The sequence below is a fragment of the Anolis sagrei genome, chromosome 13 (assembly GCF_037176765.1).
Source record: "Anolis sagrei isolate rAnoSag1 chromosome 13, rAnoSag1.mat, whole genome shotgun sequence".
In the NCBI taxonomy this organism is placed as follows: Eukaryota; Metazoa; Chordata; class Lepidosauria; order Squamata; family Dactyloidae; genus Anolis; species Anolis sagrei.
In genome coordinates this window covers 6,346,438-6,871,381 of record NC_090033.1, presented here as the reverse complement: position 1 = coordinate 6,871,381, position 524,944 = coordinate 6,346,438, and the positions used below count along the sequence as shown (strand labels likewise).

The following is a 524,944-nucleotide window of genomic DNA, read 5'->3' as shown; positions in this document are numbered from 1 at the left end:
TTCTGAATTCTAAAACAGATTGAGGTATGTGCAAACCAAAATGTTTTCTCTTTCCCGTGTCAAAGAAAGGGTTCTAGTTTTGCACTTCCAACACACCCAGAATCTTTTCTCCCTCACTTCAGTATTGCTTAAATTCTATTACTTGGCAGAATGAGACCGGTGTCTCAGACAGCATATATTGATGTCATGAAAACATAGTAAAGGTAAAGGTTTTCCCCTGACATTAAGTCCAGTCATGTCCGACTCTGAGCTGTGGTGTTCATCTCCATTTCTAAGCTGAAGAGCTAGCATTGTCCATAGACACCTCCAAGGTCATGTGGCTGGCATGACTGCATGGTGCACCGCTACCTTCCTGCCAGAGCGGTATCTATTGATCTACTCACGTGCATGTTTTCGAACTGCTAGGTTGGCAGAAGCTGGGGCTAATAGCAGGAGCTTACACCGCTCCCCGGATTTGAACCTGCAACCTTTTGATCAGCAAGTTCAGCAGCTCAGGAGTTTAACCCACTGCGTCACCAGATTGCTGAGCGTTCTCCCTTTCCTTTCGTTGTCTAGAATGTGTGCTTCAAGCAACCTCAGTCTCATGGAGATGACAGAGAACACATACAGACAGGTAAGCCTTTTGCAGCCAATTTGTATACGACTTGGCTACTTCCAATCAGTAATGTAAAACATAATGTAAAATGCTGTATTACCACATATTGTCGAATATAAGACGAGCTTTTCCACTCTTTTTAGGCAGAAAAAGCCCCCTTCGGCTTATTTTCAAGTCAAAGTTATTCATTATTTTACTCTGTTATTATTTTTATCAGATTTATTATTTTAGTCTATTCATTATTATTACATTTCCATTAATTTACTCTATTATTATTATTATTATTATTATTATTATATTACATGTATTATCTTACTCTATGATTATTCCATTTATTATTTTCTCTATTTATTATAGTTATTATTACATTTATTATTTTACTCTATTATTATATCATTTATTGTTTTACCCTATTTACTGTTATTATTATGTTTTCATTATTTTACTCTATTATTATGATATTTATTATTTCACTCTATAACTGTTATTACATTTCCATTATTTCATTATTATTATTACATTTGTTATTTTCGCTACTTGGCTACTTCCAATCAGTAAAGACAGTACCAAAACAAAATAGTAGTTAATATGGAGGCTATCTGGACTTCAGACATGGAGAAATCATCAACACAGTACAGGCAGTCCCCAAGTTACGAACAATAAAGGTTTGTTTTGTTTGTTCTTAAGTTGAATTTGTTTGTAAGTCAAAACAGGGACCTTTTAAAAGTGTAACTCCAGCCATATATATTGGCATATATAAATGTTGACATTTTTTAAATTTTCTCTATTTATTATTGTTATTATTACATGTATTATTTTACTCTATTATTATAACATTTATTGTTTTACCCTATTTATTGTTATTTTTACATTTTCATTATTTCACTCTATTATTATTACATTTATTATTTCACTCCATAACTGTTATTACATTTCCACCCTTGTTTGACTCCCTTTTGGACCTGAATCAGGTTTGACAGGAATCCCCTGTGGTCTTTTACCTGGCATAGGTGCCGTTTATTAATCATTACTTGCAACAATAGCTGATATAGTGGAAGCAACCAAGTTGGCCCACCCATAACTGGCAGGCAAAGCCTAAGGCATGGGGGGGGGGGGGGCGGTGTTGAAGGCCATCATGGTTTTATTTCCGGCCAGTCTTGGCTTTATTCCTGTGTACATAAGAACAACCTTGGTAGTCATTTTAATGTATTTTAATTGCCTTTTCTAGGCTTTATCTTTAAATGGTTAATTGATGTTATTAGTATAATTAGGTTTATTCGATTATTTGTATTTGGTCCTCATTTTGGTGTTAATTTCTCTTTTGTTACAAGTTTATGGTTATTATTTTTGTATTATTCTGTTTGTTTAAGTTTGAGTTTGGGCATTGAATGTTTGCCTTCTTTGTGTGTAAAGCGACCTGAGTTCCATTGGGGAGAGAGGGCAGTTTATAAATAAAGTTGTTGTTGTTGTTGCATTGAAATGCATGATATACAGGGTCGACAGCTAGAAAGCACCATTAACAAGTTTGTGTTAGGCCTAAATATCAAATTTATATATTTACTAGCGGTCCCCTGCCATGCGTTGCTGTGGCCCAGTCTGGTGATCTGGAAAATAAAGGAATGAGAAAGTGTTGGTTTCTAATCTATGTAATGTCTTTATTCTTGTGGGTAAACAGTATTTCTTGCTGTTTCCTTGTCAGTGTTGATGTGGAGATTGTCTGGTTTGCCCACTCTGGAACATGCAACATATCATTGTCCTTCTTTAGGGGTCCCTTTCAAATCTATTATACTGCATCTATCATATACACATGTGTGTGTATGTGTGTGAATGGTTGGATGGCCCTTTGTCAGGAGGGCTTTGATTATGCCCTGGTGAAGGGAGCTGAACTGGATGGCCTTAAGGCAGCATTTCTCAATCTGGGAAGTCAAGACCCCCGGAGGGAGCCACCAGGGGCAGTGTCAGAAGGGTTGCCAAAGACCACCAGAAAACACAGTATTTTCTGTTGGTCACGAGGGTTCTGTGTGGGAAGTTCGCCCCAATTCTATCGGTGGTGGTGTTCAGAACATTGATTGTAGGGGAACTATAAATCCCAATAACGATAACTTCCAAATGTCAAGGTCTATTTTCCCCAAACCGCATCTGTGTTTATATTTGGGCATATTGAGTATTCGTGCCAAGTTTGGTCCAGATCCATCATTGTTTGAGTCCACAGTGCTCTCTGGATGTAGGTGAACTACACCTCCCAAACTGATGCCTACCAAACCCTTCTAGTGTTTTCTGTTGATCATGGGAGTCCTGTGTGGCAAGTTTGGTTCAATTCCATCGTTGCTGGAGTTCAGAATGCTCTTTGATTATAGGCGAACTATAAATCCCAGCAACTACAACTCCCAAATGATAAAATCATAATTTTTGAGTGATGGTCACTTCTTGTGTTGTGAGACGTTTTGTTGCCAAATTTGGTGTGATTTCATTCATTGGTTCTTTTGTTTTTAAGGTACTCATTACGCACAGAGCATTTATATATATATAGATTTATTTATTTATTTCCGATATTTATATCCCGCCCTTCTCCCCCCGAAGGGGGACTAATTTCACTTAGCCTTGTAGAATCATAGAGTGGGAAGAGACCTCATGGGCCATCCAGTCCAACCCCCTGCTAAGAAGCAGGAAAATTGCATTCAAAGCACCCCTGACAGATGACCATCCAGCCTCTGCATGGATCTCCATTTCAACCCTAATAGTACATCTTGCCCAATCACCAGCATTCCAACTTTGCCAGAAAAGGAGAGAGAAAATGTTACAAACGTTGTAGACATTGTATTGCAAGAAGCAAAATAGATACTGTATTTGATTTCTATTTATTCTAAATAATGTATTAGTGGAGTTATATACCGTAGTTCCAAAAGCTAGCCAGATTGTTTACCGTATATACTCGAGTATAAGCCGACCCGAATATAAACCGAGGCACCTAATTTTACCACCCAAAAATGGGAAAACTTATTGACTCGAATATAAGTCGAGGGTGAGAAATGCAGCAGCTATTGGTAATACAAAATAAATATAGATACCAATAAAATTACATTAATTGAGGAAACAGTAGGTTAAATGTTTTTCAATGTTTACATAAAACTGTAATTTAAAATAAGACTGACCAACTTTGATTAAACCATTATTCTAACCTTTTTCAGTGTCAATGTGCTTACGTATCCTTCCAATAATAAGAAAGAAAGTAAAATAATAAATTTAATAACAACAATAATAAAGTAAAATAATAAATGTAATAATAATAATAAACAGAGTAAAATAAATGTAATAAAATAATAATAGAGTAAAATAATAAATGTAATAACAATAATACTAAAGTAAAATAATGTAATAGTAGTAATAATAAATAGAGTAAAAATGTAATAAAATAATAGAGTAAGATAATGCAAATGTAATAATACCAATAATAGAGGAAAATAATAAATGTAATAAAAATAATAGTAATAACAGAGTAAAATAATAAATAACTTTGACTCGAATATAAGCCGAGGGCAGCTTTTTCACCCTAAAAAGGGGCTGAAAAACTAGGCTTATACTCGAGTATATACAGTAAGTATGAAGTGGATATGACAACAAAAGGCCGGGATGTACGTCTTCCTCGCAGCAAAACAGAGTTGTGATAACATAAACAGCCTTTGCAAATGTTACAAATCAGCTGCCTCAGGTGGCTGCTTAACTCTGCCTAATGATAAGGGCATCTCTGGGCATTTTAACCCAAGTGAACAAAGCAGACAGGGCAGGGCAGCAATATCCTTGCAGGAGTCCATGCTGGCGAGGGGCACGCGCCCGCTCTTGCTGGGCCTGCTGCAAATATACTGTCTCCCTCCTCAGCCATTAGCTCCCTCAGCACAGCAAGATGTAAGCAGCTAAAAGATCCCGGTCTAAATAACATAGAGGAACTGGCAATTACCACAGCGGGAAGCAACAGTGGAGTCGCTACAGTGCAGCTGTTTTCTCATTAAAGCCAGAACGTCATTTGCACTCTGGGCTGTTGGCGGCATCAGGCATAAATGTGTTTTAGCTTTCCCTACAAGGGGGACGAAGGTGAGGCGTGGGAGTGATTATGTTATAGAAGCTCTCTAAGTGGTATTTAGCTGGTGATTACTGGAGAATTTTGAAAGGATCTGGCCCAAATATGGCATTGTTTCTCCCATGAGAGACTGTTCTTCATATAGAATCTTTAAGTTGCAGAATCTACAACAATATCATCTTATTTTTGTGTAGCAGTGCATCTGTGCATGTGCAGAGAGGCTTCCTATCATCCTAGAACAGCATTGCTCAACTTTGGGATCAGGACCCCGGGGGGGGGGGGGGGGAGTCACGAGGGGGTTTCAGGGGGGTCACCAAAGAAAATCAGAAAACATATTTCTGATGGTCTTAGGAACCCCTTTGGCGGAAAAGGCTGAAGATCTCTCTGCCTGTCCTCTTTCTTTTTGAAAATAGACCCCAAATCCTTCCACCAAAAGCCTGCCTCCACTTTGATTGGCTGGCGTCTCAACCAAGGGAAGGGCTGTTTCTGACATGCTAAGTGGGGAGGGGAGAGCAGGTGTGCTCAGCATATGGCAGCATGGTGAGCATGTGCAGGCGAGGGAGAGCATGCAAGATGGGAGTTTACCTGTCCAAACATATTCTCCCCTATGAACCATCAAGGACATTAAGATCTTCCGGAGAGGCCCTGCTCTTGGTCCCACCACCTTCGCAAGCCTGTTTGGTGGGGATGAGGGACAGGGCCTTCTCTGTGGTGGTCCCTCGGCTATGGAACTCTCTCCCGAGTGAGATTAGATCTGCCCCCTCCCTCTTGTTCTTCAGGAGGCTAGTGAAATCCTGGTTATGGAACAAAGCATTCCCAGAATAATGGCTGAGACTGATTATAGACCAAAGTGAATGACCACATGTGTGGACTGAGTTGAACATGATTTTACCTTGGCGATTTGGTATATATGTATTTTATCTCATGGGCCATCCAGTCCAACCCTCATGGGCCATCCAGTCCAATCCCTGCCAAGAAGCAGGAATATTGCATTCAAATCACCCCTGACAAATGGCCATCCAGCCTCTGCTTAAAAGCTTCCAAAGAAGGAGCCTCCACCACACTCCGGGGCAGAGAGTTCCACTGCTGAACGGTTCTCACAGTCAGGAAGTTCTTCCTAATGTTCAGATTGAATCTCCTCTCTTGTAGTTTGAGATTCCATCTGAACATTAGGAAGAACTTCCTGACTGTGAGAGCCGTTCAGCAGTGGAACTCTCTGCCCCGGAGTGTGGTGGAGGCTCATTCTTTGGAAGCTTTTAAGCAGAGGCTGGATGGCCATTTGTCAGGGGTGATTTGAATGCAATATTCCTGCTTCTTGGCAGGGGTTGGACTGGATGGCCCATGAGGTCTCTTCCAACTCTTTGATTCTATGATTCTATGATCTATATGTAGTTTAATCTTGTATTGTTGTATGATGTTTTAACTTGTATTAGTAGCATTGAATCCTTGCTGTAAGCCAGTCTGAGTCCCTCTAAGGAGGTGAGAAGATCAGGATATAAAAGTTTTAAATAAATAAATAAATAAGGGAGGGGAATGTCAGCAAGTCCCTTTATGGATGTTCTGTGTGGGAAGTTTAGCCCAATTTTATCATTGGTGGGGTTGAAAATTCTCTTTGATTGTAAGTGAACTATAAATCCCAGCAACTCCAACTCCCAAATGTCAAGGTCTATTTTCCCCAAACTCCACCAGTGTTCGCATTTGGGCATATTGAGTATTCGTGCCATGTTTGGTCCAGATCTATCATTGTTTGATGCCACAGTGCTCTCTGGATGTAGCTGAACTACAACTCCCAAACTCAAAGTCAATGCCCACCAAACCCTTATAATATTTTCTGTTGGTCTTGGGAGTTCTGTGTGCCAAGTTTGGTTCAATTCCCTCATTGAAGTTCAGTATGCTTTTTGATTGTAGGTGAACTATAAATCCCAGCAACTACAACTCCCAAATGACAAAATCAATTCCCACCCCTAACCCACCAGTACTCAAGTGTGGGCGTATCAAGTATTTCATCCAGTGAAATTATTATTATTATTATTATTATTAAACTACATTTATACACCACCCTTCTCACCCCAGTGGGGGACTCAGGGTGGCTTACAATCCATGGCATACAATGCCGCATTACACACATAATAATAAACATAACATATGAATTTAAACAATTAACATATCAATTTAAACATACAATAATAAACATGAGATAATAATTCGAATATAAATACAATAACAAGCTTAGAAGTAAGTCAAATAGAAATACAATAAAAAAGCTTAAAAGTAAACATACAATAATTCAAATATAAATACAAAAAATAGCTTAAAAGTAAACATTGAATCCCAAGCAAAGTGGGCTGATGGAAAAAGTGGTCTGAAGCAACAGGAGAGGCAGGGGAACCCCAAAAACGAGCGTCCGCACAGGTGTTCCAATGTCCAAGTGATGGGCAGCATGGCTAGGGAGGCACCTGGCACAGGTATTCCGGCAGCCAGGCAATGGGTGGCGTGGCCATTAAAGTAGCAGCGTGGCGAGGTTGCGGGGGGCCATGTTCTCTCCCTGCTGGGTCAGCTGGCTGGAATGAGGGTGTGGCTACAGGTCTCCTCGTGGGTAAGCCCAGGGCTGAGCAGGCAGCAAACCTGGATGGCAATACTCAGATCCCAGGGTCCCTCTTGCAGCAGAGCCCAACAAAGCTACATCTTGCATATCCAATATTTACGTTAGGATTCATAACAGTAGCATAGTTACAGTTGTGAAGTAGCAATTTTACATTTGGAGGTCACCATTTCATGAGGAACTGTATTAAGGGGTCACGGGCATTAAGAAGGTTGAGAACCACCAAAGGGTTTGGTGGGCATTGACCTTGAGTGTTGGAGTTCCATCACTTCTCTTGCCCCATGATGCCATTATGCATATGCATGGTATTCTCACACTGGACACGAGAGGGCAGTGTTATCTGCTTAATGTTCTACCACTGGAAGAAATTGCTTTTGTCTCCTTGGTTTTGTGGAAGCAATGCTCCCTTTCCTATCTAGATGGTGAAAGTTGAACACCAGTCTCCCATTGCAAGAGGTGAACCATAGACAATCCCCATGGACTTTGAAAAGACTGTGCGTCATGCCCAAAATGGGTCATGGTCAGCTCTTGCAGAAAAGGAAGACGATTGCCGTAGTTCTGAAAGCAGGGTTAGATTATTGCTGCATCACTGAGAGCTTCATAATATGTTTTAATGCTCACTGTGGGGACTATAAAGCATAAAGGATGAGCATTTCCATATTTGAAAATGCCCTTGATTGGTATTATCTCTGAAAGCTACATGGCTTTAATTCTACCGAACTATGCATTTTCTTTCTCCTTTTTTTTTTGAAGAGAGAAAAATATTTTTGCTGCCTTACACTTCACACATTGCTAATCATATTTTAATAAGTATCTTAAAATCTGCCTAGATTTCCTTTAATATTGTAATATTACATAAAAGTAATTGCTTGGAGACAACAGAGGACATCAGAAGACACTGACATATATGAAAGGGAGAGTGATAAAACCGTTCTTGTTTGCTATCAAGTTGACCGAATTATGGCAACCTTATGAATGAGAGAGGAGTGTTTTTCAACCTGGGGGTCGGGATGCTGGGGGGATCGCAAAGAGGTGTCAGAGGGGTCGCTAAAAGCCATCAGAAAACACAGCATTTTCTGTTGGTCATGGGTGTTCTGTGAGGGAAGTTAAGCCCAATTCTATCGTCGGTGGGGTTCAGAATGCTCTTTGATTGTAGGTGAACTATAAATTTCAGAAACTACAAATCCCTATTATTATTATTATTATTATTATTATTTCCTATATTTATACCCCGCCCTTCTCACCCCCAAGGGGGGACTCAGGCCGGCCTCACAAAAGCACCATACGTTGTCATCATCATAAAACAATCAACAGTAATAATAATAATAATAATAATAATAATAAAATTATTTGTACCCCGCTCCATCTCCCCCAGGGGGACTCCGTGCAGCTTACATGAGGCCACACCCATCAATACAGTAAACACAATATAACACAAAAGCATAACAAAACCAAAACATAAAATACAGTACATTCAAATATTAAAAATATTAAAACAGTAGTTAAAACAATTGATTAACTCTCAATTGATTAAAAATCAGAATCCAAAATCCAGTCTGGGTCAAATCATTGCCATAAGTGTTAAAATCTTCAAGTCTATTTCCCCCAAACTCCACCAGTGTTCACATTTGACCATATTGCGTATTCATGCCAAGTTTGGTCCAGATCTACCATTGTTTGGTCCACAGTTCTCTCTGGATGTAGGTGAACTACAACTCCCAAATTCAAGGTCAATGCCCACCAAACCCTGTTGGTGATGGGGGTTCTGTGTGCCAAGTTTGGTTCAATTCCATTGTTGGTGGAGTCCAGAATGCTGATTGTAGGTGAACTATAAATCCCAGCAACTACAACTCCCCAAATGACAAAATCAATCCCTCCACAACCCCACCAGAATTCAGATTTGGGCGTATCGGGTATTTGTGGTAAATTTGGTCCAGTGAATGAAAATACATCCTGCACATCAGATATTTACATGATGATTCATAACAGGAGCAAAATTACAGTGATGAAATAATTTTATGGTTGAGGGTCACCACAACATGAGGAGCCGTATTAAGGGATCATGGCATTAGGAAGTTGAGGACCTCAGTCCTAGAAACTCTTATTAGAAGCCCTGCTCAAATTTTGCAAACTTAGGGCATAATTATATATGGCTAGGTAGTGGTCCAGTGAGTAGGCTGCTTCGATTTGTGGTCCGACTCTGCATCCTAGATAGACATACAGACAGGGATATAACTAGATAAGCAGATATGCAGATCAGATTCTCAATATTTTTACTTAGTTCCATACAGAACCAAGAGATGGAGTTGTTTACGAATCGTCCTCTTTCTCGCCAGTGGGCTGGGAGGCACATGTTCCCCTCCGAGTTCTGTGACGGAAGTAAATGTCCATCTATTTAGCCTTTTTTCATGTGGTTCCTTTAATCCCCCAGATTGGATTACAGAGCCATTTTACAGTTTCAGTTTTACAAAGCAAAAACCTTCCTTTAATGTTGGCATTTTTGAAGAAAAAAGGCTTCAATCAAAACATGTGTGGCTGGGGTTTTTTTCCTCCCTTCCTTCTTTTTACGTTGGCCAGATGTGACATGTGGGGAAAGGAATAAGCCGAAATGTGGCATCCAGGTCCTGTCAGAGTGACGAGATAGAAATGTAGAAAGTTACAGAAATTGTTGTCTTAGCCACTAGTGTTATTGAAACATTTCAGTCCCATGCACATTGATTACTGGGGAAAGCAATTGATTTAACAACCTTCCAAAATGTGCACACTTTTGTCGTAAATTTAGAAGAAAGGTTGTTGTATTTTAAAAGTAGCAACGGGGATGAAAAAGAAACTTAAATATTTAATAATCTATATAACTAAAAATGTAATGTTTGTGATGAATTGACACCAAATTTGGACACAAGACACCTAACAACCCAATGTATGTCCTTCACTCAAAAAAATTGATTTTGTCATTTGGGAGTTGTAGTTGCTGGGATTTATAGTTCACCTACAATCAAAGAACCTTCTGGGCTCCACCAACGATGGAATTGAACCAAACTTGGCACACAGAACTCTTATGAACAACAGAAAATACTGGAAGGGTTTGGTGGGCAGTGTCCTTTGGTTTTGGAGTTGTAGTTCACCTCCATCCAGAGAGCACTATGGACTCAAACAAGGATACATACTGACCAAACATGGCACTAATACTCAATATGCCCAAATGTGAACACTGGTAGAGTTTGGGGAAAATAGACCTTAACATTTGGGAGTTGCACTTACTGGGATTTATAGTTCACCTACAACCAAAGAGTATTCGGAACCCCACCAACAATGGAATTGAACCAAACTTGGCACACAGTTCTCCCTTGACCAACAGAAAATACTGGAAGGGTTTGGTGGGCATTGACCTTGAGTTTTGGAGTTGTAGTTCACCTACACCCAGAGATCACTATGGACTCAAACAATAATGGATCTGGATCAAACTCTACACAAATACTCAATATACCCAAATGTGAATACTGGTGGATTTTGGGGAAAATAGAATCTTGACATTCGGGAGTTGTAGTTGCTGGGATTTATAGTTCACCTACAATCACAGAGCATTCTGAATCCCAACAATGATAGAATTGGGCCAAACCTCCCACACACAACCCCCACGTGGGCCACAGCAATGAATGGCAAGGGACGGCTAGTTTCTAATAAAAGCATACACCAACAAAAGCACAACATAGGTGTATACAACAAGAGGAAGTCACAGATAAAAAAGAAAGCATAAAATAATTCCTCGTATAGACAATAGTCCAACTTAATATGAAGGATCTTCTTTTGTTCCTGTGGCCAATAGAAGGAATTAATATTGTAAAACAGGGCTGACATAAAAAATGGAGGGCATTTCCCCATAACTAATGAAGAACTATCTGAAGCAGGCATGGGCAAACTTTGGCCTTCCAGATGTTTTGGACTGCAACTTCCTATTGTGTGTTTAATACTGGTGGAAAATATAGTTCAAATGGACATGTGGTCACACACCTACTAAAGCAGGCATGGGAAAACTTCGGCCCTCCAGGTGTTTTGGACTGTAACACCCTATTGTGTATTGTGTGTGTAATACTGGTGGAAAATACAATTCTAATGGACATGTGGTCACACACCTACTAAAGCAGGCATGGGCAAACTTAAGCCCTCCAGGTGTTTTGGACTGTAACACCCTATTGTGTAATACTGGTGAAAAATACAATTCTAATGGACATGTGGTCACAAACCTACTAAAGCTGCCATGGGCAAATTTTAGTTGGTGTGTGACCACATGTAGGCTGTTAGGAATTGTGGGAATTGGATTAATGCACCATGGTCTGTCTGTATGTTGCACCACAGGTCTGGAAACACCTATGACTCTAGCACCACACAAAAGTCCAGAGTATAAGCAAATAGTTTATTGTAATAATACATTAAAATATTTGAAAAATCAGAAATAAAGAACATGTATAATCCAAAAAAGGGTTAGCAATAGATGATAACCAAACAGTAATCCAAATATCTTATGCAGATCCCAAAGTAACACAGTCCAGGAATAGCCAAAAAAATCACAAGTACAGCATAAGTCCACAAACAAAAGGTATACTTAGCAGAAATAGAGACAAGAACATTAAAAAAAACTTCTAGGAAGCTTAAATCCAAAAGCAAGGCTTGATTTGAGGCAAGAACCAGAGAACTCAGGCCTCGCTTCTCACTTGAATGCTATGTTGCCTGAACTAACTCTTAGGTAAATAATGTGCTAATTAATAGGCACCCATGAAGTCATGCTTTTTCCCAGGAAATCTCTCCCCAACTTTCCCACGTAATCGCTCTGACCTACGATGCCTTTTTTCTGCCCTGATCTCTAAGCAAAGGCCTTTGTTGATTGCTGTAACTCCAGGTGTTTCTTTTCCTGAGAGCCTTCTGTATCACTTATCTCTTTGCCCAACTCCTTATCTAATGTTGCAGTTTCTGGTTCCTCTGACTTACCTTGAAGTCCTGCACTTTCTAAGTCTGATTTCTCACAGAGAAGCGCCATTCCCCTGATTTGAATCTTTGACACTTCAAGTCCCAAGAAATCCTAGAAGCAATCCCACAATCCTCTCCAAATATCAGTGAAACCATCACCCTCTTTGCCTAAATCCTTTTCTAATATTGCAGTTTCTGGCTCCTCTGACTGACCTTGAAGCTCTGCACTTTCCAAGTCAGATTTCTCACAGCGAGAAGCACCATTTCTCTGACTTGAATCTTCATCACTTCGAACCCCAGGAAATCCCACAAGCAATCTCACAATCCTCTAAATCATCAGTGAACCCATCAGCCTCAGGAATTTCAGGCTGATCTCTAACACTGTACATATACCGCTTACAATGGTTGTTAACCTGCCATCACTTTGCCTCATTGCACCCATTTCCCTTCTTACCTTTACCATCAAGATTACCAATCAATCCTGAAAAAGCAGCATTTTAACATAATAAATCTACCTCCCATCCATAAATGTTATTGATTTCCTTGACCTAAAATGATACTTAGAAATAGTATTGTAACTGTACATCCCATGAGGCCTTGCAATATATGTGCATGTAGCAGAGCCCCCTAGAATAAACAGGCTGTCCTTCCAAACAATTTACAAGGAAATGATAGAAATGGATAGGATTTATACAGCAACTAAGAATCCTATCCCTTCTCATGTGTGTCATCTCTCTTTATGACAGCTCTGGAAAAATCTTGGGACTCGCTCCATTTTCTCATCTGTTTCAAAAGCAGAAGAAAGAGATGGTTTATCCCCTTCCTGGGGCCTGTTGTGGTTTGAGGGTGGGGAGGGAATTGAAAATAAAAGTGACACCAATCTCTGTTGGGTCCCCATCTTGTCCGGTCTCCTTTACATCCACCCTTCCCTTTCTGTTGCGTTTCCTTGAAGTCAAGCCTCCCCAGAGGAGGGAGAGATGGCAGAGTTTTGTGGCACTTGGAAGAAAAAGCAAAAGAGAATTGCAGCTGCAACGTTAAAAATAAGAAGCTAATCAAAGTCAGCCCAGGCGGGCATTGCTTTCATCTCCCATCTTCAAAGCGGCACAAACAAATATTGATTGTGTGCCATGCAACAGCCTCAGTGGCAGGGCTGGTGACAACCCCCCGGTCCTCTTTGTGGCATCCACTCCCTGTGCATTTGCCCCACAGATACTACCTCATACTATTAGTCCTCATTGAAGATTCGCATGATGTTTTCCAGTGGAGGAGCAAGGTGCGAGAGGAAAAGGCATTTTGACATTCAAAAATTGGCTTTTGAGGGCGGGGAGAAAAAAAGAGAGGACTGGACAGCAACCTCAAAAAAGTCTGGGGAAGAATGGGAAAAGCAAGAACTACAGTAGACAGATAATACACAAAGATAGTAAATGTACTGTATATACTCGAGTATAAGCCTAGTTTTTCAGCCCCTTTTTTAGGCTTATACTCGAGCCAAGGTTATTTATTATTTTACTCCGTTATTCGTATTATTTTTATTATATTTATTTTATTGCTCTATTTATTATTTATTTTATTTTATTTATTATTTTACTCTATTATTATTATCACATTTATTATTTACTCTATTATTATGGGTATTATTACATTTACATTATTTTACTCTATTATTTTTATTACATTTATTATTTTACACTATTTATCATTGCTGTTATTACATTTATTATTTTGCTCTCTTTATTATGATTGGAAGGATATATAAGAACATTTACATTGAAGGAGGCTAGAATAATGGTTTTATCAGAGTTGGACAGTCTTAAATTACAGTTTTATATAAATATTAAAAAAACATCGAACCTCCTGAGGCCTCAATTAATGTAATTTTATTGGCATCTATTTTTATTTTGAAATTGACCAGTAGTGGCTGCATTTCCCACCCTCAGCTTATACTCGAGTCAATACGTTTCCCCAGTTTTTGTGGTAAAATTAGGTGCCTCGGCTTATATTCAGGTTGGCTTATACTTGAGTATATACAGTACATTTAAGCTGTGCTTTGCTTACAAGGCTTATGTTAAAATCACAATTTTCATTTTTATTTATTTACTGGCTTGGGTACCTGGTGTTGCCCGGATTATTTGAAGAAGTCATTTTTTTATTTTACGAAAAGGTTGTGGGTGAACTACAACTCACATCATGCCAGGTTAACCCACTGAAACTCCATCAGTACTTAGTTTTTCATGTTGAGAAAGTTTGCTCTAGATGCATCATCGGTGGGATCCGTGTGCACTCTGACCCTTCGGGGTGAGAAGGGTGGAATATAAATGTCGTAAATAAATAAACAAATAAATAAATAAACTACAACTCCCACCATGGTGAGTTAGTCCCCTTAAACACCTACAGTAGGTTCAGTTGGTCATGGGGGTTCTATGTGCCAAGTTTGGTCCCGCTCTATTGTCGGTAGTGTTCATGGTGTTGGTAGTGTTCATGTAGGTGAACTAGAACTCCCAGAAATGAAGGTCAGTTCCCCTTAAACCCCTCCAGTATGTTCAGTTGGTCATGAGAGTTCTGTGTGCTAAGTTTGATTCAGGTTCATCGTTGGTGGAGGTCACAGTTTCTCTGGTTGTAGGTGAATTACAACTATAAATTCACCCAAAGACCACCAATATTTTTGTTTGTCATGAGGGTTCTGTGTGCCAAGTTAGCTGCAGGTTCATTGTTGGTGGGGTTCAGAGTGCTCTTTGATTGCAGGTGAACTATAAATCCCAATACCCACAACTCCTATAAATCAAGATGAATTCCTCCCAAATTTCTCCAATATTTTTCTTTGGTCAAGGGGGTTCTGTGTGCCTAATGTGGTCCAGGTCCATTGTCAGTGGGGGTCATAGTGCTCTGTCTTGATGCAGGGTGAACTACAACTTCCATCATGTTGAGTCAGTCCCCAAAACCACTTCGGTAGGAATTGGTGATCAATTCCTCTCTGTTTGCTGTGTGCCATAGGAAAGGGTAGGAAAGGGTTAAGGGAGACGCAGTAAGCGGGATCATGCAAATTCTACACCAATGGAGAGAGAAAGAAACCCTGTGATATCTGTGGTGGAAGAAAAACATAAAATCTAGGATGAAATGGTCCCCCTATGAAAGCCTTCACTTGGTTGGTGGGCAGTATTGTGTTTGCGGAGGACATTGGCATGTTCATGGTGCTCGCTACAACCTGCAATGTCATTGGAGGGAGGGCCTTTAGTGTCTCCTGTGTGGCGAGAGTTATAGATGTTTGCGGAGGCAGAAACTTGTCTGGGTAAGTGAGCACCACACATACCCATACATACGTATTTTCACTTTTATTATGTGTATAGATTGGTAGGGGAGCCAGATTTCATTGTGGGTTGTCTTGTTGCAGTGTGTGGATGATCTTAGTCATATCCAGTTACCTTTCTGAATGGGGGCCGGAGTCTGTTGCCCCTGCTCTGTGTTAGGAGTAGCTGTGGGAGCCTTCCTCTGACCCAGGCCAGCCGGCCGCAGAAGCTTCTAAAGGCCTGCTCCTTGCAAACTGAGATTGGATCCATGCACTGGCTTCTTTCTAATGGTGAAAAACCATGATAACCATGGAAGAATTCAATTAAGAGACTGGAACAGCTATTGATTGGAGACTCGGTGAGGTGGTGGAATCAAACACAGGAACAAGGACGTTGAGGAATGCGAAACGTGTTGTGTGGACATAAGGACACTCACCCAGAGTCTTCACCATCTTTTCTACCTTTGGCTCCCCTTGCCAGTTCACAACAAAGCCTCAATTTGACCACAATATGCCAAGAAAACCACAGCGTTGGTCTCTCTTTAGCATGGACAGTAGCAGGAAACAGGCAAATTAGAACCAAATGTAGGCCTGACTCAAAACAGATGCAGCCCTTGCGTTGTGAGCAAAGAGGCCAGGGAACAGAAGAGGGAACCAAATTCTCAAAGGCTGACATTAGACTTTGAGATATCCATTGGTGCTGGAAGGGAGCAGAATGAGGAAGAGGGGGTCAGCTGCTTGTCAAAGGCATAGCTTGGAAGACATTATCATTAGGTCATTCCCTCAATAATTAAGATATGATGGTTATTAATTACAATGTTAACTCCAACAAGAATTACATCGGGAGAGAGTAACCTAATTTGTAGTTATGAGGGTTGAATAAAAAGTAATGCCTCCACTTTTGTAACTCCTCAACAGATGGCAGTACTGGTATGCGGCAGGTATTGGCTTGTTCAGTAGACTCTCCTCTACAGTTCCATTTTGGCAGAAAGCCTTAGCATTGAATGGTTGTGTTGTTAAAGTGTGAAGTATGGAATCCTGTGCAGACGGTCAATCAGTGCGACTTGATGCATTGACCAGTCAATGCAGCAGAAGGTGTCACCTCAACATCTTTAAACTTACTCGCCCAACAACACACAGTACTCACATCAACACAATCACCATAAACAGCTTGCCTTCTCTGATGAATCTCCTTTGGGGTGACACCTTCTGCTGTCAAGAATTCGATGACTTCACGTTGTTTAAGTCTCATTGACCAATTGTTTGCGCAGGTTCCATACTTTAACAACACAACCGTTCAGTGCTAAGGCTTCCTGCCAAAAGGAACTGTAGAGGAGAGTCCACTGAACAAGCCAGTACCTGCAGCATACCAGTAATGCCATCTGTTGAGGAGTTACTAAGGTGGAGCATTACTTTACATTCCACCCTCGTACTTACATTTAGTTGCCAAGTGGTAACCTCACCAAATCAAGGAAGATGAACAAGCATAGTTCTGATTTGTACCATCCTTGTCTGAGACGTGATGATGATGAAGTTAAGGTGGGGGAGATGTACGAGGGGCGTTCATTAAAGATTTCCCCTGACCCACTTCTATTGATCACAGGATGCTGAAACTGCACATGTGTGATGATATAAGTCTCTATAGGTTATGTACCAATTTACAACTCAGGACTGATAACGGTCTTGATTGTACAGGTGCTGAAGGGTTGATAATGGACCCAGTGGAAGACAGAGCAGTCCTCAAGTTCCTTTCCTTGAAAGGCCGCACACCAAAGGAGATGTTTGATGAGATGAAAGAGGTTGATGGTGAGGATTCCCCATCATATGATGGAGTCAAGGACTGGCATCACTAATTCCAATGTGGTTGGACTTCGGTGGAAACATCTCCAATTCCAGGGTGACCCCACTCTGCTCTTGATGAACACACCATCCAGCAAGTGGAGGTCACCATTTTGGAAAATTGCCATGTAACCATGCGCCATCTAGCCCAAAATGTCAAGATGAGTGTGGGATCTGTGGGGAAAAAAATCATCCAAGACCATCTTTACCTACATAAGATATCCACTCATTGGGTCCCCTGCTGCTCACACCTTTCCAGAAGCAGAAATGAGTCGAATGCTCACAGGTTATCTTGACAATGATGTGCCAGGACTTTTTCAACAGACTGCTCACACAGGGTGAAAGCTGGGTCCATCACTCTGATCCTGAGACTCAAGTCCAGTTGATGCAATGGAAACATCTTGACTCACCGCCTCCAAAGGCAGCACATGTCCAACTCTTGACAGGCAAGGTCATTCTCACAGTCTTTTGGGACCAGCACGGAGGAGTATTGATGGATTTCCTAGCAAAGGAGACCAGGATCACTGGGGCAAACTAGATTTCACTAGGTTTCACTGCTGCGGACATTGTGGGAGGCCATCAAACCAAGTGACAACGTGGTATGCTCAACAAAGGTGTCTGCCTTCTGCAAGAGAATGCACCCATTCACAACTCATCTGTGGCCCAAATGGAAACATGCTCCTTTGGCTTTGAAATTCTACTTCATCCCCGTTATTCACCCGACCTCGCACGATCCGACTTCTACCTCTTTCCAATAATGAAGTTGCTTTTTGAGGGAAAGCATTTTTCAGATGAGACTCTGATTTCCAAAGTCACAAGGTGGCTTTTGGAGCAACCTGTCCACTTTTACAAGCAAAGTGTTTACAGTTGCTTAAAAAAGATGGGAGAAGTGTGTGTCCTTAGGTGGCACTGATGGAGAAGAGGACTCAGAACTAGGCCAAGTTTCATTGCTCTATGTGGGTCAGGGGACAGCTTTCATGAACGCCCCTTGTATGTATACCCTTGTGCTCACTTGAGGAAAGATGGAGTACAAATCTAAGTGAGGGGGATAAAAATATAAACATGGAATATGTTGTTTACCCCAACAGTCAGTTCAAATTGTCCTTCTTTAGGCCTCCCTTTTAAATCTATGATACTATATCTCTCTGTGTGTGAATCATATATATCCATCTATATCTATGGCTGGATGGCTCTTTTGTCAGGAGGGCTTTGATTACGTTTTCTTTCCCTGGAGAAGAGAGTTGGACTGGATGGCCTTAAGTATTTTCCGTTGGTCATGGGGGTTCTGTGTGGGAAATTTGCCCCAATTCTGTTGATGGTGGGGTTCAGAATGCTCTTTGATTGTAGGTGAACTATAAATCCCAGTAACTACAACTCCCAAATGTGAAGGTCTATTTCCCCCAAACTTCATCTGTGTTCATATTTGGGCATATGGAATATTCATGCCAAGTTTGGTCCAGATCTATCATTGTTTGAGTCCACAGTGCTCTCTGGATGTAAGTGAACTACACCTCCCAAACTCAAAGTCAATGCCTACCAAACCCTTCTAGTGTTTTCTGTTGGTCATGGGAGTCCTGTGTGCCATGTTTGGTTCAATCCCATCGTTGGTGGAGTTCAGAGTGCTCTTTGATTGTAGGTTAACTATAAATCCCAGCAACTACAACTCCCAAATGACAAAATCATTTTTTTGAGTGAGGGTTACTCCTTGGGTTAATAGATGTCTTGTGGCCAAATCTGGCAACAATTTGTTCAGTGGTTTTTGACTTGTGTTAATCCAACAAATGAACATTACATTTTTATTTAAATAGATTTAAAACATGTATATTCTGCCCTTCTCACCCGGCAGGGCACAACATATATACGGCAAACATTTAATGCCAGGACATAAAACCATAAATATACACAAACATTAAAATCACTTATGTTGTTGGTCATTCGTTCAGTCGTCTCCGACTCTTCGTGACCTCATGGACCAGCCCACGCCAGAGCTCCCTGTCGGCCGTCACCACCCCCAGCTCCTTCAAGGTCAGTCCAGTCACTTCAAGGATGCCATCCATCCATCTTGCCCTTGGTCGGCCCCTCTTCCTTTTGCCTTCCACTTTCCCCAGCATAATTGTCTTCTCTAGGCTTTGCTGTCTCCTCATGATGTGGCCAAAGGACTTCAACTTTGCCTCTAGTCTCCTTCCCTCCAGTGAGCAGTCGGGCTTTATTTCCTGGAGGATGGACTGGTTGGATCTTCTGGCAGTCCAAGGCACTCTCAGAACTTTCCTCCAACACCACAGTTCAAAAGCATCTATCTTCCTTCGCTCAGCCTTCCCTAAGGTCCAGCTCTCAGATCCGTAGGTTACTGGTCCATTTAGTTTTCTTGGCAAGGATACTGGGGTGGTTTGCCATTGCCTTCCCCAGGGATCACGCTTGGTCTGATCTCTCTGCCACGACCGTCCCGTCTTGGGTGGCCCTTCACGGTTTCGCTCATGACATCATTGAGGTGCTCAGGCTCGAGCGCCACAACAAGGCGGTGATCCTTTGCTGGACAAATCACGTATATCTACATTAAAAGTTACTTAAAAACCATCTCAGAACACCATTTTGCCTCATTGCAATGAGACTGGCATTTCTCAATAGATGTCAAAAATGTCTGTCTCCCAAACAATCCACTGCTAGAACTAGTACTTTGGTGTCATAAAGTATCTTGAGAAGACCATGGATAAGTCCTGAAATTTAAAGACATGGCAGAATATCAATAAAGCTATTAGAGAAGGGAGGGTACTGTCTGGCTCGGAAAGCCATTCCTGGCCTTTTGTACCTCCACCACCAGCCAAACAAGGCAATAGTTCAGGAAGAATCTCTAGGAAGCAATTACAGAGGCCACCTGTCCCTTCTTTTGCACACGCAAGTCATTCCCCAGCAACTCGAGGCACTCTCCTATATCCTCACCAAACATGCCTGTGACTGAGAGAAAGCCCTTGCCCAAATATCTGAAAGCTCAGGCGTGCTCATATAGGAAGATACAGTCTTTTAGACAGTTGAGAAACAACATAGACCTTTAAAGGTCATCAGCAGCACTTTTTCACCCTTTGTCTACATGTCCAGGTACTTTTCTGTAAGGAAACTCTTGAAAGCGATCCTCTGCTGGATCCGCATGATGCAGAGGGCTCTTTCCCTGTGAATCTGAGAGCTGCCGTGGTCCTCAATGTATTGTTGGGGCGGGGGGAGATGAAAGATGATTTAGTTGGGAGGCAAAATGAAGCAAAGCACAGAAAATATGATAGGGAAATGACTCCCTTCTGCACATGGGAGAGGTGGAATGTGAGGAACACGCCATCCCTATAGCTACTGAGCAGATTGCCAGAGACCTTGTCATCACCCTTGTGCTTTACAACTGTATTTGATCCTCCTGGGGTGGGAGGGTTAAGTCGCAGGCATGTTTTAGATTAAGCCAGTTGGGAAGCCGTGTTGACAAGACCTGCCGTTTCTTGTTAGCTTGACCTCCCAGGCACACTCCCAATGAGAAGAAGGTGTTTGCCATTTGACTACCTGCACAATCTGTGTGGCTAGAGAGGCCTCCCCATAGCCTGTCTCTGAGAGGGCTTCTTCAATATCTGAGAGGGGATCTACATTACTGCAACAGGTACGGTCCAGTCATGTTCAATGTCAGAATGGGCAAGAGGTTTATACACAACTAGCTGTCCCTGCCACGTGTTGCTGTGGCCCAGTCTGTTGATCTGGAAAATAAAGTAATGAGAAAGTGTTGGTTTCTAATATATGTAATTTCTTTATGCTTGTGGGTAAACAGTATTTCTTGCTGTTTCTTTGTCTGTGTTGATGTGGAGAGTGTCTGGTTTGCATAATCTGGAACATGAAAGATATCATTGTCCTTCTTTAAGGGTCCCTTTCAAATCTATGATACTATATCTGTGTGTGTGTGAATAATATCTATCTATCTATCTATCTATCTATCTATCTATCTATCTATCTATCATCTCTCTCTCTCTCTCTCTCTATCTATCTATCTATATCTGTGACTGAATGGCGCTTTGTCAGGAGGACTTTGATTACGTTTTCTTGCCCTGATGAAGGGAGTTGGAGTGGATGGCCTTGAGTATTTTCTGTTGGTCATCGGGGTTCTGTGTGGGAAGTTTGCCCATATTCTGTTGTTTGTGGGGTTCAGAATGCTCTTTGATTGTAGGTGAACTGTGAATCCCAGTGACTACAACTCCCAAATATCAAGATCTATTTCCCCCAAACTCCATCTGTGTTCATATTTGGGAGTATTGAGTGCTTGTGCCAAGTTTGGTCCAGATCCACAGTGCTCTCTGGATGATGGTGAACTACAACTCCCAAACTCAAGGTCAATGCCCACCAAACACTTCCAGTATTTTCTGTTGGTCATGGGAGTCCTGTGTGCCAAGTTTGGTTCAATTCCATCATTGGTGGAGTTCATAATGCTCTTAGATTGTAGGCGAACTATAAATCCCAGCAACTACAACTCCCAAATGACAAAATCATAATTTTTTGAGTGGTGGTCACTCCTAGTGTTGTGAGATGTTTTGTTGCCAAATTTGGTGTGATTTTGTTCATTAGTTCTTTTGTTTTTAAGGTATTCATTATGCACAGATGCCGAATATACTCGAGTATAAGCCAGCCGCAAAAAACTGAGAAAACTGAGAAAACAGGTTGACTCGAGTATAAGCCGAGGGTGGGAAATGCAGCAGCTACTGGTAAATTGCAAAATAAAAATAGATACCAATTAAATTACATTAATTGAGGAATCAGTAGCTTATATTTTTTTGAATATTTACAAAAAATTGTAATTTAAGATAAGACTGTCTTTTGTTGTTGTTCATTCGTTCAGTCGTCTCCGACTCTTTGTGACCTCATGGACCAGCCCACGCCAGAGCTCCCTGTCGGCCGTCACCACCCACAGCTCCTTCAAGGTCAGTCCAGTCACTTCAAGGATGCCATCCATCCATCTTGCCCTTGGTCGGCCCCTCTTCCTTTTACCTTCCACTTTCCCCAGCATAATTACTTTGATTAATTGATTATTTACCTTCTTCAATGTAAATGTGCTTATGTATCCTTCCAATAATAATAAAGAGAGCAACATTATAAATGTAATAACAATAATAATAAAAAGAGTAAAATAATGAATGTAGCAATAACAACAATTATACAGTAAAATAATAAATGTATAATAATAGAGTAAAATGATAAATGTAATAATAATAAATAGAATAAAATAATAAGTGAAATGAAAATAATAATAATAACAACAACAATAATAATAACGGAGTAAAATAATAAATAACCTTTACTCGAGTATAAGCCGAGGGGGACTTTTTCAGCCTAAAAAAAAGGGCTGAAAAACTAGGCTTATACTCAAGTATATACACTATATAGATTATTATTATTCTCTCTCTAATGTAGGAGAAACTGTTTGTATTTCCACAATGGCAATCTCCTAGGGCTTTGCGTCAGGGCCTTGCTTACATCTGTGATCTTGCCAGCAGGCTTTACCCCATAACTAAACTCCTCAGTGAGAAAGTGTAATTGGGACAGAAGTGAATTCCAGTCAGTTCATGAGGAAACACATCTTTTTTCCCTTTTGGTTCCTGAAAACATGCTATTATTAATTAAAGAGCACAAATACTGAAGTGGGGGGAGTGCCCGCCTTTCATTCTCTGGCCTCAGCCGCATGTGTCTCTCCCTTCGTCTCCTCTTGCTAAATTTTTCAGTGTTTTTAACATCAGACTGATGTTAGGTATAATTACCAACTTTGCACCAAAATTATATTTGACATGGCTTGTGTGGGGAAATTAGAGCATTTCAGAGACCGCAAATTCACCTGGGAAGACGAGCCAAGGAAAGACAAGGCGGCAGAGAGTGGAAGTAATTTGAATATTACATGTGCCCTCCTGAAAATGCCAAAATCATTTAAATTGCTAGAAAGGATATTTCCCCTAATTAACCATGTGTGCTGGAGGGCTCATAACAGTGCCAGGGAGAGGGGAGATGGACCCGCCGAGCCGAGATGGCGCACACACCGCAGGGGGCAGCACAGTCCTGGCCGCGGCGGGAGCGGAAGGGGCACCCCTCCTGCCAAACGGTGGCGGGTTAATTGCCAGCCCTGCAGCTGTTTGTTCTTCCAGCAGACACTCCGCTCATGTCATGCTCCTAGCACCGTAGGCTCATAGGCCTGGGAAAAGAGAGGAAGGCCATCCAACCCAAGCCACATGCTTGTGGGCAGCCAGCAAAACAACCAGAGTAGGAACAAGTGGGAATTCATATCATCATACATTTGGACCCCAACAGCCATCCAGTCCTTGTGGCGTAATCTATCTATATAAAAACGTAGTGCCCATTTGTGGGATTAACAGAACTCAAAAAACACTGGGGGAATTGAGTACAAATTTGGACACAAGACACCTAACAACCCAATGTATGTCTTTCACTTTAAAAAAATGGATTTTGTCATCTGGGAGTTGTAGTTGCTGGGATTTATAGTACACCTGCAATCAAACAGCATTCTGAACTCCACCAATGATGGAATTGAACCAGTCTTGGGACACAGGACTCCTATGACCCACAGAAAATGCTAGAAAGTTTGATGGGCATTGACCTTGAGTTTGGGAGTTGTAGTTCACCTACATCCAGAGGGCACTTTGGACTCAAACAATGATGGATCTGGACCAAACTTGGCATGAATGAGGGAAAAAGGGGACCTCTAGTTCAGTTCACACAGAGAAGCCTTTCATACAGGATGTGAATCAGTTCCACCTGTAGAAAGCTTCGTCTTTTACAGCTTTGCTGGGGGGATCCAGTCCCACAGCTCTACAGATAACTACAGCATAACCTTTGTTGGGGAATTTAGCTCCACAACTCTACAGCCAGCCTTCGCTGGGAATTGAAAGCCTTCTTTCCTCTTGGAAATCTACTAAAGGACTCTGGTAAGGACCACTCGCGGCAGCCATAAAGCAATTTGGACCGGTGTAGGGGCCCACGCCAGCAGAGCTTAAGTCAGATTGTCCAGGGAGGGGTTCAAGGATTTCCCTTGTAGGAGGAAGAAACAATTTATGAAGAAAGTTGCCTGTCCCTTGTGGACAAGATTTAAGCAAGCCACCAGGTAATTCAAAGCCTTGAAGTATTTGTTTGATTTATTGAAGATTTAAGCAACAATAAAAAACTTTGTTGAACTTTCTAAGTCTTTAAAAGAACTTTGTGTGGGGAAATCCGAAAGGCCTCTCAGCAGAGGCACCCCTGGCATCCCGTTGGGCATTCAGAAAACACGTCTTGTCTACAGACTCTTTCACAGGCCCAGCGCGTGACAGCACACCAGGTCTTCTCCTTGTCAACTTTTCCTTCAATGGGTGCCACCTTGTCATGGTGGGGGTCTTAACTGCTCCAAGGATGCTGAGAGCTGGGCTGGCGGTAGTGTAACTACCAGCAGGTCCAACCAAGCCAAAGAGGTCTCAGCTGAGGAGTGGAACCAAGAGCACCTAAACCATTAGCACTATGGAGAAGCAAACCAAAACGAAGTCTGTACTGGCTCGGTCGACACCCAGGATAAAAAGGACCGTGGTAGATGCTGCTGATTCTGGACATCCATCGACAAGTGGGCTATAGAATCAAAATACAAATGAACCATCACAGAAGCGGCAGAAATATACAATGCCAGAAAACCGCACTATTATTATTATTATTATTATTGAATCTGAAACCACGTAGGTTGCCTTTCGGAGGTCCAAACAGGTCAGAGTCGGAAGGGGCCAAATCAGGTGTGTGTGTGTATGTATCTTCAAGCCATTGATGGTTGAATCCATGGGTGCAGAATCTATGGCTATGGAGGGCCAACTGTAGTTTGAATCTCTGCTGCGAAGCATGCCATTGCACTTGCTGTCTCCTGTGACTTGAAACCATTGCAGGCTTCCCGGGGTTCCCCTGCCTGCGGCTGTGCGAAAACCACACCAGATCTTTGCGCTCCCTCTAATGCGAGGGCTTCCACCTGCAATGAGCGCCATCTCCCCTCCTGCCATCACGGCTCCTGTGGTTTTTAGCTTTGTTACGTAGTCATCTTTCTAATGCAATTATTAGCTTGTGGGGAAGGAAAAAAAGTTAATAAAGATGCTCTGATTAGCTCCTTACAACTCTATTACTAATGTGTTTTCTGGGTTTTTAAAAAAGGGCCTTATTAACTGGGTTCAAGAAGATCACTGTGGGAAAAGCTTTTTCTTTCTGGAGAACAGTGCTTACAATACTTGCAAGAGTGTGCTTTTTTTCATCTCAGGAGCGACTTGAGAAACTGCAAGTCGCTTCTGGTGTGAGAGAATTGGCCGTCTGTGACGACGTTGCCCAGGGGATGCCTGGATGTTTTGATGTTTTACCACCTGGGGAGGCATGATGTGCTCAAGGCTTGAGTGGTTTACATGTATCATGTTATCTTCCTCACATGTTTGCAGTTTGCAAATATTGTGGAATTCGGATTACAAACAAGCAGTAACAAAAGCTTCACTCATTTGTATTGGACTTAAATTCCAACTGAACTCAACAGAGGTGTTTCCTCACAAGTAGAGAACTCCAGAAACCTCCTCCTTGGAAGTTGGTTGGTTGATCTATTCCCAAAAAAGAGCTGAGATAGATCGGAAGCTAGAAAGGGGAGTATGTTTGTCACGGTGGGGAATCTGTAGTGTTCCAGATGCTGTTAAATGATGCTCCCACAGGCCTCACTGTTGGCAGACACTGGCTTGGGCTAAATGCAGTTCGAATCCAACAGCACAGACTTCCCAGCCTTGTGGTAGGAAATCTTCTTGAGGATACATCCCATTCAGTTTTTCGTATGTGGAAAAGGCTTGAGCGTGGATTTGTTTGGAGCCATTTCCTTCGGCTCTTTCGGGAACCCGCAATGGTAAGGGTCCTTCTGGTACGAATACCCACCCACAACGGAACCAAGTGGGTGCCGATCTCGGCTCCTCATCTCTTATTTGGTACCACAGTTTAATCTTTGAATTTTCTTTGATTTTCCTTTATTTTCTACTCTGTTTATTTAGTGAGACTGAATGGGAGTTGGATACATGTGGGGATGGGTGCAGGGGCAGCTCAACCCATTACGCAAAGTAAGCATTTGTAGTATAGTTGATTTAGCCCAGGGGTGCTCTTGAGGCGCTCTTGTGGGAAAATAGGCCTTGACATATGCGAGTTGTAGTTACTGGGATGTATAGTTCACCTACAATCAAAGAGCATTCTCAATTCCACCAATGATGGAATTGAACCAAATATAGCACACAGAACTCCCACAACGAACATAAAATATATATCAGTGATTGGTTGGGGGGGGGGGGGCAAAATACTGTTTGCTTACTGTTGAAAATTACCTAGGGCCACCTCTGGATGTGTGGGTGGGGGGCTTGGGAGAATCACACTTGGAACTTTTTTTCTCCTTTCCTTCCTCTTCTTCAAATACTTCTAAAACAGTGGTTCTCAACCTGGGGTCCCCAGATGTTTTTGGCCTACAACTCCCAGAAATCTCAGCCAGTTTACCAGCTGTTAGGATTTTTTGGGAATTGAAGGCCAAAAACATCTGGGGACCCCAGGTTGAGAACCACTGTTCTAAAAGATAATAATAATAATTATTATTAATCCTAGCAAGCAAAAAGAAAGCCCTCATTCTCTGAAAACTACTACCACCTAGTTATCTCTCCTTTAGAGTAGAAAGAAACAGCTTTAAGGAAGTATTAGACCCGGAGAGTGTGCCATTCAAGACAGGGCCTGCAGTAGAGCAAAAAGAGGGGCTTTTTAAGGAAGTTCAGGGAGATAGCTCCAGGTTGATTGCTCTTTCTTCTCTGGGAAGTGGGAAGCATCCTTAGATGCCTTGGAAAGCTGTGTGCAGGAGAGAGTGCGTGCCTGCAGCCTGTCTCCTCTAGAGTAGAAAGAAACAGCTTTAAGGAAGCATTAAACCCACAGAGTGTGCCCGTTCAGGACAGGGCCTGCAGTAGAACAAAAGGAGGGGCTTTTTAAGGAAGCCCAGGGAGATAGCTGCAGATCGATCGCTCTTTCTTCTCTGGGAAGTTGGAAGCCTCCATAGATGCCTTAGAAAGCTTCACGTAGAGATTGAGAGTGTGACTGTAGCCTTTCTCCTCTAGAGTAGAAAGAAACAGCTTTAAGGAAGCATTAAACCAGTCTTCTCTACAGATAGAAGGGAAAGGATTGCAGAGTGGTATCTTAACTCTGATTCTTTTAATCCAGGTCTTAATGAAGAATTTGGAAGGGGAGCCTGTGAGAAATTCACCACACAGGCTCCCCACATTGTCCGGTTACAGACTGAAAACAGCTATCTGGTAGTCTTGTGCATTTGTATGGAATCGTTATTTTGTTTTATTTCATTCATTTAACACCGTTTTCGTTTGCCACTTCTGAAAATGGGGCACCTATCCAAATGAGATTTTTATCTCGCGTCCAAAAGAATGAAAATTTTTGGACCATTGGCAGCAACGGGAGGGCTTCCTAGGCTCGTCCTCCCCTCAGTTTTAGGGCTAGAGGAGTGAAAATCGCCACACATGGAGGGCATATTTGGCTACCCACCCATTTTCAGGAGTCGTGCAAAAATGGATATGGAGGTTCAGCAGAAATGGTTTGAGGTTCAGCTGAAATGCACAAGCCTAATGTGGAAAAGGAAATGTGTCATTTTGCCTTTCAGCTCAGGCAGCAATATATCTAGGGCCAGCTGTGTCCTAGCTAAAGGTGATAGTATCTGGATGAGATTCAGGAGAAAGAAATCGTGGGCAAACCTGAATGAATCGCCCCTCCCCACAACCCATGTAACAGCTTGCTTCTATTCCTGACATACAAGAGAAGGGGAGGTGGGGGAGATGAATGCACCCTGCTGAGCGACATTCATGAGCTGTGATTATTGGCTGATAATTACACACTTTGCCATCCATGCTTCCCACCTCCCTCCAGAACAGGCATCATGGCTGCTTCTCTCTTTTTCTCGGAGACAAAGATCTTTCCAAACTATACCTACTTTGGGACAGGAAGGTTCGGAAATGTCTGAGCTACTCCTCTCACCTATTCATTCTGAACTTCATGAGCGTGTTTTCATAACGGTTTGCCTTTCTTTATTCCCTCCAACTCATTCTTTTATTTTTTTAAACACTCTGGCTCAAAGTGAAGTAATCCAAGTCAGAATATGGAACATCTCAGGGGGGAAACTTGCAAGTGCAAAAAAGAGCAATATCCTTGAATTATTTGAAGAAAACTCCCCAGGGCTTGAAAACAGCAGAGTGCCAGTGTTATTGCTGCTATTAGCTTGACCTGGCTGTTCTTGGGTACAGTCTTTCTCACCCTGTTCTCTAAAATGGACACGACGCGGGTGCTAAAACAGGAAAACCGCTGCACTTGCAATTGCTACCTGTACTGAGGCTGCGATGGTGCAGTGGGTTGAACCCTTGTGCTTCTGAATTGCTGACCAAAGGTTGAATGAACTGCTGACCTGAAGGCCAGCAGTTCAAATCCATGAGGCAGGGTGAGCTCCCATCTGTGAGCTCTAGCTCCTGCCAACCTATCACTTTGAAAAAATACAAATGTGAGTCGATAAATAGGTACCGCTTTGTTGGGAAAAGACAAAGAGACACTCCAAGCAATCTGGCCAGCCCCACAGCCAGGTAACAAGGCAGGTTCCCTGACTTGGAAATGGAGAAAGCACCTCCCCATAGCCAGAGCTGAGCACTGCCTCCAGAAGCCGGAAATGAAAGGAGAGGCCTTTGCCTTTGTATTTGTGTGTCACATTGTACATGATTGTAAAGACACTGAATGCTTGCCTATGTATGTAAATGCTGTAATCTGCTCTGAGTTCTCTAGGGGAGAAGGGCGGAATATAAATAAAGTGCATTATTATTAATAATATTATTATTACAGTAGAGTCTTGCTTATCCGATCTTTGCTTATCCGACATTCCGTCTTATCCAATGCCCCCTTTTCCTCCAGCATTTTCCCTTCAATTCAAGGAGCGCTCCCCAACTCTCTCTCCATTCCCATTACTGTAGAGTCTCACTTATCCAATATTCAGAAAAAGGAAAGACGAGGAGGAGGAGGAGGGAGGAAAGGGAGAAAAGAGGCAGGACCGGAAGTAGAAGCGTCTTCCCTCCTTTCCTCTGTGAAGTGCCATCTGGGCACTTCCTGCTGGGCTGCTCTAGCCCTGAGGTGTTGCTTTGCCTTAACCCTTTAGTCCCTCGAAGCAATCTGGCCGGCCACACAGCCAGGTAACAAGGCAGGCTCCTCGGCTTGAAAATGGAGAAAGCACCTCCCCAGAGCTAGAGCTGAGCACCACCTCCAGAAGCCGTAAATGAAAGGAGAAGCCCCTGCCTTCGTTTGTGTTTGTGTGTCTCATTATAAATGATTATAAAGACACTGAATGCTTGCCTATGTATGTAAATGCTGTAATCTGCTCTGAGTCCTCTAGGAGGGAAGGGCAAAATATAAATAAATAAAAAGTATTATTATTATTATTATTATTATTATTATTGCAATAGAGTCTCCCCTCCTTCCCTCTGTGAAGTGCCATCCGGGCACTTCCTGCTGGGCTGCTCTAGCCCCGAGGCGTTGCTTTGCCTTAACCCCTTGAGTCCCTGTTGTTAGTACTCTAGGTGTCTCGTGCCGCGTTGGATAGGTAACAGTAGGAGTCTCCGTATTATCCAACATTTTCGATTATCCAACGTTCTGCTGGCCTGGTTATGTCGGATAACCAAGACTCTACTGTATTATTGCCCCTTTTGCTTCAGGTTTCTGTGTCTTTAGTTTCCTCAAGTGGTTGATCGCTGTATTGATGTAACCTGTTGAATTTCTGACACATGTACTTAGGACTCCATTTTCTGCCAGACAGATCAATGCTAAAGCAAGATGGGAAGTATAGTTCAACAACATCGGAAGGGCCTTGTTCTAGACTTCTGGAACCAGAAGCCCATACCCTCCCACTGTTCTGATTTCGCAGGAACAGCCAAAATCGATCCTCTGTCATCACACTATTTCAACTGCTTTCAAAATGTTCCCGTTTCTCTCTCTTCCTCCCATTTTCTCCTCAACTAAATCATTAAGGGGAGAGGAGATAAATGAATTGTTCTATTCCCTGTTGACTCAGCAGGCTCTCGGTGTTCTTCCTCATTAAGAATTTTAACCAAACTGGTGTCACACACATCCTGGTTTCCATCTGTCAAAACTTGGAAAGGAGGGAAGCTCTTCCAATCTGATTCCACCTCCATTAAAACCGATTGTCTCTCTCCTACCTCTACGTGGTAGGAAAATTGGGAGGGGGCAGGATTAAGCATGGAAGTACAAACTCTAAGTTGAGAAGAGTTGTTGGTCTTGTAATGTTAAACTCGGTGCGGTTCCCTCTGTCTGAGCACAAGACTGTGCTATTGTCCCTTGATGGCACTAGATGGCACCAGGAACCCTTCTGCAGAAGGTAAGGAGGAGAGTAGCTTTTTCCAAGACCTGCTTCTCTTGTTAAATCAGTGTTTCTCAATCTTCCTAATGCCATGACCCCTTAATACAGTTCCTCATGTTGTGGTGACCCCAACGATAGCATTATGTTCCTTGCTACTTCATATTTGTGATTTTGCTCCTTTTATGAATTGTAATGTAAATATCTGATATGCAGGCTGTATTTTCATTCACTGGACCAAATTTGGCAGAAATACCTGATACGCCCAAATTTGAATACTGGTGGGGTTTGGGGGGTGGGGTGTGCTTTTGTCATTTGGGAGTTGTCATTGCTGGGATTTATAGTTCATCTAAAATCAAAGAGAATTCTGAACTCCACCAACGATAGAATGGAACCAAACTTAGCACACAAATCTTCCATGACCAACAGAAAATACTGGAAGGGTTTGGTGGACATTGACCTTGAGTTTTGGAGTAGTAGTTCACTTACATCCAGAGAGCACTGTGGACTGAATCTAGACCAAACTTGGCATGAGGACTCAGTATGCCCAAATATGAACACTGGTGGAGTTTGGGGAAAATATACCTTGACATTTGGGAGTTGTGTTGTAGTTGTTCATTCGTTCAGTCCTTTCCGACTCTTGGTGACTTCATGGACCAGCCCATGCCAGAGCTCCCTGCCGACCGTCACCTCCCCAGCTCCTTCAGAGTCAAGCCAGTCACTTCAAGGATGCCATCCATCCATCCATCCATCTTGCCCTTGGTCGGCCCCTCTTCCTTTTTCCTTCCACTTTCCCCAGCATCATTGTCATCTCTAAGCTTTCCTTTCTTCTCATTATGTGGCCAAAGTACTTCATCTTTGCCTCTACTATCCTTACCTCCAATGAGCAGTCGGGCTTTATTTCCTGAAGTATGGACTGGTTGGATCTGGCAGTTGTAGTTCCTGGAATTTATAGTTCACCTACAATCAAAGAACATTCTGGACCCTACCAATGATAGAACTGGGTTGAGGGGACTTACTGGCGCAAGGCTCTCTCCAACCTCGCACGCTCTCCCTTGCCCACACATGTGCATCACGCTGCCACGCCTGCTCTCCCCTCTCCGCTTGGAGTCTCAGAAACATCCCTCCCCTTGGCTGACTGACCAGCCAATCACAATGGAGGATTTTTGATGGGAAGATTCAATGTCTGCTTCCAAAAAGGAAGAGAAGGACAGGCAGAGAGATCTTCAGCCTTCTCTGCCGAAGGGCTTCTTAAGACCATCAGAAATCTATGTTTTCTGATGGCCTTTGGTAATCCCTCTGAAACCCCCTCGTGACACCCAGGTTGAGAAATGCTGTGTTAGATATTTAATAGTAGTAGAACCATATAGGGAGTGCTATGGCGTTTCCCCATGGGAATCTATATATATAAATCTGTTAGGTTGGTTCAACCGGACAGCAAAACTCCACAACCCCCCAACGAAACTGTACCAAAATTGCCATGCCCATAACACAACCCACAAGGTACAAACATATCTACTCAAAATGAAAAACAACACAACAACACACTCACAAAACGGCAAAACAACAAAACTCAAAAAACCCCAACGAAACTTAACCAAAATTGCCATGCCCATAACACAACCCACAAGGTACAAACATATCTACTCAAAATGAAAAACAACACAACAACACACTCACAAAACGGCAAAACAACAAAACTCACAAACCCCCCAATGAAACTTAACCAAAATTCCCATGCCCATAACACAACCCATAAGGTACAAACATATCTACTCAAAATGAAAAACAACAACACAACACACTCACAAAACAGCAAAACAACTGAGCATGCGCATTGGTGCCCAGCCGCAAGTTCCCTGGTGCGCGCACACAGTCTTCCGGCCAACGTTCCCTCTGCGGAAGCCATGCCCACTCCAAGTCCTGCCGCGGCGCTTCCCGCACACCCCCCCCCCCGCCGCACGCACACACACAACCCCACGCTCCATCACTCCCCCCACCGCACACACACACACAACCACATGCTCCATCACTCCCCCCACCACCACACACACACAACCCCATGCTCCATCACTCCCCCCGCCGCCGCACACACACACAACCCCACGCTCCATCACTCCCCTGCCCCAATCTTACCTCCTTTTACTTCACGCCACCTCCAAACCCCACCCCGCCCCTTCCCACCCTGTCAAAATCCAGGAAAGACAGGAAGGAAGGAAAGAAGGAAGAAAGAGAAAGGGAGATAAAGAAAAGGGGGAAGGAAGGAAAGTTAGAGAAAGAAGGAAGAAGAAAAGGAAAGAAAAGGAAAGATGGAAGGAAAGAAAAGAGAGACAGCAGAAGAGAAAGAAAAAGGGGGAAGGAAGGAAAGAGGTAGAGAAGGAAGAAATGAGAGACAGAGGGAGGGAAAGAAAAAGGGGGAAGGAAGGAAGGAGAGAAGGAAAGGAAAAAGGGAATAAAGGAAGGAAAGAGGGAGTGAAGGAAAGGCGAAGATGTAGAGAAAGAGGGAGGGAAGGAAAGAAGGAAAGAGAGAAGGAAGAAAAGAGACCAGAAGAGAAAGAAAAAGGGGGAAGGAAAGAAGGAGAGAAGGAAAGAAAAAAGGGAATGAAGGAAGGAAAGAGGGAGTGGAGGAAGGGGGAAGATGTAGAGAAAGAGGGAGGGAAGGAAAGAAGGAAAGAGAGAAGGAAGAAAAGAGACCAGAAGAGAAAGGAAAAGGGGGAAGGAAGGAAAGAGATAGAGAAGGAAGAGGAGAAGGAAAGATGGGAGGGAAGGAAGGAAGGAGGGAAAGAAGGAGAGAAAGAGGGAAGGTTGGCCACAGCAACGCGTGGTGGGTAAAGGTTGTTATTTCTATGATTATTATGATGCTATTATTCCTATGAGACCCTTTTAGGGGGAATGAGAGAGGTGTCAGGTCCCAGAGGCAATGCATTGCATTATTGTTATTGTTATGATGGTGGTGAAATAAAAGGAAATAAAAAGAGAAAGAAGTAAGCAAACAGGGAGGGAAGAAAGGCAAAGGAAGAAAGGGGGAGGGAATGAAGGAAGGAGAAGGATGAAACCAAGTAGTGAAAGAAGGAAAGAAAGAAAGAGGTAGAGAAGGAAGAAAGGAGAGAAAGGGGGAGGAAAAGGGGGAAGGAATAGGTAGGTACCTCTCTTTCATAATAGTCCAGATATCTACCTCAACTTTGATAAGTTTTATTATAGGCCACAGCAACGTGTGGCAGGGCACAGCTAGTATTTTAATATTAACCAAGTTGTTTTGTGGCCAACTATATGCAAAACTGTAGAAAGGGGAAGGTACACAGTTCACTATTCTCTGCACTCTTACCTAGAACCAGAGTTAGTCCTACCATTAGTCAGAATTTACCAACAGGACAACAGTAGCAGCTTATCCTCTATCACTCTATGATTCTATAGTTGTTCCCCATAAGATTCAACTTCCAGTCGGCTCCTTCGTATGGAAACAGGAGGGATGCCATCTCCATTGTCTTGATCTGTTGTCTTCATATCTTCTTTATTTGTTCTAGTTCATTATTGTGGGTGGGAAATAAGATGTTAGAACAAAATGATCCCAACAATCATCCATCCAACCAACCAACCCTATAGGCTGAAACAAGATCCTTTCTGCCAAAATAATTGTAACAGAAAACTAGTTATTACTTTAATGATGAAGCAGAAGGAACATTCCTGGTGTGTTGTTCAAAACAAGGGATATAATTGGGGATGGATGTATTCTGTTGCAACAGAAATGTGTGTGTGTTTTAGGCTGGCCATCCCAACCTGGCATCCTCAAGGTGTTTTGGGCTGACTCGTGGCCGTGATAACCAGAGATCATAGGGATGGTAGCCCACCATAGCCCGCCATTTAGAGCAGCATTTCTCAACCTGGGGGTCGGGACCCTTGAGATGGGGTTGTGAGGTGGTGTCAGAGGTGTCACGAAAGACAATCAGAAAACACATCTCTTGGTCATGAGGTGTCTGTGTAGGAAGTTTGGCCTAATTCTATTGTTGGTGGGGTTCAGAATGCTCTTAGATTGTAGGTGAACTATAAATTCCAGCAACTACAACTCCCAAAAGTCAAGGTCTATTTTCCCCAAACTCCACCAGTGTTCACATTTGGGAAAATTGAGAATTCGTTCCAAGTTTGGTCCAGATTCATCATTGTTTGAGTCCACAGTGCTTTCTGGATATAGGTGAACTACAACTCCCAAACTCAAGGTCAGTGCCCACCAAACCCAGTATTTTCTGTTGGTCATGAGAGTTCAGTGTGCCAAATTTGGTTCAATTCCATTGTTGGTGGAGTTCAGAATGCAATTTGATGGTAGGTTAGCTATAAATTCCAACAACTATAACTCCCAAATAACAAAATCAATCCCCCCAACCTCACCAGTATCCAAATGTGGGTGTATCGGATATTTGTGCCAAATCTATCATGGGGGTACCAAGTTTGGTCCAGGTCAGTCATCGGTGGAGGTCACAGTTTTATCTGGTCGTGGCTGAACTACAACTCCCAGAAAGGAAGGTCAGTCCCCTTCCCTCCCAAACCTTTTCAGTAATCAAATTTCAGTATATCAAGTATGTGTGCCACATTTGATCCAGATCCATCGTTGTTTGGGTTCACAGTGCTCTCTTTATGTGGGTGAACTACAGCTCCCCCAAATCAAGGTGAATTTTCTCCAAAGACCTCAAGTATTTTTTGCTGGTCATGGGGCTCTGTGTGCCAAGTTTGGTCCAATTCCATCTTTGGTGGAGTTGAAAGTGCTCATTGATTGCAGGTGATCTATACATCCCAGTACCTACATTCCTATAAATCATGGTGAATTCTCCCCAAACCTACCTAGTATATTCAGTTGCTGATCAATTCCTCTGTTTGCTGGGTGCCATAGAAAAAATAGGAAAGGGTTAAGGGAGAGTCAGTGGACAGGGCCATTCAAATTACACACCAATGGAGAGAGTAAGAAACACTAGGATGTCTGTGATGGAGAAAACCTATAACATCTAGGATGAAATGGTCCCAGTATGAAAGCCTTCACTTGAGTGGTGGGCAGTATTGTAGAACATTGGCAGGGCTCTTGGACATGGTCATGATACCACCAATGGAGAGAGGCAGAAACACTAGGATGTCTGTGATGGAGAAAACCTATAACATCTAGGATGAAATGGTCCCAGTATGAAAGCCTTCACTTGGGTGGTGGGCAGTGGAGTGTTTGTGTAGGACATTGGCAGGGCTCTTGGACATGTTCATGGTGCCACCAATGGAGAGAGTCAGAAACACTAGGATGTCTGTGGTGGAGAAAACATATAATATCTAGGATGAAATGGTTCCAGTATTGTGTTTGTTTAGGGCATTGGGAGGGCTCTTGGACATGTTAATGGAGCTCACTATAACCTGCAATGTCATTGGAGAGAGGGTCTTTAATGTGTCCTGAGTAGTGGGAACTATAGTTTTTTGTGGAAGTGGGAGCTTCTCTGTGTAAGCGGACACTCCAGCTGCACACACACATGTTTTCACTTTTATTATGTGTATAGAAGTTTTGTAATTATGTGCGACATGTAATAATCAGTTTACGTAGTATAGAAGTCAGCTTCTTGTGATGTAAAATTTAGATCACCTTGGTGTGAAATCCGGATGTTTTCAGTGCAAGGGAGAAGCAGTGGGCAGGGTCATTACACACCAATGGAGAGAGTAAGAAACACTGGGATGTCCGTGGTCTTAAAAATGCAAAAACTGGTCTTAAAAACATCAGAAAGTTGCATATCTGCAATCTTAAAAATGCCAGCGTTTAAATAGCTGATTGCTTACATTCTCTCTTACATTTTACACTTCTGACACACATTTCTCCTCTCCCTCTTCTTCTTTCCTACTCTACTCCTGAAAAAAAAAAAAGCTTTTCCTAGTCTCAAGCTGTCCTTGACACGGGGCCCTCATGGTCCTGCCACTTCATTCTGCTTGATAGAAAGTGATGAATCTAAGGTTCCCGTGTATGGAAATGATGGGGAAAGCTCCCCCAGGACACCTGGAAATGGTAGAAAATGAAAGGTACTTTTCTGACTGCTGTGGGGAAGAATGGGGGCGAAAGCTGGAATCCAGATGTTCAGAGGGTTTTGGATCCAGATGTCAGCTGAAATATTTAACGTGAACATTCTCTGTATATAAAAAAGAGGAATCTTTGCCGGTGGGCCCATAAGGCCTCCTTTTTTCTTTTACTGTGTTCTCCAGCTTTGCAGTTTTGCTTAACTTCCTTGTACTTGAAAGAAGACCCACAAAGTTGGCACAGGTTGCTTTAGACCCGCGAAAGAAGGATATCAGGGTCCAATTCCAGGGCATGAAAATAGGCTGGAATGTCTCAATTAAAGGCTCAAGAATCTAAATCTAAAAGAATCTATTAATCTAAATATAAACTTTAATCAAAACATTTAAAATATTTGTTAAACTTAATAGTAATATGAATTAAGAGCACTATTACAATATAAAAAGAACATTTTAAATAGAAAATTAAATTCAGTTTGCACCAGTTTAATTATTTTATTTATTTACTGCATTTCTCAGCCAGAGACGACGCAAGGTGGTTCACAGTCGGCAGCGATTCGATGCCTTAACAATTATAAAAATCCAGTTAAGACAATTATAAAAACAATGTGATTTTGGAGCTTGCATTTTCTTTTCAAGTTGGGTAATACTGGGGCTAATATTATTGCTCAAGGAAGCAGGAAGGAAGGAGAAAGGAAGGGGGAGGGAGGGACGGAAGGAAGGAAGAAAGGAAGGACGGAGGGAAGCAAGGAAGAAAGGGAGGAAGGGATGGAACTGAGGAAGGAAGGAAAGAAGGGAGCAAGGAAGGAAGGAGGGAGGGAGAAGAAAGGAAGGAGGGAAGCAAAGGGAGGCAAGGAAGAAAGAAAGGGAGGAATGGATGAGACTGAGGGAGGGCGGGAGGGAAGGAAGAAAAGGAAGAAGAAGAGAAGGAAGAAAAGAAGGACGGAGGGAGGCAAGGAAGAAAGGGAGGAAGGGATGGGAGTGTGGAAGGAAAGAAGGAAGAGAGCAAGGAAGGAAGGAGGGAGAGAAGGAAGAAAAGAAAGAAGGAGGGAAGCAAGGGGGAGAGAGAGGAAGGGAAGGAAGGAAACAAGGAAGGAAAGACGGAAGGGAGCAAGGAAGAGAAGGAAAAAAAGAAGAAGGGAAGCAAGGAAAAAGGGAGGGAAAGAGAAAGGGAAGAAGGAAGGGAGCAAGGAAGGAGAGAAGGAAGGAGGGAAGCAATGAGGAAGGCAAGGAAGAAAGGGAGAGAGAAAAGAAGGGAAGGAAGGAAATGAAGGAAGGGAGCCGGGAAGGAGGGAGAGAAGGAAGGAAAAAAAGAAGGAGGGAAGCAAGAAGGGAGGTAAGGAAGGGGGGAAGGGATGGGACTAAAGAAGGAAGGGAAGAAGGAAGTTACCAAGGAAGGAAGGAGGGAGGGAGAGAAGGAAGAAAAGAAGGAAGGAGGAAAGGAAGAAAAGGAGAGAGCGAAGAAGGGAAGAAAATGAGGAGGGAAGGAAGGAAATGAGGAGGAAAGAAGGAAGGGAGCAAGGAAGAGAAGGAAGAAAAGAAGGAAGGAGGGAAGGAAGGAGGAAAAGGAGAGAGAGAGAAGACGGGAAGGAAGGAAATGAGGAGGGAAGGAAGGAAACGAGGAAGGAAAGAGGAAGAGAAGGAAGGAGGGAAGCAAGGAGGGAGGCGAGGAAGAAAGGAGAGAAGAAGGGAAGGTAGGAAACGAGGAAAGAAAGATGGAAGGGAGCAAGGGAGAGAAGGAAGAAAAGAAGCAAGGAGGGAAGCAAGGAGGGAGGCAAGGAAAAGAAGAAGGAAGGGAGAGAGAGAGAAAGGGAAGGAAGGAAAGAAGGAAGGCAACTAGGATACCTTTTGCTTTGAAAACACAGGTTGCATCGCACTATGAAATTGGCTCAGTGTGATGGCATCCTGGGAGTTGTATTTTACAAGGTCTTTGCTTTGTGGACCACTAGTTTAGTTCTCATGGACCACTAGTGGTCTGTGGACCACAGGTTGGGTGCCCCTGATATAAACAAAGACAGTTTTCTTCCCATTTCAAACTGCAAGGCTTTTCTGTTTCCCTATGAAAGGTTTCTTTTTCCTCTTCCCTACCCAGCATCCTTCCTCACCTAGATTTGTTCTCTTCCCCTTCCTTCCTTCCTTCCTTCCTTCGTCTGATGCCAAGCACTTGACAGAGACAGCCACTAAAATGCTGAGAAGTCCTTTGGAGGGCTCTCATTCCATCATTTCCTCTAATACCTTTTTGATTATCTTAGTGGCTAACATTTATCTTAAGGCCTCTCCAGCTCCGCTATCTCCATCTACTTTATGGTTGTTGCGCTGTCCTGGGTTGCTTCTTATTTGGTTTGTTTTTGTTTCTTTTTGTTTTTGCATTTCCCTTTAAAGATAAAAACGACTGCCGATGTTGATGCCCCTGTAATACATTATGTATTATTTTGTTTTAAGCACTGTCTTTTGCAGCCTGACAGTAACAATAAAATGTGAGGATGGGATTCTTAATACAGACAGAGTAATGCTCGCTGTGCCTGTCACCCCCAACGTTTCGCCCCTTTCTGCTCTCCTAAGCACTTTTCCAAAGCCACCCTTTTATATTCCAAATAAAATTAGAGCAAAAAGCCATCAATTTCCTGGAAAAGAGGGATCTGGTTTTCTGCCCCTGAACCCGCCCCTCATATAAAGCATATTTTGTGGAGAGGAGAGTTACTTCACCCCACTTAAGTGCTTGGATGTGTTTTTAAAATGCAGAATGGTAACTGATTTAAGCCAGCTTTGACCAAGATTTTTGTACGCTTGTAATACTAATCAGAGACCTCGGTGGCGCAGTGGTTTAAACCGCTGAGCTGCTGAACTTACTGACCGAAAGGTCACAGGTTCAAATCCGGAGAGCGGCGTGAGCTACCACTGTTAGCCCCAGCTTCTTCCAGCCTAGCAGTTCGAAAACATGCAAATGTGAGTAGATCAATAGATACTGCTCTGGTGGGAAGGTAACATCAAGCCATGTAGTCATGCCTTCACATGAGCTTGGAGGTGTCTATGGACAACGCTGGCTCCTCAGCTTTGACATGGAGATGAGCACCAACTCCCGGAGTCAGACACGACTAGACTTAATGTCAGGGGAAACCTTTACCTTTACCTAATGCTAATATCATAGTATTATTTATTCAATATAAATAAATATCATATTGAAATTGAGCAATTTAAAATGGCTGCGGATAGTGAGATCCGAGCCGCGGATACCAAAACCTGATGCACGGATATTGAGTGCTGATAAGTGGTTACCAGTGCTGCCGTCAGGCCATTCTGTAGGTTTGTCCCCCAGGCGAGAAGAAGCCTGATGTTACAAATAAAGCTCACTAAGTTGAAGAGAAAGCCACTGAGATATTTTATTCAGTCATCTGAAAATAATGCCAGCTCGCGGTTATCCACCAAAGTAAGCTAAGATACTGTAAATAGAAAAACAGACATTTTAATACAGTAAGCCCTTTGAAATTCCCGCTCCCGTCCAGCTGGACCTGGCTTCGCTGTGATTGGCTGCGCTCTGATGACATCAGTGAGGATTCCCTGCAGAGGCGGGACTGTGGCACTGCTGGCAAATGGGAAAACATTCCTCGCTCTTGATGCAGTTTTCCACTGTCCAATGGCTGACGGGGGTCAGGTTGGTCCAGAAGACAAAAGTGCTGAAATTAGTTCTGATTGGACTATCAGGTCCCATCGAGGGACAAACAAAGAAGACCATGAGGTCTCATGAGTCTTTATTGTTAAGGCAATTGCAATCTGAGTCCCCAGTGAATAGGTTAGGGTTAGGGTTCCAGTGATGGAATTGAACCAATTTGACACATGGAACTCCCACAACCAACAGAAAATACTGGAAGGGTTTGGAGGGCATTGACCTTGAGTTTGGGAGTTGTAGTTCACCTCCATCCAGAGAGCACCGTGGACTCAAACAATGATGGATCTGGTCCAAACTTGACACACATACCCAATATGCCCAAATGTGAACACTGGTGGAGTTTGGGGAAAAGAGATCTTGACATTTGGAAGTTGTAGTTGCTGGGATTTATAGTTCACCTACAATCAAATAGCATTCTGAACCCTACCAATGATAGAATTGGGCCAAACGTCCTACACAGAACTCCTATGACCAATAGAAAATAATGGAAGGGTTTGGTGGGCATTGGTGTTGAGTTTGGGAGTTGTGGTTCACTTACATTCAGAAAGCATTGTGGACTCAAACAATGATAGATCTGAACCAAACTTGGCACGAATACCCAATATGCCCACATGTGAACACTGGTGGAGTTTGGGAGAAATAGGTATTTGAGAGTTGTAGTTGCTGGGATTTATAGAGCTCCCATGGCCAACAGAAAATACTGGAAGGGTTTGATGGGCATTGGCCTTGAGTTTTGTAGTTCACCTCCATCCAGAGAGCATTGTGGACTCAAACAATGATGGATCTGGACCAAACTTGACACGAATACCCAATATGCCCAAATGTGAACACTGGTGGAGTTTGGGAGAAATAAATCTTGATATTTGGGAGTTGTAGTTGCTGGGATTTGTAGAACTCCCATGACCAAAAGAAAATACCGGAAGGGTTTGATGGGCATTGACCTTGAGTTTTGTAGTTCACCTCCATCTAGAGAGCACTGTGGACTCAAACAAAGATGGATCTGGACCAAACTTGGCACACATACCCAATTTGCTCAAATGTGAGCACTGGTGGAGTTATATACCTTGATATTTGGGAATTGTAGTAGCTGGGATTTATAGAGCTCCCATGACCATCAAAAATACTGGAAGGGTTTGATGGGCATTGACCTTGAGTTTTGTAGTTCACCTACATCCAGAGAGCACAGTGGCCTCAAACAAAGATGGATCTGGACCAAACTTGGTTCCTAAGAGCATCGGAAATATGTGTTTTCTGATGGCCTTTGGTGACCCCTCTGACACCCCCTTTGCAACCCCCCAGGGGTCCCAACCCCCAGGTTGAGAGATGCTGAATTAGAGATTCAAAGCCAGACTTTTAAGAGCTAAGTGTTCCAAGCCCTGTGGCTGGATTGCCATATCTGTCAGTTTTGCTTTTCCTTGCACACAAATATTTTTCATCTCTTGGTCATTCCTTATTCTTTTTAAAATGTGAATATATGAAAAGGGCCCATCAAAGGGACAAACCACCCTATCTGTGGCAGACTTTCTTTTGTCACTTGCCGGAGCTGGCCTGCACGTTCCCTTTAAGAGCCAGTCTGATCCCGTTGTGAGCATTCATGCTCTGTGAGATTTGGATGCTTTCAGAATCTGGTTTCTGCTCTTTAGGGGTTTTAAATTTCCAGGATATTCACTTAGTTAAGGAACAGAATCGAGTCTCATCACACTGATTTAATGAGAGCGAGAAGCGGGGGAGAGAGAGAGAGAAAGGAAAAAGAAGTGAGGTTGAACTGGCAGGATGTGTGAGTGGGGACAGGGAAAAAAGGCATTTTTCTCTTGTAACGCTCAAGTTAAAATATTGATAACAGGGACTTGGTTGTTAGAGTGGTGGGGAATTAAGCAGTTACGTTGGCTTTGGGAATTTTTTGTGAAGGAAATTTATCAAGTCAAGGAGAGCTAAAGAATGGATTCTGCTCTGAGCAGAAGCAGAAAAACAGTAAGTTAGGTTTTCGGTGGAGCTCAGCAGAAGGGATATGTGAATAGCACGAATTCCATTGCAAATCAGAAGTGGCTATTTTGGAGGATCTCCTACTTAGAATCATAGAATCCTAGAGTTGGAAGAGACCTCGTGGGCCATCTAGTCCAACCCCATTCTTTCAAGAAGCAGGAAAATCATACTCGGCGCACTCCCAACAGATGGCCATTCAGCCTGTTTCAGAGCCTCCAAAGAAAGAGCCTCCACCACACTCCAGGGCAGAGAGCTCCACTGCTGAACAGCTCTCACTATTAGGCAGTTCTTCCTAGAGTTGGAAGATAATCCTAGAGTTGGAAGAGACCTCATGGGCCATCCAAGAAGCAGGAAAATCTCATTCAAAGCACCCTGACAGATGACCATACAGCCTCTGTTTCAAAGCCTCCAAAGAAGGAGCCTCCACCACACTTCAGGACAGAGAGATCCACCTCTGAACAACTCTCACCATTAGGCAGTTCTTCCTAGAGTTGGAAGAGACCTCATGGGCCATCCAAGAAGCAGGAAAATCCCATTCAAAGCACCCCAACAGATGGCCATACAGCCTCTGTTTCAAAGCCTCCAAAGAAGGGGCCTCCACCACACTCCAGGGCAGAGAGATCTACCTCTGAACAGCTCTCACCATTAGGCAGTTCTTCCTAGAGTTGGAAGAGATCTCATGGGTCATCCAAGAAGCAGGAAAATCTCATTCAAAGCACCCCGACAGATGGCCATACAGCCTCTGTTTCAAAGCCTCCAAAGAAAGAGCCTCCACCACACTCCGGGGCAGAGAGATCCACCTCTGAACAGCTCTCAACATTCGGCAGTTCTTCCTAGTTGGAAGAGGCCTCATGGGCCATCCAACAAGCAGGAAAGTTTAAATCAAAGCATCCCCAACAGATGGCCATCCAGCCTCTGTTTCAAAGCCTCCAAAGAAGAAACCTCCACCACACTCTGGGGCAGAGAGTTCCTCTGCTGAACAGCTCTCACCGTTAGGATGTTCTTCCTAATGTTCAGATGGAATCTCCTTTCTTTCCTCTAGTTTGAAGCCATTGCTCCATTGCGTCCTAGTCTCCAGGGCAGCAGAAAACAAGCTTGCTCCCTTCTCCCTATAACTTCTCCTCACCTCCTGATCCATGGCCCTCCTCATGTCTCCTCTCAGCCTTCTCTTCAGCAGGCTAAACATGCTCTTGAAGCCGCTCCTCTGGAGACATTCTAGCTTAGAGTCAACGTCTCCCTTGACTTGTGGTGCCCAGAATGGGACACAGTGTGATTCTAGGTATGGTCTGACCAAGGCAGAATAGAGCGGTAGCAGGACTTTCCTGGATCTAGATACTAGACACCGAAATCCCATTGGCTTTTTCAGCCACTACATGACATTGTTGGATAATGTTCACCTTCCTGTCCATGAGAACTCCAATATCTTTTCCTCATGTCCTGCTCTCGAGCCAGGCATCGTCTCCCATTCTGTCTCTTTGCCTTTTCCTTTTTTCTTCCTAAGCTGAGTATCTTGCATTTGTCCCTGTTGAACTTCATTTGGTTAGTTTTGGCCAAGCATCTCACTCATTTGTGAAGATCATTTTGAAAATCGTTACTCCACTTAGGCAGAAAAAAATGAAATGCAAAGATACAGAATGGGAATGCGTGGCTCGAGAGCAGTACGTGTGAAAAAGATCTTGAAGTCCTCATGGACAGGAAGTTAAACATGAGCCAGGAATGTGATGCAGTGGCAAAAAAGCCAGTGTGATTTTGGCCTGCATCAATAGGAGCATAGTGTCAAGATCCAGGGAAGACATGCTCCCCATGCTCTATTCTGCCTTGGTTAGACCACACCTCGAATATTGTGTCCAATTCTGGACACCACAATTGAAGAGAGATATTGACAAGCTGGAGTGTGCCCAGAGGAGGGTGACTAAAATGATCAAGGGTCTGGAGAACAAGCCCTGTGAGGAGCGGCTTAAAGAGTTTAGCCTGAAGAAGGGAAGGCTGAGAGGAGACATGATAGCCATGTATAAATACGTGAGAGGAAGTCACAGGGAGGAGGGAGCAAGCTTGTTTTCTGCTGCCCTGGACTCCCTCTTTGGAAGTTTTGAAACAGAGGCTGGATGGCCATCTGTAGGGCTGATGACAGTTTAACCCTATCTACATAGATCTTCAACATCTGCTCTGATGAGCACAGTCACAGTTTCATTTCTCTTCAGGGGTATCCATGCTAAATAGCTACTCAATGGCCACGGTCCTCATGATAGTCATAGTGTGGCTATAAGAATAATATACAGAACCCACAACTGGAATGTCTCTCTTCTGCATTTTGGGCCAAGATAGGATTGCCGCACTCATTCTTTTCAAATTAACACTGGGCTCTGGGAAGGGAGTTAATTTTAATGAGGCTGTTTTGCCCCGGCCAGAAGCTGCCTGTGGCGTAGGCACAGCATGATCCTCTTTTGTGTCATTGCGCCACAATCAAACTCTTTCCAAGAGAGGATTCTTTACAAGCATTTCCATGTCACTTTGAGAATCCCTTAAGACCTTGGCCAATCCATTAAGAACCCATGAAGCTGCACCGGGGAAACAGCAGAAGGAGAAAAAAGTGGGCTGAGGGAGAGAGGAAATAGTTGGGAAAGGAGATGAGGGAGGGAGGGAGTGACTTTTAGACGCAAATCAGTACAAAGCAACTGTGCTTCTTTTTTTGGGGGGGGGGGGGGGGTTGTGAGTAAGCTAAAAAATAAATAAATCAGAAAATGGTGTATTTGGCTGGAGGCAGAGATGAGAAAGAAGGGACAATTTCAATTTCCTAGATGCTAGTATAAACATTTTAGCAGCCAGCATCCAAATGTTAAGTGCCAATTCCAGGCAGAAACAGAGAAAAGGTGCCAAGATTCAAATGATCGCTATAGATCAGGTATGGGCAAACCTGGGCCCGGGGGCCGAAACTGGCCCCTTAGGCTCTTTCCTCAGGCCCTTCTCTCTCTCACCATTCTATTCTTCCTTCCTCCTCCTTCCCTCCCTTCTCTTCCTCTTTCTCCTTCCCTCTCTCCTTCTTTCCTTCCCTTTTCCTCCCTCCTTCCCCCTCTCTTTTTCTCCTTCCTTCTTTGCTTCCTTCCTCTTTGTCTTTTTTCCTTCTTTTTGGTCTTTCCTTCCTTCTCTCTTTCCTTCCTTCCTCCTTCCCTCCCTTCCCTTCCTCTTTCTACCCCCCTCTCTCCTTCCTTCCTTCCTTCCTTCCTTCCTTCCTTCCTCTTTGTCTTCTTTTTGGTCTTTCCTTCCTTCTCTCTTTCCTCCCTCCCTTCCCTCCCACCCTTCCTACCTTCCATACTCCTGGTACGAAAATCAGCTTGACACGAAAGCAGATGGGAGCCAATACCGGCTCCTTGCCTACTTTTCATGAGCATCCTCCTTGCCTTGGAAAGAGTGCATGTATGGTGTGCAGGCCCAGAAAGTGCATGTGCCTGTCTGCAGCCGAGCGCCTCTCCTCTAGAGCAGAGAAATATGTAAGAAACCTCCTTAATGTGTATGCTTGTCTGCAGCTGAGCACCTCTCCTCTAGAGTAGGTAAGAAGCCTCCTTAAAGCACATGCCTGCCTGTTCGAAACCAAACAGTAATAATATGATTCCCCATTAGGTCAACTCAATAGGTGCAAACATTCAAAGCATGGAAAGTAGAGTTGTGCTTTCCTTCGGTTTTCCATCGTTACATCGTTCCTTCGTTACCTTCGTGACCTTGGGGAGCACGTAACGAAAGAACGATGTCACAAAGGAAAACCAAAGGAAAGCACAACTCAACTTCCCATGCTTTGAATGCTTGAACCTATTGAGTTGACCTAATGGGGAATCATGTTATTACTGTTTGGTTTCAAACAGATTAACAATTCCAAATTTGGCCATATTGGAGATGAAGAAATAATCAGATTTTTAAAATGCTCATAAAGGGAAAAAGGGGAAAGGGCAGATTTTCCCATGGCTTCTGATGGCACAGAACCAGCGGCCGATGCAAATGCCAAACTGTTATGCTAATCTCGCCTCTGGAGTTCTTCTTCGTGCTTTGGCACTGGCATTGCTTTGGCATCTATTGCTGGCAGCATCAGGTTTATTTGGGTTATCAGGCATCCTGGGTTTCCACAGCCCTGACTTGAAGCCATGGCCCAAAATAATCCCCCGCCTCCTTCAGATTTGAACAATCAGTTTCAGAGACGTGGCATTAAATATCACCTATTCACAGTTTGCCAAGACAAATACAGCACTAATAATAATAATAATAATAATAATAATAATAATAATAGATTTATATACCCCCTAATTCCCCGAGAGAGTTCAGGGCAGCGCATCGGATGAGGTGAGGTAGATGACAGGCTCAGAAAAGTTCAAACACAATGGATTTTGTAGCCTTAACATTGCCACAAGGACCTTGGGTTGATGTTATTGAACTAGACTGATATGGCTGCCCACCATAGTTTGCAACCATTATTCTTTATGGTGTTCAGCTTCTTTCCAGATTATCTAGAAATTTAATTGGGGTGGTGGTGGTGGTGGGGTGGGGGGTGAGAATAGGTGCCTCTTTTTCCTAACAGGCAAGTGTGTAAACATGCCTGCATATGAATATGAGGGAGCCTTGTACCCTGATATTTCACAAACTGGAGAGACTGATTTTATATAGCTGGATAAAAGCATCTGGATAAGATGGAATGTCGGATAAGCAAAGGTTGGATAAGCAAGACTCTACTGGGAATGGAGAAAAAGTTGGGGAGCGCTCCTTTAATTGAAGGAGAAATGCTGAAGGAAACAGGGGGCATTGGATAAGAGCATTGGATAAAATAAAATGTCAGATAAGCAAAGGTTGGATAAGCGAGACTCTACTTGGAATGGGGAGAGAGTTGTGGAGCTCTCCTTTAATTGAAGAGGAAATGCTGCAGGAAAGGGGGTGTCGGATAAGAGCATCGGATAAGACAGAATGTTGGATAAGCGAAGGTCGGATAAGCGAGACTGGGAATTGAGAGGGAGTTGGGGAATGCTTCTTTAATTGAAGGGGAAATGCTGGAGGAAAGGGGGATGTTGGATAAGAGCGTCGGATAAGACGGAATGTCGGATAAGCGAGATTCTACTGGAAATGGCCATGTTCTAGAAGCATTCTCTCCTGACGTGGCAAACTATGGCAAACATCCTCAGAGGTCATTGATGCAGGCGAAACGTCAGGAGAGAATGCTTCTAGAACATGGCCATATAGTCTGAAAAACCTACAACAACCCAGTGATTCCAGCCATGAAAGCCTTCGACAATACAATGGGGAGGGAGTTGGGGAGTGCTCCTTTAATTGAAGGGGAAATGCTGGAGGAAAGGGGGGTGTTGGATAAGATCGTCGGATAAGATGAAATGTCGGATAAGCAAAGGCCGGATAAGGGAGACTCTATTTAATGTAACCCAAATTCTTGCATTTCAAAAGGAATTTGTATGCTATTTTCTGCGAGTTTGCCCATATTTTACATAATAATAAATATTTGTCAATAAAATTAATAATATTTTTTTTGTAAAACCCACAACAATAACCCTGTCTACCGTGCTGTTCCACCAGGTTGTTGCTTTGCCCCAAAAGATACCGCTGTCTTTTTACGCTGGTCCTGAGAGCCTAGAAAACCTCTGCAGTGTAATTTCCGACCGAGAATTTCCTTCCTATTTCTCTCTCTCTCTCTCTCTCTCTCTCTGCATGTACGTGTTTCAAATAAATAAAAAAAGTCATTTTGGTTTTGTGCACTAAGCACTTTTGAGGGCGGCACGGGGCCCCGTAATACGGAGGTTTATAACCTCCTCGGCTAATGCTCTCTGACACTCTGTTTTGATATCATTACTACATTATACCCACCATTTTTTGAGTGAAAAAATACAGTACTTAGAGAGTCGAAATTCATAAATAAATTCATGTCAAACCGCACTTAATATTGATTTTGTTAGTGTTCAGATTCAATAATAAGGTACTGCGTGCATGAATATTTAAATATAATCATCATTTCTGCATCTCCTAATGGCCTCTGCTCTTCTACACTCAATTTAAACACAATTTAAAAACTATAATGTATTGAAAAATACTAGGATTTAGCAATAAATCACCATTGGGTAACTCCAAGCCTTTTATAGGAGGGCTCAATATTGGCTTCTCCAGGGACAGCACAATTAGATTCATGTTTTTAAACTTCTCAATTATCCATATACCATAATTTTATGTGAAAGTTTGTTTCCCTTCCTCTCCCCCCCCCCCAAAGCCCTGCACTATCTCTTGCTCTCCCCCCCCCCCCCACCCCCAACCCAGACTCTCTCTTAGTAGATAGTGGAGAAATCGCTAAGTGTTCTCTTAGCTGGGTTAGTATAGTAAAAAGGAGTCAAAGGTTACCCTCCTTAAACTGAATTAGAGCCAGAGAGAGACCAGAACGCTGACTCACTTACATTATTTGCAGAGGGGGGAATAAGAAAATGATAATAATAAAATGAGCCCCCTCCAAAGGATATAGAAAGAGCCCCCCCCCCCCCCCCGAATATTTACTTAAAAGCAGTATTAGTCATTATCAAATAGACATTGAGGGCAGCTTGGGGAGGTTGCTTGGACTCTATTGGCTGGACTTCATCATGGTTGCCTAGGGAAGAGAAAAGATATCGTTTTAGTATGATGAATGGTGGTAATGGAGGAAGAACAGGCTCTGATCATTGCATCTCCAAATACTTACTTACTTAGGCCATCCCTCGTTGTCCGAGTATGCCTTCCAAATGGTGGATACGTAGGTGACTGTGGAGCCCTATTCTTGACCCACATGTTCTTCCACAGTGAGGACATCAGTGTCACGTTGCCAGGGCTCTGCCTTATTTAGGTAGAGATGAATCAAACTCCCAGTTTTATCAAATAGTTTAATTAAAACAGCACTTACTTGCTGGCTGTTTTAATATACCAAAACATAAAACATAAAGATAGCAAAAACAACTCCATAGTCAAAAGGGTCCAGTCCAGTGGTCAAATGCCGAGAGTTCAATAAACAAAGTCCAGGGATCAAGAGTCTATATCAGGGGTCCTCAAACTAAGACCCAGGGGCCAGATACGGCCCTCCAAGGTCATTTACCCGGCCCTTGCTCAGGATCAACCTAAGTCTGAAACGCCTTGAAAGCACACAACAACAACAACAACAACAACAACAATCCTATCTCATCAGCCAAAAGCAGGCCCACGCTTTCCACTGAAATACTAATAAGTTTATATTTGTTAAAATGGTTCTTCATTTTAATTATTGTATTGTTTTCAAGAGTTTTTTGCACTACAAAAAACTCTTGAGGAAGCAAGCTTGTTTACTGCTGCCCTGGAGACTAGGACACGGAACAATGGCTTCAAACTACAAGAAAGGAGATTCCCTCTGAACATTAGGAAGAACTCCTGACTGTGAGAGCTGTTCAGCAGTGGAACTCTCTGTCCCGGAGTGTGGTGGAGGCTCCTTCTTTGGAGGCTTTTAAACAGAGGCTGGATGGCCATCTGTCAGGGGTGCTTTGAATGCAATATTCCTGCTTCTTGGCAGGGGGTTGGACTGGATGGCCCATGAGGTCTCTTCCAACTCTATGATTCTACAAATGAGATATGTGCAGTGTGCATAGGAATTCATTCATGTTTCTTTCAAATTATAATCCGGCCCTCCAACAGTCTGAGAGACTGTGATGTGGCCCTCTGTTTAAAAAGTATGATCTATACCGTAGTCAAAAGCCAGTCCAAAGGTTCAAGGTTCCAGGATTCCAAGATTACAAGAGATAGGTCAGGATACCGAAAAATCCAACAGACCTGGGGGAAAAGCCAGCAGCATCCACCACCAAAATGCAACAGATACTTTTCACCCAAAGATCAGTCTCAAGGTTAGCTCCTTAAATCCAGTAACACCTAGCTGTGACCCATCTCTTGCACACCTCCACCCCTAATTGCTTTCACCCATGAACTCCCACTTACAGATTACCAAACCCTCTAGAACTAATACTTACATTAACCCTTCCATCACCAACCACCATCAGCTGCAGAACATATGACAATCAGTTTCCAGGTGGAAGGTGGTCCTATCAGGGTTGGCTTGACATATCTTCCCCTTGGCACGTTTCTGCCTTATGAGATTTTTGTATCTCTTCAAATTCTGCAGCACTGCTGGTCACAGCTGACCTCTAGTTAGAGCGCTCAAAGGCCAGGGCTTCCCAGTTCTCAGTGTCTATGCCACATTTTTAAAGTTTAGCTTTAAGCCCATCTTTCAGTCTCTTTTCCTGTCCACCAATATTCCGTTTTCCATTCTTGAGTTGGGAGTGGAGTAACTGCTTTGAGAGATGGTGAGCTTTGGGCAATTAGACAACATGGCATTCGATCCAGAAGAGTTGATGGCATTGGGGCATCGCTTCAATGCTGGTGGTCTTTGCTTCTTCCAGCCATCAACATTTGTCCGCCTGTCTTCCCAAGAGGTTTGCAGGATTTTTCAGAGGCAACGCTGACAGAATTGCTCCAGGAATTGAGTGTGACTTCTGTAGACAGTCCACGTTTCGCAGGCATAGAACAAGGTTGGAAGGGCAATAGCTTTATAAGCAAGCACCTTGGTCTCCCTACGGATGTCCTGATCCTCAAACAATCTCTGCTTCATTCAGAAGAATACTGCACTCGCAAAGCTCAGGCAGTATAGCATTTCTGTGTCAGTGTTGACTTTTGCAGAGAGGTCGCTGCCAAGGGAGTGGAAAGGGTCAATGTTTTCTAATGTTGCATCATTAAGTTGTGTTTCTGGCATAGCAGAGGGATTGGCTGGTGACTACTGGAAGAGCACTTTGGTTTTCTCAATGTTCAATGAGTGGCCGAGCTTCTCATATGCTTCTGCAAAGGTGTTTAGAGTGACTTGTAGGTCTTTTTCTGAATGTGCATAGACTACATTATCATTGGCATATTATCCAGGTAATTTAAATAGAATTAGCACACAGCATATTGAGTGTGCCGTGCCTCACTTTCAAAACTTATAGGTTGGTGTAAACAAGGTTGGATCCTTCCTTCCTCCCTTCCTTCCTTCCTTCCTTCCTTCCTTCCTTCCTTCCTTCCTTCCTTCCTGAACCATGGAGCTGGTGAATGGGCAGTTCTGCATCATATTCTTTGATGACATTGTCTGTCTTGTCAGTGTATAATGGACACTGCAGACGGCCAATTCTCTCACACTAGAAGTGACTTGCAGTTTCTATATTTCTCTTTTTCCATCTTCTTCTAAAGATGGCCTTTAACATGTCCCAAAACCAGACGGCTGTCCATAAACTCTGACGTCATTCTATGTTGTTGCTTTTTTGAAATTAATAAGCTAGTAATTGGTGCCTATCATCTCACCCTGTTTTTGACCATGATTGTTCCTTATGGCCTCGCCAGACACCATTTAATGATGTTTTTGTTCCACAATCAACAACATCGCAAGCTGTTTTGCCCATAGACATTCCTCAGAGCTTTCCCAGACAATCGGTTTTGTGAACTCAAGAAATATAGATGGGTTCTAGGCTTGTGGTAGACCTTGACCCATTTCATTTCCCGGCTTTCAGTGGGGGCCCCGATCCATTTTTCGGGAGCCTTCCGAAATCAGAAGGGCAGATATCTATTTTGGCCCTGGGGTGCCAAAAGATCTGTTTTCTTTTCTTCTTTCTTTTTTTTTTGATATATTTTTATTAATGAGTATTATGAAGTTAAGGAGAGAGTAAGATTTATACATCGAAAGTGGGAGAATATTATTGTCATGGATAGGAAAGTAGGAAAAGTGGGAGTATTGATGAATTAGGGGGAAACAAACCCCAAAGAAGAGAAAAAGGAATAATAATAATAATAATATTTTTAAAAAGGATAAATATTAATATTAATGGACTTCCATTTAGTCCTCGTTGGTCTTCAATAGTTTTTGTTATATGAAGAGGAAATAGTTCACTCTCCTATTTTGTGTCTTCTTTAATTGTAGTTGATTCTTTTTATATAATAATCTCTATTTTCCATTGTCTCTGTAATCTTTTACCAGGTCCCAGTTTGTATGTTTTATTGGTATTCCTTGATTTGACCTTAGCCAATATGTTACTTCGTCCGTATTCATTATCTCTAGGATTTTATTTTGCCAGTCTTCCCTTTAGGGTATTTATTTCATTCGCCACTTATTTCATTTGCAAAAACAATTATGGCTGCAGTGGTTAGATAATTGAATAGTTTTTCTTTATTTTTCTCACCTTTAAAGTCTAACATGCCTAATAGAAAAAACTCCGGCTCTTTTTTAATTTGTACTTTTAAAATCTTTTGGATATCACTATGAATAATGTTCCAAAATTCCTTAGCTTTTGGACAAGTCCACCAGGTGTGGAAGAAGGTTCCTACTTGTTGGTTACATTTCCAGCATTTGTTTGATGCATTTTTATAACATTTTATATTTTTTTCTATCAGCCTATTATGGGGGAGGGGGGCTTCCCAGGCTCCCCTTCCTGTCATTTTAGGCATTTAAGCGGTTTCTACTCTAGAGGAGAGGTTTCTTACTCTAGAGGAGAGGCGCTCAGATGCAGGCAGTCGCACGTGCACTTTCTCTCCCAGGCTGCACCACGATAGCAGCCACGCACTCTTTCCAAGGCACTTTAAATAGGCTTCCCACTTCCAGGTATGGAAGAGCAATGACCTGGAAGAGGAGAGTAGTTTTCAGGGATTTAGGGTTTTCTCTCCGTTTGCTGGTGGATTAATAAAAGAGATTAAACTGTGATGCAGAAAAGCAGAGGAGGAGCCAGGATCAACTCCCACTTGCTTTTGTGTTGTGTAGGTTTTCGTACCGGGAGGGCTCTTACTGTTACAAGCTCCCAAAGACCAAAGGAACCGAAAGAAACGGTACCAAAAGAAATGGTACCAAAAGAAAGGTACTGAAAGAAAAGACCAAAGTTACTGAAAGAAACAGTACCTAAAGAAAGGTACCAAAAGAAAAGACCAAAGGTACTGAAAGAAACAGCACCGAAAGAAAGGAACCGAGGAAAAAGACCAAAGGTACCAAAAGAAACGCTATTGAAGGAAAGGTACTGAAAGAAAAGACCAAAGTTACCGAAAGAAATGGTACCAAAAGAAAAGTACTGAAGGAAAAGACCAAAGGTACTGAAAGAAACAGTACCGATAAAGGTACCAAAAGAAAAGGCCAAAGGTGCCGAATGAAACAGTATTGAAAGAAAGGTACCTAAAGAAAAGACCAAAGGTGCCGAAAGAAACAGTACCGAAAGAAAGGTACCGAAAGAAAAGACCAAAGGTACCGAAAGAAACTGTACCGAAAGAAAAGACCAAAGGTACCGAAAGAAACTGTACTGAAAGAAAAGACCAAAGGTACCAAAAGAAACGGAAGAAATGAATTCCATGCACAAGTCTAGTTGTTTCTGAATCTTAGTTGCCGTTACAGGGGTGTCATTGTTTCCCAAAAGAGATAGAGAGGATCATGTTAAACTGGCCTGTCACAAAAGAAGAGGTGGCAAATGTGGCGAGGATTAATACACAGGGAGTCAAGCAAGACTTTAAGAGTTAAGTATTCAAACCTATTTTCTGGAGGAGTAAAACCCACTTGCTTTCTCGTTCATTCAGGTGTTTGAAACCCTCAGTTAAGTTATGAAGATTGGGAAGTTCTTATTTTAAAAGCCACCCAAAAATCTCTAAGCATATTCACTTGTTGCTCGAGCGGAGTCCGTGGCATGCTTTTCCTCTGTGTGTGTGTGTTATTTTATTGCTTCAAGATGTAAATGCATTTGAGGTTAGCCCTATTCTCTCATACTTTTTATGTTCCTGTTGCTGCTAAAACTACTTAAAAGGCAGAGAGATTTTTTTTGACATTCAGATATCCATTCTAGCCACAATTGGTTTTACCCAGCATCCGTTCCTATTACAGACTAGTTTAAGCAAAGGTTGTTTTGCGCGGAAGCCTTTAGTTCCTTTTAATAACTTTAATGAACTCATTAATAACTTTTTGTCATCTTGACCAGACTCCACATTGGTCCTGGTTCTCATTTGTGTAATGTTGGGTATTCATCAGAGTTTTTCAACTTGGGGGTCGGGGGGGGGGGTGTTGTGAAGGGGTTTCAGAGGGGTCACCAAAGATCATCAGAAAACATATATTCCTGATGGTCTTAGGAGCCCCTTTGGCAGAGAAGGCTGAAGATCTCTCCCCCTGTCTTTCTCCTCCCTTTTGGAAATAAATGGCGAATCCTCCCACCAAAAGCTCTCCTAGGCTGTGATTGGCTGGCCTCTCAGCTAAGAGAAGGCACATTTCTGAGACTTCAAGCATGGAGGGGAGACCAGGCGTGCAGACCAACATGGCAGCGTGGTGAGGGAGAGAATGCGAGGCTGGAGAGAGGCTCGTGCCAGCGAGTCTCTTCAAGGCATGGGGGTTCTAAGTGGGAAGTTTGGCCCAATTCTATCATTGGTGGGGTTCAGAATGCTCTTTGATTGTAGGTGAACTATAAATCCCAGCAACTACAACTCCCAAATGTCAAGATATATTTCCCCCAAACTCCACCTGTGTTCACATTTGGGCATATTGAGTCTTCATGCCAAGTTTGGTCCAGATCCAGTCCACTGTGCTCTTTGTATGTAAGTGAACTACAACTCCCAAACTCAAGGTCAATGTCCACCAAACCCTTCCACTCTGGAATTCAGAGTGCTCTTTGATTGTAGGTGAACTATAAATCCCAGCAACTATGAGTCTGAAATGACAAAATCAATCCCCTGCCAACCCCCCAGTATTCATATGTGGGCATATTGAGTATTTGTGCCAAGTTTGGTCCAGTGACGCTGCTGAACTTGCTGACCAAAAGATCGGCGGTTCAAATCCGGGGAGCAGGTTGAGCTCCCGCTGTTAGCCCGTTATTGTGATTGTGTTATTGTAATTTTATATCGTTATTTATTTATATGTTTTATGTAATTATGATGTGCTTTGTTTGCGTTTTCGGTTGTATTTCATTGTATTTTGTTGTTTGGGCTTGGCCTCATGTAAGCCGCTCCGAGTCCCCATCGGGGAGATGGTGGCGGGGTATAAATAAAGATTATTATTATTATTATTATTATTATTATTATTATTCTGCCAACCTAGCAGTTCGCAAACATATGAATGTGAGTACGTACCGCTTTGGTGGGAAGGTAATGGCGCTCCATGCAGTCATGCTGGCCACATGACCTTGGAGGTGTCTATGGGCAATGCTGGCTCTTCGGCTTAGAAATAGAGATGAGCAGCACCCCCCACCCCAGAGTCGGACACTCCTAGACCTAATGTCAGGGGAAATCTTTAGCTTTACCTTTTGTCCAGTGGATGAAAAATATCCTACATATCAGATATGTATATTACGATTCATAACAGTGATGAAGTAGCAACAAAAATAATGTTGTGGTTGGGGGTCACCCCAACATGAGAAACTATATTAAGGGGTCACGGCATTAGGAAGGTTGAGAAACACTGGTGTTGAAAGTGAGATCCCGGGGGCTTCATCCCTTTGGGCCTTTTACCTGCCAGCCAGATGCCGTGCCAATGAGCGACCACCCACCTCCTCCAGCTAAGGTCAATTGGCTAATGCAAAATCCACTCACTCCTGACATTTGCTCCACTGAGCTGATAATAAAAAGATAATCTGTCAACCCCGGACCAAGCCAAATGTGCCATCATTGGCTGTCACTGCCCCATTATTGCCCTTGCGTGCTCCTTCAACAATAACAATGGGTCACCGTTCCCTGTGTGGCCGAAGTGCCCTTTCCCCTCTCTTTTCCCTGAGCCGCCCTTGAGTTTTCAGGGGGCTTCTTCGTGCTTTTGGTGCCACCGCGATGAAAAATTTATCGCCCTTTGTTACGGCTTCACTTCTGTCACTTTCCATCCCGGGGTCTGTTTTTTACAGAAAACAAGCTACATTCATCAAAAATGACAGAACACAGACTTAATGTAATCATGTATGGAAACATGAATTGCAAATGTGGAACACAAGCACTAAAATGTATTTTCCATTACCGCCACAAAATGAAATAATCATGAACATTTTCCCCAAGAATGAGAACACATGTAGAGTTACACTGACACCTCAGGAAAGAGAAGAGGAGGAGAAATTCTAGTTTTTTAAAAAATGTAAAGGTATACTCATTGGCAGGCCATGGCAATAGTTGGCTTTCGAAATGGCGAGAAAGTATTTACTTAGGTGGTCCCTTGTAACCCAAGTGTAGTGTCTTGGCGGTGGGTCCGTAGGTGGCTGTGGAGCCCTATTCTTGTTCTCCGCAGTGAGGACATCAGTATTCAGGTGGAAGGTGGTCCTGGTCATGGTTGGCTTGACACTTCTTCCCCTTGGCATGTTTCCCCTTTCGTCCTCCATTCATGCCTCTTCGAATTCTGCAGCACTGATGGTCACATCTGACCTCTAGTTAGAGCGCTCAAGGGCCAGGGCTTCCCATTTTTTGGTGTCTATGCCACAGTTTTTAAGCCCTCTTTCAATCTCTTTTCCTGTCCACCAACATTACGTTTCCCATTCTTGAGTTGGGAGTATAGTAACTGTTTTGAAAGATGGTGATCTTTGGGTGTGCAGACAACATGGCCAGGCCAGCGGAGTTGATGGCATAGGAGCATCGTCTTTGCTTCTTCCAGCATGTTTGATTGCCTGTCTTCCCAAGAGATTTGCAGGATTTTTCGGAGGCAACGTTGATGGAATCGTTCCAGGACTTGAGTGTGACGTCTGTAGACAGTCCACGTTTCGCAGGCGTATTGCAGGGTTGGGAGGGCAATCTATATAAATAAAAATGTAATGTTCGTTTGTGGGATTAACATAACTCAGAAACCACTGGATGAATTGCCGCTAAATTTGGCCTCAAGAAAACTACTAACCCAAGGAGTGACCATCACTCAAAAAATTGATTTTGTCATTTGGGAGTTGTAGTTGCTGGGATTTATAGTTCACCTACAATCAAAGAGCATTCTGAACTCCACCAATGATGGAACTGAACTAAATGTGACACACAGGACTCCCATGACTATCAACAGAAAACACTAGAAGGGTTTCGTGGGCATTGACCTTGAGTTTGGGAGTTGTAGTTCACCTACATCCAGAGAGCACTGTGGACTCAAAAAACGATTGATCTGGACCAAACTTGGCACAAATATTCCATGCGCTCAAATATGAAGACAGTTGGAGTTTGGGGGGGGGGGGGGGGGGCAGGGGCGGGGAAATAGACCTTGACATTTGGGAGTTGTAGTTACTGGGATTTAAAGTTCACCTACAATCAAAGAGCATTCTGAACCCCACCAACAACAGAATTGGGGAAACGTTCCCACACAGAACCCCCCTGACCAACAGAAAATAGTTAAGGCCATTCAGTCCAACTCCCTTCACCAGGGCAAGAAAACATAATCAAAGCCCTCCTGACAAAGAGCCATCCAGCCATAGGTATAGATAGATGTGATTCACACACACACAGATATAGTATCATTTGAAAGGGACCCCTGAAGAAGGACAATGATATGATGCATTGTTCTGTTGTGCACTGGGCCTGTAAAGAATTATCTTTACAACAGGACGTGCAACCTTTGCCCAGCGAGAAGCCAGGGGGCCCAAGGAGAGGTTCTCAGAGGCTTTCCACCACAAATGATCTTTAGATAGCTTGTGAAGTATAACAAAATCCTTTATTAATGAACAATCAAACATAAACTTTTCTTGTCTTCAGTAAAGATAAACAAATGATTCCAGGCTTTTATGCAACTGGTAGCTTCCTAAACTTGCCCACGAAGGACAGGCAACTGTCTTCTATAACTTCTTCTTTACTTTAAAGGAAAGTCCCCTTTTTAACTTCTCCCAGGCTGACTGTAATCTAACCCTTACTGATGTGGGCTCCGCTACCGGGTCGAACTGCTTCTCGAAGCACTGAGTGGACCTACCAGTAAAGGCTTAGATATTCTCCAGCTGGAGTTCTTTGGTCTTTAGGGCTGTTTCCCTGGAAATATCTGGAGACTCTTTAAGACTGTTCTCCCCCGGAAAGTCTTAAGGGTTGAAGCTTTTGTACAGGGAAAGCTTGCACACGTCATGTACATTAGCTTTCCTTGCTGAGACTAACTAACTAAAAATGGCTCCCTTCCCTTCCCAATTGCCCTGAGCAAGGGGCGGAACCAAAACTTAACGATGATGGACAGGTGACTTGCCCTATGACTGTAACCAAAAGAAGCCACCTACCTGCAAAGTCCCTGAAACCTAGGACTGCAAGCAAACATTTAATACAAAGCAAATAAAGTTGGAGCTCCTGGTACAGCTGTACCAGAACATGCATGTTCCAGAGTAGGCAAACCAGACACTCTCCACATCAACACTGACAAAGAAACAGCAAGAAATACATATATTAGAAACCATAGCCAGGATTTCACTAGTTTCCTGAAGGTCAGGAGGGAGGGAGCAGATCTAATCTCATTTAGGAGAGAGTTCCATAGCCAGGGGGCCACCACAGAAAAGGCCCTGTCTCTCGTTCCCACCAGACGCGATTGTGACAGTGGTGGGGCCAAGAGCAGGGCCCCTCCAGAAGATCTTAACAGCCTTGATGGTTCATAGGGGAGACTATATTAGGACAGGAAAACTGTGCCGGAATCGTATAAGGGCAAATGTTGTGACAAGGTACCAGTTTAGCCATCCCAGTGGATTCCAGGAAAACAATGATAGCTTTGGTGTATGTGCTGCTCAAGAGAAACCAAACTGACTGATGACTCGTCTTCCCAATGAACCAAGGCCTGTCCCAGTACAAAACCTGCAACTCAGGTATGATAAGAATGAGGTCAGGGCGGCCTTTCCTAACTCTTGGCAACTAGGAGCTCATTTTCTATGCAATTGGCACATTATATTAATGAGTTAGTTTTTCCCAAGAAGAGACATTCTCATGCCTGTGTTCCCATATCAGCGTACTGTACGGAAAAGAGTTCTCTCTGCATGTAGTGGCAGGCCTTCCAGAAGAGGGCACTTGTCTCCCAGGAGAAAACAACCGCCGCCGTTCAACCCATCACTCCCAGCCTTGAACACCTGGACGTTTTTTATTTCCTCGGCCAACTTCGCCTGAACCGTGCCAGCGTGGAGTGAAATATTAAGGCAGGCACCTGAAATTCAAAGTGTTTCTTTAATTAATGGGTGGATGCCACAAGATGATCCAGCGCAGCTCTTAAATTAATCTTAATTACATGGATTTTGAAACTTTGGCATTAGCCAGCTACACAAAATATGTATTTCATAACCCTCGAAAAGGGCGAAAAAGACAGAAGTGGCAAAGTCAGCCGATGATGTTATCGCCTTCTGCGGCTGGGGGTGGAAGTGTCATCTGGGTGTGTCGGAGATTTTTATCCGAAGGCCCACATTAATTCACTCCGGCAAATATCAAAACAAGTTATTTCCCCCCACATCTGGCGGGAGCAAAAAGAATGCGCTTTCCACATTTTGGGGCCATTTCATCTCTGGTTTTCTCTGTCAGGAATCACAGAGTGGGCAACGGAGAAAGAAGATGTGTTCAAACCAAGGAGGGCCATGCTATCACTACTTACGTTCCAGGACCTCCCGCAATAAGCAAATATCCGCGAAGTAGGGACGCTCCATTAATTTCAATATTTATACATTACTAGCTGTCTCCTGCCATGCATTGCTGTGGCCCAGTCTGTTGATCTGGAAAATAAAGTAATGAGGAAGTGTTGGTTTCTAATATATATAATGTCTTTCTGCTTGTGGGTAAACATTATTTCTTGCTGTCTCTTTCTCAGTGTTGATGTGGAGAGTGTCTGGTTTGCCCACCCTGGAACATGCAATATATCATTGTCCTTCTTTAAGGGTCCCTTTCAAATCTATGATACTATATCTCTCTCTGTGTGTGAATCATATCTATCTATATTTATGACTAGATGGCTCTTTGTCAGGAGGGCTCTGATTACATTCTTTTTGCCCTGGTGAAGAGAGTTGGACTGGATGGCCTTAAGTATTTTCTGTTGGTCATGGGGGTTCTGTGTGGGAAATTTGCCCCAATTCTGTCATTTGTAGGATTCAGAATGCTCTTTGAGTGTAGGTGAACTATAAATCTCAGTAACTACAAATACCAAATGTCAAGGTCTATTTCCCCCAAACCCCATCTGTGTTCATATTTGGGCATATGGAATATTCGTGCCAAGTTTGGTCCAGATCCATAATTGTTTGAGTCCACAGTGCTCTCTGGATCTAAGTGAACTACAACTCCCAAACCCAACGTTAATGCCCACCAAACCCTTCTAGTGTTTTCTGTTGGTCATGGGAGTCCTATATGCCACGTTTGGTTCAATGCCATAATTGGTAGAGTTGAGAATACTCTTTGATTGTAGGTGAACTATAAATCCCAGCAACTACAACTCCCAAATGACAAAATCAATTTTTTTTAAGTGAAGGACATACATTGGGTTGTTAGGTGTATGCTGTCCAAATTTGGTGTTAATTGGCCCACTGGTTTTTGAGTTCTTTTAATCCCACAAACGAACATTACATTTATATATATGTGTGTATGTGCGTGTGTGTGTAGGTATACACTATTTTAAGTCTTTATACGCTTAAAAGAAAGTGAAGGAAAGGAAGGAAAGGCCCTTCAAGGCTGGAGGAAGGGAGGACCGAGGAGGGAAAGCACCTTGGAGAGCGGTGTCGGCGACAAAAACCCACAGAACAGTGAAAACACCATGATATATATATTTTAAATTAATATTTTTTAAAATCTGCGAAACACCAAGTTCGTTAAACATGAACTGCAAAGTAGCGTGGGAACACTGTATCATGTCATTCATCCGGTGCCAACAGCAAGACCGACAATATCATTAAGCACACCAAAGATGTTTGAGGGCACAACAGAGTGTGTTTCACTGCTTGCCCATATGCCAAACCTGCAGTGACCATTCAGCTTTGGAAAAGGATGCTTCAAGCTCAGAAAAAGTATCAGACCTCCTGCAAATCGCCTTCAAACAAAGCATCACTCTTCCTGGAGACTTCTGAGACTACTACAGTTATCCAGCCAAGGGACCATTTTAAGAGCTGAAAGATCTTGGGACTGCCTTGGAGGACAATTGCCATTCCTAATATCCTATTGCCAGAGGCGGCCCTAAGTAATTTTCAACAGTAAGCAAATAGTATCCCCCCACCAATCACTGATATATATTTTCTGTTCGTCGTGGGAGTTCTGTGTGCCATATTTGGTTCAATTCCATCATTGGTGGAGTTCAGAATGCTCTTTGATTGTAGGTGAACTATACATCCCAGTAACTACAACTCGCATATGTCAAGGTCTATTTTCCCCCAAGAGCGCCTCAAGAGCACCGCTGGGCAAAATCAACTCTACTGCAAATGCTTACTTTGCGTAATGAGTTGAGCCGCCCCTGCCTATTGTCCTCATACCCACAGAAGTAAGGGGTTGTACTTCTTATCCAATTACGTGTGTTCATCACCAATCTTATCACAATCTTAGTCATAGAATCACAGAGTTGGAAGAGACCTCCTGGGCCATCTTGTCCAACACCCTGTCATGCAGGAAAGCACCATCAAAGTATCCCTGACAGATGGCCATCCAACCTCGGCTTGAAAACCTCCAACCTCCACCACACTCTGGGGCAAAGAATTCCACTGCTGAACAGTCATCGAATCATAGAGTTGGAAGAGACCTCATGGGCCATCTTGCCCAATCCCTGCCATACAGGAAAGCATGATCAAAGTATTCCCAACAAATGGCCATCCAACCTCTGTTTGAAAGCCACCAAAGAAGGAGCCTCCACCACACTCCGGGGCAAAGAATTCCACTGCTGAACAGTCATCGAATCATAGAATCATAGAGTTGGAAGAGACCTCATGGACCATCTTGCCCAACCCCAGCCATGCAGGAAAGCACCATCAAAGTATCCCCGACAAATGGCCATCCAACCTGTTTGAAAGCCACCAAAGAAGGAGCCTCCACCACACTCCGGGGCAAATAATTCCACTGCTGAACAGTCATTGAATCATAGAATCACAGAGCTGGAAGAGACCTCGTGGACCATCTTGCCCAACCCCCTGCCATGCAGGAAAGCACAATCAAAGTATCCCTGACGGATAACCATCCAGCCTCTGTTTGAAAGCCTCCAAAGAAAGAACCTCAATCACACTCCGGAGCAGACAGTTCCACTGCTGTACAGTCATAGAATCATAGAGTTGGAAGAGACCTCTTGGGTCATCTAGCCCAACCCCCTGCCATGCAGGAAAGCATGATCAAAGTATCCCCGACAGATGGCCATAGAGCCTCCGTTTGAAAGCCTTAGAAACATTGGGGAGAATCACGCATTGTGTTCAATCGCTTCACCAATTACAGATCCACCTAATTGTAGTTTTGCCTAGCCCACATTGGACTAGTTTCCTCGCCAGAAGGTCATGGGGGACCTTGTCGCAGGAAGGCGTTCCTGAAATCCAGATGTGCTCCATCCATGGCGTTCCCTGCATCTACCCAGCTTGTAACTCAATTCAGTGTTCTCCCCTGAGTAAAAGTGACCTATGCAAATTAATTCAATGCCACCAGGAAAACCAATTTGATTCCCTAAATACGAGCACCAAGTGCTTAGATGTTGGAGAAAAGACAAACACTGAATTGGCATTGAATGTTTGCCATACATGCTGGAAACCACTCTGAGTCCCTTTGGTGGGATAGGGTTAGGGTTAGGGTTAGGGTTAGGGTTAGGGTTAGGGTTAGGGTCTACAAATATATTATTATTATTATTATTATTATTAGAAACATAACAAGATTAGTACACAGCAAACAAGATCACTCTGCTGGTTGTTGTATTGGATCACACGTCGTACACTTCCCAAGTGTCTAAGACTATGTGATGTATAGGCGAATAATGCATGCAGATCCCAGTAGGGTGGCGTTTTGCAACCAACAGATGGCAATTTTGTCAGTGTCAATTGTGTTTAAGTGCAGGCCAAGGTCTTTAGGTACTGCACCCAGTGTGCCATTATTATTATTATTATTATTATTATTATTATTATTATTAACATGCACAAACTGGACTGCAATCCCAATTCTGTTCTGTGGTGCTTAGAAGAAAGAGTGTGCATTTTGTGGATCTCTGGCACCTCTTTCTTGCTGACTTGAAAGCACACGCGCGGGCAACCAATCCACCACTTCCCAAAGCTCCAGGTGTTCCGAACATCCGTCACCTTAAGCCTCTCCAATAAATAGAGTTGTAGGTTCGTGTAATTGCACGTTGCCCAGGACGATGGGCGTGTGCGTGTCTGTGCCTCTTGGCTTGGGAGACAGTGGTGTAATCGACGGATTCTCCAGTTGGAAAGAAGTGGTACGAAGACTGTCCTTCTGGGACCTCCCAAAGCATTAGCCTTGCTAACTTGGAAATAGATTGTGGTGCGTAGGGATGGATCCCTCGGGAAGGTTGGCTAGAAATGCGCTGATTCACCTCCACAGCCTCTGGACAGCCTTTAAAACAGGAAACCAAGAGGCTGCCCTGGGGTAACCAGGAGACCGCCTTGGGGACCGGACGGCTGTCTACAGAATCCCACCACTCCTTTGGGCAAACATGCACAACTCTTCAAAGGAGCTACATTGATTGGATTGGAAACTCTAGGTGCCTATTGCTCTTCCCCCAGTAGAGAGAGAACGAAGCCTTGGGAAGGAAGACTATCTCTTCAGGGAGGATACACTAAACTTTCACTTCTATAGGCAGCATCTTTCCCTACTTAGTTACTTAGGGCAGTCATTCTCAACCTCCCTTAATACGGTTCCTCATGTGGTGGTGACCCCCAAGCATAACATTATTTTTGTTGCTCCTTCATACCTGTCATTTTCCTACTGTTCTGAATCGTCATGTAAATATCTGATATGCAGGATGTATTTTCATTCCCTGGAACAAATTTGGCACAAATACCCAATATGCTCAAATTTGGATACTGGTGGAGTTGGGGAGTAATGATTTTGTCGTTTGGGAGTTATAGTTTTCTGAGATTTATAGTTTGCCTACAATCTAAGAGCATTCTGAACTCCACCAACGATGGAATTGAACCAATCTTGGCACACAGAAATCCCATGACCAACAGATAATACTGTAAGGGTTTGGTGGGCATTGACCTTGAGTTTTGGTATTGTAGTTCACCTACATCCAAAGAATACTGTGGACTCAAATAATGATGGATCTGGACCAAATGTGGCACTCATACCCAACATGCCCAAATGGGAACACTGGTGGATTTTGGGGAAAATAGACCTTGATATTTGAGAGTTGTGTTGTAGTCGTTCATTCATTCAGTCACTTCCGACACTTCGTGATCTCATGGACCATCCCACTCCAGAGCTTCCTGTCGGCCATCACCTCCTCAGCTTCTTCAGAGTTGTGGTAGCTGGGATTTATAGTTCACCTACACTCAAAGAGCATTCTGAACTCTACCAATGATGGAATTGAACCAAACATGGCATACAGAAATCACATAACCAACAGAAAATACTGTTTTATTATGATATTTGGCGACCCCTTTGACACCCCCTTTGTGATCACCTGACTTAGGCCATCCTTTATTGTCCAAGTATGATGGCTTTCCAAGTGTAGTGGCGGTGGATATGAAGGTGACTGTGGAGCCCTATTCTTGACTCACATGTTCATCCACAGTGAGGGCATTGGTTTCCAGGTGAAGGCGCTCCCTGTCAAGGTTTCTTCCTTTTGCCCTCCATTCGTGCCTCGTCAAATTCCGCAGCACTGCTGGTCACAGCTGACCTCCAGTTAGAACACTCAAGGACCAAGGTTTCCCAGTTCTCGGTGTCTGTGCCAGAGTTTTTAAGGCTAGCTTTAAACCCATCTTGGAAAACACCCGTGTGTGAGGTTTTTTTAATGTGCGGAGGTCGGTGCACAGCCAATCAACACACAGTTTTCACAGAGTGAGGGTCCCAACCAGTGGCATGGTTAACACGATTGACTTCTCAATCTGTTGCAGCCTCTAAACACGCTAACAGCCACCATGTCAGACTACACAGAGAAGCCATTAAAATTGACAAGCATCAGGACAATTTCAACCGAAAGGAGGAAACCGTGAGAATGAACAAAATCTGGTTACCAGTAGTAAAAAAAACTTCCAAATCAAGACAGTAAATAGAGAGAAACATTTAAAAAAAAAACCACAGGAGAATTCCAGTCAGGAAACAATCAGTGCCAGCTAACACCTCCCAACAAAGGATTCCCCCAGGCAGGAAGCAGCAAGGCTTTGAAGCAGCAAGGCCATTCAATGCTAATCAAGGTGGCTAATTGTAACATTCACACCTGCCTCCAACAGACAAGAGTTCTTTTCCCCACAGATATATTAAACCTCACTCGCCTAGTTTCCAACAGACCTAACAACCTCGGAGGATGCCTACCATAGATGTGGGTGAAATTTCAGGAGAGAATGCTTCTGGAACATGGCCATATGGCCCAGAAAACTCACAGCAACCTAGTGATTCCGGTCACAAAAGCCTCCGACAACACATTATCCCAGATCCTTATTGTTTTTTTATTGTTATTATTCGTCACACAACTCTGTTGGGACGATCAAGCCTTGCGACTTAAAAGATCCGACAATTCTGGAAGGGAGAAACATAGTTAAACCTGATGTCAGTCTGCCTAATTGATGTGGAAACTTGATTGGATTCAGGGAGGCGTAGCCTTATGAATAAAATACTCATCTTTAAAGAAGGTGATAAAGTCAAGCTGATGTCAGCACTCAGTGGGGCCAGCCATACAGGCGTGAGTTTTTCAAAAGCCCTAATTGATTCGCTCTCCTCAAAAGTCAGCCATGATGCGGCAGAGGACTCCGGCGGATGCTCAGCGAGAAAGATGGGGATGGGCACATCTTCAAGACAATTTCCCATCATATGCAGAGGCTCCCTTGTTTCTTAAGACTGATAGCTGTATGAGAAAATGTCCTATATGAATCAAGTGGGATCCAAACATAATATTGCTTGAGCAGTGAAAACTTTCAGGGCCAACACTAATTCTGGGATTCAGTAGTTTGTTCCTGGCATGAGGGAAATGTAACTGTTGGACAAGGCATGACTTTCTCATCATTGGGAACTGTCATGCCAGGTGATGAGTGTCTTTGTATGTCCAAGTAGCTGCACAAAGGACAGACTTCAACAGAAGTTAGATAGCAAACCGAAATTGAGAAAGAATCCGTTCCTAGCAGTTTTGGAATCAGAGAAGGGTTTATACATTACTTGTGAGGGATGGTTGCTTTAGTTGAAGCAATGTTGGATTAACACCAAGATTTCAGCACCAAGGTCTGCCTAGTTCGTGTTTAGCCTATGGAAAATGCTTCTGTAGTTTTCATGGATTCAAGTGCCTAGTCTCATAGATTTCCTTGGACTCTTTGTTCCTACTTTCCTTTACATCAATTGGATTACATTTTACTGTGAATTACTTTTTGCTGCTTTGGCTACATTTTGTTGTTGTTCATTCGTTCAGTCATTTCCGACTCTTCGTGACCTCATGGACCAGCCCACGCCAGAGCTCCCTGTCGGCCATCAACACCCCCAGCTCCTTCAAGGTCAGTCCAGTCACTTCAAGGATTTTTTTTTGTTGTGTCAGGAGCCACTTGAGAAACTGCAAGTTGCTTCTGGTGTGAGAGAATTGGCTGTCTGCAAGGACGTTTCCTAGGGGACCCCTGGATGATGTGATGTTTTTATCATCCTTGTGGGAGGCTTCTCTCATGTCCCTGCATGAGTAGATGGAGCTGATAGAGGGAGCTCATCTGCGCTCTCCCCGGATTCAAACCTGCGACCTGTCGGTCTTCAGTCCTGCTGGCACAGGGGTTTAACCCACTGTGCCACCGGGGGCTCACTTCAAGGATGCCATCTATCCATCTTGCCCTTGGTCGGCCCCTCTTCCTTTTTCCTTCCATTTTCCCCAGCATAATTGTATTCTCTAAGCTTTCCTTTCTTCTCATGATGTGGCCAAAGTACTTCATCTTGGCCTCTACTATTCTTCCCTCCAATGAGCAGTTGGGCTTTATTTCCTGAAGTATGGACTGGTTGGATCTTCTCGTTGTCCAAGCCACATATATGCCTAAATAAACTGCTTGCTGATTTACTTTTTACTGTGGATTACTTTTTACTGCTTTGGCTACATATATGCCTAAATAAACTGCTTGCTGATTTTACCCAGCTGATATGGTGTTCAAAGTCAGAGGTGATTCTGCTCTGGGGTACAACAGAAGTCTCCTAGGCGCTGGTAGCTGCTTCGGGGCTCCACCAACTGTGGGAGTCTTTCTCTCAAGATTTTCAATAAATGGGCAGCCATCTTTGAAAGATCATTTAGGAGACAGCACAGTGTACTTTGTAGTACACCATGTCTCTGTGCATGTGGGTAGACCTGCATGATCAGTTTCAACCTTGTGCGTCGGCCTTTTTGCTATTTGTGTGGGCAAGCCATTAGTCTGAGGTGTGCATGGCGTAAAAAGCAGCCGCAGTGCCTAATGAGACAGCTCCTCTGTAATTAAGGATTAAGAGAGGATGATCCTTCTGAAGAAGACATTGAGGACCAAGGGTTTGGTCAAGAACGATTTGCGGGCTCCTGGGTTTGAAAGTTTGCAAGAGGATAGAAATGGCAAAAAGCATCCCTTGGAATGCACAAAGGACGCCAACGCTCGCCAATGCAGAAAGGGAACCATTTGGGGGGTTTCAAGGGCAGGTGGACATGTGGAGGATGAATTGACGCTGGTGGTACGCAAGGAAGGGCTTTTTCAAATCCATCACGAGGAAGATTTACGAGTGGGAAGGCATGCCCATTAATAGATGAGGAAAGCAGGCGAAATCAATGGCTGGGCTAGATCGGCCTGAGCTACTTAACGTTTTGGTTTTAATTGGTTTTTAAAAAGAAAAATATATACAACCGGACTATGTGCCATTAGGAAGTAATGAAAACCTTGGCACTCAGGCCTCTGATGGAAGGCATGCGAGAGAATACTTGGAAGGGAGCAAATAGCTGCAAATCAGGGCCGCAAACGGATGTGTATCCAGGGGGGCATTAAAAGAACGGGAAGAATGAACTTCCTGAACCAGCTGGGAGATGGCAATGAAAATTTATGGTGATGAGGGGCTTCCATAAGAGAGGCCCAAGATAGAAACGTTTGGGTACCAAACTCCAGCAATTTTTTAAAAAGTGAATATAATAATAATAATATACTTTATTTATATTCTGCTCTTTCTTCCCAAGGGGACTCAGGGCGGATTACAGAACACATATACTGCAAATGTTTAATGTCGTTATACCATTAACAAAGACAGACAATACATAAACCAGTGTTTTTGTGGCAGAAACTTCATTAAATTGGTGAAGACTCAACAAAGCATAATGTGCTGCTATGTAGAGGACGATGTCCTTTGCGCAAAGACGTTTTTGCAGTGTAATAAACTTTTGCCATGTTTTTTTATGACAGAACCAATTAGACAGAACAGCTCTCACAGTCAGGAAGTTCTTCCTCATGTTCAGATCACCCCTGACAGATGGCCAAAAGTTCTTCCTCATGTTCAGATGGAATTACGAATTGCCATTCTTAACCCAGAAACAAAAATCATAGTGTAGAATATTAACATTTATATTGGAACTCTGACTGGTTACAAACTGATCTCCTCTCCGAATTGGGGCTTTCTGATGCTGATGCATGCTGGGAAATATAGTTTAGGACAGAGCCTTTTGAATTCTTTGGCACAGGGCTCCTCCCCTTCCCAAACTACATTTGCCAGAGTTCCGTACTATTCCCAAAATGCAGTGCGCCCTCTGTTCGTGGCTCCTAATGCCAAGACTCCTTTAATTCATGCATCCAGGCAGGCAGCCTTTTCGGCTTTGCATTGCTTTGCTTCCTTGTGCTGAATGTGAAACTGACTTTGAGAGCCATCCGAGATTTACAAAACTAAAATGAAAAGGTATGGAGTAAGTTTCGATTCCAATATATTTGGTGTGGGCCACGCAAATGCTTCAGATAGGGCGTCCGAGTTACAAAACATCCGATTGTCTTACAATTTCCGACTCTTCCAAATTGTTTGCACACGCCTAGTGTTCATACTGGATAGAGTGCTGTACTGAAACAGCAGAGACTGGGCACAATTCAAAGTATTGATCATGACCTTACTGTTAACTGTTTTCAAGTTGACTTTCAGCTATGGCATCCCTATGAATGAGACACCTCCAAGTCAACCTGTCATTAACAGTCTCGCTCAGGTCTTGCAAATTCAAAACCATGGCTTCCTTGAATGAATCAATCTACTGGAATGTGGTTTTCCTCTTTTCTTAGAGCCTTCCATCTTACCAAGCATTGTTTCTAGTGAGTCATGTCTTCTCATAATATGGCCGAAGTACATCAGTCTCAGTTATCTAGGCTTCTAGGGAGATGTTCGCTTCATTTGCTCCAGGACCCATTTATTTGTCTTTTCAGCAGTCCATGGCATCTGTACTTTGTTTCCAGCACTGCAGCTTAGCTCCTAATCCTTGCAACTGTCAAAATAGATGGGAAATTCTGTGGATAGTAGCTCAGAAAGATACCAGATAGCTTCCATTCTTACAGGTGGGCCCTTTCTGTAATTTTGTCTCTGAAGTCTACTTAGAGAAAATGGCAAACTCACTTGATACTTCATCCATATATATTTAAAACATTAATTTTCTTTACTGGAGACCGCAGTGAAGTAGTACACTATCATAAGGATAATATAATCTTAGAGAGCACTCAAGAATTCCCCATTCACATAAATAAATGTGCTTGTGAAACTACTCACGCTGCTGTTGAAATGGAATCATCTCACTAGTGTGTTGGCACTAGATAGTTTGTTCTTCCTCATTAATACCGCTTGCCATCTTGACCACACTCTGATGCTACCTGGCCATATATCCCAGTTTTTAACCTAAGAAATGTTGACTTGTGATTCTCCAAACTTTTCCTCTGAAATACTATGTGCATAGTGCATTTTCCCGAATTCTGCCTCCTAATCTGTTCTATGTAGCGAACAAGCTTACTCAAGCCCTGGCATAGATGGAAGCTCCGCCAGCTATGGCTTGTTTTACTGTCCTGCGTTGCTTCATTGTTGCTTGTGTAATCCCATACTTCTGCAAATAGTACTCCTATTTGAGATCCCTTTTCACTGTCTTAACAAAGGACTACCACATCACCCACTTCATAGGAAATCTTCTGCAAAACAGGAGCTTTTTTGTTGAGTTCCAGGGTCACAAAAGCAGATGATGAAAACAAAAGAACGGCCTGCCTCAGGGGAGCATGCCTCCTCCATTTACACAAATGACTAGCCACTGCCAGAAGGGACAGTTTCATCTATGCTGACAATCGTGCCATCACCGCTCAAGTTTACTTACTTACTTACTTAGGCAATCCCTCGTTGGCCGAGTAGGATAGTCTTCCAGGATCAGTATTCTTGTGGGTCCACAGATAACTGTGGAGCCCTATTCTTGATCTGCATCTTCTCCTGCAGTGGGAACATTGGTTTCCAGGTGGAAGGCGGTATTGGTCGGGGTTGGCTTGATCCGCCTTCCTCTTGGCATGTTTCTCTCTTTCACCCTCCATTCATGCCTCTTCAAATTCTGCAGCACTGCTGGTCACAGCTGACCTCCAGCTGGAGTGTTCAAGGGCCAGGGCTTCCCAGTTCTCAGTGTTTATGCCAGAGTTTTTAAGGTTGGTTTTGAGCCCATCTTTCAATCTTTTTTCCTGTCCACCAACATTCTGTTTTCTATTCTTGAGTTCAGAGTAGAGCAACTGCTTTGGGAGACGGTGGTCAGGCATCCGAACAACGTGGCTGGTCCAGCGGAGTTGATGGCAGAGGACCATGGCTTCAATGCTGGTGGTCTTTGCTTCTTCCAGCATGCTGACGTTTGTCTGCTTGTCTTCCCAAGAGATTTGCAGGATTTTCCAGAGGCAGCACTGAAGGAATCATTCCAGGAATTGCATGTGACGTGTGTAGACAGTCCACATTTCACAGGCATATACCAGGGTTGGGAGGACAATAGCTTTATAAACAAGCACTTTGGTCTCCCTACGGATTTCCCGTTCCTCGAACACTCTCTGCTTCATTCGGAAAAATGCTGCACTCGCAGAGATCAGGCAGTGTAGTATTTCGGTGTCGATGTTGACTTTGGTGGAGAGGTGGCTGCCAAGGTAGCAGAAATGGTCAACATTTTCTAATGTTACACCATTAAGCTGTATCTCTGGCATTGGAAAGGGATTGGCTGGAGCCTGCTGGAACAGCACTTTGGTTTGGTTTTTGGCTCAAGCAGGGAGCTTTGAAATGGTTGAACAGAAGCTCTCTGAAACTTTAGGTGCTCTTACTGTCTATTACAGGGAAAACCAGGTTGCACCAATGACCAGCCACTGCCAAAAGGGACAGAGAATGTCTTCTATGCAGACGATCATGCCATCACCGCTCAAGCTGGGAGCTTTGAAATGGTTGAACAGGAGCTTTCTGAAGCTTTAGGTGCTCTTACTGCCTATTACAGGAAAAACCAGCTGATCCCCAATCCAGCTAAAATGTAGACATGTGCTTTTCACCTAAATAACAGACAAGCATCTCAAGCTCTGAGGATGACCTGGGAAGGAATCCCACTGGAGCATTGCAGCACACCAACATATCTGGGAGTCACTCTGGACCGTGCTCTTACTTACAAGAAGCACTGCTTGACTATCAATCAAAAAGTGGGTGCTAGAAATAATATCATACAAAAGCTTACTGGCAGAACCTGGGGATCACAACCAGACACAGTGAAGACAAGCTTGCTCCCTCCTCTCTGTGACTTCCTCTCACATATTTATACATGGCTATCATATCTCCTCTCAGCCTTCTCTTCTTCAGGCTAAACATGCCCAGCTCCTTAAGCCGCTCCTCATAGGGCTTGTTCTCCAAACCCTTGATCATTTTAGTCGCCCTCCTCTGGACACATTCCAGAGATGGTACCATGAGATGCAGAGCCAATCTTAAGAAATGGGGCTATAAAGTAGAGTCCACGAAATGCGAGTGGAGAAGAGCAAACCACAGACCACCTATTCCAATGCAACCTGAGCCCTGCCCACATGCACAATGGAGGACCTTCTCACAGTGACACCAGAGGCACTCCAAGTGGCCAGCTTTGGGTCAAAGGAAATCTAGTATAATGCCAAGCTTTTAACCTTGTTTGTGTGTGTTTTTTAAAAAAAATCCATTATAACAGTACCCCCAATTGCTTCTGAGACGATAAATAAATAAAGAGAGGCCAGTGGGCTTTTTATCCTTTTTATCCTTGAGCAACACTTTGATTTGAGTGTCATCCGAAAGGTCCACCCCCCTTTAATTGTCACAGATTCACTCTGGCGCTAGTTAGGCGGCCTCTCGGTGCAGGATCTGCCATTTTTGACCTCCTGGATCAATACTTGTTCAGTCAAGTTCATGCATTTCAGCTCACTAAAGACATCCACCGCCATTGCCTTTTCTCCTCCTGCTCTTCCCCACCCCCTGGCAATCCCTCTGACACTCTTATTTAGAGGAGCTCCGGGTTGGTTAATATCCTCTGAAGTCTATAATGGACGACAGAGAGAGATGCAAGGGAATCATTGCGTCCCCAGAGATAGTTGCCACCTTGAGTGTTGAGACCTCTTTTCTCCTTTGCAAAGAGCATACCTAGAAAACATCAGCAAAGCAGTCGAGGTCTACCTTGGCCATTCCGTTCTAGTAGTTTCTAGTTCAGTGTTTCACGACTCCTTAATACATACAGTTCCTCATGTTGTGGTGACTCCCAACCATATAATTATTTTCGTTGCTACTTCACAACTGTAATGTTGCTTCTGTTATGAATCATAATGTAAATATCTGTTCTGCAGGACGTATTTTCATTCATTGGACCAAATTTGGCCCAAATACCCAATAGACCCAAATTTGAATACTGGTGGGGTTGGGATTGATTTTGTCATTTAGAAGTTGTAGTTGCTGGGATTTATAGTTCACCTATAATCAAAGAGCATTCCAAACTCCACCAATTGTACCAAACTGGGCACACAGAACTCCAATGACCAACAGAAAATACTGGAAGGGAATGGTAGGTTTTGGAGTTGTAGTTCACCGACATCCATAGAACTCTGTGGACTCAAACAATGATGGATCTGGACAGGTTTTTAAATCCTTGCATGTTACTGTTTATTGGTTATTGTTTATATGTGATTTATATTAATTGTATTGTGTTATTTTCTGTTTATTGCTTTTTGTTTTTATTGATGTGTTGTTGGGCTTGGCCTCATGTAAGCTGCTCCGAGTCCCTTGGGGAGATGGTGGTGGGGTATAAATAAAGATTATTATTATTATTATTATTATTATTATTATTTATAATTCACTTTGGTTCAAAGGGCATTCTGAAGTCCACCAGCGATGGAAGTTAACCAGCCTTGGCACACAGAACTCCCATGACCAACAGAAAATACTGGAAGGGTTTGGTGGGTATTGACCTTGAGTTTTGAAGTTGTAGTTCACCTACATCCATAGAGCACTGTGGACTCAAACAATGATGGATCTGGGCCAAACATGGCACAGATACTCAATATGCCCACATTTGAACACCGGTGGAGTTTGTGGAAAATAGACCTTGACATTTGGGAATTGTAGTTGCTGGGGTTTATAGTTCACCTACAATAAAAGAGCAGTCTGAACCCCACCAATGATAGAATTGGGCCAAATGTCCCACACAGAACTCCCATGACCAACAGAAATACTGGAAGGGTTTGGTGAGTATTGACCTTGAGTTTTGAAGTTGTAGTTCACCTACATCCATAGAGCACTGTGGACTCAAACAATGATGGATCTGGGCCAAAATTGGCACAGATACTCAATATGCCCACATTTGAACAGTGGTGGAGTTTGTGGAAAATAGACCCCTCTGAAACCCCCTCACGACCCCTCCAGGGGTTCCAACCCCCAGGTTGAGAAACACTGTTCCAGTTGATTCTCAGTACCTGCCGGATTTGGTGGCTTAAGTGTTATTTACAATCCAATTCCTCCCCTTTCGCCCAGGGACGAGGATTTTACTTGAGCTGGTTCTTCTTTGGCACTTTGTGATGACTGTGGGTTTTTGTACCGCCTTATCCGTGCTATTGTTTTTAATGTGTTGATTTGCAAGCCAACATGGACACCTTTATTGCCTAAAAGCATGAGTAAATGATCATAAATTAAAAAAATACAGACACATCATTCTTTCGGTGATGGCAGGTGACAGGAAGCAGATAGTTAGCACATGGCTTCCACTCCAATTAGTGTCAGGGTGCCTCCTTCCTTGGCTGTACGCTACAAACCCTGTTCTCATACAGGTGATTCACTGTCCTCTACATTAAGTTCCAAATCTCTTCTCTGGTTGTTGTTGGTGTTGTGTGTCTTCAAGCCATTTGTGACATATGGAGACCCTAAGGCAGTGTTTCTCAACCTAGGGGTCAGGACCCCTGGGGGGTGGGGTTGTAAGGTTTCAGAGGGGTCGCCAAAGACCACCAGAAAACATATTTTGGATTCTCTTAGAGAACCCTTTAGCAGAGAAGGCTGAAGACCTCTTTGCCTCTCGTGTTTGGAAACAGACAGCGAATCCTCCTAAAAAAAGCCCCCCTCCACTGTCTGGCTTCTCAGCAAAGGGAAGGGCTGTTTCTGAGACTCCAAGTGGGAAGGGGAGAGCAGGCGTGCTCAGGGCATGGCAGCATAGTGAAAAGGGAGAGCATGTGAGGCTGTAGCGAGTCCCTTCAAGGCATAGGGGTTCTGTGTGGGAAGTTTGGCCCAATTCTATCGTTGATGGAGTTCAGAATGCTCTTTGATTTTAGGTGAACTATACATCCCAGTAACTACAACTCCCAAATGTCAAGTTCTATTTTCTCCAAGCTCCACCACTGTACACATTTGGGCATATTGAGCATTCATGCAAAGCTTGGTCCGGCAAGGGGGGGGGGGGGGGGTGGGACTCTTAATTGTGAAGAAACCATGCATTCATGGGTGGATGGAGGGCCAAACTCAAGGCATTATAAAACTCTAATGAACAGAGGTAATGATTAATATTTGTATGGCAGCATGATGTTCATGTGCAGGCAAGGGAGAGTGTGTGAGGCTGGAGGGAGGCTCATACCAGCGAGTCCTTTCAAGACATGGGAGTCCTGTGTGAGAAGTTTGGCCCAATTCTGTCATGAATGGGGTTCAGAATGCTCTTTGATTATAAGTGAACTATAAATCCCAGTAACTACAACTCCCAAATGTCAAGCTCTATTTTCCCCAAGCTCCACCAGTGTTCGGATTTGGGCATATTGGGTATTCATGCCAAGTTTGGTCCAGATGCATCATTGTTTGAGTCCACAGTGCTCTCTGGATGTAGGTGAACTACAACTCCCAAACTCAAGGTCAATGCCCACCAAACCTTTCCAGTATTTTCTGTTGGTCATGGGAGTTCTGTGTGCCAAGTTTGGTTCCATTCCATCATTGATGGAGTTCAGAATGCTTTTTGATTGTAGGAGAACTATAAATCCCAGTAACTACAACTCCCAAATATCAAACTCTATTTTCCCCAAGCTCCACCAGTGTTCGCATTTGGGCATATTGAGTATTCAAGCCAAGTTTGGTCCAGATCTACCATTGTTTGAGTCCACAGTGTTGTCTGGATGTAGGTGAACTACAACTCCCAAACTGAAGGTCAATGCCCACCAAACCCTTCCAGTATTTTCTGTTGGTCATGGGAGTTCTGTGTGCCAAGTTTGGTTCCATTCCATCATTGGTGGAGTTCAGAATGCTCTTAGATTGTAGGTGAACTATACATCCCAGCAACTACAACTCCCAAATGATAAAATCAATCCCAACCTCACAAGTTTGGACGTATCGGGTATTTGTGCCAAATTTGGTCCAGTGAATGAAAATACATCCTGCATATCAGATGTTTACATTATGATTCATACCAGTAGCGAAATGACAGTTCTGAAGTAGCAACGAAAATAATGTTATGGTTGGGAGTCAACACAACATGAGGAACTGCATTAAGGGGTCGCAGCATTAGGAAGGTTGGGATACACTGCCGTAAGGTGTGGGGGGCTTTCTTGAAAAGATTGATTAAGAGGGGTTTTGGCATTGCTTCCCTCTGAGGCTGAGTGAGTGCGACTTCCCCATTGGGTTTCCATGCCTGAACCGTGACTGGTCTCCTAGAGTTTTAGTCCAGCAGTCAAATCATTAACAGTAAAGTAATCTTTCCAGAAATCTTTACAACTATTAATTAAAACCATCGTTGTTTTCATTATCTGATGACTAAAAACCACATAAAAGGCTCCACTCTTAAGTAGGACTGGAAATCATGTGGCTCTCCAGGTGCTGTTGGTGTGAAACACCCAGCATTCCTTCCCTTTGGAAATGCAGGCAGGAGCTGCTGAGGGTTGGAGTCCGGCAAAAGCTGGATTCCCATCCTTGGGCAAGGAAGTACAAATTATCATGAGGCAAGACACAAAATGCTGAGAACATTGAAGAGCAGAGAATTGATAGTCACCAAGTACGGTAATTCTTAGTGCAGATGCCCAGAAATTGCTGTGTGTTATTAATAAGATAATAACAACAACAACAACAACAACAACAACAACAACAACAATCAAATGGAACTCTGAAAAAGGAGACAGAGGGCCTGATTCTGGCAGCCCAAGAACAAGCCATTTGAACCAATGCCATCAAAGTCAGAATTGAAAAGTCGACAACTGATCCCAAATGTAGACTCTGCAAGGAAGCAGATGAAACAATAGATCCCATCCTCAGCTGCTGCAAGAAGATCGTGCAGACGGACTACAAACAGAGGCATAACACCATTGCTCAGATGATTCTTTGGAACTTGTGCCAGAAATACCATCTGCCTGTGACAAAGAACGGGTGAGATCACAAGCCGGAAAGAGTTACAGAGAATGAACACGCCAAACTCCTCTGGGACTTCCGGATTCAGACAGACAGCGTTTTGGAGCATAATACTCCTGACTTCACAATCGTGTTAAAAAACAAAGTATGGATCGTCGATGTTGCAATCCCAGGTGACAGCAGGATTGCAGAGAAACCACTGGAAAAGCTCACACGATATAAGGATTTAAAGATCGAACTGAAAGACTCTGGAACAAGCCAGTCAAGGTGGTCCCAGTGGTGATTGGCACACTGGGTGCAGTGCCTAAAGACCTTGGCCTGCACTTAAACACAATCAGCGCTGACAAAATTGCCATCTGTCAGCTGCAGAAGGCCACCTTACTGGGATCTGCACGCATTATTGCTGATACATCACACAGTCCTAGACACTTGGGAAGTGTCCAACGTGTGATCCAATTCAACAGTCAGCAGAGTGTCTGCTGTAAACAGAATGGGGGATGCCTGGCTCGAGAGCAGTACGTGTGAAAAAGATCTTGGAGTCCTCGTGGACAACAAGTTAAACATGAGCCAACAATGTGATGTGGCGGCAAAAAAAGCCAATGGGATTTTGGCCTGCATCAAGAGGAGCATAGTGTCTAGATCTAGGGAAGTCCTGCTCCCCATGCTCTATTCTGCTTTGGTTAGACCACACCTGGAATATTGTGTCCAATTCTGGGCACCACAATTCAAGAGAGATATTGACAAGCTGGAATGTGTCCAGAGGAGGGCGACTAAAATGATCAAGGGTCTGGAGAACAAACCCCATGAGGAGCGGCTTAAGGAGCTGGGCATGTTTAGCCTGAAGAAGAGAAGGCTGAGAGGGGATATGATAGCCATGTATAAATATGTGAGAGGAAGCCACAGGGAGGAGGGAGCAAGCTTGTTTTCTGCTTCCTTGGAGACTAGGACGCGGAACAATGGCTTCAAACTACAAGAGAGGAGATTCCATCTGAACATGAGGAAGAACTTCCTGACTGTGAGAGCCATTCAGCAGTGGAACTCTCTGCCCCGGAGTGTGGTGGAGGCTCCTTCTTTGGAAGCTTTTAAACAGAGGCTGGATGGCCATCTGTCAGGGGTGATTTGAATGCAATATTCCTGCTTCTTGGCAGGGGGTTGGACTGGATGGCCCATGAGGTCTCTTCCAACTCTTTGATTCTATGATTCTATGATTCTATGATTCTATGTTGTGTTTCTAATAATAATAATAACAATAATAAATTTTATTTGTACCCCGCCACCATCTCCCCAACAGGACTCGGGGCGGCTTACATGAGGCCAAGCCCAACAATGCAATAAAATAAAATAAAATCCAAACATAAACAACATAATCCATTATATAAAACATAAATTATAAGAATACAACAACCAATATACATTTGCAATAAGATCATTCATAACACAAAACAGTGAGCGGGCTGCATGAATAGAATAAAATACTAAAGATAAAAACAGGGGGTGAGATAGCAGTGGAGCGAATTATTTGATAGTGATGGTGATGATGAGGAGGATGATGTCAAATAGTAACAGGTTGGTCCAGTGGTGGAAGTTCTACTTTGTACAAAGAGGAGGCCATTCCCACCTGTTAGGCTTGTGTAATTTGGTTAAACCTTGACCTGTTTTGTGTTCCGGCTTTTGTTTGGGGCCCTGATCCGTGTGTCAGGAGCCTCCCGAATTTGGGAGGACAAACATCTGTTTTTGCTCTGGGGTGCCGAAAGATTCATTTTCTATTGGTCCGTTATGAGGGGGGGGGGGCTTCCCAGACTCCCCATCATTTTAGGCATTTAATCTGTTTCTACTCTAGAGGAGAGGTGCTCACCTGCAGGCAGGCATGTGCTTTGCGGAGGCTTCTTACTTGTTTCTACTCTAGAGGAGAGGTGCTCGTCTGTGGGCAAGCAACCGTGCTTTCTCTCCCAGGCCTGCACACACCACACACACTTTCCAAGGCAAGGAGGCAAGTTCTGTTTCTTACTCTAGAGAAGAGGTGCTCGGTTGCAGGCATGTGCGTGCTTTATCTCTGGAGCTGTCCATGCCAGCAGCCACACACTCTTTCCAAGGCATTTTAAGGAGGTTTCCCACTTCCAAGTGGGAAGAGGACAGTAGTTTTCAGGAAATGAGAGTGCAAAGCACTCTCTGGTCTCGTGGCCTGGCTGAAGGGATCTCTTATTTGCTTATTTAACCAGAAATGCAAAAGGGTCAGGAAGGGGATAGGCTGAGTCTGGGCAAAATATGACACTAAGGAGTAAAGGTTTATCTTCTCCTCCTCCTCAAGACTCTTCAAGCCGGAAGTGATACATGGAGAGAGAGAGTTTGTTTGAAGGTGAAACAGTTACTTAGTTTATTTGTATTATGGCATAAGCATAGTGGTTACATAGGATCAAATGTTTGCTGCTTACAGAACAATGTTTCAATACGAGTTTCTCTCAAACTATTCTTTTCTTCCAAAAGGACTGTTATGCGAATACATAAGAACAGGTTTCACACTATCTTTAACTTGTTTCTTTAACCAATTTTCCAGCTCCTCCTCAGCTACTTCCACCAGCCCTTTAAGTTAGGTCACTTACTAACTTTCTAAAGCAAGCCAAATTTGCTACAGAAGACTTTCTTTTTGTTTGCTGGGGATTAATAAAAAGGTTAAACTGTGATACCGAAAAGCAAAGGAGAAGCCGAGACTGGCTCCTGCTTGCTTTCGTGTTGGGTGGGTTTTTGTACCGGAAGTGTCTTTACCGTTATGGGCTCCCAAAGTACCAAAAGTAGCGAAAGAAACATAGGAAACGAATTCCACGCACAAGTCCACCTATTTGTTTGCTGCTTTTTGCATACTTGAGCTTGAACAGGAATTAAGGAGCACTTTCTCAACCAGAATAAAGCAAGATCACTCTATTTTGAATTTAGAATGAACTGAAAATAGAGTTTCCGCCACCTTCACGGCTTCTTTCTTTCTTATCAGAAAAGTCCTTCACTGCTCCTTTGCATTGTGGTGAAAGTCACATTTCCCGACGCCCTTCTTCTCTCTCTTCACCTCAACTGTCCCTTTTCGTCTGGATAAACAGCGTTTCTTACTCCTGCCACCCTCTTCCTTATTTCCTTCTTCCTCTGCATAAATCCCACTCACTTTGCCCGAATTAAATTCATCATTCATTTTTTATGGTTTTATACATAGTGGTAATTTATGTTTTCAAATAGATTGAGGTCACTCTTTAACTGGGGGGGGGGGGGGGGAGTCTTTTGCGATTAAATGGAAGCCATGTTCTTTCCATTAAAAGGAGATGTTTTGGATCATTTTAAAAGGCTTAAAAGTAGTAGAAAGTGGCATTAAAATAAAATTTGAGAGATGTAATTACACCTAATCGTACCATAAAATAATCAATACCGCATTCCATTATTTCTGACTTCCCTGGTTATAGCTTTTTTGGCAGCCGGGGTGGGGGAGCTTTTGAATATTGATGAGGTGAGAAGGGTCACCGTCAACCCGGCGAGGTCTAATGGAGGTGGAATTAAGGTGATGTCCCCTTCTATTATAGCTGTACGCCAGGTGTACTTTCTCCTGTCCTCCGGCCCGGGAGACAGCATGGCAGCCGAAGCCAATACCACGTAACGTTCCTTGAGCCGAGATTATCCTGTCAGTAAATGCTGACTGGGAAGGCCGCTACTGATGAGCTGCTCAGTTAGAGCCCTTCACGATATAAAAGAAGTGATGTTCATGTCAACAGAGATCATTAACATCCCTGCGGACAGTCCGAGCTTCCAGCTGGGTCAGGACACATTTTGTTTCACTCCGTTTTAGCACTTGGCCAAGGTGAAGCAGCACATCCCTTATCTCTCCACCTGTCTTTCTCTTCCTTTTTGGAAACCCACGGTGAATCCTCTCCCCAAAAGCCCTCCTCTGCTGTGATTGGCTGACCTCTCAGCCAAGGGGAAGGCTGTTTCTGAGACTCCAAATGGGAAGGGGAGAGCAGGCATGCTCAGGGCATGGCAGCATATATTTCTGATGGTCTCAGGAACCCCTTTGGCAGAGAAATCTGAAGCTCTCTCCGGCTGTCCTTCTTTTCCTTTTTGGAAACAGACGGCGAATCCTCCCACCAAATGCCTTCTTCCGTACTGATTGGCTGGCCTCTCGCCCAAGGGGAGGGCTGTTTCTGAGACTTCAAGTGGTGAGGGAAGAGCAGGCGTGCTCTGTGCATGGTAGCATAGTGGGAAGGGAGAGCATGTGAGGCTGGAGGGAGGCTCGCAGTAGCCTAAGGCAGTGTTTCTCAACCTGGAGTTCGGGAGACCTGGGGGGGTCATGAGGAGGTATCAGAGGGGTCGCCAAAGACCATCAGAAAACATATATTTCTGATGGTCTTGGGAACACCTTTGGCAGAAAAATCTGAAGATCTCTCCACCTGTCTTTCTCTTCCAAGGGGAGGGCTGTTTCTGAGACTCCAAGTGTGCTCGCCGGATAGCAGCATGGTGCACATGTGCAGGCGAGGGAGAGCACGTGAGGCTGGTGGGAGGCTCATGCTAGCACCAATAGTCCTCTGCTGTGATTTGCCGACCTCACAGGAAGAGTGGCTCGGGCCTATACTCTTTCCTGCTGTCTTCCCTTCTCTTTCTCTCTGCTTCAAAAAACTGGAGCTACAGAAAGGTTGGAACCTTCTGCTCTTAGTGGGGCCAGACCCACATCTTTCCAGCGACAATACTGTGTTGCTTTGTCTTCTTACCGGAATAGTTCCAAGTTTCTGCCCCGAGGAGCCTGTACGAGAGAGAGGCAAGCCAGGGCACAACAGTAGCAACAGAGCCTCTTCTTGTTAATCACTCATCTTTTTACACATTTACACAAAGGGATTTAGCTCTATTTAGGGAGAAAAACGCTGCAAAGTTGGCTCGAGCTGAGGCAGTTGGGTGGGGTGTCCAAGCTGTGAAAGAATCAAGAGTCTGCTGGGAGGAGGCTGATAGCCATGTAGTGGGTGGCTTTCACAGTGTGCAACCTTATTTCTCTCACATTTAGCAGCAGCTTCCCATCGCGCATCGGGGGGGGGGGGGGGCGGGCGGGCAATGCCAGCTAGCTTATAGAGTTTATCAGAAAGTGTAGGTTTAAGACATCCTGTGATTATTCTGCATGTTTCATTCAATTCTATGTTCACCTAGTTTGCATGGAGTGTTAGTTCTCATAAAGATTTCCTTGATTTGAGTCTACTGGGAGGAGGCTGGTAGCCATGTAGTGGATGATGGCTTACACAGTGTGCAACCGTATTTCTCTCACATTTAGCAGCAGCTTCCCATGGTGCATGGGGGCGGGGGGCAATGCCAGCTAGCTTGTAGAGTTTATCAACAGGTGTAGGTTTAAGACATCCTGTGATTATTCTGCATGTTTCGTTCAATATTATGTTCACCTGCTTTGCATGGGCAGACCTATGCCAGACAGGGTAGGCATACTCGGCAGTTGAGTAAGACAAGGCCAGGGCTGATGTTCTTACTAATTTTGGGTCTGCACCCCATGCGCTGCCAGTCAGTTTCCGTATTGCGTGCAGCTACTTTGTGCTTGGTGTTCAAGCAGTGTTTCCTATATGCTAGTGTTCGATCTAAGGTGACATCAAGATATTTAGGATGGAAACAGTGTTCAAGCTCTTGACCTTCCCAGGTGACTTTCAATTTCCTCTTGGCTTCACGGTTGCGTAGGTGGAAAGTACACACTTGTGTCTTGGCAGGGTTAGGCTTCAGGTGGTTATCTTTGGAGTAGCTGGAGAGATCTTCCAAGGATTTAGTAAGTTGGATTTCAGCTGTTTCAGAGTCTTTTGTTTGTGCCATTACGCCAAGGTCATCAGCATATATAAAGCTTTTTGTGAGTGGTGGTTGTGGCTGATTGTTAGTAAAGATATTAAACAAGGTCGGTGCAAGAACGCTGCCTTGGGGTAAACCATTCTTTGTTCTCCTCCATCTACTTTTGCTGCCTTGAAACTCCACATAGAAGCTCCCATTATTGTTGGATAAGCGAGACTGTACCATACAAGCTGCATATTGGGCATGCTTTTAGCTCAGACTCACTGAAACAATGGTTTCAGACATTGCCCCATCGATAAGCTTCACTAAATCTGGATCCAACCCTTTGACAGTGTTTTATCTCGTCCTCCTCCACTTTTCCATCGCAAAAACCCAAAGATACTAGCTTGCTGGAGGCCATTTAAGGATTTCTTGGTAAAGGATGAAGATCTCAATCAGAGAACTTCATGATCCGCAAGAAAAGCTCCCGGTTGCATAAGAGTTCCACGGCAATACTTTCCTCCCAGCGATGATGATCCATTCATTTTCTCCCCATTGTTTTGCTTTTTAGTAGATGGCAATAATTTCATTTATTTGGGTGGAGCACTATGCCGGTATTGCATTAAGAGAAACTTTTAAAAATACATTATGTCCATTCTTTATTATTTATTATGCCAGCAATACGGGAGGTGCTCATTATCTGAACCTTTGCTATGAGTGCTGTAATGTGAAGATGGCCAATGAGGTGAAATGGAGGATGTCATGCCACAGTGGCTTAGGAGCCCTCGCCCCAGGATAGGGAAAGAAAGGCTTATGGTTGGAATGAATGCCAATAGATGCAAGGCATGCTACACAAAGTAAAGGTGCATCATACAATCTGTACACATAATAAAAGTGAAAATATGAATGTGTGTGTGTCACTTCCACAAACGGCTATAACTCCCACTACTCAGGAGACACAAATGGCCCTCCCTCCAATGACATTGCAGGTTATAGTGAGCACCATGAACATGTCCAAGAGTCCTGCCAATGTACTCCACATACTGTCCCTGAGAACCATGAACATGTCCAAGAGGCCTGCCAATGTCCTCCACATACTGCCCATGTAGCATCATGAACATGTCCAAGAGTCCTGCCAATGTCTTCCACATACTGTCCATGAGCACAATGAACTTGTCCAAGAGACCAGCCAATGTCCTCCACATACGGCCCATGAGCACCATGAACATGTCCAAGAGGCCTGCCAATGTCCTCCACATACTGCCCATGTAGCATCATGAACATGTCCAAGAGTCCTGCCAATGTCTTCCACATACTGTCCATGAGCACAATGAACTTGTCCAAGAGACCGGCCAATGTCCTCCACATACGGCCCATGAGCACCATGAACATGTCCAAGAGTCCTGCCAATGTCTTCCACATACTGTCCATGAGCACAATGAACTTGTCCAAGAGACTGGCCAATGCCCTCCACATACTGCCCATGAGCACCATGAACATGTCCAAGAGTCCTGCCAATGCTCTCCACATACTGTCCATGAGCACCATGAACATGTCCAAGAGTCCCGCCAATGTCCTCCACAAATACAATACTGCCAACCACCCAAGTGAAGGCGTTCATATAGGTACCATTTCACCATTGTGTTTCTGTTTTTCCTCCACCACAGACATCCCAGTGTTTTTTGCTTTCTCCATTGTTGTGGAATTTGCATGGCCCCACCCACTGCCCCTCCCCTAACCCTTTGTATAGCACACAGCAAACAGAGGAAAAGATCAGCAATGGAACATACTGGAGAGGTTTAGGGAGAATTCATCATGATTTATAGTTGTAGGTCCTGGGATGTACAGTTCACCTGCAATCTAAGAGGCACACAACCCCTATGACTAAGTAAACCTTCTGGAGGGCTTTGAGGGAACTGACTCACCATAGTGGGAGTTGTAGTTCACCCACAACCAGAGAAACTGTGACCTCCACCGATGATGGACCTGGACCAAACTTGGCACACAGAATCCCCATGACTAACTCAATCTACTGGAGGGGTTTGAGGGACTTGACTTGCCATAATGGGAGTTATAGTTCTCCCACAACCTGGAAAACCATGACCTCCACTGATGCTGGACCTGGACCAAACCTGGCACCATGACTAACTCAACCTTCTGGAGGGGTTTGAGGGAACTGACTCACCATAGTGGGAGTTGTAGTTCACCCACAACCAGAGAAACTGACCTCCATCGATGATGGACCTGGACCAAACTTGGCACACATAACCCCCATGACTAACTCAATCTACTGGAGGGGTTTGAGGGGACTGACTCACCATAGTGGGAGTTGTAGTTCACCCACAACCAGAGAAACTGTGACCTCCATCGATGATGGACCTGGACCAAACTTGGCACACAGAACCCCCATGACTCAACCTACTGGAGGGGTTTGAGGAGACTGACTCACCAAGGTGGGAGTTGTAGTTTACCCTGCAGCCAGAGAGCACACTGAACGTCTCCAATGATGCATCTAGAGCAAACTTTCCCAACATAACAAACTTTCAGTACTGATGGAGTTTCTCAGGGTTAACCTGGCATGATGGGAGTTGTAGTTCACCCACAACCGTATGGATTTGGTACAGTTACAACGCTGGGTACCCAAGGTACTCTGCATATGGTAATAAAATGTAAGGGAACCCTTAAAACCAGACCAGATGGAGCATCCCTGGGATCCTGGCATGGTCATCCAAAAACAATGTTCTAGATCAGTGTGTCACGTTTGATTTGTACACACCGGAAATCGAGATCCTGTTTGTGGCCTCATTTGCAGAAACACCCAAATCGAGGCCGATCAACCAGTCCTTTGCAGGAATCTACACCCTGATTAATATAATGTCAGGGTGACCGGGGCCAAATCAGATTGGGAGGTAATCTATTCTCGTCCATTCCTACAGCTCGGAGAGAAGAGGGATGAATGGGAAACAGCTCCAGAGTCGAAGAGGGTTGGCAAACCACTCTTGCCAAGTGGAAGCGGCAGAAAGGAAATGAATGGCCCTTTGGGATCGGTCCAGAATTAGACAATTTTCCCCCTTGGAGAAGTGCTCACACCAGCAAAAGAGCCAACCTCACGGGCTTCCATTGGCATGGATGTAACCCTGGGTCAAAGAAGTGGGAAACTGAATACATCATCTGGCAAAAATAAGATAAATAGCAAAAATATTTCAACAACCACATTTTCTGTATTTGACTGTTTTGCACTCTTAGCTCACCTTCCCACACGCAATGTCCCATGACCTGGAGATTGTACGTATTGCCAACATTATAATAGTCACCAGCCAAACACTCCTGGCAGTTGTTCATCAAGCCTCTATTTACATAAAGAGAGTCCACCAAGCCCATGCAGATAAAGTTGGAATGGGGCACCAAAGGTCTTCTAGACTGACCCCAATGCAAGCGTACACAATTTAAACACTCCTGACAGATGTTCATCAAGTTTCTATTTGCATAAAGAGAGTCCACCAAACTCATACAAATAAAGTTGGAAGGGGGCACCAAAGATCATCTAGACTGACCACAGTGCAAGGGTACACAATTCAAACACTCCCAACGGATGTTCATCGGGTCTCTATTTGCATAAAGAGAGTCCGCCAAGCTCTAAGGAAGTCTATATGCAAATAAAGTGGGAAGGGGATCCCAAAGGTCGTATAGACTGACCCCAGTGCAAGGATACACAATTCAAACACCCCTGACAGATGTTCATTGAGTCTCTGTTGAAATAAAGAGAGCCCAGCAAAATCTGTGCGAGTCTATAAGCCATTAGAGTTGGAAGGCGAACCCAAAAGTCATCTAGACTGACCCCAATGCAAGGATACACAATTCAAACACTCCTGACAGTTGTTCATCAAGTCTGTTTAAATAAAGAGAGTGCTGCAAACTCTAAGGGAGTCTATATGCAAATAAAGTTGCAAGGGGACCCCAAAGGTCACCTAGACCAACCTCAATGTAAGGAGAGGCAATTCAAACACTCCCGACAGTTGAGTAAAGGCATATTGGGACTGAGGCTAGATGGCCATCTGTCAGGGATGCTTTGATTATGCTTTTCCTGCATGACAGGGGGATGGCCCTTTCAATTGAGGACAGTTGGAAGATATGCCATGTTTTGGTGATGGTTTTTCTCCTTCTCTCCTGGGATAATCCCAAAGCCGGCTCCATATCCCCACTCACTGGAGTGCCGTTCTCGCCCACTCCTGGGAGCAACGCCCTGATCATCTCCCGATGCCCTGCCCCACCCAGGCTTACTCTCCTCTCCTTGGTCACCTTCCTCCAACCCAGCATTTACAGTTGTCTCCCAGGCTCATCCGTGCTGGAACTCTCAAAACACAATTTCCTCACCACTCTCTTTGATCTCTCGCCCATGCGGGGACATGTCCTGCTTGCTTGGTGTCATGGTGGCCACTTGTTCTCGACCTGAGATTGGAGGGATTTTCCTTTTTGTTATACACTAGCTTGGGTACCCGACATTGAAATTAAAATAGTCATTTTTGTAATTGTACAAAAAGATTCACAATGCTCTCTGGATGTAGGTGAACTACAATTTCCCCAAATCAAAGCGAATTACCCCCAAAGATATCCAGTATTTTTTTTAGCTAGTCATAGGAATTCTGTGTGCCAAGTTTGGTTCAATTCCATCGTTGGTGGGGTTCAGAATGCTCTTTGATTGTAGGAGAACTATAAATCCTGGCAACTACAACTCCTGAATGTCAAGGTGTATTTTCCCCAAACTCCACCAGTATTCGTATTTGGGCATATTGAGTATTCGTGTAGAGTTTGGTCCAGATCTATCATTGTTTGAGTCCACAGTGCTCTCTGGTGTAGGTGAACTACAACTCCCAAATCCAAGATCAATGCCCACCAAACCCTTCCAGTATTTTCTGTTGGTCATGAGAGTTCAGGGTTCAATTCCATCACTGGCGGAGTTCAGAATGCTCTTTGATTGTAGATGAACTATAAATCTGTTGGTCATGGGAACTCTATGTGCAAGCTTGGTTCAATTCCATCAATTCCATCATTGGTGAAGTTCAGAATGCTCTTTGATTGTAGGTGAACTATAAACTACAACTACTATAAACAACAACTATAAGCAACTACAACTCCCAAATGTCAAGGTCTATTTCCCCCAAACTCCACTAGTGTTCACATTTGGGCATCTTGAGTATTCATGCCAAGTTTGGTCCAGATCTATCATTGTTTGAGTCCACAGTGCTCTCTGGATGTAGGTGAACTACAACTCCAAAACTCAAGGTCAATGCACACCAACACCCTTCCAGTATTTTCTGTTGGTCGTGAGAGTTCAGGGTTCAATTCCATCACTGGTGGAGTTCAGAATGCTCTTTGATTGTAGATGAACTATAAATCCCAGCAACTACAACTCCCAAATGACAAAATCGACCCCACGAGTGTTCAGATTTGGGTGTATCAGGTATTTGTGCCAAATTTGGTCCAGTGAATGAAAGTACATCCTGCATATCAGATATTTACATGATGATTCATAACAGGAGCAAAATGAGAATTATGGAAGTCGCAACGAAAATGATGTTATGTTTGGGGGTCACCACAACAGGAGGAACTGGATTAAGGGGTCACGGCATTGGGAAGGCGGAGAAAGACTGCTTTAGAGCTTTACTCAAGGCCCGCAAATGTGGCTTGGAGGCTTCAGTGGCCGGCAGGGGGCACCTTGGTTATGCATTATTCATTCTTCCAGACAGTCTCCGCTTCCTCCCCCTTGCCGACTTCCCCTCCTCTCTCTCTCTCTCTCTCTCTCATTCAAGGGAAAGAACAGTCTGCCAAGGAGATCTGGTACGAGCCATCAAAATATTTTGGCAGCCCTGCAAAGTGACAGTTTAAACGAACACAAGAGGGTGTTTAACCATGTAAGGGCCAAAAGGGATAGCACAAGCGTATGGAGGGAGCAAAGTTGTGGGTGCCTGAATATATTGTCGAAGGCTTTCATGGCCGGAATCACTGGTGGGGTTGTTTGAGTTTGTCATCTGGGAGTTGTACTTGGATTTATAGTTCACCTGCAATCAAACAATTATGGATCTGGACCAAACTTGGCATGAAAATATGCCCAAATGTAGACACTGGTGGCGTTGGGGAAAATAGACCTTGATATTTTGGAGTTGCACTTTCTGGGATTTATAGTCCACATGCAATCAAAGAGCACTCTGCACTGTAAGACTCAAACAATGATGGGTCTGGACCAAACTTGGCATGAAAATATGCCCAAACGTAGACACTGGTGGCATTTGGGGAAAATAGACTTTGATATTTGGGAGTTGTACTTGCTGGGATTTATAGTTTACCTGCAATCAAAGAGCACTCTGCCCTGTAAGACTCAAACAATTATGGATCTGGACCAAACTTGGCATGAAAATATGCCCAAACGTAGACACTGGTGGTGTTTGGGGAAAATAGACCTTGATATTTTGGAGTTGCACTTTCTGGGATTTATAGTCCACATGCAATCTAAGAGCACTCTGCCCTGTAAGACTCAAACAATGATGGATCTGGACTAGACTTGGCATGAAAATATGCCCAAATGTAGACACTGGTGGCGTTTGGGGAAAATAGACCTTGATATTTTGGAGTTGTACTTTCTGGGATTTATAGTTCACCTGCAATCAAAGAGCACTCTGCAGTGTAAGACTCAAACAATGATGGATCCGGACCACACTTGGCATGAATACTCAATATGCCCAGATGTGATCACTGGTGGCGTTTGGGGAAAATAGACCTTGATATTTGAGAGTTGTACTTGCTGGGATTTATAGTTCACCTACAATCAAAGAGCATTCTGAAGCCCACCAACAATATAATTGGACACATGCTTTGAAAGGATTCACTGGAGCGAGCCTCCCTCCAGCCTTGCATGCTCTTCTTCATCCACACCTGCGCACCACGCTGCCATGCACCAAGCACGCCTGTTCTCTCCTACCTGTAGAGTAAGGTTATCTCTGTCATATAATAATATGTTTGTGTGCTGTGACTATGCTGTGACTCACCTCAAGCCACAAAGAGAGGCGGGTAAGAAATAATAATAATAATAATAATAATAATTAATATTATTATTATTATTTGAGGGTGGGTCAAAAAGTAATGCCTCCATTGCTCTAACTTTTCTTTCTTTCCCAGCTACTGGACTAACTATGCATGTTATGTATTTACTGTGGTGGTATTTTTCTTTTTGTATTGTATTTTGTTGTAATTTTGGGCTTGGCCTCATGTTGGCCGTCCCGAGTCCCCTTTGGAGAGATGGTGGCGGGGTATAAATAAAGATGATGATGATGATGATGATTAGACAGAGGTAACCTTACTCTACTGATAGGGTCTTTTTCTATTTCTGATTGACTGATTAGAACCAGGAATCCGAAGCTCAAAGAAAGAGTCGTCATTGAATTTCTGGCCAAAGCTGGATAATGTTTATGATTTGGCCCCTTCTGACTTTGTTCTGTTTGGACCTCTGAAAGACAAATGACTAAACATTATTTCCTCACTGGAGATTAAGGAGACCACCTTAATGTGGGATTTGATCAAATAGTAATATTGCTGGGAGTCAGCCTGTGGTTGTGTTTCAGGATCCTGATGTGGGAAATGATGGTGCCGAGGCTGAGGTACAAGATGGAGATGGTTTGGTCAATGATTTTCATACAGACAATGACAGAGAGGCCCCAGTGCAAAGGGCAGTTTCTCATGAGAATATCCCTGCTGGGCTAGCAATGATGGTTCACTCCCTCTCTCTGTGAGCTCTCAAGATTTGGGTTTGGAAAACAATCTGACACCTGGGAATTTTAATGAGTAGCCAGATAGGGAGCTGAAGAATAGGCAGTTGGAGATCAGCCAGGATCGACAGCAAACTCAGTGTTTGCGTCGCTCTGAAAGGCTTCGTCTGATAAGGGGTAAATTTGGGGGAAAGCGAAACCAATTTCTGAGTTTTGGGATATAAGGTTTGCTTCAAGGGGAAACATGTTAGATCAGGCATCGTTTGGAAACCAAGTTCATGTGCCATGGAAATCCTGTTCCTGACATGATAAAAAAGAACATAAGTTGGAGTTTTTAAGCCTTTTGGATTGTCTTTGCATCCTGTTTGATTCCTGTCTGGATTAATGCTGTCTTGGGTTGCTTTTATTCCTTGTGTGGACATTGCTTTGCGTTACTGCTTTTTATGGATTTATTACTTTTTGGAACCTTCTTATTTTCTTACAAGCATTTATTTCTTCTGGCTATTTACTAAGTTTCAATAAAAGAAGATTGGTTTCTTCACTCTTCATGTGGTGTGTTTTAAAGTCAGAGGGCTTTTTCCTGACCTGGAGGGCAACAAATATTTTCTTTATATTCAGCTCAGTTTTGCAACAACCAAAAACCACTTCTCAACTTCAAAGACAATCCCATTTGTTAGCAAGGCGATCCTCATTGTTTACAAATCCCTCCCAGGGCGCTATTCTTTTCCCACACCTTTGGACGACACAAATCATTCGACCTCACACAACTTGAAACAGTGGCTCCTTTTTTGCCATATTTCGGAAGGGTAGTGACAGTTCAGTGACTCTCAATGGCGTAGGGAGGGCTGGCTTATTATCCTCCCCGATAGCAGCCCTTCTGCAGTTCCATTCTTGGATTCAGGGTCACAATTTGAGTCGGATTTCGTATCATTTGCACAAAGACACATTGACGCCCGAGCCTAATGAACATCAATATTCTTCACGACGAGGAAAAGATCTCTTTTATGGGGTTCCAGGCAGGCAGCGCGTCTCCCGGCTCCTCCTGCGGAATCGCAGGGAAATGTGCACTGTCGCTTTGCACAGACTTCTGCTCTGGCGAAGTCGAAAGCCATGGCTTTTGAGAAGGGCTTGCTCAAAAGAGCAGCTCCTTCTGGTTTCCAAAGGTTTAGGCAGAGAACGCATTGCACGTTGTTTCTTTCCGGTGATCTCTGAATTTTTTCCGGTATGCAGGTCCCACATGTACGCGAATCAAAAAGTCAAAAAGTTTTGCCTCCTGGGTCATAAAAACATTATAAATGAACATATAACAGCAGAAGTTGCTCCAGATCGTAGTCTGAACTATCCTCTAAGCAAAACTACCGCTCAGCGTAGTCACCATCTATTTGGACATATTTCTGCCATCGTTGAACCCAGGCACCAAAACCGTTTTGGATAAAATCAGCGTTTTGCTTCATGACCCATGATTATAAAGCTGTTTTAATGTTGTTCAAGTCACTGAATCTGAAACCACATAGGTTGTCTTTCGGAAGTCCAAACAGGTCAAAGACAGAAGGGGCCAAATCAGGGCTTTAAAACAACCCATTGCACCACCGGAGGGTGTTAATAGGTTCATTCATAATGTTTTTATGACCCAGGAGGCAAAACTTTTTGACCTGCCCGTGTACTTTTCTTTCTTTTCTCATTCTGACAACCTGAACTCTGTGACTATGCCAAATGGAAGTTTTGTGTAGAGGACAGTTCAGGTTACCATCTGTAGCAACTTCTGCTGTTATGTGGTCATTCAGAACGTTGTGATGACACAGGAGGCAAAACGTTTTGACCCACTCTCATTCTTTTCTTTCTCATTCTGAGGTTTTGATGCCTGGATCAAACGATGGTGCAATTGTGTACAAAATTGATGGCGACTATGTTGAACGGCAGTTTTGTGTAGAGGACAGTTCAGGCTACGATCTGTAGTTCATTTATAACATTTTAATAACCCAGGAGGTGAAACCTTTTGACTGACTCTCGCTGTGATCTGGAGCAACTTCTGTTCTTTTTTATCGTGTCAGGAGCAACTTGAGAAACTGCAAGTCGCTTCTTGTGTGAGAGAATTGGTCGTCTGCAAGGATGTTGCCCCGGGGAATGTTGCCCAGGATGTTTGATGTCTTACCATCCATGTGGAAGGCTTCTCTCATGTCCCTGCATGGGGAGCTGGAGCTGATAAAGGAGCTCAACCCACTCTCCCTGGATTCAAACCGCTGACTTATTGGTCAGCAGTCCTGCCGGCACAAGGGTTTAAACCCTTGTGCCACCAGGGGCTGTTAATATGTTCATTCACCATGTTTTTGTGACCCAGGAGGCAAAACTTTTTGACCCTCCCTCATACTATTTCTTTCTTTTTGCATTATGACAACCTGAACTCTGTGACTATGCCAAATGGTAGTTTTGTGTAGAGGCTACGAGCTGTAGCAACTTCTGCTGTTATAGGTTCATTCAGAATGTTGTGATGGTCCAGGAGGCAAAACTTTTTTTACCTGCCTAGTACTATTCTTTCTTTTCTCATTCTGAGGTTTTAATGCCTGGATTAAAATGGTGCAAATGTGTATAAAATTGATGGTGACTATGTTGAACTCTAGTTTTGTGTAGATGACAGTTCAGACTATGATCTGTAGCAAGTTCTGCTGTTATAGGTTCATACATAACATTTTGATGACACAGGAGGCAAACGTTTTTGACCCACTCTCGCACATGTGTGACCTGCAGACTTGAAAAGATTTAGAGATTACAGATAAGAAAGGATGTGCATCGGGTTCTCAGCCTAAACCTTTGGACACCAGAAGGAGATGCTCTTTTGAGGAAGCCCTTCTCCAAAGCTCCTGGACTATCTATGCATGATTATTCTGAATTGTAGTTTTGGACAGAGGACAGTTCACGCTACAATCTGTAGCAACTTCTGCTGTTATGGGTTCATTCATAATGTTGTGGTGATGCAGGAAGTGAGAGGTGAAACTTTTTGACCCACTCTTGTACTGGTCTTTCATTTCTCATTCCAACAACCTGTACTCTGTGATTATGCTGAATAGTAGTTTTGAGTAGAGGACGGTTCAGACTACAATCTGTAGCAACTTCTGCTGTTATGGGTTCATTCATCACATTTGATGACCCAGGAGGCAAAATTTTTTGACCCGTCCTCATACTATTTGTTCTTTTCTCATTCTGACAACCTGAACTCTGTGACTATGCCGAATGGAGTTTTGTGTAGAGGACAGTTCAGGTTATGGTCTGTAGCAACTTCTGCTCATATGTGTTCATTCATAATCTTTTGATGACACAGGAGGCAAAACTTTTTGACCCACCCTTGTACTTTTCTTTCTTTTCTTATTCTGAGGTTTTGGTGCCTGGATTAAATGATGGTGCAAATGTGTACAAAATTGATTATGACTATGCCAAATTGTAGTTTTGTGTAGAGGACAGTTCAGGCTACGATCTGTAGCAGCTTCTGCTGTTATGAGTTCATTTATAACGTTTTTATGACCCAGGAGGCAAAACTTTTTGACCAGTCCTCGTGCTATTCGTTCTTTTCTCATTCTGACAACCTGAACTTTGTGACTGTGCCGAATGTGTAGAGGACAGCTCAGGGTACAATCTGTAGCAAGTTCTGCTGTTGTGGGTTCATTCATAACATTTTGATGACCAAGGAGACGAAACTTTTTGACACGTCCTTGTACTATTCGTTCTTTTCCCATTGTGGCAACCTGAACTTTGTGACTATGCCAAATGGTAGTTTTGTGTAGAGGACAGCTAAAGGTACAATCTGTAGCAACTTCTGCTGTTATGGGTTCATTCATAAAATTTGATGACCAACGAGGCGAAACTTTTTGACCCGTCCTCGTACTATTCGTTCTTTTCTCATTCTGACAACTTGAACTTTGTGACTATGCCGAATAGTAGTTTTATGTAGAGGACAGCTCAAGGTACAATCTGTAGCAACTTCTGCTGTTATAGATTCATTCATAGCATTTAGATGACCAAGGAGGCGAAACTTTTTGACCCATCCTCGTACTATTTTTTCTTTTCTCATTCTGACAATCTGAACCCCGTGTGTGTTTTTTCTCTGTGTGTGTGTATAGAACGATGGTGATGAGTATCACTCTACCGAATAATTTCTAGCAAAAGGATAATTCAGAACCATATTCAAAGGCTAAAACAGCCACTCAAATGCAATTTTTGCCTCAATCTTGGACATATTTTGTGCGTCTGGGTATCAAAAGAGAGAAAGTCAATCTGTTTCTTTCCAGCCCCCCCCCCCTTCCCCTTCCCTTCCCCTTCTTTTTTCCCTTTTTGCATTTCTACCCTCAGCTCTTTACATCTTTGGCTACCAGATGTGTCCCACATTGAAGAGTTATTTCTCCTCCCTAGAGTGGAATAAATGCAATCAATATGAGTATTGCTCTCAGGGCCTTGAAATATTACATTAATGTTCCATGTGGTGACATTTTAGCTGGAATTTTCAAATACATTATGATGGTTCAAATTAATATTTATCAGATCAGCTTTTATATTTTGCAAAAGAGGGAGAGAGAGTAAGCATTATTAAAATACAAAATGCAGATGAACTCCAAAATCGATGGTCCATTTTACCAGCACTTCCCAGGGTTGTGTTTTGCTTTCTGGTTTTGCTTTAAAATTTATTAGTTTTACAGGCAAATCTATTTATTTCCCCTCATTTATTTTTTTTTCGCCCTCTCAGTGTTTTCCAATAGTTTCCCCTCCTCCGTTTATTATTATCCCGAAATGTAAATTACGACATTAGCCCGTTTTCTTTAATTTTTTTCCCTTTTCGATGATTAAATCTGTTACATGACATCTTTGTCCTTTCTATAAATTAAATCATCTTTCCTTTCCACCTTTAGCCACTGCCAGAAGCAATACTCTGATTGCCAGCAATAAAAGTCCTCACGTTACACAGCCTTTATTCCTGCACAAAGCAAATCCCCCCTCCTTCCTTCTCAATACTTAATACTGCGTGTTGCATTGGGTAGGTGGGAGGGAGGGAGGGAGAGGCATCCGTTTCTGCATCCGTTTCCACTGTTTTTCAGTAAGCCACACATTTTGGGAGAAGAAGTCCAAGTAGATCAAGCCTGCGCTTTATTTTATATCCCCAAAACATAGTTGGACTAAAGAGACGAGAGGCTAAGACGATAAATACCCTGTTTCCCTGAAAATAATAGTCATTTTTGCTCCAACAGATGTGTTAGGGCTTATTTTCAGGGGATATCTTTCCCCCCAAATTGATATATTCTATTTAATGCATTGTCGTAGGCCGGTGATTCTCAACCTTTCTAAATATGCTTCCGCATGTTGTGGTGACCCCCAACCATAAAATTATTTTTGTTACTCCTTTATAACTGTAATTTTGCTACTGTTACAAATCGTAATGTAAATATCCGATATGAAGGATGTGTTTTAATTGTTACAAATTCAACATAATTAAAGCATTACGATTAATCAGAAAAAAATATGGATTTGCAGTACCTTCAACCGATTCAGCGCTGACTTCCACAGACCTCCACACAGAACTCCCGGATGGCAAGAACGCGAGGCAGGCGAGGTGGGAGTTGCGCAAGGCCAGGCCTTACATGGAGGACCCCTCACCTAGCCTGCGCCTTTGGGGCAGGGCCAACGGAGGTGGCCTCGCAACCCCTCTGAAATGGCCAGGTGACCCCCCAGGTTGAGAACCGCTGTTGTAGGCTTTCACGGCTGGAATCACTGGGTTGTTGAAGGCTTTTCGGGCTGTATGGCCATGTTCTAGAAGCATACTCTCCTGACATTTCGCCTGCATCTATGGTAGGCATCCTCAGAGGTTATGAGGTCTGTTGGAAGCTAGGAAAATTGGATTTATATATCTGTGGAAAGTCCAAGGTGGGATTAAGAACTCTTGTCTGTTGGAGCTAGGTGCCCACAGGTTCATTGGAACACGCAAGCCCCCTCACCACGACAAGGTGACAGTCCATCGAAGGGGGCTCATCTCCACTTCTAAGCAGGCGTTGTCCGCAGACACCTCCAAGGTCATGTGGCGGCATTGGAGCACTGTTCCCCTCCTGCAGAAGCGGTATCTATTGATCTACTCAGATTTGCCTGTTTTCGAACTGCTAGGTTGGTGGAAGCTGGGCCTAACAGTGGGAGCTCTCCCCGCTCCCCGGATGCAAACCGCCAACCTTTCGGTCAGCAAGTTCAGCAGCTCAGCAGTTTAGCCCACTGCACCACCAGGGGGCTCATTATATTATTAGCATAGCACAATATTAGTATTATATATTACTATATTGTATACCACAATATTGCAGTATTATTAGTAATATTACATGTAATATATAATTATTATTTTATTATATTGTAATAGCCGTCCCCTGCTACGCACTTCTGCGGCCCAGTCTGTGTATATGTGCTTTGTGTTTGTATATATGTATATATATTTATGTATATGTGTATATATGTGTGTTTGCATATATATGTGTGTGTGTGTATGTGTATCTACTTGTGTGTTTATTTGTATATATATTGTGTATTTGTGTGTGCTTGTCTATATGCATATTTGTGTGTACGTATGTGTATATGTATATGTGTATGTATACATGCATGCATGTATGTGTGCATGTTTATATATGTGTGTGTGCGTATTTGTGTGTGCATATATATATATGTGTGTGTGTGTGTGTGTGTGTATGAATGTGTGCATGTGTATATTTATATGCACGAATGTGTATATATATGGTGTATTTTTGGGCTTTTTCAAGCTGTTCCACTGGATTTTTGTGTGTGTGTTTTTAGGGGTGATGGACACTTGTTGAACTGTTAGGTGTATTGTGTCAAAATTCGGTGTTAATTCATCCAGAGGTTTTCTGAGTTATGTTAATCTCACAAGGCAACATTAAATTAAATATATAGATTATTATTAGTATTATATTATATACATTATAATATTATAATCAGTTTTATAGACCAGGGGTCTTCAAACTTTTTAAGCAGAGGGCCAGGTCATAGTCCCTCAAACTGTTGGAGGGCCGAATTATAATTTGAAAAAAAAATGAATGAATTCCTATGCACACTGCACATATCTTATTTGTAGTGCAAAAACACTTAAAAACAATACAATAATTACAATGAAGAACAACTTTAACAACTATAAACTTATTAGTATTTCAGTGGGAAGTGTGGGCCTGCTTTTGGCTAGTGAGATAGGATTGTTGTTGTTGTTGTTGTTGTTGTGTGCTTTCAAGTCATTTCAGACTTAGGTTGACCCTGAGCGAGGGCCAGGTAAATGACCTTGGAGGGCCGTATCCGCCCCCTGGGCCGTAGTTTGAGGACTCCTGTTATAGACAATATACGAGGGTGGTCAAAAGGTTTTGCCTCCTGTGTCATAAAAACATTATGAATGAACCTATAACTGCAGAAATTGCTACAGATCGTAGCCTGAATGGTCCTCTACTCAAAATTACCATTCAACATAGTTGCCATCAATTTGGACACATTTGCGCCATCGTTGAACCCAGGCATCCAAACCAGGGTTTTGCTTCGTGAGCCATGATTCTAAAGCTGTTTGAACATCATTGAAGTCATTGAATCTGAAACCACGTAGGTTGCCTTTCGAAGGTCCAAACAGGTCAAAAGGGGCCAAATCAAACATTCTGGAAACGATGATGGATTTCCTTAGGTGCACCCATCTAAGAAATGCAATGACGACTCTTTCTTTGAGCTTCAGATTTGTGGTTCTAATCAGTCAATCAGAAACAGAAAAGACTCTATTAGTAGAGTAATGTTCCCTCTATCATGTCATGCATAGATAGTCCAGTAGCTGTGAAAGAAAGAAAAGTTAGAGCGATGGAGGCATTACTTTTTGACTCACCTTGAGGGACTCAGGGCAGCTCACAACAAAATAAAACACAATGGCAAACATTCAGTGCCGAGGATAAACATATAACAAACCATGCACTTGAGCCCCCTTTTCCGCTTTTGGAGTATTTTTTGGGAGTGTTTTTGTTGTGTGTCGGATCCGGCACGCATGGGGAGGACTAATCCGCCCGGATATTTCTATGTACTGGAACCTGCCCTTCCTATTTTCTCGCAGTGCTGATCTGCGCAAAAGAACGACAGGAAACTTTAAAAAAGAAAAGGAGGAGGAATCGATTGTTCGACCCGCACTTGAACTCGCCTGAAAGAGATAAAGCAGAATTTTCAATGGGTCCCCTGCCCTTTTCACCAGGAGGGAAAGAGGAGAAGAAAAACAAGAGATATTTATATGACAGCAGCTGCTGAAAATAGCATTTCAGAGCCATAAAAAAAAGAGGCAAAAGCGATTCAATGGTAAAGGGGGGAAAAAGGAGGCAGAAAGTCACTTTTCTCCTGCTCCCCAACTGGCAAGCTGGTCCTGGAAAACGGCAGCCGGAGCCCTATAGATCTGTTTGAAATTATAGTTGTCATTGAGAGTGAATTTATGCTTCTATTGATCTGCAAAAGGAAAATATTAAATGGTTTGGTTTTGATCTTTCGCTGACCCCAAGGTCAAGGGGAGTCTGAGATTAGTATTCATAGAATTCATCACCAAATTGTAGCCGCCATCTAGTTTATGCAAACATAAGGAAAACATCCAGAGATAAATACAAAGTGAAATGACAAACAATTCCCTCCTCCTCTTTCTCTCCCTCTCCTTATATCCATATACTAGAGGGAGGAGGAGGGGCTGCGAGGGAGCCGGAGCATTAAGATGCACCCAAGAAAACATCATTCACAAAGGGGGACAAGAGACGAAAATGTGAGATCGGATGACACACAATCCCAAACAGACGTGAAGAAGACAGGAGCTGGGCACGTTTCCTGACGCAGAAAACACCCGGGAAGCGACTTCCAGAGCAAAACACAAAAGTGGCACAACACGAGAAAGCACTTCCTTATCTCTGCCAAACACGGAGAGATGACCGCAACAGAGGCACACAACAGCCTTGGCGTTGCGTCAAACCCTGCAAGCCTTGCAACATGGTTATGCCCAGTCCGTTGTCAAAGCCCGTGAAATAAAGCTCTCCCTTGCCACCCGAGCAAATGGCTTTGGTACATGTGGCGAAGGCCCATTCACAAAACCCAAGTTGGCACAGGATAAGTGGAGGCAGTTGAGCCCAGCCATTCATAAACGACTATAATTTCTCTGCAGGCAAGATGGCAACATAGGGATGCGCTGGGGACAAACACAGATGGCTACCTGGAGAGACGGGAGACATGTTTGCATCATCCCCTTGGATGTGTCCCAGGAAAAGCTGGCACGGTCCAGTCCAGAAACCCAGTGGAGTCATTGTTTAACACTAATGGGGCAGTCAGCATTGAACTGCAGGCATGCATCACAACGGTCCCTGTAACCAGGCCATAGTCTCACCCCAAATCATCGACAATTGTGCAGATCCATATCAGCAAACTGGCCGTATCTATGTATCTATGGATGTGTAATCCACCTACTTCTCAGCCCTTGAATTTGAGGCAACTTGCAACACTGAAAATGGATGTAAACAAAAGCTCACATCAGGCAAAAACATACAAAATTAAATGTGTAATTATACTATCAAGAGAAGTGAAGTTTTAAAATTTGGATTAATTTCTCAAAATTAGGTCTTAATTGCCCATTGAAGCTCAAGGTACCCCAAATTACAATGTGTTGCAACAAGGTTGGTTCCTGACAGGCTTGGACAAGCCATCTCTTTCCGTACAGCCGCAGAGGAAACATTGCTGCAAAGACTAAGCTGGGTGCAGAGTGTGGTCGAGCCTCTTTCTTTGGAGTCTTGATGGCCATCTGTTGGGAATGCTTTGAGTGTGTATTGCATACCAATTGGGCAGAGCGATGGATTTGATGACGCACAAGAGTCTATGATGCTTCTGGTTCTTACCCAAAGAGCTCAGGATGCGATGGTGGCTGTCAACGTGGAATGAAAACACTATAATTCTGAAGTGTGAAAGAGCCTGGAGACAGATATAGAAAGTAGGCTTGTGCATTCGGGGTAAACCTTGATCTGTTTCATGTCCTGGCTTTCAGTGTGAACCCAGATCCATTTTTTGAGAACCTCCTGAAAAAAGGAGGGCAGGTATCTGTTTTTGCTCTGGGGCGCAGAAAGATCCATTTTCTATTGGCCCATTATTGGGGGGAGAGCTCCCCAGGCTCCTCTTCCCATCATTTTAGGCATTTAAACTGTTTTACTCTAGAGGAGAGGCACTCAGCTGCAGGCAGGCATGCGCCTTCTTACCTGTTTCTACTCTAGAGGATGGTGTTTGGCTGTAGGCACGCTGGACCTGCACATCACACACACTCTCTCTTTTCAAGGCAAGGAGGCAAGCTCTAACTGTCTTACTCTAGAGGAGGCGCATGTGCGCTGGGCCTGCATGCCACACACACTCTCTCTCTTTAAAAGGCAAGGAGACAAGTTCTGACTTGCTTACTCTAGGGGAAGCACTCGGCTCTAGGCAGGCATGTGTCCTGGGCCTCCATGCCACACACACAATCTAAGGAAAGGAGACAAGTTCTGACCTTCTTACTCTAGGGGAAGTACTCGGCTCTAGGCAGGCATGCGTGCTGGGCCTCCATGCCACACACACACTCTAAGGCAAGAAGGCAAGTTCTGACTTTCTTACTCTAGGGGAAGTACTCGGCTGTAGGTAGGCATGCTTGCTGGGCTTCCACGCCACACACACACTCTTAAGGCAAGAAGGCAAGTTCGGACTTTCTTACTCTAGGGGAAATACTCGGCTGTAGGCAGGCATGCGTGCTGGGCCTCCACGCCACAGACACACTCTAAGGCAAGGAGGCAAATTCTGACTTTCTTACTCTAGGGGAAGTACTCGGCTCTAGGCAGGCATGTGTGCTGGGCCTCCACGCCATATACATACTGTAAGGCAAGGAGGCAAATTCTGACTTTCTTACTCTAGGGGAAGTACTCAGTTGTAGGCAGGCATGTGTGCTGGATCTCCATGCCACACACACTCTAAGGCAAGGAGGCAAGTTCTGACCTTCTTACTCTAGAGGAGGCACTCAGCTGCTGGCAGGCACGTACACTGGATCTGCATGCCACACACACACACTTTCTTTCCAAGGGAAGGAGGCATGGAGCCACACGTGCTCACAAAAGCAGAGGGGGAGCCGGTGATCGGTTCCTGCTTGCTTTCGTATCAAGCGGGGTTTTGTGCTGGGTACCCCCTTCCCGTTACATGCTCCTGAAGGTGCCGGAGATGCCACAAGTACCGAAGGAATCGGGATCTGCGGACAACCCGAATAGAAATAAGAGATAGCCACATCCCCTTTTGGCTCAGCCCCTCCCTCCTATTGAATTCTGCCCCATTCACTGCCACACAGCCCATGATAGAAAAACATTTCCACATCTCGGAGTTGCACTTCTTGCTAATGCATCAGCTCTAGAATGACATTATTGAGCAAAGGCCATAATGGAGTAGTGCAACCATATTTCATCACCAATGCAGAGAATAAAACCAGGCGATGCTTTCAGGGGGAAAAAAGACATCTCATCTCTGTGCTTTCAAGCCTTCAGTGGATTGTCCTTCAGGTATGATCTTTCCCTTCACTCTGCCTGGAAGAGGAATGCAAACATGCCGGTTGTGGATCCATAGCTACCACTAATTCTAGTCTATTCAGCAGGAGCAGACCTCTATAATGGCAAGTGGTTCTTGACTGTTCATTTGAAGAGCTGAACCCACTTGCAGTCATATCCACGAGGTTGTCAGTAGTTCTGCATGATACCATAGAGTCTCGCTTACACGACCTTCGCTTATCCAACATTCCATCTTATCCAATGCTCTTATCCAACATTCTGTCTTATCCGACGCTCATATCCGACACCCCCTTTCCTCCAGCATTTCCTGTTTAATTAAAGGAGTGTACCCCAACTCTCTCTCCATTCCCAATACTGTAGAGTCTCGCTTATCCAACCTTCGCTTATCCGACATTCTGTCTTATCCTACGCTCTTATCCAATGCCCCTCTTTCCTCCAGCATTTCCCCAACTCTCTCTCTCTCTATTCCCAATTAGTGTAAAAGGCAAGGCAAAGAGGAGGAGGAGGAGGAGGAGGGAGGAAAGGGGGAAAAGAGGCAGGACCGGAAGCGGAAGCATCCTCCCTCCTACCCTCCCTCTGTGATTACTATGGTCCTCTTCCGCCTCCAGGCACTTCCTGTTAGCCTTCTCTGGCCCTGGGGCGTTGCCTTGCCATAACTCTTTGAGTCCCTGTTTTTAGTATTCTAAGTGTCTAGCACTGCGTTGTACAAGTAACAGTAGGAGACTCCCTATTATCCGACGTTTTTGTTTATCCGACGTTCCTCTGGCCCATTTGTGTCAGATAAGTGAGACTCTACTGTACCACTCTAAGAGTGGTATGTCTGTGTATCACGATGCGTAGGTCATGATCCAATCAAAATACCCAAGTTGGTCAGTCTCATAAGAAAGATGGGGAAGAGGGATATCTACAAAACCCACTAGAAAAAAAAGACCAATTTCCCAAGAGGGAATATTTGAAAACCCAATTCTGCTCTTCATTTCGCAGATAGCAATCCTTACAACTCCTTCTATACACAGTCCTTTTCTCCATTCCCTTCCTCCACCGCCGAAAGAATTTTTTTTCAGCTGCCAGAGAGGACTGGGGGCAGATGTACTGTGAATTATTTTGGCTGGAAGGGGCAAGAATGTGTCAGCAGAAAACGGGCCTGTCAGCCAGAGAAAGTGAGCTGCAAATTGTCCATTTCTAAAAGGACGTGTTCATATGACACTCGCAGATTCACAGGCCACCTGTTCAGCCATCAGTCACCGAGAGGGGAAAATGAAGCTTTCCTATAAAGGAAGATTCTGACTGATCCAGAAAATGTTCTGGATGTCTTTTTATAATGCCAGGTCCTTGACTTTGCCTAGATCAAGGCATGCGGAATAGTGAGAACGGTGAAGTTATATTGTGGTTTTGGTTTCTCATACTATTGGATCTAGCCTTTTTATCCATGAGTAGGCCTACCCATAGAAACGGTTGTGTTGTGTGTGCACCTTGAATTCATTTCTGACTTACTGTCACCACAGGGTTTCCACAGCCAAGCAAGGGTTTTCCAAACTGGGCCCATTACTCAAACAATGCACTCAAACCAGTACACAAACCAAGGTGCCGGGCTTCAGCACAGCGGGTTTTCTGCCAGTTGCAGAAAATCTTGCTGATTGAAAGGTTGACAGTTCAGGCGTGGGTTGGGGTGGGCTCCCAACCATCTGCCCAGCTTCTGCTCACCTAGCAGTTCAAAAACAGCAATGTGAGTAGATACATAGGTACCGCTTTGGCAAGGAGGTAATAAAAGGCAGCCATGAGGACTAGGAGAGCTTCTAATGACAACAAAGCTCCTCGGCATGGAAGATGGAGTGACAGCACCTCCCGTGGTCAGAGTTGAGCACAACCTCCAGATGCCGGAGATGGAAAAAGATGGCATGCCTTTGCTCTGTTTATGTATTGTCTGTGTTTGTTATTTGTATAACGGCATTGTATGTTGGCCATACATGTGTACTGTAATCTGCCCTGAGATGATGATGATGATGATGATGATGATGATGATGATGCTTATTATTATTACAGGAATATACCTAGAATATTGCAACAACTGTATCTCTGAGCATATGTAGAGTGCCTTCCCCCAAACTGCTGTTTAGTCATACACTGTCGCCACAGATTTAGGATTAAATTGCTAGGATTAGGGCTCGGATCTCTTTTCAAGAAGAACCCTAACGTAGTACAGTTCTCATAGGAAAGCTAGGAGATTTTCCAGATTCGCACACACTGTAAGGCAAAGGTTGGATTGCCCTGGAAGGCATGGCCGAATGGCTCAAAACCAGTGGACTTTTATCCTTTTTTAAGATTGCCCTTTGCTTGTGTCTAAGCCAGTGGTTCCCAATCTGTGGTCTGTAGACCACCAGTGGTCCACAAGAACTCAAATGTGGTCTGCAGCCTCGCCAATTACTATGCCCCAAATACTCAAATCGAATCTAAAGTTTCCCAAAAACTGATTCATAACCCTTTTGGTACTAATATTGGTCAAGGTGGTCCTTGGTCAAGTGGTCCCTGGTCAAAGTAGTCCCTGGTCAAAGTGCTCCCTGGTGAACTACTCCTTGGTTAAAGTGGTCCCTGGTCAAGTTATCCCTGGTCAAGTGGTCCCTGGACAAAGTGGTCCCTGGTCAAGTGGTCCCTGGACAAAGTGGTTCCTGGTCAAGTGGTCTCTAATTAAGTGGTCCCTGGTCAAAGTGGTCCCTGGTCAAGTGGTTGCTGGTCAAAGTGGTCCCTGGTCAAGTGGTTGCTGGTCAAAGTGGTCCCTGATCAAAGTGGTCCTTGGTCCAAGTGGTTCCTGGTCAATCTGGTCCCTGGTCAAAGTGGTCCCTGGTCAAAGTGTTCCCTGGTCAAGTGTTCCCTGGACAAAGTGGTTCCTGGACAAAGTGGTTCCTGGTCAAAGTGGTCCCTGGTCAAGTGGTCCCTGATCAAGTGGCCTCTAGTCAAGTGGTCCCAGGACAAAGTGGTTCCTTGTCAAAGTGGTTCCTGGTCAAAATGTTCCCTTTTCAAGTGGTCCCTGGTCAAGTGGTCCATGGTCAAGTAATCCCTGGTCAAAGTGGTCCCTGGTCAAAGCGGTTCCTGGTCAAAGTCCCTGGTCAAGTGGTCCCTAATAAAATGGTCCTTGGTCAAGGGGTCCCTGGTCAAAGTGGTTCCTGGTCAAAATGGTCCCTAGTCAAGTGGTCCCTTGTCAAAAAAAGGTTGGGAGCTACTGGTCTAAGAAGAAGTGGTACCACTCTTTGAAATCTCACAACTGGAGCATAGATCTGTATCAGCTAGTGTCCCTTTGCTGAGGATGCCTTTCCTCCTCACCAACCAAGGTCAAATGAAGACTGGAAGGGGCTGCTGTTCTCCAAAGTTGACTATATTAAGCCAGAGGGAGTGTGTGCCTAAGCTTTGCCCACTTCTCCTTTCCTCTTTTGGGGAGGAGGGCGCGTGCTTGTGGACTTGGGTCCTGGGCGAATTTCTCGAGGGAAAATGGCCGAGGAGTGGCTGAGGGAGCCGTGTTTTCCGTGCGAGCCTTCCTCGGCCAGGCACGGGGGCACATGGCCCAACACGCCTGATCAAATAGCTTGTTAATTTCATCATTTCAGACTTTTATGGTTTTTCCAGTTGGTGCTGCTTTTATAAACAAGCATTTCAGTGACCTTCCCCTCCGGACATCAGCGTTTTCAGCTCTGCAAGAATCTCAAGCTCTGAAAGTTTATAAATAAGCCTTCTATCAAGTTCCACAACAGGTGTGACCTCCCCCCATGTCCTAAAACTGAACAGTTTCAACAAGCAAATAAAGACAGCGCACTAGCGCAGTCCGGGCCTTAAAGGGGAAGCGTACCCAGAGAAAAGTCCAGGGCCAGGCTCCGGGGCACTGACCCTGAACTCAAGGCCTGGGCAAAGATGCTCAGGGAGTGTCCTCAAGGGAGGCGGGCAGCTTGAAAGAGGGAAACATCCATTTATTTCCAACCAACCATTAGAATAACAGAGCAAAAAGAGAAAACCAGCCTGTTAAAATTTGTGGAAAGAATATTTGACTTCCCCAGATACAACAACCAGTCAATTAACTGGGATTTATGAGATGCAGCAATATTTAGAAATTCTCCGGCTTGCTCAATGACAACAACATTTGTTCCAAAATAGACAATAAATCTCCATGCGTTAGGCAACGGACACTTCGGGTAAAACATAAAAGTGTGCATTCCCCAATACCCAGATAAGAAATGACAATTTATCAAAGATTATATGACTCAAGTATGTTCTGTTGGTCATGGGGGTTCTGTGTGGGAAGTTTGGCCCAGTTCTATCGTTGGTGGGGTTTAGAATGTTCTTTGATTGTAGGTGAACTATAAATCCCAGCTACTCCAACTCCCAAATATATATTTTCCCCAAATTCCACCAGTATTCACATTTGGGTATATTGGGTATTCATGCCAAGTTTGGTCCAGATCTATCATTGTTTGAGTCCTCAATGCTCTCTGGATGTAGGTGAACTACAACTCTAAAACTCAAGGTCAATACCCACCAAAGCCTTCCAGTATTTTCTGTTAGTCATGGGCGTTCTGTGTGCCAAATTTGGTTCAATTCCATCACTGGTGGAGTTCAAAATGCTTTTTGATTGTAAGTGAACTATAAATCCCAGCAACTACAACTCCCAAATATCAAGTCTATTTTCCCCAAATTCCACCAGTGTTCACATTTGGGTATATTGAGTATTTGTGCCAAGTTTGGTCCAGATCTATCATTGTTTGAGTCCACAGTGCTCTCTGGATGTAGGTGAACTACAACTCTCAAACTCAAGGTCAATGCCCACCAAACCCTTCAACTATTTTCTGTTGGTCATGGGAGTTCCATGTGCCAAGTTTGGTTCAATCCCATTGTTGGTGGAATTCAGTGAATGAAAATACATCCTGCATATCAGATATTTACATTATGATTCATAACAGTAGCAAAATTACAGTAATGAAGTAGCAACAAAAATAATGTTATGCTTGGGGTAAACTGTAGGTAAACTACAACTCCCAGAAAGGAAAGTCAGTTACCCCCAAACCCACCAGTAATCAAATCTTGGAATATCAGGTATGCATGCTAAGAGTTGGTCCAGATCCATCATTGTTTGGGTTCTCATTGCTCTCTGGATGTAGGTGAACTACAACTGCCCCAAATTAAGGTGAATTTTCCCCAAAGACCTCCAGTATATTTTGCTGATCATGGAGGCTGTGTGTGCCAAGTTTGGTCCAATTCCATTTTTGGTGGAGTTCAGAATGCTCATTGATTGCAGGCGAACTATAAATCCTACCTATATATAAGTACTTACAATTCCAAAATGTCCAGGCCAATTCTCCTTCAAACCCACCAGTATTCAAATTTGGGCATATCTGGTATGCATGCCAAGTTTGGTCCAGATCCATCATTGTTTGGGTTCATAGTACGCTCTGGTTGTAGGTGAACTACAACTCCTATGAATCCCTCTGAAGAACTCCAATACATTTTGTTGGTCATGGGGGTTCTGTGTGTAAAGTTAGTTCTAGGTCCATCATTGGTGGAGATCAGAGTGTTCTTAGATTGCAGGTGAACTATACATCCCAGTACCTTCAACTCCTATAAATCATGGTGACTTCTTCCCAAACCTCTCTAGTATGTTCAGTTCCTGATTAATTCCTCTGTTTGCTGTGTGCCATGGAAAAGAATAGGAAAGGGTTAAGGGAAAGGCAGTGGATGGGGTCATGCAAATTCTACACCAATTGAGAGAGTAAGAAACACTGGGGTGTCTGTGGTGGAGGAAACATATCAAATCTTGGATATGAATTGTCCCCATATGAAAGCCCTCACTTTAGGGGTGGGCAGTATTGTTTGTGGAGGACATTGGCAGGGATCTTGGATGTGTTCATGGCGCTCACTATAACCTGCCATGTCATTGGAGGGAGGGCCATTGGTGTCTCCTGAGTACTGACTGGTGGACACAGACATACACACACTGGACACAGACATACACACACAGTATGAGTAGTTGGTGTTTAATTCTGCTTTGTTTGTTGTGCAGAGTTGAAAAAAGTAGGAACGGGTTAAGGGAGAGGCAATGGTTGGGATTATGCAAATTCCACACCAATAGAGAGAGTAAGAAACACTGAGATGTCTGTGGTGGAGGAAACATGTAAAATCTAGGAGGAAATTGTCCTCAAATGAAAGCATTCCTTGGGTGATGGGTAGTAGGGTGTTTGTGGAGGACATTGGCAATGCACTTGTACATGTTCATGGTGGTCGCTATAACTTTTAATGTCATTGGAGGGAGAACCTTTGGGGTCTCCTGAGTAGTGGAAGTTATGCAAATGTAGTAGTTCCTCAAATTGCCCTGATTGAACCTCAGCTGGAGAATTCTGGGTCTGTAAATGTAGAGAAAAATCCTTCAAAAAGATGAGAGTCAAGTGTTCCTGTCGCTCTCAAATCGCGGCCCCATTTCTGACATGCCGTGGCAGGGATTTTGGTCCTAAGAACCTCCTAAGTGGCCTTCTGAGAACAATAAGAGCAGCCATTTGGCTCATGGCAAGTCCTCGTCCCTCTTAATGTACTTGCTGTCTCCCTCCCGGGAGGCATCTAATGACTTCTCCAACACAGGAACTTGCAACAACGGATACATCATGCCAAAACCATCCCGAACCAGCGCCACTCGATGGGATCCATCATCCATCAGGTGATTACGTCTTGTTTTGATTGTTGCTGTTTTTAGCCAAGCTTACAAGAAAAGGTTTTAGTCCCTTTCCCTCCTTCTGGTGACTGGATTCCAAAGTCATTTCATCTCTCACTGAGGGACGTGGGGGAAAAAATGGAAAACACTTGCCAATCTCAAAAGCCTTTGAAGAAACCTCTTGAGATGATGCCTTAGCTGCCTTCAAGTTGGCTCTAACTTATAGCGACCTCCTCATAGGACTTTCTTGGCAAGTCTTGTTCAGGGGATGTTGGTCATTGCCCTTCTCTTCAACTGAGAGTGTGTGACCTGCCCACGGTGGGAGAATTTTCCACCATGTGTGCCAATCACTTCTTGTTCCATGCAGCCAAGACCTAACACAAAATCCAGGGCTCTATTGAGGATGTGAAATGACCAGGCTACCAACATAGTTTCTGTATTATGTTGCATTTTTAAAACAATTTTAATGCAAATTTTAATTCAATTTTATACTTCAATATTGTTAATGGTTGGATTCTAGTTTTGTTGCATCTGTTTGTTTGCTTTAACTATAGTGTAACCGTTTTAACTTGCAAGCTACTTGAGTCCCAAGGCCCTTACTTACTTACTTATTTACTCACTTAGGCAATCCCTCATAGTCTGAGGATGATGGTCCTCCAAGTGTAGTATCCTGGCGGTGGGTCCGTAGGTGACTGTGGAGCCCTATTCTTGATCTGCATCGTCTCCCGCAGTGAGGGCATTGTTTTCCAGGTGGAAGGCGGTCCTGGTCGGGGTTGGCTTGACGCGCCTTCCTCTTGGCATGTTTCTCTCTTTTGCCCTCCACTCGTGCCTCTTCAAATTCTGCAGCACAGCTGGTCACAGCTGACCTCCAACTGGAGCACTCAAGGGCCATGGCTTCCTAGTTCTCGGTGTCTATGCCAGAGTTTTAAAGGTTGGCTTTGAGCCCGTCTTTAAAACTCTTTTCCTGTTCTCCAAAATTCCATTTTCTGTTCTTGAGTTCGGAGTAGAGCAATTGCTTTGGTCAGGTATCCGGACAATGTGGCCAGTCCAGCAGAGTTGGTGGCGGAGGACCATTGTTTCAATGCTGGTGGTCTTGCTTCTTCCAGCACGCTGACATTTGTCCGCTTGTCTTCCCAAGACATTTGCAGGATTTTTCGGAGGCAGTGCTGATGGAATCATTCCAGGAGTTGTATGTGACGTCTGTAGACTGTCCACATCTCGCAGGCATATAGCAAGGTTGGGAGGACAATAGCTTTATAAACAAGCGCCTTAGTAGCCCTACGGATGCTCCGGTTCTCAAACACTCTCTGTTTCATTCGGAAAAAGCTGCACTCGTAGAGCTCAGGAGGTGTTGAATTTCAGTGTCAATGTTGACTTTTGTGGAGAGGTGGTTGCCAAGGTAGTGGAAATGGTCAACATTTTCTAATGTTATGCCATTAAGTTGTATTTCTGGCATTGAGAGGGATTGGCTGGTGACTGCTAGAAGAGCACCTTGGTTTTCTCTATGTTTAATGACAGGCCAAGCTTCTGCTAAGGTGTTTAGACTGGCTTGTAGGTCTTCTTCTTAATGTGCACAGACGACGTTGTCATCAGCATACTGGAGTTCTATAACAGACGTTGTTGTAACCTTGGTTTTGGCTTTCAGTCTGCTGAGGTTAAAGAGCTTGCCATCTGCCCGACAGATGATTTCCACTCTGGTGGGAAGCTTCCCATCAACAAGTCGAGGCAACTTTGTCATTTTATCATGGTCTTGCTTTCAAGTGCTCTGAGTTTCATGCACCAAGTTTTTGCCAAGTGTAAGTTTTGTCTTGGATTTTCCTGCTGTTTTGTTTCATTGTTTTAAGTGCCTTGTTTCATGGATTTCTATGTACTCCTGGATCTTGATTCTCTTTATAGCTTATGGACTCTTTTGGATTTTGGACTTTTACTGTTTTGATATTTTTTCACTGTTTTGCCTACATATATTCTACAATAAACTGCTTGCTGATTTTACAAAGCTGGTGTGGTGTTTAAGGTCAGAGGTGTTTCTGCTCTGGTGTATGGCAGTCAATTACAGTGGAACCCCTGTCAACCATTGGACAGTGGGAATTTGCATCAAGAGCAAGGGATGTTTTATGATTGACTGGTGGGCACAGAGGGTCCCCACCTCTGAAGGGCAATGGAGCCCGCCCAGCCAATCATGGTGAAGCTTGCTCTAGCTGGGGCGGGCATGGGGAATTCAATGGATTTCTGTGTATAAAATGTCCTGTTTTTGCTATGTATGGTATCTCAGCTTACTTTGGTGGATAACCACAAGCTGGCATCACTTTCAACTGATTGAATAAAACAGCACGGTGGCTTCTTCTTCAACTTGGTGAGCTTTATTTGGGAACACTGGATAGCTTTGTCGCTCGGTATCCATGGGACTCGGTATCCATGCTCCAGGTTCTGCTGTCCACAGCTCGGATCTCACTATCCACAGCCGTTTGAAATTGCTCTAATTCAGAATGATACTACTACCAGTGTACTATGAAAGGGCTTCCAATTTTGGAGAACGATCGAGGTATTTAAAAAGGATTTCTGTTTATTAAATGCCTGGTTTTTGCTGTGTATGGTATCTCAGCTTACTTTGGTGGATAACCACGAGCTGGCATCACTTTCAACTGATTGAATAAAACACCAGCTCATCAAACATCAACTTGATGAGCTTTATTTGGGAACATTGGATAGCTTCTTCGCTCACTAGGTGCACGGATTCACAGGATGACCTGTGGCAGGTACCGGTATCCGCTTATTGGGACTCAGTATCCATGCTCCAGGTTCTGCTCAGATCTCACTATCCCCAGCCATTTTAAATAGCTCTGTTTCAGAATGATACTACTACCTGTGTAGTATGAAAGAACTTCTAATTTTGGGGAAAGATCAGGGTATTTAAAAAGTTAAAAACAACAACTATCCTCAACAATATTCATTGCCAAAGTTCAAGGAAGTTGCAAATGGCAGTCCGGTTCACTTGCATAAGTAGAGTGGTATAAACAAAATGTGTGGGGTACAAGATAGAGCAAGACATCCAAATACAGTATTCCCTAACTTATCACTGGTGTTACGTTCCAGGACCACCCGCAAAAAGTGAAAATCCGCAAAGTAGGGACGCTATATTTATTTTAATATTTACACATTATTTTAGTAGTTATACCAGGGGTCCTCAAACTAAGGCCCGAGGGCTGGATACGGTCCTCCAAGGTCATTTAGCCAGCCCTCAGTCAAGGTCAACGTAAGTCTTAAACGACTTGAAAGCACACAACAACAATAACAATCCTATCTCATCAGCAACAAGCAGGTCCACACTTCCCATTGAAATATTTATAAGTTTACATTTGTTAAAATTGTTCTTAATTTTAAATATTGTATTTTTTTAAAGTATTTTTTGCGCTACAAATAAGATATCTGCAATGTGCATAGGAATTAATTCATGTTTTTTTCAAATTATAATCCGGCCCTCCAAAACTTTGAGGGACTGTGACCTGACCCTCTGTTTAAAAAGTTTGAGGACCCCTGAGTTATACACTACATAACTTATACACTACATAACCCTCCTTGAACGTGTTGTTTATGTAATTCTGGGCTCTGGCTTTATTCACAGAGGCAGCCTCTCCATGCAGACAAATACTCTTAAGCCCATATTGAAAAACCGTGGAACAGCGAGTCCGCAAAAAGCAAATGTCGAAGTGGCAAGGGACCACTGTATCTTCCCCTCACTCATTTTTTCAATAAATGTGAGCTAAGTAGCAAGAATAGGAGTCCAATGGAAGGAGCTGGGTTGTCTTCTCACCAACAGCAGCCACCATCCTTCCAGAGTGGAGGACCTTGGCTCTGAAGCTGCATCTCAGCAACCGATCAGGCCACTTTTTAGTGAAATGAATTTATATTCTGAAACATCACACTCCTAAGTCTTTGGCAACCAAATACAGATAATTTCAATTCAATTTTAAATGTTACCACTTTTGACCAAGTCCGAGGCAGTGGTTGCAATATAATGAGGCGCTTGTCGAGAAATGCCCCTCCACCAAGCGAGCATTTGCCGGGCGGATTAGGCGGCATTCCTTCTCCTCTATTGAGTGGTGTCACAAGCTAATAAATATTTCAGAATTGGCTGTATTCAGTCCAGCCCTTGTCCCGGTTGACGTCTGTTCTCTCAGTTTTCAGAAGGAGACAGGTGCAGATGGATGAAAAGGGATTTAATTACTAAACATCCCCAACTCCCAGTAACTCCCAAACACATGCTGTACTTTTTAGCTGTGTGCCCAAGGATGCACGCACGCACACACACACACATCCCTACTGTACACATACACAGGCAGTTTTGTCACCCACCCGCTGCACACTCGTCTTGTGCAATGCACAAGTGTGCCTCCGAATACGCCCTTCCGTTTTGCGCGGAAAAGAACACAGGGTGTGCGATTCCTTGGAAATGTTTAGAAGATCACCTGAGATCAAGTCCGCTTGACTTCGAGCTCTGGTCTCTTTTAGATCTGCGAGGGGTAAATCACAGGTAGGAGGCATGGAAACACTAACCTTTGAAAATGCGTGCTGACCTTTTCCTTCTGTAAAATTTTGGAAGCCATTTTAACCCTGTGCTGTGTCTTTTTCCCCCCACACGTCTGTGACACTTTCTGTTGACCATTTGGATTGGGATGTGGAGGCATGTGTAGACAGCTGCTGCCACGAGTGGCCACTTGGCCAAACCCAAACAGACACGGCTGGAGGGTTTTGTTTTGGAGGCAATCAACACAAAGCACATGGCTGTGACTGTTTTGTCGTTCTCTATCCTTCCTTTTATCCTTCTTCGTCCTCTTCTTTTCACAGTGGTTCCCAACTTTTTTAAATATAATTTTCATGTTGTTAGCAGGGACCACAAAGTTCAAGAATAATAAACTGTGTTAATCTAAAAATAAACTTTAATCAAAACATTTAACTTAATAGTAACATGAATTAAGAGTACTATTACAGTGGAGTCTCGCTGATCCGACATAAATGGGCTGGCAAAATGTTGGATAAACAAAAATGTCGGATAATATGGAGTCTCCTAGAAATGCTCTTTGATTGTAAGTGAACTATAAATCCCAGCAACTACATCTCCAAAATGACAAAATGAATCCCCCAACCCCACCAGTATTCATTGATGGAGCAAGCACACTCCCCTGAAAAGTACATGTCTGCATTTTAGATGGATTGGGAATCAGCTGGTTTTCCCTGTAATAGGCAGTAAGAGCCCTAAAGCTTCAGAGAGCTCCTTGCTTGGGTGGTGATGGCATGATCGTCAGCATAGATGAAATTCTCTGTCCCTTTTGGCACTGGCTGGTCATTTTTGTAAATGTTAAACATTGATGGAGCAAGCATACTCCCCTGAGGCAGGCTGTTCTTCTGTTTCCGCCATCTGCTTCTTTGGCTCTGGAACTCAACAAAAAAGCTCCTGTTTAGTAGCAGATTTCCTATGAGGTGGGTGAGGTGGTAATCCGTTGTGATATTATACATTTTTCTCTGGAGGAGGTGATGGTTTACAGTATCATAAGCCGCTGACAGGTCTATAAAGAGAGCTTCATAGTTTGCAAACTTTGTGTTTTCGTTTTGTTTTGTTTTTAAAAAATACAGTACAACTGTTTGGTTCGCTCCTGGCATGATAAATAAATAACCAGTATTCAAATTTGGGCATATAGGATATTTGTATCGACTTTGGTCCAGTGAAGGAAAATGCATATGAAATATTTACATGATGATTCACAACAGTAACAACATTACAATTATGAAGCAGCAACAAAAATAACTTAATGGTTGGGGGCATCACAATCTGAGGAACTATATTAAGGGGTCGTGGCATTAGGAAGGTTGGGAAACACTGCTTTAGAGGTTTTAAAGCAGAGGTTGTATGGTCGTCTATTGGGAGGGCTTGAATTGTGTATTTCTGCCAGGCGGAACTCTAGGATTCGGTGCGCCAGCTCCCGATTTCTACAGCCAGGGCTTGCAGCTGTGGAATTGCAGGATACATATGGCCCTGTCTATAATCATTGATTTCAGCTCGCAATGATTTTGGCCTGTGTTATATTTTCCAGAGACAACAAGCAGACAGATGCTGTCAGTCAGATAACATTCGTTTTAGATTAAGGGAACATGATAACAATATGCACCGTCTCCACTGGGCAGTGGGCATGTTGCCCTTATGGCGGCTTCTGGGTCTGAGACTCTTCCCTGCTTCCAGATGACCAGCTGGGGCCTGGATTTTGCCTGGGACACAATGGGACTACAAGCAAATCACAATAGTGACACTCTTTGGACTACAGATCACCATTTCCTAGCATAAGAAAGTGATTTTTTTAGAGGAAAGAGTCCTGAGAGCAGTGGTAGAAATATCATCAGAATTTCCACAAAGTCGCTTCTGGTGTGAGAGAATCAGCTGTCTACAGAGATGTTGCCCAGGGGATGCCTGGATGCATTACGAAACGCAAAAGCTGCACATCACAAGTTTTGAACCTGACTTAGCAAACAGAAGATGGTTTTGAAAGGCAGCAGATTACAAAAGCTGTCTTCATAGACCTGTTAGCAGCTTATGACACTGCAAATCATCGCCTTCTCCTGAGAAAAAAATTATAATATCACAACGGATGACCATATCACTCGCTTCATAGGAAATCTGCTACAAGACAGGAGCTTTTTTGTTGAGTTTCAGAGTCAGAGAAGCAGATGGCGGAAACAGAAGAAGGGCCTGCCTCAGAGGAGCGTGATTGCTCCATTTATGTTTAACATTTATGCACATGACCAGCCACTGCCAGAAGGGACAGAGAGTTTCATTTACGCTGACGATCGTGCCATCACTGCCCAAGAGGGAGCTTTGAAATGGCTGAAGAGAAGCTCTCCGAAGCTTTAGCTGCTCTTACTGCCTATTACAGGGAAACCCAGCTTGCTCCATCAATGTTTAACATTTACACAAATGATCAGCCACTGCCAGAGGGGACAGAGAGTTTCATCTATGCTGACGATCATGCCATCACCACTCAAGCAGGGAGCTCTGAAATGGTTGAACAGAAGCTCTCCAAAGCTTTAGGTGTTCTTACTGCCTACTACAGGGAAAACCAGCTTGCGCTAAGGTTTCCTGCCAAAATGGAACTGTAGAGGAGAGTCTCCTGAACAAGCCAGTACCTGCCGCATACCAGTACTGCCATATGTTAAGGAGTTACAAGGAGTTACGAAGGTGGAAGCATTACTTTTCATTCAGCCCTCATAGTGAGGGAGCATAGTGATGGAGTGAGTACACTCCCCTGAGGCAGGCCGTTCTTCTGTTTCCGCCATCTGCTTCTTTGGCCATGGAACTCAACAAAAAAGCTCCTGTTTGGTAGCAGATTTCCTATGAGGGGGGACTTCTTAGACTAGGTCTGTGAAGTATCTTAGCTTGAAAATAAACTTTTGAAGCGTTGTTTGTTGAATATATTCCAGCCTTGCCTGTCTATGTCCTATTCTAATACCTTTTCTAGCTCAGTGAGAGTCAACCGGAGACAATTCCATGGGAAAATAAAACAAAGCCAACTAGTTTTCTTGCGGAGGGTGGCTTTTCCGTGGCCTTGGTCACGGAGGCATTAGGTGGATAGGTGGCAGAAGGGAGGGAGAGGGTGTGGGTTTGGTACAGTATATAACATCTCAGCTCTTCTGGATCAGTCACGCTTCCTAATTCAATAAGGTGAGAAGGAGCATAATTTGATCATATTTGTTTTGCATCACTGCAAAAACAGAAAATGAGGGGCTGCAGAGCCGCACCAATTTACTTCATCCGACCTTGATTAAAAGAAAATTAATTGCTGCATCTCTCAGGATATCTCCGGCAGCAGCCAATGGGATCTCTGGAAAACCATAAAAAGGCGGGGGGAGGAGGAGAGCGGGGAGAAAGGGAAGCAGAGAGACTGTTTGCCCTTTCATCTCTTAGCAGAACTGTCTGGTTGGAAGCTTTGGCAGGCTGAGAAGGTAGCGTGTGCATGTGTGTGTGTGTTGGGGTGGGGGGAAATAATCACAAAATCATCCATCCCAGCACACGGGAAATCATGGCCTCCTCTCCCTCTGCAGCTCCTTGCTTTTGCTTCTCTGCTTTCTCAGCCTTTTACCTTTCTGTCAGGCCTCAGCAGATGAGTTGAATAAGTTTTCAAAGCCAAGCAATGGGGGAATTCAAGGAAATTGCCGAGAGGGCAGCCTGCTTTCCAGAATATTAGGTATACATATCAGACGGATATACAATCTATCTTTCCAAATGAGAGGAGGTGGGATACTGTTTTCCCCATGCCATAGTTCACTCCAGCATAGTTCTCTCCAAACCCCTTTATGTGAGAGGGATGGACATTTCATCCAATTTAATGAAATAGTTTTTAAAAGGCTATCCTCTTTAGCTGGTATCAACCTATATCCCATCAGATATTGCAAGTCGCTTCTGGTCACTTCATAGAAAATCTGCTACAAAACAGGAACTTTTTTGTTGATTTTCAGGGCCAGAGAAGCAGATGGCAAAAACAGAAGAGTGTAATATATAGAACACAGATATCTATTACTAAGATACACAAAAAAAACAGAAAAATGGCCTGCCTCAGGGGAGTGGGCTTGCTCCATCAATGTTTCACATTTACACAAATGACCAACCACTGTCAGAAGGGACAGAGAGTTTCATCTATGCTGTTGATCGTGCCATCACCGCCCAAGCAGGGAGCTCTGAAATGATTGAACAGAAGCTCTCCAAAGTTTTAGATGCTCGTACTGCCTGTTACAGGGAAAACCAGGTTGCACCATCAATATTTCACATTTACACAAATTATCAGCCACTGTCAGAAGGGACAGAGAGTTTCATCTATGTTGACGATTGGCTATCACTGCTCAAGCAGGGAGCTTTGAAATTGTTGAACAGAAGCTCTCTGAAGCTTTAGGTGCTCTTACTGCCTGTTATAGGGAAAACCAGGTTGCACCATCAATGTTTAACATTTACACAAATGACCAGCCACTGTCAGAAGGGACAGAATTTCATCTATGCCATTACCGCTCAAGCAGGGAACTTTGAAATGCTTGGACAGAAGCTCTCCGAAGCTTGAGGTGCTCTTGCTGCCTATTATAGGGAAAACCAGCTAATTCCTAATCCATCTAAAACTTGTGCACCATGAGATGCAGAGCCAACCTTAAGAAATGGGGCCACAAAGTGAAGTCCACAACATGCGAGTGCAGAGGAGACCACTTATTACATTGCAACCTGAACCCGGCCACTTGCACAATGTAGGACCTCCTTACAGCGACATGAGAGGAACTCCAAGTGCCAGCTTGTGGTCAAAGGAAATTTAACATATTGCTTCTGACATGATAAATAAATAAATCAAGAAAGCCAGCTTTCCCTGGGCCGGCACCTTCCAAATTGGTTGGGTTACAACCACATCCATCCTCTACCAACTTGGCAGATGCTATTGGACTAATTATTGCATTTTCTACAAGGCAGCCTCACCAGCTCCCTTGACTGTGTTCTGCACTGAAGAGGGGGGCCCTATGCATGCCTATGCAGACGGTGACAAAAGGCAATCGCCGAAAGGGGTCAGGCACAAGAGTTGGCACCTCACCAGAGTTTCCCTACAATCTGCCTGGCCCTGCCATCCACTGCTTATTAACTCAGAACATATGCCCAAAAACCATCCTGCCGGTAACTCTCCCAAGGTTAACTCCACTAAAACAAAAGAAAGTAGTTTCCCTCCTTAATAATTCATGGCCCTCTTTAAAAGCCCCTGTTAAAAAGATGCACTATTCCTCCTCCTCCTTCCCCAATTTTCTGATGTACTAATTAACCAAGATCTGCATCCGATGCTATTCTCTATTGGACCTGAGTGACACTTTCTCTTCCTCCGACCAGACACAAAACCATCTGCTCCACTCATCCATCACTTGTACTTTCTTTAGCGTTTAGCGTCATCTTGACAAGCTCCAGCTTTCAGATCCAGATCTTTGCCCAGAGTGAGGCGACCAATTTGGAAAGAAAGGGAGAGAGGGGGAAACAGAAGAAGTGGGCTTCCTTAATGGGGTTGGAACTGGTCCACAGAGCTCACCCCTGAGACTTTTATGGTCTGAGCAAAAGGAGATGGAGGAGAATGGGCTTGACGTTTTAAAAACATGTAACGTTCCCCAAAATGGACAACGTTCTTCCTAAAGTTGGCCAAAAGAATTTTCCAAAATTGGATGCAAAAGAAAACAATGCTGACAAATTCAGTAGTAGTTCCCAACCTGTGGTCCGCGGATCACCAGTGGTCTGCAAGAACTAAAATATGGTGCCAATAAATCAGCAGGACACAAAGAGGTTGTAGTGGCTCCAAAAGGTGCGTCTACACCAGTGTTTCTCAACTGTTTCTAATGCTGCAACCCCTTAATACAGTTCCACATGTTGTGGTAACCCTTCAATCATAACATTCTTTCTCCATCATGGTCAACTGTGAATCTCACATTTCTGTACCTGAGCAGACAGCTTCGGAACCTTCTAGATCAGTGTTTCTCAACCTTCCTAATGCCACAACCCCTTAATCCAGTTCTTCATGCTGTGGTGACCCCCAACCATAAAGGTATTTTCGTTTTTACTTCATAACTGTGATTTTGCTCCTGTTATGAATCATAATGTAAATATCTGACAGGCAGGATGCATTTTCATTTACTGGACCACATTTGGTAAAAATAACGGATATGCCCAAATTTGAGTACTGGTGAGGTTGATTGGAGGGATTGATTTTGTCACTTGGGAGTTGTAGTTGCAGGGATTTATAGTTCGCCTACAACCAAAGAGTGTTCTGAACTCCACCAACAATGGAATTGACCCATGACCAACAAAAGAGACTGGAAGGGTTTGGTGGGCATTGACCTTGAGTTTTGGAGTTGTAGTTCACCTACAACCAGAGAGCACTGTGGACTCAAACAATGATGGATTTGGACCAAACCGAGTATGATGGCTTTCCAAGTGTAGTGTCTTGGCATAAACTTGGCATGAATACTCAATATGCCCAAATGTGAACACCAGTGGAATTTGGGGAAAATAGAACTTGACATTTGGGAGTTGTAGTTGCTGGGATATATAGTTCACCTATTATCAAAGAGCATGCTGAACCCCACCAACAATAGAATTGGGCCAAACTTTCCACACAGAACCCTCACGCCTTGAAGGGGCTCACTGGCACGAGTCTTCCTCCAGCCTCACACGCTCTCCCGCACATGCACACCACGCTGCCATGCACCGCGCACACCTGCTCTCCCTGCTTGGAGTCTCAGAAACAGCCCTCCTCTTGACTGAGAGGCCAGCCAATCACATCATATAAGGGCTTTTGGTGGGAGGATTTGCAGCCTGTTTCCAAAAAAGAAGAGAAGGACAGGTGGAGAGATCTTCATCCTTCTCTGCCAAAGCGATTCCTAAGACCATCAGAAATATATGTTTTCTTTTGGTCTATGGCAACCCCTCTGAAACCACCTTGTCACACAGCCCGGGGTTTCCGGCTCCCAGGTTGAAAAACACTGGTCTAAAGAAGCAGACTCCCCTATATCCTTGTTGTTGAGAAGTACTTTCTAACTTTAGATGGAGTCTCTTTCCCCATAGTTTGACTCCATGGACCTATATCCCAGTCTATAAAACAGGGGTCCTCAATCTTTTTAAACAGAGGGCCAGGTCACAGTCCCTCAAACTGTAGGAGGGCCGATTATAATTTGAAAAAAACATGAATGAATTCCAATGCACACTGCACATATCTTATTTGTAGTGCAAAAAAACCCTCTTAAAAACAATACAATAATTAAAATGAAGAACAATTTTAACTTATTAGTATTTCAATGGGAAGTGTGGGCCTGCTTTTGGCTCATGAGATAGGATTGTTGTTGTTGCATTGCTTTCAAGTCGTTTCAGACTTAGGTTGACCCTGAGCGAGGGGCGGGTAAATGACCTCGGAGGGCTGTATTCGGCCCGCGTGCCATAGTTTGGGGACCCCTGCTCTAAAGCATCAGGAATAAGAATCATATTGGAAAAAACTACAACTACTCTTATAGAATGTATTTGAATTTCAATACACTCAAATATTTTGCAATGTGTGTCAAGGCAGAATATGCGGATTTGGCTTTTCTTAACATCAGCTCCACAATTTTTCACAATTTGTGCTCGGATCTCTGACTCTCCTCTGCAGGTTCTTCCTTCCTGTACCTGTCCTTGGTGCTTGCTTGGCACCCCTTTCCCAATTTCCCCGCATTGCCTCCCATTCTTTATGGCCCCATCTTGCTCTCCTCCTCCCATTCCCTTCACGCTCGGAGTGTTTCAGGCACTCGACTCTTCCTGCCGTGTCAAAGACGTTCAGCTCCTGCAAAGGGGGCTTCTGGAACGAAGAGAGGAGGCGGAGGACAATGACATCCAAGATCCCAACTCAGCAAAATCTGCCAGCCCTGGTTTTTTGGCATGCAACCCAGCTCCTCTTTCTGTGAATCATTGTCCATTTCCCACTCCCGATGAGTGCTCCAAATGAAACTTGCAAGGAATCTTTATTACTCCAAGAACAGAGAAGTAATGGTCCAACCTACCAATCAAGCTGGCAGGCAGGAGGGGACTCTCTTGAGACTTGAGAGCAGCGCAGCTTTAATTGTCTCCGAGGGTTCCGTCACAGAAAAGAGCCTTCCCGACTCTTCTAGGCACTTTCAGCCTATCAAAACCCGTTTTCTTTTCGTAACATCATCATAAGGGGTGAAAATGTGGGTTTCGGGATACGGCTACATTTCTGTTTCGCAGCATACTCTGTGGAAAAACTTGAAACCGCCACATTTATGTAATGTACATCAGAAATTCTGAGCCACCCAGAACTTGGAGGTTTTACTTATTTTGTGTCTTCTCACACCGAAGTTACACAGGAGCTTTACACATGGCAGCCTTCACACTGGAGCTTCCTCTCACTGAAACTTCTCACACAGAGGCCTTCTCAAACGGAGGCCTACCTCACACTGAGGCCTTTCTCCCACTGAGGCAAACAAACAAGTACACAAGTGATAAAATAAAGGGATCACAAGTGGCTAAATAACTTTAGACCAAAAATGGCCAACAGCAACTGAACTGTCTGTAGCTTCAAACAGTTCTTCCTCTGGGTTGTTGTAGTTTTTTTCGGGCTATATGGCCATGTTCTAGAGGCATTCTCTCCTGACGTTTCACCAGCATCTATGGCAAGCATCTTCAGAGGTAGTGAGGATGCTTGCCATAGATGCAGGTGAAATGTCAGGAGAGAATGCCTCTAGAACATGGCCATATAGCCCAAAAAAACCTACAACCACCCAGTGATTCCGGCCATGAAAGCCTTCAACAGTTCTTCCTCTGTGCATGAGGCAAGGCATGGTGGGCAAACATGCATATGCAGAGTTGTTTGTGTTGGGCGAGTGTGCTTAATAACAAAAGACCCTCCTCATAAATGTACAGCAAAGTAACTTGTTTTTAGCAGTGTGATCCAGCACCAGGAGCCCAAAGTGATAAAAAGAACAAAAACACACAGATGTTATCTCTTCCATAGGAGGCTTTTCTTTATATCAAAATAATATGCTTGCACTATTGACAAGAACAAGGTTTCATTTTTTTTGTCGTGTCAGGAGTGACTTGAGAAACTGCAAGTCGCTTCTGGTGTGAGAGAATTGGCCGTCTGCAAGGACGTTGTCCAGGGGACAAGGTTTCCATGACACAAAGAAAGTTCTTTATACTTCCTTCTTTGCTTCCATGCTGGGCTTTTTTCTCATGCAGATAAACAGCTTTGCTCTCACAGTGCCTCTTCTCACACCAAAGTTACACAGGAGCTACACACAGCAGCCTTCACACTGGTGCTTCTTCTCACTGAAGCTTCTCACACCAGGCCTACTAACACTGAAGCCTACCTCACACTGAGGCCTTTCTCCCACTGAGGTGAACTAACACTGAGGCCTACTAACGCACTGAGGCCCTTCCTTCACAGAGACCTCTCACAAACCGAAGGCTACTAAGCTACAGACACACTGGCTTATATTGATTTGTAGTTTTTGCTGACTTGGTGCTTGACTCACATTTTTTGTAATTAAAAATACCTTGTTAATTTTTAATATTTCTGACAGTTTGTTCAACCTTATTTCTCTCGTAACTGGCAGCAACTTCCCATTGCACATCGGGAGGGGGGGAGGGATGCCGGCTAGCTTATAGAGTCTATCACTATGTGTTTTTAAAAGCCATTAATTGTTTTGTTGTTGTTTCTTTATTATAGATTCCCCACACTTTTGTTCTAGATCCACACAGCTCAGGGACTGCCTCAACCGTTTCCCAGGTATGTTTGTGGACAATTTTGTGTCTGTGTTCCGTCTCACAAGAGGGAAGAGAGTATTTCCTTCCCTGGTCTTGGTTTCCGATGAACTAACTGAACACACCGCAATGAATACACCACGAATATGAAAATCGGAACACAATTGTATTTTGGATTGCCTGCTTCTCTGAATACTTTGATATTATCTGTTTGCATATTGTACATGTCAAGGAAAGATAATGACAAAAATAAGTATGTTAGAGGGAAAAGATATGATTGTATATGTTACGATAATTCATCTACCAAAGTAGGCATGCATTTTTGAAGTACAGAGCAGTTTTTGACCAAATAGACTGGCATAGAACAGTATTTTTTATGTTGGGAACAGGTGGCCTTGTTGAATTTAACTGGTGAAGATACATTTCATTGGGTTCTTTGGAATTTCTTCAGAAACAGGTAGAACAGTCACAGGCAAACCCAGGCTCTTTTCTCAACCCCCCCCCCCCCCTCACCATCCTATCCTTTCTTCCTTCTCTCTTTCCTTTTTCCTTCCCTCCTTTCCTTCCTTCCTTACCTCTCTCTTTCTCCCTCCCTCCTCCTTTCCCTTCCACCCTTCTTTCCTTCCTTCAGTCCCTCTTTCATCCTTCCTCCCCCTCTTTCTTTCTCCTTCCTCCCTTCCCTCCATTCCTTTCCACCCTTCCTTCCCTCCCTCCCTCCTTTTTGTCTTTCCTTCTCTCTTTTCTTGCTCCTTCCCTTCCTTTCTTACCTGCCTTTTTTCCTTCCCTTCCTCTTTCCCTTCCACCCTTTGTCCTTCCTTCCTTTTCTCTTTCTTCCCTCCATTCCTCTCTCTTTTTCTCCTCCCATCCTTCCCTTTTGTCTTTCCTCCCTCTCTCCTCTCCCTCCATTCCCTTTCACCCTTCCTTCTTTCCCTCCTTCCCTTTCTACATTACCTGCCTCTTTTCCCTCCCTTCTTCTTTCCCTTCCACCCTTTCATCCTTCCTTCCTTCCCTCTATCCTTCCTCCTCCTTCTCTCTTTCTCCTTCCTTCCTTCCTTCCTTCCTTCCTTCCTTCTCTTTTCTCTTTCCTTCCTGCTCCCTTCCCTCCCTCCATTCTCTTTCACCCTTCCTTCCTTTCATCCTTCCCTTCTTTCCTTACCTCCCTCTTTCTCCTTCCCTACTTCCTTCCATCCCGCTCTCTTTCTCCTTCCTTCCTTTCTTCCTTCCTTCCTTCTCTTTTCTCTTTCCTTCCTGATTCCTTCCGTTCCTCAATTCTTTTTCACCCTTCCTTCCTTTCATCCTTCTCTTCCTCCCTTTATTCCTTCTCTTTCCTTCCTCCTTTCATCCTTCCTTCCCTTCCTTCCTTATCTCCTCTTTCTCCTTCCCTACTTCCTTCCATCCCTCTCTCTTTCTCCTTCCTTCCTTCCTTCCTTCCTTCTCTTTTCTCTTTCCTTCCTGTTTCCTTCCCTCCCTCCATTCACTTCCACTCTTCCTTCCTTCCTTCCTCCCTCTTTTCCTCTGGGGGATGTTTACCTGGGAGAAAAAAAAACATTGGTAGGGAACACGAAAACCATGTTCCAAGATTTCCACGGGTGTCCCATTGAGGAGGAGGAGGGTGGGGATCAGGGCACAAGAGAGCAATGGGTTCAAGTGCCAGGGAAAGAGATTCTACTGAAAAGATTAGGAAGAACTTCTTTAGAGTCAGAGCTGCTGGAGAGTGGCATAGGCTGCCTGGGAGTGTGGTGGAGTCTCCTTCACCTGGGAGATGGGAACTGAGTCTACATGCGACATTTATTCCATATATACCTTTGTATACATATTCTGAAGGTATATCCACAAGATTTTTAATAATTTTGTGTGCCAGAGTTTGGACCCATTGAGAAGCAGAGGGGGTCAGAAGCAAAGAGAGGCAACTGATAAGATTAGGAAGAACTTCCTGAGAGTAAGACTGTAGGAGAATGGCATAGGCTGTCTGGGAGTATGGCGGAGTCTCCTTCTCTGGAGGCTTTTCTATAGGGAGTTCTTTGATTGTGCCTTCCTGCATGGCAGGGGGTTGGACTGGATGGCCCTTGGGGGTCTCTTCCAGCTTTAGGATTCTATAGCAGGAGGAGGCAATACGGGGTCTCATGGAAACACTTCTTCTCTCCCTTCCACCATCTCATCCTGACCACGACCAACCCTTTTGGGATCCTCACATAGAATCATAGAATCATAGAGTTGGAAGAGACCTCATGGGCCATCCAGTTCAACCCCTGCCAAGAAGCAGGAATATTGCATTCAAAGCACCCCTGACAGATGGCCATCCAGCCTCTTTTTAAAAACCTCCAAAGAAGGAGCCTCCACCACACTCCGGGGCAGAAAGTTCCACTGCCGAACGGCTCTCACAGTCAGGAAGTTCTTCCTCATGTTCAGATGGAATCTCCTCTTTTGTAGTTTGAAGCCATTGTTCCGCGTCCTAGTCTCCAGGGAAGCAGAAAACAAGCTTGCTCCCTCCTCCCTGTGACTTCCTTTCACATTTATACATGGGTATCATATCTCTTCTCAGCCTTCTCTTCTTCAGGCTAAACATGCCCAGATCCTTAAGCCGCTCCTCATAGGGCTTGTTCTCCAGACCCTTGATCATTTTAGTTGCCCTCCTCTGGACACATTCCAGCTTGTCAACATCTCTCTTCAATTGTGGTGCCCAGAATTGGACACAATATTTGAGGTGTGGTCTAACCAAGGCGGAATAGAGCATGGGGAGCATGACTTCCCTAGATCTAGACACTATGCTCCTATTGATGCAGGCCAAAATCCCATTGGCTTTTTTTGCCACCACTTCACATTGTTGGCTCATGTTTAACTTTGTCCACGAGGACTCCAAGATCTTTTTCACACACTGAAGCCTACGAAACTCTGAGGCTTACTTGACACTGAGGCCTACGAACACTGAGACATTCCCACACTGAGGCCTCTCACACTGAACCCCTTTGGGATCCAATCGTTTCCCATCTTTGCTTTGCTTTCTGCCTTCGAAAGAGAAGAGGAAGGGGAGGAAAGGGCAGGGAGGGGGCTTGGGGAGAACCCCCTACCTTCTTCTCGGCCATGTGGCCCACAAGTTAGAAAGCCTGCAGTAGAAAGATATTCAAACTTTTGAAATATGGAAGTAAGCAAAACAAACGAACAAAAAAACAACCCAAAGTGATGAGGGACAAATCAGAAAAACGCAAAAATGGCACGAAAAACGAGTCCTCTTAAGCAAGGCGGGAGAAAGATCTGCAATAGAGGATGGCAAGCCTTTGTGAGCCAAGAAGAGAAAGTCTAACTCTTAATGAGCAAACTGCATACACAGCGTAACTGGGGTGGGTGGGGGGGGAGAGGACTCCTTTTCGTGGAGGGGGGCCCCTCTTTGGAGGAATGCCCTTCACCCGCGTGCAGGACTTTCTCTCTTGTCCCACCGAGAGTGGGCTCGGTGCCACTTTATACTTTGGAGGCTCATTAGCAGAAATCATTAGCTGTAATACAACCTCCCCCATAAATCTCGGCCCCCTCCCCCTGCACCTGGGCCACTTGTCCATGCCTCATTCCCATCGCCCTAATTTTATGATTTGTCCCTCGTTTGATGAGAGTCCCTTCCATTAATTGTCTTGTAAGTGCTTCTAGTAGAAAAGGGAAGAAAGGAAAAGGCTGCGAGGCTGACCCCATCTTGGAACGACAATGGCTTGGTCTCCCCCACCCTCCTCTCCCTCCCGCCACCCAAGGATAGAAGTTCTGCTCAAATAGAAACGTTTCCCCTTCAAAAGGGCATTGCTTCCCGTCTGAAATGGTATTTATCGTCTCAGAAGCAAATTGAGAATACCGTTATAACATATAGAAAAACCACAAACAAAGTTTAAAATCGACTAAATGTCCTTTGAGCAATTTCTGAATCAGCTGATGTGGTCTATCCAGTTCAATTTTCTGAATCCCAGGTCATCCTCAGATCTCAAGATGTTTGTATGTTCTTAAGGTGAAAATAACACGTCTGCATTTTGGATGGATTAGGAATCAGCTGGGTTCCCCTGTAATAGGCAGTAAGAGCACCTAAAGCTTCAGAGAGCTTCTGTTCAACCATTCCAAAGCTCCCTGCTTGCGTGGTGATGGCATGATCATTGGCATAGATGAAACTCTCTGTCCCTTATGGCAGTGGAGGATCATTTGTGTAAGTGTTGATTGTTTTTAATGGCACTTTTATGAATATCTGACATTGAATTGTGCCAATCTGTAACCTGCCTTGAGTCGTCATATGGCTGAGAAATGTGGGCTATAAACATTGTAAATAAATGTTGAACAGTGATGGTGCAAGCTGGTTTTCCCTGTAATAGGCAGTAAGAGCACCTAAAGCTTTGGAGAACTTCTGTTCAACCATTTCAGAGCTCTCTTCTTGAGCAGTGATGGCACGATCGTCAGCATAGATGAAACTCTGTCCCTTCTGGCAGTGACTGATCATTTGTGTAAATGTTAAAAATTAGAAATGAGTTGGTTTTCCCTGTAAGAGACAGTAAGAGCACCTCAAGCTTCAGAGAGCATCTGTTCAACCATTTCAACGCTCCCTTCTTGAGCGGTGATGGCACAATTGTCAGCATAGATGAAACTCTCTGTCCCTTCTGACAGTGGCTGGTCATGTGTGTAAATGTTAAACATAAATGGTGCAAGCTGTTTTCCCCTGTAATAGGCAGTAAGAGCACCTAAAACTTCAGAGAGCTTCTGTTCAACCATTTCAGAGCTCCCTGCTTGAGTGGTGATGGCACGATTGTCAGCATAGATGAAACTCTCTGTCCCTTCTGGCAGTGGCTGGTCATTTGTGTAAATGTAAAACATTAGGAATCAGTTGATTTTCCCTGTAAGAGGCAGTAAGAGCACCTCAAACTTCAGAGAGCATCTGTTCCACCATTTCAAAGCTCCCTTCTTGAGCGGTGATGGCACGATCGTCAGCATAGATGAAACTCTCTATCCCTTCTGGCCGTGGCTGGTCATGTGTGTAAATGTTAAACATACATGAAGCAATCACGCTCCTCTGAGGCAGGCCGTTCTTCTGTTTTCGCCATCTGCTTCTCTGATCCTGGAACTCAACAAAAAAGCTCCTGTGTTGTAGCAGATTTCCTCTGAAGTGGGTGAGGTGGTAGTCCCTTGTGATATTATAACTTTTTCTCAGGAGAAGGTTATGATTTACTGCTGAGAGGACTATGGAGACAGCTCCTGGACCCTCTGACAAAATGAGAATTCATTTTGTGCCTCTGCAACTAATGTTCTGGCCATGGGGAGGTAATCTTGTTCCATTTCTCCATTCCAAGAAGCCTGTTGTTCTTAGACCCTTCTGGTCGTGTTGCTTGCATGACTGCACGGGCACCTTTTACCTTCCCGCCAAGGCGGTACCTATTGATCTACTCTCATTACATGTTTTCAAACTGCTAGGTTGGGAGGAGCTAGGGCTGACAGTGGGAGCTCACCCCGACCCACAGATTTGAACCACCAACCTTCCGGTCAACAGTGTTTCTGCAGCTAGTGGTTTACCCCGAGTATGATTCACATGATGCCCTATGAAAGTACATTGAGCGTTTGCACGGCTGAACCATTCAGCTTGTCTCGATCACAGTCTTCCTCTGGTTGAGACAGATTCTTGTGAGTTCACGTCCTCAGTGCTTTCTCGGCTAGTGCGACTGGTTTTCCTCACCAGGATGTCAGGGGCAGGAGCGGCGGCAGCTGCAAGTACCAGCAGCTGAGCCCTTCCAACGGGGTGAAAGGAATCTGCGTTTTTCACCCTGCGTTGGGCAGCTGCTGGCTCTCCGACTTCTACCTCAGAGGCTGCAGCTTGCTTCTCCAAAGACGACAACAGGCAACTTGGCCCAGGAAGCGTGCGTGCCACTTCTAATCTTGTTCTCTGGGCACTCCCCGTGCCTTCCCTGGCAGTGGTTTAGGCAAATCTTTTGGGTTTTGCTCCAGGGAGACAAATGTGATATGAAACCATTGGCATCCACATTTTATTTTTTGCAAAGGGTAGCTTGCAAAATTGCGAAGTCACAATGCAAAGAATGAAATTATTATCGCCACATACCTTAAAAAGTAGCCGCTGTTTTAAAGAGTGGCGTAAACGGACAAATATACCACTTAAGACCCCTTTCTGTCCAAATTTTTTTTATACGGCTCTGGATATATAAGTATGTAAAAAAGGTATAAAAATCAACATTTACTGATAATACTCAGCATTTGCAAGGCTTGATAAACATGCTGATTTTCTTTTTTATGAAGCACAGCTGAAGCATTTACTCCAGAATCTACTGCAGTGGTCTATCCAGTGCAATATCTGAATCAACTAATGTGGTTTATTCAGTGCAATTTCTGAATCAGTTGATGTGGTTTATCCAGTGTAATTTCTGAATCGGTTGATGTGGTCTATCCAGTGCAATTTCTGAATCAGTTGATGTGGTTTATCCAGTGTAATTTCTGAATCAGTTGATGTGGTCTATCCAGTGCAATTTCTGAATCAGTTGATGTGGTCTATCCAGTGCAATTTCTGAATCAGTTGATGTGGTTTATCCAATGTAATTTTCTGAATCAGTTGACATGATCTATCCAATGCAGTTTTCTGAATCAGCACCCTAAATAACCAAACCAAATCTAAAGTTGATTCAAAAACTGATTTGGAACTTTTGGAACTAATGTTGGAGAGTGGGCCCTGGTCAAAGAAAGGTTGCAAACCACTGAGTTAGAACAATGTCTGATAGATGGATGTTTTGGGACAGGTAGTTGCCTTAGAGAAGGACCCACCAGCCATGCACTGCAAATACAAGTAGAACAAATGGTTGAATAATACTTTGTATTGCAATTTAATTTCTCATACCGGTTGCATTGCTGTGCCAGGCAGGTTAGAGTGCAAGTATATCTTTAAACTGTAGAAACTTGTGTGAATATAGCATTCAAGTTACTGTCTAAGGATGATCATGTACGTGGTGAATTTACGTTACCCCTCTTGAGTGCATGTTATTCATATTTTTCCCTGGATATAGCTCAAGGGGAGCAGGCAGGAAGAGAGAGGGAATGGAAAAAAAATGTGATTCGGACCTGTTTGAAGGTCAGGTCTCCCCAAGGTTATCTGTCTCTTTTTTTCCCTTCAAATCTGTAAAGTAATGGTATTCACACTCGGGACTTGAGAAGTGTTTCTTTTTATAGCCCTTCCAGATGACAAATAATCCCTCTTTTTGAAGTCCTTTTTAAGGCATTGTTCGGAGGGTGCAGAGAGCACTTTGCAACCCGCTTTTCCTGGAAAGGGCAAAATTCCAGCCCCCTCCCGAGAGAGAGAGAGAGAGAGAGAGAGAGAATCAGAGGCCTTCTGACCCCTTCCTTAAGTCTAGAAGAGCCCTTTCCGAACCACCCTGTGAACCAAGGGGAGAGTTACGGAGCAGGGCAGGACTTATTGTGGGAAGCCCAGGACCCGTCCAGACAGTACCTTTATCCCAGGATGGTGACCAGACGTCATTATCTGTAAACCCAGAAGAAATTGCAACAAAAGGCCAAAAAACACAAGATTTCCAGGTGTGGGAAAATCATGGGTTTTAACCGAATATCCGGATCTTCGCATGTCTGTATGTGTGTCCTTCACAAACACCATACTGCCCACCACCCAAGTGAAGGCTTTCATTCAGGGACAATTCCCTCCTAGATTTTCTGGTTTTCCTCCACCACAGACATCCCAGTGTTTCTGATTCTCTCCATTGGTGCAGAAATTGCATGACCCTGCCCACTGCCTCTCCCTTAATCCTTTCCTACTCTTTTCTATGGCACACAGCAAACAGAGGAATTTTGTTTCCTCTGGTTTTCCTCCACCACAGACATCCCAGTGTTCCTGTTGGGGAGGGAATAGACCTTCCTTTCTGGGAGTTGTAGTTCACCCACAACCAGAGAAATGATGATCTCCATCGATGATGGACGTGGACCAAACTTGCCACACAGAACCCCCATGACCAAGTCAACCTACTGGAGGAGTTTGAGTGGACTGACATACTATAGTGGGAGTTGTAGTTTAGGAGGCTGTTGGGGAGGAATAGACCTTCCTTTCTGGGAGTTGTAGTTCACCCACAACCAGATAAACTATGATCTCCACCGATGATGGACGTAGACCAAACTTAGCACACAGAACCCCCATGACCAAGTCAACCTACTGGAGGTTTTTGAGTGGACTGACACACTATAGTGGGAGTTGTAGTTCACCCTACAGGCAGAGAGCACACTGAACCCCACCGATGATGTATCAAGAGCGAACTTGTGCAGCATAACAAACTTTAAGTACTGATGGAGTTTCTCAGGGTTAACCTGTCATGATGGGAGTTGTAGTTCACCCACAACCTTATTCATTTCGAGCAAGAACACATGTAACTGGTGAAACTGACAAAAAGGAAACAATCCTGAGATTTTGGGGAGCTCCTGAAGAACTTTCCTCTTGTCTCACTTAACCAGGGGATAAAAAGGGGGCCGTTCCTTGCTGTTTTGCTCTCTTCGTTTGCTTCAAGAACCCCGAAAAGCACTTTTGCCGGAGTTTTGCAGGCTGTGACATCTCTCAAAATGGAAGTGATTAATTGAGCAATTGCTTAAAAGCCATACTGTTCATTGATCAGAACATCTTTCCTGCGCTGACAGGCCGAATTTTAATATGCCGGCCTTCAAAATGCCACTTAAGGAGAAGTGGATGCATGTTCGAGACATGGATATACAGCAGGATGGGAAGACGGATGGAGGAGCCTTGGGTTCAAACCCTCTCTCCTTTACGCAGCTTAGGGGATCGCTTTTGGCATCTCACCATCGTTCTGCTTGTCCTACCTCATAAAGCTCTTAAGTTGTGGAAGAGATCCATAAAATACATCCTGGGCTCCTTGAAGCAAAAGGAGACGGCAATGGGACTCATTGAGAAAATGGGGCAACCACCTACCTCTTGGCACGTGCTGAGACGTTTACAAGAAATGGCTTCAGAATGGGACCCTTGGGCTAATGAGGAAGAGGTGGTTTATGATGAGGGTGATGAGGTTTTGTTTATACCCCCCGTTCCTCCTCCCAAGTCTATTTCCCCTGCTGTAACCTCCCACAGCCGGCCCCGATGGTCACTACATGGCCCTCACGGCTTCCACGGTCCTCCATGGCCCTTGGAGCAAGGCTTCTTCTCTCCCACTCCCCCATATTAACCACCCTTTCATCGCCCTTCATTCTTCGGGGGAGGTCCTCCTTTAACCCCTACCAATCTCCCATGCTTGTGGGTACAAGGGAGAGAGCCTTCTCCTCTGTGGCTCCTCGACTTTGGAACTCTTTACCTGGAGAGATCAGGAAAGCCCCTTCACTAGAAACATTCAAAAAGGACCTTAAAACCTGGCTCTTCCGCTGCACCTTTGGTGAGTAAGTGCACACCATGACATTTTGCACTCCTCAACATTTTTTGCTACTGGAGCTCGCACCCTCCAAATGGGAAGTTTAGCCTCACAACTCTGTGTGTTTTATGAATTCCCCGTAAAGGTCCTGCTCCTATTTTATCTCATTACAGTATTTTAATTGTTTTAACCTTTACATGTGGCCCGCCCATTGTTATCGTTACTGTGATTGTGTTTATTAGAATGTTATTTTATGACTGCTTCTTTTTCCTTATATAATTTTGATGATGTTGTTGTTGTTTGTTGTTTATGCTTTGATTTTATTGCTGTAATATGTTGTCTGCTTGGCCCCATGTAAGCCGCTCCGAGTCCCCATTGGGGAGATTGTGGCGGGGTATAAATAAAGATTATTATTATTATTATTATTATTATTATTATTATTATTATTATTGGCCAGCTCCCAACCCTGTGGGTGCCCTGGTTGCCAAGGTTGGGAACCTCTGGTATCCACAGATCCTACCCACTGAATTGGGCCAATGTAATCCAGTCATAAAACTATTTCTCCTTTGTCTGAATTGTACGAGGGTTGGATGAAAAGTAATGCCTCTACCTTCGTTACTTGGATGGGAATATTTTAATAAATCAAACGCAAAAATAATCCTTAGAATGGGCTCTTTCACTACCACTATTCACTTTTCCACATAATCACCAAACAATTGGATACATTTCTGCCAACGATGAACAAGTTTTCTGAAGCCGTCACAGAAGAAGTCGACATTCTGTTTCTGCAACCCATCCATTGTGCAGAGATCTTTCGATGGCCAAGCCAGGCATTGAATTGAATTGTTGCCGGCTATAAGCCGCCCTGAGTCCCCCTTCTGGGGTAGAGAAGGGCGGGGTACAAATATTTGAAATAAATAAATAAAGCAATAATGTGACCCACACGTTCTTGTGAAATGCCGATAATTTTTGAAATTTCTCTCTGAGTGATATGACGATTGTCCTGAGTCAATCTGTCAACCCTTTGCTCGTGAAACTCGGTGGTTGCTGTCACAGGACATTTAACTCTTTGTTTGTCACGCAAGTCATATGTTCCCACCTCAACATCATTAAACATTTTCGCCCAACGACACACAGTACTCACATCAACACAATCCCTGTAAACAGCTTACATTCTCTGATGAATCTCCTTTGAAGTGACCCCTTCTGCTGTCCAGAATTCAAAGTCACATTGACCAATTGTCTGTGCAGGGTTCCATACTTTGCACTTTAACAACACAACCATTCAAAGTTAAGGCTTCCCACCAAAATGGAACTGTAGAGGAGAGTCTACTGAACAAGCCAGTACCTGCCACATACCAGTACTGCCATCTGTTGAGGAGTTATGAAGGTGGAGGCATTACTTTTCATTCAACCCTAGTAGAATTATAAAATCATAGAATTGTAAGAGATCTCATGGGCCATCCACTCCAACCCCATATTGCCAAGTAGGACAATTGCATTCAAAGCACCCTCAACAGATGGCCATCCAGCCTCTGTTTAAAAGCCTCCACAGAAGGTGCCTCCATCACACTTCGGGGCAGGGAGTTTCACTGCTGAACAGCTCTCATGGTCAGAAAGTTCTTCCTAATGTTCAGGTGGAATCTCCTTTCCTGTAGTTTGAAGTTTCCATCCTGTCCCCTGTCAGCCATTGGAGAGCGGGAATCTGCATTGGAAGCACCGAACACTCTCTAATTGACTGGCGGGTGCTGCAGTCCCACCTCACCAGGGAACCCCACCCAACGGATCATGACATCAATGGGGCTCAGCCAATCACGGCAGAGCTAGCTCCGACTGGGGTGGGAGCAGGAATTTCAAAGAGTCTTACTATGTAAAAATGTATATCTTTCAATGTATGGCAACTCAGCTTTCTTAGGCAGCTTACCACAAGCTGACATCCACTTCAGCTGACTTGAATAAAATTAGTGGCTTCTTCTTCAACTTGGTGGGATTGATTGATTTGGGAATATTGCGGAGCATCTTCATCTTGCCAGGTGTACGGATCCACGGAAAGCCCACTGCCGGTGCTGTTATCCGCTTTTCGGAAGCTGGTATCCATGCTTCAGGTTCTGCTATCCGCAGTCCAGATCTCACTATCTGCGGTCGGTTCAAATTGCTCTATATCCATGGCCCAGATCTCACTATTCGCGGTTGGTTCAAATTGCTCTATATCCACGGCCCAGATCTCACTATCCACGGTCGGTTCAAATTGCTCTATATCTGCCGCCCAGATCTCACTATCCGCGGTCGGTTCAAATTGCTCTATATCCGCAGCCAAGCTCTCACTATCTGCGCTTGGGTCAAATTGCTCTATATCCACAGCCCAGATCTCACTATCCGCGGTCGGTTCAAATTGCTCTATATCCACGGCCCAGATCTCACTATCCACGGTCGGTTCAAATTGCTCTATATCTGCCGCCCAGATCTCACTATCCGCGGTCGGTTCAAATTGCTCTATATCCGCAGCCAAGCTCTCACTATCTGCGCTTGGGTCAAATTGCTCTATATCCACAGCCCAGATCTCACTATCCGCGGTCGGTTCAAATTGCTCTATATCCACGGCCCAGATCTCACTATCCGCGGTCGGTTCAGATTGCTCTATATGCGCGGCCCAAATCTCACTATCTGCAGTCAGTTCAAATTGCTCTATATCCACAGCCCAGATCTCACTATCCATGGTCGGTTCAAACTGCTCTATATCCGTGGCCCAGATCTCACAATCTGCGGTCAGTTTAAATGGCTCTATATCCACGGCCCAGATCTCACTATCTGTGGTTGGTTCAAATTGCTCTATATCCACGCAAAGATACCACTATCCACAGTCAGTTCAAATTGCTCTATATCTGCAGCCCAGATCTCACTATCCACGGTCTATTTCAGCACCTAAAGTTATTTAAAACTTTAATATACAAAGCGCTTCTAAACACATTGGAAATTTTCAGGTTTTTGAGAAGTAAGAAAGCAATAAATGCTCCCAATTATGTCATGGGTATTGAAGTGCGAACTAGGGAAGGTACTGTTTTGAACTACAGCTCCCAGGATAATATTTGTATAATAGGAACAGTTACTGCAGAATCAACACAGCAAGGGGCTCTATACATATTTTGGAGGAGCAGGAAAGGTATCAACAATAACAAGCCGGCGGGCAACGCAGCGAGAGCAGAGGCTTCGAAGGAGAGGGGTCTTGCAGCAAGCGAAGGACTTGATTGGGTGGATAAAGGGATTTCTCAGGTCTCCGGGTAGGAAGCGATACCTCAAATGTATTGAGTCACAAAGAAAAATTAGATGGTGTAAAACGATCCGTCCTGCATGGGGTGCTGAACTTTTTCGATGGCTTTAGAAGGCCGTGTTTACAGTAACTCCAGCTCCTTGGCCAAGGGAAGGGGGAGCCTTGGCGGGATGAGGAGCCAAGCCCTCCTTTCATGCCCTTCACCCTCATCTCTTCGGCAATCCAGCTTGGAGAACATTGCCCTTTCTTGTTGTCTTTTAATTATTTCTTGTACTTTGCTTTTTTGTATTTGGAGAAAAAGAACAGGTATATGTATTTTGCTTATCGGGAATGATAACATTCACTCAAAATGGAACGCAAGGCCGTTTGAAAGAGCAGCGAATTGCCTTCCCCACCCTGATAGGACAATTTGTTGTTGTCATTCCTTTCCCTTTTTCATATTTTTATTTTCCACTAGTGTTGCCCAGGTTATTTGGAAAAAGTCAGTTTTGAATTGCACCGAATGCCTAAGTTTGTGGGTGAACTACAGCTCTCATCATGCCAGGTTAACCCCAAGAATCTCCATCAGTTTGTTTTCGATACATCATCGGTGGGGTTCTCTGGTTGCAGAGTAAACTACAACTCCCACTGTCGTTCCCCACCAACCCCTCCAGTAGGTTGAGTGCGTCATGGGGGTACTGTGTGCCAAGTTTGGTGGACGTCACTATTTCTCTGGTTGTGGGTAAACTACGACTCCCAGAAAGGAAAGTCAGTTCTCCCCAAACCCCTCCAGTAATCAAATTTTGGCATATCAGATCTGTGTGCCAAATTTGGTCCAGATCCATTGTTTTTTAGGTTCACCGTGCTTTCTGGATGTAGGTGAACTGCAGCTCCCCCAAATCAAGGTGAATTTTCCCCAAAGACCTCCAGTATTTTTTGCTGGTCATGGAAGCTCTGCCTGCTAAGTTATGTCCAATTCCATCTTTGGTGGAGTTGTGTGCTCTATTATTATTAGTATTATTATTATTATTATTATTATTATTATTATTATTTGAAACACAACAAGAGGAGTCCACAGCAGACACTCTGCTGGCTGTTGAATTGGATCACACGTCGTACACTTCCGAAGTGTCTAGGACTGTGTGATGTATCGGCGAATAATGCGTGCAGATCCCAGTAAGGTGGCCTTCTGCAGCTGGCAGATGGTAATTTTGTCAGCTTGTGTTTAAGTACAGGCCAAGGTCTTGAGGCACTGCATCAAGTGTGCCAATCACCACTGGGACCACCTTTACTGGTTTGTGCCAGAGTCTTTGCAGTTCGATTTTTATATCCTCGTATCGTGTCAGCTTTTGCAGTTGTTTCTCTGCAATCCTGCTGTCACCTGGGATTGCGACATCAATGATTCATACTTTGTTTTTTAACACGATTGTGAGGTCAGGAGTATTATGCTCCAAAACTCTGTCTGTCTGAATCCAGAAGTCCCAGAGGAGTTTGGCGTGTTCATTCTCTGTAACTCTTTCTGGCTTATGATCCCACCAGTTCTTTGTCGCAGGCAGATGGTGTTTGAGGCACAAGTTCCAATGAATCGGCTGAGCAACGGTGTTGTGCCTCTGCTTGTAGTCTGTCTCCTGATCTTCTTGCAGCAGCTCAGGATGGGATCTATTGTTTCATCTGCTTCCTTGCAGAATCTGCACTTGGGATTTGTTGTTGACTTTTCAATCCTGGCTTTGATGGCATTGGTTCGAATGGCTTGTTCTTGGGCTGCCAGAATCAGGCCCTCCTTTGTCTCCTTTTTCAGAGTTCCATTTGTGAGCCTTATTATTATTATTATTATTATTATTGCTGTCCAAAGCCCTCCTGAATGAGCCAAAACCAGCCCAATGTTCCCTTTGGTTCACAAGAAACCTTCTCTCAGATTCAGTACGAAGAGCGCAATACCCTGTGTATCCTTGGACAAAGACTTTGTGCTCCTCGGCGCCCTCTGATTGCACGAAGGTCTAGGAGGTCCTGTCAAGCCTGTTTTGATTAGTATTCTGCATTTATAATATCCCCATAATGGTAAAACAAAGGAAAACAAGCCCAGAGAATGCATTTTTAATCATCAATCATTGTGCTTTGTTTGTTGTGAATGAGTGGCAAAGTGGGAGACCGAGCCTCCAGTAATCTCTTCTTTTCGCCCCAGCCGGGTCTGCAAGAAGGCAAACAAAACAAAACAATGAAGTGAGCAAATGGAGCAAGATGGAAATAAAATTCGCAACAGGGTTGTTGGAGGACAAATGATGTCACCTATGAAAACTAAGTCGGAAGGAGAAGATCAAGAGGGGCTGCCTCCTCTGTGTCTTGTCCCAGGGAGTGGGGTTGAAGTTGAGTCAGCTCAAGCGATCAGCTTACTTTACATTCCCACATTGAAGAGCCAGAGTCTTGAGGCTTTTTAGGGAACTCGATTGCCTCCTTGGCAACTTTACCTTCCTAATAGCTTTCTTTACCTTCCTAATTCCATGACCCCTCATTTTGTGGTGACCCCCCTACCATAAAATTATTTTTGTTGCTATCTCATAACTGTAATTTTGCTACTGTTATGAATTGTGATGTAAATATCAGATATGCGGGATGTCTTTTCCACTTACTGCATCAAATTTGGCAGAAATACCCGAAATGCCCAAATTCGAATACTGGTGGTGTTGGGGGTGGGGGGAGACGGGGAATTGATTTCGTCATTTTAGATGCATTAGGAATTAAGAATTAGGATGCTGGTTTTCCCTGAAATAGGCAGTAAGAGCACCTAATGCTTCAGAGAGTGCCTGTTCAGCTATCACAGAGCTCCCTGCTTGAGCGGTGATGGCCTGATCGTCAGCATAGAGGAAACTCTCTGTCCCTTCTGGCAGTGGCTGGCCATTTGTATAAATGTTAATCCTTGATGGAGCAAGCTGGTTTTCCCTGTAACAGGAGGTAAGAGCATCTAAAGCTTCGGAGAGCTTCTGTTCAACCATTTCAAAGCTCTCTGCTTGAGCAATGATGGTGCAATCGTCAGCATAGATGAAACTCCATCCTTTCTGGCAGTGGCTAGTAATTTGTGTAAATGTTAAACACTGATGGAGCAAGCTTCAGAGAGCTTCTGTTCAACCATCTCAAAGCTCCCTGCTTGGGCGGTGATGGCACAATCGTCAGCATAGATGAAATTCTCTGTCTCTTCTGGCAGTGGCTGGTCATTTGTGAAAATGTTAAATATTGATGGAGCAAGCTGGTTTTACCTGTAACAGGCAGTAAGAGCACCTAAAGCTTCGGAGAGCTTCTGTTCAACCATCATTTAACATTTCCACTGCTTGAGCGGTGATGGCACGATCATCAGCATATATGAAACTCCCTTCTGGCAGTGGAGGATCATTTGTGTAAATCAGTGGTTCCCAAACTTGTTTGGCCTACCCCCTGGAAATCAATTTTTCTAAATCTTCTCTTCTTTCTTTTATGCTTCCACCGCCACCTTACAGTTATTTGTCACCCCCAAATGCACCTGTGGCCATTACTGCCCCCCCCCCCCCCGGATAGCTGCAGCGCCCACCAGGGGTGGTAACGGCCACTTTGGGAATCACTGGTGTACATGTTAAACATTGACGGTGTGAGCTGTTTTCCCCTATAATGAACAGCAAGAGCACCTAAAGCTTCGCAGAGCTTCAGTTCAACTATCCCAGAGCTCCCTGCTTGAGTGGTGACAGCACAATCGTCAGCATAGATGAAGCTCTCCATCCTTTCTGGCAGTGGCTAGTCATTTGTGTAAATGTTAAGCATTGATGGCGCAAGCTTCAGAGAGCTTCTGTTCAAGGATTTCAAAGCTCCCTGCTTGAGTGGTGATGGCACGATCATCAGCATAGATGAAACTCTCCATAATTTCTGGCAGTGGCTAGTCATTTGTGTAAATATTCAACGTTGATAGAGCAAGCTTCGGAGAGCTTCTGTTCAACCATCTCAAAGCTCCCTGCTTGGGCGGTGATGGCAGAATCGTCAGCATAGATGAAATTCTGTCTCTTCTGGCAGTGGTTGGTCATTTGTATAAATGTTAAACATTGATGGAGCAAGCACCCTCCACTGCGGCAGGGTGTTCTGTTTTTGCCATCTCTTTCTCTTATCCTGAAACTCAACAAAAAAGCTCCTGTTTTTGTAGCAGATTTCCTATGAAGCGGGTGAGGTGATTTTTTTCCATATCAGGAGTGAACCAAGGGTACAGTTGTGATGTATTTAAAAATACATTACAACTGAGATAATCCTTTGTGATATTATGTTGAAATCTTCAACATTTCAAAGCTCCTTGCTTGAGCGGTGATGGCACAATCGTCGGCATAGATGAAACTCCGACCCTTCTGGCAGTGGCTGGTCATTTGTATAAATGTTAAACATTGATGGAGTAAGCTGGTTTTCCCTGTAAGAGGCAGTAAGAGCACCTTAAACTTCGGAGAGATTCTATTCAACCATTTCAAAATTCCCTGCTTGAGCGGTGATGGCACGATCGTCAGCGTAGATGAAACTCTCTGTCCCTTCTGACAGTGGCTGGTCATGTGCGTAAATGTTAAACATTGTTGGAGGAAGCACTCTCCCTTGAGGCAGGGCATTCTTCTGTTTTCGCCATCTGCTTCTCTGATCCTGGAACTCAACAAAAAAGCTCCTGTTTTGTAGCAGATTTCCTAGCAAGTTGGTGAGGTGGGTTTTTTTTCCATATCAGGAGTGAACCAAGGGTACAGTTGTGATGTATTTTAAAATACATTACAACTGGGGTAATCCTTTGTGATATTATATTGAAATGTTCAACGTTTCAAAGCTCCTTGCTTGAGTGGTGATGGCATGATTGTCAACATAGATGACGATCATGCCATCCTAGATGACGATCATGCCCCCAGTGGTGCAGTGGGTTAAACTCCTGTGCCGGCAGGACTGAAGACTGACAGGTCGCAGGTTCGAATCCAGGGAGAGGTGGATGAGCTTCCTCTATCAACTCCAGCTCCTCATACGGGGACATGAGAGAAGCCTCCCACAAAAATGATTAAAAACATCAAATCATCCGGGCGTCCCCTGGGCAACGTCCTTGCAGACGGCCAATTCTCTCACATGACTTGGAGTTTCACGACAAAAAACAAAACAAAAACGTAGATGATACTCTCTGTCCTTTCTGGCAGTGGCTTATATTTATATATCATTGTATACAATGGAGCTTGACTTATCTCCGGTGCTGAAGTATCTTTAAGCTGTCAGTTTTGACCCAAATCCAATCACTAGCCCTGACTAGCGTGGATCCATCGATTCAGTGATATTTACAGAAACATGGACTTACCATTTAGTGGAGACTAGCAACTGGGCTTGAGCAGAAACTACATGTGATTCAAAGCCAGATTTCAGGAGTCATTTTTTTGTGTTTTTTGTGCAGTGGCATACCTTTGTCCCTGGCAGTTCAAACACATGGTTTATCAGTTTAACAGCTGAGTTACCTGTGTGCCATTACATAAATGTTTGTGAACATCACTTTTTCAAAGGGTTGACTTCTAACAAGGTCTGGCGGAGGCCAATGTATCAGTTTCATTTTCTTCACACAATGACTTTTAAATGCCTTAATGATTTCCCGCTTAATTTGCAAAGAACTTGGCAAAATTGGGAAAGTTCTCGTGAAGACGCTGAGGGAAAGAAAACCCTCCATCATTCCCCTCCAACGATTTGCTAAATCGACGCAAACGGCGCAAGTGAACATCAAGCAGCACTTCCATGACATTCACCCTCTCTACACAAAAACAATTAACCCAGAAGAAGCGTTTGACATGCAGAAGGCCCTGCAACCTCTTCATCGGCTCATGCATTGGCGTCGGGAGGAGGAGAGCCGTGAAGAAAAACGGAGCAGGCATCCAACATATGTATCCTATTGAAAAATAATAAAAGAAAAATGACTTTGTCATTACCTAACATTGGTTTGTCTGGATATAGGCTGCACTCTTTCTCGCTCTCCTCTCCTGCCACTCCTTTATTGTGCAGACCATAAATAACACTTCCAATTTAGCTTTCCAGGTAGCCATCCTTTCCTCCCACATTTATTATCGTCTAACGTGAAATCAGATATCCGGGACCATATACCTTGCTTGCCCCAACTGTCCCCAACACTGGTCAAGGGAATGTTTCCAGAGGCAGAATTCACCCAGCTCTCGAATGATTTGTTCCTGAAATCCTTGCTCTTGTTGACAAAAGTGTTGGAAGAATAGAGAGCGCTGGAGCTGGATTGGATGCCTTCGAGGCGAGGAGTGGCACCCGGGCACCTTTCCTTTCTGGATTCCCTCCTCTCCGTTCGCTTCCCAGCTCTTCCTGCCCTGACTCACGGTGCGGCCTTGAGCAACGTTGTGCGTTGCTTTCTAAACCTGCAAAATGGGAACAAACAATAAAAAGCACACCTGCCTCAACTGGGTGGTGCAAAGTCCTCATTAAGAAGCGATTAGAAAGAACATGATGTGTCAACGCACTGGAGGTTCAGAGGACTCTATTGTCAACGGATGAAGCTTTGCAAGCTTGCCGTCCCAGAAGCCAACAAAACCACGTTTGATAGCTCTCCAGTTAAAAAGGACAAGGGAAACTAGCCCTGGTTGTGGAACTATTTCATGAGAGACCTCGGTCATCATTAGGCGAGGAGGAGGAGGAAGAAGAAGAAGAGAAGGAGGAGGAGGAAGAGGAGGAGAAGGAAGAAGTGGAGGAGGAGGAGAAAAGAGGTCTGCAAAATTCTAAGCAACCACCAGTGCTTAAAGGAAATGAACATTTCTGAAAATCCTTCAATACATGGATGACATACTCTTAGCACAGGCATGGGCCAACTTGGGAACATCCTTCAATACGTGGACGACATACCCTTAGCACAAGCATGGGCCAACTTGCGACTATCCTTCAATACGTGGACGACATACCCTTAGCACAAGCATGGGCCAACTTGCAACTATCCTTCAATACGTGGACAACATATCCTTAGCACAGGCATGGGCCAACTTGGGACCATCCTTCAATACGTGGACGACATACCCTTAGCACAGGCATGGGTCAACTTGGGAACATCCTTCAATACATGGACGACATACCCTTAGCACAAGCATGGGCCAGCTTGGGAACATCCTTCAATACGTGGACGACATACCCTTAGCACAAGCATGGGCCAACTTGAGAACAACCTTCAATATGTGGACAACATACTCTTAGCACAGGCTTGGGCCAACTTGGGACCATCCTTCAATACGTGGACGACATACTGTTAGCACAGGCATGGGCCAACTTAGGCCCTCCATCCAGTTGTTTTGAACTTCAACTCCCACAATTCCTAACAGCCTCAGGCCCTTTCAATTATGGGAGTTGAAGTCCAAAACACCTAAATATGTAACTGTTGCCAAAATTCCCAGGCTCAGCTAGCCTCTCGGGCCTAGCCCAACTAACCAGTTTCATGCTTTGCATTTTCAGTTAACACACTCATCTGAAAAAATTCACAGGAAGAATTCAGACCGCTTGGTCTCTCTGGTCGACTTGTGCATGGAATTTGTTTCTTCCATTTCTTTCGATACCTTTGGTACTTTGGGAGAAAACCCGCCCGACACAAAATCAAGCGGGACCCGAGATCGGCTCATCCTCTGCTCTTCGGCACCACAATCTTTTTTATTAATCCCCTAGCAAACCAAAAAAAAAACCCCTCATTCCTGAAAACTGCTCTCCTCTTTCAGGAAGTCATTGCTCTTCCTTACCAGAGCGAAAACTGGAATCTGCCCTCCCGATTTTGAGAGGCTCCCAAAAAATGGATCAGGGCCCCCAACAAAAGCCAGGGCACAACACGGGTCAAGGTTTACCCGGATTGCACAAGCCTACTCTCTTGTCTGATGAAAGCCATTCCCGAGGGTTTCGGGCAGTCCGTTGTTTTTTTTTCTCGCAGCCTGCTACCTGTTCTTAAGTTCTCATCAGATTCCAGGCTTCAATGGCCAGATTTATTTGTTTAATTATGTTTAATTACAATTACTCGGCTGCAAGCTTTCTACACCGTTGAGGTGAAATGCAGTACAGTAATCATAAAATAAAGACACCAAAGAATTAGGAGCAATTATCCCAGCTCCAAACCTACTTTGGTTTCAAAATGTTGCTGTTTGCTTGCGTGAATGCTTTGCCCAGAACTGCCACCTTCAAGGCAGGTTCGATATTCTTTAAAGGAGTCATGGGCAAACTTCGGCCCTCCTGGTGCTTTGGATTGCAATTTCCATAATTCCTTTAGTACACGGACAACATCCTTCAATACATGACAACATACTCATAGCACAGGCATGGGCCAACTAGGGAACATCCTTCAATACGTGGATGACATACTCTTAGCACAGGGATGGGCCAACTTGGGCCCTCCCTCCAAGTGTTTTCGACTTCAACTCCCACAATTCCTTTAGTACGTGGACAACATCCTTCAATACATGGACGACATACTCATAGCACAGGCATGGGCCAACTTGGGACCATCCTTCAATATGTGGACGACATACACTTAGCACAGGCATGGGCCAACTTTGGAACATCCTTCAACACATGGATGACTTACACATAGCACAGGTATGGGCCATCTTGGGCCCTCCCTCCAGGTGTTTTGGACTTCAGCTCCCAGAATTCCTAACAACCTCAGGCCTTTCAATTATGGGGGTTGAAGTTGAAAACACCTAAATATGTAACTCATGCCAAAACTCCCAGGCTCAGCTAGCCTCTCAGGCAGAGCCCAACCAATCAGCATCATACTTTGCATTTTTGGTTAACACACTCACCAACTGGATTATGTGAATCTACACTGCCATATAATCCAGTTCAAAACAGATACTCATATCACAGGTATGGGCCAATTTGGGTCCTCCCTCCAGGTGTTTTGGACTGCAACTCCCACAATTCCTTTAGTACATGGACAAAATCCTTCAATACATGGATGACATACATATAGCACAGGTATGGGCAATTTCAGCCTTCCCTCCAGGTGTTTTGGACTTCATCTTCCACAATTCCTTCAGTACATGGACAACATCCTTCAATATGTGGACGACATACTCATAGTACAGGCATGGGCCAACTTGGGACCATCCTTCAATACATGGATGACATACACATAGCACAGGTATGGGCCAATTTTGGCATCCCTCCACATGTTTTGGACTTCAACTCCCACAATTCCTTCAGTACGTGGACAACATCCTTCAATACGTGGATGACATATAGCACAGGCATGGGCCAACTTGGGACCATCCTTCAATACGTAGGCGACATACTCGTAGCACAGGCATGGGCCAACTTGGGAACATCCTTCAATACATGGATGACTTCCACATAGCACAGGTATGGGCCAACTTGGGCCCTCCCTCCAAGTGTTTTGGACTTCAACTCCCACAATTCCTAACAGCCTCAGGCCCTTTCAATTATGGGAGTTGAAGTCCAAAATACCTAAATATGTAACTGTTGCCAAAACTCCCAGGCTCAGCTAGCCTCTCAGGCAGAGCCCAACCAATCAGCTTCATACTTTGCATTTTTGGTTAACACACTCACCAACTGGATTATGTGAATCTACACTGCCATATAATCCAGTTCAAAACAGATACTCATATCACAGGTATGGGCCAGTTTGGGTCCTCCCTCCAGTGTTTTGGACTGCAACTCCCACAACCTCTCAATTGTGGGAGTTGAAGTCCAAAACACATGGAAGGAGGGCCCAATTTGGCCCATGCTTGCTTTGAACAAACAAAGAAGCAAAGAAACACAAATGTTGTCACTTGTGAAGTTTGCAGCGTCACATCTGGTGCAAGTTGGCTTTGTTCCAGCCGCGTGATTGGTATTTCTATCCATGTGTGTGTATGTGTGTATGCGCAATGGGGAAGGGGAGGGGTCGGGTTAGCCTTTCATGTAAATATTTGCCTGATTAAGACTTTTTTTCTCTTCCCTTTTCCTTTTTCTTAATAATGTGTAACCCAAGAGCCAAAGTTTCGTGTGAGAAAATGGCACTTGGCAAACAGTGGCTCTCTGATATGCTCTAATTGCTTTTGGTAAATTGACAATAAAGGGGGGGGGGGCGGGAGGGGAGGGATGGAAGCAGATATGACAACATTTAATGCCGAGGAGCGATGGCTGCTGCTTTGGAGCAGGTCATTTATTTGGCTTTTCCAGAGGATGGCGGTGCGGTGGCGAGGAGGAGGAAACCAACAAGATGTTTGTGCACCCAGTGTCCTTTTTCCTCCCTTTCCCCTCCCTTTCACATAGTAGATAGCCTTGATGTGTAATGCATACTTGTTGACGCAAAATCAAGGTGCACCATGTAGCGGAATGAAAATCACTCGTAGTTCATGTTTTTATTAGTCTACACACTGTCTTGCCAGAGAAAAGATATGCAATGCAGATGATCAGTCTCTCTAAGCTCCTGCACAGCTAAACATGTAACTGTTACCAAAACTCCCAGGCTCAGCTAGCATCTCAGGTGTAGCCCAACCAATCAGCTTCATGCTTTGCATTTTCAGTTAACACACTCACCAACTGGATTATGTGAGTTTACACTGCCATATAATCTGGTTCAAAGCAGATAATCTAGATTTTATATGCCAGTGTAGAAGGGGCCTCATACAATCCAGTTCCAAACATCTGGATTATATGGCAGTGTAGATCCAGGCCCAGGCCCCATCTACACTGCGATATTAAATCGAGATTATCTGCTTTGAACTGGATTATATGGCAGTGTAGATTTGTATAATCCTGTTCAAAACAGAGAATGTGGATTCTCCGCTTTGATAATCTGGATTATATGGCAGTGTAGATCCAGGCCCAGGCCCCATCTACACTGTAATATTAAATCGAGATTATCTGCTTTGAACTGGATTATATGGCAGTGTGGATTCGTATAATCCTGTTCAAAACAGAGAATGTGGATTCTCCGCTTTGATAATCTGGATTATATGGCAATGTAGATCCAGTCCCAGGCCCTATCTACAGTGTAATATTAAATTGAGATTATCTGCTTTGAACTGGATTATATGGCAGTGTGGGTACTATAATCCAGTTCAAATCAGATGTGGATTCTCTGCTTTGATAGTCTGGATTATATGGCAGAGTACACACTCGGATTATATCGGAGTCCACACTCGGATAATGTGGATTTTCTGCTTTGATAATCTGGATTATATGGTAGTGTAGAAGGGACTGTAGACTGTGAAACTTGTGCCCCTTCTACACTGTCATATAATCCAGATTATCAAAGCAGAAAATCCACATTATCCGAGTGTGGACTCCGATAACCCAGTTCAAAGCAGATATTGTGGGATTTTCTGCCTTGAGATTGTGGGATATAGGGCTGTGTGGAAGGGCCGCAAGACCAAAAGGTAAAAAGGATGATGGGACTCCTACGAAAACAACGAAGGGAACAAAAAGAAGGGTGTTTCCTGTAGTGAGGAGTGTGCAGGGACTGACAAAACATTGGGATCCAGTTGCCAGAGCGAGGACCACAACAGCACAATTACAACAAGCAAGGCTGCTGTGAACACGCCGCCGGATCTAATGATACCTCGCAGATTGCTCGATTCTTGGACCGAATCCAAAACACAGATGGTCCAAAACTCAAGTTAGCAACACCTGGTAGGCTCTGGAAGCAACAGGAGGAGGAGGAGAGGATTATTATTCTTGCCACTGCCTACTATCATCTCATCTCTGTATATAGAGGGTGCTTTGCAATGAAGGAAGAAATGCTCCTCTCTCTCAAGATGATGGTGATGGTCTCTCCTTCTTCTCCACACAAAGCCTTCTGTAATCTTCCCATCACATCAGGCTTTGTTCCAGTAATCTTATCCAGTAATCTTCAGGCAGGGAAAAACCTGCCACTAGGAGATGGGAAGAGAAGGAAGGGCCTTCTTGGTGGTTGCTCCCAGTCTCTAGGACATCCTTCCTGGAGCGTTGAGACTGGGGAAGACCTTTGGGTTTTGGCAGGCCTTTGTGGGCCACCTGCACAGGGGAAAAGGGCCTTCTGTAGCATGTTGTGATGATTCTTCTTCTTCCTTCTCTTCCTCTTCTCCTTCTTTCTTCCTCTTCTTCTTTAGCTTTTCCTCTTCTTCTTACTCCTCTTATTCTTCTTCCTCTAGTCCCCTTCTTCCACTTCTACTTCTTCCTCTCCTACCTCATTCTTCTTCCTCTTTTTCTTCTCCCATTTCTCCTCCCCTTCTCTCCTTCCTCCACTTTTTCCTTCCTCCTCTTCTTTCTCCTCTCCCACCTCTTCTTGTTCTTCTTCCTCTTAAACTTCTTCCTCCTCTCCCTCCTTCTTCCAGGTCGTCATCCCCTTCTTCCTCCTCCTTCATTTCTTCCTCTTCTTCCTTCCACTTCTTCTTCCTCTTCCCCTCTTCTTCTTTCTCTTCTACATCTTCCTCCTTCTCCCTCTTCCTCCCCTTTTCCATTTTTTCCTTCCTCCTCTTTTTCCACATGTTCTTCCTTCCTCCTCTCCTTCTTCTTCCTCCTTCCCCTTCTTCCTCTTCCTCTTTTTGCCCTTTCCCACTTTTTCCTCTTTTTCTTCCTTCTCCTTCTCCACTTCCTCCTTTTTCTTCTAATTCTTCTTCTTCCTCCTCTTTCTCTTCTTCTTCCTTCTCTTCCACTTCCTTTATTCTACTACTTCTTCTTCCTCCTCTTTCTCTTCTTCTTCCTTCTCCTCCTCCACTTCCTCCTTTTCTTCTACTACTTCCTCCTCCTTTCTCTTTTTCTTCCTTCTTCTCTTCCACTTCCTCCCTTTCTTTCACTACTTCCTCCTCCTTTCTCTTTTTTCCTTCTCCTCTTCCACTTCCTCCCTTTGTTCTACTACTTCCTCATCCTCCTCTTTCTTTTCTTCCTCCTCCTCCTACTTCCTCCCTTTGTTCTACTACTTCTTCCTCCTCCTCCTCTTTCTCTTCTTCTTCCTTCTCTTCCACTTCCTCCCTTTATTCTACTACTTCTTCCTCCTCCTCTTTCTCTTCTTCTTCCTTCTCCTCCTCCACTTCCTCCTTTTCTTCTACTACTTCCTCCACCTTTCTCTTCTTCTTCCTTCTTCTCTTCCATTCTCCTCCCTTTCTTTTACTACTTCTTCCTCCTCTTCCTCTTCTTTTTCCTTCTCCTCTTCCACTTCCTCCCTTTGTTCTACTACTTCCTCCTCCTCCTCTTTCTCTTCTTCCTCCTCCTCCTACTTCCTTTATTCTACTACTTCTTCTTCCTCCTCCTCTTTCTCTTCTTCTTCCTTCTCCTCCACTTCCTCCTTTTCTACTTCTACTTCCTCCTTTTTTCTTCTTCCTCCTTCTCCTCTTCTACTTTCTCCCTTTATTCTACTATTTCTTCTCCTCTTTCTCTTCTTCTTCCTTCTCCTCCTCTTCTTTCGCATCTTCCTTTTCCTCCCCCCCTTCTTCCTCCCCCTATTTTCACTTCTTCCTCTTCCTCCTCTTCCTCCCACTTCCTCCTTCTCTTCTCCTCCTCCTTTTCCCTTATCTTCTCCTTCCTGCCCAGAGCTCAAACAAACAAACACACAAAGAACAAAAACCTCGGCAAGATTTAGAATATATATATATATATATATATATATATACACACACACACACACATAACAATAAGTGCTGAGTTTTCCGGGCTGCCTGGCCGTGCCCCAGAAGCATTCTCTCCTGACGTTTCGCCTGCATCTATAGATGCAGGCGAAACGTCAGGAGAGAATGCTTCTGGGACACGGCCAGGCAGCCCGGAAAACTCAGCACAAGCCAACAAGAGCTCAAAGGCAGGTGCCTTCCTTTGGCCACGGGCAGGAGCGCGCAGGGAGGCGAAGCGGGAGTCCATTCCGGGTTTTGCCTCCGCCCGGCCCTTTTGCCTCTCCGCCTTGCCGTTGCCCTCCTCCTCCGGGGCAAGGCGGCGCTCCGGTCCGGGTTTTCCCCACTCCCTTGATTGGAGAGGAAAATTCAATAATCAAAGCAGAGGGAGAGAGAGAGAGAGGGAAGGGAAAGGAAAAAAAAATCCCGGATCAGGGCAACTTGGATGGCGCATGCGCGCGGGGCGCCTTCATCCCCAACCGCCCGGTCGCCCTGGACTTGGGAAGTCACCCCAAGGCGCCCCAAGTGCAGGTAAGCAAAGGGAGTGAGTGAGTGAGGGCGTGAGTGAGGGGCTGAGTGAGTGAGGGGCAACTCCGGGCAGTGGGAGGCTCCGCCGGGGAGAAAGTTGCCAGAGCAGCCGCCTCGGGAAGTTTGCGCCTCTTTGGGGGAGCCTCTTTGGCTGCCTTTTGTCCCCTTCCATGTTTGGACCCAGGAACAGGTGCCCAGCTGTCAATCAAAAAAGTTCCCGAACTTGGGAAGAGAGGCACGGAAGCCTCACTCCCCTCCCGACCCTGGCTTCTTGCTCTCTTTCTCTCATTCTCTTTCTTTCGCCCTTGCTTGCTTGGATCTCTTTGGCAGGAAGGGGCCAAATTCTCTCCCTTTCCCCAATGTTGGCAAGGATGGAGCCAGCAGGAGCCACATTAGGACCTGCTCTTGCTTGGGAAGTGCAGGACTCTTTCCCTGGGATGGAGAGATGGGGAAGGAAGGAAGGAAGGAAGGAAGGAAGGAAGGAAGGAAGGCTCTCTCTTCCTCTCTTCGAGGATGCTCAGCCTCAGCCCAAGAAGCCAAAGACTGGGGCTCCCAAGGCTTGCAGGATGGAGGGAGGAGGCTACCAATACCAATACTAATAATGCTGGAAGGCTGAGGGCAATAATAATACTAATACTCCTAATAATAATGCTTTGGAAGCTGGAGGGCTGAGGCTAATACTAATACTACTAATAATGCTTTGGATGTTGGAAGGCTCAGAGTAATACTAATACTAATAATAATGCTTTGGATGCTGGGAGGCTGAAGCTAGTACTAATACTAATACTCTTAATAATAATGTTTTCGATGCTGGAAGGCTGAGGATAATAATAATACCAAAACTCCTAATACTAATGCTTTGGATGCTAGAATGCTGAGGGTAATAATAATACAAATACTCCTAATAATAATGTTTTGGATGCTGGGAGGTTGAGGGTAATAAAAATACTAATACTAATAATAATGCTTTGGATGCTGGAAGGCTGAGAGTAATAATAATACTAATAATAATAATGCTTTGGCTGCTGGGAGGCTGAGGGTAATAATGATACTAATACTAATAATAATGCTTTGGGTGTTGGAATGCTGAGGGTAATAATAATACAAATACTCTTAATAATAATGCTCTCAATGCTGGAAGGCTAAGAGTAATAATAATACTAATACTAATAATAATGCTTTGGATGTTGGAAGGCTGAGGGTAATAATAATACTAATACTCCTAATAATAATGCTTTGGATGTTGGAAAGCTGAGACTAATAATACGAATACTTCTAATAATAATGCTTTGGATGCTAGAATGCTGAGGGTAATAATAATACTAATAATAATGTTTTGGATGCTGGAAGGCTGAGGGTAACAATAATACGAATACTCGTAATAATAATGTTTTGGAAGCCAGAGGGCTGAGGCTAATAATAATACTAATAATGCTTTGGATGTTGGAAGGCTGAGAGTAATAATAATACTAATACTCCTAATAATAATGCTCTGGATGCTGGAAGGCTGAGGGTAATAATACTAATACTCATAATAATGTTTTGGATGCTGGAAGACTGAGGGTAATAATAATACTAATACTAATAATAATGCTTTGGATGCTGGGAGGCTGAAGGTAATAATAATACTAATACTCCTAATAATAATGCTTTGGATGCTGGAAGGCTGAGAGTAATAATAATGCTAATACTCCTAATAATAATGTTTTGGATGCTGGAAAGCCGAGGCTAATATTAATACTAATAATAATACTTAGGAAGCTGGAGGGCTGAGGCTAATATTAATATTAATGCTTTGGATGCTGGAGGACTGAGGCTAATAATACTAATACTAAGAATAATGTTTTCAATGCTGGAGGGATTAAGCTAATAACAATACTAATACGCCTAATAATAATACTTTGGATGCTGGAGGGCTGAGGCTAATACTAATACTAATGCTTTGGGTGCTGGACGGATGAGGGTAATAATAATACTAATACTCCTAATAATAATGCTTTGGATGCTGGAAGGTTGAGGGTAATAATAATACTAATACTCCTAATAATAATGCTTTGGATACTGAAGGACTGAGGCTAACACTAATACTAATGCTTTGGATGCTGAAGGGATGAGGCTAATAATACTAATACTCCTAATAATAATGCTTTGGGTGCTGGAGGGCTGAGGCTAATAATAATAGTAATACTCCTAATAATAATGCTTTGGGTGCCAGAAGGCTGAGGCTAATAATACTAATACTAATACTGCTTTGGGTGCTGGAGGGCTGAGGCTAATAATAATAGTAAAACTCCTAGTAATAATGCTTTGGATGCTGGAGGTCTGAGGCTACAAATAATACTAATATCACATGGGCCATCTAGTCCAACCCACTGTCACAATCAAAGCCCCCCAACAGATGGCCATCTGGCGTCTGCTTCAAAGCCTCTAAGGAAGGAGCTTCCACCACACTCCAAGGGCCCTTCCAGGCAGGTCCTATATCCCAGGATCTGATCCCAGCTTTTATGCTTTAACCTGGATTATATGAGTCTACACTGCCAGATAATAATCAGAAAACCTGGGATCAGATCCTGGGATATCGAACCTGCCTGGAAGGGCCCCAAGGCAGAGAGTTCCACTGCTGAACAGCTCTTTGTACAATCAGGAAGTTATTATTATTATTATTATTATTATTATTATTATTTAGAGCATGGTTTCCTCGTTCCTCTGCTAAGAAGGCATTTGGTGTGGTCTGGACCTCTCTGGGGAGAGGATCAACGCCATGTGCCCCTTCCTTTAAAGACTTTGCCCCTTCTTTCTCCCTGCAGGCCATTTGGGAATGCCTCAATGCGCCCCTCGGGCATCCTTGCCTCCCACCCTACCGCCTGCCTCCTTCGCCCTCTCTTTCCTCACTGTGCCAGGCAAAGAACTTCCTTGCTTCCTTATCAGCCTACCATTGCCACTAATATATATAGAGAGATATGTGTGCATATACCCTGGCTAGAAAAAGCTGGATGCAGGGTGTGTATGTGTGCGGCAGGAAGAATATTGGTGAACTTTGGTCATCGAGTTTCCAGATCTCCTGCCTCCTGTTTAATTTATTAGGCGACTTATTTATGCTGTTGATCATAATCTGCGGGCAGGTTTCTATGGAGATGTTAAACCGATCTCTTTGGGAAATCAAACTCCATAGGTGCCCAAGTGTTTAGACAAGCGGCATGGAGGTCTTTCTTGCCTTTTTTGGGGTGTGTGTGTGTGGTTCCCCCCCCCCAAAAAAAACTCCACTTTTCTATTTTGTTGTTATTGTTGCCCCGAGTCCCTTTAGTGAGATGGTGGCAGGGTATAAATAAAGTTTATTATTGTTATATTATTATGATTGTTGTTGCCCCGAGTCCCTTCGACAAGATGATAGCAGGGTATAAATAAAGTTGATTATTGTTACGTTGTTGTTGTTGCCCAAGTTCCTTTGGGGAGATGGTGGTGGGGTATAAACAAAGTGTGTTATTATAATGTTGTTGTTGTTGTTGTTGTTGTTGTCCCAAGTTCCTTTGGGGAGATGGTGGCAGAGTATAAATAAAGTTTATTATTGTTATATTATTATTGCTGTTGTTGCCCCGAGTCCCTTCGGCAAGATGGTAGCAGGGTATAAATTAAGGTTGTTGTTGTTGTTGTTATTGTTGTTGCGTGAGTCCCTTTGGGAAGATAGTGGCAGGGTATAAATAAAGTGTATTATTACATTATTATTGTTGTTGTTGCGTGAGTCCCTTTGGGAAGATAGTGGCAGGGTATAAATAAAGTGTATTATTATATTGTTGTTGTTGCCTGAGTCCCTTTAAGGAGATGGTGGCGGGGTATAAATATACTTTATTATTGTTATGTTGTTGTTGTTGTTGCCTGGGTCCCTTCGGGAAGATGGTGGTGGGGTATAAATAAAGGTGGTTGTTGTTGTTGTTGTTGCGTGCGTCCCTTTGGGAAGATAGTGGCAGTGTATGAATAAAGTGTATTATTACATTGTTGTTGTTGTTGTTGTTGCCTGAGTCCCTTTGAGGAGATAGTGGCAGGGTATAAATATACTTTATTATTGTTATGCTATTGTTGTTGTTGTTGTTTCCTGGGTCCCTTCGGGAAGATGGTGGTGGGGTTTAAATAAATGTGGTTGTTGTTGTTGTTGTTGTTGTTGTTGTTGTTGTTGTTGTTGTTGTTGTGTGAGTCCCTTTGGGAAGATAGTGGCAGGGTATAAATAAAGTGTGTTATTACAATATTATTATTATTGTTGTTGTTGTTGCCTGAGTCCCTTTGAGGAGATGGTGGCGGGGTATAAATATACTTTATTATTGTTATATTGTTGTTGTTGTTGTTGCTGCTGCCCTGACTCCCTTCAGCAAGATGGTGCTGGAGTATAAATAAAGATGATGATGATGATGATGATGATGATGATGATGATATTGTTGCTCGACTTGGAAGTTTCCAAATTGATGTCTTAATCAAGCCCGAGGGGGAAAGTGTGGAATAATGGCTGAAAGTGAAGCTTTTCGGTGCTTTGAACCGGACTCTGATCTTGAACGCTTCTGTCGAAATACGAGAGCAGAAAGTCGGGATCATTGTGAAAAGCTCTTCATCTCCATATGCTTGTCTTCGCTGCGAAATAGAGATACACCAGGGTGGTCTTTCCCTTTGAAATAAATAGGGAAAATCTTTTATTTTTAAGGAACTGTGGTTGTGCTTTATGGTTTGTGCTTGGATTTTAGGAAATTAGGGAAGTTTATGTTGTCTTTGTCTCAATTTCAGTGCTGGCATTGTTTTTGCTGGGGTCGACTTCTCACTCCAGAGTTTCCTAGAAAACTTTTCCTTTAGGTTTCATTGCCTCCAAAACTCATTTAGGAATACCTAACAGTCCTAGGAAGCTATCCCAGACCCAGGGAAAGACAGAGCAGATATTCTGGGTTTTCTGTACTCCGCTCGGTGCCAAGTTCGTGCCATTATCTTCTAACAGGAATGGACCAAGTTGTGTGTTTAAAAATACATCCGTGATGTAGTATCTCTTTTCACTCTGGACTGAGTATTACTATATTGCCATTTACTTGAAACATCTCTTTTCGCTCTCAGCTAAGTATTACTATATTGCTATTTACGCAAAACCTCTTTTTTCACTCTAGACCAAGAATTACTATATTGTTATTTACTTAAAACCTCTGTTTTTGCTCTGGACCGAGCATTACTATGTTGCCATTTACCTGAAATTTTTGTTTTTGCTCAGGACTGAGCATTACTATATTGCCACTTACTTAAAACCTCTCTTTTTGCTTTGGACCAAGTATTACTATATTGCCACTTACTTGAAACATCTCTTTTTGCTCTGGATTGCATGTTACTATATTGCCATTTACTTGTAACCTCTCTTTTCGCTCTCGACGAAGTATTACTATATTGCTATTTTACTTGCAACCTCTCTTTTTGCTCTTGACGAAGTATTACTATATTGCTATTTTACTTGAACCCTCTCTTTTCCCCTCTCGACTTAGTATTACTATATTGCTATTTTACTTGAACCCTCTCTTTTCCCCTCTCGACTTAGTATTACTATATTGCTATTTTACTTGAACCCTCTCTTTTCCCCTCTCGACTTAGTATTACTATATTGCTATTTTACTTGAACCCTCTCTTTTTGCTCTCATCTAAGTATTACTATATTGCTATTTTACTTGACCCCTCTCTTTTCGATCTCAACTTAAGTATTACTATATTGCTATTTTACTTGAACCCTCTCTTTTCGATCTCAACTTAGTATTACTATATTGCTATTTTACTTGACCCCTCTCTTTTCCCTCTCAACTTAGTATTTCTATATTGCTATTTTACTTGAACCCTCTCTTTTCGCTCTCGACTAAGTATTTCTATATTGCTATTTTACTTGAAACCTCTCTTTTCGCTCTCGACTTAGTATTTCTATAGTACTATTTTACTTGAAACCTCTCTTTTTGCTCTGGACCAAGCATTACTATATTGCCATGTACTTCGCTCTGGATCAAGCATTACTATATTACTACTTACTTAAAACCTATCTTTTCGCTCTCGTCTAAGTATTACTATAATGCTATTTTACTTGAGCCCTCTCTTTTTGCTCTCGTCTTAAGTATTACTATATTGCTATTTTACTTGAACCCTCTCTTTTCGCTCTTGTCTAAGTATTACTATATTGCTATTTTACTTGCAACCTGTTCCATTTCCAGATGCCTTTTGGCTTTCCTTTCAAGGCAGCCCATGCCTCCAAACTCCCCGAAACAGACTTCCAAACCAAGGCAACCCTAAGCCGAACTTGTCTGACGAAATCGGCATCCTTGATTGCTTTGACTCTTCCTAATTCTCCAGTGTGTTGTGTTGTGTTTGTCTCCCTTCTGCGTGGCTGCCCTGGTGCCGTTTCATCACCCTTCCCTTCCTCCCCTTGAAATATATTTCTTTTGGGGTAGTTTTTTGGTCCTTTCCTGGCCTTCCCTTTTTGCATTTAATTGAATTGCAAAGACCCACTGACAAGCAACCGCCCAGAAGCCGGGCATGGCATGGCAGCGGAAAAAAAGCAACGCTGTGGCTTTAAACCCGGGGAGTTTGCATATTCCCCTTGTATCTTTCCCCTTTGCTAATTATTGTGTTGTTTTCAGAGCAAATATGTCATATCCATGGCGACCGGGCAGGTTTATTGTCTTTCAGAAGCAATAGCTCACATAAGTAATTAATGACTTTTTTTTCCCTCTGGCTTAGGTTAAACAGATCATTCAAGGAAAGTCATCTCTCCCCCTCTTTCTTTCTTTCTTTCCCTCTCTCTCTCTCTCTCTCTCTCTTTTAGCTCAGTGACATAAGAACATGAGTTAGAACAAGGAAAAGACTTTCACCAAGAAGTCAGGCAGATGCCACACACACACACATTGCTTTTCAAAGCCCCTTCGCATCAGTTTCCAAGCAGTTGACATTGTCATTCCTCATCAAAGGGAAGGCTTTCGTTGCACAAGATGAATCGTGGATGTGTTGTCGAATATGCTGTGAGTTTTCTGGGCTGTCTGGCCATGTTCCTGAAGCACTCTCCTGACATTTCGCCCACATCTATGGCAGGCATCCTCAAAGGTTGTGAGGCGAAACTTCAGGAGAGAATGCTTCTGGAACATGGCCATACAGCCCGAAAAACCTACAACAACCCAGCGATTCCAGCCATGAAAGCCTTCGACAAGACCTCACAACCTCTGAGGATTCCTGCCATAGATGCAGGCAAAATGTCAGGGGAGAATGCTTCTGGAACATGGCCAGACAGCCTGAAAAACCTCTGAGGATGGCTGCCATAGATGGAGGCAAAACGTCAGGAGATAATGCTTCTGAAACATCGCTATACAGCCCAAAAAAACTCACAACAATCCAGTGATTCCGGCCATGAAAGCTTTCAACAAGACCTCACAACCTCTGAGGATTTTTCCCATAGATGCAGGCAAAATGTCAGGGGAGAATGCTTCTGGAACATGGCCATACAGCCCGAAAAACCTACAACAACCCAGTGATTCCAGCCATGAAAGCCTTTGACAAGACCTCACCACCTCTGAGGATTCCTGCCATAGATGCAGGCAAAATGTCAGGAGAGAATGCTTCTGGAACATGTCCAGAAAACTTATAGCAACCCAGTTGGGAGGTCTGTTAGAAACGAAGCGAGTGAGGTTTATATATATCAGTGGAAGAAGAAGAGAAAGAGGACAAAGAAGTGGAAATTGTTATTGTTCAGAAATTATTATTATTAATATTAAATATTGATTAAATCTATATAAATAAAAATGTAATGTTCGTTTGTGGGATTAACATAACTCAAAAAACACTGGATGAATTGACACCAAATTTGGACACAATATTCATATCAGGCCAACGTGTGACCATCACTCATAAAAACACTGAATAACACAGCAGAAGAGACTTAAAAAGCAAAAAAACAAAATTACGTTACGACGCATGCGCAAAACTACACACATTCACACTCTCTCTCACACACACACCCTATACACACACACACACACACAGAGCACACATATATACACATATTCACAAATATATACACACACACATACACACGCAAAGCACATAGACACAGACTGGGCCACAGCAACGCATGGCAGGGGATAGCTAGTATTGAATAAATATTAATAAATATTTATTAAATATTTATAATAATATATATTATGGGAGCATCGAATTGTGCTGACTGTAAACCGCCTTGAGTTGCCTTTGGGCTGAGAAAGGCAGTATTTAATTACGGCAAATAAATAATAAAATAAATATTATTATTATTTTACTGATACAAAAACACAGTATGTCACAGCAAACGGGATCTCTATGCTGAATTTCGTATCACAAAATCACAAGTCGAACACTTCCCAAGCGTCTAGGACTGTGTGATTTATTATTATTATTATTATTATTATTATTATTTGAAACACAACAAGATTAGTACACAGCAAACAAGATCACTCTGCTGGTTGTTGTATTGGATCCCATGTTGGACACTTCCCAAGTGTCTACTAGAATGTGTGATGTATAATGCATGCAGATCCCAGTAAGGTGGCCTTCTGCAGCTGGCAGATTGTAATTTTGTCAGCGCCGATTGTGTTTAAGTACAGGCCAAGGTCTTGAGGCACTGCACCCAATGTGCCCATCACCACTGGCACCAACTTGACTGGCTTGTGCCAGAGTCTTTGCAGTTCAATCTGTAAATTCTATTATTATTATTATTATTATTATTATTATTATTATTATTATTATGCTATTGAAGGCTTTCATGGCCGGAATTACTGGGTAGCCTGTCTGGCCATGTTTCCAGAAGCGCTCTCTCCTGATGTTTCACCTCCATCTATGGCAGCCATCCTCAGAGGTTGTGAGGTCTTGTTGAATGCTTTCATGGCCAGAATCACTGGATTGTTTTGAGTTTTTTTGGACTGTATAGCGATGTTCGAGAAGCATTATCTCCTGACGTTTCGCCTCCATTTATGGCAGCCATCCTCCATGTTTGTGAGGTCTTGTCAAATGCTTTCATGGCCATAATCACTGGATTGGTGTGAGTTTTTGGGGCTGTATAGCGATGTTCTGGAAGCATTCTCTCCTGACATTTCATCCACATCTATGGCACACTTCCTCAGAGGTTGTGAGGTCTTGTCGAATGCTTTCATGGCCATAATCACTGGATTGTTGTGAGTTTTTTGGAGGGGCTGTATAGCGATGTTCCAGAAGCATTCTCTCCTGACGTTTCACCCACATCTATGGCACACATCCTCAGAGGTTGCGAGTTCTTGTCGAATGCTTTCATGGCCAGAATCACTGGATTGTTGTGTGGTTTTTTGGGGCTGTATAGCAATGTTCCAGAAGCATTATCTCCTAACATTTCACCCACATCTATGACACACATCCTCAGAGGTTGCGAGTTCTTGTCGAAGGTTTTCATGGCTGGAATCACTGGGTTGCTGTAAGTTTTTCAGGCTGTGTAGCCATAGAAGCATTCTCTCCTGATGTTTCACCTCCATCTATGGCAGCCATCCTCAGAGGTTGTGAGGCCTACTTCCAGGTGAAAGGTCAGGAGAGAATGCTTCTGGAAGATGGCCATACAAACCAGAAAAATCACAACAACCCAGTGATTCTGGCAATCAAAGCCTTTGACGGTACATTGAGATTTAGCTGCATGGCATTTGGACTCTGGCAAACTTTTAGGGTCCGGTTCCAAACCAGCCCTTCTCTCCATTGTTCGGATGCGCTTGCGTCTCCCGAGTCATATTTAAATGCATTGCTAAACGTGTGTGCTCTCCGTTTCCCCTTCTTTGCTGATAGGAATACGCTATCTGCTTCCCGCAGGGTCTGCTTGTTCCCTGTGATTTACACCGATCCGGGGCCCTGCTCTCCGCAACATCCCTCATCCCCAGCCCCTTATAATTTCATTTCGGGAGGATTTACATCCAACCCATCTCTAGAAATACTCGGGGAGGGAGAAAAGCTTTGCCGACGGCCATAAACAGAAGCTTCTTGGCTGGGGGTCAGATTTGGAAAAAAAGACAAGACTTGTGCCTTTGACTGAAAGCAGGTCCATCCGTGAAAGGCCGTGCTTCGGCACTTGCTCGGAAAGTTGCCTTTCCGTTCCCCCCAGAATAGCCCAGATCCTTTTTGGATGGGTCAGAGGTCAAGCCGTATCTGGTTTGCTTTGACAGATAGTTCTCAACTGAAGCAAAGTTGGTCTGCCGTCCTTCCCTTTCTGCAAAGGTCTCCTAAGTTCAGGACTCTAAAGGGAAAGCAAGCGGGGAAATCCCAAATCAGTCGGTGTTGGTGAAAATACCGAATTTCTTACAATTCCCGAGTACAGAGGCAAGGACTCTGTTGATATCTCTCTGCTGCTGTTGTCCTCGAACTACCAGCGGAGGAATGGAGCAAGGAGGAAAGATAAACAAGCAAACAGACGGTGCGGAAATTAATCTTCGGCTCAAGCAAGAACTGGGTCTCGTTCTCTCTCACCTTGCATTGCATCTTCGGCTTCTCGCGCCCTCATCTCTTGCTTCACTCTTGTTTTGTCGAAGGCTTTCATGGCTGGAATCACTGGGTTGTTGTAGGTTTTTCGGGCTATACGGCCATTCTCTAGAAGCATTCTCTCCTGGCGTTTTGCCTGCATCTATGGCATGCATCCTCAGAGGTTGTGAGGTCTGTTGGAAACAGCTAACACCTCCCAACAAAGGATTCCCCCAAGCAGGAAACAGCCAGGCTTTGAAAGTGCAAGGCTATTCAGTGCTAATCAAGATGACCAATTGCAACATTCACACCTGTCTCACAACCTCTGGTGGTCTTTGTTCCAGGAGTAGAATGTGACGTCTGTAGATAGTCCATGTTTCACAGGCATATGGCAGGGTTGGGAGGAGAGTAGCTTTATAAAAAAGCACCTTGGTCTCACTATGGATGTCCCGGTCCTCAAACACTCAGTGCTTCATTCAGAAAAATGCTGCACTCACAGAGCTCATGCAATGTTGTATTTCAATGTCAATGTTGACTTTTGTGGAGAAGTGGCTGCCACAGCCGGGTTGGGAGGAGAATGGCTTTATAAACAATTACCTTGGTATCCCTACGGATGTCCCGGTCCTCAAACCCTCTCTGCTTCATTCAGAAAAATGCTGCACTCGCAGAGCTCAGGTGGTGTTGTATTTCAGTGTCAATGTTGACTTTTGTGGAGAGGTGGCTGCCACAGCAGGGTTGGGAGGACGGTGGCTTTATAAACAAGCACCTTGGTCTCCTTACGGATGTCCCGATACTCAAACACTCGGTGCTTCATTGAGAAAAATGCTGTACTCGCAGAGCTCAGGCGGTGTTGTATTTCAGGGTCAATGCTGACTTTGGTGGAGAGATGGTTGCCACAGCAGGGTTGGGAGGGCAATGGCTTTATAAACAAGCACCTTGATCTCCCTACGGATGTCCCGGTCCTCAAACACTCTCAGCTTCATTCAGAAAAATGCTGCACTCGCAGAGCTCAGGTGGTGTTTTTCAGTGTCAATGTTGACTTTTGTGGAGAGGTGGCTGACAAGGGCGCCGAAATGGTCAACATTTTCTAATGGCATGATGTGAGTTGTAGTTCACCCACAACCTTATGCGTTGGTTTCCATTGATGTGGAGGGAACTGGGTTTAACGCCCTAAGCACAGGTGTGTCTTTAACCTTCCTAATGCTGCGGCCCCTTAATACAGTTCCTCATGTTGTGGTGACCCCCAAATATAACATCATTTCCGTTGCTACTTCCATAACTCTAATTTTGCTCCCATTATGAATCATAATATAAATATCTGATATACAGGATGTCGTTTCATTCACTGGACCAAATTTGGCACAAATACCCGATATGCCCAAATTTGAATACTGGTGGGGTTGTGGCAGGGGACTTTGTTTTTGTCATTTGGGAGTTGTAGTTGCTGGGATGTATAGTTCACCTACAATCAAATAACATTCTGAATTCCACCAATGATGGAATTGAACCAAACTAGGCACACAGAACTCTCATGACCACATAAAATACTCTGTTTGGTGGGTATTGACCTTCAGTTTGGGAGTTGTAGTTCACCTACATCCAAAGAGCATTGTGGACTCAGTGATAGATCTGGACCAAACTTGGCATGAATACTCAATATGCCCAAATGTAAGCACTGGTGGAGTTTGGGGGAAATATATCTTGACATTTGGGAGTTGTAGTTGCTGGGATTTATAATTCACCTACAGTCAAAGCACATTCTGAACTCCACCAATAATGAAATTGGGCCAAACTTCCCACACAGTACTCCCATGACCACAGAAAATACTGGAAGGGTTTGGTGGGTATTGACCTTGACTTTGGGAGTTGTAGTTCACCTAGATTCAAAGACAATTGCAGACTCAAACAATTATGGATTGGGACCAAACTTAGCAGAAATACTCAATATGCCCAAATGTAAACACTGCTGGAGTTTGGGGAAATAAAGCTTGACATTTGGGAGTTGTAGTTGCTGGGACTTATAGTTCACCTACATTCAGAGAGCCCCCCGGATTCAAACAATGATGGATCTGGACCAAACTTGGCATGAATACTCAGTATGCCCAAATGTAAACACTGGTGGAATTGGGGGGGGGGGGGGAGACCTTGACATTTGGGAGTTGTAGTTGCTGGGATTTATAGTTCACCTACATTCAGAGAGCCCTGTGGACTCAAACAATGATGTATGTGGACCAAACTTGGCATGAATACTCAATATGCCCAAATGTAAACACTGCTGGAGTTTGGGGGGAAATAGACCTTGGCATTAAGGAGTTGTAGTTGCTGGGATTTATAGTTCACCTACATGATGAGAGCCCTGTGGACTCAAACAATGATGGATGTGGACCAAACGTGGCATGAATACTCAATATACCCAAATGCAAACATTGCTGGAGTTTGGGGAAATAGACCTGTACATTTGGGAGCTGTAGTTGCTGGGATGCATAGTTCACCTACAATCAAAGAGCATTGTGAACCCCACCAATGATAGAATTGGGCCAAACTTCCCACACAGAACCCCCATGACCACGAGACAATACTGTGTTTTCTGGTGGTCGTTAGTGACCCCTCTCACGACCCATTAGGGGTCCTAGCCCCCAGGTTGAGAAGGAAGGCGACCAGGAATAAGAACTACGGATGTGGCCATGAGTAAGAAGGAGGGACTTCTTGGGCTGGAACGCTGCAAGCCGACGGAGAAGAGAAAGCCGGCGTGTGTTGGGCTCAGCTTGGGGTGGGATTCTGAAAGCTCAAGTAGAAGGCCAAGAGAAAGCAGGAGTGTGTCGTAAATTTTGCGAAAATTAATCAACCGTTTAAGAGCGCCGTGTTAACGAGCCTTTCCAGGCAGGCAGGCAGCCGTCTCCCCCCTTTGCCATCCCCATATTATCCCCCCACTTTATTTCCAAAGTCCAGGAAGGAGAAAGAGGAGGGGACCAGGACCAGGCAAAAGATGGCAGAAATGGGCAAGGAGAGGAGAAATTAGCACCAAAATAATAAAAACATCCCTCCCTCCTCCCAAAAAAGAAGACGGCGGGGGCCGGATTGGTAGAATATAAATCCTCAAGTGTCCTTGATCCATATTGTCAGTCCTTTTTTTTTTTTTTTTGGTCTGATTTGTCCTGTGTGCCTTTGACGGAAAAGGCACGTAGAGAGAGAGAGAGAGAGAGCGACAGAGGAGAGAAAGAGAGAGAGGAACGTGTTCTCAGCTCTGTAGCTCATTATCATTCTTAATAAGTCTTAAGGAATAAAGAGAAGCATTGAGTGTAAATGCTGGGTAATCCTAACACTCCTCAAGGTGAGAGGAGTCTTGAGGACACCGGAGGAAGAGAGGAGGGGAGGAAGACGGGCGGCGAGAGGGACGGGGACGAAAGGGAGCCTCTTCCCAGGACATCTCCATAAGTCATGACCCCCTTCTTCCCTGTTGAGAAGCCCCTCAACTGCTGCAGAAAAGTTCTTGCTGAGTTTGAGGTGGAAATTGTCTGAACTGTCTCCTTCGTATCTTCTTCCCAAAAGTTCGTCCAACTGATTGCCCCTATATCAGTGGCGCTCAACTTGTGGTGGCAACCCACAAAGGGACTTGGAGCAAATTCCACTCTCTCCTCGTTAGAACAGTGGTTCCCAACCTGTGGTCCGTGGATCCACAAGACCTAAAATATGGTCCACAGCCTCACCATTACTACCTTGCGTAGTGATTGATTCAGAGCCCCATGTTTGATACTGTTATGTGCCTTCAAGTTGACTCCAACTTTCTTCGATCCAACTGTAGGGTCTTCCTGGCATGGTTCTGAACACCAAGTTCACATCCCCATACTGCCATGGAAACCCACAAAGGGACTTTGAGCAATTCCTTCTCTCTCCTGCTTACAACCTGTGGTCCATGGACTACCAGTGGTCCACAAGACCTAAAATATGGTCCACAGCCTCACCATTACTACCTTGCATAGTGATTGATTCAGAGCTCCGTGTTTGATACTGTTATGTGCCTTCAAGTTAACTCCAACCTCCTGCAAGTCCTTCTCTTTCCTGTTTACCTCAGTGGTTCCCAACCTGTGGTCCATTGACCACCAGTGGTCCGCAAGAACTAAAATATGGTCTGCGGCCTCATCCATGGACCACAGGTTGGGAACTACTGATGTAAGACCATCTTGTGTAGTGATTGATTCAGAACTCCACGTTTGTTACTGTTATGTGCCTTCAAGTTGACTCCAACTTCCTGTAACCCAACTGTAGGGTCTTCCTGGCATGGTTCTGAACACCAAGTTCTCATCCCCACACTGCCATGGGAACCCACAAAGGGAATTTGAGCAAGTCCTTCTCTCTCCTGCTTACAACCTGTGGTTCATGGACCACCAGTGGTCCACAAGACCTAAAATATGGTCCACAGCCTCACCATTACTACCTTGCGTAGTGATTGATTCAGAGCTCCATGTTTGATACTGTTATGTGCCTTCAAGTTGACTCCAACTTCCTTCAATCCAACTGTAGGGTCTTCCTGGCATGGTTCTGGACACCAAGTTCACATCCCCACACTGCCATGGAAACCCACAAAGGGAATTTGAGCAAGTCCTTTTCTCTCCTGCTTACAACCTGTGGTCCATGGACCACCAGTGGTCCACAAGACCTAAAATATGGTCCACAGCCTCACCATTACTACCTTGTGTAGTGATTGATTCAAAGCTCCATGTTTGATACTGTTATGTGCCTTCAAGTTGACTCCAACTTCCTTCAACCCAACTGTAGGGTGTTCTTGTCATGGTTCTGAACACCAAGTTCACACTCTGCCATGAAAACCCATAGACCAAAGGCCCTTCTCTCTCCTGCTTACAGCAGTGGTTCCCAACCTGTGGTCCATGGACCACCAGTGGTCCACAAGAACTAAAATATGGTCTACGGCCTCATTGGTGGCCCATGGACCACAGGTTGGGAACTACTGATGTAAGATCATCTTGTGTAGTAATTGATTCAGAGTTTCATGTTTGGTACTGTTATGTGCCTTCAAGTTGACTCCAGCTTCCTGCAACCCAACTGTAGGGTCTTCCTGGCATGGTTCTGAACACCATGTTCACATCCCCACTCTGCCATGGAAAGCCACAAAGGGACTTTAAGCAAGTCCTTCTCTCTCCTGCTTAGAGCAGTGGGCCACCAGTGGTCTGAAAGAACTAAAACATGGTCCAAATAACCAAACCCCAAATAACCAAACCAAATCTAAAGTTCACAAAAAACTGATTTGTGACCCTTTTGGTATTCATGTTGGAGAGTGGTCCCTGGTCAAATGGTCCCTGGTCAAGGTGGTCCCTGGTCAAAGTGGTCCATGGTCAAAGTGGACCCTGGTCAAGTGATCCATGGTCAAGTGATCCATGGTCAAAGTGGCCCATGGTCAAAGTAGTCTCTCATCAAGTGGTCCCTGATCAAGTGGTCCATGGTCAAAGTGGTCCCTGATCAAGTGGTCCCTACTCAAAAAAGGTGTTCTATGTTGGGTGAATGTGCTGAAGGTGGATGTCAGCATCCAAAGATCCATACTAGGGATGAACGCAGGCCCACCTCTCCATATTATTTGTGCCGTAATGTGTATTGCTTTATGGGAGAGCCATGAAACAATTCCTGTGGCAGATGCCCATGTCAACATAGAAGAATCACCTTGATTCTTAGTCACGAGCAGGCATGGGCAAACCTTGGCCCTCCAGGTGTTTTGGACTTCAACTTCCACAATTCCTAACAACCTGTCGTACTGAAATCCTTGTGACTTATCCATTCCTTGGCACATAGGCTCCCTCCAGCTTTAAAGCCTGCTATCCCAACCCCCCAATAAGCACTGCCCACATCCAATTGTTTGCATTCCTCTCACTGTCTTCTCTTCCTAAAGACTTTATCTCCGCCTTTTGAAACGGTCGGAAGAGGAGGCATCCGCTCAGACATGCCGTTTTGGACACTAGGTGGCTTAAAGTTATAGGAATGGGTTCCGAACGAACAGGAGTGCATTGCTTCAGCTGGGGGGCTTGAGAAAGGAAATCTAGCGGCAGGCAGAGCGAGCTCTTGTAGCCTACCATTCTCTCATGCCTTGGCAGTGTTGTGATGCTCATCTAACCTAAATACAGAGTGGTTTAGCCTGATTGTGTTGGATGAGAAGGTCCTCTATTGTGAATGTGGCAGGGCTCAGGATGCATTGTAATAGGGGGTCTGTGGTTTGCTCTTCTCTACCCTCACACTGATTCCTGGTGGAATCATGAGGAGGTGTCAGAGGGGTCGCCAAAGACCATCAGAAAACACAATATTATCTGTTGGTCATTGACCTTCTGTGCAGTAAGTTTGGTCCAATCCTATCGTTGGTGTGGTTCAGAATACTCTTTGATTGGAGGTGAACTATAAATCTCAGAAACTACAATTCCCTAATGTCAAGGTCTATTTCCCCCAAACTCTGCCAGTGTTCACATTTGGGCATATTGAGTATTCATACCAAGAATGGTCCATATCCTTCATGGTTTGAGTCCACACAGTGCTCTCTGGATGTAGGTGAACTACAACTCCAAAACTCAAGTTCAATACCCACCAAACCCTTCCAGTATTTTCTGTTGGTTGTGGGAGTTCTGTGTGCCAAGTTTGGTTCAATTCCATCCTTGGTGGAGTCCCGAATGCTCTTGGATTGTAGGCGAGCTATGAATCCCAACAACTACAACTCCTAAATGTCAAGGTCTATTTTCCCCAAACTCCACCAGTGTTCACATTTGGGCATATTGAGTATTTGTTCCAAGCGTGGTCCAGATCCATCATTGTTTGAGTCCACAGTGCTCACTGGATGTAGGTGAACTACAACTCCCAAACTCAAGCTCAATGCCCGCCAAACCCTTCCAGTATTTTCTATTGGTCATGGGAGTTCTGTGTGCCAAGTTTGGTTCGTTTCCATCGTTGGTAGAATTCAGAATGCTCTTTGATTGTACGTAAATGACAGAAACTACAACTCCCAAATGACAAAATCAATCCCCCCACAACCCCACCAGTATTCAAATTCAGGTGTATGGGGTATTTGTGCCAAATTTGGTCCAGGGAATGAAAATACATCCTGCATATCCGATATTTACAAGACGATTCATAACATTTGTGAAGTAGCAACGAAAATAATGTGATGGTTGGGGATCACCACAACATGAGGAACTGTATTAAGGGGTGGCGGCATTAGGAAGGTGGAGAAACACTGAAATGAAGGAATAGTTTTCTTAGGGTGATGTGGAGGGATTGGGGTTTAACACCCTAAGCACATGCCTTAAAATCAAATCCCTGACCAAGTGTTGGAATACAGTGAATTAATATGTAAAGTGTCTTGTAGTAAAGCAACATCCCGAATAGTGAGCATCCAACGGTACACAAGCCTCCACTTGGATGCCTCCCTTTCTCTTGTAGTGAAGCAACATCCCAAATGGTGAGCATCCAACGGTACACAAGCCTCCACTTGGATGCCTCCCTTCCTCTTGTAGTAAAGCAACATCCTGAATGGGGAGCATCCAACGGTACACAAGCCTCCACTTGGATGCCTCCCTTCCTCTTGTAGTAAAGCAACATCCCGAATAGTGAGCATCCAACGGTACACAAGCCTCCACTTGGATGCCTCCCTTTCTCTTGTAGTGAAGCAACATCCCAAATGGTGAGCATCCAACGGTACACAAGCCTCCGCTTGGATGCCTCCCTTCCTCTTGTAGTAAAGCAACATCCCGAATAGTGAGCATCCAACGGTACACAAGCCTCCACTTGGATGCCTCCCTTTCTCTTGTAGTAAAGCAACATCCCAAATGGTGAGCATCCAACGGTACACAAGCCTCCACTTGGATGCCTCCCTTCCTCTTGTAGTAAAGCAACATCCTGAATGGGGAGCATCCAACGGTACACAAGCCTCCACTTGGATGCCTCCCTTCCTCTTGTAGTAAAGCAACATCCCGAATAGTGAGCATCCAACGGTACACAAGCCTCCACTTGGATGCCTCCCTTTCTCTTGTAGTGAAGCAACATCCCAAATGGTGAGCATCCAACGGTACACAAGCCTCCGCTTGGATGCCTCCCTTCCTCTTGTAGTAAAGCAACATCCCGAATAGTGAGCATCCAACGGTACACAAGCCTCCACTTGGATGCCTCCCTTCCTCTTGTAGTAAAGCAACATCCCGAATGGGGAGCATCCAACGGTACACAAGCCTCCACTTGGATGCCTCCCTTTCTCTTGTAGTGAAGCAACATCCCAAATGGTGAGCATCCAACGGTACACAAGCCTCCGCTTGGATGCCTCCCTTCCTCTTGTAGTAAAGCAACATCCCGAATAGTGAGCATCCAACGGTACACAAGCCTCCACTTGGATGCCTCCCTTTCTCTTGTAGTGAAGCAACATCCCGAATGGTAAGCATCCAACGGTACACAAGCCTCCACTTGGATGCCTCCCTTCCTCTTGTAGTAAAGCAACATCCCGAATGGGGAGCATCCAACGGTACACAAGCCTCCACTTGGATGCCTCCCTTTCTCTTGTAGTGAAGCAACATCCCGAATGGTGAGCATCCAACGGTACACAAACCTCTGCTTGAATGCCTCCCTTCCTCTTGTAGTAAAGTAAAGCAACATCCCGAATAGTGAGCATCCAACGGTACACAAACCTCTGCTTGGATGCCTCCCTTCCTCTTGTAGTGAAGCAACATCCCGAATAGTGAGCATCCAACGGTACACAAGCCTCCACTTGGATGCCTCCCTTTCTCTTGTAGTAAAGCAACATCCCGAATAGTGAGCATCCAACGGTACACAAGCCTCCACTTGGATGCCTCCCTTTCTCTTGTAGTAAAGCAACATCCCGAATGGTGAGCATCCAACGGTACACAAGCCTCCACTTGGATGCCTCCCTTTCTCTTGTAGTGAAGCAACATCCCGAATGGTGAGCATCCAACGGTACACAAGCCTCCACTTGGATGCCTCCCTTTCTCTTGTAGTGAAGCAACATCCCGAATGGTGAGCATTCAACGGTACACAAGCCTCCACTTGGATGCCTCCCTTTCTCTTGTAGTGAAGCAACATCCCGAATGGTGAGCATTCAACGGTACACAAGTCTCCGCTTGGATGCCTCCCTTTCTCTTGTAGTGAAGCAACATCCCGAATAGTGAGCATCCAACGGTACACAAGCCTCCACTTGGATGCCTCCCTTTCTCTTGTAGTAAAGCAACATCCCGAATGGTGAGCATCCAACGGTACACAAGCCTCCACTTGGATGCCTCCCTTTCTCTTGTAGTGAAGCAACATCCCAAATGGTGAGCATTCAACGGTACACAAGTCTCCACTTGAATGCCTGCCTTCCTCTTGTAGTAAAGCAGTGGTTCTCAACCTGGGGTCCCCAGATGTTTCTGGCCTACAACTCCCAGAATTCCCAGCCAGTTTACCAGCTGTTAGGATTTCTGGGAGTTGAAGGCCAAAAACATCTGGGGACCCCAGGTTGAGAACCACTGTAGTAAAGCAACATCCTGAATTATGAGCATCCAACGGTACACAAGCCTCTGCTTGAATGCCTCCCTTCCTCTTGTAGTAAAGCAGTGGTTCTCAAGCTGGGGTCCCCAGATGTTTTTGGCCTACAACTCCCAGAAATCCCAGCCAGTTTACCAGCTGTTAGGGTAAACTGGCCTTCTGGGAGTTGAAGGCCAAAACATCTGGGGACCCCAGCTTGAGAACCACTGTAGTAAAGCAACATCCCGAATGGTGAGCATCCATCGGTACACTAGCCTCCCCTTGGATGCCTCCCTTCCTCTTGGTCTTGTGGAAAGAGGTGCAAGGGTCAGAGGGGAGAAAACCAAGGAAGCCTCCGATGAGAGCGCAGCCTCCGGTGTGTGTCCCGTTTTTCCGCTTTGTGCCAAAACACACATTCTTCTTCCGGCCACTGTGATCTCTCAAAGAGGTTAATTTCCATGACGAGCGGCCGGCCACGTGCCCGCAGGATTGATCTCATTAGACGGACACTTTTCTCTGTTAAAAAAGGAAAATTAAGCTGCCCCTTTGGAGGGACTTAAGCCTTTCTAAAACAGCGTGGCAGCTGGTGCGGTTGGCGCTGGCAGAAGTTTGCCTCCATCAAGACGGGACCACACTGTTTGCCTTGGCGAAGGTGGCAACCGCTTTCCAAGCACTCCCGCTGGCTTTCTCTCCCTTAAAATCCTTGTTCTTACTGCAAATGGGTTGTTTTGAAAGAGACGTATCTCCGCTAAAATGTTTTGTTTTTCAAGATTTAAGTTTGCAAACAAACCCTGTGGGCATGGGAACGCTTCTTTCTCTTTGATTTCTTATTCATTGACTACTTGAAAACACTCCGATACAAACTGCCAGCATCTAACTGTAGAATATGACAACAATGGTATATGTACTGTATTATCGAAGGCTTTCATGGCTGGAATCACTAGGTTGTTGTGAGTTTTCCAGGCTGAATGGCCATGTTACAGAAACATTCTCTCCTGATGTTTCTCCCACATCTATGGCAGACATCCTCAGAGGTTGTGAGGCTTCTTGGAAACTCGGAAAAGTGGGTTTAAAAAACTGTGGAATGATGTCCAGGGTGGGAGAAAGAACTCTTGTCTGCTGGAGACAAGTGTGAATGTTGCCATTGGCCACCTTGATTAGCATCCTAACAAAGGATTCCCCCAGGCAGGAAGCAGCCAGGCATTGAGGCTGGTTTATATATTTGTGGAATGTCCAGGGTGAGAAGAAGAACTCTTGTCTGTTGAAGGCAAGTGTGAATGTTGCCATTGGCCACCTTGATTAGCATCCCAACAAAGGATTCCCCCAGGCAGGAAGCAGCCAGACTTTGAAGCTGGTTTATATATTTGTGGAATGTCCAGGGTGAGAAGAAGAACTCTTGACTGTTGAAGGCAAGTGTGAATGTTGCCATTGGCCACCTTGATTAGCATCCCAACAAAGGATTCCCCCAGGCAGGAAGCAGCCAGACTTTGAAGCTGGTTTATATATTTGTGGAATGTCCAGGGTGAGAAGAAGAACTCTTGTCTGTTGAAGAAAAGTGTGAATGTTGCCATTGGCCACCTTGATTAGCATCCCAACAAAGGATTCCCCCAGGCAGGAAGCAGCCAGACTTTGAAGCTGGTTTATGTATCTGTGGAATGATCTCCAAGGTGGGAGAAAGAACTCTTGTCTGTTGGAGGCAAGTGTGAATGTTGCCATTGGCCACCTTAATTAGCAGTTTCAAGGTGTAGCTTCTTACCGCCCAGGGGAATCCTTTGTTGGGAGGTGTTAGCTGTCCCTGATTGTTTCTTGTCTGGAATTCCCCTGTTTTTGAGTGTTGTTATTTATTTACTGTTATAAAGGGGTTTTTTTTAATACTGGTAGTCATATTTTGTTCATTTTCATGGTTTCCTCCTTTCTGTTGGAATTGCCACATTCTTGCGGATTTCACTGGCTTCTCTGTGTAGTCTGACATGGTGGTTGTTCGAGTGGTCCAGCATTTCTGTGTTGTCCAATAATATTCTGTGTCCAGGTTGGTTCATCAGGTGCTCTGCTATGGCTGATTCTGGTTGGATTAGTCTGCAGTGCCTTTCATGCTTCTTGATTCGCGCCTGGGCAATGCTGCTGCATTAGGTGGTCTGAGTAGGATAATCCTCCAGGGTGGGTCCGTAGGTGACTATGGAGCCCTACTTTTGATCTGCATCTTCTCTTGCAGTAAGGACATTGGTTTCCAGGTGGAAGGCGGTCCCGGTCGGGGTTGGCTTGACACACCTTCCTCTTGGCATGTTTCCCTCTTTCACCCTCCATTCGTGCCTCTTCAAATTCTGCAGCACTGCTGGTCACAGCTGACCTCCAGCTGGAGCGCTCACAGGCCAAGACTTCCAAGTTCTCAGTGTCTATGCCAGAGTTTTTAAGGTTGGCTTTGAGCCCATCTTTAAATCTCTTTTCCTGTCCTCTAACATTCTGTTTTCCGTTCTTGATTTCGGAGTAGAGCAACTGCTTTGGGAGGCGGTGGTCGGGCATCCGGACAACGTGGCCGGTCCAGCAGAGTTGATGGTGGAGGACCATTGCTTCAATGCTGGTGGTCTTTGCTTCTTCCAGCATGCTGACATTTGTCCGCTTGTCTTCCCAAGAAATTTGCAGGATTTTCCAGAGGCAGCACTGAGGGAATTGTTCTGGGAGTTGCATGTGACGTCTATAGACAGTCCATGTCTTGCAGGTGTATAGCAGGGTTGGGAGGATAAAGAATAAAGTTGGGGCAATAACACATCCCTGTTTGACCCCTGACTCCACCTTAAATGGGTCACTTTGGGAGCCACTGCTGTCCAAGACGGTTGTCATCATGTTGCCTCTGGGTGGAACTACCATGTCAGACTACATAGAGAAGCAAATAAAATCCACAAGCATGTGGACAATTTCAACAGAAAGAAAGAGTAATATGTAGTAAGAGCACCTAAATCTTCAGAGAACTTCTGTTCAACCATTTCAAACATCCCTTCTTGAGCAGTGATGGCATGATCATCAGCATAGATGAAACTCTTTGTCCCTTCTGGCAGTGGCTGATTGTTTGTGTAAATGTTAAACATTGATAGAGCAACCTGGTTTCCCCTGTAATAGGCGGTAAGAGCACCTAAATCTTCGGAGAGCTTCTGTTCAACCATTTCAATGCTCCCTGCTTGAGCGGTGATGGCATGATCGTCAGCATAGATAAAACTCTCTGTCCCTTCTGCCAGTGGCTGGTCATTTGTGTAAATGTTAAACATTGATGGAGCAAGCACGCTCCCCTGCAGCAGACAGTTCTTCTGTTTTCGCCACCTGCTTCTCTGACCCAGGAACTCAATAAAAAAGTTCCTGTTTTGTCGCTTAGACTTGCAACATGCAACCAAACAACAAAAATATACTCCATAAAATAAACTCAATCTAGGTGTGGAAACACACTGTTGTCTGGAAGTGCTTCAATCGTGTCCAATGTGGTGGCCCTAATATACGACCTTCCCCAGAAGGTTGTACTTCCAAAACTGAGGAATAGAAGGACATGCTTTGTGTTTGGGAAGTCCAGCCTTGAGTCTTCAGGACTGAGAAAGAAATAGAAGGCTCTGAAGCTCGAGAAAATCCTGAGATTTGACTTGAAGGCACACAACAACAGCAGCAACAACAACACCGTGGAAGTGTGGAAAGATTTTTAGCTTGTTGAGGGCTGAGATCTGTACTCTTTCCCCTCGTGATACTGTATTATGGTTTGCAATCTACCTATATCCTCCTATTCTGCTGAAAGGCTGGGTCCCTGTGAGCACCTGTTGTCCTTTGCCCAAACCCTTCGAACAGTTAAAACGAAAGATAAAATTCTGCTGTCTGTGCCTTTTCTTTCTTTCCTCCTTTGCCCTGTTCAGGTGGAATGAGGTGTGTTTCCCCCCCCCCCCTTTTATTTATTAAAGGTGGAGCAGTGAAAAAATAACGGCAGGGAGGTGGGAAGGGAAAACCAGGCGGAACTCGGACAAATCCCAAGAAATGTACTTGTTTGCTTGTATATCAGCAGTGTTTCGTGATACTTCGGAAGTTAAGGTGGAGGAAGACGCGGGTAGGAAGAGTCTAGGTCAGTGTTTCTCAAACTTTCCAATGCCACGACCCCTTAATACAGTTCTTCATGTTGTGGTGACCCCTACAAATGCCAGAAGTGCCAAAGAGTTTCATCTATGCTGACGATCAGGCCATCACCGCTCAAGCAGAGAGCTTTGAAATGGTTGAACAGAAGCTCTCCGAAGCTCTAGGTCAGTGTTTCTCAACCTTCCTAATGCCATGACCCCTTAATCCAGTTCCTCATGTTGTGTTGACCCCCAACCATAAAATTATTTTCATTGCTACTCCATAACTGTAATTTTGCTCCTGTTATGAATTGTAATGCCAATATCTGATATGCAGGATGTGATTTCATTCACTGGACTAAATTTGGGACAAATACCCGATACGCCCAAATTTGAATACTGGTGGGGTTGGGGGGATTGATTTTGTCATTCGGGAGTTATAGTTGATGGGATTTATAATTCAGCTACAATCAAAGAGCATTCTGAACTCCACCAATGATGGAATTGAACCAAATTTGGCACACCGAACTCCCATGACCAGCAGAAAATACTGGAAGGGTTTGGTGGGCATCGATCTTAAATTTGGGAGTTGTAGTTCACCTACATCCAGAGAGCACAGTGGAGTTAAACAGTGATGGATCTGGACCAAATTTGACACAAATACCCATTATGCCCCAATGTGAACACTGGTGGAGTTGGGGGAGGGGGAGGATTGATTTTGAACTCCCCCAACGATGAAATGGAACGACACTTGGCACACAGAACTCCTATGACCAACAGAAAATACTAGAAGGGTTTGGTGGGCATTGACCTTGAGTTTGGGAGTTGTAGTTCACCTACATCCGGAGAGCACTGTGGATTCAAGCAATGATGCATCTGGACCAAACTTGGCACGAATACGCAATATGCCCAAATGTGAAAACTGGTGGATTTTGGACCAAGCTTCCCACACAGAACTCACATGCCTTGAAGGGACTTGCTGGTGTGAGCCTCCCTCCAGCCTTGCACTCTCTCCCTTGCCCATACATGCGCACCACATTGCCATGCGCCAAACATACCTGCTCTCCCCTCCCACTTAGTCTCAAAAACATCCCTCCCCTTGGCTGAGAGGCTGACCAATTACAGTGGAGGGAGCTTTTGGTGAGAAGATATGCCATCTGTTTCCAAAAAGGAAGAGAAGGACGGGCAGAAAGATCTTCAGCCGAAAACCATTGGAAATATGTGTTTTCTGATGGTCTTTGGTGACCCCTTTGAAAATCCCTTGGGACCCTTCCTCCAGTGGTCCTGACCTCCAGGTTGAGAAACGCTAGGACAATGACTCCTTGATATTCACGAAAAATGGGAAGAAGTGAAATAGAAGAAACGTGGAACAATGTTGTGCAGCTCCCAGATCAACAACTGAGCCTAGGACCACATCCCCTTGCTGCTCCGCTTCCCCTCTCCTCTCTCATTCCATGGACATCAAAGCGAAAGGAGAGGATGAAGACATGAGCAGATTGTTGCCTGCATGCCCATGCAGCCCTGGACCCAGGCACGGTGTTGGCTGGGCCGCCAGAAGACTTCTGGAGAGAGAGAATCTAATCCTCCTCCCCTCCCTTTCCTTCCCCCCCTTTCCCCGCCCCAATTTCCGTTTACTATTTGATGTAATTATAGTTTTGGATGGAAATCCACCTGGAGTGTCACCTCTTTTTTAGCTTAATGGCCCGTCTAAATCCTTCGGCACACAGCCGCACCACACTTCCTCGGCTCCGGCAGTAGAGGAAGCCTGAAAAGAGCAGAGGGGGAGCAGTGGGTTGCTTCCCCTTGTCTTCACTGGGCTTTCAAATCCCATCCCAAAAGGCCAAAACGGCACCTGGACAAGAGGGACTGTTGGACCTCAACCCTTCGAAGTACATTTTTTGAAACATTTTTGGAAAATCAACCTGCACTCTCAATTCAAATTAGTGAAGTGAAAGCATAGGCTTAAATACTCTAAAGTAGTGGTTCCCAACCTGTAGAATTGACCCGGACTGGTTTTTCGGATTTTGATTTTAGTGGATGTGTCTTAATTAATTGTTTTAATTGTTGTTTTAATTTTTTAATATTTTGATTGTACTGTGGTTGTTTTGATGATGCTAACATTGTATGATGCTTTTGTTAGGCCGCCCTGAGTCCTCCTTCGGGGGAAGAAGGGCGGGGTAAAAATATAGGAAATAAATAAATAAATAAATAAATAACGCTGTTCTCTGAGTCAGCACCCCAAACAACCAAAGCAAATCTAAAGTTGACCAAAAACTGATTTGTAACCCTTTTGGTGCTAATATTGGAGAGTGGCCTCTGGTCAAGTGGTCTCTTTGCTTCCTTGTGCTGAATATGAAACAGACTCAGAAGGGAGCCTTCTGAGATTTACTAAAAGAAAATGTATGGGGTCAGTTTTGATTCTAAAATATTTGGTGTGAGCTACGTAAACGCTTCAGATATGACTTTCAAAGTACAAAACTTCCGATTTTCTTACAATTTCCGACTCTTCCGAATTTTTTGCACATGCCTAGTAATCATGGTTTGGCAATGGATCCCTTCTGTGGATGTTCTAGCTTCCGTTCCCGCATCAGCAAGGTGCCATATTTGATACCCCTTGGGGGCTTGTTGAGCTCAATGTTCCTTCTTTCACAGTTTACACAAACACTGCACAATAAGAGAGAAAATGTTCACTTGGGGCCAAGGACTAATTTACACCTTCAGAGGCCTACTATTCCTTTTTTAAGAAAGGAAAAAGTGGGTTGAAAAAAAAAAAAACACCAGTCCAATTTCTTTAAATTTGCATTGTAAAACCATCGTTCAACTTCCTTGAAATAAATTTTACTTTTTTATTAGAGCAAACAAAATGGCAATAAAACACTAATACGCTGCCTTGTATCCAAGGGAAGAGCTAAAATTAACATAGCCTGCGCCGTGTTTGCTATTACATTCAATTACCTTTTTACTTAAGATTTACACTCTCGTCCCCCCTTAATCTCTGCATTGGTGGCTTCGGAATCACTCTCCCCAAGTCAGACCTCGCATCCGGGACCGGCTATCATGAAAGATGGCTTCTCCCTAGGCACAGAACAACGCTTTCCCTTTCCGTCGCAAAGAGAGCGCTTGGCTCGGATCATGCGAAGCAGCACCACTTTGACCCACTGGAACGGCTTCTCACCTGAACTGATGATGCTTTACCACTGTTATCCATTAGTACAGCATTCCTCGACCTGGGAGTCAGGATCCTTGGAGGGGTTGCGAGGGGGTGTTAGACAGGTCACCAAAGACCATCAGAAAACACATATTAGGAACCTTATCTGCTTACATCTGTCCAAAGTCAGTACTTCTCAGATGTGTGGGTCTGTGGGTGATAGAATTCCAAAATACCTGAGTTGGGGAAGGCAGATCTGATCATCGGGTGGGAACATCAGAGGAACGTAGCAACTAGGTCCAATGGTTCAGGTTGACATATCTGGGTTGAAAACTGTTAGGAATCAGCCTGTGTTTGTGTTTCAGGATCCTGATGTAGGAAATGATGGTGCCGAGGCTGAGGTACAAGATGGAGATGGTTTGGTCAATGATTTTCATACAGACAATGACAGAGAGGCCCCAGTGCAAAGGGCAGTTTCTCATGAGAATATCCCTGCTGGGCCTAGCAATGATGGTTCACTCCCTCTCTCTGTGAGCTCTCAAGATTTGGGTTTGGAAAACAATCTGACACCTGGGAATTTTAATGAGCAGCCAGATAGGGAGCTGAAGAATCGGTGGCTGGAGATTAGCCAGGATAGACAGCAAACTCAGTGTTTGTGTCACTCTGAAAGGCTTCGTTTGATAAGGGGTAAATGTGGGGGAAAGCGAAACCAATTTCTGAGTTTTGGGATATAAGGTTTGCCTCAAGGGGAAACCTGTTAGATCAGGCATCATTTGGAAACCAAGTTCATGTGCCATGGAAATCCTGTTCAAGGGGTCTTGTTCCTGTGGAGTTTTTTTAGCCTTTTGGATTGTCTTTGCATCCTGTTTGATTCCTGTCTGGATATATGCTGTCTTGGATTGCTTTTATATCTGGTGTGGACATTACTTTGTGTTACCACCTTTTATGGACATTACTTTTTGGAACTTTCTTATTTTCTTACAAGCATTTATTTCTTCTGGCTATTTACTAAGCTTCAATAAAAGAAGATTTGTTTCTTCACTCTTCGTGTGGTGTGTTTTAAAGTCAGAGGGCTTTTTTCCTGATCTGGGTGCAACAAAAACTATGAAGGCCTACCCTGAAGCCATTCGGGAAGCATATCAATCCTTCATGAGATAACATGCTTAGAGGGGCAGCAAACACGGATGGGTGTAGTCCCTCCACGTTGCTGAACTTCAATTGAGAAGCAAAGACGGCATCAAACAGGGATCAAACGGGGGCTGAGCGAGACTGTGGGCTCCAGGATTATGGGTTTGGAAAGCCATCAGAGGAAGCAGGTCTGGGAAGACAGAAGTGAGGGATTTAGAGCCTTATCCCTGCCGTCTGAAGGAGAGGAGGGGAAAACACCTGCGCTCCGCTGTCCCAAAGCTATCCTGAACCTCAGGCGCGCAGGTGGACAAGTAGAGGCACAGCGAGACCACGGCAGGAAGGAAGGGAACGGCCGGGGGGGGGGGGGGGGGACAGAGAATGAGAGGCATGGAGAGAAACCAAGAGGAAGACATTTGAACTCAAGTCTGAGAGTTGAGAGGGGCTGCAATGGCCATCTAGTCCAGTGGTTCTCAACCTGTGAGTCACCAGGTGTTTTGGCCTTCAATTCCTAGAAATCATTGTAATGCAGTGTCTGGCCCAATGGTCCTCCACCATCCGCGTGTCGTGGTGACCCCCAACCATAAAATTATTTTCATTGCGACTTCACAACTGTCATTTTGCTCATCATGTAAATATCTGATATGCAGGATGTATTTTCATTCTCTGGATCAAATTTGGCGCAAATGCCCAATGTACCCAAATTTGAATACTGGTTGGGTTGGGGCAGGGGGTTTCATTGTTGTCATTTGGGAGCTGTGGTTGCTGGGATTTATAGTTCACCTACATTCAAAGAGTATTCTGAACTCCACTAACAATGGAATTGAACCAAACTTGGCACACAGAGCTCCCATGACTAACAGAAAAGAATGGGAGGGTTTGGTGGGCATTGACCTTGAGTTTTGGAGTTGCAGTTCACCTACATCCAGAAAGCACTGTGGCCTCAAACAATGATGGATAAATATAAATACTCTATATGCCCAAATGTGAACACTGGTGGAGTTTGGGGGAAATAGACCTTGACATTTGGGAGTTGTAGTTGCTGGGATTTATAGTTCACTTACAACCAAAGAGCATTCCAAACTCCATCAATTGTAGAATTGGGTCAAATGTCCCACACAGAACCCTCATACCTTGAAGGGACTTGTTGGTGTGAGCCTCCCTCCAGCCTGGCATGCTCTCCCCTTCCCGTGTGGAATCTCAGAAACAGCCCTTCCCTTGGCTGAGAGGCCGGCCAACCACAGCGGAGAAGGGCTTTTGGTGGATTTGCCCTCTGTTTCCAAAAAGGAAGAGAAGGACAGGCGGAGAGATCTTCAGCCTTCTCTGCCAAAGGGGCTTCTAAGACCATCAGATGGTCTTTGGTGACCCCTCTGAAAGCCCAGGGGTCCCAATCCCCAGGTTCAGAAACACTGGCCTAGGTAAAGGTAAAGGTTTCACCATGACATTAAATCTAGTCGAGTCCAACTCTGGGGTGTGGTGCTCATCTCCATTTCTGAGCTGAAGAGCCGGTGTTGTCTGTTGACGCCTCCAAGGTCAGGTGGAATTAAGGCCTAGCTTGTGGCATACTTTCAGAGGAATTTATGAAAGTTTTCTCCTTCAGCAGTGTTGATCAGATCAATATATTTTATTTGTTTTGCCGTTCTTTTCCTTGTAAAACACCTTGCTATATCAATACACGATAATAACATTTTATCTTCCATCAATCAAAGTTGCCGGATGATCCTCCGCATGAAGGTGATGGACCGCCTTGTGCAGTAAATTTGGTATTACTAATTAATATATAGTCGTCAGAGTGGAAGGTTTAGCATTCCAACTCCACAGCCATGTGGGTCATTTTGAAGGAGGGCTCCGGGCACCCATTGGTTGAACACCAGCAACAATCCATTGGTTATTTCGGTCCTCACTGCCCTCCACAAGAAGGAAGGGAAAAAGCTGCTGAAATGGGGACAGTTGTCGAAGGAAAACTAAATCAGGTGTATTAAGCTATGTGTGTGTGTGGCTAGAATGTCCACTTACACAGACAAGCTCCGACCCCCACAAATATAGCTATTGCCCCATTATTCCGGAGACACCAATGGCCCTCCTTCCAATGACATTGCAGGTTATAGTGAGCGCCGTGAACATGCCCAAGAGCACTGCCAAAGTCCTCCACACACACCATACTGCCCACCACCCAAGAGAAGGCTTTGATACAGGAACAATTCCACTCTAGATTGTATGTGTTTCCTCCACCACAGGCATCCCAGTGTTTCTGACTCTCTTCATTGATATGGAATTTGCATGACCTCACCCATTGCCTCTCCCTTAACCCTTTCCTATTTTTTTCTATGGCACACAGCAAACAGAGGAATTTTGTTTCCTCTGGTTTTCCTCCATTGAAGACATCCCAGTGTTCTGAATCTCTCCATTGGTGCAGAAATTGCATGACCCTGTCCACTGCCTCTCCCTTAACCCTTTCCTACTCTTTTCCATGGCACACAGCAAACAGAGGAATTTTGTTTCCTCTGGTTTTCCTCCCCCACAGACATCCCAGTGTTCTGACACTCTCCATTGGTGCAGCAATTGCATGACTCTGCCCACTGTCTCTCTCTTAACCCTTTCCTATTCCTTTCTATGGCACACAGCACACAGAGGAATTGATTAGCAATAGACATCCCAGTGTTCCTTTCTCTCTCCATTGTTGTGAAAGTTGTATGACCCCGCCCACTTCCTCTCCCTTAACCCTTTCCTATTTTTTTTTCTATGGCACACAGCAAACAGAGGAATTGATCAGGAACTGAACATACTGGAGAGGTTTGGGGAGAATTCACCATGATTTTGAGGAGTTGTAGGTCCTGGGATGTATAGTTCACCTGCAATAGAAGAGTACGCTGAACTACACCAATGATGGGCCTGGAGCTAACTTGGCACACAGAACCCCATGACCAACAAAAAATACTGGAGGTCTTTGGAGGGATTTTTAGGAGTTGTAGTTCTCCAACATCCAGAGTGCATGGTGAATCGAAACTTGACCAAACTTGGCATGCATACCCAATATGCCCAAATTTGAATACTGGTGGGTTTTGAGGGGAATTGGCCTGGACATTTTGGAGTTGTAGGTACTGGGATGTATAGTTCACCTGCAATCAAGGAGCACTCTGAACTCCACCAAAGATGGAATTGGACCAAACTTGGCACACAGAGTCCTCATGAACATCAAAAAGTACTGGAAGTCTTGGGGGGAAATGTACCTTGATTTGGGGAAGTTGTAGTTCACCTACATCCAGAGAGCACTGTGCACCCAAACACTGATGGATCTGGACCAAACTTGGCACATAAACCTGATATGCCAAAATTTAATTACTGGAGGAGTTTGGGGGGGGGGGGGGGGGCGACCTTCCTTTCTGGGAGTTGTAGTTCACCCACAACCAGAAAAATGTGACCTCCATCTATGATGGATATGGACTAAACTTGGCACAAAAAAGCTGATATGCTGAAATTTTATTACTGGAGGGGCTTGTGGGGGGCTGACCTTCCTTTCTGCGATTTGTAGTTCACCTACAACCAGAGAAACTGTGACCTCCACCCATGATGGACCTGGAACAAATTTGGCACATAGACTAACTCAGCACACTGGAGATGTTTGAAAGGACTGAATCACCATAGTGGGAGTTGTAGCCAGCGAGCAGCCAGCGAGCACACTGAACCTCACCAATGATGTATATAGAGCAAACTTGCCCAACCTAACAAACATTAAGTACTGATGGAGCTATAGGAGTCGTAGCTACTGGCACGGATACTCAATATGCCCAAATGTGAACACTGGTAGAGTTTGGGGAAAATAGACCTTTGCATTTGGGAGTTGTAGTTGCTGGGATGTATAGTTCACCTGCAACCTAAGAGCACTCTGAACTCCACCAGAGATAGAATTGGACCAAACTTGGCACACAGAGCCCCCATGAGTAGCAAATTTTGGAAAATGTGGCTTGTTGTGGAAACAAGGATTGGGAAACAAGCTTCAGTGGAGTCCCCTTTCCCCAGGATAATAACTCTTCCAAGAGTCAATTTTCCTTCCAAGTGGGAGATTCCTCAGAAGGAAAATTGTCCCAGCCCCATTCTTAACTATGAGTTGGATGTTTGTAACTCGGGGACTGCTTGTCCATGATTTGGAGGTAGACCTTTTCCTTTGAAACACATCCCAAGACTCTCTCCTTTCCCTTCTTGGGATGTTCCGAAGCGATATCCGAATCCCGAGCCTTTCTTTTTCCGTGGCTGTGCTCTTCCTTTGCTCAGCATCTGTTTTCCCTGGATGGTTGTGGGGGCGGAGGCGGGAAAAGGCAGCCTTCCCAGCTGTTTCTTCAAAGGGGTTAACCGTCTGGATTTGGCAGGAGATCAGGAGGGCCAAAGGGGAAAACCTCGCAGACAACTGAGTCCTGGGTGAGGCTGCCGAGTACGATGGCAAGTCGTTGAGTGCAGCAAGGCTGAAAGAAGAAGGCAAAAGATGAGTTTCTGTAGCTGGCAACGCTCTTTCTCAACTGCTACAAGTTGTGAAGAGCATACATGGCACTTCTCGGTGACGATAGAGTTGAAACTTTCCAGAAACATGGATGCGCCCAAGTTTCTGCAAAGTTCGGGGTCAACGGGGTGGTCTGTCAAGTCAACTTGAGTCAGTTGCCGAACTCCCGGTTTCCACAATGACTCATTTTTCTCACCCGGCGTTTGCCAACCCGGTCGGTTTCACCCTGCCGCTCGTGACTTATTTATTTTCTTTAGGGTGGTTCCTTTTTATAGATGAAACTTGAAAAGCTGGAAATGATAATAATCTCCGTGTTTGCTCCGAAGAGCCAAGTTGCTAGTCCTCATGAGTTTGGAGGAAGGAGGCAGGCTGGAAACCCAACGGGTGGACCTTGGCCCAGCAAAGTAGGAACGTGGAATGTATAAACGATGCTTTATTGGGGAAGGGGGTGTTATTAACATGTAGCCGGTGCTTTGGGATTTGAATTTTGCCTTCAATATTGACCTTAATATTTGGAGTTGTAGTTCACCTATATCCAGAGAGCCCTGTGGAATCAAACAATGATCGATCTGGACCAAACTTGGCATGAATATTCCATATGCCCAAATGTGAACATTGGTGGAGTTTGGGGAAAATAGACTTGACATTTTGGAGCTGCAGTTGCTGGGATTTTAGTTGACCTAAAATCAAAGAGCATTCTGAACTCAATGATAGAATTGAACCAAATTTGGCATACAGAACTCCCAAGACCAACAGAAAATACTGGTTGATTTGGTGGGCATTGACCTTAACTTTTTGAGTTGTGGGCATCTTGAATATTTGTGCCAAGTTGGGTATGCATGCCAAGTTTGGTCCAGATCCATGTTGTTGGTCATGGGGTTTCTGTGTGCCAAGCGAATTCCAGGTCCATCATTGGTGGAGTTCAGTGTGCTCATTGATTGCAGGCGAACTATAAATCTCAAAAATGTCCAGGCCAATTCTCCTGTAAACTCACTAGTATTCAAATTTGGGCATATTGGGTATGCATACCAAGTTTGGTTCAGATCCATTATTGTTTGTGTCCACAGTGCACTCTGGATGTAGGTGAGCTACAACTCCCAAATGCAAGGTCAATGCCCACCAAACCCTTCCAGTATTTTCTGTTGGTCATGAGAGTTCTGTGTGCCAAGTTTGGTTCAATTCCATTGTTGGTGGGGTTCAGAATGCTCTTTGATTGTAGGTGAACTATACATCCCAGTACCTACAACTCAAACATTTCCAGGCCAATTCCCCTCTAAACTCACTAGTATTCAAATTTGGCCATTTTGGGTATGCATGCCAAATTTGGTCCAGATCCATCATTGTTTGTGTCCACAGTGCTCTCTGGATGTAGGTGAACTACAACTCCCAAACTCAAGGAGGTGAACTACAACCCACCAAACCCTTCCAGTATTTTCTGTTGGTCATGAGAGTTCTGTGTGCCAAGTTTGGTTCAATTCCATTGTTGGTGGGGTTCAGAATGCTCTTTGATTGTAGGTGAACTATACATCCCAGTACCTACAACTCAAACATTTCCAGGCCAATTCCCCTCTAAACTCACTAGTATTCAAATTTGGCCATTTTGGGTATGCATGCCAAATTTGGTCCAGATCCATCATTGTTTGTGTCCACAGTGCTCTCTGGATGTAGGTGAACTACAACTCCCAAACTCAAGGAGGTGAACTACAACCCACCAAACCCTTCCAGTATTTTCTGTTGGTCATGAGAGTTCTGTGTGCCAAGTTCGGTTCAATTCCATTGTTGGTGGGGTTCAGAATGCTCTTTGATTGTAGCTGAACTATACATCCCAGCAACTACAACTCCCAAATGTCAAGGCCTATTTCCTCCAGCAGTGTTCACATTTGGGCATATTGAGTGAGGAAACCATGCATTCAGGGTGGATGGAGGGCAAAACTCAAGGCATTATAAAACTCCCATGAACAGAGTTAATGATTAATATTTGTATTAAGCACAGTATTAATTATGCGCGCTTGGTGCAGTAAGGCCCCTCCCGCCCACTCCTTCCTATCTTCAGAATCTCTTTATCATAGCTTGCCCAACCGCACGGGTGCAGGAGAAGTTAAGCAGTGTTTTCATCAGAAAGGAAAGAAATCCATCTTTCCACAAGCCTTTCTAGAATACCCTTAATCTGCTTGCAGTCCTGTAAATATCGTCAGCGTTTGGACTTTCCCCATCTTTTACGTCTTACGAATACATACTCAGAGAAGAGTTGATGTGACTATGTTGTGAATGATGTGAAAAGACGTAATGATGTGAAAAGTCATAATTTGGTCCAGTGAATGAAAATACATCCTGCATATTTACAATACGTCTTTTCACATCGTTCACATCGTTTTTCTCAATCTGGGGGTCGTGAGGGGGGTTTCAGAGGGGTCGCCAAAGACCATCAGAAACCACAAGGCTGAAGATCTCTTCGCCTGTCCTTCTCATCCTTTTTGGTGTTGGTGAACTACAACTCCCAGAATTCAAAAACAGGCTTCCCCACAACTCCACCAGTATTCAGTGTTGGCCATGTAGGTAGTGTGCCAAATTTGGTGCAGATCCATTGTGGACTGGGTTCAGAGTGCTCTTCGATTGTAGGTGAACTATAAATCCCAGCAACTACAACTCCCAAATGTCATGGTCTATTTTCCTCAAACTCCACCCCCATGTTCACATTTGGTTGAGATCCATCATTGTTTGTGTCCTCAGTGCTCTCTAGATGTAGGTGAACTACAACTCCAAAACTCAAGTTCAATTTCCACCAAATATTTCCAGTATTTTGTTTTTTGGTCATGGGAGTTCTTTGGTTCGATTCCATTATTGGTGGAATTCAAAATGCTCTTCGATTGTAGGTGAACTATAAATCCCAGCAACGACAACGCTCAAATGTCAAGGTCTATTTTCCCCAAATGCCACCAGTGTTCACATTTGGGCCTATTGAGTATTTGTGCCACGTTTGGTCCAGATCAATCATTGTTTTAGTCCACAGTGCTCTCTGGATGTAGGTGAACTACAACTCCCAAACTCAAGGTCAATTTCCACCAAATCCTTCCAGTATTTTCTGTTGGTCATGGGAGTTCTTTTTGCCAAGTTTGGTTCAATTTCATTGTTCATGGAATTCAGAATGCTCTTCGGTTGTAGGTGAACTATAAATCTCAGAAGCAACAACCCCCAAATGTCAAGATCTGTTTTCCCCATACTCCACCAGTGTTCACATTTGGGCATATTGAGTATTTGCGCCAAGTTTGGTCCAGATCCATTATTGTTGAAGTCCACGGTGCTCTCTGGATGTAGGTGAACTATGAATCCTAGCAACTACAACTCTCACATGTCAAGGTCTACATCTCTTGATGTAGATGAACTAGAACTTCAAAACTCAAGGTCAATGCCCACCAAATTCTTCCAGTATTTTCTATTGGTCATGGGAGTTCTGTGTGCCAAGATTGGTTCAATTCCATTGTAGGTGGGGTTCAAAGTGCTCTTTGATTGTAGGTGAACTATAAATCCCAGCAACTATAACTCCCAAATGAAAAAATCAATCCCCACCAATATTCAAATTTTGGTGTATCGGGTATTTGTGCCAAATTGCGTCCAGTGAAGGGTCCAGCATTCTGGTGGAGTTCAGAATGCTCTTTGATTGTAGGTGAACTATAAATCCCAGCCTTCGAATGAGAAAGTGGTGGTTTTCTGAAAAGGTCCCAGTATCACAGCAGTATCTATGCCCTGTTCACCCTTATCAGAGATCTCTCCTAGGTGGCTTGTTCTACTTTGCTTTATTTTAATATATATGTATATCCCGGGACTTTCTTGAGTCATCAGTTTTCTCAAATCGCAAATTCAAATGTCGTAAAAACAAAACACACAAAAATACGTTTGGGAAAAAGAAATCCAAGAGCCACGCCAGGTGTTTCCAGAAGTTACACCATGAAAAAAAAATCACGCAATTATAAAACATAGACGGGAGGGGAAAAACGAAGAAGCTGAACGCAACCTGTTGCTTCATATTTTATTTTTATTGTAATGAGCAGCTTACTGCCGAGTTTAAAAAATGGGAGCACCTCGGTGACTAAAGCAATGCTGTAAACAAGTTTTCCGAATGGATTCCACCCCTCTCGGCCTCCGAAAACCAGCAGGGCCAGGTCGGAATATCGAAAAGCATCTCTTGCTCAATCGATCAGGAAGCAGTCCATAGCCAGGTAGATTTCTTCCCAGGTTGTATTTATTTCGTATCAAAAGCATTGCATAAATCAGTATAAAAATGATAAAAATAGACGGCTAAATAGGCGGCTAAATATCTTTTGACCAAAAACAGGCAACGGCAACGGCATTGTCTGTAGCCTCCAACAATTCCTCCTCTGTACATGAGGCAGGGCACAATGGACAAGCATACAGATGCGGAGTTGTCTGTTCTGCTCCACAGTCACACAAGGTGTGGGATTCTTTTAGGTCATGCCATTTTGCCAGGTTGTCTTTTGATCTGCCCACTCCGCTTCTGAGTCTGTTCAGGGACTTCCAAGTTGCCCATTTGCCCCTGGAGGAAGACCCTCGCGGGGAGCCATCCAGTTAGGATTTCCTGCTTTAGCTGCCCAGAGGGATACCCTTGCTGTTGCTGGGGGGATGCCAAGAGGAGTGGTAGTTCTCATAAAGCTTTCCCTTGATTTGCGTCTACTGGGAGGAGGCTGGTAGCCATGTAGTGGGTGGCTTTCACAGTGTTCAACCTTATTTCTCTCACATTTAGCAACAACTTCCCATCGCACATCAGGGGGACAATGCCAGCTAGATTGTAGAGTTTATCAACAGGTGTAGGTTTGAGACATCCTGTGATTATTCTCCATGTAGAGTAGAATTTATCAACAGGTGTAGGTTTGAGACATCCTGTGATTATTCTGTATGCTTCATTCAATGCTATGTTCACCTGCTTTGCATGGAGTGGTAGTTCTCATAAAGCTTTTCCTTGATTTGAGTCTATTGGAAGGAGGCTGGTAGCCATGTACTGGGTGGCTTTCACAGTGTGCAACCTTATTTTTCTCACATTTAGTAGCAACTTCCCGTTGCACATCGGAGGAGTGGGCAATGCCAGTTAGCTTGTAGAGTTTATCAACAGGTGTGGGTTTAAGACATCCTGTGATTATTCTGCATGTTTCATTCAATGCTACGTTCACCTGGTTTGCATGGAGTGGTAGTTCTCGTAAAGCTTTCCCTTGATTTGAGTCTACTGAGAGGAGGCTGGTAGCCATGTAGTGGGTGGCTTTCACAGTGTTCAACCTTATTTCTCTCACATTTAGTAGCAACTTCCCGTCACACATCGGGGGGGGGGGGGGAGGGGGCAATGCCAGCTAGCTTGTAGAGTTTATCAACAGGTGTGGGTTTAAGACATCCTGTGATTATTCTGCATGTTTCATTCAATGCTACGTTCACCTGGTTTGCATGGAGTGGTAGTTCTCGTAAAGCTTTCCCTTGATTTGAGTCTACTGAGAGGAGGCTGGTAGCCATGTAGTAGGTGGCTTTCACAGTGTTCAACCTTATTTCTCTCACATTTAGTAGCAACTTCCCATCACACATCGGGGGGGGGGGGCAATGCCAGCTAGCTTATAGAGTTTATCAACAGGTGTAGGTTTAAAACATCCTGTGATTATTCTGCATGTTTCATTCAATGTTATGTTCACCTGCTCTGCATGGGCAGACCTATGCCAAACAGGGCAGTTGAGTAAGACAAGACCAGGGCTGATGTTCTTACTAATTTTGGGTCTGCACCCCATGTGCTGCCAGTGAGTTTCTGCAGGATGCTATTGCGTGCAGCTACTTTGTGCTTGGTGTTCAAGCAGTGTTTCCTATATGCTAATGTTCGATCTAAGGTGACACCAAGATATTTAGGATGGAAACAATGTTCAAGTTCTTGACCTTCCCAGGAGACTTTCAATTTCCTGTTGACTTCACAGTTGCGTAGGTGGAAAGCACACACTTGTGTCTTGGCAGGGTTAGGCTTCAGCTGATTATCTTTGAAGTAGCTGGAGAGATCTTCCAAGGCATTAATAAGTTGGATTTCAGCTGTTTCAGAGTCTTTTGCTTGTGTTGTTAGGCATATATAAAGCTCTTTGTGAGTGGTGGTTGTGGCTGATCTTTAGTAAAGATATTAAACAAGGTCTGTGCAAGAATGTTGCCTTGGGGTAAACCATTCTTTGTCCTCCTCCATCTATCCAAAGTACCAAATCCAAAAGCATTGCTTTTCCTCCCAGGCGATCTTGGGAGGAAGTGTTTCTCAACCCCTCCAATGTCAAGACCCCTTAATACAGTTCCTCATGTTGTGGTGACCCGCAACCATAACGTTATTTTTGTTGCTACTTCATAACTGTCATTTTGCCACTGTTATGAATCGTCATGTCAATATCAGATATGCAGGATGGATTTTCATTCACTGGACCAAATTGGGCACAGATTCCCAATACATCCAAATTTGAATACTGGGAGGGTTGGTGGAGGGATTGATTGTGTCACTTGGGATTTATAGTTCACCTACATTAAAAAAGTGTTCTGAACTCCACCAATGATGGAATTGAACCAAACTTGGTACACAGAACATCCATGACCAACGGAAAATACTGGAAGGGTTTGGTGGGTATTGACCTTGAATTTGGGAGTTGTAGTTCACCTATATCCAGAGAGCACCTTGGACTCAAACAATGATAGATCTGGACCAATCTTGGCACAAATGCTCAATATGCCCAAATGTGAACACTGGTGGAGTTTGGAGGAAATAGATTTTGATATATGGGAGTTGTAGTTGCTGGGATTTATAGTTCACCTACAATCAAAGAGCATTCTGAACTCCGCCAATGATGGAATTGAACCAATCTTGGCACACAAAACTCCCAGGACCAACAGAAAATACTGGAAGGTTGTGGTGGGTACTGAACTTGTATTTGGCAGTTGTAGTTCACCTACATCCAGAGAGCACTCAAATAATAATAGATCTGGACCAAACTTGGCACAAATACACAATATGCCCAAATGTAAACACTGCTGTAGTCTGGGGAGAATAGATCTTGACATTTAGGAGTTGTAGTTGCTGAGATTTATAGTTCACCTATAAATAGAGCATTTTAAACCCCGTGACCAAGAAAAAAAATATTGGAAAGGTTCTGAGTCCTTCTCTCCATAGGTGCCACCTAGAGACACACACTTCTCCCATCTTTTGAAGCAACTGCCAATACCTCGCTTGTAGAACTTGGCAGGTTGCTCCAAAAGCCATGTTGTGACTTCAGAAACCAGAGTCTCACTATCTGAGAAATGCTTGCCCTTCCAAACCAACTTCCTTGTTGGAAAGAGGTGGAAGTCCAATGTTGCGAGGTCGGGTGAATCAGGGGGATGTGGTAGAACTTCAGAGCCAGAGGAGGATGCTTCTTCCATTTAGGCAACTGGTGCATTGCCTTGCAGAAGGTGGACACTTTTGGAGAGCATGCCACACTGTCTCTTGGTTCTGATGGCCTCCTGCCATATCCTTAGCATAGTCTGTCCCAGTGATCCTGGTCCCCTTTGCTAGGAAATCCATCCATACTCCTCCATGATGGTCCCAAAATCCTGTGAGCATGACCTTGCCTGCCGAGAGTTGGGCACGTGCCTTCTTTGGAGGCGGTGGGTCAGAATTCTTCCATGGCATAGACCGGACTTGAGTCTCAGGATCAGAGGGATGGACCCAGCTCTCCTCCTGTGTGATCATTCTGTTGACAAAGTTCTCCTGGTTTCCATGGCACATCATTGCCAAGCGAGCCAGAGAGCATTCAACTCCTTCCTGCTTCTGGAAAGACGTGAGCAGACAACAGACCCAGCAAAGATGGTCTTGGGTACACAGGACCCCACACTCATCTTCACATTTTGGGCTAGGTGGCAAATGGTCACGTGCTGATTTTCCAAAATGACGCCCTCCACTTGCCGGATGGGGTTTTCATCAATAGCAGAATAGGGAAGATAACGGCACTTCATGCAGTCATGGAATGACCTAGGAGGTGTCTACGGGCAAAGCCAGATCTTCGGGAGATGAGCACCACCCCTCAGAGTTGGACTTGGCTAGACTTAATGTCAAGGGGAAACATTTAGCTTTACGTATTGGAGAAAGTGATCCATACGTTTCCCCGCGGCAAGCAGCGAAAGCCACAAAATCCTCAAAGTCTTTTTAGAAGCGGATGCGATTCCTCCTAGAATTGGAACAAGGAGCCTGATATCATAGTGGCTTGTGAGGAAGCGGAGGAGTGGAGGGGGAGAAATGGGCAATGCAACATTTTTTTTTCAAAGGCGCTCCTTATGGCTACAGATCTCTCTCCCACATCTCCGTCTCTTGATCTTCAGGAGATCAAGATTAGACATCTCCATACAAAGGTTTTTGTAAGACTTTGCAAAATTTTCCTTGGCGCTTCTCTCCCACTCCCTCCAATCTGAATAGGAATGTGGAGCATCATCCACACTCCTATTCTTTGATTGTAGGTGACCTATACATCCCAGCAACTACAACTCCCAAATGTCAAGGTCTATTTTCCCCAAACTCCACAAGTGTTCACATTTGGGCATATTGAGTATTGGTGCCAAATTTGGTCCAGAGCCATCATTGTTTGAGTCCACAGTGCTCTCTGAATGTAGGTGAACTACAAATCCAAAACTCAAGGTCAATGCCCACCAAACCCTTCCAGTATTTTCTGTTGGTCGTGGGAGTTCTGTGTACCCAATTTGGTTCAATTCCATCATTGGTGGAGTTCATAATGCTCTTTGATTGTAGGTGAACTATAAATCCCAGCAACTGCAACTCCTAAATGTCAAGGTATATTTTCCCCAAAGTCCACGAGTGTTGACATTTGGGCATATTGAGTATTCATGCCAAGTTTAGTCCAGATCCACCTATATCCGGTGCTCTCTGGATATAGGTGAACTACAACTCCAAAACACAAGGTCAGTGCCCAGCAAACCCTACCAGTATTTTCTGTTGGTCATGGGAGTTCTGTGTGCCATGTTTGATTCAATTCCATTGCTGGTGGAGTTCAGAAGGCTCTTTGATTGTAGGTGAACTACAAATCCCAGCAACTCCCACTCCCAAATATCAAATCTATTTCCCCCAAATTCCACCAGTGTTTTCTCTTGGTCATGGAAATTCTGTGCTCCAGGTTTGGTTGAATTATTTGATTGTAGGTGAACTATATATCCCAGCAACTACAACTCCCAAATGGCAAAATCAAGAATCAGATTGGGAAAATGTTTCCCTGTGAAAACAGCCTTTAACAAGCATCCCAGCGATGATTTACCTGGATGAAGGGGTGAAGGAGGTCAGGCCGGGTCCCTCCCAACAGGTGAAGAGACCAACGCAGGCCCATTTTCTTGGAATTTCCTGCCTGGCTCTTTGCGTCGGTGCCAGCAAAGTTGGGGCTCCGTTTGGGTGTGCCCCACAGTTCCCACACGTGCGCCTCTCTCACCTGTGTGCCCAAAATTGTGCGCTCTCGCTCTTTCCAAAGCCTGTGAATGCTTTGTTTTTCCCCCTGGAAGAGTTTTGGATTGGATGCAACATCCTTGATTCTGCTCGCACATGACACACCAATGCTTGAGTGTCCCTTTCTATGCCTTTGCGCCCTTCCTTCCCAGGGACCAAAGCCCCCCAAACGGGTAAGCAAGGGATGAGCCGTTCCGTTGGGTGGCCCTTGTTGAAGCCAAAGCCTGAGGGGAGGTGGAAGGAGGCAGCCAGGAGTGCCACAAGCGGGCTGTTTATGTGCATTCTTCCATTCTGAGATCATCCAGGGCAAATGTGGAGAAGTCAGGGCGGTGGGCAGATTTCTTACTCTTCTTCCTGTGGGAATAAGAAGCCTGGATTTATACAAGCAGGAGTCCCTGGTGACACAATGGGTTATACCCTTGTGCCAGCAGGACTGCTGACTGAAAGGTCAGTGATTCAAATCTGGAGAGCAGTGTGAGCTCCCGTCTGTCAGCTCCAGCATCCCATGCAGGGGACATGAGAGAAGCCTCACACAGGATGGTAACTCATCCAGGCGTTCCCTGGGCAACGTCCCTGCAAATGGCCAATTCTCTCACACCAGAAGGACTGCTGATCAAAAGGTTGGTAGTTCAAATCTGGAGAGCAGTGTGAGCTCCCATCTGTCAACTCCAGCATCGCATGCGGGGACATGTGATGCTGTTAATACATCCAGGCGTCCCCTGGGCAACGTCCTTGCAGACAGCCAGTTTTCTGAAAGCAGAAAGACTGCTCACTGAAAGGTTGACAGTTCGAATCTGGGGAGCCAGGTGAGCTCCTGTGTGTCAGCTCCAGCATCCCATGCAGGGACATGAGAGAAGCCTCCCACAGGATAACACATCCGGGCGTCCCCTGGGCAACATCCTTGCAGATAGCCAATTCTCTCACACCAGAAGGACTGCTGACCAAAAGGTTGACAGTTCTAATCTGGGGAGCCAAGTGAGCTCCTGTCTGTCAGCTCCAGCTTCTCATGTGGGGGCATGAGAGAAGCCTCCCACAGGATGGTAAAACATCCAGGCATCCCCTTGGCAATGTCCTTGCAGACAGCCAATTTTCTCACACCAGAAAGACTGCTGACCGAAAGGTTGACAGTTCTAATCTGGGGAGCCAAGTGAGCTCCTGTCTGTCAGCTCCAGCTTCTCATGTGGGGACATGAGAGAAGCCTCCCACAGGATGGTAAAACATCCAGGCGTCCCTTGGGCAACGTCCTTGCAGACGATCAATTTTCTCACACCAGAAGCGACTTGTTGTTTCTCAAGTCGCTCCTGACACAAAAAAAATTGTTGACAGAGTTGTAGATATTCAAAAACTTCATCTGTTCTTTGATTTTATTCTTGGATTCCTCTGATCTTCCAACCCAATGGTCAGATCTGCCTTCCCCAACCCAGATATTTTGTAATTCCATCATCCACAGTCCAACACATCTGAGTTCGACATATGTAAGCAGTGTCAGGACCAAGAGGTTACACCATAAGATTCCAGCATCAGGTCCCTTCTCCAGGAGTGTCTGGTGTGGACCTCCTTGGGTGTCATCTGCCAGGGAAGTGATGACATCTCTGTGCTTTCGAGTTCTGACTCGCTGTCTTGATGAAGATGCCGCCTGGCTTTTAAGACGGGGAAAAGCAATTAGTGGGCTCCGGGGACCCAGAGCTGGCCAAGTTGTCACTTTAGGCAATGGATCTCGTGGCTGGTGTGCTTGGAGGCTGGCTGTCTCATGGCGGAGTGTGCTACGGGAAACGCTATCAAATGACAACCTGTATTCCGAGTATATCGAGGCAAGAGACCAGAGCTGTTGTCTTGGCCTGTGAACTTCCTAGTTACTTACTTAAGCGATTTCTTGTTGTCCAAGAATGACAGGCTTCCAAGTGTAGTGTCTTGGTGGTGGATACGTAGGTGATGGTGGAGCCCTACTCTTGACCTTCTTCCACACTGAAGACATTAGTTTCCAGGTGGAAGGTGGTCCAGGTCAGGGTTGACTTGACGCGCCTTCTTTCTCTCGGCACATTTCTCCATTCATGCCTCTTTCAATTCTGCAGCAGTGCTAGTCACAGCTGACCTTCCGGTAGAGGGCTCTCTCAGTGTCTATGCCACAGTTTTTAAGGTTAGATTTAAGTGCATCTTTCAATCTTCTTTCCTGTCCACCAACATTGTGTTTCCCATTCTTGAGTTGCAAGTGTACTAACTCCTTTGGGAGATGGTGATCGGGTATTTGGACAGCGTGGCCAGTCCAGCGTAGTTGATAGCATAGGAGTATTGCTTCAGTGTTGATGGTCTTTGCTTCTTCCAGCATGCTGACATTTGTCCGGCTGTCTTCCCATGAGGTTTGCAGGAGTTTTCGGAGGCAATGCTGAAGGAATCGTTCCAGGAGCTGAGTGTGACGTCTGTAGGCAGTCCATGTTTCACAGTCGTATAGCAGGTTTGGGAGGACAGTAGCTTTATAAACAAGCCCCTTGGTCTTCCTATGGATCTCCCGATCCTCAAACACTCTCTGCTTCATTCAGAAAAATGCTGCACCCATAGAGCTCAGGCGGTGTTGTATTTCAGTGTAAATGTTGACTTTTATGGAGAGGTAGCTGCCAAGGGAGCGGAAATAGCCAACATTTTTAGTGTTACACCATTAAGCTGTATTTCTGGCATTGCAGAGGGATTGGCTGGTGACTCCTAGAAGAGGACTTTGGTTTTCTCGATGTTCAGTCAGAAGCCAAGCTACTTGTATGCTTCTGGAGAGGTGTTTAGAGTGGCTTGTAGGTCTTCTTCTGAATGCGCACAGACTATGTTATCATCAGCATATTGGAGTTCTATAACAGATGTTGTTGTGACCTTGGTTTTGGCTTTCAGTCTGCTGAGGTTTAATAGCTTGCCATGGGAGCCCCTGTTAAACCACTATGCCGACAGGACTGAAGACCGACAGGTCGCAGGTTCGAATCCAGGGAGAGGCGGATGAGCTCCCTCTATCAGCTCCGGCTCCTCATACAGGGACATGAGAGAAGCCTCCCACAAGGATGATAAAAACATCAAATCATCCGGACGTCCCCTGGGCAACGTCCTTGCAGACGGCCAATTCTCTCACACCAGAAGCGACTTGCAGTTTCTCAAGTTGCTCCTGACACAGCAAAAAAAAAAAAAAAAAGCTTGCCATTTGTCTGATAGATAATTTCCACTCTGGTGGGAAGCTTCCCATCAATGAGATGACGTATCATAGAGATGAAGATGGAAAATAAGGTTGGGGCAATAACACATCCCTGTTTGACACCCAATTCAACCTTAAATGGGTCAGCATATTGGAGTTTTATAACAGACGTTATAGGTCATCTTCTGAGTGTGCACAGGCTATATTATCATCTGCATATTGGAATTCTATAATTAATATTGTTGTGACATTGGTTTTGGCTTTCAGTCTGCTGAGGTCAAATAGCTTGCCATCTGTCTGATAGATGATTGGTCTTGTGAGGAAACCACCATACCAACTACATGGTTGGGTTTCACGAAGCATATTTGCCATGTGCTGCCGTTGTTTCTGCTGCCGTGGCTCTTACAGCCATAAATCCCCGACGTTTGCCTGCTTTGCTTTGGTCATTGCATTTCAGCAAAATGAAGCCCCTGATGTGTAATGTCCGACTCCCTCCGGACACTGGCAGCTCCGGAAGGTGAAATATGCCCTGCTTCTGGGAATCAGGTGGGGAGAGGTTCCAGGAACAGAGTTCCCGGGGGTCCTGTCTTCCGTTTTCAGTCTGACACTCGGGGCATCAAACTGGCCCACAGTCTGCAGGGCTACAAAAATGACACAGATGTTGGTGTCCAAGTGTCTTCGACTCATTTAAGGCAGTTGAATATAATATCTGAGACTTTTTGAAACTGCAGGGAGAACATCGGAATAATCCCCCAAAGTGTCCAAAACAGAATGAAAGTCTCATATTCAGCTGCCACATACACAGGGAGCTCTTTAGGATGAAAGTACAGTTTGACAAATAGCCATGAAGGTCAGACTGTGCTTCACTCGCTTTGGAATATAAGCCACCGTCTCCAGTAGGAGAACGATCCCAGGTGGATGCCAGGCCGAACCTATTTCATCTAGGTCTGGGTAGAGACAATGTGTTCTTTAATATTTTCAGTGTGTCTAATGGAGTCAGGTCAATTAAACTTTAATGCGTCCAAGCCACCCTTTGCTACACCCCAGGGAGGTAGTTTGTTTGTTCCTTCATTTGTTTTTCACTTACATCCTTCCTTTCCTTTAGATCAGTGGTTCCCAACCTTTTTTGACCAGGGACCACTTGACCAGGGACCACTCTCCAACATTAGTACCAAAAGGGTTATGAATTGGTTTTGGGTCAACTTCAGATTCTGTTCAAGCTGGGTTTAGAAAAGGCAGAGGAACGAGAGACCAGATTGCCAATATCCGCTGGATAATGGAGAAAGGCAGGGAGTTTCAGAAAAACATCTACTTCTGCTTCATTGACTATTCTAAAGCCTTTGACTGTGTGGATCATAATAAATTGTGGCAAGTTCTTAGTGGGATGGGCATCCCAAGCCACCTTGTCTCTCTCCTGAGGAATCTGTACAAGGACCAAGTAGCAACAGTCAGAACTGACCATGGAACAACAGACTGGTTCAAGATTGGGAAAGGCGTACGGCAAGGCTGCATCCTCTCACCCAACCTTTTTAACTTGTATGCAGAACACATCATGCGATGTGCGGGGCTTGATGAATGCAAGGCTGGGGTGAAAATTGCTGGAAGAAACATTAACAACCTCAGATATGCAGATGACACCACTCTGATGGCCGAAAGCGAGGAGGAGCTGAGGAGCCTTCTAATCAAGGTGAAAGAAGAAAGCGCAAAAGCCGGGTTGCAGCTAAACGTCAAAAAAACCAAGATTATGGCAACAAGAATGATTGGCAACTGGAAAATAGAAGGAGAAACCGTGGAGGCCGTGACAGACTTTGTATTTCTAGGGGCAAAGATTACTGCAGATGCAGACTGTAGCCAGGAAATCAGAAGACGCTTCCTTCTTGGGAGGAGAGCAATGTCCAGTCTCGATAAAATAGTGAAGAGTAGAGACATCAGACTGACAACAAAGATCCGCCTAGTCAAAGCCATGGTATTCCCTGTAGTCACCTACGGATGTGAGAGCTGGACATTAGGGAAGGCTGAGCGAAGGAAGATCGATGCTTTTGAGCTGTGGTGTTGGAGGAAAGTGCTGAGAGTGCCTTGGACTGCGAGAAGATCCAACCAGTCCATCCTCCAGGAAATAAAGCCCAACTGCTCACTGGAGGGAAAGATACTAGAGACAAAGTTGAAGTACTTTGGCCACATCATGAGGAGACAGGAAAGCCTAGAGAAGACAATTATGCTGGGGAAAGTGGAAGGCAAAAGGAAGAGGGGCCGACCAAGGGCAAGATGGATGGATGGCATCCTTGAAGTGACTGGACTGACCTTGAGGGAGCTGGGGGTGGTAACGGCCGACAGGGAGCTCTGGCGTGGGCTGGTCCATGAGGTCACGAAGAGTCGGAGACGACTGAACGAATGAACATCAGATTCTGTGTGGTTATTTGGGGTGCTGAATCAGAAAAATGCATTGGATACATCACATCAGCTGATTCAGAAAATTGCATTGGATAGACCACATCAGCTGATTCAGAAAATTGCATTGGATAGACCACATCAGCTGATTCAGAAAATTGCATTGGGTAGACCACATCAACTAATTCAGAAAATTGCATTAGATAGACCACATCAGCGAATTCAGAAAATTGCACTGGATAGACCACATCAGCGGATTCTGAAAATTGCATTGGATAGACCATATCAGATGATTCAGAAAATTGCACTGGATAGATCACATCAGCTGATTCTGAAAATTGCATTGGAGAGACCACATCAGCTGATTCAGAAAATTGCATTAGATAGACCACATCAGCTGATTCTGAAAATTGCATTGGATAGACCACATCAGCTAATTCAGAAAATTGCATTAAATAGATCACATCAGCTAATTCAAAAAAAAATGCATTGGATAGACCACATCAGTTGATTTAGAAAATTGCAGTGGATAGACCACATCAGCTAATTCAGAAAATTGCTCACATCAGCTGATTCAGAAAATTGCATTGGATAGACTACATCAGCTCTAGTTTCTGATCCAGAATATATGCCATGCAATAGTCGCCATCTCCTCGCCCACAGAAAACCATATTTAATAAGTGTTGGCACTATAAGCAGGTTTTGCGAGACCAGTCGCTCTCGTTGCCATTTGATTTTGAGGCAATGTTGTTCTAATGGTGAGGCTGCGGACCATATTTTCGTTCTTGCGGACCACCGGTGGTCCACAGACCATAGGTTGGGAACCACTGCTTTCGATATCTGTTTTGTGTCTGCTTTCAACACATGGCAAGATCTTGTTTTGCATCCTAGCAAGTGATCATTGGGTTGTTTTTCCACCAAGTTGGGAGTTTCCACCCCCAGGTGGACCAGTGGAATCAGGCTGTGGCTTTTCACAACTCTCTTGCACTGCCCTTTGTGGGAAGCCATCCTCAAGATACCTTCTCATAGGACTATGTAGCAGTAAGACGAGGTTTGTGCTGGGGAGAAATAGATGGCCAGGAAGGTAGCGAGCGAGGGAGGGGGACTGGTCCTGTAGTTGGGAGCGCTGCCGCAAGCCAAGGCCGGTCCTGCTGATGAGGTCCTTTCTCCTGCAAGCGGATCGTAAAATATGGCTCAAATTTTCATTACAGCCTCTATTGATTATCTTTGGGGACAGATGAATTATGGGGGACATTAAATTAAAAAAAAAAGAAGAGAAAGGGAAATATTTGAATGAGCCGGAGAGGTCGATGCCGGAATGGTTGACGCACTCGTCCAGCCCTCACAGCCTCTGGGAGTCCTTGGACGCTCTGCGTATCTCTGACATCCACAGATGTCCACCTTGGGAAGCAGGAAGAACCTACAGGGAGTGGATTGGGTCACTCTCTTCTCTCTTAGAATCATAGAATCCTAGAGTTGGAGGAGACCTTGTGGGGCATCCAGTCTTCCAAAAAGCAAGAAAATCAAATTCAAAGCACCACTGACAGATGGCCATCCAACCTCTGCTTAAAAGCCTCTATAGAAGGAGCTACCACCACCTCCATCCTCCTTAGAATAATAGACTCATAGAGTTGGACAAGCCCTCGTGGGCCATCCAGTCCAATCCCATTCTGCCAAGAAGCAGGAAAATCAAATTCAAAGCACCCCCAACAGATAGCCATCCAGCCTCTGTTTCAAAGCCTCTATAGAAGGAGATACCACCCCCTCTGCCCTCCTTAGAATAATAGACTCATAGAGTTGGATGAGCCCTTGTGCGCCATCCAGTCCAATCCCATTCTGCCAAGAAGCAGGAAAATCAAATTCAAAGCACCCCAACAGATGGCCATCCAGCCTCTGTTTCAAAGCCTCTATAGAAGGAGATACCACCCCCTCTGCCCTCCTTAGAATAATAGACTCATAGAGTTGGATGAGCCCTTGTGCGCCATCCAGTCCAATCCCATTCTGCCAAGAAGCAGGAAAATCAAATTCAAAGCACCCCAACAGATGGCCATCCAGCCTCTGTATCAAAGCCTCTATAGAAGGAGCTACCACCACCTCCATCCTCCTTAGAATAATGGACTCATAGAGTTGGACGAGCCCTCGTGGTCCATCCAGTCCAATCCCATTCTGCCAAGAAGCAGGAAAATCAAATTCAAAGCACCCCCAACAGATGGCCATCCAGCCTCTGTTTCAAAGCCTCCATAGAAGGAGCCTCCACCACCTCCACCCTCCTTAGAATAAAAGACTCATAGAGTTGGAAGAGACCTCATGGGCTTATTTCATTCTACACCAGGTATGATCTTTGTTGTGGGTATCCTGGGCTCATAACCCAAACATAAGTCAACTGTTAGGCTGTTAGGAATGGTGGGAGTTGAAGTCCAAAGCACCTGGAGGTCCCAAGTTGACCCATGTTTGAGTTATGGGCCCAGGATCCCCACAACATGGAGTTCACAACATAGAATCATAAGGCTTGGAAGAGACCTGGTGGGCCATCCAGTCCAACCCCATTTGCCAAGAAGCAGGAAAATCGCATTCAAAGCACCCCTGACAGATGGCCATCCAGCCTCTGTTTCAAAGCTTACAAAGAAGGAGCCTCCACCACCCTTCGGGGCAGAGAGTTTCACTGCTGAACGGCTCTCATCATTAGTAAGTTCTTCTCATGTTCAGGTGGAATCCTCTTTTCTGTAGTTTGAAGCCATTTATTTATTTTTACGACATTTATTTTTATATTATTATTATTTTAATCAGTTATTGTTTAATTAATAATATATATTAGAATTATATTATTATATATTGTTCCGTGTCCTAGTCTCCAGGGCAGCAGAAAACAAGCTTGCTCCCTTTTCCCTAGGACTTCCCCTCACATTTTGATCCATGGCTCTCGAGTCTTCTCTCAGCCTTCTCTTCTGCAGGCTAAACATGCCCAGCTCTTTAAGCCACTCCTCATAGGGCTTGTTCTCCAGACCCTTGATCCTTTGAGTTTCCCTCTTCCTCTCGACACAATTCAGCTTAAAGTCAACATCTCCCTTCAATGGTGGTGCCCAGAATTGGACACAGTGTGATTCCAGGTGTGGTCTGACCAAGGCAGAATAGAGCATGGAGAGCATGACTTCCCTGGATCTAGACACTAGACTCCTATTGATGCAGGATAATATTGTTGGGGGTTGTAAGAGATCAGTTAACGTGTGTGTGTCAACTGTAAAATAAGATGCATGATGCTGATAGCTCTGGCTGAGCCTGGGACTTTTGTATACTGTTACATTGTTCAGGCTTGAGCTATGCAGGTGCTCAGAGAGTGCAACTTTTGCAAAACCTGGTCCTACCCTGCAAAGACACATGCCCATGAATCATACTTTCCCTCCTGACATCAAAAGTACTCCCTGTTTGAGCCGGTGTGGGAAAACATCTCCCTCTCTCTAATTAAGCCTTTTTTCTCTCACTTTACGTGACTCTCCCACTTATTTTTTATGGGCGACTGGCGAGGCCAGTAACCGGTACCAAAAAATCCCTTTTCTTTTCAATTATTGTGTGTGTTTTTTTAAGCCATTCAGTTCCGTCAAGCTGGCTCTCAGGAATTTTCTGTTGTCTTTTGTCAGATTGTTGAGGAATGTTGTCTGGATCCTTTCATGTTGTGCCACTCTACATTGTGTATTTTTGTGAGCATTTCTCTTCAAAATCGGTGCATTGCGTGCCTTTTTCTTTCAGCTGAGAACTGTCATAAAATTTGGACTCCACTGCTGAAAGATCCACGCTGCTCTAACCCACACATTTGGCTCGGAAGTGCAAATTCGGTTGTTTCGCTCTGAAATGTGGAGTAAGCAAAACTTCCCTGGCACCACAGCTGAGACTTGCGCCACTCTCTGCTTGATGTGGCAAAGACGAGGAGAAACGGGTGCGCTCGGCTTGCCCAAAGTGTCCGTCTCTGATATTTCTAGAGATCTCACCAGCTTCGTATCGGTAGCGAACACCCTGAGTTATGAACTCTGTAGATTTGCTCGTAAGTTGAATTTGTATGTAAGTTGGAACAGTGTAACTCCATATATACATATTATAAAAGTGAATGTTTGTATGTCAGTATGTATGTGGCAGCTTTCTGATTTGCTGCCACTTTCACAGGCCACTGTGACCAGCACGGGTGACCGAACCTTCAGTTCCCACAGATCACTGTGGCCCCCAACAAAGACTAATAAAGACCAAACTTGGCACACAGAACCCCCATGACCCATTCTACATCCTACTGTAGTTTGGAGGAGGGCGGACCATGGATGATGGGACTTGAAGTATCTCCACTCACTTCTCAAGACCACTACAACCCTCATCCAATGACTGATCAAGATCAAACTTTGCACACAGAGGCCCCATGACCCACTCTACATCCTGGTGCAGTTTCGAGGAGGATGGACCACAGATGATTGGACTTGAAGTACCTCCACTCACTTCCCGACCTCTGCGATACTCATGCAATGACTGATCAAGACCAAAATTCGCACGCAGAGCACCCATGACCCACTCTACATCCTGTTGCGGTTTGAAGGAGTATGGGCCATGGACAATGGGACTCGCAGTACCTTCACTAACTTCACTAACACTAACTCGCAGTACCTTCCTGAGACCACTGCGAGCCACATAAATATCTGATAAAGACCAACCTTGGCACACAATGCCTTTCTCAAATAACCTGGGCATCGCCAGGTCTCCAAGCTAGTGTGTGTGTGTGTATGTATGTATTATGTGTGTGTGTGTGTGTGTATATATATATATATATATATATATATATATATATAGGCAAGACAAGGAGGAAGAGGAAGGAGGAAAGGGGAAAAGAGGCAGGACCGGAAGCAGAAGTGTCCTTCTTTTCCTCAATGATTTCCATGCTCGTCTTCCATCTGGGCCTCTCTGGTCCCGGGGTGTCACCTTGCTTTAACTCTTCAAGTCCTTGTTGTTAGTATTCTAGGTGTCTAGACAGGTAACAATAGGAGAATCTGTATTATCTGACATTTTCATTTATCACACGTTCTGCTGGCCCGTTTATGTCAGATAAGTGAGACTCTACTGTAAGCTTTGGATAGCATAGGGAAGGATGAACACTCCTGTGTTCGTTTTACTGTTTATGCCCCTGTTCAGAAGATTTCCTCTCACTTTCTGTCACTGTAAGAATTTGATTTTGAAAAATGTGGCTTGTGAAAACAAACATTGGAGATAAAGCTTCAGTGGAGACTCCTTCTCCTCATGATAATAACTCTTCCAGTAGTAGATTTCCCTTCTGAAAGGTAGATTTCTCTCACTTCCTGTTGCCTCAGCCCTGTTCCTAACTAGGAGTCAATTGTCAGTCAGATGTTTGTAACTCGGGACTGCCTGTTTTGAACTTTTGTACAGAATGTACCACACAGATGATGATCAACAACAACAACTCCTTTACCACTCCTTCTCTCCCTCCTTCTCACTTCTTAGAACATTCAAATCGAAATGTAAACCCAAGAGCAGATTAGATCATAATCTTCTTTGTATTGTGTTCTTTCCAACCGTCCCAATGGGGCAGGGACCGTCTTGATTAACCCATCAACCCACTTTTTAAAAATGCCTATCTCTCTCTCCTCCTCCCACTTTCCCCCTTTGTCCTCTGCTTACAACCAAAGGAGTGGAGATAGATGTCGTACACCAGAGCAGGAACACCTCTGACCTTAAACACCACACCAGCTAGGTAAAATCAGCAATTTATTGTAGAATCTATATAGGCAAAACAGTAAAAAATAGCAAATCAGTAAAAGTCCAAAATCCAAGATAGCCCATAAGCTTCAAAGGGAACCAAGATCCATTAGTATATAGGAATCCAAGCACGACACTTGAAACTATGAAGCAAAACAGCATGAAAATCCCATAGGCAAAACTTAAGCTTGGCAAAAACTTGGTACATGAAACTCAGAGCACTTGAAAGCAAGGCCGTGATAAAATAACAACATTGACTCGACTGAGGTAACTGTCTCTCATGAATCACTATAAACCTTTTCCAGAACCCTAAAACTGAAAGGAAAATATTTTTCTTGGCTTTCCCACCAAATAACGGTTTGTTATCTCTCTTTTGTTGTAGACGAACTGATCACCTCAGTCTTTGAAAGCTCTGCCTCTGTTTACTAAAACTTTGCTTTCTGTCCACGGTTTCACTATCCTCTCCTTCATTAACTCCTGCAACTGGCAAACCAATCTCTGCATCATTTTCAGACAGTTGTTCTGAGAAAAGTGGTAAGAGGCTTCTCCCAGGAATGTGGCCTTGCTCAGGACTCTCTCCTGAACTTAACTCCGGCCCGAGCAAACCCTCATTCCCAGGCCCATCATCAGGAACACCATTCCCATTCCCATCATGAACATCAACATGGAGATCATTCCCATCATGAACATCAAGATGAATATCAGACACAATCACAGGCTGACATACAACAATAGGGGGCTGAGTGTTGTCCTTTTCCTAGGGGGCTCAGACAAAAGCAATCTGCCGCATCCTCTCCTTGCTTGCATCTTGTTCCATATAAATAACCTTTGCCATCTTGACCACACCTTGGTGTTGCCTGGTCAGGCGTTTCCTTGTTTTCATTGGTGGATTTCCCTGGAGTTTTCTACAGTCAGTCCAGGACAAAAACATCCACTGCTGGTGTCACCTCTCCTTTCTTTAAGGTGAAAGACCTCACTCTTGGGAGGCTTAAGGGCAGCAAATCCTCACACTTTAACTCAATTATCTGTATTAGAAGAGCACACTTTTGGGGGTGCCCTGGCTTGCTCTTGACCCTTTCAATCCTCTCCTTCCCGCAATGGATTACTGACTTTGTGTGTTATTTATTCCCTGTCTTTCCCTCAGCTTACCAAAACGTGAAAGCGTGAAACAGCCCCGAAATAAAATAACCGGCTCGTTTTGTAACAAAATACCGTAGAATTTTAAGACACGTGGAATAATTTCAAACACATAAGGAAACAATTGACAACAGAAGCCCCCTGTCCGGGGGGGGGGGGGGGGAGTGAGAAGGGCGGGGTACAAATACCTGAAATAATAATAATAATAATTATTATTATTATTATTATTATTATTATCTTTAGCATAAAATGACCCTCGGAAACCAGTTTGTGTTGAAGTGAAAAGGTCTTTAGCTTCTGGTGAAAGGAGGAAAGGCAGCTTAACCTTCTTTGAGGACCACCACTAAGAAGGTTATCTCCTGCATCCTGTGTTAGTGATAGGACCAAAAAGTTCTCCCCAAGGAGCATAAGGCTCTGGCTGATTCATATAGCGCAAAGATAGGAAGTCCTGGAGATGTCATTCCCAACCTGTGGTCCATGGACCTCCAGTGGTTTGCAAGAATAAAAATATGGTCACCATTACTACACCATTGCCTTAAAACAACATGACAACGAAAACGTCTGGTCTCACAAAACCCTCTTATAGTCCCGAGGCAACAGGGATGTCAGGAGTGGAGAGGCTGACTACCCATGCAAGATTAATACTACCACATCAGCTCTAGATTATTAAATATGATTTCCTGTAAGCAAGCAGATGGTGACTACTGGATGGCATATGTTTTGTATATCAGAAAGTAGAGCTGATGTGGTCTATTCAACGCAGTTTTCTGAATCAGTACCCCAAATAACCAAACCGAATCTAAAGGTGACCAAAAACTGATTTGTAACACTTTCGGTACTAATTTTGGAGAGTGGTCCCTGGTCTAAGTGGTCTCTGGTCAAAGTGATCTCTCATCAAAGTGGTCCCTGGTCAAAGTGGTCCCTGGTCAAAGTGCACTCTGGTCAAAGTGGTCCCTGGTCAAAGTGGTTGCTCATCAAAGTGGTCCATGGTCAAAGTGCACTCTGGTCAAAGTGGTCCCTAGTCAAAGTGGTTCCTGATCAAAGTGGTGCCTGGTTAAAGTGGTTGCTCATCAAAGTGGTCCATGGTCAAAGTGCACTCTGGTCAAAGTGGTCCCTAGTCAAAGTGGTTCCTGATCAAAGTGGTGCCTGGTTAAAGTGGTTGCTCATCAAAGTGGTCCCTGGTCAAAGTGGCCCTTGGTTAAAGTGGTCCCTGGACAAAGTGGTTCCTGATCAAAGTGGTGCCTGGTCAAAGTGGTTGCTCATCAAAGTGGTCCCTGGACAAAGTGGTCCCTGGTCAAAGTGGTCCCTGGACAAAGTGGTCCCTGGTCAAAGTGGTCCCTGGACAAAGTAGACCCTGGACAAAGCGGTCCCTGGTCAAAGTGGTCCCTGGACAAAGTGGTCCCTGGTCAAGTGGACCCTGGTCAAGTGATCCCTGGTCAAATAAAAAGTTGGGAACCACTGATATAGATCTGAAGTCACGGAGATGTGCATTGACGGACTATATTTCGTTTGCACTCAAAGTGAGCAGGAAGAAACAGAGATGTATGGCGCCCCCCCCCCCTTTTTACTGGCCTTGACATATGTGTGAAAGGTGAATGTTGCATTTTTCTTCCCACTGTTTTTAGTTCTAAGTGACTCTTTTAAATTTTTTGGGGAGGGAATTGCGTCTTCTGCAACGCCCGTGTTTCCACCTGGGCCAACGCAAAGGACTGGTGGTTTCTATGGCTGCCTGGCCTCCCTGTGGCAACACGCCCTTTTTTGTTTAAGCCACTTGATTGTTGTCGGATTTTTTTAAAGGCTCCATAAACTTCTCCAAACATTTTGCCTGTTAAAAAGGAGATTGGGAGGAAAGGAAAACAGGGCCGGTGCTGACTCTGAAGGCAGGTAAAACAAAAACAAAAAAAACCATTACCACGGCAAAGTCTGGGTCATCCTGGTTGTATCCCAAGGAAGCATTTTCTCTTTGTATCACTCTTGTGTGGACTGGAAGCTTATCTTCCAAGGAGGAGGAGGAAGAGAGAGGAAAGGGGGGAAAGAGGCAGGACCGGAAGCGGAAGCATCTCCCTCTTTCCTTCGGTGATTTCCATGCTCCTCTTCCATCTGGGCCTCTCTAGCCCTGGGGTGTTGCCTTGCCTTAAATCTTTGAGTTCCTGTTGTTAGTATTCTAGGTGTTTAGTGCCTTGTCAGATGGGTAACACTAGGAGACTCCGTATTATCCGACATTTTCATTTGTCTGATGTTCTGCTGGCCTGTTTATGTCAGATAAGCAGGACTCCTCTGTACCTGGAACCCAGAACTTGGTTAGAAATACCTCCAGGTCAGACTTAAGTCTTTGCCTAGAGGGAGGATGCCTAGATGTGTCTTCCCTCTTTCCCGCGGTGATTTCCATGCAGCTCTTCCGTCTGGGCCTCTCTGGCCTCGGGGCATTGCCTTGCCTTGCTTTAACTCTTTGAGTCCCTGTTGTTAGTATTCTAGGTGTCTAGTGCCGCGTCAGATGAGTAAGAGTAGGAGACTCCCTATCTGACATTTTCTTTTATATGACGTTCCGCTGGCTTGTTTATGTTGGATAAGTGAGATCCTACTGTACCTGGAACCCAGAACCTGGTTAGAAATACCTCCTGGTCAGACTTAAATCTCTGCCTAGAGGGAGGATGCCTAGAAGCATCTTCCCTCTTTCTCTCGGTGATTTCCATTCTCCTCTTCCGTCTGGGCCTCTCTGGCTCCGGGGCATTGCCTTGCCTTAACTCTTTGAGTCCCTGTTGTTAGTATTCTGGGTGTCTAGCGCCGCCTCAGATGGGTAACAGTAGGAGACTCCATATTATCTGACATTTTCATTTATCTGACGTTCTGTTGTCCCATTTATGTCAGATAAGCGAGACTCCATTGTACCTGGAACCCAGAACCTGGTTAGAAATACCTCCAGGTTGGACTTGTCTTTGCCTAGAGGGAAGATGCCTAGATGCGTCTTCGTTCTTTCCCTCTTTGATTTCCATGCTATTCTTCCATCTGGGCCTCTCTGGTCCCGGGGTGTTGCCTTGCCTCAACTCTTTGAGTCCCTGTTGTTAGTATTCTAGGTGTCTTGTGCTGTGCCAGATGGGTAACATTAGGAGACTCCGTATTGTCCGACATTTTCGGTTATCTGACGTTCTGCCGGCTTGTTTATGTTAGTTAAGCGAGACCCTACTTGGATATTTAAATAGGGTCTAAGTAGAGTTTGTGAATTGCAGCGAACAGCTTGATTACCCAACTCGCCTTGTCCGTGCTGATTAATTAACATGCAATTAATGTGCTTATATCCCTAAATATATGGATTGTATAAATTATCCAGTTGGATTAATGTGTATACTTTAAGCAGGGCATAGATACTCTTTAAGTTAATAGTTGGCACATCCTTGGCCGAGGCCTAAATGCGTTTCCAGCCTCATGGTTCCAGGAAAATGGTCATTAAATACACAAATGTATCCAAATATGCAGAAATCCATGTACCTGACCCGCTAAAAATGCTGGCTGGGCGATTTCCACCTGCACAACAGAGGTCAAGAATCCAGTTTTCCCACTAACTGGCTCCTGGAAAATTATGCTGGCTCTCGACTTTGAGCAAACACGTATATATATCTCCAGATATATCTCAATATTAATGTTGCAAACCTCTCTCTTTGGGAGTGGAGCTGGCACCGATGCCAGCTGATTTCAATATTTACCAATACTCTTTTCTTGCTGCCTCTGCCTCTCTCCCGGCGAGTGGTGTTTTCCTTAATTGTGTATATATTTGCTCTGCGTGGATCCCATAAAATACCTGCTGTTTTGGGCGTACCCCGTTTTGCAGGGTACATGAGATCATGCTGTAAAAATGCAGTGAAAAACACTTTCGTGCCACAACACATCAAATGGGATTTTGTAGTAAGATGAAGATCGTTTCTTCCTTTCTTTTTCTTTTCTCACCCTTAATATGCTGAGCACAACATATCTCTGTCTATACGTTTCTTCCAAAATGATTGACTATTGCATTTGGTAAGTCTTTCTTCATTATCATCCTACTCTTGGGCAACTTTGGAAATTGGTTGCCACCAGAGTTGTTTGTCCCTAGAGTAGTCTTTCTCCACATTCCTAATGCCGCGACCCTTCATGCAGTGCCTCATGTTGTGTTGACCTCCCAACCATAACATTATTTTTGTTACTACTTCACAACTATCATTTTACTACTGTTATGAATTGAATTGTAAGTATCTTATATTCAGGATGTATGTTCATTTACTGGACCAAATCCTCAATACACCCAAATGTGAAAACTGGTGGGGTTTGGGGAAGTTGTAGTTACTGGGATTTATAGTTCCCTACAATCAAAGAGAATTCTGAACTCCGCCAACGATGAAATTGAACCCAACTTGGCACACAGAACTCCCATGACCAACAGAAAACACTAGAAGGATTTGGTGGGTATTGACCTTGAATTTGGGAGTTGTAGTTCACCTACATCCAGAGAGCACAGTGGGCTTAAACAATGATGGATCTGGGCCAAGTTTGTCACAAATACCCAATATGCCCAAATGTGAACACTGGTGGAGTTGGGGGGGGGGGGGGGGTTGATTTTGTCACTTGGGAATTGTAGGTGCTGGGATTTATAGTTCCCCTATAATCAAAGAGCATTGTGAACTCCACCAATGATGAAATTGAACCAAACTTGGCACACAGAACTCCTATGACCAACAGCAAATACTAGGAGGCTTTGGTCAGCCTTGACCTTGAGTTTTGGAGTTGTAGTTCACCTACATCCAGAGAGAACTGCAGACTCAGACTAAGATAGATCTGGACCAAACTTGGCATGAATACTTAAAATGCCCAAATGGAATTTAGGGAAATAGACCTCGACATTTGGGAGTTGAAGTTGCTGGGATTTATAGTTCACCTACAATCAAAGGAACACCACCAATGATAGAATTGAGCCAAACTTCCCAAATCAAGGAGATTTCCCTGCAAAGCCCTCCAGTGTTTTTTGCTGGACATGGAGGTTCTGTGTTAGACCCACGCCCATTGTTGGTGAAGTTCAGAGTGCTTTTTGATTGCAGATGAACTATAAATCCCAGTAGCTACAACTATCAAATATCAAGACCAATTCCCCCAAAGCTCTCTTGTATTCTGTGTTGGTCATGGATGTTCTGTGTGCCAAATATGGTTCAGGTCCATTATTGGTAGGGGTCACAGTACTCTTGATGCAGGGTGAACTACAACTTCCATCATGTCGAGTCAGTCCCCCAACCCCCAATTGCAGATTAATCCTGCTCTGTTTGCTGTGCCGCACAGAAGAGGGTTAAGGGAGAGGCAGTGGGCGGGATCATGCAAATTCACAACAATGGAGAGAGACAGAAACACTGGGATGTCTGTGGTGGAGGAAACACAGAAAACCTAGGACGAAATTGTGCCTTCATGAAAGGCTTCACTTGGGTGGTGGGCAGGATTGTGTTTGTGGAGGACTTTGGCAGGGGTTGGCGGCTCTTGTTCATGGCCTTCAGGGTACTTAGCCCCCCTGAATCTCTGTTTCTGGGACCAAATTCCCCATGTTAATGATGCACCCTGTCAGGACATTTTTTATTTCATCTCCTCTGAATCTCCTACCTGTTGGTTTCATCAGATAACCCCTGGGATCGTAGTGTTACCAGATCTTATCACGATTTCCATAAACTTTTATACACTCCAGCTGGGCCCTTCCCTCATCACCTCCTTCATCTTTCCACTCCCTCCAGACCTGCAGATTTAGGCGCTTTGTGGCTTACGCTTTTCTTAAAAGGTGCCTCAGTGCATTGAGACTCTTGGGCAGGCATGGGCAAACTTCGGCCCTCCAGGTGTTTTGGGACTTCAACATAAGCGACTGTGAGAGAAAAGGAAAGCACCTTAGGCTGTTGTGGGAGTTGGAGTCCAAAAGACCTGGATGGAGGACCCAAGTTGGCCCATGCGTGTGCTTTAAGTATGTCATCCATGTATTGAAGGATATTGTTCATGTACTGAAGGAATTGTGGGAGTTGAAGTCCAAAACACCCGGAGGGAGGACCCAAGTTGACCCATGCCTGTGCTGTGAGTATGTCATCCACGTATTGAAGGATGTTGTCCACGTACTGAAGGAATTGTAGGAGTTGAAGTCCAAAATACCTGGATAGAAGGCCCAAGTTGGCCCATGCGTGTGTTATGAGTATGTCGTCCATATATTGAAGGAATTGTGGGAGCTGAAGTCCAAAACACCTGGAGGGCCAAAGTTTGCCCAGTATTCAGTAGCAGAGTAGCAAAGTGCAAGATGTCTTCACTGTGTCTGCTTGTGATCCCCAGGTTGTGCCAGTCAGCTTTCATATGATATTATTTCTAGCACTCACGTTTTGCTTGATAGTCAACCAGTGCTTCTTGTAAGTCAAAGCACAGTCCAGAGTGACTCCCAAATATTTTGATGTGCTGCAATGCTCCAGTGGGATTCCTTCCCAGGTAATCCTCAGGGCTTGAGATGCTTGCCTGTTCTTAAGGTGAAAAGTTTGAGTTTTAGATGGATTAGGAATCAGCTGGTTTTCCCTGTAATAGGCAGTAAGAGCACGTAAAGCTTCAGAAAGCTCCTGTTCAACCATTTCAAAGCTCCTTGCTTGAGTGGTGATAGCACAATCATCAGCATAGATGAAACTCTCTGTCCCCTCTGGCAGTGGATGAACATTTGTGTAAATGTGAAGTTGCAAGCTGGTTTTCCCTGTGATAGGCAGTAAGAGCACCTAAAGCTTTGGAGAGCTTCTGTTCAACCATTTCAAAGTTCCCTGCTTGGGCGGTGATGACCCGATTGTCAGCATAGATTAAACTCTCTGTCCATTCTTGCAGTGGCTGGTCATTTGTGTAAATGTGAAACATTGATGGTGTAACCTGGTTTTCGCTGTAAGAGGCAGTAGGAGCACCTAAAGCTTTGGAGAGCTTCTGTTCAACCCTTTCAAAGCTCCCTGCTTGAGTGGCGATGGCACAGTCGTCAGCATAGATTAAAATCTCCATTCCTTCTGGCAGTGGCTGGTCATTTGTGTAGATGTTAAACATTGATGGAGGAAGCAATCTCCCTTGAGGCAGGCAGATCTTCTGTTTTCACCATCTGCTTCTCTGTCTCTGGAACTCAACAAAAAAGCTCCTGTTTTGTAGCACATTTCCTCTGAAGTGGGTGATGTGGTAATCCTTTGTGATAATCTCTCTATTTTGCTTCCGGAGCAGCTGAATAGCAATCTCCGGTGGCATGTGGTCACATTCGTATAGTAGAAGTAAACAGAAGTATACGTATTGCGTGTATACATTGCAGTCACATTCATATTATTATTATTATTATTATTATTATTATTATTATTGACACAAAAGCACAGTATGTGACAGCAAATGAGATCTATATGCTGGATTTCGTACCACAAAATCACAAGTCGAACACTTCCCAAGCGTCTAGGACTATGTGATGTATTTTCGAATTATGCACGCAGTATTATTATTATTATTGACACAAAAGCACAGTATGTTACAGCAAACGAGATCTATATGCTGGTTTTCATATCACAAAATCACAAGTCCAAGCGTCTAGGACTGTGTGATATTATTATTATTATTATTATTATTATTATTATTACATACATTTCTATCCCGCCCTTCTCCCCACAAGGGGACTCAGGACAGCCAGGATTGGGCCATAAGTAAACAGAAGTATACACATTGCATATATAAAAACTGACTGGTGTGTCGGTGGATGTGATACTGGCCATTGCAACATTTGTATGGGGCACAATGCTATCGTCCCATAGCCTCCTCTCAGTGACCAACTGGAGCACCTTCCTCCTATTGCCCAGTGTTGTGCCTAACCCTCCTTCCCTCGGTGTGTTTTCTGGGTTCTAGAACCAAACGGTTGCAAAAGCCGCAACTTTGCCCTGTTTCTTGTTGAGGAATGCAAGCCAGCTTGCCATGCCAACCCTCGCCAGTCCTGTTTGTTTGCAGCGTCCCCGGAAGATCCCAGCTGTGTAGGAAGGCTTTCTGCCGAATTGCCCAACGTCTCCGGCTTCACCACCCGCCGCTTTGATCACTTATTACTTTTCTATTACTTCTCCCCGGTTGCTGTAATCGTTGCAAAATCTCCCGGCTTTTTTTGGGAAAGCTCCAGCACTCCAGGGCCCGGATTGCATCGTACCCGGCTTTGGAAAAATGGGTCACCAAGCATGGTTCAAGAAGGAGGGGAAAAGATAGGCATCTCTCGGCAGCCTTGATATTTATTAGGAGATAAGGAAAGGTTTGCGAGTCTGCCTTTGCATAGAATACTCCAGGAGAGGGAAGCTCCTTCACACCTTGACAAGAGTCCTGTCTTTTAAGAAAAGCTATGCCTACAGTGTGTCCCGAATGCATGTAGCCCAGTGTTCCTCAACTTCCCTAATGCCGCAATCATTTCATCCTCATGTTGTGGTGACCCCAACCTTAAAATTATTTTCGTCACTGCTTCATAACTGTAATGAATTGTAATGTAAAGTTTGGGTATGCAGGATGTATTTTCATTCACTGGACCAAATTCAATCAAACTTGGTTCCCAGAACTAGGGTTTGGTGGGCATTGACCTTGAATTTTGGAGTTGTAGTTCACCTGTATCCAGAGAGCACTGGATATAGGTTGATCTGGACTAAACTTGGCATGAATACTCAATATGCCCAAATGTCAACACTGGTGGAGTTTGGGGAAAATAGACCTTGACATTTAGGAGTTGTAGTTGCTGGGATTTATAGTTCACCTACAGTCAAAGAGCATGCTGAAGCCCACCAATGATGGAATGGAACCAAACTTGGCACACAGAACTCCCATGGCCAACAAAAAAATACTGGAAGGGTTTGGTGGGCATTGACCTTGAGTTTTGGAGTTGTCATTCACCTCCATCCAGAGAGCATTGTGGACTCAAACATTAATAGATATGGACCAAACTTGGCACGAACACTCAATATACCTAAATATGAACACTGGTGGAGTTTGGGGGAAAGACGTTGACATTTGGGAGTTGTAGTTGCTGGGATTTATGGTTCAGTTACAAAGAGCATTCTGAACCCTACCCATGATAGAATTGGGCCAGACATTCCACACAGAGCCGCCATGCCTTGAAGGGACTCACTGGTGTAAGCCTTCCTCCAGCCTCACATGCTGTCCCTTGCCCACACATGCACACCACACTGCCATGTGCTGAGCACGCCTGCTCTTCCCTCCCTGCTTGGAGTCTCAGAAACAGCCCTCTCCTTGGCAGAGAGGTTGGACAATCACAGCGGAGGACAGCTTTTGGTGGGAGGATTGCTGTTGTTTGTTTCCAAAAAGGAAGAGAAGGACAGGCGGAGAGATCTTCAGCCTTCTCTGTTTTCTGATGGTCTTTGGTGACCCCTCTGAAACCCCCTTGCAACCCCCACAGGTGAACTATGAATTCCTAATGTCAAAAGTCTATTTCCCAGATTCCACTAATGTTCACATTTCGAAATATTAAGTATTTGTGCCAAGTTTGGTCCAGATCTAACATTGTTTGAGTCCACAGTATGCTCTGGATGTAGGTGAACTACAACTCCAAAACTCAGGGTCAATGCCCACTAAACCCAGTATTTTTGGTCATGAGAATTCTGTGTGCCAAGTTTGGCTTAATTCCATCGTTGGTGGAGTTCAGAATGCTCTTTGATTGTAGGGGAACTATAAATCCCAGCAACTACCATTCCCAAATGAGAAATCACCCCCCCCCCCCCCAATCCGCTATTCAGATTTGGGCGTATTGGGTATTTGTGCCATATTTAGTCCAGTGAATGAAAATACACCCTGCATATCAGATATTTACATGATGATTCAGAAAAGTAGCAAAATGACAGTGATGAAATAGCAATGAAAATAATTTAATGGTTGGGAGTCACCACAACATAGGAAACTGTATTGAGGGGTCGCGGCATTCGGAAGGTTGAGAACCACTGCTTTAGAAACACTTTAGAAATGAAGCACCAGTGCCCCAAGTTTTGTCATGACCTTTGAACCATTTTTAACAGATCACACATCCGTAGTCAATACCCAGGAGGTTCCTCTCATGTATTTATTTATTTATTACTAGCGGTTCCCTGCCACGCGTTGCTGTGGCCCAGTCTGGTCAACTGGAAAATAAAGTAATGAGAAAGTGTTGGTTTCTAATCTATGTAATGTCTTTATTCTTGTGGGTAAACAGTATTTCTTGTTGTTTCTTTATCAGTGTTGATGTGGAAATTCTCTGGTTTGCCCACTCTGGAACATGCAACATATCATTGTCCTTCTTTAGGGGTCCCTTTCAAGTCTTTGATACTGCATCTGTCATATACATGTGTGCGTGTGTGCGTGTGTGTGTGTGTGTAAATGGCTGGATGGTCCTTTGTCAGGAGGGCTTTGATTATGTTTTCTTACTCTGGTGAAGGGAGTTGGACTGGATGGCCTTAAGGCCGCATTTCTCAACCTGGGAAGTCAAAACCCCAGAGGGGAGGTCACCAGGGGGATATCAGAAGGGTCACCAAAGACCACCAGAAAACACAGTATTTTCTGTTGGTCATGGGGGTTCTGTGTGGGATGTTTGACCCAATTCCATCATTGGTGGCGTTCACAATTCTCTTTGATTGTAGGTAACTATAAATCCCAGCAACTACAACTCCTAAATGTTAAAGTCTATCTCCCCAAAACTCCATATGTGTTCATATTTGGGCATATTGAGTATTCCTGTCAAGTTTGGTCCAGATCCATCATTGTCTGAGTCCACAGTGTTCTCTGGATGGAGGTGAATTACACTTCCAAAACTCAAGGTCAATGCCCACCAAGCCCTTTTGGTATTTCTGAGGGTCATGGGAATTCTGTGTGCCAAGTTTGGTTCAATTCCATTGTTGGTGGAGTTCAGAATGCTCTTTGATTGTAGGGGAACTATAAATTCCAGTAACTACAACTCCCAAATATCAAGGTCAATACCCACCAAACCCTTCTAGTGTTTTCTGTTGGTTATGGGAGTTCCGTGTGCCAAGTTTGGTTCAATTCAATTGTTGGTGGGGTTCGGAATGCTCTTTGATTATAGGTGAACTATAAATCCCAGCAACTACAACTCCCAAATGACAAAATCATAATTTTTTGAGTGATGGACACTCCTTGTGTTGTGAGACGTTTTGTTGCCAAATTTGGTGTGATTTCGTTCATTGGTTCTTTTGTTTTTAAGGTACTCATTATGCACAGAGCATTTATATATAGATAGATAGATTTATTTACGATATTTATATACCGCCCCTCTCAGCCCAGAGCCGAAATCAGGACTGTCCATGTAGTCCATTAGTCTCCCCGCACCACCACCACCACAACAAAAGGTCCCCTTCCCCATCCAGAGTGCAGGCATTGGGTTGGCACTGATGTTGACACTGGATAACATGTTGTCCCAAGAGACGCTAGGGTGCAATGATGGCAAGAACGAGAGGTGGAAAGGCATTGTCGGGGTCACTAGCCAATCTGCCTGGAGGAGGTTTTCCTTCCTTTCTCTCCAACCTGGGGATCAATTCCAAGTCTCTAGCTCACCTTTTGAGGTTGTTTCAAATATCTCACCCTACCCTTGGAAATAAATCCACCCAAAAACAGTTTCGCTGTGTTGGCACATAGCTATGCTAATGGGTGAGGGCTCTTTGGCAGCAGAGGACGGAAGATGGAAACCTCTGCTTCCCTGGTAGGTCTGCCAGCTTGATCGCCCGAAGGTGATCCAGCTTTATTACAGGAGACCAGGTAAGGGGCTATTTCTGACCCTACTAAAAAGGTTGTCCCCTAGTGCCCAATGCCACACTCTGTTGCTTGTTTTCCTTATGCCAGGGTTGCTTTTCCTTGAGTGTCGTGGCAGAGACGTACACATCTTGTGCTGTCTTCTTTTTCATTGCAGATATATATCTATAGATCTAAGACCTTAATATCACATAGTCTCAACCTGTGAGCAGGAGGGACAGAGATCAAATGTTTTTGCAAATTTCCAGATGGCATATATATATATATATATATATATATATATATATATATGAATGAGATAATTAAAGGTAGCACTTCAGAAAGCTAATAATGGAAGAGCTTTGTTGTATAAAGTTGGTGTGAAACCAGCAGCAAGAAAGAAAAATAGTTAGGATTAAAAGAAGTCCTTAAAATTGTTGCACACCTTCAAGTCATTTGTTACATATGGCAAACCAAAAGTGAAGCTACCGTGGAGTTTTTGTAGCCAGATGTATTTGGAGGAGATGTTCCATTCTTTTCACGAGATCAGTTGCTCTCGTTGCAACTATGTAGTAACAGTGACGGCCGCGACCATATTTTAGTTCTTGCAGACCACTGGCTGTCTATGGACTACAGGTTGGGAACCACTGTCCTAATGGAATAACTTGTTTCCCCTGCTTCCCGAGTGACCATTTGTTCTTTCCGTAAGCCAGTGGTTTTCAACCTGTGGGTCCCCAGACGTTTTGGCCTTCAACTCCCAGAAATCCTAATAGTTGGTAAACTACATGGGATTTCTGGGAGTTGTAGGCCAAAACATCTGGGGACCCACAGGTTGAGAACCTCTGGTCTAGATCTATATAGTGAGCTTAAGAGGCCCTCAAGGACCATCTAGATTTATATAGTGAGCTTAGGAGGCCCTCTAGGACCATCTAGAGCTATATAGTGACCTTAGGAGGCCCTCAAGGACCATCTAGATCTATATAGTGACCTTAGGAGGCCTTCAAGGACCATCTAGATCTATATAGTGACCATAGGAGGCCCTCAAGGACCATCTAGATCAGTGATTCTCGACCTGTGGATGCTTTGACCTTCAATTCCCAGAAATCCTAATGGTTGGTAAACTGGATGGGATTTCTGGGAGTTGTAGGCCAAAGCACCTGGGGACCCACAGGTTGAGAACCACTGCCCTAAGCAACCAAATGCATTGTTCATTGTGAGCCTGCCTTTCCCTATTTTCAATGATCTGTGGGCCATGTTCATGGTTGCTTCTCCTTTGAGACAATGGCCTTAAACAAGGTGGGAAGAAGGTAAAGTATGTATAAGTAAATGAAACCCTGCTATGAATTTTGGGTGCAGCACCAGCTTAGAAGTCTTCTGGAGCCTTCATTCCCAGGATCTGTGCTTTTTATCATCTTATCTGCAAGGTGTGTCCACTGTTCAATATTAAAACTGAACCCAGCAGGCTTGCCAATAATTACGCCTTCAAAGTTTTCACGGCTCTCTTCAAAGTTTCCAGATAGACTGATCATACGTTATTTTATTTTTTTGCGGTGACTGAGTTTTCCAAATGCGCCCCAATGTATGGAGATAATCCTAGTTTAGCATGTTGGGCTAAAATAATCTTCTCCTTTGAAGACTTGGGAGAAGGTGGACGACACGTTTTCCGACACGTGAGAGCTTCACAAACACGGCTTGTCACAGCCCAGTTATTTGTTCCCATAATGCATAGTTAATGTAAAGAATTAATGGCCACAAAATACTACATTGGCCAGCAGCGCAGGTGGCTCCTTGGGAAGGTCAGATCGCTTCATGGATGGTTGGTTTCCCAATTGTTATTTCCTATAAGGCTGAGAACGAATCCTCTGAGGACAAGATAAAAATAAGATGGTGATCTCAAATGATGTTGCCTTTGTGTGACCAGTCGCTCTGGAAGAAAGAGGGCTAGTGTCTATAGTCACTTGAGTCTCAAAATTAGCCCCATTTCCACAAATTAGGCATGGGCAAACTTTAGCAGGAGAAAGGGAAGGAGGAAGTGAAGAAAGAAGGAAGGGAAGAGGTAAGGAAAGGAAGGATGAAAGGGAAGGAAGGAGAGAAAGGGAAGGAGGGAAGGAAGAGGGAAGGGAAGGAAGAAAGGAAGGAAGGGGAAGCGAAAGGGAAGAGAGAAGGAAGGAAGGACGAAAGGGAAGAAGGGATGGAAGGAGGAAGGAGAGAGGGGAGGAGGGAGGAAAGCAGGAAGGAAGGGAAGACAAAAGGAAAGAAAGGGAGGCTGAAAGGGTGGAAGGCAAGGAAGGAAGGGAAGAGAGAAGGAAGGAAAGACAAAAGGGAAGGAAGGAAGCACAAAAAGGTGGATGGGAAGGATAGAAGGAAGAAGGGAAGGAGAAAGTACAAAAGGGAGGAAGGGATGGAAGGAGAAAGAGGGAGTGAGGGAAGGAGGAAGAGGGAAGGAAGGAAAGACAAAAGGAAAGGGTTGAAGGGTGGAAGGGAAGGAAGAAAGGAAGGGAAGAGAGAAGGAAGAAAAGCCAAAGGGAAGGAAGGAAGCACAAAAGGGTGGAAGGGAAGGATAGAAGGAAGGAGGGAAGGAGGAAGGAAGGACAAAAGGAAGGGATGGTAGGAGAAAGAGGGGGAAAGGGAAGGAGGGAGGGAAAAGCAAAGGAAGGAAAGATGGAAGGGCACAAGGGAAGGATGCAAGGAAGGAAGGAAGGGAAGGAGGAAGGGAATAGAGAAGGAAGGAAAGATAATAGGGAAGGAAGGGGGGAAGCACAAAAGGGTGGAAGGGAAGAATAGAAGCAAGGAGGGAAGGAAAGAGAGAAGGAAGGAAGGAGAAAGGGAGAGAGGGAAGGAAGGAAGGAGAAAAGGATGGAAGGGAAGGGAAAATTCCCCGTGTAACCTTACTTTCCGGATATCCCTCATATGGTGTGAACTTCACACTGTTTGATGAACCAGTCAGTGAGCTACTGACAACTGGCACTGCTTTTCTCTTCCGCTGGCTTCCTGCTACACAGCAGTGGTACCAACTTACTCCACGAAAATTCCCCGTGATAGCTACGTGCCTTGTAATCATACTTTCCCGATATCCCCCATACAGCGCAAACTTTGCACTGCTCGACGAGCCAGTTGATGAGCTACTGACGACCGGCACTGCTCGTTTGCTTCCGCTGGCTTCCCACAGTAGTGCTACCAACTTCCCCTGTGAAAATTCCCCGCGAGAGCTACATGTCTTGTAACCTTACTTTATGGATAACCTTCGTAGTTGTTGACATGTTTCACATCCTTCTTATGAAAGAGACATAGTGAGAGTGAATTTGACCAGCAAACCCGCATTCTTGAAACAAGTGAAAAGACGAAAACCAGGGGATTAGTTGTTCCCAACAACAGCAACTAGTTTTGGGGGTCAAGTCATCCTAATCCCTCCCCCCCCCCCCAAGTCCCAAAAAATGCTATTAGCAGCACTAAAGTGGTATTGTCACGTTGACATCTTGTTTCCGCTCTCATTGCGAGCCATTTTTCCAACCTCCCTCCTGGGCATTGCCAAGGTGATTGCGTGCCAACCTAACAAATAACAACAGCTTAGGCTCGGCTGAACCAACAGCACCGGCTAGTTCCCCTCCACCTTTTCTTTTTTTGCTTTATTTCTCTAATTCTGCTTTGGGCTGGTCTATTTGTTTTCCTATAGAAGAGGTTGTGTTGGGTGAGGCGGGCCCTCCCAGGACAGCGCAGGGGGTGGGTACAGTAAATCCTACTCTTTCACCGCGTTTCCTCCTGCCCATTGTCTGCTGGGAAGATGGAGGGAGTCCAGAGTAAACTTTTGACATTTATCTCGGCCCCCTCCATCAGCCCCCATTCCTTGACTCACCTGACAAAGGTGACGGGGAGGAGCCGCTTTGCAGATCAAACATTGCGGAGAAGGAGGAAATGCGGCTCAGCGAGGACCCTGTGTGCAAAAACGGTTCCACATATCGAAATCTTCAGGTTGGGCGATCTCTTCCCTCGTTGTTCTCCTTCTGTTGTGTATTTGGCCACTAACTGACTGCTTCGGAAGGGTCTTTTAATGGACCCTATTGCATCCCTGTCTTCTTCTTTTATTAGGTCTTTAAAGGCTTTCAAACTACCTCAGTCCAGTGTTTGGTTTTCACATGAATCTTATTTGTTTGTCATTGTCCTTTGGGGCTATGATGGATTGCCTTTGAGCTGCAGAGTGCTCTCTTTCCATTCATACGAGGCCTGCGCTGTAGGAAAAGCGGGATAATAAAGACCTAAGAGAGCCGTGTTGGGCCTGCAAAGCTCATGTAATGCTATCCTATAGTACTGTGACTTTGAAAAGGGTCTTCGGATCCTGTGGAGTGACTTCATTGTACCCTGAATTTTTCAAGTGTGGGTTGTTGTGAGTTTTCTGGGCTTCCTGGCCATGTTCCAGAAGCATTATCTCCTGGCATTTGGCCCACATCTATGGCAGGCATCCTCAGGGGTTGTGAGGTCTGTTGGAAACCAAGTAAGTGAGGTTTATACATGTGAATGTTGCAATTTGCCACCTTGATTAGCATCCCAACAAAGGATTCCTCCAGGCAGGAAGCAGCCAGGCATTGAGGCTGGATTATATATCTGTGGAATGTCCAGGGTGGGAGAAGGAACTCTTGTCTGTTTGAGACACATGTGAATGTTGCAGTTTACCACCTTGATTAGCATCCCAACAAAGGATTCCCCCAGGCAGGAAGCAGCCAGGCATTGAGGCTAGATTATATATCTGTGGAATGTCCAGGGTGGGAGAAAGAACTCTTGTCTGCTTGAGACACGTGTGAATGTTGCAACTTGCCACCTTGATTAGCATCCCAACAAAGGATTCCCCCAGGCAGGAAGCAGCCAGGCATTGAGGCTGGATTATATATCTTTGGAATGTCCAGGGTGGAAGAAAGATTTCTTGCCTGTTGGAGGCAAGTGTGAATGTTGCCATTGGTCACCTTGGTTAACTCTGCCTTGAAAATCCACAAAGGGGCTTTGAGCAAGTCCTGCTCTCTTCTCCTTAGAGTAGTGGTTTCCAACCTGTGGTCCATAAACCACCAGTGGTCTGCAAGAACTAAAATATGGTCCCCGGCCTGCCAGTTACTACATCAAGTTATAGAGGAGTTCCCCATAGTAGCTTTTTACACACAGCAGCCTTCACACTGGAGCTCTCTCCCCCACTGAGGCATCCTCATACTAGGCCTCCACACACTGAGCCTACCTCACACTGAGGCCTTCTCGATGAACCACCAGTGGTCTGCAAGAACTAAAATATGGTCCCCGGCCTCCAAGTTACTACACCAAAGTTATACAGGAGCTCCACACAGTAGCTTTTTACACACAGCAGCCTTCACATTGGAGCTCTCTCCCCCACTGAGGCATCCTCATACTAGGCCTTCACACACTGAGCCTACCTCACACTGAGGCCTTCTCAATGAACCACCAGTGGTCCGCAAGAACTAAAATATGGTCCCCGGCCTCCCAGTTACCACACTAAAGTTATACAGGAGCTCCACACAGTAGCATTTTACACACAGCAGCCTTCACACTGGAGCTGTCTCTCCCAATGAGGCATCCTCATACTAGGCCTTCACACACTGAGGCCTACCTCACACTGAGGCCTTCTCACACAGCGATCTCTCACACTGACTGATGGCTGCTTATATTGAACTGCAGCTTTTGCAGAGGCGTTGCATCCATTTAACCCTTTCAGTGCTTAGATAATATTTAATATTTTTGACAATGTTGACCGAACCGATTCATAACCCTTTTGGTACTAATGTTGGAGAGTGGTCAGAAGAAGGTTGGGAACCACTGGTATAGAAAAAAGTAACTCATTGCAAGTAACCTGTGTGGTTTGTAGCATTTTATTCCAAGCTTCTATTTTTCATCATTGGGTCATTGAATTACATGAATGACTCCAGAGTGTATATGTGTGTAGATGTGTGCATGTGTACCTGCTGGTGCGTATCCACATGTTTGAGTTCCTTGAAAGCTGCGTCCTCTGACGTTTGGAGCTCTGATGGAGATTGCTGCGTTCCGGACAAACACTTCCTGTTGGATGAGCCAACCTTTCCAGAGCATGCGAAAATCCCACAGGAAGTGGACTTCCCCAAAGTTCCAGGGCAGGCTGATGTTTGGAGCCTGGCGTCAGGCCGTTGCTGCCAGGAAATCCAGAAAATGCAATTAACCACTGCTTGGCCACAGTGGAAGTCTAGGGCAATCTTGTGGGAATCTTATGGGAAGGGGCTCTGCCGAGAAGGAACGAGCCGGTCTTTTGGTTCACTGTCTGTAGGTAGTCCAGGTTATTCGAAAACGTAAATTTTTTAATTTTACAAAATGCATAAGGTCGTGGGTGAACTACAACTCCCATGATGCTGGGTTAGCCCCCTGAAACTCCATCAGTACTTAAAATTTGTCATGTTGGGCAAGTTTACTCAAGATCAGTGTGATCTCTGGCTGCAGGATAAACTACAGCTCCCTGTTGGGTGGTGGGTTAGTCCCCTCAATTCCCTCCAGTAGGTTCAGTTGGTCGTAGGGGTTCTGTGTGCCAAGTTTGGTCCAGATCCGTCATCAGTGGTGGTCATAGTATCACTAGATATAGGTGAACTACAACTCCCAGAAATAAAGGTCAGTTCCCCTCAAACCCCTCCAGTATTTTCAGTTCGTCATAGGGGTTCTGTGTGCCAAGTTTGGTCCAGATCCGTCATCAGTGGTGGTCATAGTATCTCTAGATTTAGGTGAACTACAACTCCCAGAAATGAAGGTCAGTTCCCCTCAGACCCTCCAGCATTTTTAGTTGGTCATGGAGGTTCTGTGTGCCAAGTGAGGTCCAGGGCCATTGATGGTGGGGTCTAGAGTGGTCTTTGATTGCAGGTGAACTATATATCCCAGTATGTACAATGGCTATAAATCAAAGTGAATTCCCCCCAAACTTCTCCAGTATTTTTCTTTAGTCACGGGGGTTCTGTGTGCCAAATGTGGTCCAGGTCCATTGTCAGTGGCGGTCACAGTGCTCTGACTTGTTTCACCATGAACTACAACTTCCATCATGTGGAGCCAATCCCAGTATGTTGAGTTGCTGGTTAGTTCTGCTTTGTTTGTTATGCAGACAGAGTTGATAAGAGTAGGAAAGGGTTAAGGGAGAAGCAGAAGAAAGTAAGGAACACTAGAGAGAATAAGAAGCACTGGCATGTCTGTGGTGGAGGAAGCACGTACAATCTAGGATGAAATGGTCCCCGAATGAAAGCATTCCTTGGGTGGTGGGCAGTGTGGTGTTTGGAGAGGACATTGGCAGGGCTCTTGAACATATTCATGGCACTCACTATAACCTGCAGTGTTATTGGAGGGAGGGCCTTTGGTGTCTCCTGAGTAGTGGGAGCTATAGTTTTTGTAGAGAATGCAGCTTGTCTGTGCAAGTGGACACCCTAGTTGCACACACACATGCATGTTTTTTATTATTATGTGTTTCCTTCACCACAGACACCCCAGTGTTTCTTATTCTCTCCATTGGTGTGGAATTTGCATGAACCCACCCACTGCTTCTTCCGTAAACCTTTCCAGATTTCGTTCCGCAGGTGAGGGAGAACCACAAATCCCCCAAATCAGAGTCCTTCCTGAGGAGGAAGGGCTTTCCCTTGTACCTCCCTTCCAGGCCTTCTGCAGGGAACGTGCATTCAGGCAGAAAATATTTACAGGTTGTATCGCTGAAGCACAAACAGGAAAAGCCCTTTTTTCTCATGTTGAAAAAAAAAGTGAGTGTTGTGGATATTCAAAGCAGGGATTGCCATGGAAACGCCACAATATTTGCTTAAATTGACACAAAGGAGGTTGTTAGTTGCAAGGTTTCGGCTTCTTTCGGGCGGCATTTGCTTTGGCCCGTCACCTATCGCCAGCGAATCTTGGCAACGCCGTGTGTGTCTTTTTCGTTTCTTTTCTTTTTTTCCCCTCTGGAATAAAAAGAAACCTTATCTTGGCGTGAGGGATGTGCACGCATTTTTCTGTTTTTCTTTCTAAAGTTGACATTTGCACCTGATGTTTGCTTTTTGGAGAGAGGCAAAGGTGGCAAGAGAATCCAAGCAGTGGGATCCCGCGGGCATTTTGGTTGTAAACCCTATGATCTCCATGGACTTTGTTTCTAAGTCAGCGTTTCTCAACCTGGGGGTCGGGACCCCTGGGGGGGTTTCAGAGGGTCACCAAAGACCAAGATGGTCTTTGGAACCCCTTTGGCAGAGAAGGATGAAGATTTCTCTGCCTCTCCTGCTCTTGCTTTTGGTCGTCCTGTCAGTCAAAGGGAGGGCTGTTCCTGAGGCTCCAAGCGGAGAGGGGAGAGCAGGCGTGCATTGCGCATGTCAGTGAGGGATGGTGTGCAAGGCCAGAGGGAGGCTCGCGCCAGCAAATCCCTCTCTCAAGCGGAGAGGGGAGAGCAGGCGTGCTTTGCACATGTCAGCAAGGAAGGGTGTGCAAGGCTGGAGGGAGGCTCGCACCAGCTCACGCCAGCAAATCCCTCTGCCAAGAAGAGAAGGGAGAGCAGACATGCATTGCGCATGTCAGTGAGGGAGGGTGTGCAAGACTGGAGGGAGGCTCGCACCAGCTCACGCCAGCAAATACCTCTCCCAAGAAGAGAAGGGAGAGCAGGCGTGCATTGCGCATGTCAGTGAGGGGGTGTGTGCAAGGCTGGAGGGAGGTTCACACCAGCTGGAGGGAAGCTCACACCAGAAAATCCCTCCCCAAGTGGAGAGGGGAGAGCAGGCGTGCACTGCACATGTCAGCAAGGGAAGGTGTGCAAGGCTGGAGGGAGGCTCACACCAGCTGGAGGGAGGCTCACGCCAGAAAATTCCTCTCCCAAACGGAGAGGGGAGAGTTGGCGTGCACTGCGTATGTCAGCGAGGGAGGGTGTGCAAGGCTGGAGCGAGGCTCGCACCAACTGGAGGGAGGCTCACGCCAGCAAATCCCTCTCCCAAGCGGAGAGGGGAGAGCAGGCGTGCATTGCACATGTCAGTGAGGGAGGGTGTGCAAAGCTGGAGGCAGGCTCACACCAGCTGGAGGGAGGCTCGCGCCAGCAAATCTCTTACCCAAGGAGAGGGGCGAACAGGCGTGCATTGTGCATGTCAGTGAGGGAGGGTATGCAAGGCTGGAGGGAGGCTCGCACTAGCTGGAGGGAGGCTCACGCCAGCAAATCCCTCTCCCAAGTGGAGAGGGGAGAGCAGGTGTGCACTGCGCATGTCAGCGAAGGAGAGTGTGCAAGGCTGGAGGGAGGCTAGCGCCAGCAAGTCCCTTCAGGCTAAAGATCTCTCCACCTATCCTTCTCTTCCTTTTTGGAAACAGATGGCAAATCCTTCCAATAAAAGCCCTCCTCAGCTGTGATTGGCTGGCCTCTCAGCCAAGGGGGGAGGGGAGAGCAGGCGTGCTCGGTGCATTGCAGCGTGATACTCGTGTGGGCGAGGGAGAGCATGCAAGGCTGGAGGGAGGTTCATGTCAGCAAGTGCCTTCAATTCATGGGGGCTCTCTGTGGGAAGTTTGGCCCAATTTTATCATTGGTGGGGTTCAGAATGCTCTTTGACTGTAAGTAAACTATAAATCCCAGCAACTACAACTCCCAAATGTCAAGGTCTATTTTCCCCAAACTCCACCAGTGTTCACAATTGGGCATATTGAACATTCATGCCAAGATTAGTCCAGATCTATCATTGTTTGAGTCCACATTGCTCTCTGGATGTAGGTGAACTACAACTCCTAAACTCAAGGTCAGTGCCCACCAAACCCTTCCAGTATTTTCTGTTGGTCAGGGGAGTTCATTCAGTGTGTCCAGATTGGTTCAATTCCATCGTTGGCGGAGTTCAGAATGCTCTTTGATTATAGGTGAACTATAAACCTCAACAACTACAACTCTCAAATGTCAAGGTCTATTTTCCCATAATAATAATAATAATAATAATAATCATCTTTATTTATATATTGCCTAATCTCCCCTAGGGGACTCAGAGCGGTTTCCACATATCCAAAACAATACAAAAACATACAATATAAAACAAAAACATGGGCATAAACTGTTACAACAACTTATACATTAAATCAATTTAATTTAATATTGTTTTTGTTGATTCTCCTTTTCCACTTAAAGAGCTAGTTTACTGTTTTTCTTTGACATACAAACATTCAAAAACATTTAACCTACAGATACCTCAATTAATGTAATTTTATTGGTATCTATCTGCTGCATTTCCCACCCTCGGCTTAGACTCAATACATTTTCTCAGATTTTTGTGCGAAAATTAGGTGCAAAAATTAGGTCGGCTTATACTCAAGTATATACGGTACTGTTGAATGCTTCTTTTGTTCCTATGTAACGTGATATGGAAAGGGATATATGTATTTAATTCTTGTATCTTCTGTCCTCAGGGCCAAGAGACATCCCCAGGTTTAGGGATCGTATTAGAGTTGGCAGATCCTGACAGTCCCTTCTCAACGTGTGATTTGGCATGGACTTCAAGCCCAGCATCTTGGATACAAGGTATGAGTTTCCTTGTGTCATGCTCAAATCAACATAGATGATGATCCTAGGCTTGCATTGAAGGTCAACATGGATCCCTATTGTGTGTACGAACCTCAATGCCTCCTTACGACAACCACTTTGAGTGTTCTTCTCTATCTAATGGCTGTCTTAAGAAAGGAAATGTTTGCATTACTCGAAATTGTGTACAATGTTTGCCAATCACCGAGAGCTACGCAAGGCTCGACGATAGATACGATGTGCCACACATCTGTCTCACTCCGCTGGAAAATGTATATCTGACCTGGCAATGTAGACTCCCTTGCCCCATCCCTTGAGGTTTCCTGTTTAGGGCATGGGGGAGACATATGGATCTTTCTGTCGCGCAGCTCTACACTGAAATCATTGGGAATGCATAGTTTATGAGCAAGCTGGCCTTGCCTGCTGCCTTCTTGTTCTGCCTTCTTTCGTTTTGTGTCCAAACTTGGATTGCTGGCTTGTTGATTCCCAAAAAGCCTTGAAGTTCTAGGTACATGGAAGTTTTAGCTTCATGGAAGTTCTATTTTCATGGAAGTTCTAGCTTCATGGAAATTCTAGTTTTATGGAAGTTCATGGAAGTTCTATCTTCATGGAACCAAGATTCATAGATTCAAGGTTCATAGAAGTTCTAGCTTCATGGAAATTCTAGCTTCATTGATGTTCTCGTTTCATGGAAGTTCTAGCTTCATGGAAATTTTAGGTTCATGGAAGTTCTAGCTCCATGGAAATTCTAGCTTCATGGAACTTCAAGATTCATGGAAGTTCTAGCTTCATGGAAATTCTAGATTCATTGAAGTTCTAGCTTCACTGATTTCTAGTTTCATGGAAGTTCTAGCTTCATGGAAATTTTAGGTTCATGGAAGTTCTAGCTTCATGGAATTTCAAGATTCATGGAAATTCTAGCTTCATTGAAATTCTAGATTTATTGAAGTTCTAGCTTCATTGATGTTCTAGCTTCACTGGTGTTCTAGCTTCATTGGTGTTCTAGTTTCATTGAAGTTTTAGCTTCATGGAAATTTTAGTTTCATGGAAGTTCTAGCTCCATGGAAATTCTAGCTTAACGGAACTTCAAGTTTCATGGAAGTTCTAGCTTCATGTAAATTCTAGATTCATTGAAGTTTTAGCTTCACTGATGTTCTAGTTTCATGGAAGTTCTAGCTTCATGGAAATTTTAGGTTCATAGAAGATCTAGCTGCATGGAAATTCTAGTTTCATGGAAGTTCTAGCTAGCTTCATGGAAATTTTAGTTTCATGGAAGTTCTAGCTTCATGGAAATTTTAGCTTCATGGAAGTTCTAGCTTTGTGGAAGTGCTGGCTTCGTGGAAGTCCTGGTTTTGTGGAAGTTCTAGCTATGTGGAAGTTCTAGCTTTGTGGAAGTTTTAGCTTCATGAAAGTTCTATCTTCATGGAAGTTCTAGCTTCATGGAAGAGCAGCTGGCCAGGGTTCTCAGTTTCATAATAATAATAATAATAATAATAATAATAATAATGACTGCCAAGACTCTGCCATAAGCCAGTCAAGGTGGTCCCAGTAGTGATCGGCACACTGGGTGCAGTGCCTCAAGACCTTGTCGTGCACTTAAACACAATCGGCGCAGACAAAATTACCATCTTTCAGCTGCAAAAGGCCACCTTACTGGGATCTGCACGCATTATTCGCCGATACATTACACAGTCCTAGACACTTGGGAAGTGTTCGACAACAGCCAGCAGAGTGTCTGCTGTGGACTCATCTTGTTATGTTTCAAATAATAATAATAATTAGCTTGGGTACCCAGTGATGCCTGGCTTAATTGAAAACTCCCACTATGGTGAGTCAGTCCCCTCAAAAGCCTCCAGTAGGTTGAGTTTGTCATGGGGTTTCTGTGTGCCAAGTTTGGTCCAGGTCCATCATCAGTGGATGTCGCAGCACCTCCAACTCCTATCAATCATGGTGTATTCTCCCCTAACGTCTCTAGTGTGTTCACTTGCTGATCAATCCCTCTGTCTGCTGTGTGCCATAGAAAAGTCTTATACCCTTTGAGATTATCAACCTAGGCATTGTGGGTATGGGTTGGTAGGCGGGGGGTCTCTGAGCTCTCAGACACGGGAAAGCTGGGCCAATAATCTGCAGCCCTCCCCACAGATACTGCTCGTAATAAGGGTTAGCCAGATAACATATACAATCCTCTTTGAGCCCTGGGCACATGCTCATTCAAAGCAAGATGTTGTCCTTTTGCCGAGCTGTTTGACCTAACTACCCATTTGTCTTGAGCCTCCAGAAGAAGATTCTCCTGACAGCTTCCTCTGTGGGTGGTTCTCATTGGATCCAACACTAGTTTGCCCCAAAAACGGACACAACTATGCCCAAAATTGGACTCTCACTTACCCAGTTCTTTGGGCCTTGGTGTGTTATCTTTTTGTTATTATTAGCTTGCATACCCGGTGTTGTTTGAAAATGTCAACTTTTAATTGTACACAATGGATAAGGTAGTGGGTGAACTACAACTCCGATCATGCCAGCATAACCCTAGGAAACTCCATAAGTATTTCAAGTTTGTTATGTTGAGCAAATTTGCTTTGAGTGCATGAATCGGTGGGGTTCAGTGTGCTCTCTGGCTATAGGGTAAACTACAACTCCCATGATGGTGAATCAGTCCCCTCAAACCTTTCCAGTAAGTTGAGTTAGTCATGTGGGTTCTGTGTGACAAGTTTTAGTCCAGGTCCGTCATCGTTGGAAGTTTCACAACTGTTTCCCTGGTTGTGGGTGAACTACAACTCCTCTATTTGCTGTGTGACGTAGGAAAGAGTAGGAAAGGGTTATGGGAGAGGCATTGGGCAGGGTCATGCAAGTTGCACACCAATGGAGAGAGTCAGAAACACTGGGATGCCTGTGGTGGAGGAAACATAAAATAAACACTGGGATGTCTGTGGTGGAGGAAACACAGAAAATCTAGGATGATATGGCCCCCGTATGAAAGTCTTCACTTGGGTGGTGGACAGTGTGGTGTTTGTGGAGGACATTGATAGGGCTCTTGGACATGTTCATAGCACTCCCTATAACCTGAAATGTCATTGGAGGGGGAGCCTTTGGTGTTTCCTGAGTAGTGGGAGCTATAGCTATGTGTGGAGGCAGAAGCTTGTCTGTGTAAGTGGACACCCCAGCCACATACACACATATTATCTGCATAGATAGATAGATAGAACTGGGATGTCTGTGGTGGAGGAAACACATATAATCTAGGATGAAATTGCCCCCGTATGAAAGCTTTCACTTGGGTGGTGGGCAATGTGGTGTTTGTGGAGGACATTGGCAGGGCTCTTGGACACGTTCATGGCACTCACTATAACCTGCGATGTCATTGGAGGGGGAGCCTTTGGTGTTTCCTAAGTAATGGGAGCTATAGCTATGTGTGGAGGCAGGAGCTTGTCTATGTAAGTGGACGTCACAGCCACATACACATATATTATGTGGATGGATAGATAGATAGATAGATAGATAGATAGATAGATAGAACTGGGATGTCTGTGGTGGAGGAAACACATATAATCTAGGATGAAATTGCTCCTGTATGAAAGCTTTCACTTGGGTGGTGGGCAGTCTTGTGTTGGTGGAGGACACTGGCAGGGGTTGTACATGCTTGTCTGTGTAAGTGGACGTCCCTGCCAAACACGTATATGTATTTCCACTTTAGAGATGTGTCTAGATGTATTTTATATTTTATTTAATTCTCTGCACGGGAGGAGGAGGAGGAGGAGGGAGGAGGGAAGAAAGGCATCTCTGGGCAAAGAGCCGGGTTGTCGCCTCCATCTGCTCGGGCCTGATGTTTGGCCAATCCATATTGTTAACATATTGCCTGCCATATGGATCAGCTCAGCTCTCCAGGAACGCATGGGAGACCTGACCTCTAGTGTGACAAGATGTGAGCATGAAGGACGGGCCTGACAGCAGCCCTTGGGTCTTGGAGTGTGAAACCCGGCTCCAGACGCTCCTCGCTCCGTCCTCCCCTCCCCTCGCGCTCTTTGCGCCGGCTTGCCTTGGCTCTCTGTCACTCTTCCTTCCAAACTTCCCATCCCTGTTTTTCCATCTCCTGGTCTGTATTGGATCAATGACCTTCACTCATAACAAGACCAGACAGTTCTAACCTCCCTCCCCCAGGCCTTCGATCAGATGTTTGCTTGACGGCTGCAGAGAGCTGAGCAGAGAGAGCGAAAGGAAAAGCAGAGGAGACAACCCATTGGTGAAGGGAAGCCAGTCCCCAGTTGTCCCAATTTGGCAGGGACAATATGGATCAATCCTGTCCCGCAATGTCCCAATTCCTCTTTGCTCCCACATCCCCTCTTCAAGGCCCTTAACCTGTGGGCCGTGGACCACCAGTGGGCCGCGAGGACGAAAATCTGGTCCGTGAGCCTCCTCCCTCTTTATTTATTTCATTTAATTTATTTCCGCTCCTTTCACGCCGCCTGCCACTCCTTCCCAGTCGCTGACCATGTTCTGTGTCAGAGGCTAGAGCTGATGTGGTCTATCCAATGTAATTTTCTGAATGGGCACCCCAAACTGAATCAAAAGTTGACCAAACACTGATTCGTAACCCTTTTTGTACTAATGTTGGAGAGTGGTCCCTGGTCAAGTGGTCTCTGGTCAAAGTGGTCCCTGGTCAAAGTGGTCCTTGGCCAAAGTGGTCTCTGGTCTTTGGTCAAAGTGGTCTCTGGTCAAAGTGGTCTCTGGTCAAGTGGTCTCTGGTCAATATGGTCTCTGGCCAAAGTGGTCTCTGGTCAAAGTAGTCCTGGTTGAATGGTCTTTGGTCAAAGTGGTCCCTGGTTGAGTGGTCTCTGGTCAAAGTGGTCCCTGGTCAAATGGTCTCTGGTCAAACTAGTCCCTGGCCAAGTGGTCCCTGCTCAAAGTGATCCCTGGTCAAATAGTCCCTGGTGAAGTAGTCCCTGGTCAAGTGGTCCTTGGTCAAAGTGGTCCCTGGTCAAAGTGGTCCCTGATCAGGTAGTCCCTGTTCAAGTTGGGACTACCTGATCAGGGACCAGGGACCACTTTGACCAGGGACCACTTGACCAGGGAACCACAGCTCTAAGGAGGAGAGAATGGGACTTGCTCAAAGTCCCTTTGTGGATTTCCAATGCAGAGTGGGGATGTGAACTTAGTGTTCAGAGTTAGGAAGACCCTACAGTTGGGTTTCAGAAAGTCAAGAACAGTGAACTTGAAGGCACAAAACAGTAACTAACATGGAGCTCTCAATCAATCACTACATAAGGTGGTCTTCCATGAGTGGTTCCCAACCTGTGGTCCATGGACCACCAATGAGGCCAAGGACCATATTTTAGTTCTTGCAGACCACTGGTGGTCCACAGACAACAGGTTGAGAACCACTGATATAGACCAATGATTGAATGTAGTCATTGTTTACTTATTTACTGTCACTGTGTTATAGATAAATACAAATGCTGTGGTCTCTTGAAGTCAAGGATTTTAACCATTGGTGTCCAGTGATAATGAAATATACAAGATGCACAGCACACAAAATAACAAGTTACTTTCTTTGCCCATGAATCCAACGCCTTCATGGAAAGGCTTCCCGGAAAGGGTTCGGTTTTCAACCTGCATTAAAAATCTAAGGTTGTCTGATCTCAGAGGGAAGATCTTCATGGTGGTTGCCACCGTGATAAAGGTCCTGCCCTGAATGGTAATCGCGAAGTCCTGGGGAATGCGTGGACACCTTCATGAGATTGTCTTGTAGTGTTCAGAGTTTGCCATGTGTTTCCAGTTTGGCTATAGAATAGGTCTCTGAGAAGCTAATGAAATTGATCCTTCCCTCAAATTCTGTGCTTGTCCTAGATCTTTCACCATGTAGTTTGCATACTACTCTTGTCCGGGTGTGTTCCCGTGAACCTTATCTACATCTATAGATTCTCTCCTTCCCACATATATTAGTACTTGGGTGTTTGATGGCGTATTGAATGGTTGCCCGAGTTGTTGTGAAATGAGCATGCTTGAAAAGGGAGCTTCAAACCCGGGTGAGGCAAGACTCCTGATTTCCTGTTGATAACAAGTCGAGGGCCTCAAAAACAGAATGGCTGCAGGTGAACCAAATTTGGCATCTGCTCCATGTTGGAAGACTCGATTCTCCCACGGTTCTTTCTACTTTGAGGAGTGAGACCAATCGTTTCAAAGGTCTCCTTCTCCAACATGGTTGTCTTCAAGGGTTGCCTTCTCCAAAAGGTTCGCCTTCTACCATCAGATGTGTTGGCTTAAAGCCTCATCGTCATTGGTCTTGATGGGCTAGAAACAGTAAGCGTTGTAGTGCTAACGTCCAAAGGGCACCAGACTCGGGAAAGCCTTTCGAATGGAAAGAGCTATCCATTCCTCATAGACTTTAGTGCAGATATGGGTAATCCCAGGCCCGTGGGCAAAATACAGCCCCTTGGACTCTTTTCTCAGGCCCTCCTCTCTCTCAACCTCCTATGCTCTCTTCTCTCTTTCCTTCCTCCTTCCCTCCCTCTTTCTCTTTCCCTTCCCCCCTTTCATCCTTCCTTCTCTCTTTCCTCTGTCCCCTTTTCCCTTCCACTCTTTTACTTTCCTTCCTTCCCTCTCTCCCTCTTTCTCCTTCCTTCCTTCCTTCCTTCCTTCCTTCCTTCCTTCCTTCCTTCCCTTTTGTCTTTCCTTCCTTCTCTCTTTCCTTCTTCCATCCCTCCCTCCCTTCCCTCTCTTTTTCTCCTTTCCTCCATTCCCTTCCACTCTTTTGTCTTTCCATCCTTCCCTCCCTTTTTGTTTTTTCTTCCTTTTCTCTTTCCTTCTTCTGTCCCTCCCTCCCTTCCATCCCTCTGTCTCCTTCCATTCTCCCCTTCCACCCTTTCATCCTTCCTTCCCTCTCTCCCTCTTACTCCTTTTTTCCTTCCCTTTTGTCTTTCCTCCGTTCTCTTTTTCCTCCCTCCCTCCCTTCCTTTCTCCCTCTTTCTCCCTCCCTCCATTCCCACCTTTTTGTCGTTTCATCCTTCCCTCCCTTTTGTTTTTCCTTCCTTCTCTCTTTCCTTTCTTCCTTCCATCCCCCTTTCTCCGTCCATCCTTCCTCTCCGCCTTCTCATCCTTCCTTCCCTCTCCCCTCTTACTTTTTCTTTCCTTCCCTTTTGTCTTTCCTTCCTTCTTTCCCTTCCTCCATTCCCTTCCACCCTTTTGTCTTTTCATCCTTCCCTCCCTTTTCTCTCCCTTCTCTCTTTCCTTCCTCCATATCTCCCTCCCTCCCATCCCTTTCTCCTTTCATCCTTCCTTCCACTCTTTTGTCCTTTCTTTCCTCTCCACCTCTTATTGCTTCCTCCCTTCCCTTTTGTCTTTCCTCCCTTTTTTCTTTCCTTTCTCCTTCCCTCATTCCCTTCCCTTTTGTCTTTCCTTCCTTCCCTCTCTCCCTCTTTCCTTCCTTCTCTCTTTATCCTTCCTTCCCTTCCATCTCTTTTTCCTTCCTCCTTCCCTTCCTTCCTTTCGTCTCGTCTTCCTTCCTTCCATCCTTCCCTCTCTCCCTCTTTCTCCTTCCATCCTTTTCTTCCTTGATTGAAATTGAGTGCAACTGAAGATGTCTATTTCTGAACACTTCTGTTTTTCTCTACACGTTGCATTGCATTTCCTTTCCTTGTGATGGCTTCAGTCTTCTTGTCTCGTCCAGAACTGGAGTTGAGCCATACAACCAATTGTTGAATGATGAATCAACCTATTTGGATTAGTAGCTCAGGACTAACAATAGAATTTAGCGAAATATGTGCCTTTTTGGGGGGAAAGATACATCGTGTAATGTATGTTGTGATCCATGCTTTACCCCAAGGGCTGTGGGTCAAGGAATCTCACGTAAGAGTTGACCATGGTGAGATTTATCAAGCCATCCCAACTGGGATTGTGGAGTTGTAAACAGCAGGGAGCCTCACCCATCCGAATGCCACCCACCGGAAGATGACCTGAACCATTAGCATCGGATCCGTCTTTTTGATAAACATCTCCTTCCCTCCCTCTCGTCCCAAAAAGGTATACACCCCAAACAGCTTATAATGCTGGAATTTTATTTGGCAATTTTCCCCCCAAAATTGTATCCACCCATACTATGATTAAAGATCCCAATAGGAGATAAGGCAAGAGGTTTGCAACTCCGCGTTTCAACAATGTGAGCAATTGCTGCGCAGGAGCCACAATTTGAACACCCGACATCAAATTGCCATTTAAAATGGAATGCGTAACTCGGATTCAATCGTTTATTATCACGTTTATAAATGTCCTTACCTACAGTAATTACTATGAGCTAGTAAAGGTGTATAAATTTTGTAGGGCATTATATTTGTGTATTTTTGTGGTGTCCAGGACATTCTTATGTTTTCCTCCCCAAATGGTCACAACATAGTCACCTTGAGTCTCCATGGGGAGAAAGATGGGATCATAATAACAACAACAACAACAACAATAATAATAATAATAATAATAATAATAATAATATCTCATTTGCTGTGACATATTGTGTTTTTTTGTCAGTAAAATAATTTATTATTATTATTTTCCTTTATCCGACATTCTGACAGCTTGTATATGTTGGATGAGCAAGACTCTACATTAATAATAATAATAATAATAATAATAACAATAATAATTAATATAATAATAATATCTCATTTGCTGTGACATACTGTGTTTTTGTGTCAGTAAAATAATATATTATTATTATTTTCCTTTATCCGACATTTTGATGGCTTGTATATGTTGGATGAGCGAGTCTCTACATTATTATCATAGAATCAATCATAGAATCAAAGAGTTGGAAGAGACCTCATGGGCCATCCAGTCCAACCCCCTGCCAAGAAGCAGGAATATTGCATTCAAATCACCCCTGACATTATTATTATTTATTATTATTATTAATATTATTAATATTATTATTATTATAAATATTATTATTTATTAATAATAATAATAATAATAATATCCAATTTGCTGTGGCATACTGTGTTTTTGTGGCAGCAAAATAATTTATTATTATTATTATTAATAATAATAATAATAATAATAATGTAGAATCTCGCTCATCCGACATATACAAGAATGTCGGATAAAGGATAATGTCGGATAAAGGAAAATGTCAGAGTCTCTGAACTCCACCAACTAACTTGGCACACAGAACCCCCATGAGCAACAAAACATACTGGAGGTCTTTAGAGGGATTTCAAGGAGTTGTAGTTCACCTACATCCATAGCACACTATGAGACCATACAGTGATGGATCAGGACCAAACTTGGCATGCTTACGTAATATACCCAAATTTGAATACTGGTGGGTTTTGAGGGGAATTGGCCTGGGCATTTTGGAGTTGTAGATACTGGGATTTATAGTTCACCTTTAATCAAGGAGCACTCTGTTCTCCACCAAAGAGGGAATTGGACCAAACTTGGCACACAGAGCCCCCATGACCAGTAAAAAAATTCACCTTGATTTGAGGGAGTTGTAGTTCACCTACATCCAGAGAGCCCTGTGAACACTGATGGATCTGGATCACACTAGGCACACATGCCTAATATATGGAAATGTGATTACTGGTGGAGTTTGGGGGAACTGATCTTCCTTTCTGGAAGTTGTAGTTGACCCACAATCAGGGAAGCAGTGGCCTCCACCGAGCATTGTGAACCCAAACACCGATGGATCATGGGCCGAACTTGGCACACGTACCCAATATGCCAAAATTTGATTTACTAGAGGGGTTTGAGAGGAACTGACTTTTTCTGGGAGTTGTAGTTCACCCACAACCAGCGAAATGGTGACCTCCGTCGATGGTGGACCTGGACCAAACTTGGCACACAGAACCCCCATAACTAACTCAACCTACTGGAAGGGTCTCAGTGGACTGACTTAGCATAGTGGGAGTTGTAGTTTGCCCTACAGACAGAGAGCACACTGAACCCCACCAATGGTGCATGTAGAGCAAACTTGCCTAACATAAGCAACTTTAAGTACTGATGGAGTGGCTTGGGGGTTAAACTTGGCCTGATGGGAGTTGTAGTTCACCCACCACCTTGTTCTCTGGGGTTAATCTGGCATGGTGGGAGTTGTAGTTCACCAACAACCTTATGCATTTCATACAATGGAAATAACCTGGGTAACACCGGATACCCAAGCTAGTAATAAATAATTTGAACATAAGGATTCTTACACCAAATATTTTGAAAATGAAGGAAATACATAAGCATACAAGGTTTCCACATTTGGACCAGTGAGAAGGGAAAATGTGCAAGGCATGTTTCCCTGACGTGGTGCCCTATTAAAAGTGTGGTCTGTTGTTGAAAGAACTGGGGGGGAACTTACCTTTGAAGTGTGTATTTATATGTGCCTTTTAATGTCTTCCTTTCTCTGCCGTTGGCCAGCAGGACTCAATTTAAAGGGGTGGGATTGAGTGTTGAAGATGGCCGCATTCCCAACATCTTAGTTTGGGTAGGTCTTTGGAAAAGGAGCAGCTTCCTTCGGGATCTCTTGTTGAGTTTTGCTAATTCTTTTGGATTATTTTTATTCTTTAATACATTTTCTGGCTCTTAGTTCTTCCTCTAAATAATAACAAGTGAAGATTTGAACCAGTGATCTTGAGCCTTGTTTGAGAGTTCACCTGAGTGAAGGGTTTCCTTTACGACCCGTTGCTTAGCTTGTTTGCATCCTTGAGAGAGGTGGGACATCTGTTTGGTTAGTTTTCCCTCCTGTGGGGGGGGGGGGGAGGTAAGTCATTTGCACACATGCGCTGTAGTGTATTCTAGGTTGGGGGGGGGGTTAAGTCCCTGTAGCTGTGTTTTTTGATGTTTTTCTGAGTGATGGTCACTCTTGGGTTATGTGTGTTGTGGGCAAATTTGGCATCAATTCGTCTAGCAGTTTTTGAGCTATGATGTCACTAAAAACAAACAGAGTGCGTACACACACACACACACACTAGCCGTCCCCTGCCACGCGTTGCTGTGGTCCAGTCTGTGTATATGTGTTGTGTGTGTGTGTATATGTGTATATATGTGATTTTGCACATGCATTGTAATGTTTTATTTTATTATTTTTTTGGCTTTTAAGTCCCTTCTAATGTGTTTTTCAGTGTTTTTATGAGTGATGGTCACTCATTGGCCTGATAAGTGTCTCGTGTCCAAATTTGGTGTCAATGCGCCCAGTGGTTTTTGAGTTATGTTAATCCCACAAACGAACATTACATTTTTATTTATTTTTATTTTTACTTATATATATATATGTGTATATATATATATATATATATATATATATATACACACACACATACATACATACATACATACATACACACGCACATACATACACACACACACACACACACACACCATCACAATCATGATCATGATCATGATCATCATCTTCATATATTGGCCTAATTCAAACTGGTTGCCTTATACAGTTGAGTCTCGCTTATCCGACCTTCGTTTATCCAACATTCCTTCTTATCCAATGATCTTATCCGACGGCCTCCTTTCCCCCCAGCATTTTCCCTTCAATTAAAGGAGCGCTTCCCAACTCTCTCTCCATTCCCAATAAGTGAAAAAGGCAAGACAAGGAGGAGGAGGGAGGAAAGGGGGGAAAGAGGCAGGACCAGAAGCGGAAGTGTCTTCCCTCCTTCCCTCTGTGATTTCCACGCTCCTCTTCCGCATCTGGGCACTACCTGCTGGGCCTCTCTGGCCCCGGGGCATTGCTTTGCCTTAACTCTTTGAGTCCCTGTTAGTATTCTAGATGTCTAGTGCCACATCAGACAGGCAACAGTAGGAGACTCCTTATTATCCGACATTTTCGTTTATCCAATGTTCTGCCAGCCCGTTTGTCAGATAAGCGAGACTCTACTGTACCTGGAACCCAGAACCTGGTTAGAAATATCTCCAGGTCAGACTTAAGTCTCTGCCTAGAGGGAGGATGTCTAGACGCGTCTTCCCTCTTTCCCTCAGTGATTTCCATGCTCCTCTTTCATCTGGGCCTCTCTGGCCCCGGGGTGTTGCCTTGCCTTAACTCTTTGAGTCCCTGTTGTTAGTATTCTACATGTCTAGTGCCGCATCAGACAGGTAGCAGTAGGAGACTCTATATTATCCAACATTTCTGTTTATCCGATGTTCGGCTGGCCCGTTTATGTCGGATAAGCGAGACTCTACTGTACCTGGAACCCAGAACCTGGTTAGAAATACCTCCAGGTCGGACTTAAGTCTCTTCCTAGAGGGAGGATGCCTAGATGCGTCTTCCCTCTTTCCCTCAGTGATTTCCATGCTCCTCTTTCATCTGGGCCTCTCTGGCCCCGGGGTGTTGCCTTACCTTAACTCTTTGAGTCTCTGTTGTTAGTATTCTAGATATCTAGCACCTCGTCAGACAGGTAACAGTAGGAGACTCCGTATCATCCGACATTTTTGTTTATCCATAGTTCTGTCAGTCCGTTTATGTCGGATAGGCGAGACTCTACTGTACAAGATATACCAACTATGTTTTTTTCAGTATTGTTTACTCTCAAGCTCAAACACGCTTTAATATCCTTGGAGAGTTCGCCTACAATTCCTTAGCACTTGGGCACTTTATAAGTTTAACTTGCTAGATAACCTTTCCTGAAACTGCGCCCTGCTCTACCTTTTATAACTAGACACTCGTTCCTTCCGCATTCTGCAGGGAACTCACTTGAAATGAAATCCGATTCTTCCCGCTTCCTTTAATTGGCTTCACTTCATACGTCCACACTTTTCTCCCCTTGGATGCACCTGGGATGTTGTTACCTGTCTCCTCAATGTTACTAAGGTGTCCAAAGGAGGTTGTCCCAGTCATTCCCAAACTGGACCGCAGAGAAGGAGGAGGGCAGGGACGGTGGTCGCATCTGTCGTCCGCAGAACGCCTCTTTGGATTAATCAGTGTGTTCTCCTCCGGAAATGCTAATGGGGAAAAGCAATTAAAGGGCCCCCCTTTCCCCTCCCCCTTTTCTAAGTAATCTGTGTTAAGAGCTGGTAATGAAGGTTTAGTGCCATTGTAGCTCCATATTTCAGCTTCAACGGCTTGAATCAAAAGCCATCCTAAACGGGGAACCCAACAGCAAGGCGAGCGAGAGAGGAGGTTGTGAAGCTTGGGTCCCCGGAAGGAACTGCAGTTATTGAGGTTGGAGAAGTTCGTGTCCCAAGTGTTCCTCAGAGTGCCCCGTGCATGCATTGTGTGTTTATAGGAACATGGGGATATTCTTGCACAAAGAGAGGAACCATATATCATAGAAAAGAATCATACCATTGGAAGAGACCTTGTGGGCCATCCAGTCCAACCCCCTGCCAAGAAGCAGGAAAATTGCATTCAAAGCACCCCCAACAGATGGCCATCCAGCCTCTGTTTAATAGCCTCCATAGAAGGAGCCTCCAGCACACTTTGGAGGAGAGAGTTCCGCTGTTGAACAGCTCCCACAGTCGGAAAGTTCTTCCTAATGTTCAGGTGGAATCTCCTTTCCTGGCTTTTCTGCTGAAGCTGCTCGTGCCTCTGGTGGGCGTACTTCCAACCTCCTGACTCTCTACCTTTGATCAACTCCATATCAATGTATATATTGATTAATCTGTTTCAGGTGAATCCCCTGAAACTCCATCAGTAGCTAAACTTTGCCATGTTAGGCAAACTTTAGCTACTGGTGCATCAATGGTGGGGTTTGCTCTAGATCGGTTTGCTTTAGATCAGATCTAGATCAAGTTTGCTCTAGATCAGTGGTTCTCAACCTGAAGATCTCCAGATGTTTTGGCCTTCAACGTCCAGAAATCCTAACTGACTGGATTTCTGGGAGTTGCAGGATAAGAGCATTGGATAAGTCAGAATGTCGGATAAACAAAGTTCAGATATGCAAGACTCTACTGCAGGGGTCCTCAAACTATGGCCCGGGGGCCAAATACGGCTCTCCTAGGTCATTTACCCGGCCCTCGCTCAGGGTCAACCTGTCTGAAATGACTTGAAAGCACACAACAACAACAACAATCTTATCTCATCAGTCAAAAGCAGGCCCACACTTCCCAATGAAATACTAATAAGTTTATATTTGTCAAAATTGTTCTTAATTTTAATTATTGTATTGTTCTAAAGGTTTTTGTGCACTACAAATAAGATATGTGTGCTGTGCATAGGAATTCATTCATTATTTTTTTCAAATTATAATCCGACCCTCCAACAGTTTGAGGGATTATGACCTGGCCCTCTGCTTAAAAAGTTTGTGGACCCCAGCTCTACTGTAATATAATCCCCGAATAACCCAATAAACTGGCTGGGATTTCTTGGAGTTGTTGGATAAGAGCGTCAGATAAGACAGAATGTCGGATACGCGAAGGTTGGATACGTGAGACTCTAATATAATCCATGAATAACCCAATTGTAATTGAAAGCAGTGTAAACAATTGGAACAATTTGCAAACTCTTTGCCTTTGGATTGGTTGGATTGGTTTGGATTGTGCTGGTTTCAGGGCTGTGTTTTGCGGGTTCAAGAGGCTTTGGAAGCCTGATGAAAATGGAGGCTTATGCCCATCATTTCCTTAAGAGGAAGAGCACAAGGCAAAGATCCAAAAGTGAAGCTCAAGATGGGAAACCCAACAGTAACAAATGGGGTTGTTTGACTTGAGTGCCTTCTGATGTGGCTCTGATGCAAAGCTGTGAAGACCTCACTTTCTTCAGAGTCGCGTTGGTGCAATGATGGCCCACCAAGAGGAAGAGCTCTTCCCGAATGGTGGCGGCGGTTGTGAGCATGCAGGCGGGTTCCTTTCAAGCGCCACATGCCCGGCCTCACGCGGTCCTGTTTTCTCTGAGGTCCCCCTGCATGTTATTCCAGGGCCGATCCGCTTTAGCTAATTAATAATCTGACAGGAGACACCCGAGGGATTAGCCGCTGAGACGAGTTAGGCCAAACCCCCAGCAAATGAGTCCCGTGCTCCCGAGAGGCTGCGGGGTGACATTGGGGGGAAAAGAGAGGGGGCTGCGGCAGGGACGGGGAAACGCAGGAGGGGATTTACAGCCCTTGGGAAGAGGAGGAGGAGGAGGAGGAGGAGATACCTACAAGCAGGCAAGGAATAGGTCAGCCTGGGAGAATAATCTGTAGAGCCAGAGAAGCCAAGGTGGTCTTCACCTTTCAGACGATGGTGGGGCACACCTGTATCCTTTACCTCCACCAAGCACTCGTAGTTGGCAGCCACAGGTGTAGATTGTATCACCCTGGGCAAGCTTTCTAACTTAGGGGTCCCATGTTAGCATTCCCTGCTAGGAGTAATGGCTACCCAGTGATGGAAGGAAGGGAAGAAGAAAGGAAAGAGAGAAGGAAAGAAGGACGAAAGGGAGGAAAGGAAGGAAGGATGGAAGGAGAATGAGGGAGAGGGGGAAGAAGGGAGGGAAGGAAAGACAAAAGGAAGGAAGGAAGAAAAGGTGAAAGGGAAGGATGAAAGGAGAAAGAGGGAGAGAGGGAGGGAGAGAGGAAAGAGGGAAGGAATGAAAGACAAAAGGGAAGGAAGATAAGATGACAAGGTGGAAGGGAAGGATGGAAAGAGGAAGAGAGGGAAGGAACGAGGAAAGAGGGAAGGAATGAAAAAAGGGAAAGAAGAGAAGACAAGGTGGAAGGAAAGGATAGAAGGAGAAAGAGGGAGAGAGGGAAGGAGGGAGGAAAGAGGGAAGGAAGGAAAGACAAAAGGGAAGGAAGAGAAGATGACAAGGTGGAAGGGAAGGATGGAAGGTGAAAGAGGAAGAGAGGGAAGGAGCGAGGAAAGAGGGAAGGAAGGAAAGACAAAAGGGGAGGAAGAAAAGATGACAAGGTGGAAGGAAAGGATGAAAGGCGAAAGAGGGAGAGAGGGAAGGAGGGAGGAAAGAGGGAAGGAATGAAAGAAAAGGGAAGGGAAAGAAGAAGACAAGGTGGAAGGAAAGGATGAAAGGAGAAAGAGGGAAGGAGGGAGGAAAGAGGGAAGGAAGGAAAGACAAAAGGGAAGGAAGAGAAGATGACAAGGTGGAAGGGAAGGATGGAAGGAGAAAGAGGATGAGAGGGTAGGAGGGAGGAAAGAGGGAAGGAATGAAAGACAAAAGGGAAGGAAGGGAAGATGACAAGGTGGAAGGGAAGGATGGAAGGAGAAAGAGGAAGAGAGGGAAGGAGCGAGGAAAGAGGGAAGGAAGAAAAGACAAGGAGGAGGGAGGAAAGAGGGAAGGATGGAAAGAGGAAGGAAAAGAGAGAAGGATGAAAGGAGAAAGAAGGAGGGAGGAAAGGATGGAAGGAAAAAAGGGTAGTAGAGAATGTAGGGAGAGAGAAAGAGGGAGGGAAGAGAGAAAGAAGGAAAGGCAAAAGGGCAGGTAGGAAGCTCTCATTACTCAGGAGACAACAAAGGGCCTCCCTCCAATGACATTGCAGGTTATAGCGAGTGCCGTAAACATGTCTAAGAGCCCTGCCAGTGTCCTCCACAAACACCACACTGCCCACCACCCAAGTGAAGGGTTTCATACGGCGACCATTCCATCCTAGATTTTCTGTTTCTCCTCCCCCCAGACACCCCAGTGTTTCTGACTCTCTCCATTGGTGTGGAATTTGCATGACCCTGCCCACTGCCTCTCCCCTAACCCTTTCCTACTCTTTCCTATGGCACACAGCAAACAGGAATTGATAGTTTCCTCCACCACAGGCATCCCAGTGTTTCTGACTCTCTCCATTGGTGTGGAATTTTTTTTTGGTGTGGGTTTTAAGGTGTGACTTAAAACCTAAAAACCTACCAGCAGTCCTTTCAAGCGCTTCACCCATTTTCCAGCTGTGGCTTTCTCGAGGTTTTCTCTTCCTGGAACAGGAGCTGTTAGCCTGTTGTCGTTTGCATCCTTTTGCGCACACACATCGGCACGCGCGCCGGGCGAAGTGGTTTGGCCTGCCTCCTGCAATCTTGCCAATTGCCCGGCCTGCCTCCTGACCAACATCATTAGCGCTGGGTATTTATGTTTCATTAACGACATTAAGCCAAAACGGTATTAAAAGCCCGCGCTGGTGATAAATAGCGTATTAATAAAGAGGGAAGTGGGTGGCAGCGTGTGAGCATAAGGAGCGCTCCGGCAGCCCTCCGAGATGTGCCTTTGTGCCAATCGGCAGGAAGGAGGAGGCTCCGAGTCCCAAAGGGGAAGCGGATTCCATCACTTGGGAACGGGGTCGAAAGGGAGACGATGGGAACGAGCACGAAGAGTTGAGCTGTACAGACGCCCTTTGTAATCTTTTTGCAACCGCTGCAGCAAAAATAAATAAATAAATGATTTGATAATGTTGGGTTTGGATCATTGCAAAGCATTGTGGATCTGTGGAAGAGGTGTAATATATATATTCAGGACTGGATCTGTGGAAGGGGCGCAATATGGGGCTATAATGAAAGGGGTTGAATTATGTTGGGACTGAATATGACTACAGAGAAGGAAGTTGGAAGTCACCGTACATCTTTCTCTGTATTTTCCTGTGTCTCGTTTTGTTTGTTTGTTTGTTTTGTGTTTGTACTTTTTTGTTTATTTCAGAGAAATGCTTAAAAAGGCAGATCGATATGACTACAACTCCCATAATGCTCCTAATTCAGTGTTTCTCAACCTGGAGGTTCAGACCTGTGCTGTCACGCGCTGGGCCTGTGAAAGAGTCTGTAGACAGGATGTGTTTTCTGAATGCCTCAGGGTGCCTCGGCTGAGAGGCCTTTCGGATTTCCCCACACAAAGTTCTTTTAAAGACTTAGAAAGCTCAACAAAGTTTTTATTGTTGCTGAAATCTTCAATAAATCAAACAAATATTTCAAGGCTTTGAATCAACTGGTGGCTTGCTTAAATCTTGTCCACAAGGGACACGTCACTTTCTTCATAAACTGTTTCTTCCTTTTACAAGGGAAATCCTTGACCTCTCCTTGGGCAATCTGGCTTAAACTCTGCTGGCGTGGGTCCCTACACTCGGTCCAAATTGCTTTATGGCTGCCGTGAGTGGTCCTTACCAAACAGAGTCCTTTAGTAGATTTCCAACAGGAAAGAACTAAAGAACATAATGATAATTGATGGGTCATTGGCCCTATTATTGCAAACTAAGGGAAGCCAACTTATTGCAAAATGCATGGAACTTGGAAATATATGCAAACACTCAATAGAAAGGAAAAGAAGTTGGAGCTCCTGGTACAGCCGTACCTGTACCTGGGGGGTGGGTCACAAGAGTGTTTCAGAGGGGTTGCCAAGGACCATCAAAAAACATATATTTCTGATGGTCTTAGCAAACAAGATTGAAGATCTCTCCACCTGTCCTGCTCTTCCATTTTGGAAACAGAGGGCAAATCCTCCCACCGAAAGCCCTCCTCTGCAGTGATTGGCTGGCCTCTCAGCTAAGGGGAGGGCTCTTTATGAGACTCTAAGTGGGGAGGGGAGAGCAGGCATGCTCGGTGTATAGCAGCGTGGTGTCTGCGTACGGGCAGGGGCGGCTCAACCCATTACGCAAAGTAAGCATTTGCAATAGAATTGATTTTGCCCAGGGGCGCTCTTGAGGCGCTGTTGGGGGAAAATAGACCTTGACATATGCGAGTTGTGGTTACTGGGATGTATAGTTCACCTACAATCAAAGAGCATTCTGAACTCCACCAATGATGGAATTGAACCAAATATGGCACACAGAACTCTCACGACGAACAGAAAAAATATATATCAGTGATTGGTGGGGTGGGGTGGGGGGGGGGGGGCAAAATACTGTTTGCTTACTGTTGAAAATTACCTATGGCCGCCTCTGCGTATGGGCAAGGGAGAGCATGCAAGGCTGGAGGGAGGCTCGTGCGAGCAAGTCCCTTCAAGGCATGGGGGGTTCTGTCTGCCAAGTTTGGTTCAATTCCATCATTGGTGGGGTTCAGAATTCTCAACACATGTCGGTGTGGTGTGCATGTGCAGATGAGGGAGAGCATGCGAGGCTGGAGGGAGACTCACACCAGCGAGTTCCTTCAAGGCATGGGGGTTCTGTGTGAGAAGTTATATCATTGGTCAGGCTTAGAATACTCTTTGGTTGTAGGTGAATTATAAATCCCAGCAACTATGACTCCCAAATGTCAAGGTCTACTTTCCCCAAACTCCACCAGTATTCACATTTGGGTATATTGAGTATTCGTGCCAAGTTTGGTCCAGATCCATCATTGTTTGAGTCCACAGTGCTCTCTGTATGGAGGTGAACTACAACTCCAAAACTCAAGGTCAGTGCCCACCAAAGTACTTTCTGTTGTTCATGGGAGATCTGTGTGCCAAGCTTGGTTCAATTCCATTGTTGGTGGGAATCAGAATGCTCTCTAATTGTAGGTGAACTATAAATCCCAGCAACTATAACTCCCAAATAACAAAATCAGTGTGGTCGTCCCCCTCCCCCAACCTCAGCAGTATTCAAATTTATTGGGTATTTGTGCCTAATTTAGTCCAGTTAATGAAAATACATCCTGCATATCAGATATTCATACCTGATTCATAACAGGAGCAAAATGACAGTGATGAAGTAGCAACTGAAATAATGTTATGGTTGGGGGTCAACACAACATGAGGAAGTGTATTCAGGGGTCGCGGCATTAGGAAAGTTGAGAAACACTGACCTAGAGCTTTGGAGAGCTTCTGTTCAACCATTTCACTGCTCCCTACTTGAGCGGTGATGGTATGATCGTCAGCATAGATGAAACTCTTTGTCGCTTCCTGCATTTGTAGGGATCAACACAACATGAGGAACTGGATTAAGGGGTCGAGGCATTGGGAAAGTTGAGAAACACTGGTTTATCTTCTCCTGTCCTTTTTTGTATTTGTACTTTTTTGTTTATTTGGGGGAAACTGCTAAACAAAATCTTATGGACAGAAAGATAGGCAGATCAAAAGGACTACAACTCCCAGAATGCTCCAACATTGACATTCAGTATACCGTTGAGGAAGAGTGTCTATCTCTGGATAGCGGGGGGAAACAATACATCCTTAATGTGTTGTCAAAGACTTTCATGGCTGGAATCGCTGGGTTGCTGCGAGTTTTCCGGGCTGTCTGGCCATGTTGCAGAAGCATTCTCTCCTGACGTTTCACCCACATCTATGGCAGGCATCCTCAGAGGTTGTGAGGTCTGTTGGAAATTAAGCAAGTGGGGTTTGCATATCTGTGGAATGTCCAGGATGGGAGAAAGAAAGATGGGAGTTCTTTCTCCCATCCTGGACATTGTTGTTGTTGTTGTTGTTGTTGTCTTGACACTCCATTGTCCCGAGATGCATTTTGTCAACTCTCTGACCTGGTAGAGAGGAGACTCCCCTGACATGATGTCTCCTTCTTTTTGAAAGGAATTTTAATCAAACCTGACTGAGGAGTGCTGAAAAACACGAGAAAGTAATTAGAAATCCAAATTTATGGTCTGCTCCGAAGGTCTCCCTTCTCCTTTTCCTGCGTAAATCCCCTTGTGTTGTTTACCCTCCTCCTTCCGCTTTTTCTCCCCCAGGTCTGCCTCCCCTTTCGGGGGTCTTAAGCCAGTAATTGAGTTTTTCCTCTCACTTTCCTCGTCTCCACCTTGGGAGACTTAGCACAGACCTGCCTGGGATTCAGGGAAGCCAGGGTAGGTGTCAAGAGGCTCCTTCTGGAAACTCCTTCTCTCCCGGGAGTTCATGTATCCGCCAAGGGAGTGAAATCCCTTCTCCTCCCTTGTGAGCGATTTAAAACAGTCATGACAGATGTTTTTCTCCTGGGAGATTTGGAGCCCATTCTCACTCACTTGGTCCCAGGAAACTAGGAAAATGGGGTTTGTATATCTGTTGGATGTCCCAACAAAGGATTCCCCCAGGCGGTAAGAAGCCACCCCTTGAAAACTACTAGGCCATTAAATGCTAATCAAGGTGGCCCATTGCTACATTCACACCTATCTCGAACAGACCAGAGTTCTTTCCCCCACACTGGACATTCCTAGTTTACAACTGATCATCTCTCAACAAAGGATTCCCCCAGACAGTAAGAAGCCACACCTTGAAAATTGCTAGGCCATTAAATGTGAATCAAGGTGGCCAATTGCAACATTCATACCTGCCTCAAACAAAAAAGACTGCTTCCCAGGCAAAAAACAATAATCACCTCCCAACAAAGGATTCCCCCAGGCAGTAAGAAGTCATACCTTGAAAACTGCTAGGCCATTAAATTCTAATCAAGGTGACCAATTGAAACATTCACACCTACCTCAAACAGACCAGAGTTCTTTCTCCCACCCTGGACATTCCTAGTTTTCAACTAATCACCTCTCAACAAAGGATTTCCCCCAGGCAGTAAGAAGCCAGACCTTGAAAACTGCTAGGCCATTAAATGTGAATCAAGGTGGCCAATTGAAACATTCACACCTGCCTCAAACACACAAGAGCTCGTTCCAGATGAGAAACAATAATCACCTCCTAACAAAGGATTCCCCCAGGCAGTAAGAAGCCAGACCTTGAAAACTGCTAGGCCATTAAATGCTAATCAAGGTGGCCAATTGAAACATTCACACCTGCTTCAAGCAGAAATGATTTCTTCTGGACAAAAAACAATAATCGCCTCCCAATAAAGGATTCCCCCAGGCAGTAAGAAGCCAGACCTTGAAAACTGCTAGGCTATTAAATGCGAATCAAGGTGGCCAATTGAAACATTCACACATGCCTCCTACAGACAAGAGTTCTTTCTCCCACCCTGGACATCCACAACTCCCAAATGACAAAATCAGGAAGGAGACAGGCTTTGAAGCTGCAAGGCTATTCAGTGCTAACCAGTTACAACATTCGCACTTGCCTCAAGCAGACAAGAGTTCTTTCTCCCACACTGGACATCATCCCACAGGGATATAAACCCCACTTGCCAAGTTTCCAACAGACCTCACAACCTCTGAGGATGCCTGCCATAGATGGAGGCAAAACATCAGGAGAGAATGCTTCTGGGACATGGCCATAGAGCCTGAAAAACCTACAACAACCCAGTCCTCACAACCTCTGAGGATGCCTGCCATAGATGGAGGCCAAACGTCAGGAGAGAATGCTTCTGGGACATGGCCATATAGCCCGAAAAACCTACAACAACCCAGTTCTCACAACCTCTGAGGATGCCTGCCGTAGATGGAGGCAAAACATCAGAAGAGAATGCTTCTGGAACATGGCCATATAGCCCGAAAAACCTACAACAACCCAGTCCTCACAACCTCTGAGGATGCCTACTATAGATGCAGGCGAAAAGTCAGGAGAGAATGCTTCTGGAACATGGCCAGACAGCCCAAAAAACTTAAAGCACCCCAGTGATTCTGGCCATGAAAGCCTTCGACAATACGATTCTTCCTCTGTACAAGAGGCAGGACATTGTGGACAAGCATACAGATGCGGAGTTGTCTGTTCTGCTTCACGGTCACGCCAAAATCTGGTTACATGCTAATGTGAATATGGCCTCAGTTTCTCTAGACCGTTGTTCCGCAAGAGGGGTGGCCCATGAACCAGAGTGGGTCCCTTCCAGGTTGCCAAAAATGTCCCCAAAGAAACCATCATAGCGGATGGCATAAATATGGCTCCAGTCCATTGCTGGTCCACTCTTTGGAGCCGTTTGGGAGTGGTACACGGGGACCTTGTGTCTGAGCCCAGATCGCAGTTTGGAAGGTCCTTCCTGCTCTGAACAGCTGAGCTCTCGTGACACACGCAGCCGCCACAACAACTGTTGGGTGTGTTTGCTCTCCGGGGAGCCGTTTCCTTTCATGCCATGTCATAGCCGAGGCAGCTGTCCGACTCAATAAGGAGCATCAGAGGAGATGGGCTCCCCCTTCTCAGATGTTGCCTTCTCCCTCTCTCTGCTCCCCATGAAGGCAGCCTGGGTGGATGCGCTGGATCAAGGCGACGTGTGCGCCACGAGAGACCACCACGGCCCAAACCTGCATCCACAGGTGGGATATTTGGCAGACTTTCGACACTGAGTCCTATTTAACATCTGCAGAGGCAGAATATTTAGAAAGCAAAACAAAGCAACTGCTGGTTTCCCTCTTGATGGATTTGGGAGGTAGATTGTCCATAGGTGACCTGCACGTTCTCCTGCAGTGAGGTCACTGCTTTCCAGGTGGAAGACGGTCCCGGTCGGGTTTGACTTGACGCACCTTCCTCTTGGCACATTTCTCTCTTTTGCCCTCTATTCATGCCTCTTCAAATTCTGCAGCACTGCTGGATACAGCTGACCTCCAGCTGGAGCGCTCAAGGACCAGGGCTTCTCAGTTCTCAGTGTCTATGCCAGAGTTCTTAAGGTTGGCTTTGAGCCCATTTTTAAATCTCTTTTCCTGCCCACCCACATTCTGTTTTCCATTCTTGAGTTCGGAGTAGAGCAACTGCTTTAGGAGATGGTGGTCAGGCACAACATGCTGGTCCAGCGGAGTTAATGGCAGAGGAGCATTGCTTCAATGCTGGTGGTCTTTGCTTCTAAGAGATTTGCAGGATTTTCCGGAGGCAACGCTGATGGAATCGTTCCAGGAGTTGAGTGTAACGTCTGTAGACAGTCCACGTTTCACAGGTGTATAGCAGGGTTGGGAGGGGAATAGCTTTATAAACAAGCCCCTTGGTCTCCCTACGGATGTCCCGGTCTTCAAACACTCTCTGCTTCATTCGGAAAAATGCTGCACTCGCAGAGCTCAGGCAGTGTTGCATTTCAGTGTCAATTTGGACTTTTGTGGAGAGGTGGCTGCCAAGGGAGCGGAAATGGTCAACGTTTCTAATGTTACACCATTAAGCTGTATTTCCGGCATTGGAGAGGGATTGGCTGGTGACTGCTGGAAGTGCACTTTGATTTTCTTGATGTTCAATGACAGGCCGAGCATCTCGTATACTTCTGCAAAGGTGTTTAGAGTGGCTTGTAGGTCTTCTTCTGAATGCGCACAGACGGCGTTGTCATCAGCATACTGGAGTTCTATAACAGATGTTGTTGTAACCTTGTTTTTGGTTTTTTCTTTATTGTAATTGCCATTTGGGCTTGGCCTCATGTAAGCTGCTCCAAGTCCCCATTGGGGAGATGGTGGTGGGGTATAAATAAAGATTATTATTATTATTATTATTATTATTATTATTTGACTTTCAGTTGGCTGAGGTTAAACAGCTTACCATCTGTCCGAAAGATGATTTCCACTCCGGTGGGAAGCTTCCCATCAACAAAATGAAGTATCATAGCGATGAAGATGGAAAATAAGGTTGGGGCAATAACACATCCCTGTTTGACACAGGGACAGCTAATCACCTCTCAACAAAGGATTCCCCCAGGCAGTAAGAAGCCACACCTTGAAAACTACTAGACTATTACGTTATCTTGATACAAAATAAGTAAATTTGTAGTTCTTCTGTAATATTGACGGTGAGATTCAGCATCCTGACACACTCTGCACTTTCTTTAGAAAACAAAAACCATGTACCGTATATCCTCGAGTATAAGCCGACCCGAATATAAGCCAAGGCACCTAATTTTATCGCAAAAAACTGGGAAAATGTATTGACTCGAGTATAAGCTGAGGATGGGAAATGCAGCATCTACTGGGAAATTTCAAAATAGAAATAGATACCAATAAAATTACATTAATTGAGGCATCCGTGGATTAAATATTTACATAAAACTGTAATTTAAGATAAGACTGCCCAACTCTGATTAAACCATTATTCTAACCTTCTTCAATGTAAATGTGCTTACGTATCCTTCCAATAATAATAAAGAGAGTAAAATAATAAATGTAATAATAATAATAATAATAATAATAATGGAAATGTAATAATACCAGTAATAATATTGTAAAGTAATACATGTAATAACAATAATTGATAGAGTAAGATAATAAATGTAATAATAATAGAGTAAAATTATAAATGTAATAATAATAATAATAATAATAATGGAAATGTAATAATACCAGTAATAATATTGTAAAATAATACATGTAATAACAATAATTGATAGAGTAAAATAATAATAATAATAATAATAATAATAATAATAATAATGTATTGTCGAAGGCTTTCATGGCCGGAATAGGTGGGTTGTTGTAGGTTTTTTTCCCTGGACACAGCATTTTATTGGAGAATACAGAAATGCTGGACAACTCTCACAACCAATATGTCAGGCTACACAGAGATGCCATTGAAATCCACAAGAAGCATGTGGACAATTCCAACAGAAAGGAGGAAACCATGAAAATGAATAAAATCTGGCTACCGGTATTAAAAAAACTCAAAAATTACAACATCAAAACAACAGAGGGAAAACAATCAGGGACATCTAATCACCTCTCAACAAAAGATTGCCCCAGGCACTGCCAGGCCATCAAATGCTAATCAAGGTGGTCAGTTGAAACATTCACACCTAGCTCCAGTAGACAAGAGTCCTTTGTCCCACCCTGGTCATTCCACAGATATATAAACCCCTTTTTCCTAGTTCCAACAAACCTCACTACCTCACTACTGAGGATGCTTGCCACAGATGCAGGTGAAATGTCAGGAGAGAATGCCTCTAGAACATGGACATATAGCCCGAAAAAACCTACAACAACCAATAATAATAATAATAATAATAATAATAATAATATCATAAAATAATACATGTAGTAACAATAATAAATAGAGTAAAATAATAAATGTAATAATAATAATAATAACAATAATAGAGTAAAATTATAAATGTAATAAAAATAATAACAGAGGAAAATAATACTAGTAATAATAATAATAATATCATAAAATAATACATGTAATAATAATAATAATAATAGAGTAAAATTATAAATGTAATAATAATAGAGTAAAATTATAAATGTAATAAAAAATAATAACAGAGGAAAATAATACATGTAGTAACAAGAATAAATAGAGTAAAATAATAAATGCAATAATAATAATAATAACAATAATAGAGTAAAATTATAAATGTAATAATAATAGAGAAAAATTATAAATGTAATAATAATAATAATACCAGTAATAATATCATAAAATAATACATGTAGTAACAATAATAAATAGAATAAAATAATAAATGTAATAATAATAATAATAATAATAATAATAGAGTAAAATTATAAATGTAATAATAATAATAACAGAGTAAAATTATAAATAACCTTGACTCGAGTATAAGCCGAAGGGGACTTTTTCAACCTAAAAAAAGGGCTGAAAAACTAGGCTTATACTCGAGTATATACAGTAAGTTTCTAGCCCTCAATAGGAAAGGATATGGATATCCCGACAGGCGCTTAGAAGAGTATCGTAAGATCAGCAATGGTTTGGGATGTGAGTGTGCGGTGTGCAGAGGTTCAGTGCTTCCACTTCCCGATGATTAGGAGAAGCGGCATAATGTATGCAAATTAAGCAAATGCCCTTAATCAGCATCACGGCAAAATTTACCTTTACTTGACCTGGAGTTTAGGCTACGGAGAAGCATTTCATTGACACCGCCTCCGCTCAGCGTTTATCTTTTGCTCCACTCACTTGGAGAGGCAACTGGGGGGCACAAGGTGGGGAATCTTTAGGTATTTTGAAAAGTCAACCAACCACGCTTCCACTGAAATTCCATTCTGTACTTAATTGCGCCGGGTTCCAATAAAACAAGAACACTCCATTGGTGAAAAGTCCTCCAAGTCTTTAATCAACTCCCCAATTCTATTGTTGGTGAGGTCCAAGGGGCTCTTTGGTTGTAGGTGAACTCTAAATCCCAGCAACTACAACTCCCAAATGTCAAGGTTTATTTTCCCCAAACTCCACCAGTGTTCATAATTAGGTATATTGAGTATTCATGCCAAGATTAGTCCAGATCTATCATTGTTTGAGTCCATAGTGCTCTCTGGATGTAAGTGAACTACAACTCCCAAACTCAAGGTCAATGCCCACCAAACCCTTCCAGTATTTTCTGTTGGTCAGGAGAGTTCACATTGGTGTTAAGATTGGTTCAATTCCATCGTTGGTGGAGTTCAGAATGCTCTTTGATTGTAGGTGAACTATACATCCCAGCAACTACAACTCCCAAATGTCAAGGTCTATTGTCCCCAAACTCCACCAATGTTCACATTTGGGCGTATTGAGTATTCGTGCCAAGTTTGGTCCAGATCCATCGTTGTTTGAGTCCACAGTACTCTCTGGATGTAGGTGAACTACAACTCCCAAACTCAAGGTCAATGCCCACCAAACCCTTCCAGTATTTTATGTTGGTCAGGTGAGTTCAGTGTGTCAAGATTGGTTCAATTCCATCATTGGCGGAGTTCAGAATGCTCTTTTATTGTAGGCGGACTAGAAATTCCAGCAACTACAACTCCCAAATGACAAAAGGAGAAAGAAGAAAGGAATGAGAAAGAAGGAGGGAAGAGGGAAGGAAGGACAAAAGTGTGGAAGGAGGGAGGGAGAAAGATGGAGTTAAGGAAAGGGGGGGGGAAGGATGAAGTAAAGAGGAAAAGGTGGAAGGAAAGAGAAAAGGAAGGAAAGGAAGAGTGGAAAGGAAGGATGGAAGGAGAAAGAGGGAGGGGAGAGAAGTAAGGAGAAGGGAAAGAGAAAAGGAAGGAAAGAAAGTGGAAAGGGAGGATGGAAGGAGAAAGAGGGAGCGGAGGGAAGTAGGGAGGAAGGAAAGAGAAAAGGAAGGAAAGAAAGAGTGGAAAGGGAAGGATGGAAGGAGAAAGAGGGAGGGAAGGGAAGTAAAGAGAAAAGGAAGGAAAGAAAGAGTTGAAGGGAAGGATGAAAGGAGAAAGAGGGAAGGGAGGGAAGTAAGGAGCAAGGAAAGAGAAAAGGAAAGAAAGAGTGGAAGGGAAGGATGAAAGGAGAAAGAGGGAGGGGAGGGAAGTAAGGAGGAAGGAAAGAGAAAAGGAAAGAAAGAAAAGTGGAAGGGAAGGATGAAAGGAAAAAGAGAGAGGGAAGGAAAGGAAAGAGAAAATGAAGGAAAGAAATAGTGGAAAGGAAGGATGGAAGGAGAAAGAGGGAGGAGAGGGAAGTAAGGGGGAAGGAAAGAGAAAAGGAAGGAAAGAAAGAGTGGAAGGGAAGGATGGAAGGAGAAAGAGTGAGGGAAGGGAAGTAAAGAGAAAAGGAAGGAAAGAAAGAGTTGAAGGGAAGGATGAAAGGAGAAAGAGGGAAGGGAGGGAAGTAAGGAGCAAGGAAAGAGAAAAGGAAAGAAAGAGTGGAAGGGAAGGATGAAAGGAGAAAGAGGGAGGGGAGGGAAGTAAGGAGGAAGGAAAGAGAAAAGGAAAGAAAGAAAGAAAGAGTGGAAGGGAAGGATGAAAGGAAAAAGAGAGAGGGAAGGGAAGGAAAGAGAAAATGAAGGAAAGAAATAGTGGAAAGGAAGGATGGAAGGAGAAAGAGGGAGGAGAGGGAAGTAAGGGGGAAGGAAAGAGAAAAGGAAAGAAAGAAAGAATTGATGGGAAGGATGGAAGGAAGGAGAAAGCGAAAGAAAGGGAGGGAGGGAGGGAGGGAGGGAGGGAAGGAAGGAAGGAAGGAAGGAAGGAAGGAAGGAAGGAAGGAAGGAAGGAAGAAGGGGTGGAAGAGAAAGAGAAAGAGGGAAGAAAGGAAAGAGTTAGGCAAGAGAGAAGGAAGGAATGATAGGATGGCGAGAGAGAAGGAGGGACTGAGAAATGAGCCCAAGGGGCCGCATGTGGCCCGCGGGCCGTACCTGCTCTAGAAGCGCACACTCGCTTTAACTCCATTTGCTTGAACAATGAAGTTCGCTCTACAAACTTTTCCATTTTTTTGGAAAGCACAAGGAACATCTGTCTCTCTCCCTCTCTCTCTTACACACATACACACACATACACGTTCCTCCACCTTTCTTTTTGAAATTGAAATAACCCGTACGAACTAAGTTTGCCATTTGCAGGCCCCAAAGTGGGGGGAGATGAACCCCCTTTGCCAAAGCTGGCACTGGGAGAGCGAGCAGGAGCAGGCAGGAGGGGGGAACGAAAGAAAGAAAGAAAGAAAGACCCTCTGGTTTCCAAGGACTGATTAGATGGCATGCCAAGTGTATTAAATTTTGCAGACATTTTAACAGCAATATGCTAGATAGTTGGGTGTCCCCTGAGGCGGGTGGATTTTTTATCTCCTTCACAGAAGGTCAAAGCCCTCTTCTCCTGGCCCCCCTTCTCTCGTTCTCTTTCTCCGCCTCTCTCCTCCTCTTTTCTGTCCCTTGCTCGCTCCATCCTTTCCTCCTTCCTTCCTTCACTCTGGTTTTGAAAGCACCAAATAAACCAAATTTTGGCACTTTCCCTCGAGGCTCCTTTTGGTAAACCCCACTTTCCTTCTATGTTCTTTCTTTCTCCCCCCTTTAAAAAATGTCACACACACACATACACACACTCACACACACACACTTTAAAAACACAAGGGAAAGGCAGGAAAAGAATCCATCTGGCCAATGAATAATTAAAACGGCTCAACTCCATTCCTGTTACTGTTCTCTCTCAGTCCTTCCTCCGTCTCACCCCATCCTTGCTAACAATCCCCCCCCCCACTTCTCTAGGGCTCAAGCATAAGGGGGCCTCGATTCTTTTGGAATAGGTTTGGAAGAGAGGGCTCTGTAGTTTTCTCCCCTTTGGTGAGACCAGGTTTGAATATCACAAGTGATATCCCTGGAAAATGCAAGTTTTGGAAAAATTATGCCATAACCTTTTGGGAAAGGGAAATCTCCATAACCTTTTGGATAATGGCATTCAGAACTATTTGGGAAAATCAGGAATTTCCCTGAGAAGAGTTAAAAACTCGCTTGAGTCAACCCTTCTCCTCAGTGGTAAATATCCACTAGCATTCATGCAAGGCACTTAGGTTTCTCGGCTGTTAGACTGATATACCTAGATATCTCTTTGAACTGTTAGGGACAGAGATATGCCTATGCACAAACACACACACATATATACTGTATATATACACACATACACATACACAGAGGGAGAGAGAGAGAGCAGAGTTTTGGAAGTGTTCTTTTCAGTTGCCCAAAAAATCCACTCTCCCTTAAAACATCTTGGTTTAAATAATGCTCTTAAGTTGGGACACTCTTAAGTCGAGGTTCCTTGTATCACCCTTTCCCAACAACATGTCCTCCAGATCCGTTGGACTTATAACTCAGAGTCATCCTGGTAGTAGTAGTAGTAGTAGTAGTAGTAGTAATTTCAGTTGCCCAAAAAACATCTTGCTTTAAATAATGCTCTTAAGTTGGGACACTCTTAAGTCAAGGTTCCTTGTATACCCATCTCCAACAACATGTCCTCCAGACCATTGGACTTACAACTCCTGAAAACCCAGAGTCAACCTGGTAATAATAATAATAATAATAATAATAATAATAATAATACCTAATATTCCACCCTTCTACCCTTGGAGACTCAGAGCAGATTACAGTATAAACAGATACTGGCAGTTATTCAATGCCTTGATCTAATACAGTGAGACACACAAACACAAACAAAGGCAAAGGCTTCTCCTTTCATTTCCGGCTTTGGAAATGAAAGGAAAAGTTCTGGGGGAGTGTTCTTTTCAGTTGCCCAAAAAACATCTACTCTCCCTTAAAACATCTTGGTTTAAATAATGCTCTTAAGTTGGGACACTCTTAAGTTGAGGTTCCTTGTATCACCCTTCCCCAACAACACGTCCTCCAGATCCGTTGGACTTACAACTCCCAAAAACCTGAAAGCAGTATTGTGATTAACCCCACGGAGCATAAGGAGTCTATATCTGTTTACGAACTGTTTGCTAAACAAACTTCTGAAAACCCAGAGTCATCCTGGTAATAATAATAATAATAATAATAATAATAATAATAATACCACCTTATTTATATTCCACCCTTCTCCCCTTGGAAACTCAGAGCAGATTACAGTGTAAACAGATACCGGCAAACATTCAGTGCCTTGTCACAATGCAATGAAGACACACAAACACAAACAAAGGCAAAGGCTTCTCCTTTCATTTCCAGTTTTGGAGTCGGTACTCATCTCTGGCTCTGGGGGAGTGTTCTTTTCAGTTTCCCCAAAAAATCTACTCTCCCTTAAAATATCTTGGTTTAAATAATGCTCTTAAGTTGGGACACTCTTAAGTCAAGGTTCCTTGTATCACCCTTCTCCAACAACACGTCCTCCAGATCCATTGGACTTACAACTCCTGAAAACCCAGAATCATCCTGGTAATAATAATAATAATAATAATAATAATAATAATAATAATAATGACTGCAAAAGGCCACCTTACTTGGATCTGTGCGCATCATTTGAAAATACACAACGCAGTCCTAGACGCTTTTGTGATACGAAATCCAGCATATATATCTTGTTTGTTGTGACATACTGTGTTTTTGTGGCAGTAAAATTATAATAATAATAATAATAATAATAATAATAATAATAATAATACCACCTTATTTATATTCCACCCTTTTCCCCTTGGAGACTCAGAGCAGATTACAGTGTGAACAGAGACCGGCAAGTATTCAATGCCTTGCTAAAATACAGTGAGACACACAAACAAAGGCAAAGGCTTCTCCTTTCATTTCCGGCTTTGGAGGCAGTGCTCACCTCTGGCTCTATGGGAGGTGCTGTTCTCCATTTCCAAGCTGAGGAGCCTGCGTTGTCACCTTCTGGTTGTGTGATCTGGCAAGTATTCAATGCCTTGCTATAATACAGTGAGACACACAAACAAAGGCAAAGGCTTCTCCTTTCATTTCTGGCTTTGGAGGCGGTACTCATTTCTGGCTCTGGGGGAGTGTTTTTGCTACCTGCACGACTACTTGCAGTGTCTTATCCCTTCCCCCCAAAGTGGTGCCTATTTATATACTCACATTTGCATGTTTTTGAACTGCTATGTTAGCAAGAGCTAGGGCTAACAGCGGGAGCTCACCCGGTCCCATAGATTCGAACTGCCGACCTTCAGGATCACCAAAACGACATCCTCCATGTACAAGGTGGAGTATTTCAAGTGAGAGGGAGATACTGAGGTCGACAGTTGAAAAGTTGGCGAGAGAAGCCAGAGGGAATTAAATAGAGGAGCCACCTTCCAAAAGCCCCCGTCTCCCTGCCATTCACCCTCTTTTTTTTTTCCTGAGCCGGACTTGTTGTGGCTGCTCTTTAATTATTTAATAGGAGGGCTAGAAGCTTGGAGCGGGGATGTCCAATTAATTCGGTTGTTTTTAATCACCTGCCTCGGAGTTGATCAGCCAGCCCAATTTAAATGCATTGACATGCCACTCAGCGCTCCGTAAGAGGCACCTATTTGGATATTGAAGGGCACTGGAGATTACCTGCGCCTTCATACACTTTAGTCAACCAAGGAAGGAGAACATTCCTGAGTTTTCGCTACTAGCTTGTTTGTTATGAATGCTCCCGTTAGAAAATGCATAAGGATGTGGGTGAACTGCAGTTCCCAAAAAAACAAACTTGGTCACATTGGGTCTGTGTGCCAAGTTTGGTCCAGATTCGGTTCACAGTCCTCTCTGGATGTAGGTGAACTACAACTCCTATATATCCCCCTAAAGGCCTCCAATATTTTTTGTTGGTTGTGGGGGATCTGTGTGCTGAGTTAGTTCCAGATCCATTATTGGTGGGTTCAAAGTGTTCATTGATTGCAGGTGGACTATAAATCTCAGTACCTACAACTCCAAAATGTCCAGGCCAATTGCCCTCAAAACCCACCAGTATTCAAACTTGGGCATATTGGGTATGCTTGGTCCAGATCCATCATTGTTTGGGTTCATAGTGCGCTCTGGATGTAGGTGAACTACAACTCCTATAAATCCCTCCAAAGACCTCCAGTATTTTTTGTTGGTCATGGGGCAGGAGGGAGGGTTCTGTGCTCCAAGTTAGTTCTATATCTTTCGTTGGTGGAGTTCAGAGTGCTCTTTGATTCCAGGCAAACTATAAATTCCAGTACCTACAACTCCTGTACATCAAGGTCAATTCCCCACCTCACCCTCCAAGCTTCTCCAGTATTATTTGTTGGTCATAGTGGTCTGTGTACTGAGTTAGTTCCAGTTCCATAGTTGGTGGGGTTCAGAGTGCTCTTTGATTCCAGGCAAACTATAAATCCCAGTACCTACAACTCCTATACATCAAGGTCAATCTCCGCCCCGACCCCAACAAGCTTCTCCAGTATTGTTTGTTGGTCATGGGGGATCTATGTGCCAAGCTAGATCCAGTTACATCGTTGGTGGGGTTCAGAGTGCAAACTATAAATCCCAGTACCTACAACTCCTGTACATCAAGGTCAATCCCCCCTCCTCAAGCTTCTCCAGTATTGTTTGTTGGTTATGGGGGATCTGTGTGCCGAGTTAGTTCCAGGTCCATCATTGGTGGGGTTCAGAGTGCTCTTTGAATCCAGGCGAACTATAAATCCCAGTACCTACAACTCCTATACATCATGGTGATTTCCCCCCTTCCCCAACCCCAAGCCTCTCCAGTATTTATTGTTGGTCATGGGGGATTTTTGTGTCAAATGTGGTCCAGGTCCATTGTCTGTTCAGGATGAAAGTAAGATCTAGTGCATCTTTGGGAGCAGAAATTAATCTTATTTTTAGGGAAACATGGGTTGTCCGTCCATGGATGCAGCATCCTTTCGAAGGCAGGTCTAAGGCTGATGTGACCTTCGATGGAAATGAGTTTGACGCTCCTTCCCCAGCAGCATCAAGTTGGCTTCCTTGTCAATCCAAAGGGCAGTACTTCGAATCTGACACTACCAAGGGGCTCCCTTCTTTTCCTCCCTCTGCTATCTTGCACGCTTCCCAATCACCCCAGTGCTTTGCCCGCAGGAAGGAGCCGCAAATTGCCGATCTGCAAGCCCACCCGGCTGCGGCGTGGGTTTCATCGTGGCACTAAATAACCAGCCCATCTCTCCCGCTCGGCTCATCATCAGGCTCTCTCTTGCCTTCTTTGGCGCTTTTCGCTCGGGGTCCGACCGTGTTTTGTTGCGGTCTCAGCTCCTGCATCCTCCGATGTGCTGCTTGTTCATTTTCCAAAACGCTTGAGCCAGCTGAAGTTGGCAAAGCAAGGCCGCTCCGCGCCGTCCGGAGCCGAGCCCCGGCTGTCTCTTTAAAACCATTTAGAGGGAAAACAAAAGAACTTGAGTGCATTAATTCTGGATGAAGATGGCTCTCCAGATGACAGCCTGATCCATATTCTCCCCCCCAGAAGACACCTTCCCTTCTCCTCCTCCTCTTTCCCCTTCCCTCCATCCGTCTGTCATGCGCCCAGCTTTCCTCCAAATGGAAAAAAGTTGCTGCTCTGAAGGTTTCCAACCTTTTAAGTGTTCACAGCAGTGAAATTTCTCCTCTTGTATTTTCCCCCTGCTGCCCTCCGAGTTAGTGGGAGATATTTGCTGGCGAGAGGAAACTGGGGGTATCGTAATGCCACGATTAAGGCAACTTTAACATGACAGGACAGCAAGTTACGTTAGCCCAGAATGGGAAATGTAATGTTGGTGGACAGGGGAAAAAAAGATTGAAAAATGGGCTTAAAGCCAACCTTAAAAACTGTGTCAAAGACATTGAGACCCCTTGAGCACTCTACCTGGAGGTCAGCTGTGACCAGCAGTGCTGTGGAACTTGAACATCACATAAGGGAGAAACATTCCAAGAGGAAGGCATGTCAAGCTACACTAGCCCAGCATTTCTCAACACTGGGGGGGGGGGGGATCATGAGGGGGATCCTTTATTGGGAGTCCAGGAGAGGACCTTCTTGGTGGCTGCTTCCAAGCTTTGGAAGTTCATTGCCAGAGTGATCTCTTCCTTGCTATCCCTCCATAGGCAAGTGAAAGCTTCTTCTTTGAGGGCAGGACATGGCCACTGTTCTCCGTATAACTGTTCAAGGGGCAGCACTGTTGTGAATGAGTGGAAGGATGATGTTCTACTTGTAGACTACCTGACTGACCAATGTAAGAAGAGATGCTGGTTTCAAAGGGGGTTGGATTCCCTCCAGTGTTGATGAGAAGCTTCCCACTGGAGTGGAAATTATCTATTGGACAGGTGGCAAATTTTTTAGTCTCTGTAGACTGAAAGCCAAAACCAAGGTCACAGCAACATCTGTTATAAAACTCCAATATGCTAATGATAACGTAGTCTGTGTGCATTCAGAAGACCTACATTGTTTGTTATAGAACTCCAGTATGCTGATGACAACCTAGTCTGTGCACATTCAGAAGAAGACCTAGAACTCCAGTGTGCTGATGACAACATAGTCCGTGCACATTCAGAAGAAGGCCTACAACATCTATTATAGAACTTCAGTATACTGTTGACAAGCTCGGCCTCTCATTTAACATTCAGAAAACCAAAGTCAGCATTGACACTCAAATACAACACCGCCTGAGCTCTGCGAGTGCAGCATTTTCCTGAATGAAGCAGAGAGTGTCTCAGGCAACAAGGAATTGACTAACTGAACTGGCTCTTCTTGGATTCTTCAACAAGACTGTACGCAGGAGTGAGCTGGAGACTGACCTGGAGGACATTTTGTCACCATTGGATGGATTGGAGACTGAAGTGGGGACTGAGACACCGAGTTTCAACCAGGAACTTTGAAGCTCCATAAATGCAGAAGACAAAAGGAATGGGAAAACCTTCAAAAGAAATTCAAATCAGTGTTGGGAAAATACAAGTGGAGGGGGGGAGGTCTTATATAAAGACTCCCACACACATTACAAAAGCAGCATGTAAAACTTGTGACAACCTACTGCACAAAACATGCACAAAAGAGAGTGAATCTGGAGATGGAGGAGATCTGTAGGTTTGACGACGCGCCTGTGCCTTTAAGAGATTTTTCATTTATAGACTCTTTGCTCACCCACCATTGCGGTGATCTATATGCAAATATGCTAATGCATGCAAATTAAGATACCACTTTTAGTCCCAATTTAATAGAAAGCATTAAAATACCATTTTTTCACACAAAAATTCCATATGCATGAAGGAAGTGCTTCCCCGCCCCCAGCGCCCCCTTTTCTCTTGTTGTTGTTGTTGTGCGATTCTACGGGTTGGAAGGCAAAGAGGCAAACGTTTCTTGACATTTTCCTGAACCCTTTGGACAAATTGATATTTCAAAGAAAGGAAGACATTTATTTAAAAACCTTCACTGTAAATGATGGTTTCATACATTTATTTTATTTATTGTGTCAGAAGCAAATTAAGAATATAGCCATAATGTGTAGAAAATCCACAAACAAAGTTCAAAACTTTTAGATTTCCTTTGACCGGACGCTGGATGATGGAGATCTCTGTCCCTTCTGGCATTGGCTGAACATTTGTGTAAATCTTGAACATTGATGTTGCAAGCTGGTTTTCCCTGTGATAGGCAGTAAGGGCACCTCAAGCTTCAGAGAGCTTCTGTTCAACCCTGCTTGGGTGGTGATCGCATGATCGTCAGCATAGATGAAACTCTGTCCCTTCTGGCAGTAGCTGAACATTTGTGTAAATCTTGAACATGGATGTTGCAAGCTGGTTTTCCCTGTGATAGGCAGTAAGAGCACCTCAATCTTTGGAGAGCTTCTGCTTGGGTGGAGCTTCTGCTTGGGTGGTGATGGCATGATCATCAGCATAAATGAAACTCGCTGTCTCTTCTGGCAATGGCTGAACATTTGTGTAAATGTTGAACATTGATGTTGCAAGCTGGTGTTCTCTGTAATAGGCAGTAAGAGCAACTAAAGCTTTGGAGAGCTTCTGCTCAACTCTGCTTGGGTGGTGATGGCATGATCATCAGCATAGATGAAACTCTGTCCCTTCTGGCAGTGGCTGAACATTTGTATAAATCTTGAACATTGCAAGCTGGTGTTCCCTGTGATAGGTACCTCAAGCTTTGGAGAGCTTCTGTTCAACCCTGCTTGCGTGGTGATGGCACAATCGTCAGCATAGATGAAACTCTCTGTCCCTTCTGGCAATGGCTGAACATTTGTGTAAATGTTAAACATGGATGGTGCAAGCTGGTTTTCCCTGTAATAGGCAGTAAGAGCACCTCAAGCTTCGGAGAGCTTCAACTCTGCTTGGGTGGTGATGGCACGATCATTAGCATATATCGTTTTCCTTCTTTGGAAAGGGATTGGAGTGCTGTTGTTCCGGACCGCAACCCCATGTGATGGGAATTGGACTAAATGGTCCTTGTGGTCCCTTCCATACACGATTCTATCAGCCTAACTTTGTTCTTTGCCCAAGAAAGGAAGGCATCAGTGCCAGCTCTGCCCACCATATTGACCCGGAATAATGGCATGAGATGGATTCCCCTTGTTTTGGCTCTTGGTTGCCAAGGGGTGTTCTTCTTAGCCTTCCTAGCTTGAGGTAAATGGAAGCCTTCTCCAGGCCGGTGCATGGATGCCTCCTGGTGCGCATAGAGCCCACGCTAATGAAGATCGGAACTGACTAAGCGGCGCAAGGTGCTCTGCCATCAGGTTGTGGGAACCGGGGGCGGGTTGGGGCGGCCGAGGAGAGGCGGAGGGGGCCTAATGGAAGCCATTTCGGTCGAAGCGGATGTCGTATTGATTGCTGCGTGTCTATATTTATATATATGATCGAGTGTATAAACTTCAGTAGATGTACGGCGCATAGATAAATAAAATGCATGCTGAAAAATTAATGAAATGGGCACGCAAATCCACCGCTATCGATCACGACGGCTGCCTGGATTGCGTGGTCTTTCCTCCCCTTTTTTCGAACCCACTTTCGAACTCCTGATATATATATTTTTTGAAAGATTTCTGGGAAAAGTTCTAGAAAGAAAAAGAAAGTTGGGGAATGGCTCACGAAACCGATTGCATCTTGGGTGTGAAATTTGGAAAGATGCAACTCCCAAATGTCAAGGTCTATTTTCCCCAAACTCCACATTTCGACATACTGAGTATTTGTGCCGAGTCTGGTCCAGATCCATCATTGCTTGATTCCACAGTTCTTCTAGATGAACTACAACTCCCAAACTCAAGGTTAATGCCCACCAAACCCGTCCAGTATTTTCTGTAGGTCGTGGGAGTTCTGTGTGCTATCATTGGCAGCGTTCAGAATGATCTGTGATTGTAGGTAAACTATAAATCCCAGCAACTACACCTCCCAAATGACAAAATCAATCCCCCCGCTACCCCACCAGTATTCCAATTTGGGCGTATTGGGTATTTGTGCCAAATTTGGTCCAGGGAATGAAAATCCATCCTGCATATCAGATATTTACATTACAATTCATAACAGGAGCAAAATTACAGTTCTGAAGCAGTAACGAAAATAATATTATGGTTGGGGGTCACCACAACATGAGGGACTGTATTAAGGGGCTGCGGCATTAGGAAGGTTGAGAAACTCTGATATAGGGCATGGAGATAACTTTTGGATGTTTTTGTTCCTATGAGCAAGAATTGAATAACACTATGTAACATAGAGGCTGCGGTAGCAGTGCAGCGGATTAAACCGCTGAGATGCTGAACTTCCTGAACGAAAGATTGACAGTTTGAAACCAGGGAGTGAGGTGAACCCCCACTGTTACTCCAGCTTCTGCAACCTGCAGAAGTGGTACCTATTGATCTCCTCACATGCAAATGTGAGTAGATCAATAGGTACTACTTCTGCGGGAAGGTAACAGTGCTCCATGCAGTCATGCCGGCCACATGACCTTGGAGGTGTCTACGGACAACACTGGCTCTTCGGCTTAGAAATGGAGATGAGCACCACCGACCTGAGTCTGACTCAACCTTTACCTTTTTCCTATGGAGGCTGTAGTCATCCACCGAAACCTCACAGAAACCCGTTCTCTCTCTCATTTCAAGTGGGAAGGGATTATTGTGCAAATGCTTAACCGAGAATGCTCTGGCATCCTCATAAACCTTCCATTCCCGGTATTCTGTGTGGGGAACCCATCAATTGCATCACTCTAATGAAAATGGGATGCCAAGCGTAGTGACTAATTCTGAGACACACTCAGAAAGCCCCAGGTTAGGATTTGCCACGAATGTATGGGGAGGCCTCTGGCAATGTCTCTTTCCCACCCTTCCCGTCTGCAACATGGCAACAGTATGACAGGTCCCCCAAATCAGTCTACGTCTAGCAATCTGAGTGCTTCCTGAAGGGAAACCCAGGCAGTAATTGTTCCCCTATTTAAATTCACCCCCACACTATAATTTCTATCCTTCCTCCTTCTACTTTTTCTTCCCTTCCTTCCTTCCTTCCTTACCTCCTTCTTTCTCCCTTCCTCCTTCCTTCCCTCTTCCCTCCCTCCTTCCCTCTTTCTTTCTCCTTCCTTCCATCCTTCCCTCTTCCAGCTCTAGGATTCTATATCAGGACTAGACAAGACAATGTACAATGCATATGCTTTTCCTCTCCTATCTACCATCAACCCCCACCCCCAGCCCACCCACCCTGTTCGGGCTCACCATGGGACCCCCAAGCTAGAAAGATTGCCTAGTATATAGGATCAGAAGGAACATTATTATTCAAAAAATAAAGTTCACAGTGATTGGGAAGAATAATAGATGAATTAGATGTCTTTCAGTGTTGGAGAATTATTATTCTGCACAAAGAATTACATAAGGGTTTCGGAGCAGAAAAAATATAGTTTTTGGTGCAGAAAACATTTTTATGTGCAGAAAGCATTATTTTCTGTGCAGAAAACATTATCTTCTGTGCAGAAAGCATTTTTCAGTGCAAAAAACATTGTTTTCTGTACAGAAAGCATTTTTCAGTGCAAAAACCATTGTTTTCTGTGCAGAAAACATTGTTTTCTGTGTGGAAAACATTATTTTCTGTGAAGAAAACATTACTTTGTGTGCATTTTCAGTGCAAAAAAATATATTGTTTTCTGTGCCGAAAGCATTGTTTCTGCGCAGAAAACATTCTCTGTGAAGAAAACATTACTTTCTGTGCAGAAAGCTTTTTCATGCAAAAAGTGTTGTTTTCTGTGCAGAAAGTGTGTTCTTTCAGAAAGCAGTGTTTTCTGTCCAGAAAACCTGTTTTCTGTCCATAAAAGATGGTTTCCTGTGCAGAAAGTCCACAGGTTTTCCCTATGCCAAGCAATTTTTCTGGAATACTTCAGATTGTTTGGATGCAATGGAGAATTCCGTGAAGGACTGTTTTGTTTCCTACCGCAGTGGCGAGAAAATGATGAAATGATTAGCCCCGCAACCAAGGGTGAAATAATTGAGGATTTACATCCCGGGTATATTTATGTGCCGTTAATATCAAACTGTCAGAGGGCCGAAGAACAGAGTGTTCCCGATCCATTTGGATAACTTTTTAGGAGGAAATGGCACATTGCCCTATAGCAGACAGTGCTCTCCGATCTATGCATAATGTAAAAGGAATGGAGGATCCCTGGCAAGGATTGCTTTCTGCGTTGGCCATGTGTGGACTCTGAGCTTGGTGGCCCATCTCTCAAAGCTGCGGAAGGAGTTGGGATGGTCCAGGCACAAAAGGCATTGAGGGCCCTTTGTACATCTCAGGGAGCGCTGGTGTGGCTGCTTTATTTTTAGGAGCTCGTTCCCTTCTTGCTGTTAATTGTGCCCCATTGTGGAGCAGCAACACCCCTGCGTTCCAGAAGGGTCACCAAGAGTTTAATAGAGCAGCTATTCGCTCCTTGTTTGGGACGGCCGCTGACCTTCTCCCCTGCCTCCTCTGGAATCTCTCAAATGCAAGAGGGTTGCCTTGTTTCCCTATTGCTGTGTTGGAAATGCCACCAGTATTGAGCAGGGCATAGAGGACCCGTTGTGGTGGGAACCCCCTGCGGAAAATGGCATTTCCCATGTAAGCGGTCCCTCCTTCTCAAGAGAAGTGCTACCTGGAAGCCACACAAATGCTTTGGATGTTTGTTGTCTTTCGCTGGTGGAGCTGATGGCCATTCTTAGAAAGAGATGCACTGTTTGGAAGATGCTGGGATGGCATTGACCTGTTTTTCTGGGGGATTCACCTCTTTGTCATTCATGGGATGCTCTTCGTTAGCTTGGAGGGAGTGTGTGCTTTTGAGATGCAGAAGCAAAACAATATCTTCGAAGGACAGTGTCCTTGTAGGACACTCACTGGGTTCATGTTCTTCTAAAACGGTGATTCCCAAACTTTTTTTGACCTGGGACCACTTGACCAGGGACCACTATGACCTGGGACCATTTTGACCAGGCACCACTTGATCAAGGACCACTTGACTAGGGACCACTATGACCAGGGACCATTTTGACCAGGCACCACTTTGCCCATGGACCACTTGATCAGGGACCATTAGACCAGGGACAACTATGATCAGGGACCACATTAACCATGGACCACTTGATCAGGGACCACTTGACTAGGGACCGCTATGACCAGGGACCATTTTGACCAGGCACTACTTTGACCAGGCACCACTTGACCAGGGACCATTTGAACAGGGACCACTTGAACAGGGACAACTATGATCAGGGACCACATTAACCAGGGACCACTTGATCAGGGACCACTTGACTAGGGACCGCTATGACCAGGGACCATTTTGACCAGGCACTACTTTGACCAGGCACCACTTGACCAGGGACCACTTGAACAGGGACAACTATGATCAGGGACCACATTAACCAGGGACCACTTTGATCAGGGACCACTTGATAAGGGAACACTTTGACCAGGCACCACTTGACCAGGGACCACATTAACCAGGCACCACTTGATCAGGGACCACTTGATCAGGGACCACTTGAACAGGGACAACTATGTTCAGGGACAACATTAACCAGGGACCACATTGACCAGGGACCACCTTGACCAGGGACCACATTAACCAGGCACCACTTGACCAGGGACCACTTTGACCAGGGACAACTCTTCAACATTAGTACAGTAGTCGTCATCTGCTGTCCCAGAGAAAACCATATTTAGCAAACTTCGGCACTAGAAGAGGGTTTCAGGAGATTGTTGCAATGATGTAGTAACGGTGAGTCCGCAGACCATATTTTAGTTCTTGTGGACCACTGGTGGTCCACGTCCACAGGCTGGGAACCACTGTTCTAAAAAGATTGGATCTCTTGAAGAGCAAGGACCCGTGGATCAGCCAAGCCAAAGTGCCATTGCCTCTCACCTTCCAGTGGTCCCTGACTCCCTTTGTAGTGGCCTCTTTGATGGACTACTCACTCCCTCTCTTTCCCTGATATTTCTAGACAACCCAAGTCAGAGAAGTGTTGAGTGACGCCATATCTATCCCATTTTGGTGGTGCACTTCCCTGAATTTTCAGGATCATGCCGCATAATTTTCTGATCCTCATCTCTATTGACTGTCCCTTCCACTTTTTGTGTGGTCAGCACATTTCCCCGGCTTCCTGTTTACCCTTCGCCTCCTCTTTCCTCCTCCAAGGTCGCATTGAAGAAAATCATTCCTGTGGATATGATCCTTGAAGCACTCTGTTCCTTTCACCTCCCAGTGAGCGGAAGATTTGACTTTGGGCACGACTCCTTCTTACTTTTAGTGCTAACTAGTTATTTATCCGTCTTCTACGGCTTGTATTAATTTCCTTAATGCATAATTAATTCCCCAACCTTTTTCTTTGTAGGTCCTCTAAAAAAACACAATGAGTACAGGTTCCTCCAGACTGTGTTTTGCAGCCTCCGAGCACACAACTTGGGTTGGAGTGGTCACTTTGGCTGCCCATTAAGTGCCAACCAGTTACTTTATTCATCTTGTTGTAATGATATCATAAAATAGGTGGAAGCCTGCTTTCCCATAGCAGATCTGACCCTCTTCAAAGATGCACCCTCTCTCTCCTTCCATTGAAGCAGAGCATAGCAGATGAACAGCGCCGCTCTCTGTCACAATTTTTGGATTGTAATAAGTTCTCTTATATATAGAAGTTGGAGGTGGACATCCAAAGTAGAGCATCCCCCAGCAGATGATTGTCAGACCATAAGCAGTCCAAGACTCCAGACTCCCTCAACTTGGAGTCTTCCAAATGTGTGGGACTCGTACGCTCCATATCCCCAGCATAATGGGATGGGAGTCCAGATTCAAGAGGGTTATGGGTAGTGGATTGTCTCTAGACAGAGAGCTTTGCTTTCAGTTGAGATGCCACCACTGAGAAGGTCCCAGAATCCAGGCCCTAGCCTTTGGCAACATCTGCTATTGTTCGGGACTATGATGACACTTGCTGTGTCAATGTTTACATATGTTGAACAAAGTCCTAAAAATCTGCATTTAACAGATTTTGCATGTACAAGATGTCCTGAGATAACTCAGTGCATTGAAGGGCCAAGTAGGTGATGTTTGTGGAAAGGCATCCTTTCACACAAAGAATGTCAGGTCATGTAGGGATTGGAAAGGTGAATAATTTCCCCTTCTGGAATTTTGGATTATGTGCCTTGTACTCCTTTAACACTGTTCTCGTTCGACAGATCTGATATGAGCTGAAGACACAGCCATTGAGAGGGTTGGAGGTCCTTCATCCATAATTAGAGCTTGGTCAGTGCCTTGGCTCTTTCTCAGAAAACAAGAGCTGACAATCAGGGCAGGTCTTGAAAGAATCGGGCCCATTGATAAGCATGCAAGATTATTCATGTTTACTCAGAATTAAGGCTTTGCATTCCCTAGAGCTGGCTTCCTGGTAAGCAGATACAGGATCGGAGAAGGCTAAGATGAGTGATCTTGTATCGTTCAGACAGTAGACTTGGCCTACTTTGTACATACATGACTCCAAAATTGCACTCATTTCTCTTCCCTTGAGAAAAGGAGGCAAGTGTCCAGAATCCTGGGTTGTTGTAGGTTTTTTTGGGCTATATGGCCATGGTCTAGAGGCATTCTCTCCTGACATTTCGCCTGCATCTATGGCAAGCATCCTTGGAGGTAGTGAGGATGCTTGCCATAGATGCAGGCGATACGTCAGGAGAGAATGCCTCTAGACCATGGCCATGTAGCCCGGAAAAACCTACAACAACCCAGTGATTCCGGCCTTCAACAATACATTGTCCAGAATCCTACTTTCCCATAGCAGATCTGACACTCTCCAAAGATACACCATCTCTTTCCTTCCCAAGAAACAGAGCATAGCAGGTGAACAGCGCTGCTGTCTGTCATGATTTTTGGATTGTAATAAGGTCTCTTATTTATAGCAATATTTCTTGCTAATGTTGTTCCAAAGTTGTAAATGCATGATAGATGTTTTTCCTGGCTTCATGTCAGTTCCTGGACAGATGTTGACTCTTCTTAATTGGTGTTGATAAACGTAAGGAGCCTTGTGTTGACTTCTTTCTTAAGGTAAGGAACCTTGTAAACATGTCGTTAACTTAAAGAGCCATTGTCTCTGATAATGTAAACATGCTTTTCCCCAAAAAGTTCAACAGTTAACCATTGTCACAGTTCTTATAACACTTTTCAATTATAGTTGTTTCTCAGGCCTCGATATTTTAGTATTGTGTCTTCAGCCCAGTTAGACCCCATTGATACAACTTTCATACAATTCCATATATCGTAATTTTCTTGCATCACACAAACTCAATTAAAAGTGTAAATATAGTTTCTATTCCATTGACTCAACAAGGCAAGAGCGGCAGAGGAGGCGAGATCTTGTCCTTCCCAGTCAGCTCTGGCAAAACCAAACTGCTGTGGCCTCTCCAAGCTTCTCATAAATAACTTTTTTCTATATTAACCACACTCTGATGTTGTTTAGTCCTGGTTTAGAATATACTTTGGACCAGAATGAGCCCATCTTTATTTAGAGAACAACAAGGCCCTTGATCTCTTGAAATTCACTAGTAGATGAAACGTAGGGAGCCCTGGGATAGCGAGTTCAAGGAAATCTACAAACGGAGCGTCGTGGAGGAGCGTTTTCCCGGCGACTTCCTCCCCTTTCCTTGCCCTCCCTTCCTCGCCAGTGTTTCCAAGGCGCTCTTGTCGGCTTCGAAAAAGCTGCGTAGGCCCATGGCGGCGCAACCTTTCCCTCTCCCCGAGCCCCGGTCTAATCAACCCCTATAATTTATGCAGAAAATATGATTTATATTTAATTTCACCACACTTGCATTGTTAATTTGAGATGTAATTAACCCGTCGCCATGACAACTAATTTCGTGATGCCGTAAATTACTGCCGTCTTTTCATCAAAATTCAGTTAGTTTGGCTCCTGTGTGCAATGTACTGATGCAATTAGGTTGCTAAGGGCAACCCAAAAGTGTTCCATCTCTTTTGTGCGGCTGCAGTGGGGCAGAAGCCTTTTCGGGGGCCGTTGGTTGGGCCAAAGTTGGCTTTGGGAAAATGGGAACCCGGGCGGTTGCGAATCCGCAAAGTCCGGAAAAGGAAGAGCGAGAAGGCCCACTGCATAGATTGTGCCTCTCTCTTCTCTTGCTCGCTTGTTTGCTCGCTTGCTCGCTCCGTCTCTCTCTTCTTTCTGTTAGCTTCTCTAATTGTTTTTAAACGCTTTCCTCCCCGTTGGGGGAATGACCCTCCATTTGTCCCAGCCTGACTTCTTCCCTCTTTTCTGCTTTCCCGTGAAAGAAAAGAAGGATTGTGTAGCTCCGTTCCCATCCCCAACCTTGGTTTGTCCAGTGACTTTGATCCCTCTGAACGAATCGTATTATATACTATATTTGAAAAAGGCATTGTTTGTTTTGGGGTATTAGGCAATATCATTTACTTCATTAGCAACACTATTAATTAGGAAAAAACCAGAATGTGAATTCTTTTATGAATACATAACAATGTGGGTGAACTACAGTTCCTAAAATCATGTGTCAATCCTTCCCAAACTGGGCCTGTATGCACACTTGGCCATGTTGCGCCCGTGTGCCAAGTGTGATCCAGATCTGTCGTCAGCTGGGAATTTTAGTTCAGTGCTCTCTGAATATAGGTGAACTACAACTCCCATGTGCCAAGGGCAATTACCCCCAAATCCTGCCAGTATTTACAGTTGGCCTCAGTCCCCCAAACCCCTCCAATCTGTTCAGTTGGGGATAAATTATTCTGTGTTTGCCATAGAGACAGTGGGCGGGGTCATGCAAATTCCACACAAGGAACCCTGGGATGCCTGCCTGTGGTGGAGGAAACACGTCAAATCTAGGATGAAATGGTCCCTGAATGAAAGCATCCCCAAACGCCTCCAGGATGTGTAGTTGAGGATTAATTCTGCTCTGTTTGTTGTGAAAGAGTAGGAAAGGGTTAAGAGAGTGGCAGGGGGCGGGATCATGCAAATTCCACACCAACGAAGAGTAAGGAACACTGGGATGTCTGTGGTGGAGGAAACACATCACATCTAGGATGAAATGGTCCCTGAATGAAGGTATCCCCAAACTCCTCCAGGATGTGTAGTTGCTGATTAATTCTGTTGTGCAAGAGTAGGGAAGGGTTAAGAGCGAGACAGTGGGCAGGATCATGCAAATTCCACACCAATGGAGAGTGAGAAACACTGGGATGTCTGTGGTGGAGGAAACACGTCACATCCAGGATGAAATGGTCCCTGAATCAAAGCATCCCCAAACTCCTTCAGGATGTGTAGTTGAGGATTAATTCTGCTCTGTTTGTTGTGCAAGAGTAGGAAAGGGTTAAGAGAGTGGCAGTGGGCGGGATCATGCAAATTCCACACCATCAGAGAGTAAGGAACACTGGGATGTCTGTGGTGGAGGAAACATGTCAAACCTAGGATGAAATTCTCTCTGAATGAAAGCATTCCTTGGGTGCTGGGCAGTGTGGTGTTTGGGGAGGACATTGGCAAGGGTTGGGCGACATGCTCATGGCGCTCGCTCTAACTCGCAATGTCAGTGGAGGAAGTGCCTTTGGAGGCTTCTCAGCACTTGGAACTATGGACCCCTCCGCCACATACACATTTGTCACTTTTAGATAGATAGATGTGTGTGTTTTCTATTTTCTTTTCCACGCTCAAAGATCTAGAACTTGTTTATATAGGGTTTTTTTTCCTCTCTCTCTCTCTCTCCTTTCGTTGCCCCCCTTCTGTATTTAAAACAAAAACCCTCTGTGTTGCTTTTGTCACGTTAATTCCCATTTTGCCAACACCAGGGGCCCAGGCAGACGAGTTACTAAGGAACACAAAATTTTAATTAGTGTATTTTAATCATTCAGGCTTTCCGAGCTAATCCACAGACCCTGGAGAATTCCCGAGATGCAGCTCTGTTCTGCTTTACCATTTATTGTTGAGTCTATTATAATTACTGTTAGCAGGTGGGGACTGGGAGATGTTTATTATGAGTTTTTCATCTTTAGTATAATTACCCCCCAAAAAAACAAAAATACAAAGATGTCAGTGCGTTATGTTTTCCTTGAGATAGATATTTTTCCTGCAAAAAAAGAAATATATTAAAAGAAGGATTGCATATATATGTTTAAAAGCGTGTTTGTGTGTACGAAAGCCGTACGTTTCCCGCGCTTTCCTGGAAAGCGTTCCTCAATTAGCGCCCCTGCTTAAATCATTTATTTGTCTTGTCAAAATAGGGGGAAACTGGCACCGCCTCCCCCGCCCCTCCCTCTCATTCCCCCCCCCCCCCCCCAGTTGTATTGATTGGATTTCCAAACTTGGGAGTAAGCGAGTGCCTGCTCAAGTGGAGAGGCTCAAGCCAGAAGTAGAGGAACCAAAGGGCTACGGTTCAGGTGATGGAATGGGACAAAAACAAGGAAGAAGGTGGCGAGCCGAGGGTTTTGTGAAGGCTCCTGCAGAGCAGAATGGTTTTTGGAAACAGACAGGGAATCCTTCCAAAAAAGTCCTCCTCTGCTGTGATTGGCCGGCCTCTCAGCCAAGGGGAGGGTGTTTCTGAGACTCCAAGCAGGGAGGGGAGAGCAGGCATGGTCAACACATGGCAGCATGGTGCGCATCTGCAGGCGAGGGAGAGCATGTGAGGCTGGAAAGAGGCTCATGCCAGTGATTGGCCCTCCTCTGCTGTGATTGGCTGGCCTCTCAGGCAAGGGGAGGGCTGTTTCTGAGACTCCAAGTGGGGAGGGGAGAGCAGGCATGCTCAACACATAGCAGTGTGGTGCGCATCTATGGGTGAGGGAGAGCATGTGAGGTGGGAGGAAGGCTTGCACCAGCAAATCCCTCCAAGGCATGGGGGTTATGTGTGGGAAGTTTGGCCCAGTTCTATTGTTGGTGGCATTCAAAATGCTCTTTGATTGTAGGTGAACTATAAGTCCCAACAACTACAACTCCCAAATGTTAAGGTTTATGTTCCCCAAACTCCACCAAAGTTTGCATTTGGGCATACTGAGTATTCGTGCCAAGTTTGGTTCAGATCTATTATTGTTGGAGTCCACAGAGCTCTCTGGATGTAGGTGAACTACAACTCCTAAACTCAAGGTCAATGCCCACCAACCCCTTCCAGTATTTTCTCTTGGTTATGGGAGTTCTGTGTGCCAAGTTTGATTCAATTCCATCATTGGTGGGGTTCAGAATGCTCTTTGATTGTTAGGTGAACTATAAATCCCAACAACTGCAACTCCGAAATACAAAATCAAATTCCCCCCAACCCCACCAGTATTCATATTTGGGCATATTAGGTATTTGTGCTCAGTTTGGTCCAGTGAATGAAAATACATCCGGCATATCAGATATTTACATGTCAATTCAGAACAGTAGCAAAATGACAGTGATGAAGTAGCAACAAAAATAATGTTATGGTTCGGGGTCACCACAACATGAGGAACTGTATTAAGGTGTCTCAGCATTAGGAAGGTTGAGAAACACTGACCTAGAGCTTCGGAGAGCTTCTGTTCAACCATTTCAAAGCTCCCTACTTGAGCAGTGATGGCATGATCATCAGCATAGATGAAACTCTTTGAAGGGGTCACCACAATATGAGGAACTCTATTAGGGGGTTGCGGCATTAGGAAGGTTGAGAAACACTGACCTAGAGCTTCGGAGAGCTTCAGTTCAACCATTTCAAAGCTCCCTACTTGAGCAGTGATGGCATGATCGTCAACATAGATGAAACTCTTTGTCGCTTCTGGAGATATGGTGGGGTCACCACAACATGAGGAACCGTATTAAGAGGTTGCGGCATTAGGAAGGTTGGGAACCACTGATCTAGTCCAATCTTCTGCCATGCAGGATGATGGGAGCTGTAGCACAACAACATTTTGAGAGTGAAACATTGCTGATTCTTAGGTTCTTGTGGGTTTTTTCGGGCTATAGAGCCATGTTCTAGAGGCATTTCTCCTGATGTTTCGCCTGCATCTATGGCAAGCATCCTCAGAGGTTGTGAGGTCTGTTGGAAGTAGGAAAAATGGGTTTATATATCTGTGGAATGGCTGGGGTGGGGCAAGGAGCTCTTCCCTGCTGATTGCTGATTCTTGCTCTACAATAGAGCTAAAGATGACAACCTGAATAGGAAAGATGCGCATACAAGAGTTTTTAGGATAGTGGTTCAACTTTATTTTGCCAGAAAGTGCAGAAAGTCGGAATTTGTGCGGAAAGTGAGGAAAGTCGGGATTTGTGCAGAAAGTGAGGAAAGTCAGAATTTGTATGGAAAGTGAGGAAAGTCAGAATTTGTACGGAAAGTGAGGAAAGTCAGAATTTGTGCAGGAAGTGAGGAAAGTCGGGATTTGTGCAGAAAGTGAGGAAAGTCAGAATTTGTACGGAAAGTAAGGAAGTCAGAATTTGTACGGAAAGTGAGGAAAGTCAGAATTTGTGCAGGAAGTGAGGAAAGTCGGAATTTGTTTCGCTGTGCTAAAGTGTTCCTGCAAGTAGTATAGTGTTCCTGCAAGTTTTCTTGCACTGATTTTCAACCACAATTGGGAAATGGGCAAATACCCTTTTCGATGGGTATTTGCTATATTTGTCTATCAGGCTTCTCTCCTTTTGTTGGCATCCTGTTGCCTCGAAATTTGGCCGATGGCTTTCTCCTCCGTTGCTTACATTCTTTGCCAGGATGAGCATCCTTCTGGCTACTTGGTGTCAAAGCGGGCAACCTTATCCTGCGCTGCGCTGTTCATTCTGGGAGCCAAGCCGATGCCAACCTGTGGCGCTCACAAAAGCCAGCCTTCATGTGCCTCGTGGGATGCCTGATGCAGTGCCTCGCTTTGGGCCGCTTCCAAACTTTCCCATCCTTTGCCTGGCAGAGGCGGCACTTCAAAGGGCCGTGCACGGGGCCTTCCGCCGCGCTTTATTGAGTCCTCAAAGGCTGGCAGGGCACTCTATTAAAAAGCCATTTGCCTTTTGTGCCGGCCACGCCACCACATCATCCCCCTTCCACAATCCAGCCTCCAGCTGCCTCTTGGCTTCGCGAGGGGCTGGCCACGGCTGTAAACCTGACACGCAACACGTATCTTTGGCAAAAAAAAGAAAACAGTGGTCCCCATGGCAACTTGCCCAGCTGGTTGCATGTTTGGAGCCAAAGAGGCGGGCAGAGAGGCTGTGAGTGACGTCCCGTACCTTCTCCCTGGAAGGAAATCAAACTAATCTAAACATTTCCCTAATAAGAGGGGTCCTTGGGAGGGAAACAGACTCCAACCACCGCTTGGCATTGGGCGACAACCCAACTCACAAATCCCCGTCTCTGGAAAATGCTCTGCTTTTGGCACACGCCCCAGAGGTGCCACTGTGGGCCTCCTTAACCTTCACCTCTCCAAGCACATGGTGCGTTTCCCCTCAATTCCACCGTGTGCCATCTTGGCCCATTGCCCGGCGGGTGCACACACAAGAATCCCTCCGGCTCGGTTAGGAAAGAGAGTTGGGCACACTTGGCAAACTGGCAAAGGGAAGGGGAATGTATCTCTATCTCGATTCCATATCAGTCCCTGACATGAAGGCATCTTGGACCCTCTTTCTCCCTCCCTCAATGTCCTTGGGCATCTTGCCCAGGAACACTGGTCGGGAAGCGGGTATTTCCTTCAGTCAGCTTGGCATCAGGCCCAAGGGTTATCTGAAATCAATGCGTAGGGTGCCATGGAGAGTAGGCCTCAGTGTGGCAGGAACACCTACCAACTACATCTGCCCTTGTGCTTGGCTGCTCTGCTGCTGAGTAGGCATGCCCAGTGTGGAATACCATGCTACAACAGTGGATGTGCTTCTTAATGAGACACGCTGCATTATCACAGGATGCACACATTCAGTCCGTGTTGTCTTGCAAGGATATTTTGGTTTTGCAAAAGTGTCCTTTGCTTTTAGATATCTCTGAAGATATTGCTCAAAATGCTTGTCTGTTCTAAAGGTGAAAAGCATACGTCTCTGTGTTAGATGGATTAGGAATCCGCTGGTTTCCCCTGTAACAGGCAGTAAGAGCACCTAAAGCTTCAGAGAGCTTCTGTTCAACTATTTCAAAGCTCCCTGCTTGAGCAGTGATGGCATGATCGTCAGCATAGATGAAACTCTTTATCCCTTCTGGCAGTAGCTGGTCATTTGTGTAAATGTTAAGCATTGATGGTGCAAGCTTGTTTTCCTCGTAATTGGCAGTAAGAGCACCTAAAGCTTCAGAGAGCTTCAATTCAACCATTTCAAAGCTTGAGTGATGATGACACAATCGTCAGCATAGATGAAACTCTGTCCTTTCTGGCAGTGGCTGATCATTTGTGTAAATGTCAAACATTGAGAATGCAAGTTGGTTTTCCTTGTAATTGGCAGTAAGAACACGTAAAGCTTCAGAGAACTTCAGTTCAATCATTTCAAAGCTTGAGTGGTGATGACACGATCGTCAGCATAGATAAAACTCTCTGTCCCTTCTGGCAGTGGCTGATCATTTGTGTAAATGTCAAACGTTGAGAGTGCAAGTTTGTTTTCTTTGTAATGGGGAGTAAGAACAGCTAAATCTTCAGAGAGCTTCAGTTCAACCATTTCAAAGCTTGAGTGGTGATGACACGATCATCAGCATAGATGAAACTCTTTATCCCTTCTGGCAGTGGCTGGTCATTTGTGTAAATGTCAAACATTGAGGTTGCAAGCTTGATTTCCTTGTAATTGGCAGTAAGAACAGCTAAATCTTCAGAGAGCTCCAGTTCAACCATTTCAAAGCTTGAGTGGTGATGGCATGATCGTCAGCATAGATGAAACTCTTTATCCCTTCTGGCAGTGGCTGGTCATTTGTCTAGATGTTAAACATTGATATTGCAAGCTTGTTTTCCTTGTAATTGGCAGTAAGAACACGTAAAGCTTCAGAGAGCTTCAGTTCAACCATTTCAAAGCTTGAGTGGTGATGACACGATCATCAGCATAGATGAAACTCTCTTTCCTTTTTTTGGCAGTGGCTGGTCATTTGTGTAGATGTTAAACATTGGTGGAGCAAGCGTGCCTATGCTACTGATCTTCCAATCTGTATTACTCAATGTCACAGAACGCTTGAGTATGTGACAGTAAGAGGGGAATGGAAGTGCACTTTGTACATGTGCAGACGTACTTTTGTCTTTATGGTGTCCCTTATATGCAGGCATTTCTAATAAGTGTCGTCTCGATGCTTGATGCTTCCAACCCTTCCACGTTTTCCCCATCTGTGTAAAAACTGCCTTTGGTGCTCCGTTTCCTTCCTTTCCCCTTTCATGTGTTGCTTCCAGGCCAGTCTCACAAAAACCCAGTAACATAGTAGCAGGGTGAACTCTGTTCCAAAGGTTAATGTGAAAATCTGGAGAAGATTACCCCCCAAAACATTACTTCCAACCCTATTACAACTCTCTGGATTCTTTTCTTTTTCTGCTGTTTGGGGCTGTAAATTAATTTAAAATGTCAAAGCTTTGGTTTTGGTTTGGTGCGTGTGGTTTCCTTCCCCCCCCCCCCCCCCCTTCTTGGGGAATCCAAGGAGAAGCCGAGCCAGCCGGCGGAGCAATCTGTGGACGAAAGTGTGCCTTTTCAATTGGCGAAGGGGAGAAAATATGGGCCTTAACTGGAACCATATGGCAGCGCACTTGAGAGAAATCTGCTGAAATGGGAAAGGGAGAGGAGCCGAGGCGGAGGGAAGGAGGGGCAGAGGCAACAGGCAGGCATCGCTGGGCTTGGGGCGGAAGGAAGGAAGGAAGGAAGGAAGGAAGGAAAGAAAAAGAGAAGGGAGGAAGAGAGGGAGGAAGAGAAGGATGAATGGAAGGATAAAGGAAAGAGAGGAGAGGAAAGACAAAAGGGAAGGGATGGAGGAGAAAGATGGAGAGAAGGTGGAAAGAAGGACAAAAGGGTGGAAGGGAAGGATAGAAAGAGAAAGAGGAAGGAAAGGGAGCTAAGGAGGAAGGAAAGACAAGGAGGGAAGGACAAAAGAGTGGAAGGGAAGGATGGTCGGAAAGAAGGAAGGGAGAGAGGGAGAAACAGGGAGGTAAGGAAGGGAGAGAGGGAGAAAAGAGAGAATGAAGGAAAGACAAAATGGAAGGAAAGAGAAAGAAGAATAGAGGGAAGGAAAGAAAGACAAAAGGGAAGGAAGGACGAAGTGGTGGAAGAGAAGAATAGAAGCAAGGAAGCGAAGGAGGAAGGGAAAAGAGAAGGAAGGAAGGAAGGGAGGGAGAAGGATGAATGGAAGGATAAAGGAAAGAGATGGAAGGAAAGATCTAAGGGAAGGACTGAAGGAGAAAGATAGAGAGATGGAAGGAAAGAAGGATGAAAGGGTGGAAGGGAAAGTTGAAAGAGGGAGGAAAGAGAGGTAAGAAGGAAGGAAAGAGAGAAGGAAGGAAAAGCAAATGGGAGGGAAGGAGAGAAGGACGAAAGGGTGAAAGGGATGGATGGATGGATGGATAGATTGGGAAGGAAGGAAGAAGAAAAGAGAGAAGGAAAGAAGGATGAAAGGGTGGAAAGGAATGGAAGAAGGGAGAAAGGGAGGAGAGGAAGAGAGGGAGGGAGAAAAGAGAGAAGGAAGGAAAGATAAAAGGGAAGGAAGAAAAGAGAAAGATGGAGAGAAGGAGGAAAGAGGGAAGGAAAAAAGGATGAAAGGGTGGAAGGGAAGGATGGAAAGAGGGAGGTAAGGAAGAAGTAAAAAGAGAAGGAAGGAAAGCAAGAAGGAGGGAAGGATGAACGAACGGGTGGAAGGGAAGGATGGTAGGAAGGAAGGAAGGAAGGAAGGAAGGAAGGAAGGAAGGAAGGAAGGAAGGGAAGGAGGAAGAAAAGAGAGAAGGAAGGAAGGACAAAAGGGTGAAAGGGAAGGATGAAAGGAAGGAAGGAAGTGAAGGAGGAAGAAAATAGAGAAGGAAGGACAAAAGGGAAGAAAGAAGAAAGAGTGAGAGAAGGAAGGAAGGACGAAAGGGTGGAGGGGAAGGAAGTAGGGAAGGAGAAAGAGGGAGATAAGGGAGGGAGGAGGATTAAAGAGAGAAAGGGAGAAGGAGATAGAGGGCGAGAAGGAGGAAGGAAAGAGAGAAGGAAGGAAGGGTAGGATGGTGAGAGAGAGGAGGGCCTGAGAAAAGAGCCCAAGGGGCCGCATGTGGCCCGTGGGCCTGGGTTTGCCCGTACCTGCTCTAAACATTGAAATAGAATTAAACCTAGAGTTATCTAAAAACAAATAGGATCAGCTTCACCTTCTCGTGGGAAGCTCTGCTCTACAGGGCAAGTTTCCCGACTGCTTGAAATAGCCTCTCCAGAACCGGAGGCATCAAGAGCCATTGCTTGGGACTTGCTCCAGAGCATCTTATGGGCTGTGCCCTTTTCCTGTCCATAATTTTATGGCCCTTCCAATAAATGTGAACTTTATCCTGGCCGTTGCTGTGTTGGGTTCACGCGTGCATGCTGCCCATTATTTCTGCGGATTGTCTCCAAAGATCCCGCTGTCCTGTCAAGCCAAATTACCAGTCCAGGGATGTAAATCCTTGATTGTTTTGTCCTCATATGCAAGGACGAATCGTTGCTATTGGATGGGGAAGAAGCAGTTCTCTACTACATTCTCCCTGTATTCAATCATCTTGGAAGATTTGAAGGAATCCTTCTACAGCAATTCTGGGTAAACCCAGGCCCGGGGGGAGGATGTGGCCCCTTGGGCTCTTTTCTCAGGCCCTCCTGTCTCTCTCACCATCCTATCCTTTCTTCTCTCTTTCCGTCCTCCTTCCCGCCCTCTATCTCCTTCCTTTCCATCCTTTTGCCCTTCCTTCCTCCCTTCTCTCTTTCTCACTCCCTCCTTCTTTCCTTTTCGTCCTTCCTCTCTTCCCTGTCTCCCTCTTTCTCCTTCCTTTCTTCCCTTTTGTCTTTCCTTCCTTCTCTCTTTCCTCCCTCCCTTTCCCCCCTCTTTCTCCATCCCTCCATTCCTTTCCACACTTTCTTCAATCCTTCCTTCTCTCTTTCCTTCCAAATTCCCTTCCATTCATTCACCCTTCCATCCTTCACACCCTTTTCTTTTCCTTCCTCCTTACCTCTCTCCCCCTTTCCCTCTTTCTTCTTCCATTTTCCCCTTCCACCCTTTCATCCTTCCTTCCCTCCCTCTCCCTCTTTTTTCTTCCTTCCTTCCTTTCCTTTTTCCCTTCCTTCCCTCTTTCCCCTTTCTTTCCCTTTTCCCCTTTATCCCCTTCCATCCTTCCTTCCCTTCCTCTCTTTCAAATCCTTCATTCCCTCTCTCTCTTTCTCCTGCCTTCCTTCTCCTTTGTCTGTCTGTCTTTCCTTCCTTCCTTCCTTCCTTCCTTCCTTCCTTCCTTCCTTCCTTCCGTCTTTCCTTTCTCCTTCCCTTCCTTCCTTCATTCCTTCCTTCATTCCTTCCTTGTTTCCTCTCTCCTTCCCTCTTTCCCCTTTTCTCCTTCCATCGTTCCTTTCCTTCCTTTCTTTCATCCTTCCTCCCCCCTCTCTTTTCCTTCTATCCCTTTTTCCCTTCCTTCCCTCTTTCCTCCCTCCTTCCCTCTCTCCCTTTTTCTCCTTCCATCCTTCCTTCCCTTCCTCTCTTTCGGCCTTCCTTCCTTCTATCTTTCCTTTCTCCTTCCCTTCCTTCCTTGTTTCCTTCTTCCTTCCCTCTTCCCCTTTTCTGCCTCCATCCTTCCTTCCCTTCCCCTCTTTCATCGTTCCTTCTCTTCTTCCTTTCTCCTTCCCTTCCTTCCTTTGCTGTTTCCTCCCTCTTTCCCTTTTCCTCATTCCATCCTTCCTTCTTTCTCTCTTTCCTTCCTCCTTCCTTTCCTTCCTTCCAGTTCTCCTGGAAGGCAGTGCTAGCATGCAGCCCCCAAGTGACAAAGTTTGCAGAGAAGTACAGGTGGAAGACATAGGGGCACACATCCTGCTAAAAGTGCAATGGAGGATAGTTTTGTGTGCCTCGCCTTCCCTTCTGCCGTATTGCTGCCTGCTTCTATCTCACTCATCTGCCAAATCTTGAGGGATGCTTCTGGGGTGCAGAAAAAGAGCACGAAAGAGGGGTGCAGTGCCAAACTTTCCCGCTGGCTTGCTCTTTTTGGCGCCTCCTCCCCGCTTTCTGGCTTGCCTCCCTTGCTGCGAGGGAAACCCCGCTCTGCCGCTGCTCTGTCTTCCGCCTGCTGACATGTGTTCCCTATTAGGCCTTAATTTCGGAAGATTTACAACACATTAAGTAATTTGTAGGTTATTTCAACTTTAATCTGCTGAAGTCGAGAAAAAATCAAGACAAAATTCAAAACACACAGTTTCTCAACGGCTTGGGGAGAAAGGGAGGAGGTTTCTTGGGCCTCCGCTGCCACCCGGTTTTCTCCGTCTGACCCAGGAATCGACGCATGATGTTGTGGGGTGTCGAGGCTGCCAGGTGGAGCAGAAGGTGGCAGAGCACCTGCTTTGCCCCAAATTCAATCCTCTGCAGCTGCTCCATTCTAACCAGTTAAAATAGGAGCTGGTGAGAGACACAGCCTTTCTCTGCTAGTCACCATTCCCAGTAGACCAGAGGTTCCCAACCTTTTTTTGACCAGGGACCAGTTGACCAAGAACCACCTTGATTAGGGACCACTTTGACCAGGGTCTACTTTAACCAGGGACTAGTTGACCAAGGACCACTTTGACCAGGAATACTTTGACCAGTGACCACTTTGACCATGGACCAGTTGACCAGGGACCACTTTGACCAGGGACAGGTTACCAGGGATCACTTTGACCAGGGACCACTTTGACCTGGGACTAGTTGACCAGGACCAGTTGACCAGGGAGCACTTTGACCTGGGACTAGTTGACCAGGACCAGTTGACCAGGGACCACTTTGACCTGGGACTAGTTGACCAGGACCAGTTGACCAGGGAGCACTTTGACCAGGAAGCACTTGACCAGAGAACACTTGACCAGGGACCACTTGACCAGTGACCACTTTGAACCAGGGACCACTTGACCAGGGACCACCTTGATCAGGGACCACTTTGACCAGGGACTACTATAACCAGGGACTAGTTGACCAAGGACCACTTTGACTATGAATACTTTGACCAGGGACCACTTTAACCAGGGACCAGTTGACCAGGGATCACTTTCATTAGGGAGCACTTTGACCAGGGACCAGTTGACCAGGTACCAGTTGACCAGGGACCACTTTGACCAGAGACTAGTTGACCAGGACCAGTTAACCAGGGAGCCCTTTGACCATGGACCACTTTGATCAGGGACTAGTTGACCAGGGACCACTTGACCAGGGACTAGTTGACCAGGGACCAGTTGGCCAGGGACCAGTTAACCAGGGACCACTTTGACCAGGGACCATGTTGACCAGGGACCATGTTGAACAGGAACAAGTTGACCAGGGACCACTTTGACCAGGAACCCTTTCAGGATCTATCCTTTAATTTACAGAATCTGGACATGCTATGGACCAGAATCCACAGATTTCGAGGATATGCAAACACTTCCCAATACTCCATGTAGGCAATGAAGGATGGTGCAGACAACCAATGGCCTTCTAGATGTTGTTGGCCTGCTGAACCTTCAACCAATATAATCTTATGGTTGGGGGTCACCACAACATGAGGAACTGTATTAAGGGGTTGCGGCATTAAGAAGGTTGAGAAACACTGATTTAAGGGGTTCATCTGCCATGGTTTGGTTGGATTGGTTTGGACTAGCTGTTGAATATGGTGGCAGGATCCCTCTGGCTTGGCTTCTCTTGCAAACGCATCCCACAAAGAGAGTCAGAGTTCCTTGCAGAAGAGACGGCGACATGTCTTTCTCTGTGCGCCATGCCACCATGTGAGGGTCACCAGTTTTGGAGAGGAGCGGCATCTTCCCTGCCGGGTTTGGCAGCCGTGGCGCCGGGTGTGCGGGCCCATCGGAGCGTGCCAGGCAGGTAGCGCCAGCCTTGCCCTGTTTCTCCTTGGTTGTCTGCTAATCTCCGCGTCCTGGATCACAGCTTCCCGCGCGCCGGGGATGGAGGAGACCCTATGAAAATGATGATATGTGACAATCAGTCACAGCAATTAGTGTTTTGGTTAACAGGCCTTTTTTGTTTTCTCTCACCCAGACAGAATGTCACAAATAAATCCTCGCCTGCATTTGCATATTAATTGGATCGGAGACGTCAAGCATCTTTCATTAAAGAAAATGATCTGCATATTTGGAGACATAAAATAGTTATTTTGATGGGTTTTTTTCTCCCCTCCCTGTAAGATCAGGGGACGGGGGAGGAAGGTGATGGGAGCAGTGGAAATTGAGGTGGAGTGAAGGCAGGAAAAAGCATCTGGGCGAGCTTAACCCCTCAGGGCCTGGCGCAAGCCTGCCACTGGGCACAGGAGCATCGGCGTAAACAAATATGGAAAGGTTCCTCACTGGAGAGCTGTGGACATGGGGTTCACGTTGGGAGAAGCCCACCTTGACATGGAGGAAGGCTTCTCCATAAGACGCAAACCACTAACGTCACCAGAAGTGGTCTGATGGCCCAGTGAGAAGATCTACAGGGATTCAAGAGCTGCCATTCTGAGCTACGACAAGCAGAGACATATTCCCACCACTACAGGGAAGAAGGTCCTTACCTTGTACAACAGGGATGCACATAAGTGGTACCATCTCACAAAGTTAAATATGGAAGGGTTCCTCGCTAGAGAGCTGTGGACATGGGGTTTACGTTGGGAGAAGCCCACCTTGACATGGAGGAAGGCTTCTCCATAAGACACAAACCACTAATGTCACCAGAAGTGGCTTGATGGCCCAGTGAGAAGATCTACAGGGATTCAAGAGCTGCCATTCTGAACTATGACAAGCAGATATATCTTCCCACCACTATAGGGAAGAAGGTCCTTACCTTGTACAACAGGGATGTGCATAAGTGGTATCATCTCACAAAGTTAAATATGGAAGGGTTCCTCATTGGAGAGCTGTGGACATGGGGTTTACGTTGGGAGAAGCCCACCTTGACATGGAGGAAGGCTTCTCCATAAGACGCAAACCACTAATGTCACCAGAAATGGTTTGATGGCCCAATGAGAAGATCTACAGGGATTCAAGAGCTGCCATTCTGAACTACGACAAGCAGAGATATATTCCCACCACTACAGGGAAGAAGGTCTTTAAGACACATAAGACACAAACCACTAATGTCACCAGAAGTGGTCCAAAGGGTCCTTCACCCGAGAGCTGTGGATATGGGTTTACTTTGGGAGAAACCCACTTGACATGGAGGAAGGCTTCTCCATAAGACGCAAACCACTAACGTCACCAGAAGTGGTCCAAAGGGTTCCTCACTGGAGAGCTGTGGATATGAGGTTTACGTTGGGAGAAGCCCACCTTGACATAAAGGAAGGCTTCTCCATAAGACGCAAATAACTAATGTCACCAGAAGTGGTCTGATGGCCCAGTGAAAAGATCTGCAGGGATTCAAGAAGTGTTGTTCTGAACTATGACAAGCAGAGATATATTCTCACTTCTACAGGGAAGAAGGTCCTTACGTTGTACAAAAGGGATGCCCATAAGTGGTACCATCTCACAAAGTTAAATATGGAAGGGTTCCTCACTGGAGAGCTGTGGACATGGGTGTTACTTTGGGAGAAGCCCACCTTGATATGGAGGAAGGCTTCTCCATTGTTGGACCCCTCCAGTCTGTTCAGTTGCTGATCAATTCTTGTTTAGGAAAGGGTAGAAAAGGGTTAAGGGAGAGGCAGTGGGCAGGGTCATGCAAATTCCACACAAAGAGTCCTGGGATGCCTGCCTGTGGTGGAGGAAACACATGAAATCTAGGATGAAATTCTTCCCGAATGAAAGCATTCCTTGGGTGGTAGGCTATAGTGTTTGGGGAGGGCATGGGCAGTGTTTGGGCAACATGTTCATGGCGCTCGCTGTAACCTGCAATGTCAGTGGAGGGAGTGCCTTTGGAGGCTTCTCCTTGTGCTCCATAGACCAATAGTCAACTTCCAATGGTTACTGTGCTTGGCGAACTCTCTGCAAAATTAGAGCATGGCCAAAACACATGCCCATGTATATGATATGTGTGCTTGTTTTGCCCAATTGTGTGGCCAGCTTGGGCCGCCGCAGCACTGGCTTTGAAGCTCGGAGCTTGTGAGGGTCAGATATCCTTATTCTGGCTTCCATTTTGGGTGCCCGGGAGCCCAAATCGCCGCAAACTGGTCTTGAGTGATCGAAAGCAGCTGGTGACAGTGCCGCATTCCTGGCATGAAATCTCCCGAAGAGATTTCCCTCTTGACCGAAGAAGGACCTTTGCATTCGGACCGACTTGTGTCAGTTGATCTTCCTGGGGTGGTTTCTTCCCGTCGGCAGCCTCCTCATTCTGCACTTTCACGCCAAGTTGGGGAGATAAATATATATGTATGTATACTTTTTCCTTTCTGCCCGATCCTGGGAAGCCCTTGGTATCCAGGGAACATTATCGCACACCCTCGAAATAACCCAGAAAGCTGCCAATCCCTTATTAGGGAATGAATCCCCGACGGCGGAGGAATGGGAAGGCACCGTTTATTGACAGGCTGGTGTGACTGTCGGCAGCTCGGGTCTCTCGGCCTCCCCTCCCCGGGCTCCTCATGCCAACAGCCGGCAGCCATCGCTGGAACCAAGGAGGAGGAGGAGGAGGAGGAACGCCTTCCCGTTCCGCCACGTTTCAAGGTACCCTTGCCTCGGCTGCTGCCAGTGTTTACACGGGATTTGCCTGTCCTCGCTTCACAAACGCGACCCCTTCTTGGAGGGCTTCTCCCAGCCTTTCCTCAAGCACGCCTTGCACCCTTTCGCACGTGTGTTCTTTGCTCTCTCGGGGTCTGTTTTCGTTTTGTAATCTCGGCCTTCCCCCCAAGATACACTCTTTTTTCCCTCCCTTAGTGCAAGGTTGCTCCTGGTATTGTGCTGTTGCCTTTTCCCAACTTCCTACTCACTGAAAGGTTTCTTAGCTGCTGCTGTTACATGCCTGAAAGTCAACTCCAACTTGGGGAAAGCCTCTCACAGCAAGATCTATTCAAAAGAGGTTTGCAATGGCCTTGTTTTCCCCCCTTAATATACTTCCTCAGCATGGTGAGCATGTGCGGGTGAAGGAGAGCGTGTGAGGCTGGAGGGAGGCTTGCACCAGCAGGTCTCTTCATGGTATGGGGGTTCTGTGTGGGAAGTTTGGCCCAATTCTATAGTTGGTGGGGTTCCTTTGGGTGTAGGTCAGTGGTTCTCACCCTCCTAATGCTACAATCCCTTAATACAGTTCCTGAGCATGTGCGGTCGAAGGAGAGCGTGTGAGGCTGGAGGGAGGCTCAGTTTGGCCCAGTTCTATAGTTGGTGGTGTTCTTTTGATTGTAGGTCAGTGATTCTCAACCTTCCTAATGCTACGATCCCTTAATACAGTTCCTGAGCAAGTGCAGGCAAAGGAGAGTGTATGAGGCTGGAGGGAGGCTCATGCCAACAAATCTCTTCAAGGTATGGGGGTTATGTGTGGAAAGTTTGGCCCAGTTCTATAATTGGTGAGGTTGCTTTGATTGTAGGTCAGTGGTTCTCAACCTTCCTAATGCTGCGATCCCTTAATACAGTTCCTCAGTATGATTATATGCAGGAGGAGAGCATGTGAGGCTGGAGGGAGGCTCGGTTTGGCCCAGTTCTATAGTTGGTGGAGTTCCTTTGATTGTAGGTCAGTGGTTCTCAACCTTCCTAATGCTGCGATCCCTTAATACAGTTCCTCAGCGTGATGGCAATATGCGGGCGAAGGAGAGCATGTGAGGCTGGAGGGAGGCTCGCGCCAACAAGTCTCTTCAAGGCATGGGGTTCTGTGTGGCCCAGTTCTATAGTTGGTGGGGTTCCTTTGATTGTAGGTCAGTAGTCCTCAACCTTCCTAATGCTGCGACCCCTTGGTACAGTTCCTCAGTGTGGTTCGCATGTGTGGGCAAGGGAGAGCGTGTGAGGCTGGAGAGAGACTCGCACCAGCCATTTCTTCAAAGCATGGGGGTTCTGTGTGGGAAGTTTGGCCCAATTCTATCACTGGCAGGGTTCCTTTGATTGTAGATCAGTGGTTTTCAACCTTCCTAATGCTGCAACCCTTTAATACAGTTCCTCAGCATGGTATGCATGTGCGGGTGAGGAAGAGCATGCGAGGCTGGAGGGAGGTTCACGCCAGTAGGTCTCTTCAAGTTCTATCATTGGTGGGGTTCCTTTGATTATAGGTCAATGGTTTTCGACCTTCCTAATGCCGCGACCCCTTTGAACAGTTCCTCATGATGTGGTGACCCCCCAACCCTAACATTATTTTCGTTACTACATCATAACTGTTATTTTGCTACCAACCCTGCCCCATTTGGACAGTGGCAGCTAGATGCTCCCACCTTGGAAAAAGCTGGCCTTATCTTCATGTATTTATTTATTAGTCTAAAAATCCATTGGTCCCCTTTTAAGGATGGAAACTCTCTCGCAGTGGCTTCCAATCATTGATGAAACATCAATAGCAGAAAACTTCAGAATACCATTAATAATGAACAAGAAAGAGCAATTTAATTTTAGAGCATCCTGCTTTAATACACATGTTTAATCCAATAACGGCTGCATCAAGCGTCATTACCAGGGAGCGGCCAAATAAAGCCATTTCAGAAAGAGCCATCAGAAGCAGATAATGTTTTGAAGGCCTTCCTGGAGGTTTGCAAGGGCATAGTCCAGTGGTTTCCTACCTGTTTTTGAACAGGGACCACTTGTCCAGGGACCACTTTGACCAGGGACCCCTTTGACCAGGAACCACTTTGACCAGGAACCACTTTGACCAGGGACCTCTTTGACCAGGGACCCCTTTGACCAGGGACCTCTTTGACCAGATACCGCTTTGACCAGGGACTGCTTTGATCAGGGACCTCTTTGACCTGGGACCACTTCATCAGATCCCAGTGACTAGAGACCACTTTGACTAGGGACCACTCTCCAACATTAGTACCAAAAGGGATATGAATCGGTTTTTGGTCAACTTTATATTCTGTTTGGTTATTTGGAGTGCTGATTCAGAAATTTGCATTGGATAGACCACATCAGCTGGTTCAGGAAATTGCATTGGATAGACCACATCAGCTGATTCAGAAAATTGGATTAGATTGCCCACATCAGCTGATTCAGAAAATTGCATTGGATAGACCACATCAGCTGATTCAGAAAATTGCATTGGGTAGACCACATCAGCTGATTCAGAAAATTGCCTTGGATAGACCACATCAGCTGATTCAGAATATTGCATTGGGTAGACCACATCAGCTGATTCAGAAAATTCCCTTGGATAGACCCCATCAGCTGATTCAGAAAATTGCATTGGATAGGCCACATCAGCTCTAGTTTCTGATACAGAACATATGCCATCCAGTAGTCTCCATCTGCTTGCCCACAGAAATCGACATTAAATAATCTAGAGCTCATGTGGTAGTAGTAATATTTCGTGGGTAGTTATTGCTGTGTGTTTTCGAGGCAACGGTGTAGTAATAGTGAGGCCGCGGACCATATTTTCATTATTGCGGACCACTGGTTGTCCACGGACCACAGGTGGGGATCCACTGGCATAGCTTGACCTACCTTGAACATTCGGTCTTCCACAGATGGATCTAGAGTACCACTTGACATACTACTTCTCATTGGTTCTGCTTCTTGAGGTCTAATGGAAGTCGTAGTGTTGTTTGTGTTTCAGGCGGAGCTGCTCCAGTGGAAGGACCACCTTCTGCTTTGTCTCCACCCGTGGTTGAAGCTGCGCTTGAAGGCCCTGCTTTGCCACAAGAAGGAGGATGTGGTGATTTGTGGCCCGCTTGGCTTGGGATGGACCGAAGCTAAAAATGGCCTCCCTGTTGCAAGCACACCACCGCTCACTTAGCAGCCAGCTGGCGCTATCAATCATGCGCCCGCACCATCAGGAAATGATTCCCAATCAATTATAATTGCTCTTTACCTATTTCCTGTGTAAATCACTTAAGTTTTTTTCTTCTCCTCCTTTTTGTAATGGCAAATGCAAAAGGAAACGAGGGATTGGCGACATCCCTCCCTTGGCTTCCTTGGCCATCAAAAAAGGTCCTGGCGCTCATCGGGACCAGCCTTGCCACGCATGCCAAGGCAGGATCCTCTGCACATCTGGAGCAATGTCAACAACCAGGAAGCTCCCGGGATGCTTACTATTTCTTTATTGTGTCAGAAGCAAAGCGAGGGTACAGTTAGATTGTATTTAAAAACATCAAGTTAAAAACTAAATGTCCTTTGAGCACTTGGAGTGCCTCTGGTGTTGCTATAAGAAGGTCCTCCATTGTGTATGTTGCAGGGCTCAGACCACATTGTAGTACGTGGTCTGTGGTTTGCTCTTCTTCCCACTTGCACATCGTGGACTCCACTTTGTGGCCCCATTTCTACATCTCGTGGTCCCAGAGCACAGTCTATTCAGTGCCTTCCAAGTCTTCTATGTGCCCAGGAGGGAGTTTCTCATCCGGTATTGGCCACTGTCCGAGGTTCCGGGTATTAGCCTGCCACTTTTGGACTCTCGATTGCTGAGGTCTTCCTGTGAGATCTTAGGAAGCTGTTTCTTGGTTTAAGACATTGGTGTGCTGCCTGATATCCTAACAGAGGATGGGCCAGAGATGTCACTGTCTTGGTCCATCCATTATTAGCTGCTACTTCTCAGTGGATGTCAGGTGGTACCATACTGGCTAAACAACATAATTTCTCAAGTGGTATAGGGCATAGTGATAATGTGGCATGTCTCAATCATCAGCCACTGCCAGAATGGACAGAGAGTTTCATCTATGCTGATGATCATGTCATCAGCCATACTGGGTCTATGCTGAAAGCCGTTGTGCAATCTTGGCTTTTGCTCTCATCGTAATAATATAACAATTAGACCAAAGATCTCCCTAGGCCTCATTTCCCTTCTCACATTCACTACTCACAGCTGAAGCCTTGACCACTATGGAGAGGACTGAAAGGAGGAGATCCCTGAAGACATAGCAATGGGCAGGTGCCCAAGGATTTATTTATTTGTCGTGTCAATTGTATTACATTTCTAACAGAACAAAACAAACAATCAAACAGACAAAACACAAAATTTGCAAGCTTGGTAGTTGATTAAATGTCCTTTGACCAGTATCTGGCCACTTGGAGTGCCTCTGGTGTTGCTGCAAGGAGGTCCTCCATTGTGCATGTGGCAGGGCTCAGGATGCATTGCAGCAGGTGGTCAGTGGTTTGCTCTTCTCCACACTCGCATGTCGCGGATTCCACTTTGTGGCCCCATTTCTGCATCTCGTGGTGCCAGAGCACAGTCTGTTCAGCGCCTTCCAAGCCACCCAGTCCTCTGTGTGCCCAGGGGGGAGTCTCTCATTTGGTATCAGCCATTGGTTGAGGTTCTGGGTTTGAGCCTGCCACTTTTGGACTCTCGCTTGCTGAGGTGTTCCAGCGAGTGTCTCTGTAGATCTTAGAAAACTAATTCTTGATTTAAGTCATTGACGTGCTGGCTGATACCCAAACAGGGGATGAGCTGGAGATGTCTCTGCCTTGGTCCTTTCACTATTGGCTGCTACTTCCCGGCGGATGTCAGGTGGTGCAATACTGGCTAGACAGTATAATTTCTCCAGTGGTGTAGGGTGCAGACACCCCGTGATAATGAGGCATGTCTCATTAAGAGCCTCATCTACTGTTTTAGCGTGGTGAGATGTGTTCCACACTGGACATGCGTACTCAGCAGCAGAGTAGCACAGTGCAAGGGCAGATGTCTTCACTGTGTCTGGTTGTGATCCCCAGGTTGTGCCAGTCAGCTTTTGTATGATATTATTTCTAGCACTCACTTTTTGCTTGATGTTCAGGCAGTGCTTCTTGTAGGTTAGAGCACCTACAAGTGACTCCTTCCCAGGTATGTTGGGTGTGCTGCAATACTCCAGTGGGATTCCTTCCCAGGTCATCCTCAGAACTCGGGATACTTGTCTGTTCTTGAGATGAAAAGCACATGTCTGTGTTTTAGATGGGTTAGGGATCAAAATGCCCAAGGATGCCACTCATCAATGCTGGACCTGCTACCAGTTATAGGTCAGCGAGACCTCTGCCCATCTTCACCTCCCGCCTTGGTCGAGTCCCACGCTATCAAAAATGGAAGGCAACTCCAAAGAAGAATTGTCCCAAATCATTCTGATAGATCGAATGGGGATCAGTGGTAGCGCTTACATAAACAACTGGGAAAAAGTAAAAGAGGAGAAGGAACTGGGGAGGGGGGAATGTGAGGAACGAATGTTCTCTCTCACATATCTTTTCAAGATTTGCCCTTCCCTCCAGGAATAAAAATAGGAAAAGCCAGAGTCCCGTTATCGGTTTTCTTGAAGCGTCAAGCGCATTTTCCCCCAGCTTTCGGGATGGCACCCCTCTCTCCCCCCTTTTCGCTTGCCATTTATCAAGAGATGGGGCTCAGACGAAAGGCCCGGCTAAATACGGCATTGGCATCTCTGATAAAGTGCCTTATCAAAGGGACTCTAAAAAACAACATTTAGAGAGAGGAAGGGAGAGAAGTGGGAGCGCACACCCTCTTTCGAGCGAGAGCTGGGAAAGCTCCTCTGATGTCGACAGCTTCCCTAATTGCTAAGGCCAAACTAACCAAGGTTCTGGCACTTGTAGTCCAAAACTATGTCACTCTCAGGCTCTATTCGGGTCAATACAGTGTTTTCCAACCTTCCTAATGCAGGTCTTGTTGCTGGGATTTATAGTTCACCTACAACCACAGATCTTTCTGAACTCTGCCAATAACAGCACACAGAACTCCCACAACCTACAGAAAATACTGGAAGGGTTTGGTGGGCAGTTTGGGAGTTGTAGTTCATCCAGAGAAAACTGTGGACTCAAGCAATAATGGATCTGGACCAGACTCGGCACAAATACTCAGTATGCCGAAATGTGAACACTGGTGGAGTTTGGGGAAAATAGACCTTGACATTTGGGAGTTGCAGTTGCTAGGATTTATAGTTCACATTCAATCAAAGAGCATTCTGAACTCCACCCATGATGGGATTGAGCCAATCTTGGCTCACAGAATTCCCATGACCAACTGAAAATACTGGAAGGGTTTGGTGGGCATTGACCTTGAGTTTGGGAGTTGTAGTTCACCTACACCCAGAGAGCATTGTGGACTCAAACAATGATGGATCTGGACCAAACCTGGCACCAATACTCAATATGCCCAGATGTCAACACTGGAAGAGTTTGGGGAAAATAGACCTTAACATTTGGGAGTTGTCATTGCTGGGATTTATAGTTCACCTACAATCAAAGTGCATTCTGAACTGCACCTACGATGGAATTGAACCAACCTTGGCTCACAGAGCCCCCATGACCAACAGAATATACTGAAAGGTTTTGGTGGGCATTGACTTTGAGTTTGGGAGTTGTAGTTCACCTACATCCAGAGAGCACTGTGGACTCAAACAATGAAGGATCTGGACAATGAAGGATCGGGACGGATCCACCATGGTGGGAGTTGCAATTCATCCTGGGCCTGCTACCAGTTATAGGTCAGCGAGATCTCTGCCCGTCTTCACCTGCCGCCTTGGTCAAGTTCAAAAATGGAAGGCAACTCCAAAGAAGAATTCCTGAAAGCCTCTCTTTCACTCTCTCTCTCTCAATCTCTCTCCCCTTGTCAGGCCCTTCCCTCCCAGCCACCGCGCAAGCTGTTGTTTAACCTTCAAATTTATTATTTTTAATTATTTTGATTTATAAAAGCGCGAGGCAGTTAAACCCACATTAAATAAACTCTGCGTTACGGCGCTTAACAAAACACCGCAGAACTCCGGACGTCCGAGGACTCCATAAAATAACCGGGGAGATGGATGGCTGGCAGCGGAAGCCGGCTGGCGGCGCCTTCCCCACCGGCGTTGGCAGAAGGCAGCGCCTCTCTCTCTCTCTCTCCGCTTGCCCTTCGGCCACCCTTCTCCACACTGCCAATCCCAAGGGAGTGGGTTGCCTGAGCCACGAGGCGGGCACCATCTCAAGGGGCCCAGATCCTTCTTGACTGTAATCTCAACACAGCCATCAGCATTCATCACGGAAAAGAGGGAGGAATGTCTTGGCAGACAATTACAACAAGGATTCACAGTTAGGGTCTATAATCTTCACATCCAACAGACTGAGAACGTAACATTGCTCTGAGCATGAGATACTTTCTGAGGAAGACACAAGGATGTGAGCAAACACCATCAAGAAGATCTAACGGCTCTTAGTTGCTCACTCGAGAGCAAGCCTTATCCTTTGAATCACAACAGAGATACACTATTGCGAGGGGGGGGGGGAATCAATATTTCCTCTTGGTAGGATTGCTGGCCAATTTGGAATGAAGGAGAAGGCCAGAGAGGGTCTGTCAGTTACAAGTCACGTCTAGTGTCCCACTGCCAGAAGGGACAGAGAGTTTCATCTATGCTGACGATCATGCCATCACTTCTCAAGCTGGGAGCTCTGTGACAGTTGAACAGAAGCTCTCCAAAGCTTTAGGTGCTCTTACTGCCTATTACAGGAAAAACCAGCTTGCACCATTAATGTTTAACATCTACATAAATGACCAGCCACTGCCAGAAGGGACAGAGTTTCATATATGCTGACAATCATGCCATCACTGCTCAAGCAGGGAGCTCTGTAATAGTTGAACAAAAGCTCTCCGAAGCTTTAGGTGCTCTTATTGCCTATTACAGGAAAAACCAGCTGGCACCGTTAATGTTTAACATCTACACAAATGATCAGCCAGTGCCAAAAAGGACAGAGAGTTTCATCTATGCTGATGACCATGCCATCACTTCTCAATCAGGGAGCTCTGTGATAGTTGAACAGAAGCTCTCCAAAGCTTTAAGTGCTCTTACTGCGTATTACAGGGAAAACCAGCTTGCACCATTAATGTTTAACATCTACAGAAATGACCAGTCAATGCCAGAATGGTCAAAGAGTTTCATCTATGCTGATGATTGTGCCATCACCGCTCAAGCTGGGAGCTTTGAAATGGTTGAACAGAAGCTCTCTGAAGCTTTAGGTGCTCTTACTGCCTATTACAGGGAAAACCAGCTGATTCCCATTCCGTCTAAAATGCAGACGTGTGCTTTTCACCTTAAGAACAGACAAGCATCTTGAGCTCTGAGGATGACCTGGAACGGAATCCCACTGGAGCATTATAACACACCAAAATACTTGGGTGTTCCCTGGACCGTGCTCTGACTTACAAGAAGCACTGCTTGACTATCAAGCAAAAAGTGAGTGCTAGAAATAACATCAAATGAAAGGTGACTGGCACAACCTGGGGATCACAACCAGACACAGTGAAGGCATCTGCCTTTGCACTTCTTTGCTCGGCTGCAGAGTATGCATGCCCAGTGTGGAATACTTCTTGACACTGTGGATGTGGCTCTTAATGAGACATGCCACATTGTCACAGGATGTCTATGCCTTACAAAATTGGGGAAATTTAGCCGCTATCGTACCACCTGACATCCGCCAAGAAGTAGCAGCCAATAATGAAAGGACCATGACAGTGACTTTTGAGTTTTATTTAATTGTTTTACTGTTGTTGTTATTGCTTGTATTGATGTATTGTGGGCTCGGCCTCATGTAAGCCACACCGAGTCCCTTGGGGAGATGGTGCAGCTTACATGATGATGATGGTGATGATGATGATGATGATGATGATGATTATTATTATTATTATTATTATTTTCCGGCCCATCCTCTGTTAGGATATCAGCCAGCATGCCAACGTCTTAAATCAAGAAATAGCTTCCTAAGATCTACTCACAAAAACACCTCAGCAAGCAAGAGTCCAAAAGTGGCAGGCTAAAACCCAGAAACTCAATCAGTGCCTGAGACTGAATGAGAAACTTCCTCCTGGGCGATTTGGAAGGCACTAAACAGACTGCGCCCTGGCCCCACGAGATGCAGAGCCAACCTTAAGAAATGGGGGCACCAAGTGGAGTCCACGACATGCGAGTGCGGAGAAGAGCAAACCACAGACCACGTACTACAATGCAGCCTGAGCCCTGCCACATGCACAGTGCAGGACCTTCTCACAGCGATTCTCAAGTGGGCAGAGGAAATCTAGTAGAATGCCAAGTTTGTGTTTTTAAATACATTCGAACTGTATTCTCAAGTCGCTTCTGACACAATAAATAACTGAGCGTTGGGTTTCAAATCCAGGAAAAGCAAAGCCAGGAGCTCTTTTTCCCTCTCTTGCTGTCCCTTGCGTGAAATTGGGGCATGCGTAGGTTGGTGGGGTGAGGGAGGGAGGGAGGGGGGGAAATGGGTCCTTGGGACAGTTTAGCATCTCTGATGAAGCTGGCTAATAGGAATCAGTCCTGATTAGGATTAATCCATGGAGCCCGGAGCTTGGCCGTCTTTGGTAATCTAATAAAAAAAAACCATTCCCAGGGTGGGTTTACTCTGGAGGAGGATTGGCGCTGTGCGCTGGAGGAGCCGGATTAGCCCAGATGTGGGCAGGGAGATGGGCAGCAGGAGTAAGCGGAGGAGACAGGGTCAGCCGAGGCTTTGGTCCCTGCGGCCGAGGAGAGAGCCTGCCCTCCCTGCCCGCCTTGGATGTCGCCAGACCAACGGGATCTTCATGAATTCCACCAAATTGCAGGGAAACTGGAGCTGGCAGCCTGGGAACCCGTTCCTGGCAGAGTCAGAGAAACAACATCTTATTTTCCTACTCGCTTGGGTACCCAATTTTGGGTGAACTACAACTCCCATCATGCCAGGTTAACCCTGAGAAGCTCCATCAGTACTTCAAGTTTGTTATGTTGGGCGAGTTTGCCACAAATGTATCATCAGTGGGGTTCAGTGTGATCTCTAGCTTCAAGTTAACTACAATTCCCACTATGGTGAGTCAGTCCCCTCAAACCCCTCCAATAGGTTGAGTTAGTCATGGGGGTTCTGTGTGCCAAGTTTGGTCCAGGTCCATCAAAGGTGGGAGTCACAGTTTCGCTGGTTGTGGGTGAACTACAATTCACATCATGTCAGGTTAACCCCCTGAAACTCCATCAATACTTCAAGTTTGTTATGTTGGGCAAGTTTGGTCTAGATGCATCATCAGTGGAGTTCAGTGTGTGCTCTGGCTACAGGGTGAACTACAACTTCCCCTATGGTGAGTCAGTCCCCTCCAGCCTCTCCAGTAGGTTGAGTTCGTCATGGGAGTTTAGTGTGCCAAGTTTGGTCCAGGTCCATTATAAGTGGTCACCGTTTCTTGGGTTGTGGGTGAACTACAACTCCCAGAAATTAGGGTCAGTTCCCCCCAAACCTCTCCAGTAATCAAATTTTGGCATATTAGGTATGTGTGCCAAGTTTTGTCCAGATCCATTGGTGTTTGGGTTCACAGTGCTCTCTGGATGTAGGTGGACTACAACTCCCTCAAATCAAGATGAATTTTCCCCAAAGACCTCCAGTTTTGTTTGCTGGTCATGGGGGCTCTGTGTGCCATCTTTGGTCCAATTCCATCTTTGGTGGAGTTCAGAGTGCTCATTGATTGCAGGTGAACTATAAATCCCAGTACCCACAACTCCAAAATGTCCAGGTCAATTCCCCTCAAAAACTGTCAATATTCCAATTTGGGCATATCATATATGCATGCCAAGTTTGGTCCAGATCCAACACTTTTTGAGTTCATAGTGTGCTCTGGATCTAGGTAAACTACAACTCCTTTAAATCTCTCCAAAGACCTCCAGTATGTCTGTTGGTCATGGGAGTTCTGTGTGCCAAGTGGATTCCAGGTCCATCGTTGGTGGAGTTCAGAGTGCTCTTAGATTGCAGGTGAACTATACATCCCAGTACCTACAACTCCTATAAATTATGGTAAATTCTCCCCAAAGCTCTCTAGTATGTTCACATTCTGATCAATTCCTCTGTTTGGTATGTACCAAAGAATAGGTAAAGGTTAAGGGAGAGGCAGTGGGCAGGATCATACAAATGTCATACCAATTGAGAGAGTAAGAAGCACTGGAGTGTCTGTGGTGGAGGAGGACAAAACGGCAAATCTGCAATGTTGACCTCGTGGAAGTAATTGCACATTCAGGGGCCACGACAGAGCAGGAACTTAGATTCGAGTGCCCCATGAAGGAAGTCATCTGAAGGGGAAAAACACCTTTCACTTCCATCTGTGATCTCAGTTGTATCTGCGAGATCCCACGTGCATCATCCGCGCTCTCCAAGATGTTATGGGAGCGATTCAGGAGGAAGCTGGTTGAAGTTGTGCTGCTGGCTGGCTTGCGTTGGGATGGGTGCTCTTGGGGGAAAGCGGTGGGCTGCAAAAATGTCTGCCGAAATAAATAAATAACGGAGCCATTGGTCCCTTCCAGGGCTTGTTTGGGGTGGGGGGGGGGGGGGCGTTGGCGTGCGTGATTGTCGGCTTGATGAATTCCCCCCGGATGTAATGAGCTGGTTTTCTGCTGTTAATATTGCATCTGCTGATGAAGGCTTCGTTAGGATAATGGAACGGAGCTAAAATATAAATGACTCGCTGTCAAGAAACAGCTTTTGCTCGTGTTCTCTTGACAGTTCCCGGGCCACAGCAGCGACGGTAGCAGCGACGGGGAAGGGGGGCTGTCTTCCATGTGTGTGCTTCCTCAACATTCATGTTGCGCGTTGTCCCTGCAAGACACCTGTCTCACCCTGGAGCCAAACATTGGTCCGGATTATGTGATGGACCATGTTCTCCTTTTGAGATCTTGAGACTGGCCTTCTTTCTCTCCCAGGTCCATCACAGATTCATATGGTGGGAATACAGGAATGGCTTTTGAAAGCAGTTTCAGAATGTGGATTAACGGTATCGAACTGGATTACATGGCAGTGTAGATCCAGTGTTAGTGATGGCTCTCAGGCTCCAAATCTCAGTTCCTAGGCAGTGGTTCCCAGGCCTATTTTGACCAGGAACCACTCTCCAAGAGTTCTAAATCAGTTTTTGATCAACTTTAGATTTGGTTTGGTTACTTGGGGTGCTGATTCTGAAAATTGCATTGGATAGACCACATCAGCTCTGGTTTCAGATACGGAGCATATGCCATCCAGTAGTCACCATGTCCTCACGCACAGAAAACCATATTTAATCATCTAGAGCTGATGTGGTAGTAGTAATCTTTCGGTTTGGTTATTTGAGGTACTGATTCTAAAAATTGCATTGGATAGACCACTTCAACTCTGGTTTCAGATACAGAACAAATGCCATCCAGTTGTCACCATCTCCTCGCCCACAGAAAACCATATTTAATAATATAGAGCTGATGTGAAAATAGTAATCTTTCGGTTTGGTTACTTGGGGTACTGATTCAGAAAATTGCATTGGATAGACCACATCAGCTCTGGTTTCTGATACAGAACATATGCCATCCAGTAGTCACAATCTCCTTCCTCGCAGAAAATTATATTTAATAATCTAGAGCTGATGTGGTAGTAGTAACCTTCGGTTTGGTTATTTGGGGTACTAATTCAGAAAATTGCTTTGGATAGACCACATCAGCTCTGATTTCTGATACAGAACATAGGCCATCCAGGAGTCACCATCTCCTAACCCAGAGAAAACCACATTTAATAATGTAGAGCTGATGTGAAAGTAGTAATCTTTCAGTTTGGTTATTTGGGGTACTGATTCAGAAAATTGCTTTGGATAGACTACATCAGCTCTGGTTTCTGATACAGAACATAGGCCATCCAGTAGTCACCATCTCCTCCTTCACAGAAAACTATATTTAATAATGTAGAGTTGATGTGGTAGTAGTAATTTGGGGTTATTTGGGGTACTGATTCAGAAAATTGCATTGGATAGACCACATCAGCTCTGGTTTCTGATACAGAACATATGCCATGCAGTAGTCACCATCTCCTCTCTCACAGAACACTATATTTAATAATTTAGAGTTGATGTGGTAGTAGTAATTTGGGGTTATTTGGGGTACTGATTCAGAAAATTGCATTGGATAGACCACATCAGCTCTGGTTTCTGATAGAGAACATATGCCGTCCAGTAGACGCTGCCTTCTTGAACACAAGAAAACGTATTTAATAAGTTTCAGCACTATAAGAGGGTTTCACAAGACCAGTCACTCTCGTTGCAATGGTGTAGTAACAATGAGGACCCTATTTTCGTTCTTGCAGCCCACTGGTGGTCCACGGACCACTGCTCTGCCAGGACATCGCTTTCCTATCAAAGCAGCTTGGAACTGTGTTGGAAAGGTCTAGTTACATTTAAGTTTCTATATGTCAAGAGCATGGTAGTTTGCAGAAAGTATAAGAGCATCTTTGTGTGTGTAGATGCCTTCAGTTGCCTTTGTGTCCTTCCTGAGCTGCAGGAGCCAATCACCTGAAGTGTGTCGAGTGTGTTTGGGGCCCCGCCCGCTCCTCCCCGGGCTTCATTACCTTAATCACTGTTGTGGTAACGTTTCATGCTTTCCTTGACCTCTCTTTTCGGGCCTGGTTATGCTGTTTAAGGACAACCGACACTCGTCCCCCGGCGCTATTGCCTAGGAAACCCACCGCTTTGGCCTTTGCCCCCCTTGTGCCTCCGCAGCCCTCCTCGCTTCCCGTGTCGCTTTCTATTTTGTGTATTTTTCCCCCGTTCCTCCCTCCTTGCCTCCCCTTTCCCCTTTCTTTTTGTCCTTTAACATGGTTTTCCTCCAAAGTTTTTTCATCAATCACATTCGGGGGAGAAAATCGGCTCCGTCACGCCTGGTCTTTGGGTCGTGTGACACTCTCCCGGGGTCCTGACAGCTCCTTGAAAGAGGGACCCCGGACGTGGGGGGCCAACAGAATGTTTGCCCAGGAAAGGGACGGTTTCCATGACGCTCCCCGGATCCCCCCCACTGTCCGAGGGGCTGACATGGACCTGGGACTTGAGGAAAGGAAACAAAAGAGAAAGATACGAGGGGCGAGGAAGTATGGGATGCCTTGACAGCTGCCCATGGCTCTTGGGGAGACGGGGAGATAGACAGTCATTTACTCCGCTTCCCAATTCTGCATAATCAAAGGTCTTATGGGTCCCCCCCTTCCCTCCCCTTTGGGGGAAAAGTCCATTTTTCATCCCCTTTTGAGGCACTTCCTCTGGAAGAAGCGGCCATCCCGATACGGAGACAGAGCGTTCCAGGCTTTGGTAGGCACTCCATTCTTGGACCCCTTCCTTCTCCCGCTCTCCTTGCATTACCTTTAATCCATGTGTCATTTTCCTCACCTCTTAACTAGCTTTTGGAGCCTACGGGCAGTTGCCAAAGCCTTGGGGTGGCTACATTTAGCAGGGTGAGGTCTTTGGCTTGGTGGCACATCTCCATCTCAGGGACATCTACATCTCGGGTGCTTTGGGTTCAGTCACTCTTGACTTTCTTATCGCCTTTCTATCCCATCTCCATTCCATCTTCCTCTTTGGGGATATACTCTTAGATATGTTTGAAGCCAGGTCACAAGATTGGGATGGTTGTGGTGAACATCTGAACAGGGTTCATAGAGACAGAGGATCTCCCTCTCCTTGCATTATCCTCAATCCATATGTCATTTTCCTCACCTCTTAACTAGCTTATGGAGCCTGTGGGCAGTTGACGAAGCCTTTAGAATGGCTGCATTTAGCAGGATAAGGTCTTTGGCTTGGTGGGACAACTCCATCTCAGGGACATCTACATCTCGGGTGCTTTGGGTTTCACCTTCCCTTGTACACACTCTTGACTTTCTTATCACCTTTCCATCCCATCTCCATTCCATCTTCCTCTTTGGGGATCTACTCTTTGAAGCCAGGCCAGAAGATTGGGATGGTTGTGGTGAACATCTAACCAGGGTTCAGAGAGACAGAGGATCTCCCTCTCCTTACATTATCTTCAATCCATGTGTCATTTTCCTTGCTTGTTAACTAGCTTTTGCAGCTCATGAGCAGTTGCTGAAGCCTTTGAGATGGCTGCATTTAGCAGGATGAGGTCTTTGGCTTGGTAGGACATCTACATCTCAGGGACATCTACATCTCGAGTGCTTTGGGTTTCACCTTCCCTTGTACAGTCACTCTTGACTTTCTTATCACCTTTCCATCCCATCTCCATTCCATCTTCCTCTTTGGGGATCTACTCTTTGAAGCCAGGCCACAAGATTGGGATGGTTGTGGTGAACATCTAACCAGGGTTCAGAGAAACAGGGGGATCTCCCTCTCATTGCAGCATTGTTTGTTAGCCACACTTGACCATTGCGATGACACTTAGAGCGATGTGACCCTTACTCTGCCTTGTATTTCCCTTTCAACCTGGACCTCTAGAAATCTGGGGAGGGGACCACCAAACAGGTGAGCTTCTGTCACCATGGATATATTGTCTATCTATGTGTTTGCTTGCATCTTTTTGTTTCTACTTGTTGAACTCTTGGGGAAGAGAATTACAGAGCCCGAGGTGTACTATCCAACTTGTTGCCTACTTGTGTATGTACTCATATAATTCCATTGCGTTGGAAGCGTAGTGCTTATATGGACCAGAGCTTCGGCGGCAAGCTCCAACTTGGGACTGTTCTTAGGACATCTCTCTCTGAAAAATAAAGGGAAAAAGAATGGGGTATTTGTGCCAAATTTGGTCCAGTGAATGGAAATACATCTTGCATATCTATCATATCATATTACGATTTATAACAGGGGTAGTTATGAAGTAACAACAAAAATCATTTTATGGTTGGGGGTCACCACAACCATAAGTGCTCACCGCATTAAGAAGTTTCAGAAACACTGATTTAGCATAAATTCATTCTGCTTCTTTCATTCGGGGAGCATTTGTGCTTCAATATGGAAGTTGCTCCTCTCTAATCCCATGAAACTAACAGATTGTGCCAACCTTATTTTCAACCGACTGTTTTCTTTGTCTTTTGAACAAAATCCTGGAGTTTTGTGGAGATTGCGTTGGAATGCTTTGAGCGGAATTCAGACTGAGTCTCCGAAGGCAAGCTTGGGCTCATCCAGAGTCGCTGAGCGGAGCGTTGGTTGCCTGACTCTTGACTCCGGAAGCTGCCACGATTGTCAGTAAAGTCCCGTCCACATAAATATTTATGCCTCCTCTAGAACCCAGCCCCATTGCGCCGGATGCGTCCTGGAGCCACATTCCGTCCACATCTCGGCCGCTTGGCTTGGAACAACCTTGACAGGGAAGACTAAACTTTTTCCTCGCCGTCCAAGTGGACTTGGGGCCTCTCCTTCGCCCCTTCCCATCCCGCCACCTCCTAATTTGACTTTTTCCAATATCTTTCCTCCAACAACCTTTCTCCCCCCCTCGCCTTCCTCCCCAGCAACTGCGCATTTATTAATTCATGAGGCACTAATTAGTTCTTTGTTTAATTTTGTGTTAAACAGACTGACCGGAATGATAACGACTTGCAGCGTTGCATTACGGTCCCCAACCGCCCCTGTTTTCTGACAACAAGGGAGTACAGAGAGACTGCCGTGATGAACCCCAATTCCCACTCCAGTTGCACTTCATTAAGTCAAAATGTGACAAGAAGCTTAGAGAGTAACTTTCAGATCGGATCGCACATAACAATTGGGCAGGAAACTTTCTGAACGGGGGGGAGGGAAGGCTGCGGAGGCGCCTCCGAATGAAAGCTGGCACCGGAGTGCAGTTCCCCCTCCAGTCGCATCTTAAAGGCACCGCAGGCACAACGCCAGAGCTCCCCCCCCCCCCCCCCCAAACTACATCCAGAAAAACTTTCTTCCCATCCTTTTAGATGATTGGCGTGACTTGGTGGGCCGAGAAACAGTCATGACAATATCTCAGAGGGAGGATGGGCAACGTTAGATAGATAGGGCTGGAGTTAAGTGTAACTCCAGCCCTATCTATCTATCTATCCATCCATCCATCCATCCATCCATCCATACAATAAAAGTGAAAATGTGTGTGTGTGCGGCTGGGATGTGCACGAATACCAGTAGTTCCCAAACTTTTTTTTTACATTGGACCACTTGACGATCAGAGCAAGGATGGGCAATGTTAGATAGATAGGACTGGATTTAAGTGTAACTCCAGCCCTATCTATCTATCTATCTATCTATCTATCTATCTATCTACATAATAAAAGTGGAAATATGTATGTCTGTTTGACTGGGATGTCCACTGACACCAGTGGTTCCCAAACGTTTTTTTGAAGTTGGACCACTTAACGATCAGAGCAAGGACGGGCAACGTTAGATAGATAGGACTGGATTTAAGTGTAACTCCAGCCCTATCTATATCTATCTATCTATCTATCTATCTATCTATCCACATAATAAAAGTGAAAATATGTATGTCTGTTTGGCCGGGATGTCCACTTCCACCAGTGGTTCCTAAACCTTTTTTTGACATTGGACCACTTCACAATCAGAGCAAGGACAGGCAACATTAGATAAATAGGGCTGGAGTTAAGAGTAATTCCAGCCCAATCTATCTATCCACATAATAAAAGTGAAAATATGTATGTATGTGTGGCTGGGATGTCCACTTACACCAGTGGTTCCCAAACTTTTTCTGACATTGGACAACTTGACGATCAGAGCAAGGACGGCCAACATTAGATAGATAGGGCTGGAGTTAAGAGTACCTCCAGTCCTATCTATCTATCTATCTATCTATCTATCTATCTATCTATCTATCCACATAATAAAAGTGAAAATATGTATGTCTGTGTGTATGGCTGGGATGTCCACTTACACCAGTGGTTCCCAAACCTTTTTTTTGACGTTGGACCACTTCACCATCAGAGCAAGGACGGGCAACATTAGATAGATAGGGCTGGAGTTAAGATTAATTCCAACCCTATCTATCCATCCATCCATCCATCTATCCACATAATAAAAGTGAAAATATGTCTGTGTGTATGGCTGGGATGTCCACTTACACCAGTGGTTCTCAACTCTTTTTTGACCCGGGACCATGATTGAAGTTACACTTAAAAGATGTTTCTTCTTCCGACTTACATACAAATTGAACTTAAGAGCAAGCTGATAGATCCTCCCTTGTTTGTAACTTGGGGACTGACTATACTAGGTTATAAAACACAACACATTTACTGTAGTCGAGACTGAAAAGGGCTGAAGAGGCCGAGAGGTGAGTCTGACAAGACCGAAGGCAACATCCAGGAGAGGGTCTTTTGGAAACAATGCCATAGAAGCATCCTTTCCTCTGGGTCATTGTAGGTTTTTTGGGCTATAAGGCCATGTTCTAGAAGCATTCCCTCCTGACGTTTCGCCTCCATCTATGGCTGGCATCCTCAGATGTTGTGAGGTCTGTTGGAAACTAGTCAAGTGAAGTTTATATATCTGTGGGTAGGAGAAAGAATTCCTTTTCTCTCTAGGTTGGCCTTGTGGCCCCGAACTGAGACCCCCACGAAGCCCGTTCTCCCCAACGTTTCCCTTCCTTTGTAGCCAACACATGGAAGGAGGATGTCTTTTCTTCCACGGATTCAACTCTGCCACAATAGCAGTTTCTAATCCCTGATTAACAATGGCCCAGAAACGGCGCACACACGTGTACGGCACACGCAGCCGGCGCTTCTGGGTTTCTTTGGAGGGTTGTGGTTGTGTTCATGTGCATGCTAGCTTCCCCGCTTTGTGAGGCACTCATTGTGTGGCGCCTTTCCGGGGCTCCGTCCAAGAGGCAAAGTTGGGGATGGCAACCCAGCCTGGGAACGGTGCCTTGCCCTGCAGAGCAGCGAGCCCGAGCCGCTCGCTCTCCCGGCTTTGGAGGCCGGCTCATTGTCAGGCGGAGCTGGGGGAGGCGGAGAGAGTCCACCCTTAAGAGGACATGTCAAGTACAATTAGCGTTATCTGTCTAAATATGTGCTGGGAACACAGAATACAAGCCGAGGCCTGGGTGGCTTTAATGGAGACATATGCAAGGTCAGCCCGCCTCATGCAATCCCCCAATCTGATTTGGGGGATTACACATTCTAAGTAAATTGGCGTTATTCCGCTTGCATCATTGATAAGCTGCGGCCAAAATAATAAAGCGGGGCGGAGGGAAAGAGGATAAGGGGGAGCGCGCCGGATACTCGTCTTTCGTGGGGGTTTTTTTTTTTTTTTTTTGGTTTTATACGAATCTAGCAAAGGGCAAGACGATGGGCGGGCGGCTGTAGAATGAGCAAGGCAGGAGAAAAGGAGGCAAAGGAGGACAGAGATGCCAAGGCTTGACTTCTGTTTTGAGATAGAAATGTGTTGCCCGAAAGGAGAAAATAATCCAGAAGGTTCTAGTGGAAATGTGCAGTAGAGTCTCATTTATCCAGCCTTCACTCATCCGGCATTATGTATTATCCAACACAGTCTACCTCTCACCCAGATCCATGGCTGTTTTAATACATTGTGATGTTTTGGTGCTAAATTCATAAACACGGTACAGTAGAGTCTCGTTTATCCAACCTTCACTCATCCAACATTCTGTATTATCCAACGCCGTCTACCTCCTACCTGGAACCACGGCTGTTTGAATACATTGCGTAGTTTTGGTGCTAAATTTGTAAACACAGTACAGTAGAGTCTTGCTTAACCAACTTTCGCTCATCCGACATTTTGTACTATCCAACGCAGTCTGCCTCCCACCCAGATCCACAGCTATTTCTATACATTGCAATGTTTGGGTGCTAAATTTGTAAACACAGTACAGTAGAGTCTCGCTTATCCAACCTTCGCTCCTCCGACATTCTGTATTATCCAACGCAGTCTATTTCCCGCCCGGATCCACAACTGTTTCAATACATTGTGATGTTTCGGTGCTAAATTTGGAAACACAGTACAGTAGAGTCTTGCTTATCCAACCTTCACTCATCCAACATTCTGTATTATCCAACGCAGTCTACCTCCCACCCGGATCCACATCTGTTTCAATACATTGCAATCTTTTGGTGCTAAATGTGAACATTGGTGGAGTTAGGGAGGAATAGATTTGATATTTGGGAGTGGCAGTTCCTAGGATTTATAGTTCACCTACAATCAAAGGGCATTCTGAACCACACAAATGATAAAATTGGGCCCAACTTCCCACCCACATACCCCCATGACCAACAGAAAATATTGTGTTTTCTGGTGGTCCTTGGTGATCCTCTGATACCCCCTTGCAATCTCCGAGGGGTCCCAACCCCCAGGTTGAGAAACGCTGCTATAAATCAAGGTCAATTTCCCCCAAACCTCCCCCCCCCCCCAGCATTTTCTGTTAATCATGGGGGTTCTGTGTGCCATATTTGGTCCAGATCTGTTGTCGGTGGTGGTTACAGTGCTCTGTCTTGATGCAGGGTGAACTGCAACTTCCATCATGTTGAGCCAGTCCCCCAAACCCATTCAGTATGTTCAGTTGTTGATCAATTCCTGAATAGGAAAGGGTTAAGGGAGAGGCAGTGGGTGGGATGCAAATTCCACACTAATGGAGAGCGTCAGAAACACTGGGATGTCTGTGGTGGAGGAAAAACAGAAAATCTAGAATGGATTTGTGCCCAAATGAAAACCTTCACTTGGTTGGTGGGCAGGGTGGTGTTTGTGGAGGACATTGTCAGGGCTCTTGGGCATGTTCAAGACATGACCTATCTTGTTCGTAACTGGAGGACTGGGCAGTATGGGGCCCTCCAGTGACCAGGACTGGTATCCCTCCATCACATTGGAAGGCAACAAGGAGGCCCCCTTCTCTCTCCTTCGCTGCCAGAGGGAAAGGGGGGCCTATTACCAGCTGCTTTCGTAGCAGCTGGTTGGGTCTCTCCTTCTCCCTTCCAAGTGAAGGGAGGCCCACTTTCGGAAGTCTCACGGTGCGGCCTCCTCGCTTCGGCTCCGTCACAGTTTGGGAACATATGGCTCTAAATAATTCAATTTCCTTTGCATGGCATTTTTTCTTCTTCTCCCTTTCCTTTTGTTGGCAACTGTTGTTGTTTTTCTGCATATTCTTCTCTCTGGATCTCTCGCGTCTTATGTTCAAACTCATGTGGGTCCGAGGAGTCGTCTGATGACCTTGTTGGGTTACCTTGCTTAGGTCTTCTGCAGGTTGGAGAAGGTCTAGCACCTCGCATCCTAGGGTTGGGAGGGACTCTAAGGACCATCTAGTCCAGTGGTCCTCAGCCTTCTCAATGCCATGACCCCTTAATACTGTTCATCATGTCGTGGTGACCCCCAACCATAACATTATTTTCATTGATAATTGATAATTGTCAAGTGTTATGAATCGCCATATAAATATCTGATATGCAGGCTGTATTTTCATTCACTGGACCAAACTTGGCACAAATACCCGATATGCCCAAATTCAAATACTGGTGGGGTTTGGGGAGGGAATTGATTTTGTCATTTGGGAGTTGTCATTGCTGGGATTTATAGTTCACTTACAATCAAAGAGCATTCTGAACTCCACCAACGATGGAATTCAACCAAACTTGACACACAGAACTCCCATGACCAACTGAAAATACTTGGTTTGGTAGGCATTGACCTTGAGTTTGGGAGTTGTAGTTCACCTACATCTCGATAGAGCACCGTGGACTCAAAACAATGATGGATCTGGACCAAATTTGGCACAAATACTCAATATTCCTAAATGTAGTGGAGTTTGGGGAAAATAGACCTTGACATTTGGGAGTTGTAGTTTCTGGGAATTCTAGTTGAACTACAATCAAGGAGCATTCTGAACACTACCAATGATGGAATTGAACCAAACTTGGCACACAGAACTCCCATGACCAACAGAAAATACTGGAAGGATTTAGTAGGCATTGACCTTGAGTTTTGGAGTTGTAGTTCACGTACACCTAGAGCACTGTGGACTCAAATAGTGATAGATCTGGACCAAACTTGGCACAAATACTCAATATGCCCAAATGTGGTCTTTGGAGAAAATAGACCTTGACATTCAGGAGTTGTAGTTGCTGGGATTTATAGTTCACCTACAATCAAAGAGCATTCTGAACCCCACTAACAATATGTCGGCCAAACTTCCCACATAGGATCCTCATGCCTTGTTAGTGCGAGCCTCCTTTCAGCCTCGCACGCTCTCCCTCGCCCACATATGCGCACCACGTTGCCATGCGCGAGCATGCCTGCTCTCTCCTCCCCGCTTGGAGTCTCAAAGACAGCCCTCCCCTTGGCTGAGAGGTCGGCCAGTCACAGCGGAGGAGGGTTTTTGGTGGAAGGATTCATCTCTGTTTCCAAAAAGGAAGAGAAGGACAGGCGGAGAGATCTTTAGCCTACAGAAGACCATCAGAAATATATGTTTTCTGATGGTCTTTGGTGACCCCTCTGAAACCCCCTCATGAGAAATACTGACGTAGATAGAAAGCACACACTTGTGTCTTGGCAGGGTTAGGCTTCAGGTAGTTATCTTTGCAGTAGCTGGAGAGATCTTTCGGGGCATTAGTAAGTTGGTTTTCAGCTTTCAAAGTCTTTTGTTTGTGTTGTTAGGCCAAGGTCATCAGTGTATATAAATCTCTTTGTGAGTCGCAATTGTGACTGTTTGTTAAGATGTTAAACAAGGTTGGTGCAAGAACGCTGCCTAGAGGTTGACCATTCTTTTGCTTCCTCCTTGATGGAGCCTGAGTCGAGCCTTTCCCTCGAGAAACATCCGAAAAGCCCACTTTCCCTGGCTATTTCTTTGTCGGAAGACAGCTGTGTTTATCTTTTATTTATTATCAGATTTATAACCTGTCTTTTCTCTATAGAACAGATGTAAACGTTGGTGTGTGCTAGAGTTTTTCACGAAGTGTAGCATTAACAAAATACGACGAAAGACCCGATAATGAGAAGAATGTAGAGCTGACAGAAGCGATAAGACAACGGGTTGGGAATGGCTTTAATTGACTCAAGCAAATGTGCCGGGAGTTTCCTCTGGAATCTTCCAATGGCAAGGAATACTGCCACTTGGTTGGCGCTCATGCCAACTGCCAACGAGAGTTGGCTCTGCAATCTAGTGGAGTTGTGTAGAGGATGGTGTTGTATGTCAGCCTGCTCAGCCCGTGATTGTGTCTGATGTTCATGCTGATGCTCATGATGGGAACAATGTCCATGTTGATGTGCCTGATGGGAATGGGGCTGGTGTTCCTGATGATGCACCTGGGAATAAGGGTTTCCTTGGGCCGGAGTGAAGTTCAGAAGAGAGGGCTGAGCAAGGCCACATTCCTGGGAGAGACCTTTCACTGCTTTTCTCAGAACAACTGTCTGAAAATGATGCTGAGAATTATTTGCCAGGTGAATAAGTTAATGAAGGAAAGGACAGTAAACCTTGGACAAAAAGCAAGGCTTTAGTAAATTGAGGCAAAATTTTGAGAGACTGAGGCATTCAGTTCATCTACTGCAAAAAAAAAAAAAAGACAACAAACTGTTATAAGAGGCATGCTATCCTCTCAGTTATGGGTTTTGGAAAGGGTTTATAATGATTCATGGGAGACAGTTGCCTCAGTCGAGTCAACGTTGTTATTTTATCATGGTCTTGCTTTCAAGTGCTCTGAGTTTCATGTATCAAGTAGTTGTCAAGCTAAAGTCTTCATGGTTTCTGGTGTTCCTGGTGATAGGCCTGGGGATAAGCGTTTGCTTGGGCCGTAGTTAAATTCAGAAGAGAGGCCTGAGCAAGGCCACATTCCTGGAAGAGACCTTTCGCCGCTTTTCTCAGAACAACTGTCAGAAAATGATGCTGAGTTTGATTTGCCAGATGCAGGAGTTAATGAGGGAGAGGATAGTGACACCTTGGACAGAAAGCAAAGTTTTAGTCAACTGAGGCAGAATTTTGAGAGACTGAGGCATTCAGGTCGTCTACTGCAAAAAAAAAAAAGACAACAAACTGTTATCTGGTGGGAAAGTTAAGATGTAGGCTTTCCTTTCAGTTATGGGTTTTGGAAAGGATTTATAATGATTCATGGGAAACAGTTGCCTCAGTCGAGTCAGTGTTGTTATTTTATCATGGTCTTGCTTTCAAGTGCTCTGAGTTTCATGTACCGAGTTGTTGCCAAACTAAAGTCTTCATGGTTTCTGGTTTTCCTTATTTATTTATTTACAGTATTTCTATTCTGCCCTTCTCACCCCAAAGAGGACTCAGATCGGATCACAGATCACATATACAGCAAACATTCAATGCCGTTATACACTGACAAGACAGGGTTATATATAGCCTTTCCCATCTTCGGCATCTTGGGGACTTGTGCTCGGTTCTGGCCACAGGGGGTGTTGTTGCTCCATTTTCACTGCCAAAGAGCTTTGTTCATAAACTTTCTCCTGATCGAATCACTGGAATTTTTCTGGCATTCCCTTATGGGTTCCTTAAATACCTCCCAGCTTTTAAGTGGTACCTATTTATCTGCTCACATTTGCTTTTGAACTGCTAGGTAGGCAGAAGCTAGGCTGAAGGCCAGGAGTTCACCCTGACCCAGGTTTCGAGCTGTCAACCTTTCAGTTGACAAGATTTACTGCAGTTGACATGTCTAAACAATCAACTACTGTCTGTCTCTCTTTCTGTGCGATGCCTGAGATGTTTATCTCTGCCTTCTTCTTTTTTGCAGGATGAAGTAACTTTGCAGCTTTCAAACCAACCAATTGACTGTGGCATCTGATTCTTGACTATCAAGAGGTAGGGAAGACCACCGACCAACGAAGCCACAAATGGGTAGGTCCTTTTCACTTCTTTTCTGAACCTGTAGGGCAATTTGGGGCATGGTGGGCATCCATGAAGCTGATCCATATTCTGTTGCTTCTCAATCTAGCACCAAGACTCAGAACAGGCAACACAACGTGGATGTGCGCATCTGCACAGCCTCTGCTTGGTACATTGTCACCAACTTTCTCTTTATGTATCTGGGAGGTTTTCAACTTACTGACTTACTCTTGGGTGGTGTAGATAAAGCTACAAGGAAGCAAAAAGAATAACTTTTATCTGTACGGTTGTCAGTATATCACCACTTTCGCGCAATTATATCTAGAGTCCAGTTTTTTGAGAAGGTCTGGACAGAAATGAAATGAATGGACACCTAGGTTTACCAGACTTGTCATGGAGGATTTGCATTGTCATCTGAATTGTGAATCTATTGTGTTGCTCGCTATGTTTTGGAATGTTCAATGAACTGTTCTTTACACTTTCTCAAATAAAGGAACCCTTCCACACTACACAGTTGTAGTGCTATAATTCCACTTTAACTGGCATGGGTTTTCCAGTTTGGGGAAGGTTAGTTAGAGTTCCTAGCCAAAGCCTACCAACCCCAGGATTCCCCAGGATGCAGTCACGGCAATAAAGTGGAATCAATAGCATTATTAGTCTATCGTGTGGACGGATCCCAAGAGATGGTGTTCACTGGGTTGCTGTGAGTTTTCCAGGCTGTCTGGCTATGTTCCAGAAGCATCCTCTCCTGACGTTTTGCCCACATCTACGGCAGGCATCCTCAGAGGTTGTGAGGCTTCTTGGAAACTAGGCAAGTGAGGTTTATATATCCGTGGAATGATGTCCAGGGCGGGAGAAAGAAATCTTGTCTGCTTAAGGCTCACAGCAACCCAGTCATGAAAGCCTTCAACAAGAGATGGTCGTCAACTAGGATATAACCTATAGTACTTTGGTTGCGGTGGAAGATAGGTTGACTTGTTGCCTTGCAGATGTCGTTATGTGGGAGGGAAAGTCCTTGTTGGACATATATTTTAGGAAGGAGTGTAGGTGTACTGGAGGTGGGTCCGTAGGTGACTGTGGAGCCCTAGTTTTTACCTGTATGTTTTCCTGCAGTGAGGGCATTGGTTTCCAGGTGGAAGGCGGTCCCGGTCGGGGTTGGCTTGAGACGCCTTCCTCTTGACACATATCTCTCTTTTGCCCTCCATTCGTGCCTCTTCAAATTCTACAGCATTGCTGGTCACAGCTGACATCCAGCTGGAGCGCTCAAGGGTCAGGGCTTCCCAGTTCTCAGTGTCTATGCCAGAGTTTTAAAGGTTGGCCTTAACAAGGAATCAGTTAATGTGTGTGTGTGTGTGTGTGTGTGAACTGTAAAATAACATGCGTGAAGCTGATTGGTCAGGCAATGCCCGGGGAGATAGCTGAGCCTGGGACTTTTGGATACTGTTACATTTTTATTCTGGCTTGAGGTATTCAGGTGCAGTGAGAGACAGTTTGAAAAGAGAAGCAGAGAGAGAGAGAATTTGCGTAAATCACGAAGTCATGAACTTCTTCATGAACTGCTGAAGGAGTTTATCCACATGGACAAAAGAGAGACCATTTTAGATCTCTCATAAAGTCTTATGAGGGTTGACTGAAAAGTAATGCCTCTGCCTTCGTAACTCCTCAAGAGATGGCAGTACTAGTATGCGGCACATACTGGCTTGTTCAGTAGACTCTCCTCTACAGTTCCATTTTGGCGGGAAGCCTTAGCAAAAGGTTGACAGATTGATTCAGGATGATCGTCGTATCACTGAGAGAGAAATTTCAAGCATAATTGGTATTTCACAAGAACGTAGGGGTCACATTATTACTTTGCTTGGCTATCGGAAGATCTGTGCACGATGGGTACCCAGGATACTGACGCTGGTTGCGGAAACAGAGTGTCAACTTCTTCCGTGACGGCTTCAGAAAACTTGGTCATCATTGGCAAAAATGTATCTAATTGTCTGGTGATTATGTGGAAAAGTGAATAGTGGTTAACGAGCCCATTCTAAAGATTATTCTGAATTTGATTTATTAAAATATTCCCATCCAAACCCATCAAAAGTGGTTGGTGGAAAGCCAGTGTTATGTAAATATTCCGAAATGACTCGGCCTTCCTGTCCATCCGTCACCGATGGGGCCTCTCGGGAGGCAGCGGGGTTCGGGGCCGAGGGGAAGAGGCATTTCACAAGAACGTGGGGGTCACATTATTACTTTGGTTGGCTCTCGGAAGATCTGTGCACGATGGGTACCCAGGATGCTGACGCTGGTTGCGGAAACAAAGTGTCGACTTCTTCTGTGACGGCTTTAGAAAACTTGTTCATCATTGGCAAAAATGTATCCAATTGTCTGGTGATTATGTGGAAAAGTGAATAGTGGTAGTTAAAGAGCACATTCCAAGGATTATTTCTGTGTTTGATTTATTAAAATATTCCCATCGAAACCCATCAAAAGTGGTCAGTGGAAAGCCAGTGTTATGTAAATATTCCTCCCAAAATGACTCGGCCTTCCCCGTCCATCCGTCACCGATGGGGCCTCTCGGGAGGCAGCGGGATTCGGGGCCGAGGGGAAGAGGCAGACCCCAGACAGAAGGCAGCAGGTGCCCCACTCATCCAGTGTTTGTTTTCCCTTTGTCCCTTTGGGTCTGGGGCTGTCCCGCTGGGCCCCCGACTCCCGGCTTTGTCCTCTCCGCCCACCCGCTTGGCCCTGGGGCTCCGCAGGCATCTTCCCATCCTTCCAAAGATCTCCCCGGACGCTTTTCTCCTTTCTTTCCCCGTTTTGGCCATTTTGCCTCCTTCGTCTTTTCTTCCCCCCACATCAAAGGCGGCCCTCCATTGTCAGGCAGTGGCCCTGAAAGGCGATCGCGGTCGGGCACGGTGTAGGTCACCCCCTGGGCACCCTGCCTCGCGCGGCTCAAAAGGAGCAGGCGGATGCTTCCCTTTGCCGCCTTCACCGCCCTGGTTACAGCCCTTTCCTCCTCCCTCCCTTTCCATCACTTACTTGGTACCCTCTCTCGTCATTTCACCCTCCTTCCTGTACCATCTTGAAGTATCAAAGGCGTATTTATTGGCCGGGAGAAGCGGGGAAATGAAGGCAATGCCCCCCATCATATTCTCTTCCATTCTGCACATTTCTAGCATGGCAATAACTTAAAACTTCAGCCAAGCAAAGGAAAAGCAAAAGCAACATGAATACAGTAAACCGAAGAATTCTATTTACTATTGCCGCGACCCCTTAATACAGTTCTTCATGTTGTGGTGACCCCCAACCATAACATTATATTCATTGCTCCTTCAGAACTGTCATTTTGCGAATGTAAATATCTGATATTTATTTATTTACAACATTTATATGCCACCCTTCTCACCCCGAAGGGGACTCAGAGTGGCATACAATATATTACATTATTAGTAATATTACATGTAATATAAAATATTTAATTATAATATCGTATTATTATTATTAGTATTATATTGTATTACTTTATAATATTATGATATGCAGGATGTCTTTTCATTCACTGGACCAAGTTGGGCACAAATACACAATACACCCACATTTGAATATTGGTGGGCTTGGGGGTGGCGCAGCGGGTTAAAGCACTGAGCTGCTGAACTTGCTGACCGAAAGGTAACAGGTTTGAATTTGGAGAGGGATGTGAGCTCCCGCTGTTAGCCCCAGCTTCTGCCAACCTAGCAGTTCGAAAACATGCAAATATGAGTAGATCAATACGTACTGCTTCTGCAGTAAGGTAACGGCACTCCATGAAATCATGCTGGCCACATGACCTTGGAGGTGTCTACAGACAACGCTGGCTCTTCAGCTTAGAAATGGAGATGAGCACCAACCCCCAGAGTTCGACACGACTGGACTTAATGTCTTTACCTAGCAGGGGGGTGACTGATTTTGTCATTTGGGCATTGTAGTTGCTGGGATTTCTAATTCACCTACTATCAAAAAGCATTCTGAACTCCACCAATGATGGAATTGGGCCAAACTTCCCACACAGTACTCCCATGACTACAGACAATACTGGGTTTGGTGGGCATTGACCTTAAGTTTGGGAGTTGTAGATCACCTACCTCCAGAGAGCACCGTGGACTCAAACAATGATGTATCTGGACCAAACTTGGCACGAATACTCAAAATGCCCAGATGTGAACACTGGTGGAGTTTGAGGAAAATAGACCTTGTAGTTGCTGTGATTTATAGTTCACCTACAATCAAAGAGCATTCTGAATGTCACCAGAGATAGAATTGGGCCAAACTTTGCACACAGAACTCCCATGCCATGAAGGGACTCGCTGGTGCAAGGCACCCTCCAGCCTCTCATGCTCTGCCTCACCTGCACATGCGTACCACTCTGCCATGCGCCGAGCATGCCTGCTCTCCCCTCCCTGCTTGGAGTCTCAGAAACAGCCCTCCCCTTGACTGAGAGGATCGCCAATCACAGCGGAGGAGGGCTTTTGATGGGACAATTTGCCATCTGTTTCCAAAAAGGAAGAGAAGGGCAGGCAGAGAGATCTTCAACCTTGAGTTCTGATAGTCTTTGACGACCCCTCTGAAACCCTCCCCCATGTGAAGGGGTCCTGACCCCCAGATTGAGAAGTCAATCTTTTTCAGTTTCTCACTCTTTGCAGTGCAGATAGCAGGGATTGTTATATCGTGTCCCCTCGCAACGGCTACATTACAGATCCTTGCAGTGGAATTTGGAGCTCAGTCGAAAGGGCCTCCCTTCTCCATGTCATCCTCCTCCAGCCGAAATCTCTTTCCCGGGGCATCTCTGGGGATTTGGGATGGCTCTGCCAGGAGCGAGTAGCCCGGGAAGCCTTGTCAGTGGCTAAGTAGGGAGATTAAGGACGAGTGCAGTGGGGAGCGATGGAGAGGGAGCCGTAATTTGTCCTAACAAGCCGGTGGCGCTGCCTCTCCAGCATTGTCCTCGCAAAGCAGCTGGCACAGTGGCTGGAAGACTGGGACAGCTTCTTAGGGCTGCCTATTGCCGTCTCAAAGCACCAGCCTGGGACTTTGCCGAGACTTCAATGTCTACTACAACTGAATAGAACAAAGATTGGGGTTTGGCAATAGGAGCCGTCAGCCACGTCCCCCAACTGCCCCAATTTTATTTATTTATTTATTTATTTATTTATTTATTTATTTGGGGTTCTTTTACCCCGCCCTTCTCACCCCGAAGGGGACTCAGGGCGGCTTACAAAAGCAAGGCACAATTTGATGCCTGCATCATAAAAACAATCAAACACAAAATTACATCAATACACAGTTAACACCAAATATACATTATAACTATAAAATCAATAAAATCAATAAAACCAAATACAACCCAATTTGGCAGAGACACAGCTGCACTGTAGATTGAATGCAGTTTGACATCACTTTGGGGAATCCTGGGATGTGTAGTTTGGTGAGACACCAGCACTCTAAGACAGATCTTATACCGACCAATTTCTCATCTTCCCTTCTTGGGCAAGGTTCTAGAGCAGTGGTTCTCAACCTGTGGGTCCCCAGGTTTTTGGCCTACAACTCTCAGAAATCCCAGCCAGTTAAGCAGCTGTTAGGACTTGAAGGCCAAAACATCTGGGGACCCATAGGTTGAGAACCAATGTTCTAGAGCGAGTTGTGGCTTCTCACCGCCAGGGATTCTTGGATGAAGCTGATTATCTTGATCCATCACAGTCTGGTCTTAGGCCTGGCCACGGAAGGGAGATGACCTTGGTCACCCTAGTGGATGACCTCCAAGATGTCTCTTGGACATCTCAGGGGCTTTCGATATCATCAGCCATGGTATCCTTCTGGGGCAGCTCTCCAGAATGGGTCTTGGGGGCATTGCTTTGCAGTGGCTTCACTCCTTCCTGGAGGATTGTACCCAGTTGGTAAAGCTGAGGGACACCTGCTGGGACCCCTGGCCATTGACCTGTGGGGTCCCACAAGGTTCTATTTGATCTCCCATGCTTTCTAACATCTACATGAAACCGCTGGGTGAGGTCACCTGGAGTATTGGAGATGACACTCAACTCTCTTGCTCCTTTCCACCAAATTCCAAGGAAGCCCCTCAGATTCTGGACCAGTGCCTGGCCGCTGTGATGGATTGAATGAGGGCCAACAAGCTGAAGCTTAATCCAGACAAGACGGAGGTCCTCCTGGGCAGTCACAAGGCCAAGCAGGGTATAGGATGGCAACCTGTGCTTGATGGGGTTACATTTCCCCTGAGGACAGAGGTCCACAGTTTGGATGTCCTCCTGGATTCGGTGTTGATGCTTGAGGCTCAAGTGTCAGCAGTGGCCATGAGGGCAATAATCCCTCCCCATGCTTCTTTGACCTTTTAGTACACTTTATTTACTTATTTCATGTCAAAAGCATTGCATAAATTAGTATAAAACTGATAAAAACAGAAGGTGCAGCTAAATATGTTTTGACCAAAAACAGGCAACAGCATCGACATTGTCTGTAGCCTCCAACAACTCTTCCTCTGTACATAATGCAGGGCACAGTGGACAAGCATACAGATGCGGAGTTGTCTGTTCTGCTCCACAGTCACACAAGGTGTGGGATTCTTTTAGGTCGTGCCATTTTGCCAGGTTGTCTTTTGATTTGTCTACTCTGTTTCTGAGTCTGTTCAGGGACTTCCAAGTTGCCCATTCTTGGTTTGCCCCTGGAGGAAGACCCTCTCTCGTGGGGGGCCATCCAGTTGTGATTTCCTGGTTTTTGATTGCCCAGAGGGATACCCGGGGGGGGGGGGGGTGGGACGGGACGCCAAGAGGAGTGGTAGTTCTCATAAAGCTTTCCCTTGATTTGAGTCTACTGGGAGGAAGCTGATAGCCATGTAGTGGGTGGCTTTCACATTGTTCAACCTTATTTCTCTCACATTTATCAGCAACTTCCCATCGCACATCGGGGGGGGGGGGGGGCAATGCCAGCTAACTTGTAGAGTTTATCAGCAGGTGTAGGTTTAAGACATCCTGTGATTATTCTGTATGTTTCATTCAATGCTACATTCACCTGCTTTGCATGGGTAGACCTATGCCAAACAGGGCAGGTATACTCGGCAGTTGAGTAAGACAAGACCAGGGCTGATGTTCTTATGTTGGGATTTCCTGGTCTAGCTGGCCAGAGGGATACCCTTGCTGTTGCTGGGGGGACGCCAAGAGGAGTGGCAGTTCTCATAAAGCTTTTCCTTGATTTGAGTCTACTGGGAGGAGGCTGGTAGCCATGTAGTGGGTGGCCTTCACAGTGTGCAACCTTATTTCTCTCGGTTAGCAACAACTTCCTGTCGCACATCAGGGGGGCAAAGCCAGCTAACTTGTAGAGTTTATCAACAGGTGTAGGTTTAAGACATCCTGTGATTATTCTGCATGTTTCATTCAATGCTATGTTCACCTGGTTTGCATGGAGTGGTAGTTCTCATAACGTTTTTCCTTGATTTGAGTCTACTGGGAGGAGGCTGGTAGCCATGTAGTGGATGGCTTTCACAGTGTGCAACCTTTTTTCTCTCACAATGAGCAGCAACTTCTCGTCGCACATCGGGGGGGGGGGGGGAGCAATGCCAGCTAGCTTATAGAGTTTACCAACAGGTGTAGGTTTAAGACATCCTGTGATTATTCTGCATGTTTCGTTCAATGCTATGTTCATCTGCTTTGTATGGGCTGACTTATGCCAAACAGGGCAGGCATACCTGGCAGTTGAGTAAGACAAGGACAGGGCTGATGTTCTTATTAATGTTGGGTCTGCACCCCATGTGCTGCCAGTAAGTTTAGTACACTTACTTTGCTTTTAAAAATAGGGTTGCAAGCAATGCATCTCTTCCCCATTTCCTTGTTTTCCAAAACAAAAAAATGGGAAAGCAAAAGGTAAATGTGCTCTTGGCCTCTTTTTGGCTCCCTCCGCTCCGATTTGGCATTCGTGCAAATCTAACGCCAAGTGGGCTATTTTCCCAATCATCTGACGAGGCTCCTTCGGCCTCTCTCTTTCTCTCTTTCTTTTTCATCTACTCGGAAGCCTTCCTTTACTTCCCTGTCACCCTAATTGATTGCATTAACCTTTCAGCGTATTGGATTTCCCAGGCATCGTGGGGAGAGAGCGGTGCAATATGCTTATAATCTGGGCCGTAATGGACAGGGAGCAGTCAACAAGCCCTCGGTCGCCAACAGGCTCCCTGACAGATTGGCGTCGGAAAACCAGGGAACCGAGGGCCCCGGCGGGGCGGATGTGGGAGGCTGCGGTGTGGGGTGCGCTGCGGACGACATGGGTCCGGGCCTGGGGAGCACCACCTCCAACAAGGCAATCTATAAATGCGAAGTAGACCTGAAAATGCAGAGTGTGATTAAGGTCAGCCCGCCTTAGTTGTGCTGTCAGGTCGAAGTGAGCCACATTCTCAGCCTAGAAGAGATAAAATTAAGGTGGAGCTCATTCATGCCACTCTCAGGGTCATCCAGGTGTCGCTTTTGACCACACTTCTACATAGCGTTCCATTTTTGCTTTTGGACAACTTACAAGCTAGGACTAGATCTTCCAAGGAGCTCTAACACCATAGTAGGTGAGCTGTAGACCAATAAGGTGTTGGTGGACTCCGGGCATAATGGGAGTTGGAGTTGACCTCCAACTCCCAAAGCAGAAGTTTTATTGTAATGTATGAACCTCAGAAAAGATGCTGACCTATGGTCGTCCAAAAATACTAATTTATTATTATTATTATTATTATTATTATTATTATTTACCACATTTATTTACAACATTATTCTCACCACGAAGGGGACTAAGAGTGGCTTACTATATATATAATATTACATTATAATATATTATATTATTAATATTATATTAAAAATATTAATATTACTATATTATATTATATTATTAGCATAGCACAATAAGATTATTAAGAATAGCTTTGGCCATAACTTCATAACCACAGATGTATTAAGAATGTGCTACTTTCTAAAGCATAATAAGACCCTAAGCTCTTACAAAGAGCATTACAAAATAAAATAAACAATATAAAATAAAAAAATTATACTAACACAATACAGATATGTCTACTTCGTACTATGCTTCTTGCAAGACATTAGTATTACCATTATATTGTAGTATTATTAGTAATATTACAAGTAATATAAAATATATAATTATAATATTGTATTATTAGTAGTAGTATATTGTATTATATTATAATATTATAAATATTATATGTATATGCAGTATATTATATTATATTATTAGTATAGAACAGGAGACAAGGTGGAACTTGTAGTAGTAGTAGTAGTAGTAGTAGTAATAATAATAATAATACAGTCCTGGACACTTGGGAAGTGTCCAACGTGTGATCCAATACAACAGCCAGCAGAGTGATTTTGTTTGCTGTGTACTAATCTTGTTGTGTCTCTAATAATAATAGTTGTGTTCCTAATAATAATAATAATAATAATACCGGGGGTCATGCTGCAGCAGGTTAAACCACTGAGCTGCTGAACTTGCTAACCAGTAGATCGATGGTTTGACTCCGTGGGACATGGTGAGCTCCTGCTGTTAGCCCCAGCTTCTGCCAACCTAGCAGTTCGAAACATGCAAATATGAGTAGATCAATAGGTACTACTTCTGCAGGAAGGTAACGGTGCTCCATGCAGCAGAACTACAACTCCTAAACTCAAGGTCAATGCCCACCAAACCCTTCCAGTATTTTCTCTTGGTCATGGTAGTTCTGTGGGCCAAGTTTGGCTCAATTCCATCGTTGGTGGAGTTCAGAATGCTCCTTGGTTGTAGGTGAACTATAAATCCCAGCAACTAAACTCCCAAATGTCAAGATCTATTTTGACTTCCATGCCCACAACCAAGAGAAAGATAAGACAAACTTTTGCCCGCAAAATTCAATTAAATTTGACGTCTCGTGGGGTTCGGGAGGGATGGAGTGAAGGAAAGAAGAATGGAAAGAGGCCTGAAAAGAGGCAGCGGAGGCACCTCTGAATGGAAGAGTAAACAGACGAAGGAGGGGGGCATGAAGTTAATTGATTGCGTGCTGCAACAGGCGGCACTCACTGTGTTGTTCCGTCGCCGTGGCAACACACACCCCCGTCCAAAAAAATTGTCAGGCTGTTTGGATGAAGCCAAGCGAAACATTGTCTAATTTGCAGTGATCTTGGCGTTTGTTTTCCTTCAGAGCGGGCGGATCTATTTGTTTAAAATTATTATTATCATCATCATTATTATTACTATTATTACTATTATGGCTACAACTTCTGTTTCAACTACTTCTACTATTACTATTACTATTTCAAGTTGAGTTGGAACGCAGCTTGAAATAGTAATAGTAGACGTAGTCAAAATATTATTATTATTATTATTATTATTATTATTATTATTACTATTATGGCTACAGCTTCTATTTCAACTATGTCTACTATTGGAGATGGAACTCAACCTGAAATAGTAGACGTAGTCAAAATAGAAGTTGTAGCCATAATAATGATAATGATAATGGTATTCTTGTTCTTGGCCTTGGTCTTGATCTTCTTGGTCTTGGCCTTTGTCTTCTTGGTCTTCTTGGTCTTGGCATTCTGGTCTTGGCCTTGGTCTTGTGGTCTTGGCCTTGGTCTTCTTGGTCTTGGTCTTCTTGGTCTTGGCCTTTGTCTTCTTGGTCTTCTTGGTCTTGGCGTTCTGATCTTGGCCTTGGTCTTGTGGTCTTGGCCTTCTTGGTGTTGGTATTCTTGTTCTTGGCCTTGGCCTTGATCTTCTTGGTCTTCTTGGCCTTGGTCTTGTAGCCTTGGCCTTGGTCTTCTTGGTCTTGGTATTCTTGTTCTTGGCCTTGGTCTTGATCTTCTTGGTCTTGGTCTTCTTGGCCTTGGCGTTTGTCTTCTTGGTCTTCTTGATCTTGTGGTCTTGGTCTTGGCCTTGGTCTTGGTCTTATTGGTCTTAGTATTCTTGTTCTTGGCCTTGGTCTTGATCTTCTTAGTCTTGGTCTTCTTGGTCTTGGCGTTCTGGTCTTGGCCTTGACCTTGGCCTTCTTGTTCTTGGCCTTGGTCTTTATCTTCTTGGTCTTGTTCTTCTTGGTCTTCGCCTTGGCCCCGGCCTTGGTCTTGTTCTAATACTACTACCACCATCACAACCAACAGGGTTGGAATGAGAAGAACTTCTGACTAAATGTGCTTTGGGTTGTTATTCTTGTCCATCTTCGACCTCTCACCCCACAATATTGGCTGATGGAAGGTATATCACTTGGGCCTGGAGGAAGGTGATTCCATGAGCTCTAACCAGAAGAGAATTTGAACCCAGCACTCCTATATTCATCTTCCTCATTACTGTCACTCTATATACCTTTTAATTACCCCCCCCACCCCTTCTTGCTTTCCCAAGGGGCATCTCATTGGGCTAAGTTCTGGGGCAGTTGGACAAACAGCATGTGTTCCCATGGGCATGCATATACACAAACATACAAAAGAACCGTTTTGAAGGGAGAGAGAGAGAGAGCGCAAACGCTTTGAGTGGCAGAACCACTGGTAGAAACGAGGCAGTTATTGGCGTCAGAAAAAAGCTAAATAACCCTGTAACTGGTATGAAGGTGAATTCATGGTCTGGTGAGCACTGAAAATACGAGACTCCTCTCGACAGGCAGCGGGGAGTGAGAAATAGCGATGATGGCGCAGGAGCTGGAGAGGAAGCTTGGGATGGCCAAGGGCAGGGCATGGAGCCTGCCAAGGGCTTCAGACAATGGCGGGACACATATGAGGGGATGCGAGGGTTGGAAAATGGGAAAGGATTCCCGATGCCTTGAACGGCTGCCATTTCAGAAAGTGCTGCTAATCACTCACAGCCAAGAAGATAACCTACTGAAATATCCTCTTCTACATGACAATGAAAGGGACAGGAGACCTCTCCTCCGTTTCTTCTGCCAGAGATTTTTCAAGACCACAACTCCTAGAAATCAAGGACAAATAGGAAAGGGTTAAGGGAGAGGCAGTGGATGGGGTCATGCAAATTCCATACCAATAGAGAGTAAGAAATACTGGGATGTCTGTGGTGGAGGAAACACATAAAATCTAGGATGAAATTGTCCCCATGTGAAAGCCTTCATTTGTGTGGTGGGCAGTATGGTGTTGGTGCAGGACATTGGCAGGGTTCTTGGACATGTTCATGGTGCTTGCTATAACCTGCAATGTCATTGGAGGGAGGACTATTGGTGGGTGTGGTGGGAGTTATAGTTGTTTGTGGAAGTGGGCACCCTAGTTATATACACACATACATATTTTCCCTTTGACGTACATCATGGGGGGGGGGGTTGTTTGCCAAGTGTGGTCCAGGTCCGTCATGCATGGGGGTTGCAGTTGTCTCAGGAAGTGAATGAAGTTACTGCAAATCCCATCATCCATGGTCCATCCTCTCCCAGACTGCATCAGGTTGTAAAATGGGTCATGGGGGAGGAGGTCTGCGTGCCAACTTTGGTCCTGATCCATCTTTGGTGAGGGTCACCGTCATGTGTGGGAGATGAAGTGATTCAAAGTACTGCAAATCCCATCATCTCTAGTCCATCCTCCCCCAAAATTCACCAGGCCATAAAGTGGGCCATGGAAGGGGGGGTCTGTGTGCCTAGTTTGGTCGAGGTCCATCATTTGTGGGGGTCGCAATGGCCTGTGAAAATGGGAGCCAATCAGAAAGCTGCCACATACACAGATACATACCCACATACATACAAACATTGAGAGATAGATAGATAGATAGATAGATAGATAGATAGATAGATAGATAGATAGATAGAGATTAACCACCAATTTGTCCTCTATCTATGTATTATGTCGGTAGCCTACCATTCATAGAATCATAGAGTTGGAAGAGACCTTGTGGGCCATCATGCCAAGAAGCAGGAAAATCGATTTTGAAGCACTCCCAGCAGATGGCCATCCTGCCTCTGGGAGCTTCCTCCCAGAAGCTCAAGGTTTATTTCCTTGGATCTCTTTTTCACATCCCATTTTCCCCGTCCGCAAATCCTACAAAGGAAGTTGTCTTCGAAGGTAGCAACACCCACTGATCAACCTCTTGGAGCTTCTCTGTAGGATGATGAGGATAGTGGTGATGAGGATTGTCCCGTCGGCAGCGTTTCCTTCCCTGGCATTACGCGAGAAAGAGAGTCGGAACGCGTAAAAAGGGATTTAGTAACAATCTTGCACATTGCGCGTTGCAAAACTTTTGATTCTTTGAATAATGTGTCACAGAAACCGATGGGCGATAAAGGGGGAGACGGAGCCCAGCCAAGAATCCGGCTCAGCCAGTTTCCCGTATTTATTAAAGAAACGAAGAAAAAGGCCGAGATAATTAACTTTTTTGTTGTGTTTGCGGGCACCTCCCCAGACTGGCAACTCCAGGGCGCCTGGCAAAGGAAGCTTTGCATCGGCTCCGACAGAGCGGCACGCAGGAAGAAAGCTGGCCGAATCTGCGCCGAGCCACTGCCTGCCTCGAAACCGACTCGGAAAAAGCCGCACTTCTTCACTTTCTGAGCGGAGAGACCCCCAGAGCCTTAGGAGGACCTCTTCCATCAGAAAACACCTCTCTTTGGAGTTGTGGAGCTTTCCAGCTGTGTTTACACAAACTAAAACCCACTAGATTGAACTATGCAAAGCATGTGTGTGTGTATTCAATTGTAGTATCGCACAGGAGTAGGTAGCTTACTTAAACGTCTTGGCCTTGGTCTTCTGGTTTTGACCTTAGCCTTGACCTTGGTCTTGGTCTTCTTGGTTTTATTGGTATACTTATTCTTGGCTTCTTGGTCTTGGCATTCTGGTCTTGGCCTGAGTCTTGTGGTCTTGGCTTGGGCCTTGGTCTTCTTGGTCTTGGTATTCTTGTTCTTCGCCTTGGTCTTCTTGGTCTTGGTATTCTTGTTCTTGGGCTTGGTCTTGATCTTCTTGGTCTTGGTATTCTGGTTTTGGCCTTGGCGTTCTTGGTCTTGGCGTTCTGGTCGTTGCCTTGGTCTTCTGATCTTGGCCTTGGCCTTGACCTTCTTGGTCTTGGTCTTGGTAGTCTTGTTCTTCGCCTTTGTCTTGGTCTGCTTGGTCTTGGCATTCTTGTTCTTGGCCTTGGTCTTGATCTTCTTGGTCTTGGTCTTCTGGTTTTGGCCTTGGCCTTCTTGGTCTTGGCGTTCTGGTCGTTGCCTTGGTCTTCTGATCTTGGCCTTGGCCTTGGCATTCTTGGTCTTGGTCTTGGTATTCTTGTCCTTTGCTTTCATCTCGGTCTTCTTGGTCTTGGTATTCTTGTTCTTGGCCTTGGTCTTGATCTTCTTGGTCTTGGTCTTCTGGTTTTGGCCTTGGCCTTCTTGGTCTTGGCGTTCTGGTCATTGCCTTGGTCTTCTGATCTTGGCCTTGGCCTTCTTGGTATTCTAGTACTTGGCCTTGGTCTTGATTTTCTTGGCCTTGGCCCTGGCTTTGGTCTTGGTCTTGTTCTACTACTACCACCATCACCACCATTATTGTTACTTTTTCAAGGGTTGGAATGAGAAGGACTTCTGACTAAATGTGCTTTGGATTGTTACTCTTGTCCATCTTCAACCTCTCACCCCACGATATTGTCTGATGGAAGATATATTACGTGGGGCTGGAGGAAGGCGAGTCCATGAGCTCTAACCAGAAGAGATTTTGAACCCAGGGGTTAGGTTCCACTGTCATAATCACAAAAGATTGAGACCAGTCTTGTTTTGTGGATAAAATCATAGAATTACAGAATTGGAAGGGACCACATGGGCCATCTAGTCCAAGCACAATCAAAGCAGTTCTGACAGATGGCCATCCATCATTATATAGTGTCCCTACTTCGCGGATTTTCACTTTTCACGGGTGGTCCTGGAACGCAACACCCGCAATAAGTGAAGGAACACTGTATACATAAACACAAATATATACACATTATATAGTGTCCCTACTTTGCAGATTTTCACTTTTCGCAGGTGGTCTTGGAGCGCAACACCTACAATAAGTGAAAGAACACTGTATACACAAACACACATATATACACATTATGTAGCATCCCTACTTCATGAATTTTCACTTTTTGTGGGTGGTCCTGGAACGCAACACCCGCAATAAGTGAGGGAACACTGTATACACAAACACAAATATATACACATTATATAGCGTCCCTACTTCACAGATTTTCATTTTTCACGGGTGGTCCTGGAATGCAGCACCCGCGATAACACTCTATACACAAACACAAATATATACGCATATGCACAAATATATACACACACATATGCGCATATATACACACATAAGACACATATACACAGACTGGGCCACAGCAACGTGTGGCAGGGGGCGGCTAGTATGAAAATCGATGTGGGGAACTGGGGAGACAAGAGATGCAGGGAAGGGGGGGGCGAAGTGTGAGGCAGGCGCAGCGAGCGCATTATGGAAGGAGCCTGGCCTGGCACCGCCGCGCAATCGCCCCGGTAATCCTGTTAGCCGGCAATCTCCATTCCGAAAGAGCTTCATTTCTTTGTGAATATTTGTAAACTAGAGATCTAATGGAAAATTATAGGAAAATTATAGTGAAATTCATGACGGGGAAATCCGATTATCCCTAATTCAATTATGCCATCTTAGCCCACACTGCACATTTCCCCATTTTTTTCCCATAAAGACCCATGCCAGGGGTCCGGGTAATCAAATAAAATTGAAAATCATCTTTCCATTAAATTCAATTAGCCGCAATTTCTAAAGCCTATCAGAGATTTTAATTACTAAATTATAAAATTCTCCAATGCTAAATTGAAAGAGGAAAAAAATGACACATCCTTGAGTTTCCAAAGACAAGAAAAAGGAGGAATATTCCAGCAAAAACCTTGAAAAATGCCCTTCCTGTCTTTTACGTGCGTGCACTCGGACGGAGTAGGTGCGGGGAAATATGGTTTCCTTCCACTGAAGGAGAAAAACACGCTGCTCGGAAGCAGGCCGAAAAGGAAAGGATTTGCACTGAATTGAAAAGACATGGAAGTCCCAGGTTTTGTTCCAGCCCTTTCCATTTTTACGCTGGGGACATGTTTTCTTTAACCCAATACGCCCAATTTTGAATACTGGTGGGGTTGGGAGGATTGGTTTTGTCATTTGGGAGTTGTAGTTGCTGGGATGTATAGTTCACCTACAATCAAGGAGTATTGTGAATTCCACCAGTGATGGAATTGAACCAAATTTGGCACAAAGAACTCCCATGACCAATAGAAAATGCTGCAAGGGTTCGGTGGGCATTGACCTTGAGTTTGGGAGTTGTAGTTCCTCCTATCCAACAATTATAGATTTGGACCGAACTTGGCACGAATACTCAATATACGCAAATGTGAACACTGGTAGAATTTGGGGAAATAGACCTTGACATTTGGGAGTTGTAGTTGCTGGGTTGTATAGTTTCTCTATAATGCACAGATATCTATGTAACAATATAACAATATAGGTGATCGGGATGTATAGTTTGCCTACAATCAAAGAGTATTCTGAACCCAACCAGCGATAGAATTGGGCCAAACTTCCCACAGAGAACACCCACGCCTTGAAGGGACTTTCTGGTGCTAGCCTTCCTCCAGCCTCGTATGGTCTCCATCGCCTGCACATGTGCACCAAGCATGCCTGTTTTTCCCTCTCTGTTTGGAGTCTCAGAAATCCCTCCCAATGGCTTTTATCATTTGGGAGTTGTAGTTGCTGGGATTTATAGTTCACCTACAATCAAAGAGCATCCTGAACTCCACCAACGATAGAATTGAGCCAGACTTCCCACACAGAACTCCCATGACCAGCAGAAAATACTGGAAGGGTTTGGTGGGCATTGACCTTGCGTTTGGGAGTTGTAGTTCACCTACATCCAAAGAGCACTGTGTCCTCAAACAATGATGAATCTGGACCAAACTTGGCACACATACTTGATATGCCAAATGTATTTAATGGAGTAGCTTGGGAGAGATTTAGCTAGAGTTTTTGGGAGTTGTAGTTCACCTACATCCAAGGAGCATTGTGTCCTCAAACAATGATGAATCTGGACCAAACTTGGCACACAAACGTGATATGCCCAAATGTGTTTACTAGAGGAGTTTGGGAGAGATTGAGCTTTTGGGAGTTGTAGTTCACCTATAACCGGAGAAGCCGTGACCCCCACCAACAATGGGCCTGAATCAAACTTGGCACTCAGAACCTCCATACTGGAGTGGTTTGAGGGGACTGACTCACCATAGTGGGAGTTGTGGGACCCCCACGAATGATGCATCTGGAGAGCAACATGACAAACTTTAAGCACTGATGAAATTTCAGGGGGTTAACCTGGCATGATGTGTCCTCAACCAACTGTACCAAGCTCTGTTACCAATTGGAAGTATCCTTGGCCTTGGTCTGCCCTCCATCGATGGTTGATCCATTCTATTGGATGACTCTTGCGTTCTAATGTTACGGAAGCAAGAGTGAGAGACTTAACATGTTTCACCTTTGCTTTCTCTGGCGACTGAAATTAGTCGTGTGGACAGTGCAACGGGCAGCTAACCTCCTTGTTGTCCTGCCTTTGAAGTTTGCTGGACACACCGCACTCTTTCTCACCCTCATTGTGAGGCTCAGCCGCCCTTTGGAGAGCTCTCTCCTGTGTCCTCACTCTCATCCTTTACCCTGAAGATCTTAAAAGCCAGGGAGGCTCAGATAAGTCTCGATCCAAGTCATGTAGTAGCAGCAGATAGCATCTGCGCCTTGTTTACCTCTGATGTAATGCCCTCTGGAGCAACTAACTCCTGTGGCCAGGTTGTCTGCAGCCCAGTGAGCCAACCCAGTAACGCAATGTGGGCCAAATGGGAGTCTCCGGGAGAGTAGGGTGAAAGGGAGGGCAGGCTGGCACCATCTCGTTGCCAAGAGCTGGGCCAAGCTAGCCAAGAGAAGGAAGGACAATCTTTCCGTTCCACTTTCTCCTGCATTTTTTTTTAGAATCTGAAGCTCATTCTTATATTTAGAAACTAGATTGGGTACCCAGATTTTTAGTCATTGCATAAGGTTGTGGGTGTACTACAACTTGCCTCATGCCAGGTCTACCCCCTGAAACTCTATCAATATGTAAAGTTTGTCATGTTGGGCAAGTTTGGTCTAGATGCATCCTCGGTGGGGTTCATTGTGCTCTCTGACTGTAGGGTGAACTACAACTCCCACTATGGTGAGTCAGTTGCCTCAAACCCCTCCAGTAGGTTGAGTTTGTCATGGGGGTTCTATGTGCCAAGTTTGGTCTAGGTCCATCAAAGGTGAGGGTCACAGTTTCTCTGATTGTGGGTGAACTACAACTCACATCATCTCAGGTTAACCCCCTGAAACTCCATCAGTGCTCAAAGTTTGTTATGTTGGGCTAGATGCATCATCGGTTGGGTTCATTGTGCTCTCTGACTGTAGGGTGAACTACAACTCCCACTATGGTGAGTCAGTCACCTCAAACCCCTCCAGTAGGTTGAGTTCGTCATGGGGGTTCAGTGTGCCAATTTTGTTCTAGGTCCATCAAAGGTGAGGGTCACAGTTTCGCTGGTTGTGGGTGAACTACAACTCACATCATCTCAGGTTAACCCCCTGAAACTCCATCAGTGCTCAAAGTTTGTCATGTTGGGCAAGTTTTCTCTAGATGCATCATTGGTGGGATTCAGTGTGCTCTCTGACTGTAGAGTGAACTACAACTCCCACTATGGTGAGTCAGTCACCTCAAACCGCTCCAGTAGGTTGAGTTCGTCATGCGGGTTCAGTGTGCAAAGTTTGGTCCAGGTCCATCATTGGTGGAGGTCACAGTTTCTCTGGTTGTGGGTGAACTACAACTCCCAGAAAGGAAGGGTCAGTTCGCCCCAAACCCCTCCAGTAATCAAATTTTGACATATCAGGTATGCGTGCTAAGTTTGGTTCAGAGCCATCGGTGTTTGCGATCACACTGCTCTCTGGTTGTTGGTGAACTACAACTCCCCTAAATCAAGGTGAATTTCTCCCAAAGGCCTCTTGTATCTTTTGCTGCTCATGGGGACTGTGTGTGCCAAGATTGGTCCAATTCCATCTTTGGTGGAATTTGGAATGCTCTTAGATTGCAGATGAACTATAAATCCCAGCACCTACAACTTCTAAATGCAGTATGAAATACAACTCACACCATGATGAGAGTTATAACTCTCACTCCTTACTCCAGGCCCCTCGCAATCTATCCGAAAGGCAGTATTGTCTGCCTTTCGTATCGATTGCTTTTTCGTTTCAGGAGGGGCCTTTCCGTTTCGTGACATCTAGACAACTAGATGGAACAAAACGAAAACACGAATGAAACGAAAGGGACAAATATCGGTCCCATGACTAATAGCTACAGGCCTTGTAAGTAGTCCAGATAAGGAACCCGTGCCTGAAAAGAGGTGGCGGAGGCGTTCATTCAGCACCAGAAACAGGGAAAGAGCCAAGGACGTGACGCCCTGTGGGCCGATAAGCCAATCTGTCTGTTTTCCTTTCTTTTGCGTTTGATGTTTTTGTTTTTCATTACGAAAACTCACATTCTTCTCCTCTAATTTATGGAGACATCTGTAAAATCCTCATTGGCAAATCAACCACATGACAGTCTCACCCATCCCTTGGAGCCAGACTGGCCTGGAGATCTTGGATGGCTTTCCCGAGTCGAGAAACGTCGAGCAGAACATTCGTCCTTGTTATTCCGCTTTTTCCGGCTGTTTTTCCAATGCCCTGGTTTCTCCCTCCTCTGCCTGCGCTCTCTCTTTGAACTCGGCTTACTCCACTTACTGCAAAGTGAAGAGTTGTTTGGACTCAGTTGATTCAACAAGGGAAGAAGGAAACCTTGTTCTTCCCAGTAGGCTCAGGCACAAGCAAACTGCGGAAGCTTCTCGTTGTTTGTCATTTCTTTTCCGTTGCGTTCTTGGTGTTGCGTGGCTACATATGTCCCAGATTTCAGCCAACGGAGAGGACTTAACTAGAGAAAGAATTGCACCAATCCCTTCTCCCACTCGGGAGACGTTGTCTGCTTCTGCCGTGTGTCACCCGTGAATCAGTGCGTGGGGCAACTCTCTGTTTTCAGCCACCTCTTGGCATCTCTTCTCAGGCTCCAAGTCTTCCTTTCGACATAGGGCACATGGATAGTTGTAGGGAGGCCTCTCCATTTGCCTTGTATTTGTGGGGAACCGTCATCTCTGGTGTTCTTTCCCTATTAGTCAAGGCATTCCCCCATCTGACCATTTTTAGAGGGACTGCAGAGGTAAAGTGGGTTATGGGGTGAATTGGTAATAATAATAATCATCATCATCATCTATATAAATAAAAATGTAATGTTCATTTGTGGGATTAACAGAACTCAATAACCACTGGACAAATTGACACCAAGTTTGGACACAAGACACCTAACAACCCAATAGTCAATATGTTCTTCACTAAAAAAAAATAAATGATTTTGTCATTTGGGAGTTGCAGTTGCTGGGATTTATAGTTCACCTACAATCAAAGAGCATTCTGAACTCTACCAATGATGGAATTAAACCAGTCTTGAGACACAGAACTCCCATGATTAACAGAAAACACTTTAAGGGTTTGGTGGGCATTGACCTTGAGTTTGGAAGTTGTAGTTCACCTACATCTAGAGATCACTGTGGACTCAAACAATGATGGATCTGGACCAAACTCTACTCGAATACTCAATATGCCCAAATGTGAACATTGGTGGAGTTTGGGGGAAATAGACTCTTGACATTTGGGAGTTACTGGGATTTATAGTTCACATACAGTCAAAGAGCATTCTGAACCCCAGCAATGATAGAATTGGCCCAAACCACCCACACAGAACCCCCATGTGGGCCACGGCAATGCGTGGCTAGTAATAATAATCATCGAACTGCAAAGACTCTGGCACAAACCAGTCAAGGTGGTCCCAGTGGTGATCAGCACACTGGGTGCAGTGCCTAAAGACCTTGGCCTGCACTTAAACACAATCGGTGCTGACAAGATTACCTTCTGCCAGCTGCAAAAGGCCACCTTACTGGGATCTGCACGCATTATCTGCCGATACATCACACAGTCCAAGACACTTGGGAAGTGTCCGACGTGTGATCCAATTCAACAGCCAGCAGAATGTCTGCTGTGGACTCATCTTGCTGTGTTTCAAATAATAATAATAATAATAAATATAAATATAATAATTATTCATCATTGAAATGATCCCACTGTCAATAATTCTACAGAAAACAAACCTAGGCTACCAAACAGCAAGAAATTCACCAAAATTTTCAACTTACTGTACATGGATGATCTAAAGCTTTACGGAAAATTAGAAACTGAAATCGAGTCACTGACCAACAAGGTCAGAATCTTCAGCACTGACATCAGTATGGAGTTCGGCGTAGACAAATGTGCCACAGTGGCATTAAAGAAAGGGAATAATAATAATAATAATAATAATAATAATAATAATCTTTATTTATACCCCACCACATTTGGAGGGATTTCCGTCTGAATTGAGGGGGAAAAATGTCCACCATTTATACCAGTGATTCCTGACCTGTAGTCCATGGACCACCAGTGGAACAAAAATATGGTCCGTGACCTCACCATTGCTACACCATTGCCTTGAAACTATGCGGCAACAAGATCAACTAATGTGATGGGGATGTTGGGAGGGGAGGGGCTGACTACCAACGAAAGATTACTACGACCACATCAGCTCTAGATGATCAAATATGGTTTTCTGTGGATGAGCAGATGGATGACATAGATGGATGGAAAGAGATGCCAAAGCAAAATGCCTTCACTAGTCGTCCTTTCTTCTGTCTCAAAATTGTCAGAAAAATAATCAAGGAGTAAATTTAACATTTACACAAATGATCAGCCACTGCAAGAAGAGACAGAGAATTTCATCAGTGCTGACGATCTTGCCATCACCACTCAAACAGGGAGCTTTGAAATGGTGGAATAGAAGCTCTCCCAAGCTTTAGGTGCTCTTACTGTCTATTACAGGAAAAACCAGGTTGCCCCATCAATATTTAATATTTACACAAATGCTCAGCCACTTCCAGAAGGGACAGAGAATTTCATCTATGCTGACGATCGTGCCATCACCACCCAAGCAGGGAGCTTTGAAATGGTGGAACAGAAGCTCTCCCAAGCTTTAGGTGCTCTTACTGTCTATTACAGGAAAAACCAGGTTGCCCCATCAATATTTAATATTTACACAAATGCTCAGCCACTTCCAGAAGGGACAGAGAATTTCATCTATGCTGACGATCGTGCCATCACCACCCAAGCAGGGAGCTTTGAAATGGTGGAACAGAAGCTCTCCGAGGCTTTAGGTGCTCTTACTGCCTGTTACAGCTTGTACCGTCAATGTTTAACATTTACACAAATGACCAGCCACTGCCAGAAGGGACATAGAGTATATCTATGCTGACGATCTTGCCATCACCGATCAAGCAGGGAGCTTTGAAAGGGTTGAACAGAAGCTCTCTGAAACTTCAGGTGCTCTGACTGCCTATTTCAGGGAAAACCAGCTTGTTCCATCAATATTTAACATTTACACAAATGCCCAGCCACTGCCAGAAGGGACAGAGAGTTTCATCTATGCTGATGATTGGGCCATCACCGCTCAAGCAGGGAGCTTTGAAATGGTCTTGCTGTTGATCGTGAGCTTGAGTGGCTTCACAAGCTTCCATAGTTTAGGTGGGACACTGACCAAGGTCTGGCATGGTCAACTTAGCAGACAAGGCTTCCAACCTTGGGAGGATATGGAGCGTAACACAGTCTGGCATAAGTTGGAAACCTAGGCAGAGGTTGGCAGTTTCCTGGGATAAGTGTTGTTGTTGGGTTGTTACACAACAGTAGCAGAAGCCTGGCAGATATTGTAGATATAGTAGAGCTCATACGCTGCCAGCCTGTTTGCTTGGGGGCGGAGGTGGGGGGGGGGGGCAACCCTTTCTACTGATACTCACCAGGCCGGTCTTTGGCAATACCCGTCTGCCATGTCATGCTGCCAATGAAGTAACTGAAACCGTATCGAGGAGGGAAAGAGGAGGAATCGGAGGAAAAGGCTGCCCAGGTTGTCTGCTGCGCCCAACGCCCAGGCCTCCAGGGCCTCGGAGGCGCCTCCCTTGATGAAATACAAATCAAACAAAGAGAAATTGACGAAAACAGGGCACCTCGGCTTGCCTAATGGGTTTCCAAGTTGAGAGAAGAAGGCGGCAATAGGCCAGATCTGTACCCGATATTGCCCGGGTTATTAGAAGAAGTCATTTCTTTTATTTTACAAGCTTGTGGGTGAACTACAACTCACATCACGCTAGGTTAACCCTCTGAAAGTCCATCAATATTTATAGTTTGACATGTTGACCAAATTTGCTCTAGATGCATCATTGGTGTGCCCTCTGGCTGCAGGATGAACTACAACTCCCACCATGGTGGGTCAGTCCCATCAAATCCCTCCAGTAGGTTCAGTTTGGTTCTGTGTGCCAAGTTAAGTCCAGGTCCATCATCAGTGGGGTGCAGAATGCTCTTTCATTGCAGGTGAACTATAAATCCCAGTACCTACAACTAACAAATGCCTAAACCAATTCCCCCCAAAACCCACCAGTATTCAAATTTGGGCATATAGGGGATGCGTGCCAAATTTGGTGCAGGTCCATCGTTGTTTGCGTTCACAGTGCTCTTCTGGATATAGGGGAACTATAATTCCCGTAAATCAAGATGATTTTCCCCCAAAGCCCTCCTTTGTTTTTTTTGCTTTTTTGTCATGGAGGTTCTGTCTGCTACGTGAGGTCCAGGGCCATCATTGGTGGGGTCCAGAGTGCTCTCTCATTGTGGGTGAACTATAAATCCTAGTACCTACAATGGCTATAAATCAAGGTGAATTCCCCCCAAACTTCTCCAGCATTTTTCTTTGGTCATGGGGGTTCTGTGTGCCAAATCTGGTCCATTTTCAGTGTCAGTGGGGGTCACAGTGCTCTGTCTTGATTCAGGGTGAACTACAACTTCCATCATGTGGCGTCAATCCCAGTATGTTTAGTTGCTGATTAGTTCTGCTCTGGTAGAGTTGAAAAAAGTAGGAAAGGGTTAAGGGAGAGGGAGTGGGCGTGGTCATGCTAATTCTATACCAGTGAAGAGAGTCAGAAACACTGGGATGCCTGTGGTGGAGGAAAGTTATGCAGAACTTGTGGATACAGTATCCGTGGGCCATCCTGGCTGTGGGGTTTTGAGAGTTGTTGTTCCAAAAGTAATCTTGTGCAGCTCTCACTCCTCACCTTTGTTATCACTCATGGGCTTCCCGCCCAGCTGTTACTCCAGTGTTAGAAGGATTAAAGGTGGATCACACGTGTCGTGCAGATCACAGAAGAGCACCCAGACAGCCAGGCACTTCCAAATCCATGAGTGGCTTCCTGCCTTGCTTCTCAGTTGCCTCAACGCATTGTGCAAACCTCCAGAAAGGCAGTCTTGAATGGTGTACACATGTTGCCTTCAGGCTCTGGAACCTCAAGCTTTCTCTTTATTCCTAGAGCTGAGCCACCTTTCCCCAAGTCCAAGCTGTCTGTACAAAACTGCTTACATTTTCGAGACGTGGTAGTCCTTTCTGATCTAATGGACAGTCATCATGGTGTAGTGGTGATTCGTAACGCTTTTGGTGAAAGGACCAAGGCAGAGACATCTCCAGCTCATCCCTTGTTTGGGTATCAGCCAGCACGTCAACGACTTAAATCAAGAAATAGTTTTCTTAGATCTACAGAGACACTCACTGGAACACCTCAGCAAGCGAGAGTTCAAAAGTGGCAGGCTCAAACCCAACACCTCAATCCGTGGGTGATACCAGATGAGAGACTCCTTCCTGGGCACACAGAAGACTGGGCGACTTGGAAGGCGCTGAACAGACTGCACTCTGGCACTACGAGATGCAGAGCCAACCTTCAGAAATGGGGCTACAAAGTTGAATCCACAACATGCGAGTGCGGAGAAGAGCAAACCACTGACCACCTGCTGCAATGCAACCTGAGCCCTGCCACATGCACCATGGAGGACCTTCTTGCGGCAACACCAGAGGCACTCCAAGTGGCCAGATACTGGTCAAAGGACATTTAATCAGCTACCAAGTGTGCAAAATTTGTGGGTTTTTTTATCTGTTTGTTTGTTTTGTTCTGTTAGAAATGTAATACAATGTTCTGTTTGCGGATGACACGATAAGTAAATAGGTAACGCTTCTGGTACTAATTTTGGAGAGTGGACCATGGTCAAAGTGCTCCCTGGTTCAAGTGGTCTCTGGTCAAAATGGTCCCTGGTCAAAGTGCTCCCTGGTTCAAGTGGTCTCTGGTCAAAATGGTCCCTGGTCAAAGTGCTCCCTGGTCAAGTGCTCCCTTGTCACAGTGGCCCGTAGTTAAGTGGTCCTTGGTCAAAGTAGTCCCTGGTCAGAGTGGTCCCTGGTGAAGTGATCCCTGATCAAGTGGCCCCTGGTCAAAGTGGTCCCTGGTCAGAGTGGTTCCAGGTCAAATGGTTTCTGGTCAAAGTGGTCCATAGTTAAGTGGTTCCTGGTCAGAGTGGTCCCTGGTCAGAGTGGTCCCTGGTCAAGTGGTCCCTGGTCAGAGTGGTCCCTGGTCAGAGTGGTCCCTGGTCAGAGTGGTCCCCGGTCAAGTGGCCCCAGTCAAGTGGTTCCTGGTCAAAGTGGTCCCTGGTCAAGTGCTCCCTGGTCACAATGGTCCGTGGTTAAGTGGTCCCTGGTCAGAGTGGTCCCTGGTCAGAGTGGTCCCTGGTCAAGTGCTCCCTGGTCAGAGTGGTCCCTGTTTAAGTGGTTCCTTGTCAAGTGGTCCCTGGTCAGAGTGGTCCCTGGTCAGAGTGATCCCCGGTCAAGTGGTCCCTGGTCAGAGTGGTCCTTGGTCAGAGTGGTCCCTGGTCAAGTGGTCCCTGGTCAGAGTGGTCCCTGGTCAAAGTGGTCCCTGGTCAGAGTGGTCCCTGGTCAGAGTGGTCCCTGGTCAGAGTGATCCCTGGTCAGAGTGGTCCCCGGTCAAGTGGTCCCTGGTCAGTGTGGTCCTTGGTCAGAGTGGTCCCTGGTCAAGTGGTCCCCGGTCAAGTGGTCCCTGGTCAAAAAACAGTTTGGGAACCCCTGCTCTAGAGACTGTCTTGGTCATGGCAACCTCCTGGCTGAGCACGCTCTCTCAACCTCTTTGAGAACACCATTTGCCTCGGAGACCTGCCCCTTGAGAGGTTCGTCTTAGGGTTGCCATAGCTTGGAAATGGCTTGAAGGCACATAGCAACAGGTTCCTTGCCGTCAAGGGGATTCAATTTCTCTCCATTTTTAAAGGAGGAGGGGGATAATGTTGTTTTGTTCTATTGCATAGTTTAACAGTGACTTCTCCTATTTGCTTTGTAACCTGCCTGGAATTCGAGGAATGAGGCAGTGTGCTGACATTTTTCAAGAAACGCCGTGGAGGAAAGGGTTGGGGTTTGTGGCAGCGGCGGTGGTGGCGGCGGCGGCCGTTTGGTGCGAGGAGCCTTCCCCGCTGTTTGTGCCACCGAGCCTCCCGAGTCGCCAGGCCTCCATAACAATCATCATCATTAATCATTCATCATCATCCTTTGTCCTCCCTGATCACCTTTCATCTGTGTTCCCGAGCGCTTGGCAGGCCCTGAATAATTAAAGAGAAGGGGGAAAGTGTCTTTCAGGGCAGGCACCTCTTGGGGTAGAGATGGGGCAAGTGTGGGGTGACAGGATGGGGACACGCTCAGCCTTTTCCATGGAGGCGGTGCTCTGATGCCAACACATTCTTCAGTCTGTACCTATCTTCTCCAGCTTGGGAAAAGTTTCTCGTATGAGTTAGACCAATGTTTCTCAACCTGGGGGTCGGGACCCGGGGGGGGGGGGGGTCATGAGGGATTGTCACAGGAGTCACCAAAGACTATCAGAAAACACAGTATTTTTATTTATTCTGTTGGTCACAGTGGATCTTTGTGGGAAGTTTTGCCCAATTCTATTGTTGGTAATGTTCAGAATGTTCTTTGATTGTAGGGGAACTATAAATTCCAGCAACTACAACTCCCAAATGTCAAGGTCTATCTTCCCCAAACTTCACCAGTGTTCACATTTGGGCATATTGAGTTTTCATGCCAAGTTTGGTCCAGATCCATCATTGTTTGAGTCCACAGTGCTCTCTGGATGCAGGCGAACTACAACTCTCAAACTCAAGGTCAATACCCACTAAATCCTTCCAGTATTTTCTCTTGGTCATGTGAGTTCTGTGTGCTGAGTTTGGGTCAATTCCACAATTGGTGGAGTTCAGAATGCTCTTTGATTGTAGGTGAACTATAAATCCCAGCAACGACAACTCCTAAATGGCAAGGTCTATCTTCTCCAAACTCCACCAGTGTTCACATTTGGGCATATTGAGTATCCGTGCCAAGTTTGGTCCAGATCCATCATTGTTTGAGTCCACAGTGTTCTCTGGATGTGGGTGAACTACAACTCTCAAACTCAAGGTCAATGCCCACCAAACTCTTCCAGTATTTTCTCTTGGTCATGGGACTTCGGCATGCCGAGTTAGGGTCAATTCCACCATTGGTGGAGTTCAGAATGCTCTTTGATTGTAGGTGAACTATAAATCCCAGCAACTACAACTCCCAGATATCAAAGTCTATCTTCCCCAAACTCCACATTTGGGCATATTGAGTATTCGTGCCAAGTTTGAGTCCACATTGTTTGAGTCCACAGTGCTCTCTGGATGTAGGTGAACTACAACTCCCAAACTCAAGATCAATCCCCACCAAACCCTTCCAGTATATTCTGTTGGTCGTGAAGCGACCTCAATGAAAATGGGGCTGCCAGCCTTTGGCTAAGGTGACTCTGGTCCAAACCAGCAAGATGGTCCTCCCTTTGTAAAGCAAGAGTAGACATCTTAGTTCTGAGAATTGTGTGTGCCGAGTTTGATTCAATTCCATCGTTGGTGGAGTTCAGAATGCTCTTTGATTGTAGGCGAACTATAAATCCCATCAGCTGCAACTCCCAAATGACAGTATTAAAATTTGGGCATATCGGGTATTTGTGCCAAATGTGGTCCAGTGAATGACAATACATCCTGCATATCAGATATTTGCATTGCAATTCATAACAGTAGCAAAATGACAGTTACGAAGTAGCAACGAAAATAATGTTATGTTTGGGGGTCAACACAACATGAAGAACTGCATTAAGGAATCGCAGCATTAGGAAGGTGGAGAAACATAGGGTGACTGCAACTCAGGTAGGGCTTGAAGACTCACAGCAACAACAAAATGCTAAACCTGAAACTAATAATAATAATATAACTAAAATAAATATAAATAAATAATATAAATAAAGTATTATTATTATTATTATTGACACAAAAGCACAGTATGTCACAGCAAACGAGATCTATATGCTGGATTTCATATCACAAAATCACAAGTTGAACACTTCCCAAGCGTCTAGGACTGTGTGATGTATTATTATTATTATTATTATTATTATTATTATTATTATTAAAGGTAAAGGTTTTCCCCTGACATGAAGTCCGGTCGTGTCCGACTCTGGGGTGTTGGTGCTCATCTCCATTTCTAAGCCAAAGAACCGGCATTGTCCGTAGACACCTCCAAGGCCATGTGACCAGCATGACTGCACGGTGCGCCGTTACCTTTCCACCGGTGCGGTATCCATTGATCTACTCACATTTGCATGTTTTCGAACTGCTAGGTTGGCAGAAGCTGGGGCTAACAGCGGGAGCACACCCTGCTCCCCAGATTTGAACCGCCGACTCTTGGGTCAGCAAGTTCAGCAACTCATCGGTTTTACCCACTGTGCCACTGGGGGCTCCAATACAATATAGTACTATACAAAAATATGTTTGTTTACATTTCTAAGCCGGCGTTGTCCGTAGACACCTCCAAGGTCATGTGGCCTGCATGATTGCATGGAGTGGCCGGCATGACTGCATGGAGCGCCCTTACCTTCCCGCTGGAGCGGTACCTATTGATCTACTCACATTTGCATTATTAAATTGCATTATTACATTTGCATTATTAAAACAATGCGTGAAAATACACCGAAGACGAAGGCTTTGCATTCCTGGCCCCAAAGGAATCCCCTCGAGCTCTTTGGCAGCTCTCCTCCCTGGGAAGTTGGCCGGGTTTTGGTTGGAGACGCGAGTCCTGCCCTGAAAGGAACCACCCCGCCAAGTACAGGATGTTTGAGGGGAAAAATAATAACCCCCAACCGGCACAAAATACCTATTTAATCAGGTAAATAATCTGTCCGTTTGTTTTAAAGAGGGCGGCTTAGGTGTATTTACCCAACACACCTAGGAACCCTCCCTCACATTCTTTCCTCCTTTCTTTGCTTTCTTTGAATGTCAAATGCAAGAAGAACTTTCTTTTCCCTCTCCGGGTACATGGGGGAATCGGTAGGATACGGGCACGACGGAACGGGGGTCCCTCTTCACGCCTGGGGAGCCCAAGCGGGATGTGGAAGGAACGCTAATGGCTTCCCATAAAAATTCAACGAAGAAGCACAGCTCCGCCGCTCTGCCCCGGGTCTGCTTTCTGTGGCGCAGTTGAAAAGGCGGGGAAGGGGCCCCAATTCCCCGGCGTGGGCAAAGTTCAGCCTCTCCTCCTCTGCGCGGCCCGCTCTGCCACTCACCGCAAATCCCCAAAGCCCCCAGTCCCCTCCCCACCAATTCCTGCCTTGTCCATCTCATTGTGGGCTGTCAAAGGCAGCCGCGTCATTCGTCCCTCTCTTTCGGATTCTAAACTGCCCACGATCTGCTTTGGAGCCCTAAATCCACGATGTGGGATGTCTTCCAAGTGCTCGTGCTTAGAGACACTTCCATCAGTCCGAGGTGATGTTGCCGACCTACAGCAACAACCTCCGAAGCAAATTCTCAGAAGTTTGGCTTCTACTAGGGACAACAACTGTCCATAAACAGCGATTCAGAAAATTGCATTGGATAGACCACATCAGCTGTCTTGTCCATGTATAATGGCGAAGCAAAGTGTAGTCCGTAAATGCACAAGAGCAGTGATAGCATGATCGTCAGCATAGATGAAACTCTGTCCCTTCTGGCAGTGGCTGATCATTTAGGTAAATGTTAAACATTGATAGTTCAAGCTGGTTTTCCCTGAAATAGGCAGTAAGAGCACCTAAAGCTTTGGAGAGTTTCTGTTCAACTATCACAGAGCACCCTGCTTGAGCAGTGATGGCATGATCGTCAGCATAGATGAAACTCTCTGTCCCTTCTGGCAGTGGCTGATCATTTGTATAAATGTTAAACATTGATGGAGCAAGCTGGTTTTCCCTGAAATAGGTAGTAAGAGCACCTAAAGCTTTGGAGAGTTTCTGTTCAACGATCACAGAGCTCTCTGCTTGGGCATTGATGGCACGATTGTCAGCATAGGTGAAACTCTCTGTCCCTTCTGGCAGTGGCTGATCATTTGTCTAAACATTAAACGTTGACTGTGTAAGCTGGTTTTACCTGTAATAGGCAGTAAGAGCACCTAAAGCTTCGGAGAGCTTCAGTTCAACTATCACAAAGCTCCCTGCTTGAGCAGTGATGGCGTGATCATCAGCATAGATGTATAATGGTGAAGCAAAGTGTGATCCGTAAAAGTACATGAGCAGTGGTGGCATGATCATCAGCATAGATGAAAATCCCAATGTGCTTATGGGAAGAGGAAGTGGTAAGAGTGGGAGCGGACATCCTTGTGGAATGTCAACAATGGCAAGAGAGGCACCTGTTCCATGTCATCTTGGAGACAACGTGTTGACTTTGGGCCCAGAAATGGGGAAAAGGACACAAGAGAGATCCCTTTTTGGGTGAAAATAATGCGCTTTGTGACCAAAAAATTGGAAACTTTTCCCCAAAAAAGGGAGGAGGAGTGCACGACGTGGCTTCCTTCCGAGTTCATTTTTCCACCTCTCTGTTGAATGATCCCTTCATCAACAGCGTCTTGAAAGCTGCCTGGCTTTCTGTTTGCTGGCTCGGCATGCGTGCCAAGGCTTAAGTCTTCTGTTATTTACCGTGATGCCCATCCAGAGCCAGGCTTGTTAGGAGGTGCCATTTGAATGGGAGGCCCTGATCCAGAGCTCTTTCAAAACATTGACCACTCTTGTAAAAGGCAGGGGAGAGTGGCCCCATGTCTGGAAATATCCGGTGATAGTTGTCTATTATTAATAATAATATATTATTATATTAGAGAGGGAGCCCCCTGTGATGCAGTGGGTTAAACTGCTGAGCTGCTGAACTTGCTGACCGGAATGTTGGCAGTTCGAATCCGGGGAGCAAGGTGAGCTCCCGCTGTTAGCCCCAGCTCCTGCCAACCTAGCAGTTTGAAAACATTCAAATGTGAGTAGATCAATAGGTACCACTTCTGCAGGAAGGTAATGGTGCTCCATGCAGTCATGGCAGTGGCCACATGACCTTGGAGGCATCCTAGAGCAATGTTAGGGTGGGAAGAGTAGAAAATTTATTATTATTATTATTATTATTATTATTATTATTATATTAGAACAGTGTTAGGCTAGGAAGAGTAGAAAATATTATTATTATTATTATTATTATTAGGGCATTATTATTATTATATTAGGACAGTGTTAAGCTAGGAAGAGTAGAAAATACTATTATTATCATCATCATTATCATTAGGCCATTATTATTGTTATTATATTAGGGTATTATTAATATATTAGGACAATATTAGGCTAGGAAGAGTTGTTGTTGTTGTTATTATTATTATTATTATTATTATTAGGACATTATTGTTGTTGTTGTTGTTGTGTACTTTCAAGTCATTTAAAACTTAGGTTGATCCTGAGTGAGGGCCGGATAAATGACCTTGGAGGGCCGTATCCGGCCCGCAGGCCATAGTTTGAGGACCCCTGATATAGATGATGATAATAATAATAATAATAATAATAATTATTATTATTATTATTATTATTATTATATTTATTATTTAGTGTGCCAGGAGCGAACCAAAACAGTTGTATTGCATTAAAAAAAACGAAACACAAAATTTGCAGACTTGGTATTCTATTAAATGTCCTTTGACCGGTAGCTGGCCACTTGGAGTGCCTCTGGTGTTGCTGCAAGGAGGTCCTCCATGGTGCATGTGGCAGGGCTCAGGTTGCATTGCAGTAGGTGGTCAGTGGTTTGCTCCTCTCCACGCTCACATGTCATGGATTCCACTTTGTGGCCCCATTTCTTGAGGTTGGCTCTGCATCTCGTGGTGCCAGAGCGCAGTCTGTTCAGCGCCTTCCAAGTCGCCCAGTCTTCTGTGTGCCCAGGGGGGAGTCTCTCATTTGGTATCAGCCATTGATTGAGGTTCTGGGTTTGAGCCTGCCACTTTTGGACTCTCGCTTGCTGAGGTGTTCCAGCAAGTGTCTCTGTAGATCTTAGAAAACTATTTCTTGATTTAAATCGTTGGTGTGCTGGCTGATATCCAAACACAGAGATGCCATTATAATATTATTAGTAGTATAATTATTATTAATATTAATAATAGTACTACTACTACTACTACTACTAGCTATTGAACCAAAAGGAAGTCCCAGCCTTTTTTACTCTTCCTAACCAAATACTGCCCTGTCTCTAATCTATTATTATTATTATTACACAACAAGATGAGTCCACAGCAGACACTCTGCTGGCTGTTGAATTGAAGCTCATGTCGGACACTTCCCAAGTGTCTAGAATTGTGTGATGTATCGGCAAATAATGCGTGCAGATCCCAGTAAGGTGGCCTTTTGGAGCTGACAGGTGGCAATCTTATCAGCGCTGATTGTGTTTAAGTGCAGGCCCAGGTCTTTAGGCACTTCACCCAGTGTGCTGATCACCACTGGGACCACCTTGACTGGCTTGTGCCAGAGTCTTTGCAGTTCAATCTTTAAATCCTCATATCGTGTCAGCTTTTCCAGTTGTTTCTTTGCAATCCTGCTGTCACCTGGGATTGCAACATCTACAATCCATACTTTGTTTTTTAACACGATTGTGAGGTCAGGAGTATTGTGCTCCAAAACTCTGTCTGTCTGAATCCAGAAGTCCCAGAGGAGTTTGGCATGTTCGTTCTCTGTAACTCTTTCCGGCTTGTGATCCCATCAGTTATTTGTCACAGGCAGATGGTATTTGTGGCAAAAGTTCCAATGAACAAGCTGAGCAAGGGTGTTGTGCCTCTGCTTGTAGTCCATCTCCCGATCTTCTTGCAGCAGCTATTGTTTCATCTGCTTCTTTGCAGAGTCTACATTTGGGATCTGTTGTCGACTTTTCAATTCTGGTTTGATGGCATTGATTATGATTATTATGATTATTAGAGACAGGGCAGTGTTGATGGCATTGGTTCTAATTATTATTATTATTATTATTATTATTATTATTATTAGAGACGGGGCAGTGTTGATGGCATTTGTTCTTCTACTTATTATTAGTATTATTATTATTAGAGACAGGACAGTGTTGATGGCATTGGTTCTAATTATTATTAATTACTAGCCGTCCCCTGCCACGCGTTGCTGTGGCTCAGTCTGGAGATCTGAAAAATAAAGTAATTGTTTCTAATCTATGTAATGTCTTTCTGCTTGTGGGTAAACAGTATTTCTTGCTGTTTCTTTGTCAGTGTTGATGTGGAGAGTGTCTGGTTTGCCTACTCTGGAACATGCAACATATCATTGTCCTTCTTCAGGGGTCCCTTTCAAATCTATGATACTATATCTGTGTGTGTGTGAATCATATATATCTATGGCTGGATGGCTCTCTGTCAGGAGGGCTTTCATGCCCTGGTGAAGGGAGTTGGGTTGGATGGCCTTAAGCACTTTCTGTTGGTCATGGGAGTTCTGTGTGGGAAGTCTGCCCAATTCTGTCATTGGTGGGGTTCAGCATGCTCTTTGATTGTAAGTGAACTATAAATCCCAGTAACTCCCAAATGTCAGGGTCTATTTCCCCCAAACTCCATCTGTGTTCATATTTGAGCATATGGAATATTTGTGCCAAGTTGGGTCCAGATCCATCATTGTTTGAGTACAAAGTGCTCTCTGGATGTAGGTGAACTACAACTCTCAAACTCAAGGTCAATGCCCACCAAAACCTTCTAGTGTTTTCTGTTGGTGTTGGAAGTCCTGTGTGCCAAGTTTGGTTCAATTCCATCATTAGTGGAGTTCAGAATGCTCTTTGATTGTAGGTGAACTATAAATCCGAGCAACTACAACTCCCAAATGACAAAATCATAATTTTTTGAGTAATGGCCACTCCTTGTGTTGTGAGATGTTTTGTTGCCAAATTTGGTGTGATTTTGTTCATTGGTTCTTTTGTTTTTAAGGTACTCATTATGCACAGAGCATTTATATAGATAGATAGATAGATAGATAGATAGATAGATAGATATAGTTTTGTGCATGTATTACATTTTTATTTATATAGATCAGGGATCCACAAACTGTTTAAACAGAGGGCCAGGTCACAGTCCCTCAAACTGTTGAAGGGCCGGATTATAATTTGAAAAAGCATGAATGAATTCCTATGCACACTGCACATATCTTATTTGTAGTGCAAAAAAACACTTAAAAACAATACAGTAATTAAAATGAAGAACAATTTTAACAAATATAAACTTATTAGTATTTCAATGGGAAGTGTGGGCCTGCTTTTGGCTGATGAGATAGGATTGTTGTTGTCGTTGTTGTGTGCTTTCAAGTCATTTCAGACTTAGGTTGACCCTGAGCGAGAAGCCTCCCACAAGGATGGTAGAAGATCAAAACATCCTGGCGTCCCCTGGGCAACGTGCTTGCAGACAGCCAATTCTCACACATCAGAAACAACTTGCAGTTTCTCAAGTGGCTCCTGACACAACAAAATAATAATAATATTAGAGACAGGACAGTGTTGATGGCATTGGTTCTTCTTCTTCTTCGTATTATTACTATTATTATTAGAGACACAGCAGTGTTGATGGCATTGGTTCTAATAATAATAATAATTATTATTATTATTATTAATAATAATTAGAGACAGGGCAGTGTTGATGACATTGATTCTAATTATTATTAATATTATTATTATTATTATTATTATTATTAATAATAATAATAATAATTAGAGACATGGCAGTGTTGATGGCATTGGTTCTAATTAATAATAATAATAATTATTATTATTATTATTAGGGACATGGCAGTGTTGATGGCATTGGTTCTAATTATTATTATTATTATTATTATTAGAGACACGGCAGTGTTGATGGCATTGATTCTAATTATTAATAATAATAATAATTATTATTATTATTATTATTATTAGAGACATGGCAGTGTTGATGGCATTGGTTCTAATTATTATTATTATTATTAATAATTATTATTATTATTAGAGACATGGCAGTGTTGATGGCATTGGTTCTAATTAATAATAATTATTATTATTAATATTATTATTATTAGAGACATGGCAGTGTTGATGGTATTGGTTCTAATTAATAACAATAATAATAATAATAATAATAATAATAATAATTAGAGACAAGGCAGTGTTGAGTTAGGAAGTGTAGAAAAGGCTGGGACTTCCTTTTGGCTCAATTGCTATTATTATTATTATTATTATTAATAGTATTATTATTATTATAATATTAGGGTCCAGAGTGCCTTCCTTCCTTCCTTTCCCTTTGGCTGCTCAGAAGCAAGCAAGCAAGCAAGCCAGGCTGGCTCTTGTTTGCAATCAGGAGCCGGAGGGGGCGTGTCCGTGGGCGGAGGGGGCGTGCCCCCAAGCCCGGCCTCCTATCCAATGGCTCCCCGTCCGCCGGCCCGGCCCCGCCCCCTCCGCCTTGGCCCCGCCCCCTGGGTGCTGCTGCTGCTGCTGCTCCTCTGCCTCTCTCTCGCCTTGCCCTGGCAGGAGCTGCCTCCCGTTCAGCATGCCTGCCGCTCTTTGAAGCCCTCCTGGAAGAAGCCCTGCCTGCCTGCCTTCACCCAGGAGGAGCATGAAAGTTGACTACTTCAGCCAAGTCGCCTTCCGCCTCTCCGACTATGGTGAGTGAGCCCAGCCCAGCACAGAGGAGGGGACAGAGCAGGGCAAGTGGCTCCCCTGGAGTTGCTTGGAGTTGCCTCTCTCTGCCTGCCTGCCTGCCTGCCTCTCTCCCTCTGAGGCTTCTCTCTTCCTTCCTCTCTCTTTCCCTTCTTTGAGACAGCTGCAGCAGCACAAGGCTTCAGTCCCAACTCATTCCTAACTCATTTACATAATATATTTTATTATCCACTTTATATACATCATTATTATTTACTTTTATTTACAGGATACATCATTATCAATACAGGATCTGTTTTATTATTTAGATATGAAATATTTATTGACTTTATATCAACTTTATATAAGTCATTATTATTTGCTCTTATTTGTAGGACACATCATTATCAATACAGGATCTGTTTTAGATATGAAATATTTATTGACTATTAACTTTATCAATATTATGAAACTTGGATATATTATTTATTAATAAATAAATATAAGTAAAAAGTAATCATAAGCTATATCAGCAAAGTAAATAAGAATAAATAGAATCATAGAAATATTTATTGATTATTAATTTGTAATATATTATATTATATTATATTATTAACTTGTAATGTAATATAATAGTTGCCCTGACACGACAAATAAAATAAGTAATAATAAGTAATAATAATAGAATCATAGAAATATTTATTGATTATTAATTTGTAATATAATATATTATATTATTATATTATATTGTATTATGAACTTGTAATGTAATGTAATTGACTGGTTGCCCTGACACGACAAATAAAATAAATAATAATAATAATAATAATAATAATAATAGTGTTGGGCCATCCAGTCCAACCTCCTGCCAAAAAGAAGGAAAGTTGCATTCAAAAATATAATATCTCTATTATTTATTATTATTTACTTTATAAGATATATTTTATTTATTTATTATATTTTTATCTCATTATTTGTATGAAATATTGATTAATTATTAACTTTATCAGTATTATGAAACATGGATATATTATTTATTAATAAACAATAATAATAATAATAATAATAATAATAGAGTTGGGCCATCCAGTCCAACCCCCTGCCAAAAAGAAGGAAAGTGGCATTCAAAAATATAATATCTCTATTATTTATTATTATTTACTTTAGAAGATATATTTTATGTATTTATTTATTATCATATTTTTATTTTATTATTTGTTTGAAATATTTATTTATTATTTATTATTTATTTATTATTAACTTTATCGATATCACAAATCATGAATATATTATTTATTAATAAATATAAATAAAAGTAATAAGATATATAAACAAAGTATATATATATTATTTTATTTATAAGATTTTTTATTTATTATTATCATATTTTAATTTTTATTATTCATATGTAATATTTATTAATTATTAAATTTATCGATATTATGAATTATTGATATATTATTTATTAATAAACTACATATGAATAAAAGTAATAATAAGATATATAAACAAAGTCAATAATAAATATGATATATTTATTTAATTAAATAAATATTATATATTTATTATTTATTATTATTTTCTTTATTTATGGATATATTTTATTATTAATTTTTATTATATTTTTATTTTGTTATTTATATGAAATATTTTATTAACTTTATCAGTATTACAATAAATATATTATTTATTTATTAATAAACAATAAATAGAAAGGTAATAAGATATATAAACAAAGTAAATGATAAATATATGCTATAAAAAAGTAAATAGTGATGAATAATAAAGGCATTAGGTGACAGTATGATATAGCAATAACATAAATGATAATAAATATATTATATAAATAAAGTTAACAATAAATTATCCATAAGGTTAATAATAAAAATGCATCATATAAATAAATAGTAATAAATAATAAATATTTTATATAAAGGCAACAATAAGATATATAAATAAAGTATATAATAATAAAGATATTATATATATAGATAACAATAAGTTATATAAATAAACTTATTGTTATCTTTATATAATATAGTTTTATTATTTATTCATATAATATATTTATTATTATTAACTTTATATATATAATTTATTACTAACTTTTATATACTTTATTATTATTATTTATTAACTTTATATGATCTTATTAGATATAATTTATTATTAACTATGTAATTTATTATTATTTATTAACTTATATATAATTTATTATTATGAACTCTATATATAATAACTTTATATAATATCTTATGTATAATTTATTATTCACCTTATGTAATTATTATTTATTATTAGCTTTACATGACATCTTATTCTATGTGGTTTATTATTATTATTACTATTTAATTTTTTATTATTAACTTTATATAATATCTTATATATAATTTATTATTTGCTTTATGTAATTATTTCTTATTAACTTTCAGTGACATCTCATTCTATGTGGTTTATTATTATTATTGACTATTAAATTTATTATTATTAACTTTATATAACTTATTATTATCTAATGTATTTATATAACTTATTTATTTTATTAACTTTACATAGCATCTTATTCTATGTGGTTTATTATTGTTATTGACTATTTAATTTATTATTATTAACTTTATATAATTCATTATTATTTAATTTATGTATATAACTTATTATTATTTACTTTATTTATATTATATATTTTATTATATATATGCACATACTTTATTTCTATCCCACTTTTCTCTCCATGGGAACTCAAGGCAGGTAACAATAACAACAACAAAACTAGTAATAATAATCCTTTATTTATAACCCAGGGCAGCTTCCAGCAAACAATCCCACAATCTAATAACAAATACAAATCAATTAAAATACAACTTAATACGATCTGGTCCCATCCGATGCTTGCCTTCATGACTTTCCCAAGGTCTGGAAGGAGAGGAAGGCATCTCTCTCGTCTGAGAAGGGGACTGACAGGTACATGGCCTGCCTGTTTCACTTTTCGTTTCTCCGCTTTACGGAAGTCGCTCCTTCCTCCTTTACATACATGAAAGACGCCTTCCTTTTTCCTTTTTCCACCTCCCAGATGTCAAAAGTATGGCAACTTCTCAGGCCTCGAAATGTGGCCGAAAGAGAGAGAAGTTTTGCTGTGCCCTCCGCTCTTTTTTTTTGCCGTTCCTTTCTTCTGTCTCTCCGGGTTTCGATATTATTATTGTGCTTGTTTCCCTCCTCTCTCTCTCTCTCTCTCTCTCTCTTTCTCTCTCCCTTTTAATTATTCTCCCTTCTTTCGGCTGCTTCCCCGGATCCGCAAAGGTTGCCTGTCAGGTTCCCGGCCAGTCTTGTCTCCAGGAAAAGGAATTTTAATTTATTTGGGACGAGCCGGTGACGGATGGGGAGGCTGCTTATTACATTTAATGAGCCTTGCGTGTTGCCAGCCTTTCTCTATACGGGTTATCCCATCTGTTTCCAGCTCCTTCTCCTCAAATTATGAGACAGAGAGGGGATATCCCTGTCGCAGAGTCCGGTTTGATGGTATTTCGAGGCCTGTGTTGTTTTCGTTGTTGTTGTTGTTGTCTTCATGCTCTTTGGAGGTTTCTTGGAAACTCCACATATCATAGAATCAAGTACGGGACAGAAATTGGGTTTGAACTGTGTAACACCACATTGTGTCCATCGCCATCTCTGGATTCAAGGGTCCTATGAAGGCCTTAGGGTGGCCTTCATAGGACCCTTGAGTCCAGGGATGGCGAATTCTTGGATATAGAGAGCCAACTGTATTCATATATATATGGATTCAAGGGTCCTATGAAGGTCTTAGGGTAGCCTTCATAGGACCCTTGAGTCCAGGAATGGCGAATTCTTGGATATAGAGAGCCAACTGTATTCATATATATATGGATTCAAGGGTCCTATGAAGGTCTTAGGGTGGCCTTCATAGGACCCTTGAGTCCAGGGATGGCAAATTCTTGGATATAGAGAGCCAACTGTATTCATATATATATATATATATATATATGGATTATATATATGAAGGTCTTAGGGTGGCCTCCATAGGACCCTTGAGTCCAGGGATGGCGAATTCTTGGATATAGAGAACCAACTGTATTCATATATATATATATGGCTCGTCATAGAATCAAGTATAGGACGGAAATTGGGTCTGCACTATGTAACACCACATTGTGTCCATCGCCATCCCTGGATTCAAGGGTCCTATGAAGGCCTTAGGGTGGCCTTCATAGGACCCTTGAGTCCAGGGATGGCGAATTCTTGGATATAGAGAGCCAACTGTATTTATATATATAGATATATAGATATGTATACACATACATACATACACATACACACACATATATATACACATACACATACATACGTTGGTTGTTGCTCTTTAGACTTTTCGCAATGTTCTATTAAACGACAACTCCCATCCCGTTTGGAAGCTTCTTGGATACTTCAGATATTTCTGGTCTCGTCATAGAATCAAGTACAGGACGGAAATCAGGTTTGCCCCATGTAACCCCAAATTGTGCCCCTTCTTATATCCCCTTCTCAGAGTCCGGTTTGATGGTATTTCGAGGCCTGTGTTGTTTTCGTTGTTGTTGTCTTCAAGCTCTTTGGGGTTTTTTTTGGAAACTCCACATATTTCTGGATTCGTCATAAAATCAAGTACAGGACGAAAACAGGACCCTTGAATCCAGGGATGGCAAATTCTTGGATATAGAGAGCCAATTGTATTTATATATTTATTTATATATACACTAGCCGTCCCCTGCCACGTGTTGCTGTGGCCCACATGGGGGTTCTGTGTGGGAGGTTTGGCCCAATTCTATCACTGGTGGGGTTCAGAATGCTCTGTGATTGTAGGTGAACTATAAATCCCAGCAGCTACAACTCCCAAATGTCAAGATTCTATTTTCCCCAAACTCCACCAGTGTTCACATTTGGGCATATTGAGTATTCGTGTAGAGTTTGGTCCAGATCCATCGTTGTTTGAGTCCACAGTGATCTCTGGATGTACGTGAACTACAACTCCAAAACCAAAGGACACTACCCACCAAACCCTTCCAGTGTTTTCTGCTGGCCATGGGAGAATGTGTGCCAAGTTTGGTTCAATTCCATCGTTGGTGTGGTTCAGAATGCTCTTTGATTGTAGGTGAACTATAAATCCCAGCAACTACAACTCCCTAATGACAAAATCAATTTTTTTGAGTGAAGGACATACATTGGGTTGTTAGGTGTCTTGTGTCCAAATTTGGTGTCAATTTTTCCAGTGGTTTTTGAGTTCTGTTAATCCCACAAACGAACATTACATTTTTATTTATATAGATTGGTTGTTGCTCTTTAGTTTTTTCGCAATGTGGTTCTCCAGGTTCTATTGAACGACAACTCCCATGCCGTTTGATTATTTGAAGATAATGGGAATTGCAACCCAACAGGCCTGATAGATCTGAGGTTGAGGAAAGGTTGAAGGGCATTTTATAGGCCTGTGCTGTTGTTGTCGTTGTTGTTGTCTTCAGGTTCTTTGGAAGCTTCTTGGAAACTCCAGATATTTCTGGGCTCGTCATAGAATCAACTACAGGATGGAAATCAGGTTTGCGCCGTGTAACGCCAAATTGTACTCCTGATATCCCCATCTCAGAGTCTGACTTGACAGTATTTCATAGGCCTGTGCTGTTGTTGTTGTTGTTGTTGTTGTTGTCTTCAGGCTCTTTGGAAGCTTCTTGGAAACTCCAGATATTGCTGGGCTCATCATAGAATCAACTACAGGACAGAAATCGTATTTGTGTGGTGTAACACCAAATTTTGTCCCTTCTTATATCTCCATCTCAGAGTCAAATTGGATGGTATATCTTAGGCCTGTACTGTATTGTTGTTGTTGTCATCGTCAGGCTCTTTGGAAGCTTCTTGGAGACAGATTTTTCTGGGCTTGTCATAGAATTGGAGAACATCTCCAAGATCAGATCTGCACCGTGTAACGCTAAATTGTGCCCCTTCTTATATTCCCAACTTAGAGTCCGATTTGACAGTATATCTTAGGCCTGTGCTGTGTTGTTGTTGTTGTTGTTGTTGTCTTCAGGCTCTTTGGAAGCTTCTTGGAAACTCTGAGTATTTCTGGTCTTACCATAGAATCAGAGAACATCTCCAAGATCAGTTTTACGCCATGTAACATCAAATTCCGGATCTGAGTGGTGTTTTCTCCTTGTCGTCCCTTCTTCTCCTCCTCGTCCATGCAGTGCATCAACCTACCATGGGATTTATTTCATAAGTAATAAAATGGGTTAATGTTTGACCAGCCTCAACTTTGCACCTGTTATTTGGGTGGAAAAGAACGACTCTCCGGGCTTGTTTTGTGTGCGTTTTCGGTGTGTTTGCAATTTTCGTTTTTATTATAATTCTCGGTTCGTTCTTCCGTGAATGAAAAGCTTTTGCATGTGTTGTTTGGAAACGTCGGCTCTGGCATCGTCCTGAAGTCTTGGGTGTGTTTTTCTCCTTTATTAGGTCAAGGGCTTGGATGCGTAGGCTGGACAGGGACTGCGTAAGGATGTGGCGCTCCCTCTGTGTGTGTGTGTGTGTGTTGTTGTTGTTGTTTTCCTACAAAGGTTAGAAATGTGGCAAGGAGAAGAGTCCTCTCTGTCTTGGTTATTATGAGGGGATTTAATTGTCTGAGATTAGAGAGATATTGTGCTCACCCTTTCGAAGCTCCGTAGACTGCTTTCCGATTAATTTCCATTTGATCAACACATTTTGAGACATTGGTCCTCCACCGCTGGTGGGAGCTGTAGCCTTCCATCCAGGAAGGTCTCCTTTCTACAGAACCCACTCTTTGGTCCATGCCTAATATTGAAGTTGAGCTGAGGAACAAGTAGAGTGAAGCTTCCTCCATTGTGTGAGCATTGACACCTTTGTAGTCCTCCTACCGCCGCATTCCCAAGGATGGTCAAGCTTCCGCCACCGTGTGAGCATTGACACCCTTGTAGGCCTCCTACCTCCACATTCCTAATATTGAATTTGAGGTTAGGAAGCCAAAGCAACAAGGATGGTGAAGCTGAGTTGATTCGAGGAAGCCAAAGTAACAAGTATGATGAAGCTTCCTTCACTGTGTGAGCATTGACACCCTTGTAGTCCTCCTACCTCCGCATTCCCAAGGATGGTCAAGCTTCCGCCACCGTGTAAGCATTGACACCCTTGTAGGCCTCCTACCTCCATGTTCCTAATTTTAAAGTTGAGGTGAGGAAGCCAAAGCAACAAGGATGGTCAAGCTTCCTCCACCATGTGAGCATTGACACCCTTGTAGGCCTCCTACCTCCGCATTCCCAATATTGAAGTTGAGGTGAGGAGGCCAAAGCAACAAGGATGGTGAAGCTGAGTTGATTTGAGGAAGCCAAAGTAACAACGGTGGTGAAGCTTCCTCAACCATGTAAGCATTGACACCCTTGTAGGCCTCCTACCTCTATGTTCCTAATTTTAAAGTTGATGTGAGGAAGCCAAAGCAACAAGGATGGTCAAGCTTCCTCCACCATGTGAGCATTGACACCCTTGTAGGCCTCCTCCACTGTGTGAGCATTGACACCCTTGTAGGCCTCCTATCTCCGCATTCCCAATATTGAAGTTGAGGTGAGGAAGCCAAAGCAACAAGGATGGTAAAGCTGAGTTGATTTGAGGAAGCCAATGGAACAAGGGTGGTGAAGCTTCCTCCACTGTGTGAACATTGACACTCTTGTAGGCCTCCTACCTCCACTTTCCTAATGCTAAAGTTGAGGTGAGGAAGCCAAAGCAACAAGGATGGTGAAGCTTCATCAACTGTGTGAGCATTGACATCCTGGCAGGCCTCCTACCTCCACATTTCTAATATTAAAGTTGAGCTGAGGAAGCCAAAGCAACAAGGATGGTCAAGCTTCCTCAACCGTGTGAGCATTGACACCCTTGTAGGCACCCTACCTCCGCATTTCTAATATTGAATTTGAGGTGAGGAAGCCAAAGAAACAAGGATGGTCAAGCTTCCTCAACCATGTGAGCATCAACACCCTTGTAGGCCTCCTACCTCCACATTCCTATTGAAAACCTAGCTCTTCTGCTTTCCTACCAGGAATTTCTGGCCATTGGTGAAGCCACTGAAGAAGCAACCAGGGTTTTTTGTGTCTAAGTCAGCATTATCTCGGTGTATGGGTGAACCCGTTGGTTGTCTTCTTCTGAGCCAAGTATCTCTCCTGGGGACCTGCCAACCTCCTTGAGTCACTCTTTGAGCTGTACCTGAAAAGGGTGCCGTTGGAGAGACCAAAGATCCAGGAAGGAGGTCCCTCGGATTCACAGTCCCGACTCCCAGTCTTTCGGTTGCTTCATTGGGAGCTCTTGCCACAGCCTTTTTTGCATCAACCCACGTAAATAACTAGGGAGCGGCCGCTGCTATGTTTATTAACCAACAGTGAAACACAGATATATATTTATTTGTGTTGATTGTAATTGCAATTGCGTCCTGCTTTGCTCCCGTTTTGGAATCCGACTGGATCAGGGCTGTCTCACTCCCTTTCCTCGAGGGCCACCTCAGCCTTAGGGTGGCCTTCATAGGACCCTTGAATCCAGGGATGGGGAATCCTTGAATAGAGAGAACCAACTGTATTTTTTATACATATACATTGGTCGTTGTTCTTTAGTTTTTTCACAACGTGGGTCTCTAGGTTCTATTGAACGACAACTCCCATGATTCAGAAATTTGAATATTTCTGAATCAGCTGATGTGGTCTATCCAGTGCAATTTTCTGAATCAGTACCCCAGATAACCAAACTGAAATATTACTACTACCACATCAGCTCTCAATTATTAAATATGGTTTTCTGTGTGCGAGCAGATGGCGACTACTGGATGGCATCTGTATCAGAAACTAGAGCAGATGTGGTCTATCCAACGCAATTTTCTGAATCGGTATCCCAAATGACCAAACCAAAAGATTACTACTACCACATCAGCACTCAATTATTAAATATGGGTTTCTGTGGGTGAGCAGATGGTGATTACTGGATGGCATATGTCATGTATTAGAAATGAGAGCTGATGTGGTCTATCCAATGCAATTTTCTGAATTATTATCCCAAATAACCAAACCGAAAGATTACTACTACCAGCTCTCAGTTATTAAATATGGTTATCTGTGTGCAAGCAGATGCCGACTACTGGATGGCAAATGTATCAGAAACTAGAGCTGATGTGGTTTATTCAATGTAATTTTCTGAATCAATACCCCAAATAACCAAACCGAAAGATTACTACTACCAGCTCTCGGTTATTAAATATGGTTTTCTGTGTGCGAGTAGATGGTGACTACTGGATGGCATCTGTATCAAAAACTAGAGCTGATGTGGTCTATCCAATGCAATTTTCTAAATTATTATCCCAAATAACCAAACCGAAAGATTACTACTACCAGCTCTCGGTCATTAAATATGGTTTTCTGTGTGCAAGCAGATGGCGACTACTGGATGGCAAATGTATCAGAAACTAGAGCTGATGTGGTTTATTCAATGTAATTTTCTGAATCAATACCCCAAATAACCAAACCGAAAGATTACTACTACCAGCTCTCGGTTATTAAATATGGTTTTCTGTGTGCGAGTAGATTGTGACTACTGGATGGTATCTGTATCAGAAACTAGAGCTGATGTGGTCTATCCAATGCAATTTTCTGAATCAGCACCCCAAATCACCAAACTGAATCTAAAGTTGACCAAATACAGATCCGTAATCTTTTTGGTACTAATGTTGGGGAGTGGTCCCTGGTCAAAAAAAGGTTGGGAACCACTGACCTATAGGGAGCAATCTGGGACATACTTGTCGTCGTATAAGGTCCTTTGGATGCATCTCTGTTTCCTTCTATGTAAATCCAGACGGGATATGAGCCTTTACAAGAGTTGTAAATTATGATTTTTATGCTTTCAAAAATATTTTAAGAGCAGACCATTTTTATTTGGGAAGGCCTCATTTTTACGCAGTATCGTCTCATTTTATTTTTTTGCCCCTCCTTAGAATCAAATGAAGAGAAGGGTCTTCTGGGTTTGTAGATAGGCAATAAACACACTCCATAAGGAAGTTCATAAGGAAGGTGGCGCCTCTTCAATGTGCTTTTATAAGTTGTCCTCACAGTCTCAAGCCCTTTTTCCTGGAATGATTCACCTTGGCTTCTCTTTCTCACCATTGTGGGAAACACTTGAATACAATATGATGGAATCACTTTTTTTTAGTATATTACCACTCTCAGAAGTGAGTGTCTGTCAGGCTTACAGGATTTGCTTTGTTTTCCTGGAACCCCAAGATCTACCAAGGGCATTGCTGTAACTGTTGTTGTTGTTTACTTTCTAGCAATTTCAGATTTTATTAGACAACTTTCCAAACTCTCCTGAACCATAGAACCATGTGTCTCAATAGGAGCTCAGTACAAAAGATAAATATGTTGTTCTTGTTGTTATCATTTACCTTCAAGCAGCTTCAGATCTTTTTAGATGGGTCTCCAAAGTCTCCTGAGCCATAGACCAATGCTCAAGAATCATGCTATGTTTCAATAGGAGCTTAATGCAAACACAGATCTTTTGTTGTTGTTGTTGTTGTTGTTGTTTATCTTCAAGCAGTTTCAGATCATATTAGATAAGTCTCCAAAGTCTCCTGAGCCATAGACCAATGCTCAAGAATCATGCTATGTCTCAATAGGATCCCAGTGCAAACCACAGATCTGTTGTTGTTGTTGTTGGTATTGTTTACTTTCAAGCAGTTTCAGATTTATAAGACAAGTCTCCAAAGTCTCCTGGACCATAGACCAATGCTCAAGAATCATGCTATGCCTCAATAGGAGTCCAGTACAAAATATAAATATGTTGTTGTTGTTGTTGTTGTTGTTGTTGTTGTTTATCTTCAAGCAGTTTCAGATCTTATTAGATAAGTCTCCAAAGTCTCCTGGACCATAGACCAATGCTCAAGGATCATGCTACATCTCAATAGGAACCCAGTGTAACAGACAAATATTTGTTGTTGTTATGTTGTTGTTGTTGTTGTTGTTGTTTGTCTTCAAGTTCTATCTTCTGAGCATCTGTTCCTCTGAGGCTGAAAGAGTGACTTCTGTTCTGAGTCAGGAAAATAAATAGGGCTCAGAGCCTTAATACTCAAAACTGCACTTTCAATCACCAATAAAATAATAATAACAACAACAATAATAATTAAAACAACAAAATAACAATAATAATAATAATAATAACAATAAAGAGGTAAATATATAACAGTAAATACAGAACAAAGCTCAAACACAGAGGAACTCCAGACAAAAAACAATCAGGAACAGCTAATCACCTCTCAACAGAGGATTCCCCCAAGCAGTAACAAGTGACACCTAAAAATTGTCAGGCCATCAAATGCTCATCAAGGTGGCCAATTGAAACATTCACACCTACCTCCAACAGACAAGAGTTCTTTCGCCCACCCCGGGCATCTCACAGACATATAAACCAACCTCAATGCCTGGCTGCTTTCTGCCTGGGGGAATCCTTTGTTGGGATGCTAATCAAGGTGGCCAATGGCAATATTCACACTTGCCTCCAACAGACAAGAGTTCGTTCTTCCACCCCGGGACATTCCACGGATATATAACCCAGCCTCAGTGCCTGGCTGCTTCCCGCCTGGGGGAATCCTTTGTTGGGATGCTAATCAAGGGAGCCAATGACAACATTCACACTTGCCTCCAACAGACAAGAGTTTTTTCTCCCACCCGGAACATTCCACAGATATATAACCCAGCCTCAGTGCCTGGCTGCTTCGTGCCTGGGGGAATCCTTTGTTGGGATGCTAATCAAGGGGCCAATTACAACATTCACACTTGCCTCCAATAAACAAAAGTTCTTTCTCCCACTCTGGACTTTCCACAGATATATAAATCCAATTTTCCTAGTTTCCAACAGACCTCACAACCTCTGAGGATGCCTGCCATAGATGTGGGTGTAACGTCAGGAGAGAATGCTTCTAGTACATGGCCATACAGCCCGAAAAACCTACAACAACCCAGTCAGTTTCTTCTCAAAAGACCATAGATACAAATGCCCAGGGCCAGAAACGAGAAGCGTAATTACCAATATTTCCATGTGTATGACCCCCTATGCTTGCTTCAAAGCCCATCACGCGGGGATGGCATGTGTCCCAAACATGGATGCTTGCAGAGCTAACCTTGGCAGTGGGAGAGTGGCGTAAACGCAACCCCGAATCAACTTTCCCCCTCCGTTGCTGCCCAAGTATCCTTCTCAGCTGGGAGGGGTCTCCGTCCAGGGGAGCCTTCAATCCTAAAAATTAATGTTACCTGTCCCCGCTCCTTCTCCACCCCCAGGACCCCCCTCCCCATTACTTCCCTCCAGGGAAATCAGTCTAAAAGGGGCTAATGGAACAATGTCCCTCTTTTTTCCTCCCTCATTCTCTCTCTCTCTCTCCCTCTCTCTTTTTATTAGCATTTGTGGAATTTATTCCCAAACTCTCCTAATCTTTCGTACACAACCATTTGATTTGCATAACCCAGCCCCCTCTCATAAAAACTGGCTGCTAGTTTAATTAAAAAATGTAAATTTGCTGTCATCTCGGGGCCTGGTGAATTAGGACGACATCGGCATTTTTTATTGCTGAAGACGTCCAAATTGATCCGGTCCGCAGCAAACCAGAGGGTTGCGACGCCGGCACGGGGAGGCGTACGCGGCGAAAATGGCCAGGTCGGATCGGGGCCGGTGGACTCCAGAGTCGCCGGATCCTTGTTTCCGGGATCCTAAAGTGGTAACACATGGCTCCTTGAACACTTCCTGATCAGGGAGGTGGCCATTTTGATGGTGCCAGCCTTCAAGGTGCCCCAAGATGAGAAGACTTGGTCTTCCCTTGGGATGAGTCCAACCTGGATTCCTCCAATTCATTGCTGACTATACTGTAAATCGGTAGTTCCCAACCCGTGGTCCGTTGACCACCACTGGTCCTCAAGAACCACTGGTCCACATCCTCACCATTGCAACAAGAGCTCCCAAGGTGCCCCAAGATGAGAAGACTTGGTCTTCCCTTGGGATGATTCCAACCTGGATTCCTCCAATTCATTGTTGAATATACTATAAATCAGTAGTTCCCAACCTGTGGTTCGTGGACCACCAGTGGTCCTCAAGAACTAAAATATGGTCCATGCCCTTACTGGTACTACACCGTTGCAACAAGAGTCCCAAAGGTGCCCCAAGATGAGAAGACTTGGTCTTCCCTTGGGATTATTCCAACCTGAATTCCCCCAATTCATTCTTGACTATACTAAAAAACAGTGCTTCCCAACTTGTGTTTCGTGGACCACCAGTGGTCCTCAAGAACTAAAATATGGTCCACGTCTCCACCATTACTACAACATTGCAACAAGAGTCCCTGGTCAAAGTGGTCACTGGCAAAAGTGATCCCTGGTCCAAATGGTCCCTGGTCAAGTGGTCCCTGGTCAAAGTGGTCCCTGGTCAAGTGATCCTTGGTCAAAGAGGTAACTGGTCAAGTGGTCCCTGGTCAAGTGGCCCCTGGTCAAAGGTCCCTGGTCAAAGTGGCCCCTGGTCAAGTGGTCCCTGGTCAAAGAGGTCCCTGGTCAAGTGGTCCCTTGTCAAAGTGGTCCCTGGTCAAGTGATCCTTGGTCAAAGAGGTACCTGGTCAAGTGATCCCTGGTCAAAGTGGTCCCTGGTCAAGTGGTCCCTGGTCAAAGAGGTCCCTGGTCAAAGTGGTCCCTGGTCAAGTGATCCTTGGTCAAAGAGGTACCTGGTCAAGTGATCCCTGGTCAAAGTGGTCCCTGGTCAAGTGATCCTTGGTCAAAGAGGTACCTGGTCAAGTGATCCCTGGTCAAAGTGATTGGGGACCACTGCACAAAGACCATCACAATTGGGTGGAGAAGGTCAAAAAAGAAAACAACCAGGTTCTGAGCACCTGTAACGTCCCTGGCGAGTGGCAACACCCTCTCTTATTTATTTGCCACGTTTAGTGACATTTCACAAATGTGTTCAACTATTTCTTTAGAGGCTGCCTGCTTCCTTTGGAAAGCCTGAAAAACAAGGGACGAGCCTCCCCCCCCCCCCCCCACGGTTTAGTAGGATTGCCCAGAACCAACGCATTTAATCTCTCGCCCGACCAACCTGGCATTAGAGGCACACCCAGAAAGATAATAAAGAGTAAGCTCATTTGTTAAAAACATAAAAAAGCTGCTCAGAGCATATGGAAATTTCCAATGGCCGGAGCAAATTGGGAGTACAAAGAGCTCTGGTCCTCTTCTTCCCACCACTCCAGTCCAGGAAGACGACAGAAAAGAAGCTTCTTGGATCGCCAGGAAAGCAAAGCTCTCCTTCCTCTTCTTTACAATAAAATATAGAGGAAAGTTAGCATTTAAATATCTCCAATCAGTGTGGCCTTGCTAGTGGATTCTGGGACTTGTGGGTCAACGCTTTGGGGGACACACGAGATGATAGACTGGCTGGTATTGTGCCAGTGGGACATATAGATACAAGCTGGGACCTCGGAAAAGGAGGTACAGTGTTCCCTCGCTACTTCACAGTTCGCTTTTTGCAGATTTGCTGTTTCGCAAATTCACTGTTTCGCGGATTTTTACATTACATTTTTTATGCAGTGGTGGACAGTGAGTGGCTCTGCCTGGCAGCCAACAGGCCTCAAATAAGGGAGGTTAGTGTGCGGGCCGGGCCTGAGGCGCAGCAAGGAAGGTCTGCTGGTCACAAAGTGTGGCCTCCTGCGCTACCACGTTCCCGGAAGTGGCTCCTGAGGCGTTTATTAGGTGAGCTCGCAGCAGACGTGGGTAAGGAAGCGGAAGGGCTAGACTGCGCATGTGTGCTTCTTATACTAAAATCTATATAAATAAAAAATATAGTGTTCGTTTGTGGGATTAACATAACTCAAAACCCACTGGACAAATTGACACCAAATTTGGACACGAGACATCTCTCAGGCCAATGAATGACCATCACTCATAAAAACACAGCGGAAGGGACTTAAAAAGCCAAAAAAACCCCAAAAAGACGCTACAGCGCACATGCAAAAATGACTCCCCCGGCAAACAAAAAACACAATAGCATATTGACGCTCTCTTCCGGACTACAGCTCCCAGCATCCTCTAGACTAGGCCCTTTAGGAGAGGAGGATGATCCAAATACACTACTTCCAAGATGCAGTCTTTCTTCTTCTTAGATTTCTTTGAGAGCATCCCAATCCCTGCAGATTTCCCATTTCCTATTCCTGGACTGCAACTCCCAGCCATTTTCCAGATAAATAGATAGATTAGATAGAGATAGAGATAGGTAGGTAGGTAGATCGATTGATCAGGAGGACTGCTGGGAGTTACAGTCCAAGAATAAGTGAAGGAAGAAAGGAAAGAAAGAGGAAGGGAAAGAAAAGGTGAGGGTGGAAGGGAAGAAGAAGAGAAGGAAGGAAGGAAAGAAAGAACAAAAGGGAAGGAAGGAGTAAAAAAGGAAGGGAAAGAAAAGGTGGGGGTGGAAGGGGAAAAGAAGAGAAAGAAGGAAGGAAGTAGAGAAAGAAAGAAAGAAAGAAAGAAAGGGAAAGAAGGAAGGAAGGAGAGAAAGAGGAAGGGAAAGTAACGGTGGGGGATGGAAGGGAAGAAGAAGAGAAGGAAGGAGAGAAAGAAAAAAGAGAAGGAAGGAGAGAAAGAGGAAGGGAAAGAAAAAGTGAGGGATGAAAGGAAAGAAGAAGAGAAGGAAGGAAGGAGAGAAAGAAAGAAAACAAGGGAAGGAAGGAGAAAGAGGAAGGGAAAGAAAAGGTGGGGGATTAAAGGAGAGAAAGAAAGAAAACAAGGGAAGGAAGGAGAGAAAGCAGAAGGGAAAGAAAAGGTGGGAGATGAAAGAGAAGAAGAAGGGAAGGAGGGAGAGAAAGAAAGAAAGAAAAGGAAGGAGAGAAAGAGGAAGGGAAAGAAAAGGTGGGGGTGGAAGGGAAGAAGAAGGGAAGGAAGGAGAGAGAGAAAAAAGGGAAGGAAGGAAGGAGAGAAAGAAAAAGAGGGAGGGAAGGTTGGCCACAGCAATGCGTGACGTGTACAGCTAGTAATGTATAAATATTAAAATAAATATAGTGTCCGTACTTCACGGATTTTCACTTTTCGCGGGTGGTCCTGGAACATAACACCCGCAATAAGTGAGCGAGCCCTGTATCCCATCCCTTTAAAGGCCTGCTCTGAGCAATACTCCACTGACTTGTAACAAGTCTTCAAGGTTTGAGCGGAGGGTTTCCCTACCCTACGTCAAGATGCTGGGGATTGAACCTGCTTACGGAGCAATGGCATCTTCTTCTTCCCGAGAGCCAGCCTGCAAAGGTGATCCCTGGAAACGCTTCCCGCACATGACTCAGTGTTTTGCACTGAGACTGAAAGAAGGGGAGCGGGGCTGCGGGATGCCAGCCCAAGGGAAGCTCAGCCCCAGGCAGCCCTACGAGCCTGGCAAGTCCTCTTCCCTCCGCCCTCGCTCCCACTCCAGCCTTTGAGGGCTGCTTGGCACTCATCCCGAGCATGAAACTGCCCCAGGATTGGAAACTTAACGGCTTCCCAGCCTTGGGAAGGCTTTCTTTCTCCTCCTTTGGCTGACATCAGCTCAGGTTGGCTCATCATGCCCCTTCCAGGCTGACTCTCGAGCTCTGAAATAGCCAAGCAGCACCTTCCAAAGCAGGCATTCAAAATCTATGTGTACAAGCGCATGACTGGTATGAATCTGTGATTCGTCACAATCGTCATTGGCACTTTGGTGCGCAAAATGTCAAATGCCAGCAACCCACGAAGCTGGGATTTCTCTGGCGGGGATCACAAGCTGAAGTCTTGGATTTCACGTTGACACCGAAGACGGAGGCTCTTTCAGGGATTTCCCAGCTGCATTTGGCTTACCCATAACCCTCAACTATTATTATTATTATTATTATTATTATTATTATTAGGACCACCCACGAAAAGTGAAAATCCGCAAAGTAGGGACGCTATGTTTAATTTAATATTTATAAATTACTAGCTGTACTCGCCACATGTGGCCAACCTTCCTTCCCTCTTTCTCTCCTTCTTTCCCTCCTTCCTTCGCTCCCTATTTCTTTCCTTCCCTTTTCTTCTTTCCTTCTCTCCTTTCTTTCTTCTCTACCTCTTTCCTTCCTCCCCCATTTTCTTTCTCTTCCTCTTTTTCTCCTTTATTTCTTCTCTAATTCCTTCCTTAATTCCTTCCTTCCTTCGCTTTTTGCTTCCATGCTTCTTTCTTTCCCTCCCTCTTTCCCTCCTTCCTTCTCTACCTCTTTCTTTCCTTCCCCTTTTCTTTCTCTTCCTCTTTCTCTCCTTTATTCCTTCTCTAATTCTTTCCTTCCTTCCTTCACTTTTTGCTTCCAACCTTCCTTCTCTTTCCTTCCCTCCCTCTTTCTCTCCTTCCTTTTCTACCTCTTTCCTTCCTCCCCCTTTTTTCCCTTCCTTCCTTCTCCCCTTTCTTCCTTCTCTAATTTTTTTCCTTCACTTTTTGCTTCCATCCTTCCTTCTCTCTTTCCTTCTTCCTCTTTCTCTCCTTTCTTTCCCTCCTTCCTTTTCTATTTCTTTCCTTCCTCCCCCTTTTCCTTCCTTCTTTCTCCCCTTTCTTCCTTCTCTAATTTCTTCCTTTGCTTTTTGCTTCCATCCTTTCTCCTCCCTTTCCTTCTTTCCTTCCCTCTCTCTTTCTTTTCCTCCTTCCTTCTGTACCCCCTTCCTTTCTTCCCCCCTTTTCCTTTCTCTTCCTCTTCCTCTCCTTTCTTCCTTCTCTACCTTTTTCCTTCCTTCCTTCCTTTGCTTCTTGCTTCCATGCTTCCTTCCCTCCCTCCCTCCCTCCCTCCCTCTTCCCTTTTTTCTGCTTATTGGGGTTTTTAAGTCCTTTCCACTGTTTTTTTTTTTGGGGGGGGGTTATGAGTGATGGTCACTCTTTGGTCTGTTAGGGGTATAGTGTCCAAATTTCATGTCAATTAATCCAGTGGTTTTTGAGTTGTGTCAATCCCACAAACGAACATTACATCTTTATTTATATAGATACATAACAAGATTAATACACAACAAACAAGATCACTGTGCTGGCTTTTGTATTTGATCGCATGTCGGACACTTCTGAAGCATCTAGGACTGTGTGATGTATCAGAGAATAATATGTGCAGATCCAAGTAGAGTGGCCTTTTGCAGCTGACAGATGGTAATTTTGTCAGCACCAGTTGTTTTTAAGTGCAGGCCAAGGTCTTTAGGCACCGCACCTCGTGTGCCGATTACCACTGGCACCGCCTTGACGGGCTTGCGCCAGAGTCCTTGCTCTATTACTACTACTACTATCATTGAATTAAGCTCATGGCCAGCTCTGAGAAAGGACTGTCATTGAGCTTTCTCGGCAAGGTTTGTCCTTCTTCCCCTGAGACTGAGTGAATGGGACTTGAACATGGGTTGGGTGAACGGGGGTGCGAACCCTAAAAGTTTCGGCCCCAAATGGTTCGTGAAACCCTTTGGAAGTGGCTACGGCGTAATGGTGGTGCTTTGGCGCGGCAGCCGGCCCTCAATGTGACTTTGCGGCACCGTGGACGGAGGGGGTCATCCTCCCCGCAGGAGCCGCATCCTCCTCCCGGGGAAGCGCCGCTTGTTTTGCCAGGGTGACCTGTTTAATCATCTCATTTTCTGGTGGCCGTTTATTCCTTGTTACCACGGTTACGGCCCCATTAAGGGGAGAAGCAATAAGGCCGCGAGTCAAACAGGTAATAAAAACATTAGAGCCATGTGTGCATCGCCTGGGAGGGGAGCGGGAAATGGCCAGCGGGATTCGACCGGAGGCCGGAATGGGGCCGGTGGGGATCACTCCTGGGGAAAAGGCTTGTGGGCGGCAGGAAAGTGGAGGAACCCTTGGGGGGTCACAATGGGGTTTCAGAGGGGTCGCCAAAGAAAAGATATATTTCTGATGGTCAAAGGAACCCCTTTGGCCGAGAAGGCTGAAGATCTCTCCACCTGACCTTCTCTTCCTTTTTGGAAACACAGTATGAATCCTCCCACCAAAAGCCCACCTCCGCTGTGATTGGCTGGCCTCTCAACCAAGGGGAGGGCTGTTTCTGAAACTCCAAGCAGGGAGGGGAGAGCAGGCGTGCTCGGCGCATGTATTGGCAAGGGAGAGTGTGCGAGGCTGAAGGGAGGCTCCCACCAGCAAGTCCCTTCAAGACATGGGGGTTCTGTGTGGGACGTTTGGCCCAATTCTATCACTGGTGGGGTTCGGAATGCCCTTTGATTGGTGGTGAACAAGGGGGGGGGGGCTGTTTTTGAGACTCCAAGAAGGAAGGGGAGAGCAGGCAGGGCAATGTGGTGCGCATATGCAGGCGAGGGAGGCTCCCACCAGCTAGTTCCTTCAAGACATGGGGGTTCTGTGTGGGAAGCTTTGCCAAAGACTGTCCGAAAACACAGGGAAGGGAGAGCAGGAGTGCTCGGCAGTGTGGTGCGCAAGTGTGGGTGAGGGAGAGCGTGAGAGGCTGGAGGGAGGCTTGCACCAGTGAGTCCCTTCAAGGCATAGGGGTTCTGTGAGGGACGTTTGACCCAATTCTATCATTGGTGGGGTTCAGAATGCCCTTTGATTGGCGGTGAACAAGGGGAGGGCTGTTTCTGAGACTCCAAGAGGGGAGAGCAGGCATGGCAACGTGGTGCGCATGTGCAGGCGAGGGAGGCTCCTGTCAGCTAGTCCCAAGACATGGGGGTTCTGTGTGGGAAGCTTTGCCAAAGACTGTCCGAAAACACAGGGAAGGGAGAGCAGGCATGCTCGGCAGCATGGTGCGCAAGTGTGAGTAAGGGAGAGCGTGAGAGGCAGGAGGGAGCCTCGCACCAGTGAGTCCCTCCAAGACATGGGGGTTCCATGTGAGAAGCTTTGCCAAAGACCATCTGAAAACACAGGGAAGGGAGAGCAGGCGCTCGCCAGCATGGTGCGCAAGTGTGAGTAAGGGAGAGCGTGAGAGGCTGGAGAGAGGCCCGCACCAGTGAGTCCCTTCAAGCCATGGGGTTCTGTGGGGGAAGTTTGGCCCCATTCTATCATTGGTGGGGTTCAGAATGCTCTTTGATTCGCGGTGAACAAGGGGAGGGTTGTTTCTGAGACTCCAAGAGGGGAGGGGAGAGCAGGCATGGCAATTTGGTGCACATGTGCAGGTGAGGGAGAGCATGCGAGGCAGGAGGGAGGCTCCCGCCAGCTAGTCCCTTCAAGACATGGGGGTTCTGTGTGGGAAACTTTGCCAAAGGCCATCCGAAAACACAGGGAAGGTAGAGCAGGCGTGCTCTGCAGCGTGCTGCGCAAGTGTGAGTGAGGGAGAGCGTGAGAGGCTGGAGGGAGACTTACACCAGTGAGTCCCTTCAAGGCATGGGGGTTCTGTGTGGGAAGTTTGGCCCAATTCCATCGTTGGTGGAGTTCAGAATGCTCTTTGATTGTAGGTGAACTATACATCCCAGAAGCTACAACTACCACATGTCAAGGTCTATTTTCCCCAAACTCCACCAGTGTTTGCATTTGGGCATATTGAATATTCATGTCAAGTTGGGTCCAGATCCAGTCCACAGTGCTCTCCGAATGTAGGTGAACTACAACTCCAAAACTTAAGGTCAATGCCCACCAAACCCTTCCAGTATTTTCTGTTGGTCATGGGAGTACTGTATGCCAAAATTGGTTCAATCCCATCGTTGGTGGAGTTCAGAATGTTCTTTGATTGTTGGTGAGCTTTAAATCTCAGCAACTACAACTCCCACGTGACAAAAAAGATCCCCCTCAACCCCAGCAGTATTCGGATTTTGGCGTATGGGGTATTTGTGCCCAATTTGGTCCAATGAATGAAAATATGTCCTGCGTATCAGATATTTACATTACGATTCATAACAGTAGCAAAATTAGAGTTATGAAGTAATAACAAAAATGTCATGGTTGGGGGTCACCACAACATGAGGAACTGAATTAAGGGGTCGCAACATTAGGAAGGTTGAGAAACATTGACCCAGAGACCCCTTCTTCTTCCCCAACTCTTTTTCGTGGTGATGGGGAGTTGCTTTGGCATTGTTTTGCATCGGGGCAATGGGGAGAATGATTTCCTTCTCCCTCGATTGATCGGAGGATAAGTTAATTAAAAGACGGTGTGATGCTTGGATGCGTCCTTAATTGTGGGGAGAGAGGTGTGACAGAACGAGGGGGAGAGGAAAAGAGAGAGCCAAGAGAAGTATCTGGTCCGAGTCACTCCCAAGCCATGGAGTTGTCTTAACCCACTTAAGAAGCCAAAGAACTGACTGATTGAACCCAACAGTGAGCTTTTCCCACTTCTCCTCTCCCATGGAAAGTTTGGTCTCCGTTGTATATATAGTTATATCTCATTTCTCAAAGAGGAGGTTGCCTCTAGACATGAGTTCTTTAGGAGGAAATGTGGTACCAGAGACAGAAGAACTGTGAGAAAATTAGGGGCAGGTCCCGTGCTTCCTAAAACATGCTGAGAATAGCTAATGTGGCAGCTGCTGTTTCCTATTGCTGTTGTAAGTAGGCACTGCATGACTATCATAGGTTAGAGCAGAATCCCATTCCCAGCTTTGTTTATTGCATTGTTTACTATAAATGCACTGCTACAACACATTAAAAGGCCCGTTTCACCAGCTCAAAGAGTTTTGGGATGTTAGTGCATTCTCAGTCACAGAAGTTGGAGGCAACTTCTGTTTCCTATTGCTGTTGTAAGCAGGCATGGCATGGCTATCATAGGTTATAGCACAATCCCATTCCCAGCTTTGTTTATTTCATTGTTTACTATAAATACACTGCTACAACACATTAAAAGGCCCGTTTCACCACCTCTCAGTGTTTTACGATGTTTGTGCATGCTCAGTCACACAAGGTAGAGTCAGCTGCTGTTTCCTATGGCTGTTGTAAGCAGGCACTGCATGACTATCATAGGTTAGGGCAGAATCCCATTCCCAGCTTTGTTTATTTCATTGTTTACTATAAGTACACTTCTACAACACATTAAAAGGCCCGTTTCACTACCTCTCAGTGTTTTAGGATGTTCGTGCATGCTCAGTCACACAAGGTGGAGGCAGCTGCTGTTTCCTATGGCTGTTGAAAGCAGGCACCGCATGGGTATCATAGATTAGAGCACAATCCCATTCTCAGCTTTGTTTATTTCATTGTTTACTATAAATACACTGCTACAACACGTTAAAAGGCCCGTTTCACCAGCTCAAAGTGTTTTGGGATGTTAGTGCATTCTCAGTCACAGAAGTTGGAGGCAGCTGCTGTTTCCTATTGCTGTTGTAAGCAGGCATGGCATGACTATCATAGGTTAGAGCACAATCTCATTCCCAGCTTTATTTATTGCATTGTTTACTATAAACACACTGCTACAACCCATTAAAAGGCCCGTTTCACCACCTCTCAGTGTTTTAGGATGTTTGTGCATGCTCAGTCACACAAGGTAGAGGCAGCTGCTGTTTCCTATGGCTGTTGTTAGCAGGCACTGCATGACTATCATAGGTTAGGGCAGAATCCCATTCTCATTCCCAGCTTTGTTTATTGCATTATTTACTATAAACACATTGCTACAATACACTCATTCCAAGCTTTGTTTATTGCATTGTTTATTATAAATACATTGCTACAATACACTAAGAGGCCCGTTTCACCACCTCCCCATGTTTTAGGCTGTCTGTGCGTGTTCAATAACAGAAGTTGGAGGCAGCTGCTGTTTCCTATGGCTGTTGCAAGCAGGCACTGCATGACTATCATAGGTTAGATATTTCATCCTAGATTTTCTGTTTCTCCTTCACCACAGACATCCCAGTGTTTCTGACTTTCTCCATTGGTGTGTAATTTGCATGGCCACGCCCACCGCCTCTCCTTTAAACCTTTTCTATGGCACACAGCAAACAGAAGAATTGTTCAGAGGTCTTTGGAGGGATTTGTAGGAGTTGTAGTTCACCTTCATCCAGAGGGCACTGTGAACCCAAACAACGATGGATCTGGACCAAACTTGGCATGCGTACCTGATTTGCCCAAATTGGAATACTGATGGGGTTTGAGGGGAATTGGTCTGGATGTTTTTGGAGTTGTAGGTACTGGCATTTATAGTTCACCTGCAATCAATGAGCACTCTGAACTCCACCAATGATGGAATAAGACCAAACTTAGCACACAGAAGCCCCCATGACCAACAAAACATACTGGAGGTCAATAGGGGAAATTCACCTTGATTTGGAAGAGTTGTAGTTCACCTACACCCAGAGAGCAGTGTGAACCGAAACATCAATGAATCTGGACCAAACTAGGCACACATACCTGATATGTTGAAATGTGATTACTGGAGGGGTTTGCAGGGAACTGAGCTTCCTTTCTGGGAGTTGTAGTTCACCCACAATCAGAGAAACGGTGACCTCCACCGATAATAGACCTGGTTCAGATTTGGCACACAGAACCCCCAGGACTGACTCAACCTACTGGAAGGGTTTGGAAGGACTGACTCACCATATTGGGAGTTGTAGTTTACCCTGCAGCCGGAGAGCCCACTGATGGTGCATCCAGAGCAAACTAGCCCAACATAACAAACTTGAAGTACTGATGGAGTTTCAGGGGTTTAACCTGGCATGATGGGAGTTGTAGTTCACTCACAACCTTATGCATTTGGTACAATTAAGCATTGACTTTTTCGAATAACCTGGGCAACGCCGGGTACTCAAGATAGCACTTAATATTATTGAACTCGGTTGGGACTTTTGAGTGACCCTGTACCGGATGGCAGGAGCTTTAACAGGTGTGATGCATCGCAATGTGAATTAGCGTTTAGCCTTTCTTTTCCCCTTTCTTCCGCTCTTGCCCTTGAGGGCTCTCTTTTATTTTAATTTTCTAAAAAAAGAAAAATTAATTTCCTTGATGTTGTTTTGGGTTTTAGAGGTGCTTTTTTTGCCAGGCCTTTTTTTTTTTTATCAGAAAACAAATTTGCGGTGAGCGAGAAAGGGGCCAGAGTGCTGAGTAAATATTCTGCGTGTAAATGAGCGCCGTGACCTTGAGCTGGAAGAAAGAGAGCGGAGCGAGGGAGGGAAGGACGGGCAGGAAGGAGGGATCACTGGAAAAATAGGAAGGAGGAAAGACAAGTGCAGTGGTGGCAGGGCCAAAGGAGGAGTACAGTGGAACTCTTGGCCTTGGAGTCTGTGGAAACGCCTTCCTTGGAAGTTTCTCAACCTGGGGGTCAGGATCCCTGGGGGGGTCATGAAGGGGGCATTAGAGGGTCCTCCAAAGACCATCCAAAAGCACAGGGAAGGGAGAGTAGGTGTGGTGCACAAATGTGGGTGAGGGAGAGCGTGAGAGGCTGGAGGGAGGCTTGCACCAGTGGGAGTTCTGTGTGGGAAATTTGGCCCAATTCTATCATTGGTGGGATTCAAAAGGCTCTTTGATTGCAGGTAAACTATAAATCCCAGCAACTACAACTTCTAAATGTCAAAGTCTATTTTCCCCAAGTTCCACCAGTGTTCACATTTGGCCATGTTGAGTTTCCGTGCCAAGTTTGGTCCAGATCCATCATTGTTTGAGTCCACAGGACTCTCTGGATGTAGGTGAACTACAATTCCCAAACTCAATGTCAATGCTCATCAAACTCTTCCAGTATTTGGTCACGGGAATTCTGTGTGCCAAGTTTGGTTCAATTCCATCATTGGTGGAGTTCAGAATGCTCTTTAATTGTAGGTGAACTATAAATCCCAGCAACTGCAACTCCCAAATGTCAAGGTCTATTCCTCAAACTCCACCAGTGTTCACATTTCGGCATGATTAGCATTGCGGTTTCAAGTTCTGGCTGCTTACTGCCTGGTAGAATCCTTTGTTGGGAGGTGATTAGCTGACCCTGATTGTTTCTTGTATGGAATTCCTGTTTTTGAGTGCCGTTTTTTATTTACTGTTATGATTTTAGAGATTTTTTTTCTTTGGACTGCCAGACCCCAAATCTCCATTCTTTATTGTCTCCTTCTCATTCGCATTCTCAGATATCCTTGGAATCTTTGCCTAAACATAAGGGTGCTAACGTTGCCTGTGCCGAGGAAGAAAACACTCTGTGATATACAATGTGCAGGGCTTGGCCTGCTTGGCAGCCGTCCTTCCAGAGCCCAAGGAAGGCATTCTCCCAGATGGGAAGAGCTCAAATCCCAAGGCGGGAGAGGAGAGCGGGAGCAAAGTCCCCAGCGCGAGATGCCAGAGCGCAGGAGTGTAACTCTGCTGCTAATGGCTTTGGACGCCTGCTTCCCGGTGACAGTTGCGGCTCAGGCGAGCAGATTGGAAGGGTCCCGGCGTCTGAAATGGCATCTCTGCTGAGATGACTCTATGCCTTTTAGCTGCTCAGGTGGAAAGAGAAGGAGGGCACACTTTGCGCCCCATTCCCAACATGCCTTCTCACTGTTCAGGTGGAAAGAGAAGGAGGGCACACTTTGTGCCCCATTCCCAAAGCGCCTTTTCACTGTTCAGTTTGAAAGAGAAGGATGGCACACTTTGCGCCCTGTTCCCAATGGGCCTTTTTGCTTTTTACGTGGAAAGAGAAGGAGGGCACACTCTGCGCCCCGTTCCCAAAGCGCCTTTTCACTGTTCAGTTGGAAAGAGAAGGAGGGCACACTCTGCGCCCCGTTCCCAAAGTGCCTTTTCACTGTTCAGTTGGAAAGAGAAGGAGGGCACACTTTGCGCCCTGTTCCCAATGGGCCTTTTTGCTTTTCACGTGGAAAGAGAAGGAGGGCACACTCTGTGCCCCATTCCCAAAGCGCCTTTTCACTGTTCAGTTGGAAGGAGAAGGAGGGCACACTTTGCGCCCCGTTCCCAAAGTGCTCTTTTGCAGGACAACCCGGCGGCCTCCCCTTGTCCCTTTGCTCCTTCCGCGTGAAGCAGGTGGGCTTCTTGCGCTTCCATCCCAACTTGGGTGGACCTTGTGCAGCCTTTCGACGCCATTCTCTGTGTGCAAATCACCCGCTTCCCCCCAGCTGTCAAAACCAGTCACTTCTCCCTGCTTATATTTCGCTGCTGTCGCCTCTTCCTGTAGGGTGCCAGGTGCCTTACGTCTAATGTTTTGGGGAAATACGGAAAGGGGTCCCCCTTGTTTCTCCTCCCACCAAAGGAGTGGGGTGATCTTGGACAGCCCGGCTTTGGGGGGGACACAAAGCGAGGGGCCGCTTCCTCCTCGCCGCGAAGGTGTTAACTAATAGCAGGTGATTAAACATGACAAGCGCTGACATTTCTGTGTGGGGTTCTGGGTACCGGCAGTGCCAAGAATGAAGCTATAAAGGCTGACATTTGGTGTTATGCACTGAGGTTTTTAATAGACACCCGTCCTCCTCCCTCCGCCTCCCTGTTTATTTCTTTCATTCGTTCCCTCTCTTTTCGCTGCCCTCTTTCTCCTCCCAGTCCTTCGGCCGTCCTCTGGCCTGATTCTCCCTTCATTTCCTGATACCTTTCCTTCAACATTTCGAACCTTCTTGCGCTACATTCATAGATTCCCTCGTCATTCAATTCTTTCTTTCAGACTTTGGTTTATCAAAGTGTTTCTCAACCTTGGAGAGTCGTGAGGGGGTGTCAGAGGGGTCGCCAAGGACCATCAGAAAACACAGTATTTTCTGTTGGTCATGGGGCTTCTGTGTGGCTGAAGATCTCTCTTCCTTTTTGGAAAGAGATGGCAAATCCTCCCATCAAAAAGCCCTCCTATGCTGTGATTGGATGGCCTCTCACCCAAGGGGAGGGCTGTTTCTGAGATGCACCAGTGAGTTCCTTCAAGGCATTGGGGTTCTGTATGGGAAGTTTGGCCCGATTCTATCATTGGTGGGCTTCAGGATGTTCTTTGATGGTAGGTGAACTATAAATCCCAGCAACTACAACTCCCAAATGTCAAGGTCTATTTTCCCCAAACTCCACCAGTGTTCACATTTGGGCATTCTGAGTATCCGTGCCAAGTTTGGTCCAAATACATCATTGTTTGAGTCCACAATACTCTCTGGATGTAGGTGAACTACAACTCCAAAACTCAAGATCAACGCCCACCAAACCCATGCCCATTGGTAACATAACTTGGTACAGTTGGTTGAGAGCACATCATGCTAGGTTAGCCCCCTGAAATTCCATCAGTGTTTAAAGTTTGTCAGTTTGCTCTTCAGATGCATCATCCATGGGGTCTGTGGGGTCTCTGGCTGCAGGATGAACTACAACTCCCACTATGGTGAGTCTGTCCCCTCGAAGCCATCCAATAGGTTGAGTTAATGATGGGGGTTCTGTGTGCCAAGTTTGATTCAGGCCCATTGTTGGTGGGGGTCACAGTTTCTCCGGTTGTAGGTGAACTACAAATCCTAAAAACTCTAGCTCAATCTCTCCCAAACTCCTCCAGTAAATACATTTGGGCATATCAAGTATGTGTGCCAAGATTGGTCCAGATTCATCATTGTTTGAGTGCACAGTGCTCTTTGGAAGTAGGTAAACTACAACTCCAAAATGCAAAGTCAATTTCCACCAAACCCTTTCAGTATTTTCTGTTGTTTGTGAGTGTTCTGTGTGCTAAGTTTGGTTCAATCCCATCACTGGTGGGGTTCAGAATGCTCTTTGATTGTAGGTGCACTATAAATCCCAGCAACTCCATCTCCCAAATGTCAAGGTCTATTTCCCCCAAACTCCAGCAGTGTTCACATTTGGGCATATTGAGTAACCATACCAAGTTTGGTTGAGATCCATCATTGTTTGAGTCTGGATGTAGGTGAATTACAACTCCCAAATTCAAGGTCAATGCCCACTAAACCCTTCTGGTATTTTCTGTTGGTCATGGGAGTTTTGTGTGCCAAGCTTGGTTCAGTTTCCATCGTTGGTGGAGTTCAGAATGCGCTTTGATTGTAGGGGAACTATAAATCCCAGCAACTGCAACTCCCAAATGACAGTATTTGAAGCTCTCTTCCTCTTCCCTCCCTTCGTTTTTTCTCTTCCCCACTTTCTGCCCCTTCTCTCTTTCTCCCCGCGTTGCTTTTTTAGCTCCTGATGCAATGCCCTGAGCAGGCGGCACAGTTGTCGTCCCGGCAGCAGGTGTTTTCTCCTCCCGAATGGCCGAGCGGTACTCTTTTTCGTTCTTTTTTACTTTTCGGGTTCTTTGGACCCATTTGAAAAACGTCCCCCAAAGCTTCCTTTTCATCTGTTTTCAGGCCTTGAGCAACTGAGTCCGGCAACAGTTGCTGGCTGTATTCCAAAAAGAAGGCAACAGTTGTGCGACGGAGAAGCAGAGAGACAACTGCAAAGTGCGCTCTTTGTGTGTGTTTGTGTGTGTGTGCGTCTTTCTCGCTCAAAATACCTCGGGGAAGGGCGTTTGGAGGTGACAGACATGGCTGCATCTTTTTCTCGATGTTCTTTTGACAAGATTGGTTCAAGATTGGGTTGTTGTGCCTTTTCCGGGCTGTCTGACCATGCTCCAGAAGCATTCTCTCCTGACGTTTTGCCCACATCTATGGCAGGCATCCTCAGAGGTTGTAAGATATATTGGAAACTGGGCAAGTGGGATTTATATATCTGTGGAGTAATGTCCAGGGTGGGAGAAAGAACTCTTGTCTGTTGGAGGCAGGTGTGAATGTTGCCAATGAATGGCCTTCCAGCTTCGAAGCCTGGCTGCTTCCTGCTGTGGTTGTGAGGTCTGTTGGAAACTATGCAATTGGATTATATATGTTTCTGTGGAATGATGTCCAGGGTGGGAGAAAGAACTCTTGTCTGTTGGAGGCAAATGCGAATGTTGCCATTGGACAGCTTGATTAGATCTGAATGGCCTTGCAGCTTCGACGCCTAGTTGCTTCCTGCTGTGGTTGTGAGGTCTGTTGGAAACTATGCAACTGGATTGTATATGTATCTGTGGAATGATGTCCAGGGTGGGAGGAAGAACTCTTGTCTGTTGGAGGCAGGTGTGAATGTTGCCATTGGACGGCTTGATTAGCAGTTGCTGCCTGGGGGAATCCTTTGTTGGGAGGTGTTTGCTGGCCCTGAGTGTTTCATATCTTACCATACATCAAGGGAACCACTGATCGCATAGAGAAGCAGATGAAGAAACACAACCTATAAACTATCCACAGACCCACTAAGAAAATCCAACAATTGCTACATTCAGCAAAGGGCAAGAGGGATCCTCTCAAAGGCCTGACCACTTTCTGCCTGGGGGAATCCTTTGTTGGGAGGTGTTAGCTGGCCCTGATTGTTTCTTGTCTGGAATTCCTCTGCTTTTGGAGTGTTGCTCTTTATTTACTGTCCTGATTTTAGAGTTGTTTTAATACTGGTAGCCAGATTTTATTTATTTTCATGGTTTCCTCCTTTCTGTTGACATTGTCCACGTGCTTGTGGATTTCAAGCAAGAGTAGACATCCGTGAGCTTTAAACTCAGATGGCTTCTGCCTCCATTCTACATCGTAAATGTAATACACCTTGGCAAAAGGGTCACCAAGCGCTAAAGAAACCAAGGAAGGGGTTGCCAAAGGACTATCCCAGCAACTACAACTCCCAAATGTCAAGATCTGTTTCCCCCAAACTCCACCAGTGTTCACATTTGGGCATTCTGAGTATCCGTGCCACCTTTGGTATCCGTGATCCATCATGGCTGTTCTGGATGTAGGTGAACTACAACTCCCAGATCCATTGTCAATGCCCATCAAACCCTTCCAGTATTTTCTGTAGGTCATGGGAGTTCAGTGTGAAAAGATTGGTTCAATTCCATCATTGACTGTAGCTGAACTATAAATCGCAGCAACTACAACTACCAAATGTCAAGGTCTGTTTTCCCCAAACTCCACCAGTGTTCACATTTGGGCATATTGAGTATCCGTGCCAAGTTTGGTCCAGGTCCATCATTATTTGAGTCCACAATATTATCTGGATGCAGGGGAACTACACCTCCCAAACTCAAGGTCAATGCACACCAAACCCTTCCAGTATTTTCCAGTATTTTCTGTAGGTCATGGGAGTTGTGTGTGCAAAGATTGGTTCAATTCCATCATTGGTGGAGTTTAGAATTCTCTTTGATTGTAGGTGAACTATAAATCCCAGGAACCACAACTCCCAAATGTCAAGCTCTATTTCCCCCAAATTCCACCAAATTTCACATTTGGGCATATTGAGGATCCGTGCCACCTTTGGTCCATGATCCATCATGGCTGTCTGGATGTAGGTGAACTACAGCTCCCAAACTCAAGGTCAGTGCCCACCAAACTCTTCCAGTATTATCTGTTATTCACGTGAGTTCTGTGAGGCAAGTTTGGCTCAATTCCATCGCTGGTGGAGTTCAGAATGCGCTTTGATTGTAGGTGAACTATAAATCCCAGCAACTACAACTCCCAAATGACAAGGTGTGTTTCCCCCAAACTCCACCAATGTCCACATTTGGGCATAATGAATGCCCCAGTGGGGAGGGGAGAGCAGGCTTGTTGCATGTGTCGATGACGGAAAGCGTGGGAGGCTTGCATCAGTGAGGTTCTACAACTCCCAAATGACAAAATCAGTTAACACCAGTATTCAAATGTGGGCATATTGGGTACCATAAAGTTGAACTAGCTTCCGCCTCCATTCTGCACCGTAAATGTAATATACTTTGGCAAAAGGTTCGCCAAGCGCTATAGAAACCAAAGGAAGGCCTCGGCACTTCCTGGTCCGCATTCATTTGGCACAAAATGAAATCTTTCCTGGATTCAAAGGTTACGCCAAAGGGAAAGGAGGCCTTTCCGTACACAAACATCCATAAAAGAGGGGCTTTAAAAAAAACAACCGGGGTCGGTGTCAACTCTTCCATGAAATTCTAGGTTGTCCGCTGCCTTTGGGCCCAGGAAAAGTGGCAGACGGCAAAAGGGGGAGGGCAGGGCGGAGGACCCCTCTCAAGACTGGGATCGATCTGCCCTAGTTGGCAGCTTGCGCTGAAGTCATTGTCTGTAGGGCTGGATCAATGCGATCGCGTGGACGGGAGGAAGAGTTTGATGGGAAGGAGAGCGAGACGGGGACGATGGGATCCCTCTGAGATGGAAACTATCCTCCCCGACAGAAGGAAAGCCTGCTTTCCTGTCAAGCACTCCAAACAACTCTTTCCTCCCTATAGAGCAGTGTTTCTCCACCTTCCTCATGTCGCGACCCCTTAATATAGTTCCTCATATTGTGGTGACCCCTACAAAGAGTTTCATCTATGCTGACGATCATGCCATCACCACCCAAGCAGGGAGCTTTGAAATGGTTGAACAGAAGCTCTCCGCAGCTCTAGGTCAGTGTTTCCCCATCTTCCTAATGCCACGGCTCCTTAATGAAGTTCTTCATGTTGTGGCGACCCCTACAAATGCCAGACAAGACAAAGAGTTTCATCTATGCTGACGATCTTGCCATCACCACTCGAGCAGAGAACTTTGAAATGGCTGAACAGAAGTTCTCCGAAGCTCCAGGTCAGTGTTTCTCCATCTTCCTAATGCTGTGACCCCTTAATGGAGTTCTTCATGTGGTGATCCTTACAAATGCCAGAAAAGACAAAGAGTTTCATATATGCTGACGATCTTGCCATCACCACCCAAGCAGAGAGCTTTGAAATGGTTGAACAGAAGCTCTCCGAAGCTCTAGGTTAGTGTTTCTCCATCTTCCTAATGCCGCGACCCCTTAATGAAGTTCTTCATGTTGTGGTGACCCCTACAAATGCCAGAAAGGACAAAGAGTTTCATCTATGCTGACGATCATGCCATCACCACTCAAACAGAGAGCTTTGAAATGGCTGAACAGAAGCTCTCCGAAGCTCTAGGTCAGTGTTTCTCCATCTTCCTAATGCTGTAACCTCTTTATGAAGGTCTTCATGTTGTGGTGACCCCTTCCAGTATTTTCTGTTGGTCATGGGAGTTCTTTGTGTCAAGTTGCGTTCAATTCCATCACTGGTGGAGTTCAGAATGGTCTTTGATTGTTGGCGAACTCTAAATCCCAGCAACTAGAACTCCCAAATGATAAAATCACACACACCCCAACCCCACCAGTATTCAAATTTTGCCATATTGAGGATTTGTGCCAAATTTGGTTGAATAAATGGAAATACATCCTGCATATCAGTTAGGATCCATAACAGTAGCAAAATTACATTTATGAAGTAGCAATGAAAATAATTTTATGGTTGGGGGTCACTGTATTAAGGGGTCACGGCATTAGGAAGGTGGAGAAACACTGCCTTAGAGCCCCTCCCCACCCCATAAAAGTCTCCAAATGGTAACCAAGAGTTTTAAGGGCTCGCGGCATTAGGAAGGTTGAGGAAAACTGCCCTAGAACCTCTCCCCACCCCATAAAAATCTCTACAGGGAAACAGAGAGTTTTAAGGGGTCGCAGTATTAGGAAGGTGGAGAAACACTCCCCTAGAGCCTCTCCCCACCTCATAAAAGTCTCCAAATGGTAACCGAGAGTTTTAAGGGGTCGTCGCATTAGGAAGGTTGAGGAAAACTGCCCTAGAGCCTCTCCCCACCCCATAAAAGTCTCCAAATGGTAACCAAGAGTTTTAAGGGCTCGCGGCATTAGGAAGGTTGAGGAAAACTGCCCTAGAACCTCTCCCCACCCCATAAAAATCTCTACAGGGAAACAGAGAGTTTTAAGGGGTCGCAGTATTAGGAAGGTGGAGAAACACTCCCCTAGAGCCTCTCCCCACCTCATAAAAGTCTCCAAATGGTAACCGAGAGTTTTAAGGGGTCGTCGCATTAGGAAGGTTGAGGAAAACTGCCCTAGAGCCTCTCCCCACCCCATAAAAGTCTCCAAATGGTAACCAAGAGTTTTAAGGGCTCGCGGCATTAGGAAGGTTGAGGAAAACTGCCCTAGAACCTCTCCCCACCCCATAAAAATCTCTACAGGGAAACAGAGAGTTTTAAGGGGTCGCAGTATTAGGAAGGTGGAGAAACACTCCCCTAGAGCCTCTCCCCACCTCATAAAAGTCTCCAAATGGTAACCGAGAGTTTTAAGGGGTCGTCGCATTAGGAAGGTTGAGGAAAACTGCCCTAGAGCCTCTCCCCACCCCATAAACGTCTCCAAATGGTAACCAAGAGTTTTAAGGGGTCGCAGTATTAGGAAGGTGGAGAAACACTCCCCTAGAGCCTCTCCCCACCCCAAAAAAGTCTCCAAAGGGAAACCAAGAATTCAGATGGTGGCAGAAAGTGTCCTGTGTCAATTCCAGCACATGGAAACCCACCAGCACATTGGTGATGTGAGCCACCAAAATATCCCGTCCAGATTGTGAACAGGCCGCAGCTTTTGCTCTGCGGATGCACTATGATCTCTGTATGGCTTTGTGTTTGTGTTTCAGAAAAAAAAGAGGATGATGGTGGTGTTTTTACGGCATTTACGAGCCCACCTTGTCGGGGCGTTTGGGGGAAACGCTGGACTTGACCGTCCTTTTGTTCTCCTCCCAGCTCTTTGCCTCCTTCATTAACCTGTTACCCGCCTCGGCCTCGGAGCAGATGCTGAGCGCTCTCCGCAGTAAAAGTTAATGAAATGAGTATTTGGGGACACGGGGAGGGTTTGGAGGAGGGAGGGGTGCGCGGGCGAGTGCACCCTGGGGCCCTGGGCTTTATTAATGGTGACCCGCCATTAAGAGAGGAAAGTGCTAACCTGGTCAGATTTAGCCGCTTCCCGCAGCATCCCCCTGGCCTCCGCCAGCAATATCAAGGCTTCTGCTCTCCCCGTTCCCCTCATCCCTGGGCCGGCAGGAGCTGACGCTGGGCTTTTTGGAGCGGCCGAGAGCGGCCCCCAAGTGCCTCCAAGCGGCTGCTCCTCTGCCAAGGAAGGAGCGCTGCCCGCCTCCGCTGCCCACCCTTTGCCCCCCTCGGCAGCTTCTCCGAGCGGCTTGGCTGTTTTAATAATGCCAGGACTTGGCGCCCGGCCGGATCCTGGCTCTCGCGCCTGATGAAGGCCAAGAAACCTCTGGAAGCCAAACAAACAGCGTTGTAGCTTGGGTACATGGAACATTGCTAGGATTTATAGTCCACCTACAATCAAAGAGGATTCTGAACCCCACCAATGAAAGAATCGGGCCAGATTTCCCACACAGAACCCCCATGCCTTGAAGGAACCCGCTGGCGCAAGCCTCCCTCCAGCCTCTCACGCTCTCCCTCACCCACACTCGCCTGCTCTCCCCTCCCCACTTGGGCATTAATTATGCCTGAATGTGAACATTGGTGGAGTTTGGAGGAAATGGACCTTGTCATGTGGGGGTGGTAATTGCTGAGATTTATAGCCCACCAACAATCAAAGAGCATTCTGAACCCCACCAACAATAGGCATGAGCATCCCTCCAGCCCTGCATGCTCTCCCTCATGATGTAAATATCTGATATGCAGGATTTATTTCCATTCAGTGGACCACATTTGGCACAAATATCCGATACACCCAAATACTGGTGGGGATTGATTTTGTCATGTGGGAGTTGTAGTTGCTGGGATCTATAGTTCACCTACAATCAAAGAGCATTCTGAACCCCACCAACGATAGAATTGGGCTAAACTTCCCACATAGAATCCCCATGCCTTGACGAGACTAGCTGGCAGGAGTCTCCCTCCTGCCTCGCATGCTCTTCCTCGCCTGCACATGCGCACCACGCTGCCATGCACCGAGCCTGCTTGCTCTCCCCTCCCCGCTTAGAGTCGCAGAAACAGCCCTTGCCATGTTCACCACTAATCAAAGAACCCCACCAATGAAAGAATCGGGCTAAACTTCCCCCACAGAACCCCCATGCCTTGAAAAGACTCGCTGGCGTGAGCCTCCCTCCAGCCTCTCATTCTCTCCCTCACCCCACACATACGCCGAGCATGCCTGCTCTCCCCTTCCCACTTGGGCTTTCATTATGTTTGAATGTGAACATTAGTGGAGTTTGGAGATGATAGACCTTCTCATTTGGGAGTTGTCATTGCTGGGATTTATAGTCCACCTACAATCAAAGAGCATTCTGAACTCCACCAGTGATGGAATTGAACCAAACTTGACACACAGAGCTCCCACGACCAAGAGAAAATACTGGGTTTGGTGGGCATTGACCTTGAGTTTGGGAGTTGTAGTTCATGTACATCCCGAGAGCACTGTAGACCCAAACAACAATAGAACTGGACCACACTTAATTCCTAAGACCATCAGAAATATTTTATTTATTTGGTACACTTGTATACCGCTAATATCTCAGCCTGTGCGGCGACTCATTGCGGTTTACAACATATTTAAAAATACAATATTCACTTTAAAAATATAAAAATACATACATATACATACATAGTATTGGGCCACCAATACAGACCGGAACATCTCATAGTTAAAGTCGTAATCCAATTCGTTATCCTTGATTGCTAGTCCATGATCAAAACATCATCACATCGGAATTAGTTGAAAACTTGCTCGAACATCCAAGTTTTCAGTTTTTTCCGAAATGCCATTAGCGAGGTGGCTGATCTTATTTCAGTAGGGAGGGCATTCCAAAGCCGGGGGGCCACCACAGAAAAGGCCCTATTTTCTGATGGTCTTTGGTGACCCCTCTGAGACCCCCTTGTGACCCCCCCCCCCCCCGGTTGATCCCAGGTTGAGAAATGCTTGCCTAGATCCTTTTTTCATGCATCCTGTACCGAATAATGAAGGCCATTGTAACTGTCAGGCTGAGCCTAGGCTCCCTTGGCCTCCTCTTCTTGCCTTGGCCCTTCCCTGGCATAACCAGCTCCGACAGGTTGTTGTTGTGCAGCAGCCAGGAACTCGACAGCCTCCTTGTCGGGCAAATTGGCAGCTGAACCAAAGGGCAACCCTCTCTCTCTCTCTCTCTCTTCCCTTCACCCCTTTCCCCGCCCTCCCCACACGTTTGGCACCGGGCCCCGGCTGATCCGGAGCCAGGCCTTACTGCAAATCTCCGCATCCTGTTAGAAAGCCTTAATCATCTGGAGGCAGCTTGGGGTGGAGGGAGAGGCGGGAAGGAGCAGAAATAGTGTCCCTCGCCTCCCCTCAATCTATATCTATATCTATAATAAAAGTGAATGTTTGTATGTATGTATATATGTATGTATGCGGAGGTAGGTGTATGTGGCAGCTTTCTGATTGGCTGCCACTTCCACAGGCCACTGCAACCTGCACGGGTAATGGACCTAGACCAAACTTGGCACATATAACCCCAATTACTCACTTTACGTCCTGGTGCACTTTGGGGGAGCATGGGTCACAGATGATGGGACTTGCAGTACCTTCACTCACTTCGTGAACCCATTGGGATCAGCATGAATGATGGACCTTGACCAAACTTGACACACATAACCCCCATGAACCCCCCTCATGCTCTGGTGGACGTAGGTAGGGAGATGTATGTGGCAGCTCTCATTTTCACAGGCCACTGCGGCCCGCACAAATGACGGGCCTGGACCAAACTTGGCACACCTAACCCCCATGACCTACTTTACATCCTGGTGTCGTTTGGCGGAGGATGGACCACCAATGATCGGATTTGCAGTACTTTCAAACGTTTCAGATCTGTGATGCCCACCAATGACAGATCTGGACCAAAATTGGCACCCAGACCTCATGACCCACTCTACATCCTGGTATGGTTTGGAGGAGGATGGACCATGGATGATGGGACTTGCAGTACCTTCACTCACTTTGTGAGATCACTGGGAGCAACATGAATTACGGACCTGGACCAGACTTGATACACATAACCTCATGGGCATACATGCTGTCCCTTCTGCCTTCCTTTCTTCTGAAAGCAAGAAGCGTATTCATAGTTTCCGTCCCCTCTTCTTGTTGCATCTTGTCTAGAGCATATGGCTGGCCCCAGAGGGTTTGCCTTCAAAGCACCCGCTTTGTAATAGCACCCAGAGTTCTACAAATCCCATCAAGGCCTGGAGGGCATTCTTTGGCCTTCCTGGGCCTGCCCTTGGGGGCTTCTTCCCCTGCCACTTGCTCGGAGGGTAACACTGATGGGTCTGAACAGCTCCAGCCAGGCGACGAGGGGAAAGAATAACAGGCTCCCAATGTCAGCCGCAATTATGAGGCGGTTGCTATTTAGGGAGAGACTGGTGGATTTAAGGCTGTTTCTGTTCTATTGTCTCGGCCTCTCAGAGCCCCCTGGAGACAGGGATTTGGCGGATAAGTTGGGGAGGTGAGACAGGAGGGCTATCCCATGGCTGGTAAGGGTTTCTGATTCGTATAGGAATGAAATTGAATATTATAAATGGGGGGTGGAGGACGTTTAGGATGGACAGGATGCCTGGAGATGCCAGGCGACGTGTGGGTTTGAAGGTCCCTTCAGATGTTTGGGACTCCAACTCCCAACTTGTCCAAGGGCTAAGAATTCTGGGACACAGAATGCCTAGAAGTGGTTCCCAACCTTGTTTTTGACCAGGGACCATTTGATCAGAGATCACTTTGAACAGGGACCACTTGACTAGGGACTACTTTGACCAGGGACCACTTTGACCAAGGATCACTTGAGCAGAGACCACTTGTCCAGGGGCCACTTTGACCAGGGATCGGTTGACCAGAAATCACATCATTTGAGACCAGTTTGAGCATGCACCACTTGACCAGGGACCACTTTACCAGGGACTACTTGACCAAGGGCCACTTGACCAGGGACCACTTGACCAGGGATCACTTTGACCAAGGACCACTTGAACAGGGACCACTTTAACAAAGGACCACTTAGACTGGGGACCACTTTGATCAGGAACCACTTGACCAGGGACCACTTGACCAAAGATCACTTTGACCAGGGATCACTTAACCATGGACCACTTTGTTCAGGGTACCACTTGACCAAGGACCACTTTGACCAAGGACCACTTTGACCAGGGACCATTCAACTACGATGGGAGACTGCTAAGGAAATCCAGGTTTTGTAGGCTCTATTACAGAGGAATAGGTCTCCCAAAGAGCAGGAATGGAGTTTAAATGGCTAGCAGTCAGTTGCCGAAGAATGTGGAGCTGAAATATTTCAGGCATATAATAGTGGCCCAGATCTCACTAAAGCAACCACGGATTTCAATTGGCGACCCAGATGGGACCTTTTGCTGGTCCCTAAGCCAATAGCTGCCTGGTCCTAGAGCTCTGAGGCCAGCCCGTCTTGACAGATTTGGCCCAAGCGCTCCATTGTTGCCCACACAGGCTGATCTCTTGTGGCTGTGACGTGTCTTGTTTGTGTTTTTCCTCTGGGAGACTCATTCCTCTCTCATCTCTGGCCAACTAGGTCTTGGAGGTTCTTGCCTCCTGTTCCAAAAATCCTGCAAGACCTGTTCAGTCAGAGACGGGAGCGGGACGGGCAAAGAGCGTGTGCCATGGACTCCTTTCCCTCGCCATCGTCCGTTCCTTGGAGACCAGGGGGCCTCCTGGCTTGGCACACGCCAGTTGCCACATTCCTTCATTTGAGAGGCCCAGTGGGTGCCAAGGTTGGCGTTGTGTGGGAACCAGGTTTAGACATGACTTTTTATGAGGATTTTGGATATACCTGGTTTTAAGTGTTTGGATTTGTTTTCATCAGTTAGGTGAGTCAACTGTTTTAACTTGTCGGGTGATTTAATATGTTGGTAGATTGTCAATTAGCTTTTAGTGTTTTCCCATTGAGGGCACACAAACATTCTTCCTTCCAGTAGTATAATTTAGGGACATTCCTTTCCTTTGTTTGCATTTGGTGGACATCTTTGCTGGTCAATTGTAGCACACCACGGGAGAGGGTGAATTCCGGTTTTGGGGAAGGCAGGTCTCTGCTGTGGGGCTTCCCAGGGAAGCCATTCCTATTGGCCACCCTCCAAGTGTTTGATGGGTCATTCCTGACCAGGGCTCCTTCGTCTTGTCATCTTCGGTTACTGCTGCAAAGTACAGCATCTTTCATTCCCCCTCTCCTGGTGCCTGCAACGCTGTGGGGGGTTTGGGAGTCAGATTTAACAACTTCTTAAACATTGCTTGGACCACATGTATTTTCCGGAGCTTAGAGGGTGTCTTTTGAATAAAGATGTCATTTGTACCATTGCTGTTTGAAAGAGCTGGATAATTGTGACCATGTTTCATCATTTCCCCCCGTGGCCCGATGGTCTGCTCAAAACAATGGTGGTGATTTTTTTAAAATTTATAGTGTCAGAAGTGAGGTGAGGCTACAGTTATAATGTATCAGAAACCACAAAATTAAAAACTTGGCGTTATGCTAAATGCCCTCTGACCAGAAACTGGCCACTTGGAGTGCCTCTTGTGCCGCTGTGAGAAGGTCCTCCATTGTGCATGTGTTGTGCATTGCATTTCTGTGTTTTAGGTGGTTTCCCCTGTAATAGTAAGAGCATCTAAAGCTTCAGAGAGCTTCTGTTCAATCATTTCAAAGCTCCCTGTTTGGGCGGTGATGGCACGATCGTCATCATAACTTAAACTCTCTGTCCCTTCTGGCAGTGGCTGGTCATTTGTGTAATGTTAAAAAATTGATGGTTCAAGCTGTTTTTCCCTGTGATAGGCAGTAAGAGCACCTCAAGCTTCGGAGCGCTCCTGTTCAACCATTTCAAAGCTCCCTGCTTGAGTGAGGATGACACAATCGTCAGCATAGATGAAACTCTGTCCCCTCTGGCAGTGGCTGATAGTGTAATGCTAAACATTGATGGTGCAAGCTGGTTTTCCCTGTGATAGGCAGTAAGAACACCTAAAGCTTCAGAGAGTTTCTGTTCAACCATTTCAAAGCTCCCTGCTTGGGCGGTGATGGCACGATCGTCAGCATAGATGGAATTATCTGTCCCTTCTGGCAATGGCTGAACATTTGTGTAAATGTTAAACATTGATGGAGCTATCGATGATGATGATGATGATGATTATGATGATGATTTATTGACCCCTGAAAGCAACAACAAAAAGTCACTATTACATAATATCAGGTTTACCCTTCAGGGTTTTGCAAAAGAAACTCTCCAAAAGTAATGTGCAGAAGTGATGACGATGTTGGTTGTAGTGTCTTACTCTTAATCTCTCATCTTGTCTATAGAAGGTGTGTCTTTGACTCGCTTGTTGGCTTATAGCAGGGGTCAGGGGCGGCTCAACCCATTACGTGAAGTTAGCATTTGCAGTATAGTTGATTTTGCCCACGGGTGTACTTGGGGGAAAATAGACCTTGACATATGTGAGTTGTAGTTACTGGGATGTATAGTTCACCTACAATCAAAGAGCATTCTGAACTCCACCAATGATGGAACTGAACCAAATATGGCACACAGAACTCCCACGACAAACAGAAAATATATTTCAGTGATTATTGGTTTGGGGGGGGGGGGGCGAACAAAATACTGTTTGCTTACTGTTGAAAATTACCTAGGGCCGCCTCTGGCAGGGGTCCTCAAACTTTTAAAGCAGAGGGCTGGTTCACTGTCCCACAGACTGTTTGGGCGCCGGATCATATTTTGAGAAAAATATTGACAGTATTTAAAACGATTAACCACTTTAACCAGCATAAACTTACTAGTATTTCAATGGGAATGGTGGGCCTGCTTTTGGCTGATCAGGTAGTCAAGTTAATTCAGATTGATGTTGTTGTTGTGTGACTTGAAGCTGTTTCAGATTTAGGGTGACCCTAAGTCTAAAGTTTAGACCAGGGGCTGATAAATGACCTTGGAGGGCCACATCCGGCCCACGGACCGTAGTTTGAAAACCCCTAGCTTATAGCCTCATCATGAATTTTTCATATTGTTTTCATAGGCAAGGGATTCTCCAGAGCTGATATCTTTGCCAGCTCAGTCCTCTGAAACAGAGCCCGGCCTTCGTTGGTGGTTTCCTGTCCAGGCCCTAACCAGGGCTGCCCTTTCTTAGCTCCCCAGATCGGTATTTCATGCTCCTCTCATTTTTCATCTCAGCAGCAGCGGGGGCAAAGCAAAGAGAAGCCGCCGGGGTTGGATCCCTCCAGAGCAGCGGTTCACACAGCAGAGGTTGAAAATAATTTGTGTTTAGCGGCTGCCGCTAGAGAACCACCATGTAACTGTACGATAGAGTAACTGTAAGGTATGCCTGTGTGCCTTGTAAAAGTAGGAAAGAATGCCAATTGGCCTCTGTGGCTGAGCGTTGTGTGCCACAGAAGAGAGATTTCAGTGAGGGAGGCTTCTTTTGCAGCTCCTCTGTTAGTCACAATATCCTATCAAGTGGCCTTTATACATTCCACAATGTTGCCAGCTCTTTAGGGGGTACTTTGAAGTGTTAGCCAAACTGCAAATCTCAGGATCTCATAGCAATTTAAGTGAGATCATAGTAGAGTGAAAGGGGTCCAAAGAACCCCCCAGTGAGCCTCATGCAAAAGTCAATCTGGAGGTCCGTCAATATAAGATCAAGTCTAAATAACTCCCCAAATAATGTTTGAAGGCTACATACAGGGCAAACCATGTCAGCCCTGAATATCTCTTTCTTCTTTGTCAATAAACCTTGATCCAATAGCTCTCAAAGTTTAGCTCTCATGTTGTTTTGGACAGGAAATCCAGGTCCAGAATCCCAGGCCAAGCTAGGGATTGAGGTCCAAAGACAGTTAGGATTGTTGACTTAGCACAATGGTTCCCAACCTTTTTTTGACCAGGGACCACTTGACCAGGGACCACTTTGACCAGGGACCACTTTAACCAGGGAGCACTTTGACCGGAGACCAATTGACCAGGGACCACTTTGACCAAAGAGCACTTTGACCAGGAACCACTTGACCAGGGACTTCTTTGACCAGGGTCCACTTTGACCAGGGACCTCTCTCCAACATTGGTCAACTTTAGATTTGGTTTGGTTATTTGAGGTTTTGATTCAGAAAACTACATTGGATAGACCACATCCGCTATAGTTTCTGATACAGAACATAGGCCACCAAGTAGTCACCATCTGCTCGCCCACAGAAAACCATATTTAATAATCTAGAGCTGATGTGGTAGTAGTAGTCTTTCGTGGGTAATTATCCTCTCCCCTCCCTGTTGTCTTGGCACTATAAGAGGGTTTCGTGAGACCAGTCGCTCTCATTGGCACATGGTTTTGAGGCAACAGTGTAGCAATGTTGAGACCACGGACTATATTTTTGTTCTTGCAGACCACTGGTGGTCCACGGACCACAGTTTGGGAACCACGGACCTAACAGAAAGACAACTAGAATTTGGTATATCATTTCCCAACTACATCCCTATCTGGACCCGGCTTTCTTCTCCTTGTCCTTCCTCTTTTCCTCCATTTTGGTTCAGTAATGAATGGGAATGGTCAATAACCAAAGACATATGGTTCTGAGTAGCTCTCCCTTGGCTTCCTTAGAAATGGTGCCATCTTGATCTAGAGCGCTCTCCATCGCTACTTCCAGATTGGCTTTTGGACACTTTGACCAGGGACCTCTTGAACAGGACCACTTTGACCAGGGACCACTTCACCAGGGAGTACTTGACCAGGGACCACTTTGACCGGGGACCACTTTGACCAGGGACCACTTTGACCAGGGACCACTTGACCAGGGACCACTTTGACCGGGGACCACTTGACTAGGGACCACTTTGACCACTTTGCCTGAGAGCCAAGGGGAAGATGCCCCGTGCCGTCCTTCCTCCCTCGGCCTCCTCTCTGAGGGGAAAGAGCCCTGCGTCTCCCGGCGGCACGACGACGGAGCCTCTTTCTATATGGAAATGAAGAATTTAGGCTAATGGAGCTCAACCATCTCTAATTTTGCGATGGCAGGAGGATTTTGATTGAAAGTAATTAAGCAAGCTAGCTGTAAAATTAATTAAAGCAAAAGGGGGGATTTTTTTATTGGATTGGATAGCGATATAGCGGCTGTCAAACGGGGGACGGATGGGGGTGACCTGAATTCGCGGCCCTCCCTCCCTCTCGCTCGGGACGTTGATGTCAGTGTAATCTCCTTACAGCGGCTGGTGCGCATTTGTTTGAAATAATCAAGGAAATATGGTCAGAAATTGTCAGCCTTCAGATCTAATTTACCTGACAGCCTCGTGGAGGCCAGAATGCCTGTGAGAGAGAGAGAAAGAGAGAGCGAACGAGTGTGTGCGTGTCTCTGTGTGGTGAGCTCACTCTGGTAGAGGACGTCTCTTTTTCTCCCCCTTTCTCGTTCTTCCGTTCTCCTTCTCCTTCCCATCCTTCCAGGTTTGATTCTTTAGCACCTTTAGGCACCTCCCGACATAGACAGCGGGGATGAAAATAAGGACTCTTTGAGTACCTATAGACACCTCCCAACATTACAAAATTACGGACAATTACGGACGTTTTCGGAAATCCGAAAACGTCCATAATCTTCCGTAATTTTGTAATGTTGGGAGGTGTCTGAAGATGCTCGGAGAGTTTTCCCCCCTTTCGCCTACCCGCCTTCCTTCCTTCCTTCCCTCGGCCTCAGCCTCCTCATCCTCTGCCATAACCAGCTTTAGGGTTTAAGGAATATAGGATTAAGGGAGGTGGCTGTAATTCGGTATTCCAGATGGCTGGCAACGGCTAAATCCACAGTCACAAATACCTCGGTTTGAAAAATACTTCCAAATTAGGGTCTTTTGTGGGTATGTGTGCTTGTTTTGTTCTGGGTTGTGCCCGGAAATGGTCAGAACTGAACTAGAAGCAAATGCAGAAGCGAAAAGTTTATAATATAATCTCTCCCCACTCATTTCAGAAACGAGTTTTTCTTTTTCTTGAACCACGCGATTGTTTCACTCACTTTTTGTTGGAAATAGCAACCTTCTCAAGCCTTCACTGGTTGTTTGTCATGTGTATGTCATGTGTTTGTCATGTGTTCCCTCACTTATTGCGGGTGTTCCGTTCCAGGACCACCCGTGATAAGTGGAAATCCGAGAAGTAGCGACGCGACGCCCACTCGGCAGCCTCCTCTTTCTCGCCGCCGCCTCCGCTGCTCCCGGCCTCAAATGCCCCTTAGGCGCCGTTAATGGCACTGCCAGGCTGGGCTGAGGCCTGGTCAATGGAGTCCAAGGGGCTTCCAAGGCTGGGAGCAGCGGAGGTGGCGAGAAGAAGAAGGTTGCTGCCAAGTAGGCAGAGCGTCCCTACTACGCGGCGGCCTCCTCCTCCTTGCCATCTCCACTGCCCCTGCTCTCAGAGGCCCTTTGGGCACCGTTGATAGCACTGCCAGGCCTCAGGGTAAGGCCCAGCGCCTGGCTCCCTCTTCCTCCTCCTCCCCCCCTCCACAGTTCCGTGGGGTCGAGGAAAAACCCGCGAAACAGCAAGTCTGCAATAAGCAAACCATGAAATAGCAAGGGAACACTGTAATCCAGAACGCTCACTGTATTGTATCTGTGTATATTGGTGTGCAATTTTGCCATAACTCTTTGTTGTGGGAGGGGCTGCAGACCATGCGATCAGAACTGGGCTTGTACAGGACTCAGACTCCATTTTAGAACAGTTTCCTTTGAGAAGCCTTTGGAGGAGTTTGCAAATATTTTGGGCTAGAATAACTATTATTGTTGTTGTTGTTGTTGTTATTTTACTGACACAAAAACACAGTATGTCACAGCAAATTAGAGATATATGATAGATTTCAAATCACAAAATCACAAGTTGAACACTTCCCAAGCGTCTAGAACTGTGTGGTGTATTTTCGAATCATACACGCAGATCCAAGTTAGGTGTAGTTTTGCAGTTGACAGATTGTGATTTTGTCGATGTTTATTGTTTCCAAATGCCGGCTGAGATCTTTTGGCATGGCACCCAGTGTGCCAATTACCTCTACTGGATTATTATTATTATTATTATTATTATTATTATTATTATTATTATTTATAGCTTGAGTATCCGGCATTGCCCAGGTTATTTGAAAAAGTCTTTTTTTAATTTTTCAAAATGTATAAGGTTGTGGGTGAACTACAACTCCCATCATGCCAGGTTAACCCCCTGAAACTCCATCAGTAGTTAAAGTTTGTCATGTAAATATCTGATATGCAGGATGTATTTTCATTCACTGGACCAAATTGGGCACAAATACTCAAATTTGAATACTGCTGGGGGTTTGGGGCCGGGGGTGGTGGTTAATTTTGTCATTTTGGAGTTGTTGTTGCTGGGATTTATAGTTCACCTCCAATCAAAGAGCATTCTGAACTCCACCAATGGTGGAATTGAACCAAACGTGGCACACAGAACTCCCATGACCAACAGAAAATACTGGAAGTGTTTGAAGTTGTAGTTCACCTACACCCAGAGAGCATTGTGGACTCAAGCAATGATGGATCTGGACCAAACTTGGCACAAATACTCAATATGCCCAAATGTGAACATTGGTGGAGTGTTCAGTGTGCGTCGTTGGTGGGGTTCAGTGTGCTCTCTGGCTGCAGGCTAAACTACAGCTCCCACCATGGTGCTTCAGTTTTCTCAAATCCCTCCAGTAGATTCAATTGCTCATACGGGTTCTGTGTGCCGAGTTTGGTCCAGATCCATCATCAGTGGTGGCCACAGTGTCCTTAGATATAAGTGAACTACAACTTCCAGAAAGGAAGATCACTTCTCCCCTCCCAAGGAATCCCAGTGGAGCATTGCAGCACACCAAAATACCTGGGAGTCACTGTGGACCACGCATTGCTTGACTATCAAGCAAAAAGTGGGTGCTAGAAATAACATCATACAAAAGCTGACTGGCACAACCTGGGGATCACAACTAGGCACAGTGATGGCATCTGCTGACACAGTTAATGGTGGATCATATAGTTGTGCGATAGCAAGTGAGAAAAGAGTGGACTTTTAGGACTTGGGGCTGCATTGGGCACCATGCTTGGGGACCTCTCAAGAAACACAACTGTGTTGTCATTGCGACCAACAAGATTCTGAGATAGGTAGGTGGATGGATGGATGGATGGATGGATGGATGGATGGATGGATGGATGGATAGATAGATAGATAGATAGATAGATAGATAGATAGATAGATAGATAGGGGGTATAGCTATAGATGGACATTGCTGTATGGATTCTGCACTTTCCCCGGACGAGTCCTGGCTTTGACTCTTTCTGGCATTCATGTTTCAGGCTGAATCCCCCCCAAAACGCTCCTGCCTTTCTTCATCCCAAGGCAGCCTTGGAAGGGAAGCTGCCAGAGCTTTGTTTGGGATCCGTTTCCCATCGAGAGATTCTGGGCTCCTGTTGCTGCCTTTACAAACGAGCCTTTTGGAGGCTTAATTATTGTATTTCCTCCCCTCCCCTTTCACAACTTCCATTGTAGCTGATGACCTATTTATAAAATGGAAAACAAGCCTGTTTGTTTGGCCTACCTAGATCATTCTCTGGGTTCCTTCTGGCTTCTTTGCGTCTCGTTTTGGAGAGATAATAATAATAATAATAATAATAATAATAATAATAATAATAGCACAGAGGAGAGCTGAGATGTAGATCTTTCTTCCAATAAGGACCAGAATCTCATTTTAGTCCCATTGAATGTAGGTGATCCCTGGAGGAGTCAAGGGTTCTACTTCTGTGGTTCCCAACCTTTTTATGACCAGGGATCACTTGACCAGGGACCACTTTGACCAGGGACCACTTGAACAGGGACCATGTTTTCAGGGACCACTTTGACCAGGGACCACTTAACCAGGGACCACTTAACCAGGTACCACTTTGACCAGGGACTACTTTTTCAGGGACCATTTTGACCAGGGTCCACTTGATCAGGTACCACTTTGACCAGGGACCATATTTTCAGGGACCACTTTGATCAGGGACCACTTTAACAGAGAACACTTTTTCAGGGACCACTTTGACCAGGGACCACTTTGACCAGGGTCCACTTTGACCAGGGACCACTTTTTCAGGGACCATTTTGACCAGGTACCACTTTGACCAGGGACCACATTTTCAGGGACCACTTTGATCAGGGACCACTCTCTAACATTATTATCAAAATGGGTAAATAGTTACAAAAGTATTTGCATTAAATATATACACAAAAATATTCACCAAACATATTCACAAAAATAATCATGAAAGTATGCACAAAAATATTCATTAAAAATCACAAAATATTCACAATATTCACAAAATAATTACAATATCCACAAAAAATAATCACAAAAATATATGCAAAAATATTCACAAAAATATTCACAAAATATTCGCATCTATCTTTTGGGAGGGCTTTGACCTGGACAAGCCCTTGAGCTTTTCTTGGCCCGCGAAGAGTAGAACTGCTCCCACTAACGACTCTTGTGAGAAGGTCTTAAGACTCTTTGGAGCTCAGGTGGGTCCTCCGCTCAGATGTCTCCTGCTTCAGTTTGGCTCCTCTATCTTTTGGGAGAGCTTTGACCTGGACAAGCCCTTGATCTCTTCTTGGCCCACGAAGAGTAGAACTAGTTCCAAGAACGACTCCTGTGAGAAGGTCTTAAGACCCTTTGGATCTCAGGTGGGTCCTCTGCTCAGATGTCTCCTGCTTCAGTTTGGCTCCTCTATCTTTTGGGAGGGCTTTGACCTGGACAAGCCCTTGAGCTGTTCTCAGCCCACGAAGAGTAGAGCTGGTCCCAATAACGACTCTTGTGAGAAGGTCTTAAGACCCTTTGGAGCTCGGGTGGGTCCCCTGTCCAGATGTCTCCTGCTTCAATTTGGCTGGAAGTACTCCTTTGTGGGCACTCTCTCTTGCTTGTCCTTTGTCCAGCCAAATTGATGCAGGAGGCATCTGGGCGGAGGACCCACCTGAGCTCCAAAGAGTCTTAAGACCTTCTCACAGGAGTTGTCCAGAACCCCTTTTCCATACACGCCCCCATCCCCGGCTCTAATCCCTCTTTGTGCCTTCCACGATGCCTTGCCCATCTTTCCAACTTCTCCAACACCAACTTCTCCCATTTTTTATAATTTTCTGCCAGCTCAGGGCATTAGGAGGAGGAACGGCAACAACAACAACATCAAAAAAATCTTTTTGCTGGGATTGCCAAAAAACCCTGTGTGCTCTACGACTCCCCAAACATCCCTTTATTTTTATTGTTCTGTTAATTACTGTTTAAACTTTAATAAGTCACTTTGTCGGGGGGGGGGGGGGCGGGGGAGACCTGCGGCAAGGTTTCTGTGCAAACACTGGGCCCAACGGTGACTCTGGTGTAACATAACCCTTTATGCAATGTGGGAATGTTTAGACTGGAGCAGAAACTTGTTATTTTAATGACCGTTAAAGCACACACAAAAAGTGGGGAGAGTCAATGAAAGGCGGAAGTGGGCTCGATGGGAGAATGGAGCATCGCTTGTTCTCGCTGGCGACGGTCTGCAAACAACGAGTTGGGCTCCCGGTCAGGACATCACCCTCTCATGCACACACATCTTCTCTTGGTGCAACCTACATTGATCTCCAAATTAGTTTGAAACAGTGTTTCCCCAATGTCTTGTCCTCCAGATGTTTAAACTCCAGCTCCATAATTCCTAACAGCTGGTAATATGACTGGGATTTCTGGGAGTTGAAGTCCAAATCACCTGGAGGATCCAGGGTTGGGAACCACTGGTTTGAAATGTATTGATCTCCAAATTAGTTTGAAGCAGTAGTTCCCAACCTCTCGTCCTCCAGATGTTTGAACTCCAGCTTCCATAATTCCTAATCGCTGGTCATATGGCTGGGATTTCTGGGAGCCGAAGTCCAAATCACCTGGAGGACCCATGGTTGGGAACCACTGGTTTGAAATGCATTGATCTCCAAATTCGTTTGAAGCAGTCGTTCCCAACCTCTCGTTCTCCAGATGTTTTGAACTCTAGCTTCCATAATTCCTAACCGCTGGTCATATGGCTGGGATTTCTGGGAGCCGAAGTCCAAATCACCTGGAGGACCCAAGGTTGGGAACCACTGGTTTGAAATGCATTCATCTCCAAATTTCCAACATCTTGTCCTCCAGATGTTTTGAACTCCAGCTTCCATAATTCCTAACAGCTGGTCATATGTCTGCGATTTCTGAGAGCTGAAGTCCAAATCACTTGGAGGACCCAAGGTTGGGAACCACTAGTTTGAAATGCATTGATCTCGAAATTAGTTTGGAACAGTGGTTCCCAACCTCTCGTCCTCCAGATATTTTGAACTTCAGCTTCTATGATTCCTGGTATGGGATTTCTGGGAGTTATACAATTAACAGGACAGACAATGCGTAAACAAAGGCTTTTCTAATCTTTTTCCATTTCCAGTATCTGGAGACCATGCTCGACTTCGGCCATGGGGGGTGCTGTCACTCCATTTTCCATGTCCATAGGCGTTCTCCTGATCTAATCTTTGTCAATATGGGCACCTTTTCTTACCTCCTCGCTTAAAGTGGTACCTATTTATCTACTCACGCTTTCTGTTTTCGATCTGCTAGGTGAGCAGAAGCTGGGGCTGATGGTTGGGCACTTATCCCAACCCGGGCTTAAACTGCCAACTTTTCAATCAGCAGGATTTTCTGCAGCTTGGCGGCTTAACCCTCTGTGCTAAACCCGGCCCCAATAACAGACCAATGAAAACCAATGACAGAAGGCTTGTCATTGGTCTTCAAAATAGTTGATCGGGAGGATAGCTGCCCTGGCTGCTTTAAGGAATCAGCTCAATCAATACTGGGCATACTCTGCAGTTGGATCAGGCCCTCGCCTTTCTCTTGGATCCTTTTGGTATTTCCATCAAATGCACAAGGAAAAAGGGGAGGAGGCAATAGTACGGGAAGACTTGTGTACAGTACTAGTTAGTCATGTGCATTCAAGAGAATTAGCCGCCTTCAAGGATGTTGCCCAGGGGATGCCCGATTGTGCTACCATCCTGTGGGAGGCCTCTCTCATGTCCCTGCCTGAGAAGCTGGAGCTGACAGACGGGAGGTCTCCCCACTCCCCGGATTAGAACCACCGAGCTTTCGGTCAACAATCCTGGTGTGAGAGAATTGGCCGTCTGCAAGGATGTTGCCCAGGGGATGCCCGGATGTGTTACCATCCTGTGGGAGGCCTCTCTCATGTCCCTGCCTGAGAAGCTGGAGCTGACAGACGAGAGGTCTCCCCGGATTAGAACCACCGAACTTTCGGTCAGCAGTCCTGGTGGGAGAGAATTGGCCATCTGCAAGGATATTACCCAGGGGATGCCCGGTGTGTTACTATTCTGTGGGAGACTTTTCTCGTGTCCCTGCATGAGGAGCTGGAGCTGACAGACAATAGCTCACCCCATTCCCTGGATTCAAACCTCTTACCTATAAGTCAGCAGTCCTGCTGACACAAGGGTTTAACGCATTGCACCACTGTGGGCTCCAATAATGATAATAATAATAATGTATGAAGTTTTGTGTAGTTGCGGCATTGAGTAGAGTAAGCGAGTGCCTTTTGGGGTAAACCTTGATCCGTTTCGTTTTCCGGCTTTTGGTGGGGACGCCAATCCGTTTCAACTGAAATCGGGAGAGGAGAGCAGATACTTGTTTTCTGTTTTTAGTGCTAAAAGATCAGTTTTCTTTCGGCCCATTATGGGGGGGGGGGGGCTTTACTCGTAGGCGCAAAGCACCGGTGCCTACAGTGCAAGCTTTGGGTCTATGTGCCAGGGCTTGGCAGGGCCTGCAGCCGAGTTCTGAATAAGGAACGCTCCTTACTAGGTGCTCTGCTGCATGCCCTGCCAGGCCCTGGCACATAGACCCAAAGCTTGCACTGTAGGCCTGGGTGCTTTGGGCCTACGAGTAAAGCCCCCCCCCCCCCCCCCCGCAGAGAGCCTAGTAAGGAGTGTTCCTTATTCAGCACTCGGCTGCAGGCCCTGCCAGGCCCCCAGCACTTTGGGCCTGTGTGCGTGACAATCAATCCAAAACACAGGTTTGGAGCTGGTACCCGTTCCCACCTGCCTTTCGTATTGAGTTTATTTTAGTTCCAGAAGGGGCCTTCCCACTCTGTGCCAACCGAATGGATGGGAAGAAATGGAAACACGAATCAAATGGAAGAGACATGACTAGTCCTAGTATCCTACTTGAATGTTCTTATTCAGTAGGTGATGCTAGTTGGCGGTGTGTCGCAACCCTCCAAAGCGACCGAAGGTGCCCACGAAGCTCTTGGCAACCCTACGTAGCTGAAGTCACCTCCATGCCGGGCTGGGCTATTTTTAGCTTCCCGCCCCCCTCTATGGATAGGCAGGAAAGTCAATGGATATATACAATTTGAAAAACTTTCAACTTTGGCTGACCTCTTCCGAACAGCTGAAGCAAAGGACCCAAACTGGGTGGAATCTGGGGCTCCAGGGAGGCAGGAATGGGGATGGACGGGCGGAAAAGATCGCATTGGAGCCGAGATTGCAAGCTTCAAAAATCTACCTGTATTTTAGACAAATCAAATCTGGGATGCAAGATCTGTCTCTTGGAAGGCCAGTAGATTAAGCCTGAAAAAAAAATCAGGCCCTGGCTTTTGTTTTTTGTATGGAAATTGAGTGAATTTGACAGCCATTCTGCACACAAAACGACCCCTTGTTACTCCAATTTTTCTTCATTCTTACATTAGGAGGGAAAGGGATTTCTTTTGGTTTATGGGTCACACCAGGGCCCTTGTTAGCCATAAGGATTCACCAGCGCTACTCTAAGACGTCTCTCCAAATCATCATTTTCCCCCCTATTCTGCATGAAAAAATACTATAAGAATGACCCATTCTGCTGAAATATTCCAATCTGGGCTCATCATTGAGAAAACAATTCCTACCTCTATAAAAAGCAGAAAATTCTGGATGATAGGAACCAAAAACTGGCTAAAATGTAGCAGTTTGTCTTGATCATAATAACGATAATTTTTTTCATGTCAGGAGCGACTTGAAGAACTGCAAGTCGCTTCTGGTGTGAGATAATTGGCCGTCTCCAAAGATGATGCCCAGGAGAGGCCCAGATGTGTTATCCTGTGGGAAGCTTTTCTCATGTCCCTGTGGGAAGCTGGAGTTGACAGATGGGAGCTCACCCTACTCTCCGGATTTGAACCGCCAACCTTTCAGTCAGCAGTCCTTCTGGTGCGGGAGAATTGGTCATCTGCAAGGATGTTGCCCAGGGAGTGCCCGGATGTGTTACCATCCTGTGGGAAGCCTCTCTCGTGTCCTTGCATGAGAAGCTGGAGCTGACAGACGGGAGGTCACTCCACTCCCTGGATTAGAACCGCTGAACTTTTGATCAGCAGTCCTGGTGTGAGAGAATTGGCTGTCTTCAAGGATGTTGCCCAGGGGATGCTCGGATGTGTTACCATCCTGTGGGAGGCTTCTCTTGTGTCTCTGCATGGGAAGCTGGAGCTGACAGACAGGAGGTCATCCCATTCCCTGGATTAGAACTGCTGAACTTTCAGTCACCAGTCCTTCTGGTGTGAGAGAATTGGCTGTCTGCAAGGATGTTGCCCAAGGGATGCTTACCATCCTGTAGGGGTGTGTCTCTGCATGAGAAGCTGGAGCTGACAGACAGGAGCTCAACCCGCTCCCCAGATTCAAACCTCTGACTTATAAGACTTACAAGGGTTTAACCCATTTCACCACTGTGGGCCTCAATAATAATGATAATGATAACAGTAATAATAGTATTAATGTATGAAGTTTTGTGTCCTTGCGGCGTTGAGTAGAATAAGAGAGTGCCTTATCAAGAAGAGGTCATTTTACTTACAAAAGAACGTATGCAGCGATTTTACAATTTTGTTGTTTTACAATTGTGTCTGTTTTGCTTTTTGGTGTAAAAAATTCGGTGTAAAACGGACACAGTTCTACAATTGTGTCGGTGTAAAAAATTCGGTGTAAAACGGACACAGTTTTACAATTGTGTCCATTTTGCTTTTCGGCGTAAAAAATTCAGGGTTTTCTTTCTTTTCCCTGGGACTGAGGAGGGGCCTGATTGGGGCCTCTTTCTCGGTCCATGTTGATTCCCCCACCGAGGGACACCCCTCACAAGAAAAGGGGGGGACAGATGGCGTCGGTCGAGTCGGCAGCGAATGGAAGGCTCTTTGCTTTCCACAAGGAACCGTCTCTCTTTGGCGGAGACGCTCCAGGGCTGCCGAGCTCCCTGCGAAAAGTGAATATTGACTGTCCCCCCCCCCCCTCCCCGAATCTGCCCCAGGGCTTCCAGATGGATGGAGCCGAACAGGCAGAGAATTGTGTTGTCGTCAGTCGGTCGGTCAGTTGGTAGGAAACGGTGGTTCCTCTCCCTCTTTGCTCCCTCTCCCCTCCCTGTGGCTAGCAAGGGTCACTTTGGCCACCAAGGATAGCGCCCCCCCCCCAAACGAAGCCTCGGATATGAAGCCAAGGAGCCACAGTATTAAAAAAATGCTGAGGTTTTCCTTTTCCGTGTGGCGCGTTTCCCTAAATTGCCTTTGACTGTGTGCATCGCTAATGAAAGTTTATGCCCTTGTTAGAAGGACAGCCAGGTCCGTTCCAGTTAGGGCTGGGCCTGTCTTCCTGCCAAGGGCCCTCCCCCATAGACACACACACACACACACACACACACACATCCCTATACATTCACGTCCCCGGCGGATAAGCAGAGGCTGTTAGGGGAGGGGAAAGGCGGGGGGGGGGGGGGGGGGGGTCTGGAGCAAGAACCAGGTTGGAAAGTGGGGGGTAGAAAATTCCATATTTGTGTAAGTTGCTTTAAAAGGTTTTTATCATGTCATAAAAAGGAGGGGAGAGTACTCTCGGAAATTGATCCCGCGCACCAGTCCATCGGGCAGAAGGACGTTAGGATGTTAATGGCCATTTTGCTCCGGGGTGGCTTATTAAAAAATTTATACGTAAATGCTTAAAATTGCATAAATTATTTAAAAAAAACATAGTAAGCAATTTGCAAATTGCACTTCACTCCTTTGCCCCCCCCCCCCTTCTTTTTTCCGGCTTTCCCTAATTTCTCTGCTTTCAACTCCCAACTTTTGAAAAACATGATTATTATTATTCTGATTATTATTATTATTAGATATTACATCTTCCTCACTTTTTTTCCCTTAAGATTTCCATACCCCACATATTTTCCAAACATAGAATTATTATTATTATTATTATTATTATTATTATTATTATTATTATTAGCTACACAACAAGGTGAGTTCACAGCAAACAAGATCACTATGCTGGCTTTTGTATTTGATCACTCAGCTCGTGAGTGATCAAGTTCACAGCAAACAAGATCTCTAAACTGGCTGTCGTATTCAGTCACACGTCAGACACTTCCCAAGTGTCTAGGACTGTGTGATGGATTATTATTGTGTATATGTATGTGATTTATTATTATTATTGTTTGGTACACAACAAAACAAGTTCATAGCAAACAAGAAAACTCTTTTGGCTGTTATATTCGATCACATGTCAGACACTTCCCAAGTGTCTAGGGCTGTGTGATGTATTATTATTGTGTATATGTATGTGATTTATTATATTATTATTATTATTATTATTATTATTGTTTGGTACACAACAAAACGAGTTCATAGCAAACAAGAAAACTCTGCTGGCTTTTATATTCGATCACACGTCGGACACTTCCCAAGTGTCTAGGACTGTGTGATGTATTATTATCGTGTATATGTATGTGATTTATTATATTATTATTATTATTATTATTATTATTATTATTATTATTTGGTACACAACAAAATGAGTTCATAGCAAACAAGAAAACTCTGCTGGTTTTTGTATTCGATCATACATCATGCACTTCCCAAGTGTCTAGGGCTATGTGATGAATTATTGTTATGTGTGTGATGTATTATTATTATTATTATTATTAGGTACACAACAAAATAAGTTCATAGCAAACAAGAACACTCTGCTGGCTTTTGTATTGGATCACACGTTGGACACTTCCCAAGTGTCTAGGACTGTGTGATGTATTATTATTTATTATATATGTGATTTTTATTGTTATTATTATCATCATTATTATTATTATTAGGCACACAACAAAACAAGTTCACAGTAAACAAGAACATTCAATCACACATTTTGAATTCAATCACGTTGGACACTTCCCAAGTGTCTAGGACTGTGTGGTGTATTATTGTTATGTTTCCTGTATGTGATGCATTATTATTATTATTGTTATTATTATTTGGTACACAGCAAGACGAGTTCACAGCAAAAAGGATCACTATGTAGGCTTTTATATTCGATCACACGTCAAGCACTTCCCAAGTGTCTAGGACTGTGTGATGTATAATTGTTATGTATTATGTATGTGATATATTATTATTATTATTAGGTACACAACAAGACAAGTTCACAGCAAAAAAGGTCACTATGCTGGCTTTTGTATTATTATTATTGTTGTTGTTGTTGTTGTTGTTGTTGGGTTAATCATTATGATTATATTATTATTATTGGGTTAATCATTATGATTATTAGGAAATTATTATTATTATTATTATTATTATTAGAAACACAACAAGATGAGTCCACAGCAAACAGGATCACTCTGCTGGCTGTTGTATTGGATCACATGTCGGACACTGCCCAAGTGTCTAGGACTGTGTGACTATTTTATATTATTATTATTATTATTAGTCGAAAAGAGATTTTTTTTGTACCAGAAGTTAGGATGGGATTTTTATCCCCACCCCACCCCATTTTTCCCCTTAAGAAGGATTTCCTCCCCACAGTTTCCCCCTCCCCCAAAGCTAGAATTATATTATTATTATTATTATTATTATTAGGTTAACAGAAATGTTTTTGAACCAGAAGTTAGGATGGGATTTTATCCCCCCCCCCCAATTATTTCCATTAAGAAGGATTTCCTCCCCACACTTTTCCTCCAAAGATGGAAATATTTACTACTACTAATAATACTTATTATTATTATTATTATTATGTTGTTGTTGTTGTTGTTGTTGTTAACAGTGATGTTTTTGAACCAGAAGTTAGGATGGGGTTATTATCTCCCCATTATTTCCTTTAAGAAGGATTTCCTCCCCACACTTTTCCTCCAAAGATGGAAATATTTACTACGAATAATAATACTTATTATTATTATTATTATTATGTTGTTGTTGTTGTTGTTGTTAACAGTGATGTTTTTGAACCAGAAGTTAGGATGGGGTTATTACCTCCCCATTATTTCCTTTAAGAAGGATTTCCTCCCCACACTTTTCCTCCAAAGATGGAAATATTTACTACTAATAGTAATTCTTCTTCTTCTTCTTCTTCTTCTTATTATTATTATTATTATTATTATTATGTTGTTGTTGTTGTTGTTGTTGTTGTTGTTGTTGTTGCTGTTGTTAACAGAGATGTTTTTCACCCAGAAGTTAGGATGGGATTATTATCTCCCCATTATTTCCCTTAAGAAGGATTTCCTCCCCACACTTTTCCTCCAAATATATATTGTTATTACTATTATTAGTATTAATATTAGCAATACTTTTATTTCTAGCCTGCCTTTCTTCCCATGTGGATTCAAGGTAGCTCACAAATAAGCAAATATAATAATAGATTCAAAGAGCCGTTTCCAAAGCAGACGTTAGGATGGGATTTGTTCTTCCGGTCCGAAAAGGTCCTGAAGTTTGTCGGTGGCGAGTGCCTCTTTTTTGTCGGGTTATTATTTTTTTCGTTGTTGTTTGCTTGTGCCGGCCTGGAATGAATGTCACCCACCCATCCTGGAGATCGTACTGGGGAGGTTTATGATGGTTTCCCATTGATTTGTTTCCTCGACGCAGCTGCCGACCTCTATTGAGGGACAAACATAATCAGCGCTGACGCAAATTAGATGGTTATTCGTTTTGAAAATTGACAGAAAAACAATAAAAAAGATGAAATGCTCCCAAATCAATAGATATAATGAAATTCAAATAATCCGAGAGATGAGGTCTCCATGGCAACTGATAATGTGGAAAAGAAAACAATTTAATAAAGGACAGACACACTTTGAAAACAGATTGGGCCCAGGGAAGGCGGGGGGCTTCGGAGGGAGGCGGAGAGGGGGCCCCTTTTGCTTTGCTCGCCTCTCCGCTTGGTTAGCGGCAACGGCGGCGGTGAAGGATCACTGTCCACCCCAAGGACGAGCGCCATAATTAAGCGCGGGGCCTTTCGGTCCAGAAAGTGCAGATTCAGGTTTTAATACACAAAATTATTTCAGGAGCAGTGAATCGGAAAGTCGTTTGTTATGACCTTCCTGAGAGGCCCGGAGCAGGGCATGTTGGAGGCGGGCGGAGGCTGGGGCCCGCTGAGTTATGGCATATTTGTGTTTTTATAGTGCGGAGGGGAGGGGGCCGAGGGGGGGAGAAGGTTAAACAGTATTTACAGCTCACTTGTTTTCGGGAAGGAAAGAGAAATAGAGTTCATGGAAAGAGGAGAGGAGAAAGAGAAGGAGATCCCTCGGCATCACGGGGACGGGACGGCCCCTCGGAGGAGGACCTTTGGGGTGCCTTTCCATGGGGACATTGGTTGCACACACCACTGGAGTGAGGTTCAGCATTAAACTATTTGCGACTATAGTGGACGATGCCTGGTTCGACAGCAGGACGTGTGAAAAAGGTCTTGGAGTCTTCATGGACAACAAGCGAAACATGAGCCATGTGTCAGCTAAACGAGCTCATGGGAGTATAGTGTCTAGAGCAGTTGGGAAGAAAAAGGGGGAATAGGCCTGGGCACATGCAACTATCCCAAATATCAAAATAAGTAATGCACTTTTGCTGCACTTTTGGGAACTCAGCTCTACAGTCACGATGCCCCTTTCCCACGACTCTAGATGAGCCATGTGTCAGCTAAACGAGCTAATGGGAGTATAGTGTCTAGAGCAGTTGGGAAGAAAAAGGGGGAATAGGCCTGGGCACGTGCAACTATCCCAAATATCAAATAAATAATGCAGTTTTTCTGCACTTTTGGGAACTCAACTCTACAGTCATGATGCCCCTTTCCAACGACTCTAGATGAGCCATGTGTCAGCTAAATGAGCCAATGGGATTTTGATCTGCATAAATAGGAGTATACTGTCTAGATCAGATTTGGGAAGAAAAAGGAAGAATATGCCTGGGGAGGTTGCAACTATCCCGAATATCAAAATAAGTAATGCACTTTTTCTGCACTTTTGGGAACTCAGCTCTACAGTCACGATGCCCCTTTCCAACGACTCTATATGAGCCATGTGTCAGCTAAATGAGCCAATGGGATTTTGATCTGCGTAAATACGAGTACAGTGTTCCCTCACTTATTATGTTCCAGGACCTCCCGCAATAAGTGAAAAACCGCAATGTAGGGACACTGTTTATTTTAATATTTATACAAAGTTTTAGTAGTTATACACTATTTTAAGTCTTTATAAACTAAAAATAGAGTGAAGGAAAGGCTCTTCAAGGCTGGAGGGAGGACTGAGGAGGGAAAGCGCCTCGGAGAGCGACGGCGGCAAAAACCCATGAAATGGCGAAAATACAGTGATATATATTTTAAATTAATATTTTTTGAAAACCGCGAAACAGCGAGTCCGCTAAAAGCGAACCGCGAAGTAGTGAGGGAACACTGTAATGCACTTTTTCTGTACTTTTGGGAACTCAGCTCTACGGTCATGATGCCCCTTTCCAATGGCCCTATATGTCCAATGTGGCGATGTGCTTATGATGCCCCGTTCCAATGGCCCTCCATGTCCAATGTGCTTGGAAGACCCCTCCTGCCAACTGCCCCATGGAACCTCCCTGCTCATGAGTTCAACTATGTCAGAGCCTCTCTGGCAGATCCACCACCCATTTCTTTTGATCAAAATCCAAAAAATGTAGGAATTGTGGAGGAGATGGTGGGCAGACTCCAAGACTCACAGTTGTACATATTCTCACATTGTCACCTTTGTGTGTATTTTTGCATTTGGCCCCTGAAAACTGCACTTGAAGATAAGAATCCAGGACCAGGGTTACTTCAGATTTGGTCTTCCTCCTCTGCCTCTGTTTTTCCATCTCTAATATGGATCCGGCTTAAAGGACTCCTTGTCTCAGTCCCGAAAGTGATCAATGCTATCCAAGTCCATATCTAGGATTTACTTTGGACTTCAGCATTGGGACGGAGAAGTTTGAAAAGTCTTGTTTTGGACTCAAAGGATCTTCTCAAATCCTATCAGGACCAGAGGCTGGGATTCCTTCTCTCGCCCCAACCCCACCCCTTCCATTGTCTGTATTTTTGCTTGTAAAAATAGGCCGAGATTGATGTCTTGGGTTGCGGTGTAGATGTTAACACTTGTGTCGTGATTTATGGAGTTACTTAGCCAAAGAAGTGAGACCACTTAGACTCGTTTTGGATAGTAAACCTTTTAATGCGGGGAGAGAGAAAAATTATAATAAAGGAAAGATGGCTCAACGCAGGGGCAGGTTGGGAGGGGAGTGCACCGATTTGGGGGTCCATTGTAATGAAATAGACTCTCTTTTCCACTAAGGGAACCGGAAGGGAAAGAGAGACCAGAACATCAGCCACAGTCCTTGTTCCCGGCCTTAGTTTGGGAAGAAAGAGGGGGAATGGGCCTGGAGTTCATTGCAGCAAGGCAGGAGGTGTAATTATCTCAAAATAAGTATGGTAGAATCTTACTTATCTGACATAAACAGGCCGGCAGAATGTCGGATAATACGGAGTCTCCTACTATTACCCGTCCGACGCAGCACTAGACACCTAGAATACTAACAGCAGGTACTGAAAGATTTAAGGCAAGGCAATGCCTCGGGGCCCAACAGGAAGTGCCTGGATGCAGAAGAGGGGTGTGGACTTCACAGAGGAAAGGAGGGAGGACGCTTCCGCTTCCAGTCCTGCCTCTTTTCTCCCTTTCCTCTTTCCTCCTCCTTCTCCTCGTCTTGCCTTTTTCCCTTATTGGGAATGGAGAGAGAGTTGGGGGCACTCCTTTAATTGAATGGGAATTGCTAGAGGAAAGGGGGAGCGCCTGATTAGAGCGTCGGATAAGATGGAATGTCGGATAAGCGAAGGTCGGATGAGCAGGACTCTATCCATCCATCTTGTTAATGGAGAGAGAGTTGGGGAGTACTCCTTTAATTGAAGTGGAAATGCTGGAGGAAAGGGGGAGCGTCTGATAAGAGCATTGGATAAGACGGAATGTCGGATAAGCAAAGGTCAGATAAGTAAGACTACCAAAATGCACCTTTTCTGCACTTTTGGGAACTCAGCTCTGCAGTCATGATGCCCCTTTTCAATGGTCCTCTATGTCCAATGTGCCTAGGAGCCCCTTACTGCCAACTGCCCCATGGAACCTCCCTGCCCATGAGACCCCTTTGGTCAACCATGTCAGAGCCTCTCTGGCCATTTGCCTTTGTGCCTCCTTGCCAATGATCGTCTTGCAGTCAGCCTCTCCATAAAGCCTCCTTGCCTGTGTGCCTCCTTACCTGCTTTCCTCCTAGATTTTAGGTGTTTCCTCCACCACAGGCATCCCAGTGTTTCTGACTCTCTCCATTGGTGTGGAGTTTGCGTGATCCTGCCCACTGCCTCTCTCTTAATCCTTTCCTACTCTTTTCAACTCTTTCTGCATAACAAATTGAGCAGAGCTAATCAGCAACTAAACATACTGGAGGAGTTTGGGGGATTGGCTCCACATGATGGAAGTTGTAGTTCACCCTCCATCAAGTGAGAGCACTGTGACCTACACTGGCAATGGACATGGACCACGTTTGGCACACAGCTGGCTGTTGTATTGGATCACACGTCGGACACTTCCCAAGTGTCTAGGACTGTATTATTATTATTATTATTATTATTATTATTATTATTATTAGGTTAAAAGAGTTTTTTTGTATCAGAAGTTAGGATGGGATTTTTATCCCCCCATTTTTTTTCCCTTAAGAAGGATTTCCTCCCCACACTTTCCCCCCAAAGATAGAATTGTATTGATGGCATTTCAAGGGGTTAACCTGGCCTGGTGTGAGTTGTAGTACACCCACAATAAATGACTTCTTCTAATAACCTGGGCAATGCTGGGTACTTAAGTTAGTTTTAGGGTCATACAAAACCATCTCGGGCTGAAAGGGGTTGCAAGTGGAAGCCCTGGAGCAGAGGACAGGGCTGTTGTACCGTTAATGTTTACAATGGAATTGCAGACTGTGCCTCTTGTACCATTAATTTCCTTCTGTATCATAATGCTGCTTTCCTGTTGTGGGGTCCTTCTCAAGGCTCTTAGATCCAGTGTAAGCGATCATGGGTGAAGATCCCTCCAGGAGGCTTCAGAGTGGGATGCTGGTGCAGCTTGAGCCTCCCTCCTCTGAAATCCCGAACGCCAGAAGTGTTTGCGAACTCAGCCAATTTTGGGATTTCGGAATATTCATTTGCATATACGTAATCTTAGAGATGGGACCCAGGTCTGAACATGAAACTCCTTGATCTTTATACATGCATTGCATGTGGGTAATTTAATACACCACATTTGTAATCAAGTAAAGTGTGTGTACGTGGACAATAATGGAATATTAGGGTTTTCTGGTTAAGGCAGTGGTTCTCAAGCTTCCAATTCTGTGACCCTTTAATACAGTTCCTCCTCATTTCTCATTGTGGTTACCCCCAACCATAACATTATTTTTGTTGCTATTTCATAACTGTAATTTTTTTTCACTCTTATGAATCATAATGTAAATATCTAATACGCAGGATGTATTTTCATTGTTGCTTCTCTTTCATGGAGGGGCCACTCCACCCCTCTCTAAGCCCTCCCCTCCCCACAAAACCCCCTTCCTCACCTTCTTTCTGCTCCTCCTCCTCCCTCTTGGCTCCAAAGCAAACCTCACCTCCACCTAAAATGGTGGTGGTGGTGGGGCTGAGTGATGTCAGCGCCTCCCTCTGGGAAGCAATGGAGTTCTGGGAAAAGTTAGCCATGACTCAGTTCCTAAGACCATCAGAAATATGTATTTTCCGGTGGTGTTAGCGACCCCTGTGAAAGGGTCATTCAACCCCCAAAGTGGTCGGGACCCACAGGTTGAGAACCACTGGGTTAAGGGATGCTCAATGTATGGTGTTAGGCGACCCCTGTGAAAGGATCATTCAACCCCCAAAGTGGTCGCGACCAACAGGTTGAGAACCACCGGGTTAAGAGATGCTCAGTGTATGGTGTTAGGCGACCCCTGTGAAAGGGTCGTTCAACCCCCAAAGTGGTCGTGACCCACAGGTTGAGAACCACTGGGTTAAGGGATGCTCAATGCATGTTGAAAAAGTACCATCATTAGGGAGGCTGGCAGCCAGCATTTCTAGCCATAACCAAGACCGTTTGGTTAGAATCCACCAAGAAAGAGGCCCATCCGACTCATCTTCGTGCAGAAGGAAAGGGGGATGTTGGCCGAAGGCGGAAGGGAGCGCGGCATCGGCTAGGGCTGCATTTGGGCCAGTTCCCCAGCGGCCGTCCTGCCTCTTTCTCCCTTGGCCAGTTGATGGATGGCATAAATTAGGCCTCTGAAGGGGGATACTGCATCCTTAAGAAGAAATATGTCCTCATTTTTCTTAAACACCGTTTGCACTGAGTGAAATGTTTAGAAGGGACGCTGAGGGATAACTTTATTTCTTACCAGGGAGTTCAGAGCCGTTCAGTGAAGCTCATAAAACACGGGGAGTCAGGGAGCTGACAGGCTGCCTGTGCATTAGAAGAACCATTACTCTTCCGGAGGGAAGCTCAGCCCGGGCCGGATCCGGGCATTTGGCTACCGAAAGTGAAGGAGGGCAGTGGAGACAGGGCCCAGCCTTAGGATACTCTGATCAAGTCGATGGTCACTTTCAAAAAAGCAAGTCACAGCAATGGACCAGAGGACAGCGAGGAGCTTCCCAGATCTCACATAGTCTTGTTTCATACATTGTGATTAGTGCTAATAAATGAAACTTACTACCAATGAGATTCCTTCTTTCTCACCTCCTTCCCTTCATCTTTCAATTCTCTTCCTCCTTCCTCCTTCCTTCCTTCTTTCTTCCCTTCCTTCCCTCTTTGCTTCCTTCCCTCTTTCATTCCTTCCTTCCTTCTTTCCTCCCTTTCTTCTTTTCTTCCTTCCTTCCTTCTTTCCCTCCCTCTTTCCTTTTTTCTTACTTTCTTTCCTTCCTTTTTTCCATCTTTCCTCCCTCCATCCCTTTCTTTTTTTCTCCCTTCCTTCTTTCCTTCCTTCCTTCCTTCCTTTCTTCTTTACTTCCTTCTTTCACTCCTTCCTTCTTTCTTTCCTTCCTCCCTTCCTTCTTCCCTTCCTTCCTTCTTTTTCCTCCCTTCTTTCCTCCCTCAATCCCTCCCTCCCTTCCTTCTTTCCTCCCTCAATCCCTCCCTCCTTCCCTTCCTTCTTTCCTCCCTCAATCCCTCTCTCCCTCCCTTCCTTCTTTCCTCCCTTCTTTCCTCCCTCAATCCCTCCCTCCTTCCCTTCCTTCTTTCCTCCCTCAATCCCTCCCTCCTTCCCTTCCTTCTTTCCTCCCTCAATCTCTCTCTCCCTCCCTTCCTTCTTTCCTCCCTTCCTTTTTTCCTCCCTCAATCCCTCTCTCCCTCCTTCCCTTCCTTCTTTCCTCCCTCAATCCCTCCCTCCTTCCCTTCCTTCTTTCCTCCCTCAATCCTTCCCTGGTTCCCTTCCTTCTTTCCTCCCTCAATCCCTCCCTCCTTCCCTTCCTTCTTTCCTCCCTCAATCCCTCCATCCCTTCCTTCTTTCTTCCCTCAATCACTCCCTCCTTCCCTTCCTCCCTCAATCCCTCCCTCCCTCCCTTCCTTCTTTCTTTCCTTCCTTCCTTCCTCCTCTACCCCCCTCTTCCCAGCCACTCTTCTAAACCACCCATCCTTTTCTTGATGCCAAAAGATTTAATATTTGTTTGAAATGAGAAACAGTTCTCAAATGAATTTGGAGAGTCAGGGAATTAGTGTCAGCTCCCCCCCCCCCCTTTCCCTTTTCGGTCCTTCGGCACACACTCACTTCCCAGCGCCTCCCCCCTCCCGCACCCTTTCAATTTCTAAAGCCGACTGATTTGAATATTTATAAATATCAGTAAATTATTTATTGTAGCAATCTGCTGTGCCATTTCACCGATCGCCGTTAACACTTTAGGGTTCTCGCTCTTCCTCTGTCTCTCTGACGGTGGCTCCGAGGTGGCTGGTAGCGACGGTGAGCCTCAGCAGGACATGCGTGTGTGCCTCTCGTTGTGTGTTTCTGTGCGTCTGTGCAAAATGGAGGCATGTGGGAAGATTGGTGATAAGTTTGCCCAAAGTTGGAAACAACTTGAAAACATATAACAACACATCAGTATGGTAGCACATGATGCAGTGTTTCTCAACCTTCCTAATGCTGCAACCCCTTATTAGAGTTCCTCATGTTGTGATCCTCAACCATAACATCATTTTCGTTAATACTTCATAACTGTCATTTTGCTATTGTTATGAACCGTCATGTAAATATCTGATATGGAGGATGTATTTTCATTCATTGGACCACATTTGGCGCAAATACCCAATTTGCCAAAATTAGAACACTGGTGGGGTTGGGAGGGGGCGTTGATTTTGTCATTGGGGATTTGTAGTTGCTGGGATTTATAGTTCACCTACCATCAAAGAGCATTCTGAACTCCACCAATGATGGAATTGAACCAAACTTGGCACACAGAACTCCCATGACCAACAGAAAATACTGGGTTTGGTGGGCATTGATCTTGAGATTTGGAGTTGTAGTTCACCTACATCCAGAGAGCACCGTGGTCTCAATGATGGATCGGGACCAAATTTGGCACAGATACTCAATATGCCCAAATCTGAACACTGGTGGAGTTTGGGGAAATAAACCTTGAACTATAGGTTGTAGTTACAGGGATGTATAGTTCACCTACAATCAGGCCCGTAGCCAGGATTTTGTTTTGGGGGGAGCTGAGTTTGATTGGGGGGGGGGGCTGAGTCTGAGTGAAAGAGGGTCTAGCCTAGCAAACCTTTTGAATCGTTACCCCAATACCCCCATGCATATGGAATATATTGAGCATGGTGATCAGATCATGATATGAATAAACATAACAGTTTAAATAATATACCAATAAGGCCTTCTCGCGGACCCCCATGAGAATTTCGGGGGAGGGGGGACTGAAGCCCCCCAAGCCCCCCGCCCTCCGGCTACATGCCTGCCTACAATCAATCTGAACCCCACCAATGATAGAATTGGGCCAAACTTCCCACACAGAACCCCCACGCCTTGAAGGGATTCATTGGCGCGAGCCTCCCTCCAGCCTCACACACTCTCCCTCACCCACTTCATTTGCCGAGCACGCCTGCTCTCCCCTCCCCACTTGGTGTGAGCCTCCCTCCAGCCTCACACACTCTCCCTCACCCACTTCATTTGCCGAGCAGGCCTGCTCTCCCCTCCCCGCTTGGCGTGAGCCTCCCTCCAGCCTCACACACTCTCCCTCACCCACTTCATTTGCTGAGCAGGCCTGCTCTCCCCTCCCCACTTGGCGTGAGCCTCCCTCCAGCCTCACACGCTCTCCCTCACCCACTTCATTTGCCGAGCACGCCTGCTCTCCCCTCCCCACTTGGCGTGAGCCTGCTTCCAGCCTCACACGCTCTCCCTCACCCACTTCATTTGCTGAGTACGCCTGCTCTCCCTTCCCCACTTGGCGTGAGCCTCTTTCCAGCCTCACACGCTCTCCCTCACCCACTTCATTTGCTGAGCACGCCTGCTCTCCCCTCCCCACTTGGTGTGAGCCTCCCTCCAGCCTCACACACTCTCCCTCACCCACTTCATTTGCCGAGCAGGCCTGCTTTCCCACTTCATTTGCCGAGCAGGCCTGCTTTCCCCTCCCCGCTTGGCGTGAGCCTCCCTCCAGCCTCACACACTCTCCCTCACCCACTTCATTTGCCGAGCAGGCCTGCTCTCCCCTCCCCGCTTGGCGTGAGCCTCCCTCCAGCCTCACACACTCTCCCTCACCCACTTCATTTGCCGAGCACACCTGCTCTCCCCTCCCCACTTGGCGTGAGCCTGCTTCCAGCCCCACACGCTCTCCCTCACCCACTTCATTTGCTGAGTACGCCTGCTCTCCCTTCCCCGCTTGGCGTGAGCCTCTCTCCAGCCTCTCACACTCTCCCTCACCCACTTCATTTGCCGAGCACGCCTGCTCTCCCCTCCTTGCTTGGAGTCCCAGAAACAGCCCCCCCCCCCTTGGCTGAGAGGCCGGTCAATCACAGCGGAGGAGGGCTTTTGGTGGGAAGATTTGCCATCTGTTTCCAAAAAGGAAGAGAAGGACAGGCGGAGAGATCGTCAGACTTCTCTGCCAAAGAGGTTCCTAAGACCATCAGAAATATATGTTTTCTGATTGTCTTTGTCAACCCCTCAGAAACCCCCTTGCGAACACTCCAAGTCCTGACCCCAATAAGGATACGCTCCAGACTTTCCCATAAGACCGATGGGCACCCTTTCCAACACCCTCTTTGCTGGTCCCAAAGGTTCTCCAAACTCAGGGACCACTGTGGGACTCTCCAAGGTCAGCCGAACGAGACACGTTCCACTAAGCCAAGGTCATCTCTTGAGCGAAAAGCAATACAATGTGTTATTGATAATCTGGAGCTGTGTGTATGTGTGTAGCAGAGGAAGGGACAACACTCTCGGCAGACTCTTCTGTGGGAACAAGTGGCACACTGGGAAGGCAGGGAAAAGAAATGGGGGGAAAGCAGCCACGGCACAACTCTCCTGTGCCTGCCTCACTTTATGGGAAGCTTTAAAAATTCAGTGACGTGTATAAATGATGCAAATTAGGTAGTCATATACTTGATTGTTTTACTTAATTGTGCTTTGTGCACATCGTAGGGAAGGGCTGAGAACTCGCTGTAAATTCCTCTTCCCTTACTCCTCGCCGGACTCCTGGCATCCAGGATTTCACCCACATTTTGACCGCTCATTTTCCGGCTGCCTTGCAATCTTGAGGTCTAGCAACTTCCTCATAAACAAATACCAGCCGCAAGGACACATTCTGGAAAGGCAGAACCCCAAGCTCAGTATCAAACCCTATTTCTCAAAGTGTCTATCCTCCCCTGACTAGAAATTAGAGATGTTACTATGGCAGGGAACACTTTGACAAGGGACCACTTTGATCAGGGACCACTTAACCAGGGATCACTTTGATTAGGGACTACTTTGACCGGGGACTACCTTGAACAGGGACCACTTTGACCAGGGATCACTTGGACCAGGGACCACTTTGATCGGGGATCACTTGGACTAGGGACCACTTTGACCAGGGACCACTTTCCACAGGGACCACTTTGACTAGGGACTACTTTGACCAGGGACTACCTTGACCAGGGACCAATTGAACAGGGACTACTTTGACAAGGGGCCACTTTGACCAGGGATCAGTTTGACTAGGGACTACTTTGACTAGGGACTATCTTGTCCAGGGACCACTTGAACAGGGACCACTTAACCAGGGATCACTTTGACTAGGGACTACTTTGACCGGGGACTACCTTAACCAGGGACCATTTGACTACGGAGCACTTTGACTAGGGACCACTTTGACCAGGGACCACTTGACCAGGGACCACTTTGACCAGGGATCTCTTGGACCAAGGACCACTTGGACCCGGGACCACTTGGACCAGGGACCAGTCCAACATTAGTACCAAAAGGATTTTGAATCGTTTTTGATCAAATTTAGATTGGGTTTGGTTATTGGGGGTGCTGGTTCAAAAATTGCATTGTACAAACCACATCATCTCTGGTTTCTGATTCAGAAAAATGCCATCCAGTAGTAGCCATGTGCTCGCCTACAGAAAATTATATTTAATTAACCTCAGCAGTATAAGTGAATTAATAATAATAATAATAATAATAATAATAATAATAATAATAATAACCCTGAGGCAACATAGATTGGATAGCCTAAATGGCAGTCTCCTGGTACTGCTAAATGCCAGATCCATAAATGGTAAGGATTTGATCTTGGAGGACCACGTGGACCTGGCATGCATCATCAAAACCTGATTGGACGAACTCGGTTGGGTTTAACCTCACCCAACATTGTCCTCCAGGTTTTGGGGTGCATCAGTAGGCTAGGCCTGGGAAGCGGGGAGGCGGGGTTGTGGTGGTCCATCATGAGTCCATCTCTTTGGTCAGTTGCCCCGTGCCACCATCGCCAAACTTTGAATGTGCCCATCTGAAAGTGGGTTTTGCGAGACCAGTCGCTTTCATTGCAACGGTGTACAAATCAGTTTTAGATTTGGTGTGGTTATTTGGGGTGCTGATTCAGAAAATTGCATTGGATTTCTACCACATCAGCTCCAGTTTCTGATACAGAACACATGCCATCCAGTAGCTGCCATCTGCTCACCCACAGAAAACCATATTTAATAAGCCTTTGCACTGAAAGAGAGTTTCACAAGACCAGTTGCTCTCGTTGCAACGGTGTAGTAACAGTGAGGCCGCGGACCATATTTTAGTTCTTGTGGGCCACTGGTGTTCCACGGCCCACAGATGGAACCACTGTGTTGTGGGGATTGGGCAGAATGAGGAAATTTACCCTTTGATTCATCCAGAGGTGAAGACTCTGGGTGGATCTCATGGCCTTCAAGTTCCCACCATTGCAATCCGGATGCCACTGCGAGAAAAATATGTACCGTTTCCAAATCCGCACACGTGTACGTACGTCCCCCTCCCTTATCCGCCCCAAACAATGTGGTGAATAATTGATCGGATGCATCCCTCTCCGCTCCTGGAAAGCTGGCACGCCGGTTTCCCTCCTGAGCACAGCTACTCAGCTGGGCTTAAAATTCTTCAATAAGAATATGAAAGGTCCATCTGTTCGGTTTTCGGCACAGCCCCTTGAAGTGACAAGTCCCCGTCAGGCTCGTTCCTTTCCTCGCTTACCGTCTCTTGTCTTGCTTGCCCCCAAGCCCCAAATCCAGGGGTCCCCTGACCCTCAAGTCCAAGCATTCCCTTCTTGATGTCCACTTCACCTCTTGAGCTCCTCTCCAATTCCTTCTTCTCCCCACTCCGATCCTTTAGGAATTCCCTTGAAAAGCAACAACCACAACAAGAGAGGGTGTATGTACACTGGCAGAGATCTCGTGCTCGAATCGGGAAGTCGGAGCCTAGCAGCCGGAGAGGCTGGGCCTTGAGAATTTGGCTGACGGCTATTTGTACGTTGGGCTTTCAGCACAAATTCAACAACACCAAGAACACGTTGGGTTCTCTGACCTGGATAAATGCTTGTGAGTTAAGCACATTGGCACATATTTGCTTAGTTTTGCATAATTTTGCATCTGACGAAATCTAAAGGAGAAGAAAGATGCTGCGTTGGTCTGAAGGGGTAGCAACTTTTCCCGGCACTCTTTTGCCATTTCCCCGGAGGTTGTCAAGCCATGCGGTACCATCTTGAGGACTAGACGGTGGTTGTCCTGTTTGATATGGGATTCTGTTGGAGGCTTCTGAGAGTCCCTCCTCTTTTCTTCCTTTGGATCAGCGTTTCTCAACCTGGGGGTCGGGAACACTGGGGGGGGGGGTGTCACGAAGGGGTTTCAGAGGGGTCGCTAAAGACCATCAGAAAACATACATTTCTGATGGTCTTAGGAATCCTACTGCGAGCCTCCCTCCAGCCTCATATGCTCTCCCTTCCCACTATGCTGCCATGCCCTGAGCACGCCTGCTCTCCTCTCCCCACTTGGAGTCTCAGCAAACAGCCCTCCTCTGCTGTGATTGGCTGGCTTCTCAGCCAAGGGGAGGGCTGTTTCTGAGACTCCAAGTGGGGAGGGGAGAGCAGGCGTGCTCTGTGCATGGTAGCATAGTGGGAAGGGAGAGCATGTGAGGCTGGAGGGAGGCTCACAGTAGCCTAAGGCAGTGTTTCGCAACCTGCGGGTCGGGAGACCTGGGGGGGGGGGGGTCGTGAGGGGGTTTCAGAGGGGTCGACAAAAACCATCAGAAAACATATATTTCTGATGGTCTTCGGAACTCCTTTGGCAGAGAAGGCTGAAAATCTCTGCATCTCACCTTTTTTTTCCTTTTTGGAAAGAATCCTCCACCAAATGCCCTCCTCTGCTGTGATTGGCCGGCCTGTCAGCCAAGGGGAGGGCTGTTTCTGAGACTCCAAAGGAGGAGGGGAGAGCAGACATGCGTGGTGCATATGTGCGGGTGAGGGAGAGCATGTGAGGCTGGAGGAAGGCTCCCACCAGCGAGTCCCTTCATGGCATGGGGGTTCTCTGTGTGAAGCTTTGCCCAATTATATTGTTGGTGGAGTTCAGAATGCTCTTTGGTTGTAGGTGAACTACAAATCCCAGCAACTACAATTAAATGTCAAGGTCTGTTTTCCCTAAACTCCACCAGTGTTGACATTTGGACATATTGAATATTTGTGCCAAGTTTGGCCTAGATCCATCCTTGTTTGAGTCCACACTGCTCTCTGGGTGTAGGTGAACTACAACTCCAAAACCCAAGGTCATTGCCCACCAAACCCTTCCAGTATTTTTTTTCTTGGTTATGGGAGTTCTGTGTACCAAGTTTGGGTCTATTCCATCATTGGTGGAGTTCAGAATGCTCTTTGATTGTAGGTGAACTATAAATCGCAGCAACTACAACTCCCAAATGACAAAATAAACTCCACCAGTATCCAAATGTGGCAGATCGGGTATTTGTGCCCAGTTTGGTCCAGTGAATGAAAATCCATCCTGCATATCAGACATGGTGATTCCTAACATTAGCAAAATTACAGAACGGAAATAATGTTATGGTTGGGGTCAACACAACATGAGGAACTGTACGAAGGGGTCACCACATTAGCATTGCTTTGGATGGATCCCAGGTCCTTCTGGGTCTGAGCGATTGAGCCAGGACCACTTTGCTTCTGCCCTGCGCTCTTCACTGGTGTACATGCTTTGTGGGTATTGTTTTCGCAGGAAGCGCTCAGTGTAAATAAAACATGTGGGAGAGTTTGTCCCCGGCAGGGATGAAAAGGGCGCTGTGACAGGCCCCGGTTATAAATGGCTTCCTTGGATTGATGCAGAATCCAAACATTTCTTTTGGGGAGAAGAAACGCACAGGGGATGTTTACTTAGTCCGGGATCCTTTTGTGCCACTCCGAATGGAGAGCCAAGGCCATGGCGGATCAAACAGGCTTCTCAAACGGAGATGATGGAGGGCATGGTCTTTGTAGCCCACCGCTTCTGTAGACCTCCAAAAACTCCCTGCATTGGATTGCTGTGAGTTTTCCAGGCTGTCTGGCCATGTTCCAGAAGCATTCTCTCCTGATGTTTCGCCCACACCTGTGGCAATCATCCTTAGAGGTTGTGAGGTCTGTTGGAAACTAGGCAAGTGGGGTTTATATATCCAGGGTGGGAGAAAGAACTCTTGTCTGTTGGAGGCAAGTATGAATGGGCAGAATATAAATAAATTTTATTATTATTATTATTATTATTATTATTATTATTATTATTATTAGAAACACAACAAGATGAGTCCACAGCAGACAATATCACTCTGCTGGCTGTTGTATTGGATCACACGTCGGACACTTCCTTATTATTATTATTATTATTATTATTATTATTATTATTATTGGAAACACATCAAGATGAGTCCACAGCAGACAATATCACTCTGCTGGCTCTTGTATTGGATTACATGTCGGACACTTCCTTATTATTATTATTATTATTATTATTATTATTATTATTTGAAACACAAGATGAGTCCACAGCAGACAGTATCACTCTGCTGGCTCTTGTATTGGATTACACATGGAACACTTCCCAAGTGTCTAGGACTGTGTGTTGTATCGGCTATTATTATCATCATTATTGTTGTTGTTGTTGTTGTATTGTCAAAGGCTTTCATGGCCGGAATCACTGGGTTGTTGTAGGTTTTTTGGGGCTATATGGCCATGTTCTAGATGCATTCTCTCCTGACGTTTTGCCTGCCATAACCTGCAATGTCATTGGAGGGAGTGCCTTTGGAGCCTTCTCAGCACTTGGAACTATAGCCTGTTTGTTGAGACCGGAGACTGTCTGTGTAAGTCAGGGGTCCTCAAACTTTTTAAACAGAGGGCCAGGTCGCAGTCCCTCAAACTGTTGGAAGGCCGGATTATAATTTGAAAAAAAAAAATGAATGAATTCCTATGCACACTGCACGTATCTTATTTGTAGTGCAAAAAAACACTTAAAAACAATACAATAATTAAAATGAAGAACAATTTTAATAAATATAAACTTATTAGTATTTCAATGGGAGGTGTGGGCCCACTTTTGGGATTGTTGTTGTTGTGTGCGTTGAAGTCGTTTCAGACTTAGGTTGACCCTGAGTGAGGGCCGGGTAAATGTTTTTGGAGGGCCATATCCGGCCCCCGGGCCTTTGTTTGAGGACCCCTGGTGTAAGTGGACACCTCTGCCGCACACACATTTTTCACTTTTATTATGTGTATAGATCAGGAGTCCTCAAACTACGACCCGGGGGCCGAATACGGCCCTCCAAGGTCATTACCCGGCCCTCACTCAGGATCAACCTGTCTGAAATGACTTGAAAGCACACGACAACAACAATCCTATCTCATCAGCCAAAAGCAGGCCTACACTTTCCAATGAAATACTAATAAGTTTATATTTGTTACAATTATTCTTCATTTTAATTATTGTATTGTACTAAAGTGTTTTTTACATTACAAATAAGATACGTGCACTGTGAATAGGAATTCATTCGTTGTTTTTTTCAAATTATAATCTGGCCCTCCAACAATTTGAGGGACTGTGACCTGGGCCCTCTGTGTAAAAAGTTTGTGGACCCCTGGTATCGATTATTATACAGCCCGGAAAACTCACGGTAACCCAATGATTATGACTACGATGATGATGATGATATTGATGACACAGAGAGACTATTTTGGGGCTGGGGAGTCCTACCTGTGTGTTCTCTCCCATGTGCTCAGCACTGTAGCACTTGAGTGCCTTCACTCCCCCTTCCACTTCCTTTGGATAAATATTTATTCTCAGAGAGATATATTTTTACCATTCCTACGTGGAGGATGTTTCTCATCCCGAGGAAGCTGGGGCAGGGCTGGTGCTCGGTGGCGGGAGTGGCGAGACAGGGAGCAGTGTTCGTGACCAGGCCGGAGGGGTCTTCTTTGGGGAGGGAGTCGCTGATGAGACCTGACAGCCCTTTCCTCCAGCGATGTGGCCGGCTCAAGAAGACCTGGCTTGCAAAAGAGAGCCACGCTGGGCTTTCTTGGTGTGTGTATGTGTGAGGTGGGGAGAGCTCCCTCCGTGCTGATTCATCAGTCGCCTGCCGGGCTGGCTCGGAGGGTGCTGTCCAAACCCGTTTTCTTCAGCCGGCTTCCCTTCGTCGAAGCATATGCATGCCGGCTCCCACCCGCTATCCACCACCCCAGTTTCAAAGTGTGGCCCCCAGTGCTTGAGTAGCTCTCTTCACTGGTGCTCGTTGGGTGTTGGGTTTCACCGACCTCACGTGACCCTCCAGGTGACCCGGAGTTTAAAAGGCCTCGGCTGGGATTTCAAGAGCAGCTCAGGCCAGGGAAGCGGAGTGACGAAACCGCGACCTGGATTCCCCCCTGAGCCAAGGCAGGTGTGAGAGTGAGCATGTTTTGCGTGCGTGTATGTGTGTCGGCAGAATTTGGATGCACCTGGGCGTGCGCGCCGGGTGTGCTCTTGTGCGAGGACACAGGTGGGTGTGTAAATAACACAGGTGTGTGTGGCTTTTTTTTTGTTTTGTTTTGTTGGGCTGTTATCGAGTCCGCGCATCTCTGTGGGCGAAGGGAACAAAGCACAGTCGATGCTTGGGTTTTTCGAGGGCGTGCAGACCTCCCACTTGGAGCCCAGGTCTCAGGCAATTTGGGACTACTCCCCAAAAAATCAAAAAATTAAAAAGCCGAACTCCTTGCCTTTTCCTTACCTCTCTTCGGCTTTTCCTTCGTACCCCATAAAATGATCTCCTTGATATTGTTAGTCATAGCGAACGCATATTGGAAATGGAAGTCGTTTGAACTCGAACGCCATGTTGGTCAGAATGAGTGGTACTCGTGGAAGTAGTATGTCTTCACCTTTATGAGGTCCATTCAGAATTGTTGCTATAGTTAAATTGTTCATCTATTTTTAACTACTAATCGTGTGCCATTGCATAATTTTGGCCAAGATACTGCAAATCCCATCATCCATGGTCCATCCTCCCACAATCCGCAGTGGGACATAAAGTGAGTCATGGGGAGATCTGTGTGCCAAATTTGGTCCAGGTCCCTCATTTGTGGGGGTCACAGTGGTCTGCAGAAGGCAATTTGGGCCAAGGTACTGCAAATCCCATCATCCGTGATCCATCCTCCTGCAATCCACACTGGGACATAAAGTGAGTCATGCGGGGTCTGTGTGCCAAGTTTTGTCCAGGTCCCTCATTTGTGGGGGTCACAGTGGTCTGCAGAAGGCAATTCGGGCCAAGGTACTGCAAATCCCATCATCCATGATCCATCCTGCAATCCACACTGGGACATAAAGTGAGTCATGGGGGGTCTGTGTGCCAAGTTTTGTCCAGGTCCCTCATTTGTGGGGGTCACAGTGGTCTGCAGAAGGCAATTCGGGCGAAGGTACTGCAAATCGCATCATCCATGGTCCATCCTCCTACAATCTGCACTGGGACATAAAGTGAGTTATGGGTGCCAAGTTTGGTCCAGGTCCCTTTGAAGGAACTGCAAATCCCAGTTTAAGCTTGATCTGCCATTGGTGTGAGCCACAGTGGTTTGTGGGAGCCCAATCAGATGAAAATACTGCAAATCTCATCATCCATGTTCCGTCCTCCCACAATCCGCACTGGGACATAAAGTGGGTCATGGGGGGATCTGTGTGCCAAGTTTGGTCCAGTTCCCTCATTTTTGGGAGTTGCAGTGGCAATTCAAGTGAAGGTACTGCAAATCCCATCACCCGTGGTCCATCATCCCGTAATCCGGACCAGGACCTAAAGTGGGCATGGGGGGGGTCTATGTGCCAAGTTTAGTCTAGGTCCCTTATTTGTGGGGGTCGCAGGGGTCTGTAGGTGAAGGTACTGCAAATCACATCATCCATGGTCCATCCTCCCACAATCTGCACCAGGACGTAAAGTGGGTCATTGGTGGGGGGGGTGTCTGTGTGCCAAGTTTGGTCCAGGTTCCTCATTTGTGGGAGTTGCAGTGGTCTGCAGGAGGCAATTCCAGTGAAGGTGCTGCAAATCCCATGATCCATAGTCTGTCCTCCCCCAAACCGCACCAGGATGTAAAATGTGTCATGGGAGATTGGAAAGCAAGGTTGTGTCACAATGTTGAATCAATCCACCGACTACTTTTCGAGTTTTGCCCGTGTTTCCTACTTGCGGGCGCTCACTTGTCAGGCAACAGGCAGCCGCTTAGTTTCTTTCCTGCGCCTTTGACTAGGAGACGATGCCCAGAGCTGTCAGCCGCTAATGCTAACCAGCCGTGTGTTCTGGCTGGCGGAGAGCGAGTCTAAAGTTTCAGGCGGTTAGCATTGTAGCAGAGGATTAGGATGTGTCACCGTTGCTCCTGGGTACACCGTTGGGGGTCTGATGAATCTCAACCTGCTTCTCGTTCTGGCGGGGCAAGATTACAGAGGGAGGGTCTTGCTTTATGGAGAGGCGAGGGAGCCAGTCCGCTTTCCCATCGTCCCAATTGTGTGTGGCCGGTAGCCGAGGCAAAGGTTGTCCAGGGCTTGGAGAAGTCTGGCCCACAGTTTCGCATCTAAATCGGTGTTTCTCCACCTTCCTAATCCCCCCACCCCGCCTTTAATACAGTTCCTTATGTTGTGATGACCCCCAACCATAACATTATATTACATTTTTGTTGCTACTTCATAACTGTAATTTGGCTCCTGTTATGAATCGTAATGTAAATATCTGATATTCAGGATGCATTTTCATTGTTGATGGTTTTTTCATGGACGGGCCACTCCACCCCACTCTAAGCCCTGCCCTCCCCCCAGCACCCCTCCCTCACCTTCTCTCTCCTCCTCCTCCTCCCTCTTGGTTCCAAAGCAAACCTCACCTCCACCTAAAATGGGGGGGGGGGGGGGCTGAGTGATGTCAACACCTCCCTTCGGAGAAAAACAAGAGGCCTCTGGGAAGCAATGGAGTTCTGGGAAAAGTTAGCAATGTCTCAGTTCCTAAGACCATCGGAAATATGTGTTATCCGATGGTGTTAGGTGACCCCTGTGAAAGGGTCATTCAACCCCCAAAGTGGTCGCGACCCACAGGTTGTATTTTTTGCAGAATGTATTTTCATTCACTGGACCAAATATGGCACAAATACCCAATACGCCCAAATGTGAATACTGGTAGGCTTGTGGGGATTGGTTTTTGTCATTTGGGAGTTGTAGTTGTTGAGATTTATAGTTCATCTACAATCAAAGAGCATCCAACATTCTGCCGACCCATTTATGTCGGATAAGCGAGTCTCTACTTTATTATACTATGATATAATCATTGTTTGTGGATTAGTGGGTTGTCTTAAGGAATCTCCTCCTAACGCCTGTTGCTTTCTCTCTCTTTCTGTTGTCCGTTTCTTCCTCCAGCTGAAAGAACTCTATGCACTGACGCAACCTCAGGAAACCCCAAGATGGCTGCCAAGCGCAAAGGTGGCCTGAAGCTCAACGCCATCTGTGCCAAGCTCAGCCGCCAGGTCGTCGTCGACCACAAGGGACTTGAGCAGATCCACGCCGACAAGGCCCTCCTGGGGCGCGAGGGCGCCATTGGCAGTGCCGCCACCAAGGACATTGCCCAGCCCGGGGCCAAGGAGCCCGAGGGGGCTGGCCGCGTGCAGAAGATTGAGGAGGACAAGCGGAGGGAGGTGATTGAGAAGTGGGTCAATGGGGAGTACAGCGAGGACGCCTTGCTAGGGCGCATCGAGAGCAAGGAGCCCAAAAGCTCCGAAGGGGCCGAGGTGCCCCCCGAGGGTGTCTACATGGTGCAGCCCAAGGGTTGCAGCGACGAAGAGGACAATGGGGATGAAGCCGAGCCACCCAAGGGCTCCCAAGAGAGCAGTTTCCTGGGCGAACGGGATGCAGACCTACCTCCGTCCAAGGAGGAAGGCTTCCGGGACCCCAGCGGTGAAGCGGGCCCCAAGCTGATAGGAGCAGCTACCTCAGGTAAGGCGGCCTTGAGCGGCTTCTCTTGACATTTTAGCCATCTTGTCTTTCCCAGTTGGCTCAGGCAAAAGCAAACTGTGGCAGGATCTCTGATATTACATCTCTTTCCTCATTAATAACTTCTGTCGTCCTGATCACCCTCTGATGTTGCTTGTCCCAACTTCTATCTGGAAGACCCAGAACTGTCCCACTCTGGAAGTAATTGAGTCGGAAACGACTCCATTGGTGAGAAAGAAGGCATTTTCCAACCATGTACTGGGAACCATGTACTGGGAACCGTGGTGGCGCATTGGGTTAAAGCAGGCATGGGCAAACTTTCTAACTTAGGGAAGGAAAGAAGGAGAAAGAGAGAGGGAAGGAGAGAGGAAAAAGAGAAGGAAAGACAAAAGGGAAATAAGGAATGGAGGAAGGAGAAAGAGAGGGGGAAGGAGAGGGGAAAGAGGGAAGGAAGGATGAAAGGGTAGAAGGGGAGGAAGAGAGAGAGGGATGGAGAAAGAGGGAGGTAAGGGAGGGAGGGGGGAGAGAGAAGGAAGGAAAGACAAAAGGGAAGGAAGCAAAGAAAGGAAGGGAGGAAGGAAGGAGAAATAGTGAGAGGGAAGGAAGGAGGAAAGAGAGAAGGAAGGGAAGACAAAAGGGAAGGAAGGAAGGAAGGAAGGAAGGAAGGAAGGAAGGAAGGAAGGAAGGAAGGAAGGAAGGAAGGAGAAAGAGGGGAAAAGAGGGAGGGGGAAAGAGGGTAGGAGGGAGGGAGAGAAGGAAGGATGAAAGAGTGGAAGGGGAGGGAGAAGGATGGCAAAAGAGGGAGATAAGGATGGGAGGGAGGAAAGATAGAAGGAAGGAAAGGCAAATGGGAAGAAAGCAAAGAAAGGGAGGGAGGGAGGAGAAAAAGAGAGAGGGGAGTAGGGAGGGAGGAAAGGAGGAAGGGAAGGATGGAAGAAAGGAAGGGTGAAGGGAAATGAGGGGAGGGAGGATATAGAGAGAGAAGGAGGGAGAAACAAAAGGGGGAAGGAAAGAAAGAAAAAAGGAAGAAAGGAAAAAAGAAAGAGTGGAAGGGAAGGAGAGAGGGAGGGATGGAGAAAGAGGGGAGTTAGAAAGGGAGGGAGGGAAGGAGGAAGGAAAGAGAGAAGGAAGGAAAGGAGGAAGAGGAGGATGAAAGAAAGGAAGGGTGAAAGGAAATGGAGGGAGGGAGGAAAGAGAAAAGAAAAAAAAACAAAGGAGGGAAGAAAGGAAGGAAGGAAGGAAGGAGAGAGGGAAGGAAGGGTGATAGAGGGAAGGAAAAAAGGACAAAAGGGTGGAAGTGAAGGAAGGAAGGAGGGAGAAGAGGGAGGTAAGAAAGAAAGGGAGGGAGGGAAGGAGGAAGGAAAGAGAAGGAAGGAAGGATAGGATGGTGAGAGAGAGGAGGGCCTGAGAAAAGAGCCCAAGGGGCTGCAACTTTTTTTGCCCATATTATACGTAGATAGTCCAGTGGCTGTGAACGAAAGAAAAAATAGAGTGATGGAGGCATTGCTTTTTGACCCAACCTCGTACAAGGCTTTAGAGTGAAACTTTTGGGCCCAGAGGAAGAAGAATGCTCCCTCTCTCCCTCTCCGAGTGTACATATGGGTTCACCTTCATTGCAGTGTTATGACACATTCCAAGCCGCATGCATGGATGGGCCGTCCTCCTCGGTCCCTTAGGCCATGCCCCGCGGACGTTGGGGGCCTTCTTCCGGCACTCAAGGGAGAGGGAGAAAGTGAGGGGTGTGGGGCCTGTGGGGAGCTGGACTGGCAGGAGAAGCACATGGGAGACGCCTGGGCCGCCTTCCGCTGCCTTCCCTGCTGAAGGAATGTGGCTGCCCCTGGCGCGGTGACAAACGGCAGCAGCCCCAACCGTGACACCTCCATCCACCGCCGCTCGCTTTCACTCTCTCCGCTCGGTCTGCAGACAAGCTGGGCCGGGCCTGCCAAACCAAACTCATTAAAACAAATGAGCCTTTTCTTTTCTCTCTTCTCCCCTCCTTTGATCTTTCTCTCTTTCTTTCTGCCTTTTTCTTTCAGTGACTCCTCATCTTCCCAACTTGACATTCTCAACACAGTGAGAACTGTGTTAGAACCACTTACTTACTTAGATGATCCCTTGTTGTCCTTCCAAGTGTAGTGTCTTGGAGGTGGATATGTAAGTGTTATCATCAGCATACTGGAGTTCTATAACAGATGTTGTAGTTCTTTTTCTGAATGTGCACAGACTACATTATCATCGGCATATTGGAGTTCTATAATACACATTGTAGGTCTTCTGAATGCACACAGAGTACATTATCATTGGCATATTGGAATTATATAATAGACATTGTAGGTCATCTTCTGAATGTGCACAGACTACATTATCATTCGCATATTGGAGTTCTATAATACAAATTGCAGGTCTTCTGAATGCACACAGACTACATTATCATTGGCATATTGGAATTCTATAATAGACATTGTAGGTCATCTTCTGAATGTGCACAGACTATTTCATCAGTGGCATACTGGAGTCCGCTTCTTGGCCCGCATGCTCTCCTGCAGTGAGGACATCTGTTTCGAGGTGGAAGGCGGTCCCGGTCAGGGTTGGCTTGGCGCTCCTTCCTCTTGGCACGTTTCTCCCTTCTATTTGTGCCTCTTTGAATTCCGCAGCACTGCTGGTCACAGCTGACCTCCCATTAGAGCGCTCAAGGGCCAGGGCTTCCCAGGTCTTGGTGTGTATTCCACAGTTTATAAGGTTGTCTTTAAGCCCATCTTTCAATCTCTTTTCCTGTCCACCAACATTCTGCTGTCGGCTGGTACCCGCTCTTTTCTGCCGTTCGTATCGAGTTTATTTTAGAAGGGGGTTTCCCGTTTTGTGACATCCAAATGGACTGAACGAAATGAAAACAGCGCTTGGGGACCCGGCGCTGCCCGGGTTATTTGAGAAAGGCATTGCGTGGCAAAGGTGTTCTTTATCAGTTATCAGTTAGTGAAGGTACTGCAAATCCCATCGTGCACAGTTCATCCTCCTCCAAACAGCCCCTGGATGTAGAGTGGGTTATGGTGGCTCTGTGTGCGAAGTTCGATCTTGCTCTGTCATTGGTGAGGGTCACAGTGATCTCATGAAGTGTGTGAAGGTACTGCAGGTCCCATCATCCATGGTGAATCCTCCTTCATACCACAACAGGATGTAGAGTCGATCATGGGGGCTCTGTGTGCCAAGTTTGGTCTAGATCTGTCATTGGATGAGGGTCGCAGTGGTCTCAGAAAGTGTGTTAAGGTACTGCAAGTCCCATCATCCGTAGGCCGTCCTCCCTAAACTGCACCAGGATGTAGAGTGGGTCATGGGGGCTCTATGTGCCAAGTTTGGTTTTTATCAGTCTTTGTTGGGGGCCGCAGTGTTCTGTGGAAACCGAACCGTTGGAAAGTACTACACATCCCATCATCCATTGTCTGTCCTCCCCCAAACCTCACCAGGAACTAAAGAGGGTCATGGGGGTTATGTGTGCCAAGTTTGGTCTCAATCATCGGATGAGGGTCGCAGTGGTCTTGGGAAATGAGTGGAGGTACTTGGAAGTCCCATTATCCATGGTCCGCCCTCCTCCAAACCGCAGCAGGAAGTAGATTGAGTCATGGGGGCTCTGTGTGCCACGTTTGGCCTTTATCGGTCTTGGGGGCCACAGTGGTCTCTGGAAACCGAAGGGGTTGAAAGTACTACAAATCCATCATCCTTTGTTCGTTCTTCCCCATACCTCACCAGGACGTACAGGGGTTCATGGGGGTTATGTGTGCCAAGTTTGGTCCAGGTCTGTCGCTCGTGCAATCTCTGTGGCCTGTGAAAGTGAGAGCCAACCAGAAAGCTTCCACATACACTTCCGACCTTCCGCCCTCCGCATACATACATACAAACATTCACTTTTATTATTTATTTATTTATTTATTTATAGATAGATAGATAGATAGATAGATAGATAGATAGATAGATAGATAGATGATGATGATGATGATTATTATTATTATTATTCTTGCCAACCACTGGTGGTCCACAGAGCACAGGTTGGGAACTACTGGTAGAAAACGATGCCTACTATACGCTCAGTTCCAAAAATGTAAGCCTGGCTTTGCTGAATCGAACCCACATTTGGGCTGACAAGAGGGGAAAGCCCTCTCCCACTGCGTCTGGAATACGGTCTTTAAGTATGAAAGGTGTAACTTCTAGCCCTGTGGGTCAAGGTCCTCAAGGTCCTCCTTCTCTGCATCTCCTCCCTTGCCTTGCTTGCCTGGAGGAATCTCCATCAATCTCGACTCGGTGCGGAAAACCAGCCCTGCCATATGGCACAATTTCACTCCCAGTGGGCCGGCCCTCAGCTCCTCATTCTTTTAAGCCGCCCCCCATAAGAGTATATTTTGGGGGGGCTTGTAAAGTAGACATGAGGACCAAAGTGGGGCTGGGAGGCGAATCTCGTCAAACAAACTTCATTGCCGACGAGCGAGTCCAAGCCCAATCACCTTGCGCCAGCGACAGACAAGGGCTTTTCCTATCAAAGGAAACTGAAGGTCACACTTTTCCTCATTGATCTTGCAATGTTTGTTAATTACTCTGTCACTGATGTGGCGAAGGATAATTAAACAGCTCTGTTTATATCTTATATGCATAATTATGTGCGTTGCCACTGAACTTGGGGAGGCTGGAGAAGAGGGAAAGGGGACAGATGAGCGGAGATGAGTTTCGGCGGCAGCGGCGTTAATAATAACGAGGGGAGGGGAGGGGAGCGCGGCACAAAAGGGAGCCACGCTGATGGATCGGTGCAATGGGGGGAAAGAGGGCGAGGTGTCGAGAGTCAGTTATTAAACCGGAATGGGAGTCAAGACTTCATTTGGAGATGCCCTTCTCCGGAGGGCAAAAGGAGACGCAAAGGCAGGCACTTGGAGGAACTCCATCCGTGAACTGCTGGGTGCTCTGAGCTGCCTCTGTTTGTATAACGTGGACCTAGAACTCCTTCCAAAAACTCATTTGTAGCCCTTTGGGAACTAATGTTGGAGAGTCAAGTGGTCCCTGATGCAGAGGCGGCCGTAGTTAATTTTCAACTGTGAGCAAACAGTATTTTGGCGCCCCCCCCCCCCAACCAATCACTGTTTGTCATGGGAGTTCTGTGTGCCATATTTGGTTCAATTCCATCATGGGTGGAGTTCAGAATGTTCTTTGATTGTAGGTGAACTATACATCCCAGTAACTCCAACTTGCATATGTCAAGGTCTATTTTCTCCCAAGAGCACCCCTGGGCAAAATCAACTATACTACAAGTGCTTACTTTGCGTAATGGCTTGGCCGCCCCTGCCCTGATGGAAAAAAGGTTTGGAACCACTGTTTACAAACTACAGGTTTTCCCATCTTACATCCACTTGTTTGTCCCAACTGTCGTAGATGTCAATCAACGCAGATTCAAGGGTTTGTTGTAGTTGGGATCGGCCAATGGATTGAGACCCCTTGTTTTGATGGAGGAGATATGAACTAATTACACAGTTTACTTGCTGTCCAGCCTTCCATTCCGTTGTTGTATTGGTGTCACTTGGCTTCCAAGCAATCTCTAGGATGAACCCAGACCCAGTTGTTATCTTGGAGGAACGGACAAGAGCATCCTCCCAATTCCCCCTCTTTGTTTATTTCCCAGACTCAGTACAGGCAAGCCCGGAGTCCAGGGCTTCTGCTCCGTTCGGACTGTTTTGCTTTCCCTTCCATATATAGTGCGTAGCTGTGGGCTATTTTTAGCCCCCTTCGGATTGTGTGTGGTGCTTTTTTCCCCCTTTCCCTTTTTCCGCTTGTCGCTAACTCCGGATCCTTTGTGATAGGAGAGCGGCTCGGAGCCAGCCAGGCACAGGCACTCGGGTCTTTGGCCATGCCCAGAAATGGACAGGTGGCAGAATGGGGGGGGGGGGGGAGGCCTTTGGGACCCTTCCGTTAAGGGCCAAGGCTGGAGAAGGAGGGAGAGAAAGGCCCGGGGCGCTTTTGGCAACGGGCCCTAAAGCCCAAGAGGCCAACAAGTGCCTGGTACTTGATCCCAAACATCCAGTCGTAGACTCTCAGACAGTCCTGACTTGGCAGGAACAGTCCAGGAATGGGCCGGATGTGGCCCGTTGCCCTCTTTTCCTTTCTCTTACTATCCTATCCTATCCTTCCTTCTCTCTTTCCTTCTCTCTTCCCTTCCACGCTTTCATCCTTCTTTCCTTCCTCTTTTCCTCTCACCTTCTTTCTCCTTCCTTGCTTCCCCATTGGCTTTCCTTCCTTTTCTTTTCTCCCTCCCTTCCCTCTTTCTCCCTTGCTCTATTACCTTCAACCCTTTTATCCTTCTTTCCTTCTCTCTTTCCTTCGTCCTTCCCTTCCTTCCATCCTTCCTTCCTTCCCTCCTTCCCTCCCTCCCTTTTGTCCTTCCTTCTCTCTTTCCTTCGTCCTTCCCTTCCTTCCATCCTTCCCTGCCACCCTTTCATCCTTCCTTACTTCCCTCCCTTTTGTCTTTCCTTCCTTCTCACTTTCCTTCCTCCTTCCCTTTCCCCTCCCTTCCTTGCCTACCTCTTTCGCCTTCCCTCCTTCCTTCCCTTCCACCCTTTCATCCTTCTTTCCTGCCTCTTTCCCTCTCACCCTCTTTCTCCTACCTTCCTCCCCCTTTGACTTTCCTTCCTTCTCTTTCCTCCCTCTCTTCCCTTTCTCCCTCTCTCTATTCTCTTCCACTCTTTCATCCTTCCTTCCTTCTCTTTCTCGTTCCCTTCTTTCCATTCTTCTCTTCTCCCCTTTCCTCTTTCCTTACTTCCCTCCCTTTTGTCATTCCTTCCTTCTCTCTTTCCTCACTCCTTACCTCCCTACCTCCCTTCCTTACCTCCCCCTTTCTCCTTCCTTCCTTTCCTTTGTCTTTCCTTCCTTCTCTTTCCTCCCCCTTCCTTTTTTCTCCCTCTCTTTCATTCCCTTCCACCCTTAAGTCCATCCTTCCGTCTCTCCTTCCTTCCTCCTTCCCTCCCTCCCCTCTCCCTTCCTTACCTCGCTCTTTCTCTTTCCTTCCCTTCTTCCTTCCCTTTTCACCCTCTCATCCTCTTTCTACCTCCTTCCCCTTTCATTTCATAGTATAAATGCACCAAGAGAAGGGTATGGGCCTTGGGAAACTATAATTCCCAGGACAGCACAGCATGAAGCCAAACTAATGTGATGACAAGACTGGCTTCCCAGATTTTAAGTGTAGCACTCGGTGGAATTTAGTAAATGTGATGAAGTGGCTAGAGATGTTACAGGCCTGCTTTAAGACCGAGGCATTCGGAGACTGATGGTCTTCTCTTGAGTCCCTCCGTCAGTGTGGTCATTCTCTCCCATGCATCCCTTCTCACCCCAAATGTCCCCTTTCCCTCTCCATTTCTTTATGTGCTGATGCTGTTCAAGCAGCGTTCGCTGCAGCTTCTATCCCTTCCAGACCTCCTTGGCTTCGTCGTTTCCTCTTGCCTTTTTCTCGTTCGGAGCGAGGGGTTTGCTAAGAGCTGTGAATGAATGGCTGGTGGAGATGAGGGGGGAGGCTTGAGGGACCCCTGCGCACTGTAAATCCTGGCTCTGTGGGGAGAGCGCAGGGGCTGTGGGAGGGGAGCGGGATGTGCCCTGAGAGGAGGAATGTCATGTCAGCCAAAGCTGGAGCGAGGCTGCCCCCAGCGTGCCAGAGCCATCCCCGTCGCCTCTTTTGCACTGATATAAAGCGACCTCCAGCCCGTCCTTCTTACTGACCAGCCAAACTGCCTGGTAGGGCTCCTCGGGGTCCCATTTCACCGCCAGGCTCAAATCCTTCTTCCTTTTCTTTAAAGTAACATAAAATCAACGGCAAAGTTCGAAGAGGCAGGAGCCCAGAAAAGCAGCTCTGGACACATCCTCCTCTTTTCCTTAAGAGAAGTTGCTTGGGTGGGCAAGGGCCTATACCCCTGTGCCACCCATTTGGTCCATCACGACCTCTACCCTCTGTGCCACCCATTTGGTCCATCAGGACCTCTCCCCCTGTGCCACCCATTTCGTCCATCAGTCACCCATTTGGTCCATCGGGACTTCTACCCCTGTGCCACCCATTTGGTCCATCAGTCACCCATTTGGTCCATCAGGACCTCTACCCCTGTGCCACCCATTTGGTCCATAATGACCTCTACCCCTGTGCCACCCATTTGGTCCATCACGACCTCTACCCCTGGGCCACCCATTTGGTCCATTAGGACCTCTACCCCTGGGCCACCCATTTGGTCCATTAGGACCTCTACCCCTGCGCCACCCATTTGGTCCATCAGGACCTCTATCCCCATGCCACCCATTTGGTCCATCAGGACCTCTACCCCTGTGCCACCCATTTGGTCCATAATGACCTCTACCCCTGTGCCACCCATTTGGTCCATAATGACCTCTACCCCTGTGCCACCCATTTGGTCCATCCGGACCTCTTTGCCACCCATTTGGTCCATCAGTCACTAGGTGACTGGTGGACCAAATGGGTGGCACGGGGGTAGAGGTCCTGATGGATCAAATGGATGGCACAGGGGTCGAGGTCCTGATGACCAAACTGGAGTTCACAGCTGACATCCAGTCTAGATAGAACTAGGGATTCTGCCTCTGTAGCTTGAAGCAGCTCTGTTGACATGCCATCTCTTTCTGGTGATTTGCCTCTTCCTAAATGCTGTGATGCACTTTCTAAAAGGATCATCTTAACGTGGTTCTTACTTGATTGAATCTGCCATCCATTCATCTCCTTCCATGTATTGTTTCAGTCCTCTTTTTATTTCCGCTTGGTCACGTGGAATACTCTCTTGTGCGTCGCGCAGCATCTCCATTCTTGGTTTAAAGTTCCCTTTGATTTCTCACGTTTTGTGAAAGAGGTCTTCTATCCTTTCTTGTAAAATTTAGTCAGTCTAACTCTCCTGCATCATTTCTTGATCCCGGGCCAAATTTTTCTACAGATAGAGCCTTCTTTCTGGCTGCTCTGTGTTGTACTTTTCCCATCTTTTCCCCTTCCAGAGGAACCAGGAATTGCGTTCCGCCGTTCTCCCGCTCTCTTCCTTCCTTACCACCTTTGCGCAGGCCTGGAATGCTTGTGATGCCTCTGGCATGTTTGCCATCGGCCTCACTTCCAGTAAAACGACTTCCCCGCCGTATTAGGCCAAGGCAAAAGTGCCGAGACATTTATGAAACTTTGTTTAATGTACTGAAAAGCCATCGGCTAGAACATTTAGGAAATTGATTTTCCTGGCATTGATGAACTCTTTTTTATTTTACCCCAGTATTAATTACTTTTTTTTTTGAAAAAACAAATTAATTTAAGAGTCGTAAAACCGAACAAGTGAGCCAAGCGTCAATAGATCATGTTTGCTCCTTGTGTGCGTGTGTGTGTGTCCCCAAATTCAACTGCTATGCAGGAGGGGAATGGGAGACATTGGAAATTCCATAACCTCTTGGAAATAATGTACCATAACCTTATTGAAAAAGTAAAAAAATGGTGTCACATCCGTTTGGTAAATATGAATCTCCATGCACATCTTTGGAAAACCACTAGTTAAGAAAAGCATGACCTTGCTAGAGGTGACTCTTTGAACAAGTTATATTCACGAGCATTTGTGTAATGGCACACAAGTACCTCAGCTGTTAGACTGAAGAACCATGCCTTTAAACTGCCACAGATAAAGACATGCCACTACAAAAATATATTGGGTTAGTAGAGGATGGTTGTTTCTTTGAAGGAGTTAGTGGAAGTTTGGAAGGTTGCTATTTCCTCTTGGATGACCCCTATTTTCCCTCTCTTTGTGTTGCGTATTCCAGGGGAGGCCTCATCTTTGCGGGACTACGCCGCGACCACCATGAACGAGTTCCTGGGCATGTTTGGCTACGACGACCAGAACATGCGGGACGAGCTGGCTCGCAAGATTAGCTTTGATAAGCTGAACGCCACTACCTCAGATGCCACCGCTGCCGTTGCCGCCGTGGCCTCCTCCCTTGCTGGCGAGGACGCCGTGGCCAAGAGAGCCCGTTTCTCCAAGTACGAGGAATACATCCGCAAGTTGAAGGCGGGGGAGCAAGTGCCCTGGCCCATCCATCCAGCCAAGACTGAAGAGCTGACCAGCAAGCTAGGCAAGGAAGCACCCATAGTCTTGAAGCAGCCCATCCGCTTGCCGGCCCCGGACATCTCGCTCTTGCCGGAGACGAAAGCCACCATCTTGCCTCTGCCCTCCCCCAGCAGCTCCCAGATGCAAGGTCTGATGTCGCGGGCATCCAAGTACGACTTCTTCATCCAGAAGCTGAAGACCGGCGAAAGCCTCCGCCCGCAGAATGGCAACACCTACAAGAAGACCTCCAAGTATGACCTGGAGAACGTCAAGTACTTGCACCTCTTCAAGCCGGGCGAAGGCAACCAGGACATGGGAGGAGCCATTGCCTTCAAGACAGGGAAGGTGGGACGCCCTTCCAAGTACGACGTTCGGAACATCCAAAAGCTCACCCCGGTCAAAGCTCCGGCCCCCAGCTTGGTCCCCACCCCGCTTACCACCACCACCACCCCCAGCAGCACTCCAGTGGCCGGACCTGAACAGCCCGTCACCCTGTCCTTCAGCACTCCAGAATACCTGAAATCCACTTTCTCCAAGACAGACTCCATCACAACTGGAACGGTGTCTACTGTTAAGTAAGTCAGACCACGCTTTTCATATCTCTTCCTTTACGTCAGTGGATCTCAACCTGTGGCTTTCTAGGCGTTTTGGCCTACAACTCCCAGAAATCCCAACCAGTTTTCCAACTGTTAGGATTTCTGGGAGTTGAAGGCCAAAACATCTGGGGACCCACAGGTTGAAAACCACTGATCTAGATGGTCCTTGAAGGCCTCCTAAGGTCACTATATAGTTCTAGATCAGTGGTTCTCAACCTGGGGTCCCCAGGTGGTTTTGTCCTACAACTCCCAGAAATCCCAGCCAGTTTATCAGCTGTTAGGATTTCTGGGAGTTGAAGGCCAAAAACATCTGGGGACTCCAAGTTGAGAACCACTGATCTAGATGGTCCTTGAGGGCCTCCTAAGGTCACTATATAGATCTAGATCAGTGGTTCTCAACTGTGGGTCCCCAGGTGTTCTGGCCTACAATTCCCAGAAATCCCAACCACTTTACCAACTGTTAAGATTTCTGGGAGTTGAAGGCCAAAACATCTGGGGACCCGCAGGTTGAGAACCACTGATTCAGATGATCATTCCTTGAGCATGGATGCCACTATAAACTAAGCTTCTAGTGACCACAGCATGGCTCTCTTCATCTTATCCCCTGTTGGATGGAGTCTGGAATCATGGTTGGACAGAGGTCTTCAGAGACCCAAGAAACTTGAGTTGCATTTGCTGGACAACAGGTTTCTCAGCTTCCATAGCTTTGCCTGAAGTATCTACTCATGAATCCATTAAAATAGATTCTCAACTTGTGGGTTCCCAGGCGTTTTGGCCTACAACTCCCAGAAATCCCAGCCAGTCTACCAGCTGTTAGGATTTGTGGGAGTTGAAAGCCAAAACATCTAGGGATCCATAGATTGAAAACCACTGATCCAGACAATCAATCCTTGAGCACGGATGCCACCATAAACGAAGCTTCTAGTGGCCACTGCATGGCTCTCTTCCTCATCTTATCCCCTGTTGGATGGGGACTGAAATCATGGTTGGACAGCGGTCTTCAGAGATCCAAGTAATTGAGTTGGTTCTTGTCAGCTTCTACCAGCTTTGTCCGAGACATCTACTCATGAATCCATTAGAACATTGCTAAAGCTAGGAACATAGAAGGGGTTGAATGATGGGGAGGGAGAGGAAGAGAAGCTTGCTTGGTTTGAGGAAGCCTTCATAGACTCAACAGGCAGAAAAATAAGGGCCTAGTTGGTCTATGAAGGCAAGTTTCTCTTCCTCCTCATCATTCAACACCTTCTATATTCGCAGGTTCATCAATGTTCTAATGGATTTATGAGTGGATGTGTTGGACAAGCTGGTGGAAGCTGACAAAGCCATTGTCCAGCATGATGCAACTCGGTTTATTGTGTCTCCAAAGACCTCTGTCCAACCATTTCCTCTGTCCAACTCAGTTTCTTGGGTCTCTGAAGACCTCTGTCCAACCATTTTTCTGTCCAACTCAGTTTCTTGGGTCTCTGAAGACCTCTGTCCAACCATTTTTCTATCTAACTCAGTTTCTTGGGTCTCTGAAGACCTCTGTCCAACTCAGTTTCTTGGGTCTCTGAAGACCTCTGTCCAACTCAGTTTCTTGGGTCTCTTAAGACCTCTGTCCAACCATGATTTCAGATCCCATCCAACAGGAGATAAGATGAAGAGAGCCATGCTGTGGCCACTAGAAGTTTAGTTTATGGTGGCATCCATGCTCAAGGAATGATCGTCTGGATCTGTGGTTCTCAACCTTTGGGTCTCCAGATGTTTTGGCCTTCAACTCTCAGAAATCCTCACTGCTGGTAAACTGGCTCAGATTTCTGGGAGATGTCGGCCAAAACATCTAGGGATCCACAGGCTGAGAAGCACTACTTTAGGTGGACAATGGGATGGAGAAAGAGGGTAGCAAAAGCAGTGTTGGAGGTGTAAGACATGCTTCTGCCCTCCTCTGGGCCTCTACTCTCCTTCTGGAATTAACATCCCAGTTAATGGCTGAAGCCAGCTGTCACTCACGTGTTTGGAATATCTAGAACCCTGGTGGGTTTCTTCACCCTCTCCTGATGTAAGTATATTAACATCTGTTCCAGAAATCCAAAGCCCTCGTTGTGTCTGGGGCAAGTCCTTTGCAAGGACAAGGGCTCAGAATGGAGACTCAAAGTGGTCTCCAGAGTTCTAATCCAACACTCGAACCACTACTCCACGTTCTGATGTAAAGAACCCTTCCTTCCAGTTGTATTCTTCATAGCTATTCACCAAAGAGAGCTTGCTTCTACCCTCCTCTGTCTGTGTTGATTTTTCTACCCGTGTTCATGGCAGTATGTGAACCTCCCTGTTTCTTGGTCGAGATGGTCCCTTTTTTGTTGTTCCCATTGCCTTGCAAATCAGAGCAAGCATATGTGAAGGACAGGCAGATGTGCAGTTGCCCACATGTTTGGCACCCTCTCAATCACAGCCCTCCTTCAGCTTCCTTCCTGCTGTTCAGTTCCTTCGTTCTCTCGCACTCTCTCTTTCCACCGCGGTTGGGGATGAACCTCAAGTGCACTCTTGGCTCTGCCCACAAGACTTCCTTCAGACGGTGGAGGCGGGAGGGGTCTACAGCCCTGGCTTTGGTGTGGCTGAGCTTCTGTGTCATTTCCTATGCGCTGTGTATCAGCGCAAGAGCTAAGGATGCTTTACCCTGAGCAGCCAGTGGTTGATAGGATGACTAGTAGCATAACCTTAACCTTCCACCTGTCAGGCATGTGCTGGTGAGTTCATGGTCTTCCCTAGCAGACTTTCCACAGGGCCTTGTAGAATGGGGATGCAACAGCATCCCTCAATTGAATCTTGTTTGGCTTCGATCCATCCTACAAGGGTTGAATGTAAAGTAATGCCTCCATCTTCGTAACTCCTCAACAGATGGCAGTACTGGTATGTGGCAGGTACTGGCTTGTTCAGTAGACTCTCCTCTACAGTTCCATTTTGGTGGGAAGACTTAGCATTGAATGGTTGTGTTGTTAAAGTGCGAAGTATGGAAGTGTCTTACCTATTTATCTACTCACATTGCTGTTTTTGAACTGCTAGGTAAGCAATAGCTAGGGCTGATGGCGGGAGCTCACCCCAACCCACAGCTTGAACTGCCAACCTTCTGCATCCTGCTGGTCCCATGTGAACCGGTCCTTCCTCTCCACCCTTGAGCAAATAGGATGCTGTAATTTGTGGGAGAGGGGGAAGTCCCCCTAGGAAAGAAGGAAGAGCTCCGCTGCATGCCGTGGTCCTTGGAGGTGGATGGAGAGAGGCGGAGAGGGGGCTTGGAGCGTGTCCTGACACTGCCTTGCGCTAACCATCTCTGCCCTGTGTGTGTTTCTCATTAGGAACGGATTAACCACTGACAAACCAGCTGTCACCGAAGATGTAAATATTTACCAGAAATATATTGCCAGGTAGGCCGACTTCCCTGCCCTCCCCTGGGGTTTTTGGGAAGGGGGTGAAGGGTGCCACGGGACAGAATCGTACAGGGGGAGGGGGGTGGGGGTCTCTGTCTGTCTGTCTGGGCGAAATGTAAACAAACAGTCCTGGGAACTGTGTCTTTCCATTTCTCTCTGACATCCACACTGACTTCCCCACCACCGCTGTCACCTCCACCTTCACCCTTCCTGCTCAAACCCAACCCCATTCTTGAGGAAGCCTCCACCCAGCTCTTCCAACATCTTGAGAGTAGGAAAGGAATATTATAAATGGGGTGTGGAGGGAGCCAGGATGCCTGGAGATGCCAGGCGACCTGTGGGTTTGAAGGACCCTTCAGATGTTTGGGTCTCCCACTCCCAACTTGTCCAAGGGCTAGGAATTCTGTGATAACAGAACACCTAGCAGTGGTTCCCAACCTTTTTTTTTTTTACCAGGGACCACTTTGACCAGGGACCACTTGATCAGAGACCACTGACCAGGGACCACTTGGTCCAGGGACCACTTGACTAGGGACCACTTGACCAGGGAGCACTTTTGACCAGGGACCACTTTTGACCAAGGATCACTTTGACCAGGGACCAGTTTGACCAGGGACCACTTGGTCCAGGGATCACTTGACCAGGGACCATTTTGACCAGGGACCACTTAGACCAGGGAACACTAGACCAGGGACCACTTGGACCAGGGACCACTTGGACCAGGGACCACTAGACCAGGGACCACTTGGACCAGGAACCACTTGACCAGAAACCACTTTGACTAGCGACCATTTTGACTAGTGATGACTTGACCAGGGACCACTATGACCAGAGACCACTCTCCAACATTAGTACCAAAAGGGGTCAAAATCAGATTTTGGCCAACTTTAGTTTCGGTTTGGTTGGTTGAGATGCTGATGCAGAAAATTGCATTGGATAGACCACATCAGCTCTAGCTTCTGATACAGAACATATGCCACTTAGTAGGTACCATCTGCTTGCCCACAGAATACCATATTTCATGGGTAGTCAGCCTCTCCCCTTCTGACATCTTCATTGCCTCGGCACTATAAGACGATTTCATGAGACCAGTCGCTCTCGTTGGTGCGTGGTTTTGATGCAACAGTGTAGTAATAGTGAGGCTGCAGATCATATTTTTGTTCTTGTATACCACTAGGTCCATGGACCACAGACTAGAAACCACAGTGTTAGCTCAGACCCTTAGTTACAATCTCTGAGCCAGTCTACAGTTGAGAGAGAATTTGAGTCCGGCCTTTCCTTGGCCAAATTCAGAGTAATGGTGAGGCCGCGAACCATATTTTCGTTCTCACAGACCACTGGTGATTGTCATCTTCCAGGGCATCACGAAGTGGAATGGAGCCGTAATCTAGGAATCCATTCATGCTCACAAAAAGTAACTTTTCCAAGTTGTGACTCTCCTAGGCAGCATTTAATTTACATATGGGTGTGTGTGTGTTTTTAGGGGGGGGAGGGGACCCATACTCTTTCAGAGCCTTAAATTAAAGGGAGGGGACAGAGATGGATTGTGTCGGCCGAGCACAATTATCCTAATGGGTTTGTTAAGAGCCACTGCCAAGAGTTGGCCAAGAGCGATCCATTCTGTCTAGCGGAGAATCCGGGATTCTGACTTTGCTCGTTTGTGGTGTTTTATTAACCGTATATTCACGCAGCTTTTTTCCTGGGAAGCCGCCATTATTATTATTATTATTATTATTATTATTATTATTATTATAGCAGATTCTGCAAATCTTCCCTAAATATTTATTTACATGCGTTCCCTCCCTTCCTCCCTCCCATCACTTGTAATTGGGGCGTTTAGTTTGTGGAGTGTTGTCTAATGAGTGTAATGAGTGTGTAAACACTCTCTAAGCATGCTGACTCTTCTGTATTTATTATTTTTATTAGTATTTATTTATCTGGGTCTGTCTCGGCAGTCGCAGCGGCACCAGATGTGGCAAATCGAGGATATGAAACAGAGCGTGCGCCTTGTTGGTCGTCTTGTGCATGCACCAGATACCACAAGCATTTCGAGTGTGTATATGTTTAGGTTTTAAATTCTATCATATTGGTTTTATTGTGAGCCACTTTTAGTGTTTTAGAAGGGAAAAGCAGGATAATAATAATAATCTAATAATAATAATTTATATTTATTATTATTATTATTATCTATATAAATAAAAATGTCATGTTCGTTTGTGGGACTCACATAACTCAAAAACCACTGGATGAATTGATACCAAATTTGGACACAATACACCTATCAGGCCAACGAGTGACCATCACTCATAAAAACACTGAAAAACACAGTGAAAGAGACTTAAAAAGCCAAAAAACAAAAAATACAACGCATGCACAAAACCACATATAATATATATGTAAACACACATATACACAAATATATACACACACATTTACTCACACAAAACATATATACACATATGGCAGGGGACAGTTAGTCAATCATCATCATCATCCTCTACAAAGTCCAGCATATATATCTCGTTTGCTGTGACATACTGTGTTTTTGTATCAGTAAAATAATAATCTATATCCTAAGGTCACTATATAGATCTAGATGGTCTTTGACAGCCTCCTAAGGTCACTATATAGACCTAGATGGTCCTTGAGGGCCTCCTAAGGTCACTGTATAGATCTAGGTGGTCATTGAGGGCCTCCTAAGGTCACTATATTGATCTGGATAGTCTTTGAGAGCCTCTTAAGGTCACTATATAGATCTAGATGGTCATTAAGGGCCTCCTAGGGTCGCTATACAGATTTAGATGGTCATTGAGGGCCTCCTAAGGTCACTATATAGATTTAGATGGTCATTGAGGGCCTCCTAAGGTCACTATATAGCTCTAGATGGTCTTTGAGGGCCTTCTAAAGTCACTATATAGATCTGGATGGTCTTTGAGGGCCTCCTAAGGTCACGATATAGATCTGGATGGTCTTTGAGGGCCTCCTAAGGTCACTATATAGATATGGATGGTCTTTGAGGGCCTCTTAAGGTCACTATATAGATCTAGATGGTCCTTGACAACCTCCTAAGATCACTATATAGATCTAGATCAGTGGTTCTCAATCTGTGGGTCCTCAAGTGTTTTGGCCTACAGCTCCCAGAAATCCTAGCCAGGTTACCAGCGGTTAGGGTTTCTGGGAGTTGAAGACCAAAACATCTGGGGACCCACAGATTGAGAACCACTGTTGGACAGAGGAAATGCTGTGAAGTCAATCTATGGTGTCAATAGACATTAGACAGCTGATGTTGAAAATATGGATGTGAGGTCCACAAGTGGCTTTTGAGAACCCTCTTTGATATTATTTAGTATACTGCATGCCTATCCAGGAAGAGGCCTTGGCTCAACAGCTTTCCAGCATGTCGAGCACAGTCCATTCTACACATGACGACTCTCATTACCAAGTGATTGAGAAGCCATAGAAGCAAGTTTAACAGTGTGCTCATTTGTTAGTGTATTCCTCCGCGTACTAGGATTTGTCAGTTATGCCTCCATGCTCTTGGGATGACAACCCACCCACTTTTGCCACGTTTGTGTTCGCAAAGCAACTAATGCCGCCTACTGAATCTCAACAGCCTTGTTCTGTCAATGCCAAATTGTTCTGGTGCTTGTGAGTCGCCCTTTCTAGGTGCCTAGAAAGGTGGTTTGCATCCACGTAAACAAGAAAGGCATGTGCATGAGTGTGTGTGTGTGTATTTGTGTGAGAGGAGCAGGTGTGCCCGCCCGCCTGCCCGTGTCAGCAAGTGTGTGGTGTGGGTAAGGTTTGCTGTTTTGAGAAGCTAAACAGATGCTGCCCTTTAAAAATTAATAAGTTTGAACTGTTTCAAGTGTCAGGAAAAGCAGAGCAGAGAGACAGGTCTCTTAAAAACCTATTAACGGGGGCCGAGGGGTGGAGGGGGTTCCATTACCCTTTTCCTCCCAGACCTTGTACACATACATGCATACATACATACATGTTCCCTCACTTATCGCGGGGATTACGCTCCAGAAGCACCCGCAATAAGTGAAAATGCGCGAAGTAGGGATGCTATATTAATTGTAATATTTATACATTATTTATATATTAAATATTACATTAATTGTAATATTTATACATTATTTATATTTATGTAATATTTATATATTATTAATACATTAAGGAATGAGCAAAACAAAAGTGACAGGACGTGGGGGCTTCACACCAGCATCTCTTTCTGAGGTCCGTTGTAATGTAAATATTTGAAATTTATTTTTTTGAAAATCCACGAAACTGCGAGCCCACGTAAAGCAAACCGCGAAGTAGCAAGGGAACACTGTACACACACACACATACCAGGTAATTCGTTATTACTGCTCCTATTAAATCAGTGGTTCCCAACCTGTGGAAAGTGGACCACCAGTAGTCCGCAAGAATGAAAATATGGTCCACAGCCTCACCATTACTACACTGTTGCCTCGAAACCATGCGGCAACGAGAGCAACCAGTCACCAAGGCGATGGGGATGTCGGGAGGGGAGAGGCTGACTTCCCACGCAAGATTACTACCACCACATCAGCTCTAGATTATTAAATATTATTTTCTGTGAGCGAGGAGATGGCGACTATTGGATGACATATGTTCTGTATCCGAAACCAGAGCTGATGTGGTCTATCCATTGCAATTTCCTGAATCAGCTGATGAGGTCTATCCAATTCAATTTTCTGAATCAGCTGATGTGGTCTATCCAATGCAATTTTCTGAATTGGCTGATGTGGTCTATCCAATGCAATTTTCTGAATCTGCTGATGTGGTCTATCCAATTCAATTTTCTGAATCAGCTGATGTGGTCTATCCGCATCCCTAACTACCTCGAGTTGCCTGCAGGCTGAGAGGGACAGTATATAAATATAATAAATAATAAATAATAGTAAGTAATAGTAAATAATAATAATAATAATAATAATAATAATAATAAAGAGTAAATAATAAATAATAAATAATGCAATGCAATTTTCAGTATCAGTTGATGTGGTCTTTCCAATGCAGTTTTTGGAATCAGCACCCCAAGTAACCAAACTAAATCCAAAGTTGACCAAAAACTGATTCGTAACCCTTCTGGTACTAATGTTAGGGAGTGGTCCCTAGTCAAAAAAGGTTTGGGAACCACTGATCTACCTCTTCCTCCTCCATATCACAAAAACAGGACAATAAAGCAAACTTCAGGCTGAGGCTTTGGTGTCCAGTTTTCCAAACATCTTCATTCCTTGCTTAGACATCAGATTTCCTGGTTTCTAGGTAGATGGTCGGCTCTTTCACCCGTTGGGTTCTTCCCTTGATCCTCCTCCTCCCACTCCTCCTCCACTTTCTCGGTCACCTGCTCTGCCCTAGTCTTGATTTCCTGCCGCGCTTCCTTCCCTTCTTCCTTCCCCCCTGGGAGAGGCGCACGCCTTCGTGTGACATCTGTCCCCTTCTCTCTTCTGCAAATGCTGAACGAAAGAAAGAAGAGATTTAATTTTTTAGCAAGGTCTGTCTCATCTGTCAATGACTCCCTCCCACCACACACTTGACATTATTTCCCTCCTTCCTCACCCGGTTCACAAATGCCTTCTTCCATGCTGCCATTTCCCTGACTTTGGAGATATTTTTGCTGGAAATCTCCTGTTTATTGCCCCGCTCCCTTTTCCATACTCCTTCCATGAGCCCAGGCTTGGGTTTCCCCCAAAATTCATGTCTCCGTTCGGGCGCCCGGTCCCAGGGGCCTCTCCGCAGGCATGTCGTGATGCCTGGCATTTGGAACCTCGGAGCAGATGGCGATTTAGCTCTGAATGTTTTCTCCTTCGAGTCCCCTTTGAAATGTCTCCCATCGCGGTGAAATTGCTCCACAATATGCTCCACGCAATTCATTCTTTCTGCAAACTCTGCTGTATGTCACTTGCATGTTCTTCAGATTCCTGGCTCTTCAAGAGGCAACTGGTTAGACCGCAGCCATCAATCAGGCGCATAATCTCCAACTTAGAATTGGCAGGGATGGGGTTCTGTGTGCTTTGGGGGCAAAATATTACCTTAAAATTGTGCCATTTTTAAAGGATTTTGGGGTTTCAGAGATCACAGAAACGTAGTCTAGGAGCCACAGTTAAATAAAAGTACAGTAGAGTATCACTTATCCGACATAAACGGGCTAGCAGAACGTCGGATAATGTTGGATAATTCATAGTCTCCTACTGTTACCCATCAGACACAACGCTAGACAGCTAGAATACTCAGAACAGGGATTCAACGAGTTAAGGCAAGGCAACACCCCGGGGCCAGAGAGGCCCAGATGGAAGAGGAGCATGGAAATCACAGAGGGAAAGAGGGAAGACACTTCTAGCCATCCTCCCTCTAGGCCAGTGGTTCTCAACCTGGGATCCCCAGATGTTTTTGAGCCAGTTTACCAGCAGTTGGGACTTCTGGGAGTTGAAGGCAAAAAACATCTGGGGACCCCAGGTTGAGAACCACTGCTCTAGGCAAAGACTTAAGTCTGACCTGGAGGTATTTCTATCCAGGTTTTGGGTTCCAGGTACAGTAGAGTCTCGCTTATCTGACATAAACGGGCCGGTAGAATGTCGGATAAACGAAAACGTCAGATAATATGGAGTCTCCTACTGTTACCTGTCCGACATGGCGCTAGACTCCTAGAATACTAACAACAGGCACTCAAAGAGTTAAGGCAAGGCAACGCCCCGGGGCCAGAGAGGCCCAGACGGAAGAGAAGCATGGAAATCACTGAGGGAAAGAGGGAAGACACTTCCGCTTCTGGTCCCGCCTCTTTTCCTCCTTTCCTCTGTCCTCCACCTCCTTGTCTTGCCTTTTTCACTTATTGGGAGTAGAGAGAGAGTTGGGAAGCGCTTCTTTAATTGAAGGGGAAATGCTGGAGGAAAAGGAGCGTCAGATAAGATGGAATGTCGGATAAGTGAGACTCCCCTGTACTTATTTACTTAGGCGATCCCTTGTTGTCTGAGTATGATGGCCTTCCAAGTGTCTTGGCAGTGGATACATCGATGACTGTGGAGTCCTATTCCTGAGCCATGTGTTCTTCCAGTTTTTAGATACTTTTACTATAGATCAAAGTATCTAAAGACCGGTCGTGAGGGGAGAGAAAGTCCTCCTACCATTCTATGCTCAGGAAAGTTTCTGATATCTCCTTGTACTTAATCGGAAAAATAATTTAGTGAAAACGGGTTGGACTCAATGACCTCTAAAGGCATTCCAGCCCAAACAAAGCCCTGTTGGATGAGACCCATGTTGACATGCATCTGATCTCTAGAGATCCTTCTTTCTCACTTCATGGATTGTCCATCCTCTGGAGGATTCAGGGTCTGCCTAGGCCAGATTCAGAGGGTGACCCTGCCTTGAAATGTTCAAACATAGAACCCAAACAGCAGATGGGGATGGGCAAAAATACCCTTGTATCAAAAAGACAATTCCATTCATGATTTTCTCTCTTTGTTTCCTTTTTCCTTGCAGGTTTTCTGGAAGCCAGCACTGCGGACACATGCACTGTGCGTACCAATACCGCGAACATTACCACTGCCTTGACCCGGAGTGTAATTATCAGGTAAGAACCGAGCCAATGGGAGGGCACCACAATGTCCTGACCAGCATGGCTAGGGGATTCTAGGGGTTGTCGTTGAAAAGTGTAGATAGGCAAACTCTTCCCTCTTCCTTTTTTTGCAGCAACTTGGGTTATTGTCAATGGTTCCTGCTTCAGTGCACATTTCCCCTCCCATTGAAATTCTCATGAGCTAGAAAAGAGCTTGAGCTGGCCAAGATTGGTCTAGAGCAGTGGTTCTCAACCTATGCGTCCCTAGGTGTTTTGACCCACAACTCAAAATCCCAGCCACTTTACCATCTGGGAGTTGAAAGCCAAAACATCTGGAGACCCACAGGTTGAGAACCACTGGCCTGGATAGTCTTTGAGGGCCTCCTAAAGTCACTATTTAGATCTAGATGGTCTTTGATGGCTCCTAAGGTCACTATATAGATCTAGATGGTCTTTGAGGGCCTCCTAAGGTCACTATATAAATCTAGATGGTCATTGAGAGCCTCCTAAGGTCACTATATAGATCTAGATGGTCATTGAGGGCCTCCTAAGGTCACTATATAGATCTAGATGGTCGCTGAGGGCCTCCTAAGGTCACTATATAGATCTAGATGGTCATTGAGAGCCTCCTAAGGTCACTATATAGATATATATGGTCATTGAGGGCCTCCTAAGGTCACTTGGGCCCTGCAATTGAGGAGGTGGCAGAGGTGTCACGGGGCCCAAGCAGTGGCAAGAGGGAGGCCCAGGCGGCAACAAGGAGGAGGAGGATGAAGGTAAAAAGGGCAAGGAGGGAAGAAGAGTCACCCCCTCACCCTACCTTCCCCTTCCTCGTCGCCGCTGGGGCCTCTTTCCGCTGCTTGGGCCCCGCGATTGAGGGGCCCAAGCAGCGGCAAGAGGCCCAGGCAGGGATGAGGAGGAGGGAGAGGAAGATAAAGAGGGTGAGAAGGGAAGAAGAGTCGCCCTCTTTACCTTCCTCTTCCTCATTGTTACTGGGGCCTCTTGCTGCTGCTTGGGCCCCGCGATTCAGGAGGCAGTGGAGGCAGCGCGGACCCCAAACGGCAGCAAGAGGTCCAGGCGGCAATGACAAGGAGGAGGAGGAAGGTAAAGAGGGCGAGGGGGCGGCTCTTCTTCCCTCCTTGCTACAGTGTTCCCTTGCTACTTAAATTTATATTTTTTTTAAAAAAAAGAAATGCGAAATAGCGAGTCCACAGTAAGTGAACCGCGAAGTAGCGAGGGAACACTGTATGGATCCAGAAGCTTAAAACCTGTTTTGAGATCCTGGATTGTTGCTGTCAGTCAGCCAGCGGAGAGCCATTTGGACAGTCAGCATAAGGCAGCTTGCCATGTTCACACATGCAATGTTAGTAGAGCTGTCACATCACTTTGCACAAGAGTCAGCGTTGCTACTTTTTAAGACAGCCCTTCACTGGTGACGCCAGCCACAGACTGAAATGGGATCACGATGCCTTGAGAACGCAGTCTGAGGAACAGAGACCCTTTAGGATTTGTGCTTCAGCAAGAGAGGGCCAGTCTTGGGACTCCTCCCTTCACACAAGCATCGCAAGTGGCTGCAAATGACTTTTCAGACATTCTGCATGCGACAATTCCCAGCCTGTGGCCAGCTGCTTGGGGTGGTTGGCTTTGATGCTGTATGCATCCTGTTGCAAGCATTTGCAGCCTTCTCCCTCATCGGATGGCCCTTAGATGTCTGTCTTCAGCCAATGCTGGCGGGGGGGGGGGGGGGGGTCAAGCAATTCCTTTAATTTGCTTGCGGTCTCCGTCTGTGCGAGGGACCTTCCTTAAGCCCTATTGGGGAATCTGAGCTGCCGGGCTCAAAAATAACCCTCTGTCGGGGTGATTCCACCATAACTATAGCAAAGAGGACAAAGTAAATTCCATAACCAGCAGAAACTTACACGTGATGAGCTGGGATAAGATTCTATTTCTTAGGATGGCACAGGATTACAGAGTCAGAACTTTAGGTTCAAAAATATTTATTGATGTAAAAGAAATACATTCTTGATAGAAAGGGTAAAAACTAAAAAAAAAATCTATGCAGCTACATTTTGCCTAGAGAGAGGCTAAAGTGCGCATCCTTGCAGGTAGAAAGAAAAGCGGAAGAGAGTGAAAAATGGTAGAGACCGCATGGTCAATCCTAGAGGAATATACTCCTGAAAGCAGTCTTCATTCCGTTGGGAAATCTGAGCTGTTAGGCTTCCACCATAAATATAGCAGAGTACCAGAAGTAAACTTCATAACCAGGAGAAACTTACATGTGATGAGCTGGGATAAGATTCTATTCCTTAGGATGACACAGGATTACAGAGTCAGAACCTTAGGTTCAAAAATATTTATTGACCTAAAAGAAATACATTCTTGATAGAAAAAGTCTCATCTTCCAAGAAAGGGTAAAAACTAAAATTTAAAAAATCCATACAGCTACATTTTGCCTAGAGCTGTTAGGCTGTTAGGCTTCCACCAAAAATATAGCAAAAGTAAACTCCATAACCAGCAAAAACTTACATGTGATGAGCTGGGATCATCTCTGTGAGGGAATTTCGCAGTCTGCTTTTCACAAACTCGCTGTTTCGCGTTTTTTTTAAAAAAAATGAATTTAAAATATACAGTACATGTAGCTAGGGAACACTCGATGGATGGATCCTCGCGTGGCCTGGATCCAGATCTGGGAGACCTCGCAAGGCCAGGCTGGTGGCAGCGGCAGTGGCAGCGGAGGCTCAGGCTTCTCGCTTTCTTTACCTTCCTCCTCCTCCTCCTCCTCGGTGCCTCCCTTCTCAACAGGCCTCAGCCCATTTCCCCCTCTGCCGCTTGGGCCCTGTGCCGCCTCCACCACCTCCTCACTTGGAGGAGAGGCAGGCGCCATGGCTGCTGCTGCTCCAGAAGTCTCCGGAGCAGATAGTCCCGGCGGAGGAGGCTCTTCTTCATTGCCTAGGCCTCTGCTGCCTCCACCGCCCTGCCGAAGGAAGCCCCAGAGGGAAGAAAAGCTGCCCAAGGAAGGTGGGCTGCGGCCTGCAGCAGAGGCAGCAGAGGCCCAGGCAGTGACGAGGAGCCTCCTCCGCCAGGACTATCCGCTCCGGAGACTTCTGGAGCAGCAGCAGCTGGAGGGAAGACGAGCCTCCCAAGGAAGATGGGCCACGGTCTTTGGGAGCCGCCCCTCCGCAGCATTACTACCACCACCACCATTGAGTGAGTGAGCAAGAGGGAGGGAAGGGGGAGGGGCAGTCCCTACTTTGTGGATTTTCACTTATCGTGTGTAGTCCTGAAATGTAACACCTGCATTAAGTGGGGGAACACAGTGTTTTTATTGCCATGGGCTAGCCATGTGGCCATTCGCCATCATTGTCTCTTCTGCCTTTCCTTCCTTCCAGTCAGGTAGCACATTTTGCCTCTCTCTACGCAAAATGTAGCTGCATGGATTTTTTAAAAACTTTTTACCTTTCTTAGACGATGAGATTTAGTCAGCTAGTCAGCTCCAAGACCTTTTCTATCAAGAATGTATTTCTTTTACTTCAATAAATGTTTTTGACCCTAAAGTTCTGACTCTGCAATCCCCTTCACCCTAAGAAGAGAAGCTTCTGCACCAGTGTGTGCAGAGACTGCCTTCACCAGCCTCAATCCAAATCTGCTTCCGGTGAGGACACAGAACTTAACCAGCCGATTTGGCTTTCAAAGCATGCATGTGGGCCTCCCCTTTAGGCAGCGGCATAGTCAGCCAGGAGGGGTGCTGATGCTAATCGGCGGCAGCGCAGCCAGCCAAAGGACGGTTCAGCCGCTGCCAAAACAGAACACCCAGGGAGCCGAGCCACAGCTGCTCGGGGCTCTCTCACAGTTTGGTTTAGCGACGGCACGGCTGGTGGCGAAGGAGGAGGAAGATGTCGAGGGAAGAGCAAAGGCTTGGAGGCCTGCCAGGGCAGGATTGTCAGGCCAGCTCCCCGGTCGCATGCGGTATTTATTTACCCTGCGCTCAGGCCTGGGAGTGTGACTCAAACCACGCGCTTTCTGTGGTTAGGGCCTCTGAGAATTGAGGGCTTTGCTGGGATTCCTGCCTTGACGGAGTCTGCTTTCTGCATTGGCCCGGCCAGGCGCGGAGGAGACCACAGCAGAGGAAGCAGGCTGCGTTGTGCCAAAGCTGCTGGGTTTCGATCGATGGAAGCAGGGATGTGGGCAGTGACCATCCTGTGCTAGAAAAGGAGGGCCTGCCTGAGAGCACAGCCCGCGATGGCACGGGAGGAAGAGAAGGGAACACTCGGATGGTGGTCCCAAGGAGCTGGGATCGGAAGTGCCGGGAACGCCTGGTCCCAGAGGGACAGAAAGCGCGAGGCTGGTTTTTGCAAATGCAAATTACCCTGCCGGCAAGATATATTTGTTATAATGAACGGCATTCAGTAATAAGTGGCCGCAAATTAGCAGTGATTGGCAACGGAATTCCTGTGATATAACACCTCGGGGAAATCAGGCCTTGGGTCGTCTTTGGCATTACTGCGCAAATCCTCAAGTTTCATAAAAGGAGGAGAAATGAATCAGGATTCCTTTGAAGGAAAGAAGAAGGAAGGAGAGGAGGAAGGAAGGAGGGAAGGAAGGAAGGAGAGAAAGAAGGAGGAATGAGAGAAGGAAGGGAGGGAGGAGAGAAAGAAGGAGAGGAAGGTTGAATGGGAGAAGGAAGGAAGGAAGGAAGGAAGGAAGGAGAGAAGGAGGAATGAGAGAAGGAAGGGAGGGAGGAGAGAAAGGATAGGAAAGTGGAATGAGAGAAGGAAAGAAGGAGGGTAGGAAGGAGAGAAGGAGAGAATGGAGGGAGGAAGCAAGGAAGGAACGAAAGGGAAGGAAGGAAGGAAGGAAGGAAGGAAGGAAGGAGAGAAAAAAGGAGTGAAAAAGGAGAGGAGAGTAGGAAGGAGGAGTGAGAGAAGGAGGGAAGGAGAGAGAAGGGAGGGAGGGAGGGAGAAGAGAAAGAAGGATAGGAAGGTGGAATGAGAGAAGGAAGGAGAGAAGGAAGGAAGGAGAGAAGGAGGGTAGAAGGGGGAGTTAGAAAAGGAAGGAGAGAGAGAAGGAAGGAAGGAGAGGAGAGAAAGAAGGAGAGAAGGAGGATATGAAGGAGGAGTGAGAGAAGGAAGGAAGGAGAGAGAAGGAAGGAGGGAGGGAGGAGAGAAAGGATAGGAAGGTGGAATGAGAAGGAAGGAGAGAAGGAAGAAAGGAGGGAAGGAGGGTAGGAAAGAGGAATCCGAGAAGGGAGGGAGGAAAGAGAAGGGAGGGAGGGAGGGAGGGAAAAGCAAGGAAGGGGAGGAGGAAGGAAGGAAGGAAGTAAGGAAGGAAGGAAGGAAGGAGGGAGGGAGGGAGGGTGGAAATGAGAAAAGGAAGGAAGGAGAGAAAGGAGGAAGAAGAGAAGGAAGGAAGGAGAGAGGGAAAGAAAGAAAGGAGGGAGGAGAGAAGAAAGAAAGCAGAGAAGGAAGGAAGAAGGAGAAAAGGGAGGAAGGAAGATAACTAGATAAGTTGGGAGAGGGAACCAACATTTCCCAGGGCTCCCTTTTTCTGGACATTCATGAGTTCCAACCCATGTAAGAGAGTACCTTCAGCCACCAGAGTCTGGCCAAGTTGATCTCCTCTCTTGGGACCTGGGGCTCAGTTATCCAAATGTTTCTAGGCGAGACCAATTCCACCCGTCAGTGCTTGCGTTTCCTTGCCATGTCAGGAATTTCAGAGTTGATCCTCCCATTGCCAGAATGCTGAGTTTGCTCTAAAGCCTTTGCCTTGCCAGCCCACATTCAACCTGCTTGTGTGTGGTCACAGAGAACACCCAGAGGAACACGGACACCCCTGGAAACCCCCTTACGGGTGACTTGAAAGCAGGCCTTGTGTAGGGGAGCTTCTTTCCCCTCGCTTTCCCTTGTCCTGGCCCTCCTCACCTTCTGCCTCTCCCTCTCCCCACCAGAGATTCACAAGTAAGCAAGATGTGATCCGGCATTACAACATGCACAAGAAGCGGGACAATTCCCTTCAGCATGGCTTCATGCGCTTCAGCCCCCTGGACGACTGCAGTGTTTACTATCATGGCTGCCACCTGAATGGGAAAAGCACACACTACCACTGCATGCAGGTAATGGCCCTGGGCTGCTTGCCACTTTTGCCACGGCTGAGATGGAGGGGAGAGTGGGGAATGGATGCCTGGGAGATGCCGGAAGGAAAGGCCAACTCCTTTTCTGTCCCCCTTTTCAATGCATTCCTAGGAAGCAGATCCCAATAGTCATTCATCAGGAGTACCATTCATTCTAGCATTCCTTCCATAGAGTGCAATGGTTCCCAACCTGTGGTCCGTGGACCACAAGACCTAAAATATGGTGGGTGAACAGATGGCAGTGTTATCTCTTCCATAGGAAGCTTTTCTTTATAGTAAAATAATATGGTTCCACTATTTACAAGAACAAGGTTTCCATAACACAAATACAGTTCTTTACTCTTTCTTCTTTGCTTCCACGCTGGGTTTCTTTTTTATGCAGATAAACAGCTTCACTCACACAGAGCCCCTTCTCACACCGAAGTTACACAGGAACTTCGCACAATAGCTTTTTACACCCAGCAGCCTTCACGCTGGACCTTTCTCTCATACGGAGGTGTTCTCATACTAGGCCTCCACACAGTGAGGTCTACTAACACTGAGGCCTTTCTCCCACTGAGGCCTTCTCACACAGAGACCTCTCACACTGACTGATGGCTACTAACCTACAGGCACACCTGCTTCTCAGCTTTTGCTGAGTTATTGTATCCATTTAAACAGCTTTGCTCTCACAGAGACTCCTCTTACACCACACTTACTCAGGAGCTTCACACAGTAGCCTTTTACACACAACAGTTTTCAAGCTAGAGCTTTACACACGAGGCCTTCAACCTGGGGCTTCTCTCACTGGAGCTTCTCACAGACTATGGCCTACCTCACGCTGTGAGGCCGACTCTAAGGCCTACCTCATGCTGTGAAGCCTTCTCCAACAGACTAAGGCCTACTTCACACTGTGAGGCCTTCTCTAACAGACTAAGGCCTACCTCACACTGTGAGGCCTTCTCTAACAGACTAAGGCATGCATGGACAATCTTGGGCTCTCCAGGTGTTTTGGACTTCAACTCCCACAATTCCCACAATTCCTTACTGGCTACCAACTGAGAGCCAAAGTTTGCCCATGCCTGGACTAAGGCCTACCTCACAGTATGAGGCTTTCTCTCACAGACTAAGGCCTACCTCACACTGTGAGGCCTTCTCTCACAGACTAAGGCCTACCTCACACTGTGAGGCCTTCTCTCACAGACTAAGGCCTACCTCACACTGTGAGGCCTTCTCTCACAGACTAAGGCCTACCTCACACTGTGAAACCTTCTCACAGACTGAGACCTTTCTCCCACTGAGGTTTACCTCAGACTGACGGCTACTACAATACAGGCACACCTACTTATATAGAACCACAGCTTTTGCTGAGTTATTGCATCCATTTAACTCTTTGAGTGCTTGAGTCACACTCTTTTAATTAAAAGTACCAAATTAATTTTTAATATTTCCGACATACACTAACAAAACAATCAGGTTGGTTCGAAAAAGGTCCCTTCCAAAGAGAGAGACAGAGATGTTGGAAAGGGTAGCTGGAGCCAATGCCCATGTTAAGAAGCAAGGTGTCCAAACCTCGCCGATTCCCAATTAGAGCAAATCTCTCCGAAACAGCCGCCGTTGTGCCGTGGGCCTCGCGAGGGCCCTGCCCCCCTTCCCCCGATGTCCATAATTGGCATGGACAAAATTCAGTTAGTTGTTTATACCAGTGGACATTTTTCATGCTTTCGCGCAAAGGGCCCCGTTGGGAATTATTCACGAGGAGTTTTTTGTTTAATTTGTCCTTTTAGCACCACACCGGGGTCTGTCTTCTTTCAAGGTGTCAGGGTGGAAAGAGGCCCCCTCTCTCTCTCTCTCTCGTTTTGGAACTCTCTCTTCCCGGCTTTCGCCCTTTTCTGGGTGTTTGCTCAATGTTTTGCGATTGCCTCTTTGAATCAACCCAAGGAGCGGAGGTTTGTGGGGGGGCACGATGTTTTGGTTTGCTTCACTTCTGAGACGGTGCAGGCATTGGCACCCGGCGCGCAAGAGGAGGCGGGAGGGAAGCAAGGCGCTCGCCGGGCACGACAGCCTTGTCAGATTCCACTGGAATTTTACTCAATATGGCAAATTGGCCCACTTTGCCCGGGGAGAGCGGGGCGGGCGAAGCGAGGGGAAAAAGGGAGGCAGGTCTGCAGCATTCCATCTCGGTCACACGCTGTGCACGCAGTGTGAATAAAACAAAGCCAAGTTCAAGAGCAGGTGGGTGGCAAGAGGGCATTGGTTCTCCCTGGTGGAGACAACCTGTCTACCTGTCCTCACCATACGGCCAAAGGAACATCTGTGAGCAACCGAACTTAGTAGCTTCACACAGTAGCCTTTTACACACAGCAGCCTTCACACTAGAGCTTTACACACGAGGCCTTCAACCTGGGGCTTCTCTCACCGAAGCTTCACACAGACTGAGGTCTACCTCACACTGTGATGCCTTCTCTCACAGACTAATGCCTACCTCACACTGTGAAGCCTTCTTTAACAGACTAAGGCCTACCTCACACTGTGAGGCCTACTCTCACAGACTAAGACCTATCTCACACTGTGAGGCCTTCTCACAGACTGAGACCTTTCTCCCACTGAGGTTTACCTCAGACTGACGGCTACTAAGATACAGGCACACCTACTTATATAGAACTTCAGCTTTTGCTGAGCCTTCACATCCATTTAACTCTTTGAGTGCTTGACTCACTTTCTTGTAATTAAAAATACCTAGTCAATTTTTAATATTTCCAACATACCCTAACAAAATGTTGACTAAGGTCTACCTCACACTGTGAGGTCTTCTCACAGGCTGAGACCTTTCTCCCACTGAGGTTTACCTCAGACCGACAGCTACTAAGATACAGGCACACCTGCTTATATAGAACCACAGCTTTTGCTGAGTTATTGCATCCATTTAACTCTTTGAGTGCTTGACTCACTTTCTTGTGATTAAAAATACCTAATTAATTTTAAATATTTCCGACATACCCTTACAAAATGGTCAGACTAAGGCCTACCTCACACTGTGAGGCCTTCTCTGGGCAGCCTTCACACTAGAGCTTACTTTTACACACAGAAGCCTTCACACCACCTTACTTTGCACTCAGATGCTCCATGATATTGGTCTGACCCTGCTCCTTTCCACATTGATTCCTCATCTCCCAATAATGCTTTGGCTCTAAATTTGGGGCTGTAAGGAAGGGAGGATCACCTTCTTTGCATGCAGGATCAATCCATGGGTATTTCCAATTAAGATCCATTTCAGATCTCATGTGGTCAGAGAGATTTCCTCCGCCTGGAGCTCCGAGAACCGCTTGCTAGAGCTACCTAGGACCACAACACCACGCAAGAGTCCAGAGTATAAGCAAACTATTTATTGTAAAAACCCATAAAATATATGAAAAAGCAGGAGTAAGGAAAGGAGAGGGATAATCCAGACACGGTTTAGCATTAAATGGTAGCCACACAGGAATCCAAGTGTCACATAAAAATCCAAAGATAACACAGTCCAGGATTATCCAAAAATCACCAGCACAGACGAAATCCATAAGCCAAAGGTATACATGATAAAACTTGAGCAGGAACCATAAAACAAGAACATACTTTAATCCAAAACTAAGACTTGACACAATGACTAGGAAACTTAGGCCGGACTTCTTACTCAAAAACCAACATTGCCTGAACCAACTTAAAAGGTAAATCCTGGTTGTTAATAGGCAATCATGAAATTATGTCTTTTCCCATGGATTTTCTCTTTCTCTTTCCCACATAGCCTCACAGACCCACGGAGCTGATTCTCAGCTCTGATCTTTAAATGCAAACTTTTCCTTATCTCCATAATGCCAGGTGCTTTCCCTTGAGAATTTTCCATTTCACTTAATTCATCTTCACTCGACCCCTTATCTAATGATGTTGTTTCTGGCTCCTGTGACTGACCTTGGAGCTCTGCATTGTCTGAGGTAATATCATTTCCTTCATCTCCCTGGCCTGAATCTTCAACAATTTAAACTGGCTTGTACCCAGGAAATCTCACAATCCTTTCTGAATCATGAGTGAACCCATCAGCCCCTGGCTGCTGAGCTACAACACTCATCTTGTTCCATCGCAATGCCAGCCTCCTGTTAGATCAGTGGTTCTCAACCTGTGGGTCCCCAGATGTTTTGGCCTCCAATTCCCAGAAATCCCAACAGCTGTTAAACTGGCTGGGATTTCTGGGAGTTGTAGGCCAAAACACCTGGGGACCCACAGGTTGCGAACCACTGTGTCCGATGCTCAGAAGTGATAGATCTCCATGCTCCCGCAGTATGGAAATCTCACTTTTCCTCTTCTCTCCTTATGACATCCTTTCTTCCATTCATCCACGTCTTGTGACATCTCTTCCCCCAGGTGGGCTGCAACAAAGTCTACACCAGCACTTCCGATGTCATGACCCATGAAAACTTCCACAAGAAGAACACGCAGCTCATTAATGACGGGTTCCAGAGGTTCCGGGCTACAGAAGACTGCGGCACCGTGGATTGCCAGTTCTATGGGCAGAAGACCACCCACTTCCATTGCAGGTGAGCTATCTTCAAAAGGAAAGGTGGCCCCTTGGCTCATTTCCTCATCCTGGTATCCCAAAACATGGGCTGCAGAAGAGATCCACTCTTGGAATGTCTCAGGTAAGGAGGCATCAGTTGTTCCTCTTTGCTAGCATTGTCACCATAGCTTTGACCAGAGTCTCAACCTGAAGACTTGTCAATACTCCTTTGTTTTCCTTCAAAACTGAGATGTATGTGATTGAGCCAGATTTGACCATTTGGGCAAGGTTTCCACTTTGGAATGATACACCAACACCTGACCGTTGGAAGCCAGTGAAACTTTTGGCCCGCCTTACAGATATGTCAATAATCACTGGATGATCCAGAGCTGAGGCTGTATTGACGTCCTCTGCGGTCATCTGAGGCAGAGCTTGGGAAAATTACCTTTTTGGCCTACAACCATGTTGGTTAATGGATTCCGGGTTGTGTTGTCCAATAAAGCAATTTTTAGAAAAATCTCCAAGACACTCGAAATGACCACAGGCCCTCTCTGAATCGCCTGAGCTACGATGACTCATTCACAAATGCAGCTTTGTCGTTGGATTTCTAGTCTGCGAGTGACAGAAATGGACATAGGAAATGATTGTTGTAGAGTCAAAAAATTCTAGTTTCAGGCTATCACCGAGGCGATTTTTTAATATTGTTTTTGTCCGTTATGCTGATGTGGTGGTGATGAACATCCCGATTTGTATGTCAGGGAACAAATCCCATCTTCTCTGAAGAGGGTCACTTGGACATGAAGGCAAGGGACTGTAGCTCAGTGGCCATCTAGTATGTATTCCAAGGGTTCCGGCTTCTGTTCCAGTCTGATCTGATCCAGTCTGATCCTTCCTTCCCTTCCACCCTTCCTTCCTTCCCTCTTTCCTCCCGCTCTCTTTCTCCTTCCTTCCCTCCTTTTCTCTTTCCTTCCCTCCTTCCCTCCCTCTTTCTCCCTCTCTCCTTCTTTCCTTTACACCCTTCCTTCCTTCCCTCTTTCCTCCCTCTCTCTTTCTTCTTCCTTCCTTCCTTCTCTCTTTCCTTCCCTCCTTCCCTCCCTCCTTCTCCTTCCCTCCTTCTTTCCTTTACATCCTTTCATCCTTCCTTCCCTCTTTCCTCCCTCTCTCTTTCTCCTTCCTTCCATTTTGTTTTCCTTCCTTCTATCTTTCCTTCCCTCCCTTCCTTCCCTCCCTCTTACTTCCTCTCTCCTTCCTTCCCTCTTTCCTCCTCCTTTCTCCTTCTCCTTCCTTCCCTTTTGTCTTTTTTCTTTCTCTTTCTTTCCCTCCCTCCCTCTTTCTCCCTCCTTCCTTTGCTTCTACTCTTTCATCTTTCCTTCCCTATTTGCTCCCTCTCTCTTTCTCCTTCCTTCCTTTTTCCCTTCGCTTTTCCTTCCTTCTCTCTTTCCTTCTCTCCCTCTTTCTCCCTCCCTCCTTCTTTCCTTTACATCCTTTCTTCCTTCCTTCCCTTTTTCCTCCCTCTCTCTTTCTCCTTCCTTCCTTCTCTATTTCTTTCCCTCCTTCCCCCTCTCTTTATCTTTCCCTCTTTCCTTTGCATCCTTTCATCCTTACTTCCCTCTTTCCTCCCTCTCTCTTTCTCCTTCCTTCTCTCTTTCTTCCCTCCTTTCATCACTCTTTCTTTCTCCTTTCTTACCTTCCACCTTTTCTTCCTTCTTTCCCTCTTTTCTCCATCTCTCTTTATCCTTCTTTCCTTCCCTTTTGTCTTTCCTTCCTTCTCTCTTTCCTCCCCTCCTTCCCTCCTTCCCCTTCCCTACCTCCTTCTTTCCTTTCCATCCTTTCGTCCTTCCTTCTCTCATTCCTCCTCTCTCTTTCTCCTTCCTTCCTCTTCCTCCTCCTTTCCTCCTGGGCCTCAGAGTGTGGTGGAGTCTCCTTCTCTGGAGACATTTCCGCAGGGAAGTGCTTCCATTGTGACTTCCTGCATGTCAGGGGGTTGGGCTGGATGGCCCTTGGGGGTTTCTTCCAGCTCTAAGATTCTAGGATTCTATATCAGGAGTAGGCAATACGGGTTCCAATGGCTACCCCTTTTGTCTCCTGCTCTCCATCTCATCCTGACCAAGGCCAACCCTTCTGGGATTCACATACACCTTCACACACACTGAGGCCTACTAAACTCTGAGGCTTGCCTCTCACACCGAACTCTTTTGCCTCCGAAAGAGAAGAGGAAGGGGAGGAAAGGGCAGGTAGGGGCCTTGGGGAGAAGACCCTTCCTCTTGGCCAGCCCACTCCACTCGGGTCTGCCATGTGACCCCCAAGTTAGAAAGTTTGCCCATGCCTGTTCCAGAATCTATTGACTAGAGCTATTGTTCAGGAAATCTGAGAGGGAAAAATAGTATCTTGATCTACACCAGCCAATGGTCTTCTCATTCTGGCCAGATCAACCCTGTGAGGAAATCAAGTAGATGTCACAACTCACTCCATGATTTTCTGACTTGCAGGCGGCCCGGTTGCACGTTCACTTTCAAGAACAAGTGCGACATTGAGAAGCACAAGAGCTACCACATCAAGGACGACGCCTACGCCAAGGACGGCTTCAAGAAGTTCTACAAGTACGAGGAGTGCAAATACGAGGGCTGCGTCTACAGCAAGGCCACCAACCACTTCCACTGCATCCGGCCCGGCTGTGGCTTCACCTTCACCTCCACCAGCCAGATGACCTCCCACAAGCGCAAGCACGAGCGCCGGCACATCCGCAGCTCCGGCGTCCTGGGTCTGCCCACTTCTTTCCTGGGGGCCAAGGAGAACGACCAGGAGGAGTCCAGCAACGACGACCTCATCGACTTCTCCGCCATGAGCTCCAAGAACTCCAGTCTGAGTGCCTCCCCCACCAGTCAGCAGTCTTCCGTCTCCTTGATCATCCCTGGCACGCCCTCTTCGGCCGCCGAGTTGGCCGCCTCACAGCCCTCCAACAAACCCGTCAACAGCATCTCCTCAGCTTCCAAGATCTCCAGCCTGCTCTCTCAGACTCTCCCGAGCAACATCCCCTTGGCCCTGGCCCTCTCCAACGCGGCCCTTCCCGGAACGGCGGGGTCTTATTTTCCCATTCTCCCCAGTCGGGTCTCCACCCCGCTGCCCGCCACTTCTGCGAGCTTGATAGCTGCCGGAGCTTCGAGCACCAACCCAGCTTCCTCTGCCAGCTCCCCTTCCCAGGCCATCTCAGGTTCCGGCGAGGCGGCGGTCACCTCTTCGCCAACTCCAGCAGCTTCCATAATGGAAAGGATCTCTGCCAGCAAAGGCTTGATCTCACCCATGATGGCCAGGTTGGCGGCTGCGGCGTTGAAGCCCTCGGTGGCTGCGGAGGCAGGTGAGAACCTCACATCCATTGATTGGGGATGTTGGAAGAGGAGACGGGAGGTTAGGACAGTTGTTTGGCAGGAAAGGAAGGGAAACGTCGTCTTCCATCGTATTGCTAGCATGCTCCGTACAATTAGGACAGTTGCTTTTCAGTTACTGCCCATGAAATCGTATCCAACCCAGATTTGTGTCTTTCCTTCTTGGAACCTGGTTCGGAGGGAGACAACCAAAACCTGTTTTGAATTTGGGTTCAAGGAAACAGGGAGGAAGAGAACTCCTTGTTGTTTGTTCAAGGAAACAGGGAGGTAAATAACGCCTTGTTCTTTTCCCTGCCTTCCAGATCAACTGCCCAGATAGAAAGCAGGTTTGGCTTGAGGCTCACCACATCTTTCCCAACTGTTGTCTGTTGTCCCAACCTTCTCGGTCCAATTGCAAAGCTTCCCTGAGTCTTAAAAAATGATGTTAATATTAAAACAATGCAGGTGTCTTAAAGCAACATACACCTATTTTCAGAACTCTATCGTGGTGCCATTTTTAGGTAACCTTGGGTGTGAGAAAGTCAAACTGAGTTAGTCAACAGTGCCAATTTTCTTGGCCATCCTCAACATCTGACTCCCATTTTTGCCTTTTTGGGTGAAAGAGACAAGAGTAAACCCAATCTTTCTCCAGTGATAGACCAAGCATGGGCCAGCTTAGGCTTAAGAGGCTGAGGGGGGAAAGGAAAGGACCCGAGGCTGTTAGGAATTCTGGGAGTTGAAGTCCAATTCACCTGGAGGGAGAGCCCAAGTTGGTCCGTGCCTGTGCTATGAGTATGTCATCCCCGAAATGAAGGACATTGTCCACCTACTGAAGGAATTGTGGGAATTGAAGTCCAAAATGGCTGGACGACCCAGGTTGGCCCATGCCTGTCATCCATGTATTGAAGGGCATTGTCCACCTACTGAAGGAGTTGTTGAATTTGAGGACCCAAGTTGACCCATGCCTGTGCTATGGGTATGTCATCCATGTTGTCCACGTATTGTAAGGAATTGTGGGAGTTGGAAATCCAAAATGCCTGGAGGGCCTAGGTTGCCTCATGCCTGTGCTGAGTATGTAATCCATGTATTGAAGAACGTTGTCCACATAACGAGGGAATTGTGGGAGTTGAGGGCCCAAGTTGACACATGCCTGTGCTATGAGTATGTTGTTCATGTATTGGAGCAGTGGTTCTCAGCCTGGGGTCCCCAGATGTTTTGGCCTTCAACTCCCAGAAATCTTAACAGCTGGTAAACTGGCTGGGATTTCTGGGAGTTGTAGGCCAAAACATCTGGGGACCCCAGGTTGAGAACCACTGTATTGGAGAATGTTCTCCACATACTGAAGAAATTGTGGGAGTTGAAGTCGAAAATGCCTGGAGGGCCCAAGTTGGACCATGCCTGTGCTATGAGTATGTTGTCTGTGTATTGAAAGACATTGTCCGTGTACTGAAGGAATTGTGGGAGTTGAAGTCCAAAACACCTAGAGGAATGGCCCGAGTGGGCCATGACTGTGCTATCGGTATGCCATCCACGTATTGAACGTTGTTGTCCACCTACTGAAGGAACTGTGGGAGTTGAAGTCTAAAACATCTGGAGGGAGGGTCCAAGTTGACCCATGCCCATGCTATGAGTATGACGCCCATGGATCAAAATATGTTGTCCATGTACTGAAGGAATTGTGGGAGTAAGTCTAAAACATCTGGAGAGAGGGCCCAAGTTGGCCCATGCCTGTGCTATGAGTATGTCATCCATATATTGAAGGTTGTTGTCCAGCTACTGAAGGAAGTGTAGGGGTTGAGGGCCCAAGTTGAACTATGCCTGTGCTATGAGTATGTCATCTATATATTGAAGGATGTTCTCCACATACTGAAGGAATTGTAGGGGTTGAAGTCCAAAGCACCTGGAGGGAGAGCCTAAGTTGGCCCATGCTTGTTCTATGAGTATGTCATCCACATATTGAAGGTTGTTGTCCACCTACTGAAGGAATTGTAGGGGTTGAGGGCCCAAATTGACCCATGCCCGTGCTATGAGTATGTCATCCATATATTGAAGGATGTTCTCCACATACTGAAGGAATTGTGGGAGTTGAAGTCCAAAGCATTTGGAGGGAGGGCCCAAGTTGGCCCCTGACTGTGCTATGAGTATGTCATCCATGTATTAAAGGATGTTGTCTGCATACTGAAGGAATTGTGGGAGTTGAAGTCCAAGAGTCCACAATTCCCTGCCACGGTTGCCCAAAAGCCACTAAAATAGGGACGTGGCATGCCAGTTGGCTGGTTTGTCATTCTTCGATACCCACCTGAGCGAGCAATGATGAGGAAGAGAAGGCAAGGATACTCTGCAAAGTTTGATGGACTCCTTTTGTTTGTGGTTTTTTGCTCTCCCTTCCGCTGCAGGCATGGACCTCTTTCCGAAAAGAGAGAAAAAAAGAGAGAGCGAGAGAGGTCATGGAGGGGACTATTTTTCTTTTATTTTTTAATAAAATGCCACTTGCTGTCTGTGAAAGCGGTTCACCGTCAGCTGTAGTGCCTCCGGGCAAATTAATATTTTAGTCACTTGGGGATTGCGGATGAAAGCTCGGCGGACATGTTCCCGTCAGCAACTTTTTCCCCTCTCGCCATCTTTTCCATCCTTTCCTCGGGGATCTTGTTTTGCTTTGTTTTCCAAACTTTGCGGGGAGTTTTCACCTTGTTTTTGGGAACGAGCTTGATTTTTTTCGATCGCATTTTTCCAACGGAAAATGGTGGGAAACGCCCGAGCGCCGTCAGTTTTGGGGACGCCACCGCCACCGCCGCGATGGGGGAGAGGTCGCGCGGTTTGAACCAATCTGATTGGCTGTCAGTTTCGATCGACCTGACACGGCAGATGTTCCTTTTGGGCATGCTCAGTGAGGAGGCCGGCGTGGTCGCCAAGGCAACGTGGAGATTGGGGACTGGGAAGGGGGCTTGACTAGCAGTCTAAAGCTGCCACATTGCCTCAGCATTAACAGAGTCTTTAATAAACGCTTAAGAGGCAGCCCCGCAAATTAGTTATGACAGGTTGCGCCGAGCCTCGGATCTCCCCCTCGCTCCTTCCGCCCCTTCTCCTTTAAAGGGCCCGTAGCCTGGACAACTTTGACATAATTTTGCAATAATTATCACTTGAAGAATTTCCACGCTGGGCTGGACGTCAGAACCGATCACGTCAAGCCGGCAATAAATGCTGACCAGCAAGCCCAGGCCGCTCTCTTCCCTTCTGCCCTCACTTTTGTTGCGCGTCCCCCGCTCAACGTTCTCGTCCATTATTTGTTGTTGTTGACATCTCTGGTGGGTTGACTTCCTTCACTTTCTTCACTTATTTAAGACTTTGTGATTTCTTTTTCATGCAGGAAATGGGCAGCCAACTCCTGGGCGGTTTAACCCGACTCAGATTAAACAAGAGACGGTGGAGAATCCTGTTCCCACAGCCCAGGATTCCTTGCAGGAACACAGCCTGGACCTGAGCGTGAAGGATCATGGGTAAGAGGGAGTGGGGAACACATGGGCCTCTGGGCGTTATTGGACCACCACCTTGGGCAAGTGTGACCCATCCAAGGTCACTCGGTGGGTTTCCATGTCCAAGTGGAGATGGGAATCCTGTTGAATTCAAATTCACTCTTACCAGGTTGGTTGTTGACGTTATTTATGGAGTGACAGATTCAGATGCTCAAGTTGGAATTTCTTAAAATCTTCTTGTGTTGGGTATGGAGGGGATGGGATCTTCTGTAACCTCTGACTCCAACTGTAATGTTAAATCCAGACCAGTGGTTCTCAAGCTGTGAGTCCCCAGGTGTTTTGGCCTACAACTCCCAGAATTTTCCAGCCAATTTACCAGCTGATAGGATTTCTGGGAGTTGAAGGCCAAAACATCTGGGGACCCACAGGTTGAGAACCACAGATCTAGATGGTCATTGGGGGCCTCCTAAGGTCACTATATAGATCTAGGTGGACTTTGAGGGCCTCCTAAGGTCAGGATATAGATCTAGGTGGTCTTTGATGGCCTCCTAAGGACTCTATATAGATCTAGATCAATGGCTCTCAACTTGTGGGTCCCCAGGTGTTTCGGCCTACAACTCCCAGAAATTCCCATCCAGTTTACCAGCTGTTAGGATTTCTGGGGGTTGATGGCCAAAACATCTGGGGTCCCACAGGTTGAGAACCACTGCCATAAACTAAGCTTCTTCTGGCCACAGCATGGGTCTCTTCTTCATCTTATCCCCTTTTGGTTGGGCTCTGAAATCATGGTTGGACAGATGTCTTCAGAGAAATTGAGTTGCATCATGCAGGACAATGGGTCTATATAGTGACCTTAGGAGGCCCTCAAGGACTATCTAGATCTATATAGTGACTTAGGAGGCCCCCAAGGACCATCTAGATCTATATAGTGACCTTGGGAGGTCCTTAAAGACCATCTAGATCTATATCATGACCTTAGGAGGTCCTCAAAGACAATCTAGATCTATATAGTGGCTTAGGAGGTCCTCAAAGACCATCTAGATCTATCTAGTGACCTTAGGAGGCCCTCAATGACCATCTAGATCTATCTAGCGACCTTAGGAGGTCCTCAAAGACCATCTAGATCTATATAGTGACCTTAGGAGGCCCTCAATGACCATCTAGATCTATCTAGTGACCGTAGGAGGTCCTCACAGACCATCTAGATCTATATAGTGACCTTAGGAGGCCCTCAATGACCATCTAGACCAGTGGTTTTCAATCTGTGGGTCCTCAGATGTTTTGGTCTTCAACTCCCAGAAATCCTAACAGCTGGTAAATTGGCTTGGACTTCTGGGAGTTGTAGGCCAAAACACCTGGAGACCCATAGGTTGAGAAACACTAGTCTGGATTTAACCATTGCAGTTGGACCCAGAGGTTACTCAGATCCCACCCCCTCCATACTCAACACAGGAAGATTTTAGGGCATCTGAATATGTCACTCCAATAATAACGTTGACTGCCAACCTGGTACAAGTCAATTTGAACTCAACAGGATTCCCATCTCCGCTTGGACATGGAAACCCACTGACCTGGTTGATGGGAGAATGAGTTTTGTCTCAGCCCTCCCGATGCCGCAGGTGGAATGTGGGGAAGGCGGGGGCGGGAAGTGAAGGGAGAATTAATTGCCGTCCCCCTATGCACATCTTAACTAAACCCTGTTGGTTTGTGTGTTCCAGTAATGAATCAAATGGCCACACAGTCTCGGCAAATACATCTCTTTTATCCTCGCTTATGAATAAGGTAAGAGCCATCCATCAAGGGCCTTTCATTCCCCCCACCAAGAGAAATTAAAGCCGCCGCGGCGAGGTGGGGAGGGAGGGGGAGAGGCGTTTGTTTTTTAATGTTTTCCCTCTAATAAGATGAGTTTGTACCATTTAAATTTTGAGACCATTTTTCATCGGGTCTAATTTCAGAGCCACTGCTTACGAATTAATTTAATGAACTGGCTGAAGAAATATATTGCCGCCTCTGACACACTCTCCCCCTCCTCCTCCTCCTCCTCCTCCCCATGTCCCTTTCGATGGAGGGGCGGTGCTTGTTGTTGTTGTTCTTTCTAATTTCCGCACCAGACAACTTTTCTTTTCCTCACTGTTATCAAAATTCTGCTTATTGATCTGAACAGATTTCTAAGGGTGGTGGGGTTATTTTGTTTCTTTGAGAGGGGAAAATGGCCAGAGTTTCGACCCTGAATCTTAAATTTCATGTTTTAGTGTTATTACCCCTGCTGTCAATACTTAGTTATTTTGTATAATTTATTTTAAATCAGTGATTCTGGGGACTACTTTGACCAGGGAGCACTCTCCAACATTAGTACCAAAAGGGTTAAAAATCGGTTTTTGGTCAACTTTAGTTTCAGTTTGGTGATTTGAGGTGCTGATTCAGAAAATTGCATTGGATTGCCCACATCAGCTGATTTAGAAAATTGAATTAGACCACATCAACTGATTTAGAAAATTGCATTGGATTGACCACAACAGCTGATTCAGAAAACTGAATTAGATAGAACACATCAGCTGATTCAGAAAATTGCATTGGATAGACCACATCAGCTAATTTAAAAAACGGAATTAGACCATGGATAGACCACATCAGCTGATTCAGAAAATTGCATTGGATTGGCCACATCAGCTGATTCAGAAAATTGCATTGGATTGATCACATCAACTGATTCAGAAAATTGCACTGGATAGACCACATCAGCTGATTCAGAAAATTGAATTAGATAGACCACATCAGCTGATTCAGAAAATTGCATTGGATAGACCACATCAGCTGATTTAGAAAATTGCATTGGACAAACCACATCAGCTGATTTAGAAAATTGCATTGGACAAACCACATCAGCTGATTCAGAAAATTGCATGGACCACAGGTTGGGAACCACTGTTTGAAACAAAACAACTCCCCGTCTCTTTCAGCCTTTCCCCCCATGTATTTATAGATATAAACAAATGAGAATACTTGTACTTGTTTGTCAACATTAATTGTGCCCCATAGTCAGCTGCATCCACAACCGGAGAGCCCTCCAAGCCGTAGCCTTGGGTCTCCTGTGGCTTGATGCGCTTTCAAGGCATCTCCCTTTCTTCCCCTGAGCTCCAAAGCCTCCAGATAGGACAATGCGACTTTGCCCGACACTCTCCCGCTTCCTTTTCACATCCCTCCCTTCCTCTGCCCACCCCACCAGAGCTAGCTAATCAGTTGTTGATTTTGCACGACACTGAATTCCTTTCTGCACTTGCTCCTCTCTTTTTAACATGTGAGGGCGGAATATTATGGTTTTGGAGGTGACAAACTAGGATGGACAGTTGGGGCGAGAAACAGGCCGGCGGAATGTCGGATAAACAAAAATATCAGATAATACAGATTTTCCTACTATTATCCATCCGATGCAGCGCTAGACACCTAGAATACTAACAACAGGGAGTCAAAGAGTTAAGGCAAGGCAAGGCCCCGGGGCTAGAGGGGCCCAGCAGGAAGTGCCCAGATGTGGAAGAGGAGCCTGGGCATCGCAAAGGGAAGGAGGGGGGACAATTCCGCTTCCCGTCCTGCCTCTTTCCCCCCTTTTTCACTTATTGGGAATGGAGAGAGAGTTGGGGAGCGCTCCTTTAATTGAAGGGGAAATGCTGGAGAAAAACGGGGGCATCGGATAAGATGGAATGTCGGATAAACGAGACTCTACCATATTTAATAATCTATAGCTGATGTGGTCGTAGTAATCTTTCGTGCATAGTCAGCTTCTCCCCTCCCAACATCCCCGTTGCCTCGTCACTGTAAGACAGTGTTTCTCAACCTGGGGGTTGAGACCCCTGGGGGGGTCACGAAGGGATGTCAGAGGGGTCACCAAAGACCATCAGAAAACACAGTATTTTCTGTTCAACATGGGGGTTCTGTTTGGGAAGCTTGGCCCAATTCTGTCATTGGTGGCATTCAATTGTAGGTGAACTATAAATCCCAGTAAGTACAACTCCCAAATATCAAGGTCTATTTCCTCCAAACTCCCCCAGTGTTCATATTTGTGCATATTGCGTGTCAGTGCCAAGTTTGGTCCAGATCCATCATTGTTTGAGCCCACAGTGCTCTCTGGATGTAGGTGAACTACAACTCCCAAACTCAAGGGCAATGCCCACCAAACCCAGTATTTTCCGTTAGTCATGGGAGTTCTGTGTGCCAAGATTGGTTCAATTCCATCATTGGTGGGGTTCAGAATGCTCTTTGATTATAGGTGAACTATAAATCCCAGCAACTACAACTCCCAAATGACAAAATCAATCCCCCTCCCAACCCCACCAATATGCAAATTTGGGCATATGGGGTATTTGTGCCAAATTTGGTCCTGCAGATCATTATTGACATGGCGATTCATAATGTTAGGGTTATGGTTGGGGGTCACCACAGCATGAGGAACTGTATTAAGGGGTTAAGAAGGTTGAGAACCACTGCTATAAGAGGATTTCATAAGAGTTGCTCTCGCTGCCACATGGTGGTTTTGAGGCAACAGTAAAGCAATGGTGAGGCCATGGAGCATATTTTCGTTCTTGTGGACCACGGACCACGGGTTGGGAACCATTGTGTTACCTAATGTGGCCAGGCCCTTATTTACAATCTCTGAGCAAGTCTACAGTTGAGAGTGAATTTGAGTCCAGCCTTTCCTTGGCCAAACTCAGAGATGTGTGCCACTGCCACCCTTTTGCTTTCGGTCCTCTTACCCCTGTTGTCCCTCCCCAGATGTCTCAGAGCAATCCCAACCTGGGAAACCTCCTTGCTTTGAAGGTGGAGGCGGACGGAAGCCAGGCCGGGGGAGACGCAACGCAATACCTGGGCAAGAGCGTGAAGGCTCTTGTTCAAGAGAAGCTCTCTGAGCCCTGGAAGATGTACCTGCGCAGGTGAGTGATTTTTTTATTTGTACAAAATGAATAAGGTTGTGAGTGAACTACAACTCCCATCATGCCAGGTTAACCTCGAGACACTCCAACAGTACTTAATGTTTGTTATGTTGGGCAAGTTCACCCTAGATGCTTCGTCGATGGGGTTCAGTGTGCTCTCTGGCTGTAGGGTAAACTATAAATCCCACTATGGTGAGTCACTCCTTTCAAGCCCCTCCAGTAAGTTGAGTTAGTCATGGAGGTTCTGTGTTCCAAGTTTGGCCTAGGTCCTTCATTGGTGGGGGTCTCCGTTTCTCTGGTTGTAGGTGAACTACAACTCCCAGAAAGGAAGGTCAGTTCCCCCCAAACCCCTCCAGTAATCAAATGTCAGCATATCAGGTCTGTGTGTCAAGTTTGGTCTAGATCCATCAGTGTTTGGGTTCACTGGATATAGGTGAACTATAACTCCCTCAAATCAAGGTGAATTTCCCCCAAAGACCTCCAGTATATTTTGCTGGTCATGGGGGCTCTGTGTGCTGAGTTTGCTCCAATTCCATCTTTGGTGGAGTTCGAAGTGCTCATTGATTGCAGGTGAACTATATATCCCAGTACCTACAACTCCAAAATGTCCAGGCCAATTCCCCTCAAAACTCACCAGTATTCAAATTTGGCGATATTGGGTATGCATGCAAAATTTGATCCAGAGCCATCATTGTTTGGGTTCATAGTGCGCTTGGGATGTAGGTGAACTACAATTCCAAAACTCAAGGTCAATGTCCATGAACCCTTACAATATTTTCTGTTCGTCAGAGTTCTGTTTTGCCAAGTTTGGTTCAATTTCATCATTTGTGGTGTTCAGAATGTTTTTTTGGTTGTTTGCATGCCAAGTTTGGCTGAGACCCATCATTGTTTGGGTTCATAGTGCTCTCTGGATGTAGGTGAACTACAACTCCTCTAAATCCCTCCAAAGACCTCCAGTATGTTTTGTTGGTCATGGGTCTTCTGTGTGCCAAGTTAGTTCCAGGTCCCTCATTGGTGGAGTTCAGAGTGCAGGTGTTTCCTCCATCACAGGCATCCCAGTGTTCCTGACTCTCTCCATTGGTGTGGAATTTGCATGACTCCGCCAATTACCTCTTCCTTAATCTTTTGTTATTCCTTTTTTGATCAGACACTGAACATACTAGAGAAGTTTGGGGAGAATTCGCCATGATTTATAGTTTGTCGCTTGTCATTTCCCCTTTGTTTACCTTTCTTCCTCCTGTTCTTGGCCCGTGGAGCCAACTCAGGAACACAGGAGATGCCACCAAATTGCCAGATAAACGACATCCTTCCTTCCAATGATTTTCTAATTCTGGTGTTTACAAACTTAATTCCCTTCGTCCAGAGAGATCTTCTCGAATCCCAAAGCCGTTCTCCAGGCAGAGAGTGATATCATTTCCCAAAATAACACAGTTGCGTTCAAAAAAAGGACCCCCCAGAAGCAGAAACACCAGAAGGGCAATTGGCTTTGAATGGCGGAGGGTTTTTTTTTATCCCTCCCCCGAACAAGAGATCAGATCGCAAACATGCCATCTCGCTTCAGAGTAGACGATATGTAACGAGAAAGGACATTGAAAGATGCCTTTTGGCCTTTATCCAAAGCTTGCCATTAAGGGTGGAACTAAGCTTCTGCTTCTGTGTATTATTACTTGAGAGTAATAATATTGGGGCGCCCTTCTGAGAAGGCACATCGAGGATTGCGTTATTCTATCGAGAGAGTGGTGCTCAATTCATTTATCATGTCAGAAGCGATTTGAGAGTACAGTTGTTTTAGCGTGGTGAGATGTGTTCCACACTGAGCAGCAGAGTAGGGCATCTTTCTCCATGTACCAACCCGGGCCCTTCGATCCTCAGGGGAGGTCCTCCTGTCACCTTTACCAATCTCACAAACTCGTCTTGTGGGTACAAGGGAGAGAGCCTTCTCTTCGGTGGCTCCCCGACTTTGGAACTCTTTACGCAGAGAGATCAGGAAAGCCCTTTCACTAGAAACATTAAAAAAGGACCTTAAAACCCGGCTCTTCCGCTGCGCCTTTGTTGAGTAGGTGCACACCATGACATTTTGCATTTTGCATTGCATCAACGTTTTTCTGCTACTGGAGCTCGCACCCCCCCAAATGGGAAGTTCAACCTCATAAATCTATGTGTTTTATCAGTTCCCCGTAAATGTCTTGCTCCTATTTTATCTCATCACAGTTTTTTAAATTGTTTTATCCTGTACATGTGGCCCGCCCACTGTTATCGTTATTGTGATAGTGTTTATTAGAATGTTATTTTTTGACTGTTTTTTTTCTTATTATTATTAATTTATTCTGATGTTGTTGTTGTTGTTGTTTGTTGTTTAAGTTTTGATTTTATTGCTGCAATATGTTGTCCGGCTTGGCCCCATGTAAGCCGTTCCGAGTCCCCACCGGGGAGATGGTGACGGGGTATAAATAAAGATTATTATTATTATTATTATTATTATTATTATTATTATTATTAAGGGCAGATGCCTTCACTGTGTCTGGTTGTGAACCCCAGGTTGCGCCAGTCAACTTTCATATGATATTCTTTCTAGCACCCACTGTTTGCTTGATAGTCAAGCAGTGCTTCTTGTAAGTCACAGCCAAGTCCAGAGTAATTCCCAGATATGTTGGTGTGCTGCAATGCTCCAGTGGGATCCCTTTCCAGGGAATCCTCAGAGCTCGAGATGCTTGTCTGTTCTTAAAGTGAAAAGCACACATTTGCATTTTAGATGGATTAGGAATCAGCTGCAATAGGCAGTAAGAACACCTAAAGCTTCAGAGGGCTTCTGTTCAGCCATTTCAAAGCTTGGGCGGTGATGACACGATCGTCAGCATAGATGAAACACTCTGTCTCTTTTGGCAGTGGCTGGTTATTCTTGTATATGTTAAACATTGATAGAACAAGCTCGTTTTCCCTGTACTATTTATTTTATTTATTATTTATTTCGGGCATTTATACCCTGCCCTTCTCAACCCCCTGGGGGTGGACCCAGGGCGGCTTCCAGCTGGCATGTATTCGATGCCTACAATTAAACACAATAAAATACATATCAAAAATCAGTAGTTATACATAATTAAAAATATTAAGTTAATACAATAAAACCACCAGAAAAGAAAGCCAGTCTGGTGGCCGTTGTCCCTCCGAGTTCTGTAATTGGAGACTTCATTCAGCTTGTCCATAATCCGTTTCCATAGCTATTGTCAACATTGTCCTCGTCAAGTCTGCAAGATTACCCAAAGGTCCCACATCCACGTTTTTAATTTCCTTCTAAAGGAGAGGAGGGATGAAGATGACCTAATATCCCCGGGGAGTAAATTCAACAGGCGGGGAGCCACCACCAAGAAGACCCTGTCCCTCGTCCCCACCAACTGCATTTGTGACTGGGGCAGGGCCGAGAGCAGGGCCTCTCCGGAAGATCTTAAACTCCTAGGTGGGATGTAGAAGGAGATACATTCAGACAGGTACGCTGGGCTGTATATGGTTTCATAGGTCAAGACCAGCACTTCGAATTGTGCTCAGAACTGGATCGGCAGCCAGTGGAGCTAACATAACAGAGGAGTAGTACGCTCCCTGTATGCTCCAGTGAGTAGTCTAGCTGCTGACTGTTAAACTAGTTGAAGTTTCCGAACAGTCTTCAAAGGCAACCCCACATAGAGCACATTGCAGTAATCTATTTGGGATATAACAAGAGCATGGACCACTGTGGCCAGATCAGACTTCCCAGTATAGGCAGTAAGAGCACCTAAAGCTTCAGAGAGCTTCTGTTCAACCATTTCAAAGCTCCCTGCTCGAGTGGTGATGGCATGATCGTCAGCATAGATGAAGTTCTCCATCCCTTCTGGCAGTGGCTGATCATTTGTGTAAATTAGATAAACATTGATGGAACAAGCCCGCTCCCAAGAGGCAGAACGATCTTCTGTTTTCTCCATCTGCTTCTCTGGCTCTGAAACTCAACAAAAAAGCTCCTGTTTTGTAACTGATTTCCTATGAAGTGGGTGAGGTGAACATCCTTTGCGATATTATACATTTGTCTCAGGAGGCAATGATTTACAGTATCATACACTGCTGGCAGGTCTATGAAGCCACCTACTGTAATTTGCAGGAGATGGTGCTCAATAATAATAATAATAATAATAATAATAATAATAATAATAACATTTTATTTGTATACCTCGCCAACCATCTACAAGGGACAAGCCCAAAAATTACAATAAAACACAACAGATTAAAATAAGAAGCAATGTTGATTCTTTTTTAAAATGTCATCGTGTACAATAGTGGCTTGACTATCAGAGTACTTTGAAAATATTTCGGTTTTATATCATTGACGAACATTTAATACATCCTTTGCATATCAAAATTGGTTGAAACATGGTGAAAATTTTCGTATTAGGCAGAAATGGCCTTTTCGTCCCTAAATAGTGGCATTCATTCCCTTCTCGAGATTCTTTTTCTCTCCTCAAAAAAAGAGAGGACACCTTCACTGTTTTTCAGTATGTAAATGTATTTAAATTTGACCAATTCAAAGCCAAACAGTTAATTAAAAGATTGACACTCCTGTAGAATTATATCCTGGTCCCCTTCCAGCCTCGTATGTCTCCTTTTGTCGTCCTGTATCTGTTTGATCAGTCGGGCCATTATGTTTTGGCACAAGCAAGCGCCCGTCCTTGTCTCCCAGGTTCAAAGCCAACTGACAAGGATTCCAGATAAGGGGATGTAACCAGTCGCTCGGCAACCGCGCTTGCGTCGCCGGAGATGTCTTGTTCCCTGCGCGGAGACGACAACCAAGGGGGCCGCCCTGGTCTGATGATTTGCCACCTTCCATGCTTGGTGTTTGAGGAGGAGCCAAAGCTTATTCATAGAATTGTGTTTGCCATGACCGGATAGACTACTGCAATGCACTCTATGTGGGGTTGTCCTTGAAGACTGTTCGGAAGCTTCAAGTGGTCCAATGGGCAGCAGCCAGGTCCCTCACCGGAGCACAATTCAGAGTGCTGGCTTTAGCCTATAAAGCCCTAAACCAGGGGTCCTCAAACTATGGTCCGCGGACCGGATACAGCCCTCTAAGGTCATTTACCAGGCCCTCGCTGTGACCTGGCCCTCTGTTTACAGTTTGAGGACCCCTGCCCTAAACTTAACTGTCCAAACATACCTCCCTGTATGAACCATCATGAATATTAACATCTTCAGGGGAGGCCCTGCTTTCATTCCCGCCTCCTTCGCAGGCACGATTGGTGGGGACGAGAGACAGGGCCTTCTCAGTGGTGGCCCCTCGACTGTGGAACTCTCTCTGCAGTGATATTCAATCAGCTCCTTCTTTTCTAGCCTTCAGAAAGAGTTAAACATGGCTTTTGGAAAATAACTGCCTTGGGATAAATAAATGAACATCAAATCTGTGCAATGACATTTGGAACAGCCCTGGATTACAACTTTGGATTATAGTAGAGTCTCACTTATCCGACATAAATGAGGCGGCAGAACGTCGGATGAACAAAAATGTTGGATAATACAGAGTCCGCAAACATTTTAATGAATATTTTTAGGAATTTTTTTTCTGAAAATATATTTGTGAATATTTTGGTTATTTCTGAGAATATTTTTCTGAATATTTCTGCATATATTTTTCTGGACATATTTTGTAAATATTTTTTGTGAATAATTCCTGGGAATATTTTTATGATTATTTTTTGAAATAATTTGTTGAACATTTTTTGTGAATATTTCTGCAAATACGTTACGAATTCTATAACTCTTTTTGTGGCTATCTTAACAAATATTTCTGACAATTATTTGTGCTTATTTCAATGAATATGTCTTAACAATATTTTTGTATATATTTTATGATTATTTCTATGAATATTTGTGCAAATATTTTTATCCATTTTTTTGAAATAATTTATTGGACAGTTTTTGAATATTTCTGCAAATATTTTAATGTTTAATTTATAGTTATATGCTATTGTTTTAGTTATGCTTTGGTTTTGTATATATGTTGGCACTGAATCTTGCCTTTACTTGATGTACACTGCTTTGAGTCTCCCCAGGGGTGAGAAAAGCGGTATATAAATACAATAAATAAATAAATATAAATAAATAGACATCTAGAATACTAACAACAGAGTTAAGGCCAGGCAATGCCCCAGGGCTAGAAGGAAGTTCCCGGATGTGGAAGAGGAGCATGGAAATCCCAGAGGGAAGAAGGGAGGACGCTTCTGCTCCTGCCGCTTTTCCCCTTTCCTCCCTCCTCCTCCTCCTTGTCTTGCCTTTTTCACTTATTGGGAATGGAGAGAGAGTTTGGGAGCGCTCCTTTAATTGAAGGGGAAACGCCAGAGGAAAAGGCGGACGTCGGATAAGACGGAATGTTGGATAAGCAAAGAGCGGATAAGTGAGACTCTACTGTACCACATCAGCTCTAGATTATTAAATATGGTTTTCGGTGGGCAAGCAGATGTTGACTTCTGTATCAGAAATCAGAGCTGATGTGGTCTATCAAGTGTGATTTTGCATCAGAGCATCGGATAAGAGGAAATGTCGGATAAGAGGAAAGGTCGGATAATCGAGACTCTACTGTACCACATCAGCTCTAGATTATTAAATATGGTTTTCGGTGGGCAAGCAAATGGCGACTACTTATCAGAAACCAGAGCTGATGTGGTCTATCCAGTGCGATTTTGTGTCAGAACATCGGATAAGAGGGAATGTCGGATGAGCGAAGGTCGGATAAGCAAGACTTTAATGTATTTAATAAGCCTTGGCACTATAAGAAGGTTTTGCGAGACCAATCACTCTCGTTGCAACAGTGAGGCTGTGGACCATCTTTTAGTTCTTATGGACTACTGGTGGTCCACAGCCCACAGGTTGGGAACCACTGTTTGAAATAAATATGGCTACTGAAGAGTTGACGGTGTTCAGATGAATAATGTCGGCCTCTTGTAGTCTCATTGTTCTCTGTTCAGGTCTGACTGAGCTTATGTCTCCGTTTTGGCAGGTTCGGTACCAAGGATTTCTGTGACGCCCAGTGCGACTTCCTTCATAAAGTCCATTTCCACTGCGTGGTGGAAGAATGCGGGGCCCTCTTCAGTACCTTGGATGGAGCCATCAAGCACGCCAAGTAAGTGGGTTAGACAGGAAGTTGACACGCCATGACCTCTTCCCATTCCCAAGAAACAATCAGAGACAGCTAGTCACCTCTCAACAAAGGATTCCACCAGGCAGTAAGAAGCCACACCTTGACAACTGCTAGGCCATTAAATGCTAATCAAGGTGGCCAATTGAAACATTCACACCTACCTCCAACAGACAAGAGTTCTTTCTCCCATCTTGGACATTCCACCTCTGAACAAAGGATTCCCCCAGGCAGTAAGAAGCCACACCTTGAAAACTGCTACGCTATTACATGCTAATCAAGGTGGCCAATTGATCATTCACACCTACCTCCTACAGACAAGAGTTCTTTCTCCCGCCCTGGACATTCCACCTCCCAACAAAGGATTCCCCCAGGCAGTAAGAAGCCACATCTTGAAAACTGCTAGGCCATTAAATGCTAATCAAGGTGGCCAATGGAAACATTCACACCTACCCCCAACAGAGAAGAGTTCTTTCTCCCACCCTGGCCATTATTCCACAGATATATCACCTCTCAACAAAGGATTCCCCCATACAGTAACAAGCCACACCTAAAACTGTCAAATGCTAATCAAGGTGGCCAATTGAAACATTCACATCTACTTTCTCCCACCCTGCACTTTCCACAGATATATAAACCCATTTTCTTAGTTTCCAACAGACCTCACCTCCTCAGAGGATGCTTGCCATAGATGCAGGCAAAATGTCAGGAGAGAATGCTTCTGAAACATGGCCATACAGCCCAAAAAACTTACAATAACCCAGTGATTCCAGCCATGAAACCCTTCGACAATACATAAAACATAAATCCTTCTCTTGGGGTTGGGGTCATTTGAGATATCTTGAGGGTCCTTGTCATCGTGAGGAACAAATAACCGGATGCAAATTTACTGTTTATTTTTTCATAATAAGGAAACTGAGCATAATTTTAAGCTTCCTCTCAAGATAAAATAGATACCAGAAGGTCGGAAAGGTATACGATGACGACATCAGTATATAAATGCAGACACTTTCCCTCTGTTTCCCTCTGCCTCTAGTTTCCACTTCAGGACGGACGGCGGTGCCGTGAAAGGGACCACGGACCTCTCTTTCCCGGCCTCTGCGGAGACCAAGGCTTCCTTGGGCCCGTCCTCTCCTCCCGCATCTTCCGCTGCCGCTCTGGCAAACGCCTCCGGCTCGGACCTCCCCGCCCTGAACCCGGTGACGGTCCCCTCCACTCCCACCCTCCTGGCCTGGAAACAGCTGTCTTCCACCATGTCCCAGCTCCCCGCGTCAGTGCCTAACCTGGCCACCTCCCCGCTGGCGACCACTTCCCTCGAGAACGCCAAGCCTCAGGTCAAACCCGGATTCCTCCAGTTCCAGGAAAAGTGAGTGGCTCGTAAGATGCGGGTGGGCAAATCCTCCCACCAAAAGGCCTCTCCGCTGTGATTGGCTGAGCTCTCATCCAAGGGGCGGGCTGTCTCTGAGACTCCCAATCAGGGAGGGAGAGCGTGCGAGGCTGGAGGGAGGCTCGCACCAACGAGTTCCTTCAAGGTTTAGGGATCCTGTGTGAGACCCTTAAACCTGAAGGAACTCGCTGCATCATTGGTGGGGTTCAGAATGCTCTTTGATTGTAGGGAGTTGAAGTCCAAAACACCCAGAGGTCCAAAGTTTACCCATTCCTGTGCTACACAATGACGGGCAGGTAGATAGATAGAACGTATCTCCCTCCACGTCCCACCTTGGAGTTTAAGATCTTCAGGGGAGGTCCTGCTCTCAATCCCGCCTCTGGCGGAAACACACTTGGTGGGGACGAGGAACAGGACCTTCTCGGTGGTGCCCCCCCCACCCCGCCTGTGGAAATTGCACCCCAGCGAAATCAGGTCAACTACATCCCTCCTTTTCTTCAGGAAGAAAATGAAAACATGGTTGTGGGACCAGGCTTTCGGATTTAATTTTAAACTAATTTAATGTTTCACTTATATGTAATTACTGTATTTATTATCTTGTATGTGGGGGCATAGAATTGTTGCCCTGAGTCCCCCAGTGGAGGTTGAAAAGTGCGGGGTACAAAGATGTTTGAAATAAATAATAATAAATAGATATCAAGCTCTATTTCCCCCAAACTCTACCAGTGTTTACATTTAGTCATATCGGGTGTTCGTACCAAGTTTGGTCCAGATCCATCATTGTTTGAGTCCAAAGTGCTCTACCTGGATGTGCCCACCAACACCTTCAAAAGCAGTGGTCCACGGACCACCATTGGTCCCCAAGACCAAAAATAAACGCTGCACAAAACATTTTTGTCATGATTTTTAAGCACCCCCTTGGGTCCTTTTTGGGTCCAGAAGTGGCAAAAATGCCACCCAAGAAATAATATTGCCACACAAACAGGCCACACTTTGCTCACTCCTGTCTTTAAGGGCTTCCAGAACTATTTTGGGGTCGGAATATAGTAAGACCGTTATTCCACGTGAATGTTTATCTTTCCTTTTCTGCAGTGATCCCTGTTTGGCGACCGATTGCAAGTATGCCAACAAGTTCCACTTCCACTGTCTCTTTGGGAACTGCAAGTATGTGTGCAAAACCTCCGGGAAAGCCGAGTCCCACTGTCTCGACCACATCAACCCCAACAATAACCTGGTGAACGTCCGAGACCAGTTTGCGTATTACTCCCTGCAGTGTCTCTGCCCAAACCAGGTGAGGGCAAAACCCTGGTTATTTCAGCCTGGGATGCGGGATTGGGGAGGAGAAGGGAGCAGGGGAGAAACCGAGGCAGGAAAACAAAGGGAGGAGGTGCCACTTGTAATGGCGAGCACATGGGTGAGCTCCAACTTTAAGCCAGATTAACACCCGTATCATATTCTCTGCCTAGGCCAGCTTAATATATATCACATCACATCATGATTGTTAGTGTCGTATATGAATCCAAATTGTATCCTTTGGGAGAGTAGAATGCAACCTTTGATGGACAAGTATGTGCTGTATGAGATTAAGATGTAAGATTCATGCTCATACAACAATTGTGCTCAGTTCCTTCCTCTACTCTTTTTTGCAGTATGCACCTTCCTCTCCTCCTTTATCACGTAGCACACATCTTCTTCTCCTCCTCTCTCAGCACAGCACGAACCTTCCTCTCCTCCTCTCTCACGCAGCACTCGCCTTCCTCTCCTCCTACCTCGGCACATGTGCACCTTCCTCTCCTCCTCTCATGTGTAGCACCCATCTTCCTCTCCTTTCTCACGCAGCACACGCCTTCCTCTCCTCTGTCTCAGCGCAGAGCGCACCATCCTCTCCTCCTTTCTCACACAGCGCATGTCTTCATCTCCTCCTTTCTCGTGCAGCACTCGCCTTCCTCTCCTCTTCCCTCGGCGCAGTGCGCACCCTTCCTCCCCTCCTTTCTCACGCAGTGCATGTCTTGCTCTCCTCTCTTGGCACAGCACGCATCTTCCTCTCCTCTTTTCTCATGTAGCACACACCTTCCTCTCCTCCTCTCTTGTGTAGCACACATCTTCCTCTCTTCCTTTCTCACGCAGCACACACCTTCCTCTCCTCCTCTCTCAGCGCAGAGCACACCATCTTCTCCTCCTTTCTCACACAGCACATGTCTTCATCTCTTCCTTTCTTGTGCAGCACACGCCTTCCTCTCCTTTTCCCTTGGCGCAGTGTGCACCTTCCTCTCCTCCTTTCTTGCACAGTGCACACCTCCCTCTCCTCCTCCCTCGGCACAGTGTGTACCTTCTTCTCTTCCTTTATTATACCGCGCATGTCTTCCTCTCTTCCTTTCTCAGCTCTCCTTTCTCACACAGTTCATGCTTTCCTCTATTCCTCTCTTGGTGCAGCACACAACTTCCTCTCCTTCTTTCTTGTGCAGCACGCACCTTCTTCTCCTCCTCTCCCGGCGCAGTGTGCACTTTCCTTCTCTCTCAGCGCAGCGTGCACCTTCCTCTCCTCCTCTCTCATTGCAGCACGCACCTTCCTCTCCTTTTTCGGCACAGCGCACACCTTCCTTTCCTCCTCTTCGGTGCCAGTCTTCCCACTTTTCCTTATTCATGTACACACAACATTTCACCCAAAATGTATAGTTAAAATAAACTATGGTGATTACTGGAAGGGTACATAGACACATTGACATTGAAGAAGGTTAGAATAATGGTTTAATCAGAGCTGGGCCGTCTTATCTTAAATTACAGTTTATGTAAATATTATGTAAATATTCAAAAACATTGAACCTCCTGATGCCTCAATGAATGTCATAGGATGGGTTTTGGTTCAGACACAGGAAAGTGGGAAGAGGGAAAGTGGCGAATTCTTGCCATGGATCTGATTCATTGGGCCTCCTCCTCTCCTCCCAGCACTGTGAATTCCGAATGCGGGGGCATTACCACTGTCTCCGTCCTGGCTGCTTTTTTGTGACCAACATCACCACCAAGCTCCCCTGGCATGTGAAGAAGCACGAGAAGGCCGAGAGGAGAGCAGCCAACGGCTTCAAGTACTTCACCAAGCGGGAAGAGTGCGGCAGGCTTGGTGAGTGTCTATTGCAGCGTTTCTCAACCTGGGGGTGGGAACCCATGGGGGGATTTCAGAGGGGTCTCCATATATTTCGGATGGTCTTAGGAATCCCTTTGACAGAAAAGGCTGAAGATCTCTCCGCCTGTCCTTCTCTTCCTTTTTGGAAACAGACGGTGAATCCTCCCACCAAAGCCCTCCTCTGATGTGATTGGTCAGCCTTTCAGCTAAGGGGAGGGGTGTTTCTGAGACTCCCAAGTGGGAAGGGGAGAGCAGGTGTGCTCAGCAAATGGCAGCATGGTGCGCATGTGCAGGCGAAGGAGAGCGTGCAAGGCTGGAGGGAGGCTCGTGCCAGTGTGTCCCTTCAAGGCATAGCCCTCCTCTGCTGTGATTGGCCATCCTCTCAGCCAAGCGGGGAGGGGAGAGCAGGCGTGCTCTGCTAATGGCAAGGTGGTGCGCATGTGCGGGTGAGGGAGAGCATGCGAGGCTGGAGGGAGGCTCATGCCAGTGTGTCCCTTCAAGGCATAGCCCTCCTCTGCTGTGATTGGCCAGCCTCTCAGCCAAGGGGAGAGCTGTTTCTGAGACTCCACGCAGGGAGGGGAGAGCAGGCGTGCTCTGCAAATGGCAGCGTAGTGCGCATGTGGGGGTGAGGGAGACCGTGCGAGGCTGGAGGGAGGCTCGTGCCAGTGTCCCTTCAAGGCATAGCCCTCCTCTGCTGTGATTGGCCGTCCTCTCAGTCAAGGGGAGGGCTGTTTCTGAGACTCCAAGCGGGGAGGGGAGAGCAGGCGTGCTCTGCTAATGGCAAGGTGGTGCGCATGTGCGGGTGAGGGAGAGCATGCGAGGTTGGAGGGAGACTCGTGCCAGTGTGTCCCTTCAAAGCATAGCCCTCCTCTGCTGTGATTGGCCGGCCTCTCAGCCAAGGGGAGGGCTGTTTCTGAGACTTCACCCAGGGAGGGGAGAGCAGGCACGTTCGGCACATGGCAGCATGGTGTGCATGTGCAGGCGAGGGAGAGTATACAAGGCTGGAGGGGTCTCATTCCAGTGAGTCCCTTGAAGGCATGGGGTTTCTGTGTGGGAAGTTTGACCCAATTCTATTGTTGCTGGAATTAAGAATGCTTTCTGATTATAGATGAACTATAAATCCCAGCAACTACAACTCCCAAATTACAAAATCAAATTTGGCCAAATTTGGTCCAGTGAATCAAAATCCATCCTGCACATCAGATATTTACATTACGATCCATAACAGGAGCAAAATGACAGTTCTGAAGTAGCAACGAAAATAATGTTATGGTTGGGGGTCACCACAACACGAGGAACTGTATTAAAGGGTCGCGGCATTTGGAAGGTTGAGAAACACAGTCTGTTGTCATTTGGTGAAGAAAGCAGACTCTTACACCAAGGGAGGTGTTCTCTTTCTGGCCCACCTTTCCTCCATGAGATTCAAGGCAACGAGTACTTCGACCACCCTGCAAATTAGCTTAGTCTGTGACACCGTGATTGACCCAAAGTATTCCATACCTTATTTAGCCACTATCACACAGTCTTCCCGTGCTTTCTTACAGCTTCACTTGGCTTCCAAGCCTCCTGCAGTTTCGACCCAAGCCACCTGCTTTCTGTGCAATTAGGTAGGCAAACAGGTTGTTAGAAATGCTTCAATCAACGCAAATTGTTCCCTTTGATGGGCAGATCTTTCCCTGAGTAGGTTCTACTAGGGCTTAGGGAAGGAGGGTTCTTCACCACCATCACCTTGCATTGGAAATATTCTAATCAACACAAATTTGATGGGCAGGTCTTTCCCTGAGTAGGATCTCCTAGTTCTTATGGAAGGAGGGTTCACCACCACCACCTTGCATTAATCAACATGAACTGTTCTCTTTGATGGGCAGGTCTTTCCCTTGAGTTGGATCTACTAGGGCTTATGGAAGGAGGGTTCTTTACCACCACCACTTTGCATTAGAAATACTTTTTGGAAGGAGGGTTCTTCACCACCACCACTTTGCATTAGAAATACTTAAATCAACACGAATTGTTCTCTCTGATGGGCAGGTCTGTCCCTGAGTAGGATCTACTAGGGCTTATGGAAGGAGGGTTCTTTACCACCACCACCATCTTGCATTGGGAATGCTTTTTGGAAGGAGGGTTCTTCACCACCACCACCTTGCATTAGAAATACTTAAATCAACACGAATTGTTCTCTCTGATGGGCAGGTCTGTCCCGGAGTAGGATCTACTAGGACTTGTGGAAGGAGGGTTCTTCTTGTATTGTCCACGCCATCAGATCCAAGCCTAACAAGGCAAGGTGCATTGTCTCTCCTAAACCAGGTGATGGAGAGGGTAGGGTCCCATCATATTAATGACTGAGCGTGAGAAAAAAATTAAATCATTGGAATCTCCCAGTCGTTCCTTTTGACCCAATTCCGCCGGGCTTGAGGGCACAGGCCTTTCGGGATTCGTTCCCAGCCCCGAAGAGCAAAAGCCAAGGGATAAATATTTCCCACTGCTGGGGATGCAGGTGGGTGGAGAGAGACGATCTTTCGCTCTCGAGATTGCCCCACCTTTCTCCTGGCACTCGCTCCCGCTTCGGCGCTGGAGGCGGGTGCATCGCCGGCTCTTTCGATGCCAACGACCGGCACATCAAAAGGCCTGATAGATGGCACAGAGCAGGGGTGTGCGGCTGGCGGCTTCGTTTGCCAAACTTATTAGAGCCCTGCCAAGGCAATTACGAAATCGTAAACACCTCTCCCATCCACCCCACCCTCCTCCAGAGCCTCCGGAGGTTATGATAAAGGGAGTGGAATTGATCAGCACTTCCCCTGCGCAACACCAACCGGAGGCATCAGCCCTTCAGGATCGCCCTCAAGTCCCATGGGTCAGTGGAGAATGTGCAATGGAAGGCATTCGACTTATGTTTCCGATTGGCCACCACACAGATTGGTTCGGCCTTTGAGCTGTTCTAGTACAGTTTAGTAAGGATGAGGTCACGGACCATATTTTTGTTCTTGCGGACCACTGGTGGTCCATGGACCATAGGTTGGGAACGAGTTGGAGAATGTGTAATGGAAGGCATTCAACTTGTGTGTTTCCAGTTGGCTACCATACAGACTAGTTCGGCTTTTGAGGCTGCAGACCTTATTTTCATTCCTGTGGACCACTGGTGGTCCATGGACCATAGGTTGGGAACGAGTTGGAGAATGTGTAATGGAAGGCATTCAACTTGTGTGTTTCCAGTTGGCTACCATACAGACTAGTTCGGCTTTTGAGGCTGCAGACCTTATTTTCATTCCTGTGGACCACTGGTGGTCCACGGACCATAGGTTGGGAACAAGTTGGAGAATGTGCAGTGGAAGGCATTCAACTTTCCGATTGGCCACCATACAGACTAGTTCGGCTTTTGAGGCTGCAAACCTTATTTTCATTCCTGTGGACCACTGGTGGTCCATGGACCACAGGTTGGGAACAAGTTGGAGAATGTGCAGTGGAAGGCATTCAACTTTCCGATTGGCCACCATACAGACTGGTTTGGCCTTTGATCGGTTCTAGCACAGTTTAATAATGGTGAGGTTGCGAACCATATTTTCGTTCTTGCGGACCACTGGTTGAGAATGAGCTGGAGAATTTGCAATAGAAGACATTCAGCTTGTGTGTTTCCAATTGGCCACCATACAATAATAGTAATGGTGAGGCTATGGACCATATTTTCGTTCTTGTGGACCACTGGTGGTCCACAGACCATAGGTTGATAACAAGTTGGAGAACATGCAGTGGAAGGCATTCAGCTTTTTTTCCCCGATTGGCCACCATACAGACTGGTTCTAGCATAGTTTAGTATTGGTGAGGCCATGGACCATATTTTCGTTCTTGTGGACCACTGGTGGTTCACGGACCACAGGCTGAGAACAAGTTGGAGAATGTGCAATGGAAGACATTCATCTTGTGTGTTTCCGATTGGCCACCATATAGACTGGTTCAGCCTTTAATCTGTTCTAGCACAGTTTAGTAATGGTGAGGTCGCGGACCATATTTTCGTTCTTGCGGACCACTGGTGGTCCACGGACCCCAGGTTGAGAACGAGCTAGAGAATTGGCAATAGAAGACATTCAGCTTGTGTGTTTCCGATTGGCCACCATACGAACTGGTTCGGCCTTTTATCTGTTCTAGCACAGTTTCGTAATGGTGAGGCCACAGAGCATATTTTCGTTCTTGCAGACCACTGGGGGCCCACGGACCACAGGTTGGGAACCACTCAACTCTTAGAATGTCACTCCTGGGTGCAAAAAAAGGCTTTTGGAAGCGTGGGGGAAAGCAAATTGGTTTCGTAAGTAGCAGATGTCAGACCATTCAGCCTCTTTGGCTAAAAGGAGTCACGAGTCAAATTTGAGAGTTCAGTTATTGTTCTCTCGAAAAAAGGTACCGTAGTTTGGCAAAAAGGAGATACTCTGAGCACATTTGAGATTCTCTCTCTTCTCCCGGAAAGCATTCAGGCACCAAGTCATCCTTGGGAGCCTGAGAATCAACCGGCCAAGGCCTTGTTTGTGTGACTAGCCCCCTTTCCCCCAGAACACAGCTTATTCTATTGTCGGGGTGGGATAAAAATAGCCGATACGGGCAGGAGCAACAAAAGAAAACAGTTTGAAAGAAGAGGCAAAGGAGGAGCGAGACCTTCCTCTTCTTCATAAAGAATTGATGTCAGAGAGGCAGCGAGGCACCCGAGGTAACCTGGGCAACAGGAGACAACACCGCGCAGACGCCCCCTCTACCTGGGTCTTGGCTTATGGATGTCAGGAGGCTTGGCAGGCGCCACTGTTTGCTCAACCGGTGGTGTTCCCGGGGATAGCGAGGGCCAGACAAAGCCCGGCAATGATACATGACACACGGCTGCCCTGGAAACGGGCAAGCCTTCACCTGCCTGTTGCTGATACCGTTTCAGCACTGTTTGTTCTTCCTCTTGAGAAAAGTGCAGGGAAAGAATGGGATGGAAAAGTGGGGGGCTTTCTGTGGCGTTGCAGGTTGTGACATGGAGGGGGAATATTGTTGCCGCCCCCACCTTCTTCCGAACGGTGCGGGAGAAAGTCAGCGGTGTCTCGGTTCCTAAGACCAATCTCCACAAAGTTTCCATATCAGAGTGGCCAAGCCGATCAGGTTTCAAGCGTAGCCAATGCCCCGCAGTCCCCAAAGCAAAGGGATTTACGAGCAAAGTTGCACCTGAGAGGAGGAATTGCACAAGATTAAAGAAATCTGGGCAAATTAATCAGGCCGTTTTCTGAACTGAACCCGTTAATTGGTTTATTACATTTACACAAAACTTCATCGAGGGAAATCAGTTGCTTCAGACCGAAAAAAAGCACATATATTCCGTACGGAGTTCCCTTTCTTTCCGCTGCTTTTGGATCTTCTCGTGGCGGCCATTGTTTGATCCCCCGTTGCTCTCCATTGATTTATTTATTATGCCACTTCTGGTTTGATGTATATGGATTTTTGGATTTTATTTGTGTTTTTACTGTAGGCTTTCCCTGAGAGCTATTTGCTGTGTGGCAACTAATAAATCTTATACATAAATATCGGGTAGCAGGCCCCCCGAGGGACTCTTCCTTCTTGCCTGAGAGAGAGGAGGAGAAACGGCTCTTCGAAGACGCACTTTTGGATAGTAAACTTGTACTTAAATACTTAGCAGCCAGAATCCTGTTGGACTGTTAAGAATACAGTGATTCATGATAGTTTAAGGCCGAATGCCGCATGACCCCCGTGAAAGGGTTGTTCGACCCTCAAAGGGGTCGCGACCTACAGGTTGAGATATTTACATGAATCGTCATGTAAATATCTGATAATGCAGGATGTATTTTAATAATAATAATAATAATAATAATAATAATAATAATAATAATAATTTTATACCCTGCCAGCCATCTCCGCAAGGGGACTTGGGGCAGCTTGTAAGGGACAAGCCCGAAAATTTACAAATAGAACACAACAATTAAAACATCAGATAAAATATAGAAACAATCACAATCGTAGACAATATCAAACAATGGCTGAGAGAAAACATAGATGAGGTTGAAGCTCCATGAGTGCAATACATCCTGAAGGTAGCGCAGGGAAAGTGCAACAATCAAATAGACAGGGCTGGGAATTGTGTCATCTAAAGTGTTGAGGTGGATGATAAACGGGCCAAGCACACCAGAACATCCAGGGTTTTAGTTGTCTCCGGAAAAAGGACAAAGTAGGAGCCTGTCGGATCTCCCTAGAGAGGGAGTTCCAAAGCCGGGGGGCCACCACCAAGAAGGGCCTCTCCCTTGTCTCCACCAATCGTTTTTGAGATGGCAGAGGGAGAGAGAGCAGCACCTCCCCGGACGATCTCAAGGTATGCACTGGTACATAGGGGAAAATGCGATCACGGAGATAAGCAGGTCCTGAACCATTTAGGGCAGAGGTCCACAAACTTTTTACACAGAGGGCCAGGTCATAGTCCCTCAAACTGTTGGAGGGCCGGATTATAATTTGATTAAAAATATGAATGAATTCCTATGCACAGTGCACAGTGTTTATTTGTAGTGCAATAAACACTTTAGAACAATACAATAATTAAAATGAAGAACAATTTTAACCAATATAAACTTATTAGTATTTCATTGGGAAGTGTGAGCCTGCTTTTGGCTGATGAGATAGGATTGTTGTTGTTGTTGTTGTTGTTGTTGTTGTTGTGTGCTTTCAAGTTGTTTCAGACTTAGGTTGACCCTGAGCGGAGTTGATGGAGGGGGACCATCGCTTCAATGCTGGTGGTCTTTGCTTCTTCCAGCACGCTGGAAGAGATTTGCAGGATTTTCTGGAGGCAACATTGATGGAATCGTTCCAGAAGCTGCATGTGACGACTGTAGACAGTCCATGTTTTGCAGGCGTATAGCAGGGTTGGGTGGACAATAGCTTTATAAGCAAGCCCCTTGGTCTCCCTACGGATGTCCCGGTCCTCAAGCACTCTCTGCTTCATTCAGAAAAATGCTGCACTCGCAGAGCTCAGGCGGTGTTGTATTTCGGTGTCAATGTTGACTTTGGTGGAGAGGTGGCTGCCAAGGGAGCAGAAATGGTCAACATTTTCTATCTCTGGCATTGGAGAGGGATTGGCTGTGACTGCTGGAAGAGCACTTTGATTTTCTCTATGTCTTAAAAAGCAAGCTTTCTTCCTGACCTCTTTACCACAAAGTAGAATCCGTTTCTGCCTTCCTTGTCCTCCCACACTCAGAAGCATTTAATGCATAGTATGTTGGGGGACGCGGAAGCAGAATGGGCCGTGGTCACTCCCGCTTGCCATCCCGAAACCAAACAGAACTGCATGCGTTGCTACGCCTCTGGCCTGAAGCACATCTGTTGCTAACTCGCCGCCATTGTTAGCGCATGAGGTTTGCATCTGTTTTGCATCCTTCCCTCCCAGGTTGCAAGTACAACCAAGTCAACAGCCATTTCCACTGCATCCGCGAGGGCTGCCAGTTCTCCTTCTTGCTGAAGCACCAGATGACGTCCCATGCTCGGAAACACATGCGGAGGATGCTGGGGAAGAACTTCGACCGGGTCCCCACTCAGGTGACTTCCTCTCACCCTTTCTTAGTGGCTGTAGCCCTTGCCTGGGAGATACTGGGAATTGGAACCTGGGACCCTCTGCAGGGAAAGCAGAGGTTTGTCTATGAAGCCATGGTCCTTCTCTTACGATAGTAGGCATCAACCTTGGGACCATGGATTATGTTGGCCTACAATGGTCATTAACCTTTATATGCATTGACCCGGGTATCTATGAATTGATATCCAGTAATAAATAATAATTATCTTATCTATATGTGCATATGTGGCCGGGGGACCCACTTCCACAGACAGGCTCCCACTCCCACAAACATCTGCTGAGGAGCCACCCAAAGCCCTCCCTCCAATGACATTTCAGATTATAGCGAGCGCCATGAACATGTAGCTGAACCCCTGCCAATGTCCTCTCCAAACACCACCCTGCCCACCACCCAAGGAAGGCTTTCACTCGGGGACAATTTCATCCTAGATTTTAACTGTGTTTCCTCCACCACAGACATCCCAGTGATCCTTACTCTCTCCATTGGTGTGGAATTTGCATGACCCCACCCATTGCCTCTCCCTTAACCCTTCCCTACTCTTTTCAGCTCTGTCTGCACAACAAACAGAGCAGAACTGAGAAGAAGCTACACATACTGGAGGAGTTTGGGGGATTGATACCACACAATGGAAGTTGTAGTTCACCCTGTACCAAATCATCAAGTGACCCCCACTGACAATGGACCTGGGCCACATTTGGCACATAGAATCCCCATGATCAAATTAAAATACTGGAAAGGTCTGGGGGGAATTCGCCTTGATTTATAGCCATTGTATGTGCTGGGATGTATAGTTCACCCACAACCAGAGAAACTGTGATCTCCACTGATGATAGACCTGGACCAAACTTGGCACATAGAACCCCCATGAGGGTTTTGAGGGGACAGACTCACCATAGTGGGAGTTAGCCCAGGTCTAGTTGAAGGATGTAAGGAGAAACTATCCCAGAAAAAGTGGTTTCATAAGGCTGATGCCCTAAAAATGACAGAAAGGTTTCTTTTCAGATCATACAAACCTTTCGCCTTTTATCACAGTGGGAGTTGTAGTTTACCCTACAGCCAGAGAGCACACCCAGGATGAACCCCACCCAGGATGCATCTTGTCCAGCATAACAAGCAAGAAAGATGCATACAACCAGGTCACTAAAATTCCCAACCTCTCCTGGTCTCAGTTCCCTCCTGTAAAATATGCCAGTGAAACTTAGTCGCTCAGGGTCAACCTAAGTCTGAAACGACTTGAAAGCACACAACAATAACAACAATCCTATCAACCAAAAGCAGGCCCACACTTCCCAATGAATTACTAAGTTTATATTTGTTAAAATTGTTCTTCGTTTTAATTATTGTATTATTCTAAAGTGTTTTTTGCACTACAAATAAGATATGTGCACTGTGCATAGGAATTCATTCATTCGTTGTTGTTTTTCCAAATTATAATCCGGCCCTCCAACAGTTTGAGTAACTATGACTTGGCTCTCTGTTTTAAAAGTTTGTGGACCCCTGGAGTAGCAACGTCCCTCCCTGACGTAAACATCCCACAAGTACAAGAGGTGGACAATTGGATCCCACAACTTCTTGTTCAACTTTCAGGTTATTGGACATGCTTCTAGGACTGAGAACCTTCAGCAGGTCGGCAGCATGGCGCCCAGCCCCGCATCTTCAGGGACCCCGGCTTCCTTTCAGGGACCCCAAAGTATGATGGATACGGAGACAGATGAGTACATTGACTACACAGGCTGCAGCCCTGGTGGCATCTCCTCGGAGTCCTCCAACATGGATCGCAGCTGCTCCAGCACGCCGGTGGGCAACGAAAGCACGTCGGCAGGTAAGAGGCACCACAAACGAGCCATTGATTAGTGACGCTTCTTCTTCCGAGAGGCCTCACGTCACATTCCTGGGCCAGGTTGTCCCATGTGAGATCTCTTGTTGTTCACCCAGGGATGCCTTGATGCCTCCTTTTACTACGAGTTCTGTCCTGATTCAGAAAGAGACACCCAGAAGAAGAGATAGACCAGGTGGCCTTCAGAGGACTTTCTTGATCACCATCCCTACTCAGTGTAGAACAGTGGTTCCCAACCTTTTTTTGACCAGGGAGCACTTTGATTTTTGTTGTTGTTGTTTTTTTGCAGGGTTCAAGAATGAGAAACTGTTAATCTAAAAATCATCAAAAGTTTTAACATATTTGTTAAACTCAACCATAACATGAATTAGGAGTACTATTATAATATTGAAAATAATGTTTTAAAGAGAAGATTGAAGTTGGTTGCCTACATTTATGTGATTTTGGAGCTTGCATCGTTCTTTACATGCAAGGAAGGGAGCAAGGAAGGAGGGGAGAGAAGGAACGAAAGAAGGAAGGAAGGGAGCAAGGAAGGAAAGAGGGAGAGAAGGAAGAAAAGGGAAGAGGATAGCAAGGATGAAAAAGGAAGGGATGTGACTGAGGGAGGGAGGGAGAGCAGGAGGGAAGGAAGGAAAGAGAAAAGGAAGGGAGCAAGGAAGAAAAAGAGGGAGAAGAAAAGAAGGGGAGAAGCAAGGAAGGAAGGGATGGGACTGAGGGAGGGAAGGAGAGGGAAAGGAAGGAAGGGAGCAAGGAAAGGAGGAGGGAGAGAAGGAAGAAAAGGAAAGAGGGAAGCAAGCAAGAAAGGGAGGAAGGGATGGGACTGAGGGAGGGAGAGAGAGAGAGGAAGGAATCAAGGAAGGAAGAAGGGAGTGAACAATGGAGAGAAGCAAGGAAGAAAGGGAGACAGAGAGGAAGGAAGGAAGGAAGGAAGGAAGGAAGGAAGGAAGGAAGGAAGGAAGGAAGGAAGGAAGGTTGAGAACCGTTTTAGTTCTTAGTTCGGCAGACCACAGGTTGGGAACCACTGGTTTAGAAGGAGGGAAGCAAGGAGGGAAGCAAGTAAGAAAGGGAGGAAGGGATGGGAAAGTAAAGATGTTCTGTATAGATTTCAGATTTCAATATTAATGTCCGAAATATTGTTCTACTGTGAAAGCATCTTAACATGTTTCACCGTCCTGAGGAAACTCAGTTCTGGCTTAAGGTGCGCGGAAGAGCCGAGCAGTTCCACCGAGTAGCATCATCTTACCCTTGGGGGTACCAACCTAATCAATAGACAAAATGCACCTCCGCCTTGGGGTGTTCCCCATATTTCAATGTCCACCCTGTCGGCCAATGACGAGGCCTCTGCCTCCGCTTCTCGCCCTCCCTTTGGTGGCCTTCACTCCTCCGGCGCCGCTCTTCATCACGCACCCTCCATCTCCTTCTCTGTTGCGATTCCGTTCTTGTACGTGTGGACGTGCTCTCCATTTTCATTGTATCGCTTACACTTTTGGGTTCTCATTTTGGTTCTTTTTTTCCCCTTTTGTTTTCCTCCTTTTTTTCCTCCTTTCCTGCTATTTTTTTGTTTTCTTTCCACATTTCTCCAGGCTGCCTGGCTGCTCCTCCTCCTCTTCCTCCTTCCGCCGCTGCCGCTGGGGATGACGTTGCCCACAATGCGCCACCACAGCCACCACCTCTGCCTCCATCTTTCTCTCAGGCCCTGCTCAGGGCCCCCCTCCCTTCCCTCCCGTACCTCTTCTCTCCATCTTGTGTCTCATACTCTCTGCTAAGTGCCACGCTGGGATCCAGCCGGGGCATTGTCTTGCCCACGGCCAGCTCGACTGGGTTCTCACCCGTCATTGCCACTCCAACTCCGGTCAAAAGCGACGTCCCTCTAGTTCAGGACGCGGCAGGTAAATGGCTCGACGATTCCGCCCGCGGTGGGTTACCCCTCAGGTTTAACCATTCTTACCCTCCCACTACAATCCAAGATACGACAAAAACGAGGCAGAATCCCTTTGTGGTTTTCTAAGGGAATTCCAGACAAGAAACAAATCAGGGCCAACTAATCACCTCCCAACAAAGGACTCCCGCAGGCAGTAAGAAGCCACACCTTGAAAACTGCTAGGCCATTAAATGTTAATCACATTCACACCTGCCTCAAACAGACAAGAGTTCTTTCTCCCACCCTGGACATTCCAATAGACCCCACAACCTCTGAGGATGCTGGTCATAGATGCAGGCAAAATGTCAGGAGAGAATGCTTCTGGAACATGACCATGCAGCCCAGAAAACACACAACAACCCTTTGTGGTTTGTCATAATAGGGTCAGGAATGGCACTTTTCCTGTGATATTTTTAAAATCGAGGGTTAGATATCCCTAGACAACTTGGGAGACCGTTGATGGCGCAGCAAGTTAAGCCACGGATATGGAGCGAGCTCCCAGTATACACACAGGGCAAAACGAACCGCAGTGACGCAGCGAGTTAAACTACTGAGCTGCAGAACTTGTTGACTTAAACGTCGGCGGTTTGAATCCACGGATACAGGGTGAGCTCCCGCTGTACACACAAGGCAAAATGGGCTGCAGTGATGCAGCAAGTTAAATCGCTAAGCTGCAGAATTTGTTGACTGGAAGGTTGGCGGATACGGGGTGAGTTCCTGCAGTACACCCAGGGCAAAACAAGCCACAGTGACGCAGTGAGTTAAACTACTAAGCTGCAGAACTTGTTGACTGAAAGGTCGACGGTTCAAATCCATGGATACGGGGTGAGCTCCTGCTGTACACACAAGACCAAATGGGTTGTTGTGATGCAGTGGGTTAAACCACTAAGCTGCAAAACTTTTTGACTAGGTTGGCGGTTCAAATCCATGGGACGGGATGAGCTCCCACTGTACAGTCATGGCAAAATGGGCCACAGTGATGCAGCAAGTTAAACCGCTAAACTGCAGAACTTGTTGATTGGAAAGTTGGCAGTTCGAATCCGTGGATACAGGGCGAGCTCCCACTGTACACACGGGGCAAAACAGGCCATGGTGACACAGCGAGTTAAACTGCTAAGCTGCAGAACTTGTTCACTGGAAGGTCAGCAGTTCGAATCCGCAGGATGGGGTGAGCTCCCACTGTATACACAGAGCAAAATGGGCTGTGGTGACGCAGCGAGTTAAACCACCAAGCTGCAGAACTTGTTGACTAGAAGGTCAGTGGTTTGAATCTTCAGGGCAGGATGAGCTCCTGCTGTTAGCCCCAGCTTCTGCCAACCTAGCAGTTTGAAAAACATGTAAATGTGAGTAGATCAATAGGTACTGCTTTGGCACATGCCGGCTGGAACTGACAGATGGTAGCTCACCCCACTCCCCGGCTTTGAACCTCCAACTTGTCAGTCAGCAGTCCTACTGGCACAAGGGTTTAATCTATTGTGACACTAGGGGCTCCAGTACTGAGGTTGAAACACATGAGGTAGAAAGATTTTGCCTGAATCCGTGCAAAATAAAAATGCCAAGGAACCCGATGGATTCAGATTCTAAACCTTTGTCTCGGCTTTTCTCCCTCCCAGGGAACACCATCACGATGCCGACGGCCGCAGGGGCGAAGAAGCGCTTCTGGATCATCGAGGACATGTCCCCCTTCGGCAAGCGGCGCAAGACGGCCTCCTCCCGGAAGATGCTGGACGAAGGGATGATGCTGGAGGGCTTCCGGCGGTACGACCTCTATGAGGACTGCAAGGACGCCAGCTGCCAGTTCTCCCTGAAGGTCACCCACTACCACTGCACCCGGGAGAACTGTGGCTACAAGTTCTGCGGCCGCACCCACATGTACAAGCACGCCCAGCACCACGACCGGGTGGACAACCTGGTCCTGGACGACTTCAAGCGCTTCAAGTCCTCCCTCAGCTGCAACTTCCCCGACTGCCAGTTCTCGGGCAACAGCACCCACTTCCACTGCCTGCGCTGCGGTTTCCGCTGCACCGACAGCACCAAGGTGACGGCCCACCGCAAGCACCACGGCAAGCAGGACGTCATCAGCGCGGCCGGCTTCTGCCAGTTCAGCTCCAGCGTGGACTGCGAGGTGCCGGACTGCAAGTACAAGCTCAAGTGCTCCCACTTCCACTGCACCTACCCGGGCTGCAAGCACACGGTGGTGGGCATGTCCCAGATGGACTCGCACAAGCGCAAACACGAGAAGCAGGAGCGCGGAGAGCTGCCGGCCATCTCTCCGGGCCCCGAGGGACTCCCCCACTCCACCCTGGAGTACGAGGCGGCGCAGGCTCCTTCCGTCAACCTGGACAGCTCTCTGAACCTCAGCACCGACGCAAACAGCTCCCTCTTCTTCCTGCAGAACGCGGCCGGGGTGGGACTCAACGACTCCTTGGACCTCAGCCAGAAGCAGCCGGAGGCCGAGGGGAGCGCCGCGTCCCCCGACACCGGAGAAGGTGCAGCCCCTTCAGAGACAGAGCAGCTACCAACTGGTTGCGGCAACATGGAGGACGAGGACGATTCCTCTCACGACGAGGATGATGATGAGGAGGAAATGAACGAAGAAGATGAGGAAGATGACGACGACGATGAGGAGGACGAGGATGAAGAAGAGGAGGATCTGAATACAGATTCCGACGACTCGCTTCCCGACACAGAAGGCCTACCTACGAAAGACATTCGGGAACTGGGGGAGGCGGCTCCCCTTCCGGCAGACCACTGCGATGCTTCCAGGCCGCCCGGCGAGCAAGTCCCCGGCTCTGCCGCAGAGGAGGCCTCCCCTTAATAGACAGCAGCAGGGTTTTGGTGTTTTTTAAATAATAATAATAATAACAATAACAACAACAAAAAACTGATTTACTGAAAGGACTCCTATTACAGGAGGCGAGAACAAATGCTAGGACGGCAAGCGGCGAAACAAAAACCTGTCCAACTCCAGCCCAGAAAGTGCACAAGAGAAGAGAGGAACGACGTGAATCCTTGGACCGTGCGCGTAGGAAAAGACAGAGAGAGGTCCCGGTGCCGTGAATATAGGGGGAGCGAGGCAGAGGGACCCATCTGTCGGGACGCACATGTTTACAGGGTGGCAGACCGCGGAATGTTGTATATGATGCAGATGGCCAGGCCGTGGAGGAGCGATCCCTCTTCTCATGGCTGGATGTGCTAAGGGCAAGTGTTCCCCCCTCTGCCTCCCCAGACCTCTTCGTGAGGGGAGGGCGAGCTGTGGCTTCCACCCTTTCTATTTTATTTGATTGTTTTGTCCTTTTCACACTCCTCCCATTCTCAGGGAGAGGGGCAGCTAGGACCCAATGGTGGATTATTAGGAATGATGGTAATGAAGTGCATATATAGATAGGTGTGTGCACAAATAAGGGTTCGATCCATTCGACACACAAGCTATGCCATCTGTGGGAAACGGGGTGGGAGTGGGGTGCCAGTATCATTCATACAGTAGAGTCTCGCTTATCCGACATAAACGGGCTAGCAGAACATCGGATAAACAAAAATGTCAGATAATACAGAGTCTCGTACACGGCGCTAGACACATAGAATACTAACAACAGGGACTCAAAGAGTTAAGGCAAGGCAACACCCCGGGGCTAGAAAGGCCCGAATGGAAGAGCAGCATGGAAATCACCGAGAGAAAGAGGGAGGATGCTTCTAGGCATCCTCCCTCTAGGCAGAGACTTAATTCCGACCTGGAGGTATTTCTAACCAGGTTTTGGGTTCCAGGTACAGTAGAGTCTCGCTTATCCGACATAAATGGGCCTGCAGAATGTCAGATAAATGAAAATGTCGGAAAATATGGGGTCTCCTACTTCTACCCATCCAACACGGTGCTAGACCCCTAGAATACTAACAACAGGGACTCAAAGAGTTAAGGCAAGGCAAAGTCCCGGGGCCAGAGAGGCCCACTTAGACGCCGAGAATACTAACAATATGGACTCAAAGAGTTAAGGCAAGGCAACGCCCCAGGGCCAGAGAGGCCCGGACGGAAAAAGAGCATGGAAATCACAGAGGGAAAGAGGGAGGATGCTTCCGCTTCCTCTTCCGATCCTGCCTCTTTTCCCCCTTTCCTCCCTTCTCCTCGTCTTGCCTTTTTCATTATTGGGAATGGAGAGAGAGTTGAGGAGCGCTCCTTTAATTGAAGGGGAAATGCTGGGAACGTCGGATAAGCGAAGGTCGGATAAGCGAGACTCTACTGTACTTCTAATTTTGTGTTTTTCCTTTCTCCGTGATCGAATGAACAGGAGGAATGGGGGGTCTCAGGCAGCTTGGGATGGTTGGGGAAGGGGTATTTATTGTCAGTTTTTAAGGGTTTGTTTGGTTCTAATTTTATTTTTTTGTAAACATAAACAGAAGCATTAATGAATCGAAGAGGGCTAGGAAGGGAGACAGTTTCCCCCTCCCCCTTATCTTCCGGGTCCTTTTTGTTCGTAAATAATAATTATCATCCTCTTTTGAAGAAAAAAAAAGAACTTATTTATATTGCAGTGAGTCGGGTAGTTCCTTTTGCGGTGGCAACGGTGGCGGAAAGTGTGCACGGGGTGGCAGGGGAAAGACCCCTTGGTTTTGACCTAGCCGTGGGTTTCTTAAACATTTCCACTCAGGACTGTTCTTGGCCCGAGAAATACTCTCACGACCCCAGGTGTATAGGTATATAAAAGAGACATAAAATCCAAACATATACTGATAAGAAATCAGCTGGCTCTACAGCAGTGGTTCCCAACCTGTGGCCCGTGGATCACCAGTGGTCTGCAAGAACAAAAATCTGATCCATGGCCTCATCATTACTACACTGTTGCCTCAAAACCACACAGTGAGAGCAACTGGTTTCGCGAAACGCACGTATAGTGCTGAGGCAACGGGAATGTTGGGAGGGAAGGGGATGACTACCCACACAAGATTACTACTACCACACCAGCTCTATTGAATATGGTTTTCTGTGGGCGAGCAGATGCTGACTACTGGATGGCACATGTTCTGTATCAAAAACTAGAGCTGATGCAGTCTATCTAATGCAGTTTTATGAATCAGCACCCCAAATAACGAAACAGAAAAATTACTACTACCACATCAGCTCTAGATTATTGAATATGGTTTACTGTAGGCAAGCAGATGGCCCCTACGGGATGGCATATGTTCTGTATCAGAAACTAGAGCTCATGTGGTCTACCCAGTGCAATTTTCTGAATCCGCACCCCAAAGAACCAAACCGAACCTGAAGTTGACTAAAACCCTTTTGGTACTAATGTTGGAGAGTGGTCCCTGGTCAAAGTTGCCCCTGATCATAAAAAAAAGGTTGGGAACCACTGTTCTACAGTCTGATTTTCCGTTTTCGGAAGTACACCGTGCCACAGATTCGTGTCAATGCCTAAAACAGCCACTAGGTGGCATTCAGGAAATGCATCAGAACCCCAATGTTGAGCATAGAGGGGGGACCATGTGTGGTCAGCACCCACATTTAAGAAGCCCTGATCTAGCCCACCCCCGGACCCCCAAAGCCCTGTTGTTTGCTTTCCAGGCTACAGAGCCATCCCTGATGGAGGAGAAAGACACACAAAGGCTCAGGTCGGCCTCCGCCTCTTGCTGCTAATGAAAGGGGAGGATAACCAGAGGCAGTACCTCATAGTAAGAGAGAGTAGCACTTGGTCCTGGCAGTGGCTTGGCAAGCGACAGCAAGGAAGCGGTAGTATCCTTTAGCACCATTCTCTTCCGAAACTTCCACCCTGACTGTTGTACCCCTCTTTAGGAAATCCAGATCTCAGGAAGGCTGGCATTGGGGGGGGGGGGGGGGGCACGCGTAAAGTGATGGCTCTTTTAGAGGTTGGAAAGGAGCACAATCAGATCTACTTCCACTGGATAGTCTAAGGCAGGCCCTCCAACTCCCAGAAGCCCTCGCCAGCTTCTCAAATGATCAGGAATCTGAAGTCCAAACACTGGTCTAAGGTCTCTTTGCCAGAACATTTGTGGGAGGCAAGAGGCAAGATCCATTAGGCTGCCCTCAATAAAAGTGGCAACGCAACAACTTTGCCATGGTTTGGTGGCCTGGAACTCAACATAGGTTCAGGTATATCCTCCATTGAGGATGTACTAGGGACCTGGTAGATGCTCAGTGGAGAAAACATAATAGTGTTTGGCTTGTTGAACGTCCACAGATCCGTTGCTTCCAGAATCTTGAGGTCTCACATCTTGTATTGTAAGAGAAGGGACCCAAACCAATATTTGGGTGGCACCAGGACCCTCTAATGCAGTAGTTCTCAACCTATGGGTCCCCAGTTGTTTTGGCCCAACTCTCAGAAATCCCAGCCAGTTTACCGCTGTTGGAATTTCCAGGAGTTGAAGGCCCAAACATCAGGGGAACCACAGGTTGAGAACCACTGATCTAGATGGTCCTTGAGGGCCTCCTAAGGTCACTATATAGATCTAGATGGTCCTTGAGGGCCTCCTAAGGACACTATATAGATCTAGATGGTCCTTGAGGGCCTCCTAAGGTCACTATATAGATCTAGATGGTCCTTGAGGGCCTCCTAAGGTCACTATATAGATCTAGATAGTCCTTGAGGGCCTCCTAAAGTTACTATATTGATCTAGATGGTCCTTGAGGGCCTCCTAAGGTCACTATATATATCTAGATGGTCCTTGAGAGCTTCCTAAGGCCACTATATAGATCTAGATAGTCCTTGAGGGCCTCCTAAAGTTACTATATTGATCTATACCAATGGTTCTCAACCTGTGGGTCCCCAGGTGTTTTGGCTTACAACTCCCAGAAATCCCAACCAGTTTACCAGCTGTTGGTATTTCTGGGAGTTGAAGGCCAAAGCATCAGGGGAACCACAGGTTGAAAACCACTGTTCTAACGCAACTGTCACAGCAAGATATAGAAGCTCTTAGCTAGATCTTTCTGGGGTCAGTGGCTGCTAAAGGACACGAAGGAAAGGGACTGAAAACAGATATACCGCATTTCTTCAATTGCTAAGACATCCTCGATTGTAAGGCGCACCCTAATGTCAGTACTGCCGCCACCAACAAAAATACATAGGATACACCTGCGATTTTCAGTGCGTCTTAGAATCCCAACCTCGCAGTCCCCGTTTCCTCTGTCTTTCCGGCCTTCTTTTCCAGCCGAGAGCCGGCAACTGTAGGCCACGCAAATCGATAACTGACCAATCCCTCCTTCCGTTTCCCGGTCCAGTATGAATTCCTTTTCCTCTCCTAAAATAGGAATCCTGATTCAGGAAGAAGCAGCACTTAATGTTTACAAGGGGGCAAAGGGTGTGATTTTAGGACAGAAAGGCACAGCGATCCCTTTGTCTTTCCTAAACGAGGCATGTGAGGAACGTTGTTCTTTCTTCCCCAAGCAATACCCTTTTTTTGGTGACTGTATTTCTTCAATTGTAAGACGCACCCGAATTTCAGCTCAACAACCACCGACAAAACAAATATAAGATACTCCTGCGATCTTAAGGCACACTCCATTTTTAGCGATGTTTATATGAGGGGAGTGTATCTTAGAACAGAAGAAATGCTCGAAAATATTCACCTTTTGGCCACAAAATAGGGATTGGAAATGCCATCCTTTACTTAAAGGACAACTGTCCACACTCCATCAATGGGGCAGCTGTTATCTCTGCAAACCGTATTACCGTATTTCTTCAATTGTAAGACGCACCCTAATTTCAGTCCCGCCACCACCAACAAAAATATGCAAGATTTGCTGCGATTCTAAGATGCACCTCAGTTTTTTAGAGATTTATTTATTTGTCATGTCAGAAGCGAATTGAGAATACAGTTAAGTTAAAAACTTGGCAACTCTCGGTTCCTTCTGGCTGTGGATGGTCATTTGTGTAAATGTTAAACATTGATGGAATCAGCTGGTTTTCCCTGTAATAGGCAGTAAGAGCACCTAAAGTTCCAGAGAGCTTCTGTTTAACAATTCCAAGGCTCTCTGCTTGAGTGTTGATGGCACAATCATCAGCATAGATGAAACTCTCAGTCCCTATTGGCAGTGGCTGCTCATTTGTGTAAATGTTGAACATTGGTGGAGCAAGCTGGTTTTCTCTGTAATAGGCAGTAAGAGCACCTAAAGCTCCTGTTCAATTATTCCAAAGCTCCTTGCTTGAGCAGTGATGGCATAATCATCAGCATAGATGAAAGTCTTGATCCTGTCTGGCAGTGGCTGATCATTTGTGTAAATGTTAAACATTGATGGAGCAAACTGGTTTTCCCTGTAATAAGCAGTAAGAGCACCTAAAGCTCTGGAGAGCTTCTGTTTAACGATTCCAAGGCTCTCTGCTTGAGCGGTGATGGCACGATCATCAGCATAGATGAACTTTGTCTCTTCTGGCAGTGGCTGCTCATTCTTGCAAATGTTAAACATTGATAGAGAAAGCTGTAATTGGCAGTAAGAGCAGCTAAAGCTCCTGTGCAACAATTCCAAAGCGCCTTGCTTGAGTGTAGATGGCATGATCATCAGCATAGATGTAACTCTCAGTCCCTTCTAGCAGTGGCTGATCATTTGTGCAAATGTTAAACATTGATGGTGGAAACTGGTTTTCCCTGTAATGGGCAGTAAGAGCACCTAAAGCTCCAGAGAGCTTCTGTTTTACGATTCCAAGAGTCCTTGTTCAACAATTCTAAAGCTCTCTGCTTGAGCGTTGATGGCATGATCGTCAGCATAGAGGAAATTCTCTGTCCCTTCTGGCAGTGGCTGGTTGTTTATGTAAATGTTAAACATTGATGGAGCAAGCATTTTAAAGATGTTTCTGTAGGAAAAAGAAGTGTGTCTTGGAATTGAAGGAATACGGCAATTAACCGGCACGTTAAAACGAGAATACAACTCAGAGGGAAAGGGAGACAAGGGCAAGAGGGAGCGAGTTTCGAATACACAACTTCCCACACCTGCGCTAGACCCTTCTTCCACTACCGCTTCCCCACCCAAAGGCAATTTTTGTGTTCGAAAAGAACTTCGCCACCAAAAAAATAAAAATAAAAATATAAATATATATAAATATATAAATAAAGGTCATGTGTATGAGAAGAGAAAAAGTATTTCGGAGTAGCAAAAAAATAAAAATCCCCGTGAAAAAACCATCGTAGAAAAGGGAAAAAAAAGAGAACTCACACGCAAAGAGAGAGAAAAAGTAAGAGAGAGAGAGGGAGAAATCTAGCCTTTTGTAAAATCCATATTGCACACTAGGACTATAAGCCATTGCTAGCTCATTTTTGAATTTTAAGAAAATGTGTATTCTTTCTTTTGTTGTTGTTTCTAACTTTTTTTCCCCCTTTTCTGTGTTTTTTTTTCGGACGGGGGGGGGGGGAGGTTTGGGGACGGGAGAAAAAGACGTGATGCTTGAACTACCAATGCTCTTTCTAATGTTTTATAAATATGTATGTGTGTATATATATATATAAATATAAATATAATATGTATGCACATATATATATTATGTGTGTGTATATATATCTATATGTATATACCTATATATATAGATATATAGCTATATATAGGTTTTCAGACAAAATAATAATAATGATGATAATGATGATAATAATAATAATAATGCGGAAAGTGAAAAAAAAAAGAGAAAATCCTAAAGCGGGACGGCGTGCGCTGATTTTACTTGAATTTGGTCTCCTCAGCACCTACGTTGTTAAGAACTGAATATTTTTCCACTTGAATTTAGTGCTACTAGAAATTTAATATATGTGTTTTATTTATTTGATTATTATTATTTTTTTGGTTTGCATGACTGATGCAAGGTTTGACATTTTCACTCAATAAAAACTGGAAAAAAAACAAAACAAACAAAAACAAAAAAGCCGACCAATCGCAGCTTTCCGCTGATTTGTGATGGTGTCCTGCTGTCTTTACTCTTTATCTAACGACTAGCTTGCCCGGGTTATTTCCAAACGTCCATTTTTTATATGTACCAAATGCATAAGGTTGGGGGTGAACTACAACTCCCATCATGCAAGATGAACCCCCTGAAACTCCATCAGTACTTAACGTTTGCTCTAGATGCATCATGGATAGGGTTCAGTGTGCTCTCTGGCTGTAGGGTGAACTACAACTCCCACTAGTGAGTCAGTCCCCTCAAACCCCTCCAGTAGATTGAGTTAGTCATGGGGGTTCTGTGCCCCAAGTTTGGTCCAGGTACATCATCGGTGGAGGTCACAGTTTTTCTGGATGTAGGGTAAACTACAACTCCCACTATGGCGAGTCAGTCCCCTCAAACTACTCTAGTAGGTTGAGTTAGTCATGGGGGTTCTGTGCGCCAAGTTTGGTCCAGGTACATCATTGGTGAAGGACACCGTTTCTCTGGTTGTGGGTGAACTACAACTCCCAGAAAGGAAGGTCATTTCCTCCCAAACCATCAGTGTTTGGGTTCACAGTGCTCTCTGGATGTGGGTGAACTACAACTCCCACAAATCAAGGTGATTTCCCCCCAAAGACCTCCAAGTCTATTTTCGGTGGAGATCATTATTTCTCTGGTTGCGGGTGAACTACAACTCCCAAAAAGGAAGACCGGTTTCCCCCAAACCCCTCCAGGAATCAAATTTCAGTATATCATGTCTGTGTGCCAAGTTTGGTCCAGATCCATCGGTGTTTGGATTCACAGTGCTCTCTGGATGTAGGTGAACTACAGCTCCCAAAAATCAAGGTGATTTCCCCCCAAAGACAGAGTCAAGGGGGCTCTGTGTGCCAAGTTTGGCCCAATTCCATCTTTGGTGGAGTTCAGAGTGCTCGCTGATTGCAGGTGAACTATACGTGCCAGTACTTACAACTTCAAAATGTCCAGGCCAATTCCCTCAAAACTCACCAGTATTCAAATTTGGGCATATTGGGTGTGCATGCCAAGTTTGGTCCAGATCCATCCTTGTTTGGGTTCATAGTGCGCTGGGGATGTAGGCAAACTACAACTCCAAAACTCAAGGTCAGTGTCCATGAAACCCTTCTAGTATTTTCTGCTGATCGTGGGAGTTTGATGTGCCAAGTTTGGTTCAATTCCATCCTTGGTAGAGTTCAGAATGTTCTTTGATTTCAGGTCAACTATAAATCCCAGCAACTACAACTCCCAAATGACAAAATCAACCCCACCAGTATTGAAATTCGAACGTATGAGTATTTGTGCCAAATGTGGTCCAGTGAATGAACATACATCCTGCATACCAGATATTTACATAACGATTTCTAACCCATGTGTAAATACACTAACTCCAAACCCATGTGCAAAAACACCAACTCCAAACCTATGTGTAAACACACAAACTCCAAACCCATGTGCACACACACCAACTCCAAACCCATGTGCAAACAAACCAACTCTAAACCCATGTGCAAACACGCCATCTCCAAACTCATGTGCAAAGACATCAACTCCAAACCCAAGTGCGCAAACACCAGCTCCAGACCCATGTGCAAACACACCAACTCCAAACCCATGTCCAAAGACACCAACTCCAGACCCATGTGCAAACACACCAACTCCAAACCCAAGTGCACACACACCAGCTCCAAACCCATGCCCAAAGATACCAACTCCACACCCATGTGCAAACACACCAACTCCAAACCCATTTGCAAACACACCAACTTCAAACTCATGTGCAAACACACAAACTCCACAACAACCAGCCGCTTGCTCAAGTCGCTTGCTCGCGGGGCTCCCGTCAGAACTTGCCCCGCTCCCTTTGTGGGGCTCCCACTCCTCTTCAATAAAAGAGTGACTAATTTACGAGAGAGAGAAAGCAAGTTCGACAAATTAACAAACACACAACCCCGCAGGCTGGAGCTAGGCTGGCCGACAGCCGAGGCCTTGCTTTCGGGGGAGCTGCGTGTTGTGTTTACACACCCAAACGGAACCGAAGAGAGAGTGGGCAAAGTGGTGAGAACACCACAATAACGGCGCACTGTTTCACCATTCCTAAAAGGCCCTTCGTAAATATCATCGAAGGCTGTCATGGCCGGAATCACTGGGTTGCTGTGAGTTTTCTGGGCCATATGGCCATGTTCCAGAAACATTCTCTCCTGACGTTTTGCCTGCATCTATGGCATGCATCCGCAAAGGCTGTGAGGTCTTGTCGAAGACTTTCATGGCTGGAATCACGGTTTCATGGCTGGAATCACAGAATGCCCTAGCAGTTTAATGGCATAGTAGTTTTCAAGGTGTGGCATCTTACTGCCTGGGGGAATCCTTTGTTGGGAGGTGATTAGTTGGAAACTAGGAATGTCCAGGGTGTCTGTTTGAGGTAGGTGTGAATGTATCAATTGCCCACCTTGGTTAGCATTTCTGCCTGGTGACCTAGCAGTCTTCAAGGCATGGCTTCTTACTGCCTGGGAGCATCCTTTGTTGGGATTTATAGTTAACCTACAATCAAAGAGCGTTCTGAACTCCACCAGCAATGAAATTGAACTAATCTTGGCACACAGAATTCCCATGAGCAATAGAAAATACTGGAAGAGGTTGGTGGGCATTGATCTTGAGTTTTGGAGTTGTAGTTCACCTACATACGGAGAGGAAGAAGAGGGCTTTCGGTGGGAGGAAGAGAAGGACAGGCAGAGAGATCTTCAGCCTTCTCTGCCAAAGGGGTTCCTCAGACCATCTGAAATATGTTTCCTGATGGTCTTTCGCGACCCCTCTGAAATCCCTTGCGACCCCCATTGTGGTCGCGACCCCCAGGTTGAGAAACACCAGATTAGGACTTGCCAAAGAAATGCCTATCCAATTTCGCTTCTAGAAATGGGAGACAAATCATGCTTATCACAGGTGAGCAAGTCAAAGGCTATTTCCATTCAGAACAGCAAACAATCTGTGATTCCATTTATGAGGGTTGAATGAAAAGTAATGCCTCCCCCTTCATAACACCTCAACATATGGCAGTACAGGTATGCGGCAGGTACTGGCTTGTTCAGTAGACTCTCCTCTACAGTTCCATTTCAGCGGGAAGCCTTCACATTGAACGATTGTGTTGTTAAGGTGCAAAATATGGAACCCTGCGCAGATGGTCAGTCAATGCGTCTTAAGCAATGTGCAGTCATTGAATTCTTGACAGCAGAAGGTGTCACCCCAAAGGAAGTTCATCAGAGAAATCAAGCTGATCATGGTGATTGTGTTGATGTGAGTACTGTACGTCGTTGGGTAAGTTTAAAGATGTTGAGCTGGGAACATCTAACTTGCGTAACAAACAAAGAGTTGGACGTCCTGTGACAGCAACCACCGAGTTTCACAAGCAACAGGTTGAGATTGATTCGGGATGATAGTCATATCACTCAGAGAGAAATTTCAAGCATAATCAGCATTTCACAAGAATGTGTGGGTCACATTATTGCTTTGCTTGGCTATCGGAATGGGTACCCAGACATGGGGGTTGTGTGCCAAGTTTGGTGAAGGTCCATTATCGGTGCAGGTCACAGTTTCTCTGGATGTGGTGAACTACAACTCCCATCATGCAAGGTGAACCCCTGAAACTCCATCAGCACTTCAAGTTTGCTCTTGATGCATCATGGCTAGGGTTCAGTGTGCTCTTGGCTGTAGGGTGAACTACAACTCCCACTGGTGAGTCACTCCTCTCAAACCCCTCCAGTAGGTTGAGTTAGTCATGGGGGTTCTGTGTGCCAAGTTTGGTCAAGGTCCATCATCGGTGGAGGTCACAGTTTCTCTGGTTGTGGGTGAACTACAACTCCCATCATGCAAGGTCAACCACCAGAAACTCCATCAGTACTTAAAGTTTGCTCTAGATGCATCATGGATAGGGTTCTGTGTGCTCTCTGGCTGTGCACAATGGGTACCCAGGATGAGTTGCGGAAACAGAGTGTTGACTTCTTCTGTGACAGCTTCAGAAAACTTGTTCATCGTTGGAAGAAATGTATCCAATTGTCTGGTGATTATGTGGAAAAGTGAATAGTGGGAGTTAAAGGATTATGTCTGTGTTTCATTTATTAAAATATTCCCATCCAAACCCAAGTAACGAAGGTGGAGGCATTACTTTTCATTCAATCCTCGTATTAGGATGGTCTTCTGACCTGGGAACGAGGAACGTAGGTATTCCCCCCGGCACCGCTCATCCCTGGGGAAAATATAAAACGCCCTAACGCGAGGCAGATACAACAGAGAAACTACGGTCAGAACTGCAAGCAGGGATGCTACCTGATTAAACAAATCTCAGATGATTAATCATAGAAATGTTAGTCAATTATATTTGCATAAATATGCATATGGTAAAAAAAAACAATAGGTCAAGGAAACGGCATTTCCCGTTCCTTCCAAAGACGACGCACGCAGGTGTCACGGTAGCGTAACAAATGGAGGGAAATGCAAACGAGTACGGCCGTCGGAGTTTTGAAATGAGGGTCAAATCTGATCCCAGATTCATCAGAATCCCCCAGGAAGGTTGTTTTCAAACATGATGGTCCACGACAACCACGTGTCTCCTACACTGCTTTCATTTGTAGGAGGTAACTCCGATTATCCCCAGGGAGTAGAAACTGGGGACCCACCAACATTTCCCAGATGGAAACTGGGCTTCCGTCTGGCCCTGAGTCTGCTCAGGTTCAGGAAGACAAAGCTAAATTACCTCTGTTTCCCTTTGAACTCAATTTGCAGCAACTAAAATAAGCTGGGGACAAAGAGAGGAATAGGAAGAGAAACTAGGACATTTAAATATATTTATTTCTCGTGTGAGAAACAAATTGAGAGTACAGTTAATGTACAGAGTTTGATCTGGAAAATTCACCCCTTTTGGGACCAGGACCCCCAAAATGAGCCTCGCACTGCAGTGCACAGACGCAACCACAAGAAGGCACTGCACTGGTAGGAAGAGTATCTCAGAGGGAGAGATGACAAAGGGAAGAGGGTTCGGGTTAATCTCAGCAGAAAGATTAACATCCGTCACCAGTGGCCAGAGCACCTAAATTGTATTTATTTATTTATTTATTTACTTCACTTATATACTGCAATTCTCAGCCAAAGCTCCATGCTTGGGCCTGGCTGAACGGTTAGAGAATTTCATCTATGCTGACGATCCTGCCATCACCGCTCAAGCAGGGAGCTTTGAAATGGTCGTCCAGAAGCCCTCTGAATCTTTTGGTGCTCTTACTGCGTATTACAGCTTGCTCTATCAATGTTTAACATTTACAAGAATGACCAGCCACCGCCAGAAGGGACAGAAAATTTCATCTATGCTGACGATCGTGCCATCACCGCTCAAGCAGGGAACTTTGGAATGGCCGTACAGAAGCCCTCTGAAGCTTTAGGTGCTCTTACTGTCTATTACAGCTTGCCTTATCAATGTTTAACATTTACACACATGACCATCCACTGCCAGAAGGGACAGAGAGTTTAATCTATGCTGACGATCTTGCCATCACTGCCCAAGCAGGAAGCTTTGAAATGGTTGAACAGAAGCTCTCGGAAGCTTTAGGTGCTCTTACTGCCTATTACAGCTTGCTCTATCAATGTTTAACATCTACACGAATGACCATCCACTGCCAGAAGGGACAGAGAGCTTCATCTATGCTGATGATCATGCCATCACTGCTCAAGCAGGGAGCTTTGAAATGGTTGAAGTCCTAATGGAATGACAGAGAGTTAATTACGACTGTCTCTGCCAAATTAGTAGGATCGGAGGTCTGTTTGTTTCACTTCATTTCCGAGCTAAGCGACAACACAGGTATATAAAAGCTCAGGAAGGTGTTCGGCTCCCAGACGCACCTTGACATCCCGAGAGATGCTCCTCACCTGGCAGAGGTGTTCCCTTAGCATCGGCAGTGCCAACGCTACACCCAAAAGAAGGCAAATGCAAGAAGGTGTTGCAATTCCTTGGGAACTGAATGAGGCCAGGCCTGGAGGGAGGCTCAACAGAAGAGGCCTCTCGGGAGACTTTGGTTTGGTGTTGGCCTCTCAACTCTCAGGTAATGAGAGGGGCGAAGGCAGAGGCGGCCCTAGGGAATTTTCAACGTTAAGCAAACAATATTTGCCCCCCCCCCCCAACCAATCATTGATATATATTTTCTGTTCATCGTGGGAGTTCTGTGTGCCATATTTGGTTCAATTCCATCATTGGTGGAGTTCAGAATGCTCTTTGATTGTAGGTGAACTATACATCCCAGTAACTACAACTCGCATATGTCAAGGTCTATTTTCCCCCAAGCGTGCCTCAAGTGCGCCCCTGGGCAAAATCAACTCTACTGCGAATGCTTACTTTGCGTAATGGTTGAGCCGCCCCTGGGCGAAGGTGAAGAGGAGACAGTATTGCATTGAGGGAAAAGGTGTTGATAGTGGGATTGCAAAGTTTCGTAGACACGGGCTTGCCAAGGACTTTTGCTCCCCTTGGCACTAAGGCTGGGAAGAGCAGCTTCCCTCTGAACGCACCAAAAACAGTATCTGTTCGGAGGAGGAATGACTGGGTGGGGAAAGGTTTTTCAGCCTCAAGGGAAGGATCGGGGATACATTCCAGAACAAAGGTGGGGCGAAGGGCACAGAGTCAGGCCAAAGCAACCTGGGCGAGGCCCGGAGTCATTCCTACTCATTTGGACCTTTTCCCATCTAAGATACAAGCGCAGTTCAATTCTCTGCATGTCTGCTTCGACATCGAAAGCACCGATTCAGGAACAACTACCTCCTGGGAACAACCTTCCCAGGCTTTGAATAACGGCCCGATCCCCAATCACGGATGGGAGAGAAGAGCAGGCTGAGAAGTCGTCTTGGAAGGCAAAGCCTTCATTGTCTCCCCCCTTTCCACGTTAGCATCACTGGGTCCAATGAGTTTCACGAGGCAGGACCTGGACTTCCCGGTGTGAGCCCAATTTTCACTTGGAAAATAATACAGTGTCGTTTGCATACCATTGTTCTCCACCCAAGAGGCTGCAAATTGATCCTGAGGATGGTTTAGGAAGAGAAAACTTTGTTGCAGGCAGAAAACATCAGATTACAGAGTCAAAACATCAGATAAAAATGCAACAAAAATAACACAAAAGGGAAAAATAAACAGATTAAGAAAATACTTTCCTAGCCATTCCCCAGTTTTTAGAATTAGAAGTAAATGGAGGGAAGGAAAGAAGGAGGCGAGGAGGAGGAGGAGGAGGGAAAGAGGAACGAGTGAAATAATGAGGGAAGGAAGGAGCAAGTGAAATAAGGAGGGAAAAGTAAGAGAAGGAAGGTCTGAAGGAAGTAATGATCAAAATAAGGAGAGAGGGAAGAAAGGAGGAAGGGGAGGAGGAGGGAGGGAAGAAAGGAAGGAGCGACTGAAATGAGGAAGGAGAGCAGGAAAGAAGGGGCAAGCAAAAATGATGAGGGAGGGAGGGAGGGAAGGAAGGAAGGAAGGAAGGAAGGAAGGAAGGAAGGAAAGGAGGAGAGGAGGGAGGGAAGGAGCAAGCAAAATGAGGGAAGGAAGAAGGAAGGAAGAGGAGGAGGAGGGAATCAAGGAAGGAACAAGCGAGGGAAATAAGGAGGGAAGGAAAAGAGGGGCGGAAGGAAAGTGTGAGCAAGTGAAATAAGGGAAGGAAGGAGGAAGAAAAGGCGGAGGAGGGAGTGAAGTTAAGAAGGAGTGAGCGAAATGAGGGAAGGAAGGAAAGAAGGAAGGAGTGAGTGAAATAATGAGGGAAGGAGAGGAGGAAGGAGGAAAGAGGAGGAAGGAAGGAAGGAAGGAAGGAAGGAAGGAAGGAAGGAAGGAAGGAAGGAAGGAAGGAAGGAAGGCGCAAACGAGGGAAATAAGGAGGGAAGGAAGGAGAGAAGGAAGGGAGGAGGGAGGGAAGGAAGGAGGGAGCGAGCGAAATAAGGAGGGAAGGAAGGAAGGAAAGAGGTAGGAAAGGAAAAAAATTAACAAAGGAAGGAAGGAGGTAGGAAAGAAAAGAAAGGAGTGAAACAAAGAGGGAAGGAAGGAAGAAGGGAAGGAAGGAGGGGGGGAGGGGATGCACCTGAGAGGCAATGGGGAAACGCAGTCCCCCAAGGCCCAGCATCCAAGGCCCAATGAAGCCGGCTTCTCCTCCTTTTTGGCAGGGATCGTTTTTAAACAAACAGACTGAAGAAACACTGAGGACTTAAGTAAACAGCCAGAGATTTATCTGACAGGCCCACTAAAGAGCCTCTCTCTCTCTCTCTCTCTCTCTGCCCAGCCTCTCCTTCGCGTTGCCTCCAAGGGCAGAACAGCCATTCCCAAAAACGAGAGCCCTTCCCCAAAATTTCTAGGGATCCCCCCATTCTAGAACCCCAAATGCAACAGATCCCCTCCATCCGCACTCAAGCTGCAATTTTCTGGTACATGTTAAAGGGGAATTGGCAAGGAAGTATGGACCCCCCCCCCCAATATAGAAATAGCACTTCCTTTCTTCCTCCCCCCCCCCCCCACTCCTTTCCTTTCTGTTCTTCCCTTCCTTTTCTTTCTCCTCTTCCTTTCTTGTCCTCCCCCCCCCCCCCTTTCTTTCTTTCCTTTCTCTCTTCTCCGGCTAACTCACAATGTCTCCATGGCAGTGTGGCTTTTCCCTTCCTTCCCATCACACACAAATCACCTTTCTTTCCCAGTGACATCACAGAAGGCCACTTAACCTAGCAACAGCCAACTCAAGGACATCTCAGAGGGCCACTAAACCTAGCGACCACCAACCCAGTGACATTGCAGTGGGATAGTTCGCCTAGTGACAGCCAACTCAGTGACAACACAGAGGGCCACTTCATCTAGTGAAGGCAACTCGGCGACATAGCAGAGGGCCACTTCACCTAGAAACACCCAACTGCGTCAAGACATAGCAGAGGGCCACCACCTAGAGACAGCCAACTTGACAGCATAGCAGAGGGCCACTTCACCTAGCAACAGCCAACTCAATGACATCATAGTCACTTCACCTAGTGTCAGGCAACTCAGCGACATAGCAGAGGGCCACTTCACCTAGAGACAGCCAACTTGATGGCATAGCAGGGGGGCACTTCACATAGCAAGAGCCAACTCAACGACAAAGCAGGAGGCCACTTCACCTAGCAGCAGCTGACTCAACAACATTGCAGAGGGCTACTTCACGTAGAGACAGCCAACGTGACGGCGTAGCAGAGGGCCACTTCACCTAGCAGCAGCCAACTCAATGACACAGCAGGGGGGCACTTCACATAGCAAGAGCCAACTCAATGACATTGCAGAGGGCCACTTCACCTAGCGACCACCAACCCAGTGACACACACACACACACACACATATATATATCTTTATTTGTACCCCGCTAGCATCTCCCGAAGGATTCGATGCGGCTTACAACAGGCCGAAGCCCAACACAATACAACAATACAATATCTAGCAAATAAAAAGAAGCACATTGGAACAGCCAGGTTTTCAAATTCTTTCTGAAGACTGCCAGTGTAGGGGCTTGTCTGAGATCTTTCAGGAGGGCGTTCCAGAGGTGGGGGGCCACCACGGAGAAGGCCCTGTCTCGCGTCCCCACCAAGCGCGCTTGTGACGCGGGCTGGATCACGAGCAGGGCCTCTCCAGATGACCGGAGTGCGCGTGTGGGTTCGTAGACAGCGATGCGGTCACGCAGGTAGGGTGGTCCCAAACCATTCAGGGCTTTGTAGGTAAGCACCTGCACCTTAAATTGGGCTCGGAAAATAAAGGGCAGCCAGTGGAGCTCCTTAAACAGGAGGGTTGACCTCTCTCTGTAAGGGGCCCCAGTTAACATCCTGGCTGCTGCCCATTGGACCAATTGGAATTTCCGAGCCGTTTTCAAGGGCAGGCCCACGTAGAGCGCATTGCAGTAATCCAGTCTAGAGGTGACTAAGGCATGGACCACCCCGGCGAGATCAGCCTTAGCGAGGTACGGACGCAGCTGGCGCACAAGTCTCAGTTGTGCAAAAGCAGGGGGCCACTTCACTTAGCAACAGCCAACTCCATGACATTGCAGAAGGCTTCACCTGGCGACAGCAAACCCAGTGACATTGCAGAGGGCCACTTCACCTGGTGACCATAGAGTCCCTGAAAAACACATCACTTCCTAAAACCAACAAGGAATCAATTAACTCCTAAACTAATGGCTCTAAGAGAGAATGATATCATCCCGACTGAACCCGTGTTTCCAGAGTACAAAATTCCATTAAAAATCAGAGAAGCGGAGAGAAGCCAGGAAGATACGATCGGAGGGAAAATGCTTGTTTTGGTGGAGATTTCCTTGTCCCTAAAGACAAGCCACAAATCTACGAAAAATGGGAAAGGGTTTGCTGACAGGGTCAGATAATCTCCTTTTCTAGAAAGGGCCGAAAGGGAGACGAGGACAGCGGCGGGCTCGGTGCTCCCTTCTTCTGCCCCATTTCAAATATTTTTACCTTATTTGGACGGAATATATTATTTTTCTAATGAAAGGGCAGGATTTCTCCCTCCTCCCTCCCTCCCTTCGGCCTCTCCGAAGCAAAAGAGCTGCTTTCCCTGCTTTCGGTCCAGCTCCTGCCTTTATTAGGTTAATGTTTGCTCCTTTTCTCTCTCTTTCGGTCGAGGAGAAGCGATGCTTAACCAGGCTTCCAAAATTGAAGGGACAAGAAAACCATCTGAAATAAATCCCTGATGGTTTTATGGGAATCTGGCACTCTAAACCCCACAGAGGACTTCGGATTTGCTCCAACCGAGGCCAGGCTCCCATCATAACAACATTCGCAACTCGCTTTGATGTGTTGGTCATCATACGACTGAAAAGGAATTCACCCGGATAGAAATTTATACTTTTGGAAGCCTTCTATTAAGACTTCCAAAACACCTGGAACTCAAGACCAGGGAACACTATGTCTCTAGACCAGGAATGGGCAAACCCAGGCCCGCGGGCCACATGTGGCCCCTTGAGCTCTTTTCTCAGGCCCTCCTCTCTCACCATCCCATCCTTTTCCTTCCATCCTTTCTTCCCTCTTTCCTCCCTCTTTCTCCTTGCATCCATCCTTCCTTCCCTTCCACCCTTTCATCCTTCCTTCCCTCTTTCCCCTCCCTTCCATCTTTCCTTTCCTTCCACCCTTTTGTCCTTCCTTCCCTCTTCCCTCCCTCTTTCTCCTTCCATCCATCCTTCCTTCCCTTCCTTCTTTCATCCATCCTTCCTTCCCTTCCACCCTTCTTTTTGTCCTTCCTTCCCTTTCTCCATCCATCCTTCCTTCCCTTCCACCCTTTTGTCCTTCCCTCTTTCCTCCCTCTTCTTCGATCCATCTTTCTTTTCCTTCCACCCTTTTGTCCTTCCTTCCCTCTTCCTTTCTCCTTCCATCCATCCTTCCTTCCCTTCCACCCTTTTGTACTTCCTTCCCTTTCCTCCCTCTTTCTCCATCCATCCATCTTCCTTTTCCTTCCACCCTTTTGTCCTTCCTTCTTTCCTTCCTCCTTCTCCTTCCATCCTTCCTTCCCTTCCTTCCCTCTTTCTCCTTCCATCCATCCTTCCTTCCCTTCCGCCCTTTTGTCCTTCCTTCCTCTTTCCTCCCTCTTTCTCCTTCCATCCAACCTTCCTTGTTGGAAAGAGGTGGAAGTCCAATGGTGCGAGGTCACGTGAATAAAGGGGTTGTGGGAGAATTTCAAAGCCAGAAGAGCATGCTTCTTCCATTTGGGCAACAGGGGAGTTGTGAACTGGGGCATTGCCTTGCATGCTTGGTGAGCATGCCACATTGTCTCTTGGTTTGGATGGCCTCCTGCCATTTCCTCAGCTTAGTCTGTCCCAGTGATTCTGGTCCCCTTTGCTAGGAAATCCATCCATACCACTCCGTGCCGGTCCCAAAATCCTGTGAGCATGGCCTTGCCTGCCGAGAGTTGGGCACGTGCCTTCTTTGGAGACAGTGAGTCATGAGGCTTCCATGGCATCGACTGGACTTGAGTCTCGGGATCAGAGTGATGGACCCAGTTTTCCTCCTGTGTGATCAGTCTGTTGACAAAGTCCTCCTGGTTTCCATGGCACATCATTGTCAAGAGAGATGGAGAGCATTCAACTCGTTCCTGCTTCTGGAAAGGTGTGAGCAGGCAGGGGACCCAGCGAGCAGACACCTTATGCATGTGAAGACTGTCTTGGGTGATATTTTCCACGGACCCCACACTCATCTTGACATTTTGGGCTAAGTGGCGAATTGCTACATGGCGATATTCCAAAATGGTGCCCTCCACTTGCTGGATGGTGTGCTCATCAAGAGCAGAGCGGGGTTGCCCTGGAGTTGGAGCTGTTTGCACCGAAGTCTGACCACATTGGAATGGATGATACCAGTTCTTGACTCCATCATATGATGGGGAATCCTCACCATCAACCTCTTTCATCTCATCGAACGTCTCCTTTGGTGTGCGGCCTTTCGAGTAAAGGAACTTGAAGACTACTCTGTTTTCCACTGGGTCCATTCTCAACCCTCACACCACTTCAGCACCTGTACAATCAGGATCATGCGTTCTGAGTTGTAAATTAGCACGTAACCTCTAGAGACTTATGTCATCTCACATGTGCAGTATCAGAGTCCCGTGATGAATAGAAGTGGGTCGGAGGAAAATTTTAATGAGCGTTCATCAATAGCTGAGTAGAGAAGCCCTGGAATTGGAGCTGTTTCCACCGAAGTCCACACTGGAATGGATGATGCCAGTTCTTGACTCCATCATATGATGGGGAATCCTCACCATGGACTTTTTTCATCTCATCAAACGTTTCCTTGGTGTGCAGCCTTTCGAGTAAAGGAACTTGAGGACTGCTCTGTCTTCCACTGGCTCCATTCTCAAACCTCACACCTCTTCCGCACCTGTACAATCAGGATCATAATGAGCTCCGAGTTGTCAATTGGCACGTAACGATGTCAGTTCTTGACTCCATCCTATGATGGGGAATCCTCACCATGGACCTCTTTCATCTCATCAAACGTCTCCTTTGGTGTGCGGACTTTCGAGTAAAGGAACTTGAGGACTGCTCTGTCTTCCACTGTCTCCATTCTCAACCTTCACACCACTTCCGCACCTGTACAATCAGGATCATAATGAGTTCCGAGTTGTCAATTGGCACGTAAAGATGCCAATTCTTGACTCCATCCTATGATAGGGAATCCTCACCATCAACCGCTTTCATCTCTCAAACATCTACTTTGGTGCGCGGCCTTTTGGGTAAAGGAACTTGAGGACTGCTCTGGATTCCACTGGCTCCATTCTCAACCCTCACACCACTTCTACACCTGTACGATCAGGATCGTAAAGAGTTCCGAGTTGTAAATTGGCACGCAACCTATAGAGACGTATATCATCACACATGTGCAGTTTCAGCGTCCCGTGATCAATAGAAGTGGGTCAGGGAAAATCTTTAATGAATGCCCTTCGTACTAACCAAATGAGTTGAAGCATTCGAAAGCAGGAGCTTAAAATACAAACACAACACCCACAAAAGATGTTTAGGTGGATCTTTGCGATGCCAATCCGAGTGGAAACAGTAGACACAGATTTTCCCCACTTTATGCACTGTAAACCTCATAAGTCAACCCATTTCATGGCACATCGTTTTCCACGTCCTGTTCTGTTTTCAAAGCCTTCTATGTATATACGAGCGGAGGCCGACAGGACAATGTATTCCCATCATTGTGCTCTGTGTGTGTGTGTGTGTCTATGAGTGTCATTCCTGTTGTTTGCCTCGGAGAAGGATTCTTGGCTTCGGGGAGGCAAAAAGGGAGGGAGTTGAGGCAGGCATCGTCCGAAGGGAAGCTCACACTTTCAAACAGTCTCAGAGAAATTTGCCCTGTTTTAGCTTTGCGTTGAACATGAAAGGAGAGAGAGCGTAAAGGGAAGCGAGAGAGAGAGAGAGAGAGAGACTCCTGGGGAAGATCTCCGTCCATTTAAGGAATGAGAAATCACCACATTCAATAACAGGTCTAAATACAGTCATGGAAAAAGGTCCCGAAAACGCACCGAAATGTCACCGTGTGCCAGACGTGAGGCGGAGGGGAGAACCACCTCGGAATTGCTGGTTTTTGAAAACACAACATCTCAAAGTATATTTGCCACACGTTGGGAGGTGCTCACAATGTCACCCAAACAGCCTGACAAGGTCAGGAAGAAGGAATGCGCCATCCCGCAAGGAAATGCTCGGTATTGACATTTAATAAATTCTGCAACAAAGATTTGGGGGAACAGGCCCTAACGGAGCGCATTCTTCGTCCAGAAATGGAAATCAAGGACTATTGGCATCACCAGGTTAAACATAGAGGTAGGAAACTATTCGCCATTCGAGGGTCAGTTCATAACCTCAAACATTTCCAAGGGGAAAATAATAAATAGTAATAATTATTTCGTTTCTTGGAAACATGGATGCCTGTGGCTGTACTGAAAAGGGCTCGTGTTTTCCATATCTGTTCATCCATTACGTTAGTTCGGTTGTGAAGAAAGCCCAATGCAAAGCATCAAATCTTCACTCCCTATCTGGTTTTTGAAGTCCCATCAGACATCTGCCCCAACGTTGAAAGTAGGTTTCTGTCTAGAAACCTGAGGTTCCTTTAAATCAGTGATTCTCAACCTTATTTTGACCAGGGACCACTTTGAAGGTCTTCTTTGACCAGGGACCTCTTTGACGAAGGAACTCTTTGACGAGGGACCACTAGACCAGGGACTTCTTTGACTAAGGAATACTTGACCAGGGACCTCTTTGACCAGGGACCACTTGATCAGGGACCACTTTGACCAAGGAATACTTGACCAGGGACCTCTTTGATGAGGGACCACAAGACCAGGGACTTCTTTGAGTAGGAACCACTTGACCAGGGACCACTCTGACCAAGGAATACTTGACCAGGACCTCTTTGATGAGGGACCACTAAATCAGAGACTTCTTTGACCAGGGACCACTTTGACCAAGAAATACTTGACTAGGGACCTCTTTGACGAGGAACCTCTTTGACGAGGGACCACTAGACCAGCGACCACGTTGACCGGGGTCCACTTTGACCAAGGAATACTTGACCAGGACCTCTTTGATGAGGAACCTCTTTGACAAGGGACCACTTGACCAGGGACCACTCTCCAACATTAGTACCAAAAGGGCTGGTGTTACGAATCAAATTTTTGGTTAACTGTAGATTCGGTTTGGTTATTTGGGGTGCTGATTCAGAAAATTGCATTGGATAGACCACATCAGCTCTAGTTTCTGATACAGAACATATGCCATCCGGCAGTCACCATCTGCTCTCCCACAGGAAACCTGGGCACTATAAGAGGGTTTAGCGAGACCAATTGCTCTTGTTACAACAATGTAATAAAGGTGAGGCCATGGACCATATTTTAGTTGTTGAGGACCACTGGTGGCCCACAGACCACAGGTTGGGAACCACTGCTTTAAATCAAAGTTGAGGTCCTCCAGAAGACTGCCATCGCGTTTGGTGACATACATTTTCCAGGAAACCAAGACACACACAGAATTACGTCAGGCAACATCCAGCCCAGGATTCCTCTCTCAGTCTGTGGACCACGAAAACGAAAATATGGTCCATGGTCTCACCACTACTACACTGTTGCCTCAAAGACATGCAGCAACGAGAGCAACTGGTCTCACGAAATGGGGATGTTGGCAGGGGAGAGGCTGACTATCTCGAAAGATTACTACTACCACATCAGTTCTATGGTTTTCTGTGTGAGCAGATGGCGACTACTGGATGGTATATGTTCTGTATCAGAAACTAAAGCTGATGTGGTCTACCCAATGCAATTTTTTGAATCAGCTCCCCAAATAACAGAATCTAAAAACCGATTCATAACCCTTTTGGTACTAATGTTGGAGAGTGGTCCCTGGTCAAGTGGTCCCTAGTCAAAGTGGTCCCTCGTAAAAAAAAGATTGAGAACCATTGCTATAAAAGAAGATGGTGGGACTATAATGGTTTGGACAGAATATGTTTACTTTATGTTGTCAAAGGCTTTTATGGCCAGAATCACTGGGTTGCTGTGAGTTTTCCAGGCTGCATGGCCATGTTCCAGAAGCATTCTCTCCTGACATTTCACCCACATTTCGATTCTGGAGTCCATCTTGCTATCAGCCCATTTTCCAGATGAAAACAAGCAATGAATTGCAAAAGAGGAGAAAGATAACAACAAACCAGAGAGAACGAGACAGAGACAGAGAAGCCAACCCCGGACATTGAATAGTGGTAACTCATATTTATTACAATTATATACAATCATATTTTATAGTTGGATTCTATACATGATCACACAGACAAGCACATTTCAGTTTTCCTCGTCGCGAGGATTAAGGAGCAGTGAGAGACTCAAGATGTTACAGGATTCGAGGCTCGGTTTCTTTGTTCCCGTTAAGGACGTGAACGGGAATCGGACATTTTGCCGACACACAATGCCGCGAAACAGGAACCGGTGGTTTCGTTACCATTTTCTTCACCCAATAAGGCAAAAGTGAGGGGGAAACAGAAGCCGGAGTGAGGACGCAGGCGAAGAAGAGGGGATGACGTTGTTGTGTTGTGAGGAAGGGACCACAACTATGAAGTTTTGTTTGACCCTTAGACTGGGACGAGCTGATATGTGAGGTTCTCTTTTCATTGGACGCACCTAAAAACTCGGAATTCAAAGATCAATAACCATTGGCCTTCTAGCACCCTAAACAGGAAGGAGAGAGCTTTCCAAAAGACAGTAGAGACTCGCTTATCCGACATAAATGGGCTGGCAGAACGTCAGATAAACGAAAATGTCGGATAATACGGAGTCTCCCACTGTTACCCGTCCGACGTGATGCTAGACTCCTAGAATACTAACAACACGGACTAAAAGAGTTAAGGCAAGGCAACGCCCCGGGGCTAGAGAGGCCCAGCAGGAAATGCTTGCATGAGGAAGAGGAGCGTGGAAATCACAGAGGAAAGGAGGGAGGACACTTCCACTTCCGATCTTGCCTCTTTCCTCCTCTCCTCACAACTCCTCCTCCTTGTCTTGCCTTTTCACTGATTGGAAATGGAAAGAGAGTTGGGAAGCGCTCCTTTAATTGAAAGGAGGAAAACAGGTGCATCGGATAAGATGGAAGTCGGATAAGCAAAGGTCGGATAAGCGAGACTCTATTGTACCACATCAGCTCTAGATTATTAAATATGGTTTTCAGTGGGCAAGTGGATGACGACTACTGTATCAGAAACTAGAGCTGATGTGGTCTATCCAATGCGACTTTGGATCAGAGCATTGGATAAGAGGAAACGTCAGATAAGCAAAAGTCGGATAAGTGAGACTCTATGGTACCACATCAGCTCTAGATTATTAAATATAGTTTTCAGCGGGCAAGCGGATGGAGACTACTGTATTAGAAACTAGAGCTGATGTGGCCTATCCAATGCGATTTTGTATCAGAGAGAATGTTGGATAAGAGAAGGTCAGATTAGCGAGACTCTACTGTAATTTCAACCATAACTGGCAGCCACAGACAAATTCAAGCCACTTCCACTCTGTCTCTCCTCCTCTTATTAAGAACATCAATTTTGACATATGGGAAGCACTAGAAGAAATGGAGGGAACGAGAAAAATAGATGAAAGCTGCCATTCCAAGTCTAAGCAACGAGAAGGTGGAGAAACCTTTGAGACTCAGGGCTGCTTCCAATGGCTCCTTCCAACTCCTGACTGCTCTGGATTCCGGTGAATCAAGATGTCCACAAAGGCGCATGGAAGGAAGCAAAGTGGAAATGAAGGGGCAAAAGAATGAGGAGAAGGAAGTGATTTTGTCCAGAAAGGAAGAACGGTCGGGAAACGTGTTTCATAAAGGCTGAGAGTATTTACTCAGCATAGGTTGGATTTGAGGAGATGATCTGAGAGGGCAGAACAAAAGGATCCACCAGGGAAACCGAAAGGAAGGAGGACCATCCCATTCTTGGCTTGAGGGGAACCATTCATAAGGCAGGAGCCACGTTCGATCCACGAATTAGTATTTGGCTGTGCGTCATTAGCCAGGACGACTATGGACGAAGCTGATGTGATGGAGGAGGATGAAGTGGAGCCACAGTGAGGAGCAGCCGCTCGGGTCGAGGATGCCGAGGAGGCCGCTTGGTTCACTAGGTGAATCAGAGAGGTGAGAGGAGAGCATTACTGGGGCCCAAAGATTGGGGAACGGGGGAGAGATGTGGGGTGAGACGGGAGCCACGCTCCCCGTTGTGCTAGTCAATCTCGTTCTCGTTACTGGCTCCTTCGGGCCTCCGTAGCTTCTCGACTTGCTCGTTGATCTGCCCGTCTCCTCCTCGCCGGTCCTCTGTCTGGACGTCCAAGCACTCCTCTTCGTCCACATGACTGACGTCGTCCTCCTCTTCCTCTTCCTCTTCTTCCTCCTTCCCGTCGTCCTCCCTCTTCTCCTCCTCCCCTTGGACCTCCATCCGCACCTGGCCCTTCAGGTCGATCACTGCCTCCTCGCCTTCCTCCGCGGGGCCCAGCAAGTGGCAGCTCACTTTCGGCCCCTCGGGGCTGTGGTTCTCTTTCACGGGGGAGGAGGAGTTGGACTCGTTGCTGACCGGGGAGATGTCACTGCTGGTGTTGTTGTGGTTGTTGGAAACCGGGTTGGAAGGCGAGGAGGGCTTGACCGGGATCTGCCAGGAGGGGATTTTGGGCGCCGACGGCGAGGGAGGGAACTGCCTCCTGTGAGAAACACGGGAGACACAAAAGAGTTTCTGTGTGAGCGACAGAAACTGGACACATGCAGAATAATCGACCCCTTAATACAGTTCCTCAGGTTGTGGTGACCCCCAACCATAGAATGATTTTCAGTGCTACTTCATAATTGTAATTTTGCTACTCTTGTGAATCGTCATGTCAATATCTGATACGCAGGATGTATTTTCATTCAGTGGACCAAATTTGGCACAAATACCCGATATGCCCAAATTTGGGGGGGGGGGGGGGGTTGGGTTGATTTTTCCATTTGGGAGTTGTAGTTCCTGGGATTTATAGTTAACCTACACTCAAAGAGCATTCTGAACTCCACCAACGATAGAACTGAGCCAAACTTGTGCGAGCCTCCCTCCAGCCTTGCATGCTCTCCCTCGCCCACATGTGCAGAGCAGTCTGCTCTCCCCTTCCCACTTGGAGTCTCAGAAACAGCTTTCTCATTGGCTGAGACCAGCTGAGAGGCCAGCCAATCACAGTGGAGAAGGGCTTTTGGTGGAGGATTCGCCATCTGTTTCCAAAAAGGAAGGGAAAGACAGGCGGAGAGATCTTTATCCTTCTCTGCCAAAGAAGATCCTAAGACCATCAGAAATATGTGTTTTCTGATGGTCTTTGGGGACCCCTCTGAAACCCCTTGCGACCCACCTTGTGGTTGTGACCCCCAGGTTGAGAAACGCTGGTCTATTAGGGACCCTCATTGAAGGCAGAGATTTTCAGCCTTCTCTACCAAAGGGATGCTTAAGACCATCAGATATATATGTTTTCTGATGGTCTTTGGCGACCCCTCTGAAACCCCTTGCGACCCACCTTGTGGTTGTGACCCCCAGGTTGAGAAACGCTGGTCTATTAGGGACCCTCATTGAAGGCAGAGATTTTCAGCCTTCTCTACCAAAGCGATGCCTAAGACCATCAGAAATATGTGTTTTCTGATTGTCTTTGGCGACCCTTCTGAAACCCCCTCACGACCCACCCAAGGGTCGCGACTCCCAGGTTGAGAAATGTTGCCTTTGTTTATATTAAACTAACTAAACTGTTCCTCACTGAGGACTTGAGACTTGGGCATTGTTGGGCTGAATCTCAACAGGAAGCATATCCTATATTTATTCACGTCTCAATTTCATCCCCACAATAACAGTGGGTCAGATCAAGGGAGGAAGTGAGAGGAGAAAAGCACAAGTGGATTGCTCCAATGTCATTCAATGCGTTTTCATGGAATGTGGATCTCCTAAATTCCAAACTAATGCAACAACCACAACTATCTCATGCTGGTTCCCTATTTTGACAAAACCAATTTTAAAATTTCCTAAACTACATTGAGTCACAAACTCTTTCTGATCTCCTCTTGGAAGAAATGCCTGCCTCCTCAGCATGCAAACGAGCGAATTTTATTCACTAGCATCGTAAACACAATCAGGAAATTGATTTCGGTGACTTTTCTTGGCTCTGGTGTTGCGGCCTCCACCTTGTGCGGAGGACTATATTTTAAGGACTATATCCCCCCCCCCCCCCCCCAGCACTTATCTACACAGCTGCACTAACACACACCAACAAAAACAAATGGATTCCCTCCGAATGACAAGATGTCCTCTTGCGAAGAAGCACGCGTCTGTCCTTGTCTTGCTTCTTCCCGAGCAACGAGAAAGCGCTCAGAATGGAACAAGCGGAATTTGCAAAGTGGAGGTTGTGTTGATGCCTTTTTAATTTCCGCAGAAACACAAAACAACATTACTTAAGGAAATAGAGACTGTGGTTTGCGTGTTGGACCAGAACTCTAGGAAACTAGAGTTTGGAGACCAGTAATAAGAAAATCAGTGAAAAAAAATATCACATCCCACTTCTCTCTTGTCTGTGTGATTTCATACCTGTTCAGAAGGAGTCCCTTGAGTGAATAGATCTCAGACTTCAATTCGTTGATATTTTGAGACTCCAGGATCCAGTTGGTGGATGTTGTCGCCTGTGATGGAAAAACAAGGCAAGAATCAGAGACGGGCAAAGGTCAGGTGAAGTTCTGAGTGCCGGACAATAACCTCCAGAGCATTTCTAAATTTTATTTATTTATTTTATTTACAGCTTTTATATTCCGCCCTTCTCCTCACCCCGCAGGGGACTCAGGGAGGATTACAGTGTACACATATATGGCAAACATTCAATGCCAATTTTTGACATACAAACATATACAGACATACACAGAGGCTATTTAACTTTTTCTGGCCACCAGGGGAGCTGTCGCTTTCATCGTCCACCTGCGACACTGATGAAGCACTTCTGCATTCCCCGCATGCTTCCCCGCTGGAATGCTTTGCTGGAGTCTTCTTTATGGCCTCATAAATCAGTTAATTTAGCCTCCCCACACTTTAAGGTGGTACCTAATTTTCCTACTTGACAGATGCAACTGTCTTTCGGGTTGCAAAGGTCAACAACAGGCTACACAATGGTTGGAAACCCACTCCAACCCGGGCTAGCTTCGAACTCATGACCTTTTGGTCAGAGTGATCTTAATGCAGCTGACACTCAGCCAGCTGCGCCACAATCCCGGTGCATCTGGGTTTTCTTTTCTCATTATTTGTGCTGCTGAACTGTTGACCTGAAGGTTGGCAGTTCGAATCCACGAGATGGAGTGAGCTCCCCACGTCAGCTCCAGCTCCTACCAATAATAATAATAATAATAATAATAATAATAATAATAATAAATAAATAAACTTTATTTATACCCCGCCACAATCTCCCCAACGGGAAATCGGAGCGGCTGACATGGGGACAAGCCCGAACAACAAATTACAACAACATAACATTAAAGTAAAAAACAACGAAACATATAAAACAATATACACAAAACATAGAAACCAAACATAATGACAGAGAGCGAGCCGCATGTAACAACCTAGCAGTTCGAAAACATGCAAATGTGAGTAGATCAATAGGTATTGCTTTGGCAGGAAAAGGCAAAGAGACGCTACAAGAAATCGTGCCGGCCATACAACCAGGACGTGACAACGCAATACCGGGAGAGCCAAAATTGGCCCATGTGTACGCTATGTATATCGTCCAAGTATTGAAGGAATTTGGGGAGTTGGAGTTCAAAACAGAAGGAGGGGGGGAAGGAAGGAGGGAGGGAGGGAGGGAGGGAAGGAAGGAAGGAAGGAAGGAAGGAAGGAAGGAAGGAAGGCGGGGGATGGAAGGAAGGAAAGGAAGGGAGGAAGGAGGGAGGGAGGGAAGGAAGTAAAGAAGGAGGGAGAGAGGGAGGGAAGAAGGGAAGGAAGGAGGTAGGGAGGGAAAGAAGAAAGAAAGAAAGAAAGAAAGAAAGAAAGAAAGAAAGGAAGGAGGGAAGGAAGGAGAGAGAGAGGGAGGGAGGTGGGTGGGAAGGAAGGAGGGAGAGAAGCAGGGAGAGAGGGAGGGAGGGAAGGAAGGAAAGGAAAGAAGGAAGGCGGGGGATGCAAGTAAGGAAAGGAAGGGAGGGAGGAAGGAGGGAGGGCGGCGGGAGGGAGGGAAGGAAAGAAGGAAGAAGGGAGGGAAGTAAAGAAGGAGGGAGAGAGGGAGGAAGGGAATGAAGGAAAGAGGAAGGAGGGAAGGAAGGAATTAAGGAGGGAGGGAGGGAGGGAGGGAGGGAGGGAAGAAAGAAAGAAAGAAAGAAAGAAAGAAAGAAAGAAAGGAAGGAAGGAA

The 524,944-nt window shown here is 45.5% G+C and overlaps 2 protein-coding genes and 1 long non-coding RNA gene across 7 annotated transcripts in view; 1 reads left to right on the top strand and 2 right to left on the bottom strand.

Moving 5' to 3' along the window:
* The first annotated feature begins 123,400 nt into the window (after positions 1–123,400).
* On the top strand, positions 123,401–502,532 carry CASZ1 (castor zinc finger 1). Of its 5 annotated transcripts, none has more exons than XM_067472686.1 (21): positions 123,401–123,451; positions 227,034–227,145; positions 312,668–312,771; positions 425,038–425,610; positions 435,412–436,270; positions 439,621–439,689; positions 447,196–447,286; positions 453,216–453,380; positions 457,776–457,948; positions 460,398–461,263; positions 464,638–464,767; positions 466,462–466,525; positions 469,511–469,668; positions 476,681–476,803; positions 477,855–478,184; positions 479,298–479,496; positions 481,152–481,323; positions 488,732–488,880; positions 490,503–490,737; positions 492,336–492,641; positions 494,287–502,532. In XM_067472686.1, exons 3-21 carry the CDS (start codon positions 312,768–312,770, stop codon positions 495,489–495,491), a joined length of 5,871 nt encoding a protein of 1,956 aa, XP_067328787.1. In that variant the 5' UTR covers positions 123,401–123,451; positions 227,034–227,145; positions 312,668–312,767; the 3' UTR covers positions 495,492–502,532. The 5 variants fall into 5 exon arrangements, with proteins under 5 accessions (XP_067328787.1, XP_067328786.1, XP_067328785.1 ...); XM_067472685.1 differs by lacking the exon at positions 123,401–123,451 and adding an exon at positions 149,912–150,149; XM_067472684.1 differs by lacking the exons at positions 123,401–123,451; positions 227,034–227,145; positions 312,668–312,771 and adding an exon at positions 348,602–348,772.
* Positions 412,499–421,898, bottom strand: LOC137097779 (uncharacterized). The gene is made up of 2 exons (XR_010910429.1): positions 421,487–421,898; positions 412,499–412,683 (listed from the first exon to the last, which is right to left on the bottom strand). It is a non-coding gene; the product is annotated as an uncharacterized lncRNA (long non-coding RNA).
* Positions 502,533–518,785: 16,253 nt separating the features above from the next.
* The window catches only part of PEX14 (peroxisomal biogenesis factor 14), a 118,717-nt gene continuing 112,558 nt past the window's right edge, over positions 518,786–524,944 (bottom strand). The window contains exons 8-9 of the mRNA XM_060758903.2: positions 523,147–523,238; positions 518,786–521,257 (exon numbers count right to left, since the gene is read on the bottom strand). Coding sequence (XP_060614886.2) covers positions 520,786–521,257; positions 523,147–523,238 — 564 coding nt within the window. The 3' untranslated portion in view covers positions 518,786–520,785. The remainder of the gene's footprint in view (positions 521,258–523,146; positions 523,239–524,944) is intronic.

Excerpts from the sequence above, each read along its gene's own strand:
- CASZ1 (XM_067472684.1), top strand. The coding sequence starts at position 348,724 with ATGAAAGTTGACTACTTCAGCCAAGTCGCCTTCCGCCTCTCCGACTAT. Across the intron at positions 461,264-464,637 it reads CTCGGTGGCTGCGGAGGCAG|GAAATGGGCAGCCAACTCCT; the intron begins GTGAGAACCTCA and ends TTTTTCATGCAG. Across the intron at positions 481,324-488,731 it reads GGAAGAGTGCGGCAGGCTTG|GTTGCAAGTACAACCAAGTC; the intron begins GTGAGTGTCTAT and ends CTTCCCTCCCAG.